This window comes from Enhydra lutris, unplaced genomic scaffold (assembly GCF_002288905.1).
Source record: "Enhydra lutris kenyoni isolate GAN:26980312 unplaced genomic scaffold, ASM228890v2 scaffoldscaffold48, whole genome shotgun sequence".
Taxonomy (NCBI): Eukaryota; Metazoa; Chordata; class Mammalia; order Carnivora; family Mustelidae; genus Enhydra; species Enhydra lutris.
In genome coordinates this window covers 297,333-811,831 of record NW_019154132.1, presented here as the reverse complement: position 1 = coordinate 811,831, position 514,499 = coordinate 297,333, and the positions used below count along the sequence as shown (strand labels likewise).

The 514,499-nt window shown below is 36.2% G+C and overlaps 2 protein-coding genes and 2 pseudogenes across 2 annotated transcripts; 2 read left to right on the top strand and 2 right to left on the bottom strand.

The window, feature by feature from the left end:
* Nucleotides 1–163,646: 163,646 nt before the first annotated feature.
* Nucleotides 163,647–471,427, top strand: LOC111156692 (exocyst complex component 2). Its single transcript, XM_022517721.1, has 28 exons — nucleotides 163,647–163,697; nucleotides 213,559–213,722; nucleotides 219,045–219,221; nucleotides 221,432–221,558; nucleotides 235,326–235,439; nucleotides 237,444–237,568; nucleotides 253,602–253,682; nucleotides 271,334–271,479; nucleotides 271,612–271,693; nucleotides 272,706–272,808; nucleotides 278,130–278,248; nucleotides 293,605–293,730; nucleotides 300,070–300,194; nucleotides 322,421–322,486; nucleotides 322,655–322,812; nucleotides 323,215–323,336; nucleotides 325,338–325,399; nucleotides 330,368–330,448; nucleotides 330,904–330,963; nucleotides 331,866–331,927; nucleotides 336,780–336,846; nucleotides 341,076–341,192; nucleotides 356,075–356,216; nucleotides 402,762–402,817; nucleotides 405,083–405,205; nucleotides 466,629–466,690; nucleotides 469,066–469,125; nucleotides 470,666–471,427. Exons 2-28 carry the CDS (start codon nucleotides 213,605–213,607, stop codon nucleotides 470,757–470,759), a joined length of 2,775 nt encoding a protein of 924 aa, XP_022373429.1. The 5' UTR covers nucleotides 163,647–163,697; nucleotides 213,559–213,604; the 3' UTR covers nucleotides 470,760–471,427.
* Nucleotides 197,632–198,455, top strand: LOC111156694 (HUS1 checkpoint clamp component B). The gene is given in 6 exon segments (XM_022517722.1): nucleotides 197,632–197,722; nucleotides 197,725–197,808; nucleotides 197,811–197,902; nucleotides 197,904–197,953; nucleotides 197,955–198,148; nucleotides 198,151–198,455. Coding segments are annotated over 6 exon segments (816 nt in total).
* On the bottom strand, nucleotides 387,269–388,857 carry LOC111156665 (annotated as a pseudogene).
* On the bottom strand, nucleotides 431,542–433,130 carry LOC111156642 (annotated as a pseudogene).
* Nucleotides 471,428–514,499: the final 43,072 nt, after the last annotated feature.

The following is a 514,499-nucleotide window of genomic DNA, read 5'->3' as shown; positions in this document are numbered from 1 at the left end:
GGAGCGCGGCCGGAGGCAGGGTGACGGGAGTAAATCGGCACTGTTCTCTGAGGGCGCACTGAGGAGTGGGGCCCTGGGCTCTCGGCTCCTCCGGGCCAGAGAACGGGAGGCCGCCATCTTCATTCCCGCCCTCCGGACTCTACGGAAAGCGCTCAGGGAACAAAAGCTCCCGAAAGCAAACCCGAGCGGATTACTCAGCCCGGCCCCGGGTAAGGGCGGTGCAACTCCGCCCTTGGCAAAGACACTTGAGAATCACTACAACAGGCCCCTCCCCCAGAAGATCAACAAGAAATCCAGCCAGGACTAAGTTCACCTACCAAGGAGTGTGGTTTCAATACCAAGGAGAGGAGCGGAATTCCAAAGGAAGAGAAAGCAAAGCACGGAACTCATGGCTTTCTCCCCATGATTCTTTAGCCTTGCAGTTCATTTAATTTTTTTTCTTTTTCAATTTTTTTCCTCTTCTTCTGCTAAATTTTTTAAACTTTTACCCTTTTCTTTTTTAATCTTTTTAAACTAGTTTATCTAATATATTTTTTCCTTTTTATATTTTTTCTTTATTATTTTCTTCTTTTAATTGTTTCATTTTTTTTTTCTTTCCGAACCTCTTTTTATCCCCTTTCTCCCCCCTCACGATTTGGGAATCTCTTCTGATTTGGCTAAAGCATATTTTCCTGAGGTTGTTGCCACCCTTTTAGTATTTCACTTGCTCCTTCATATACTCTTATCTGGACAAAATGACAAGGCGGAAAAATTCACCACAAAAAAAAGAACAAGAGGCAGTACCAAAGGCTAGGGACCTAATCAATACAGACATTGGTAATATGTCAGATCTAGAGTTCAGAAGGACGATTCTCAAGGTTCTAGCCGGGCTCGAAAAAGGCATGGAAGATATTAGAGAAACCCTCTCGGGAGATATAAAAGCACTTTCTGGAGAAATAAAAGAACTAAAATCTAACCAAGTTGAAATCAAAAAAGCTATTAATGAGGTGCAATCAAAAATGGAGGCTCTCACTGCTAGGATAAATGAGGCAGAAGAAAGAATTAGCGATATAGAAGACCAAATGACAGAGAATAAAGAAGCTGAGCAAAAGAGGGACAAACAGCTACTGGACCACGAGGGGAGAATTCGAGAGATAAGTGACACCATAAGACGAAACAACATTAGAATAATTGGGATTCCAGAAGAAGAGGAAACAGAGAGGGGAGCAGAAGGTATATTGGAGAGAATTATTGGAGAGAATTTCCCCAATATGGCAAAGGGAACAAGCATCAAAATCCAGGAGGTTCAGAGAACCCCCCTCAAAATCAATAAGAATAGGTCCACACCCCGTCACCTAATAGTAAAATTTACAAGTCTTAGTGACAAAGAGAAGATCCTGAAAGCAGCCCGGGAAAAGAAGTCTGTAACGTACAATGGTAAAAATATTAGATTGGCAGCAGACTTATCCACAGAGACCTGGCAGGCCAGAAAGAGCAGGCATGATATATTCAGAGTACTAAACGAGAAAAACATGCAGCCAAGAATACTATATCCAGCTAGGCTATCATTGAAAATAGAAGGAGAGATTAAAAGCTTCCAGGACAAACAAAAACTGAAAGAATTTGCAAACACCAAACCAGCTCTACAGGAAATATTGAAAGGGGTCCTCTAAGCAAAGAGAGACCCTAAAAGTAGTAGATCAGAAAGGAACAGAGACAATATACAATAACAGTCACCTTACAGGCAATACAATGGCACTAAATTCATATCTCTCAATACTTACCCTGAATGCAAATGGGCTAAATGCCCCAATCAAAAGACACAGGGTATCAGAATGGACAAAAAAACAAAACCCATCAATATGTTGTCTACAAGAGACTCATTTTAAACCCGAAGACACCTCCAGATTTAAAGTGAGTGGGTGGAAAACAATTTACCATGCTAATGGACATCAGAAGAAAGCAGGAGTGGCAATCCTTATATCAGATCAATTAGATTTTAAGCCAAAGACTATAACAAGAGATGAGGAAGGACACTATATCATACTCAAAGGATCTGTCCAACAAGAAGATCTAACAATTTTAAATATCTATGCCCCTAACGTGGGAGCAGCCAACTATATAAACCAATTAATAACAAAATCAAAGAAACACATCGACAATAATACAATAATAGTAGGGGACTTTAACACTCCCCTCACTGAAATGGACAGACCATCCAAGCAAAAGATCAACAAGGAAATAAAGGCCTTAAATGACACACTGGGCCAGATGGACATCACAGATAAATTCAGAACATTCCATCCCAAAGCAACAGAATACACATTCTTCTCTAGTGCACATGGAACATTCTCCAGAATAGAACACATCCTGGGTCACAAATCAGGTCTCAACCGGTACCAAAAGACTGGGATCATTCCCTGCATATGTTCAGACCACAGTGCTCTGAAGCTAGAACTCAATCACAAGAGGAAATTTGGAAAGAACCCAAATACATGGAGGTTAAAGAGCATCCTACTAAAGAATGAGTGGGTCAACCAGGAAATTAAAGAAGAAGTGAAAAAATTCATGGAAACAAATGATAATGAAAACACAACTGTTCAAAATCTGTGGGACACAGCAAAGGCAGTCCTGAGAGGAAAGTATATAGCAATACAAGCATTTCTCAAGAAACAAGAAAGGTCTCAAATACACACCCTAACCCTACACCTAAAGCACCTGGAGAAAGAACAGCAAAGAAAGCCTAAACCCAGCAGGAAAGAGAAATAATAAAGATCAGAGCAGAAATCCATGAAATAGAAACAAACAAACCAACAAACAGAAACCAGTAGAACAAATCAACGAAACTAGGAGCTGGTTCTTCAAAAGAATTAGTAAGTTGATAAACCCCCGGCCAGACTTATCAAAATGGAAAGAGAAAGGACCCAAATAAAAAAAAATCATGAATGAAAGAGGAGAGATCACAACCAATACCAAAGAAATATAAACAATTATAAGAACATATTATGAAAAACTATACATCAGGAAATTTGACAATGTGGAAGAAACTGATGCATTCCTAGAGACGTATAAACTATCAAAACTGAACCGGGAAGAAATAGAAAACCTGAACAGACCCATAACCAGTAAGGAGATTGAAGCAGTCATCAAAAATCTCCCAACAAACAAGAGCCCAGGGCCAGATGGCTCCCCAGGGGGATTCTACCAAACATTTAAAAAAGAACTAATTCCTATTCTCCTGAAACTGCTCCAAAAAATAGAAATGGAAGGAAAACTTCCAAACTCATTTTATGAAGCTAGCATTACCTTGACCCCAAAACCAGACAAAGACCCCATCAAAAAAGAGAATGATAGACCAATATCCTTGATGAACACAGATGCAGAAATTCTCACCAGAATACTAGCCAATATGATCTAACAGTACGTTAAAGGATTATTCACCATGACCAAGTGGGATGTATTCCTACCCTGCAGGGTTGGTTCAACATCTGCAAATCAATCAATGTGATACAATGCATTAATAAAAGAAAGAACAAGAACAATATCATACTCTCAATAGATGCTGAAAAAGCATTTGACAAAGTACAGCATCCTTCCTGATCAAAACTCTTCAAAGTGTAGGGATAGAGAGTACATACCTCAATATTATCAAAGCCATCTATGAAAAACCCACCGCAAATATCATTCTCAATGGAGAAAAACTGAAAGCTTTTCTGCTAAGGTCAGGAACATGGCAGGGATGTCCATTATCACCACTGCTATTCAACATAGTACTAGAAGTCCTAGGCTCAGCAAGCAGACAACAAAAAGAAATTAAAGGCATCCAAATCAACAAAGAAGAAGTCAAACTATCACTCTTTGCAGATGATATGATATTTTATGTGGAAAACCCAAAAGACTCCACTCCAAAACGGCTAGAACTTGTACGGGAATTCAGTAAAGTGTCAGGATATAAAATCAATGCACAGAAATCAGTTGCATTTCTATACAACAACAACAAGACAGAAGAAAGAGAAATTAAGGAATTGATCCCATTTACAGTTGCACCCAAAGCCATCAGATACCTAGGAATAAACCTAACCAAAGAGGCAAAGAATCTGTACCCAGAAAACAATAACATACTCATGAAAGAAATTGAGGAAGACACAAAGAAATGGAAATGTTCCATGCTCATGGGTTAGAAGACAAATATCATGAAAATGTCTATGCTACCTGAAGCAATCTACACATTTAATGCAATCCCCATCAAAATACCATCCATTTTTTTTTTCAAAGAAATGGAACAAATAATCCTAAAATTTATATGGAACTAGAAAAGACATCGAATAGCCAAAGGAATATTGAAAAAGAAAGCCAAAGTTGGTGGCATCACAATTCTGGATTTCAAGCTCTATTACATCAACACAGTATGGTACTGGCACAAAAACAGACACATAGAACAATGGAATGGAATAGAGAGCCCAGAAATAGACCCTCAACTCTATGGTCAACTAATCTTTGACAAAGCAGGAAAGAATGGGAAAAAAGACAGTATCTTCAACAAATGGTGTTGGGAAAATTGGACAATCACATGCAGAAGAATGAAACTGGACCATTTCCTTACACCACACACAAAAATAGTCTCAAAATGGGTGAAAGACCTTGATGTTAGAAAGGAATCCATCAAAATCCTTGAGGAGAACACAGGCAGCAACCTCTTTGACCTCAGCCATAGCAACTTCTTCCTAGAAAGATCGCAAAGGCAAGGGAAGCAAGGGCAAAAATGAACTATTGGGACTTCATCAAGATCAAAAGCTTTTGCACAGCAAAGGAAACAGTTAACAAAACCAAAAGACAACTGACAGAATGGAAGAAGATATTTGCAAATGAACATATCAGATAAAGGGCTAGTATCCAAAATCTAAAAGGACTTAACAAACTCAACCCCCAAAGAACAAACAATCCAATCAAGAAATGGGCAGAGGACATGAACAGACATTTGGGCAAAGAAGGCATCCAGATGGCCAAGAGACAAGTCAAAAAGTTCTCCACACCACTCGGCATCAGGGAAATACAAATCAGAACCACAATGAGATACCACCTCACACCAGTCAGAATGGCTAAAATTAACAAGTCAGGAAATGACAGATGCTGATGAGGATGCAGAGAAAGGGGAACCCTCCAACGCTGTCGGTGGGAATGCAAGCTGGTGCAGCCATTCTGGAAAACAGCATGGAGTTTCCTCAAAAAGTTGAAAATGGACCTACCCTATGACCCAGCAATTGCGCTATGGGCATTTACCTTAAAGATACAAATGTACTGGTTATTTTACCCCAAAGATACAGATGTAGTGAAAAGAAGGGCCATCTGTACCCCCCCAATGTTTATAGCAGCAATGGCCACGGTTGCCAAACTGTGGAAAGAAACAAGATGCCCTTCAATGGACAAATGGATAAGGAAGATGTGGTCCATATACACTATGGAGTATTATGCTTCCATCAGAAAGGATGAATACCCCACTTTTGTAGCAACATGGATGGGACTGGAAGAGATTATGCTGAGTGAAATAAGTCAAGCAGAGAGAGTCAATTATCATATGGTTTCACTTATTTGTGGAGCATAACAAATAGCATGGAGGACAAGGGGAGTTAGAGAGGAGAAGGGAGTTGGGGGAAATTGGAAGGGGAGGTGAACCATGAGAGACTATGGACTCTGAAAAACAATCTGAGGGTTTTGAAGGGGCGTGGGGTGGAAGGTTGGGGGAGCCAGGTGGTGGGTATTAGGGAGGGCACATATTGCATGGAGCACTGGGTGTGGTGCAAAAACAATGAATACTGTTACGCTGAAAAGAAATTAAAAAAAAAAAAAAAAAGAAGATACAAATGTAGTTTTCCGAAGGGGCATGTGCACCTGAATGTTTATAGCAGCAATGTCCAGAATAGCCAAACTATGGAAAGAACCTAGATGTCCATCAACAGATGAATGGATAAAGAAGATGTGATATATGTGTGTGTACACACACACACACACACACACACACACACACACACAAAATGGAATACTATGCAGCCTTCAAAAGAAATGAAATCTTGCCTTTTGCAACAACGTGGATGGAACTCTCTAGTTCCATCGATGATGGATGCTGAGTGAAATAAGTCAATCAGAGAAAGACAATTATCATATGATCTCCTTAATATGAGGAATCTGAGAGGCCAAGTCAGGGGCTTGGGAGGTAGAGAAGGAAAAAATGAAACCAGATGGGATCAGGAGGGAGACAAACCATGAGAGACTCTTAATTCACAAAACAAACTGAGGGTTGCTGGGGGGAGGGTAGTTATGGAGAGGGTGGTTGGGTTATGGACATTGGGGAGGGTATATGCTATGGTGAGTGCTGTGAAGTGTGTAAGCCTGACAATTCACAGACCTGTAACCCTGGGGCTAATAAAACAAAAACCAATTCCTTATCTGCTACACACTCACTCAAGGACAGTGAAACATTTGGTCAGAAAAAAAGTAGAGGAACTGGTGGTATTGAGCCACAAGAAAGCCTGAAACCATACCTGCAATCTATCACTCAAATGAGTATTTTCATGCCTCTTGTATTTGCCATCCCTGTGTCATCTCATTACCTGTTTCTAATAATGCCTCACTGAATTTTTCTCAAGTTGTTATCATGTAAGCTTTCACAAATTTCCTCACAAGTTTCCTGTGGTAGTGGTTCCCACATGATTACAGAAATTGAAACCACATTAGAAGCCACAAGATGTAGAATACATACTATTGAAAACAGAGGAAGTGACATGAATATCCTTGAAAACATTTGCACAGAATAAAATGAAAAAGAATTTTTTAAGTACTGACAAAAAAATCAATAAATTTTAGATATAAACTAGAAAAGATATACAAATTGCATAAAACAAAAGAAACAAAACTGATTTAGACATTTTCTGGTGAAGTTACTTATCTCCAAGGGAAAAGAAAGAATCTATGACAATTTAGGCAATAGTAATTAATATGCAAGTGAGAAAACTCAGGCTGACTCAACCTTTTCCATATCAACAATTCAACATTCAAAGCCAGAAGATGGTAAAGGAAAAACTACTAGGAAACAACTGAAAGTGTGCATTGAATATTAACCAATAATTAATATAGTTACTCAGCTGAGTAACTGTAATTACTGGCTGAGTAACTGTATTAATTATAGTTGTAGAAGTGAAGTTAAGTGTTACAAAACATTGACACTGTAAAAAATACTACTACTAACAAAAATTGGACACTAAAAAAAACAAACTGAGAAGTGCAGTTGGGCTAGTTTTCTTATATGACAAAGTGGCTCCCTATTAACCAACTTTCCAAAAAAAGTAAAGAAAGAAGGAGGGGAAGAGCAAGATTCAAGAAAAGGATGGTGGGGGGAGGAATCCATACCTGTAGGCACATAAGAATAATAATTATATACAGTATAATTGTGTGTGTGATTTAGGTTTAGGAGTAGAATAGTGTGTGAGAGAGAAAAAGCAAAGTGTACAACAGTAGGTGTAGCATGACCCCATTTTTGTAAAAACGAAACTAGATTTTGTATATGCACAGAAATGAGGCGGAAACAACTTGTTTCAAATTGCTAACAATTGCTACCTCTAGAAGTTGAAACTGGGCCAGGGTAAACAAGGCATGTGCACATTTAGATTTATGTACTTATATCTTTATGAATTGTTACATTTTTTCAACCTAAGGTTCAGAGCATTAAGCACCCTCCATTTATACCATATTATTGTTATTTGTCTCTTCAAGGCTTGTCTCTCATTTTATGGATGTGCATATTTATGACTTTCTCTCTTCTATCCTTATCCATCCCCCATTTGCCTATCCCTATGGGCAGCCATATTCATGACTTTAATATGCATCATTCTTTGTAAGTGTTTTGTATTAATATACTTTAATTTATATAAATGATATTGTGTTACATGTTCTGACCTTCCTGTTTTAAACCAGCACTGTAATTTTACTACTGTCTATATTGCAACTTGTATGCAACTTATCCATGGCTTCTAATTGTTCCATGGCATGCCTTCCCTGTGCTTAATCCATCCATTCTCCCAAGAATGAACATTTAAGCTGTCCCAACTCCCTGCCTCCTCAAATAATGCCTCATGAAGCTATGTGTGATTTCTTTGGTATATAAGCCCAGGAGCAGAATTTCTGTGTAAATGAGTATGTGTATATTTAATTTAACTAAGCACTGCCAGACATTTTACTTTTACAAGAAAATGCTAAAAAGAACATTAATATTTTTTAAATTAAAGAAAACACTTTAAACTCTGACAAAAAAGAAAGAAAGATTTGTTGTATGGCAATCAGCATTCTTTTAAAATAAAGCTATTGGGCATTTTTTTACCCAGAAAACAATATTGCTATATATTAGAAAAATGAAAACTCTCTCCAATGAATCACAATTTTACAATGAGAACACACTTCTCTTTCATGAGATTGCCTGTTTCCTGGCAGGGAAGGCAGTGTAAATTTAAATTCAGTTTACACCAGTGTGGCCCAGGTGCTAGGAAGACTTGATTGACTCTGTGTCCTGGGGCCAACTTCAAGAGAGTGAGCAGATCTAGTTATATCATGTAATGATGAAGGTGATTTAATTAGAATATATTTGCCATAACTACATGCATGGTTTTCTTAATTTGTTTATAATATAAAAGCTCAAATACCAGACAGCCTGATTTAAAACTGGACATCTGGCAACTCTAAAAAAATTCAGTTGTCTTTTCCTAAATGGAAAATTGTGTGTATCTCTTGGTGTGAAAAACATGATTTCTGAAATTGGGTTAAATTATAGCAAATTGTGGGATATACAATTGATAAATAAAATATAACAGATTATACTACATTGGCTGAACGTGGCTGTTGGGTAAGTAGAATGATCAGATATTGTTAAAAGTTATATTATTTTACAAAGTATAACATAAATGTACTGTATAACATACTGAGGAAAATTTACTTCTGTATTTTATTTCATGGATTAATTTCAGTGTTAACTTTAAAAGCTACTATAAATATTTGTGTAAAATTTGTTTACATAGATAGTGACATCATCAAAACGGTGACATAGGTTATTTCTAACTTTGCTCCCTCATAGGAAGAACAACTAACATCTCTCCAAGAAATGGATACCACTGAAAGAATAATAGAACATGGGAGTGAGGCCGAAGCACCTTCCTGCAACTCAAAACCAATACAGACTGCATTAAAAGCATAAGAGAAATGGCTACACATTGACCATATTACTCCTTCCCCAGGACAGTGCAGCAACACACAGAGAGGCTCCACTAAGCCTCTAGTGAGAAAAGAGAACTTGGAGTGGAGGACAGCCAGTGCCATCTCCTGCTCCAGCATTGTGGGTAACTTTATGGGAGGGCCTACTCGGATCTTGCACCGTGGGGATTACAGGGGAATCTGGGTCCCAGCCACTGGGAGTCTGACTATTACAGAGAAGTAGGGAGGGTTTTGCAACAACCAGCACATGAATCTTGATAGGCCAAGTTAATATCTGCAGCACATAAGTAGTAATTCCAACCATAGCTTTTGCTCATCTGCAGAAACAACTCCGGGGTGTATTCTGACCATAGAACTCTGTAAAGTGTAGATCTGCCTGATTTGGATCCTTAAGCAAGGAGTTTTGCCAGCCCTAGAGCCTAGTTTGCCCACACCCAGGCAAGGTGCTGAGTGACAGCCCAGCCCACTGTAGAGAGTGACTTCCAACCTCGTCTGACCAGAAAACCTGGTGACAACTGCTAGTAGCTGTGCAACTCAGCAGCAATTGAGCTGAAATTTGGCCAGGCAGAGCTGATCACTCCCCAGAGCAAAGCCAGTACCAAGTGTGGAGTCTTCCCATGCTACACAGAGGCAGAGGGATTAATTCACAGACAAGCATGAGAGTAGCTCCTGATCTCTCCAACCGGATATCCTGTTTGGGAAATTGAGATTTGCCTGGAGTAGCCTGTCTCTTTCCCACCAGGCTGGGACATAGTGCATCCATGCTAGAGAATGTCTTCCTGTATCTGACCAGATGGGCTGGTAAAAACACCTAACAGCTGTGTAGCCCACTGAAGCTGGAGCCAAGAAAGGGGTAGATAGAGCCAAAAGTTTGTAGAACAAAGCCAGTGGCCTTATTCAGCCAAGGAACTTGAAGCGTAGAGCAACCTGAGTTAAGACAACATTGTTTTACCAGCCCTAGAGCTGCTTCTCCCACTGCACTGGAGCAGGGAATCTAATTCACAGCCCCACTCATCTCTGAATGTAGTCTTCAGCCTGTCCAACCAGGGAACCTAACCAGAGCATATGGAAAGCTACACAAACATTCAACATCCCTTTGTCCAGTGAAACTTGAAAAGAAAGCACATAATTTTGCTTCAAAAAATCTGCAGAGAAAAACTGGTGACACCATATTTAAAAGTATATTTAAAGGAATAATGGCTGAAGATTTTTTTAACTGACCAGGGAATTCAGTGCATACTCTGGCCTGATTTGGACCCCCCAAACAATGAGTTGTACAGGATCTAGGTCCTGGCCTGCTGTTCTGCCTGTCAGGAAAGCTACTTCATAGCCCTCAACTACTACTGAATATGGTTCCCAGTCCCAACCACCCAGTAAGCCTGACCAGAGAATTCAGGCAACTGTGGAGTCCATGCTACCAAACCAGCAGTCCTAAGTAACTGCTCTTAGCCAGTGGTACATCACCTTCCACTCCATCCTCAGAGTTTGAACAGTTATCTCATCATAGTAGGCCACACCTGCCCAAGGCATTACTCTGAAACACATCCAGAAACCCAAACTGAACTGACTGGTTACACATTATCTCTGTCAAAAGAAACCTGTAAACTCTAGAAGAAAAACCCTGTTACTTAAATGTACAGATACTAACATAAGAAATTGAGGATCACAAAATATCATGTAAATATGACACACCAAAGGAAACTAAAAGAGTTCCAATTACTGACCCTAAAGAAATGGAGATCCATGAATGATCAAACAAAGAATTCAGAATAATCTTAAGGAAGTTTAGTGACCTACAAGAAAACACAGACAACTAAACAAAAACAGGAAAGGAATGCATGAAGAAAAAGAGAGATTTGACAAGGAAATGGCAATCATAAAAGAAAGAAAGAAAGAAAGAAAGAAAGAAAGAAAGAAAGAAAGAAAGAAAGAAAAGAAATCTTGCAGTTTAAAAATATAATGAACTAAAGAATTCAATAAAGAGTTTCAAAAGTGGACTTGACCATGCAAGAGAAAGAATCAGTGGCCTGGAGGATAGGATATTGGAAATTACCCAGTCAGAGGAGTAAAAAGAGAAAAGATTGAAGAAAACCTACAGGGATTATTGGACACAATGAAAAGAAAGCATATTTGCTTTATGGGAATCCCAGAAGGAAAAGAAAAAGAGAAGACAGAAAGTATTTTTAAGGCAATATGGCTGATCAGCGAAATACAAATCAAAATTGCAATAAAACTTATAACAGTTACAATGGCTCAAATTAACAAGACAGGGAACAACAAATGTTGGAAAAGATGTAGAGAAAGGGGAACTCGTTACACTGCTGGTGGGAATGCAAGCTGGTACAGCCACTCTGGAAAAAAGTATGGAGGTTCCTCAAGAAGTTAAAAATAGAGCTAACTTAGGACCCAGCAATTGTACTACTGGGCATTTACCCCAAAGATACAGATGTAGTGAAAAGAAGGGGCACATGTACCCCAATGTTCATAGCAGCAATATCCATGATGGCCAAACTGTTAAAAAAAGCCATGATGTCCTTCAACAGATGAATGGATAAAGTTGTGGTTCATATATACAATGGAATATTACTCAGCCATCAGAAAGGATAAATATCTATCATTTATAGCATCATGGATGGAACCGGAGTGTATTATGCTAAGTGAGGTAAGTCAAGCAGAGAAAGACAATTGTCATGTGGAATATAAAGAATATAAAGAATAGTGCAGAGGTTCATAGGAGAAGGGAGAGAAAACTTAATGTGAAGAAATCAGAGAGGGAGGCAAACCATATGAGACTCTTGATTCCATGAAACAAACTTAGGGTTGTGGAAAGGGAGGTGGGTGGGAGGATAGCATAACTGAGTGATGGGCATTAAGGAGGACATGTGATATGAGGAGGACTGGGTGTTATACACAACTAATGAACACTACATCAAAAACTAATGATGTACAATATGTTGGCTAATTGAATTTCAATTTTAAAAAACAAAAATACATACATACATACAGCAATATGACTGAAAACATCCCAAACCTGGAAAGAGAAATGGACATCTAGATCCATGAGTCTCAAAAAATCCCAAACAGGTTTAACTTAAATAGTGCTACACCATGATACACTATAATTAAATTTCAAAAGTCAAAGACAGAGAAAGAATTTTAAGAGCAGCAAGAAGAAATTAGATAAGTTATATACAAGGAAATCTCCATTATTGACAGATTCCTCAACAGAAATTTTCCAGGTCAGGAGAGAATGGGATGATGTACTCGAAAGACTGAAAGAAAATCACTGTCAATGAAGAATTCTATACCTGGTAAATCTTTCCTTCAGAAATGAAGGAGGGACAAAGACTTTCCTGAACAAACAAAACTGAGAGATCATTACCATTAGACCTGCCTTATAATAAATACTAAAGAGACATCTAGGAGTAGAAGTAAAACAACAACTAATTAACATAAGAACACAAAAAGGTAACATAAATATCATTGATAATGGTAAATATATAGCAATAATTAAACTTACAACAATAGTTTAAAAGTTTAAAAAATAAATCTAGCAAAAACAACTAAGTACAATAATCTGCCATTAGTTATGCAATATAAAAAAACAAAAACATGTAAATTGTAATAATAATGACCTCAAATGTGAAGAAGAGATGTAAAAGTGTAAAGCAAACAAATTCTATTGAAGTTAAGTTGTTATTAGTTTTAAATAGGGTGTTATAAGCTTAAGATATTTTATGCAAGCCTCATGGTAACCATATGGTAAAATCTTGTAGTAATTATACAAAAGAACACAATAAAGAAGGCAAAGCATACTGATATCAGAACACACCAAAAAAGACAGCAGGTTAAGAAACAAGGAGCAATGGATCTATAAGACAACCAGAAAATTAATAACAAAATGACAATAGTAAGTCCTTACCTATAAATAATTACTGTAAACATACTCAAATTAAATGTACCAATCAAAAGACATAGGATGGATGGCTGAATAGATAAAAATAAATTAATTTAATATTTGAAAATCAAGATCCAACAATATGCTGCCTACCAAAGACTCATTTCTGCCATAAAGACATACATAGACTGAGAATGAAAGAATGGAAAAACACATATTTAGCAAATGATAACAAAAAAGAAAAGCAAGAGTAGCTATATTTATATCAAGCAAAATAGTCTTTTAAAATGATAAGAAGAGCCAAAGTCATTATATAATGATAAAGGGGCCAATACATCAAGAAGATATAACAATCATAGATATTTATGTGCCCAACATAAGGGTACATAAATATATGAAGTAAAAATTAATAGAGCTAAGAGGAAGATAAACACTAATACAAAAATTGTTGGGGACTTTAATATCCCACTCTCAACAAGAGATAGATCATTCAGATAGAAAATCAATAAGAAATAGCATATAAATAGTATATATAGCATAGATATATACAAAACATTCTATCCAACCACAGCAGAATACACATTTTTCTCAAGTGCATATAGAACACTTTCTAGAATAAACCATATTTAAGCCATATAACAAGTCTTAGCAAATTCAAAAAGATTGGAATCATACTAAGCATCTCTTCTGGCCACAATGGTATAAAACTAGAAATCAATAACAAGAAGAAAACTAGAAAAATCATAAACACATGAAAATTAAACATTTTCCTGAACAACGAATGGATCAAAGAGGAAATTAAAGGGAAAATTTAAAAGTTTCTTGAGAGAAACAAAAACATACCAGAACTGATGGGATGTCGCAAAAGCAGTTCTTTTTTTTTTTTTAAAGATTTTATTTATTTGACAGAGAGAGATCACAAGTAGGCAGAGAGAGAGAGAGGAGGAAGCAGGCTCCCTGCCGAGCAGAGAGCCCGATGCAGGACTCAATCCCACAACCCTGAGATCATGACCCGAGCTGAAGGCAGAGGCCTAACCCACTGAGCCACCCAGGTGACCCAGCAAAAGCAGTTCTAAGAGGGAAGTTCGCAACTCTAAAATGCCTACAGTAAGAAACAAGAAAGATCTCAAATAAACAACCTAGCTCAGTGCCTTATGGACCTAGAGAAAGAAGAACAAACTAAGCACAAAATTAACAGAAGAAAGGAAATAATTAAGATTGGAGCAAAAATAAATGAAAAGAGAGTTGAAAAACAATAGAAATGATTAACTAAACTGACTTGGTCTTTGAAAAGATAGGAAAATTGACAAACCCTTACCCAAACTAGCCAAGGATAAAAGAGAAAGGACCCAAATCAACAAAATTATAAATGTAAAACGAGAAATTATAGCCGATAGATATCACAGAAATTCAAAGAAGCATATGAGGCATACTATATGCCATCAAACTGGAAAACCTAGAAAAAAATGGAAAAATTCTTAGAAACATACAACTCACTAAGACTGAATCAGGAAAAATTTTTTTTTATCTGAATAGAAAATTATTAGTGAGGTAATTGAGTCAGTAATCAAAAATCTCCCAACACAGAAAAGCCCAGGACCAGATGGCTTCACTAATGAATTTTATCAGACATTCAAAGAATTAACACCAATCCTTCTCAAACTTTTCCAAAAATTTGGAAAGGGGGGAAATTAGTCCAAAACTAATTTTTTGAGCTATCTGGATACCAAAACCAGAAGAGGACATTACTAGAAAAGAAAACTATAGGCCAGCATGTCTTAAGAGTATAGATGCAAAAATTCTCAATAAAATACTGGCAAACTGATTTCAGCAGCACACTGAAAGGACCATTCACAATGATCAATCAAATGGGATTTATCTCTGGGGTGCAAAATTGGTTCAACATATGCAAATCAATCAATATGATACGTCACATTAATAGAATGAAAGAAAAGAATTATATGATCATCTCAGTGGATACAGAAAAAGCATTTGACAAAATTCAACACCCATTCATTATAAAAAAACACTTAAAAATTAGGCATGGAAAGAACATATATCAGGATAATAACGACCATGTATGACTGACTCACAGCAAACATCATAGTCAATGGTGAAAGGTTGTAAGATTTTCCTCTAAGATCAAGAACAAAATAAGGGTGCCCATTCTCACCACTCCTATTCAACATAGTACTGGAAGTCTAGCTGGAGCAATTAGGCAAGAAAAATAAATAAAAGTTATCAGAATTGGAAAGAAAGAAGCACAATTGTCTGTTTTTGCAAATGACATGATTTTACATATAGAAAATCCTTAAGATTCAACCAAAAAATCATTAATTAGTGAATTCAGTAAAGTCAGTAAAACTAACATAAAAAATCCGTAGTGTTTCTATATTCTAATAATGAAATTTCTGAAAAGAAATAAATTCTCTTTATAATAACACTAAAAACAATAAAATACTTAAAAAATAAAGTAAGGAAAGATCTCTATGCTGAAAAGTATAAGACACTTGTGAAAGAAATTGAAGAAGGCACAAATAAATGGAAAGTCATCCTATTTCATATATTGGAAGAATTGATATTGTTAAAATACTAAAGACCATCTATAGATTCAATGTGGTCCTTATCAAGATTCCATTGCATTTTCTTTAGAAATAGAAAAAACACTCTTAAAATTTATATGGAACTCACAAAAGACCCTGAATAGCAAAGGAAATCTTGAGAAAGGAAAACAAAGCAGGAAATGGTACACATTCTGATTTCAAGCTATACTATAAAGTGATAATCATCAAAATAGTATGGTATTAACATGAAAACAGACAACTAGACCAATGGAACAGAATGAAGATCCCAGAAACAAACTTAAGCATACACAGTTAACTAATATTTGACCAAGGAGTCAAGAAAACTCAATGGAGGAAAGATAGTCTCTTCAGTAAATGGTGTGGAAATAACTGGATATTCACAAGTATGAATGAAACTGGATCCATATTTTACAGCACCTGCAAAAATTAACATGAAATGAAAGAAAGACTTAAATTTAAGACGTGAAACCATGAGATTCTCAGAAGAAAAAAATAGGAAGAAAGCTCCTTGACATGGGTGTAGGTAATGAGCCTTTGGATATAACACTTACACAAGCCAACAATAAAAAATAAACAAGTGGGATTACATCAAACTGCAAAGCTTCTGCACAACAAAAGAAACCATCAATAACCATGAAAAGACCACCAATGGAATGGGAAAAAAACTGCAAACCATATATCTGATAGAGGGTTAATATCCAAAACTTATAAAGAACTTCTATTAACTCAACAGCAAAAAGACAACCTAATTAAAAAATAGGCAAAGGACCTGAATAGACATTTCTCCAAAGATATATGAAAGGCCAGCAGGTACATGAAATGATGTTCAACATCACTAATCATTAGAGAAATATAAATTAAAATCACAATGAAATATCACCTTATGCCTGTTAAAATGCCCATTATAAAAAAGACAAGATATCACAAATGGTAGTGTGCATGTGGGAAAAAGAAAGCCCTTGTGCACCATTGGTGGTATTGTAAACTGGTACATCCATTATGGAAAACAGAATAAAGAATTCTCAAAATATTAAAATAGAACTACTATATGATTCAGCAATTTCAGTTCTGGGAATATATCTTTTTTTTTTAAGATTTTATTTATTTGACAGACAGAGATCACAAGCAGGCAGAGAAGCAGGCAGAGAAAGGAGGAAGCAGGCTCCCTGCTGAGCAGAGAGCCCAATATGGGGCTCCATCCCAGGACCCTGGGATCATGACCCGAGCCGAAGGCAGAGGCTTTAACCCACTGAGCCACCCAGGCACCCCTCCAGGAATATATCTAAAGGTAAAAAATCACAGACTGGAAAAGAAATCTACAACCCCATGTTCACAGCAGCATGATTTACAAGAGTCAAGACATGGAAACAACCTAAGTGTCCACTGATGGATGGTAAGAAATTAGTGTGTGTGTTGCGGGGGGGGGAATACAACGGAATATTATTCAGCCATTTTTGACAACATGAGTGGATTTTAAAGGCATTATGCTCAGTGAAATAAGTCAGATAAATACTATATGATCTCACTTATACATGAAATTAAAAAACTAAAAAGAAAGAAAACCTGAGTAGGTTTCTGTAAATACAGAAAAAGAAATTATACTTGTGGTTCCCAGAAGCAAGGTGTGGGGACGGGGAATTGGGGAAAGGTGGTCAAATGGTATAAACTTCCAGTTATAAGATAAGCAACTACTAGTGATGGAATGTTCAACATGAGGACCATAGCTAACACTGCTATGTGATATACAGGAAAGTTAAGAGAGTAGATCCTAATAAGAGTTCTCTTCATGATAAGAAATTTTTCCTCTTTATTCTTCTTTCTTTTATATATATATTACATATATATATATATAATATAAATATATATTTATGTATTATATATGACGGATGTTCGTTGAACCTATTATAGTAATCATTCTACAATATGTGTAAATACATGTAAATCAAACCATGCTGTATGCCTTAATCTTACACATTGATGAATGCCAATTATTTTTCAATATAACTGGGGGGGGGAGTGTTTTAAAGCAGTATGCAATAAAATCTCATGTTCTTAAAATAGTAAAACAAAATTGTTTACATAATTACACTACCTCTACTTCTCAAACATTCTCCTAATCTTGATTTTAAAATGTCAGGTGCTTATTATTTTCGTTCTCTCTGAGCATAGGTTTTATCTATGTCATCTAAGACATGTAAATGAATAGTAGTAAAAAAATGAAGCTCTAATATCCAGATGCTCACACTGAAATCTGGATATATAAACTTAAATATTGAAATGCTTAGACTAATGCCTTAGTCACTTTGTTTTTCCTGTCATTCTTCAACATTAGGTTCCATATGTTGATCTTCTCTGTCTACTTCAGGGTCAAGTAACTCATATTGCATGAGTATTAGGAAAGCAGGGTGTTTATGTCTGTCTGCCCATATATATGCTGTATGCAGTGTAACTTTTCGTTCATTTATTCTCTCATTAATTCATTCATTCTATGATTTAGGCTCCATTCACTTCAAAAAACCCAGAAGGCAGAATAGAAAGAGAATGCAATCACCATCTTTGACTGCTTTAGATCAGTAAGATGATTTTTACATGAATACTCAACATGACTTTCACACAAACATTTAATCATACACAACTGTGATGAGCACTGGGTGTTATACACAACTAGTGAATCACTGAACACTACATCAGAAACTAATGTTGTACTATATATTGGCTAACTGAACATAATAAAAAAGAAAGAGTTATTTTGCCACCTCTGAATCATTATAATTCCAAATCTCTTTATTGTATAAATTATAAGCAACCAGAGGATAGAACTCAAATCTGAGCAATATTCTTTGTTTTTTAACCATAGGTTATCATAGATGCCTTAACTGATCAATGAGTACTTCTTGATTGTGACGAAGAAACTTCTTAAATCACTGTTCCTGAAAAAAGTAAACTGGAATTGCCGGCAGCAAGTGCCTAATGCATTTGTGCTCATAATGCTGAAGTAAGAAGGTAACTTTCACATGCTGGTAGTGGCCTTATTAGTTAGTATTAGCTAGTTAGTATTAGTATTAGTATTAGTTAGTTAGTATTAGTTAGTATTAGCTAGTAGTTGGCCTTATTACGTAGTATTATATATTATACTATAAGTAAGTACTATATGTAAATAGAAGACCACTGCTCAGATGAGCACAGTTTTGTACCTGGACAGGTAGCAAGGGTCTTCAGTGGTGAAGTTCTCCTCCAGTCTAAGACACCATAGTCTGGCTCCAAAATGGTGGGACACTCCAGTGGAGGAGTTAAACAGCCTGAGCACTGGATGAGCAGACTGTACTAGAGAGTCACCCCCTGTGTTATGAGAGAGGCTTAGCTATAACACCAAAACAGTTCATTGCTCAAAGCAGCATATTGGCAACTTGTTCCTAGAAAAAAAATACCATATTCTTAATGCAGAATGAGTTTGGTAAAAGCACTTGCCTTATTAGATAGAAGATTGGCGAGGTAGCTTCATAGTACTTTGCCAGTTCTAAGATTCTAGATTCTTCCTATAAATGAGAGGTGCTCTACACATTCAAAGAGTTGAAATGTTTAACATCAAAGAAATAAGACTCAAGACATATGGGATAGACATGGCCACTACTATCAGACTGTATGAACTAAAGAAAAGCAAACTAACACATGTATAACAAACACATGAACAAGGAAGGCTATTTCCTCAAGGCTTTGTACCTTTTCCACTTTGATGCTTTGGGTGGTTTTCAACCTTCTTTTTGCATTCTGGATGCTGTTGGTAAGCAGCAACACAAAGAAAGGAAATAATCTGAGGAGCTGAATTAAAACTGGCAAAGTAAAAATTGTCAGGACATACTTTACCTACTTTATCATGTTATCTCCAGTTTGCTACAAGAGCTAGGCATTACTGTGAGACTGTACATATTTGGGAGAGCCAGGAAAATATCTTTTTGTTCTGTTGTCTTTAAATATTATCCTGAAGAGGAAAATTTTTAAAAAGCTAGTATGTTACAATTACTGGCTGTGTAAAGATCCAGGGAAATGAAAGAATTCAAGAGGGAATCAATCACAAGAGATCTTTCTTCAAAAAGAAGTAAAGAGTATACAATTAATCAAGTTGGAATTTTTCTTTCTAGGATTCAAAACACATTCCCTGAAAATGTTCCTATGTCTGAAAAATGCATATCACCACTTCTCTAAATTTAAAAATGTTGAGTTAAAAAGTCAAGGGGCATAATTAGACTATATTTTATTAAATATATATATGAATCTGACTGCCTGCTCTATCACTTATTATACATAAAATTCCAGTTTCAGAAATTCTTATAATTTTAATTATTTTTAATAAAAAGCTAATTTTATCAAAATTTTAAAATATAAGTAATGTTTTATTCAGATGTCCAAATCCAAGTAATTTAGCAAGGTTCAAACATCTGCTTCAAAAACAGGCTTAGCAAATGTTAGACAATAAAATTGTTTCTCCATCCTCACTCTAAATAATGTATAAATGTTAAACAGCGTTTGCTGGAAATTAAGAGAAAGTTTTTTTAAGTTTCCACTAAGTCACAAATAAGCAAATGGACTGAGAAGATTCTACATGATTTATAGAGCTAAAATGACACCTGAAGGACAAAACTCATTTTACAATTAAGAAAAATAATCCAGAAAGGTGAAGCAAATTACTGAAAGCTACCCAGTGAGCTTATGCAAAAGTCAGGCTCATAACCTGAAGCTCTGTTCCCTCTCTAGGGAGTTTCTCCTGGTGGACTTGTTCTCTCCCATGAACTATTTTAGGTTCATGTGAAGTAACATAAATTAATCTACATTTGTTTGAAATGAAATCACTGACATACTATATTTGACATTATAAATCCATTAATCCAAAAATCCATTAATACTCATTAGGAAATAAATCTGGAGTTTTCCAAATTAAGATTTTGAAAGTACTATATGTTTAAAGCCAGCAACTTTATTGATACAGAGTTTTTATATCATATAATTCATTCATTCAAAGTGCTCAATACAATGTTTTTTTTAATATATTCAGAGTTATAAATCCATCACCACAATTTTAGAATGTTCTTTTATCCCAAAGAACCCATGAACCATCACCCTCAAACCTCCATTCCACCATACACCTCAGCAATAAGCAACCATCTACCTCCTGTCTCTACAGATTTCCTATTTGAGACATTTCATATAAATGTAATCAAGCAATATATGATCCTTTATAACTAGTTAGAGTCATCTCCCAAAGACCTAAAAAAAAAAAATTCCATATCCAGAAGAATTCCTTGAAATCTCTATTTTTTCTCTTTTTCAATAGTCTAGGGAACTTTGTGAATTTATTTCAAACTTCCCTTTTCCAGTTCTGAAAATGTGGTTTTATTTTTATCATCAAGAGCATGATAAATGTTTTGTCATACTGGAGCTCTCAAGAAGAAAATGTTCCAAAGTCATTGTGTATTCTTTTGTGACCCCTGCTGGCCGAATGTAATAGTGTATTTTCACTATTTTCACTAGTACCTTGAAACTCTTCCTCTCATTAAATCTTAAAATACTGAACAGAGAATATAATTATTAATTATCACAAAATGCAATTTGAATTTGTTTGCTGGTTTCAAGTATCCTAATCTTTTCTTAGATATTACAACTCTTTGAATTTGTCTTAATCAAAAGGCTGTCTAAAATTGTTGCCTTCCTAATGCTTTTTATTTTTTCACAAGGAAAACGCTTAATCCTAAAGAATTGCATTTCAGTCCTAACAAAAACATAAAATCTGAAAGACGGTTTAAAAGAATAAAACATGTAAGTGATAAAGACTTTACTGAAGCAATATGTGAGGAGTAATAAAAATGAAAAAATTTATACTTTATATATAAATAATAAAGTCCCTCTAACTCCTAGAACCATATGAAAATTACTTTTAGTAGAGTTATTTAACATACGTATTGCTCTTTGATTATTAATCAATTTTTTCTGTGGCTCTCAAATTGAAATTTTAATGTTTACTGAATATTTTCCCTACACTAAGTTTCCCTTATTATTTTTTTAATTTAAAATAGAGAGATGGTGAAAGTAAAATCCATAAAAAATTTTCTATGGTCTTCATAATAAAATAGTTTAGCGCTCCAGCTTCACAAATATTAAAATTATTTTTAACTTGTCAATAAAATGCCATAAACCTAAGACTTGTGCTTCAAAATCTATGTTTAAAATTCTTAGTAGGCATTTAGACATTTTTTTAAACCATTATCTCTAATCTTACAGAAAGTTTTAGAAATTTTCAGAAGTCAATTTTGATTTAATATACATTACTCCAAATTTCCCTCTTGGTTTAAAAAAAGGAGAAATAACATTAAAAAATAATTTGGGACAGATGACTGAGTATATTGTAATTAGACTTTCAGTTATTTTACTATTATTTATATGTCTTGGGTAAGTTTACAAGAAGTACTTTATTCTATTTTCTGGAGATTTTAAAACATATCCATGTATCACATAGGGCAAAGAATTTTTATAATCAGTTTATGTGTAAATAAATAAAACTTTTGAGTTAAAGAATGCAAATTGGGTTACTACATTTAACTTTTTAATAAAATATTTTAAAAGGAAATGTATAAAGAAGATATGGAAAATAAATTATGTCTTTTGGAACATTCTATGCAAACGCAAAGTACAATGAAGAAAGGAATGTTGCATTAAATCTGCATTTAGATAAAAAGCTTTGGTTTCTGAAGGTTAACAAAGCATGATAAGGCTCAGGAAACCCATTACAGGGCTTTGAACCATAGGGATCTCATCATCTGATAGAAGTGAGAAGGAAGGGAGAGGACAGTTGGTCTTCATCCATCATTACAAAGGAGAATATATCATTTTCAAGATTATCAACAGGACTTATGTGTAAAAGAAAAACTGGATGAGGGGAACATGTTTACATCAATTATTATTGCCGTATCTAATGTGTGTTTTTATATTATAAAGTTATATTATATTATATTATATATTTATATAAGTTACCTCTTTAGAATGGTAAAGTTTACACATTTTAGTAACAAAAGTGATGCTGGGTAGGTTTTCCTCTCCCTCTTTATTATATATCATTGCCTGCAAGACTGATCCAAACTACTGATTTTTAAATATAACAGTCTTAATTTCTCATATATTCAAACTTTTACGAAGAATATCAACATTCCTCATTCTTGTGGGGTTTCTTCAAACATTTATTTAATTGTAGGTGACCTTTATTTTTGTACTATAGGATCTTTTACCTTTACTTTGTCAAAAAAATCAAAGAGAAACTTTAAAAGGCAGCAAACCATTTTTTAAGTTTGTTTATTTTTCATTTTATAAGAGGCTAGTTCAACCCATCTTTCCAGTCCAAAGTAAAGAAATAAGAAAATTAGAGAATGATTTATTCTCTTGGCCTGACTGATGCTAGAAGATGATTTTTAGTCTTCCTTGAGAATGGAAGACTGTCTTAAAGGAGGCCTACTTTTTCTCAGAAAATAGCCAGTTACTGTTTACAGCTCCAGTACTCTTTGATACTGATTGTTGAATTCATCCCCTGGCCCTCAGAGATATTGGTGTTTACTCTATTAAACCGTGCACATTTCAATACAGTGAAACACATGTTCAACTGAAATCTGATCCCTCTGCTCTTCAGCTCCCATGATGCAGAGGTTAGAGAAAAAAGACAAAAGTCTGTTGGTGACAAAAGCAGATAAATTAAGAGCAGTTTCCAAGTGCCTTTTCTTAAAGCAATGGAGATGTTGGAAATCAGTAGGGTAGAGGCTTTGGGTAAAACAATTTGACAGGAGACACTTCTTGGGCAGGGACACCTGACTAAAACATGCACGCTTGAGTCCTGCCTTGTCCTCTGCTGTGGCCCTGTGCTCCAGTGATAGCCCCATATAATTTCAGTACAGCAGGAAACCGGGAGCCGCATCCTAACTCTGACAAGGTAATGAGGATGCCAGACACAGCGAGAAGCTTTTGTTTCTGTGCTGGGGTTTTATAGTGAAAGCTTCCATTTCTTACCAGTCTGAATTTGTTACCTGCTTCTTTGTCTTGGACAGGAATCCATCATCAGAAGCATCCAAATGGGGACATTGAAACAGATGGCAGTAACAGGCACATCTCCAGTCTGAGAGGCAGTGTTCCCAGGGACAACTGGGGAGATTTCTAACATGGTTATTATGATTAAATCTCTTATTTTATCAACAGACATTTTTGCATTTTGTTATGAACTGATGAAATGTGTGAATGTGATATTTTGTAAAAACATGCCATGAGCATTTTAAATTATCTTATATAGATAAAAAACCCTTTATGCCATTATGCCTATTAAGAAACCTAATTTTTAAAAATTTCCTGACAAAATTATTATTACCCTTAAAGGTTTTTTCACGTTTAATTGTACGAGACCTTTATTTATGCAGTGTTGGAGTCTTTACATTTACTTTGTCAAAAAATCAAAGAGAAACTTAAAATGTTGACAGTTTATATATATATATATATATGTATATATATATATATATATATATATATTTTTTTTTATTCTGTTATTCTTTACTTCCTCCAATACCAAAAGATTGGGGATTGGGGCCAGACATAATCTAAGGTTCATTGTGAAATGCTAAGCTAGAGGAAGAATAGGGAACTTTTCCTGCCTGCCTCCCCCTTAACAGATAAATAATGTGAGAAGGAAGATAGAAAGGATCTCTAAGAAAGAAAACTCCTCAGAGCTTATGTGCATGAGTATGATGCAGGACATCATTAAGATGTCCTCCTCCAGCAGATTTAACCACTGTCTCCTAAAATTAGACACACAGTCACCTAAACTCAATAGACTATCAGGGTCATCTCAGCCTCACCCTTCACGACCCCACCTCAGGACTCTCCCTCCCCCCATTCAACAGAGCTGGCCAAGTCAAGGAATAGAAATGAAGCCACTGTCACAAAAATCATGCTGCAACTTTCAGCATTAACTGGGCATCTAACTAAATTCACTACTAATTTGTGAAAAAGTCCAGTTATTGGATTTAAACTAGAAACTTACCATAACTTGTCCTACATATTCCAGATCACAGGTGAACTTACAAACTTACGCTAATTTTTAACAGTAAATGCTTTCTACATATATGACAAAGAATTATATCTATGGATGTATCTATATACATGTATGGAAAATAATACAATTAACTCATTTAAATTTTATAGAAAGTATCAAAATAGTTTATAAATACCATTTTAGAAGAAAATAATTTTTTTCTAAGCAATATATAGCCAGATGAAAGGATCTTAAGATATTCTAAAATAAATTCTGGTGAAATATGTTGAATACATTATTACTATTAAAAAGTCTAATATATGAATGAAAAATAGAATATGAATAAGGAAAATATTTTAGTAAGTGTTACCACAAAAGTCTTTCAAACTGCTTTTTATTTCCTAGATTCTATGATCTAAGAAAAACTCATTTTCAGTGGTAAAACTTACAACTAAAATACAAAACACTGAGTTGCAAAATAAATTGCATTTGTTACATTTAATGCCATTTTAAAACCTGAGTCAAAATTGAATGTCAGAGCTAACGTTTATTATACACGTGTTGGAGCTCGTTAAAGCTTTCGTGGAGTACTAAAATGCTCCACTGGGATTTTCAAATAGTGATGGAGTGGTCAGAAAATGAAATGCATGTTTCCAATAGCCAATAGTCCTGTGACACATCTACTACATTGATCACAAAATACCTGGAGCGAATCTTGCTTTTCAGTTTTTAGTCACAGCATCATTCCTGTTTACATTAGCCCTTTGTTTGCATCTCAGTCTGTTTACTCCTTCTTCTTCCCTCTGAAGCAGAGGTGGGATGTTTTAGAGAGAAGAGAGGGAGAACAGGCAGTTCTGCTTGGCTAGCTTCAGTCTGAAAGAAGATGTTGTCTATTTCAGAGTTGGCTGAGGGGCCAGGGAGCATCTGGACCAAGGCTGACAGCGAAGTTGAACAGCTTCTTAGCTGTCCTGTTCTTCTCCAGCTTTATGGGGGAGAGAAGAGAGACTTCTTTATTTCATAAAAAGTGAAATTTCAGACAGAACTTCAGGAACATATTAAAATTTAAGACCAAAAACAAATCCCAAAGCCAAATATACTTTTTGGATTGCCATTATGTTGAATTACTACTGTGACTTTTTTCCCTTAGTTAAGAAATGAAGAGATAAATTTGTTGCAGTGAAGGAAAATGAATAGATTTTCTTATAATTTATTTTCCTATCCAAGAAAATAAGTGGGCCCATTGCTCATTAACATAGCAACCCATTTCCTTGTCAAGATGAAAACAAGCCCTGTCAAGAATTTTAAGGATTTGTCTTATTTCCAAAGAAAGCCTATTGCTTAAATCGATGTTTCAAATACTGCCATATATCTGGTTGCCTTAAGCAAAGTTTTGATTGATTTCTTCATAACCTCAGCCTTTCTGGTTGTGGCAAATTTGCTAAGAGAAGCTGCAATGATCTGAAACTTCATGCTAGCCCTCAGTTAACAAAGTGAGCTCATCCATTCTGAGCCACACAAAATGACAAAATGTTACAAGGTAAGTTAAGAACAGCATGACAGTATTTTGGCAATGGTGTAATTCTCAAGGAAATAGTGCAAAAGCTGAAGGAAAAATAGATTTCCTCAGTAGGCCCAATTTGATAGGAAGCAAGCAAACATGAAAAGTGAGGAATAAACAGTACAGTTTTGTAGAGACTTAGGCAAAAACTTAATGGATCTGGGGATATACAATCCACCAATGGGTTTCCACCACATAGTTGTACATTTTTTCATGCCTACTTTGTGTTATTATATGCATAATAGCAATAATAGCTCCCATTTTAATTTTCACAATAATAAGCTTGTCATTGTGCCCATTCTACAGCTGAACATTTATACAACAAACTCAAGGTCAGCATTGAGTTGTATGTAACTGTGCCAGTTCTTATTCTGAGCTTGTGTATTGTATCTATATCATATTATCAAACGGTAAAGTTGGAGGAAGTTCACAAATGGATTACTAGCATAAACTATTTTCAAATCTATTAACACAGAAACCAAAATTCCAGATGGTAGAGAATATGCCCTACTCTACAACCCATTATGTTGAGTAGGAGTCTTTTTGAAAGTTGAAGAAAGTCTCTTTTTAAGCTGTTGTCTCTAAAATTCTTATGAATCTGCTAAATAATATGCACTTTCAGGCTATTGTGAAGAGTAAATAAGCTAAGTCACATGACCCTCCTGACAGTGCTGCTCTTCTCTTCTGCCTATGAGGACCAGTCTTTAAAGCTACATTAATGATAAGAAAAGTTGATGAAAAATGCATGAAGACACACATAGTATTCTCTTACAAGACCTACATAAAAGACATCTCCATGGGCATAGGGACATTCTAGAATTAGAAAGCAGCACAAACTGTTTTTCTATCATTGGGTATTCAGCCAATGCTATTTTCATCCCCAAGAGTATTTTGAAGGCAGCCCATGACATCCGGGAAGTTTGGCTCTGTTAACCATTTAATCACACAATATTCACTTGGAAAAAGATATTTGATATCCAAAGATTTCTTCCTGCTGTTTTATGCAACTTCTTTTAGAACTTAACTCCTATTAGGAGCTCCTGGGTGGCTCAGGGATCAAACAACTGGCTCTTGATTTTGGTTCAGGTAGTAATCTCTCCTGGGATCCAGCCCACGTCAGGCTTCTCAATCAGCATGGAATCTCCTTCTCCTTCTCCCTCTGCCCCCCTCCCCATGCTCTCTCTCTCTCTCTTTCTCTCTCTAAAATAAATAAATAAAATATTTCTTTAAAAACAGGAACTTAAGTCCTATTAGACAGTAGGCAAATTAAGGCATTTCCTCAGTTTTCCCTCCATTCTAAACCTGGTATAAGAAATATAATCTTTAAACTTCCTGAATATTAAAATTGCTGTCTATTCAAATTGATTAGAAAACAGCTGAATTAATTTGGAGAAGGAAAGGGGACATATGGAATCAGACCTTGTTCATTCACCAGTTAGCCATGTGTCCGGAAGATGTTTCTTCTATTGTCTGGGCCTTTATTTCCTTAACTATAAAATGAAGACTATTTGCCACATAATGCCATAACTTGAATTTGCAAATCCTATGATTCTAATAAATAGAATTTCAAGCCCAGAGCTCTCTAGCACCCACCTGGGACTGTGGGAGGCTCTTGAATAAACCCTAAAAGAGGAAAGTGAGCAGCAAAATAGTCCGCATCCAAACTACATAGACTCCAAAGTTGAAGCATCTTGGTGTTTTAGATCTTACCAACACTTACTTATTCCTTTTTGATTGTTGTGTTTGTTTGTTTGTTTGTTTGTTTTCCCAACAGTCTGCAAAATCAACCTAGAGATGACATGAATGCAGTTTCTAAACATAACCAAATTCTGCAGTGTCTTCAATGCTTCCACTTGAGAGCAGGAAAAGCAAACAATAGGCAGGTTCTCCATCCATCATTTTTCTTCTCCAATTACTATAAGGATAGTAGAGAAGGGATACAAAAGAGACTTCGACCTTACCTATATACTTACTTACTTACTTACTTATTTTAATTTATTTATTTGAGAGAGAGAGAGAGCATGAATTGGATGAGGGGCTGAGGGAGAATCAGACTCCCCACCAAGCAGGGAGCCTGATGCAGGGCTCAGTCCTGGGACTCCAGGATCATGACTTGAGCCCAAGATATATGTTTAACCAACTGAGCTACCCAGGTGCCCTTACGCTCTATTTATTTCATATAAAGAATGACCTAAAACAAATAATTTAACATTAGCATTCTTGAAAGGTGAACACCTGGGTTTTTGTTATATTATTTTCAATATCCATATTTTTTAAATTTTCAAATAGAAAAGGCAGCAAGAGACATTAAGCACAAAATATAAAGACAAACAATTTAAGGTTTCCTGAGAAATCTTAATAAGCTTTCTTAGAAAATTTGAAATCAGACGTGTATTTTATTTTTCTATCCCTACATTTATTAATAAATTGTAAATCCCTACATTTGCTAATAAATTGAATATTTCTTTCCTGGAAAGAAGAAAGAAGAATTCAAAAATGACAAAATAATCTTTTCTACTGAATTAATATTTTGGTTTTCTACAATAGCTATAATAGATACAAAATGTCCATAAAGTCTTCAAATTCTCTATTACCAATCTTTTTATTGTCAAATCAAATACATCAAAATTGAAATTACATTACAATAAATATAATTCAATGTGCATATGTTTGTATTAATTAGATAATTTTAGGTTGCAAGAAAATTGATATTCTTAGATTACCTAGCTATTAATTACTTGCTATAAACATGTTTACTTTCATATGGAATGTACAGATATATAAGACATATCTCAATTTTTTTAAGAAAATATTTTGAAGAAATTTAAAGTGATTTTTTTTAACGTTCTGGATATATAATATAATGTATTAATTCTGAAAGGAAAATATTAAATTACAATGCTTAAGAAAATTATAGTGATTAATATGGACATATGCTAGGTGACAAAACAAGCATTTTTGCTGGAAAACTAGCTTTTACACTATAATGGGGCACTGCAAGAGCAAATTAGTGTATTCTAGTGAATATTAGGGACTAAAAAGCAAGCCACATTATAAAATAACTTTGATTGACTTTTAATAGAAAACATAAAAGGCAAATATAGCAGTAAAGACTTATACAAATAACCAGCAAAGTAAAACTCTGAATTATTCCTAAACAGATAGTTTTAGTATATATAGACAAATCATTGAAGTTACAAAAATATAGAGAAATTATTTTGAAGACTACTGTGCCAAGATTCTGCCTTTGTTTGGAAATACCCATGTTTGTGAAGAGTTACTTTGTTTTAAACTGAATAAAAACTAAATTTTATTCTTAAAAAAAGAAAAGAAAAATAATTTTGAAGAAAATCACATTTCTGCATGACTGAAAACAAATCCAACCTTAACATTATCACAAATAAGAAAATGGAATAATAATATATTATAATAGAAACTGGTATTTCAATAACTATCATTGTATATATGTAATAACTGGAATAAGTGGGGAAAAAAAAGTACCAAAATTTCAATCTTCATCCTCAAAGACTAGAAAACCCTCATCTTCGAAAGCAAGGAAAACCACCCTCCTGGAAATCCATTCTTGCTGTTAGAATACAGATAATTATTTTTCCTCACACTGGTTTCTCTCTATTAGATACTGAACCATCACTATCTTCAAACAATAAATCATTGTCCATAGAGGTGGAGACATTGCTAATTCCATATGTTTAAGGGACTTTACCACTACCTCTTGATATTCAGCATTCCACAATATCTTAGTTCATTCACACACTTGTCAAAGCAGGCCACTTCCTTCCTCCTGTCAGGGTTACTTCAGAAGCCCTGGCTTGTACCCACCTGTTCCACTCCTTCTTCCTGAATCTTTTAAATCACACAAGGACACTCACATCTGAGGTTTATGACTGGCCTTAGACTGTTCATAATTAAGAGTTAAATAAGTGTATCCTCCAAACACTTGGCACAGAGCAATAAAGCTGAGATTTTAAAAAGCCCAACAGGGGGGCACTTGGGTGGCTCAGTTGTTAAACATCTGCCTTTGGCTCCAGCCCTGATCCCAGGGTAGTGGGATTGAACCCCTTGTCAGGCTCCCTGCTGAGCAGGGAGCCTTGTTTCTCCCTCTCCCACTTCCCCTGCTTGTGTTCCCTCTCTTGTTGTGTCTCTCTCTGACAAATAAATAAATAAAATCTACAAATAAATAAATAAATAAAGCCCAACAGGTAGCCTGGACCTTTCTCTATTAATAATTTTACTCCATCCTTGTTCATCCATCATTTGCATGAACACACATATAAATTTCATTTGAGAGTCTTTCTTTTGATACAATATTTATTATTATAAATGGCCTTTCATGAAATTGGCACATGCTAACACAACTCTGTGGTGTTCCTTCTCATGTCCAAAAGTTTTAACAAGCACATATTGTACTTTTTAAAAAGAGTCCATGTTTTTCTTTTTTTCTTTTGGAATGCACAATAAATATCAAAAGAACTTTGGCCATATATCTGATCAACAAAAGGCAAAACTTAGCTTTTCTCCTAGCATTGTAATGTATTTAAGTTGATTATTTTAACTGAACTATGAACCAGGTATATTTTGTGCTCAATATAACTCAATTCTCCTTATTAGTCTATAGCAACAAAAGAGTTACTCCATCTGTATATTGTTACTAATAGTTGGTACATTTTCATTTCAATAGTTACTAAATTCTCTGAGTTTCTTTTATCTAATATTCGAGTTTATAAGATGTTATGGTTGTGGCCACTGTGGAGATTATTTAGTTTGTTCTTGTTATATTGTTACATATACCAGCTTCTCCCCTCTTTTCTTGATTTCTAGAATCCTCATGATTTATTCAGGTTTCAGTAAACAAAAGGCCAGTAACCAAGTTTTTCCTAATTTATTCTACTGAATCATTAATAGGGAGCATCTACCTAATACTGTAGCAGTGTCTCCATAGATTTTGAGTCATGGGTTATTGTACCAATAAACATAAAACTAAAATGTGAAAGGAATAACCAAAATTGTACCTATCACAAAGTGCTTTGCTACCTTTCCTGAAAGAAAGAAGAAGGAAGGAAGGAAGGAAAGAAAGAAAGAAGAAAGAAAGAAACCCACTTTTGACTAAGTTATTTTGTGATATCGTCCCACTAGGAGGTCACAGCATGGCCGCTGTCCTTTATGCACTCTTTGCCAGTAGTAGACTTATGGATTAGACTTTCTATCAACATTTCCCTAACATTTCTAGGTACACTTTTCATTCATAATGTGCATAAGTGTTTATCAGAGTTAACAGAGTAATTAAATAATTTAAGAAATTATTTTGATGTGAGTTATGTGTACTGTTAAGTAGAGACAGTTCAGTGATAAGAATTTTCTTCTGCCTTTAGGCCAACCCATTCTTTTATATCTTTAAGTTTTAACATTCCATTCAATACCATAGGTACTGTTTTAAATAATGCATCTTTTGCATCATCAAAAGCAGCATATTTAAGAAAGTAAAAGAGAAAAAAGAAGCCTCAGAAATCACAGAGACTAAACTGTCATTCAAAATACAGAATTGCTCCGTGGTCTAACATTAGCTTCTCTGACTCCCCAAAGTGCTAAGGTTTGCTCCTCCTGTAGTGGGTGGACTACTCAGATGGCACAGCTTCTCCCTGTCTGTATTCCTTCTCCTCCTTCTGCCACAACCAACTCTTCTTTCTCTATCCTTTCTGTTCCCAGTCATGGAATCTGCTGCCTCAACCAACACAAAGCTTTTGCTTACCCTTTCATTTCTGCTGATTTCTCCACTTTAGTACAAACCCATCCTTTACACATTTATTCAGAAATTATTTTTTTGAGTACCTAATATGTAGCAGGCACTCCTCTAGGCATTGGGCATATCGTATTAAACAAAACTATAGCCCACATTCTAGTGGGGGCAATAAACAAAATAAGTATGTACATAAATTGTGTGTAGGGGATGAAAATTATTACAGGAAAGAGGAAAGTGGGGAGTTTCAGGACAAGAAGGTGCAATTTTAGTAAGGGTGATCAGGCAAGTGATATTTGAGCAAAGATTTGATGGAGATGAGGGAATGAGATATGAATCTCTTTGGAGGAAGAGAGTTCCAGGCAGAGGATACACAAGGGCAAAGACCCCAAGGCAGTGGTGTGCCTACAATGTCTGAAGAGTAAGAAAGCCAAGTTGGAGCCAAATGAGTGAGTGATGGAATGGTAGGACAAAGTCAGAGAGGCAATAAGATGCCAATTTGTATAGGGCACTGTCAAACACTTAAACTTTCCTTTTGAGAGATAGGAACCCTTAGAAGATTTTGAACAAACAAGAAACATGATTTGATTTACATATATAAAGAGTGAGTCTGGCTACTCTATTGAGAAAACACAATGGTGAGAGGTGGGGGACACGGGAACAGAATTTGGAAGAACATAAGCCAGAAAGTCAGTTAGGAAGCTACTTCAAGCTCTCAAATAAACCATGGTGGGAAAGTGAGAGCTATGATTTAGTACATATTTTAAATGTAGAGCCAAAATGATTTGTTCATGGATTTGATGTGAAGTATGAGATAAAGAGAAAAGTTAAAAAAAAAAAAAAAAGACTCTAAGGATGCTGGTGTGTAAAAAACCTAGGACAGGGCACTTGAGTGGCTCCATGGGTTAAAGACTCTGCTTTTGGCTCAGGTCATGATCTCAGGGTCCTGGACCCAGCCCTGCATCGGGCTCTCTGCTCAGTGGGGAGCCTGCTTCCCCTCTCTCTCTGCCTGCCTCTCTGCCTACTTGTGATCTCTCTTTCTGTCAAATAAATAAATAAATATTTTTTAAAAATAGGACAAATTTGCAACTTACTGACATGGTCAGAAATTTGCTTTGCTTTTAGAGTTGGTATATTTTAAGTGTTTATTAGATATCCAAGTGGAAATGTCAAAGAGATGGTAGGATATCTGAATCTGGATTCTAAGAGAAGTATCTGATCTAGAGACATAAATTTGGAGAGCTTTTAGGATATCAAATGATATTAAAAGAAATGATAATGGATGAGAAATCCAAGATGTAAGGATATTTACACAAGAAAAAAGATCCAAGCATAAGCTCAGGAGAAACTTGAATTAGAGATCAGAGAGATGATAAAGACCAGCACAGTAGACAGAGAAGGCAAAGCATGTGAAATTAAAGGAAACCAAGGAAATGTCATCTTCTGGAAGCTTAGCAAAGCAAATGTTTCAATGACAGAAAGAGATACAGTGAGAGAAGGAACACAAGCAGGGGGAGTGAGAGAGGGAGATGCAGGCTTCCTGCTGAGCAGGGAGCCCGATGCAGGGCTCAATTCCAGAACCCTGGGATCATGCCCTGAGCTGAAGGCAGATGCTTAATAACTGAGCCACCCAGGCGCTCCCACGCCCCCTTTCTAAAACCCCCAGTTTGTTTCCTGGAGTCCACAGTCTTTCATGGTTCCTCTCCCCCTCTGCTTCCCCCCCTCTTCATTTTTCCCTTCCTTCTAATGCCCTCCATGCTTCCTTATGTCACAAATAAGTGAAACTATATGATAATTGACTTTCTCTGCTTGACTTATTTCACTTAGCATAGTACCCTGCAGTTGCATACATGTTGATGCAAATGATGGATATTCATCCTTTCTGATGGCTGAGTAATATTCTACAGTATATATGAACCACATCCTCTTTATCCATTCATCTGTTGAAGGGCTTCTCTGCTCTTTCCACACTTTGGCCATTGTAGACATTGTTGCTATGAACATGGGGGTGCATGTGGCCCTTCTTTTCACTATGTCTGTATCTTTGGGGTAAATACCCAGTAGTGCAATTGCAGGGTCAGAGGGTAGCTCTATTTTTAACATTTTGAAGAACCTCCACACTGTTTTCCAAAGTGGCTGCACCAACTTGCATTCCCACCAACAGTGTAAGAGGGTTCCCCTTTCTCCACAATCTCTCCAATATTTGTTGTTTCTTGCCTCGTCAATTTTTGCCGTCCTAACTGATATAAAAGTGGTATCTCATTGCGGTTTTGATTTGGATTTCCATGATGGTTAATGATGTTGAGCATTTTCTTTCATGTGTCTGTTAGCCGTTTGTATGTCTTCTTTGGAGAAATGTCTGTTCATGTATTCTGCCTACTTTTTAACTAGATTATTTGTTTTGTGGGTTTTGAGTTTGAGAAGTTCTTTACAGATCTTGGATATCAGTCCTTTTTCTGTAGTGTCATTTGCAAATAACTTCTCCCATTCCGTAGGTTGCCTCTTTGTTTTGTTGACTGTTTTCTTTGCTGTGCAGAAGCCCTCAGAATCTTTTTGTTTTTTTAAAGATTTTATTTATTTATCTGACAGAGAGAGACACAGCAAGAGAGGGAACACAAGCAGGGGAGTGAAAGAGGGAGAAGCAGGCTTCCCACTGAGCAGGGAGCATGATGTGGAGCCCGATCCTAGGACCCTGGGACCATGACCTGAGCAGAAGGCAAATGCTTAACGACTAAACCAGGAGGCACCCCAGCCCTCAGAATCTTGGCACAAAGTTGAAACTAAGTATTATTTGGCTGATTAGTGGTTTCATAGACTCATATTTTTAGTGAGGTTGTCTAGTTTGGAAAATTGCTATGACATCTACTTTCAATAATGCCACATTGATAATAAAGCAAATAGCACAAAATATTAAGAAATGATGAACCTAGTTTTAGGGTTATGGAAGTAGATTGCACTATTTCTGTTTTATTTTTGTTTTTGTTTTTATTTTTCAAATGAAGTAGTTTTAAAAACAAAACTCACTTTTTAAAAAAGACAGTGAGAATATCTGACAGGAGGGGTTTGGTTAAATCAATGTAGTATAGTCATACAGTGGTTGTGACTAAACATGGCAAAATGGCTAAGAAATTTTGCTTAAAAAGGAAAAGCATTTTCTCACTTTCATTCAACCAAAATCTCTGTACCCTCTCTATAGGAGAATGTTCATGTGGCTTCTTTCTACTCCTTTTCCCCCTCATTGTTAAATTGAAACAGCATAAAGAAATTTTATGTTCACATGCTCACTCTTTCTTTATCTTAATTTCCTGAGGTCCCAGAATTATTTTCTTCCAGTAAGTAAAGGCTAGCAACAATATTTCTTCTCATTCTCCCCAGCCAACTTGCTTCCTTATTGTTCCTCATTGGAAACTTATAATTAAAACCACCCAAATACTACATAGCATGACAAGAGGCAAAGGGTAAAAGCTGAAATCTGGGTTGACCCGGACCAGTGTTCAGCACCAGTGATCCTTCCAGAGCTGATGTGTGTCTCTATCACATTATTTCACTTACAAAGTCAACTCCATGAAAACCGTTGAAAAAACTCCATGAAAACTTTCTTGGAAATCTGTTTGACCTTTGTTTACAGTTATCTTAAACAATAACATATCTCTATTCTGATCTTTCCCCTCCCACTCAAAAATTCCCACTTGTACCTCACTATACACTGAGGATACCAGCCCTGACATTTATCTAAATTATATGGCATTGAACAGCAGGAAAGGGAACTAATATAGAAAACAGGAAAGGTAGAGCTTCATGTTACCCAGCAGCAAGGTGTTTGGGAGAGCTATTGCCTGTAATGACACCAGGGGCAGGCCAATGCCTACAACTTTTAGTTGGAGGAGAAGATGTAGGAAAACTGAAGGTGAGTGCCATGTGTGACTGCAATGGCTCCAGTCATTAAGGTGTGTCTAGAAATAAATGGTCTCAGGAATTATTCATCCAGTGTGCAACAAGCAGATATAAAAGTGAATAGAGGAAGTCCAGATATTCAGAGCCCTAAAGGTTTGGAAAAACCAAATACTTCTGAATCCCAAGCATTAACAGATGGGACTAAAAGAGACTTTGAGAGCTAAAGTTCATAAAACCTTCCAATTTGGTAAAACGACTTGGGGCAAAAAACACATGGAAGGTATGGCCTCCACTGTTATTGCAGCAAACCCCAGGGATGAAAGAGGAAGAAAAAGAGCAAGAGCCAGAGTGGGACTGGGGGGGATGAGGAGGGTGGGGGCAGCAGATGGGTAGGAGGAGTTAGAGAAACAAGAAAGCAAAGAAATTATGCAAATTTGAGAATTATTCCTAAAATATCATTTAAGTGTGGTTAATGGCATATGGAACTGACCGGAATCATACAGGACAGAAACGTACTAAGTTTTTAAGAGTTTTTTAAAGATAAAATTCACTTACTACAGAAATTGTCCCTTTAGTGTATATAATTCAATGGCTTTTAGTGTATTCATAGAAGTGCACAATCATCACCACAATCAATTTTGAACACTTGACTCACCACAGAAACCCCATGCCCATCTCCCCACCCCAACCCTCTTCTAGGCAACCACAATCTATTTAATGCCTATAGATTTGCTTATTCTGGAAATTTCATATGCATGAAATCATATAATATGTCCTTTGTGTCTGACTTCATTCATGAAGCATGTTTTCAAGATTCATCCATGTTATAGCATTCCTTCTTATGAAGCATTCCTTTTTATGGCTGAATAACATTACATTGTATGGCTATACTACATCATGTATATCCAGTCATCAGTTGATAGACATTTGGGTTTTTCCTACTTTTTCCAATTGTATATAATGCTGATATGAAGATTCATGTACAAGTTTTGTGTGTACAAAACTTTTGTTTCCAGCATAACAGTATTCATTGTTTTTGCACCACACCCAGTGCTCCATGCAATCTGTGCCCTCTCTAATACCCACCACCTGGTTCCCCCAACCTCCCACCCCCCACCCCTTCAAAACCCTCAGATTGTTTTTCAGAGTCCATAGTCTTTCATGGTTCACCTCCCCTTCCAATTTCCCCCAACTCCCTTCTCCTCTCTAACTCCCCTTGTCCTCCATGCTATTTGTTATGCTCCACAAATAAGTGAAACCATATGATAATTGACTCTCCCTGCTTGACTTATTTCACTCAGCATAATCTCTTCCAGTCCCATCCATGTTGCTACAAAAGTGGGGTATTCATCCTTTCTGATGGAGGCATAATACTCCATAGTGTATATGGACCACATCTTCCTTATCCATTTGTCTGTTGAAGGGCATCTTGGTTATTTCCACAGTTTGGCGACCATGGCCATTGCTGCTATAAACATTGGGGTACAGATGGCCCTTCTTTTCACTACATCTGTATCTTTGGGGTAAATACCCAGTAGTGCAATGGCAGGGTCATAGGGAAGCTCTATTTTTAATTTATTGAGGAATCTCCACACTGTTCTCCAAAGTGGCTGCACCAACTTGCATTCCCAGTTAGAATGGCCAAAATTAGCAAGACAGAAAACAACATGTGTTGGAGGGGATGTGGAGAAGGGGGAACCCTCTTACACTGTACAAAACTTTTTAATTTTGTTGAGTATATACTTAAGAGTGGAATTGTTGGGTCATATGGCAACTCTATTTTTAATTTTGAGTAACTGCCAGACTGTATTCAAAAGTGACTGCACCATTTTGCAATTCTACCAGTAATGTGTAGGGGTTCCAATATCTGCATCTTCTGCAATACTTGCTATTTGTCTATCTTTTAAATTATAGTTTCTGGGAAATGGTATCTCACTGTGGTCTGGATTTTCAATTGTCTAATAACTATGTTGAGTATCTTTTCACACGCACCTTCTTTGAAAAAAATGTTTATTTAAATCCTTTAAAGTGTGTTGCCATTTTATTGTTGAACTTTAGGAGTTCTTTATATATTCTGGATAATAGACCCTTATCAGATATATCATTTACAAATATCTCTCCCATTCTATGAGTTGTCTTTCAATTTCACGAAGGTGTTCTTTGAAGCACAAGAGTTTTTAACTTTGGTCAAGTTTAATTTATATGTTTTTTCTTTTATTGGTAGTGCTTTTGGTATCATAACTAAGAAATCAATTCCGGCATACCATAATATTCCACTCTAAATACCTCTAGCAACTTTTGACAGCTATAGAGGACTAGGACTAGCCCATATAAATATTCAGTTGTGTTTTTAAAAATCAGAGATGCAATAGAATACAAAAATTATTCTGAAATGAGTGAAGTACTGAATTTGCAGATGAAAACAGCACATCTTCATTCAGAAAAGAAAGTAGAAATTAGTTATCAAGACACATCCTGGTTATTGAATTTCAGTTAAGTTGTAACAATTATAAACATTTTCTCCTAATATCCAGAGAAAAGAAAGCCAACTACAAAGGGGAAAATTCCTTTTAGGCTCAGAGTTTTCCAAGTACTGCAGGAAGAAAATGGAGGTAAGTCTATGAAACTCTATAGGAAAGAAAGTGTGACTACGAATATTCAAGTGGTCAACTTGTGATTGAAGTTTAGGAGCCATATGAAAGTTTTTAGAATAGTCTCTGTAATATCACCTGTATTACAGAAAACCACCCATAAATGTATGAACTTAAATGGGTAATTATTTATATATAATTCTATACTGTTTATTAATCTATTTTTTCTGTATGTTCCCAGTGAGGACTACAATTCCTTCAAGGCAGGAATATTTCTCTCTTGCTTTTCATAGAACTGGGCCATAGAACATTCTCAACACTGTGTTGATTGGTTGTTAAATATTTTTGTGTCCTAAAAAAAATATATGTTTTCGGTGCCTGGGTGGCTCAGTGGGTTAAGCTGCTGCCTTCCGCTCAGGTCATGATCTCAGGGTCCTGGGATCAAGTCCCGCATCGGGCTCTCTGCTCGGCGGGGAGCCTGTTTCCCTCTCTCTGCATGCCTCTCTACCTACTTGTGATCTCTCTCTCTGTCAAATAAGTAAATAAAATTTTTTAAATATATATATATATATATATATATATATATATATATATATATATGTTTTGAGATACTTCTGTATCCAGCCTCTCTTCTATAGACTTTTGGAAAGTTGATTTCTCTAATATAGCTGTTCTCAAACTTCAGTCCACATCAGAATGACCTGGAGGTTTTGGTAACAGGCTGTTGGACACCACTCCCAGAATTCCTGATTCCACAGGTCTAGGGTGAGACTAGCAAGTTTGCAACTCCAGCAGTTCCTAGGTGATACTGATGATGCTGGTCCAGGCTGCACATATGGAGGCCACTGTTCAAATTCCTCGGTCCCCAACTTGGGGTTGAAATCAGAAATCACCTGGGGTGATTGTTACTGATGCCAGGTCTCACACCCAGACATAATGATTCAGTCTGTCAGAGAAGGGCCTAATCTTTCAAATGATTATATTTGTATAGGTGCATCCAAGGTTGAAAACTACTATTACAGTGTCTGAAGCAGGCCTTCCCTTCTTCTTTAGCATCCTTTGTCTTCATTTGTATCAAGATACAGATATATGTAGATATCTTTACTTGAATATAATGACTAATTAAGGCAGGGACTTTGGCAGGTTTACCTACTGCTTCATTCCCCCCCCCCCATTTCTAATATTGATCACTAATGGGTGGTCCAAATGGGTTATTTTGAAATGAAAGAAGGAATGAAAAAAGGAAATGGGACAGATCAGAAAAAGCAATTGTAGGATAGTGTCTTGGTGAGAATTCACTCCCACATCCTTCCATAAATACCAGCTTTGTGTGTAAGACAGAATCTCATTCCCCTGAAAGTATATTTCTTTTTTTTTTAAGATTTTATTTATTTATTTGACAGAGAGAGATCACAAGTAGACAGAGAAGCAGGCAGAGAGAGAGAGGGATGCAGGCTCCCTGCTGAGCAGAGAGCCCAATGCGGGACTCGATCCCAGGACCCCAAGATCATGACCTGAGCCGAAGGCAGCGGCTTAACCCACTGAGCCACCCAGGCACCCTGAAAGTACATTTCTGCTCCAAATTACCTTAATCTATGTCACCTAGTCTCCTAAACACCTCAGATTTTTAACTCAAGATTTAGTGATGTTCCTTGATAGCTAAGTTCCACAGGGGCAAGTAGTCGGAAATAGGGACCAGAGATCCTGTCTCATGGTATGAAATGGACTTGGAGGCCACATCAGGTTTTTTCCCCTAAATTTCATTATTGCCAACAACTAATATACCTGTTTTTAGAATAACTAAACTTTTTTGTTAATTTTGGCACATAGGGTTTTCACCCTACTATTCATAGAAATTTGTTGAGTTCAGCACTGGCCTCCCTCTTGTCAAACATAGTGGTTACTCTTCTGAGTTCATCTTACTCAACTTCTCAACAGTTTTGACAGCAATCATCACTGAAGATGTTTTCATCTCTTAGCTTAGCCTGTATCCCACTCTCCATCTTTCTTCTACCTTATGGCTGCTGCTAAAAGCTCCTTTGCTAGTTCTTCCTCTTGCCTCAACTTCCAAATGTTGGGAGGTCCTTACATTCTTTTCCTAAAGTTGCCCTTCATCCTCATAATCTTCACCAGTGATAATCTTAACAACTCTTGAGAGGGAATTGGGGAAAAGAAGGAGGGAAGGTGGAAAGGGTAGTGAATTCTTGCCATTACACTATGTGTATGTATATATAACATATAGTATATAATTCATTGGTTATATTCTCTCTCTGTTTTATAGACATCTTCTAAGTTACCAACACTTTGTTTATTCAAAATATATGGAGACAAGGAAGATTCCTCATTCAGAATCTCCCAGGCCTTCATGATGGATTCAATCGGAAATAGGACAACTCAATCATTTCTTGGAACTTCCATTTCACTTGGCCTGCTCTATGGGAGGTCCTTCTCTTTGGTCTTACATGTACTGCTAATTAAAATTCTGACTGGGTTTAGGATCAAAGAACCCTGTCCCATTGCATTTCCACATTCTTCCTTCTTCTTTCAATGTCTTCCAAGATCTATTTTAAACTGGAAGTGTTGCATACTTTTCAAAGGCCCTTTGACCTGTTCCCACTAAATCAAAAGGGGGAAATAGGTCTCAGCCATTCACCTAACAGCCAATCAGTATAAGTCTGAGGTCTGAACAAGTTTGTCTTGCTCCAATGTTCCCACCAGGGAAGTGGTTATTTCCAAATGCTTCCCAGCCAGTTGGTCAACTACTAATCTGAATCCATGTTAGTGGGTAATTTTGGAATTCATTTCTTTGGGGCTAAGAGGGAAAGTGTGTAAAGGATGAAAGTCCTAAAGAACTTTTACAAACCTTAGGAGACTGATACAAGAAGCTTGCAATGGGCTGGAAAGGAGTGTAGAGAACTAATATGGCTCTGGAACTTTTCCAAATCCCACCCCAGTGTGCTTGGCAGCTCACATGATACCTTGACTTTTCCAAATATTGGAAAGAAAAAGCAGCCAAGGTTTTATGCAAGAATGAAAGGCCTGAAGCACTTCAATTTCCGGGTGGTTAAACAAAAGAGGACACACACCAAGAAAAGCCACTTTAAGAATGTGCAGAAGAACTGGACAAAAGAGAATAGGCATCAGAAAAAAATTAGAAAAAAAATTAAAGTGATCTCATTATTTGGGTATAGAAGAATTGCAATATAGGTGTTTTTTCATAAATTCCTTCAGCTTCTCCCAGTGATGGAAAATGTAATGTTTACAATTACTCAAAAATTTAACTAGAACTTGGAGTTAGAGTGTGCAAAGGATGAAAGTTCCAAAGAACTTTTACAAACCTTAAGAATGGATACAAGAAGTTGGCAACAAGCTGGAAAGGAGTGCAAAGGAAGAGTGTGGCCCCGGATTGAGTCCAAGTGATATTAATCATGAAACACAATTACCACACAGGTAAAGCTATTCTTATCACAAATATGGCACATCTATCTACTGGATCGTACAGTTGCTAATGCCAGGGGGAATCCCAATTTCACAGTTAGTACACTTGAAACCCAGAGACATTAATTAAGTGATTTCTCCACAGGCACACACTCTCCAGGGAGCAGTGACCTAGAGTAGAGCTTGCCTGACCAGGGCAAATATTCTGTTAGTAGTTACCATAAAACTATCCATCAAAAAAGTAAGCAGAGTGGGAAGGCTTGAAAAAGAGTTACAAATTGATTCCAGACTCCTCTTCTTTTAGGCCATGATGAAAATAGTTACTGAATGTATTGAAAAATTCCTACCAGGGTGTGACTCCTCCAATAACTATTCCTTTCCCCTAGTAACCCTGTGTAACAAGCTGAAGGAATGCCCAAGCATAAAGCTCAGAATGCCCTGGATTTTACCTGTGCCTTACCTGTGCCATGAAGGTCATCTATAGGGAAGGTAAGCATGGAGAGGTATAACTTCAAGAACCCTGCAATGGTAATAGTCCTCTTTCATGTTCTTAGATACCTGAAAATCTTTTACTAAGGGACATTTTATTGGGCTGTTGAGTATAATCTTCCTCTGGAAGTCTTAACCTGACCACTTTGAGTAATACCTAAAGAATCATGCTGAACAAAGAGAAGTACCAGAACACTGGAGAATAGACAAATGGGTTAATTTTATATAAGAAATAACAAGAAGATGAATTTTAAGGTTCTAACTTGATATATTTGATTCAGATATCTGAAAAACTATTACATGGAATAATCAATTTATTGACAGCTTAATTATATTTTAAAAGGAATAAAGAATGCATCCAACCAAATGATTTAATTTAAATTTTTGATGGGGTCAGTAGGCAGGTAAATCAGAAGAGCTTAAGCGGTGTGATTCCTGTGAAGTGTTTGGCTTGATGGAGAAGTGAAGGCTGGATAAAGTGTTATTAGACATGTTTGTATTTGACGTAATAACAGTGATATCAACACCAAAGTATTTTGACACATCAATTAATGTTAGCCTGGGAGAAAAGTCTCATAAAACCAAGCTGGTAGGGATAGCTGATATACTAGGTAACAGAAACTACATCCAAAATGATTTCTAGGCCTAGAATGAAGAGCCAAAAATGAATAGACAAAATGTATTAGAAATAAAAATAAGAAAAATGTGCAATTCTGTTTTTGGATATTCACAGTTACACAATTCCAGTGTGGATAACATCTAGCTTGGGATTGATTTTTGAGAGAAGGACCTGAGGATGATTTATAATTGCTTTAGAAAGGGGAAGGGGGATCGGGTGGCTCAGTCAGTTAAGGGTCTGCCTTCAGTTCAGGTCATGATCCTGGGATCCTTGAATCAAGCCCCGCATCAGGCTCCCTGCTCTGTGGGGAGCTTGCTTTTCCTCTCCCTCTTCGTTGCTGCTGCTTGGGCTCTCTCTCTCTCTGTCACATAAATAAAATCTTAAAAAGAAAAAAAAAAGGGGCCAAGCTTATGCTTCACTCATAAAAGCATGGAGTCCACACCAAGGCTGGAAATTCCCCCAGGACCCTCCCAGCTCTCTTCGCTCATGTGTCAGAACAGGCCATTGGCCACCTGTCCTGCACTCTCTCCCTCCTACCTTCTTCTTTTTTGCTTGCCGTGCTTTCCCAGAAGTTTCATTTTTTCTTCTTGTCAATCTGCCCAGATGCTAGTCAATCATTGCTTGCATTTAACACAGTTTTTCTCACATTTCATCTATTGAAAATACAACGACCCTACTCATTTTGAAAACCTAGCTCAAATTCTGCCCACACTGCATGAGTCTTCTTTCCTCACCAACAGAAATAACCTTGCCAACCTCTGTGTTTATGGACTTAGTGGCACTTGGTCCTTATGACTCTCACAGGTATTGTCAGATAGTGTCTGTTTTAAGCCTTGTTTGATACATATCATGTTTACATCCTAAACAATCTTGTAGGCCACTGGGGATATAGGCTACATTTAAAAAATATAGTTTGCTTGGGTTATGGACATTGGGGAAGGTATGTGCTGTGGTGAGTGATGTGAAATGTGTAAGCCTGATGATTCACAGACCTGTACCCTGGGGCAAATAATACATTATATGTTAATAAAAATAATTTTTTTAAAAATATAGTTTGCATTTGTAATATAAACATATTTGTCTTGTGCACAAGAAAAGAGAAGGAGGGAAAAACAGAAGGAGAGATGAAAGACACTAGTGGCCAGAATAGGTATGTGATCTACCTAACTACTAGGGAGGGAGAGTTAAAATCAGTCATGTCAAATGTTACACTGAATATGATACCGGTCAGTCAATTATAAAGCTCTACATCAATGTGAAGAGCTAATCTAGACACACCTTGGGATATTCAGGCTTTGTACTTACAGACTGACATTTCTCAGGCTGTATGAATCAGTCCTTTAAAACACTCCATTACTGTCATGACACTACCACTCCCACATGTTGGCAGGTGTCTCAGATAACATATACAAGGAGAATTTATTCACAACCCAACATCTCAATACATAAGATAGGAAAAGTAGGTGCAGAGAAAAACGTGTTTCTAAGCCCCACAATAATTTATTAAAAGGTCAGGAGGATATATAAGCATTTTCCCCCTGAGGCTTATGTAGACAAAACTAGAGGAAAATGCAAGTATAAAATATATTACATTTCAAGCCAGTAAGGTCTGGTTCAAAAACTTTTAAAGAGGTGCTGGCTGCACAACTAAAACTTGTAAGCAAGTCTGCCTCAGAAGAGTCAGTTTTGTGCTCCCCCAAAATGGAAAGAATGTGGTTCAGGAGGACATTTTTACATTAACCAACCTATTTTGTTTTGGAAACAAATTTTTCTAGAATTTTCTAATGGGTTATTACTTTTTCTATTGATTTTCTCTAACCTCTACTTTTTTCTGAATCTGAAATTTGCCAATCAATAATTTTAAAGAATATGGCTAATGATCATGAACTCTATCAGCATATCCCCACAAGGACTGATACATCTATGATAGGTTTATATATACACAAGCAAATTTTTATCCAAAGAGACCCCCAGACAAAGATTCTAATGCCAAATCATCATCACTATACAGATAGAATAGTAGCTGGAGGCAGAGGCTCTGCCTCAGGACCATTCATAATGGAATGAAGAAGTAAATGTGCAAAGCTTCTCATATAATCCTTGAACTTGGACATAAATACATCAAAGGTTTGGAAGAGATTATGATAAGCCATGAGAACAAAACTCAGATTTGTTTATGACACCAACCCAAACTGAAGATCTGAAGGGTGCTTTCATTTCAGATTCAGGGTCATTTGACACAAGGCTGATGGTGAAATATGCCAAAGTATTCAAAACCAAGATGGTTTCACTCAAACAGTGAAGGGCGTCAGCCTGTGAAAACTGCATCAGTTAAAAAAAAAAATCTCATTTAACTTGCTGCAAATCCAACCCATTAAGTTCCCCTGTAAAGTGGGTTTATAGAGCACATGGAACTTGCTGGTTTCTTGGGATATTGCAAAGACAGATTTGTTGATGGAGAATATTATGCATTTTTGCCTATTTCCTACTTCAAATTTATTATTCTCTTCCTTTTAAAATATTTTTTGCAGAAAGTAAATTTTGGATCAAACTAAAACCTCAATTTTATTTTTGAATATATTATAGATAGACATTTGAAAATAAATGTTGAAACGCTTGTTCTCTTTTAACTAATCCATAACAAAGAACTTAAACTTTGTAAGACGCTTATCAATTATAATATGTACAAAAATTCTACAAAATCATGAAAATCTTACTTTTAAACAGCATGTATTTCCATCATCAGAAAAAGGTATATTCAGTATGTTTTTCTTCAGAGAACTTTTCAGATGAAGTACCTCTAAATTTAAAGCTATGATTCTATTGTTAATCTGAAACAAAATTACACTTCACTTCAGAGTACACTTCAGAGTGTGCAACTATTCTGGAAACATGAGAGAAATAGTATTAGTGTTTATTAGTACTATTAGTATTATACTTTTTTCAGACTAAGGATCAGACCTATTGCTTTAAATTTAGAGTTACTTTACCTAAAATGGTGTCTGGAGGTTGCGGGAAAGTATATTAAGTATACTATTTGAAAAGGTAACTAATAAATTAATTGAAATAAGTTTATCCTGTGTTGCCAGACTTTTCAGACAGCCTATATTTTATTTCGGCTCAAATAGCAGAGCATTTTACATACTAATGAATTGCATATGGGTTGCAAAATTGCTGCCCAATAAAATCTGAAGATATGAATGTACATATTGATCTACAGAAAAAGGCTGATTATGGACAGGGCATAGACTCTCGTAGAGAAAAATACTTGAACAAAAGTAGGGGATTGACATACCCTGGAGAATCAAGTTTCTAATAAGCACAGGACTAAGTTGTGGGATGCTCAACAATCTACCATACAGGTATTGATTGTTGGTACCAAGTCTATGGTCAATTATTTTGTTCATTTACTCCACACACATTTATTTAAGTACCTATCCTGTGCCAGAGATCATAATCCCCGGGAAGTTTTTTTGTGGTTATGCACAAATTTCCTAGAAGACACAAGACTCAAGAAAATGTAGTTCAGTTCACAGCATTGACACCCTTTCTCTGAACACTCCAAGGAAGCTTGCCTAAGGAGTACAATTCATAAGGTATATGGAGGAGGCTTGGTTCCTCTGTGAAACATAGTTTCTAAGTCTTTGGACACTGCCTTCTGCAGCACCCCTCTGCTGCTCACTGGGCTGGGACCATCCTTAGGATAAAGTTAGATGATGCTATTTTGTTGCTTCTGGACAAGAATTGAGCCCTAAGAACAGCATCACAAACCTACCAAACATAAATACACACCCAATTTTAATCTTTGATCAGCAATATTATACAAATCTGGACTATGTTATTTGATTAGACTGTAAATGAGCAATATACAATTTATTAATTTCCAGATGTCAGCTTAATCAGTTTAAAATGATTATTACTGCAACTCCAACAAAACACCCTAACTCAAATAATTTTCTCAACCAGATGCATTCAAACTGACTTTCAAATATAAGCATTCACATATCGAGAAGTATGTTAACTCAGAGTCACACTCACTGAAATTTCTCCTTTAATATTTTCCCAGGATGTTATCTCAAGTGTCTTTCTCTTGTTCAAGTCACACCTACCCAAGATCTTCCATTAACATTCTCTCCACTCCAGTCCTTATGCTCCCTCCTATATTACAGGAACTCTTGTCACATTAATATTAAGTTTGTAAACATGAAAATCTAGGTCTAAAAGAAGTAACAATCTAAAAGTAAGAATCAGACCATGAAACAGCTCAACACAAAGAAAGCACCAACCACAGAATCATGAAAAATGTGCAACACACGTAGTCCACCTATGTCCCTCCAAATTTTACTGTTAATATTACTGCCAGATTAATTTCCCTAATCTACTAGTTAGAATATAGGCTTAGCCTTGTTGACAAAGACCCAAAATAATGTTAAGTGCTTCTACTCCATAAAGTCTCTGTAGGCTCAGGCTCCACCTGCCTTGATATTCTGCTCTCCCAAAAGTGCTGTCTTTATCCATATGACATTCTCCACCAAGCTCACTTTCAAGCCACTATGAAGGAAAGAAGTGAAAGGGGAGAGCATGCCCAGTCTTTACTGCCTTTGCAAAGCACAGGCGTGGTTTATGTTATTTCTGCTCACATCACCCCCAGTCAGAATTAGTCTCATGGCCACACCTGCCTCCAAGAGAATCTGGGAATTAAATCGGCATTTCGTTCAGCTTTTAAAAGCTAAAAATTCTATTGCTATAAGAGATGAAAGAATAGACATTGAGGGATAAGTGGGAGACTGCCATACCAAAATACTTCACTTGTCTCTGCTCAAAATTTCACAATGAGTGTCTACAGTCCTGTAAGTAGAGTAGATTACAGACTATTCAGCTTGCATTGCAAGGTATTCCTGAACAGACTCTTCTCACTTTTATTAGCAGCTCAGGCTTTCAGAAGCCCCTCCCACCTTTCAGAACCTGGATCAATTCCCAACCCCTTTCACAAATTTCTCCTTCCTTGTTATATCCCACAATACTCTCTTTCTTGTGCATTAGTTGCCAGACCACTCTTTGAAACTCTTGATTATTATAGCAGACGCTCTCGATGCCTCATCCTGGTATCCTCCCATACCCCTTGAAGCCATCTTACTGCAACTGTCCAATGGAAGGCTTTCTCCCGATAGTACAGGAAAACAACAAAAGTGCTAGGGAGTAAATGCTCTTAGGAGCAGCCCTTAGCTAATGATGGTTGGGAATTAAAGGATAATTACCCATCCCCCCTACTTTTGGGTAGACTAATATCGGTTTGTGTTCTATACCATTTCTCAGCAGAATTACCAGTTTCTTACAGTGGTGTCTAGATATAGTTGTCTTCCTTGCTTTCCTTGTCTCACTTTTTTCACTTTCTTACCCATGTTTCCTGGAATCACTCCTGAATAAACTAGTAGTCCTCAAATCCTCATCTCAGTGTCTGCTTCTGAGGAAATCCAAATGAGATAATCGTGACCTATCTTTCCCACACTCCATGGAGTTCTGGAGAATCCAAAAGCCTCCATTTCATTATCATTATTTCATAGCCCCAAGTACCTGACACACAGTAGGTGCTTATTAGATGTTGGGAGGATGTCAGAATTCATTGTATATATTTTTCCTTGTCTGTTCCAAAGCCAGTGTAGTAATTTGTTAGAACAACACCCACGTTGCTAAGGACTAGTTGCTGCAAACTTAGAAACCTTTGGTCCAAGTAGGTACCAGCCTGTCACTGACCACACAGTGATTAAACACAGAAGTATTTTACCTTGTGCTTACAAAGCATAAAGCTGTTTATCTTGGCTTTATCACCATCACTTCATTAAGCAGTGGAAAAGTGAGGTTATACACTGAATCCATTTTGCACTAAGATTTGTTTACTTTCTGTTAAACGAACATGCTAATTCACTGTTATAAAATTTATAGTTTACATGAAGATCCATTGTCCACTATTCTCCCAAACGTTAGCAATTCAAAACGTGTAGCAAATGGTTCCATTTATAGAGCAGTGCCAGTGACTATTCAGAGCAGCCATGATACCTCTGTAGTATGGTTCTCCTGCTCCTTCATTTTCTCCCTGCCTTATATGCCCATCATTTTCCATTTCCCTTCCACAGAGAAAAAGTTATAGAAGAAATAACTATTTCCATCAGGCACAACCATGCATAAGCTATATACTGTTTAGATTGGCATCTATCATCTTAGTTATCTCCCCAGGTCATTTATATATTTTTTGCAGTTGTGTATGGGTGTGTATATAGAAATTTTTCAAAATTCTGTAAAATTGAGAAGAAACTTTGCCAAACCTATTCCCTTCTAGCTTTTTAAACATATACATTTAAAGGGATATTCAATACTTTTGTTTTTGAACTGGTTATCCATAGCCCATTAAAGTATTGTCTTTTAAAAGCCATTTGCTATTCAAGGAGCCTTAGGAGCCCATTTAAAAAACTTTTTAAATCTTTTTCTCTGAAACAGAAAGTTGTATTTACCAAGAACAAACACCAAACAACCAACACAAGAAATGGCAGGGTTCTATGGGTGGCCAAGTGGGCTACCCCACAGCTCATATATATGAATCCACAAGAGTAAAAATGGGATAAAAGCAATTGGAGTTAGAAAGTAATAAAATGAAAATTAGAGACCTAAATACCAGCAAAACTTGTATTTGGGTCTGAAACTATAGATGGTTGAAGAAGACAGGTGTTCCTCAATATCTAGAGAGTTCTCAGGTTTGGAGTGTGCTACCATACCATTCCAAGCTACTTTGGCTGGACAAATTAGCAAATGATTCATACAGCATGTAGCTACCAATTACCATATAAATGTTCTCAATATCTCATTTAATTTTTTAGAAATTGCTTCCTTTTTAATTTTAAAAAAATTAATTAAAATATAGTTTACATACAGTATTATATTAGTTTTGGTTACAACAAAGTGATTCAATAATTACATATATTACAAAATGCTCAATGTGATATTCATTTCACTTTTAATTGGTGCTGCAGTGACTGGAGAAGCTATCCAATATGTAGAGTTTATATATGTGAGAAAACATGCCTTCCAGGTTAGGAAAAACAAACTGAGTTTCCCTTCTTTTTCTTACTGTTCCCTATCCATTTGCCAAGATACGAACCTAAAATGCGTAACCATTCTGGATTAGTTTCCTAAGAGTACTATAACAAACTACCACGAACTGAGTAATTTAAAATAATGGCAACTTATTCCCTCACAATTCTGGGAGCTAGAAGTCTGAAATCACATTGCCAGCAGGGCTCTGAGCCCTCTAAAGACTCAAGGGAAGAATCCTTCCTTGCCTATTCTAGCTTTTGGTGTTTGCCAATAATACTTGTTATTTCTTGGTTTGCAGACAAATCATTCCAATCTCTGCCTCTGTGGTCATATAGCCACCTTCTTTTCGTATGTCTCTGACACCAGTCATTTTGGATTTATAGTCCACCCTACTCAAGTATGAACACAACTAATGACATCTGCAAAGACCCTATTTCCAAATAAGATCATGTTCTGAGATTCCAGATAGACACAGATGTTGGAGGTATACTATTTAATCTCAAGAGTCTACCTGCTAGCCCGCAAAAATGTATGTTCATACCATGTGCCAAGTGTAGTTACTCATCTCAACTTCCCCAAAAATCTCAACTCATTCCAACTCTAAGTCCAAAAATCTCAAATAAATACCATCAACTCAAAAAGTCCCAAATCTCATCATCTAAATCACATATGGATGAGGAGCTGGGTATAAGCCATCCTAGGACAAAATAACTATCTGTGGACCTATGAATTAAAAAACAAATTAGCTTCTTCTAAAATGCAATGGGGGTCCTGCCAACAGTGTACAACATTTTCTGTTCCTCCACATCCTCGCCAACACTGGTTATTTCTTGTCTTTTTGATTCTAGTCATTCTGACAAGTGTGAGGTGATATCTCATTGTGGTTTTGATTTGTAGTTCCCTGATGATGAGTGATGTTGAGCATCTTTTCATGTCTTGTGGTCATTTGAATGTCTTCTTTGGAAAAATATCTATTCAGGTCCTCAGCCCATATTTTTTTAATCAGGTTGGTTTTTTGGTGTTGAGTTGTTTAAGTTCTTTGTATGTTTTGGATATTAACTCTTTGTCAAATATATCATTTGCAAATATCTTCTCCCATTCAGTAGTTTATCTTTTTGTATTGTTGGTGATCTCCTTTGTTGTGTAAATGATTTTTATTTTGATATAGCCCCAATAATTTATTTTGCTTTTGTTTCTCTTACATTAGGAGACATAAATAGAAAAATGTTGCTATGGCCAATCTCAGAGAAATTACTGCCTGTGCTCTCTTCTAGGATTTTTATGGGTTTAGGTCTCACATTTAGGACTTTCATCTATTTTGAGTTTATTTTTGTGTATGATGTTAGAAAGTGGACCTAGAGGCTATTGTACTAGGTGAAATAAGTCAAAAAGACAAATAAATAAGTCAAAAAGACAAAATATGATTTCACTCATATGTGAAATCTAAAAAAAACAAATGAGGGCACCTGCCTATGGCTCAGTTGGTAGAGCATGTGACTCTTGATCTCAGGGTTATAAGCTCAAGCCCCACATTTGGTGTAGAGATTACTTTAAAAAAAAAAAAAAAGATGAGGGTCACCTCGGTGGCTCGGCATTAAGCACCTGCCTTCGGCTCACATCATGATCCCACAGTCCTGGGATTGAGCCCCACATCAGGCTCCCTGCTCAGTGGGGGAGCACTAAGCAGGAAGCCTGCTTTTCCCTCTCCCTGCTACTCCCCCTACTGTGCTCACTCTCTCTCTCTGTCAAATAAATAAATAAAACCCTTAAAAATGAATAAACAAACAAAAAGCAGAATGAGACTTATAAATACAGAGAACAAATTGATGGTTGTGGTGGAGGTGGAGCGTGTGGGCAAAATGGGTGAAAGGGAGTGGGAGATACAGGCTTCCAGTTAAGGAATATATAAGTCACATGAATAAAAAGCACAGCATAAGGAATATAGTCAGTGATACTGTAATAATGTTGTATGGTGACAGATGATAGCTACACTTGTGGTGAACATAACATATTAACTTGTCTAATATTAACATAACATTGTGTGTAACTGTACTCAAATTTTAAAATTCATAATAAATAAATTTTTAAAACGGTGTGACAGGCATACATAGACATTCCCTTTCCAAAATGGAGAAAATGCAAGGAATAAAAAGGTCACTTGTCAGGCGCCTGGGTGGCTCAGTGGGTTAAGCCTCTGTCTTCGGCTCAGGTCATGATCTCAGGGTTCTGGGATTGAGTCCCACATCGGGCTTTCTGCTCCGCGGGGAGCCTGCTTCCTCCTCTCTCTCTCTGCCTGCCTCTCTGCCTACTTGTGATCTCTGTCTGTCAGGTAAATAAATAAAATCTTTAAAAAAAAAAAAAGTCACTTGTCTCTAGCAAGTTCAAAACCCAGCAGGGCAAATTCCAATAGATTTCAAGGCCTATGGACACCTTTCAAGGTGTGTCCATACTCTGTTCTTCAAGCCTGTGGAAGCCCCAGGCAAAGTCCCATCAGCTCTGTAATTAGGGCAATTTATTTTCTGTTTGTGATATTCCAGAAACCTACCAACTTGCCTTCATTTCATCCTGTCTCTGTTCCCTCCAAACCAAACTGGTGGTGTGTCTGCTGGTAGAGCTTCCTCAAAAACCTTGTGGTCTTCCATGGATATCGTGGGTACTAGTATCATTAGACATAGGGTGCTTCATAAACTTTTCCTGGATAACTCCGTCCCTATTTCTAGCTTCTGTTGCAATGGTTAAGTAGATCCACAAGTCATATACCTAATCTCTTCAAAGAGATTACTTGCCTTCACCCCTGGCCTTTTCTCCAGAGCACACCTTGGCCTCTGTGCAATATGCGCAGGCTGAGAATTTTTCAAATCATCAAATCCTGGTCCTTTTTTGTTTACCAGTTCCATCCTCAATTTCTCTTTTCTCCTACATTTTACTATAAACAGCAACAAGAAACCAGGCCTCACCTTCTGCACTTTGCCTGGCAATCCCCTCACCTAACTATCCAAGTTTATCACTTTATATGTTCTACTTTCCATCCAATAGTAGAACATAATTTTGCTAAATCTTTTGCAGTTTCATGAGTCACAATAACATTTTCCCACTTTCTTTTAAGGTTTTTACCAGGAGCACCTTAAATGTTCACATCTCTGGCAACATTCAGATCATGATAATGTACGTATTTTCTTAGACAATGAACATTCTCTCTACCACCATACTCTAGAGAAACAGAATCAATCAATAAACAGATGGACAGATGATGGATAGATAGATGGAGATTTAGGGAGTTAGTTTACATAATTATGGGGTTTGGAAAGTCCAAAATGTGTAAGGCTCGCAGACATGAGTTGATGCTAGAGTCTTTTTTTTTTTTTTAAAGATTATTTATTTATTTATTTATTTGAGAGAGAGAGAGAGAGTATAAGCAAGGTAGAGGGGCAGAGGGAGAGAGAGAAGCAGATCCCCCCTGAGCAGGGAGCTGAGTGTGAGGCTCAATCCCAGGACCCTGGAATCATGATCTGAGTCACCCAGGCCCCTGATGCTATAGTCTTGTTGCATAAATTCTCTGGAAAACCTGAGTTTTGCTCTTAAGACCTTCAAATGATTGGGTGAGGACCATGTACATTATCCAGGGTCATGTCCTTTACTTTTTAAAGTCAACTGATTATAGATATTAACCAAATCTATAAAATATCTTCATGGAAACACCTAGATTAGTGTTTAATTAGACAACTGGATACTATAGCCTAGCAAAACTGATACATAAAGCCATCACACAGTCCTAATCTTACAAGACAAGAATTAAAATAATTTGTTTATATTTTATTGGTCACTATTTTACTTATTTTTAAGACTAAATTGGCCTAAAATGAAATTATCATGTGACTTGCAGGGGCAACAGTATCATACTTTCCTATCAAAGTTCAGAGATAAACACAGTGAAGACAAAAATAATAGAAAAGGATAACTAGCTGACTTATCCTGGTTTATACAGCTTTAATAGATAAGTGGGTTGGAGAAATATAAGACAAAGACACTCCTGTCCAATATGCAAATGTAGGATGTTTGTCTTGAGTACAAAAAAAGAGGGGTGCCTGGGTGGCTCAGTGGTTTAAGCCTCTGCTTTTGGCTCAGGTCATGATCTCAGGGTCCTGGGATAGAGCCCCGCATGGGGCTCTCCGCTCAGCAGGGAGCCTGCTTCCCCCTCTCTCTGCCTGCCTCTCTGTCTACTTGTGATCTCTGTCTGTCAAATAAATAAATAAAATCTTTTAAAAAAGAGAGAGAGAGAACATACACCATATAGCATACGAAAACATACTTGATTTGTTTTATTTAATTTTTTAAAAGAATCTTTATTTCTCTTGGTTACAAAAATAATACATATTCAATTTAGATAATGTGCAAAATGTAAGGAATAAAAGAAGAAAAATCATTTATAATTCCACTTCAAAGAGAGCCTCTCTTAACATTTTAGTATATTTCCTTCAAGTATGCCTACATATATTTACATAATACATATATAATACAGAAATATATGTGTGTATACATAGAGGCATACATACATATAGACATACACATGCATACAGGCATATATATAGAAAAAGATGTCATTATGACATGTCACACTTCTGGTTCATAAATCCCTTTTTCCTTCCCAACAATTATCTCTATTAATTAGATCCTTCAAAAAAAAAATCCAATGTATATCAAAACCCATATTCTAGAACAGATGTCAGGAGACTACTAAATAACCTATTTTCAAAAGAAAAACAACTATTTTCAATCCAGAGCAGCAAGATGTCATAGTAAGTCACATAGATTGTAAATCAGCAGATTTGGACACATAGAGCTTTCCTAGCTATGTAACCTAAATATATTTGTCTTCATAAGACTCTAGTCTCTCATTTGCAATGTGGGCACATTTCCTATACTTCTGACATTGCAGCTTTGAAATAAGGATGAAAATATGTACAGAAATATATCTCATGAAACCTTAGTTTTGGTGAGAGATTCTTTAGTTTTCATCAGTGAGGTAATTGCCTCCTTTAAATATTTCATATTTCTATTCCAGCCATCAAGTTTTGAGATAGTTTTATGCTGCTTAGTGATTATATACAGCATTAATATGACTAAACTATAATGATAGATTACAAAATAACCTGATAAAAACCTACTAGTGATTGTGAAATAATATGTAAAACAAGATTTCATATTTAAGACATTGCAGCTGTGGCAGACCTACTGCAAATTTATCTGGGTTTTGCCACACAGGAATTTGCATTTGTATATATCTACTGGTTTCTTCCCTCATAGCCCTCTCTGCCAGGGCCAGAACCTATACTGGCAACCACTCCTGGCAAATGAAGCTGCACAAGACCCCTAGGCCAGACTAGTCCCCTGAAACTATCCCACAACAATATGTACATGAATGGGGCTAACCCCTCCAGCTGTGCACCTGCAGGGGGCCTAACACCATCACAGATTTTCACTACCATGCATCTGGAAGACAGTGTTGCTGTAGGAGTGCATACTTAGAGCCAAAGATCCTGCAGTTGCTTGAGGACCTGAATTGGGCCCTGTCTATTGTCAATGGTTGGCACCATAGGGCTCACCTGCAGATAGCCCCTTCAGTTGTGCAACTACATGTACCTGGCCTGAGTCCCAACACTGATCTACACTATGTGCCTGTTGTGAGAGCCAGCAGCCAAAAGAGAATATGCTAACAGCGAAGGCCCCCTAGGCTGCATTCTACTCTACTTACATTTGGACCTGTCCCTTGCTGCCTACTCTTTAAATGTGTGTCTGCAAATGGCCCCTACTACCACACAGAACCCACAGTTCCCACAGCCAAATATGCATACCACTGGCTTCAGTCACCACTACTGCCTGTGCTGATCCCTAGCTATAGATCTGAATGCACCTCTGAGGACATCATTAGCATTAGCAGACATTGAGAACTCCCTAATGGCTAGCAAGGAACTAAGAGTTGTCAATGCTGTGGACCCCAGTGGCTTGAGCCAAAGACACGTCATGCCCTCCTGAAACTGGAGCCACTACACACCTGTGCACTTAGCACAACCAAATCAAAGGTCACAGCATGCTCCAGTGTGTCACCATCCATAGATGAAGGTCTTTCCATGCCAAAGTTAGTCTATAAATTCTAGAAGAGTCAACTGCTTCTTCAAATATCCAGAGACCTACACAAGGTTACAAGGATCATGAAGAATCAAGGAAACACCACCGAGGAAACATGTTAAACTTTCAGCAAATGACCCCAAAGAAAATGATATCCAGGAATTGCTTGACACAGAATTCAAAATAATTGCCATAAGGATTCTCAAAGAGCAACAGTCTCTTTAACAAATGGTGTTGGGAAAATTGGGCAGCCACATGCAGAAGAATGAAGCTAGACCACTTTCTTACGCCATACACAAAAATAAACTCACAATGGATGAGAGACCTAAATGTGAGACAGGAATCCATCAAGATCCTAGAGGAGAACACAGGCAACAACCTCTTTGACCTTGGCCACAGCAACTTCTTGCTACATATGTCTCCAGAGACAAAGGAAACAAAAACAAAAGTGAACTATTGGAACCTCATCAAGATAAAAAGCTTTGCACAACAAAGGAAATAATCAACAAAACTTAAAGGCAACCTACAGAATGAAAGAATATATTTGCAAATGTTTTATCAGATAAAAGGCTAGTCTTTTATCCAAAGTCTGTAAAGGATGCATCAAACACAACATGCAGAAAATAAAAAATCCTGACAAGAAACGGGCAGAAGACATGAACAGACATTTCTCTAAAGAAGACATACAAATGGCTAGCAGACACATGAAAAAAAAAAATGCTCAACATCACTCAGCATTAGGGAAATACAAATAGAAAACACAATGAGATATCCCCTCACACCAGTCAAAATGGCTAAAATTAACAACTCAAAAAACAACAGATCTTGTCAAGGATGTGGAGAAAGGGTAACCATCTTGGACTGCTGGGAATGCAGACTGAAGCAGCTACTCTGGGAAACAGTATGGAGGTTCCTCAAAAAGTTAGAAACAGAACTATCCTACAACCCAATAACTGCACTATTAGGTATTTAATCAAAAGGATACAAACAGTGATTCAAACAGGCACATGCACCCCAAAGTTTATAGCAGCAATGTCCCAAAAGGTAAACTATGGAAAGAGCCCAGGAGTCTATCAACAGATGAATGGATAAAAAAGATGTGGTATATATACACAATAGAATATTACTCAGACATCAAAAAGAATGAAATCTTACCATTTGCAACAACATGGATGAATTAGAGGGCATTATTGCTAAACAAAATAAGTCAGTCAGAGAAAGACAAATACCTTAAGATTTCACTCATGTGTGGAGTTTAAGAAACAAAACAGAAGAACCTAGGGGAAGGGAACAAAAAATAATAAAATAAATAAAATGAAAATAGAGAGGGAGGCAAACCATAAGAGACCCTTCACTACAGGGAACAAACTCAAGGTTGCTAGAGGGAAGGTAGACGGAGGGATGGGGTAACTGGGAAAAGAGCATTAAGGAGGGCATTTGATGTAATGAGCGCTGGATCTTATATGCAACTGATGAATCACTAAATTCTACCCCTGAAACTAATAATACAGTATATGTTACCTAAATTGAATTTAAATAAAAATAAATAAATGATTCTCAGGAGCTACAAGAAAACACAGGTAAACAATGTAATGAAATCAGGAAATCAATATAAGAACAAAATGAGAACTTCAACAAAGAAACAGAAAACAGAAAAAGAATCAAAATGAAATTTTGGAGCTTAACAAGACAATAATTGAACTGAAGAATTTAATGGAGAGTTTCAACTGCAGACTTGACTAAGTAGAAGAGAATCAGTGAGCTCAAAGAAAGACCAATTGGAATTATCCAGTCAGAGGAACAAAAAGAAAAAAATAATAATGAAAAAAATTAAAAAAGCCTTTGGGACTTATAGAACACCACTAACAGAAACAATGTATGCATGATTGAAGTTTGAGAAAGTCGAGAGATGGAAACAGTGGTAGAAAGCTTATTTAAAGAAATAAAGGCTGAGAGCTTCTCAAACCTTAGGAGATATTTGGACATTCAAGGTCATGAAGCCAATAGGTCACCCCAAAATTAAATCCAAAACAATCTTCTCCAAAGGCCATTGTAATAAAATTGTCAAAAACCAAAAGCAAAAGATAATGGGAATAAGGAGAGAAAAATAACAAGAGAAAAAAAAAAATTCTCCCATACAAGAGAAACTTCATAGGGCTGTTAGCAGATTTCTCAGCAGGAATCTTACAGGTTCAGAGACAATGGGATGACATATTCAAAGTGCTGAAGAAAAAACAGCCAACAAAGAATACTGTAACCCACAAAGTTGTCCTTCAGAAAAGGTGAGATAAAGACTTCCCCTCCCAAAACAAGGTGGGGAGATATAGTACTACTAGACCTGCCTTATAACAAATGCTGAAATGATTTCTTAAAGCTGAAACAAGAGAATGATTGGTAACATGAAAACATGACAATATACAACAAATCAGTAAAGGTAAGGATACAGTCAGTTTCAAAACACTCTAATATTGTATTTTGTGGTGTGTTAACCACTTAACTCTACTACAAAAGTTAAAAGACAAAAGTATTAAAAATAACTATAATGGGATGCCTGGGTGGCTCAGTTAAGTGGGTGCCTTGGGCACATGTCATGATCCCAGGGCCCTGGGATTGAGTCCCACATCCTGCTCCTTGCTCAGCAGGGAGCCTGCTTCTTCCTCTCCTTCTGCCTCCTGCTCCCCCTGCTTGTACTCTCCCTCTTTCTGTCAAATAAATAAATAAAATATTTTAAAAAAATAAAAATAACTAGAGCTACAATAATCTGTTAAACAATAATACAAAAAGTTGTAAATTGTTACATGAAAAACAAAATGTAGCAGAGGATGTAAAAGGGTAAAGTTTTGATATTCAGTCAAAGATAAGTTGTTGTCAACCTAAAATAGACTTACTTGTCTATGAGATGCTTCAAAGAAGCCTCAGGGTAACCGTAAAAACTAACAGTACATACAAACAAGATAAAGATAAGACAATCAAAAGATACTACTACAGAAAATCATCAATTCAAAACAGAAGACAATAAGAGAAAAAAGAGACAAAAGAACTACAAAACATCAAGAAAATAATTAACAAGATGGCAGTACTGTCTTTATCTCAATAAATACTTTAAATGCAAATGGATTAAATTCTCAATTCAAAAGGTATAAAATGGCTGGAGTGAGTTTTATTTATTTATTTGTTCATTTGTTTGTTTTTGGTTGAACTGATTTAAAAAAAAATATATATGACCCAAAATATTTTTAAAAAAATATATATGACCCAAATATATGTTACCTATTAAGTCACCCATAGGATCCAAGTGGAGATGGAGAAATATACTCCATTCAAACAGAAACCAAAAGAGAGCAGGATTAGCCATACATATATCAAATAAAATATGCTTTAGGTAAAAAACTGTGAACAGAGACAAAGGCATTATATAATGATAAAGGAGTCAAGAGGTTATAAAATCAAATATATCTACACACACCGTCAGAGCACCTAAATACGTTAAGCAAACACAAACGGAGCTGAAGGAATAACAGACAGTAGAATAATGTAGGGGACTTAAACACCTCACTTTCCACAACAAATAGACAACTAGACAGAAAATCAATAAGGAAACATTTGACCTGAAATATATTTTAGATGAAATGAAACTAAGAGACAGAACATTCCACCTGACAGCAACAGAATACAAATTCACCTCAAGTGCACATGGAATTTTTTCCAGGATGGAGCATATGTTAGGTCACAAAACAAGTCTTGGGAAATTTTTAAAAATTGAATTATACCAAGTGTATTTTCCAACCACAATGGTATGAAAGTAGAATTCAATAACAGGAAGAAGTCTAGAAAATTTATAAATATGTGGGAACAACACAACACATTCATGAACAACAAATAAGCCAATGATGAAATCAAATACATTTCAAGTAAAATCAAATATCTTGAAACAAATAAAAATGGAAGTACGACATACCAAAATTTATTGCATTTAATAAAATGAGTGCTAAGATGGAAGTTTATAGCAATAAATGCTTACATTAAGTAAGCAAAAAGAGTTCAAATAAACAACCTAAATTTATACCTCAACTAACAAGAAAAACAAGAACAAACAAGCCCCCAAATTAGCAGAAGAAAGGAAAAGACAAACATCAGAACAGAAATAATTGAAATAGAAAACACACAAAAAAATAGAAAAGATAGAACTAAGAGCTGGGTTCTTTAAAAAGATAAAATAGGTAAACTTTGAAATAAATTTATAAAAACTGTGAGAGAGAGAGAGACAGAGAGAGGGAGGGAGACTCAAATAAATAAGAAATAAAAAAGCAGATATTACAATTTTACCACAGACATTCAAAGGATCATGAGACTAATATAAACCATTATGCACCAAAAAATGGGCAACTTAGAATAAATGGATAAATTTCTAGAAACACACAACATGAATCTGAAGAAGTTTGAATCATTAAATAGAAAATCTGAACAGACCAATAAAAAGTAAGGACACTGAATCAATGGTTAAAGACTCCCAACAAAGAAAACTCTAGGAGCAGATGGCTTCACAGGTGAATTCTAACAAAAAAAGAAAAATTAACATCAGAACACAGTGAGTTTTCCTTCTTCAAAATAAAATGCTTCTGTACAGCAAAGGAAATAATCATCAAACCTAAAAGACAACCTACTGAATGGGAGAAGATATTTACAAATGACATCTCTGATAAAGGGTTAGTATCTAAAATACATAAAGAACATATACAACTCAATGCTCAAAAGACAATCCAATTTAAAGTAGGCAGAAGACACAAGCAAACATTTCTCCAAAAAAGACATTCAGATGGTCAACAAACACATGCAAAGATGCTCAGTGTCACTCATCATCAGGGAAATGCAAATCAAAACTATAAAGAGATATCACTTCACACATGCTAGAATGGCTAAAATCAAAAACATAAGAAACAACAAGTGTTGACAGTGATAAACAAATTCAGTACTGTTGCAGGTTACAAAATCAACATACAAAAATCAGTTGTATTTCTACACAACAATAATGAATTATTGGAAAAAGAAATAAAACAATCCCACTTTTTTTGACATTTTAATTCTATTTTTTTCAGTGTTCCAAGATTTGTTTATGCACCACACCCACTGCTCCATGCAATATGTGCCCTCCTTAATACCCATCACCAGGCTCACCCATTTCCCTGTCCCCTCACTTTCCAAACCCTCAGTTTGTTTCTCAGACTCCACAGTCTCTCATGGTTCATCTCCCCCTCTGATTTCCCCCAATTCACTTCTCCTTTCCTTCTCCTAATGTCCTCCATGTTATTCCTTATGCTCCACAAGTAAGTGAAACCGTATGAATTGACTCTCTCTGCTTGTCTTATTTCACTCAGCATAATCTCCAGTCCTGTCCATGTTAATACAAAAGTTGGGTATTCATCCTTTCTGATGGCTGAATAATATTCCATTGTATATATGGACCACATCTTCTTTATCCATTTGTCTGTTGAAGGGCATCTTGGCTCTTTCCACAGCTTGGTGATTGTGGCCATTGTTGCTATGAACTTTGGGGGCCCTTCTTTTCACTGCATCTGTATCATAGGGGTAAATACCCAGGAGTGCAATTGCAGGGTAGCTCTATTGTTAATTTTTTGGAGGAATCTCCACAGTTTTCCAAAGTGGCTGCACCAACTTGCATTCCCACCAACAGTGTAAGAGAATTGCCCTTTCTCCACATCCTCTCCAACACTTGTTGTTTCCTGTCCTGTTAATCTTGACTATTCTAACTGGTGTAATGTGGTATCTCAATGTACTTTTGACAATCCCACTTTCAATTGCATGAAAAACAATAAAATACTTAGGAATAAATTTATCCAAGGAAGTAAAAGACCTATACACCAAAAACTATAAGACATTGATGAAAGAAATTGAAGGCACAAATAAATGGAAAGGTAACCCATGTTCATGGATTATAAGAATAAATATTATTAAAATATCCATGCTACCCAAGGCTGTCTATAAATAAAAAAGCATTTCTTAAAATTCCAATCTAATAGCATTTTTCATAGAAATAAGGAAAAAATTCTAAAATTTATCTGGAGCCAAAAAAGACCCCACCAGCCAAGGCAAACGAGAAAAAGCAAGCTGGACAACCTGAAGCTCTCATGGTTCCTGATTTAAAACAATTTAACAGAGCTATAATAATCAAAAAATTATAATATTGACATAATAACAGACATATAGACTAATAGAATAGAACTGAGAACTCAGAAAGAAATCCACACATATTCAGTGAGCTAATATTTGACCAGAGAGTCAAGAATACTCAGTGGCAAAAGGGTAGTATCTTCAACAAATGATTCTGGGAAAACTGGGTAGACACATACAAAAGAATAAAATTGCATCCCTATCTTACACCATTCACAAAAATTAACTCAAAATGGATTAAGAACTTAAAACTTGAAACTCTAAAACTCCTAGAAGGATACATAAGGAGTAAACTCCTTAACATTGGTCATGGCAATGTTTTTTTGTTTTGTTTTGTTTTGTTTTATGACACCAAAAACACAAGCCACAATAGCAAAAATCAACAAGTGGGACTACATCAAACTAAAAATCTTCTGCATAGCAAAAGAAATGATCAATAAAATGAACAGGCAATGTACACAAAGGGAGAAAACATTTGCAGACCATGTATCTAATAAGAAGTTAATATCCAAAATACATAAAACACTTATAGAGCTCAACACCAAAAAAAAAAAGGCAAGCAGATTAAAATGAGCAGAGGATTTAATAGAAAATTTTTCAAAGAGGGGTGCCTGGGTGGCTCAGTGGGTTAAAGCTTTTGCCTTCGGCTCAGGTCATGAACCCAGGGTCCTGGGATCGAGCCCCGCATTGGGCTCTCTGCTCAGCAGGGAGCCTGCTTCTTCCTCTCTCTCTCTGCCTGCCTCTCTACCTACTTGTGATCTCTGTCTGTCAAATAAATTTTTAAAAAATTTTTGTTTAATAAAAAAAGAAAAAAAAAGAAAATTTTTCAAAGAGTACATGAGAAGTATTCTTATGTACTACCAGTACATGATAACATGCACATCACTAATCATCACAGAACTGTAAATCAAAACCACAAAAAGATCACCTGACACCTGTTAGAATGGCTATTACCAAAAAGGTAAGAAATAGCAAATGTTGGGCATGTGGAGAAAAGGGAAAAATTATGTGTTGTTTGTAGGAATGTAAATGTTAAAGCCACCATCAACAACAATATGAGGATTCCTAAAAAAAAAAATAATAATAATAATAATAATGTCTTTAAAACAACTACATGGTATGCTTGGGTGGCATAGCTGGTTAAGTGTCCAACTCTTGGTTTTGGCACAGGTCATGATCTCAGAGTCATGAGATCAAGCCCCAAGTCAGAAGCCCCACTCAGTGGAACTCTGCTTAAATTTTCTATTTCACTCTCCTTCTGATCCTCCCCTCCTCTCTCTCAAATAAATAAATAAATCTTTTTAAAAAATAAAATAAAAACACCATGTGATCCAGAAGTCTCACATCTGGGAATATATTTGAAGGAAATCAAATCACTATCTTAAAGAGATATCTGCACTCCCATCATTATGCAGCATTTTTCACAAGAGCTAAAACGTGGAAACCACCTAAGTGTATATAAATGGACGGATGAATAAAGAAAATGTTGTGTGCATATATACAATGTAATGTTATTAACCATAGAAAAAAAGAAAATCATATTACTGTGATGTTGATTGATCCTAAGGGTATTGTGTTAAGTGAAAAAAGTCAGACAGAGTAAGACAAAGACTGCAAGGCATTGCTTATATGTGAAATCTAAATATCTCAAATATTTTCTCAGACAAACAAAAATTGAAGGACTTTGTTGCCAGTAGACCTGCCTTGCCAGAAATTTTTAAAGAACATCTTTAGACGGTGGAGGAGTCAAGATGGCAGAGAAGTAGCAGGCTGAGACTATATCAGGTAGCAGGAGATCAGCTAGATAGCATATCAAACCATTGCACACACCTACAAATCCAACAAGAGATCGAAGAGAAGAAGAACAGCAATTCTAGAAACAGAAAATCGACCACTTTCTGAAAGGTAGGACCAAAGGAGAAGTGAATCCAAAGCGATGGGAAGATAGACCGCGAGGGGAGAAGCTGGCTCCGGACAAGCAGCAGAAAAACAGAGCACCAAATCAGGATTTTTAAAGTCTGCTCCACTGAGGGACATTGCTCCAGAGGCTAAACTGGGGTAAAGCCCACATGACGTCAGTGTGGCCCCAGGTCCCACAGAGTCACAAAAGGATCAGGCGTGTCTGAGTGTCACAGAGCTCACAGGTATTAGAGTGGGGAAGCTGGCTAAAGAGACAGAGCCGAGGAGTGAGCTCTCAGCTTGGGGTTACCTTAAACTGGTCACAGGCTGGGTGAGCTCGGAGTGCAGCCAGAGGCCAGGGAGACAGGAGTGATTGGGCACTTTTCTCTAAGCACAGCCAGGGAGACAGGAGTAATTGAACGCTTTTCTCCAAGCACAGCCAGAGGCCAGGGAGACGGGAGTGATTGAGTGCTTTTCTCTGAGGGCGCACTGAGGAGTGGGGTCCCGAGATCTCAGCTCCTCTGGGCTGGAGATTGGAAGGCCGCCATTTTCATTCCTGTCCTCCGGAACTCTATGGAAAGGTTCAGGAAACAAAAGCTCCTGAAAGCGAACCCAAGCATATTACTTAGCCTGGCCCCTAGTAAGGGCGGGGCAATTCTGCCTGGGCAAAGACACTTGAGAATCACTAAAACAGGCCCCTCCCCCAGAAGGTCAACAAGAAATCCAGCCAAGACCAGGTTCATTTACCAAGGAGAACAGCAGAATTCCAGAGGAGGAGAAAACAAAGCATGGAATTCATGGCTTTCTCCCCATGATTCTTTAGTCTTGCAGTTAATTTTTATTTTATTTTATTTTTTTCTTCTGCTAGATTTTTTTTAACTTTTACCCTTTCCCTTTTTTAACGTTTTTTAACTAGTTTATCTTAACAATACCTTTCATTAAAAAAATAATAATAATCTTTTTTGAACCTTCATTATTATAGTCATGTTTTATCCTTCATTGTATCTAACTTTATTTTTTGTACACACATAGGTTTTTTTCTTATAAAAAATTTGGCATACAACTTCTTCGAATAGATCAAAATATACCCTAAATCTAGCTCCGGGTTTGTTCTAGTCTCCAGCCTGAGCAAAATCTCTCCACTTTCTTTTTCGTTATTCTCCCAACCTACTTACTTTATCAACTCCTTTTTTAGAAATTTAAAAATAATTTTTTTCACCCTTATAGGCATATTCCATCCCTTCATTGTGTTTACCCTTATATATGTTTCTCATTCTTTAAAATTTTGGGAGGTAGTTTCTTCTAAGAGACCAAAATATTCCCAAAATTAAGTGGGTGACCCTGTTCTAGTCAACAGTCTAATATATATTTTTTTTCTTTTTTATATTTTTTCTTTATTTGTTTTCTTTTTTTTAATTTTTTTTTCTGAACTTCTTTTTATTCCCTTTCTACCCCCCATGATTTGGGGTCTCTTCTGACTTGGTTAAAGCGCATTTTAATGGGGTCTTTGCCACCCTTTTAGTATTTTATTTCCTCCTTCGTATATTCTTATCTGGACAAAATGACAAGGCAGAAAAACTCACCACAAAAAAAAGAACAAGAGGCAGTACCAAAGGCTAGGGAACTAATCAATGTGGACATTGGTACTATGTCAGATCTAGAGTTCAGAATAACGATTCTCAAGGTTCTAGCTGGGCTCGAAAAAGGCATGGAAGATATTAGAGAAACCCTCTCGGGAGATATAAAAGCCCTTTCTGGAGAAATAAAAGAACTAAAATCTAACCAAGTTGAAATCAAAAAAGCTATTAATGAGGTACAATCAAAAATGGAGACTCTTGGGGTGCCTGGGTGGCTCAGTGTGTTAAGCTTCTGCCTTTGGCTCAGGTCCTGATCCTGGGGTCCTGGGATCAAGCCCCGCATCGGGCTCTCTGCTCGGCAGGGAGCCTGCTTCCCTCTCTCTCTCCGCCTGCCTCTCTGCTTACTTGTGATCTCTCTCTCTGTCAAATAAATAAATAAAATCTAAAAAGAAAAAATGGAGACTCTTACTGCTAGGATAAATGAGGCAGAAGAAAGAATTAGTGATATAGAAGACCAAGTGACAGAGAATAAAGAAGCTGAGCAAAAGAGAGACAAACAACTACTGGACCACGAGGGGAGAATTCAAGAGATAAGTGACACCATAAGACAAAACAACATTAGAATAATTGGGATTCCAGAAGCAGAAGAAAGAGAGAGGGGAGCAGAAGATATATTGGAGAGAATTATTGGAGAGAATTTCCCCAATATGGCAAAGGGAACAAGCATCACAATCCAGGAGATGCAGAGAACCCCCCTCAAAATCAATAAGAATAGGTCCACACTGCGTCACCTAACAGTAAAATTTACAAGTCTTACCGACAAAGAAAAAATCCTGAAAGCAGCCCGGGACAAGAAGTCTGTAACATACAATGGTTAAAACATTAGATTGGCAGCGCACTTATCCACAGAGACCTGGCAGGCCAGAAAGAACTGGAATGATATATTCAGAGCACTAAACAAGAGAAACATGCAACCAAGAATATTATATCCAGCTAGGCTATCATTGAAAATAGAAGGAGAGATAAAAAGCTTCCAGGACAAACAAAAACTGAAAGAAATAGCAAACACCAAACCAGCTCTACAAGAAATATTGAAAGGGGTCCTCTAAGCAAAGAGAGACCCTGAAAGTAGTAGATCAGAAAGGAACAGAGACAATATACAGTATCAGTCACCTAACAGGCAATACAACGGCACTAAATTCATATCTCTCAATAGTTACCCTGAATGTTAATGGGCTAAATGCCCCAATCAAAAGACACAGGGTAACAGAATGGATAAAAAAAACAAAACCCACCAATATGCTGCCTACAAGAAACTCATTTTAGACCTGAAGACACCTCCAGATTTAAAGTGAGGGGGTGGAAAACAATTTACTATGCTAAGGGACATCAAAGAAAGCTGGGGTGACAATTCTTATATCAGATCAATTAGATTTTAAGCCAAAGACTATAATAAGAGATGAGGAAGGACACTATATCATACTCAAAGGAACTGTCCAACAAGAAGATCTAACAATTTTAAAAATCTATGCCCCTAACGTGGGAGCAGCCAACTATATAAACCAATTAATAACAAAATCAAAGAAACACATCAACAAGAATACAATAATAGTAGGGGACTTTAACCCCTGATCACTGAAATGGACAGATCATCCCAGCAAAAGGTCAACAAGGAAATAAAGGCCTTAAATGACACACTGGACCAGATGGACATCACAGATATATTCAGAACATTTCATCCAAAAGCAACAGAATACACATTCTTCTCTAGTGCACATGGAACATTCTCCAGAAGACATCACATCCTGGATCCTAAATCAGGTCTCAACCGGTATCAAAAGATTGGGATCATTCCCTGAATATGTTCAGACCACAATGCTCTGAAGCTATCACTTAATCATAAGAGGAAATTTGGAAAGAACCCATATATGGAAACTAAACAGCATCCTTCTAAAGAATGAATGGGTCAACCAGGAAATTAAAGAAGAAGTGAAAAAATTCATGGAAAGAAATGGTAATGAAAACACAATGGTTCAAAATCTATGGGACACAGCAAAGGCAGTCCTGAGAGGAAAATATATAGAAATACAAGCCTTTCTCAAGAAACAAGAAAGGTGTCAAGTACACAACCTAACCCTACACCTAAAGGACCTGGAGAAAGAACAACAAAGAAAGCCTAAACCCAGCAGGAGAAGAGAAATAATAAAGATCAGAGCAGAAATCAATGAAATAGAAATCAAAAAAACAATAGAACATATCAGCAAAACTAGGAGATGGTTCTTTGAAAGAATTAATAAGATTGATAAACCCCTGGCAAGACTTTTCAAAAAGAAAAGAGAAACAACCCAAATAAGTACAATCATGAATGAAAAAGGAGAGATCACAACCAACACCAAAGAAATACAAACAATGATAAGAATATACTATGAGCAACTCTATGCCAACAAATTTGACAATCTGGAAGAAATGGATGCATTCCTAGAGACATATAAACTACCACAACTGAACCAGGAAGAAATAGAAAGCCTGAACAGACCCATAACCAGTAAGGAGATTGAAACAGTCATCAAAAATCTCCAAACAAACAAAAGCCCAGGGCCAGACGGCTTCCCGGGGGAATTCTACCAAACATTTAAAGAAGAACTAATTCCTATTCTCCTAAAATTGTTCCAAAAAATAGAAATGGAAGGAAAACTTCCAAACTCATTTTCATGAAGCCAGCATCACCTTGATCCCAAAACCAGACAAGGATCCCATCAAAAAAGAGAATTACAGACCAATATCCTTGATGAACACAGATGCAAAAATTCTCACCAAAATACTAGCCAATAGGATCCAACAGTACATTAAAAAGATTATTCACCACGACCAAGTGGGATTTATTCCAGGGCTGCAAGGTTGGTTCAACATCCGCAAATCAATCAATGTGATACAATACATTAATAAAAGAAAGAACAAAAACCATATGATACTCTCAATAGATGCTGAAAAAGCATTTGACAAAGTACAGCATCCCTTCGTGATCAAAACTCTTCAACGTGTAGGGAGAGAGGGCACATACCTCAATATCATCAAAGCCATCTATGAAAAGCCCACAGAAAATATCATTCTCAATGGAGTTCCACTAAGGTCAGGAACATGGCAGGGATGTCCATTATCACCACTGTTATTCCACATAATACTAGAAGTCCTAGTCTCAGCAATCAGACAACAAAAAGAAATTAAAGGCATCCAAATCAGCAAAGAAAAAGTCAAACTATCACTCTTTGCAGATGATATAATACTATATGTGGAAAACCCAAAAGGCTCCACTCCAAAATGGCTAAAACTTGTATGGGAATTCAGTAGTGTCAGGATATAAAATCAATGCACAGAAATCAGTTGCATTTCTATACAACAACAACAAGACAGTAGAAAGAGAAATTAAGGAGTCGATCCCATTTACAGTTGCACCCAAAACCATAAGATACCTAGGAATAAACCTAACCAAAGAGGCAAAGAATCTGTACTCAGAAAACTATAAAGTACTCATGAAAGAAATTGAGGAAGACACAAGGAAATGGAAAAATGTTCCATGCTCCTGGATTGGAAGAATAAATATTGTGAAAATGTCTATGCTACCTAAAGCAATCTACACATTTAATGCAATCCCTATTAAATGGATCATCCATTTTATTCAAAGAAATGGAATAATCCTAAAATTTATATGGAACCAAAAAAGACCTTGAATAGCCAAAGGAATATTGAAAAAGAAAGCCAAAGTTGGTGGCATCACAATTCCAGACTTCAAGCTCTATTACAAAGCTGTCATCATCAAGACAGTATGGTACTGGCACAAAAACAGACACATAGATCAATGGAACAGAATAGAGAGCCCAGAAATAGACCCTCAACTCTATGGTCAACTAATCTTCGACAAAGCAGCAAAGAATGTCCAATGGAAAAAAGACAGTCTGTTCAACAAATGGTGTTGGGAAAATTGGACAGCCACATCCAGAAAAATGAAATTGGACCATTTCCTTATACCACACACAAAAATAGACTCAAAATGGATGAAGGACCTCAATGTGAGAAAGGAACCCATCAAAATCCTTGAGGAGAACACAGGCAGCAACCTCTTTGACCTCAGCTGCAGCAACATCTTCCTGGGAACATCGCCAAAGGCAAGGGAAGCAAGGGCAAAAATGAACTATTGGGATTTCATCAAGATCAAAAGCTTTTGCACAGCAAAGAAACAGTTAACAAAACCAAAAGAAAACTGACAGAATGGGAGAAGATATTTGCAAATGACATATCAGATAAAGGGCTAGTATCCAAAATCTATAAAGAGCTTAGCAACCTCAACACCCAAAGAACAAATAATTCAATCAAGAAATGGGCAGAGGACATGAACAGACATTTCTGCAAAGAAGACATCCAGATGGCCAACAGACTCATGAAAAAGTGCTCCACATCACTCTGCATCAGAGAAATACAAATCAAAACCACAATGGGATACCACCTCACACCAGTCAGAATGGCTAAAATTAACAAGTCAGGAAATGACAGATGCTGGTGAGGATGTGGAGAAAGGGGAACCCTCCTACACTGTGGATGGGAATGCAAGCTGGTGCAACCACTCTGGAAGACAACTTTTTGAGGTTCCTCAAAAAGTTGAAAATAGAACTACCATATGACCCAGCAATTGCACTACTGGGTATTTACCCTAAAGATACAAATGTAGTGATCTGAAGGGGCACGTGACCCGAATGTTTATAGCAGCAATGTCCACAATAGCCAAACTATGGAAAGAACCTAGATGTCCATCAACAGATGAATGGATAAAGAAGAGGTGGTATATATATACAATGGAATACTATGCAGCCATCAAAAGAAATGAAATCTTGCCATTTGCGATGATGTGGATGGAACTAGAGGGTATTGTGCTTAGCGATATAAGTCAATCGGAGAAAGACAACTATCACAGGATCTCCCTGATATGAGGAAGTGGAGATGCAAAGTGGGGGGTTTGATGGGTAGGAAAAGAATAAATGATACAAGATGGGATTGGGAGGGAGACAAACCATAAGTGACTCTTAATCTCACAAAACAAACTGAGGATTGCTGAGGGGAGGGGTGTCAGAAGAAGGGGGTGAGGTTATGGACATTGGGGAGGGTATGTGCTATGGTGAGTGCTGTGAATTGTGTAAACCTGGCGATTCTCAAACCTTTACCCCTGGGGATAAAAATACATTATATGTTTATTTAAAAAACGTTAATAAAAGGAAAAAAAAAAGTTCTTTAGAGAGAACTGTTATATTTGGAATTTTCTACATAGACAATCATGTTGGCTGCACATAGGGATAGTTTATTTCTTCCTTTCCAATCTGATTGTCTTTTATTTCTTTTCCTTGCTTACACATTGGCTAGGACTTCCAGTACAATGTTGAGTACAAGCGATGAAAGAACCCACTATAGATCCTATGAACATTAAAAAATAATAAAGAAACATTATTAATAACTCCATGCCCACTTTGGTAAAATAGAGCAATTTTTGATAGATACAATCTAACATAACTCACACAATAATAGACAATTTGAATAAGCTTATGTACATTAAGGAAATTGAAGCAATAATTAATAAGCTCCCAAAAAAGAAAGTTCAAGACTCAGATGGGTACCCTCCACTCAATATTGCTGTGAATCTAAAAATATTCTATTTATTAATTAATTAGCTAATTAATTAATTCTAAAAACTATCTGTATCAGACAGGAAACAGCAAGAAAGCAAATACTCACTGGGTAAGGACAGTTTAATGAAGAGACCATTATAAATGTGTGGGCAGTGGTTAGGAATGTCAACAAGGGGTGAAGCACTCTCTCAGTGCTAATGACAGCAGGAAGTCCTCACTACTCTTTGACCTGAAGAGAAAGCTGGTGGGAGGAATTACTGGAATTCAGAGAATGACATATGACAGGAGGTACAGACAGATAGAGAGACTTCATTCTCCTCTTAGTCTCCAATTTCCTGGTTATGCTTCCCATTGGTTCAAAAGAAATAGAAGAAATGAAAAAATACTGGTAGACAATAAAAGAGAAAACAAACACAAAAGAGAAATTCAGTGAAAACAAAAGGTGATTTGAAAGGATCAACAAAATTGATAAACTTCTAGCCAGACTGATCAGAAAAAAAAGAGAAGACACAAATTATTGACAACATAAATGAGAGAGTAGATTTTCTATAACTCCTCTAGACATTGAAAGGGTGATATAGGAATATTATGAATAACTTTATGCTAATAAATTTTAAAATTTTAAATGAATGGTCAAGGAAATACTTTTCCTTAAAAGACAAACTAATAAAACACACTTGAGAGAATATACAGGCCCAAATATCTCCATTAATTAATTCAAACATTAAGGGAATGAGTAACACCAATGCTCTAAAATCTCTTCCAGAAAATAGAAGAGGGAACACTTCCTGACTTATTTTATAAGGCCAATATTACCTAACACTAAAATCAAAGACATTATAAGAAAAGAAAAATATAGACCTATGTCTTTTATAAACATAATTGAAAAATCCTTAACAAAATATTAATAAACTCAGGGCACCTGGGTGGCTCCATGGGTTAAGCCTCTGCCTTCAGCTCAGTTCATGGTCTCAGGATCCTCAGATCGAGCCCCGCATTGGGCTCTCTGCTCAGCAGGAAGCCTGCTTCCCCCCTCTCTCTCTCTGCCTGCTTCTCTGCCCACTTGTGATCTCTCTGTCAAATAAATAAATAAAATCTTTTAAAAAAATTAATAAACTTGAATCAAGAAACACTTTTTTTTTAAGATTTATTTATTTATTTGACAGAGAGAGATCACAAGTGGACAGAGAGGCAGGCAGAGAGAGAGAGAGAGAGAGAGAGAGAGAGAAAGAGGGAAGCAGGCTCCCTGCTGAGCAGAGAGCCCGATGCGGGACTCGATCCCAGGATCCTGAGATCATGACCTAAGCCGAAGGCAGTGGCTTAACCCACTAAGCCACCCAGGCGCCCCAAGCAACACTTTTTTTTTTTAAATAATTACAACATGACTAATTGGTGGTTATCTCAAGAATGTAAGTTTCAACATTCAAAAATCAATCAATGTAATTTAACACATGTGCAGATTAAAGAAGAAAATCACAAAATTATATGAAGGGATGAAGAAAAGTTATTTAATAAGCTTCAACTTTCATTCACAATAAAACAAATAAGGATATTTCCTTAACAAATAAGGAATAAAAGAAAACATCCCGAGTGAGATAAAGAGCAGCAATGACAAACCTACACCTAACATAATATTTAATGGACAAAGATTTAATGCTTTTCTTCTAAGAACAGGAACAAGGTTTTTTAAGAATGGGTTCTTTCATCACTTGTACTGGAAGTCCTAGCCAATGTGTGAGCAAGGAAAAGAAATAAAAGACAATCAGATTGGAAAGGAAGAAATAAACTATCCCTATGTGCAGCCAACATGATTGTCTATGTAGAAAATTCCAGGGAATGTTCTAAAATGTTTCTAGACTTACTAAATGAATTAAGCAAAGTCGTAGAATACAAGGTTAATATACAAAACTCAATTGTGTTTCTATATCCTAATTACAACAATTGGATATTGAAAATTTTAAATATTTTGTAACAGCATCAAAATTTATAAAATACTTAAGAATAACTTTAACAAAAATGTGCAAGGTCTATATATTAAAACTATAAAACCAAATATTGTTGTCATAATTTGAAGATCACAAGAATGGGGACAACTGGGTGGCTCAGTCAGTTGAGCATCTGATTGCAGCTCAGATGCTTATCTCAGAGTTCTGGGATTCTGTCCTACATCAGTCTCCCTGCTCAGCAAAGTTTGCTTCTCCCTTCCTTCTGCTCCTTCATCCAGCCTGTGCTCCCTATATCTCTTTCAAATAAATAAACAAAATCTTTTTTAAAAATCACCTGAGTGAATAGAAAGCTATATGTGCTCATGGATCCAAAGACTCAATATGGCTATAATGTCAATTCTTCCCAAAAATGATATATGTATTTGGGGGCACCTGGCTGCTTCAGCCAGGAAAGCATGTGACTCTTGATCTCAGCTTCGTGAGATCAAGCCCCACATTGGGCATGTAGCCTACTTAAAAATAAATAAGTAAACAAACAAACAAATAAATAAATAAATTACATATTCAATATAACCCTAATCTAAATCACAGCAGGATCTTTTGTAGGTATAGACAAGCTAATCTTAAAGTTTACAGGGAGAGGCAAAGGAGCAACAATGACTAAAACAATTTTGTAAAGTAATAGCGAATTTCTAGAACTCACACCACCTGATTTCAAGGCTTATTGTAAAGCTACAAGAATCATGCCAGTGTGAAATTGGTGAAAGGACAAACAAATATTTCAAAGGATCCAAACAGTGTCTAAAAATAGTACACAATACAGTCAATAGGTCATTGCTAAAAGTGCAAAAGCCATTAGTGGAGAATAAATCTTGAACAAATTGTTCTAGAACAAATGGGGCATGTATATACAAAAAACAGAAATGAAAATTGACCTACACCTCACACCTTTATATATAAAAATTAACTCAAAATACATTATAGACCCAAATGTAAAAACTTTAAAAGAAAATAGAGGAACAATATCTTCATGACATGAGATTAGGCAAAGACTTCATAAACATGACACCAAAATCACAATCTATAAAAGAAAAAATTCATAAATTAGGCTTCTTCAAAATTTCTTTACTCTGCAAAAGACTATCAAGAGAATGAAAAGAAAGACAAGCCATAGACTGGGAGAAAATATTTGTAAATCATGTATTTAACAAAGGATGTGTAGCCAAAATATTTAACAAATTCTCAAAATTCAACAATAAGAAGAAAACTAACAGATGCAAAAATTGAACAGACATTTTACCAAAGAAGACATAAAGATGATAAAGATAGATACTCAACATCTTTAGTTATTATGGAAATCCAAAGAAAAACCAAAATGGGATACTACAGCACATTTTTTAGAATAACTGAAATTTTGAAAAATAATAATAAACTAACAATACCATAGTCTTTTTGGGAAAGTGGAAGCACCTAGAACTGTGATACATTGCTTGTGAGAATTTGTAGTGCTACAGTCATGTTGAAAATCGGTTTGTCAGTTTCTTATAAACCATACTTATAAACAATTTCTTAGAACCATACACTTATCATGACTCAGCAATTACATTTTTAACATTTTTATTTAAATTCCAGTTCGTTATGACTCAGCAATTTCAAAAACCAGTGTTCACACAAAAATCTGTCGATAATTATTTTTAGCATCTTTATTCACACCAAAACTGTAAATAATACCAATATTTATCCACTGCGGAATAGCCAAAAACCTCTGGTATATCCATACAATGGAATACTAAGCAATAAAAAGGAATATGCTACAATATTTATGAATCTCAAATTTCTTACACTGAGAAAAATAAGTCATATTTGAAAGGCTAACATTTTGTATGGTTTCATTATTTGGAAGTTTAGAAAAGGCAAAACCATAGTGATAGAAAACAAATGAGGGATGAGTTGGTGGGGTAGGGGGATTGACTCTAATCCCAAAGGAACATTTTAGGGTGATGGGAAAGTTCTATATCATGAATTTGGTTGTCTGGTGGTTGTTACATATATACATACATACATATGCATATTTGTCAAAATTCATCAACTTAATTTTACTTTGTGCAAATTATACTTCAAATAAGCTGAAAAAACAAAAGGTTTATTTATGGACTACCCACTAACTGGGTCACACACACAACCCTAAATGTGATGTACACAGTTTCCAGAGTCATACTAGCACCATAATTCTTTCTTCATGGTGGGCAGTATAAGATACAGCAATTTATCTCTTATTCTAGGGTTGTATTCCAACATATCCCCAGACCACAACACCTCTAGACACATCACTTCTTTATTAGGTTCCCAAAAGATATTTTGCAGAGTTTATCGACTACTCTCTGCCATGCATGTATGTCATCAAGGCATCTAGAAAGCTTGATATTTCCTGCCCTCTAGGTCTATTAACATAATATTATCAACATAAAGGGCCACCTTGATGGCCTATAGGATAGCAGAATAATGAATTTCCCTCCAGTTTACATTATGACAGTGAACAGAAGCATGAGAGAAAGTGTTTACTGCCTCATGAAGGTAAATTACTTTGAGTACTTTTGTTTTCAAGAATGGGGCAAAAAATTTTTTTATCTAGTTCAATGCTATATGACAGGAAATATAGGTTAATTTGTTCCAGAAAATATACTATATCTAGAAGATTTGGATATCCAGATGAAGATATCCAGAAGAGCAGCTGAAATTAGCATCACCATCTTATTAAATTTGGATATCTTTGACAGAAGTTCTCAAAGAGTGTTTTCAGAACCAGCAGGATTACTATCACCTGAAACCTATTAGGAATGAAAATTCTCAGGTTTTACCCAAGAACTGCTAAATCAGAAATTCTAAGGATGGTACCGAGAAATCTGTGTTTTAATGACCCTGCAGGTGATTCTGATGCTCACTAAAGTTCAAGAACAACTCATCTACAGGTATTCTCCATGAATCATCTGGATTTTGCAATAGCAGAGTTAAGATTAAGATGCTAATTAAATTAGGATGTAGTAGAAATCACTATCCTACATCTTTCATGTCTTTGAAATCTCTGAAATTCACCAAGGGCTCCATTATTGCTTTAGGTTTTTTATATTTATGCCTGGAATTAACAAGAAAATAGGAACATTTTCAGGGTCTGCCACTTCATCTTTTCATCAGAGAACACAAATGAGGATTCTGCCAGACAGTAATTATATCTATAATCAAATATATTTTTCTCTACATACATTCTTGGCCTGGGGAAATAACTGTGGTCCTCCTGGCCCCTTGGGACAGACCTGGTCCAAGATTCTTCAATCACCTGATTTCCTTAAGCTTCTACTCTAACTGGTGAACTATGGTGGAGTTTCAAACCAGTCTGAAGCCAGTATCAAATAATTCACAAGAGATCTCACTATCTCTCTTTTCCCAGTATGCTGTCACCCTGATGAATGCACAAGTCTCTTTGGGAAGTCTAGGGGTAGAATAACACTATATGTCTAGGGCCAATTTACAGGTCCTTCCTTTAAGAGAATTTTCTTGCTTTCAATCTAGGAGCTCTGGGTCTGCAAACTGTCTTAGGTGTAGGCACGGGTATTAGGACATGTATCCCCATGATTTCTGCCAACTAAAATTAGAATTTTTCCTGATATACATCAAGGTCTCCTTGGTATGCTTCCCATCAATTTCATTTGTAACAATTAGGTCAATTAGCCAGCACTGTAGATCCATGATTGCCATTCTTCCCATGGCTTATTATGGTAATTCTGTTCACCTTGCCTCTGCCACTTAAACACCACCAACTGGTATCTGTCACTTCTAGGTGCAACATCTTCCATCATCATCTCTGTCCTATAGATGTCAGACCCACAGAGCTTTTCAAAGATGCTGGTGCTCCTTTGCTGGTGGAATACCTCCTTAAGGGAATGTCCTCTAGGCCCTGCCAGGGAAGGGGTCAGGGAGAAGGAGTAGGAAAGGGACCTGATTAGAAGCTAGCTAGTCAAGTTGTACTTAATAGGTGCATTCAACTTTTCTATTTTCCTAAGCTATTAGAGGAGTATTTGAACCTCCCAGACTCTAGGTCACCATTGAGTCCAGGCTTCAATTAGTCAACCTTGTAGACTCAAGCCAACATATCAAATTCCAAATCATAAATGTATACCTCTATTACAATAAATATAGCCCAGTTAACCCTTATATTTCATTTTTATTGGTCTAAAACCCTTGGAATAGATTCCAAAATATGTTCCCCAAGCTCCAGCAGATAAAAACTGGCAAGATCTTGTAACTATTTGGTGGATCCCCTACAAAAATGGGTTTTTTGTTCCTCCATCTGAGTCCTATTGGTTTCTAACTCTCTTATGGGCCTGGAGGCAAGCATGGTTGATAGAAACACACAGCTGAGGAGAATCAGTATCCTTTTATTGCCAAATTCCCTGGGTTCCTTCATGGAGGGTAGTAATAATGTATGGGAAGGGGTTACCTAATGGCAAGGGTTCAGGGTGATTTGGAGGTTTAAACATCTTGGTCTTTTCTATGTCTGCTCAAATGGCCCTTTCCTTATCTTGGGGTCCCACTTCTGCCCCATCAGTACCATTACCTTAGAGTAAGAGCTATAGGCCTATACATCCACTGATGCTGTAACTCTGCAACCCATACATCATCAGTCACCCATGGTTGGTATCTCAGCCATGTCTACTGTGTGACTGTAGAATGTTAACTTCTATAAAGCCTATAAGCTTTCTGTCTGAGTGTGTTCTGAGTAAATAGTAATAATAATCACAATCTTCAATTTCTTCTTGTCTCTTCTTACATTTTCTCATGCCAACAGAAATAGCCAGCTGACCTTAGTATCACTGTTGCCATAGTTACCAGGGCTATTTGATCTCCCTATTGCTAGTCCTCCACCTCATCTTGTGCCACTGCTGGGAATTTGAATAACTGTGATGTCACAACATGCTACAACAGACGAGTGTCTTACTTCCTCCTAGCAAATTACTGTATACCTCTCTAATATATGAGCAAACCAATATCAGAATTACATTTTGAGGTTTGTTTTTTCCCCCAGAGCCATTTCTGGTACCAATGACTATGTCAGTTCAGTTAGATGTTATACATTTTACACTCAAATGGAGTAATTGAGGACAGTTTAATAAAGGAACTATTTCAAAATATCTGAATAAAAACAGAGATATATAGATGATCAATGATTAATAGATAAATAGATGATTAGATAGAGAGATGATTGATAATTGATAAATAGATAGACAGATGACTGGCATGGGAAGCATTCAGAGAAACCCATGAGGGACAGTGAAGTATCTCATTTCAACATTACAACAGCAGGGAGACATTACCACTCTTAGACTTGAAGGAGCAAGTTCTATTACAGGAAGGCAGAAAGAATAGCTATATGGAGAGAGTCACATAGAGTTGTGGCATTGACAGAGTGATGCAGCCAAATCATGTGGTTCTTATGGAGCTGGAGGATTAATACCCCAACCTCACTCTTCTGGTGTTTTCACAGCAATCTCCTTTACACAGAGCAGATGGCACTAAGAGGGCAGCAGGGAGAAGTGTAGACAGAGGACCTGGAGGCCCCCAAAAAGATACCCAGAACATTGTGAAACAGAAAACTTCCCTTAACAGATCACTAGAAAATCACCACCCAGAGGCAAGACAACAAGGTGAAGCAGGTCACGGGAAATAGAGGGCTGCTGTCACTGCTGCTTTCCTCTCACTCCACTTCACTGCTCTCCCATCAAGACCCCCACAGTCCTCAAATGCTCTGACAAAGACAACCAAAAGGTGATTCAATTTTCTTAGAATTTTAGTTGCAAACATGTCCTATTAGTGAAGACATGTTGACCTCTCCTATGTTGTTTCCCTAGAACCATCATTGTTGTCAGAGACTGGCTAATCTGATCAATTGATGTGTGTTTATGAGCTAACTCATGCTATTGACTCCAGGTGTTTTTTTACGTTGTACAAGTGCATAAAGGAGATAGTATTCACTGGGTGGGTTAACCACCACAGAGGAATTGTTTTTAGTGCCAACTCCTTGGGATAGAACTATTTTTCTGGCCTTGAAATGGCCATACAGTGGTTTTAAAGTTGATGAGATAAAATAATTCAAAGGATTTTATTTAGAAAAGAAGCTGACCAAAAATTTCAGTAAAATGAAAACAGCGTTCTTATTTTTTCAGTAGGAAGCACATCTAAAATTTTCAGTATTACATTCCTTTTAAAAATCTTCTAAATGAAAGTTAATTTTCATTGTGAATTATAATAATTTGGCTTTAGAAAGTCATTTTCTGAGGGGTGCCTGGGTGGCTCAGTCAGTTAAGCATCTGCCTTCAGCTCAGGTCATCATCCCAGGGTCCTGGGATCAATTCCCCTGTCAGGATCCTTGGTCAGTGAGGACCCTGCTTTTCCCTCTCCTTCTGCCCTTCCCCCAAGCTCATGTGTTGTCTCTCCCACTCTGCAGTCTCTCTCAAATAAATAAGAAAAATCTTAACAACAACAACAACAACAAAGTCCTGTTCTGGTGAGTTAAGTAGTCTGCCTAAAATGGGGAAGGAAGGGGAAATGATTAGTCAAGAAGTAATGTGGTTTTGGAATATAGGTGAGGTTCAGTGGGCTGAGGTCCAGAGCCAATGACCAAGAAAGAATTCTTGAGATATCTTTGATACAAAATAGTGGTTTATTGAAGCACAGGGACAGGACCCATGAGTACTCCTTGTGAGGGGTGGCTGATTATATAATATGAGATTGGGGGAGGTAAGGGAAAAGGGAGGTTTCAAAAGAACTTTCATATGCTAAAGAGGACCTGCCAGATACTGGAGGCCTTGCCATTGTCAAGTTAAGGTTGTTTTTCCCCTCTAGCAAGGCATTAACATTAAGATATTGGGAGATTCCTGGAAGAATGTCACACATGTCCATGCAGGAGTGGGAGTGGGAGGAGGTTGCAGGGTGTCAGTTTATCCTTTGTCTTCTGCCAGCCTTCTGCTCCCTCATCATTATCATTTCACAGGGGAGAATGACTTTTTTAAAAAATTAGATCAAAGTGATATAATTATTGAATTTTGGGCAATAATAAGAGTAAGGAAAGATGTTCCTATGCCTGAAGGTAGATCACTACATTATAATCAAACATACGCAGTGCCTACTATGAGATAGTCACCCCATTAAGAGATAGAAATGCGTATGTGGGTAAGACACAAACTCAATTGAGAAAGCTCTCAAAAATCAATCTCCTCCTATAAATGAAACAGGTCCAAACCATTTCACCACATCATTTCAAATGTTATTCAAAGTGTGTACATTTCTATTTAAACTCTCACAGAACTAGAAAGAAGTTTCACATTATTTTTATCATTCTAACGAATGCTGATATCACAGTCTGACAAAAATTGCTCAAAAAAAGGGAAAAATGATAAAAAGAAATCACTCAAAAGCAGTTAAGAAGAAACATAAGTGCAAGTTCCATCTCTGACAAAACAAAAATTTGAAATTTGTCAATCTTAAGCATTGGTAAAGATAGGAAGCACTAAAATACACATATAATGCTGGTTGAAATATAAAATATTAAATTGCTTTGAAAGAAATATGATAATATCTGTTAAATAATGAGGATGTGTATACCTAAACCCCAGCAATTCCGCTTCTGGCTAAAGTCAAGAAAAAAAGTTCACATATTTATAAGGAGACTGCAAGAATGTTCATTACAGTATTTTTTACATTATGGTATTTTAATGGAAAAAAGGATAATAAAGTAAATTATGGCATATACAGTGCATGTACTGATGTGAACAAACCTAAAACAAAGTAATGTTGAAGGAAAACAAGATATAGAATAATATCTGTCTAATGATAATGATGAAGTTCTAGAATATAGGTGAGGTTCGGTGGGGCGAGGTCCGGAGCTGATGGCTAAGAAAGAATTCTTAAGATGTCTATGGTGCAAAAAGGTGATTTATTAAACCATGGGGACAGGACCCATGGGCAGGAAGAGATGCTGCCCTGGGGTTGTTGAGGGGTGGCAGGTTATGTACCAAGGAGTTGGGGGAAGGTAAGGGAAAGGGAGGTTTCAATAGAACTTTCATATGCTAAAGAGGATCTACAAGGTACTGGATACCTGAGGCCTTGCCAGCATCAAGGCTGTTTTTCCCTTTTGGCAAGCTATTAACATTAAGATAGTTGGGAGATTCCTAAAGAATGTCATGTATGTCCCACCCAAGAATGGGGGTGGGGGAAGATTGCAAGGTGTCAGCCTTTTGCTTTGTCCTCAGCCAGCCTTCTGTTCCCTCATCAATAGTACTTATATAAAATTTGATAACATGCAAAATACTACATATGTATTATTTACATATATGTTGATTAAAATGTTTAAGGGAATGAAAAATACAAAATTGTGAATAATAACTAATACTGAGGAGGTCAGAAGGAATGGGATTAGGAGTTTTGAAAATGAGTTTCATAAAATGAAATTTAAAATAAAATAATAAGGGAGGGGCAAGATGGCTGAGAAGTAGAAGACCCTGTTTCAACCGGTCCCCTAAAGTGAGCTAAATATCTACTAGAACACTCTGAACACCCACGAAATCACCTGAGATGTAGGATTATACACTTCTGGATCTCTAAAGGGACAGAAGACATCAGTGCAGAGGTAATGCAGAGTGGGAATGCTCAAACTGATATTGGAGGATAAACAGAAGGAGGAAGGAGCCACCAGAAGTGACCCACTGCAAATCAACATCCCAATAAAAAAGTGCCCTGTAATTGGAGACCAGCATTAACTTAGAGACTGGTTAAAAGCACTCAAAAACAGCAAAAGATCTTAAGATTTTATTTATTTATTTGACAGACAGAGATCACAAATAGGCAGAGAGACAGGCAGAGAGAGAGAGGGAAGCAGGCTCCCCGCCGAGCAAAGAGCTCGATCCCAGAACTCTGGGATCATGACCTGAGCCAAAGGCAGAGGCTTTAACCCACTGAGCCACCCAGGTGCCCCCCAAACAGCAAAAGATATTAAGGGGCAACTGTTGGAATTGGGTGGTCATGGGCACAGGCCTAAGCCCATGGTCCCAGGACAGTCATGGCCAGTGACCACCTGTGCCAGAGAAAGCCCAGCAGTGGGACCAGTCCATTGTCCCTGAGCCAGCAGCTTCCTGCTGTTTGCACTCCCACCCATGCCTGAGAGATCCTGGTGTGGGCACCATGGGGTCTGAGCATACCCAAACGGGTGGGGTCTCCATGCGGGGTCTCTTGGCATGCAGCCTTCTGCAACCTCTCCCTCTACCAGGTGTGTGCACACCTGGACAGCAGTCCCGGCAAATGCAGTCACCCAGGTTTAGGCTCGCTGGGACCAATATTGCTCATAGTTTTAGTGGCACAGGGATGCAGAGACAAACAGGGACTTGTGTTGATGAAGTTCTAGAACCTAGGTGAGGTTCGGTGGGCTGAGGTCCAGAGCCAATGACCAAGAAAGAATTCTTGAGACATCTTTGGTGCAAAATGGTGGTTTGTTAAAGCACAGGGACAGGACCCCTGGGCAGGAAGAGCTGCTGCCCCGGGTTGTGATGGATGGCAAGTTATGTACCTTGCAGTTGGGGGAAAGTGAGGGGAAGGGAGGTTTCAAGGGAGTTTTCATAAGCTAAAGAGGGCCTACAAGGTGCCAGGATACCGGAGGCCTTGATCAATGTTGTCTTTTGGCAAGCCATTCACATTTCTGCTATCAAGAGTCTTTGTTAGTGAGATTTGGGTTTAGAAGAAATTTAACTTTATTTAGGGCTTGAGGAACTGAGTTATTTGCCTCTGGAAATTGTGCTATTGATAAGGTAACTTCTTTGTTTGTAGATCTCTAGGACATTTGTAAACCAAGGGAGACTCTGTCTTGCAGGATGTGATCTCTGCAAGTTAACTATTTGTTTCTCCTTTATGGCAGTCAGGGGTGCCTGAGGAATGTCACACACATTACCAAGGGGAACGGGTGGAGAGGGGGTGCAAGGTGCCAGCTTTTGCTTTGTCTTCAGCCAGCTTCCTGCTCCCTCATCAGAGATGACCACTGAGATGGTGGCTTGGGTGCACACTGCCTGTGGGAGACTGAGGTGTTCAGCGGGATTATGCAGAGGGGGAGTCTGTATGTTCTGGACCACCCAGAATGGAGCAGACTGAGGGTTCTCTCTGAGGCAGAGATCAGGATGCAAACAGTTTGCATTCCAATACACCTCCAAAAAGCCTAAAAAGCCACCAAAGAACAAAAACCTCCAGAGAATAAAAGCCTGAAAAATTGTTTCCACAGAGCCAAGACCCTTGATGGGGGCAGAACTACTCAGCCCAAGCAGGACTGACTAAAAAACAAGGCTGGAGTCCTTATGCCCAGAAGACAAGCCAAAAGAACAAGAGGACAACCACCACAGGGTACTCATAAAAATGTAAAACCCCAACATCTGGGAAAACAATATATTAAGCTCCCAGTATTGTCCCAAAGACTCTTTATTTCATATATACAACTTTTTTTTCTTTTTTCTTTTTTTTAATCTGTTCTCATGATTCTTTTTCTTTTAATTTTTAACCTACTTACCACTACAACTAAAGTTTTTTTTTTAATTTTTTTTTACAACTAAAGGTTTAATACAACATATTCCATGATAACTTTTTAACTTGAACTTTTTCATACATATGTCTGTCTTTCTTTTCTTTTTTTTTTTAATTCTACATATACATATAAGCTTCAAGGTAATCCTTTTTCCCTATTCAATACTACCCCTATATATAAACCAGTTTTAATCTCCCTGTATCTCTGCAAAGTTGAGTCCTTTAACAAAGATAACAAAATTCATCCAGGAAGAACCAAAATAAACTTCCTTGCTCACATCGAGGGTTTATAACCATCTTCCCAACTTCTTTTTCTGTTAGTGTTTCAGTGTATTTGTTTTCATTTTTGTACTACATAACTCTTATTCGTAGGGTTCATTTTGGTTGGGTTTTTCTTTTTCTTTTTTTTTTTTTTTTTTTTTTTCCTAGTCTTTTACTTTTGTCAGTCTTTTTGTTTATTCCTAAATCTTACTTTTGGGGCTAATTCTGCCTGGGCTTTCTCTCTTTTTTTTTTCTTTTTTCTTTCATTTTGGTGGTGACTTCTGATTGCTCCAAAACATTCCAGGGTGCATTCCACTGATCATGGTTGATATATTCAGCTATAAATCCTGTCAACCACCTCTCATCAAAATGACTAGGAGAAAGAACACCCAACAGAGGAAAAATTCAGAGACTATGCCCTCTGCCACAGAGCTATTGGATATGGACATAAACAGTATGTTGGAAAGGGAATTCAGGATAAAAATTATCCAGGCAATGGCTAAGTTGGAGAAGACCATTAGTGACAACATAGAAACTCTAAGGGTGGAAGTGAGAGCTGATCAGTAAGTACTTAAAAATGCTATCAGTGAGATCCAATCTAATCTAAATACTCTAACAGATAGGGTAACTGAGGCAGAAGATCAAATTGGTGATCTAGAAGACAAACTGATAGAAACTGATAGAAAAGAAGGATCAGGAGGAAGCCTGGAATAACAACTTAGTACACCAGGAAACATTCCAATGTCACAATTACTGGGATCCCCCAGGGGTTGGAAAAAGACAGAAGACTAGAAGATATAGCTGAACAAATTCTGGATGAAAATTTCCCGAATGTTCCTAGAGACAGAAAGGATTCCCCTAAGATCAAAGAATCCAGAGAGAACACCAGACACTTAATTGTGGAATTCATGAATCAAAATTTTGGACAAGAGTTCCCAAGGGCAGCTAAGGGGAAGAGATTCCTTACATACAGAGAAATATCCATCAGAATAATGTCAGACCTGTCCACAGAAACCTGGCAAGCTAGAAAGGGATGGCAAGACATATTCAGGGCAATAAATGAGAAGAACATGCAGCCAAGAATACTTTATCCAGCAAAGCTGACATTCAAAATGGATGGAGAGATAAAAAGCTTCCAAGACCGGCAAGGTTTACAAGAGTATATGAACAAAAAGCTGGCACTACAAGGAATATTAAGGGGGGTTCTATAAAAGAAGAAAGAACCCAAGAGTGACATAGAGCAGAAATTTACAGAGACAATCTACAGAAACAAGGACTTCACAGGCAATATGATATCAATTAAAATGTATCTTTCAATAATCACTCTCAATATGAATGGCCTAAATGCTGCCATAAAATGGCACGGGGTTGCAGAATGGATAAAATGACAGGTCCCATCCATAGGCTATCTACAAGAGACACATTTGGAACCTAAAGATACATCCAGACTGAAAGTGAAGGGATGGAGAAGCATCTTTCATGTCAACAGGCCTCAAAAGAAATCAGATAAATGAGATTTTAAACTAAAGACTCTAGTCAGAGATACAGAAAGACACTACCTCATTCTTAAAGGATCTATCCATCAAGAATATCTAACAATTATAAATGTTTATGCCCGCAATCTGGGAGCAGTCAACTACATAAGCCAACTGTTAGTCATGTTGATATGAATACTTCAATAGTAGGGGTTCTTAACATGACACTCTCAGTAATAGACAGATCATCCAAGCAGAAAATAGATGAGGAAACAAGAGCTTTGAATGAAACATTGGACCAGATGAACCTCATATATACAGAATATTCCACCCTAAAACAACAGAATACACACTCTTCTCAAGTGCACATGGAATTTTCTCCAGAATAGGCCAAATACTAGGTCACAAATCAGGGTTCAACCAATACCAAAAACTAAAAATATTCCCTGCATATTATCAGACCACAATGCTTTGAAACTGGAACTCAACCACAAGAAAAAGTTTAACTTTAAAAATGTGGAAGCTAAAGACCATCCTGCTCAAGAATGTTTGGATCAACCAGGAAATAAAAGAACTTAAAGAATTCATGGAAACCAATGAGAATGAAGACACATCTGTACAAAACCTCTGAGATACAACAAAGGTGGTCTTAAGGGGGAAATACACAGTCACCCACGCCTCACTCAAAAAAATGGAAAAATCCCAAATACACCAGCTCTCTTACACCTTAAAGAACTGGAAAATTGGCAACAAATTAAGCCAAACCCACACACAAGAAAGGATATAATTGAGATTAGAACAGAGATCAATGGGTTAGAAACTAGAGATACAGTAGAACATATCAAAGCAACTAGAAGCTAGATCTGTGAAAGAATTAATAAGATCAAAAAACCACTGGCCAAACAAATCCAAAAGAAAAGAGAGAGGACCCAAATTAATAAAATTACAAATGAAAGGGGAGAAATTATGACTAACACTAAGAAAATAGAAACAGGGACGCCTGGGTGGCTCAGTTGGTTGGACAACTGCCTTCGGCTCAGGTCATGATCCCGGAGTCCCGGGATCGAGTCCCGCATCTGGCTCCCAGCTCCATGGGGAGTCTGCTTCTCCCTCTGACCTTCTCCTTGCTCATGCTCCCTCTCACTGTCTCTCTCTCAAATAAATAAATAAAATCTTTAAAAAATAAAAAAAAAGAAAATAGAAACAATCATCAGAAATTATTTTCAACAGCTATATGCCAATAAGTTAAGCAACCTAGAAGAAGTGGATGCATTCCTAGAAACATAGAAACTTCCACGACTGAATCAGGAAGAAATTGACAACCTGAACAGACAATACCTAGGAACGAGATTGAAGCAGTAAACAAAAACCTCACAAAAAACAAGTGCCCAGGATCTGACGGATTCCCTGGGAAATTCTACCAAACATTCAAAGAAGAAATAATACCTATCATCTTGAAGCTGTTTCAAAAAATAGAAACAGAAGGAAAACTTACAGGCTCTTTCTATGAAGCCAGCATTATCCTGATCCCCAAACCAGGCAAAGACCCCAACAAAAAGGAGAATTTCAGACCAATACCCCTGATGAATATGGATATCAAGATTCTCAACGGTACATTAAAAAGACCATGACCAGGTGGGACTCATCCTTGTGATGCAAGTGTGCTTCAACTTTCCACGTCCATTAGTGTGATAGAACAAATCTATAAGAGAAGAGAGAAGAATCACATGTTCCTCTCAATTGATGCAGAAAAAGCATTTGACAAGATACAGCATCCATTCCTGATTAAAGCATTTCAAAGTATAGGGGTAGAGGCAACATTCCTCAACTTCATAAAATCTATCTATAAAAAACCCACAGCAAATATTATTCTCAATGGGAAAAGCTGACAGCCTTCCCTTTGAGATCAGGAACATGACAAGGATTTCTATTCTCGCCACTGTTGTTCAATGTAGAACTAGAAGTCCTGGCAACAGCAATCAGACAACAAAAAGAAATAAAAGGTATTCAAATTGGCAGAGAAGAAATCAAACACTCTCTCTTCACAGATGACATGATACTTTATATGGAAAACCCAAAAGACTCTACCCCCAAACTACTAGAACTCACACAGCAGGATACAAAATCAATGTACAAAATCAGTTGCTTTCTTATACACGAACAATGAAAATATAGAAAGGGAAATTAGAGAATCAGTTCCATTTACTATAGCACCAAGAACTGTAAGATACATGGGAATAAACCTAACCAAAGAGGTAAAGGATCTGTACTCAAGGAACTACAGAACACTCATGAAAGAAATTGAAGAAGACACAAAAAGGGGGAAAAGCATTCCATGCTCATGGATCAGAAGAATAAACATTGTTAAAATGTCTATAAAGCCTAGAGCAATCTATACTTTCAATGCCATCCCAATCAAAATTCCACCAGCATTGTTCAAAGAGCTAGAACAAACAATCCTAAAAATTGTATGGAACCAGAAGAGACACCCAATTGCTAAGTAAATGTTGAAAATGAAAAACAATACTGGAGCATCACATTGCCTGATTTCAAGCTTTACAGCAAATCTGTGATCACCAGGACAGCATGGTACTGTCACAAAAACAGACACATAGACCAGTTAAACAGAGTAGGGACCCCAGATATGGACCCTCAACTCAATGGTCAAATAATCTTCAACAAAGCAGGAAAAAATAGCCAGTGGAAAAAAGACAGTCTCTTCAGCAAATAGTGCTGGGAAAATTGGACAGCTATGTATAGAAGAATGAAACTTGACCATTTGCTTACACCATACACAATGATAAACTTGAAATGGGTAAAAGGCCTCAACATGAGGCAGGAATCTATCAAAATCTTAGAGGAGAACATAGGCAATAACCTCTTCAACATTGGCCACAGCAACTTCTTTTAAGATATGTCTCTAAAGGCAAAGGAAACAAAACAAAAATGAACTTTTGGGACTTCATCAAGATCAAAAGCTTCTGCACAGCAAAGAAAACAGTCAACAAAACAAGGAGGTGAGGGGGAGGAGTCAAGATGGCAGAGAAGTAGCAGGCTGAGACTACATCAGGTAGCAGGAGATCGGCTAGATAGCTTATCAATCCATTGTGAACATCAACAAATCCAACAGGAGACTGAAGAGAAGAACAGCAACAATTCTAGAAACAGAAAACCGACCACTTTCTGAAAGGTAGGACCAGCGGAGAAGTGTATCCAAAGCGACGGGAAGATAGACCGCGGGGGGAGGGGCCAGCTCCCGGCAAGCGGTGGAGCAACGGAGCACTAAATCAGGACTTTTTAAAAGTCTGCTCCACTGAGGGACATCGCTCCAGAGGCTAAACTGAGGTGAAGCCCATGCGGGGTCAGCGTGGCCCCAGGTCCCGCGGGGTCACAGAAGGATCGGGGGTGTCTGAGTGTCACAGAGCTCACAGGTATTAGAGTGGGGAAGCTGGCTACAGAGACAGAGCCAAGGAGTGAGCTCTCAGATCAGGGTTACCTTGAACCGGTCACAGGCTGGGTGAGCTCGGAGTGCAGCCAGAGGACAGGGACACGGGAGTGATTGAGCGTTTTTCTCTGAGGGCGCACTGAGGAGTGGGGACCCCGAGCTCTGGCTCCTCCAGGCCAGTGATTGGGAGGCCGCCATTTTCATTCCCTTCCTCCAGAACTCTACGGAAAGCGCTCAGGTAACAAAAGCTCACGAAAGCAAAGGCGAGTGGATTACTTAGCCCGGCCCCTGGTAAAGGCGGTGCAATTCTGCCTGGGGCAAAGACACTTGAGAATCACTACAACAGGACCCTCCCCCAGAAGATCAACAAGAAATCCAGCCAAGACCAAGTTCACGTAACAAAGAGAACAGCAGAATCCCAAAGAAGGAGAAAGCGAAGCATGGAATTCATGGCTTTCTCCCCCATGATTCCTTAGTGTTGCAGTTAACTTAATTTTTTTTATTTTTTTTTCTTCTTCTAAATTTTTTTTAACTTTTACCCTTTCCTCTTTTAACGTTTTTTAACTAGTTTATCTTAACAAAAGCTTTCATAAAAAAAAAATAACCTTTTTTGAACCTTCATTATTATAGTCATATTTTATCCTTCATTGTATCTAACTTTATTTTTTGTATACACATAGGGTTTTTTCTTATAAAAAATTTGGGGTACAACTTCTTCTAATAGATCAAAATATGCCCTAAATCTAGCTCTGGGATTCTTCTAGTTTCCAGCCCGAGCAAAATCTCTCCACTTTCTTTTTCTTTATTCTCCCAACCAATTACAAATACTGGACCACGAGGGAAGAATTTGAGAGATAAATGACACCATTAGACAAAATAACATTAGAATAATTGGGATTCCAGAAGAAGAAGAAAGAGAGAGGGGAGCAGAAGGTATATTGTAGAGAATTTCCCTCATATGGCAAAGGGAACAAACATCAAAATCCAGGAGGCACAGAGAACCCGCCTCAAAGTCAATAAGAATAGGTCCACACCACGTCACCTAATAGTAAAATTTACAAGTCTTAGCAACAAAGAGAAAATCCTGAAAGCAGCCCGGGAAAAGAAGTCTGTAATATACAATGGTAAAAATATTAGATTGGCAGCAGACTTATCCACAGAGACCGGGCAGGACAGAAAGAACTGGCATGACATATTCAGAGAACTAAACGAGAAAAACATGCAGCCAAGAATGCTATATCCAGCTAGGCTATCATTGAAAATAGAAGGAGAGATAAAAAGCTTCCAGGAGAAACAAAAACTGAAAGAATTTTCACCAAACACCAAACCAGCAATACAGGAAATATTGAAAGGGATGGAACTAGAGGGTATTATGCTTAGCGAAATAAGTCAATCGGAGAAAGACAACTATCACAGGATCTCCCTGATATGAGGAAGTGGAGATGCAACATGAGGGGTTTGGGGGGTAGGAAAAGAATAAATGAAGCAAGATGGGATTGGGAGGGAGACAAACCATAAGTGACTCTTAATCTCACAAAACAAACTGAGGGCTGCTGGGGGGAGGTCGGTCAGGAGAGGGGGGTGGGGTTATGGACATTGGGGAGGGTATGTGCTATGGTGAGTGCTGTGAAGTGTGTAAACCTGGCGATTCACAGACCTGTACCCCTGGGGATAAAATACATTATATGTTTATATGTTTATAAAAAAATTAAAAATTTTTAATAAAAAAAGAATAATTTAAGAAAAAAAAACAAAAACAAACAAACAAACAAAAAAACAAAGAGGCAACCCATGGAATGGGAAAAGATATTCGCAAATGACACTATATACAAATTGCTGATATCCAAGATCTATAAAGAACTCCTCAAACTCAACACCCAAAAAACAGATAATCACATCACGAAATGGGCAGAAGACAGGAACAGACACTGCTCCAAAGAAGATATACAAATGGCTAAAAGACACATGAAAAAATGTTCATCATCATTAGCCATCAGGGAAATTGAAATCAAAACCGCATTGAGATACCACCTTACACCAGTTAGAATGCCCAAAATTAACAAGACAGTAAACATAAGTGTTGGAGAGTATGTGAAGTAAGGGGAACCCTCTTATACTGTTGGTGGGAATGCAACTTGATGCAGCCACTTTGGAAAACAGTGTTGAGATTCCTTAGGAAATAAAAAATGGAGCTACCCTCTCATCCTGCAATTGCACTACTGGATATTTACCCCAAAGATACAGATGCAGTGAAAAGAAAAGCCATCTGTACCCCAGTGTTCATAGCAGTAATGGCCACAATCGCCAAACTGTGGGAAGAGCCAAGATGCCATTGAACACACAAATGGATAGAGAAGATATGGTTCATATATACAATAGAATATCATGCCTCCATCAGAAAGGATAAATACCCAACTTTTGTATCACCATAGACAGGACTGGAGATTTTGCTGAGTGAAATAAGTCAAGCAGAGAAAGTCAATTATCATATGGTTTCACTTACTTGTGGAGCATAAGGAATAACATGGAGGACATTAGGAGAAGGAAAGGAAAAATGAATTGGGGGAAATTGGAGGGGGAGATGAACCATGAGAGAATGTGGACACTGAGAAACAAACTGAGGGTTTTGGAAGGGAGGGTGGTGGGTGTTGGATGAGCCTAGTGGTGGGTATTAAGGAGGGCACATAGTGCATGGAGCACTGGGTGTGATGCATAAACTTGAATCTTGGAACACTGAAAAAATAAAATAAAATTTAAAAAAATAAAATAAAATAATAGGATAAAATATAACTAAGGCAACATGGTAAAACTATATGATTTGGTAAAGCTGGGTGTAGATATGGAAAATTTCATTTTGTTTTTCTCTATATTTTTATCTTTATTTAGATTATCTTATAATTAAAAGTATATAATTCAAGGGGTGCCTGAGTGGTTCAGTTGTTAGGTGTCTGCCTTTGGTTAGGGTCATGATGCCAGGGTCCTGGAATCAAGCCCCACCTCAGACTCCCTGCTCAGAGGGAAGCCTAATTCTCTCTTTCCCACTCTCCCTGCTTGTGTTCCCTCTCTTGCTGTCTCTCTCTCTCTGTCTAATAAATAAAATCTTAAAAACAATACTCATGAATGGTAGTTCAAGAATTTTACAGTCAACTAAACTTTCATTTACATAAAAAGTACAATGGCAAATTTTCACAAACATGTACAAATGCAGTTTCCATTATCTCTTACTAAAAAAATTATTAATGGATGGATTTTGGCCAAAATGAAGCAGTGAACACTAAATGTACCAAACTGCACAAATAAGATTAGAACAAGTGTGGGTTGAATACAGTAAACTTTATGAATCTTATCTATATAGAAGTAATACTACAAAAGATGTGAGAAGGGAAAAAAAGGTGCAAAAAATTTAAGTAAAAATTTGACAATTTCATCCTTAACCTCTTACTCTTGGATATACAATTATGCACTTGGTACTGATGAATCAAATAACAAAGATAGAAATATATTTAAAGATATAAAAATAACATCAGGAAGAATCAAACAATTAAAATTGAATAGTGGAGGGAGAAAAGGGCAAGGTGAGATAGGAAAGCATTAATTTTAATATTGCTCAAAGAGGGAAATCAAAGGGTATTGTGTAAACCACTCATGTTATCAGAAGAAATAGAAAAAAAAAAGGATGAGGAAAATATAAGCCATTTATGAAAAAAAATTAAAATAAAAGATATAGTGTTCAGTATGGTGGCACATCAGAACTGGCAAAGGATTGTGTGAACAAATACAGATGACCAAGACACTCTTAATACAATGGAAACAGACTTACAAAGTATACAATAAAGGAAAATGCAACATTATGCCATATATAATCTAAATATTCAAAATACAATGATGGCAAAAGGATATTAGGCAAATAATAAAAAACAAAAAGGAAGTTGTTCATTTAATATTATTTAAGATTGATTTCAGAGCAAAAGTATGTTAGACAAAGGTAAATTTATTAAATTATACACATCAAATAATATAGCATCTGCATTCATAAATCAAATGATATATTGACTCTAAAAAGAAATATACAGAAATGCACTTATTGCAGAAAACTTTATTTTACATCCCTCAATTCAGTATAGATGAAATGACAAAAAACACGGAAAGATCTAATTAATATAATGAAATGTATATATATGGATATTTGGTGGATTATATGCTCTGAAAGAAACAATACATTTTATTTTCACAGATACGTGGACATTCATAAAATTGGCTACATATTAGATCATAAAAATTCATCAAAAATTTTTTTAAAGTATAAATAATACAGACATCATTCTCTGACCAAAATGAAATAAAACTATACATTAATAACAATACATGAAACAAAAAACCACTGTCACCTGAAAAGTTTAGAACTCTAAACAGTTCTTTGTTTGGAGAGAAATAAAAATTGAAATTGAAGTATAGCTATTAACTTTTCATGAAATTAGAAAAAAATTAGAAATTATCATAGAAACACTCTGAATTTATGGGCTACAAATGATCAGTGCTCAGAGAAAAATTAATAGCCCTAAATATATATGTGAGAATAAGAAAGATAAAAATCTATATATTAAGAATCCAATTTAAAATCTTAGGAGAAGGGGTTCCTGGCTTACTCAGTCCGTAGAGCATGTGACTCTTGATCTCAGGGTCGAGTTCAAGCCCCATGTTGGCCATAGAGATTACTTTATTAAAAATTTAGAAGGGACACCTGGGTGGCTCAGTTGGTTAAGCAGCTGCCTTCTGCTCAGGTCATGATCCCAGCATCCTGGGATCGAGTCCCACATCAGGCTCCTTGCTTGGCAGGGAGCCTGCTTCTCCCTCTGCCTCTAGCCTGCCACTCTGTCTGCTTGTGCTCACGCTCTGTCTCTCTCTCTCTAAGAAATAAATAAAAAATTTAAAAAAAAATTTAGAAGGCACCTGGGTGGCTCAGTTGGTTAAGCAACTGCCTTCAGCTCAGGTCATGATCCTGGAGTCCCAGGATTGAGTCCCACAGCAGGGAATCTGTTTCTCCCTCTGACCTTCTCCCCTTTCATGCTCTCTCTCTCATTTTCTCACATACATAAATAAAATCTTTTTTAAAAATTTAGAAGAACATTATAATAAACCTAAGAAAAGCAAAGAAAATTAAAAATAAGGGCATTATACCACCAAGAACCATAAGATACCTGGGAATAAACCTAACCAAAGAGGTAAAGGAACTGTACTCAAGGAACTACTGAACACTCATGAAAGAAATTGAAGAAGACACAAAAAGATGGAAGACCATTCCATGCTCTTGGATCGGAAGAATAACCATTGTTAAAATGTCTATACTGCCTAGAGCAATCTATACTTTTAATGCCATTCCGATCAAAATTCCACCGGTATTTTTCAAAGAGCTGAAGCAAATAATCCAAAAATTTGTATGGAATCAGAAGAGACCCTGAATAGCTGAGGAAATGTTGAAAAACAAAAATAAAACTCGGGACATAACATTACCTGATTTCAAGCTTTACTCAAAGCTATGATCACCAAGACAGCATGGTACTGGCATAAAAACAGACACATAGACCAGTGGAACAGAGTAGAGAGCCCAGATATGGACCCTCAACTCTATGGTCAATTAATCTTCGACAAAACAGGAAAAAATATACAGTGGAAAAAAGACAGTCTCTTCAATAAATGGTGCTGGGAAAACTGGACAGCTATATGTAGAAGAATGAAACTCGACCATTCTCTTACACCGTACACAAAGATAAACTCAAAATGCATAAAAGAACTCAAGGTGAGACAGGAATCCATCAGAATCCTAGAGGAGAACATAGGCAGTAACCTCTTCGATATCAGCCACAGCAACTTCTTTCAAGATATGTCTCCAAAGGCAAAGGAAACAAAAGTGAAGATGAATTTTTGGGACTTCATCAAGATCAAAAGCTTCTGCACAGCAAAGGAAACAGTCAACAAAACAAAAAGGCAACCCACAGAATGGGAGAAGATATTTGCAAATGACAATTCAGACAAAAGGTTGATATCCAGGATCTATAAAGAACTCCTCAAACTCAACACACACAAAACAGATAATCATGTCAAAAAATGGGCAGAAGATATGAACAGACACTTCTCCAATGAAGACATACAAATGGCTATCAGACACATGAAAAAATGTTCATCATCACTAGCCATCAGGGAGATTCAAATTAAAACCACATTGAGATACCACCTTCCACCAGTTAGAATGGCCAAAATTAGCAAGACAGGAAACAACATGTGTTGGAGAGGATGTGGAGAAAGGGGAACCCTTGTTACACTGTTGGTGGGAATGCAAGTTGGTGCAGCCACTTTGGAAAACAGTGTGGAGATTCCTCAAGAAATTAAAAATAGAGCTTCCCTATGACCCTGCCATTGCACTACTGGGTATTTACCCCAAAGATATAGACATAGTGAAAAGAAGGGCCATCTGTACCCCAATGTTTATAGCAGCAATGGCCACGGTCACCAAACTGTGGAAAGAACCAAGATGCCCTTCAACGGACGAATGGATAAGGAAGATGTGGTCCATATACACTATGGAGTATTATGCCTCCATCAGAAAGGATGAATACCCAACTTTTGTAGCAACATGGACGGGACTGGAAGAGATTATGCTGAGTGAAATAAGTCAAGCAGAGAGAGGCAATTATCATATGGTTTCACTTATTTGTGGAGTATAACAAATAGCATGGAGGACAAGGGGAGATGGAGAGAAGAAGGGAGTTGGGGGAAATTGGAAGGGGAGGTGAACCATGAGAGACTATGGACTCTGAAAAACAATCTGAGGGTTTTGAAGGGGCAGGGGGTGGGAGGTTGGGGGAACCAGGTGGTGGGTATTAGAGAGGGCACAGATTGCATGGAGCACTGGGTGTGGTGCAAAAACCATGAATACTGTTATGCTGAAAAGAAATAAAAAAATTAAAAATTTAAAAAAAAATAAGGGCATTAATTAATTAATAAATTCTAAAATTCTCAAATGTACTTTTCTTTTTAAATAAATAAGGAAACTGATGGTTGCAAACACTTGGTTTGGCTCTCTCAACCTCCTTTTAAGGCACTTTCTATTTTGACAGGATATAAAATAAAGAACAATTTTTCCACACTTCCTTTGAATTTGGGGTACTGTTATATATTAGAGTCTACCAGTTAAATGCACTTGCAGAATATTTAGTTTTAACAACTTGAAAGGAATTGTAGGTGGAGCAGTTGGAGGTAAAATATGAGGGATTCAATTCTAAGCATGTTGAGTTTTACTTGTCTATTGAAAATCAACCAGATTTTCAACATGGAGTGTGCAACTGAATATATAAATGTGAATTTCAAAAAGAGCTTATAGCCAGAAGTGTAAATTCAGGAGTGATCAGCATATGGATGGTATTCAGTCAGGACACTAGATGAGATACCCAAGAGAATAAGTGTAGATAGAAAAAAGAAAAGAACCAAAGTGTGAGAACTGGAGTATTCCAACATTCACTCAGTGATAACGGATGGAACCAGCAAAGACTGAAAGTGACCAGTAAAATAGAAAGGCTTGAAAAGAGTGATGCCTTTGATACCGAGGAGTTATCAACTGCTCATAGATCAAAAAAGATGGGAATTGAGAATTGGAAGTTAGCAAATGGAGAGATCATTGTTGACCTTGGAAAGATCATTATTGGTTTAATAGAAACAAGATATTTAACTTTTTTTCTGTCTGTTTATTGCTTATAAAATAAGAATAATAATAGCATCGACTTCAAAGGTAGTATTGTGAGGGTTGAGAGCACAAATATATGTAGAATCATGCCTACTGCATAATGACCAGTGAATAGATTTTGTTTTTACACAGCATATTTCATTCATAAAAGAAGGAAAACCAGGGGGGCGCCTGGGTGGCTCAGTGGGTTAAGCCTCTGCCTTCGGCTCAGGTCATGATCCCAGGGTCCTGGGATCAAGCCCCACATCAGGCTCTCTGCTCGGCGGGGAGCCTGCTTCCCCCTCTCTCTCTCTGCCTGCTGCTCTGCCTACTTGTGATCTCTGTCTGTCAAATAAATAAATAAAATCTTTAAAAAAAAAAAAAAGAAGGAAAACCAAACAATAATCCCCAAACTGCTATATGTATGAGAGTGTAGAAAATTGTGTGGACTAATATGCATATTGTCACTTTTGAGATGATAACTGGGATTTGGAGCAGGGATCAAGGATGCAGAAAAAGTAAAAGAAACATTTTATCATATATAGTTTTTATTGAGGGATATGAACTTAGAATGTGCTCATGTATATTAGCTGTATCACCTTTTCTAATTAAGAATTTATAGAAGGGAACATTTTCAATCTGATAAAGATCATCTATAAAAAATGCATGCTAACATCGTACCTAATGGTGAGAAACTAGATCCTTTCCACTTAAGACCGGGAACAATCAAGAATATCTCCTCTCACCACACTTATTGAACATTCTATTGGAAGTCCTAGCTAATGCAATGAAATAAGAAAAGGAAATAAAAGCTTTACAAATTGGGAAGGAAGAAAAAAAACTGTCTTTGTTTGCAGATATTATCATTGTCTATGTATACAATCCCAAAGAATTGACAGAAAAAACCACCACCAACAACAAAAAATAACCAATAAACTGTTTTGGAACTAATGTGCATTTATAGTAAGGTTGCAGAATACAATGTTAATACACAAAATTTAATTGCTTTCCTTTATGCCAGCAATGAATATTTGAATTTAATATTAAAAACACATCATTTACATTAACACCTAAAAAATTAAAATCTAGGTATAAATGTAATAAAATATATACACGATCTATACATGAAAAACTATAAAACTGATGAAAGAAATCAAAGAAAATCTAAGTAAATTGAGAGATATCTCATCTCCATGGATAAGAAGACTTATGTAATTAAAATGTCACTTCTTCCCAAATTAACTATGGATATTGACAATTGTATTTTAAAATTTTATGGGGAAAGACAATAAAAAAACCAACAGTCAACACAATATTGAAGAACAAATTTGGAGGACTGATACCACTTAATCTAAAAGCTTACTATAAAGCTACATTAATCAAGACAGTGTGGTATTGGTGGAAGACTAGACAATTAGATTAATGGAACAGAATAGAGAGCCCATAAATAGACCTACACAGCCAATCAATAGTTGACAAAGGAGCAAAGACATTTCAATAAAGGAAGGATAATCTTTTCAACTAATGCTGCTGGAAAATCCAGACATCTGTATGCAAAAAAAGAAAGAAAAGAAAAGAAAAAAGAATCTAGACACAGAATTTACACCTCTCACAACAATTAATTCAAAATAGATCACAGACCTAAAGCAAAATACAAAACTATAAAACTCATAGAAGACAACATAGGAGAAAATCTAAGTAACCTTGAGCTCGGCAATGACATTTTAAATACAACACCAAAAGCAGTCATGAAAGAACAAGTTGAAAAATGGGACTTCATTAAACTTAAAACCTTAGCAAAAGACACTCTTAAGAGAATGAAGAGATAAACCAGTAACTGGGAGAAAATATTTGTAAAACACATCTGATAAATGATTGTTATCAGTTATCTTAAAACTCAATTATAAGAAAACAAACATCAAACTCATAGAAACAGAGTAGAATGGTGGTTACCAGAGATGAAGAGGTGTGGGAAATGGGGAGATATTAGTCAAAGGGCACAGAGTTGCAGTTAAATAGGATGAGTAAGTCTAGCCATCTATGGTGCAGCATGATGACCATAATAACACTATATCAAACACTGAAAATAAACAAATGACTCAATTACAAAATGGGCAAACAATCTGAACAGGCACCTCATCAAAGAAGTTGGCAAATAAACAAAAGGTTCTCAACATCATATATGATTAGGGAATTGCTAATTAAAATAATGACATACCAATACACACCTATGAGAATAGTAGCACAGAGATTTCTATCATTTACCTGTGGAATAAACACAGATTTGCACTTTGATGTTTCAAAAAAGCATGATTTTTGGTCAATAGCCAGGGGAAGTGGATCTTAGATCTACAGAAATGCAATCTGAACTAACTAGAAAGTAGGTTAACCCATGAGACCACTGGCATGATAAGGAAAAAGCAAGCCTTAAATGAGCGTAAATAGAGCAAATAAAATATTTAATATCCAAACCTAACTCTGTCATATTTCTTGTTAAATATAATCAATGGCCCATCCCCCAACCATTACTATCATAATGAAAATATTTCAGAAGTAGAACTGTTACCAGTTTTTTATATATTTTTTCTGTTTCTCTTCTCATTTCTTAATAAAAAATACAATTGTGGATCTATCAAAGGCAGTGGTTGTCCACTTTGACTGCACATTAAATCAATAGGGAGCTCTAAAATGTCCAGGTCAATGAAATCAGAATCTTAGGTGATTTTGTTTATTTTAATTGAGATAAATTATAACTGGAAGATGTCTTTCTCTTATTTCATATTTTTGACAAGATAGTCTTTGATATAGAATGATAGCTAACACTTATATAGTGTTTACTACATAATGGAAGCTACAAAAAACCTCAGGTTCTTTATAAATTATATATAGCTATGTTCTCAGCCTCTACATGCATAACTATCTTCTTTTGCTCTTTAAGGTAAAGTGCACTTACTAGGTTATATTTAAACTGGAAGACAAAATTGAAGACTTTGCATTTGTCCACACACTAAAAGAGGATGCACCTGAATAAAAGCCTGTCTATTTCATTTGCTACCCATGCATAAAACTTAAATTATGAAAAATTTAAATACATGATGGAAATATTTTAAAAGTCATCTTTCATTTCACAGCAACAATAGGACACTCCCTGTCACTAATCTTGCTATCTTTAGGTTATGTAATCAGAAATTTCCTCTCCCTGACTTATTTATAAGCAAGCCCCCAGTGGGCAACATAGCCAAAAACCCATGCCATCTTAAGACCACACTCAGCACTTCTCTTATCTTCATAGCAGTCCAGCTGGACAATATGTAGATAAGAACTGGATTGTTCACTCAGAACCTATGGAGATATGGATAAAAAACTAAGTTGTGGGCGCCTGGATAGCTCAGTGGGTTAATCCTCTGCCTTCAGCTCGGGTCGTGATCCCAGGGTCCTGGGATCAAGCCCCAGATCGGGCTTTCTGCTCGGCGGGGGGCCTGCTTCCCCCCCCTTCCCCTGTTTCTCTGCCTACTTGTGATCGCTCTCTCTGTCAAATAAATAAATAAAATATTTTATTAAAAACAAACAAACAAAAACTAAGTTGTACACTGCCCAAAAGGAATTTAATCAAAATCCCCACTAAGCAGTGTTGTTCCTTTCCTCAGTTTGTCTTCTCTGCCTATAAAAATTATTTCTGCCAAATCTACATACTAAACTCTTGTCCTCATTTTCAGAACCCAGTCAGCAGAACAAAAATGCAGCCTTAAAGTGACAATCTACGTTTCCTCAAACAGTCCCTTTAGGGACCTTATCTCCCAGCATAAGCAGCCTATCAGAGTGTACCTTCAATAAAAACAAGGCCTAATTTTGTTTTCTTAGAAGACTTTTCCCCACTAAGTATGTATGCAATTATATTTTTTCAAAGAATTTTATAGAAAGTACATAACTACATACTGACTGCAACTCTGAATCTACATGTAGTTCTGAAGATACAAAAATAAATTTCACTCTCACTTACAGTTAGAGAAAAAGTATGGAAAGAATAAGGGATTTGTCCAACTTCTCATAGCTAATGGCAAAATTGAAACTGTACCTCTGGTCCTTTGACTTATAGCCCAACTTTCTTCCCACTGAAGAAAGAGATCTGCCTTTCTGCTTTAATTAGGTCTAAAGATTAAGATCTTTATTTTCTCATCCATAAACTGAAGCTACACCTTATCTTTTAAAATTGAGTGGTTTCTATGAGGATATGTATTGTGAATGTGTACATACTTTGTGTTTCTTAAAAGAAATATATCTAATCAATACAAGGTGTTGCTCCAACAAAGACTCAAGTTTTGACCTCTGATATATGTCAATGACTGATGTCATACATTTCAAAGCAAAATGTAGCCTGATATTGCCTGGGTAAACCAGGCATGTAAATTAATTCAGCCATAAAACCTTTTTTAAAAATTTAAAAGAGGGGGCCTTGGCAAATAGATGAAAATACAGAATACTGTAAGTATTTCAGGCTGTTGGTACCGCTCACTGCCATCCTGTACATTACGATGACGTTGATGAGCGTGGGAAGGAATAGCAATTCTTGTGGGTGGGTAGATATTTTTAAACCTGTTCCTAAGATCATTCAGATGAACCTCTTAAACTGTCCCAGCACAGGGAAGAAGGGAAAATTGAAACTACAAGCTGAGATAAAGCAGATAATCCAGTCCCACCTTCTGATCTCCCTTCCCCCAGTGTACTGTCTACCTGGATAAGTGGAAGTGAAAGGTGAGCCATTAAATCATTTTTCTTTAACATGTGACTGATTTTACTATGCTGAGAGGATGATGACATCTTAAAACATCTTTGACAGTTGGTAAACTGAATAGCATTAACTTCATGCCTGGAAATCTGAAGTTGCTAGTTTTTTGTTTTGTTTTGTTTTTTAATGCAGAAAACGCATTTGAAATATATTTGTCTGATAGGGGTATAAGATTGGCGTAAAGATAAACAACTGGCAAATTGTTCATAGCAATGAGTTTGCGCAGTGGCTTTTCACTCTAAAACTAGAAATTAGAGACTGTTCACCAGATGTTGTAAAAAAAAAAAAGAAGTGGGAGAGTTTCCTAATTTAACTACTAAATTGCTAAAAGGTACACTCTGGTAAGTCCTCTTCTGACTGAAAACGTCTGTGTCTTATTATGTGTTTATTGAATACTGTAATTATATTGCTTTTGCTGTTAAATGATATTGACATTTTTGAACACAGATTTTTATTTAGGCAAGATGAAATGTGAACATCTGGCAGTAACCTAATGTATAACATTGAAACAAACAAACAAAAAGCTTGACCAGTGTGTTCTTTTTTCCTTTTTCTCTTTCTAAATTCTCTGGATGTGACTCACAACGTAATGTACTTAGACAGGAGGACTTTGTCACTTATCATTGAAATGTTCAAAGTAAATCCCTAGCAAGCTAGAGGCTGCTAGAGTTGGGATCAATTTAGCCATGAAACAACTGTTTCTCAAACAGTGAGGCAGCTGCTCGTTTCACTTCGAATTATTGTGGTAGTAAAAAAGAAAAAAAATATTTTAAAAATAGATGTAATACAATGACCGTTTGTTATAACATTGCCAGAAGAATAATATTTTGTATAAGCTTATTGGGACTCCAAGACACCACAAATAGATAAAGAAATAAATTTCCATATGGTACTATCAGTTTGCTTTTTTCTTTACACAGAATATTTTGGTTTAAGAATCTCTTAATTTGGGGCACCTGGGTGGCTCAATGGTTACACGTCTGCCTTCAGCTCAGGTCATGATCTCAGGGTTTGGGGATTGAGCAAGCATCAGGCTCCCTGCTCAGTGGGAAGCCTGCTTCTCCCTTTCCTACTCCCTAAGTGTTTCTTCTCTCGCTGTCTCTCCCTCTGTCAAATAAACAAATAAAATATTAAAAAAAAAAAGAACCTCTCAATTTTATCTATTATATGATTGACCCTCCACAAAGTAGTCATAATTAACCCACAGGAAGAGGATCAGTAGAGTGGCTGGCTTACTGTGTTCCTAGCACATTGCTTTCTTCTCTTTCCCATTTCCTATTGCGTAATGGAGGATGACAGAAACTTGGCTCTCCTGAACCTTGGGAACTTTTTATTAATTTAAAGGCAAAATTTTGATTTATGTAGAAGAAAGAAGCTGCATATATTCCTGAGTGTTTCACAAGGAATCTTCAAAGCAGACTTTTTTTCCTTTAGGTATCCCTGTCAAAAAATAGATTTAGACATCAGAGTAAGTCAAATATTATCAAATGCAAATGTCTAACACCAGCTGTATCTACACAGCAAAGCAACAGTTGACAAGCCAATTCCCTAATCCAAGCCCAAGTCTGAAGGCATTCATTCATCTTAAATATCCAGAATGGCTATCGAGAATGTCCCCAGTTGGCCAAATCGCTCAACATCCTGTTTGCTTTACTTGCTTGAAAACATATTTTCACAGTCATGGCATAACAAAATGTAGCCAAAAGATCAAGTCCCTAATCTTCTGCTCATCCACACGACTGCTTTTAGAGTGTGCTAGAATAACCTACGTAAATGGAGAGAACAAAATTCTACAGTCCCAGAACAGATTCTCAAGCTGAATTATCTCAGCTGGCTATTAAAATTGACTTGAATATGGCAGGCCTGGAGACTTAAAGAGAACTTATAAGAACATTCAAGTTGGGAAAAAAACATATCAACACAAGTATAGTTGTTGAAAACCATAGGGCATAGCTGGTGAAAAATAAGTGGGTTAACCTAGTCAGAGTAGGAGGTTACTTTCAGTCTTGAAAGATGTGTAGATGGATGATGACAGATGTAATGAAAAAACATTAAAAAGTACAGCATGTACAACAGATCAAATTAGTCTGGCAGGTAAAGATAATTGCAAAAATCTTGACACAACTGGGTACGGCAAGGTAGGCAGGAGTGAGGGAAAAAAGTCCCCAGGCATGCTAAAAAGTTTGAATTTAATCTAAGAGGCAATAGTATTTTGGGCAAGGATGTAATATGATGAACTTCATGTTTTAGAAAGATAACCCCTATGACTTTATGGAGGATGAACTGGAGGGAGAGTAATGTAAGAATGAAGAGAGGAAGTGGATAGGAGACATTCTAAAAGGGTAAGACAAGCATGCCTTCTTGTTTGGTAGAATGTGAAGGGTGAAGAAGATGATACCCCAGTTGATAGTTTGGGTCACTGTCTCCATGAAGGTGCTAGTCTTAAACACAGGGAAGGAGATATGGATTTTGATTTGAGATATGATAAACTAAAGACTTGCTTATTAAACATTATGGCTGCATCTTTAGTAGATGGGTATGGAATTCAGGAAAGATAACTGGAGTAAATAAATACATACATTATTATAATACTGTATAAAATAAAATATAACTATAGTAAATTATATAATATCTAATTATTCTTCTGATTAAAGAGTAACACATGCTCATTTTAGAAAACTGAGGAAAATCAGAAAATGTAAAGCAGATATGCAGCTGGGTTAGCTTATAGATTTAATAGTTAAATATCCTGAGTAATAATTGTTACCTAGCTCATATGTGAAGCCTACATTTTCAAAGACTTATTGAATACTAAAGTGTATTTAAAAGTAAAACCAAACTGTATACATAAGATATTTTGACTACCATGTATAAGGAATGACTTTAATAAACTGAAGACCATAAGAAAGTTCCATATTAACTATGCCAAAATCTCAATCATTCATAACAACCAAATTAAGTCTTCTACTTTATGGAAATATCTTTGCAGCAAGCTCATCCTGGCAGGACCATTAGAAAATGGTGCTACAGAATATCAATCTCCACAAGAGACCCAGCCTCAGGTTTATCAACAGTTGAGACAGATACCTGTAAACACCTGCTCCTATAGTTTTCTATTTTCTGTGTATTTAATTCTAGGATCTCAAATAATAAGTGGCTAAATACAAGAGCAAATCCAAAACTTTCTTTGAGAAATAGCCTTTGTCTTTGGTGATCTCTATTGCCAAATTTCCATTAAAAGGTGGACTGGAACCTCTTTGGGACAAGAATAAAATAAGTATCTATCATTTTCATAAGGGATTGTATAAATTTTAGGTTCATATACTCAGTGTCTCTCTCACTCATGTAGATCCTATACCCTCTAGGCACTTATCAAAATAACTATATAAGCTTATAAGATCTTTTCTTGTTTAGTGAGGTGTAACTTGTGTACAGTGCACAAATCTTAAGTGTACAGCTAGATGAATTCTCACATGTGCTGTGACAGACGTATGTAATCACCACCAAGATCAAGATAGAAAATGTTTTCAACACCTAAGGAAGAACCCTTGTGTATCTACACAGTAACTACTGCCTTGAACCCCCACAGATAAACGTTATTATGAACTCCAGCATCATAAATTAGCTTTTCCTATTCTTGAAATACAAATGGAATCATTTAGTATCTTTAGCATCTGGTTTCTTTTGTTCAAAATATTGTTTTTGAGACTTCTCTATAAAGCTACACATTTCAGTATTTGTCTCTTTTATTGCTGCATAGCATTCCATTGTATAAATACACCATAGTTTGCTTATTCACTTTCCTATGATGGACATTAGGGTTGATTCCATTTTGAGTCTGTTATGAATAAAACTAGCATTCTCAGTATCCACATTTTAGTGGACACAGGCATTTAATTTCTCTTGGATATTACCCAAGAGTGTATATATGTATGTTCAACTTTAGAATATCCTATAAAACAATATTCCAAAGTTCTTTACAGATTTGTACTTTCAACAGAAAATTTAATCTTCACTTAGACACAGTTTCTTTCAACTCTGTGGGCAGAATTCATATTCTATCAGGATAATATGAGAAACATAAAAACTTCTTATTCTACTAGATTATTAAGTCAGACCTTGTTTCAAGGTAGAACAGAAGAAGTAAATGCCTTTACTATACTATTTTACATACCCAAAGAAATGTCTCATTGAATTTTATCAAGAATCTGTATTAGAAACAGAAAAAGAAAAATTAGAAGTATTTAGAACTTCTAATCACTATGACGGATGAAGATTTCTCCAACTTACTCAAAACCAAAGAAATGTTAGATTTGATCTTTTAGAAAATTTTAATACATAGCCAAACTCAAAAGTGAAGAAAGGAAAAATCCCAGGTGCTGTAAATATAAAAGGGAATTATGGTCAGAGTAAAATGTTGGGGTTGACATCAAATGGCCTACCCAAGAATCAGAATGTGAAACGTGCCTAAGGAACAGGGGTTGAAACACTCACACAAGATTCAAGAGTCAAATATTTTTCTGGATTCACATCAATACCTCAAATTCAGCTTCTCCCAAGGTAAACTACTTATCTTGTGGATTTTCAAACTCAGTGCATTTCATTCAACCAGTTAACTAAACCAGATTCAGGGCTTGGCAAACTTCTTCTACAGAGTTGTATAGTAAATATTTTAGGCTCTGCAGACCAGATGTTCTCTTTCACAGCTACTCAACTCCACTTGCTATAGTGCAAAAGCAGCCATCCATGATACATAAATGAGCAGCCATGGCTCTGTTCCAATAAAACTTTATTTATAAGAATAGGCAGCAGACCAGATTTGGGCCAAGGGTTATGGTTTTCTTACACCTGCTTATTAGGGCAACAAGCTAGGATCTTCTAACATACTTCACTTCAACATCTAATCAATCATCTAATCCTTTTTTAAATTGCAGTGCAATCTGTTCCCACTTCTCATTTGTTGACAACCCAAATTCATTATATTTCCATGTTCTTCTGTGTACTTCATTCACTTTCACCTGATATATAATAAATAGTTCATTGTGTCAATATTTTAAAAAAATATTTTATCCATTCTCTTGTGATTGAATATTTGGGCTATTTCTACATTTGTGCCTCAGTTTCCTCTATTGTATCTACTTCTTATGATTTTTCATGTATTAAATAAGTAAATGTACATAAATTGCTTGAAAAAATGTCTGATGTGATAAAGCCCATAAGAGTTTTCTGTTATTGCTAAATTGTAGTTGTGTCTGAATGTCTACCTCCCTATTGGACTGCAAGTTTGTGGAGTTCAAAAATTATGTTCCTTCACTCTTCTTATGCCCAGGACCTACCATAGTGGCTCAGTGACTATTTCTTAAATAAATGAATGAATGAAAAACTAAAGAAAGAATTGATTTGATATATAGATTCTAAGCAATTCCAACCATAAGCCCAGCAGTGCTCTCATGGAATTTGATGAGTTAATTCTTAAATTTATTTTGAAAAACAAAGGAGTGAGAAAAGATAAAATACTCCTGAAGAAAAAGAAAACTGTGGAAAACTTGACACACCAGATATTGAATATAAATATAAACTTCTTTAATTAGAACAGAGATTCAAAAACTGGCAAAAAAAAATAACAGAAAAGAAAACATGAAAGATAACTGTGCATTTGTGGAATTTTGGTAATTGGCAGAGGTGGTATTGTAAATCACTGGGAAAATTGGGAACTAATCAATAAACAGTACGAGGGCAACTAATTATCAGTATGAGTGAAAAAAAAAAATGACCCCTGACTCACACCATACACAAAAATCAATAACAGATAGATCAAAGACATAAATATGCAATTACAATTCTCAAAAAAATTTTCAAGTATAACCATAAAAGAAAACATGAGTGCTAAAATGAAATACTTCTTTTAATCAAATGACATCACTTTAATAGGGAAAATGCAGTTCCTAAACTAGAAGAAATTATTTGTAACATATATAACTGAAAAAAGATTCATATCCAAAATGTATGAAGAAATTCTAGAAATCAAACAACATAAGAACAAACAACCCAAGTGAAATATAGCTAAAAGACTCAAACATATGTTTCACAGAAGAGGAAACACGTATGGTAACACCCTCAATGTCAGTAATCACAGAAATGTAAATTAAGAGCATATAAGAGGCCAAAAATTGGCAAGAATTAAGAAATCTGATAATACAAAATGTTGTAAGAAAGTGAACCAAGGGTAATTCTTATAGACTGCCAGTGGAAGTATAAAATGGCACAGAGAGAAAGTGGAGAAAAATGTAGCATCATCTTATAAAATCTAACATTTACTGAATGACCACTTATAGCTATCCACTCTAGAAAACTTTAAAACATGTGTATCATGAGATGTGTACAAAAATGTTCATAGCAGCATTGTTCATAATAACAACAACAACAAAACTAGAAACACCCCAAATGTCCAATGATAGGTAATAGATAAATTGATTTTTTTCTACTTACACAATGGACTATATTATATAACAGTTGAAAATGAATGAATCGTACACAATGACATGAAAGACTCATGGAAATCTCATGTTCAGTGTAAAAGGAAAGTCCCACACCACTTAAAATTAAAAGATAAAATTGTGAAGCTCAAAAAAGTTAAACAATATATTTTTTTAAAATGTAGACAAAGGGGTGTCTACAGTGGCTCCCTGTAGAGGATGGCTCAGTCAGTTAAGCGTCTGCCTTCAGCTCAGGACATGGTCCCAGGGTCCTGAAATGGAGTCCCACAGGCTCCCTGCTCAGCATGGAGTCTGCTTCTCCCCTTACCTCTGCATCTCCCCTGCTTATGCTCTCTCTCTCCCTCTCTTTCTCTCAAATAAATAAAATCTTTAAAAAAAAGAAATGTAGACAAATATAAAAGGTAAGGTAAGAAAATAATGAAAATAAAAACTGAGATAGTGCTTACTTAAAGCCCATAAGTGAAGAAGTGCCAGTTAGTAGGAATGGCGTGTTTCAGAATGAGTTTGTACTCTACTATATGCTTCATAGTTTCCATATGTTCCATATAGTTTGTATCAAATGTTATATTAAACTATCTTAAAAACACAGAATAAATGAACAAGTCATGTTAATGAAATGCCAGGTAAGACTATTATCTCTATCAAACAACTTGACTTAGAAAAGAAGAAAAAAAAAAAAAAACCACAAAACTTGATCTCCACTTCAGGCTTAGAAGGAAAAGATGATACATATATTCTCCAACATAACAAAGTAGATCAATCTTTCTCTACTATTATCTTGGAGTGATCAGATTTCTCTTGGATATTCTCAAGAAGTCACATTATTAGTTCTTATGCCCAATGCATTTAGAAGTCAGTCCTGGAGCTCTATGGGGCAACCTAGAAGCATCAAGCAAAGGTCAGTATCTAATTACTTTCTTTCCTCAGGATGAACAAGAACACTAGCCTCTCCATAAAGATGATGGTGGATCATGTTAACCTCCATGTATTTATTTGTCTCTTCAATTCAAAGCCTTGAATGGATGAAATGTTTGACATTTTAAGTGAACTAAGGGGTTTTGTTATGAGGATCCATAAGGGCAAAAAAACAGATCCTGAAGAGATTTTGTACAGAGAAGATGCATTTGGGGGAGGGTGTGTAGATTGAGGAAGGGAATATATCTGGAAGCATGAGTGTGAGGCCATTCCACTCCAAAAGTCAGACCATCAAACTGGGGGAATTTAAGATTGTAGGAAGCATCTAGATGTTGCACTCAAGTAAGAAAGGAAAGGAAAAGGGGTAGGAAGAGGTCGTAAAGATTGACAGATATAAAAAATGTGACAAAAAGGAATTTTGCCTATGGCTTATGTATTCACAACCTCAAAAGAACAAAGATGCAATGGTAGGGCAATGTGGCCACAAATAGCTAAGAATCCACTGTCACCCATGCTGTCTGGGTGATCACAGCTTTGTTTTAAAGCTTGAAATCAGGCAATGTGATGCTCCAGTTTTGTTTTTCAGGCAATGTGATGCTCCAGTTTTGTTTTTCTTTTTTTTTTTTTTTAATTTTTTTTTTTAAGATTTTATTTATTTATTTGACAGAGAGAGATCACAAGTAGACGGAGAGGCAGGCAGAGAGAGAAAGAGAGAGAAGCAGTCTCCCTGCTGAGCAGAGAGCCTGATGCGGGACTCGATCCCAGGACCCCGAGATCATGACCTGAGCCGAAGGCAGCGGCTTAACCCACTGAGCCACCCAGGCGCCCTTGTTTTTCTTTTTCAACATTTCCTTAGCAATTCGGGGTCTCTATGGTTCCATACAAATTTTAGGATTGTTTGTTCCAGCTCTTTGAAAAATGCTGGTGGAATTTTGATTGGGATGACATTGAAAGTATAGATTGCTCAGGCTTAATAGACATTTTAACAATGTTTATTCTTCTGATCCCTGAGCATGGAACGTTTTTCCCTCTTTTTGTATCTTCAATTTCTTTCATGAGTGCTCTGTAGTTCCTTGAGTACAGATCCTTTACCTCTTTGGTTAGGTTTATTCCCAGGTATCTTATGGTTCTTGGTGCTATAGTAAATGGAACTGATTCTCTAATTTCCCTTTCTATATTTTCATTGTTCATGTATAAGAAAGCAACTGATTTTTGTACATTGATTTTGTATCCTGCCACATTACTGAATTGCTGTATGAGTTCTAGTAGTTTGGGGGTGGAGTCTTTTGGCTTTTCCATATAAAGTATCATGTCATCTGTGAAGAGAGTGTTTGGCTTCTTCTTTGCCAATTTGAATGCCTTTTATTTCTTTTTGTTGTCTGATTGCTGTTGCCAGGACTTCTAGTTCTACATTGAACAATAGTGGTGAGAGTGGACATCCTTGTCGTGTGCCTTATCTCAAAGGGAAGGCTGTCAGCTTTTCCCATTGCGAATGATATTTGCTGTGGGTTTTTCATAGATAGATTTTATGAAGTTGAGGAATGTTTCCTCTACCCCTATACTTTGAAGTGCTTTAATCAGGAACAGATGTTGTATCTTGTCAAATGCCTTTTCTGCATCAATTGAGAGGACCATGTGATTCTTCTCTCTTCTCTTATAGATTTGTTCTATCACACTAATTGATGGGGAAAGTTGAACCACAATTGCATCACAAGGATGAATCCCACCTGGTCATGGTGAATAGTCTTTTTTTTTTTTTTTTAAGATTTTATTTATTTGACAGAGAGAGAGAGAGATCACAAGTAGGCAGAGAGGCAGGCAGAGAAAGAGAGGGGAGGAAGCAGGCTCCCTGCAGAGCAGAGAGCCCGATGCGGGGCTCGATCCCAGGACTCTGGGATCATGACCTGAGCCGAAGGCAGAGGCTTTAACCCACTGAGCCACCCAGGCACCCCTGGTGAATAGTCTTTTTAATGTACTGTTGGATTCTATTGCTAGGATCCTGTTGAGAATCTTGACATCCATATTCATCAGGGATATTGGTCTGAAATTCTCCTTTTTTATGGGGTCTTTGCCTGGTTTGGGGATCAGGGTAATGCTAGTTTCATAGAAAGAGTCTGGAAGTTTTCCTTCTGTTTCTAATTTTTTAAATAGCTCAGGAGAATATGTATTATGTCTTCTTTGAATGTTTGATAGAATTCTCCAGGGAATTTGTCAGGTCCTGTGCTCTTGTTTTTTGGGAGGTTTTTGTTTACTGCTTCATTCTCATTCCTAGATATTGTTCTATTCAGGTTATCAATTTCTTCCTGATTCAGTCTTGGATGTTTATAGGTTTCCAGGAATGCATCTTCTAGGTTGCTTAACTTATTGGCATTTAGCTGTTGAAAATAATTTCTGATGATTGTTTCTACTTCCTTGGCGTTCGTCGTGATCTCTCCCCTTTCGTTCATAATTTTATTAATTTGGGTCCTCTCTCTTTTCTTTTGGATTAGTTTGGCCAGTGGGTTTATTGATCTTGTTCATTCTTTCAAAAAACCAGCTTCTAGTTTCGTTGATGTGTTCTATTATATCTCTAGTTTCTAACTCATTGATCTCTGCTCTAATCTTATTTCACTTCTTGTGTGTGGGGTTAGCTTAATTTGTTGTTGATTTTCCAGTTCTTTAAGGTGTAGAGAGAGCTGGTGTATTTGGGATTTTTCCATTTTTTTGAGGGAGGCTTGGATGGCTATATATTTCCCCCCTAAGACCAACTTTGTTGTATCCCATAGGTTTTGTATGGATGTGTCTTCATTCTCATCGGTTTCCATGAATTGTTTAAGTTCTTCTTTGATTTCCTGGTTGATCCAAACATTCTTAAGCAGGGTGGTCTTTAACTTCCAAGTGTTTGAATTCCTTCCAAAGTTTTTCTTGTGGCTGAGTTCCAGTTTCAGTGTGTTATGGTCTGAGAATATGCAGGGAATAATCTCAATCTTTTGGTATTAGTTGAGCCCTGATTTGTGACCCAGTATATGGCCTATTCTGGAGAAAGTTCCATGTGTGCTTACAAAGAATGACTATTCTGTTGTTTTAGGGTGAAATGTTCTGTATATATCTAATGAGGTTCATCTGGTCCAATGTGTTATTCAAAGCTCTTGTTTCTTTATTGATTTTCTGCTTGGATGATCTATTACTGAGAGTGACATGTTAGGATCCCCTACTATTAACTGTATTCATATCAATATGATTCTTTATCTTGGTTAACAGTTGGCTTATGTAGTTGGGTACTCCCATATTAGGGGCATGAACATTTATAATTATTAGATCTTCTTGGTGGATAGACCCTTTAAGAATGATGCAGTGTCTTTCTTTATCTCTAACTACAGTCTTTAGTTTAAAATCTAATTTATCTGTTATAGGAATCGCTACCCCAGCTTTCCTTTGAGGCCCTTTGGCTGAAAGATGCTTCTCCATCACTTTCAGTCTGGATGTATCTTTAGGTTCCAGATGTATCTCTTGAAGACAGCATATGGATGGGTTCTGCTGTTTTATCCAATCTGTAACCCAGTGTTGTTTTGTGGGAGCGTTTAGGGAGCGTTGAGAATGATTATTGAAAGATACATTTTAATTGATATTATGTTGCCTGTGAAGTCCTTGTTTCTGTAAATTTCTGCTCTATGTCACTCTTGGGTTCTTTCTTCTTTTATTGAGCCCCCACCCCCTTGGTATTTCTTGCAGTGCTGACTTGGTGGTCACATACTCTTTTAAACCTTGCTGGTATTAGAAGCTCTTTATCTCACCATCCATTTTGAATGTCCAACTTTGCTGGATAAAGTATTCTTGGCTGCATGTTCTTCTCATTTAGTGCCCTGAATATGTCTTGCCATCCCTTTCTGGCTTGCCAGTTTTCTGTGGACAGGTCTGACTTTATTCTCATAGTCCTTTCCTTGTATATAAGGAAACACTTCTCCCTAGCTGCCCTCAGACGTTCTTGTCTAAAATTATGATTCATCAGTTTCACAATTAAGTGCCTCGAGGTCTTTCTTGATTGGTTGATCTTGGGGGGTGGGGAGGGGCAGAATGTTCTTTCTACTTCTAGGACATGAACACTTGTTCCCTTCCCCAGACTGGGAACATTTTCACCCAGAATTTGTTCAACTATATCTTCTAGTCTTCTTTTTCCACCCCTTCAGGGATCCCTTAATTGTGACATTGGAATGTTTCCTGGTGTCATTTATTTCCCTGATTCTGTTTTTATGGCTTCTAAGTTGTTTGTTCCAGGCTTCCTCCTGATCCTTCTTTTCTATCAGTTTGTCTTCTAGATTACTAATTTGATCTTCTGCCTTGGTTACCCTAGCTGTTAGAGTATTTAGATTAGATTGGATCTCACTGATAGCATTTTTAAGTACTTACTGATCAGCCTTCACTTCCGTCCTTAGAGTTTCTATGTTGTCACTAATGGTCTTTTCCATCCTAGCCATTGCCTGGATAATTGTTACCCTGAATTCCCTTTCCAACATACTGTTTATGTCTATATCCAATAGCTCTGTGGCAGAAGCCACAGTCTCTGAATTTTTCCTCTGTTGGGTATTCTTCCTCCTAGTCATTTTGATGAGAGGTGGTTGACAGGATTTATAGCTGAGTATATCAACAACAATCCAGGCAAGGTGCACCCTGGAACGCTTCAGAGCAATTGGAAGTCACCGCCAAAATGAAAGAAAAAAGAAAAAAAGAGAGAGAGAAAGAAAGAAAGAGAAAACCCAGGCAGAATGAGCCCCAAAAGTAAGATTTATAAAGTATATAAACAAAAACGGACAAACAAAAAGACTGACAAAAGTAAATGACAAGAAAGAAAGAAAAAAAGAACCCAGTCAAAATGAACTCCAAGAATGAGATTTATATAATACCAGAACAAAAACACAATTACAGAAACACTAACAGAAGAAAAAGATGGGAGGGTAGTTATAAACCCTCGTTGTGGGCAAGGAAGGTTATTTTGGTTCTTCCTGGGTGTATCTTGTTATCTTTGTTAAAGGACTCAACTTTGCAGAGATATAGGGAGATTAAAACTAGTTTATGTATAGGGGTAGTATTGAATAGGGGGAAAGGATTACCTTAAAGCTTATACCTATATGTATTAAAAAAAAGAAAAAAAGAAAGTAAAGAAAAACACAGGAATATGTATGAAAAAATTCAAGTTAAAAGGTTATTACAGGGCACCTGGGTGGCTCAGTGGGTTAAGCCTCTGCCTTCAGCTCAGGTCGTGATCTCAGGGTCCTGGGATTGAGTCCCACACTGGGCAGGGAGCCTGCTTCCTCCTCTCTCTCTCTCTCTCTCTCTCTCTCTCTGCTTGCTTCTCTGCCCACTTGTGATCTCTGTCAAATAAATAAAATCTTTAAAAAAAAAAAAAGGTTATTACAGAGTATATTGTATTAAGCCTCTAGTGTAACAGTAGGTAAAGAAATTAAAAGAACAAGAATTGTGAGAATGAATTTAACCCACTGAGCCACCCAGGAGCCCCCATGAGAATGGATTTAAAAAAAAAAAAAATTTTGTATCTATGAAATATACAGGTTTTAGGGTAATACCGGGAGTTTAATATATTCTTTTCTCCTGATGTTGGAGTTTTACACTTCTGTGGGGACCCTGTGGTGGTTGTCCTCTTGTTCTTTTGGCTTGCCTTCTGGTGGAGGTGCCTGCCAGCATTGTTTTCCAGCAGTCTTACTTGGGTTGAGTCATCCTGCCCCCTATGAAGGGGCTGGGCTCTGTGGAAACCGGTTTTTCAGGCTTTGGTTCTCTGGAGGTTTTTGGTTTTGTTTTTGTTTTTTGGAGGCTTTTTGCAGCTTATTGGAGGTTTAGTGGAAAGCAAATGGCACCCAGACCTCCACCTCAGAGAGAAGCCTCAGTCTGCTCCCCTCAAAGTAGTACAGAACTCACAGACTCCCCCTCTGCAAATTCTGCTGAACAGCGCAAACTCCCACAGGCAGTGAGCCCCCAGCCACTGTCTTAGGGGTCGCCTGAAGTGCCCTTTTGTCTCTGCACCCCCCTGCCACTAAAACCATGAGTGATATTAGTCCAGGGAGCCCACTTCTGGTGGCTGCCTTTGCTGGGACTGCTGTCTGGGGACCAGGCCCATGCCATTGGGTGTGCTCAGTCTCATGGCTGCTACCACTGAGGAATCCTGGCCAGAGTTCCTTAGGTGCAGCCTGGGAACATCCAGACCCTCTGCTGGTCCTAGAGACCACCCACACCAAGCTCTCTCAGGCACAGGTGGAGACCCCCATTGCACAGTGTGTGCAGAGTACAAAAGGATGTCATTCTAGAGAGCGCCCACCAGACTCCCTCACATATGGGTGGGAGTGCACCCAGCCAAGTGGTGATGCAAGCAGCCGACAGCCAGGGGCTCAGGGACCAGGAACTGGAGGCTCTGCCACACTCTCTCTGGCATAGGTGGTCACCAGCGATGGCCATCCTGGGTCCATGGGCTTAGACCCATGCCCGTGACTGCCTGATTCCACCAGTTGCCCCTTAAGATCTTTTGTTCTTTTTGAGTGCTTTTATCCAGACTCCAAGTTAATGCTGGTCTCCAATCACAGGGCACTTTCATATTGGGTATTACTTTCCAATGGGTCACTTCTGGTAGCTCCCTCCCCCTTCTACTTATCCTCTGATATCAGTCCAAGAGTTCCCACTCTGCTTTACCTCTCCACTGGTGTCTTCTGCCCTCATAGAGATCCAGCAGTGTATAATCCTACATCTCAGGCTGATTTCATGGGCATTCAGAGTGTTCTGGTAGATATTTAGCTCACTTTAGGGGACTGGTTGAAACAGGGTCTCCTACTTCTCTGCCATCTTGCCCCTCCTCCTATTTTGTTCATTTTCTACTAAAATATGATATGAATATTGATTATATTTGCCAAAAGAATACACATATTAAAACAATTTTAATTTTGTGAATCAGCTTAAAATTTTCCCAAATAGTCATTTAATGGGCCAGATTAACAGTAAGAAAAGTCAGTAGCTTTTGGCATTAAGAACAAATATTAACTTCCTGATGGTTTGGAACACTTCATTTATTCATTCATTCATTCATTCTCTCATTCAATTTCTCCATTCTCTGAATAGCCTATTAATATCAAAGTGATTTAGAAAGTGTCATTTATCAGTATAATTACTGGGAAAAAGAACCTAAATGTAACATCTACTTACTAAAGGAAATAAATAAATTACATTCCCTGTGACATATATTAACAGGGTAGATTCCCTTTGTATACTTCTAGACTATAATAATATTATCAGATACTTATTGAAAATGAATTTTGTAGATGTGTACTGCAAAACATGCATCTTCCTTCATCAGTCTAAAATATTGTCCTAGATTCTATTCATAGTTGGATCTTTTTTTTTTTAAGATTTTATTTATTTATTTAATAGACAGAGATCACAAGTAGGCTGAGAGGTAAGCAGAGAGAGAGAGGAGGAAGCAGGCTCCCTGCCGAGCAGAGAGCCCAATGCAGGGCTTGATCCCAGGACCCTGGGATCATGACCTGAGCCAAAGGCAGAGGCTTAACCCACTGAGCCACCAAGGCGCCCCCATAGTTGGATCTTTTAAAATCTCCCTTAATATATATGGTTAATATTTTTGGATCTCAATCATCATCATAATCATGGCCAAAAGAAAAATACTGTTTATTTGGCTTAATTACCTCATTAATAGTAGTATATTAAAATTATCTCATTAACTGGAGAAATTAAGCAATTGATAACCCAAGCTGAAAGGCTTAAGCTAGTAACCTTGTAAGCACCTTGTAATGGCTCTGCTAAGGAATAAATTTCAACAGCAGAGACTAAGGAGAAAACACCTTTTTATACTCATAAGAGTACATTTATATTTTGCCCACGGATATATTATGAATGCAGAATGAATGTGACCACAGCACTTGTTTTCAGCTGTCTTCAAATTTCAGCAGTTATCTATAAATGTTGATTCTCTCTTTTCATGTTATCATTATTTTCTTATATTAACATATGCTTAATTTTTTACTTATAACACAGTTCACAAGCCAGTGATCTACCCTTAGGTGATTTTGATTTGGCATACATAGTGATGTTTTTAAAGTATGCCTTAGTTATCAACATATGAAAATTGGGAGAGTTCATATAAAAATCCAGTTTTCCAACTTGAAAACTCAGACAACTGGCCAGTTTGGGGCCTGTTTCTTTGATAATTACTTCCCTTAAATTACAACAAACACACCATAGTTTGCCAGAGTTCCTCACCAACTTATTTTTACCTGCACCCAAGAAATGTGAGTTTTCAATTCTTCAGAATGTGTCTACTGACACAAAGATGAAAGACAGCAAATGTTATTATTTAATCATATAAAGATCCACCTCAATATAAGAAAAGATAAATTGTGGTTTTTAACATGTGCTTTTTTCAAAATACCCTGTAAGAAGGTATACCTGAGCAGAGAAAAAAATTCTTAGAAATAAAAATTCTGATTTCTTTATTTTGATCGTATTTAGTTCATAAAGCTCTTTTGTAAACATATCTCATTAGAAAGCAAGGGCAGAGTCTGATTTATTTTACCCAGATGAACTTCATTTTCCTGTTAATGAGGTATGGACAATAGGAAATGTTAGAAGGTGCTAGAGGGGAATTCCAAGGTTCACAGGGTCAGGGTGAAAAGTTCCAAGAGAACATAAGGTCCTGTATATGGGGCAAAGACCAGCACAGATCAAAGCTGTGGCTTAAAAGGTTGAAAAATGGGAAGATGTCTTAGTGTGGATGAATTGTCACAGCAGAAAAGTCAGAGAGGAAAACTACTTGCCTAAATCATCAAGGAAAGTGTCTAGAATATCAGTTCTGACAGTATGAACTTTGGAGAAGTGGTAAACGATGTATATATGAAAGGAGAGATATGTATAGCATTTTTTGATAAAAGCTCTACATCAGGTGAATCTAGTAGTGCATAAGTTTTTTAATGGAAGGAAGGAATGAAGGGAGGAAAGAAGGAGAGATGGTGGGTACAGTCACTTGATATGAATGTAAACAGGAGAAATCTAGAGAAAGAATGAGTCTGGAGGAAGAGATGGAGTGGCTTCCTTTTGGAAGCATTTGTGGGGAAAGAGTGGAGAGAAAACCAAACTTCGTTCAGTTGAAGAAGTAGGAAAAATGGATGACCAAGAATGTTCAGTATATAAAAGAATTTGCTCAAAGTTAAACAAAGGATTCACAGGTGTAGTCTAGCTTCTGTTTAGAAAGGAATTAATGAAAGCAAAAACCCAAATGACCCATGTTAGAGAAACAAAGCATTTCTCCATTTCCAAATACTCATGATTAATGGTCTTTTCTCAAATTACGATTTTAAATTGTTAAGAACTTAGCTTGACTGTCCTATAAATTGTCAAATGAATTCTAGTCAAAGGCAGAATTTAATACATTTCTGCCAGAACTTCAAACACAATGGTAGAATTGTGCGAATTGACTCCCTTTTCTAGATTAAGTCTCCTCAAATGTAAAAAGAATGTTCTTCATCAGCTAAGTTTCATATGCTTGTGATACATTTTAAAACTACAACGGTACTAGAGTTCTAATATGAAGTGGAAAATTGACTTGAAAGTATAGGATTTCTTTTTTCCACCAGAAACTTTCCTGGACTCTTTCTAGTTCAGTACATCGGGAAAACCAAACAATTAAATATCTTGCTTTGATGCTCTCATTAAATTCACCCTAGAAAGAAGCCTATTAGTTTTTAAATTATTTGGTTTTAGCAGCACTTAAATTCTCCTTACTCTTATTTCCCTTGCCACATTCTAACATTTAAAAAAAAAAAAAAAAACTTATTTTTCCTTACTACAAAACATTCATTTGATGCTGGTGCCCTGAAGCTTTTTCTTTCCCATTTGTCATGAAATTTTTGGGTTCATGTAATACCAAAAAAGTGTACACTGAATAAAAAGAAGTCAAAGCTATTAACAGATTTTCTTTTCAGAACTAGTTATTTTTAAATTGTGTTATTTGAAAGTGTAATATGAGATAGAATATACTAAATGTTCACAAAAAACACTCCTAATAGAACACAAATAAAAATGCAGGAAGTATAGGGGGAATAGAAAAAAATCTGTTATGACACATGATTAGAATGGCAGAAAGTAACTCAGAAGCCTAAGCAAGAAAGATCACATCCACAGGAATAAGCAGCACTGGAACCAAGAAGTTGCCCTCCAGTCTATGCTCAATCTTGATGGCCTAGGTTCTGGGTTTTAATGGACTACCCTTTTGGAGGGAGAAGACAAACCCAGGACCTAAAATTAACAACTCGAGAAACAACAGATGTTGGTGAGAATGCAGAGAAAGGGGGACCTTCTTACACTGTTGGTGGGAATGCAAGTTGGTGCAGCCACTCTGGAAAGCAATATGAAGTTTCCTCAAAAATTTAAAAATAGAGCTACCTCATGACCCAACAATTCCACTACTACATATTTACCCAAAGGATACAAAAACACTGATTCTAAGGGATGAATGCACCTGATGTTCATAGCAGCATTATCAACAACAGCCAAACTATGGAAAGAGCCCAAATATCCAACAATTGGTGGTATATATACATCATGGAATATTACTCAGCTATCAAAAAGAATGAAAGTTTGCCATTTGCAAGAATGTGTATGGAGCTAAAGATGCTAAGCAAAATAAATCAGAGAAAGACAAAAACTGTATGATTTCACTCATATGTGGAATTTAAGAAACAATACAGATGAACATATGGGGGGGAGAGAGAGAGAGAAGAAAACAAACCATAAGAAACGCTTAAAGATAGAGAACAAACTGAGGGTTGATGGAAGGAGATGGGTGGCAGATGGGCTAGATGGGTGATGGGTATTAAGGAGGGCACTTGTCATGTTGAGCATTGGGTGTTGCATGTAAATGATGAATCACTGAATTATAGTCCTGAATCCAATATTGCACTGTATGTTAACTAATTAGAATTTAAATAAAAATTTGAAGAATAAAAATTTTTTAAAAATAAAGTGTACATTGTGGTAATTTGATATGCATTGTGAAAAGATTTGCCCCACTTAGTTAACACATCCATCACCTCACTTTTTTTCATAAAAACATTTAAGATCTACTCCCTTAGCAAATTTCAATTATATGATACAGTTTTGTCAACTATAGTCACCATGTTTTATATTAGGTCCAAAGATCTTATTTATCCTTTACCTGAAAGTTTGTACCGTTTACCAAACCCCTTATTTCTCCCACCCACTAGCTATTGGCAACAATTTTTTTTCTCTCTGTTTCTATAAGTTGGACTTTTTTTTTTAGATTCTATCTCTAAGTGATACCATGCAGTGTTTGACTTTCTCTGTCTGGCTTATCTCAAATAGCATAATGCCCTTGAGGTCCATCTATGTTGTATTGAATAACAGATTTACTTCCTTTCTCATGGCTGAACAATATTCCCTTGTATATGCACACCACATCTGTATCTATGAATCCAGTGATGAACATTTAGCTGCTTCCATATCTTGGCAGTTGTGAATAATGTGATCATGAACATAGGAGTGTAGATATTGTTTTCTATATCTTATTTTTTATTGTATTTTAATACATACCCAGAAGTGGGATTACTGGATCATTTGGTTTCGGTTTTTGTTTTTGTTTCATTTTTTGAGGAACATCCATGTTTTCCATACTGTCTGCACCAATTGACATTCTGCCAACAGTGTACAAAGTTTCTCTTTTCTCCACATCTTCAACAATACTTCTTTTCTCATGTCCTTTTAATGAGAGCCATTCCAGCAAGTGTGAGGTCATATCTCATTGAGGATTCAATTTACATTTCTCTAAATATTTGTGATTTTTAAAAAATATTAGTGATGTTGACAACCTGTTCATATACCTTTTAGCTGTCTGCATGTCTTCTTTAGAAAAATATCTATTCAGGGGCAAGACACCTGGGTGACTCGGTCAGCTAAGCATCTGCCTTTGGCTCAGGTCATGATCTCAGAGTCCCGGGATTGAGTCCCACCTCAGGCTCCTCACTCAGCGGGTTTGTCCCTCTGCCTGCTGCTCCTCCTGCTTGTCTGCTCTTTCTCTCTCTCTCTGACAAATAAATAAATAAAATATTTAAAGGGAAAAAAAGAAAAGAAAGAAAAAAAATCTATTCAGGGACACCTGGGTGGCTCATTCAGTTAAGTGGCCAGCTCTTGACTTTGGCTCAGGTCATAATCTCCAGGTCCTGGGATTGAGCCCTAATTTGGGCTCCACACTCAGCAGGGACTCTGCTTGAGGATGTTCTTTCTCCCTCTCCTTCTGCCCCACCGTCCAGTCACTTGCACATGCACATGCTCACTCTCTCTCTAAACTAAATAAACAAATCTTAAAAAAAAAAAAAAAGAAAGAAAAAGAAAGAAAGAAAGAAAGAAAGAAAGAAAGAAAGAAAGAAAGAAAGAAAAGAATATCTATTCAGTTTCTCTGCCCATGTTTTATTCAGATTGTTTTTGTTTTTGCTAACATTTTGGATATTAACCCTTTGTCAGATATATGATTAATAAATATTTTCTCACATTCTATAGGTTGCCTTTCCATTTTGTTGATGGTTTCCTTTCCTGTACAGAGCCTTGTTTTTTTTTTTTTTTAAGATTTTATTATGTGTTTTATTTTTAATGTAATCTCTGCCCCCAGTGTGGGACTCAAACTCGCAACACAAGATCAAGAGCTGTATGCTCTTTGGGGCGCCTGGGTGTCTCAGTGGGTTAAAGCCTCTACCTTCAGCTCAGGTCATGGTCTCAGGATCCTGATATCGAGCCCCCGCATTGGGCTCTCTGCTCAGCAGGGAGCCTGCTTCCCCCCTCTCTCTCTGCCTGACTCTCTGCCTACTTGTGATCTCTGTCTGTCAAATAAATAAATAAAATCTTAAAAAAAAAAAAAAAGAGTTGTACACTCTACAGACTGAGCCAGACAGGCACCCCTCTTATACAGAAAGTTTTTGTTTGATGTAGTTCACTTGTTTATTTTTGCTTTTGTTCCCTTTGCCTTTGGTATCAAATCCAAAAAATCATTACCAAGACCAATGTTAAAGAGTTTACCTTCTATGTTTCTAAGTTTTCTTCTAGAAATTTTATGGTTTCAGGTCTTTTGTTCAAATCTTTAATCTATTTTGAGTTGACTTTTGTGTATGGTGTAGGATAAGGGTCCCAGTCTCATTCTTTTGCACATAGCTGTCCAGTTTTGGCCGCACAATTTATTGAAAAGACTATGCTTTTCCTGCTTATATTCTTGGCTCCTTTGTCATAAATTAACTGACCATACATGCATAGATTTATTTCTGGGTTCTTTATCCTGTTCCACTGATCTGTCTGTTTTTATGTCAATACCATACTGCTTTGATTCCTATAGCTTCATGATACAGTTTGAAATCAGGAAGTGTGATCCCTCCAGCTTTGTTCTTCTTTCTCAAGATTAGCTTTGGCTATTTGGGGGTCTTTTGTAGTTCCATGCAAAGTTTAGGATTGTTCTATTTCTATGAAAAATGCCATTGGAATTTTGATAGGGATTGCATCAAATCTGTAATTTGCTTTGAGTAGTATGGACATTTTAACAATATTGATTCTTCTAACCTATAAGCACAGAATCCATTTATTTGTGTCTTCTTCAATTTATTTCATTAATGTCCTACAGTTTTTAGTGGACAGGTCTTTCACCTTGTTTGTTAAATTGATTCCTGGTATTTTATTCTTTTGGATGCAATTATAAATAGAAATATTTTCTTGATTTCTCTTTCTGATAGTTCATTATTAGTGATAGAAATGTTATATCCTTTAACTTATTTATTGTTCTAACAATTTTTTGTTGGAGTGTTCAGAGTTGTTTGTATATAATGCCACTTCATCTACAATAAACAGTTCTACTTTTTTCTTTCTAATTTGGATGCCATTTATTTCCTTTTCTTACCCAATTGCTCTGGCTTGGACCTCTAATCTTATGTTGAATCAAAGTGGTGAGAGTAGACATCCTTATCTCATTCTGTATCTTAGAGGAAGAGCTTTCACCTTTTCACTGTTGAGTATGATGTTAGGTGTGGGATTGTCATATATGGCCTTTATTATGTCAAGGTACAATTCCTCTATATCCAGTTTGTTGAGAATTTTTCTTGTGAATTGATGTTGAATTTTGTCAAATGCTTTTTCTGCATCTATTGAGGTGATCATATAATTTTTTTTTCCTTCATTTTATTAGTGTGGTATATCAATTGATTTGGTGATGTTGAACCATTCTTTCATCCATGGAATAAATCTCACTTGATGATAGTGTATGATCTTTCTAATGTGTTGTTGAATTCAGCTTGATGTTTTGTTGATGATTTTCACAACATATTTGTGAAAGATATTGGCCTGCAATTTTCCTTTTTTGTAGTGTCCGTAGTTAGTTTGACAGCAGGGTGGTGTTGCCCTCATAAGATGAGTTTGACTCTTCTACTTTTTGGAAGAGTTTGAGAAATATTGATAATTCTTCTTTAAATGCTTGGTAGAATTCACCAGTGAAGCCATCTGGTCCTGGACTTTAATTTGTTGAAAATTCTTTTTGTTACTGATTCATTCTCCTTTCTAGTAATTGCTCTGTTCAGATTTTCTACTTCTTTGTAATTCAGTTCTGTTTGATTGTATGCTTGTAGATATTTACCTATTTATTTCGGGTTGCCCAATTTTTTGGTCTATAATTGTTCAAAGTAGTCTCTTATGTCCCTTTGTACTTATGTGGTATCAATTGTAATGTATCCTCTTTTATTTACAATTTTATTTTTTTGAGTTCTATTTTTCTTGGTAAGTCTAGCTAAAAGTTTGTCTGTTTTCTTTTTTTTCTTTTCAAACACAACTTGATTTCATTGATCTCTTCTACTGTCCTTTTGGTCTATGTTTTGTTTATTTCTGCTCTGATCTTTGTTATTTCCTTCCTTCTACTAACTTTGGGCTTACTTTTTTCTTCTTTTTCTAGTTCCTTGAAGTGTAAACTCAGGTGGTTTATTTGAGCTCTTTCTTTTTTTCCTAATGTAGGTATTTATCATTATCACATTGTTTTTAGAACTGTTTTTGCTACAGACTATAAGTTTTAATATGTTATGTTACCATTTTCATTTGTCTCAATTTTTTTTGTTTCCTTTTTTATATTTTCTTTGACTCATAGGTTGTTCAGTAACATATTAAGTCTCCATGTATTAGTGAATTTTCTAGTTTTCTTCTTGTATTGATTCCTAGTTTCATACCATTATGGTCAGAAAAGATATTTGATATGACTTTCTTAAATTTACTAAGACTTATTTTGTGACCTATTATACAATCTATCCTGGAGAACATTCCATAAGCATTAAGCTCTAGTTTAAACTCCGTACTCCCTCTTTATTTCTCTATAGTATTTGTCACATCTAACATACCATAAATTTCTTAATGTTTTCATTATTAATCTTCCCCACTAGAATGTAAGCCCTGTAATTGCAAGGATTTTTGTCATTTCATTTCTGCTGTCTTTCTAGCACTTAGAAGAGTACCCAGGATATAGTAGATATGCACTAAATATTCTTGAATGAATGAAGGCCACCTATGTTCAACTATTTTGAAAAATGATGAGAGGAAAAAATGTATCTAAGAACCCTTGAGAGGGGGTCAAGACTTTTAGTTACTGCAGTTATTAGCATCTGCCAATGCAGTCATTTAGGAGCATTGCCAGCAGCCCTCTCAGTGTTATGTGCCTCACTGCCAAATCAAAATTATAGAGCAGGGTACACTCATTCAAAGATTTTTCTTCCTTTAGCCACTTTTGAATCAAATAAACATTATAGAAACATCCCTCATTTCCAATAGATCTTGCCAAAACCCTCCAAACAGTGTTTCAACACACTCCCCAAAGAAGAAACCCAATGCTGGGAATGAGTCAAGTAATCAGTTAGCAGCTGCCATTCTTAGGTTACTTTACACACCCTGTTTTTTCTCTCCATTTAAAATTCTTAAACCTTCCAGTTATTTTCATTTCTAGTGAGAGATTTAATTATTGGTATTTTTAATGGTACATGTTCACTACAGGAATGATGAAAGGCAATTAGAATCATGACTGAGAGAGGCAAGAGTGTGCTGTGGTGATGATGAAAGTGAGCAGTGAAGGAACAGTGAGTGATGGCAACAGACCATACTGGTTTGAAACACCCACCAAGACAGGAGACTTCAAACCCTTTACAACTTCTACAATTTATAACAAACTCCATATTCACCAATCATCTCAAAATTCCCAAAAGAGTCAGATAATTTAATTTTTAGCATTATATTTTCTTTATATGTACAATTATAAAATCTTAGTGCAATGTCAGCATTGAAAAGTAAACTGTAATTTGTGTGTTTTTCCTCTACATGCCACCTTTGTAGAAACATTTATATGAATGAAAAATTCTCTCTTTGTGCTCTGATCTTGGTTCAGAATAATTTCCTGGGCTGGTTCAACAGTAAAATAATCAATATTTTTTCTCTTATCACATTGGTTTCTTACTGGTTTCATCCAGCTATTTATTCAACACAATTTACCTACTTTATAGAAGCTGATAATATATAGATGTTGTGTGGCATTCATACACAGTGAAATTAAAGCAAAAGGATATTACTAACAGCTACTGCTATTTCTAAATCAGATAGAAATTTATTTATCTGCAGATCAGATTATGTCATTTGTCCTAGGGAATTCAGGAGGATGTATAACAAAATTTCTCAATTTATTTCATAATATTAGTTACTCAAATTCTGGATGCAATCCTAACCTACAGAGATTTACTAGTCTACACAGGCAGGTACATATTTTAACTGATGGGCTTATTTTATGTATGAATCTTATTTATTACTTAGAGTTTATAGAAAATGTAATAATCTCACTTTTAACTAATTACACGGAATAAAACAAACAATGTTGTCTAAACTTCAGTATTCTAATTTCTACTCTCATGATTTTTGTCATCTCCATCATACTATCACTTCTCTTTTTTAAAATTTTTTTAAGTAGGCTCCACACCTAGTGTGGAGCCCATGTGGAGCCCAACTCAGCATTTGAACTCAGGACCCTGGGATCATGACCTGAGCTGAGATCCTAGAGTCAGACACTCAACAGACAGAACCACCCAGGCACTCTGTACTATCATTTCTTAATAGCACTCTTTAAATTCCCTTAATATTTTTCTTTACAAACCAACCTTTATCTTCATTTTAAGCAATTGTAGCTATGAAATCATCAGTTTGATTCACAAATTAACTTAACAAGTGTGTTTTGAGCATGTGCTTTGTGACACATTTGGGGGAGCCAAAGGTATAGTTGTGCCTAAGACAAAGACCTTCACATGGGGATTACATTCTCATGAAGAAGATAAGTCAGTCAATCAATAAATCAATCAATATAGGGCAATCTACAAATACAGTGTCAGCTAAGTGCTATGAAGAAAACTAAAGGAAAGTGAAGAGAAGACAAGAAAAGGAAGGAGTGTAAGCAATCCTTTAAAGAATTGATATTTGGGTAGAAACTTGACTGCAAGCCCAACCTGGAAGGCCTCAGCAATAGAAAATGGAAGGGTAAATGCCCCAGTGTGCTAATGAGCCCACTATACTCAAGGAATAGCAAAAGGCTGGTGTGGATGAAACAAAGAAAGGAAGACAGAGAGGCTTGGAGTTGAGACTTCAGAGTCAAGTAAGAACCAGATAGGACCTCATAGTTCCCAGGGAAAAGTTTGGATTTCCTATTGAATATTATGAGAAATCACTGGAGAGTTTTTAGCAGGGGAATGTCACGAAGGGTTTTTCACTCATAATTGTTATTATTTTTTAAAAGATTTTATTTATTTATCTGACAGATAGATCACAAGTAGGCAGAGAAGCAGGCAGAGAGAAAGGAGGAAGCAGGCTCCCTGCTGAGCAGAAAGCCAAATGCAGGGCTCGATCCCGGGACCCCGGGATCATAACCTGAGCCGAACGAAGGCAGAGGCTTTAACCCACTGAGCCACCCAGGCACCACCCAGGCACCCCATTCACTCATAATTATTATTCAACTTTCTGTGTTAAGAACTGACCTTAGAGTAGAAATTCACTTAGAAGTTTTCTGCACTGAAGGGACCACAGAGACAGTAACAATGGTAGAAGTGAGAAGAGTAGGTGGATTGGCTACTTATATTTTTTTCTCTGATACATTTCAAAAATAAATAAACCTTTTCTGATAGTTCTGTAAGTCTGTTCCATGTACTATCTGAAAGTATTTCATGGGATGGTTGGGTGGCTCAGTCAGCTAAGCATCTGCCTTTGGCTCAGGTCATGACCCCAGGGTCCCAGGATGGAGCCTCGCGTCAGGGTCCCAGGATGGAGCCTTGAGTCAGGCTCCCTGCTCAGTAGGGAGTCTGCGTCTCTCTCTGCCTGCTGCTCCCTCTACTTGTACTCTCTCCCTCTGTCAAATAAATAAATAAAATCATTTTAAAAAATGAAACTATTTCATATCCAGTGTTCTGGCTCCCATCGTCTGTGAGACTATGGTAAAACAATTTGACTTGAGGCTCTGAATTCAGACGGCTTGAGTTTGAGTACATTATCTGACTTATTGCCTGGCCAACATTTTGCCAGTTACTTTATCTTTTAAAGTTTCTCCTTTTTTGTCTAGATAATGGGGATGCTGTTATCTCTCTCATAAGGTTATTAGAAGTATTCAGCTGGGTAATGCACGTACAGTCCTTAGCACAGTACCTGGTGGATAAAAATAATGACCATTATAGATCTATAAATAACATAAATCATAAAGACATCCAGTTATTATTTTGTCTTCTCACAATAACCACAACCAGAACTATATTAATCTTACAAATATGATTGCTTATCTTTCTTTAGTCATTGCTATTATTACCCTTACAAAGAACCAAATTTTTAAATTGGGCATTTAATAAACAGAATTAATATATTGCAAATGTGGTGGTGATTTCCAAATAATTTTAGTGCTTCAGATTCAAAGTCCTGGGAGATTTTTTTTTTGCTCTTGTGCTCCCACAGGTGAAATAACAGCTGGAACTTACCAGAATTCTACTCGTCAAAGAATCTGCATGCAGTGGCATAAAACTAACACAGGTGCCCCAGCATGCTGACAAAGAATAAATAGAAGCACATGTTCTGAAAGGTACATAATACTTCACTTCTTAAAATCTACTTATAAAATGTGGTCAGCTTTGTTCTCCAAATTGGCTGACACCTAACATATAGAGGAACTGCTGTTGGTGCCCGCATTGCCATGCCACCTGGATTCCCTTATCTCGTTTATTATTATTAACCGTTTTGAAAACACTTTGGAGATTTAAAGAAAGGGATAGATTGTGATCTCTGCTTTGAGTGTGGTCCTGCTAGGAGGCCAAATGACTTTTTAAGGGTCCCTTTAGTGACATGGTATGTCTTAACTGATACTTTCCTTTTAAAAACAACTGTCCTTTTGGGGAGCTCCCAGAAAGGATATTAGGGATTATGTTTGAATAAAAACACTGGAACTTGCTTTCCTATCCACCCCCCCCCCCTTTTTTTTTTCAAGGAAGAAATCCTCCTGGAATGTGGAAAAGAAATGAGTTTGAGCATACTAAATCCAAATAATGCAACACTGATCTCTCTTAGTCACAAGTCAATACAATAGCAAAACCCCCAATAACATTCATCTCACTTTTGGGAGACAGGACCATGACATGCTCTGTGTACGTTGGACAGACGGGTGGTCTGAAGGATGTGATTCTCCTGTAAAAACAAGGGCATACACACACACACACACACACACACAGGCACTTATAAAACTTCTTGGAGGAGGCCTTCTAAGGAATCTCTGTGTCGCCACCTCCAATCATTCCAACTGAAATTGAAGAGTCTTCGAAGTTTTCAAGCTTTCCCTAAGTAACACCAAATGTCAGACTTTGCAGTGCTTTCCTAGTTTGATTCTTATGTGACTGACCTAATCAACCATCATCTGAGAATAACCTCCCCAGCTTAATCCTTAATTTTCTTCCAACCACTGAAACTATGATTGCCAGGGAAGGTTTGCTTATCACTCAATTGCCTCTCCTTACCTAACCTCCAAAATGAATGTAAAGGAGTAAATTTCAAGACAGAGCCAACCCCAGGCTCAGTGAAATGCAGGATTGGGTTACCAACAAAATCTTATGATTCAGAGCAAATCTACCTAAGAGTTTTTACTAAGTGCTCACTTAGTTTTACAATTCATTGATCTGTAGAGCTGGGCCAAAGTTAACCTAGACTAGTGGTAGAAACAATATGAGACAAATACTAAGGATGGCGTGTTATAACACTGTCTTCCATACATGTTCCTCTAAATCTGAATGATACGTAGGCATTACCAACGCTTTTGGAAAGTGGTAAAAAGCTAGATTTCTCTACCTGGATAAATATTTCTTCTTCTGGACTCTTGTACTAACTGAATCATTCCACATATTTAAAAAATGTAATAAGTGCTCTATTTATGGAGAACTTTACAGCTAAAATGTAGAAATACCATGGTCAGAATATTTTATGAAAGAGCCAAAACACATAGTAAATTAAGATTGATTTGCATGAAATTTTGCAGACACCCAGATGATAATATAAAAAAAGAAAATAAACTTTGTTTGAACTCTATTGCTGTTATATTAGGTTATCCGCTTGTCTGTACTCTACCCCTGTTCCTAATTTAACACCTGTAAATTGCCATGGAAATTGTACATAAAATGCACATTTCATATTGCAAAGGTAGGGAGGTCTAATTGTATGAGAGTCAGTATTTTATTAGAATTTCTTCAGCTCATGCCTTTCCCCAGCCTTGAATATGTGGGCAATTCATTTTCTATCATTTTTTGTATCTTGTAGCATTTGGCACTGGTTAGAAAAAGTGGTCAGGAAAGCAGGAGGCATTGCTAGGACTATAAACCACGGCAAAGAGATGAAACACATTGAGTGTGAACTTAAAAGTCTTCTAATTCACTTTTAAAATTAATTTTTTGAACAAATGGAAAAATTGGAGAAGGCCCTGGTGGCTCCAATGATACTGAACACTTGAGTTAAAGGGCGGGGCAAGTGCGAGAAAGGTGGGTGTGGCTGTGTGTCTCTGAAGTAATGAGGTGAGTCCTTCTGGAGTTGCGCTTTTATTGCTCATTAAATTAGCTTTCTTCTTTCTATAAATGGAACTTGTTGATTTGCTGCTAAAAAGGTCTGAAAGCTAAGGTATCAGAGAAATTATTTCCCAGGTGCACTTATGTACTAATCCTTCTGAAAGGATTGTTTCATCAGCTCAAGTTTTCTAGCAGGAGTGGTAGGTCATGCTTGTCTTTGCCAAAGTGTCTTTTCATCTTTTTTGGTAAATGTAACTTTGATCTTTTCTAATTTCTTGCTTGGTCTCTCTCTCTGCCTCTCCACCTGCTCCTCCCCCCCAGCCTTTCTTATTTTTGAGAGCCAAGAGTATGGTGTCCAATTCCCATAATGCAATGAGTTGTGCTCAGGAGGACTGTTCTAAAATATAGAGCTTACCAGAAGAGCCCCAGAGTGCAAAGTCTTGGAAGGGGCTTCTGTCCAGGTCCTGTCTGCTCCTCCTGTCTCAGACTCAGTGAAGCACGGACCAGCTTCTAAAAGGACTTTCCCTTCCAGACTCTAAGATATGCTGCCCTTGTTTTTATAAATGCAAACAATTAACCATGATTTTCAATTAGTAACATAGTGAGAGAGCATTTCCTAAACACGTGTGCGGAGTACGATATGCCATTTTTCAACAGTGGAGAGAGTACTTCAACTTCCTTAGCTCCCAAATCCTGTATTGCTCTCCAATTCTATCTCTCTCTACTATATTAGCTTACAGTAGGTTAACGGGAAGCACAACTCATATTTTACATGTATATGCTTTGAAAACTAAGTGCCATGGAAGGTATTGTTATTATTGTCATTGTTGTTATTGTCATTATTCAAAGTTCTTGTAGCAGAAATTATAGCATCTATTTTCCAAATCTATTGTGGATCTATCTCTGAGCTAGAGCTAGAATCTGGACTTTCTTCATAAAAACTCCATTTGCAGTGCTTGAAGTTACTTCATACCCTTCCTTTGATATGAAAGCACTTAAGTTTTCTTTTCTCCTGTGTGCCCCAGGCAGTCAACAGGTGTGCCAAGACCTCAACAGGCAGGTGGGCATCAAAGACTCGGGATAGTGTGACTCCAGATGGCTAACCCTGGATGATGCTTCCTGCCCCTAATAAGTGTAAATTTCCCATTCTTTCTTTCTTTTCTTTTCTTTTTTTTATCATATGTGCTGCTGAAGGTAGCACCCGTTATTTCTTAAAGATTGTATTTATTTATTTGAGAGAGAGAGAGATAGTGAGAGAGGGAATATAAGCAGGGGGACTGGGAGAGGGAGAAGCAGGCTTCCAGCCGAGCAGGGAGCCCAGTGCAAGGCTTGATCCCAGGACGCTGGAATCATGACCTGAGCCAAAGGTAGACACTTAACAACTGAGAAACACAGTCACCCGCACCCATTCTTTCTTAACTAAAGCAGCAAAACTTAAAAGTCTAGCCATTATTTTAAAGATAATTCTTTTAAAAATAACTCAGAGAAGTGAGTTGGGAGAAATCGGGGCGGGGGGGGGACAAACCATGAGAGACTGTGGACTCTGAGAAACAAACTGAGTGTTTTAGAGGGGAGGAGTGTGGGGGGTTGGGTGAGCCTGGTGGTGGGTATTATGGAGGGCATGTATTGCATGGAGCACTGGGTGTGGTGCATAAACAATGAATTTTGGAACACTGAAAAAAATTAAATTAAATTAAATTTAAAAAACATAACTCAGAGAAATGAAAGAAGAAATTCTAACTAGTTGTTACCTCTCCCCAGTATTTCTGCGATTTGAATGTATACCTTCAGTCCAAGGCTCTCTTTTGCCGTCAATTTGTTCCATTTCCATTTGTACCACATTGTACACATTGTACATTTGTACACATTGACCAATTCCACTTTGTCTTAGTAGCTACAGGCCACTCAGAGGTTATTCATGGCTTATGCTGGTCAATGGGAAGAAGTTTTTAGGTGAATGAGCTTTGATTTACATCTTTACATGCAGGGAGAAAATGGGAAAGAAGAAACTGACAAAGAGATCCTTTTGGATTCCTCCTTTCCCCTGTTAAAAAGTGACCATTTTCACTCTGAGTTCCCACCACCTGCTAGTTACTGAACTTTATTAGGTAGATCTTGGTGCAGCCTAATTTGTGTATTATACTCATTTATTTGTGCCTTTAGTATTGGCAACAATCTGAACTCACAAACTGCGAAAAAAAGAAAAGTCTAAACAAAATGTAAGCAAATCCTTAAGAGTGGCTTTTATACTCAGTTAATTACACCATCCATTAACTGATGCTAATTTTCAACTGACAATCACCTGATCTCCCAGGGTTGGTTCCTGTAATACAGTATAATTTTGGCATAACTACAGGACAAGAAATCCCAATAGATCATAGCTATCCACTTATAAATTATAATTTTCCTCTATGTGGAAGAAAATATTCAAGACCTATATAATTCACATACTTAGAAATGAAAACAACTTATTTTTTGTCCTACTTTCTCGAATTGCTTGTAGGCAAAAAAATGTTAAACGGATAATATCTTTCAACACTGAATTGATTTTTCAGCTTAATTTAAGCATAGAAATTATGTGCCAGATGGCATAATCAACATGTTCTGTTGAAAGATTGCAATTTTATTCTTATAAGAAAAAATAAAATAAGCCTTTTTCCACGTGGTCTCCTCAGTGGGAAAGAAAGTTTATGTATGTTCACTCCAACAATCCCATCTTTGACGAGGAAAATGACAATAGCTTTGAATGTATTAACTGAGCTCTTTTGAAAGCACTATTCCTGCTCTTGTTTTGATTCATCCTGCCATAGGCTTCACCTAAGATCCATGGTGAATAACTGGAAAGAGAAATAGTAGAAGGAATAATCATGAATATAGTAAAAATTTATCTTAGCGCCCTTGGACATTTAAAGACTTTCCAAAATCCATTTCATTTTTAATCATGTCATAACTGTATTTCATCCAATATCCTGAATTTTGTGCTATAAAATCAGAATATGCGCTTGGCTCTCTCCTCCCAGGGAGGTCATTCAAAGATTGGCCTATGTTAAGAGAGATGGGAACTGCCTGTTTTCACAACTCATTCCATTTTTATGTGACATTTCTATTCCCAACACTTCCATAAAGCACTTGGCCAAGGAACTTAGTCATGAGCTAAAGAGGAAAGCACGATGTTATAAAGATGGAAGAGTACAAATGGTTAACTTATACAAAATTTGAGCACACAGAGTGTCAAGAAGAGAAAGGGAAAGGAAAAAAGGAAGGAGAAGGAAGTAAAAAAGAAGGGGAAGCAGAGGAGAGGAGATGGGGGCAATCAATTAATATAGAAAAATAAACACATATAAAATAATTAGTGACTTTGTTTCTGAAAAATGAAGAATGCCTTCCTATAACACATAAATTATTGCTAAAGAATATGAGACACTTCTGATTACTTTCAACAAAAATTTTAAATGATTACTGGCACACCTGGGTAGCTCAGTCTGTTGAGCATCTGACTCTTGATTTTAGCTCAGGTCATGATCTCAGGGTCCTGAGATGGAACCCCATGTTTGGCTCTGTGCCAGACATGGAGCTTGCTTAAGATTCTCTCTCCCCCTCTGTCCTTCCCTGACTCCTTCTGGGGGTGGGAGGATTTAAATGATTATTAAAATAGATACTTGGAATAAAATCAGTATTCTGATGAAACAATAACATCTCAATCTACGTATTTTGAAAACAACAAGTGTAATAATCATGTCACTGTGACAATTTTTTTTTCACCTCCAGGTTAGGATTGTTCCCTCTTATCTTTAAAACACCTATATTTTGGGGCACCTGGGTGACTCAGTCAGTTAAGCATCTACCTTCAGCTCAGGTCATGTTCTCAGAGTTCTGGGATCAAGCCCCGTGTTGGGCTCCCTGCTCAGCAGGAATTTACTTCTCCCCCTCCTTCTGTGCTCTCTCTCTCTCCCTCTCTCTCTCTCTCTCTCAAGTGAGTAGTTAAAATCTTAAAAACAAAACAAAACAAAAAAATGTTTTGATACCCTAGACAAAACTATATTTTGATACTCTAAACATTTCTGCCCTGAAAATGATAGCCTGTTTGACATTATTGTGCTAAAATATATTTTTCAAATTTCTCATATAAAAACATTATTTCTTTTTTTTTTTTAAGATTTTATTTATTTATTTGACAGACACAGATCACAAGTAGGCAGAGAGGCAGGCAGAGAGAGAGGGGGAAGCAGGCTCCCTGCTGAGCAGAGAGCCCGATGCGGGGCTCTATCCCAGGACCCTGGGACCATGACCTGAGCTGAAGGCAGAGGCTTTAACCCACTGAGCCACCCAGGCGCCCCATAAAAACATTATTGAAGATGCATTTGCTTATAATATTGGATATATTTCAGAAGAACCATATTATAATTTTACTAAGACAACTAAATATCTTTTCCTGAGGGTCAAATGTTTTTCCCATTATTAGTCTGAGAATTAAATACACTATACTATAATCTATTACACAGACTATACTTATATACAAATAATCACCTATTATGATTACTAGGTATCAAGCATGTCACTGTTTATACATGGTTCAAAAATGACAAATCATATCATTTTACATGTTAGTCACTTACTTTGCACTTGGAGTGCTACAAGAGGTACTACAACATGTACTACAACATGTCTGGGGCTGAATTTTCTACATGTTCCAATCCTATTTCTATTCTGATACAAAAGAAAATTTATTTTTAAATAGTTTGCCTTTTAATTTTTATTCTAAAATAAGTCAATTGAAAATAAATAGCACAAATAAGTGCAACATGAAAAAAAAAGCAACATTCATAAGATAAAGCAAGCAGAAAAGCTACACATTAGAGGATTTAGGGAAGAAAATAAAGAATGGTCAAAGATGTAGAGAGAGACCACAACCTTTATATCCAACAGAACAAGGAGGAGGCAAATTTCAAGAAGGAGACAGCAGGCATCACTATCAAAAGCAGTACAGAAGTCTAAGAAAATAAATCAAAACTGTCTACCAGGTTTGGCTGATCAGAAGTTAATGAATTAGGAGTTTCAGTGGAGAAGTGGGGTCTGAAGCTAAAGTGCAGGAGTTTGAGGTGTGAATGTGCAGTAAGAAAAACAGCAGCAAATAAATAATGTTCAGTAGATTTTAGAGTTACTGTCCTCTATTCCGCCCCCACCCCCATGGACAGAAAAGCAAATGCCTAGTACCTAAGTACAGCTCCATCCTCAATTCTTTAAGTGCTAATGTGTATCTTACAATTTTGTGTAAATTTTACAATCTACTTATTTTGCATTTGAGTAATATTGAGTATTGTGTGCCCTAGTTTTGAATTTTCCCCATGCAAGTGAGAGAGAAGAGGGAAAGAAAAGAAGCCGTGAAGAGACTATTGTTGAGCTGATTGCTACTGTGGGCAAATGGAGTTGAATTTCCTTATGATCCTTTGAGAAACTACACAGAGTGCACCTCAGAGAATCATCCCTTTGAAGGACTGGAAGCTAGAGAATATATGCACTGATTTCTGCCTTCATTGATTAAGAGTTGCTCCCACAGGCATTAACTCCTTTCGCATTTCCCAGATGTCTAACTGCTTGGTGAGGAAGAACTTGTATGATGAAAGCCTATGGTAGAGGAGTTCAGAGATGTAGTGAGCCTGGGGCAGTGGGGAAGCAGGCACAAAGAAAGTGTCCACAACCCTGAAGCAGAGGTCAGTGGGATGGTAGTAGGCACAGGGCACAGACATCATCCTAATTCCATCAAAAGTCTCCAATAGAATTACCACTCCAGTAAATGCCATGCTGATTCTGTATTTTCTCTTTATTCCCTACACATGGCAGGGAGCACTTATATCTGTTTGAAAAGCATGGACTTAGAAGTTGTATATATAGGTGTCTTTAAAGAAATGGACAAACAGGTGGGGAAAAGTCCAGGCTGTCTATGAAATCTGATTCAGACAGGGTCAGCTATCTGAGCTGAGTTAGCCCAGGTTGAGTGAGGGAGTTGTCAGACAGACTCTATTCAGACGCAAAGAGCCCAGCTTGCTGTCAAGAGACAGTCTCATAAAGATAGGGACAAAAGATCAGTTCTCCTACCAGTCCCTGCTTGCTATTTCAAAGCCAAGATTAAACCCATATCTCACAAAAAATGAATGAGGAAATTAACACCTTCCCTGACCCATATTATTCAGACAAATTATTTCACTGTTAAATAAAATAGGCAGTTAATAATTAATACTACTAACACAAGTAACAGAAATAACAGTATACTCTTTTCCAAACTAATAATCTGACTGTCTCCATGCCATTCTCTCTCCATCCTCATGACTCCCATTGTATTCACAGATATTCCACGTCTTAGCTGGAGGCTAACAAAGTCTCTTCCCACAAGTAGATCAGCCAAAAGGTGAAACAGCAATTCCAGCTCTTTCAGCCTGAATTGGACTCTGGAACAACACATGTGTTTTCTTATTCTTGATGAAATTTGTAATGTTCTAAACCTGTGGGTCTCAAAACTTGGTTTCCAGACCAAGAGCATCAGCATCATCTGGAAACACTTTAGGAATACAAATTCTTAGCCCCTGACAGATTCTCTTCTTGACAAACTTGAGTCAGTTTCTTCCAAACTTTCTTCTCAGGTAGGCCACATCTTTTCAGCTTGTTTTAGCAAGAATCCTGCTAAGTTGGTTTAGCCAGGTTCCCCTAACCCCTTACTATCTAATTGGGCTCCTTATGTCCCAGCATCAACCCCCTCCTATAACTGACCACTCTGGCCTGCCTTCAGGAAGATTCCTCTTAGTTTGGTTAGTCAGAATCCTCCTTCACCCCTGATACCTGCTTTTAGTAATTTTCCTTCCACTGACCAACCCCCACTCTGCTCCTAGCTATAAATCCCCACTTTTCTTTGTATTCAGAATTGAGCCCAATCTCTTTCTTCTACTACAAAACCCTATTAAAGTAGCCCCTTTGAAAAAAGTCTTCCCTACCACCTTTAGCAAGTGTCATGAGCTATTTTTTCTTTAATGCCCCCTCCCAGACCTACTAAATCAACAACTCTGGGGGTAGGACCCAGCAATCTATAATTAATCAAGCTCATTAGCAGAGTCTGGTGCTTCCTAACATCCCATTGCTAGAAACGGGACTCTACGGAAAGGCGGATACATGCCACAGAGGCAACGTACTAACCAATGGGGACAGGTGCGAGACTACACAGAAAGACCAAATCCTCACTCTCAGAGATCTCACATCTAGTGAGGGTATTTCTGAGAGCTCCATTTAGAGAGGGGTGCACACTAATGTTCAATAAAATAAAGAAAGGCTCACCTAGGACCCCTGGAGAAACCAGCATTATTTCAGGCATCAGATGGTAGTAATTTAAGGATCTGGATGTAAAGTGTGGAGTCAGTTGTGGCTCTGAAAACCCCACAGGACAGTGGCTAAAATTCTAATTGTCAGGATCAGTTCTGTGGTTCTTACTGACCTGTGGTTTTACATGAGAAATACCCACAGCTGTAGAGGAAACCACAAAGGTCTGGAAACTGCAGGAAGAGGTAAACAGAACCACAGTATATTCTACAAACGATAATAAGGAACCACAGAAAAGTATCAAAAGTGAAAAAAAAAATGCATTCCTTGGCTGGAAACTTATTGAATGTTTAAAATCAGGGAACAGACTGGTAAGAAAGGGAAGGGGATCTCCTTGGCTTTAATTCCACAAAGAAATAGCAGTGAAATCCTATATTTTTATTTCCCATTAAGACTAGTTAAATACAGAATACAACAGAGAGGTTTATTTCAGAATATAGCATTATTTCATTTTGTATTTTTTTAAGTAAGCTCTACACCCAGCATGGGACTTGAACTCATGACCCTGAGATCATTTTTAATCTCTATAGACATTAGGAACTTATATGTCTCTGCTAAAGTTTAAAAATTTTGAACTTTTTTTTTTTAACAGACATGCTTTTATAAGAGAAATATTCAAATAAGGGAAAAACGTAAAATCTCCAACTTTAGCTTTTTGACCATTACTATTAAATCTGCTCCCTAGGAAACTCTAGGTAGCAATGAGTAAGCAGTAACTGCTAGGAGGCAAAAGTTTAAATTTTGTTGACGTTTCCTTCCAGAGGAGAACGTTTCAGAGACCTTGACTATTCATTCAAAGGCCTTTCATACTCCCTCTAGTGGTGGCACCTTTGGAGCCTGAGAGCAACAGGGCATTTCCAAAGTCTGTGCAACAGAACTTACTATGAATTTTCAAACCCCAAAATTGCTCTATTACTGTTGCCTGCCCGCATCTCCAAAAAAAGTACATTTTTCTTAATCTGCTAGAAATAAGTTGACAAAGTTTTACTTTGTGGTAAACCCCTAGTGTAATATTTGAATATCATTACATTATTTATTCCTTAAAATTATAATTTTAATGTTAGTACTTATAGTATAAGTCATTTATATAGCATGATCAAAGACAGTATTTAATATTCACAACACAGAACAACAAATTACTCAGCCATCAAGAAGAATGAAATGTTGCCATTTGCAACAACGTGGATAGAACTAAAGGGTATTATGCTAAGGGAAGTAAGTCAGTCAGAGAAAGACAAATACCATATGATTTCACTCATATATGGAATTAAAGAAACAAAACAGATGAACATAGTCAAAGGAAGGAAAAATAAAATAAGATGAAAACAGAGAAGGAGACAAACCGTAAAAGACTCTCAACTATAGAGAACTGAGGGTTGTTGGAAGGAGGTAGGCAGGGAATGGGCTAGAAGAGTGATGGGGATTAAAGAGGGCACTCATGTAAGCAGTGGGTGTTGTATGTAAGTGATGAATCACTAAATTCTACTCATGAAACCAATATTGCCCTGTATGTTAACTAACAAGAATTTAAGTAAAAACCTGTGGGAACGTGGAAAACTAATACTTTAATTATGAATTGTGTGTTGTATAAAAATTAGTGGATTGTCTACAGACTTAGAAATGTATATATCTTTACAAAGGTAGAAGTATATTCTACTTCTTAAAGAGTCAAGCTCAGGATACCTGGGTGGCTCAGTCAGTTAAGCATTTGCCTTCAGCTCAGGTCATGCCCCATGGTCCTGGGACTGAGTTCTATGTCAGGCTCCTTGCTCAGTGGGGAGCTGCTGCTCCCCCTGCTTGTGCTCTCTCTCTCTCTTTAAAAAAATAAACATCAAGATCTTTATAATAGCAATATTCAATGCTGGAGGAAATTTCAATTCTCCAACATCAGCTTTTTTAACATTGTTATTTATCCCCCGAGTCCCTTTTCATCCTACGTGCTCCTAGCCCCTTCAGATAGTCCCTTCCCTCTGAACACACCATTCCCAACAGCATGCACACCAGCTTTATTCTTGTTCATTGTAAATAGCATCTCTCTTTACCCCACATGTCCTCCAGCTACCCTACCCCTATTTCTCTATTCTCCTTCCCAGCTAAAGCTTCACATTCTCACCTCACATTCTCTCTTTAACGCATTCTGGTTTAAAGCAGTTTCCATCCCCACAACTCAGCTAAACTGACCTTTATCAAAAGCACCAACTATTTTCCTCTAGCCAAATCCAGAGATCTTTCCTGGGTTCTTTTCTTACTTCCTAAGAGGTATTTGACATATTTGACCAGTCTTCCTTTCTTTAATATCTAATAAGGTACCTCACACTTAAAGCCAAACCATAGCTTTAGATCTGTTTCTTCAGTCTTGCTTATAGTTCTCAGTTCATTGCAACACCATCCACAAAATCCTAAGAGTCAGATTCAGCTTTTTCTCTCTTTTCCTCCCTAGAATACCCCACCCAATAGCAAATCCTGGCCATTTTTAAAAAAGATTTTATTTATTTATTTATTTATTTGAGAGAGAGAGTGATTAAGAGACAGAGGGTGTGCACAACCGAGGTGAGGGGCAGAGGGAGAAGTAGACTCCGCCATGAGCAGGGAGCCCAACTCAGGGCTCAGTCTCGGGACCCTGAGATCATGACCTGAGCCGAAGGCAGATGCTTAATTGACTGAGCCACCCAGGTGCCCCAAATCCTGGCCACTTTACCACCAGAAAATATTCTGAAACTTCTACTGCCAGCACCCTGATACATACCACTATCATCTTCCACCCACACCTCCGCAGCACCTGTTAAACCTGCCTCCCCTTGGCTTACTTCCCACAGTTCATCTCCACAGAAGCCAGAATAACCTTTTAAAAATATAGATAGAATCTTATCTCTCGGTTTCCAACCCTCCAGTGGCTGCCCACTCAAATTAGAAGAAAATACAATTCCCTCCACCTGCCCCATCCGCCCTGGCCCATGGCCATCAAGACACTACATCGCCTAGCTCTTGCCAAACATCTACATCTACTTTCCCTCTATCCCTGCCCTTATGTTTCATCCATCTTATCTACTTTTTCAGCAGCTGTTTCCTCTGCTTGGCATGCGATTGTCTATTCATTGCTAGCTCCTTCTCATCTTTCATATCCAAGGTGCACTGTCACTTCCTCTGTCTACATCTCTGACCATTCTGTCAAAAGTAGCCCCTTCCACCATCTCCCACTACCCTTTTCTCAAAATCTTCATAGCAACTTTCCCTATCATGTATCTGTTGTGTCTCCACACACCAGAATGTAAACGCAAAAAAGTCATAGATCTCTTCTTGCTTTTTCACTAGTGGATTCTGGGTATCAAGTGCATATTACATAGCACACTTATTAAACAAGTCAACAAATGAATAAATTCCTTGGCCTGTGACTGGCAACATGCCCAACCCATATGCTGTGATTGCTGTGAATTGGCCCTTCCCCTACATGTCTTTGGGCATATAGTTTGTTTCTTCCTCTTTGCTATACTTGTGGTGCTTCAGAGCCTATGTCCCAGTGAGTATCCTCTTCAGATTTCCTCCAATTCCCAAAGATCAGCAGTGCCTTGAAGGGAAGCTCTGACTCTAATTTTATATTCCTGGTTCTGATCCCAGAGGTTAATGAATAGCATAGAATGAAGAATGAGTTGATTATGACAGACACAAGACCAATACAAAAACTATTTTAATTGTCCAGGAAGGAGATAATAAGCACATGAACAAGGCCCCAGCAGTGGGCTTGGTGAAAAGTGAATAAATTTAAGAGATTTTGTAGCACTAGAATCAAATAGCTAAGTAAATGAAGATGGGAGTGCCATAACAAAATACTACACACTGGGCTTCTTAAAAAACAGATATGTATTTTCCATAGCTCTGGAAGCTGGAATTCTAAGACAAAGATATTGGCAGGGCTGATTTCTCCTGAGGCCTCTCTCCTTGACTTGCAGATAGCCATCTTCTCACTCTGTCCTCTTACTCTGTGTGTGTGTGTGTGTGTGTGTGTGTGTGTGTGTGTGTGTTTTTCTCTCCCTTTTTTAAGGACATTGTTCTTACCGGATTAGGACTCTGCCTTTATGACTTCATTCACTTTACATCACCTCCCTTAAAGGCTCTATGTCCAAATGCAGTCATATTGGGGGTTAGGGCTTCAAATATATAAACTTGTGGAGGACACAATTCAGTCCACAACTGAATTATGGAATTATGGAAGCATCTTCCATAATTCCATGATTTTGTCTAATTCTTCTTCATTGCTATTATAGATATCTAATTTATTTTACAAAGCTCATTACAATCATTTTAGAGGGCAGGAAAATTTTCTGTTTACCTGAAGAGCATAATCTGTATTGGTTTTAGAGTTTAGGATCTATATTGGTTTTAGGATACTGTATCCCTTAACTTCCAAATCCCTTGACTTTCAATTTACACCCACAAATCTTTCTGTGCCAATTTATGTATCATTTAGATGAGTATATCAGTTGGCTTCACTAGTTTTAAGCAACAGAACCATCCCTGCTGCTCCTGGATCCTTCTTGAAGAACTGGGAAGGAACTGAAAAAACCATGGGCCTCGCAGAATTGCCAGTCTGGAAGATCTCATATTTGCACAGATCCAGGCTGTATGGATAAGAAGGGTCTGGAACCTTTGGGTGCTTTTACTGAGCTGTCTCTACTTCCTCACTTCCTGTTTTCCATGGTTCATTCCACGTAGGCTTCTGACATGACACTGAGGCCCTTCCTGTCTGAGTCACCAGTTTCCTACATTCACCACATTGTATGTCAAGCCTCAAAACCCACTGTACCTGAATTCTCAGTGAGAATTAATACAGCTGACCACACTTATTTTCTTGAGGCACCAGTTCCCATGAAAGTGCATTATTATTTCCCTCCACAGCACTGGTTTCTTCTTTTTTTCTCCACCTCCTGGCTCTTCCTCCCTTCCCCAACCTCTCCACATTCATGATCTCATTTGGGACCCCTTCCTTTCAAGACCAAATCTATATATCAGATTCTGGCCTCTTCCTTGAAGCTCCAGATCTTTAGGTCTAGCTCAACACCTCTACTTAAAAGTCTAACCAACATCTTAAACTTAACACTTCCAAAATAGAATTCCGGATATTTTCCCCAAAACCTGCTCCTCTTCCCATCTTCTCCGTCATGGTAAATAACACCAAATTCACCTAGTTGCTTAATTCACAAATAACAATTATAGTAATACTTACTGACTTTGCCAAATTCTGTTCTAAACAGAAAACCTGCTTATTTTTAAGGTTTCACATTTTCTGTGTTTGGCTTCCTTTTGCCTTAGCTTAGAAAGGTTTCTTTTGTACATAGAAGGAGTACACTCCGGGGACATGTTCACTAGCTCTTCTCTCACTCTAGACTCCCAGCATTCCAAGGTTAGACTATGTAAGTTCCCTATGTCTGTCATACATAGCTTGTTGTAAGTAAATTTGCTGTCTTGTTGACTCCTGAGTAATCCCCTCTTCTCAGGCAAATACCAACCCCTTTTTTTGTGGTAAGAATTAGCTAAAAATAGTAATTACCATGGCCATTTTACAACTAGAATAAGGAGATTTCATGCAGAAGATGTTGCCTCTCAAAATTATAATAGGATAAACTGTTAAAAAGCACAAGCACAAGAAAATATTTTGGCCAAAAATTTAATAACAAGGTAACAATAGTACAAATAGTGCTTTACGATACTCTGAACTACTGTTTTATGTCACCTTGTAGCTGTGAAAAGCACACTATGAAAGAGGCTACATTCATGAGCCAGTCAAGGCATATAATAATTACTGGGAACATACACCCTTTGCCTCAGATTTTGATGGCCATCTCTCATTGAAGGGCTCAGTGCGTGTGGTTCAGTTTCATAAGCAATCACGGGTATGGGTAAACATGCTTGACTGATTAATGATAACAGCTCTTAAAACACCACAGACATTTCCAGCGCCCAGGAATGTTTATTTTTTTATACTAAATTAAATTCATTTTCTCTCTCATTCTCTCTAAAGAAAATGGTGACAAATTTAAATTCAGAGTGGACTGCTACATAGAAGATGGCCATGCGCCACAACCTCTAAATAGACTATGGTTTGGGTTTGTATTTCAGCTGGAGGATCGTGGGAGGGAGGAGGTTTAAGGGCAGGGAAAGGGAATGGAAAACCCTCAACAAGCACTGTACCAGTGTACAATAGTGTTGAGACAATGGCCTTGCACACAGAAAGACCTTGATAAATATTTTGTATTTATTAAAAATAGTAATAATTTATCATATTATAGTATACAATAAATACTTTTGTGATGGAAAAAGAGAAAGAAACAAATAAATAAGGAGCGTCTCCTTTATGCCAGATGCTAAAATGCTGGGAATTAGGGCTCTGCGTTATGACCTCATTTAATTTACCAATACAGTCATATTGGGGGTTACATTATCTCCACTAGACACATTAGGAAAAGGAAGGTTAGAGTGGCCCATTTGCCCAAAGCAAAACAGGGAAAACTCAGCATGAGTCTTTTGGATTCCAAAGCCCACATTCCATCTATTTATATTTTTCTACACTGACTCCAATGATGAGAGCAACAATAGACAATATTTCTATAGTGTCTGTTTATTTTGTTTATACTAATAATTCTGGCCATTTTTATGCTGATACATTTGTTACCTCTTAAAAATTTATATTACACTGGACATCCTAGTCTTGGTGACCTGTTATTTTTTTTCATGTTACTGTGACTTGGTAATTCCTTCCAGCTGTATATTGGCCAGCAGAGAGATGTACTCAAAGAGCACAATCTTCCAACAGATAGCTTCCCAGGCTTCTAAGGATCAGAGCTCTATAACTTAGAAATGTACTAAGATCCTAGCATGAACTGAAGCAGGGGGAGAAATGTAGATTGTTGTGACTATCATTTTAAAACACTGAGGTGAAATAAAGCTGTGGTTTGCAAATCAGTTCCAAAGAGCAACGAGACATTGTAGTGTTTTTCCAATTTTTTAAAAATTTTAGTCACAAGTGAATTTATAAAGGCACACTTGGTTACATACAATAGGAAGATATGTGGCATAGCTATAAATCATAATATTCAAGAAGAAAAGATACTTGACTTACTGTTAAGGAAAAGTCATTTTAAACATTGGACAAGTCATGACAATGATTCTGCTTTTTTCCTATATATTAAAAAGAAGCATATAGTTTCATGAAGTATGCATATATTCCACATGTAAGGAGGAATAGGGGAGCCAACAATATTTATTTATTTATTCTTCCATATATATTTGTTACATGCTCCTTCGTATCAAGAACTGTGCAAGGATTCAGGATAAGAGCTCAGAAAAACACTACCCATGCCCTTTAGGGTAGAGAACGCAGAAATGAAAGCAAAGACATAAAATTAATACATGTTTCAGTGCCAAAATATCAGCAAAATGCTGTAATTTCAGATCAGATTTCAGAACCTTCTTTCCCATTTAAGCAAAAAACAAAACAAAAAACCTCTTGTTCGAACCTACTAAATATTCTTTGAGTTAAAGATTTGTTCTAGAAGAGGCAACACACTTTCTGAAACATTCATGCCTTTCTATCACAGTGTTTCTGATCATAATGAACCTGTGGGGCAAATGGCCATGTCCTGCTATCTCTGAAAGTTCTTCAAAATCTACCTGAAAGGCTATCTTCTCTGAGAAGATTTTATTGATCCCCTAATCTGAATATGCTCCGTGCTTGCTTTTCTACAATCTTCTAAATAGATTACTTTTAACCTATGTCATGACAATTTTTTGTGATTTTTGCCTTTAAGAACACATGACACAGGTCAAGGTCATCTAAAGTTACAAAGAGAAAAAAGTTCACCTTCCTCCATTTTCCTGGATAATTTCTTCCTCTTGGCAGCTAAGCTGATGTTTCTGAAATTCAGTCAAATAAATGTGCCTCAAGGTGTATATAGACCCAGTTACCAACTAAACAGTGGGATCCATGATTTTCTGGTGTGCTTTTCTCACCCAGGCCTGGCTTCAAATGATGAGACCATCTGTGGAATCCTGGAGCAGAGCACTGGACGCCTGCCCTCCATGAACTTTTTGATCTAGTACAAAAAGCTAGCGATGTGACGTATATAATGATCCTGATCAACGTTAAAGTATACAGAATGGAATGGGTAACTACTGGCCAAGCAATCTCTGGTTTGAGGTTTGAGATTTGAGATTTGAACAATAGAATGTATCAGTTGGCTGAGGCTGTGTTTTGCTGCAATAACAACACCTCTGAATCTCAGGCTTACAACAGAGATTTCTCTTTTGATCCTTTTATATCTTTCTTGGCTGTGGCTCTGCTCCACCCATTCCTTCTCCCAGGACATAGGCTAAGGAATTAGCCTTTATACAGAACAAAGCAGATGTCCCAAAAGAAGGGGAAAAAGATGACAGACCATGTAATAGTTTTTATGAGCTTCCTCTTAGACATGGCACAGGTCACATTTGCTTCTGTCGCATTGTCAAAGCAAATCCATGGCCAAGGCTGACATTAATGGGTTGAGAGTGTATAATTCCCTCAAAGGGAGAAACTTATAGAAGGACCATGAATATTTTAAACAATAATGTCATCAACCACAACATATGAGAAAGATTTGGATATTGAAGCAATCCAGAAAGAACACTAGACTGGCAGGTTCTTACTGAGTTTTAGTGGAAAAGTGATCACATCAATTGTCTGACTCTAGGCTTTAACTTCTACATCTATAAAATCAGAGGTTTGGTCTCCATGGTATCAAGGTCTCTTCTAAATCTGCCACTAAGCCAAAAGCCTTACATTATGGTTGTTTGGTTGTCCTAACCAAAGGACAAGCACCGGTATCATTTCTATATTTCTCAGAGACCTCACCAAGTATAGTGCTTGGAAACATTTGTTAAATAAGTAAGTTAAACCCTACAAGTAACTTACGTATTTGTGTAAGTTCACTAGATAATTTTCTGGAAGCAGGTTCCAATGACAGAATGTGGAGAACACTGAGAGCCTCAGGCAGTGTTAAAGGGAGAGAATATAGAGAAGAAATGAAAAACAAAGAACATGAGAGCAGGGAGAAAGGCAAGCCTGAAAACCAAGGCTGGGAATGCTCCAGTTCCTGGGTAGTCTTCTTAGAGCAACCCTGTGACTGAAAGCATGTATTATAGGGACAGAGTTCCCATTTCCCTATGGCTGAAAGTTGTTTACCTTACTAAATCTAAAGGCAAATATACTTTTAAGCTATTGCAAAAAGAAAGAGGTTTGAGTTTTTTTCTGTTCCTTAATTTTTATAGGTAAACTAGATGAAGAACCCACTCCCAAACTGTTAGAATTCAATTATAGGAAATGCTGCAGTATTGTATAAAAATGAAATTTCTGATTTTACTGTGAAAAGGAAATGATAGCCTTTCAAAACTAACAAAATAGTTGACTTGCCAAAAAAATGCTCTCAAGTCAAGGGAATCAGCTAAGAAGAAAAACAGTGCTTTATTTGTTCCTATTTACTCTGCTTTTGTGAGGTAATGAATAATCACTCTTAAAATGCTAAATCATTTTTAAAAAGCTATCCTAAATTAAGCACAAATACACAGCATTGTTATTTAAATAACTACAAAACATAATTTGAATTTCACATTTAATCTTCAGCAGGAGTGATGGATATTTGTCTTCTACTTACCCATATCATTCTTCCTGCCCACATAATTGTAGCTTGGTGAGATCACTTGTGTTTCATTCCTTCTTTTAGTAATTGTAGTCCATAGGAGCTCCTCAATTATTTCACTTCTTGATTGTAAGAATAAATCAAATGTGTAGATTTACTTTTTATCAATATGGTGTGGAGGTGATCAAAGATTTTGGTGTGACTTGAAATTTACAATTAGATCCACAATACAGATAAAATCCATCCAAAATGATAGGGGCCGTTTTGTAAGCTCAACCAACACCATGCTACTGAAAAACTAACCCTTTTTTCTTTTTTCCTTAACTAACTTCAACATGATGAGCTGTAAAACTCCAAATGCTGTAGTGAAGATTTGAGAAGTGAAACAGAAAGCAAGTAAGAGAATGACAAAGCAGGAGTCTGGGTGTAATGATCCCTGAAGAATCCATTCTTTTCTATCATTCCTTTTCAGGCTTTCAAGTATTACCTTCAAACTAGTGATTTGAGAATTTCAGAAAAACACATTCAAGGAAAGGGGCTTCCAAACCATAACTTTTTACCTCTCCTAGAAATCTGTAGTCTTACACATGTCTTGCTGACTCAGGAGAGGAAAGACATCTTTGCTTCTTAACCAGTTGTCCTCGCCACCCCTTCAGCCCCGAAATGCCGCTGGCTCTGGTATGTTAGCCAGCAATGCCACCAAGTGGGAAATAATCGATCCTTATGCCTAACACTTTAAATCAAAAACATTTAATAATTTTCACCAACTGTCCAAAATATTGCTGTTTCCGGTGGTTAAAATGCTGTTTGTGGGGGATACTGAGATTATTTACTAAGCCTATGACATAAAATATGTAATGCCACTAGAACTTTCAAGTGTTACTTCACCATTAAACTTCCAAATATTGAAGCTTAGCAGTACCCTCGGTCAGGATGTAATACCCACTGGTCTGCTTTAGGAAGTCAGTACTAGCCTATTAACATGAAGTTTTCCTTGGAGACAAGCCATCTTCACACTGTGCTTGCGTTCCCTTTTCCAGCCTTCCTGTCACTGCTCCGTGTCCACGACCCAGCCTAGGGCGCCTTGGACGGATCTCTTGCCATTTCCTGCATTCAGCACGAGCACTAATTGAAAATTTGGGTGGCCTTGCTTATTTATTTTCCTGGAATGCAGTGGGTTATATTTTCATGGCATTTTCTCAGCAGTGCAGCGTTTCAATTTCAAACTAGGACAATGAGAAGAAAAGCCAGTCGCCATCAGCATGCACACAACAAAAGACCATACCCCCGTTTGAATTTGTAGTACTGCCTTTATAAATTGTAACTAAATGTAAGCGATCAGAAATGCCTGTTTTCTCAGGCAACTGAAAATACAAGTTTACTTTCTCCTTGAAAAGGAGAAAACATGGTAATGCGCTCAGTTACTGAGGAAAATAAAAGATAAATAGAAGGTAACATTAAAAATCACTTGGTAAAATTCAACAATTGACTGCCCATGCCTAAATCTTCATAAAAAACACTGGCTCAAATTTTGTCAGATTAATATATTAAAAAAAAAAAAAAAAAAAACTTGCTTCACCATCCTGTAGCACTGCCGTTTCATACCGTTTACAGGCTGCATGTGCTGCATGAGCATTTTTCTTTAGGAATATGAAGGCTAACAGTGAAATTTTTAATTTTATCAAGATGTTATACCATGTTGTTCTAATAATCTACCACTGCTGTAAATTTCGTATTGCCTGACATTCAAAGAGGACTGTACTTCAGTGAATTTGTATAAAAACACAATTTTGGCAAAAATTAAATTTATACACACGGTTTATAGAATTTACACCTTAAAATTGACTTTTGATTTTACCCTGGGTGTGTGCATCTTTCATTTCTGAACTAAGAGTATATAGAGGGAGTGAATTTTTAACATCTGATACATTCTGAATGAAATATATTAAAAGAAAGATTTAGGATGGTTGAAATGCACCCACATTAAATAGTTATTTACTAAAGACAATTACCTTAATTCAGCTCTGAAAGTGTGCCAATTGACGAACAAATACATTTCCAGGTTTGTATCCTTAAAATAGGACTGAGTCTAAATTATTTTCTTAATCTTGAGAGCTACCTTCCCATGGTTTATTGCATTTCGGCAATTGGTGTAACGGATGGGCACACTAATTGTACATCAATTAACCTCAAAAACGAGAAAATGGTAAGACATTTCTGTAGAGCAAGGTTGTCAAGATTGTGTGAGCTAAAAGTAAAATCTTAAAAACCATTTGTCCTATTTAGTTTGAACAACTGATTTTGGGGAAAAAAATGACATCTGTTCATTTTAATCAAGCAATTAGCGGTATTAAGCACTATTCCAAGTTACTTCTTATAAATTGGAGATAGCACTGTATTGTCAAAAAAACAATGACAATCACACTTAAGTCATGTCTTCACATAAAGAATAAGTACATACAGGTATTTGACTTCTCAGTTGAACAAATGTATTAATGCCTTACTATATTTCATCAGTAGGACTTCTTTTCCTTACACATTTTATCTTAAAAGTAAAGGTAATAAAGAGGAAACAAATCTGCTTGGACTGGGCAAATATTGCTTAGCTGAAGTTCCTATTTTGAATTTATATATGTGAGCTGAACAACATAATTTTGGTTTGCCATGTGATACTGATTATATATTTGAAACTCATTATGTAAGATATGCTGTGCAATTAATAATGGTCATTTTGCATTTATATAGCTCTTCATAAGCTGTGAAAGTACTTTTCAACATATATAATTAAGGTTCATACTAATTCTCTGAGGCTCACTCATTAAAAAGGTACATTAAATTCACTAAGAAAAGATTAAAGATAAATGAGTTTATGTTTAGTAAAAATACAGACATGCTAATAGAATCAAGTATGAAAAATGGGAAAAATATGGCAGTTTAAATAAAGAAGATGGTTGTGCTTAATACTTAATCCAGTGCAGAACAGGATTATTGCAGCTCCGTCACTCTTTTGGATGGTTTAGAAAGCAGGCTAGCAGACATTAATGTGGTAAATTCAAATATATTTTATTTAGTAGTTTTTCTTCTCATTTGACTTTCTAAAATAAAATGCTAAAAGCAAATCACATTTTCATAACCATATCATTTTTCTCATAGTAGTGGGCCTCTGATTGTGTCTATCTTGTTATGTTAAATTATACCTTAAGAAAATAAATGCCATCTGGGAAATAGTCCATTTGCAGGCTTGCCTTTTGTAGTTAAAGCTGAACAGATATGGGGAAAGATATGTTTTATTATTTGCACAAAGTTTCAAAAAATAAAAATGACATATTTCTAAGATTTCCCTCTATCATTTCCACTTTGCTAGAGTTAAATAATTTTAGCATGACTGATGATTTCTCCCTTAGATGTCAAAGAGCAAAATTAAAGTATTTTTTTTTTAAGAAATGTACTTCATAGAATAAGCAAGAACAATACCCACTTCTTGTGACTTACCTTTCCTGCATATAGCAAAGAGCTGCCATTTCCTTTCAGGAGAGATGGGTGACTCCAGAGTATATTTTACAACTTGTCGATAGACATAATTCATAACTGAATTTACGTACTGCCTGAAAGAAATTAGTTCCTAAAATTTCAAAACTATTCCTAATAGAAATGTAAAGTCTGGGCTGGAAGATTTATGTAATAGAGGATGGGACATTATGTGCAGTGCAAGCCGAAGAGGGACAAGGTTGCCAAATGGGTGTACAAAAAAAACAACAACAAAAACAAAAAATTAAAGCATAAGTATGAACCATCTTCTCATCTTTGCTTGCTCTTGAAACTTAACAACTTAGAAAAGTGGGGTATATGTATGATGTTGGATAACAGAATTATTGGATCTATGAATCCGTTTTCTACATCTGACATTCAGCTGTAAACAACTGACCACTCACCTGATTTGGATTAGTTTGTCCAAAGCATAATACAAAGTAAACCAGCTTCCTGATTCCTTTTTCTTGAAAAAACAAGCACATGACAGAGGCAAAAAAAGGCAATATAACTAAGACAACAAGGTGCCTAAGAGACCTCCAGGCTTAAAGATCTGCCAGTGTAGACTGTCTACTCACTTCAAGACTAGGAGAGAAGACGCCTTGTGGCTAGGAAGCCCAAATTCTCCCAAACACAATTCTCCTGTTACATAGGCCACAAATGATCTTAAGCGCTGTTGAAAGCAAAGTACCAGTTTACAATCTTTCTATGATGAGTAGGTCAGCCACAAAAGAGGAATGTGTTAATCAGGGAAATTTTAAAAAATTAGAATGCTGCTGTCAGCATTCTTTTTACATTGAATTCTGCTGAAAACCTCAATTTACAGAAAAGATGAAAGAGATGTAGGGAAAATAAATATTTAAACTGTGATTGATGAGACAGGCTGATACAAGGTGGGTGAAAACGGGGCTAAGACAAAATGGAATCTAAACATTCAGAAGGCCTGGATCCCCTACAGCTGCTCCCCATCCCTAGTTCCTTACACCTACCATCAGGAACATGATTTCCAGAGGGACTGCCCCTGACTCACCCCATTCCAACTTTTCTCAGTAGCTACTACCTCCAAATTCAGTTTAACTTTTCAATCTTTTTTAAGCGTGTGTGAGTGTGTGCAGGTATGTGTGTGTGTGTGGTTGGCAGTTGGTGGGCTGTAACCCACGATGTTCACCGCTGGTCTGACCCCACTGCGAAACTTTGGATGACCTGCCAGGCAAGCTTTGCCCAGAGAAACTAGGAGACCCCTTGAGTTTGAGTAAGGAACATTGTTCGGCAGTCTTGGGAGGCCTGCCTTAATCTGCCACTGTCTTTAGCTTACACAAGAATGAAAGTTAAAATGATGTCCATGAAGTTCCTTGTTTAAAAAAAAAAAAAAAGGACTTCTAATTTTCTCAGAACAATTTGTTTTGTTCAAAAATGAAAATGGAGGGAAGGAAGGAGGAGGGAGGGAGGAAGAGAAGGAAGGAAGAAAGAAAAAGCTGTAGTCAGTCTCTCTTGACTCAACTTTTTCCTCTGTCTACTTCCACTTAATTTTCTTCTCTTAAATTTTTTTTTAAGATTTTATTTATTTATTTGACACAGAGAGAGAGAGCACAAGTAGGCAGAGAGGCTGGCAAAGAGAGAGGGGGAAGCAGGCTCCCTGCTGAGAAGAGAGCCTGATGTGGGGCTCGATCCCAAGACCCCGAGATCATGACCTGAGCTGAAGGCAGAGGCTTAACCCACTGAGCCCCCCAGGCGCTCCTCTTCTCTTAAATTTTTATTAGTTAGCTAATTATTCTCACTTGCCTGCTGCTGGCCATTTCTGGTTTTGTAACATCTTTTTCTTCTCACTGTGAAAGTGTGATTTTCAGGAAATGAAAAGTCATAGGATATAATCCATCCCTATGATTCTAAGATGAATTATTTATGCAAAGAGAATAAGATGTTGACATCTGTTGTTACCATTACTTGCAAAGCAACTGCTTGCTTTTATCTTAGGCAATGTTCCTGTGGCCACCAACTACTAACTGCCCCTGAAGCATGGTCATTTCCTGGACTGGCCATTAGGATCTCTGTGTGTGTCATGTTTACAATGGCCTGAAAAGAACATGAGATATGGCAGTGGGTGGAGATTTTAACACCTCAGACTCCCATAGATTTTTATGTATTTAAGAAGGTTTTTGTTTCTAAGTGTTTCTCAGCAATTGAAGATATTATTAATTATAAATATTATTAGAAATATTAATTGTATTAATAATCATTACAGATATGTGAAAAAGTAATAAGTCAGCTTAAATTCATATATCAGAATTGCTAAATTTTAAAATATTTCATGTTTAAATAAAGTACTTACTTAGAAATCTTGGAACAGTGGTTTGTTAAAATACTCCTACAATGAGAAATATTCTAACTTCCACTTTAGAAAAAATATAAAATCTCTCAAGTTTATAGATGTTAATTTGATGTTGCTGTTAATTTGCTGTTGCATAGAACTATAGTCTATAATTATACTTTATAAAGGTCAGTATTCTAAATTAGTTACTTAAGTTCATTAATTGTCATGCAATATGTAACATTTCTGGTAATTTAAAACTGTTTAATGTGTAGTTGGTTGATTCCTAATCAGGATCTACATATAGTTTTAAAACATAATTGCATGATTTGTCATTATCATTTTTCAAAAATAGCAATAATAATATATATTTAATTGTGTAATTATTCTCATATGAAGCTTACAAATGCCTATATTTCTGTATTTCCAATAGAAATCACAATAATGTAGGTGTATAGTCATATTGTAAATTACAATATATATTTCTTCCAATATGTGTAAGTTCACATTAAAAAATTCAAAGATTAATACTGTATGGGTCACTTACATTTTTAAAGTAGTGAATTTATTCGCACTTGTGTTGTAAAAAGATTAGTTGTGTCGGGGTGCCTGGGGGGCTCAGATGGTTAAATCTCTGCCCTCGGCTCAGGTCATGATCCCAGAGCCCTGGGATTGAGCCCCACATTGGGCTTCCTGCTCAGCAGAGAGCCTGCTTCTCCCTCTCCTTCTGCTGCTCCCCCTGCTTGTGCTCTCTCACTCTCTCTGTCAAATAAATAAATGGAATCTTAAAAAAAAAAAAAATAGTTGTGTCAGTAGCCTTGTGCCTGGGATTATTTCCACCTCCAAATATTGCTTATATAATTGTGTTTACTCATAAACCTAACCAACAGAACTGTCCTTCACTTGGTTCTACTCAAAATTTGCCAATTTAAATGTGTTAGACTATGCTTGAAAAGCTAGCAGGAAAGATGGATTCTTCAGAGTTTTAGCTGCTGTTTTCTTATTTGTTAAAGGTTTTTTCCCCAACAGATTTTTTTAGACAACCAATTTGTATGAGCCATAATTATAAATGTTTATCAAATAAGACCTGGGCACAAAAATTAAAAGAAGACAAAATAGAATCTTTCATTTATCTTCATTACTTCCCACCATTCAAAATATGATTTTTTATTTTGCTTTTGGAAAATAAATATCGCAAAAAAAATAATTATAATGTCTGGATGTCTGGGTGGCTCAGTCAGTTAAGCATCTGCCTTCCGTTCAGGTCATGATCAAGTCCCACATCGGGCTCCTTGCTCAAAAGGACCCTGCTTCTCCCTCTGCCTGCCGCTCTCCTGCTTGTGTCCTCTCTCTCTGACAAATAAATAAAATCTCAAAAAATAATAAATAATTTAATAAATAATAATAAATAATAATTTAAATAATAATTATGTCTTTACCTTAATGTCAGATTAGCTTAATTTGTAGAAACCAAGAAAGGACACGTAGAAAAAAACAACAGTGCCTGGAGCATAAGAGGCATTGTGTCAATATTTGTTGATTTGCAAAAACAAGCCTGAATTGCTGCGCTATACATGTACAGGTGATCTCTCTGAATTAGTGGTTAGACAACTAGTTTCTTGTAGAAAATAGACCTTTTTTGAATATGCTTTCCACAATTGCACTGCCTCTAGGAATGAAACACAGATTTCTGAGACATTTAAAAAAATTAATGTCTCTATTGAGGTATAATTGATATACAAAAATGCACATGTATATGATTTGGTGGTGACTTTGGAACTCTGACATCTTTAAAGGAAAAAAACTACTGTATTATAAACCAAGAAAAGAAAGGAATGTGCAAATTCTATAAATATAAAAGATTAACTAAAAATGTAGAAAGCTCCTCTCTGTTTGATATGGAAAGCTGACTTGACTTCTTCAGGAAGAACATTCTAAATTCTTTGAGAATTAATTTATCTTTTATTTCTCTTAAAGCATGCCAAAACCCATTGGGGGTTGGGAGGAAGGACAAAGGCTGGTATAGCGATGCATTTCATTCTTCTTTTCCTTTGAATGATCTTCTACTTTACATTATAGTTTCTGGCTTGAAATTCTATTTACCAGAAAAAATTGCTGCCAAATTTACAATCAGTAGTTACCAGTGAATTTATGCAAAACATTAGAAAACTAAATGGTGTTTAATACTTTTTCCCAGCTATTAATCAACATTGTGCCTTGTTACACCACACTTATCACTTTTCCACTGGACAGTGGAAGAGAACTGACACTTCAAAGTGAGCCAGGATAATCAAGAAAAATATGGTCTATAAATTCTGGTTCAAAACTGATTTTCCTAGGGAAAAAAAACTTCCTTGTAAATGTGTTTTAACAAATACATGCTTACAAACAGGAGGCCACTTACCAGCAAGATCATGTTTAAACATATCCAAAATACAAAATGACATGAAAGGAAGAGCAATCAGTGAAATCTTCTTTTACAATTTGAAATCAGCAAGTATACAAATGTCTAGGATAGAATTATAGTTACAAATTAGAGAGATATTCACCAATTGTTCTTAAATAAAACATTGTTAAGAATCCTCATAAGTTAACAGTCTTGAAAAGCTGTTTTTTGTTTTTTTTTAATCAGAGAGAAAGTATTTGTATGGGTAAAATTTATCATTCATCTGTGGTATTCATTTGACCTTCTAATCTAAAATATATGTAAAACATAATAATAAAGCAATCAGCACAGACGCACACATCCAGAATCTGGGGGAAAAAAAAATGTGGCCTAGTTTAGAAGGAAGTACTTCATGGAAAAATAGGAATTCAATAAGAACACAAAATTGAAAATTTAACCCACATATTTAACATTACATTATTTTCCTCTTTATTACTTTACTTCACAGCTAGCCCACTATGATTCGGCTTTGTACTACAATAACCTAGCCAGGAACAAAGAAGCAAAGCAATTAGTTCACAAGGCAAGGGCTGAGGAGGTGTGGAAGTCATTCAGGGCACAGGAGCAAAAGTTACAGAAACAGAAAATGACTAACAATCTGCCTCAAGGTCTGAGAAAGCAACCAAGAAGTTCTCTGGGTGAAAATAGATTGCCTTATATGTAACAAATTCAAAGAACAAAGTATCTAGGAGGGGAAAAAAAGTTCCTTTAATTGGATTGCAGGAACAATTAGTGTGATCCACTACCATGGCATATAGAGTTATTTGGAAAAACTCCACTAACACCACCCATATGTCCTGTCTTATGCAGATGGCCAGATAAAGTTGCCAGAGAGAAGGCCCTGCAGTTCAGCCAAAACTCACTGCAAAATAGTTGTTTGTTGAAAAGTGCAGTCATGGGATTTTAGAGCTTAAAGGGACTTTGAAATTTCTCCCACCCAACCACCTTATTTTAAAAATGAAATAACTGGAACTCTCAAGAGGTTAAAGAATACACTGAATGAGGGTCAATATCAGATTTGGTCCAAAAGGTAGGTTTCTGGACTCTAAGCATAATTAACCTACATTTACATCACCTGTGTCTACGTATGTATCTATCTATCTATCATCAACAGCTCTAAAGTCAATTGTTGATTTTTCAGGAGTCATGGATATTTTTGTTTCTTTTAGTTTTTTACTGCTTATGGAAAAATAAGTTCACATTCAAATAAATTGGCTATACTCTATGTTATTACTTTTGTTATAAAAGTTCAGTAAGATAGAACAAAAGTTCTGACTGTTGCCTAAAGTATGAACTGGAAGTGGGATGCCTGGGTGGCTAGTTGGTTAAGTGTCTGCCTTCATCTCAGGTCGTGATCCCAGGGTCCTGGGATCAAGGCCCTCAAAGGTTAGCCTGGCTTCTCCCTCTGCTTGCCACTTCCCCTGTTTGTTCAGTCTCTCTCTCTCTCATTCTCTCTCTGAGAAATAAATAAATAAAGTCTTTTTTAAAAGTATGAACTGGAAATTATCCTTGGCTTTTAAATTTTTGTGTATTTCTCATCCTTTCACACCATAGAAAGTATAAAGAGAGTTCAGAAAGCCCTGCTCTGTTGGGGAAAGGGCCCAGGACACTGGCCAGCAGTAGAAACCAGCAGCTGCTTAGAGATGAGCTCATGGAACACAGCTAAGTGCAGGTGGGCAGGAGAGGTCCTCCAGGACACACAGTTGTGAGCAGCCAGGAGACAGCCGCAGTGGGCATGCTGAGTGGGCGTCCTGCACACTGATACTTGTAATCACCTCAGGAACCATACTCAGTACCTGCAAGGAGAACGCAGTTGAGCTAACAGTGTAAACTACTGAAGTAGTTTTCAGTGACATCTACTGAAAACAGAGATAACTGCCTTTAGGGAATTTAATATCTTTTATTGGGTTTGTGGGAAACTAAGTGTTATCTGAATAATGAAGGGACTCAGGCAAAAATTGTGTCATCTTAGAACAAAAAGAAATTAGATACAAAGCAGGCACTCAAAGTTTATGCAAGGCATTTTTGAAAACTCCTGGGAGGAGGGAAGCAAGCCTTCGTGGAGTGTCGATAGGTTTCAAATCCTTACACAAAAGTCCAGAAGTCAGCAACATAGTTCTCTACCTGTAAGTGAAACTGTAACTGGTGCTCCTGCTCCCAATGGGGTGATGTTCCTTGATAGTAGATGTATTAAGTGGCAAGCCAACTGGCTTGCTGCCCTAAGCCCCAAACTAATAGGGGAAATTCCATGTCGGTAGAAAAACTGAGAATATGGTACCACTTTCTGTGTCTTCTCTATGACTGCAGACACTAATGATAAAATGCAAATTGATCTTGCTCCCACTGAAGTATATAGGAACTTCAAGTGGAAAATTTTAAATGAAAAAAAAAAAAAAAAACCTCCACAAGCACACACAAAAAAACCAAAACAAAACATACCAACCATCTAGCAATTTAAAATAAGTGAAAATGTCTTGTTGTTATACATTCTTCATTCTGAACATAAAGAGGTCTAAATTCCTGTTCACAGCAAATCACAGAACTTAGACTGACCCTGCCGGCTTTGCAGCAGCAGGGTAGGCCTGATGGGGAAGGGAGATCTCCTGATCACTGAAAGGAGTCTTTTCTCATTCTGGCCCAGTTCCCTATCTGCGGGTTCATCATCTTTCATATCTCTCTGGTGGTGAGTGACTGTCCTTGATTTCTGTGTTCTCCTCCAGACCACCTACAAATACAACCTACTGCCAGAGGCACCCCAGTATAAACACAGGTGGTAAACACAGCTGCATCATTGTGCTGGGTGGTAGAGATGGCCATCTGGTTGGAGTAACACTGTTGAAACACCATATCCCTACGTAGATCCAGCTTTATTTACAGTTTTCTTAATAAAATATGCAAATAGAAAGTAAACAGAAAACCACAGAGCTCTACTTTGCTGTAAAATTGGGTGGAGACATTTGACTATTTTGAGGACTTTGCACATATGGAGCTCTGGAGCTGATGAGAAACACAGATGCTAAAATCTACATAAAGGTATTTGTTAGAATTATGCAATAGCAAGATTGAGGTAAAAACAAAATGATTTAAGGGGCCCCAATCTGGGAACTGCTACAACGGAGTTGTAATTATTACCACCTTGGAGGATTTTGAATTGTCCTTGTGATCTTAAACTGTAAAAGACACCAGCAAAAGATGACAAAGTTCAGTGGTATTGGGTGAAACATCTCCAATGTTCATGTATTGTCAAGCTTTACATATCAAATTTTGCTCATCTTTTGTGTCTTTAAGTGATCATTAAGACTATTTTGGAATAAATAGCTGGAAACAGGCATCTCTCCAACTCTGCTACTATAATAAGGTATTGTTATTTTTAGTTTTAGTTTTTCATTAAACATTCATTGAGCATCTACTATGTGTGAGGCAGGGGTGCACAATATAAAGTCCTTTCCCTCAAGGAACTTATATCCTAGTGGAAGGAGACAAAAAAGCAAACAAATAGACAATAATATATTTATAGGCTATGGTTAGTGCTATTACTGGGTGGCTATTATATCCAATACCTGTTATATAAGGCTCTGTGGTACCTATAACAATGAATAAGACAGAAATCTGCCAGAAAAGGGCTTAGAATCTATGAGATAACAGAGACCAAACAATTATCAGTCTTTGGTAAAAAGCATCATTAAGATATGGCAAATTACAGTTGTTTTGAGGATTAGATTCTATAAAACTATGATCCATTACAAACCGGTAGGCCATGCAGTATGAAATACTTTAGATATTCCTTTAATGTAAAAAAGAAAAAAAATCTAAAAAACAAGGACTTTGTCTGTGATATTATTTCCTAAGACTGAAACCAAAGGAATTTCATGCTTCAAAGTTGTGTTTTCTCTCTAGGTCAAACTAAATCTGATGCAGAATTGGAAACATGAAGTTATATGATGATGTTGAATTGCCTCAACAGCTACTACTGCAATTTTAGGTTTACTGATATTATTTGCTGCCAGCTTCTGTATGTATTGCTCTAACATTTGTCAGCTCTCTTCAGGATACGGACCAGAAATTGAAGTAAAAAAGAAAGGAAATACCATCAGTAATTTTTATGTTAGCAGAAAATTCTCTCCTCTGAGTATTTGTTTCAGGGATATAGTATTGTCATTCTTTTGATCCAGGAAAGATTTATGAATCCTCAAGAGCCATTCATACCAGCTTAATGGCAGTGTTGCCTAGTTTGAGAAATGTTATGTCACTGAGACCCAAAGGGGAGACAAGTAAAGGGTTTAGTTTCATTTTAAGCAGGGTATCACTGCCAGGGATACAGAAAACTTAATTTCCTTTCAACCTCTGCTGCCAGGTCTCTGACTCATGTTTTCTGTGTGTTTTAACGTGGATGATCCTGGGACAGCTGAGTTATTGCAGACTGGAGCAACACTTAGACATAACTTCTGATGTACAGGAAAGAATAATGAGAGTCATGCTAAATCCCACAACACAAAGGATCTGTACAAAATACCACCTTTTCTTAAGATATATTTCCCTAATAGGTTTGTAATTCATCACATAGACACATTTGAGCTGTAATAAGTATAAGTTGTTTTTGGTCTATGATAATGACTATCTTAGCCGGATTCTCCCAGACGCCAACTCTGAGATATGGTTTCAAGGGCCAGTATTTAGTCTGGGAGATGATACCAGGAAACACAGAAGGAAAGTGGGGAAGTCAAAAGGGAAAGGGAAGGAAGCCAATAAAAGGTGTGCTGTGAAGGTGTTCCTGAGGGCACTGGAGCTCTGTCTCAAGGGAGATTCTGGAATATGCTGGATAACATGCCTTTCTTTGAGCTACCCTAGGACTGAAGCAAGCTGGATAGTTATACATCAATTCCTTGCCTATCTTTGGCTGAAGCCTGCATCTGGGTCAGTGAATTCTCCAGTGTTTCCAGGTTGCCCCGTGCCCAGGAAGAAAACCCTGAGGCAAAAAGGGAAAGCAGACTTCAGAGAGCAAAGGGAACAGCAGAGGAATATGGGTAGGCTCTGACAGCCTCTACTACTCTCTATCCCCTGCATGCTGTGCTGTATTCAATTTGTTCTGTCACTGATTCTTCATGCTGATGTCAAGTCATACCACACCAGAGGTATTGATAGGCTGAGCTATGGGCTCCTGTTACAGTTGGTCCTGAGGCTATAGTGATTCCATTATCTTCCTCCTTTATCACCTATTCTAGAATCCCCTCAGCCTCACCTAGCACTTCTGTTGGCCTATGTTGCTTGAGTGATGAAGTGATCCAGACCTCTGTACATGTGGGGTCTGAGCCCATTGCCATGCACTTGTTAGGCGAGGATTGCCATGTTGCCCATTTACTCTTATCACCATGCATGGAAAAGATGGCCAGTGAGTTCCTCGAGTTCCAGAAAAAATATTCCCTGTTCATAGTTCCTTCTGATCATAAGGATCATTTTCTGTTGCCTACATGAGGAGCCCAAATGAGGAGAGGCCTTTACATTTAGTGAAACTTTCTATTCCCTGGCAAAGTATCCTCTCCCACCACAGGAGCCAGGACTCCATCAGACACGCAGCACCATATGCTGGTATTAGGTTCAAAATACATATTGCATTCCATAGCATAACATCTTAACCCTGAAAAATGTTATCTCCAAGATGGAGCCTTAGCTATGCCTTTAAGAGGCTTCCTAATGTCCTCTCAGGGTGGTAGCTTCTGGGTATGTGATGTATGGTAGAATCAGTAGATTTTATGTTGTCCTCTTTGTCATACCTCTTTTACTCTTAAGGGTGTCCCTGGTCCTAGGTGTTATTATGGGAAATCCCATTATGGTAAATAAGACACTGTGAGCAACTGGATAGTGATGGTTGTCAGGGCTCTGCAGGCAGGGAAGACAAACCAAAATCTAGGATATGTATCTGGGTCTGAACAAATCAACTTGCCAAATGATCGCACTGGCATCTGGAGCTGGAGAGAGTGGATGCACTATCTGGATCTGCGTTGTTGAAAGGTGCCCGTGTAGCTCCATCCCTGCTACCGTGGCTATACCATTCATAGACCCACTGTATAAACCCTGGGGAGGCCCAGGACAGAGGGTGGCCAAATCACCCTGGGTAGTCTGAGCCCCTCTGCTGTGGATGCTCTCTGGTGGGCATTCATGTGAGACATACAAATCAGCCAAAGATGAAGTTTGTGTGAGGTGCATGTCTGAGTTCTTAGAGAGATGGCAAAAATCTTTGCCATGGTGGTGCCTCTGCTTTATAGCTACCCTCCTTTCCATTTAGCTGTAACTGGTCACTCAAATAGCTCTCATACTTTTGAGAATTTCTAGACCAAAAGCAGACAGCATACTCTTAAATCATGTATAGTCCCAATGGCAGGCCAGCTCTTCCAAGAACTTTGTCCCTATCCTGCATGCCTCGGGTCAGCAGAGAGACTGCCTGCTTAGAACCACTTGCAGAATCCCTTCTAAGCCTTGAAGAGGTGTCTGATCTCAATTGTTTGCGGCTCTCTATATAATGTGCAGTGACTTTAGTGTGATGACATATTGTCTAAATGGACATTTTGGCAGGGGCACTCTTACTTCTTAGGTCAGGATAACAGAAAAAAACAAAAAAAAAAAAAAAACAAACAACCCCCCCACACACACACCAAAAAACAAACAAAAAACCAGAGTTCTCTCATGCAGAGTGGGACATATGATCAGTTACCTGACACCTTTTATAGTCTAAGTTGCCAATTCCAAGACAACCAGAACAATCCCTCTAAATACCCTATCACAAGAGGTTGAACTCCATGGTCCTCCATAATAACATTTCTTTGCAGAAACTTTCAACTCCTTTGTTGGCTGCTCCTTCTACCTTGTAAAATTGAATCCTAAGTTTTACAACTAATTTTCTACTAATTCTCTACCTACACCAGAGCAGCCAAAACATACCCAAGTACGCGGACTTCTTTCGTTTTAAATTTAGGACTATACATCCCAGGAGGGCTTTCAACCCTGCCTGGAAATCTTGCCATATTTTCTTAGTAATTTGCTTCACAACATCCAAGACAAAGATTTCACCACTTCTCTCCAAAACTCCCTTGCATCCCATCCTCCATCTTCACAGATGATCTTAATGCATCTTTTGCTAATAAAGCAGAAGGAACCAGAAGAAAATTTTCTCAGTTTCCTGTCACCACTTACCCTCCATCTCCACCATTGCCTCTTCAGGGCAAACTACAATCATTTCTTGCCTAGACTGCTGCATTCTCTCCCTTAGTGACATTTTTCCTCTTACCATGCAAGTTTATCCTCAGCCCAGCGAGATCCTTTCAAGGAAGTGACTACCTTTTATTCACCTTTGTGTATCTAATGCCCTTCACAGCGCCTAGCCGAGGGTGGTGTTCCCTAAATTTAACTTAATCAACACTTCAGAGTCTGGCATTCTCTTCCACAATTTCCGAGGTCCTGTGACTTTTGTGCGTCATCTGGACTCCCAGGGCCTAGGTAGGAGCTACATCGACCTGACCCGGTGCAGATCCCACCAGAAACCGACCGAGTGTCATTCTACATCCTCCTGGAGGTGATCCGAGGGCACCACACGGCGGTTGCACGCAGCGATCCGCTCCGGGTCGCTTCCTCCTCGCCCTTAGCCCCTTAGCACCCCCCGCCCCCAAAACCCTCCAGCTAGCCCCAACTGCCACCCATTCCCCCGCAATCCCCGCCCCGGCCCCAGCCTCAGTTCCAGCCCTACGGGAAGCCAGCCCCGCCCCTCCCAGAGTGGCTTGGTCCATCGAGGACTCGGTGCTCGACTACTCGGCGGATCGACGCCCTCGGCGCTCTCAGCGGGCGGAAGTGAAGGCGCCGGCGGTTGGGGCAGCTGTTACCCCGGAGCTTTTCGCGAGAGCGGCCGGGAGCTTTGTCGTGCGGGCCGTAGGGGGCGGCAGGCAGGCCTGAGGTATGTTTTGGAGCCTGAGGTCCTGGCTGAGGGCCAGACTGGGGAGGCACGGACAGGCAGGGCGGCGGGCGCCGGCTGGCCTCGCTCCCGGAGAGGCGGGTGGAAGTGGTCCGCCAGCGCCGGTATCAGCCTCCTGCACCGCTCTCCAGTCCTTGTGAGGAGGAAGGCGCGGGGCGGTTCCTGTCCCCAACTCCGCGAGGTCCCTGGACACCTGCTAGAGGCCCCGAGCCCCCCATCCCCAGGCCGGGCGTGGGCCTCCAGAGCACTGACTCTCGACGGGTTTGTTGTAGTCGGCCTCGCACGGCCCCTGGCGCCCCTGCGTAGTTGTCACTGCGCCAGGTATAAGAATTTATTCGCAAAGAGCGAATGTGAGGCATATTTTGCTTAGGTTTGCATCAGAGTTACACTGAGCATTGTCTATGCGCCTTTATTCGACTCTTCTAAGCGTTTACATTTACTGACTGATATACTCCATACAAGAGGTAGATGCGCTGTATTATCCCCATTTTACAGAAGGGGAAACGGAAGCCCAGAGTGCTTATGTAACTAGCCTGTAGTTACTCAGTTTTTTAACTTCCTTTGAGACCATGCACTGAAGCTCTACAGCCTGCAGTATCTAAACACGGTATCGTCCCTCATTTAAGCCTGGTGATGCTTAACTTGGTGTCACAGGATTTTGTAGACACTTTCTAAATATCCAAGAAACAGTTCTTGAAAAGCTTGTCTTTAAATGGAAATAAGCTATTCTTAATTGGTAAAGGTCAGTCATAATAGTAAGTATGAGGACATTTCTTTTTTTAATGAATCTGAGTAAACTGACAAGAACTTTGAAAAATACTCAAGAATCAGACACATCTTAATTAAATCATTTGGATGCACTATATTGAAAAGTTAGTTTTAACCAAGGTTATGTGGCTCGGTCTCCTGATACATAACAGTATTTTATTTATAAAAGTCATTATATTCTGGCCAGGCTTTATGTAACCGACTCTGCTAACAAACTGAAAATCAGAAGTTTCCTGAAGATCATCTGTATGTTAAAAGTTGTTGACTCAAAGTACGCTAGATAAACTCAAAGGTGACTAATGGAAAGAGGATGATGTGTGCTTACTATTCAGATATTCTCTTCTGTTTATGTAGGAACTTAATTTAAGCAGAGAAGCAAAGGATCCCCCACCGTAATTTGGAGTAACTCTTGGAATTTTCAGAAATTTCTTTTTTTATGTCAACAATTTAATTTTCTGTACTGAATGTAATTTTGAACTATCTCCTTTTGAAAAGATGATTATTGACCCGCTTAATTAAATTTTCATTCATTCCTCTAATATTTGAGAGCCTGTTATGTATGAATCTTATGGGAAATGAAATTGGTACTCAAAAAGTTTTGCAAAGGCAGTCTTCTAATAAAGTGCTTTGGATAATTTTTAGTGTCAGGGAGTGGCAGGATTAGGCCATCGTATAAGAAATGCTGTTATATAGTTAGTCTTTTAATTACTTTTTCACCCATTCTCCAATTTATTTATTTTTATGTAGCCAAGATCTTAGTATAGCACCTACCACATTTCAGGAGCATAAATGTTAATTGAATGGATAAGTTTTAGGTCGATGTTGAGTAGGCAGGATTTTGAAATTGACTGGCATGGGAACTAACACTGATTACTTGTTAAGCAGTATGCTAGAATGTTTGTTCTCAGATGGTGAAGAATATGTTCATGGATCTCCTGGAGTGCCTGGTGAAATTGCATGGTAGTAAGTAGTGTTGTACTATCATGTGGTTCAGTGTATGTTTATGTTAATTTAAAATAATTATTCTTGATACACAAAAACTTAAAGTACTTGTAAAGAAATATGACTCTTGAAGAAGCTGTGGACATACTCAGAGTCATCTTTGGCTCTCACTTTGAAAAGCAGGGAGTCAGACGGTTTTTTGGCTTAGGAGTCAAAGCAACCATTTACTGGTTTGTGAGCTACCACCTAGCTGCTTCATAGCATGTACTTAACCTCTTTGGTTTTCAGTTTCCTTTTTCCTGTAGTCAGGAAATATATGAATCTAGATTATTTTTAAGAGCTCTTCCTGGTTTGAAATTTTCCAGCTCAGTGAATCCTTTAAGCAGTTAGCACTATCCTATGCCTGTGTTGTCTTGGGGGCTGTAGATATATCATGGTTATTTACATAATCTGTCAAAAGGCCAAGTTCTGGCTGGACAGGAGTTAGTCTTGGTTATTTGTGTATCTCCCAATTTTAGCATATGCCTGACACACACATTAGAAATAAAATAATAGGCTAGATTCAGAAGGGGCATTTTTACTCTCTCAATTAAAGAATAGCTAAGAACAAAACTATAATATTGAGTGTAAGTACAGCAGGAATTCAGAGAGGGGAAGGATCTGTTGGGGTTAGACAGAGGTCAGACCTTGTTGGAGGAGGATGTGGCCCTTCATAGGGAAGGCACAGGAATATCTGATTAGTACACCAAAAACAAAGGCCCATAGGCTGGGTAAGTAAGTGCATTTTGGCTTATGGAGTGCCGTGAAGGAAAGGCAGAGGAGTTTGGGAGTAATTTGTCATGCATTTTTTCCCCCAGGAAAATTGTATTAGACTTGCTCAAAAGCTTCGTGAACATTCTTTAACTTAATACCATTGGTAGTATTTAAGACTGGTGCATCCCAGTCTTAATTTCTGGTTTTGATTTTAATTATTCCCTCTACCTACTGTTTCCTTCTTAAAATAAGTCTTGGTGTCAGTAGTGGAAAGAACAGTGGACACTGGGATTTGGAAAACATGGGATTTAGTTAATTAGAATGTAAGCTGCCTAAGGTGGATGCAAATAGGCACCTAGAGTGGTGTCTGGCACAGAGTTAGCATTTGGTAATCATGGTGCAATGAAGAGTGAATTCTCCTTTTGCTACTTGCTGGCTGTGCTGCTCTTGGCAAGGTTGGCTCATAGTTTCATCTGTAAGATTTGATGATTTTTTAAGGCCTTTTCCGTTTATAAAGTTATGTGATATTGGAGGGTATAATATTTTAACTTTCATTCATTGTAATTTTACTGAAAGACAAAACAAGACTATAAAGCCAGGAATATTTGTTTTTAGTTTAATTTTAATGAAAGCTCCATGTGATTGACGTGATGTGTATCTGGATAAATGAGGGTCTCAGCAGGAATCAGAATTCATGCCAGATGGTTCAAATAAGGAGGTTTTAATAAAGGGACTACTTGCAGAGGTGTGGGCAGGGTTCATGAACAAATAAGGGGTAGTGAGGCCCAAAGAGAAACTGACAAGTAAAAGGAAAAAAAGGACAAACTACAGCCTGCTGAGAGCTGGAGCCCCAGCAAAGAGGTAGGGCTATTGCCAGAGATGTGCTTGGGAGTATGGGAGCAGGACTAAAGTAGGTCCACTTCTGAAATCCAAAACTCAAATCTCCCACTCGTTGCTTAGTGTCTTTCTAATTCTTCTTCAGTTACCTCCATTACACCTGCTCTTTCACCTCATCTTTGGTCACTCATATCAGAACACTCAGTTGTATCATTATCCTTCTGTAGCATTTGGTAGCAAATTCTCAGCCCTCAACCATTTCAACCCTTTACCTTCTGTAATGCTTGAACTGAGCTGCTGAAACCAGCAAGGGAAAATCTAGTATCTAGATTTGTACTCCTGTAGAACCATGGTCACCATTCCCAACTGCCCATCAAGGGATTTTTTAGAGTTTTCCATGTCAGTTCATGGTTCTATCCTGTGCAGAATCTATTTTAAGCATTTTCAATTCTTCTCAAATCTCTCATCGTTTCACATGTCTATACTCTTAGAAGATAATCTAGCCTTCTGATTCACAGTGAATAGAACTATCAGTGGGCGGGGGGAGAACTATCAGTGGAGAATCCCATGCTCTTTCTTCCAAAAAAAAGCTTCCCCCCTTCTCCACTTTTACTGAAAGAGATTGCATTTACTCTAAGACAGATCTCTGTACCCCATCCATTCTTGCCTTTGGGAGTACTTGCCAAAGGTTCATTCTTGTCAGCATTTAAACATGCTTAAAGACAGAAAACAATAAAGCAAAACAGAAAAATAATAACAGTAAAAAAGTAGCATCCTCCTTTGATTTCACATTCCTCTGTTAAAATTTCTCTTTCCTTCCTAGGCTGATTTCTTAAATAGTTATTTATACTCAATTTGTCATTTATCCCACTGTTCTCTGGTTTCAGTACCCATCACTCTATTGAAGGTCAAGGTCATCCATGACCTACTTGTCACAAAATCTTTTTCTTGTCATTTCCCCAGGATAGTGCCTGGGACACAGCAAGTCCTTAATAAATATTTGTTTTGACTGAACAATCTATTCCAAATTCTAGTTTATCTATCTAACAAGGAATCTAGCACTACCACCGTTTGAGGTGCTGAGTGACCAGTCTCTGTATATTTCTCAAACCTTCTTGATGGACTAAACAAAGATAGAAATCAGTTTTATTTGATGATGACTTTGCCAGTGTTGTCCATGTGATCTTTCTGAAAAAACAAACACCAGGACACTTTTTTCCCTGAAAAAATTGTTTTATAAAATACCAAGAAATAATGTTTTGTTCACGCAGTGTAGACCTAATAAAGAGAGAATGGTAAGGGACATGGTACAATTGGCAATAGATTGATGACTGAATAATGCTATGCTTTTTTTTTTTTTTTTTTTTACATGAACTACTGTTCCTTCTTCCATTAAATAGTGAATCTACTTTGAAATTTTTGTTTTTGTTTGTGTTTTTGGAGGGTGGTAGAAGGGGGGGGTGGATTTGCACTGGCCTACTTCATTTTCAGTATGTCATCTGGTGGCATGAGTCAGAGAATCAGCCACCTTTAGACCTAATTAGTAAAGCTTTGGCTTGAATTGTAGTGAAGGTCATTGTCCTCTTTGAAGACTTATACTGCTAAGGCAGGAGATTTTATAGTTTCTGGGAAATAAAGAAGGAGACTTTTAATTAACTCTTCTAATTAAGATGAAATCCTGTGCTTGTTTTAGGAGATCAGCTGGGTACTCAAGTATTTATGTAACAGGTGAGTTACGCGGGAGATCTAGCGAGCCAAATCATCAGGCTTTTCCCCTATATACTGTCTTGCTTCTAGTATTCTTTCCTAGTCATTTCATGTACATCCCCTTCCCTTTAATCCCAAACATTGTAGCAGGAGTGAAGTTATTTTTCATATATATAATTAAATTAAATTAAATATATATAATTTAAATTATTCTTTATTCCCAAATGAATTAAAGCACAAAAACTTACATTTTCATTTAAAAACATAGTATATTTAAATTATATTTTGTTTATAGGAGTGATGAAGGAAAGAAGTCTAGAGAGAGAGCTGGGAAAGTAGGGATGCTTTATCTATTCGTTCAGTCCTTCCTTTCTGCAGATGTCCCTTCTGAGACCAGTGTTTCTTTGCACAGTTTATACCCTACACATCCTTTCAGATTCGTGTATGATTATATTTTTGTTGACCATGGTTTTGAGATGGAGAGAGATGATTAATTTAGAAAGCTAGGTGGAAGAGTTCATGACCCTGTCTCTGAGACTTGTCCCACCCTGTGCCCTTAGATGGTTAAATGTGTGGCTGTGCTGAGATAACTTGACCTTGACCCTGCACAGGAAAAGTAGAGTCTGAGTTTACAGAAAACTGAAAGAAATAAATTACCATTCTTAAAACCCTTTTCCAGTATTTGTAGGAGATCCCTCTAGGGTTAGCCTAGCCCAGCCCCAAGAGGCACGTCTATTCTAGGATAGGTTGAACCTGACTCAAGGAGGATATAGTGAATTCCACATTTGCTTCTGTTACCGGGTGGCCTGAGAGTCTAGTTGAGTGTAATTTTATTGTTGAAACTCTCTAGGCATCTCTGCAATGAGATTTTTCTGGGGTTCTTTGGAACCATGATGGCTCTGGACCGGATAGATTTATCAAATGTTAATGTGTGCAGAATGGGCTCAAACGTAGGTGGGGTTGGGTTGGGTTCTTGAGATTCTGTGTTTCTGATTTGTTCCCTGGTGATGCTAACTTGAATAGCATGGGGAGGGGTGGAGTTCGGGAGGTTTTTTTGTTTGTTTTGTTTTGTTTTTTTTTAATTGTTGCTATTTTTTTTTGCGGAAAACTTTCACTTTTCTGTGGCCTGATCTAAGAAAATAGTTCTTTAATATCAGGCTTTCCTTGGCTTGTTTGGTGAAGGTTCTCCAAGTCTTCAGTCAATCAGAATTTATGTTATTCCAACTCCTGTCTTATCCCTTTAGCTGAGCTGAGTGAGCCAAGCCTCTGGGGACCTGACTGGGTAAGACACCTGATTACTTGTTTTCTTCATGTTTCTTGTTATGAATTAAAATCAACAAAATTCTTCCTTAATAAGTAGTAAAAAAAAAATTTTGGTTAATCACCCAAAAGCTCTTTTTGTGTTTCCATTTTTCTGGTTTTTTTCCCCCCTAATATCACTGCTAGTAGTTATTTTTTAAATTTATTTTTAGTCTGAAGTTTTGTAAAAAATACTTTCCATCTTTTATTCTACCAGTAAGTATTTTGGAAAAATAAGGTTGCATCACAGTGAAATATGGGAAAATTATAAAATTAAAATTTTCTATCTCTGTTACAGAAACACTTTAAATTCATTTCATTAAAAGAGGAAGATGGGTTAAAATTATTATAATATAAATCTAAAAGAAAATGTATTTATTTAACTATATATTATAAATTATAAGAAAATGTGGTTTTTCCTCTTTATTTTAGTGAAATGCTTTATAATGGTAATTTTCTCTTTTGACCTGTGATGGATAGGAGGTTAATTGATGTTAAATGCATGCTTTGTTAATCCTTCATCAGCTACTAAATTGATATGGGGGAGTACAGGTCAGGGATACATAAGGCCACAGCCAGCTTGTTTTCTTAGGGAGGTTTTTCCCTTTCTCCAAACCACGTATCACGCAGTCCAGCTGTATGTAGAGGAGATTCTTCACTCTCCCCTCCCCCTCTTTCCTTCTCTCTTTTCAAACCCCCCTCAATTCCCCCCCTCCTTTTCCTCTCAGTGCTGCAGAGTGACAGCTTGTAGATGTTGCGTGCGAGGAGTTCAGCTGGCGCTGTGTGGTCTGAGTGTGTGGTCTCCACTCAGTCGAGAGGCTGCTAACAGGGTGGATGAGAGAGCGCAAGACTGTTTACTTTAATTTATTTCGGATGCCGGAATTGTGCCCAGAGTTTCTCCTAAACTTGATTCCATAGCTAGCAGCTTCAATCCCTCACAGCTGTGGTGCAGTCTCAACGCTGCGCCTGTCCTCTCCTAACAGGCACTTTCCATAGCATCTGCCTGTTTAATCCCTTGTGGCTCAGAAATGTTAATAGCACTGCTGAGTGCTGTGATTATTTTGCTTTCACTATGTCAAGATATATGGCCTTGTAGAAGTTTCTTTTGAGGTCGAGCTAGGGAAGTAAAGCAGAAATTTTAAGATAAGTGACAAAGTTGATGTATTTTTAGAAATTGGGAAAACTGTTATACAAAATTTGGGTCAAATTAATCCAACTTTGCTCATGTAAAAAATCTGGGAGTTTTGTGACAGCCTGTCATGTTTAACCATTTTAATAAAATTAACCAATTTAAGCTGACGGTTGATTCCTTGACCCTTTTTGAAAATCTGCATTGATTTTGGCATGCCTGTTTACTATAGTTATTATATTTGTCAGCAATGATACTGGTTTATTTCATAATAAAGATTTGACAGGTCGAGACAAGTGAAACTTTTTATGCAGTAGTATAAATTTAGGACAATATTTTTTTCGAATTCTTTCATTATAGACAAATTAGCAATAGTGTCTTGATTTTATTCCTCTCTTACTTTTGAACGTTATTATTGAGGTGGTCAAGTTTTTGTCATTTAAGTAAACACTAGACTTAATATCACTAGGGATTTTGCATTGTTAGCTTCTTTATTTTCCCATCTTCCCCACAGTCCTGCTGAAATGGAGCTGGTGTTATTGATGTGTTATCCAGGGCTAGAAAGTCGAGGCCACTGATGTTTTCCAGAGGGATTAATATACTTAGCTTATTGTTGTTCAACAACTTTTGTTATTTTTAACCCTGAGTTTCAGTAAATGAACTCAGTTTCCATCACTGGGAGGGTAAAGTCTTCCCTATTCCCTGGCACCTTTTCAATTGTGACTAAGGCCAAGGTCTTCTTTGGTCTCCTTTGATCTTGTATCGGAAGACTTTAGGAAATTAGGTAGTGTCAAATGCTCTTTTTTTCTTTTTTCTAATGCTGTCACCCTGTATTTCCTCTTGTGTCCACTTTTTGGGGGTTCTATTGTATGTTTACGGTGAAAATGATAATCTAATGCTCTCAAGAATTCTGAAGAAAAATTACTGTATTTATAAAGTTGTGCAACCATCAACTACTGTCTAATCCTGAAACATTTTCCTCCAAAAGGAAACCTTGAGCCCACTATCAATCCTTTTCCATTACCCCTCCTGTAGCTACCACTAATCTACTTTGTCTTTATGAGTTTACTTACTCTGAATTTTCATATAAATATAATCATATTATGTAACTTTTTAATGATTATGGCAAAATACATGCATAGTGTCAGTCATTACCCTACGTCTTTTACCTAACAAGAGAAAATTATATATATACAGAGAGAAAACATTCGTAAGTGATGGGTCAAGTATTCACTATAAATAGAATTGAACTTATGTTTCAGAAACTCAGAAATATGTAAAGGAGCTATGAAATGCTCTAGGCTTATATTTGGTAGAAATACCATGTGTGTGTATTGTCAGTCACCCAGCCCTTTGTTGCAACAGTCAGTCATGCAGGGATCAATTCCCAACCTGTCTTGAATTGACCAATGTCATTGCTAACTGGATTTTGAAATTTGATTTAGAACTCTAAAAGGATAAATCCAAAAAAAAAAAGAAAGAAAGAAAAAGAAAAAACGAAATAAAACTGTCCACTGTGAAAAATACAAAACTTAAAAAAGAAAAAAAACAACAGAACCTGTCCACCATGAAAAATACAAAACTTAGAATAAATAAATAAATAAAAGGATAAATCCTGATTGAACCAAACCCCGCCATTCTTGTCTTTACTTTTATCAGGCTAAATCCTCCAAGAATGGACACTTAACAAGAAAGAGAGTAGGGTTTTGCTCTATATAACTGAAGTGGCAGTTGGCCTCAACAGCAGTTGATTTCTCTTTCAAGGGCAGAGAAACAGGGTTGAGCTACATTTCTTTGGCATCATTTTTAAACTAGCATTTTTAAATGCATCTTCATTGAATACAAGTTCATCCTTTTTTTTTTTTTAAGATTTTATTTATTTATTTGACAGAGCATAAGCAGAGGGAGCGGAACACAGAGGGAGATGGGGAAGCAGTCTCCCCATAAGCAGGGAGCTCGATGTGGGGCTCAATCCCAGGGCTCTGGGATCATGACCTGAACTGAAGGCAGATGCTTAATTGACTGAGCCACCCAGACGCCCCCAGGTTCATATTTAAATCTAAGGCAAAAATTACTCTTCGTTTGGATTTTTCATTATTTAGAACTGAAAAGTGGAATATTTTTATGTATTTTTAAAATTCCACTCTTCTTTCTTATGTGTGGATTTTGATGATTGAAAATCAAACTTAAGTCAGTTTTTGCCTGGTTTTTATAGGAATAAAAGATGGTTGAAAAATAAGTATTTTTTCTAATGCAAAGAATTATGAGAAGTCCAACTAATTTTGATTTAGACATTTAAAATATTTTTCAGAAAAGGACACATATTAAAGATTTTGTTCTACATATTAGAATTTCTGATTTTCAGGTAATTCTTTATGGAAGAGGTAATAGAATATCAAGTCAAGGTTTTCACCTCTTGGACCTTATAGTTAGTTAGAGGTCGTGTTTGAACTTGACCCAGTGTCACCTAGAGGGGACCCATAGAAGACAAGTTGTTCTGCTCAGATCTTTGTGGTTAATTTGGATTCCTCTGATATATTTTTTATTTTTGGTGGCATGAACAAATAACTTGTCTTTGTAGTTAACATTTTCGTATAGAGTATTAAGAGGAGTTGATTGAGTAAACTTTTTTTTAAGATTTTATTTATTTATTTGACAGACAGAGATCACAGGTAGGCAGAGAGGCAGGCACAGAGAGAGGAGGAAGCAGGCTCCCTGCTGAGCAGAGAGCCCGATATGGGGCTGGATCCCAGGACCCTGGGATCATGACCTGAGCCAAAGGCAGAGGCTTTAACCCGCTGAGCCACCCAGGCTCCCCAATTGAGTAAACTTTTAGGATGTAGTTACAAGACTCAGTTTCTATAGTAGTGTTTGGTGATTACTACTCTGGCACATATTTATTGGTTTATATTTGATCTTAGCCTAAAGGCTAACAAAAAATAGATTTACTGTTAAAAAATATTATATGGGACATGGTACAGATTGAAGGAATGGTGTTCATCTTGCAGTGGGACACATAAGCTGATACCCATCTCAAAGACTGCTTCTTAGTGGTTTCTTATAGCTGGAATTCCACATGGCCTAAGGTTTGCTGCCATCCTTGAACAGCGAAAAGAAAAGAGTTGCCAGTGAGCCCAGGTGTTCCCAGGTCTGTTCAGCCCAGCCACTGTTTTACTGAGTTTCTGCTTTGTTCTGGCACTATACTAGGTCCTAGGAGTAAAGAAAGAATGTGATTCAGTCCTAGCCAAGCCCATTGAGGACAGTTCCTTATCAGGGACCTTGATATAGTAATTCTTTTTTTCCTTTTTTGTTTTAAATGTAGGGAATATTATTTGATATCCTTTTCCTAAGAAAATCAATTTATAAGGTAAATGAGCAGGTCCAGAATTGCTGAGAGGAAACATTATGTGGTCAGTATTCCCAAAGAAGCGGTATACTGCCTTGTATCCCCATCCATAAGGGCTGCTCCATACCGTGTTCTAGAATTGGCCTTTCTGTGTCGAATTACTTACTGCATTTCTGACGAGATTAGGTGCATTCAGGGTGGTATGGCCGTAGACTATGTACTGCATTTCTAAAAAACACTTGTATTCTTGCTCACTGCCACAGGGAAAGCAATGTAAAAGTGTAGAAAATGTGTGATTTCCCTGATCCTCTACCCTCTCCAGTTTCATTGTCCCAATAATGCTAACCTCTGGTGTCTATTCATCTCAGACTTTCTCCATATTCATACAAGCATATATACTTGTACAAAGGTAGGCTTTGTCTTTCTTCTTCTTTTTTTTTTTTTTTCCTAATAACATTGGTTAGATCAAGATTCTAACACATAAACAATTTTTTTAAGGGGGGAGCTAAGGGAGAGAGAATCCTAAGCAGGCTCTATGCTATGGGTGGACATAGGACTTGATTCCATGACCCTGTGATCACAACCTGAGCTGAGGAAAGAGTCAGAAGCCTAATTGTCTGAGTCACCCAAGTGCCCCTCAACTAACAATTTTTGAGACAACATAGAAAAAATGAATTTGGGTGGGTTAGGAAGTCCATTGTAGAGATACAAACTAAAATATTTATGGATGATACGATACATTTGGGGTTTGCTTTAAAATACTGGCTCAGAAACAACATAAAAGTGTGTTGGGAGCATGGAGATTCATATTCCTAATCTCTTCTTTTGTGTATGTTTCGAATTTTCATAATAATAAGTAAAAAAAAAAAAATCACGTGGAGAATTAGATTAGCATAGAGCTAAGGCCTGGTTTTGAAGGTCAACTTTACCACTTATAGCTGAGACTTTGGCAAACTGTTTAATCTCTGATGATGCTACCACTATTAATAAAACCATTTAACATTTTAGAATACTTGCTTCCAGAAACTTTTACTGTAAATTTTAAAATCATAATATATATAAAAATTATATAATAATACATACTTATAAATGTGTAATATATATTTTTGTTTGCAGAAGCTGAAAATGTTCATATAAATATCCAGATGAGAGTGTGGATTTCCACTGGATACATTACATGAAACAAGAGTCTATAATTTCTTGCCGTATTTGGGGGACTTTTCTCAGCCTTGGTTGTATTTTCAATGAAGCTGATAATTTTTGAGCAACAGCCAGTTGAAGTAGTTGACGTAGTTTCCCTAAATCTTGACCTGTAGTTTGTCTTTAGCTTTAGGAGAGGGAATGATGGTAGTGTTTAATCTGACATTGTGCTGGAGGATGGCAGCCACCAAATATGGGTCCAGATCATAGATAGACCTCCAGGTTTGTTTGTTTTTTTTTTTAAAGATTTTATTTATTTGACAGAGAGAGAGAGATCACAAGTAGGTAGAGAGGCAGGCAGAGAGAGAGGAGGAAGCAGGCTCCCTGCTGAGCAGAGAGCCCGATGCGGGGCTCGATCTCAGGACCCTGAGATCATGACCCGAGCCGAAGACAGAGAGGCTTAACCCACTGAGCTACCCAGGTGCCCCAGGCCTCCAGGTTTTGAATCACAGCTGCCTTTTTAATAGAAGCTCTCTGTGCAGGAGTAATGTCCCTTGGGTCGATACTCCCTTTCTTCACAATAGGCTCTTGTCCAGGAAAGGTTGCTTGATAAGCACATTGAAATTTTTCCAAGCATCTGGTCAGGAGACCATCCCAAGAAAGGTTCATAATATATTATATACATATACGTACACAAAATAATTTTAAAATGTACAGGAAAAGTTCCCAGAAGTAAGTGTTCTAAAATGCTAAATGGTTCCCTAAATATATATAGATTTATATATTTACATATATGTGTGTATATGTCTCTTTTTAAAAACTGATTTGTTATAAGTATTCTCTTGCTCTGGCATACTTTTCATATTTCACTTGCTGCATAATATTTCATTTTCTAGTTGTTTGGGATGTTCCTATATTTTTTCCTTTGTGGTAATAAATCATTGCAGTTATGGAAATCTTCATGGCTAATAATCCCCATGGTTTGGATTATTTTATTTATTGGCCACATTTCAAGACTATGTTTTAGGTTTCGACAAAATATTAGCAAAGCACATTCAACAATATGTTAAAAGGATCATTAACCATGACCAAGTGGTATTTATTCCAGGATGTAAGGATAGCTCAGTATTCCCAAATCAGTCAGCGTGTTACCCCACATTAACAAAATGAAGGAACAAAAAACATATATTTATCTAAATAGATGCAGAAAAAGCATTTGACAAAATTCAACATCTATTCATGATAAAAACTCTCAACAAAGTGGGATTAGAGGGAATATACTTCAGTATAATAAAGCCCTTATATGACAGTCCCATAACTCACATTATACTCAATGGTGAAAAATTGAGAGCTTTCCCCCTAAGATCAGGGATGAGATAGGGATGTCCACCTCACCACTTCTATTCAACACAGTACTGGAAGTCTTAGCTACAGCAGTCAGACAAGAAAAAGAAATAAAAGGCACTCAGATTAGTAAGGAAGAAGTTAATCTGTCACTATTCACAGATGACATGATACTATAAAAATTTTTGAAGACTCCATCAAAAATTAGAATTAATAAGTGAATTCAGTAAAGTTACAGGATATAAAATTAATGTACAGAAGTCTGTTGTGTTTCTATATACTAAAAGGAAAGTAGCAGAAAGAGAAATTAAGAAAATAATTCCATTTACAATTGTACCAAAAAGAATAAAATACCTAGGAATAAACTTAACAAAGGAATTGAGAGGCTATACTTTGAACAGTAGAAAACATTGATGAAAGAAACTGAAGACCACACAGACATATGGAAAGACATACCATGCTCACAGATTGGAAATTAATATTATAAAAATGTTAATACTATCCAAAGTAACCTACAGATTTAATGCAATCCTATCAAAATACCAACAACATTTTTCACAGAATTGGAAAAAGTAATAATAAAATTTATATGGAACTACAAAAGACCCCAAATAGCCAAAGCAATCTTGAGAAAGAAAAGAAAGCTGGAAATAATCACAATCCCAGATTTCAAGACATACTATAAAACTACAATAATCAAAACAGTATTATTGGCACAAAAATAAACACACAAATCAATGGAACAGAAGGAGAGCCCAGAAATAAACCCACATTTATATGGTCAATCTATGACCAAGGAGGCAGGAATATACGAGTCTCTTCAATAAATAGTGCTGGGAAAACTGGACAGATACATGCAAAAGAAAGAATGCTTTCTTACACCATGTATAAGGATAAACTCAAAATGGATTAAAGACCTAAATGTGAGACCTAAAACCATAAAACTCCTAGAAGAAAACATAAGCAGTAATCTCTTTGGCATTGGCCTTTGGAAGATTTTTCTAAATGTGTCTCCTCAGGCAAGGGAAACAAAGGCAAAAATAAACTACTGGAACTACACCAAATCTAAAGCTTGAGTGCAGTAAAGGAGACCTTAAACAGAATGAAAAGGCATTTTCGTGGGAGAAGATATTTGTAAATAATAAGGGGTTAATATCCAAAATTATAAAGAACTTCTATAACTCAACACCAAAAACCCAATTGATGCAATTAAGAAATGGGCAGAGGACCTGAACATTTTTTTTTAATATAATTTTTACTTTTTTAAAATTAACATATAATGTATTATTAGCCCCAGGGGTACAGGTATGTGAATCCTCAGGCTTACACACTTCACAGCACTCACCATAGCACATACCCTCCCCAATGTCCATAACCCAACCACCCTCTCCATAACCCCCCTCCCCTAGCAACCTTCAGTTTGTTTTGTGAATTAAGAGTCTCTCATGGTTTGTCTCTCTCCTGATCCCATCTTGTTTCATTTTTTCCTTCTCTACCCCCCAAAGCCCCCACTCGGCCTATCAAATTCCTTATATTAAGGAGATCATATGATAATTGTCTTTCTTTGATTGACTTATTTCACACAGCATAATACGCTCTAGTTCCAACCATGTCGTCGCAAATGGCAAGATTTCATTTCTTTGATGGCTGCATAGTATTCCATTATATATATATACCACATCTTCTTTATCCATTCATCTGTTGATGGACATCTAGGTTCTTTCCATAGTTTGACTATTGTGGACATTGCTGCTATAAACATTCGGGTGCACGTGCCCCTTCGGATCACTACATTTGTATCTTTAGGGTAAATACCCAGTAGCGCAATTGCTGGGTGGTAGCGTAGGTCTATTTTCAACTTTTTGAGGAACCTCCATGCTGTTTTCCAGAGTGGTTGCACGAGCTTGCATTCCCACCAACAGTGTAGGAGCGTTCGCCAGCATCTGTCATTTCCTGACTTGTTAATTTTAGCCATCTGACTGGCGTGAAGTGGTATATCATTGCGGTTTTGATTTGTATTTCCCTGATGCTGAGTGATGTGGAGCACTTTTTCACGTGTCTCTTGGCCATCTGGATGTCCTTGCAGAAATGTCTGTTCATGTCCTCTGCCCGTTTCTTGATTGGATTATTTGTTCTTTGGGTGTTGAGTTTGATAAGTTCTCTATAGATTTTGGATACTAGCCTTTTATCTGATGTCATTTGCAAATATCTTCTCCCATTCTGTCAGTTGTCTTTTGGTTTTGTTGACTGTTTCCTCTGCTGTGCAGAAGCTTTTGATCTTGATGAAGTCTCAATAGTTCATTTTTGCCCTTGCTTCCCTTGCCTTTGGCAATGTTCCTAGAAAGAAGTTGCTGTGTCTGAGGTCGAAGAGGTTGCTGCCTGTGTTCTCAAGGATTTTGATGGATTCCTTTCTCACATTGAGGTCCTTCATCGATTTTGAGTCTATTTTTGTGTGTGGTATAAGGAAATGGTCCAGTTTCATTTTTCTGCATCTGGCTGTCCAATTTTCCCAACACCATTTATTGAAGAGACTTTTTTCCATTGGACATTCTTTCCTGCTTTGTCAAAGATTGGTTGACCATAAAGTTGAGAGTCTATTTCTGGGCTCTCTATTCTGTTCCATTGATCTGTGTGTCTGTTTTTGTGCCAGTACCATACTGTCTTGATGATGACAGCTTTGTAATAAAGCTTGAAGTCTGGAATTGTGATGCCACCAACTTTGGCTTTCTTTTTCAACATTCCTCTGGCTATTTGAGGTCTTTTCTGGCTCCATATAAATTTTAGGATTATTTGTTCCATTTCTTTGAAAAAAATGGGTGGGATTTTGATAGGGATTGCATTAAATGTGTAGATTGCTTTAGGTAGCATAGACATTTTCACAATATTTGTTCTTCCAACGCATGAGCATGGAACATTTTTCCATTTCTTTGTGTCTTCCTTAATTTCTTTTATGGATACTTTATAGTTTTTGAGTATAGATTCTTTGCCTCTTTGGTTAGGTTTATTCCTAGGTATCTTATGGTTTTGGATGCAAATGTAAATGGGATTGAGTCCTTAATTTCTTTTTCTTCTGTCTTGTTGTTGTTGTATAGAAATGCAACTGATTTCTGTGCATTGATTTTATATCCTGACACTTTACTGAATTCCTGTACAAGTTCTAGCAGATTTGGGAGTGGAGTCTTTTGGATTTTCCACATACAGTATCATATCATCTGCAGAGTGATAGTTTGACTTCTTTGCCGATTTGGATGCCTTTAATTTCTTTTTGTTGTCTGATTGCTGAGGCTAGGACTTCTAGTACTGTGTTGAATAGCAATGGTGATAGTGGACATCCCTTCCATGTTCCTGATCTTAGAGGAAAAGCTCTCAGTTTTTCCCCATTGAGAATGGTATTTGCTGTGGGTTTTTCATAGATGGCTTTGATGATATTGAGGTATGTACCCTCTATCTCTACACTTTGAAGAGTTTTGATCAGGAAAGGATGTTGTACTTTGTCAAATGCTTTTTCAGCATCTATTGAGAGTATCATATGTGAACAGACATTTTTCCAAAGAAACCTGCATATGGCCAAGAGTCTTATGAAAAGATGTTCAACATGACTAATTGTCAGGGAAATGCAAATCAAAACCATAGAGATAGAACCTTTCACCTATGAGAATGACCAAAATAGAAAGGATAAGAGGGGCACCTGGGTAGCTCAGGGGTTAAGCCTCTGCTTTCAGCTCAGGTCATGGTCTCAGGGTCCTGGGATCAAACCCCGCATTGGGCTTCCTGCTTAGCCGGCCTGCTTCCCCCTCTCTCTCTGCCTGCCTCTCTGCCTACCTGTGATCTCTCTCTCTTTCAAATAAATAAAATCTTAAAAAAAGATTTTGAAGATTTAAAAATTTAAAGATTTTAAAGATTCAATAGAAATAAATGTTGGTGAGAATGTGGCGAAAAACTTTTGTGCAATGAATGTGGGAATGTAAGTTGGTATAACATTTGAGGAAAAAAGTATGGAGATACTTCAAAAAAATTTAAAAAAATAGAAAAAAAAAAGTAGAAATACCATATAATCCAGGAATTCCACTGCTGGATATTTACCCAAAGAAAATAAAAACACTAGGGGCACCTGGGTAGCTCAGTGGGTTAAGCCTCTGCCTTTGGCTCGGGTCGTGAGCCCAGGGTCCCGGGATTGAGCCCCACATCAGGCTCTCTGCTCAGCGGGGAGCCTGCTTTCCCCTCTCTCTCTGCCTGCCTCTCTGCCTACTTGTGATCTCTCTCTCTCAAAATTAATAAATAAAAAATCTTCAAAAAAAAAGAAAAGAAAAACACTAATTTGAGAAGATATTTGCATTGCTATATTTGTTGCACGATTGTTTACAATAGCTAAGATATGTGAGCAATCTCGATGCTCACCATTGGATGAATGGATAAAGAAGTAGTATATATATTTGATGGATTATTATTCAGCCATAAAAAGGATGAGATCTTGCCATTTGTGAGAACATGGATGGGCCTAGAGGTATTATGCTAAGTGAAATAAGTCAGAGAAAGACAAATAGAATATGATTTCATTTATGTTATGGAATCTAAAAAATAAACCAAATGAACAAACAAAAAGCAGAAACAGACCCATAAATACGGAGAACAAACTGATGGGTGCTAGAGGTGAGGGGGGAAAGGGAGGGATGGGTAAACTAAGTGAAGGGGAGTGAAAAGTACAGAATTTTAGTTGTAGAATAAATAACTCACAGCATGAATGGTACAATATAGGGAATATGGTCAATGGCATTAGTGGTGTATGGCAAAAGTGGTAGTTACACCTGTGGTGATCATAGCATAAAGTGTAGAGTTGTTGAATTAATATGTTGGGGAGAAAAAAAAGAATATGTTCCAGTCAAGAGAAGCATTTGTAAGACTTGGACACATTTTGCTAAATTGTTTTCCAATATTTTGTATTAGAACATTTATATTTTTGTTGGAATGGTTTATATTGCTGCCAGCAGTGCATAGGAGCACTACACAGATTTTGTGACTGTCTTAAGTATTTTTCACTAATAGTCCAACAGTGGAATCTCTTATAATTTGCATTTCTGTGAGGTTGAATTGTTTTCTATATATTTGTTTATTGGTTGCATTTCCTCCATTGTAAATTTTCTGCTTATGCCTTTCTCTTTTTTTTTGTCTTAATATTTTCTTATTGATTTTGTAGATGTGTTTATAATAAAACGAGTCATGTTTTATTTTGAATATTTTCTGTAACTTACTCTTTGGCTTTTAAATTTGGTTGTCGCATTTATTAACCTATAGAAGGTATACATTTCTATGTGGTGTGTTCACTGTTGGGATTCTTCCATCAGTTCCAAACTTAGTCTTCCTTGCCCAAAGCTGTAATATACATTTACCTTTATGTTCTAGGTTTATTGACTTAATGAAAATTATATTCAACTCCCTAAATTATCCAAATTCTTTAACTCTATAGATGTTTGAAGTAATGTAAGAAAAAGAAAATTATGTTTTAATTATTTTGGGGGATTGGAATTAATATGTTAAAAATAAAGAGGCAAGAAAATAATTGTTTAGAATATTAAGCTTGGTATTTGGCTATTCTGAGTATATATCATAAACAGTATCTAGAATTTTTTCATCAGATGGTGAGGTACAGTGCTGTGGCTTTAAAGAAGTAGTTTACCCATTTGCTGTGGAGTTGATACACTTTGGTTCTTGAGACTTAATCTTTGCTTACAGTTGCCTTATTGTATTCAGCCCTCACCCTCCTGCTTCTTGGGTCTTTGTTACCCAAATTATATAGCACGACTGTAATTTTCTCTTTTCTCTGTTAATAACATCTTCAGTCTTAAATAGATTAAGGGTATAAAGGATGTTTTACATCCAGTCTTCTTCAAAACGGCAACAACACATTTAATGACTCACCCAGCCTCCAAATTCCACTTAAAGTTGTTTTTTTAACCCATGCAGAGGAGCAGTACTCTGTTACTTTTTTCTATTGGGCTTTAATGTTTGCAGACATTTTTATATCCTTGGTTTCATTTAATCCTCTTGGTTTACCTGTGAAGTTAGCTATTATTCCCATTTTATAGATGAGAAAACTAAGAGTTTGAAGGTCTTTTGACTCCTAGTTAGGTGGCTTTTCTACTGATTTTGTGTCTTTCCCAGATGTACAAATTGGTTTGTCTGTTTAAAGTGTGGTCTAATGACACCAGTGTTCTTTACCCCTTATAAGGCCCCAAGATGCCAAAGCATTATAAAACATAGAAAATTAAAAAAAAAACAAAAACATGATTAATACATGGACCAGGACTTTGTATCACAGCTTCAGGATTTAGTAGCGGAGGAGAGCAAAGATCAGTAGAGCAACGATTCTTTTTTTTTTTTTTTTTTTTAAAGATTTTATTTATTTATCTGACAGAAATCACAAGTAGGCAGAGAGGCAGGCACAGAGAGGGGGAGGCAGGCTCCCCGCCGAGCAGAGAGCCTGATGTGGGGCTCGATCCCAGGACCCTGGGATCATGACCTGAGCCAAAGGCAGAGGCTTAACCCACTGAGCCACCCAGGCACCCCTAGAGCAGCGATTCTTATCACTAATGAGAAGAGGCATAAATTTGACCTAGAAAAGAGTATTAGAGAAAGCATTTGATATCTAACCTCCTACTCTTCCCAGTTATTTTTGAAGTTACTATTATGTTTTGGAGATCTTCTTTCTTCTGTTTAACACAGTCCAAATTCATTTTCACTGTTAGGCTTTGAGAAGTGTTTACAGTCCACATTTTGTACAAGATAGTTTTTTTACAGGGTGTGTGAACTCTTAAGAGGAAAATAGCCTGTAGGCTAACTAACTGAAAGAATAAATAAATCACTTTTAAGGCTGAACAAATTGCATATATATGTGTATTTTACTTTTTTACTTTATTTTTAACCAAGTTATATGAAGAAAGGAAGTAATCATGTTAGCAGTCTTTGTTGTTCAGTTAGAATCACCTGTTTTGTAATTACGGTAGCAATAAAACACTCATTTTGATCTTAGAGGTATCGATTTAGGTATAATGACTCAAATTTGACTAATTGCTTGTGAGTTATGCCAAATTTGGCATTTTTGCATAATTTCTACTTGGAGTTTGATAGTCCTGTTAGTCTTTGGCCCAGCATAGCAATGTAAAATTTGATTAGAAACAACGACAGTTTGGGGAGTTGGCTGGCTCATTTGAAAGAGCATGAGACTTTTGATCTTGGGGTGAATTGGAGCCCCACATTGGGTGTAGAGATTACTAAACAACAACAACAAAAATGATAGTTCTCTTTCCTATTTTTGGATCAAGGAGGTGGCAGGTAACCACTCATGAGCTTTTGTATATATACTTTTTGGTCGTTATTTGACACTAACACTTGTCTGTAACCTAGAGGGCTACCACAGATATCAAAGTGAAAACCTGTCACAATTAAGTCTTCCCTTGAGTTGGTTTGTTAGTACTTTAGTAGATAGGGATCCAGAAAGGGAGGGTCAGAATAAATAGGGATTAGATCCTGGGGATGTGGGATGGTTAGTAGCCAAGACATAATGTTAAGGAAGATGATGGTGGTGATTCTGGGAGTTTGAGGGGTAGGAGGAGTGGGAATCTTGTCAGGGATATGCTGAGATCTCGGCCTCACTCTCACTCTCCCAAGGTGATGCAGAGTCTCTGGAAGAGGGGTCTTATCCTGAGCACCCAGATCTCTAGCCTCCATTCTAATCCCTGAAGCAGTGGTCCTCACCTGGGGGTAACCCTCTACCCTTCCCTGGGGACATTTGGCATTGTCTGGAGATACATTTTAATCATTGTAATTGAGGGTCTGCTGATTTTATGTAGTGCAGAGAGGCCAGATATGCTGTTCAGCACCCTGCTACATACAGGACATGCTTCATTACAAAGAATGGCCTCGTCCCAAATATGACTAGTGCCACGGTTAAGAAATCCTGCCTGAAGCATCACAAATAACTCTGGGTTTTTCCTGACCTGATGGAGATGTGGAGGGCAGCTAGGATACATGGAGCTCCTGGACACCATTCTGACTTCTGTTATGGAGGAAAGCTTGAGAACTGAAGGGAACAAAAACTAGGACAGGAAAAGAATGGTGAGAATGATCGTCATCCAGGAGCAGTGCAGCAGATTAGAAGCAACAAATTAGAAAGAGAGGAAATAGATTTGTCAGAGACTGGCACCCTGTTTTAATAATCAGTAAGAGTCTGACATCAATTGAGACGACTATAAAAAGCAAGCTCAATAAAACTGCAGCTTGAAGCAGTAACCCAGGAACATGTACCAAACAGTCTTCAATGATCATGATAATGGCTATGAATGATTCTTTAAGTTAAATTATGTTTAATATGCTATTTTAAGACAAATTTAGACAATTTCAAAAAGATTCCTGCCAAAATAGTTACAAGTTATATATATATCTATATATCTGTGTATAGATATTTCCATCACAAAATTGAGGTTACAGCAAACTGTTGCTCCCCAAATTAGAGAGATACAGACAGAGAATCACATCTTAACCAGAGCAGAAGTCCAGGAGCAGACATCTCTGTGGGACCAGTACCAGTTGCTTTAATCAATACATCCTGTCCATCTTTCAATAAAACTTACAAGACATACTTAAAGACAAAAAACGCAGTTTGGAGAAACAAAGCAAGCATCAGAACCAAACCAAGATATGGTAGGGATGTTGGAATTATTGAACCAGGAATTTGAAACAGCTGTCATTAATATGCTAACGGCTGTAAATGGAAAAAGTGGTAACATGCAGGAATAGATGAGAAATGTAAGCAGAAAGAAACTTTAAGTAAGTATCGAAAAGAAATAGTAGAAATAAAACATGCTATAACAGAAATGAAGAATCGCTTTGATGGGCTTATCAGTAAACTGAATATAGGTGAGAAAAGAATCAGCTTAAAGAAATGTCAGTAACAATTACAAAGAGAAAAAACTAAAGGAAATGAATAGAATATCCAAGAAATGGGCAGTTACAAAACGTGTAACACATAATGAAATACCAGAAGGAAAAGGAGAGAAAGGAACAGAAAAAATACTTGAGGTCATAGCTGAGGATTTCCCAAAAGTAATGATAGATCCCAAACCACAGATCAGAAAATTCAGAGAATAGTAAGCAGACGAATAAGAAAAAAATATACACTTAGATATATATTCAAACTGCAGAAACATCAAAGGGAAAATAGTGAAAGAAGTTGTGGGGTGGGGAATACCCACCTTACCTAGAAAGGGACAAAGACAAATATTACATAGTACTTCTCTTCAGAAACCATACAAGCAAGCAAGGAAAAACTATCAGAATTCTGTATGCAGTGCAGTTAACCTTCAGAAGTGAAGGAGAAATAAAGACTTTCTCAGACAAGCAGAACTAAGGAAATTTATCACCAGATTATGTTAAATGTTAAAAGAAGTTAAAATGTTAAGGAAGTTTTTCAGAGAGAAGGGATATGATATATAGAGAAACTCAGATCTACATAAAGGAAAAATGTTCGAGAAGGAATAAATAAAGGGGCTTCTTGTTTCTTTCTCCTGAGGTACTGTGCCATGTCCAACACCCAGGACCCCTATCCATGCTGAATAATGCAGATGTAGAGCATGGTGGATTGTTAGCTTAATAAAGAAAGAGTAGACATGCTTTCTTGTCCTACAGCTGCAGCTTCCTCATTTGAAAATACCAGAGTAGATATAGTGGGTTCTCTGACTTATGGGAAGGAAGAATCTATTCCAAAGACTTTAGGCAAAACTATAAATAAGAAATGAAAATATGATGAAAACCATCTTCCTCTCAGCTGTATAAATGTTAACATACCATATGTCTTATGCAACAGAACAAATACAGTATTGTAATGCCACTTAAGTTGTGTCTTCTTGAGACCAATCATTCAGAGATTAAAGAAAAGGAATTATATTAAATGTAGACAGAATAAACTTTCCAAAAGCCAAAATTGTTACAGCTTTTCTTACTAGAAATGGAAAAGCCACTGAAGCATCCTATGTTTTTATTTCTAATAAAGTAAGTATTAATGATATTAACCTAAAAAATATAACTACCAGTATTTCACCAGCAGAAATAGGTCTCTTTGGGAATAGTAGAGAATTGCAAAAGCATAGCCATGCCCAGAGAACATGGACAAGGAAAAGAACTCTCTTTTATAGAGGAAAAGGGAGAGTTGGTAGGCTGTTAGAAACAAAAAGTCCATAGGGAGTAAACTGGGAGTGGAAGTATCGTGGCTTTTCATTGCCTCTCTTTCTGGGCTGTTTCTGGGAGAGAAGGAAGAACTTTCTTTTTCCTGCTGGGGTAGTAAAATAGGCCCTTTTCTTCCTGTTGGATCTGCAGTTGACAGGAATGATAGGCCTTGAGAGTTCCCCCTGTCAGCCTCCTGAGTCCATTCTGAATGAGGTTTTCCTATTATTAGTGTTAACAATGGCTATAACCTGCACAAATAAAGTCTTTTGGTATCTGTCACCCTCCCCCACACTTTTTTTTTTTTTTTTTTTAAGAGGTCTTGAGATCAAAAATGGAGAAAATCACTGTGGATTATACCTAGCTGTGATTGGTTCATTTCTTGCTAGGATCTCATGAGGAGCCCTTGGTAGGGAATTTGAAGCACCTGTTTAAGTCCCTGGCTGAGCCTAGGTTTGGGTCCTTTTAACCTATTTAGCTTATGTTTGGTGACCTGAAGGACTTTGACCATAGTTAGTGTTTATTTTGTTATTTTTTTCTTTTCTTCTCCTAATCTTTTTTTCTTTTTCTTCTCCTCCTCCTTCTTTTAACATTTTGTGATTTTCTTTTTTTCTTCTTTTTTATTATTCACTGTACAATATAGGGGACAGGGTAGAGGATAGGGTGGAAGGATAACTGGTGGACCTCAGTGGGGAACTGTGGGAGACAGTGTGGGGGTAGTAGTAGGCTGTGGGGGCAGGGTGGGTGAGTCTCCATTTATGCTGTGCATGAGGGCCTGTCTGTGGAATGACCTGGAGCAATAACTGAGAATTTTCCAAAATTAATAGTAGGCAACAAACCATAGACCCAGGAAGTTCAGAGAATACTCATGCAGGACTTATGCTAAAAAAAATCTATATCTAGTTATATTCAAATTTTAGGAAATTAAAAACAGAAAATCTTGAAGTAGGCCAGGAGGAAAACACCTTGGGATATCAAGGATAAGAATTAGATTGGATTTCTTTTCAGATATCATATAAGCTAGAAAAGAATGAATAAGAAAAGTGTAATATTTATAGTGCTGAAAGAAAAAAAATAGAATTTTGTGTACAAGTAAAATTATCAAATTAGCCTTCAAAAATGAATGAGAACTACTTAAAAATTGGAGGAATTTGTCTCCAGTAAGCCTACTTCACAAGAAACATTAAAAAAAATTCCTCAGGGGCACCTGGGTGGCTCAGTGGGTTAGAGCTTCTGCCTTCGGCTCAGATCATGATCTCAGGGTCCTGGGATTGAGCCCCACATCGGGCTCTCTGCTCAGCAGGGAGCCTGCTCCCCACACCTCCCCGCCTGCCTCTCTGCCTACTTATGATCTCTGTCTGTCAAATAAATAAATAAAATCTAAAAAAAAAAAAAAAATCCTCAGAAAGAAAGATGATAAAGGTCAGAAACTAGGATCTACATAAAGGAGTGTTAGAGAAAAATAAATGAAGATAAATACAATTATTCTTAACTGATCTAATAGTTTAATAACAGGAACAAAGTATTTGGTGATTTTAGCTTATGGAGAATAGAAATTAATGAGAATATATTATAAAGCATAAGAAGGAGAAATTGAGAATAGTCTGTTATTAGGTCCTTCCACTAGCCGTGAAGTACAGTGTTATTTGACACTTGCCTTGGTTTAGTTGTGCATGTGTAATGCAAACTGTAGGGCAACCACTGAAAAACATTTAAGAAGTATGATTGATATGCTAAGAGGGGAAAAAAGGATTTTAAGGCATTGAAACTCTTCTCCATGATACTGTAATTGTGAATACATGTAATTATACATTTGTCAAAACTCAAATGTACAACACAAAAAGTGAACCTAATAGCAAACTATGGCATTTGGCTAATGTATCAATTTTGGCTTATCAATTGTAACAAATACACCAGGCTAATGTAAGATACTGGTTATAAATGAAACTGTATGTGGGGCTTGTGAAGGGCTATATAACCTTCCAAATAAAATGACTACTTATTTTACCGTAAAACTGTTTGGGGGTAGTAGAAAAATTGCAATTCAGGACACGCAGGCTATGGAAAACTATAGGCAAGTCTGGAGAATGAGAGGAAGGTTACTTTATAGAGAAAAAGAAGAGGAGAGACGGCTTTGAAGGAAAGTGTGTTGGAGGAAAGCAGGAGTTTAAGGTGGTGATGTTCTGCGAGTTATATGGAAAAGGAAAGAAGCCTCAGTTCTTTTTTCACTGCATAGTATAGAATTACAGGATAGCAAAATGAAAGTAAAGTGAGTGAAGTTTTATTGAAATACGCTCTAGGAGAGGAGTGGGCCAGTCATGAGAGACAAAGGCCCTGGAAACTCTGGGCTGTGGGTTTGTATCAACTCTTTCTTTTGCATGAGTCCTCAGGAGGCCACATTTGAATCACAGGCCTAGATTTATACAATAATGAGCCAACTCTACATGTCCTTTCCTAAAATGTTTTAAAAATGATGCTTGGGGTAGGAAACTGCATTATTTCTATACTAGAGACATAGGCCAAAGAAGGACAAGGAGCTGCTTTCTGCAGGAGCACAACAAGCACAATGTACTTCTCTCCAACTCTGTTGCAACCACAAACCAAACCACCCTCTAGATGGGTGGCATGGGGTTGTCTCCAGGTGGTGCTCTGTTAGGGCTCTCCATCAGGATGTCTAAGGTCCATCCTCCTTGTCACTCATGCCTAGTTTCCTGCCTAACAGTGATGTTTCTCATCATCTGAATTGTGATAGTTTCTTATTGGGTGGGCTGTTGCTTGGCAAGGAGAAGTCTTCCTCCTTGTTGGAATGGTAAATTAAATTTCTTCCTGTCCAGGGATGTGAAGTAAGCTGTAATGAAAAGTCCCATCAGGGCTTCCTGACTCCGTCCAAAATGAGGTTTCCCTCAATTAATATTCACAGCTATATGGGAATTCTCTGTACTTTCTACTTAATTTTTCTATAAACCAGAAACTATTTAAAAAAGTTTATTAAGAAAAAAAAAACCAACTTGTCAAGTCTTTAAAGAAATAAAGCAAAGTACCGAATTTCTCAGTTTTGTGGAACAACAGATTCAATAGACCTTAATTTCTTTTTTTATTTTTTAAATTTTTAAATTAATTTTTATTTTTTTTTAAAATTTTATTATGTTAAGTTAGTCACCATACAGTCTATCATTAGTTTTTGATGTAGTGTTCCATGTTTCATCGTTTGCATGTAACACCCAGTGCTCCATGCAGTATGTGCCCTTAATTTCCAAAAGGGATGCTAAGACAGTTTTTGAAATTCCTTTTGTAAGCATAAGATAATAATATTTGGAGTATTTATTCAGTTTTGTATCAGTAGGACTTACAGGACGAAGATGCTGTCACATATACCAATATTTTTTATTTTCTCTCTTAGTTTCTTTTATGTTCTAATCACTATTATAAATCACTAAATCACTATTATAAAAAATTCCTCTTAGTTTCTTATATGTTTTTTCCTCTTAGTTTCTTATATGTTCTAATATATCACTATTATAAAAAATTCCTCACAATTGTGAGGAAAATATCAGTGCTGGAAACAGGAAAGGAACCTTAACATATATTTGGAAATTAAAAGAGCTGAAAATCTGCAGATGTTTCAAGTTAGAATGGTGTTGATACAGGCGATGCTGACCTGCCATCATCTAATAGGGGTTGGCACACTTTTTCTGAAAGGGTGATTAGTAAATACTTTATAGGTGTTTTGGGCCTTAAAGTCTCTATTACAACTACTCAATTCTGTTGCAGTAAGAAAACAGTAATAGACAACATGGAAATGAGTTTGCATGCACCAATAAAACTTTATTTATAAAAACAGGTGTATTTCTTGGTTGCTATAGTTTGCTGACTCCTGATCTAAAACAGGCACCAGGGAATGCCAGTGAATAAGTAAGTGAAGGGATTCCACAAAAGAAACCTCAGTAAATTCCCCAATTAGGACATTTATGGGCTATATTCTCTGACCAAAACAAGTAAACATATTGGACTAAGAATAAAGCTAGTAAATACTGGAATTTAATAATCACAATAATCATAATAATAATAAAGCTCAACAACAAACTGTTAAACTGTGGAATTCTTTAAAGCCTTCTAAAGTTAATCTTGGGTTAAAGAAGAAATCAAAACTGCAATTACAAATCACTTATAAATGAAGAGTGAACCCATTGCATGTCAAAATCAATGGTGTGACCAACATTATAGATAGGAAAAGTAGTGGCTTTAAAGGTTATTAAAGGAAGACTGAAACAAATGAACTAATTATTCAATCTAGATAGATAGGAAAAACAACAACAACAACAACAACAACAACAAAATATAACCCAAGCAAGAGGAATTGACAAATGTTGAAGCTACAGTTGACGCTGTAGGTAATAAACACCTCTCCTGAAAAAAGAAGGTAGAATTTACAGCTTATATCAAGGCCTGTTATTATAAAGGCTCATTAAAACAGAAAGCATTCACAAGTCTAACCATGAAAAAAAGATACTTACAAATACTCAAGACAATGGCAGAGATGATAAAACCACAGCTATGGAAGAAAGTAGTATGATGTTAAATTTGAAAATCAGAATGAAATGTCTAACTTTCTGAAACATATACTAAAATTATCTAAAGAAGAGTTATAAAACATGGTCCTATTACCATGAAGGAAATTCTCAAACAATCATACATAATGATGTACTAGATATAGATGGTTTTACAAGCAAGCAACAGGAAACATACAAGGAATAGAACATTTCTATACTATTTAAATAACTACGAGATAGCAAATATGGAAAACTTTAAATTCTTTGTGTAAGGCCAGAACAGCACTCTGGATACAGTAAGTGCTCAATAATACTGCTGAATGCTTCTTGATACTACAAAAATGAGCAAAGAAATATAAGAGAAGGTAATTTCTAATTAATTGAAAATAAGATTTAAGATGTAAAACTCTTAAAGTAGAAGTGAATCAAATCTAGGAATGTTTGAAGAACTAATAAAATGGAACCAAGCGGGGTACCTGGGTGACTCAGTCGGTAAAGCATCTGCCTTTGGCTCAAGTCATGATCTTAGGGTCTTGGGATCTAGCCTAGTATTGGGTTTCCTGCTTAGTGGGGAGCCTGCTTCTCCCTCTCCATCTGCAGCTCCCTCTGCTTGTGCTCTCTCTCACTCTCTCAAAGAAAGAAAGAAAGAAAAAGAAAGAAAGGATAAAAGAAAGAAAACAACTTAATATGGAACCAAGTAATGTTTATTCCTAGAATATAAACTAATTCATTAATAGGAAATTTATTTTTTTAATCCACTGTATTAATAGGTTAAAAAAGTTATCTCAAAAGTTGAGAAAATATTTGGTAGATTTCACTGTCCATTCCTAATTTTAAAAATAAACTTTTGGGGCACCTCGGTGGCTCAGTTGGTTAAGCAACTGCCTTTGGCTCAGGTCATGACACCAGGGTCCTGGGATCGAGCCCCACATTGGGCTCCCTTGTCAGTAGGGAGCCTGCTTCTCCTTCTTCCTCTGCTGCTCTGCCTGCTTGTGTCTCTCTCTCTCAGTCAAATATTAAATAAAATCTTAAAAAAAAAATAAACTTTCAACAAACTAAGGATAGAAAGCTATTTTCTGTAACATAATTATTAGCTATGTAGTATCAATAGTAAACATCCTACTTAATGATACAGGGCTAGAACATGTATTCTCAACAGGAACAATAACTGAAAATTAACCCTTGAGGGGACAAAAAATATCTTTTAACTTTTATGTGTAAAGTACAGATATACATATAGTACATTATATAGACATTCAGTATATTTATGATATTAGAATTTCTTTAGGGCAGTTAGGCTAAAAAGCCTCCTCACAGAGGCAGTAATGAAAAACAGGTTGAGAAACTTCTAGAGGATTGCCTTTTTTAAAATTGAAATTTTTATTTATTTATTTATTTATTTATTTTTTAAGATTTTATTTGACAGACAGAGATCACAAGTAGGCAGAGAGGCAGGCAGAGAGAGGAGGAAGCAGGCTTCCCACTGAGCAGAGAGCCTGATGCGGGGCTCGATCCCAGGACCCAGTGATCATGACCTGAGCTGAAGGCAGAGGCTTTAACCCACTGAGCCACCCAGGTGCCCCTAAAATTTAAATTTTTTAAAAAAATTTTAATTAATATGTAGTATATTACTGGTTTCAGAGGTGCAGGTCTGTGATTCATCAGTCTTACATAATGCCCAGTGTTTGTTACATTATATGCCCCCTCTTAATGTCCATTACCCAGTTACCCCATCCAGACCCCTCTCTCCTCCAGCAACCCTCGGTTTGTTTCCTAGGTTTAAGAGTCATTTATGGTTTGTCTCCCTCTCTGGTTTGGTCCTGTTTTATTTTTTCCTCTCTTACCCTATGATCTCTTCTTTTGTTTCTTAAATTTCACATATTAATGAGGTCATGTTAATTGTCTTTCTTTAACTTATTTCACTTACCTTAGTACTCTCTAGTTGCATTAACATCCTTGCAAATGGCAAGATTTCATTTTTTTTTAAGATTTTATTTATTTATTTGACAGAGATCACAAGTAGGCAGAGAGGCAGGCAGAGAGTGGGGCGGGGGTGGGGGGGGAAGCAGGCTCTCTGCTGAGCAGAGAGCCTGATGTGGGGCTTGATCCCAGGACCTGAGATCACAACCTGAGCCAAAGGCAGAGTCTTAACCAACTGAGCCACCCAGGCACCCCAAGATTTCATTTTTTGATGGCTGTGTAATATTCCATTTTATACACACACATGCATACACATACACATACACATACACATATACATATACATATACATATACATATACCACATCTTTATCCATTCATCTATTGATGGACATCTAGGTTCTTTCCATAGTTTGGCTATTGTGGACATTGCTGCTATAAACTTTGGGGTACAAGTGCCCATTCAGATCACTACATTTGTCATCTTTGGGGTAAATACCCAGCAGTGCAATTGCTGGGTCATAGGGTAGCTCTATTTTCAACTTTGTAAGGAACCTCCATTTCCTTACATTTCCTGTTTGCCAGAGTGGCTGTACCAGCTTGCATTCCCACCAACAGTGTAGGAGGGTTCTCATTTCTCCGCATTCTCGCCAACATCTGTTATTTCCTGACTTGTTAATTTTAGCCATTCTGACTGGTGTGAGGTGGTATCTTATTGTGGTTTTGATTGTATTTCCCTGATGCTGAGTGATGTGGAGCATTTTTTCATGTGTCTGTTGGTCATTTGTATGTCTCTTTGGAGATATTTCTGTTCTTGTCTTCTGCCCCTATCTTGATTGGATTATTTATTCTTTGGGTGTTGAGTTTGATAAAATTTTTATAGATTTTGGATACTAGCCCTTTACCTGATACGTCATTTGCAAATATCTTCTCCCATTATGTTGGCTATCTTTCTGTTTTGTTGACTGTTCCCTTTGCTGTGCAAAATCTTCTTATCTTGTTGAAGTCCCAATAGTTCATTTTTGCCTTTGTTTCCCTTGCCTTTGGAGACGTGTCTAGCAAGTAGTTCTTGCGGCTGAGGTTTAACAGTTTGCTGCCTGTGTTCTCTAGGATTTTGATGAATTCCTATCTCACATTTAGGTCTTTTATCCATTTTGAGTCTGTTTTTGTATGTGGTGTAAGGAAATGGTCCAGTTTCATTCTTCTGCATGTGGCTGTCCAATTTTCCCAACACATTTGTTGAAGAGATTGTCTTTTTTCTCTTGGATATTCTTTCCTATTTCGTCGAAGATTAGTTGACCATAGAGTTAAGGGTCCATTTCTGGATTCTCTGTTGTTTTCCATTGATCTGTGTTCCATCTTGATGATTGTAGCTTACCTTTTATTGTTAGAAATAAGACAAAGATACTTGCTAATACTATAGTTATTCAGCATTGTTTTAGAAGTTATAGCAAATGCAGTAAGGCAGTTAAAATAAGTAACACATAAATATTGAAGAGTAAAAGCCAAAATTATTGTTGTATTTTCAGGTAATAACATTTTCTACAGAGAAAACATAATAGATGACTGGAAAATGATTTCAGTTGAGAGAGACTCAGTGTCCAGGAGGTTGACTAGCTTCAAGATAGTTACATGGGCTTCTCTGAACAGAGCTGAATAGTTTATTGTCAGTTACAAGTGATTTGAATAAGTGGGAAGTTTCAGTATTATAGATAGTTAATGTAATTGATACATTTGTTCATTTAACAAATATGTGTTGAGCGTCAGTATATCCAGATGAATGTTCTAAGTACTGGGTATATAGCAATACATGGAAATATAAAAACCTGTTCTCTCCTGGAACTTATAGTCTAGTCAGTGGAGATAGAGAAAGAAGCAGGAATATTATGTCAGGGTGTTGATAATCCCATCACAATTTTCATAGGGTTGTTTTAAGAATCTTACTCAATATTTTAAACAAGATTTTATTTATTTATTTAGAGAGAATGAGTTGGGGGTACGGGGTGAGGAAGAGGGTGACAGAGAATCCCAAGCAGACTCCATGCTGAGCATAGAGCCTGACATGACCCTGCAATCATGACCTGAGCTGAAATCAAGAGAATCTTAACCGACCGAGCCACCCAGGTACCCCACACAATATTTTTTTTTTTTTTTTTTAAGATTTTATTTATTTATTTGAGAAAGAGAGATCACAAGTAGAGAGGCAGGCAGAGAGAGAGAGGGAAGCAGGCTCCCCGCCGAGCACAGAGCCTGATGCGGGACTCGATCCCAAGACCCTGAGATCATGACCTGAGCCGAAGGCAGCGGCTCAACCCACTGAGCCACCCAGGTGCCCCCCCACACAATATTTTAAAGTTCATTTATATCAATATCTGTGACAGAGTGGCTAAAATAACTCATTAAAAATTAATTGTCCTAGTGGACATTTAATTAAAATACAGAAATCAAATCATTATGTTATAGTTGCAAAATAGATCAGTGGGATAAAATATAGAGGGGTCCAGAAACAGTCTTAAAATGATAATTTTTGTTACTGATAAAAGTGACTTTCCAGATCAGTGGAGAAAACAGTGGATTGTTCAGTGAAATAGTATTTGGTCAACTAGCTATTTAGTACCCCAAAACAGATTCCTAATGAGTTAAGTAATTAAGCAGATACAACAGTATTAAAGTACCAGAAACATAACTTTGAAAGCATGATTCTATAAGTAGCAAGGAAAGGGTCCATTGGTTTGACATTAAAAAAGACTCAGAATTTCCCAAGGGCAAAGACCACCATAAGCAATGTGAAAAAAACAAATGATAAACTGGGGAAGATATTGACAGTGTATATAAGGGGACAGAGAGTTAATGTTTTTACTAGAGATCTTAAAATCTAGGAAAATAAATCTAATGCAGAGTTGCAAAGATCATAGAAATGGAATTCATCCACAATGCAAGTTCAGACTATTTATTTTATTTTGCCTACCAGATTGCTACAAATTAAATAGATTGCTACTACCCAGTGTCCCTGGTGGGAGGTTGTGTTGATAAACTTTTCTGCAGGCCAGTTTGGTGATACATACATGTTAAATCCACATCTTTTGACTGGAAGTTCCTCTTTGAATGTACTGCAGCGCAATAATTGGATAAATGTGCAAAAAATGTTTTATAGAAAAATGTTCATTGTCGTGTTCATAATAGAAATAATTAGAAATTGTCTAAATGTCATTTTGACTATAAATCCATACAGTGGAACACTAAGCAGCCTGAAAATAATGTAGATTTATACTTGCCAACATGGGAAGATGTCTGTCATGTAGTTTACATGTAAAAAAAAAAAAAGGTTGCAAATGTATGCCTAGCATGCTATAATTTTATAAAGCACATATAACTATACTTACATATATGACCTGGTTGATGAAGACAGTATTTTTTTTTAATTTTTATAATTTTTTTATTTATGAGAGAGAGTTTGGAGGGAAGGGGTGAGTGGGTAGGAGCAGAGGAAGAGGGACAAGCAGACTCTGAGCAGAGAGGGGATCCTGACTTGGGGCTTGATCTCATGACCCTGAGATCATGACCTGAGCTGAAACCGAGAATTGGGTGCTTATCCAACCGAGCCACCTAGGCACCCCCTGATTAAGACAGTTAGAATGTATGCACCAACAAGGTTGAAAGTGGTTCTAGGAGTGATGATTTAAATTTTCTTCTTATAGTTTAGAAAGAATATTTAGACATTTCTGTGGTAGAGTGCCTATCCTTTTAATAATCAGAGTGGAAACAGTGAAACTCTTTTTAAGGGAGGAGTTGGAGGGAAGAAGATGGGAACAGAGGCCTTGGTTTTCGGGCCGAGGTCTGCCATACCTTGTGGCCCTTCTCGGGGGCCTGCAAGTAAGTGGAACCTGAGTGTTGGCTGTGTTGGGACCTACCACACTTGAGGTCCCCTCCTACCAAACTCTGGATGCAGTCCATCTTCATGGCATCATGAAGTTTTGTGCCAACATCACTGGTGAGGACTTTTTAGAGCTCTTTATTCATATCAGTGGCACCCTTCCAAAGCTAGTGGGAGCCTGTGTGCTCTATGCACTTTAGGCCTGATGACCTCAGTCATCTGTGATGCCAGAGTGTGGTGTGAGGTGAGGCGGGGAGACTTCTACCACTTTGCGTGGAAGATGTTTTAGAAGCGTTGAAGGAGATTTATTTAGAGCTAACATCTGAGCATTTGTTCAGAACAGTGAGAAGCACAGGGAATGCCTTTTACCTTGAAGCCCCAGTTGACCAACAAGTGGCGTCCCCACCTCACTGTGTCTGGAGCTGCCATTGCCCACAGGTTGGGCTCCTGTGGTAGTACTTGATCCATCTGATGGGCCTGTGAGGGTTCTTAATCCAATGGCATGAGAAGATTTCCTGGAGCCCAGCATGAAAGCCTGTGATGTTTGGGTTTATCTTCTGGCTTTGATGATTCTGAAGAGCGGTGTAGAAAGGATAGCCAACTTGGGTGATAAGTGCTGGTTGAAACAAATCTAAATGGCGAAATGAACTTCAGTGTATAAACTGATGTCGTGTCTATTAAAAGTTATTTTAACAATCTTGGAAATCCTCCAAAGTCTACTCAGGATATGTCTCAAGACGGAAGCCTGGAGAACATGGTGGGAGTGCTAGTAGAGAGTGGGAAGCTTCTGCAGTTTTTCGAGGGACAGCAAATAAATCCTGTAACAGCCTTATGCAATGTTTTGAGCAATACTATTCTTCATCTTGTTTTGGTTCATGAAGATGTCTCTCTTCAGTATTTCATTCCTGTCTTATAAAAATTCAAGCAGCCTGTATTTTTTTTAAGCTTATGATCTTTTAAAAACTGAAACAGACCCTGAGTTAATTGGCTTGCAAGTCTGCACCCTCACTGGCCTATGTAGAATGTACATTTTGCTGAGCTCTTGTTCCTTTGCAAAGCTTTTATTAAAAAAATCATTGGTGAAAGAATTGGATAGTTCATTTGTATGTTTATTGACTTTATCAGTTTTTTTTTTTCTTCATACTTTTAAAGAGGCCAACAACAACAACAAAAAGACTTTCTACTTTAACTTTTTTGGGGAAAAAGGATTGTAACAAAATAAAAACTTTGAATTTTTGAAACACTGGATCAGTTTTTATTATAAAATGCTACTGTGTGAAATGGGAACTTCATTCTTTTAAAACAATTATAATTTTGTGAGGGATTTTTCTTACTTTAGAGAGCTTAATATACTGTCTGAAAGATAGAAGTTATTTAGCATTTGTGTATATTGCATAGTTTTTGTTAAAGCTGTGTTTTGTCAGTATATATATATATATATATTAGTTTATATTCATAGTTTTAGATTTATCATCTACAGAGCTTGAATTGGTTATTAGGTTCACTAATAATGCATCTTACTCATAAAGATTCAATTTTGAAATAGTCAATTTATGTGGACTGAGATTTTTCTTATGGGTAACTTTTATATAAACCAAGTTTTCATTTTTTCCCTATAGTATTATGTTATTCTATTTAGAAAATGATGCTCAATGTTTCATTATTTTGAGAAGAGGAAGGAGAGGTTATAAAGGACTGGTACAGTGATTAGAGGGAAGGTTCATATTCTTTCATTTTACATTTTAGTTTTTTAATGGCTTATGCAATAAAAGGAGCCATTAACTTGGCAACCTTTATTTTTTGCAGACTCAGTAAATTCTCATGACTACATTTTAATCAGTAATGAATAATTTCCTACTAGATTTAGTGATAAAATGCTTAAATTTGCTAATTTATTTTGTTTTGCTGATTTCTAAATTCCATTCATGGTGTTGTGGAAAGAACACAGAAACATGAGACCTAGGCAAGTTACTTGAACTCTGGAACTTTAAGATTTCTTTCAGTTTGAGTAGATTCCATTTCAGTACTCTTAGGGTTTCAATATAGGAAAATTAAACATTTGTTTTCCAAAGTATTTCAGACATTTTAAAATTATTAACACATAACTATTTCAGAATTATAGCTTAAGTTTTTTTCTTTCTGAATTATGTACAATTGCCTTGTCAATTTTTTTTTTAAATTTTATTTATCTATTTGTCAGAGAGAGAGAGCACACACAAGCAGAGGCAGAGGGAGAAGCAGGCTCCCCGCTGAGCAAGGAGCCCTATGTGGGACTCGATCCCAGGACATGACCTGAGCCGAGGGCAGCCGCCCAACCAACTGAGCCACCCAGGTGTCCCTGCTTTGTGAATATTTTTAAAGTTGTTTGTAAAGATTGTTTTTTTTTAAAAGTGATTTTTAGGGGCGCCTGGTTGGCTCAGTGGGTTAAAGCCTCTGCCTTCAGCTCAGGTCGTGATCCCAGGGTCCTGGGATCGAGCCCCACATCGGGCGCTCTGCTTGGCAGGGAGCCTGCGTCCCTTCCTCTCTCTCTGCCTGCTTCTCTGCCTACTTGTGATCTCTGTCTGTCAAATAAATAAATAAAAATCTTTAAAAAAAATGATTTTTAATGTTTATAAAATCCCCTGCCCTCATCAGCATTTTTTTATACTTTAAATGAAAGCTGAAAATGCAAAACAAATATTTTAACTCAGTGAGAAAATTATAAGATATGCAGACTTTTTTCTTTCTGTGCATAAAATGACTTATAATGCTTGTTTCTAGTATCTTTTTCAATTCTTTCTTTGGTTTATTAATTAAATGAGACTTTTCAAGCTACCTTTTTACCTGTTTTATCACCTCTCCTCTCCTTCTTTCCCTTAGTCTCTCTTCCTCTGTCTCTTTGTTTCTGTTTCTTTTCTCTATATTAAATAAAACCAGGGAAATGAAGAAAACCTATGTTTTGTTTTGGAAAGTAAATTATTGTGCATTTTAAACTATGGTGAGTTATTATAATGGTTAACTTTTAATAATTCATTAACAAAGTGTCTATAAAAGTTTTGTAGCCTGGTCTTTGAAATGTAACTTTTGAAAACGAGAGGGGTTATTTATTCTTCTGCTCAACCTACAGATATGTTGCTATTTAAAAAAAAAATTTGCCTATCTCATACTGTAACATCTAAATATAAGATCTTAAAAATTAAGATTCTTTTTAATATAGTAGAAATTGTTTATAATTAATACAAAAATTTTAAAATAATAACGTGTTCTTGTTATAGTTTAGTTTAATTGTGAAAAGCTGTGGACTGCCAGTTTCTATAGTTACATTAGTAATTGAATTTAAAAGCCTGGTCTTATAAGTAAGATTCTCATAGAATCCAGAATGAAAAGGGCTTGGGAATGATCTCATCTAAACACCTTATCGATAGATGTGAAAACAGTTTTTTTTTTTTTTTTTTTTTAAGATTTTATTTATTTATTTGATAGACAGAGATCACAAGTAGGCAGAGAGGCAGGCAGAGAGAGAGAGAGAGAGGAGGGAGCAGGCTCCCTGCAGAGCAGAGAACCCGATGCGGGACTCGATCCCAGGAGCCTGGGATCATGACCTGAGTCAAAGGCAGAGGCTTTAACCCCCTGAGTCACCCAGGCGCCCCCGAAAACAGTTTTAGAGAGCATAAAAGTAACTAATGTTTTTTAATTGTCAATGCCAGAACCCATTTTAGAACCCAGATCTCCAAACTATTTATAGATGTTAACTTTTTGAGCTTGATCTGTCAAGACTTAATTCAGAGACTTAAAGCTTGGATACACTTTTGTTTATTAAAATAAACGTAGAGCACCATGCAAATCTATTACTTACCTGACAAGATAAAATGTAAATGAAAAAGTCTAAAACATGTTATAAGCCATTGTCATATCATCCTTGTGTGAAGATATCCTTTGTTCTTGCAGGTAGGTAGGAAGGAATTTATTTGCTACAAAATGATAATTCGCTGGAAGACCAAAGCCTCACATTTAAAAATCAAAGCATCAAGTTTGGAAATTATTTCAGCTTCTATTTCTTTTTTTTAGAGAAACACCACTAAGAAGCAAGAAAATACACCTTTATGTTTCAGTGTATCTTCAGAAAATAAAACACTGATGAAATGTATATAAAGTGCTTCCTTATATCCATAAGTGGGTAGTTTTTAATTGTCTCTCTAAATAGTGTAGTCTTTATTGTCTCCCTAAATATCACTTGTTAAAAACTGTACTGGCTTATTTATATGACACACTTATACTATTTTTTTATTCCACTACTAAAAAGGTCACTCATTAGTATACTATGATGATACATACTTATTTATAAGTGTAGTATACCAGTATCACAAAAGATCAGACAAGTATTTATTAGTGGTTAATTTTTGTAAAGGTCCTCCTCTAAGTTTTGTTTATCTCCATTCAGGTCTAGGTAGTTGAAAAATGCTTCATAAATTAATCTGAGTCTGGAGACACACCAGAATTAATATTTCTTTCTAAGCAAACTTTTGTAAACCTGTTTGGTAACTGACAGGATATGTTATATATAGTTCTTAGACTAAGAGTTAGTATATCCTAATTTGCAGTCCATCTTCATATACCGTGAATATGTGAAATTCCAAATAGGTACTCCAGTGCTGTCAACTTTTATCATTTGCCCATTTGTGTCATTTAATCCTGTGTTTATTATAAGTGTACTTGTGTGAGGGTATTGCCTAATAAAAGTGGCTTATTTTGTATCTGCAGTTATTTTCCTTAGGTGGGTAATAATAGCTACTTTTCTTTTTGTTTCAATCATTCTGCTTTCAAAAGATGAAATTAGCTTGTGGTGTGTGTATTTTTAGGGTAGGTTTGTTCACTTTATTCCTTACCGCTTTCATGATCTTAAATGGCTGCGTAATATAAAGACTATATTGTTTTAATTAAATAAGGTTAATGACAGGCAAAGTCAGGCTTTTGTTAACCTTTGTCCAGTATATTTACATAAGAAAGACCTTAGGACATGTTTTCAAAGATTATTGGTTTATTGCATTTGGAAAATCTTTGTGAGGCAAATTTGTACGCACTTATTGACAACTATAGGTGAGAATTTTCCTTTAAAAAAATAATAAAAAAATAAAAATAACAACATGGGTTGTTAAACTGAGAATGTTCAGAAATAAATTGTTTTCTTAAGGCTTAGACTCTTAAGGCTTAATGATAAGAGATTATTTATTTGTGATGCTAAACATAATGTAGAGTATTTCTAATTGGACGTGGGCTGAAAAGAGACATCTCTTTCCATAATTCATTCCACAAATAATTACTGAATACATACTGTTTGGTAGGCACTGTTGTATGTGTTTTGGACACTGTACTGTAAAAAGTAGATATGCATATATTTCTGAATTAAATAGATGGTCTTCCTGCGATAATGGTTTGCCTATGTTTGGGGACATACCATTAATTTTTTTTTTTTTTTTTAATATATGAACCGATAGATGAATGCTGCATTTTCAGCTGCCTCTGATTTCTATGCCTGGAACACAGCTGTATTCCTTAATCATAAATAAGAAAATAGATCATACTTTTTGATTCTGGACTATCAGTTGTGGCCCAGGCATTACCTATTGTCAGCAGACATTACTTTGTTTTATTTGGACAAACTTTGAGGGTAACATAGTTAAGATTATGATCATGTGCTCAAAATGGATTTGAAATACTGGGAATAGATTGGAAATGCCCTGTCCGAGTTTTTGTTTGTCTGTTTGTTTTGTTTTTCTTTGACTAAAGGTAGTCTAATTTCAATTCTGTTGCACACCAGGATTAGCATTCCTCAGTCATATAGGAAACAACTAAGGTTCTCAGAATATGGGCTATCAGATACAAAAGTTACCTCATAATATGTACATGGTGTAAAGGAAAGAGTGATAATTAGACTCCTATTTAGAGGACTCAGGAAACCAAGAATCTGGTTTATTTCATAAATAATTAGGTGTGTGACCTTGAAAAAATCATTTAACATCTCTTGGTTACAGTTGCTTTAGATGAGGAGTCTAGACTTTAGTTGGATGAAGTCTCTTGGCTTTGATTCTGTGGAATACTGGCATGTCCCTCTGCTGATACTCAGCACCACCATGGGAAGGGTAGCTGACAGTTTAGTATCTTATTAATCACCTTTTCAGTAATATTAATGTCAGTGGTGATTTCTTTTGTTTTCACCCTTCTTTTTTTGGAGATAAGGATTATAGAATATTTCTGCTTAAAAATTTATTCTTTATGTGAACTAGACCTGATTCTGAAATAAGTTGAAGCCACATGCTTATCTGTTTTATAGTCTAATACTATAGACAGGGATTAATATATATTATTAAATTACCACTCAGTGGTTGGTCTGATTTTCCATGCCAATTGAATGAAGGATTTTCCTTTGTCAAGAACTGTAGACATTAATCAATGAGGCAGCTTAATTACCCATTCTTTCTTTAGTGTTTGTTTTCCTTGCAGTGTTATGGTATCTTTGTGCAATATAGTTTCTGTTTATTAAAGCAGTTGTCAGAACTTTGTGTTGAAATATGTCTTTGCTCTCTTGAAAGTTTTTATTAATATGTGTTACCTTACCAAATTTCAGGCTTATCAGTTTATAATAGTTTTAGAGCACAATCTCAAAGCAAGCTTTTTCTCTTTTGTATGTATTTAGAAACGTGTTTAAAGAGAGTGTAGTAGTATGACCCATTAAAAGAATACTTATTTCTGAAATTTCTGTTAGTGTATTTATTAAATGTAGTTAAGTATATGGGACTTGGTTTACCATTCTTTTTTTTTTTTAACCAAACACTAGTTTTAGCAAATCTGTCTTTTAATAACTGTTTATTCATTGCTTATTTGTGCATTTTCTAATGCAAATGTGAAAATAAGTATCTTTTGGCTAATAGTGAGCTTTATATATTGATTAGCTGGAGAATATTAATTTGATTTAGTTTTGCTTTATTTTAAAATATTACCAAAGCATTATTTTGGATAACTTTTTATTTTGATACAGCTTCAAATTTATAGAAAACTTTCAAAAGTAGTAAAAGTAACTCACTCCTATGAAGGTTTTTTAAAAAATTATGGTAAATGACAACTGTAAACTCTAACTAGAGTCACCAATTGTTTACTTCTCTTTCTTATGCTTTTTTTCTCCTCAAGTTTTTATTTAAATTCTAATTAGTTAACAGTATAGTGTAATATTAATTTCAGGTGAAGAATTTAGCAATTCAGCATTTCCATACAACACCCTGCTGCTCATTACAAGTGCCCTCCTTAATCTCCATCACCTATTTAACCCATCCCCCCAACCCACCTACACTCTCGTTTTTGTTTTTTTTTTTTTTTGCTCCATTTATTTTTATTCTGTCAATCTATTGGTATGTATTTGTTTGAATCATTTGAGAATATGGTGCAAACATCATTTTTCTCTTAAATTCTTCAGTATGTAGTTATTGAGAACAAAGACATTCTCTTTTATTACCACAGTATGCTTATCAAAGTCAGAATTTAATATTAATACCATACCATCTAATCTACAGTTCAAATTCACATGGTGATAATTTGTCCAATTATGTACTTTACAGAAAGTATTTTTTTCCACTTCTAGAATCTATGCAGGATCATACAGTACATTCAGTTGTAATGCCTCTTTAGTGTCCTTGAATATAGAGTTCTTCAGCCTTTCTTTGTTTTTCTTGACCTTGACATTTTCAAAGAGTACACACCAGTTATTTTGTGGACTCTCTGTGAATTTAGGCAGTCTGTTGATGAGTTTTGAGTTACGCGTTTTTGACAGGAACATCACAGAAGTGGTGTTAGATTCTTGTCAAGATGGACATGATGTGGGGTGCCTGGGTGGCTCAGTCGGTTAAACCACTGCCTTCTGCTCAGGTCATGATCTCGGGGTCCTGGGATTGAGTCCTGCATCGGGCTCCTTGTCCAGCAGGGAGCCTGCTTCTCACTCTGCCTCTGCCTGCTTGTTCTCTCTCTCTCTCTCTGACAAATAAATAAAATCTTAAAAAAAAAAAATAAAACATTAAAAAAAAAAAGATGGACATGATGTCTGTCTTTCTTTTTTTTTTTTTTTTGGAAAGTCAAATCTTACTGTTGTACTTACTGTATTGTTGTAAACCCCACATGGTCATGGCATTTTTCCACTGCTGCTGTTTTCTGAAATAATATGTGTAGGCTTGGTATTATTTCTTCCTTAAATGTTTGATAGATTTTTTCAGTGAAACCACTAGGTCTGGAGTTTTTCTTTGTAGGAAGGTTTTTGATGATGAATTTAATTTATTTAATAAACATGAAGGTATTGAGATTTCTTATTTATCTTGTGTTTGGTAACTTGTCCTTTTAAGGAAATTTTCTACTTCATCAAAGTTATAAAATTCATTGACATAAAATTTTTCATAATATTCCTTCATTATTCTTTAAAAAATATCTTTAGTATCTGTAGTTACCTGCTCTTTCATTCCTGAGATTGGCAATTTGTGCTTCTCTTTTTAAAGAGAATTTTGCTTAGGCTTATTGGTTAATTTTTGCAGAAAGACTTCCGGCTTTACAATTTTTTCTTGATTTCTTTTTATTTTTGTTTTTGTTTTTTGTGGTTTTTTTTTGGGATTACCAGTATTTGTTATTTTCTTTATTCTACTTCCTTTGTTCTTCCTCCCTGCCCCTTTGTGTTTTATTATTAGCTTTGCTTTTCCTAATTTCTTAAGATAGAAACATATATCCTTATTTTTAATTGTTCTTCTCTTATTATAAGCTGTGAAAGCCCTGCTTTGGCTCCGTCTCACAAATTTTGATTATATTTTCATTAATATTCAGTTTAAATTTTTTTCCCCTGTTCATTATTTTTTGACTGTTGGGTTATTTAAGTTTGTTATTTAATTTCCAAATACTTGGATACTTTTCTCAATATTGTATTGCTATAGCTTTCTAATTTAATTCCTTTACAGCTTTGGAATTTCAGTCTTTGGAATTCATTATGACTTACTTTATGGCCCATCATATAGTCTGTCTTGGTGAACATTCTTCAGACACTTGAAAAGGAGCTTTGGTATATGTCGGGTCAAGATAATCAGTAGTGTTGTTCATATATTCTGTAGCCTTACAAATTTTTGTTTTTTTGTTTAACTGTTATCTTTATTTATTTATATATTTATTTAGAGCATATGGGCACATGAGTGAGGGAGGGATGGAGTGGGACATTGGGAGGGGAGAAGAGAGAGGTTCCATACCCACTGCAGAGCCTGACATGGGACTTGATTTCATGACCCTGAGCTGAAATCAAGAGTAAGATGCTTAACTGACTAAGCTATCCAGATGCCCCTATGTAAAGAGTATATTAAAATCTCCAATCATGATTGTGGATTTAGCACTTTGACCCTTTCACTCAGCATTTGCATCATGTGTTTTGAAGCTGTATTACTAGGTGTATACACAGTTTACATGGTTATGTCCTGATGAATTCATCCTTTGTCGAGAATTATAAAATCTTCCAAGTTACTGTGTGGTGTCATTTCTCCTTCAGATTAAAGAAATTCTTTCAGTGTTTCTTGTCATGCAGATTTGTTCCCAGTAAGGTTCCTTTATTTGAAAATAACCAATCTTATTCCTTTTTTTTGCCAGCTTTATTGAGGTATGTAACTGACAAAATTATAATATACTTTAAGTGTATAACATGATTTGTTATTATATACATTGTGATATTATATACATTCCACAATTAGGTTGATCTACACATCTGTCACTTCACCTGTTTCCCCTTTTTTGTTTATTTTTTTGGTGAAAATACTTAAGTTCTATTCTCCCAGCGAATTTCCTTTATACAATATAGTGTTATCAACTGTAGTCACCATTAGATCCTTAGACCTTACTTATAACTGGAAAAGATACAAAGGATACAAAGGACAGTTTGTATCCTTTTCTGTCTCTTCCCCAATTCCCCTGCCCCACAAGCCCTAACAATAAGCATTTTACTCTGTTTCTGTGAGTTAGCCTTTTTTTAAAAAAAGGGTTTTTTTAGGTTCCACATGTGATAACCGTGTAATATTTGTCTTTCTCTCTCTGCCTTATTTCGCTTAGCATATGTTTTCCGGTTTTATCTTTTGTTGTCACAAATGGCAAGATTATTTTCCAGCTTCTTCTCGAGACGATGATCAGTCTTTTAGCTCAGCAAACTTGTGAGCATTGTGGAGCTGTGTGATAATCCAGCATAGGCACATAGCCAGAACTGATTGGGCCTGGATGTCTCAGGATAATCACATGAGCCATGAAGCCAGTTTCCTCTGTTGGTGGGTCATTTTTGCTGTCACCAGCTATGTTACTTTAATCAACATCTTTGACAGACATATTCTTGATTGAAGCCCAGATTGGCCCTAGGAAGAACTTCACTCAAGCTCAAGTTGTAATTTTGACTGGAACAAAGGTGACCATCATGCTGGGTTTGACAGTTTTCACTCAGCCTATAGGGACAGAACCAATACTATCAATTTCGCGGATGTCCTGATACGGAGGGACAGATGCAGGGGGTTTTTGGACCGGTGAGTTGATTTTAGGATACGATTCAGAGCTTCAAGCAGTGTGGTTCCACTGGCATTGCCATCTTTAAGGATTGTTTTCCATCCGTGAACCAAAGCATGTTGTCACCATTCCAACCAGAAATTGGCACAAATGCTAATGTGTGTCAGGGTTACAGCCAATTTTCTTAATGTATGTGCTGACTTAATTTTCTTAAATCTCTTCTGTCTGTAGGGTGGCTCAGTGGAATCCGTTTTGTTAATACCAATAATTAGTTGTTTCACACCCAGTGTGTAAACCAGAAGGGCATGCTCATGGACTTTTCTGTTGTGGGATCATTGAGTGTGGTGATCGAGAAAGAATTCTTGAGATGTTTCAGGGTTCAACTTAGTAAGTGTATTCAGGTAGCACAGGGACAGGACTCATGGGCAGAAAGAGCTGTACTTTTGCTGTATGAAGCTGGCAGTTATATGCTTCATGTTCAAGGGGGAGGGAACATATAAGGAATATTAGATCATGTTTCCTTTGAATTTCTACTCATAAAACTACTTTTGCAAGATTTCTTTGGTGCCTTACTATTGTTGAGATTTACGGCAGTCATGAGACCCTTAATATAACAACCAGCTTGTATTTAATCCTTATCAGAACTATGCAGGCTGTAGGTCTGCATTCCAGGACAGCATGGTTACCCTGACATATGCCTGTAATCATGTTTTTGTTTTGTTTTGTTTGTTTTTGATAAAATCTCTGTGTGTTAAGGCATCAATGATGGTCACATAACACTTGGTAGTCTCAGATTTCCACAGAGAGAGGTCATTGGCGATACTCTGCTCAAATTAAACTTCCAGTTCATCCAAGATCCAGATATATTTGAAGAAGCTCTTTCTTATCTCAGCAGGCTTCTTCTCAAATATTAAGGTTTGTATGTGGATCCTACCACATTTGTAGATCAGATGGCTAGTGGTGGTAGACTTGCCCAAATCTATGAGTCTAATGGTGATGGTGATGGACTGAGTCTTTTCCTTGCCCATTTTGGCTTGGATTTCGCAGTGGTTTCATGACACCTCTGTTCTGGTGGCAAACCCATTATGAAAAACTAATTTTAATCTCTTGAGGAACTTCCATGCTGTTTTCCATAGTGGCTATACCAGTTTATATTCCCACCAGCAATGTATAATTACTCCCTTTTCTCTACAACCAGCATTTGTTATCTCTTGTTTTTTTGATAATAGACATCTTAACAGGTGTGGGGTAATCATGTCATTGTGATTTTGATTTGCCTTTCCCTGATGAATAGTCGCTTTGAGCACCTTTTTGTGTTCTTGTAGGTCATTTCTATGTCTTCTTTGGAAAAGTGTCCTCAGCTCATTTTTTTTAATTTGGATTATTTGTCTTTTTTTTTTTTTTTCTTCTTCTTTTGAGGTATACAGGTTCCTTCTATATTTTGGATGTTGACTACTTTTTGGGTATGTGGGTTATAAATATTTTCTCTCATCCATAATTGCCCTTGATTTTGTTGGTTTCCTTTGGAGTGCACAAGCTTTTTAGTTTAATGTAGTTCTCCTTGTTTATTTTTGCTCTTGTGGCTTTTATTTTTGGTGTGAAATCTGAAAAAAATCATTGCCAAGACCAGTGTCAAGAATCTTACGTCCTGGGGAGTCTGGGTGGCTCATGAGGTTAAGTGTTTGCCTTTGGCTCAGGTCATGGCTGGGATTGAGCCCCGCATTGGGCTTCCTGCTCAGGTGTGGAGTCTGCTTCTTCCTCTCACTGTTGCTCCCTGCTCTCCCTTTCTCTCTCTCAAGTAAATAAATAAAATCTTAAAAAAAAAAAAATCTTACATCCTGTGTTTTCTTGTATGAGTTTTACAGTTTCAGTTCTTATGTTAACATCTTTAATCTGCTTTAAGTTGATTTTTATGTACAGTGTAAGATAGGGATCCAGTCTCATTCTTTGAATGTGGCTATCAGTTTTTCCAACAGCATAAAATTCCTTTTTAAAAATCTTCATTTCTGACTTTTAAAAAATTCCTTTCAGCACTTTAGGATGTTCCATTTGTCTTTTGGCCTTTAATTTTCTGATTAGAAGTTATCATCATATTGTCATTCTTATGTATATAATGTGTACTGTTTTTCCTGTCTGCTTTAATATTTTTTTCTTTATCTTTGATTTTTAACGGTTTGACTTCAGTGTGTCTAGGTATAATTTTCTTTGTATTTATCTTGCCTGGTGATTGCTGGACTTCTTGAGTATTTAGAAAATAATAGTTTTCCGTAAGTTTGGGAAAATTTCAAACTTTTTTTTCTTCAAGTATTATTTTCTGCTTCATTCTGTCTACTCTGTTTCTGAGATTCCACTCATAGCAGTCAGTGTTTGATATTTTCCACAGGTCAGTGAACCTCTCTTCCTTTTTCTTTTTTCTATTCTTTATATTACATAGTTTCTTGACCTATGTTCATGTTCACTGTTTCTTCAATTAATTTCTGTTTAACTCAGTCATTGTACTTTTCATTTCAGGTACCATACCTTCCTGTTCTAAAACTTCCATTTTTTTTAATATTTGTTTTTATAATTTCAATTCTGCTATTTTGAGTGGTTATATATCCATTCATTATTGTCATATATTTCTTTAATAGCTTATTTTATACTCTTTCAGATACTTGTTTCGGTTTGGATTTGGCTCATCTCGTTTCTGTTGTCTACTTGTTACTTGACTAAGGGCTACATATTTTTCACTTTTCTTTTTTTTTTTTTTTTTTTAATTTGACAGAGAGACACAGTGAGAGAGGGAACACAAGCAGGGGGAATGGGAGAGGGAGAAGCAGGCTTCCTGCTGAGCCAGGGAGCCCATGTGGGGCTCCATTCCTGGACCCTGGGATCATGACCTGAACCGAAGGCAGATGCTTAATGACTGAGCCACCCAGGCACCCCAATTTTTCACATTTTTTAATGGGATCATTCATTTTTATTGTGTCCTAGGTATGTGGATATTACATTTAGAGACTTTGGAATCTGTTCTGTTCTTCTGGAGAGTGTTGGCTTTGTTTGTTTTTTAACAGGCATTGTTAATTTGACTAGATTCACATTTCAACCTCTTGTCTCCCCTGTGGTGAGCAGCTACCAAAATCCTTGCTCACTTCTTTCATTATTTAAGCTCTTGGTCTATGTCGTGCTACTTGCAGTCTCTCCTCTGCATCCTATGAAGTGCAGTTCAGGGGCCAGTCAGGGGTTTCAGTAATATTTTTTTCTGCGTCTGTGGCCCCCTCTACTCCAGAACTTTGTTCTTTTCTTTTCTTTTGGTTTCTTTTTTTTTTTCTTTCCTTTTCTGTTCTTTATTTCTTTTCTTTTTTATTCTTTCTTTCTTTCCGAAAGATATATTTATTTTAGAGAGAAGGTGAGAGAGCATATGCACACACTGGAGGGGTAGAGGAAGAGGGAGAGAGAATCTCAAGGAGGCTCTGCTCCCAGCTTGGAGCCTGACTGATGTGGGGCTCGATCTCATGACCCTGAGATCATGACCTGAGCCAAAACCAAGAGTTGGAGGCCTAACCCACTGTACCACCCAGGCACCCCTCCTCCTCTCCTTCTAGCTACTCTGTTAGCTTAAAATTTCATCCTCCTATTCCTTAAGCCATAAGACTGTGGCTTTATGATTAAGTTTACCTGCTCTGTGCTAAGTGGACTGGAGTTTTCTCTTAGATGAAAATTGAGTATCCAGTATGGGTGTGTATTGAGTAAGTGGTTTTGAAATTCTCAGAAATATCCTAACAAAAATAGTGATCATTATATTCCTCTCTAAACTTACTATCCAAAGAATTTTTTGTCTTTTTAAAATAGATTTATTCATATTCTATATAGTTTACCCATTTAAATGAAAAAAATTCACTTGTGTTCAGCATAGCCACGTGATTGTGTAACTATTACCATGATCGGCTTTAGAATTTTCATCACTACTGAAAAGACCATACTTACTGGCAGTTCACTCCAGTTCCTCTCAATCTCCCCTCTTCAGCCCTAGGGAGCTACTTTGTGTCTCTGTAGATTTGCCTCTTTCAGACATTTATTATAAATTGGGTTATTTAGTGTGTGGGTCTTTCTGACTGGCTTCATTAATAACTTAGTATAATGTTTTCAAGGATGATCCATTTTGAAGCACATGAGAGTACTTTGTTTCTTTTTTCTTTCATGCCAAATGATATTCATTGTATGGCTATACTTCATTTTACCTTCTCATTCATTCATTTATAGACTGTTGAGTTATTCTACTTTTTGACTTTTATTAATGCTACTGTGAACATTCATGGACATATTTTTATGTGGACATATATTTTAATTTCTCTTGGGAAGCTGCTTAGGAGTAGAATCAGTGAATTGTATATTAACTCTGTGTTCAACCTCCTAAGGAACTGCCAAACTTTCCCAGAGTGGCTATATCTTTTATATTCCCACCAGCAATGCACAGTGGTTCTAATTTCTCCCCATCATTGCCAACACATTATTTTTTGCCTTTTTGATTATAGCCTTCTAGTGGGTATAAGGTTATATTTCATTGTGGGTTTGATTTTTGATTTGCATTTCCTTGGCTAATGACATTGAGCATCTTTTCATGTCTTTATTGGATGTTTTTTAAATCTTTTTTTGCAAAAATGTCTATTCAGATTCTTTCCCATTTTTTAAGTATTCACTTTTACAATGAGTTGTAATTGCTCTTTATATATTCTAGATAGAAGTTTCTTATCAGGGAGACTGTTTGCAAATATTTTCTCCTGTGGGTTGTCTTTTTCACTTTTTTAAATGGTGTCCTTTGAAGCACAAAGGTTTTTAATTTTGACCAAGTCCAGCTTATCTCTTTTTCTCCTTTTGTTGCATATGGTGTTGTGTCTAAGAGGTGTTTGCCTAACCCAAGATCACAAAGATTTACTCCTGCATTTTCTTCAAAGAGTTTTATAGTTTTGTCTTGTACATGTAGGTCTATAGTATATTTGGAGTAAATTTTTGTGTATGTTATAAGAAAGAGACCCAATGGGTTGCCTGGATGGCTTAGTCAGTTAAGTGTCTGCCTTCGCCTCAGGTCATGATAGTGAAGTTCAGTACATCTATGGGAATGTATTTTAATTTTTATGAACATGATTAATCAGAACGTCTTCCTTTAACAACTTGGACTGTAGCACAGTTTCTAGCATATTTTTGGGATTCAGCAGGTGTAGGTATGGAGCTAATGGTGACATTAGGTTCTATCTATCATATTGAAGGTTCCAGAACCAAGAGCTTAGTTGTCTATTATTTTTCTGACATTTCCCTCACAGTACCAGCTATAATGTCCTTGGTAAATTTAATGTTCGGTAGATGTTGGCAGGTAGGTTAAATAATAGCTAAAAAATTTGGAACTTTATGTTTAAGAATACTTTTTATGTTTGGTATTGAATCTCTAGCTTTCTTGTATTTTTAGTCAATACTTATTTCAGTTGTCACTAATACTTTCCTTTCTTTTTTAGCAGATTACTTCTGTAACTAGACCTCCTGTTTGCCCAACAAAGCACAATGTCCCGATCACGACAACCCCCTCTTGTGACAGGCATATCTCCAAATGAAGGAATACCATGGACAAAGGTCACAATTAGAGGAGAAAACCTGGGAACTGGCCCAACTGACCTCATAGGTAAGAGCAAGAAATATGTTTTCATTTTTGTAGTGGGCAGTTGAGATAAGCTGATAGAAAAAAAATTGTGATCTGTATGGAATAATCTGAATAAAGATGAAAGAATTATTTGGTTTTCTGGCTTTTCTGTGTAAAAATCATTATTTATCGAATCTTGTCTAAATTGCTTTTCACCGAGTCCTTCAAAAAGTTTCCTACAGCTCAGACTTGCCTCCATTTCCTTAGCCTTGCTTTCTCCTGCTTTGATTGACCAAATAGCCTCCCTAGCTATTTTTGCCCACTTTAGTTTTCCCTCCATTATCTATCTGTTTGTATTTGTTCTGTAGTGCTCTGTAAATTGTAACTCTTCTGTTCTTTATTGCCCTTCAAATCAAATCTAAACTCTGTCTCCTGGTGATATCAGTACCAGTTGGTCATATCCTCAGTTCACCTAGAAGAAACTATCTACTCTCACCAGGTGCATATCCTTACTAAGACCTGTGAATCTTATTTCCTTTCATCTGCCACACTGATGCTTCAGTGTGCTTGAGAGCCCCACCATAGATCTGAAATATGAATAGTCTCTGTCTGCCAAAACTTGAGACTTACAACAAAAAAAAAAAAAAAAAAAAAAAGCTCTTCACACTAATTCCCACCCATGTTAATCTGTCTTTTTATTTAGGCTTCCCTAATATTTATGGTAAGCTAAATCATAGTTTTTCATATCTGTTTTTTTTTTATCTTTTTAAGTTCAAGGACATGCACACTCTGTATCCTGTTGGCACTATATAAATTTATTAGTTTGTATAGTGCCTGTCCCCTCCACTCCCACTCTGTAACATGAAGACCTCCTACTGCTGATTATTTAAGCATTCATGTTTGTAAGTGGTTCTCTCATCCCTTGCTTGTCTTTTCTTAAGTTTGTTTTTTTTTTTAATTCCCCTTAGTTAACATATAGTATATTATTCATTTCAGGTGAACAGCTTAGTGATTCAGCACTTCCCATACAGTACCCAGTGCTCACCACAAGTGCATTTCTTAATCCATATCACCTATTTAATCCATCCACCTCGCATACCTCCCCTCTGGTAACCATTAGTTTGTTCTCTATAGTTGAGTCTGTTTCTTGGTTTGCCTCTCTTTTTTTTCCCTCTATGCTTGTTTTATTTCTTAAATTCCACATATGAGTGAAATCATAGGGTATTTGTCTTTCTCTGACTGACTTATTTTACTTAGCCTGATACTCTCTAGCTCCATTCATGTCATTGCAAATGGCAAGATTTCATTCTTTTTTAATGGCTGAGAAATATTCCATATATATGTATGTTTATATATTTATATGTATATTATAATTGTTTGGTCAGGTAGGATTATTTTCTTGTGAACTCTGAGATGCATTTAGAATAGAGACGCATTCAGAATGAGGAAGCGAGAGACTTTAGTATATGCTATTCAACATATATGCTGATTACCATGTAAATTTATCTGGATTCAAACATTCTCTTGACTCTTCTTAATTTATGAGGGATCCTAGGGACATATAGGTGGCTCAGTCTGTTAAGTTTCTGCCTTCAGCTTAGGTCACAGTTCCAGAGTCCTGCAGTCAGTCCTGAGTCAGGTTCCTTGCTCAGTGGGGAATATGTATCTCCCTCTCCCTCTGCTCCTCCCCCACTTATGCTATTTCTGTCTCTCAAATAAGTAAATCTTTTAAAAATTTACCAATTTACCATTGGTAAAGTATTGGAGGCTGTGAGTTGGAACTTATTTTTCTTCCATTATTGGTGCAGGTTGACAGATTATTTTTTTGGCCATCTGGAAAACCCTTGAAAAAGAGAAAGTGAATTGGAGCTCGGCACTATGTTTAATAAATGAGTTTTGCACTTTCTAGCTAGTTCTTTCCACTAGTGTTATTTAAATATGTCTTATTTTATATGTTTTCTCTAGCCATAGTTTTTGATTCTTCAGTAAACAAAAATTAATTATTCTTTTTTAAAAAGGATTTTATTTATTTATTTATTTGTCAGAGAGAGAGAGAGAGAAAGAAAACACAATCAGGGTGAGCAGCAGGCAGAGGCAGAAGAAGCAAGCTCCCTAACAGCAAGGAGCCCGATGGGGGTCTGATCCCAGGACCCTGGGATCATGACCTGAGCCGAAGACAGACGCTTAACGGACTGAGCCACCCAGGCATCTGAAAAGTTAATTATTCTTATGAAGATAGTTTTATCTAATTCAATGTCTTGATTTTTGACATAGCTCATTCTAGATTTTTCTTTATCCAAAATGGAAGAGTCCCTAGAATGCATAGATGTAAACCATAAAGATGGAGGTTATGTCCTACATTTTAACTGGAGCTCCTAACATGATAGTTACTAGTCTGTATAAATTTTAATCTTTCTTTAGCTTTAAGCAGTGCTATTCTTATTTGACTAAGTGTGTATACTTCTGTAAACCTTGCTAGTTCAGCTTTCAACCTGCCTATGTACTGCCTAGAAACCATTTTTTAAAAAAGCAAACCCAATCTGCTAAATAATTTCAGTGTTTTTAGCTCAGAAGATATCTACGCTAGCCAAGTGAAACATTATAAAAACAGTTTATTTGAAATTCTACAAGTTACTTTAAAAAAAAGATGTTATATTTTATGAAGCAGATTTCTTGGTTTGCAGTAACTTAGCAAAAATGTGCTTTAGAAATTAAGAAATTGGTCTTGTGATTTTATTTAATTTTTATGACATTTAAAATGATCTGTTTGAATCTATGTTTATTTTTATTTATTTTTTAAATATTTTATTTAATTATTTGAGAGAGAGAGAGAGCATGAGAGAGAGCATGAGAGGAGAGAGGTCAGTGGGAGAAACAGACTCCCTGCTGAGCAGGGAGCCCGATGTGGGACTCGATCCTGGGACTCCAGAATCATGACCTGAGCTGAAGGCAGTTGCCTAACCAACTGAGCCACCCAGGCGCCCTTTGAATCTATGTTTAAAATTGTGGGGCGCCTGGGTGGCTCAGTGGGTTAAGCCTCTGCCCTCAGCTCAGGTCATGATCTCAGGGTCCTGGGATCGAGCCCCACATCGGGCACTCTGCTCAGCAGGGAGCCTGCTTCCTCCTCTCTCTCTGCCTGCCTCTCTGCCTACCTGTGATCTCTGTCAAATAAATAAATAAAATCTTTAAAAAAAAAAATTGTGATTTTTTTTTTTTTTAGTTAAAATGTAGAGCAGATATTAAATCACAGAAACCTTGATAGCTGCTACAACTAGATGAATAAACTATTGTTCTGGGTAGCTTTTTCCCAGCTTGTACTGTCATGGATATCGTTTATATTTGCTCATCTGAACATGTTTTTAAGGCTTCCTGTCTATATATTTTAAATCTGCTCTCATTCTTCGGTTTTAATCATAAGGTTGTTCTCCAGCAGGGATCCTATTTTAGGAATGACTTTATATTAAGTCCTGACATTTACTAGTGAGTTAGTTTCTTTTCTGAAATGAGTCAATATATAAAATCACAAGAATCTTTTTGATATTATAACATTTTAAAATATTAAGTTAATGTGTTAACCTAGAGTGATATCAAAATATCTACCACCTATAACACTAAAACTGCTTAGTTTATTAATTAAAGACTTTTCCATCATTTAAAATATACATAGACTGATATGTGTAGGCATAAACATTATATGAGCAAATACTCATTGAAGTGTTTCAGAGTGCTTCTCTTAAAAATGGAGAGGAGTTCTAGGGGTGTTTTGAATCTCTTAAATTGTTTACATTTTTCAAAACAAAATTGATTTTCAGGAAAGATATCATTCTTATATTGAAAAAATAATTTTGAATTATGAATGCATTTAAAAATGTGTAAATGTCATTATACATTTAAAAAAATTAACAGAAAACTTTAAATGCTGTTATTAGAAAGACAGAATTCCAGGGGTGCCTGGGTGGCTGTCAGTTAAGCATCTGCCCTGAGATCAAGCCCCACATCTTGCTCCCTGTTCAGTGGAGAGCCTGCTTCTCCCTCTCCCTCTGCCCATCCCTTCCCACCTCCCTGCTTCTCTCCCAAATAAATAAAATCTTAAAAAAAGAAAAAAAAAGGCAGAATTCCATACATGTATAAATAATGGCTGTTTTAGGGAAATCTCTGAAATTCATTATTTTAACAAATGCATCTCTAAAAGGTGATTGTTTTTATTACTCTATGGTTAATATAACATTCTTACCAAACAGTGCTTTAAGTTGTGACAAAAAATGACTTGAATCCCTTCCTCATTTTTTCAGCCCAATTTGGCATTAGTTGAGGTGTTCCTGGTATCTGAAAAAAAAATTGTAATTGCCAAACTTGACTGCTGAGCAATATAAAAAGTTAAATAATGAGACTAGAAAGTGTGAAGTGTCTGGTCTTTGCCACATACATTTTGGCCTGTTTTTTCCAAAAATATTTATGAGCTTGTTCTGTTTTGCAGAAATGGAAAATACAAATAAAATAAGTAGTAGAAGAGCTGGCAGTTGTCCTTATGGTGATATATTGGTGTTCTGTCTGGGGTCACATCTTCCTCATTATAATCTTTCAGTGCCTCCCTGTTTGATTACTGCCAAAATTATAATAATTTACTTGATATCAGGGCCTGAGATTCCAGGCATGAGTTGACATTTTGGGTTGACAAAATGTAGTTTTGTGACAGTATCATTAGGGAAACAGTAAAGCAGCATGAACTACCAGTATAGGATACAGAGATAAAAAATGAAATAATAATCCATTTAGGCCCTAGAACATCAGCTGGATTTACCAGACTCCAGGCTCTGCTTGAAATAAAGTGTATACTATGTATACCATATATAATTTAAATGCTAGGAAAAGTAAGTGTGCATTATTTTCAGGAACATGGATAAATATATTTTTAGGGAATGATATATATATTTAGTATATGTGAGAAATTTATGTCAATAACTTAGATTTCTAATAATAGCGATAATTTCCCATAAAAACCTATGAAAGCAATTTAAGAGTCGCATAGTCTGAGTATTTGGAATGCCTACACATAATTATTATGGTCATTATTTTTTAATTCCATTGATATTTGAAGAAACTTAAATATAATCTAAAGTCTTAAATACGAAAGAAAAAGGATTAGACAAAAATTAGTAGAGACCGTATATTTGTAGGTACATTGGGTATATTCAATAATAGAAATAACTATTGAACAGGAAATGTTATTTCTAGATTTATTTTTCATTTCATGGAAAAAGCCTGGTAATAGTGAGAGAAGAATTATCTTTTTATGTAATAGATGTGTCTATGATCTTATCTTTGTTCTTTTGAACTTTGTTACTTACATGCTTTTATTTTCAGGTCTGACAATTTGTGGACATAATTGCCTCCTGACGGCCGAATGGATGTCTGCAAGTAAAATAGTATGTCGAGTGGGACAAGCTAAAAATGACAAAGGAGACATTATTGTCACAACCAAGTCGGGTGGCAAAGGAACCTCAACAGTGTCTTTCAAGCTACTCAAACCTGAAAAAATAGGTATCATCTTACTTTAATTTTTAGGTTTTTTTTTTGGTTTTTTTTTTTTTTATTTATTTGTCAGAGAGAGAGAGGGGAGAGAGAGCGAGCACAGGCAGACAGAATGGCAGGCAGAGGCAGAGGGAGAAGCAGGCTCCCTGAGGAGCAATTACTTTAATTTTTAAAGAGGAAAATGAAAATGGCTTTTGTCTTTCAAAATCTAAAAGTGGTTGATTTGTATAAAATTTACCTACTCTCACATCTCATTAACTTAGATTATGTTTATTTTGACAGGAATGGGATATTAGTTAAAATTTGCATTACTTTTGGAAAGGCAGTTTGCTGAGGTAACAGTGAAACCTAAAGATGATGATCATGAGAGAACTATCATCCTAAATTCTTTATAAAATTTATTTCTTTAACATTTTGCTTTGTCAGTTTTAGTTCCTTGATTTTGAACACAGTAATTGCATTTCTTTCTATTATGAAGTCAATATTTGAGGTAAAATATCCTCCTCATTTGGCCAAATTAGCAATAATACTCTCTAAATAATGTTCTTGTTTCCTTCATTTCCTCTATCCTTTGAGGCCCGGACAAAATGTTGCCTGGCCAAAATGTGTTTTTAGCCCTCCAAACAAGAAATAAGCACTCTTTTTTTGTATACTGTAGCACTTTAAATGTTACTTTTTGTGTACCTAACACTTCCTTCCTCATATTAGGGGTAGTTAAGAACTTGGTCCAAGGAGCTGAACTCTGAATACTAATCTGAGGTCTAGCACTATGAACTGTGGAACTTCAGTGCTAGTTCTTTGTGGATAAAAGTGGAACAACAGTATTACCTACCCTGTAGGATTAAATGAGTTACAGCGTGCATATAAAGTGCTTAGTATAGACTCTTACACAAAGTTAATGTCAGATTCATCTTTGTGGTCCTGTGATGTCTTATACATAGTTAGTACTTGGTAAATATTTGTGTAATGTAGGAATATCACAGGTGTAATTAAGCCCAGGTCATACTTCTCTCTTATATTGAAAAGTAAATAATTTTGCAGATTGTTTTTGTTTTCTATCTTAGAGTGTAGAGCCTTTCTACAGCATTAGCTTCCTTAGAATCCTAGATTTTTTTTTTCCATAAATAAAAATTTAGATAAGGAATTTAAGGGAGAATACAAAATGGAACACACACACACACACACACACACACACACACACACACACACACACATATATGTGTTCCTATGCATATATCTGTGCATATATAATATTCCCTGGTTTTGTTTACTCATTTAATATATTCAAAAACTGAAAATTAAAGCCAGAACTTGTTACCAGTTTTCTGGAGGAACTTAAAACACTGACAGAACCCAGCAATGTTTTATATCATATTTATACGGCAGATAAAGACAATTTATTTTATTCTAAAGTACCCTGCCAGGACCTAGCACAGTATAAACTCAATAAAGTCTTATCAGGCCTAACTTAGGAATATCTAGACTTTAGTACAACCTCTAACAAAGCCTCTTGTTGCATTCTGGCAGAACTGTGGGTGCTGATAGAATTTGTGGGTTCACAAAGGGTCATATAGCTTGAAGTTGCCTGGGATCAAATACCTTCCCTCATGAAGACTTCACATGCCCCAGCTGCTCCTCTGCTCATTGGACCTTTGCCCATTTTCTGTTTGAACCCAAATTTAGAGGTAGTAAGCCTGTGAGTCCTATGCCAAAGTGAATGACAAAGAACTCAGTCACATAAAAGAGGGTATATTTTGTTGACAGTGTTTACCTATTTTTCCTGAATATCCTAGTCATTTCCATTACACAAGCCATGCATTTCTTGGAAAGAATTTGACTGTTTTCTTTATATAAGGAATTGTTGGATATTTTTTGAATTAACCAAATTAATTTTACTTTTTATTGTTTGTAAAATACATTTGTTTTAGCAGAATTTTTTCTCAAGAGGCTTAGTGTTCCTTCTCTATTGAATAATGTACAGTGAAACCATGAACCAAGAGGTGTTATATTTACCTTTTTATAGATTCTTAGTGTTTTTAATCAAGCCACCAACCATTAAAAAAAAAACAGAAACAAAGACGAAAGAACCACAGCTTTTGTGCTCTCAAATTTCTCAAAAATCACCTTAGTGTGCATTTTGTGTTAGGTCTTTAAAAAGTAAAACAATAGGGAAAGTGTTAGTTTGTATTTCATTAAGGATGTGCTCCTCATTTTGGCAGGTCTTTTGGATCAATCTGCTGTGTGGGTTGATGAAATGAATTATTATGATATGCGTACTGACAGGAATAAAGGAATTCCCCCCTTGTCTCTACGTCCTGCTAATCCTCTTGGCATTGAGATTGAAAAGTGAGTACCATCTTGCCTTCAGTTTTCTTTATTGCTGAAAAGTTTTATATACTTATGAGTAAAGAGGGAAACTCCAGAAACATCCAGGGAAACACAGTTGAAGACATTTCTGTTGTTTGGGTTCAAGTGTTATTCTGAAGCCTGGTCAGTTTGCTGCCTAGTGAATGTTCCAATTAGTTAAAAATTTTGGCGAAAACTACTTACCTCATTAGTTTCTTTAGTTTACTTTTTGTGAGGAAGAAAAGTATCTTGAAGTTTGTAATAACTCATCTGGGGCTGGTGAGTTTAAATATTTAGGTGGTACTTGAGATCAAAATAGAATATTCCATGTGCTTGGTGTTTTGGGGAAATATTTTAGAATGATTAGGCCCACTGTAGTCTTTTATTTTGTTTACAACCCCTGCCTATAATTCATACTTAATCTAGACTTAATCTCTCAGAATTATGGCAGGTAAATGAGAGTGTTCAAGATGTAAACAAATCTTATGATTTTCTTAATTGCCAGGATAGTATTTTAGCAACTTTTATAATTAGTACCTCTATCCTTATATCTTACTTAATCAATTCATTTAATACATTAGTTTTGTCTAATTTATTTTCTAACCTTGGTGATTCTGCTCATGGAGTTATATACTGAGTGTTGCTCTATAAACAGTTACCGAAGGTGACAAATTAGTTCTGTTAACACTATAATATAATATAATAATACTAATCTTTATATATTTAACCTTCAAGCCTACACTTGAAGACCATTAGTAATTCAAATAGCAAGCTTCTTTTTCACCTAGTGGGTTTTTACCTCTGGCTAAGAGGAAAGGAACAAGTGTTTGTCTTGGGAATTCACCATGTGTTGAAAAATCCTGGGCCTTAGCAGCTTTTAGTGAACTTGGACTATCCTAGGTCACATCTTTGAAGCTCTTTGGCAGTATGGGTCATGTTTTAAGGATTTCAGTGCTCTATAAAGGAGTTTGAGGATCAGAAAAGTCCAGAAAGAATGGTAATTGCTGGCTATTTAGTTGAGCACAGTTTCAACCATGAATAGACTTTGCAGTTGATAGGAAGCCTTTTAACAGCCTGCTTCAATACTCTTAGAAGCCAGCTTCTTTCCAAGGCCCGCCACAAAAAAAGTGTAGAGCAGGAGGTCCTTTTTGATTGTTCTTTCATAAGGAAAATACAATTTTATATTTGGGCACAGGGAATATAGGAATACTGTATGAATTTTATATGAGCTTTAGACAAAACTATCAATGGTAGGATTAAATTGAATGTTTACTATCATAAAATGTATTTTCTTAATTTTCAGTTTGGCATATAACTCACCCCTATTTGACTTCTTTACCTTCTCAGGTCCTTCCAATTTTGAATTGTCTTTATTATTTCTGTTTTTGCTGCTACCCAGAAAAGGGATAGGCTTGAACTCTCTCTGATAGCACTTTTTCTTAGTATGTGTCAGGATTATTCTTAGGGAACATTGGTAACAGCAGCCAGGAATAATGGCACTAAATGTGCTGGGCTCTTTAGAAGTTTTCTTTTTTTTTTTTTTCTTCTCTGTGAGGTAGTCTAATTTATTCTAGAGCCAAACTCCATTTGAGCCATAGCTCTCCAGCTTACTAGCAGTAGGACTTTAAGCCAGTAACTTAACTACTCTGCCTCAATTTTCTCAGGTGCAACATGCAGTACCTGTGTCATAGGGTGTTTGTGAGGATTCAGAGAGTGAATGCTTTAGAAGAGTGTTGCTTGTAGCAAGTGCTTAATAAATGTTAGTCATTATTACAATGATGCTTTTGCTTTTCTTGCATCATATACTGTTCATGCTCTGCTCAGTCACTTAGGAAGAGAATATCTTTTTAATAACTGTTGAGATTTCAGGGTAACGAATTGTATTAAAATCTTTAAAAAGCATTACATACATTAATTTAAGAAGTGCTAAAATGGCTGTAAAATTAATAGTAGTATTTATTTCAAGTTGCTACTTAAGTTTCAAATAATAATTTGCTTAGCCATAGGATAAAGAGTAGTCTTTTGAAAAGGTAAAGCCATGACTCTCATACAAATATAAAATGAACACGTTAAGAGCTTTTTTTTTTTTTTTTAAATTTTTATTCATTTGACAGAGAGAGAGAGAGAGATCACAGGTAGGCAGAGAGGCAGGCAGAGAGAGAGGGAAGCAGGCTCACCGCTGAGCAGAGAGCCCGATGCGGGGCTCGATCCCAGGACCCTGAGATCATGACCTGAGCCGAAGGCAGAGGCTTAACCCACTGAGCCACCCAGGTGCCCCACGTTAAGAGCTTTTATTTAATTCATTAATTAATAGGAAAGCCAGAAAAACGTTAAAGCCAGTTCAGAGGAAATTCCAGAGGGTAGACATAATAGGCAGTGAGGAATGCTGAAAGATGTAGACTGACCACATCTACTGCATGGTAATTAGTTGCATTGTCACCTGGCAGGTTATTTCTGTAGCCGAGGCGCTCTAGTCACCATCAGTCCTCCATTAGTTAACTTCTTTTCTGCAGCTTAGTTGCAAAATAGGAACAGAGAAAGCACAGGTTTCTATAGAATCAGAAAACACTGGGAAGGTCCTCCAGACCGTGAAAGGACTCCAGTAGTTCTTTTGCACATTTGAAGTCTTGAAATTTTCAGTAAAAGAAAGACAGGCTAGAATACTAGAAAGCAAGAAAATGAAAGGTGAAAGTACAAAGGGTTATAGAAAACAAGAGAAAGTTTTTGGCCAGAAAAATGCTTTTCATGGTTCCTTTTTATTTTTTAAAGATACTGTCAGGAAAACAGCATTTATTTTACTGAATCCTCTTACTTCAGATAGAGAAATCTTATTTTAGAAAAAGAGAAAAGGAAAGGAAAAGCGGATATTAAAATATTGATGCGGGTTTTATTTCCCTGACTCGATTTATTTTATTTATTTTACTTTTTTATTTTTATTTTTTAAAGTAGGCTTCACACCCAGCTCAGGACTTGAACTTAAAACACTGAGATCAGGAGTCGCATGCTGTACCAACTGAGCTAGCCAGGCGCCCTCCTGACTCAGTATTTTTTAAATAAAAGCTTTGCTCTCCATACGGAATGATGTATGTTCAGGTTAGAATCCCCAAGAGTATTTCCTGACTGGTTTTTATTTCTGTATATTAATGTCATTCGGGAGTTTCTTTTGTTTAAAATTGCTGGGGGGTAGGGGAGTAGGGATAGGGTGGCTGGGTTATGGACATTGGGAAGGGTATGTGCTATGGTGAGTGCTGTGAAATTTGTAGGCCTGGTGATTTGCAGACCTATACCTCTGGGGCAAATAATACATTGTATGTTAATTAAAAAAAAAAAAGTTTGGGGGGCGCCTGGGTGGCTCAGTGGGTTAAGCCGCTGCCTTCGGCTCAGGTCATGATCTCGGAGTCCTGGGATCGAGCCCCGCATTGGGCTCTCTGCTCTCTAGGGGAGCCTGCTTCCTCCTCTCTCTCTGTCTGCCTCTCTGCCTGCTTGTGATCTCTCTGTCAAAATAAATAAATAAAATCTTTAAAAAAAAAAAAAAAGTTTGGGACAGGATCTAATTTTAATTTTTAAAAAAATTGTCATTAGAGAAGGAATATTAGGGTTTTAATATTACTTGTTTGTTGAAATATATTATTAAAAGGTTTGAAGAATTATGATTGCTTATTATAAAATACTGTGGTCCTAATGATTTATCATTAAAATTGTGATGTCACTTTGGAAGATGAATCAGCTGCTAGCAATTGCATTGTGAATGTTGATGAAATTCTCTTCAGCTGACAGTCAGATGTACAATGTGGAACAGTGAGAGGTCCTGTAGTGTTGTGGCCAGTTCATCTGAATAAAAAGAAGTAACTAAGGAGGGGCACCTGGGCGGCTCAGTGGGTTAAACCTTTGCCTTTGGCTCAGGTCATGGTCTCATGGTCCTGGGATCAAGTCCCGCATCTCATCAGACTCTCTGCTTAGCAGGGAGCCTGCTTCCCTCCCTCTCTCTGCCTACTTGTGATATCTTTCTCTGTCAAATAAGTAAATAAAATCTTAAAAAAAAAAAAAAAAAGGAAAAGTAAGTAAGAGTAGCAGATAATAGTTTTCTTGTGAGTCAGAGTTTAATAAACATTTTACTGGTGTGTCCAGCATGCATGCTGTTGTCTTTTAGTTACTGAGTTTTATCAACTGCCTCCTTTGACTGCTTAAGTCCTTCATATTCCTAAATTTTTCACTGATGTTGTGCACAAATGGTGCCTTGATACTTATAAAAATGTTACTAATTGCTTGGAAACAGACAAACTTCACTTTGAACTGGGACTAGGATTTAGTTATAAAAAGTCTGCATTTCTGATTTATTATACTGATTGTCACAGATGCCTCTGTTCTTTGCATAGCTTAAATTGTAATGGAGACAAACCATTTAAACAGAAAGAAAAGGTAAAACAGGTTCATGTTAAGTAAAAGCTCTCACTGGGTTATATTCCTTTTTTTTCTTTTAGAGAGAGAGGGACAGAGAGAGAAAGTACACCCACATGGGCACCTGCCCAACTGGGTGTGGGGAGGCAGGAGAAGAGGGAGAGAGAATCTCAAGTAGGTTCCTTGCCTAGCATGGAGCCCTAGAGGGGCCCAGTGTCATAACCCTGACATCATGACCTGAGCCAGAATCAAGGGTTGGACACTTAACAGACTGACACCCAGGCGCCCTACTAGGTTATATTTCTTAAAAGAAATATTTGTCTAACTGGAGAATATTAAGTTATGTTTTTGGAGATCATACATATATGGAAGTGAGGACATAAAAATGGAGCTTTGCCCTTGTTTTTATATGATCTACAACTTTTTATTATTATTAATTATTATTAAACTATTGTTAAATAATTACATGGGAATGGCTGTCTAGTCATTTGATGGCCCAGTAATACCTGCTTTATTTCTACATGGATTTTATGGGCAATGCAAATCTGATTTTCTTCTCATCAATTTGGTGTTTCAGTAGAAAGGAAAGTTGACCAGTCTCCCCACAAACTAGGGACGGGTGGCAAAATAATTCTCAGTATGAGTATAGAAGAGAAGAGTCTTGGATAAATTCGCTTTTTAGGAATTTATAAAAACAATTTTGTGGGCTGTGATACAGTGCATAAGTCCAGAACTTTTCAGACCCTGCTCCCCAAAAAGGGAGGAAAGAAAGAAAACAACATATACAACCAAGAGCAAGCTCAGAATATTTAATACAACAGAGTGAAAATGATGCTAAAAATTCAAAGCTAAAAGAATTGAGTATAATATACAAACACTCAAAAAAACTATATAAACCCACTTTTACTGTTTTAGCCTCCCCACCTTTCACATTTCCATCTGCCAAATCAAGAAAACATGTTCTCTTTAATGCAGTAACACAACTATAACCCGGCCTTACTCTGTGAGGTGGTTAGAATTTTTCTCAAAGTGATTTTTTTTTCTCATTCACAGGTCATTACTGTAGAATTTTCTCATACTCAAAAGCAAATTCTGATATGTTGAGAACATTGCTGTTAGTTTTGTATGTGACCACTCAACCCATGTACCTGGGTCTTCCCCTGGCATGGGCTAAACCTTTCCAGAAGATTTAAATCTGAGCTTACACTGCCATCTAATGGAAAGCATATATTTTAGGGGTGCAAGAGCTGTCAGCTGTTAAAATTGTGTTTTGATTTCTTAAAGCATTTCATGAGTGTACATAGTAGAATATATATTGCTTTCACTCTCCAACTCCATGGTAGTATATTTAAAGTGTAGATTTAGTTTAAATTACTCAGAATGTACCTTGCTTTTACTGACTTGTTAAGCCATCACTTTACTTGGTGGATTACAGCCTAAATTCCAGTTACCATGAACAAACATTTCAGCTTTAACTCTCAAACTTTGTCAGTGCCATTGACACAGTGCTTCTTCCTTTGCTAATACTGTAATTAGGACAATTAGCAATTCTCTGCATTGTAAATCAATTCTCCGCATTGTAAATCAGTTCTCCCTTCACTCTCCTTAAATTTCTGTCTTTGTAATGTGTAGTTGTGGTTTCATTTTATACCTAAGAGTTACTTGTTCTTTCTTTGACAATGGAGGTACCTAGGTTCAAATCTTGACTATTTACATGCAACCTCTCTTAGGCTGTTTCCTCACTGTAATATGGGAATATGTAACTCACTATGTTGTTATGACAGTCAAATGGAAGGATACTTAAGAAAATAGTCGTGAAATATAAAGAACTAAGTATTAAAAGTAGAAATAATAAACACTTTTGAGCATTTATCGTGTGTTAGAAAATGCTAAGCCATCTACTTGCATTTATTTATTTTAATCCTCAAAACATTCCTGGGAGGAAGATACGATCCTATTATCCAATAACTGGGAACTTAGAGAGGTTAAATAACTACCCAAAGTTTATACAGACAAATCTAGCAAGCTTTTGAGATTGAACCCAGAGTGCATGCTCTTAATCACTACTCACTATTATTGCTTCCCAATTATATAATGCAATGAGTCATCTCTGCTTTTGCAGATAGGTTCCCTGTAGAGCTTCATTGCTTCTAGGCATTGCCATTCACTTTTTCTTTTTTTCCAGATCTTCTGTTTCACATTCATTTTGAGGTGTTTGTGTAAAAGATCAGTATATTTAAGCATATATTTTAGGATAGAATACTGAATTAGGATGCCTTCAGCTATAAGTAACAGAAAATGAAAATTAATTTAAGCCTAAAAAATGTATTTATTTTCTCATAATATACAAAGTCCAAAGATGGTGGACTCCATTATTGGTTGAGTCAGTGACCTAGTAATGTCACCAACGTATAAGGAACCTTGGTGCTCTATTCTGCTGCACTTAGCATAACACTGATTTTCTTCATAATTGCAAAGTGGCTAAAGCAACTCTGATATTGAAGCAATAATAACACATAATAAGAAATAGTATAAAAATTAAATATTGAAGCAATAATAATATATAATAAGGAATAAAATAAAAACCAAATACTGAAGAAAGAATACACAATAATTAATAAAACCCAATAATGTCTAGATGGAAGAAGACAGTATCTCTTCTTGATTCTTCTTACAAGTATAGGGACCTTTCCCAGAAATACTCCAGTAGATCTTTCCTCAGACATGTCGGGTCAAAACAAGATCACTCCATAGATAGAACAAAGTGAACATGATAAGCATGATTTTCTTAGGATAATTGATATTTACTCAAGGAAGATACAGTTTTGCTGTTGTGCGGGATTATTTGGCCTGAGGATGGAGAATGCATGTTGGATCACTAGCCAAAAGTGGACTTACTTGTGTGATTTCAAGTTATTTGACCTCTCTTAGAGTTTTGTTATTTTTTTAAAAAGATTATTTGTGTGAGAGAGAGAGCATGTATGCATGCAAGTTGCAAGGAGGGCCAGAGGGAGAGAATCTCCAAGCATACTCCCTGCTGACCAGGGAGCCCTACCCTATTACCCATGAGATAAAGACCTGAGCCAAAACCAAGAGCTGGGCACTCAACTGACTGAGTCACTCAGGAACCCCGAATTTTGTCATCTTTAATATAATTTCTGTCTTATTCTTATAACTCTGATTCTTAGTTTAGGTCTTAAGATTCTTCTTCCAATTTAAATTTATATAGTAAGATTGTTAAGAGTTTTAATGTCTAAAGTAGGAAATCACTGTAAAGTAAAACTCAGTCTTAGAGGTGAATATGAAGAGATATGAGGAGATAGTATTTTGACCAGGAGATTCAATACTTTTCAAACTCCACTTGACCCATTTAGGTGCCTGAAGGAGCTATATGTATAAGAAATAATAGTACATGGGAAATAAGATACTGGTGGGTGGATGGATGCTTCACATCTCAGCCTTTTAGAGCTCTCTGGTAGAAGGAAATTACCTATCCCTAATGTCTGAAGTGGCTCCTCACCACTCACACTAATGCCAAAGCTCAATTTCAAGATCTGCCCTCTATTCCTCTCACCCTTGCCCTGCCAGTGAATAGTGCACCCATGATTGAAGAGATGAGGGTGCAAAGCCTGGCCATGCCCCATGTGCTTCTTTTATCACCAGGAGACTCCACTACTAGTAATGTGGCTAGGCCCATTCCTGCTTCCTCTTGAGGAGGAAGGAGATGGGGAGAGATTCCTGGGGTGGGAGAGTTTCTTAACAGCTCATCTCCTCCAGCCTTACCAGAATCAGGTCTTTATCTTGTGATAAGACAGTTCTGTTTATACTTGTAAAAATACAGTTTGGTAGAATGTTAATGAGATGTTTATAAAGTATACGGATCAGATGAATTTTAAATTGGGGAAGTTCTAGATAGCTGTATATTTGCATTGTTTAGTATCACCAGTTTAAGCATTTTTACTGTTTAGTGTATGACCTTTTTCATATGTGCTATGTATATCTAGGGTTTTTTGTTTTGTTTTGTTTTTCTTGTCCTGGGTGTGTGTGTGTGTATGTGTGTGTGTGTGTGTGTTTACGTATTTTCAGCTTTCTTGAGGCATAATTGACAATATTTTGTAAATAACATCTTGGTGATTTGATAAATGAATACCTGGTGAAAGGATTCTTATCATCTAGTTAACTAACACATGTAACACCTCCAATACCTCATGTATTTCTTTTATTCTTTTCTTTTTTTTTCTTTTCCTTTCTTTCCTTTTCCTCTTCCCTTCCCCCTTCCCTTCCACCTTCCCTTCCCCCTTCCCTTATCCTTCCTTTATCTTTTTCCTTCCCTTTCCCTTACCCCTTCTTCCTTCCTTCCTTCCTTCCTCCCTCCCTCCCTCCCTCCCTCCCTCCCTCCTTCCCTTCCTTTTTTTGTGAGGACATTCAAGTTCTACTCTTTTAGTAAATTTCAGTGGATTAATACTGTGTTACCAACTATAGTCATTATGTTTTACATTTGTTCCTTCAAGACTTTATTCATCTTATGGCTGAAAGTTTGTACTGTTTTACCAACCTCTTTTTATTTCCTCCACCCTCTAGCCCCTTTCATCACTTTGCTGCTCTCTGTTTCTATGAGTTTGACATTTTTGTTTATGTTTCACACATTTTTGCAAATCCAATAAAGGGTTTATATTTCTTATTGATAAAGAGCTAATGTAAACTTGCAAATTTGAAAAGGGGTTAATATTCAGAGTACACAAAGAATGCATACAACTCAACAGCAAAAAAGAAAAACAAAACCAGTTGATTAAAAAATGGGCAGAGGAGCTGAATAGACATTTTCCAAAAAGATATATAAATGGGCAGAGGAGCTGAATAGACATTTTCCAAAAAGATATATAAATGGCCAACAGACATATGAAAAGGTAAAGTGACTAATCATCAGGAAAATGCAAATCAGAACCACATTGAGATATATCATCTCACAACTGTGTTAGACAATTATCAAAAAGTCAAGAGATGATAGATGTTGGCGAGGATTTGGAGAAAAGGGAATCCTGGTGCCCTGTTGAGAGGAATGTAAACTGGTACAGCCATTATGGAGAACAGTATGGAGATTCCTCAGAAAGTTAAAAAAAAGACCTACCATATGATCCAGCAATTCTACTTCTGGGTGTATATCTAAAGGAAATGAAAACAGAATATTGAGATATTTGCGCTCCCATGGCCATTGCAGCTTTACTCACAACCGCTAAGGTGTGGAAACAGCCCTAACTGTTCATTTAATGGATAAATGAAGAAGATGTATATATGTATAATGGAATATTATTCAGACATGAGAAAGGAGGATACTCTATCAATTTATAACAACATGGATGCACCTTGATTTCATTATATCACACAGAAAAAGACAAATACAGTTTTTTGTTTGTTTTTTTAGTATGTTGAACATGATTTAACTTGTTAAACCCATGGGTTATGTGTTGTCTCAGCTATTTCATGAACACATACAACTGCTGGATTTGGTTTTGTGTCTGCATTTTGTACTTGTTTCTTTTACTTGCTATTATTGTATCATAGATCCTTTTTTGATACTGTTAATCCCTCTTCACACTTCTCCAATTATGGGTAGGGAACCACCCAATTGTAATAAAACTACAGGGATTGAGTGAAGGATAAAGAAGTTCAGTTTGAGGGGCACCTGGGTGGCTCAGTGGGTTAAAGCCTCTGCCTTTGGCTCAGGTCATGATCCCAGGGTCCTGGGATCGAGCCCCACATTGGGCACTCTGCTCAGTGGGGAGCCTGCTTCCCCACCCCCCCCGCCTACCTTTCTGCCTACTTGTGATCTCTGTCAAATAAATAAATAAAATCTTAAAAAAAAAAAAAAGAAGTTCAGTTTGGCTTCTCAGAGTCCCTTTTCTCTGCTTTTTTGTCAGCCGTGTCTCTAATCTGTGAGTTTGGGACTGATCCTTGTTAGAAGAGGATTTCACATAAGTCATCAAGACTGTTAATAGTAGGGATTTAGTTGGTATCAGATGATTCTGTAGTGTTTTTTGATTTAACTTTAACTTTAATTAACTTTCTGAACAGGCCAAGTGTTAAGACCACACAGAATTCCAGTTTAAGTATTGTATAGAAGTAAGGTTGACAAAAATGTGGTAGGTATTTTTCCATGTACTTTGCCCTCACACCATTGACATACCCCCACTAATTCATCTTGCTGTTCTTTCCAGTTTAGACACATGATCCTTGACTTAGCACTCGAGACAGACATTGCCCACCAATTAAGGTAGAACTATGGGGTATGGCCTATGCATATCAGAAGGAAGTGTTTCTAGTTACCTAGCTAGGGCTCAGCCACTCAGTCATTATATTCCTCAAAAGTTCTAACTTGAAGACATGATATACAAATAAGTAAAATGAGAAAAACTTCCAAAGGTGATAGGATTCTTTTTTAAAGATTTTATTTATTTATTTGACAGACAGAGATCACAAGTATGCAGAGAGGCAGGCAGAGAGAGAGGGGGAAGCAGGCTCCCTGTTGAGCAGAGAGCCCGATGTGGGGTTTGATCCCAGGACCCTGGGGTCGTGACCTGAGTCGAAGGCAGAGGCTTTAACCCACTGAGCCACCCAGGCACCCCAGTGATAGGATTTTTATTACTAACTAAGTAAAGTATCAAACGAACAAGAAGAATCCAAACCAAAATAAACTTATAAAAATACAGAGTTCTCCAGCTCCCTCTCAGAGATCCTGTCTGGTAAAAATGACCATTAAGGTTATTGAACATACACACATCAAGAATATGCAGACTGTAGTCTTTTAACTTTTGAAGCCAGTGAGGAATGATGTGAGATTGACTTAGTCTCTGAGTTATTAACACTGAGGTGATGCCAGCTGGATGTCCATGACTCTCTTAAAATCTCATTTTACCTTGTCTGTTACTGTAGTGCTAAGCAGGGCTTTCTATCCCCTTTATTAAAAAAAAAAAAAAGAAAGAAAGAAAGAAAAGATCATAGTGAGAAAGGTAAGTGATAGGAAATAGAGTGGGTCTCTCTCTCTCTCCCTCGACTGAGGTACTGACACAATAGATGTTGGGTTCTAGATTAAAGCGCAGGGTTTACAGAGGAAAGCATAGTTGGTTTTGTTGTTTGCATCCCTTGCCCTTTTAGGGAGTGTGAATCAATGAAGGGAGCCAGGAATAAAGGGTGAGGGTTTGTGAGAATCTTTGGTGAAAGCTTTGCTAGGCTGTGAAGGGGAGGTGTGATGAATGTGTATTCTTCTTCAATCATAACTGGTGAGTTTGGCCTCCTTGGAGCCACCAGGTAAAAGTGTTCCTTGAATTTATGAAACAGAAACCCTGGCACCTGAGAGCACTATGGTGTACATTGACATTAAAGGCATCTGTCCTTCGAAAGATGTTTCCTGGGACCAGATAAGCACCTCACTGGAGAGAGCAGGCTCCAGGGTATTATAAGTTGTATGCAAGGTGACTGGTCACCTACAGTCATAGACCTCCATTAGAGATCAGAGAGTATTTTTAAAAAGATGGAGTGTTGATCTTGGACCACATTGCTTAGTTTCTTTTTCTTTGTTTTTTTAAAGTTAAATTCAAGTTAGCATATAGTGTAGTATTGGTTTCAGGAGTAAAATTTAGTGATTCATCACTTAAATGTAACATCCACTGTTGACCACACGTGCCCTCCTTAGTGCCTACCACCACCACCCACCACCCCTCCAGCAATCCTGAGTTTGTTGTCTATAGTTAAGAGTCTTTTATGGTTTGCTTTCCTCTCTGTTTTTACATTGTTTTATTTTTCCTTCCCTTCCTCTCTGTTCATCTGTTTTTTTTTCTTAAATTTCACATATAAGTGAAATCATACGGTATTTGTCTTTCTCTGACTTATTTCGCTTAGCATAACATTCTCTAGCTCCATCCATGTCATTGCAAATGGTAAGATTCCATTCTTTTTGATGGCTCAGTAATAATCTATTGTGTATATATACCACATCTTCTTTATCTGTTAATCAGTTGTTGGATATTTGGGCTCTCTCAATAGTCTGGCTACTCTTGATAATGGTGCTATAAACGTTGGGATGCATGTTCCCCTTCTTAATCAGCATTTTTGTATCCTTTGGGTGGATGCCTATTAGTATAGTTTCTGTGTCGCAGTTAATTCTGTTTTTAACTTTCTAAGGAACCTCCATACTGTTTTCCAGAGTGGCTGTTCCAGTTTGCACTCCCACCAGCCTCACTGCTTAATTTCTGAATTGAGGCTGTGCTTGTAGTAATGTGACATCAACTCTCTCTCAGAAGAGAGTGAGTAGAAGTCATTGCACCTGCCCACATTTTCTTCCAGGGTGGTGATAATCCCCACTTCCCCCAGTCTTACTCCAAATACACTGGACTATACAACAATGCTGTGTCCTATGCATACCCCGTGAGTTTGGCTTATCCAATATATGGGACTGGGGAAACACCTTTCAGTCAGAGGCGACAACAAGATCAGAGAAACAAAGTAAAAATTAACATGATGTGTGCAGGAAAGTATAATCCTAAATTGAAGTATAATCCTAAATTGAAATTGCTAAAGCTTTAGTTTTAAGGATTAGAGTAGCAGGAATGAGTCCAAAGAGATAAGCAGGTTTGAATCACGGAGAGACTTGACTATGGAACTTGGGCTTCATCCTGCGCAGATGAAGAGGTAGGGATATGGTGAGGGCTGCTAGCTCATAAGCCTGTAACAGGGTTTGCCCATGTTACTTTTGCTCTTAGACACAACTTTCTAACTTCCAGCATGGAGCCTGAACTGTAGTAGTATTTATTATTTGAACAAATAAACAAACGAAATGATCCACAAGTTGGTCATAAAAATGTAGGCAAGAAAGTAAGCTGCTGGTAAGGTATTGCCTGTTACAAACTTTTCTTAAAATAATATTCTAGATATAGACATCTAAAATTAGTATTTTATAATTAGCTCTAATTTTTATCAGTAGGCATTAGCATTTTTAAAACAATTTTCATACAAGTCTTTAACAAAAACCATTTTAACAAACTAATGCTCTTAAATTTCAGTATATCCAAATTTTGATTTTTATCCATTGAATAGAGAATGATTGCATATTTAGATAGATATCATGAACTTTAAACTCTATATTGATATAATTTCTGTATTTTAATTTCATCTTTATACAAAGCTTATATGATAAATCAGCTGCAGTTTAGGAAATATACTTTGTATACACATGTAAATATAGAGTCCATAACGTATGATGTATAATTGTGATGGTTTATAGTCATGCTTATTATCCTAGGTACTCTGGGATGTCTGTTGCATTATTGTAGTAATAGCATTTCAAGTATATTTTAAACCTTTTTTCTCCCTTAGAAGTAAATTTCCCCAGAAGGACTTAGAAATGCTGTTTCCTGGAATGAGTGCTGATTTTACAAGTGAGAATTTTTCAGCTGCCTGGTATCTTATAGAGAACCACTCAACCACCAGGTCAGTGGATGTTCGGCTAATGATTATGCATGGTTTCACGTGGATGTACCTAATAGGATTATATAATAATGTGGGTTTTAGGTCTGCCTCTGCCACTTAAAGTCCTTTGACTTTAGGTGAGATCATGAATATTGCAGAATGTTTTTCCCCTTATTTATGAAATGGTATTATTAATTAGCAGATTCTTAATTCCTGCTATCTTATTGTTTCTATATGATTCATATTTGTGCAACACATTAAAATTTTGTGGAGTCTCAACTGGGTACCTAAACTGATGTATCTAAATGTGACCTTTCTCTTTTCAAATAATACAGCTTTCAAGTCTTGGTGTAAATTAGCAGCTTGCCTCCTTCCCTAGAACAAAGGAAGATGAGTTGATTTGTCATTTTGCAAAAACTTGCCTTAAAATTAGCCAAAAAAATGGTCAAGGTCATATATCCAAATTGAAGTGCTCCCTTTTGTCTGCTAATTACATTTTACCACACTCTGTACAAGAACATGTTTGTAACTTTTTTGCAAGATTGATTTAAAAAACTATATTTAGTAACAGTGTTTGAATAAATGAATGGTTTATTGCTTAAAATTTACATTCTTGAAAAGTCAGCTTGTTAAGATATACCTTAGGAGAAATTTTTCCTTCACCACTTAGAATGAAAACCATTAGAAAACATGAAGAGTTGGTATATATATAAAGAGAGAGAGAGACAGGGACAGAGCGAGATGTTGGTATATATGTATGTATGTGTGTGTGTATATATGGAGAGAGAGAGAGAGAATCCTGATAAATTTTTAAAATTTATTTATTTTTAGAGAGAGAGAGAGCATGCACTCAGGGGTAGGGCAGAGGGAGAAGATGAGAGAGAGAAGCTTGAGCAGACTCCCCACTGAGCATGGAACCTGAGGCAGGGTTCTATCTCATAGCCCTGAGATCTTGACCTGAGCCAAAATCAAGAATTGGACACTTAAGTGACTGAGCCACCCAGGTTTCCCAATCCTGATAAATTTTTAAAATAAATGTCAGATCTTTCATTGCAGAAGATGGTTCTAATTTTACATTATGGATGTGTTTTTTGTATTACTATAAGTCAGAATTGATCTCTGCTTTCTGTGTAGGGCTGTCATGGCACTGAAGAATATATTCAAAGTTTTATAGCCAGATTTTCTTAGCCTACCTGAAAATAAAACTTCTAAAATATAGAGACCTACCTATTTTTCTCTGCTTGAGATGTAGAGATGAAATATTTTGGTCTTTTAAGTTATTTAAATTGTGAGTTGACTCCCCAAGTGTTTTTTTTTTCTTTTTTTTAAAGTTTTTATTTATTTATTTGAGAGAGAGTGAGTGAGAGAGAGCGGGAGCAAGGGGAGGGGTAGAGGAAGAAGGAGAAACAGACTCCCCACTGTTCAGGGAGCCTCACCTGGGCCTTGATCCCAGGACTCCAGGATCATGACCTGAGCCAAAAGCAGTTGCTTAACGACTGAGCCACCCAAGTGCCCCTTGACCCCCAGTTTTTCTGTAATTTCATTGTTAATGACAGAGGACTGGTTATTGACGTGGTGAATAACGGTATGCTTAATTTATATACAGAATACAGAAATGAACTTACAGAGGAGTTCTGTCTTAGATAACTTGATAACCACTGCATTGATCTAGGTCTGCCCACAGGGAATTGATATTCATGACTCCTTACCTGGCATATCAACACATGATATATATTGCTTATAGAACTACCCACATGTATATTTACTTCTTAGGGGTCTGACATATTTGGAATGATGATATGACGGCTAACAGTACTATAGTTCTATAGTTGCTTTAATTTTGTCATTCGTAATAAAAGTTTAGGTGTAGATGAGAATTTGAAAGCTTTTTGTTTTCATCAGATTACATATATCAATCCGTGTCTTTCTTAACTTAGGCTTCCATATTTTACATTTAATGCATTATCTTAATTCTTTTTTGCTTTTTAGGAGTCTCAAACTTTTGGTTTCTTAATTTCATTTCAGTTTTGAACAGCTCAAAATGGCAGTTACCAACCTGAAGAGACAGGCTAACAAGAAAAGTGAAGGCAGCCTGGCATATGTGAAAGGAGGTCTTAGTACTTTCTTTGAAGCCCAGGATGCCCTCTCAGGTAAGGTGACCCTCACAGCCATCTGTTGGGGCTTCCCAGTGGAAACCTGACACTCTGCTTGTGGAGCATTTACAGGGTGTGACATTCAGTCTGTATTTATAAAAGTAAAGATCTGAAATGTGCCATAAATATTTGTTGCAGACCAGACTGAAACCTCTTAGAAGGCTTGATACTTTAAATACTTGTCTATGAGGCTTTCGTTGATCCACTGCATATATGTGAAATAGGAGACTACTTTGCCTTTCATGATGCCCAATCTCTAGGGCTGATTAGAAACTAAATCCCAATAGGTAATATTCTAGAATTTTAAAAATCCTTTTATAGCCGTTAGTATCTTACATATGTGACTAATTTTGTATATATGACCCATTGTCTTTTTGGTTTGGAAGGGACTGATGATACTGGATCATTCTTTTTAAGTATCACCCCATCAGCCCCTATACAATAGTTAAATATCTACCATCCGTGCTGTCATCTTTATATGGGAAAGAAATTAAATAGAAATAGCATAGCTTTAGACATTTCAGGAAAAGATGTTGGGTATATTTTTTTCCCCTAAAATTACCTTAACTAATAGAAATCAAATTAATGTTTAGTAAAAAGTAAACTATATTAATAAAAGCCTAACTCTTTTTAAAAACTCTTTAAAAAAAAACCCTCTTTAAAAAAAAAAACAAAAAACAGGTATCTTTAAATAGTAACTAAGTACCTATATGTAAGTACCTGTGAGTTTAAGTATACACTAAGAGGCCACACTGTCTTCACTTCAGTAAGAATTTTTTTTTTATTATTAATTTGTTTCCTTAAAGTATAGACATTGTCTTATTGTTTTTATTTCATTTATTTATTTTTATATTTAAACATTATTTTATTTTTTCAACGTTCCAAGATTCATTGTTTATATATCACATCCAGTGCTCCATGCAATACCTGCCCTCCTTAATACCCTTCACCAGGCTCACCCAACCCCCCACTCCCCTCCCCTCCAAAACCCTCAGTTTGTTTCTCAGAGTCCACAGTCTCTCCTGGTTCGTCTCCCCCTCCACAGTCTCTCCTGGTTCGTCTCCCCCTCCGATTTTCCCCCAACTCCCTTCTCCTCTCCTTCTCCCAATGTCCTCCATGTTATTCCTTGTGCTCCACAAGTAAGTGAAACTATATGATAATTGACTCTCTCTGCTTGACTTATTTTACTCAGCATAATCTCCTTCAGTCCTGCATATGTTGATACAAAAGTTGGGTATTCATCCTTTCTGATGGAGGCATAATATTCCATTGTATATATGGACTATGTCTTCTTTATCCATTCGTCTGTTGAAGGGCATCTTGGCTCTTTCCACAGTTTGGTGACCATGGCCATGGTGCTATGAACATTGGGGTACAGATGGCCCTTCTTTTCACTGCATATGTATCTTTGGGGTAAATACCCAATAGTGCAATTGCAGGGTCATAGAAAAGCTCTATTTTTAATTTCTTAAGGAATCTCCACACTGTTTTCCAAAGTGGCTACACCAACTTGCATTCCCAACAACAGTGTAAGAGGGTTGCCCTTTCTCCATATGCTCTCCAACACTGTTGTTTACTGTCTTGTTAATTTTTGGCCATTCTAACTGGTGTAAGGTGGTAATCAGTGTGGTTTGGATTGAATCTCCCTGATGGTTAATGATGATGAAAATTTTTTTCAAGTGTTTGTTAGCCGTTTGTATGTCTTCTTTGGAGAAGTGTCTATTCATGTGTTCTGCCCATTTTTTTACATGATTATCTGTTTTTTGAGTGTTGAGTTTGAGGAGTTCTTTATAGATATTGGTATCAGCCCTTTATCTGTAGTGTCATTTGTGAATATCTTCTCAATATTTGTGAAACCTATATTCTCAATATTTGTGAATATTCCGTGGGTTGCCTCTTTGTTTTGTTGACTGTTTCCTTTGTTGTGCAGAAGCTTTTGATCTTGATGAAGTCCCAAAAGGTCATTTTTGCTTTTGTTCCCCTTGCCTTTGGAGACCTGTCTTGAAAGAAGTTGCTGTGGCTGTAGTCGAAGAGGTTACTGCCTATGTTATCTTCCAGGATTTGATGGAATCCTGTCTCACATTGAGGTCTTTCATCCCTTTTGAGTTTATCTTTGTGTATGGTGCAAGAGAATGGTTGAGTTTCATTCTTCTGTACATATCTGTCTAGTTTTCCCAGCACCATTTATTAAAGAGATTGTCTTTTTTCCACTGTATATTTTTTTCCTGCTCTGTTGAAGATTATTTGGCCATAGAGTTGAGGGTCCATATCTGGGCTCTCTACTCCGTTCCATTGGTCTGTTTTTGTGCCAGTACCATGCTGTCTTGGTGATCACAGCTTTGTAGTAAAGCTTGAAATCAGGCAACATAATGCCCCTTGTTTTGTTTTTCTTTTTCAACATTTCCTTAGCAATTTGGGGTCTCTTCTGGTTCCATACAAATTTTGGGATTGTTTGTTCCAGCTATTTGAAAAATGCTGGTGGAAGCTGCCCCCCCCAAAAAAAAAAGAAAGAAAGAAAATTGCTGGTGGAATTTTGATCAGGATGGCATTGACAGAATAGATTGTGCTGAGCAGTATAGACATTTTAACAATGTTTATTCTTCTGATCCCTGAGCATGGAACGCTTTTCCCTCTTTTTGTGTCTTCTTAAATTTCTTTTATGAGTGTTCTGTAGTTCCTCAAGTACAGATTTTTTTACCTCTTTGGTTAGGTTTATTCCAAGGTCTCTTATGGTTCTTGGTGCTGTAGTAAATGGAATCGATTCTCTAATTTCCCTTTCTGTATTTTCATTGTTTGTGTATAAGAAGGCAACTGATTTCTGTACATTAATTTTGTGTCCTGCTATATTACTTAATTTCTGTATGAGTTCTAGTAGTTTGGGGGTAGAGTCTTTGGGTTTTCCATATAAATTATCAGGTCATCTGTGAAGAGAGAGAGTTTGACTACTTCTTTGCCAATTTGAATACCTTTTATTTCTTTTTGTTGTCTGATTGCTGTTGCTAGGACTTCTAGTGCTATGTTGAACAACAGTGGCAAGAGTGGACATCCTTGTGTTCCTGATCTCAAAGGGAAGGGTATCAGCTTTCCCCAACTGAGAATGATATTTACTGTGGGTTTTTCATAGACAGATTTTATGAAGTTGAGGAATGTTCCCTCTATCAGTGTACTTTAAAGTGTTTTAATTAGAAACAGATGCTGTATTTTGTCAAATGCTTTTTCTGCATCAGTTGAGAGTACCATGTGGTTCTCTCTTCTCTCATTGATTTGTTCTATCACATTGATTGATTCGTGAATGTTGAACCATCCTGGCAACCCAGGGATAAATCCCACCTAGTCATGATGGATAATCTTTTTAATGTACTGTTGGATTCTATTAACTAGGATCATGTTGAGAATCTTGGCATAGATATTCATCAGGGATATTGGTCTGCAATTCTCCTTTTTAACCAGGTCTTTGCCTAGTTTGTGGATCAAGGTAATGCTGGCTTCATAGAAAGAATCTAGAAGCTTTCCTTCTGTTTCTATTTTTTGAAACAGCTTCAAGACAATAGGTATTATTTCTTCTTTGAATGTTGGTAGAATTCTCCAGGGAATCCATCGGGTCCTGGGCTCTTGTTTTTTGGGAGGTTTTTGATCACTGTTTCAATCTCATTACTAGATATTGGTCTATTCAGGTTGTCAGTTTCTTTCTGTTTCAGCTTTGGAAGTTTATACGTTTCCAGGAAGGTGTCTGTTCCTTCCAGGTTGCTTAACTTATTGGCATATAACTGTTGATAATAATTTCTGATGATTGTTTCTATTTCTTTGGTGTTAGTTGTGATCTCTCCCTTTTCTTTCATAATTTTATTAATTTGGGTCCTCTCTCTCTTCTTTTGGATTACTTTGGCCAGTGGTTTATCGATCTTATTGATTCTTTCAAAGAACCAGCTTCTAGTTTTATTGATGTGTTCTACTGTATCTCTAGTTTCTAACTTATTGATACCTCCTCTAATCTTGTTTATTTCCCTTCTTGTGCATGGAGTTGACTTAATTTGTTATTGATTTTCCAGTTCTTTAAGGTGTAAAGAGAGGTGGTATATTCTGGGTTTTTCAATTTTTTTGAGTGAGGCTTGGATGACTATGTATTTCCCCATTAGGACCCCTTTTGTTGTATCCCATAGGTTTTGAACCAATGTGTCTTCATTCTCATTGGGTGCCATGAATTGTTTAAGTTATTCTTTGATTTCCTGGTTGATACAAACATTCTTGAGCAGGTTTGTCCTTAGCTTGCAAGTGTTTGAATTCCTTCCAAACTTTTTCTTGTGGTTGAGTTCCAGTTTCAAAGTATTGTGGTCTGAGAATATGCAGGGAATAATCTCAATCTTTTGGTGTCAGTTGAGCCCTGATTTGTGACCCAGTATGTGGTCTATTCTGGAGAAAGTTCCATGTGCACTTGAGAATAATGAGTATTCTGTTGTTTTAGGATGGAATGTTCTGTCTGTATCTATGAGATCCATCTGGTCCAGTGTGTCATTCAATGCTCTTGTTTCTTTATTGATTTTCTGCTTGGATGATATGTCTATTACTGCGAGAGGCATGTTAAGATCCCCTACTGTTAATGTATTATACCAATATGACTAACAGTTGGCTTATGTAGTTGGCTGCTCCCCCATATTGGGTGCAATAATTACAATTGTTAGATCTTCTTGGTGGATAGACCCTTTAAGAATGAGGGGTAGTGTCCTTCTGTATCTCTGACTACAGTCTTTAGTTTAAAATCTAATTTATCTGATATAAGAATCACTACCCCACTTTATTTTGAGGCCTGTTGGCATGAAAGATGCTTCTCCATCCCTTCACTTTCAGTCTGGATGTATCTTTAGGTTCCAAATGTCTCTCTTGTAGATAGCATATGGACCGCCCCTGTTGTTTTATCCAATCTGCAACCCTGTGCCATTTTATGAGAGCGTTTAGGCCATTAACCTTGAGAGTGATTATTGAACGAAATGTTTTAATTGACATCATGTTGCCTGTGAAGTCTTTGTCTATAGATTGTCTCTGTAAATTTCTGTTCTATGTCACTCTTGGGTTCTTTCTTCTTTTATAGAACCCCCTTAATATTTCTTGTAGTGCTGGCTTGATGGTCTTGCTGTTCTTGGAAGCTCTTTATCTCACCATCTATTCTGAATGTCAGCCTTGTTCGATAAAGTATTCTTGGCTACATGTTTTTTTTCATTTAGTGCCTGAATATGTCTTGCCAGTCCTTTCTGGCTTGCCAGGTTTCTGTGGACAGGTCTGACATTATTTTGATGGACTTTCCTCTGTATGTAAGGAATCTCTTCTCCCTAGCTGCCCTTCGAACATCTTGTCTAAATTTATGGTTCATGAATTTTGCAATCAAGTGTCTGGAGATGTTTCTAGATTCGTTGATCTTGGGGAGTTAACTTTCTTCCTCTAGGACCCGAATGCTTGTTCCATTCCTTAGATTGGGAAAATTTTCATCCAGGATTTGTTCAGCTTTATCTTCTAGTCTTTTCTCTTATTCCACCCCCTCAGAGATCCCAATAATTCTGACATTGGAACATTTCATGGTGTCATTTATTTCCCTAATTCTGTTTTCATGGCTTCTATGCTGCTTGTTCCATGCCTTCTCCTTCTCCTTCTTCCTTATCAGTTTGTCCTCTAGATCACTAATTCTATCTTCTGCCTTGGTTACCCTAGCTGTTAGAGGATTTAGATTAGATTGGATCTCACTGATAGCATTTTTAATTTCTGCCAGGTTGGCTCTCACTTCCACCCTTAGAGATTCTATATTGTCACAAATGGTTTTCTCCAACCCAGCCTTTGCCTGGATAATTGTTATCCCAAATTCCCTTTCTGACATACTGTTTATGTCCATATCCAACAGTTCTGATGGAGAGGGCCCATTCTCTGAATTTTTCCTCTGTTGGGTGTTCCTCCTCCTGGTCATTTTGGTGAGAGGTGGTTGAGGGGATGTATAGCTGAATATATCCACCACGATCCACACAAGGTTCACCCTCTCCTCTGATATCTTCTGCCCTCATAGAGATCCAGAAGTGTATAGTGTTACATCTCAGGCTGATTTTCTGGGTGTTCAGAGTGTTCTGGTAGATATTTAGCTCACTTTAGGTGACTGGTTGAAACAGGGTCTCTTACTTCTCCTTCATCTTGATGATGAATGATCTGTGCTCTGTATTTTTTGAAGGGTTGCTTTTCTTTCTTTGTGCTTGTTGATGTTCTACATAATCAATGTCACTGTGTTTAAGAATAGAAACCTGAGCATATATGAAAAGAGTTTAGCATTTTCAAATAAATTATTAATTCGCTAGTAGCTATGCAAATGATAACTGGACATATGTGATTAGCATTTCTCAGAAATTATTGTTATTAAAATTATTTCACTTAACAGAAATGCATGTTTAGCTTTTTCTGTTTTCTAACATATGTTTTTGTATAAACATATTTATTTATGGTGTTAGTTTTATAAATGGCTTCAATCTTGGCAGATTTCAAGGTTTTTTTTTTTTTTTTTTTTTTTTTTTTTTTTTTTTTTTTTTTTTTTTTTTTTTTTTCAATTTTTTATTTTTTTTAAATTTCTTTTCAGTGTACCAGAATTCATTGTTTATGCACCACACCCAGTGCTCCATGCAATACGTGCCCTCCATAATACCCACCACCAGGCTTACCCAATTTCCCACCCCCCACCCTTTCAAAACCCTCAGATTGTTTTTCAGAGTCCATAGTCTCTCATGGTTCACCTCCCCCTCCAATTTCCCTCAACTGCCTTCTCCTCTCCATCTCCCCATGTCCTCTGTGTTATTTCTTATGCTCCACAAATAAGTGAAACCATATGATAATTGACTCTCTCTGCTTGACTTATTTCACTCAGCATAATCTCTTCCAGTCCCATCCATGTTGATACAAAAGTTGAGTATTCATCCTTTCTGATGGAGGCATAATATATTCCATAGTGTATATGGACAACATCTTCCTTATCCATTCGTCCGTTGAAGGGCATCTTGGCTCTTTCCACAGTTTGGCGACCATGGCCATTGGTGCTATGAACGTTGGGGTACAGATGGCCCTTCTTTTCACTACATCTGTATCTTTGGGGTAAATACCTAGTAGTGCAATTGCAGGGTCATAGGGAAGCTCTATTTTTAATTTATTGAGGAATCTCCACACTGTTCTCCAAAGAGGCTGCACCAACTTGCATTCCCACCAACAGTATAAGAGGGTTCCCCTTTCTCCACATCCTCTCCAACACACATTGTTTCCTGTCTGGTTAATTTTGGCCATTCTAACTGGTATAAGGTGGTATCTCAATGTGGTTTTAATTTGAATCTCCCTGATGGCTAGTGATGAGGAACATTTTTTCATGTGTCTGATAACCATTTGTATGTCTTCATTGGAGAAGTGTCTGTTCATGTCTTCTGCCCACAGATTTCAAGTTTTATTTGGTGCATTAAACTTGTATCATTTATCTATCACATTTGCCCTAGAAGTATATTGGTAACTTAACGTTTAACAAAGATTATTCTGACCAACTGCTTAATCACATGAGCAGGTGACTCTATGGCATATAGAAAGTGATTTTAATAATAAATTCAAAAAGTTTAGACACACATATTTCATATTTCTATTTTTGATGTAAATGAAATGTGTATTACAAAAACAGTAAATAGATAAATGATAAAGACTACTTGTAATCCCATTGTAGAGATAATGACAGTGACATTTTGATGTATTTCCTTTTGGTCTTTTTGTTGTTAGCTTATATGAGTACATATTACATAATTGGAGTTATAGTGTACATATAGTTGTGTATGCTAGATACCTCCTTTATTCTTTAGAGTACTCCTCTGGGTAATTATTTTAATATACTGTAACATTTGATTTATTAGTAGTTCTTCAGAAACTTTTCTGCTTATTGTCTTAAGTGAAATTGATCTATAGTTTTTTTTAAAATGCTTTTTTGGTCAGTTTTTGGTGTTTATGTTCCACAAAAGCACATGGATCTATATGTGTAGATATGTAGGTACTGTGTGATCGGTTAAGTAGGTTAGGAATTTCAGGTTGGAAATCTGAAAAAGCTAATATTTTGAAACTGTCAGCTAGAATTATGTTATTAATATCTTTTCATACTTATTTCTTTTTTTTTTTTTTTAATTTATTTGACAGAAATCACAAGTAGGCAGAGAGGCAGGCAGAGAGAGAGGAGGAAGCAGTCTCCCCACTGAGCAGAGAGTCCGATGCGGGGCTCGATCCCAGGACCCTGGGATCATGACCTGAGCCGAAGGCAGAGGCTTTAACCCACTGAGCCACCCAGGTGCCCCCATACTTATTTCTTTGATGATTTTTAAGATTGGTTGGTTTTTGTTTTACTTATCTCAAGCAGTGAATCTAAAACAGCATATTTCCCTTTAGTATGTACTAAAGTATGATTCCTTCCAGATAAGGGCGTTTACCTATATGACCACAATGCCATTATCACAACCAAAAAAGTTTCAGTAATTTTTCAGTATCATCTAATTCCCATTTCATATTAAAATTTCCCCCAGATGCTCTCCAACTTTCTTAATTGTTGGTTTGTCCAAATCAAGATTCAGATAAGATCCAGGCCTTTCATTTGTTTTTGTTTTTTTTTTTAAGTATCTTAAGACTCTTTTAAACTGGAACAATCCCCTTACCTTTGCTGCCTTGGCTTTTTTTTTCCCCCATGCAGTTGATTTGTTGAAGAAATGGTCTTTGTCCTATGGGATATCCCATACTCTGTATTTGACTGATTACTTCCTCATGGTGTCATTTAATTTATTTTACTCTCCATTGCACTACTTGGACTTAACTATTTGGACATTAGATTAGATTTGGTTTTTGATCATATGTGGTAGTGAGTACATATCAGGAGGCCTTTAGTGTCTGTGTGTTCCTTCTTTAGAGATACTATGATGGATCAAGTGGGTTCCAGTGGAATGGGTACTTGGTAGTTGCATGTGTATGTGTATATATATTTTTTGAAAATACATTTTTTAATTTTTGAAATTTCTACTCTCCGTGTTCTGTTTATTTTGATTTGGTTTTCCCCTGAAATTCTCTATTTCATCAAGATTTTCATTTTTAGCATTGTATTATTATTTTTAAATCATTTATAATCCATGTTATATGCCCTTCTTATTATCAATTCAGTTTGTGTTCTACTTCCTTTATTTATATTGATTCTTTAGTGATGCCCTTTCTTGTGTTTTTAATATTTAAAAATTTAATTTTCCTCTTAGATCTAGTAATTTGTACTGGATTTCATTTTTAAAGTTAGTGTCCAGTGTAACATGAAAAGAAATATATGTCAATCCATCTGTAACTGTGCCAAGATAAAAATGGGAAGGGAGGGCATGTTCTCATCAGGGCACACTGTTTGATATATTATCAATGCCTGATTACATTATTTAAATCTAGGTTATTTATAGTAAACATGTCAGAGAAACCTTCCACTTTGATTCTGCCATTTTTTATTATATGTAAAACGTGTTTCCTTTGTAACTTTTAGTGGCTTGGATTCTCTTGATATTGTTATGGTATTACAGTGTAATAATGATAGCTGTGAAATTAGGGGAAATTCCCAAGACCATGTACAAGTTTGATAATTTGTTAGAAGAAATCACAGAACTCACTAAAGGCTGTTTTTCTCACAGTGATGGTTTACTCTAGTGAAAAGATATAGACTAGAATCAGGCAAGAGAAAAGATGCATAGGGCATAGTGCAGGAAAGTTCTGTGCATGGAGTGAAAGCTTCCTTCTCATGGTTGAGTCATGGATGGAATTGATTTTCCTGGTATGATGTGAGACAGTGTACATGGAGTATTGCCATCCAGGGAATCCAAGCCTTGGTGTCCATAGTTTTTTTTTTTTTAATTTATTTATTTGACAGACAAAGATCACAAGTAGGCAGAGAGAGAGGGGGAAGCAGGCTCCCCGCTGAGCAGAGAGCCTAATGCGGGGCTCAATCCCAGGACCCTGAGATCATGACCTGAGCTGAAGGCAGAGGCTTAACCCACTGAGCCACACAGGCACCCCCGGTGTCCAAGTTTTTAATGGATCTCTGTTACATAGACATAATTGACTGTTCCAGTGGCTGACCTCCATCTCTAGTCCCTCTGGAGGTTGAGCTGATGCTGAGTGACCCAGAGTCTTCACTATAAATCACATTGTTAGACTATCTGGCATGGCCCAAGGCCCCCATGTAAACAAAGACACTTTTATGAAGTAAGAATTCAAAGAGCTTAGTGGTAACCTCTCAGGACCTAAGGGCAAAGGGCAGACTCTTTTGGGGCAAGATTAAATTCTTTACTACACAATATCATTAATATTTCATACCCTTCCTTTTGCATGCATTTGCCTAATATATTCTACATCATATTCTTTTTAACCTTTAGAAATTGGATTTTGGCATCTCTCTGGTAAGCAACATGTGGTAGGATTTTTGTATTTTTATGCCATTTTGAGAGTCTTTGCCTTTTAGTAGAAGAATTTAAGTTATGTATATTTATCATAACTGACATTTTTATCCTTTTGTTTTATTGTTGTATCATATTTTTTGGATTTCATTTTACCCTTTGTGCCATATTGACCATGTTGGTTATAAATCTTCCAGATTTGGAAGAAATGTTTTTATTTTTAAATTCTGTCATAGCTTGTCTTTGACTCCTGTTGTGTAGGACAATAGTTCAGGGCATCTTTATTTCTTAGGCTCTTTCCTTTTTCCTGATCTTAATTTAACCTGAAGTTAGCTACTATTTTATTTTACCTTTTCTTTTTCATGTTATTATTATGTTTTTAAGATTTATTTTTGTCTTTTGCATTTAATTTTATAACATATTTACCATAGTTAATTAAAATTTACTGTATATTCATATACACTTAATTGGCTTTAATTTTTATTGCCAGTCATTTTATATTTCATGTTTCCTATATTTGAATTTTTGTTTTGAAGAGTGGGGTATATGTTTTATGCTAGAGCTTTTGAATTCTTGCATGTCCGGAAATGTCTTTTGCTTTCATACATGAACAGTCTCTTGGCTATTAAGAGAATTGTTGTCTGAATTGATCCAGTGTCTTTTAGTGTTATAGAGAGAAATCCTAAGCCAGTGTAATTCTTTATTAAAATATTAAAGGAATTGTTTCTCTCTCTCCCTAAATGGTTTAAAGATATATTTGTTTCAACTTGAATTAAAAAAAAAAAATGCCTTTTCCGGATATATTAGAATGTAGGTCTTATCTTTATTCATTTTTCCCCCCATGCTTGATAAACTTTTAGAATCTGTAGACTCATATCTTCAGTTTTTAATGCTTTGTTATGTCAGATATCATGTATGATTTATTTCTGAATAACTTTGTGTAAAAATGCTACTCCTTTCTTTCTGCTCTCCTGTGTGTTACCCAGCATTTTTTCTGTTTTCAGTACACTGCTAAGTTGCCCAGTAGTTGTATGCCTCAACTAGTTTCCTTCTGTTTCCTGCTATACTGGATGTTGGGAAATGTGGTCTGTAAATGATTAGAAAGGGAAAGGAGTTGTTAGAGGTAAGAAAAATGGGAGAGCAGAGTTATAATCCTGAAGATAAAAAATTAGATGTTTCTTGTCAGAACTAGGCTCAATAGAGATCACAGAGTATAAATAAACACCATTCTCTGCTTTTTTGATATCGTCTGTGTTCTCCTTGAAAGGACTGTTTCATTTGCATCCAAGGGTGTTTTTCCATCCATCCTGGTCGGGTAGACAGTATGGCTTTTATATATCTTTAAGTTTTTATGCTATTGTCAGTTTGCTTTTTCCCTGTGTATATCCATAAATATTTTAATTAAAACTTGATAGGTATGTCTGATATAACTTATCTGCCAGTGTTGACCTCAGTGTGTTTATTGTAGTTATTACTTTACTATATCCTGCTAAAATATTCCCAGCAACTTGTGTTACTTTTCTTTGGCAGTCACTCTGCCATTCTCTTCATTCCTTGAAGTCTTGATAAGCCATAGTTTCTTATCATTTACTGTTCAAATGAATTCTGGCAGGCCATGGTGATGTTTGTGGAGCTTTTCATATCATTAAAGGCTTTCTTCAGTTCCTCAGTGCCTTCTGATCATCACCTTTGTTTCGGTGACCATTTCCCTGACTGCTCCTTGAGCTTATCACTTGACTGATATCATTCTTTTTATTGACAAGTCCAGCATTAATCACTTGCTTCTTTTAAGAACAATTATGGACCCAAATGGTATGAATTACTTTTATTTAGGTTATACTAAAGAGTATCTGAGAAAGGAGACCAGAGCAGAGTAATAACACATGTTGCTCAATGTACAATTGACCTTTTCTCTCATGTTACTTTTATTGCTGCTTCTTGAGGCATTGTAAGCCATAACTGATTTTTTGGCACATTCTGTTGTGTCTACTGATATATGAAGGTTTTACACAGATGTGGTTATCAAGGATCCAATTTTCTAATAGAGAATCCTTTATACCCTTTAGTGCTTTATGTAATAGTTGTAATTATTTGATTACTTATTGTTTTTTTTTTCAATATAACTGAGGAAAGGATTCATAGGTTACCTAACCTATTTCAATGTAATTTATAAAATTTTGTCACCTTCATAAAAATTTGGTAGAATAAGTAGGAATTAAATGTTTGAAAAGCTTTCTACAGATTTCATTTTTTTTTTTTAAAGATTTTATTTATTTGTGAAAGAGAGACAGAGAGAAAGAGGAGGCAGAGTGGCAGGCAGAGGCAGAGAGAGAAGCAGGCTCCCTGCCGAGCAAGGAGCCTGATGTGGGACTCGATCCCAGGACTCTGGGATCATGACCTGAGCTGAAGGCAGCGGCTTAACTGACTGAGCCACCCAGGTGTCCCCAGATTTAAAATTTTAAGACACCTCATTCTAACTCTTCTTAGTCTTCTATTTTAGTAAGTATTGTTTTCAGAGTTTGGCATATAGGCCAAATTAGGCCATCGCCCATCTTTGTACAGGCCAGGAGCTAAAGATGGCTGTGTTTTTCAAGGTTTATTTGGGAAGAAAAAAAAAGAGAAGTATAATATGTGATAGAGGCCCTATGTGGCCCACAAAGCCTAAAATATTTACTGTGTGGTTCTTTATAGAAATAGTTTTCTAGTCTCTGACCTAGTTTGAGTATTCCTGTCTCATAAGCTAGTACTAATATATAGTGGTTAGAGTATATGGATCACAGTGTACCTGAAATAAATCCTTATAGACATTGCCTATACACACGTCATTTCTTAGTGCCTCATTTAATAATGGCATTGTATAAATGTGTAGACAAATACTTTGAAATTTTTAATTGAAATCTGCAAATCTGATGTCCACATTTAATTAGAGATAAATAAAACAATTTCAGTGAATCAACAGGCAGTCTTTCTATAATTCTGATTTTTCTTTAAATAGAACTTTTATAGTCATACTTTTTTGGTTTCTCAAATACAATTTTATGGTGTTCAACTGCTTCACATATTTAAGTTTTAATAGATTAGAAACAATAACAAACCTGTGATCATGTACCAAGTTGCTTATTGAGTTATACTATTTAAAAATGTTTTTAGAGAAAATAAAAGGTCAAGGAACCAGACATTTAGTTATTTGGTTTAATTTTCTGGAAAATAGGATTGCCTTTATCAGATCCCAGTGTCTCTTGGTCCTCATGCTTGGCTGACAGCTTGACAGTGACTCTGCTGTGGTGGAGATGGGTGGCAGGAAGCTGCTTTGTCAGCAAAAAAGAGCTGTAAACTGAGCTGAGGGGAGCTAGGCTTACCTTGTTTTGACCTGCTGATCAGTGATGGGTTTTGCCAGCAATAGAAATGTGACTGCCTGATTTCCTTTAATGGTTTTAACTTAGAAAGCAACATTTGAAGCTATAAGATACAATGTCTTATTGCCATGGAAGAACCTTATGCAATGCTCCTGTAATATGGAATGTGTGCCCCACGTTCTTTTGCAGCATGATTGTCAGAAAATTACACCAGCATTTAAACGAATAGTGTGAGCAGTGTTTTTAGTTTAGCTTTTTTATATTTGGGCATTTTTATCTCCTTTCTTTAAAGATAGGGAAGTTATTTTCCATTTAATGTAACAAGTTCAAGTTAAATTTAATTTTGATATGTGGAAACATTTTATGTCACTATCACCACATAATCCAAATTTGAAACATTAAACAAAGAACTTTTTTTTTTTCTCTTGTGAGTCAACCAAGACAATTAAGAATATACTGGCAGACTTTTTTTTTTCCCCAAATGTATTTCTTTTTCTTTCTTTGAATGTGTTTCTCTAATAAAGAAGCAGTCTGTTTATAAATTTCAAACAAAATTTGAAATTGCTCTAAAAGAAAGGTATTAAAAAAGGGCAGGACTAAAATTAGAAAGTAATTATAAGAAGCAGAAATGTAGATGTTATTATGCATTGAGAATATTTTTATAGTGCATTTGAGCACTGACTTTTACCCAGGATTTTCTAATCAGTGAGTCAAAGGAAACAAAATTGTGATTGATTAAGGAGGGCATGTTTTGGATGGAGCACTGGGTGTTATATGCAAACAATTAATTATGGAACACTATATCAAATACTAATGATGTACATAACATAATAAAGTAAAAAAATTTTTCTTTTTGCTTAAGCAGACTACACCCCCCACCTCCGAATAAATCTACCACTCATGACTGATGGGTTGATGCAGAACCTGTAAAATCCTTTTAAGAAGAGTTTGACATTCTTTTTGAATGTTGGAGAATAGCTATATCAGAGTGATGTTAATTTCATTGTACTGGCTGTAAAGCCATGGAGTTATATACATCTTATATTTGAAATTTTGCTAAACGAAGTTATGTGAAAGAATAAAATCCTGGGTGTTTAGCAGCCATTATTTTAGAGAGAGGTATCATTTGCAACTGAATGCAGTTCCCAACTAACATAATAAGTCTATTATTTTCATTCTACAGATATGAAAAACAGGCTTAGCCAAGTTAAGTTGCTTGCCTATGCAATACAGGCAATATAGGGTGAAGTTTTTTGTTCTGGGATCAGACAGCATGAGTTCAAATTTGGGATTTGGCTTTGTGATATTGGTCAACTTGTTTAATTTCCCTCAGCCATGGATTTCTTCTCTTGAAATAGAAATAATATTAGAACATACATCATTGACTTCTTACCAGATGAGCAATATGCATTAGAAATTTATCATTGTGCTTAATTTATGGTAATGGTTCAATTAATGTTTGCTTTGCTAGTTTTTTTCTTTTTATTATGTCAGAATTTTGAATTTGAAATTATATTTGGTCATTTCATTTTGAAAATTTTCTTAGTGCTTCCCTTAGGCAAGCCTGATTTGCTCTGTTTAAAACCTACTCTACAGTAGGTAAAACATTTTTTAAATACAAATTTTTAAGTGATTTTTAAATAATGTTTATCAGAACCATGCAGACATGTCAATAATAACAAAAACTCCAATATAATTTGTATATCCACAAATTGATATATTGGTAGATGTTACCAGATAGTTCTTGAGAACTTCCAGGGAAATAATAAAAGAAATGGAGAGAACATGAATAGTATGTATTTTGCCATGTTTTGTCCAAGGCTGAAATGGAATATTTTGAAGTTGGTATACTTCAAATACTAGTACTTCTCTTTTGCAGATGGTGAAACTGAGAAATAAAAATGATTTTCCTATGGCCAGATATCAAAGATATTAGTTACTTATGTCTCACTTTTCTTTTTTAGTTTAACTGTTTTTAACCACTCAACCTTGATGCTCAGATGATTGAGTATATGTATTATTGTACTATTTTAATAGTACTAAAGTATGAGTAACATAGACTGGTGTCTCCTGGTTACTTTGCAGAGTTTTTGCATGTTTGTGCTGCTTTCCAGCAGTGAAAATAATATGACCATTTTTTAAAGTTGTTTAAAAATGTCATTTTGATGTAATGTCTTCCCACCCACTAAAATAGCACACACTTTAACTAGATGTTTTTTCTAGCTATCCATCAAAAACTAGAAGCGGATGGAACGGAAAAAGTAGAAGGATCCATGACGCAAAAACTGGAGGATGTTCTGAACAGTAAGTTTTGTCCTACTACCCAAAACTATTTATGGACTTTATAATAAGCTTTAATATAGTTCTTGGAATTGGTTTCACAGAACAGGCAGTGAGTTGCATTTTAATATTTATTTCTAAATAGTAATGATTTAATAAATATAAAAGGGGAATAAAAACATTTAAAATGAGCATTCTGTTTTGTTTGCATTTTCTTTATAAGAAATCATAATTTAAAAAATAAGCCAGTATGCTTCTAAGAAGTAAAACTTGCTACTGTAAAAGAGACTGGTATATAAGTAACATTATCAAAGAGAGAAAAGTGCTGAAGCAATAGCCAGGATTGCCATTGACCAGAACCCTGAAACTTATCTTCATATATCTAACAGTTTTAAAGCAAATATTATCAGCTCCTGGAATGACAGATACTTACCTGTCATTGATTTATCTATACCATGTCTTTTTCCAAAGTGAATTTACGGCAGCTTCATCTTTAAGAGTATTACTAACTGTGAGACATTTTGTAAAAATTGTATGTCAATAAAACCTGATATATACAAAGTTTTGGGTCCCACCCACTTGCCTTATATCTTTCTTTTTCCTCCTGACATTCTAGTTCTCAGCTACTGATCCTAATGATCTGGAAGAAACTCATCAGATGAATCAATTTCTATTTTAATATTGGCAGCTTAAAATAACATTATCCTCTTTCACTCATATAGTGAACATCTGATAGAGAGCAATAGTCCCCAGGGGAATCTCCCTGTTTTTAAGTTTATGTATAGCAAATGATTTCCCCATGAAATAGGGTTAAGAATAGCTAAAACATTTAAGAACCCTCACATCAGGTATTTAGTGATCTGTGAATGAAGGATTGAGATATTGAGTTAGTTTCGGACTACTAGCTTAATTTATTCCTTTGGTAACTTCCTGAACTTTTTTTTTTTTTTTTTTTTTTGGTAAATGTCTGTTTTTAAACCCCCAGGATCCCTGATAAAACATTTGCTGGAAAGAAGCTTTAATTTGATGTGGACTTCCTTTGCTAGAATTTGAGTACTTTGATTTCATCCTAAATTTATGAGTTTATTAGCACTTGAAATAATCTTCCCTCTGGTGGTTGTGGTGGTGGGTTGTTATTATTTTGCCTTGAGATTTTGCCTTGTTTTCTGAGAACCAAGTCACCAGTTTAGATAAAATTAATATATTCTGAATTCAACTCAAATAAACATTTACTAAAGCTATTTCTATATTGGTATAGCCAGACGTTTTAAGGTCTTAGGTATTTCTACTCAGGGATACTATTTTCACTGGAGTACTTGTCATCAAATCATGGTATCTGTAAAAAATGATATTTTAGTAACTTTAAAAAGAGTGATTCATAAAAACAAGCTGATGTTGTAATTAAATTGTTATATCAGTAAGAGAAAATAGACACTTACTAAGATTTGGAAAAAATTAAGATCCATTTCATGTGTTAGGTTTAGCATAGTGTGTGAACATAATTTTTTTTCTTCTAAGGAGCACTTTAGGAAATCCTCCCTTGGGACTTGCAGTATAAAATTTTAAAGGAAATTATTTTACTTCTGTTCTTCATAACCACAAACTTTATTTAGAAATGTGTCATATTAACTTTATTGAAGTTTACTATTCTTCAGTAAATTTGGGCTAAATTAGTCATTTCTTTATGAGACTCCACTTCAGGATTTTCTGGTGTAAAGATTTCTCTTAAAATGTATTCCTTTTTATAACACTTTCTTTTTCTGGAAACATTCTTTTTTTTAATGCCAATTTGAGTCGGATTTTATTTTACTTATTTTTTATTATGTTATGGTAGTCACCATACAGTACATCATTAGGTTTTGATGTAGTGTTCCATGATTCATTGTTTGTGTATAACACCCAGTGCTCCATGCAATACATACCCTCCTTAATACCCATCACCTGGCTAACCCATCCCCTCACCACCCTCCCCTCTAAAACCCTCAGTTTGTTTGCCGGAGTCCATAGTCTATCATGGTTCATCTCCCCCTCCAAATCCCCCCCCTTCATTTTTCCCTTCCTTCTCCTAATGTCCTCCATGATATTCCTTAGGTTCCCCAAATAAGTGAAGCCATATGATAATTGACTTTCTCTAGAGAGCTTGACTTATTTCACTTAGCATAAACTTCTGGAAACATTTTTTATGATGTTTGATGTTGATGTTTGCTATCTTAGGATGAGGTTTTGCTAATTCAGGTCAACATGACAAACATTTATTTAATTGTGTAAAAGTACCATGTTTGGTTCAGTGTGAGATACAAAGATGGAAGACATATGGCCCGTGCCCTGTACACATATCCTTTCCCAGGTCAGTGTATCATAGTTTGTAAGCTGGAGAATCAGCAAAAAAAAATTATAGAGGGGCACCTAGTGGCTCAGTTGGTTAAGTGTCGGACTCTTGGTTTCAGCTCAGGTCATGATCTCAGGGTCTTGAAATTGAGTCCCACATCAAGCTCTGCACTCAGCGTGGAGCCTGCTTAAGATTCTCTCTCTTCTTCTCCCCCTGCTCCTCCCACTCCAGCTCATGTGCATGCTTTCTCTCTCAAAAAAATTACAGAAGTACTATGGAAAATTTAATTTCTTTTCTTTTGGAAAGGAAGGAAAGAATAGATGAGTTTGAATGTATTTTAGTTTGCTTAGATTATTATTAATGCTTTAATCTTACATATAATTATATACCAATTTGTATGTTTTTCCTGAGTTATTTTAAATGAAGGTTTTAAAAATTCAAAAGGGCAACCTTTTTTACTTTAAGTTTCTAAAGGGTAATGTCGACTCTAAAAACTTAGTCCATTTTATTCAGAATATATCAATATTGATGCCATTCATTGAATTTTTTTCATTTTCCTCGATATATGTTTTTTATATTTGCCTTTGAACCTAATAATTCCTTCTTGATTTCAAGCCAGGGATGAAGGGATGACTATTAATTTATATCAAATTCACATATCCAACTCTATGTCCTTACCTATGCCAGGAGTATAGAATAGTGTTCTTCAATAGAAGTTTTGCGATTATAGTTATTGAGCACTTAAAGTGTAACTATATTGCTGAGGAATTGATTTTTTTAATTTTTTAAATTTTTATTTAATTTTAATAAATTTAACTTTAAATTGAAGTAGCCATATGTGGCTAGTAACGACATATTAGATAGTGTAGGTATAGACAATAAGTATTTATAGTAGCAGCTGCGGTGGTTAATAGTTAAAACTTCTGGAGTGCTCACTGAGGGTCAGGTATGGCTTCAGACATTCTCTATGTATTTAGTTCTCTATGGGGCTTGTGCTGTCATACCTATTTTTTTTTTAAGTAGACTCATACCCAGTGTGGAGCCTAATGGGGTCCTTAACTCACAAGCCTGAGATCAAGACCCAAGCTGAAATCAAGAGGTAGGCACTTAACCGACTGAGCTACCCAGGCAACCCTGTTATTTCCATTTTATTGATGAAAAAACTGAAGCCCAGGAAGATTATATGAGTTATCTAAAGTCATATAAGTAGTAAGTGGCAGAGCTGGGATTTATATCTAGAAACCTAGCTTCAAATCTGAACTTTAAACTACCAACAGAGCTTGCTGTGCATGGTTTTGATAGGCATGAATTTCAATCACCACAGTTTGGTTAAATACACTTGTCCCTCAGCAACACAACTGAGATTTTAATTATCACAGTGTATTTGTCAAAATTGCATAAAGTACAAAAGTGGTTGCTAGTTGTTCAGTCCACAGGTCACTCCATAAATAAGAGATGTTAGAGATGATCAGTGAGCACTTAACCTCTTTTCCTTCAGAGTCTCTGTGACTGGTCACTATACACATATTCACACACAGACAACAAAGCATATAGTTGTGTGGACTCTTTGTCCCCCAGACATAAACTCATATAGCTTTTTATACAAATGAATAATCAAAAGAGGGGATTGACCCACAAAGATGAAAGTACATAAAAAAAAAAAGTGGTAACAGTGTAAGTGAAATTCAACTCTACCATGACTGGAGTTATAGAAGCAGCAGCTGTAGGCACTGCTGCTGTTCAGGAGGCTCAAGCTGTGCAGCCAGAGGAACTGGATAAATGTGAATTTATCAGTGGAAATGAGGAAGGTATGAAGAAAAGAATAAGACATCGTAGGGAAAGTGATGCTTAAAGGAGTGCTCAGAGGCAATCAGTGACATTCAGAGTGCAAAGGATAAGTTTAGAAAGGAGAATGATAATTTATCAAAATATAGAAAAGATGCTTGATACATATTATAAATGTTATGATGAATAAAAGCAAGCAATCTTTTTTTTTTACAAAGAAATAGAACAGTTGTATTTTCAGTGTTTATAATATTTTAAATCATAGATTACTAAGTAAATACTGGTTTTACTGTTTTTTCATTTTCTTATTCATTGACTAACAGTAAGCATGTTTTTAATGGTGCAACAATTTTTATAAGTCACAGAACAATCATAATTTTTCCATTACTTATCAAGATTGTTTGCTTGGTTTTACCTTGCATAGCCGTTTATGTGGTTCTGAACACTGTGCCGAAAGGGGCTTGTACTGTACTGTACCACCTCTCTAAGTAGAAGGAATACTGGATGCTGATTCAAAGGCTTATTTTTAGTCCTTGCTCTGTAAGCCTTTATTGAGCACATGTCAGTTCCATCCCAAGGTTATAAAGATAGTAGTTTTGCATTATTCCTAAAGCTTATAGTCTAATGGAGAACACAGATAAGCAGGTGATTAAATTATGGTACGATAATTGTCTGCCGCTGGTAATCATGGGGTGCATCTGGAGCCTACACAGGATTTATCTCATTGAAAAGTAGAGTGAAAGACTCTCAGGACAGGGTCATGTGAGCCTTCAAAGGTGAGGAGGAAGTATCTAGGCAAGTGGAGGTTAGCATGTGGACAAGCCAACTGGATACCGGTGTCCCAGACTGGGAAAGCCACATGAGGAGAAAGCCCCTGACTTCAGGGGAGGAGACCTCCTGCAGTCGAGGAACCAGGATCCAGTATTGTAATGTGGAAATGTGAGATGTAGGACTGCGAGGTAGATGGGGGTCTGCTCAGGATAAGCTTTCTTTCAAATTCTAGTGTAGTAGAATTTGTATTTATTTTGAGGACTGTTGGTGATCCATTTAGGGATTTTATTTTATTTTATTTTATTATTTTTTTTTTTTAAATTTTATTTTTTATAAACATATAATATCTTTTTATCCCCAGGGGTACAGGTCTGTGAATCGCCAGGTATACACACTTCACAGCACTCATCATAGCACATACCCTCCCCAATGTCCATAATCCCACCCCCCCAACCCCCCTCCCCCCATTAACCCTCAGTTTGTTTTGTGAGATTAAGAGTCACTTATGGTTTGTCTCCCTCCCAATCCCATCTTGTTTCATTTACTCTTCTCCTACCCCCTTAACCCCCCATGTTGCATCTCCTCTCCCTCATATCAGGGAGATCATATGATAGTTGTCTTTCTCTGATTGACTTATTTCGCTAAGCATGATACCCTCTAGTTCCATCCACGTCGTCGCAAATGGCAAGATTTCATTTCTTTTGATGGCTGCATAGTATTCCATTGTGTATATATACCACATCTTCTTTATCCATTCGTCTGTTGATGGACATCTAGGTTCTTTCCATAGTTTGGCTATTGTAGACATTGCTGCTATAAACATTCGGGTGCACGTGCCCCTTCGGATCACTACGTTTGTATCTTTAGGGTAAATACCCAGCAGTGCAATTGCTGGGTCATAGGGTAGTTCTATTTTCAACATTTTGAGGAACCTCCATGCTGTTTTCCAGAGTGGTTGCACCAGCTTGCATTCCCACCAACAGTGTAGGAGGGTTCCCCTTTCTCCGCATCCTCGCCAGCATCTGTCATTTCCTGACTTGTTAATTTTAGCCATTCTGACTGGTGTGAGGTGGTATCTCATTGTGGTTTTGATTTGTATTTCCCTGATGCCGAGTGATGTGGAGCACTTTTTCATGTGTCTGTTGGCCATCTGGATGTCTTCTTTGCAGAAATGTCTGTTCATGTCCTCTGCCCATTTCTTGATTGGATTATTTGTTCTTTGGGTGTTGAGTTTGCTAAGTTCTTTATAGATTTTGGACACTAGCCCTTTATCTGATATGTCATTTGCAAATATCTTCTCCCATTCTGTCAGTTGTCTTTTGGTTTTGTTAACTGTTTCCTTTGCTGTGCAAAAGCTTTTGATCTTGATGAAATCCCAATAGTTCATTTTTGCCCTTGCTTCCCTTGCCTTTGGCGATGTTCCTAGGAAGATGTTGCTGCAGCTGAGGTCGAAGAGGTTGCTGCCTGTGTTCTCCTCAAGGACTTTGATGGATTCCTTTCTCACATTGAGATCCTTCATCCATTTTGAGTCTATTTTCGTGTGTGGTGTAAGGAAATGATCCAATTTCATTTTTCTGCATGTGGCTGTCCAATTTTCCCAACTCCATTTGTTGAAGAGGCTGTCTTTTTTCCATTGGATATTCTTTCCTGCTTTGTCGAAGATTAGTTGACCATAGAGTTGAGGGTCTATTTCTGGGCTCTCTATTCTGTTCCATTGATCTATGTGTCTGTTTTTGTGCCAGTACCATGCTGTCTTGATGATGACAGCTTTGTAATAGAGCTTAAAGTCCGGAATTGTGATGCCACCAACTTTGGCTTTCTTTTTCAATATTGCTTTGGCTATTCGAGGTCTTTTCTGGTTCCATATAAATTTTAGGATTATTTGTTCCATTTCTTTGAAAAAAATGGATGGTACTTTGATAGGAATTGCATTAAATGTGTAGATTGCTTTAGGTAGCATAGACATTTTCACAATATTTGTTCTTCCAATCCAGGAGCATGGAACATTTTTCCATTTCTTTGTGTCTTCCTCAATTTCTTTCACGAGTACTTTATAGTTTTCTGTGTATAGATTCTTAGTCTCTTTGGTTAGATTTATTCCTAGGTATCTTATAGTTTTGGGTGCAATTGTAAATGGGATGGACTCCTTAATTTCTCTTTCTTCTGTCTTGTTGTTGGTGTAGAGAAATGCAACTGATTTCTGGGCATTGATTTTCTATCCTGACACTTTACTGAATTCCTGTACAAGTTCTAGCAGTTTTGGAGTGGAGTCTTTTGGGTATTCCACATATAGTATCATCTCATCTGCGAAGAGTGATAGTTTGACTTCTTCTTTGCCAATTTGGATGCCTTTAATTTCCTTTTGTTGTCTGATTGCTGAGGCTAGGACTTCTAGTACTATGTTGAATAGCAGTGGTGATAACGGACATCCCTGCCGTGTTCCTGACCTTAGCGGAAAAGCTTTCAGTTTTTCTCCATTGAGAATGATATTTGCGGTGGGTTTTTCATAGATGGCTTTGATAATATTGAGGTATGTGCCCTCTATCCCTACACTTTGAAGAGTTTTGATCAGGAAGGGATGCTGTACTTTGTCAAATGCTTTTTCAGCATCTATGGAGAGTATCATATGGTTCTTGTTCTTTCTTTTATTAATGTGTTGTATCACATTGATTGATTTGCGGATGTTGAACCAACCTTGCAGCCCTGGAATAAATCCCACTTGGTCGTGGTGAATAATCCTTTTAATGTACTGTTGAATCCTATTGGCTAGTATTTTGGCGAGAATTTTTGCATCTGTGTTCATCAAGGATATTGGCCTGTAGTTCTCTTTTTTGATGGGATCCTTGTCTGGTTTTGGGATCAAGGTGATGCTGGCCTCATAAAATGAGTTTGGAAGTTTTCCTTCCATTTCTATTTTTTGGAACAGTTTCAGGAGAATAGGAATTAGTTCTTCTTTAAATGTTTGGTAGAATTCCCCCGGGAAGCCATCTGGCCCTGGGCTTTTGTTCGTTTGGAGATTTTTGATGACTGTTTCAATCTCCTTACTGGTTATGGGTCTGTTGAGGCTTTCTATTTCTTCCTGGTTCAGTTGTGGTAGTTTATATGTCTCTAGGAATGCATCCATTTCTTCCAGATTGTCAAATTTGTTGGCATAGAGTTGCTCATAGTATGTTCTTATAATTGTCTGTATTTCTTTGGTGTTCGTTGTGATCTCTCCTCTTTCATTCATGATTTTATTTATTTGGGTCCTTTCTCTTTTCTTTTTGATAAGTCTGGCCAGGGGTTTATCGATCTTATTAATTCTTTCAAAAGAACCAGCTCCTAGTTTCGTTGATTTGTTCTATTGTTTTTTTGGTTTCTATTTCATTGATTTCTGCTCTGATCTTTATGATTTCTCTTCTCCTGCTGGGTTTAGGGTTTCTTTCTTGTTCTTTCTCTAGCTCTTTTAGGTGTAGGGTTAGGTTGTGTACCTGAGACCTTTCTTGTTTCTTGAGAAAGGCTTGTACCGCTATATATTTTCCTCTCAGGACTGCCTTTGTCGTGTCCCACAGATTTTGAACCGTTGTGTTTTCATTATCATTTGTATCCATGAATTTTTTCAACTCTTCTTTAATTTCCTGGTTGACCCATTTATTCTTTAGAAGGATGCTGTTTAGTCTCCATGTATTTGGGTTCTTTCCAAATTTCCTCTTGTGATTGAGTTCTAGCTTCAGAGCATTGTGGTCTGAAAATATGCAGGGAATGATTCCAATCTTTTGATAACGGTTGAGACCTGATTTAGGACCGAGAATATGATCTATTCTGGAGAATGTTCCATGTGCACTAGAGAAGAATGTGTATTCTGTTGCTTTGGGATGAAATGTTCTGAATATATCTGTGATGTCCATCTGGTCCAGTGTGTCATTTAAGGCCTTGATTTCCTTGTTGATCTTTTGCTTGGATGATCTGTCCATTTCAGTGAGGGGAGTGTTAAAGTCCCCTACGATTATTGTATTAGTGTCGATGTGTTTCTTTGATTTTGTTATTAATTGGTTTATATAGTTGGCTGCTCCTATGTTAGGGGCATAGATATTTAAAATTGTTAGATCTTCTTGTTGGACAGTTCCTTTGAGTATGATATAGTGTCCTTCCTCATCTCTTATTATAGTCTTTGGCTTAAAATCTAATTGATCTGATATAAGGATTGCCACTCCTGCTTTTTTCTGATGTCCATTAGCATGGTAAATTCTTTTCCACCCCCTCACTTTCAATCTGGAGGTGTCTTCAGGTTTAAGATGAGTTTCTTGTAGGCAACATATAGATGGGTTTTGTTTTTTTATCCATTCTGATACCCTGTGTCTTTTGATTGGGGCATTTAGCCCATTAACATTCAGGGTAAGTATTGAGAGATATGAATTTAGTGCCATTGTATTGCCTGTAAGGTGAGTGTTATTGTATATTGTCTCTGTTCCTTTCTGATCTACTACTTTTAGGGTCTCTCTTTGCTTAGAGGACCCCTTTCAATATTTCCTGTAGAGCTGGTTTGGTATTTGCAAATTCTTTCAGTTTTTGTTTGTCCTGGAAGCTTTTAATCTCTCCTTCTATTTTCAATGATAGCCTAGCTGGATATAGTATTCTTGGCTGCATGTTTTTCTCATTTAGTACTCTGAATATATCATGCCAGCTCTTTCTGGCCTGCCAGGTCTCTGTGGATAAGTCTGCTGCCAATCTAATATTTTTACCATTGTATGTTACAGACTTCTTTTCCCGGGCTGCTTTCAGGATCTTCTCTTTGTCACTAAGACTTGTAAATTTTACTATTAGGTGACGGGGTGTGGACCTATTCTTATTGATCTTGAGGGGGGTTCTCTGAACCTCCTGGATTTTGATGCTTGTTCCCTTTGCCATATTGGGGAAATTCTCTCCAATAATTCTCTCCAATATACCTTCTGCTCCCCTCTCTGTTTCCTCTTCTTCTGGAATCCCAATTATTCTAATGTTGTTTCGCCTTATGGTGTCACTTATCTCTCGAATTCTCCCCTCATGGTCCAGTAGCTGTTTGTCCCTCTTTTGCTCAGCTTCTTTATTCTCTGTCATTTGGTCTTCTATATCACTAATTCTTTCTTCTGCCTCATTTATCCTAGCAGTGAGAGCCTCCATTTTTGATTGCACCTCATTAATAGCTTTTTTGATTTCAACTTGGTTAGATTTTAGTTCTTTTATTTCTCCAGAAAGGGCTTTTATCTCTCTGGAGAGGGTTTCTCTAATGTCTTCCATGCCTTTTTCGAGCCCGGCTAGAACCTTGAGAATCGTCCTTCTGAACTCTAGATCTGACATATTACCAATGTCCGTATTGATTAGGTCCCTAGCCTTTGGTACTGCCTCTTGTTCTTTTTTTTGTGGTGAATTTTTCCGCCTTGTCATTTTGTCCAGATAAGAGTAGATGAAGGAGCAAGTGAAATATTAAAAGGGTGGCAACAACCCCAGGAAAATATGCTTTAGCCAAATCAGAAGAGATCCCAAATCGTGAGGGGGAAGAAAGGGGAAAAAAAAAGGTACAGAAAGAAGAAAAAAAAAAAAGGGAAAAAAAAAAAGAAAAATAAGAAACAATTAAAAAAAGAAAACCAATAAAGAAAAAATATAAAAAGAAAAAAAAGAATATATATATTAAACTAGTTAAAAAACGTTAAAAAAGGAAAGGGTAAAAGTTAACAAAATTTAGCAGAAGAAGAAAAATAAATTGAAAAGGAAAAAAAATTAAATTAACTGCAAGGCTAAAGAATCATGGGGAGAAAGCCATGAGTTCCGTGCTTTGCTTTCTCCTCCTTTGGAATTCCGCTGCTCTCCTTGGTATTGAAACTGCACTCCTTGGTAGTTGAACTTGGTCCTGGCTGGGTTTCTTGTTGATCTTCTGGGGGAGGGGCCTGTTGTAGTGATTCTCAAGTGTCTTTGTCCCGGGCGGAGTTGCACCGCCCTTACCAGGGGCCGGGCTGAGTAATCCGCTCGGGTTTGCTTTCGGGAGCTTTTGTTCCCTGAGCGCTTTCCGTAGAGTTCCGGAGGGCGGGAATGAAGATGGCGCCCTCCCGGTCTCCGGCCCGGAGGAGCCGAGAGCCCGGGGCCCCACTCCTCAGTGCGCCCTCAGAGAACAGCGCCGATTTACTCCCATCACCCTGCCTCCAGCCGCGCTCTGAGCTGACCGAGCCTGCGACCGGTTCAAGGTAACCCTGAGCTTAGAGCTTACTCCTCGGCTCTGTCTCTGTAGCCGGCTTCCCTGTTCTAATACCTGTAAGCTCTGCGACACTCAGACACCCCCGATCCTTCTGTGACCCTGCGGGACCTGAGGCCACGCTGACCCTGCGTGGGCTTCACCCCGGTTAAGCCTCTGGAGCGATGTCCCTCAGCGGAACAGACTTTTAAAAGTCCCGATTTTGTGCTCCGTTGCTCTGCCGCTTGCTGGGAGCCGGCCCCTCCCCCCGCGGTCTATCTTCCCGTTGCTTTGGATTCACTTCTCCGCCAGTCCTACCTTTCCAAAAGTGGTTGATTTTCTGTTTCTAGAGTTGCTGTTCTTCTTCTCTTCGATCTCCCGTTGGATTTGTAGGTGTTTGCAATCTTTAGATAAGCTATCTAGCTGATCTCCCGCTACCTGAAGTAGTCTCAGCCTGCTACTTCTCCGCCATCTTGACTCCTCCCACTACTCCATTTAGGGATTTTAAATAAAGAAGTGACATTACAAATTTTTTAAAGAATATTCTGCCATCTATGGAAAGAACCTAGATGTCCATCCACAGATGAATGGATAAAGAAGCTGTGGTATAGGGTTAGGGTTAGGGTGTGGTATAGGTATACAATGGAATACTGTGCAGCCATCAGGAAATCAAAATCTTGCCCTTTGCTACAATGTGGATGGAACTAGAGGGTATTATCCTAAGTGAAGTAAGTCAGTCAGAGAAAGATAATTATCATATGATCTCATTGATAGGAGGAGTTTGAGAAACAAGACAAAGGATCATAGGGGAAGGGAGGGGAAAAATGAAGCAAAATGAAACCAGAGAGGGAGACAAACCATAAGAGACTCAATTTAAGGAAACAAACTGAGGGTTGTTAGAGGGGAGAGGGTGGGAGGGATGGGGTGACTGGGTGATGGACATTGGGGAGGGTGTGTGCTTTGGTGAGTGCTGTGAATTGTGTAAGACTGATGAATCACAAGCCTGTACCCCTGAAACAAATAATATATGTGAATTAAAAAAATATATTCTGCCATCTGCATAGAGAATGGATTAGGAGAGAACTAGACTAGAGACAAGAAGATGCATCAGATAGAAGTGCTGAGGACTTTTAACCAAAATAGAGGTAATGAAGGTAGAGCGAATGGCAAGATGAGAGATTTAAGATAAGAAAGGCAGTGTTTGGTTACCAGTTTGCAGTGGCAAGTAGGAAGAAAAGTAGTCAGTGATGACTTTCAGATTTCTGGCCTCAAGCAGAGCAAGAAGGAGCAGGTTTGGGGCCTGAGGAGAAGAGTAAAGAAGTAAATACTCAGTTCGATTCAATTTTGAGATTCCTGAGGATTGTACCTATGAATATCTTTCTGGCTCTCAGTATCTCCTAATTGTGTGTGTCACACTGAGCAAATTGAATAACCTATCTTTTTTTCAGTTGCTTGCACTATAAAATGGAGATAAGAATAGTGACTGTTTTAGGGTCATAAACAAGTTTAAGTGGATTAGGAAATAATACATCTTTTTGGAATAATTAAGAAGAACATAGGAGACTTACTAAGTTTTAAGAATAGCACCTGGCATAGAGTAAGCATTCCATATAGTATGTATGTCTAGTATGTCTTTATGCTACCCACCAAAGCTTCCCAAAACTTTTTAGGTTATAAGGGATCCATAGAGGCTAAAATGGTTTTTCTTCCTCTACAGCATCTTCATTCTTTTCTTCCTCTTCCTCAGTTCTTGCCAAAGAAAAGTGAACTGAGGGTCTGTGAGTTGATCATTAAAACCTTCATATTAAAGCTATCTGCCTAGATTCACAATCCTATTCCTGTGCTCCAAGCCCCCTAAAGCTGACATGCTTGAGATTATCGCCCTCCTTAGCTCTGCTGCCAGGGTTCACTCAAAGGGAAATCCTCAGGGTTCCTCTTAGGAACTGAGTTGGTCCCATAGGATGATGCTGGGATGTCACAAGGAATGCTCTCATGAGATCCCTTTAAAACAGCCAAGGCTGATTGAACTATCTTTGGGATGGTTAAGAATAAGGAATTTCTTTGTGATGAGTATTCTTTAAAAAAAATATTATATGTTGAAGAAAGTATATGTAAAGATTAGTCTTTTTTGAAAATACATTATTATTGACTCATGCCATTTATTACATCTCCATGACTTATTTTAAAACTGGAAGTTTGTAGTTCTTGATCTCTTTGACCCATTTTGCTCTCAGCTTTCCTCCCTTCTGGCAACTACCAGTCCATTTTCTGTGTTGATGAGTCTGGGTTTTGTTTTGTTCTGTTTTGTTTTTTAGATTCCACATATAAGTGAAGTCATATGGTATTTATCTTTCTCTGTTTGACTTCTTTGATTTAGCATAATACCTTCAAAATCCATCCTACTGCAAATGGCCAGATTTCATTCTTTTTATGGCTGAGTAGTATTCCTCTGTGTGTGTGTATGTGTGTATTGTGTGTTTATGCATGCATGTGTCTTCTCTCAAGATTAGTCTTAAGCTAACTGACATCATAAGATATATATGATTTTGGAGTCACCAACATAGATATGGTATTTGAATTTAACAGGATTGAATGATTTGACCCAAATTGTATGTATAAAATTAGGAGAAGAAAGACAAGGTCTTAAACCGCTAAGGAATATTGAACCAAGTTTGTAAAAAAGGAATTGACTTGGTGGTGTGCTGGTAAATGCTTAACAATTGGCATTCCAGAAAAGAAAAGAAAAAGAAAACTAACCTTAATATTAGCATTCCCAATGTATAAATTTTCCCATCATGATTGATTTCAAGCTATCAACTTGAGATTACTGAATAGAATTTGAGGAAATGGGAATAGTTGGCTCTTGGGAGCAGTATGGAACTTTTTTCTCATTCCCAAGATTCTAGTTCTCTGTACTTTGGGTAGTGCTATAGAATTTCATTGTCAAGTATGGCTCTCTAAACAAGCATGAACTTTTGGTTATGATACTATTTGTGTAAAATCATTATGTTATAGATGGCAGCATATCTGGTCATTATCTGAAATCTGTTGAGAGAAACTGAGACACATAGGGTAGGTTATTAGGTCTCTGTAATCCTGGTTTTGCTGTGAACTTAAGTGTATATTTTAAAGTTATTTTAAATTGTTAGGTACTTTTTATTAGGTACCTAATCTCATTCAATTTGCCTATTCCTGGAATAAATTGTGTTATGGTATGTGTGTGTGTTGTGGGAGCACTCCTTCCATTTACCTTTGTTGCCAAACTCACATCAAGCAGAGAGTGTAAGTTAAAAATCACTTCTGTCATCTACAGTCTCGGTGTCAGTGCCTTGAAAAGGAACAATAGGGTCACTTTAAAATAAGAGAAAGTATAATGCTTACTTTAAATAAACATACTTGAAATTAGAAGATAATCATTAGAATTTAGAATTATACAACTAGTTTTTCTAGATGATAGGAGTTTCTGATACAATTAATTTTTTTTTCATTGTTAAGGATATAAGATCGATAGGGAGATATGAGTTTGACTAGTTAGTATGCAGTGTGATTGTGTCTTCTCTTCCCGTCTTTTTTTTTTTTCAGCTTTATTGAGATATAATTGACATGTAGCATTGTGCAAATGTAAGGTATACATCAGGTTGGTTTGCTACCCTTGTATCTTGGAATACGATTACCTTAGCATTAGCTAACCTTAGCATAAGCATAAGCTTACCTTAGCATTAGCTAACACCTTCGTCACATCACATAATTCTGTTTGTTTTTTGTGGTGGGGACATTTGAGATTTACTCTGAGCAGTTTTCAAGTATATGATGTATGTTGTTAACTATATTCACAACACTATGCACTAGATTCTCAGAATGTATTTATCTTCTTACTGGAAGTTTGTAGCCTTTGATCAACATCTCTGCATCCCCCAACCCTCTAGTCCCTGGTAACCACCATTCCTCCCTGTTTCTATGACTTGAGGTTTTTTTGTTTTGGGGGGTTTTTAGATTTCATGATTGCATGATACCATGTAGTATTTGTCTGTCTCTGACTTATTTCACTTAGCATAATACCCTAAAGGTTTATCATGGTCTTCTTACACTGAGAAAAATTTTATAGCTCTTGTTGACCTGACTATGACAGCAGCAACCCAGTGTCTTTATAGCAGCCTTGCTCTTGGTGCTTGCTGTGCATCTGTAACTGAGATAGTCACAGTCCTATGAGCTGGGGGTGTTGTGACACCCCTCGTGAGGAGAAATGACCAACTTTCAGGTCTAGAGTTGCCCAAGGCAGGATTGGTTCTGCAACCTGTAAGACCTAAGTCATGTTTTTCACTGTTGTTCTGCGAGTACACACTGGTTGTTCAAACTCCTGCTAGTGGCCCTAAAATTGGATGTTCTCAATGTGAGAAGGTGAAGTAAAGATGTGGATAGATTGGTATGTGGGGGAAATTGTTCTTGAGAGACATGGCCAATGTCTGACTGATGGTTTATCTGTAATGTCTCTTCGTATGTGAACACCACCACTGAGTTTAGTGGTTTTGTTTTTCTTAATAGCCTTACAGAATAAAGACATAAAATGCATTTTGTGAGCTGTTGGTGATTTTTATCTGCTTAGTTTCACTGCTTTCATTTATTTTATTATTGATATAATCATGCAGTTATCAAAGAGCTATAAACTCCCAAAATTTTATTGTGAATGTGGTGTAATTCATAACACAATAACAATTTATGGATAGACATTGTTTATAAATTAAAATTATGATTTCATAGCGTATTTCTCTATGTGCATATGTTAAAATTCTCCATATATACATTTCTGTATTTATTTCTGCCTATAAATTTTTCTCTATAAAAATTTTTATGTTATTTTATTTTATTTATTTATTTGACAGAGAGAGATCACAAGTAGGCAGAGAGGCAGGCGGGAAGCAGGCTCCCTGCTGAGCAGAGAGCCGGATGCGGGGCTCGATCCCAGGACCCCAATATCATGACCTGAGCTGAAGGCAGAGGCTTTAACCCACTGAGCCACCCAGGCGCCTTCTCTATAATTTTTTTTTTAAGTTTATTTAATGATAAGTGAATTTTCTACGCATACTTGTTTTCATACTTTCTAGAGGAGTTAAAATTATTAGTTGGTATTTCTTTCTTACCTTTAAAATACAGTGAGCAAAGTCTACTTTTGAATATTTATACTTTTGTCCCAAATTCTTTCATTATGCAAAAAAAAAGTGCTCCCAAATTCTTTCATTGTGCAAAAAAAAAAAAAGTGCTCGGGAATTTAACATCCACAGCCCACATATAAGTAATCAACTGTTTAAAAATATTTAGTGACATTTACGTATCTTTTCACTTACGAAGCCTCAAAGGCAAAAAATTTATATTTTTAAATGATAAACAAACACATAATTTTCTGTGAAGAAAAATGTTTTAACCCTAATCAGATTTCACATATTACATTTAGCCACCATTATGTGGTTTGGTGGGAAGTAGGGAATATATTTTTTCTCATCTTATAGAAACTTAGTATTCTGCTTTTGAAAGCATGTGGTGAAAACAGCTATCTTGACAAAGTTTTTCTATTAGGCCTTTAAAATTTCAACAATTTAAACATTATTTAGATAAAACAATTATGTTACAAAGACAACTTTTAACATGATCAGGCCACCCACAGTGGAGACTAGAGAATATGGCATGCAAGCCACCCAGTGAGACTGAGGTAATTTTTTCATCTTTGCTTAAAGTATAGTCAGTAGACCAGATAATGTAGAAACTTTTTATGAGCAGCGATCAAACAGCCAAAAACAGTTATTCTTTTTCCCCTCTTTTCTTGTGGCTAATTAAAAATATTTGACAAGTTGAAAAAGTTAAACTTTGTAGCCAGTAAATTTTGCTTTAGATAAAGCAATTCTTTCATTATAGTGATTTGTATAGTTTGAAGTTTTTTAGGTTAAAAAATGTCTATATATATATATATACACATATATATATACATATATATTTATAATATTATGTTATATTATATATATATAATATCTAGTGTGTATAAATTGAATTAGCTGATATAAGAAGTATTCATTAATGATATGTTAAAATTTGTCATTTAAGTTGCTTATGTAATTATTTGTGCATGTTGCATAAACAGATAATTTTACCAAGAAATAGAATTAGTTCTGAAATACTTCTTTTGAACAACTTTCCTGAAAAATCATTGTTTTTCTTGTTTTATTACCATATAGTGCAGGTATTAAATCCAGAGAATTTAATTCATGTGGTTGTGTGTACCTATGTGTATATGTGTGTGTTTTAACCTATTATCTGAACTAATGAAATAATCTAAGGACCTATAATTGCTATACAATTTAAGAAGAGTAGCCAAAATAAATGTAGGTTCACATTAGCAGTTTTATTTGGGCCTGGTAAATATGATTATTTTTAATTGGATACTATTTTTAACATATGAAAAGACTTAGTGGGCAAAGTAGAAGTGTATTTTAGAAAACCGTAAAAGAGCTCCAAAACAGCTAACTTATAAAAAAGTCTGTTGAGTTTTAATGTAAAGCTACAATAGCAGCCTATCATTTTGTTTTATTTAAGCTTTTTTTGGTCTTTTTAAAATAGGAGCAAGTAATACTGCGGACACATTATTTCAAGAAGTATTAGGTCGAAAGGACAAGGCAGATTCCACTAGAAATGCACTCAATGTACTTCAGCGATTTAAGTTTCTCTTCAACCTTCCTTTAAATATTGAAAGGAATATTCAGAAGGTAGAGTACATATTTATGTACCCATGGTTATGATGTCATAAATTTTAAAGAGTTACTTTTTTAAAAAAATCTTAATCAAATGTATGCATGATACTTTACTGACAGTCTCCAAAATGTTTCTTTATTTTAAAGGGTGATTATGATGTGGTTATTAATGACTATGAAAAGGCCAAGTCACTCTTTGGGAAAACGGAGGTGCAAGTTTTCAAAAAATGTAAGATTTGTTTATTACTTTTAGATCTCCTACTTTCTTTTTACAGGAAGAATGTAGAATGTATTCTGCAAAGAAAGTTATGTTATTTTAATTTTTGTTTATATGGTGCTCTTTTAAAAATGTGAAACATTACTTCAAAAATAACATGGCTTTTTTTTTTTTTTTTTTTAAAGATTTTATTTATTTGTCAGAGAGAGAGAGGGAGAGAGAGCAAGCACAGGCAGATAGAATGGCAGGCAGAGGCAGAGGAAGAAGCAGGCTCCCTGATGAGCAAGGAGCCCGATGTGGGACTCGATCCCAGGACGCTGGGATCATGACCTGAGCCGAAGGCAGCTACTTAACCAACTGAGCCACCCAGGCGTCCCTAACATGGCTTTTCTTACCTAAATTTAGAGAAAATGAAAAACCGTGACTATAGGGTAGGTTTAGGATAGGTTAGTCTTGGACATTCTTTGCCTTTTGTTAACTGTGATGATATTAAAAAAATCTTTTTTACTGGAAAGAATCAATTATCGATATTTTATAGAGATGGAAACTTATGTTTTAATCTTCTCTCTTCAGAAAAGCCATTGTTAATGAATTTTAATCTTATTTTAAAGTGAACTGAACAACTGTTGAAATTATCTCGAATGCGGGAGTTATAGAAAATAAGAAAAGCCTAAAATGTCATGTGGTAATGCCTTATCAACAAAGAGAATTATCACAGGGCTTTAATAAATTCTTAAATGAAATCCATAAGGATTCAGAAAACTTAATTTCATTTCTTTATTGTGATAGATTTACATACAGTGAAATGCACAGACCTTACATATTACAGGACAGTGAGTTTGACGAATACACACACCCACGTAATCCACACCATGGACAGAATGTTTTTGTCACTCCAGACAGTTCCCTTGTGCCTCTTCTTAGTCAACCCTTGTCCCCCAAGGCAATCACTCTTCTGCTTCCCATAATTTGATTATAAGTTTCCATCCTTTAAATCTTGTATGTTCTTTCCTTTTTAAAATAGATTATGCTGAAGTAGAAACACGGATTGAAGCTTTAAGAGAATTACTTCTGGCTAAATTGCTTGAGACACCATCGACTTTACATGATCAAAAACGTTACATAAGGTAAATCCTCAAGAATTTTGATAAATCACATGTATCTGTGTAATACTAGATACATCATCTAACTCTTAAAACTAATTTAGGGGAAATTAGGAAATTGATGAAATGGTGAGAGTGAAGACAAATAGAAATTTACAAGTATCTGCTATGGGACACCAAAGTTCTTTTGTATATTAAATTTAGGAGTTCTCAAGGCAAGAAAATTCTGCTCATTGTTTGGTAATTTCTTCCTCCTGCTCAATAATGGCTTACCTAAGCCAGTAGGATAGTGTAGGTGTTGTACTCTGTGGGTACCCATAGACCACAAGGCAGGGGCTCCCTCTATGGTTTAGAGTACAGCACTGTCATTCTGGGTAGGAAATTCTTTATGCCACAGAAGTGGGCCATGGCTTAGTGGTGGAGAAATTTTTGAAAGGTTTTAGTATTAAAAATAAAAAATAAAAAATAAATTTAAAAAATTGCAATAATATAAAAAGTGATGGATACCATGGTATGATGAGAAGGTCTTAGAAGGAAGCAGTATAGCATAATGTAAATGAGTAAGCTAGTTGTTCACTTGCATTCTCTTTTCAGTTTCTTCATCTGTGAAATGACATGATGACTATCTGTATCTTGGGGTAGTTGCAAACATAATCAAGAATACATTTAAGGATTAAATATAGCACCTGGCATATAAGTAGTCAGTAAATTGTATATATAATCATGTTTATACCAGGATTTGGAGACAAAGCATATAAGTTAGAGGCTTTTTATATCTGTGATTTAAAAATAAAAATATTAACATTATTTTCTGCTAGCATATTTTGAATGTGGCCTTTATTCTCAGAATAAGCTATTATTTTCCAAACTTAATGCCCTCTCTAATTAGTGAAGTTTATTGAATATTCAATACTTATAAAAATAATAAAATGACCGTATATATTTTTGCATTTAGCTGTCATCACCATATGACCATTGAAAATAATTTCCATGTATGAAAAGAAGGTCTAGCCTGAAAGCTGCTAAGTTTGCCATGGGGAAGGAGACAATGGTCCACACTCAGACCTGTGGTCTTGGTGACTTAGGAGAAGAGTAGCAGCATGAGCCCTTGTCATTGTCATAACATTTGTGTTACTGAAGAGGAAAGGGACAGGAGGCTTTAAAAGGGGAGTAGAGAGAACTAACATTGATTGCTGCCACTACCAGGAGTCCGTAGTACATTCGGATATCACGTTAGATGCTCTGTGTACACCATTTCTAATCCTCACAGCTGCCTTGCAGGGGCATATGTCTGATACTTCTAATATAGGTGAGGAGACTGAGCCTCAGACTTCATTTTTGCTCAGTGCACATAGCTAGGAGTAGGACTCACTCATGTTTGTGTTTTCAAAGCCTATCTTCGCTTTTCTCTAAGCCATCTCCATAGGAAAGAATGTATTTGCGGGCTTTTTTCTGGCTTGTAGAATCGTGGAAATTTAAAGCTAGAAATAAACTACATGTTAGTTATCCATCTGCTTTTTCTTTTCTTTTCTTTCTTTTTTTTTTTTTTTTTAACATATAAAGAAATAGAGTTCCAGGGAGGTTAATCCTCTCTTGTCCAGGGATACACAGCTGATTAGTATATTATTGTCTGTGTTCCACTATGTGACTTAATTGTGCTTTGTATTTATTTACCTGTTTATATTTATGCTATTAAACTTGCCAATAGTGGTATGTTAATCCTTATTGAATGTATGATTTCTTTATTTAGTGAATTACCATTTATATAGATAACTAATATATAGTTCTTATGACTAGTGAAGATGTTAAAAAAGATTTTTTGAATGGCCTATTTAAGTGTTTTTTTCCTGTCATTTTAAAGGGAAGAGAACAAGCATGTCAACAAGAATATCAAGTAGTTTACTTATTTTGTAATCATTATTCTATTTTTGATGCTTTGAGAAGACTGAGCAAATAATTTTATTATCCTTTTTAATTAATTTTTAGTTATTAATAAGAAAAACAACATCACAACAAGGTCAAATATCTGTTGGACTTTGGAATCTGGCAATAGGTATTATGAGCCTCAAGTAGGATGGAGACCGCTTTATCATCAGCAAAGTGTATCTTTATTGGTTCTCTTCCATAATTGAAGTTATGCATGGTGTGATTGAAAATCAAATTACTACTGTATTGTTTCACTTTGGTTGACTGTCTTGTCTAACTAAACATTTTGGATTATTTTTACTCTCCTTATTATAGCTTTCCTGAGAGGTGAAGTTATGTCATATGCTTCTTTCCATATGAGTGTAATCCTGTCCCTGGTAATTGTTAAAAATCATGTCAGAATATGGCTAAAAAGTATAATGCTTAAATTTTAAAATATTGAGCATGTGCTCATCATAACTATAATTAGCATTCTTTACATTTCCCCTCTAAAAAAAGCTGTCAAATTTCTTTGATAATGCAGTTTTAGAAGAAATAGTAACATGTACCATATTTTAAACAAAAATCTTTGAAATGAAATTGCAGTTGACTGTTGAACAGTGTGGGGTTTGGGGCAGTCTGCCCAGTCAAAAATCCATGTGTAACTTGATTCCCCTGAAACTTAACTACTAATAGCCTAATGCTGACTAGAAGCCTTATCAATAATGTAAATAGCTGATTAACACATTTTGTATGTTGTATGTGTTACATACATACATACATATATACATACATACATATATGTATGTGTGTATATATATATAATATATATCTATTATATATATATCTGCTATTCTTAAAATAAGCCAGAGAAAAGAAAATGTTTTTAAGAGAATCATAGAGGAGAGAAAATACATTTACAATAGAGTACTGTAAAAAAATCTACATATAAGTGGACCTGCACAGTTCAAACTCATGTTGTTAAAGGGTCAGTTGTCCTTTGTTAAACTACATACTAAAAGAGAAGAAGAAATTTATTGGATTAAGTCATTTAACCAAGGAGAAGCCTACCCATAAGTTGTACTTTTGAATTACAACACTAGAATTTCTAAAAGAACACATTTATCTTTCTTTATGAAATTCTTTTAATGTAATACCCATTAATAAGATTATATAAGGGATTATTTTAAATTTTGCAAGTCACCTAGTCACCATGCTAAAGAAATGTGTGATTTTTAAAATTATTAAAAGAATTTAATTATTTCTCTTGTAATGGACCATTTGTATTCCTATTCAGTAGTTTAAAAATTAAAAGGAAGCAGCTTTCCTAAGAGTATTCCTGTAGTTTACTGCTAACACTAAATCTGAGGATGTTACATGAGTGAAAGTGTTAGGAGAGAGTATTGTAGAAGTATTTGGAGGCAAAATAAACTTATCTAAGGAGAATGCTAAGATAAATTATCCCCAGCAAGAAAGAATAAAATCATGTGTTTTTTGCAAAGAAATGACACCATGTACTATTTATCATAGTTATATTCCAGATGAAAAAAGCCCTGTGTGAGAGGAAGAATCTATGTTTGCAATATTTATGCCAGGCTAAATGTATTTTGTTAGACTGTAGTTTTATTCTTGGGGTGCTGTTAATTGATTTGTCCCTTTCTCAACACAGATACAATCTATTTGCAGCCTGTAAATAGAGAGTCAGGGAGGGGTAGAAGGGCCAGCTCTTTGGCTGACTTTGAGGCATCTTTGTACAGTGTGAAACCCCCCATTTAAGGGGCCTGTTTGCCGGTTGATCAAATGCCCAGCTCTGCTCAGAGCCGAGGCTGTCTACATTAGCTTGTAAAGGTCAAGGCGTATAGTTCCTAAATGTGATGTCCCATGTCTCAACAGTTTATTTATTGCTAACTTATTACAAAATGTTTCTCCTCTAATTAATTGCTAATTGAGATGTCGTAAGTAAGGAAATACCTAGTACTGGAGGAACGTGGGAGAGAAGCATCTAGTGTATCCCTCAGTGGTTAGAGTTTGGCTAGAGGTCACAGCCATTAATTAAAATTTTATCATTGAACAAAAATCTTTAACCACAAGACAACAGACAGCTTATGGTTTAAGAACAATTTTAAGACAGTAAATTAAGCTTTTGGAGTTGATTTAATTGAATTTAATTTATTGCAGTAGTCCCTCCTTATCTGGGTTCATTTGCATGGTTTCAGTTAGTCTAGTGCACTGAGGTCTGGAAGCAGATGATCCTCCTTCTGAAGTACAGTCAGAAGGTCACAAGTAGCTTAGTGCTGCATCTCAGTGCCTCTGTCATTCTCCTCACTTTGTCTCATCATATAGGCATTTTATCATCTCACATCATCCCAAGAAGAAGGGATAAGTACAGTATAGTAAGATATTTTGAGGGAGAAGACCACACACATAACTTTTACTCTGATACATTATATGTTGTAATTGTTCTGTTTTTTGTTAGTTGTTGTTAATCTCTTATGTGCCTAATTATAAGTTAAACTTTATCATAGGTATGTATGTATAGGAAAAAGCAGTATATGTAGGGTTTAGTACTATCTGTAGTTTAACGCATCCCCCAAGGATCTTGGGTTATATTCCATATGGGTAAGGGGACTACTGTATGTTTATATATTTTGTGATGGCCAGGGGTCAAATCTTGAATAATATGTGTCAGAAATTTTTCAACTGAAATATATTTTAATTTTCAGTCCGGGTTTGGATATTTTATATACAGAGATGACTTTGAGTATTTCAAGAACTATTAAAAAAACTGCCCATCTATAGTATATTTTCTAGAGCAATATATTTTCTAGAGAAAAATGCTCATCTATACTATATTTTCTAGAGAAATATTTTCTTAGACAGGAAAATAGAGTTCAGATGTTAGAGATAAGTGCTTATTGTCACCATCTCTCTTTATGTAATAAAAGAGCCTGTTAGATTGCATAGAAAATAATGTCACACTGCCATCTAGGGGCCATTTTTCAGATCAGAAAGCAATGAAAAACAATTGAAATTAAAAAAATATTCATTAGGTGTCCTCTGCTGGCTTCCACTTGTATTTTCTGTAATAACTGAGAACTAAGTATGGAAACACTCTGAACTGAATGTAGATTTCAAGATAAGTTCTCACCAAGGATTTAGGATCATTGCAAGTTGTCTCTGTCTTTTTGGTTGTCTTTGTATAAAGTTCTTATTTTTAAAAAATACAGTTTTATTGTTAATTGCATAAAAAGAAATTTGAATATTATTTCATTTAGAATTAAGTATTGAAGACTAATGTTGACAAGTGCTTTACTAATTGATAATATTTTAGATTTTCTTAGAAAAAAAGTAATGATTTAATAGTATACTAGCTTTTCTTTTGTCCCTTATTCATGGCTCTACAGAAGCCTACTTGGTCAAACTTGGCCTTGCTTTTTCAGGTACCTGTCTGACCTTCATGCACCAGGTGACCCTGCTTGGCAATGTATTGGCGCCCAACACAGGTGGATCCTTCAGCTCATGCACAGCTGCAAAGAGGGATATGTACAAGATTTGAAAGGCAAGGCTGCTTCTCTTCTAGTGCATTATGCCATTCCTTATTATCAATTTAATACATTTTGGAAATGCTTAATGATTAAGGGAATGATTAATTAATTTTCTTGATATCTGTACTTGTTTTTTGTTTTGTTTTTGTTTTTGCCCCTGGTTAGTGTTATACCTGAGTGAATAACAGGGAGGGATGAAAACTCTCTTGATATCCCTATTTTTATGGTTGACAGCCAGTATTGACAAAGGTTTGATTTAAGGAATAAACTTCTATGGGAAATAACATGATGTTGTAGAAATATTAGTCTTTAATAAATGGGAGTAGTCTATTCACTATTCATCAAATATATGTTGAGCTCTGCCATGTGCCAGGCATTGTGCCAAGTACAGAAGGACAGTGGTGAATAAAACAGACACGGTCCCTGCACTCACGGTATTAAACACTTAACTCACCTAAAACAAAGTTGTTGACAAGCGATACAAAGAAAAATCACAATATTCTCAGGGAGTAAAACTGAGGAGCATGCTTTAGATGGTCCATTTGGGAAGGTGTCTCAGAGAAGCCTCCTTGTTCACTAAGCGCTAGAAGAATGAGAAGTAGCCTGCTGGGATGATTTTAGTCTGAAAAAAGAAACACCCTTTGCAAAGGCTGTGAAATAAGTTTAAAGGAAGAAGTCACAGCTGCATTCACATGCAGGTTGATCAACTTCTTTTTGTAAAATTCTATCATCCCACAGATACTGAATGTATTCACTGTCTGCTGTGCTGTGTGTTGGCCACTATTGGTTGCTAAGGATTCAGTGGTTAGTCTGGCAGATGGGCCTGGCTCACTCAATACTTATAAAATAGCCGGGGGTGGGGGGATGTGGGCAGGAGATAGACAAGAAAAGTAGAATGGACTAGTAGAATACAGTGTTACTTTCTAAGCCTGAGAAGTTCCTCCTGCCTTGGAGCACTTAGGAACAGCATCCAGTTCAGAGTTTTGAGGTCACAGAAGTGACATTCCAAGATCTGAAGAATATCTATATTGGCCAGTTGAAATAGAGGAGGGGAAAAGGAAAGAGGTAAAGACCATTCCAGGAAGAGAAAATAGAACGTGCACAAGACCTCAAGCAAGAGATGGCCACTGAATTCTCTGTGGCTGGAGTTTAGTGTACAAAATGGCAAGAGCGGAGGCTAGAGTTAGGTGGTGTCAGGTCTTGTGTGGACTTTGTTAGCCCTTTCAAGGGCTTTGGACTTGATCCAGAGGACACTGGGGTGACCATTAAGGATATGAAGCCGAGGAAGGACCCATTGAGACTTATTTTAAGAGACAACTCTGGCTTCCTTGTAGTAATGGTTGAGGGGGAGCAAGACTGGAACAGTACAGCTGGTTAAGAGGCTGCTATGGTGATTCAGACAAATCACCTCCCATGAGGTGGTAGATGTGGAGAAAGAGATTCAAGAGCTATTCAGAAATTGGAGTTGATAGTACTTGGTGATTAAAGAAGGAAGGAGGGGATCAAGGGGAAGAGGGGACTTCCAGATACCTGACCTCAGCAACTAGTTATGATGATGGTACCATTGAGTTAGGGAGGCTAGCAGAGAAAAACATTTTTTTCCTTTTGTTTGGACAGATTGATTAGGCATTGTCTGGCATGCAAGGGAAGATACCCTATAGGTACTTTGGATTTAAAGAGCAGGAGATTTGGATGTGATTTGTGTGTAGATGGTCCCTGGGAGTTGATGCATTCACCCAAGAAGATGAAAAAAGGAGAAAATTTAGGACAGAATCCTGGGGAATGATATTTACAGGCCTAAGAGAAGGGAAGCCTACAAGAGACAAAGAAGTATTGGTCTGCTGGGCTAAGGGGAAAACAGGGGTTATAATGTCACAAAACCACAGAGGAGAAGAGTGATCAGCAAGTGTTTTAAGTTGAAGAATAAGATGAATAGATGTCCTTTAGATTTAGCACAGAGGCTATTGTTGGTGACCTTGGTAAGTAGAGTTTCAGTGCCATGAGATGTCAAATAGAGTATATAAAATAATAGAGATACAAGACAAAGTTTCCGGGAGGAATACGTGAGGTAACATAAGAACAGTCCTGGAACAAGAAGGGAGTACAATGGAGAGGTTACTATTATTTATTTATAACATAGTTTTGTCTTGAATTACTTGGCTTGGTTTTGAGTACTTTCCAGCTGTGATTTTGTTTTTTCCTAGTCTTGATATTCAGGAAAATCCAAATATCTCTTTATTAATGCTACATCAAAATTCCTGTTAATGTCATTAATTATTTTATAGTTTTAGCAGGTGAAAATGACCTCAAATGACATACATAGTCTGTAGTCTTTAGGGATATTTAGAGGGCCTTTCATATTTGTTTATTGAGTGTTCATTATTAGCCAGGACTCCCAACCTTAACCACCCATCAGAATCCCCTGGGTGTTTTTAAAGACTGTCAATTCCTGGCCTTCACTTTATGCCTACTGATCATTTTAGAATCTCTAGGTCCAGGCATCAGTATTTGCTAAAGCTTCAGGTGATCTAGGAGCAGTCTGGATTCATAATCTGGGCACTGCATGCTGTGCTAGGGACTGGAAGTACAGTGGTCAGCAGGACAGACATGATCTATGACCTCTTGGAGCTTGTAATCTATTGGGGAAGACATTAATTTTAAGAGTTACGTAGGTATATTTAAAAAGTATCATGAAGTAGAGCATAAAGAATTCTACTCCAGTCTATTTAGGGGGAGGTCCAAGGAAGTTTTCTATAAGAAGTGTATTTCCATTGAACCTAAATGATAAATATCAGTTATCCAGATAAAGAGGCATGAAGTAGCCCAGATTCCGAGAAGGTGCTCAGTAAATGTCACCCTATTCCCCACTTCACAAAGTAGGTTAATAAGTATGGTAATGATATTCTCCAGATACAAAGAAGACAATTGGTCTAACAAAAATCTTCCTACTTATGCTAAGAAGAGACAATCTGACCATATAATTTGGTTATGAAAATATTTGAATTTTGGGGATATGTATAATTTATGAAGACAACATATAGACTATTTGAAATTGGAAAAGTACCATGAAATTTCATATATCTTATAGTCACATCCATAACAGAAATATCTGATAACCAATATTCCATTGCCAAAGGTATGAATCTTTCTTGAAGATAAATGGACACATGCTTTTACCTGAATGATTCCTTCCCTGCCATCTTGATGTTATATATTGCTATATGTAATCATCCAAAACTACTTAAAATGAGTATGTCTGAAAATAAATTGATTAAAAATAAATTGATAGACGTTTATGTGTAGTTGGAGCCCTATCTTTTTAATTCACTGACCACGCTTGTTGCAGAACTTGCTCATTACTTAAGAAATCATGAAAAGAATGTACATTTTTTAGTGATGAGCTTTACTTATTTTCATAAGTTGGCCTTTTTGATTAGGAATAAAAACATAACAATTAACAGCTCTTTGAATTCAATCTGCAGGTTTCATAACAGTACAATGTAAATTTCCTGAATATATTAGTTACATATTCATAGATTATTTTTATTTTTTTTCAACATTCAGAAGAACATCCTTTTTTTTTATTTTCAGTAAATACTACTAATGTAAACAGCATAGATAATCCAAACAGAGAGAGCCTTTTAATTGGAAAATTGGTGTGTTCTTTGAGCTCATATCGGGATGAGTTTTTGTGATTTTATTTTGGAGAATTCCAAATAAATATGATAAGATAACCTCCCTTGTACTTAACCTAGTTTCAATCATTATCAATTCATAGCTCATCTGATTTTATTTGTACCCTTACCTGCTTCTTACCTTCCCTCACCCTGAATTACTTTTGAAGCAGGTCAATTTTATAATTATTTCAATATGTAATTTTCAGAGATAAAAATGCTTTTTAAAGACTGTAACCAAAACATCATTATCATTACCTAAAAGTTATTAATAATTTCTTAATATCAAATGGTTATTTTTCAGAATTCAGGAACTGTTTATCATATCCGAGAATCTTTCTAAGTCCATTGATACCAAGGCTTTTTAACTTATACTCAGTGCAGAGGCAAATGACATGAAATGTGGCATGAATATAGACTGAACTGAGCATGTGTTTCCTCGAATGGAAAAATTAGCCACTAGTAAACTATGGCCCAATGTAGCCAGTTTGCACTTAGTTACTCTTCAGGTTGTTTTCATTAATGCCTATATATACAGGTCATTGGACACATGTTAGCTCTTTAATATACACTTGCTACATTTACACAGGTAATGTACTCATATATAGTATCAGTATGTGTATGTGTGGATATATTTATATAGATTTATATATTATATATAGATTATATATATTTGTTTTAATTAGAAGTTTGCTGGAAATAAGCCGGTTGTTCATGATGGACTCTCAGTTGATATTTGAGTGCCTATATATACTATAAGTATAAAGTAATATGGGATAGATCTCCTAAATATCATTTGGATTTTTATTGGATATCTTCTTATAGTTATGTCATTTTAGAAATGGGGAAAAAACCTGGGATATGGCCTAGTCCAATTGATGACTTTAGACCTATTGTGCATGTGAAGAAGGTATCTCAGAGAGTGATAACCCAGCTTTCTCTTGACCTAAATAGGGGCAGAAGAAGTGAATGGTTCAGATTTCTCCCCATTCTGCCAGACTGTGCTCTGGACCAGTGAGGTTCTTTGTGTTCTATTTTAGGAGCAAATATTTCATGAAACAGGATTTCTGAACATGATGTACATGATGAAGACAGTGCCTGTATTTCATCAGGCACTTCATTACGAAGTTTCATTGTTTTTATTCAGGTAGTCTTAGGATCCTATTTTCTTTTTTTTAAAGCTTTTAAAAAAACATGTTTATTTGTCAGAGAGAAACCATAAGCAGGGGGAGCAGCAGAGGGAAGAGAAGCGGGCTCCCTGCTTAGCTCAGAGAGGGATGCAGGACTCAATCCCTGGGATCATGACCTGAGCTGAAGGTAGATGCTTAATCAGCTGAGCCACCCAGGAGTCTCTAGGATCCTATTTTCAAAATGAAATCTTGTTGCATTCTGAATCTAAAGAATGAATTGTTAAGTTCCTCTATTAGAATATCTGCACTTGGAGTTTTAACACTCATTGTAATTGTTTAAATAAACCCTCAGGCAGTAGAACAAAGGTTAAGAACTGAGACAGTACTGTGAAATAAAATACAGTTTTAAATAGATAAACTAAATATTTCAGACAGGAAAAGTTTTCTTGATGTCTTTTTAAGTAAAGTTGGTTCGTCTTTTGTACAAGAAATCTAATTAACATATAAATGTTTTTTTAAAGTCTCAAAGTCTTTACACAGTTGAGGAAAAAATGTTAATTGTATTTAGTCTTATGGTCTTCAGAGAAAATTTCATAAGCAAGGATGGTGATAGATTTTCAGAGACAGCAATCCTACATTAAAAAAGCCACCTTTTTCCAAGAAAGATTTTTCTCCATAAAAAGCATTTGTTAGCAGCTGGGTCGTAAGGTTGATATTCTTATGAACACTGCATTAGATCTTTCTCTGGATTCCAATTTTTATAGTAATAACATATAATGGCTAGTAGAATGGTGCCTTCCGAATTATAAACACTGGGGCACAAAACAAGAGATGACCATTGTACCCTAAACAAGCTTTGACATTTATCCCCAAATATTCCTCACTACTCTTCCATGACCCACCTCTGTAGCCCAAATGTGATCTTTTGTTTTTTCTAAGGGGAGACAAAGATGGGGGATGGGGGAGAGCAGGCATAAAGATTAACATTAAAAAAAATGCATCCTAGCTTAAATACTAAAGGAAGGCTTTGATTGTTTTTTTTTTTTCCAGCCTGACTTGTTAACCATTTTGCTGCTGTTCCCCTATATTCACAGCAGCCCTATGTCCTGAGTTGTTACACACAGAAAACTTTTACCACCTTATAAGAAGTGTCATTCGTCTCTTAAAATTCCTATGAAACCAGTCCAAAATTAGACTAAGTTTTCGGGTTTCCTGTCAGGAAAAGCCTTTGGTTAGTCCCCTACTGATACTCTCAAACAGGATTTTTAAAGGTAGCCTTCAAAGGTGTTTTTGTTGTTCTGAAAATGAGTTTAACTCTTAAAATATATACTGGTTATATCTAATAACTCAAGGGAAAAGGCAGCAGCCTGCTCGTAGAGTAATTATTCCCTTCTTTCAGATATGTACTTAATTAGGACTTCCCAATTGGGCATTTTAGACATTTAGAATAGGAGCAATAGTTTAAGCAACAGATTCTATAAAGTAGTCACACAACAGAAGAAAATACATTTATATGTAGCTCAGGTTCTCTTTGGAAAACTTAGAGATATGTAACACCAGAAAAGTTCATTCTGAATCATCACAGTGTGGACCTATTAAGGCAGAAAAAATATTAAGAATAGAGACACTATGTTAAATATCTACTCTTTTAATTTTTCACACACTGAGTAGATTATTAATTACATGCTTAAATAAAAGCATTTGTTTATCTGATGATCTTAAGCTACAAAAGGCTATGTTTTCAACTCAAGCTTATAAAATACATGGATAAATATATTTTATAAGTTATATTCAAATTTCTGAATTTACAAAGTGCAACTAAACTATTTTTCTTGATATTTAAAAAATACAGGTATGCTCTTTGTGTCCATAATTTGTGTGTGTATACACTTTTAATTAATGGAGTTAATATAATTCTGGTATTTTTATAATGTAAGATTAAGTAAACTTCCTGTACTCTAGATTAAATTGCAGCCTCTGTAGGAAATCAGCAGCAGATTCATCAAATTTTTTATGGAACTACAAAAATACTTTCATGGTTAAAAAGACAGTAAAAATGTGTTGTTATACTTACATTAAGTATTTTAATAAAATTATAATTTTTATTTTGAAGTTGTTACAATGAGGTTGAGGAATGTTCTTTTATGAAATTTATTTTCTGGAGATTTAAAAAATAGTTTTTCCCCTGAATGTTGATCATAACAGAATCCAGAATAATAGAAGTTTATTTAAAAAGAAAAAAAGGAAAGGCACAACTGCAGCAACTACAGATAAGAGATAATTGCTTTGATTTCCACCTGCTCTTCCTAAGTCCCTTCTGATGTAGATTACACAACCCCAGCTTTGTTTTTTTTGTTGTGACTAGAGTATTTTTTTTAATTGGCTTTCGAAGATAAAATGCTTCTGATGGGATTTTATTAACTTGCTTTGAGGTTTATAAACTGTAAGGGATGTATAGAAGAGAGCGGAGTCAAGAGTGAGAAGTAGAAGTATCAGTTTATAACTGCTATTAACAACATCTCTTCAGTGAAGTGGTGGTCCGATATTCCTTTCTCCTTTGCCCTTTTTTCAGAAAGAGAAAAAACTCAGGTGATGTTCAGAATGCCATGAATTAGATTTAAAGTGCATACCATTAGAAATCATCACTGTTGTTTGTAAATAGTTTAGGTTTATATAAGCAGTGTTAATTACCTGAATACAGATCAGCAGGGTTTTATATGATTGTGGATTTGTTTTTAATCTAATTTGAAAAAACAATTTGTGCTACCAAATTAAAATTATGATTAGTAATTAATACTAGTAATTTAAGTAGTGTTTTTAAAGTCAGTGACCTAGGACTTATGAATAACATAGCATTCATTTGTAGATCTGTATAGTAAAATAATAGCTGTTAAACATCATAGGAAAGAGTTGATTAAGTTCTTGTTTCTTCTATTTTAGACTAGATTCAATTCACCTTACAGTGAATAAGTGATCTATCTTTGTTAATCAGACAGGCCAATAAGACTTATGTCAAAAGGGCCTTTTTCCCCCCCATTTTTTTTTTATTTTTATTTTTATTTTTTTTATTATCCTAGCAGCTGGTTCTTTTCTACTGTCTTGGTTTACCGTACATCTGGAAGAAGACTTCTTACAGCTGGGAGCCATTTCTTGTTCAATTCATGTCCCCTGTCCTTAAGAGAGAAACATTTTTGACAATGCATGTCAAGCACACATTGAATGCTAGCATTAACTGGTAATTTTAAAATATTCATTACAAATATTTTAATTTTGTATTTTATCATTTTATAATAACTCTATTGCTCACATATTCTAAGCATGTTTTCTTTACTTAGATCTATATATAATTACAAAGAATATAGTACTTTAATAAAAGCATAAATAATTTTATTTTGGTTTCACCTATCCAGCTTATTATAAATATCTGGTTCTTGCTTATATAGCCAATGTTAGCTAATAAATACTTCTTTGTAGTTCACACCTGTGGTTTTGCTTTTAAAATATATTTTTTCTTTTACCTATTGTTTTGAATGGTGTTAAAATACACCAGAATTTCTGCCTGGAACCTGCTTAGGATAGTTCTGACACCCTAAAAAGTGAAGTTAAATATGAGCATGTTAAATATATCTCCCTTCATTTAATTTAGATTAAAAGATCCTCTTTAAATTGAGGAAATGCCCCTGTAGGAACTTTAAATATAGAGATCAAAAAGAACATTTTTATCTGTTGACACAGGTCTAATTTGTGAGGAATTTGTAATTCTGTCTTGATATGTCTGCCCCACCCCCCAGCTTTGGCATTGAAATTCTTCTGTGTGGGGTGCTTGAAAGGAATCCCATCCTGCCTGTGTCTGTGGAGACTCCTGGCCCCGTGTGTTTGGTCAACAAGCAACAGTGGGTGGTCGGGCAGCAGCTCAGGACAAGGGCCCGCTGTGCGCAGGAAAATGTGTTCAAAGGTGTTTAAGGGTGGTAAGGAAGTCGGCCGCCCTTCTGGCCCTTCTGAGAGTCCAGGGGCTATAGATCAGTGTTCTCCACACTATTGTAGACTGTGAGAAAACTTGCTGCAAGAGGCACGAAGGATGAGAAAATATAGTAAACTTATTCACCTGGTTCCACATCTGCAGGCTTCCCTTAAGAAAGGTCTCTTCTGCCCTTTATGTTGTAGAGTCTGTTAAACAAATATTGACTACTCTTTGCATTTAAAATAGGGAAAACTTGCAGGGCTTGAGTTAAAAGGATTTGACTGATACATGATAAGGTACCCTGGAAGTCTTATGGAGTGCTAGGTATAATAAGCATTTTTTATAAAGTCTAAACTTCATTATCAGTTTTTGTTTTGTTTTTGTAGCAATCGGTGTTTTAATGTAAACTGTTAAATTTTTGAACTTTGGGGAAGATCTCTTCAGATCCATTGGTTAACATAAAGCTGAAGATTTTTTATTTAAGAGAAATCTCACAGTTGGAAAAAATTAGCAAGCATTTAATTTGTTAAGAGCAAATTGTGAAAGATTGATAGTTTATTTTCTTTTAGAAAAGTAAAACATTTTAAACTTTTGATTATTTCTACACTGCAGCTTTTATTCTTTTAGGGAAGTTCCTAGGATTGTTTTATTGATGTTCTATAAAAAGTAACTTCAGCAAACTTTTGAAAGTAAGTTTTCTCTTAATTAAAACAAATTTTCTGTTCTGTTTAGAATGTGCCAGAAATGTTTTTTTTTTTAAATTTTATGTTTGTTTACAATCATTAAGTTTCTCTTACACCCTCATAATTAGAAGAAGAGTTCCTTTTGAGAATGCTGGTAGCATGTTACAGAAGCTTTAGTTGGAGAAACAAAACATGGATTCTTATTTGTCAGTAATTAAGAAGCTTAGGCATTATTATTATTTTTTTAAATTTTAAGTGTTTGAAGGTTCCCCCCCACCAAGGTGCTTCTTCTAGGCATCTGTAGAAAACTATATATTTTTTCCTATGATATACTAGTAAAATCGTTAACTCGAACACTAGTTTGTAGAATTTAGAAGACATCTTTTTAGTTCTAGGATTTTATTTGTATCATTTTTCCTACAAACACCACATAGTATTTTTAGAACTAGAAGTACTGTAGTGATGGTTCTCATGCTGTGGGATGTGTTCCTATATGGAATTTTCTACCAGAGTAATCGTTACCCTGTAATTATTCCCCAGATATCTTTGACTGTCTATAGCCAAATAATTTTGATCTCATAAGCATTTATTCATTTGAGTCTATTTATTGGTTACCCTGCTTAGTGTCGTTAAAATAGCCAAGCTGTAAGGTCCATAATAACAAGTATTTTGAAATTCTGATGACGTTTTCACTGTTACGTTTTTGTTGTCTTTATTATATTCTTTATATAATTTATATTTAAGGCTTAGTTTTCATATTGGCTCACTGTGTAGGGGCAGACTTTTTTGATAACACCACTTATCAGTGTTCTAAATTATAAGAATAGTGAGCAAAATAAACATATCTTCCATTTTGTTCTCAGTGGTGATTTAAAGTTTCTCATTCAGACTTCACACCATAGAATCACTATTTTATACTCAAAAAAGATTCTACAATTTTATTGTGTCAAGCCCTGATTTTTACAGGTCATGAAGCATTGGCCTATTAGATTGCTTAAGCTAGCTGCAGAACCCCCTTCCAGTTATATAACCATGAGAATCTTGGGTTAATCCCTGTACCAATTTCAAATATAGCAATTTGTTAGTATTAGCATAAATGAAGCCAAAAAGTTACAACCTTTCATCAAGATTGTAATCTAAAGGCTTGAAAAGAATTTCATCTAGAAAAAATTATAGGAATAGTTCATTTTTTTAACTTCCAAATATAATCTTTTATTTTTTTTAATTAAATTTTATTTTTCTTCAGTGTTCCAAAATCCATTGTTTATGCACCACCACTGAGTGCTCCACGTAATATGTGCCCTCCATAATACCCTCCACCAGGCTCACCTAACCCCCTCCACCCCCTCCCCTCCAAAACCCTCTGTTTGTTTCTCAGAGTCCACAGTTCATTTCTAGAGAAAGTTTACTATCAAGAAAACAAATGATCTCTCATAACCTAATGCAGTATTGAGAAAGACAAAGACAAATACAATTTTACAAAAACTTTAGTCTCTGTCACCTCCAAAATGTGCTGTGAAAAGCTAAAATTGTAATGAAAAAACTGAAGTTGTATATATACAGTTGAATACCATCCTCAGCTGGATATCAAGAGGCAGATAATTTAGGTTGTTAGGTAAAACACACTAAATAACACCAATTTCAGTTGCACATAAGTTAGACCATAATAATATGAAATTTCCAGAGAGAGCCAATTATCATATGGTTTCACTTATTTGTGGAGCATAACAAATAACATGGAGGACATGGGGAGATGGAGGGGAGAAGGGAGTTGAGGGAAATTGGAAGGGGAGGTGAACCATGAGAGACTATGGACACTGAAAAACAACCTGAGGGTTTTGAAGGGTCGGGGGTTGGGAGGTTGGGGGAACCAGGTGGTGGGTATTGGGGAGGGCACGGATTGCATGGAGCACTGGGTGTGGTGCAAAAACAATAAATACTGTTACGCTGAAAAGAAATTTAAAAAAATATGAAATTTCCCAATTATTCTCATTTAATAACCATATGTTTTATTTAATGTATATTTGTCTCAAATACATCAAAAGATGTTGCTGTCATATTGTGAGGTAGAACAATCAAGAAAAAATATACTGATTTCTTGTGAGATATTTTAAAGCCTTTCATTGATTTGATGTTACAGAAATAGTTTTCCTCATCTTTTTCTATTTTCTTTTCATAGTAATGTTTACTTATCATCAAAGCCACTTCATATTTAAAATAATTTTATAGGGTAGGAATGCCACGTCATATAATTTAAGTTTAAAAGGAGGGTATGAGTCCTCAGGGTTTTTCTGGACTCTTAATAGTAAGTAGTTTCTGACAGCTGAGATTTAAAATGTTTTAATTCTGTCTTCAAAGGGTCTTCCTAATTCCCTATAAAATAACTGATCTTAAGACCTTTTTCTTTTTCTTTTCTTTTTTTTTTTTTAAACAACAAAAAAGCAATGTGTAAGAGAAGCTCATTTCTGAGTTTAATGCCCACTGTTTGCAGGGCTTATGCATGTGTGCGGTGCTGAAGCGCTATCTTCTGGTCACTCTGCAAAAATGCATCTAGCAGATGTGTTCCAGATGCTGGTTCGTCCTGAGGGTGTGTATATGCTGTTTTAACTCCCTGGTGCTGTGCTATACTTGATGCAATTCAACACTATCAATTAAGAAATTAGTTCATGTTAAATTTTCTTTTCCTGATGTTATAGAAACTGATGACATGGTTTCTAAAAGAAGAAAAGCGTATTCTTAGTACAGTTTCTGTTATTAAAAGGGAAGATAAATCAATCCTTTAATGGTTTCAAAATTCAAGATTTACTTAAACTACATAAATGATTTAAAATTAAACCATTTATGTTAACATTGTAAACACATCAGTTTTGGGGAAAATCTTTTTCTGAGGATCTATTCAAATAATGGTAATTATATTTTTTGTAGGAATGGTATATAATGTATTTTTAGGAAACCAGGAGTGCTTTCCTTCTTAATAAAAAATGTATAGTTTTGGGGGCACCTGGGTGACTCAATTGGTTGACTGTCCAGCTCTTGGTTTTGGCTCAGGTTGTAATCTCATGAGTCCTGAGATCAAGCCCTGCATGGGCTCCATGCTTAGCAGAGAGTCAGCTTGTAGATTTTCTCCCTTTGCCCCTCCCCACACTCATCCTCTCTTTCTCTCTCTCTCTCTCTCTCTCAAATAAATAAGTAAATCTTTTTTTTTTAAAGATTTTATTTATTTATTTATTTGACAGAGAGAGAGATCACAAGTAGACAGAGAGGCAGGCAGAGAGAGAGAGAGGGAAGCAGGCTCCCTGCTGAGCAGAGAGCCCGATGCAGGACTCGATCCCAGGACCCTGAGATCATGACCTGAGCCGAAGGCAGCGGCTTAACCCACTGAGCCACCCAGGCGCCCAATAAGTAAATCTTTTAAAAAATGTATAGTTCTGAAACCTTCAAGAGTAACATGTAACTTTTTATGGTAGGCGCCACACCCAATGTGGGGCTTGACCATAAGATCAAAAGTCAGGTGCTCTACCCACTGAGCCCTCCAAGCACCCCACATGTAACATTTTAACCCACTGAGCCACCCAGGCGCCCCTGTAACATTTTAAATTAAAGCATTTTCATTCTTTTCTTGCATCTTTTAATGTAAAATTTTATATATATTATAATTTTTATGTAAATATTGTGATGCTGTTTGCCTCCTTTTATTTCCTTTTAAATATGTCAGAAAATTGATATTTTGATATTAATTTCCTGAATTCTACAGTTAGTAGCAGTGGTAACTATATAAACTGCAAAGGAAAATGTCATAAGTCATTAAAAGCTTCCACACAAACTTTGCCTTTAATATAGAAAAAAATAAATTATAAAAATATCATTTCTTCATTGTATTTTTTTACTCTATATCACATATCATTTATTTTGTTGTTTTAACAAATAAATTGTTGTTTTAAAATATGGAATTACACAGGTCATATCTTAGGTAGTGTTTTCCCAAGTAGAAATGAATGTAAATGAAGCATTTAGCACATAGTAGGTCTTCAGTAAAATTCTATTTCAACAAAAATTCTGTCCACAAATGATTTTATTTCTATTTCTACAAACTGTACCTTAGAAGAATTTGTGAGACTACAAGGAGGTAGCTCATACTCTATCATGTTAAGTGGCTCATGAAAGGAAGGATCTCCTGAAAGCAGGTTTTCCATAGCATGTTTTTACTGTATTTTATTTATTGCTTTATTTTCTGCCTCTACTACCAGAAAGTAAATACTTTGGGAGCAGAGCCATATCTATTACTTATCAGCTTATCTTCATGGCTTATAGTTCCTGGCACATAGGAGATACTCAATAAATACTTGTTAAGTGTTATTGAATAACATTATCAGTGGCAGGGATGTGTTTTATATTTTGCATCTGAAAACAAATTTATATGCTTTTATTATTCTATTAAGTTATAAAAGAAGGAATAGAGTCCTTACTGAGTAATTTAGGATTAATCACTCAGTTTACATTGAGAGAGTTATTTGCAGAAGGTCTAGTGATTGTGAGCAGAGATATAATATTTAACTCTTAAACCTGAGAAGATAGTATTTTGATTTGGAGATAGGAGACACTTGACTATTAATGAGCAATAGAAGGCAGAATGTCAAATCAATTGAATTATGTTACTTTTCACTGGTATCTGAAGGCAGAGAAGATAGGTAACTCTGAGTTGGAATAATAAGAGGTGACTTCATGGAGCAGCTGATATTCAGGTTGCATTTTTAAGGATGAGAGTTTAAGTGGGTGGAGAGGAAGGACAGGTAGAGAGGATAGGAAATAAGGCATAAAAATGTAAGATACATTTTCATAGGGAGAATATGTAAGTGTTCTATGCATGGTAAATACTCTTTTTGTTGAATTGCTTGTTTTGAAGCTCTTTGGATGCCCAGCTGAAGAGCTCAGAATGGTAGTGACAAGCACCTCTACAGACTGACAGTGCAAATTTTACCACATAAAGCCAAAGTCTTACTAACTCAGCAACATGAGATACAAGTAATTCTTGAAATCCATTTTAGAAAAAAAAATGTTTTCTGTTTCTTAGGATAATTTGGACTGGATTTCTAAGGGTTTTCTGGAAGACTTGATGCTCATATCAAGAAAATACTATTTCAGTGATACTACTCCAGGCAATAAAGAAAGTTTCCTGACAGTAGTTAAAATGTTAGACTTCTAGAGTATTTACAGGGTTAGGTGAGAAGTATCCAAATTGAGTGGCTGGCATCAGGAATAGAAAGAGGGAATCAAATTCCACATCCCAAACAAAGAAATCTTAGGATTTAGGGATTTAATTTTTTTTTTAATTGGTTTGAGAGAGAGACAGAGATAGCAAGAGAGAGCACAAGTGGGGAGGAGAAGGAGAAGCAGGCTCCCCACTGAGTAGGGAGCCCATCACGGGGCTGAATCCCAGGACCCCAGGATCATGACCTGAGCTGAAGGCAGATGCTTAACCAACTGAGCTACCCAGGCACCCTTTGGGGATTTAAATTTTAAGGAAAAGTCAGACTGCTCTAAGGCTGCTTCATTAAAAGAGAGTCAGAACTCCAAGTGTCAAGTTGTTCTTCAAAAAAGGATTTCTCATCCTGATTTTTTGATTTTCCCCCACTTTTGCCCCTGCCAGTTTTGCTGAACATTCATTCTAAAATGTTACATAAGTTTCTCTCACAGTTTGTTACATCTCTTTAGTAAGCCAGAGTAATGGATCGAATCCTATGAATCTGTCATTGTGGGAATGATTTTTAAAAGCTATTTAGAGAAAATATTTTTTATTTTGCTTGATAAATATTTTATTTATAAGAATAGAACAATTGAGGAAGAAATAACTCAGAGAAGTAGCCCATTAAATCAACTAAATAAGAATATATGGAATCTATGGGAATGTCACCTCTCTTATAGGTACTCCAGGCCTTCACAGTCCCATGTTGGATCTGGATAATGATACCCGTCCCTTGGTGTTGGGTCCTCTTAGTCAGACGGCGTCACTGAAGAGGGGCAGCAGCTTTCAGTCTGGTCGAGATGACAGTAAGTATCTCTATCCACTGCTTTGTCTTTTAAATTTGTACTTGTGCAATTTTAAACACTTTTCTCTTGGAAATTTTCCCATTTAGTCATATTACTGCTGCTAAGCATTACCAACCTTCATAGGTGAATGTTTATTCAACATACATAGTTGTTGAATAAAACTTGCTAATGTCTAGTTTTATTTTTCCTATGATTGGCTTTTTAAAAACATGCCACAGAAAATATTTTGTGAGAATTCATTTAAGATGAAATTTGTAACAAAAGTAATCTCTATAGTCGTTACAAAGAAATAACTTTTATGCATTTTAAAATTTGCTTTGGAAAGAAGGGTTAATAAATATATTTATTGCTAATCATTTTTCCTAAGAATAAAGCATCTTGAATTATAACTATGTTACATATCTTAACTTTCCAAAGTTGATATTTACATATTGGTTATTTACCTGTGTGAGATACAAATCATTGGTTATAATGCATTTGGGTACCAATTAAATGCTATTAGTCACTGGTTATTTATAACCTCAATATCAGATCTAAGAAATCCAAATAGGGTGAGATGCCTGGATAGCTCAGTTGGTAGAGCATTCAACTCCTGATCTTGGGGTTGTGAGTTCAAGCCCCATATTTGGTATAGAGATCACTTAAAAATATAAATCTTAAAAAAAAGAAAGAAAGAAAGAAATCTAAATAGGGTAATAGAAATATCTTACTTTATATTAAATACCTCTAAAGTTTATTTTAAAGTATTTTATGTTATTACAAGTCCTGGAGTAGGGCTTTTTCTAAGGTTTCATTAATAAATATGAATGAATGCCCATCATAAGAACAACTTAAAATTAGATGATTCATTTGTACTAAATGGAGGGCTCAGTGTTCCTTCTTGTTCTGTTCCCATTTCCTACCAAGCCCATCAAACTAATATACACAGTGAAAGAACAGAATTACTTGCTTCTGTATAGCCCTCTAAGCAAATATGGCTTCTAGGGTCTGACTCTGAAGTGCATCCCACCTGAGTTTTTAAACAATACTTCCTTCTTTTAATTAGTAGGATAATATATCAGGTCTAAAAACCCTCCACCTCACTTCTTAAGTAATTAACTACCATCAGCTGACATGCTAACAGGCTTAATTAAATCAATTAGAGACTATTCATGAGTATTGACTTTAAATGAGTTATATCATCTTGAACAGTTCAAATTTATCCTGCCTGGGTTTTGCCAAACCTCTTGAATCTATTTTATGAGATTCTGGAAATTTTCATCAAATTTAGAAAATTTGGGGCCATAGTTTTCTCAGGTGTTTTTCTGTTCTACTTCTTTTTCCAGGACTTCAATTACATGTTTTTTCTTTTTTTTTTTTTAAGAATTTATTTATTTGACAGAGATCACAAGTAGGCAGAAAGGCAGGTAGAGAGAGAGAGAGGAAGGGAAGCAGGCTCCCCGCTGAGCAGGGAGCCTGACTCGGGGCTCTATCCCAGGACTCTGAGATCATGACCTGAGCCGAAGGCAGAGGCTTTAACCCACTGAGCCACCCAGGCGCCCCCAATTACATGTATGTTAGGTCAATACGTTATCTCATAGATCACTGAGGCGCCTCAGTTTTTCCACTCTGCTTCAACTTTTCTGATCTTTTATCTTCAGTGTTCTAACCTGAAAATTCCAGATACTGTATTTTTCATCTCTAGAAATTCCACTTGGTTCTTTTAAATATGTTACCTTTCCGTCCTCATTATTTTCCTTCTCCTTTAAATATTTGAACATTGCCCTTATTGGTTAATTTGGTCATCTCTGTTATTTCTGAATTTACTATTATTGCTCTTTTCCTCTTGGTTTCTGGTTCGTATTTCCCTGCTTATCATGTGAATGTTTGATGTTGAGTGTCTGAGTTTTGTTGTCTTCCTTTAAGGAATGCTAGACTTTGTTTTATCAGTACCTTACTCAGACTTATCAGTAAGTTTGAGCCATTCAAGGCTTTTGCTGGTTTGCTAGAGCAGGCCTAGAGTAGCCTTCATTCTGGGAATACTTTAGCCCTACTACTCAGGCATGATCTTTTGGGTCTGTACTGAAAGGCCCAGGTAATTGATAAAGACTGTTCCCTCTGGCTGTTCAGAGGTATAAGGTCTCCCTGCTCTGTATTATTTCTGGGAATTGTTTACCCTGGTTGTTCTTTCCCCGGTTTTGTGAAGTTTCCCTCCATATATGCAGGACTCAGCAAAGACTTAGGACTCTTACGCAGATTTTTGGAGTTTTGTTTTGTTTTGTTTTTTAATGTAGGTCCTCCCTCCTTTCTGGAACTTTTTCCTGCATTTTGTAGTCACCTCCCCCTCCTTCTTTCCAACTCAGAAAGGCCATTGAGCTTTGTTTAGGTTAAGCTTCCTTTTGTCTGTTGTCTAGAAATTGACTGTAGACTGAAAGCCATGGCAACTGTGGGCTCACCATACATTTCCCTTCCCTTGGGAATTAGTCCTGTGCTGCCTGTTGTCCAGTGTCTAAAATAGTTTATATTATCTGTCCCCATCCCCAGTTTTCTAGTTGTTTATAACTGGAGGTTGAATCTAATCCTTATTACTCCAGTATAGCTGGAAGTAGAAGTAAAATCCATGTTTAATTTCCTTAAAATTATTACTTGAAACTGAAACATTGAAGAAAATTGCTTATAGTAAAAAGTTCTTTTCATCAGTCTTAGGCAATAACTCTTGAAGTTATTCTGTGACTGATAATACCATATAGGAACTTATTTAAGACATGTTGGATTCAGTACAGAAATAACACCCAGGATCATTTTCAGATAATGATCAAAATTTGGATGAAGTAGATGTAGAAGGAATAGGTAAATAGGACTCTCATTACATATATATATATATATATATATATATATATATATATATATGTATAAAGAATCTTAGTAATAAAAAGATCAAATAAAACATGAAACTGAAAATTATTTCCTGTTTCTGGGCAGGAGGCTACAGGGACCTGTCTGTTTCCAAGAACCTTGATGATTAAGTGTCAACACATTAAGTAATTACAGAACTCCCAGCTCGTATGATTATTTGGTAATATTATTTAGCTGCTGTATTATCACTCTGTACTATAGTGAACTTAGAAAAAATTTTACCACTTACTCTGTCATAGAAAGATTCAGCTGAAGAAATCTTTTTGGAAGCCTTATGGGATTGTTTTGTAATATTTTCATTTATATTTGTCCAACTGCTTTTCCTACCATAAAATCCCTTGAGTTGGAATACTTATTAATTAATGGATTTAATAAGACTGAAGCTGTTTAATGTGTTTGCTTATTTTGTATCTTTTGAAATGAAATTTTCCTTTACATTGGTGAAAAGGCAATGTTCCTTATCTTTCTTTGGAGTGGGCACATTGCCCATGACAGACTGATCTTTGAGTCCTAGTGGTCTATATATGTAGAATATCTGTATCTATGTATCTATGTAGAATACATAGATATTTGATAAGCCAGGCCACTCAGAGTGCTTGTCCAGCATCAGATCCAATACAGACTTGGTCCACCATAGGGTGTTTTCATTTTAATTTCCCAGCAAAAAAGCTTTGCAAAGAATATATGAGATAAGGATATTAGATGAGTGTCTAACAATAGAGTTACATAAATAGTTGTAAATATAGCTGCATAAAGGAGCTCAGACCTTTGAAAGTCTAATTTAGGGGAAGAGGTCATGTAAGAGTCCACTTGCTACCACATGAGGCAGGTCTTTCAGTGCTTCAATTTTTAGATTTTCTTGTCTTATTTCTTACCTTGTCATTGCCTGTCATCCACTGGCTGTGGCCTATGCTATGTAGGGTACTACATGCCATTTGGAAAATAGTGCTTACCTGTATTTGGTTTGTCTGCTTTAGCTCTGTCTCCAGAAGAGAAATACCTCCAATCTCATTAGACTCATGTCACATTATCATTTAGGACTCCTTTCATTGTCTGTTCAGTCGTAGGCTCTGTGAAGGTAGAAACTTGCCCTTTTCATTCAGTATTAGTGGTGAGCATCTTAGACATTAAGGTATAGCCACAGGATTAGCACACAGTGGACACTTAATAAATATTGGCTGAATAGACAAGTACAGTTTATAGTGTACCCCTAAATAAAGAACCATGCCTTTCACATATGTGACAACTGAATTTGAAGCTTTTCCCCACAACTCATAGACAAAGTATATGAAGGTAGGCACTCAGCCTCACTTAAAATAAAAATTTAAATGGCCATGTAACGCTACAGTGGGATACCAGTTGGCAAAATCCCCAAATTTTTCCTGTTTGGAAATTTTTTCTGTTTGGTTTGTTCATTGGTTATTATAGATTATAAGGAAGCTTCTATGTGTTTATGTGTGTTGCTGGTAGGTGTGTAGAGAATCCCCATAGAGGTCAATTTAATAACACTTACTAAAATCACAACTCCATGTACTCTTGGACTCAGCAATTCTTGTTCTGAGTTTATTCTACACTGATAACTTGTACCTGTGCTAAATGTACAGAGTTATTGATTAAAGCACTTTATTTTATTTATTTTGAAGCACTAATTTTAATTACAAAACATTGGTAACAGTCTTGTCCTTTATAAAGGGATTTTTTTAAAAAATTATGATACATACAAAGTATGAACCACAGTTAACCCTTGAACTGTACTGGTTTGAACTGTGCAGGTTTACTTATACATAGATTTTGTTCAGTAAATATATTGGAAAGTTTTTTGGTGATCTGTGACAATTTGAAAAAACTCCCAGATGAACCATGTGGCCTAGAAATACTGAAAAAATTAGAAAGGTATTGTTTTAAGAGTATAGTACATAATACATATATAAAACATATTAATTGACAGATTATATAGTTGATAAGTTTCTTGGTCAACAGTAGGCTATTAGTAGTTCAGGTTTAGTGGAATCAGAAGTCATTCATGTATTTTTGACTGTGCAGGGGGTCAGTGTTCTAACCTCTGCATTGTTCAAGGGTCAATTGTACTGTGTAACTTTGGGGGGAAAAAGAAACATTTTATGTACAGATAGGGAAAAACTTCAGGATCCATTATTAAATGAAAAAGGCCAAGAGTCAAAAGGGTGTGTTTAATATGTTTTCATTTGTGTGAAAGAACAGTTGGAACGGGTCAGAATATGTATTTATATTTGCTTGTGTATTTAAAAGACATGTTAGAAAGAATCACAAGCAGCTAATAGTTTCTTAGGGCAGCAGCTGGGAAGTAGGCAAATGGGGAATGTAGGTGGGAGACAGACTTTGTTCTATATATCTTTTAAATTGTCTTTTCTAACCATATGTTGTCTTTTTAGGTCATTATGAAACATTTTAAAATAAATAAAATCCACCCTTCCTAGAATAACAATAGTAATTTTTGCAACAGAACTTTTTGCCTACGAGTATTTTGAAAGGAAGCTGATAGTTGATGAAGGACTTAATGGAAGTTCCCTTATGTGAACTGTCTTTGAAGTTGCTGAATAGACCCCAGTTCTCCTGATCATTGCTGTGAACTAGACAGTAGGAATGCCTCTGCCTTGCTCCTGCTGGAGGCTATGAAGCAGAATAGGAGGGCGGGAAGCACGGCATGGAGGAAGGAGGAAACAGGAAAGAATGTGATAAAGAAAAAGAGAAGAAACTGGAAGTGATTAACACTCATTGAATTACTAATTTGCTTTTATTCCTGTGAACTTATTTCCATAAAAAATCTTTAAGACCTTATTTCCCACTTCACAATAACTGCATTAAATGATATGTAATCCAAGAGGTTCCAATATTTTTATTTTTTCTTAAATTTCTTTGTTATGGGAAGAGTTATTTGTTATATGATTATATTTGAATAAGTTCCTTTATGATAATTTGGTTCACTATTGAACTTTCACTGCATTTATAGTGGCATTTCTAACTGGTTGATATTTGCCTCCAATTTAAGGCTAATTGGCCTTGCCCTATCTTTGCCTTTTGTTTGAAAACATGAATTTGCTGTTTGAAAACATGACTTTTGAAGAGAAATAGAATATCTTGAAGACAAGGTTGAAAACCCAAAGGATCCTCCTTACTTCTCCTGCTGTGTCGTCCTGACCAGTCTACCACTCCCCCACCTGCCATGCACCTTTGAGAACAGCATGGTATTCTCTGTGTATTCTTAAAGTGTATTCGCTGTGCTGGGGAGGCTTTGGTAATGTGATGTGGAAAAGGAAATATTTGGTCTATCACCAAATTAAAGCTCTACAGCCAAAGTGGGACAAAGTGTGACACCTTTTTAGGTGGGGGGGGGGGGCATTAATATGTTCAAACCGATTTTTATTCTTAATTCAAAATATATTCATAGTATTATTCCCCCCTTAGCATGGAGATACAAAACTCCTCACCGGGTGGCATTTGTTGAAAAGTTGACCAAGCTTGTTTTAAGTCAGCTGCCTAACTTCTGGAAACTCTGGATTTCATATGTTAATGGAAGCCTTTTCAGTGAGGTATGTATATAAATTTGATTGTAGATATAGCTAAGTCATTGTGTAATCTCGTCTTAAAAGTTTTAGATTTTGAAGTGGCTTTTTTAAAACTTAGGAGGCACAAAGCCAGTTAGTTATTGTCAAATATCTTAAGATTAATTAAGATTAATTAAAAGTTCTATAAAGCTCTAACACTTCATAAGCTGTATGATCTTAAACAAGTTACTTCATTGTACTGGGTCTTAGTATCCTCAACTGTAAAAAGACGATAAGGGTATCTATATCAAAAGGTAGTCATGAAGATTAAATGAGATATTCAGTTTAAAAAAAAAAAAAAGAAAATGTGAAGTATTTGAAGGAATTTGAGTTGAGTAGATGGACAGTCAGGCAAAATTATAGATGAAATTATTGTATAGTTGATATGAGCAAATGGTAAAACAAGGATAAAATGTTTGCAGCTTGCACATGGGTCTGAAGTAACCCATGTAATTATGGAATTTCCTAGTTTGAAAGAATTTAAAGATCTCTTTTCTAGTCCCCTGTGATCAGCCTGTAGAAGTTGTATAAGCATTTACATTTTCACAAGTAGCATGTTCACATGGTGTCTATATCATAATTGGTAGCACAGAAATTATGAACAGAAAGTAATGAGACTGATTTTTATAACTCAGACTCATCGCTCTAGTGTCTCACTTCAAGTTCCCCATGAAAGACCCTCAGATTCTGGAGTATAGACTCTTAATGCCCCTTGCCTTGAGCTGCGAAGGAGGCCGCCCTGGGTAACATGGAGAAGACATCTCTGGTTTTGTGTCTCTACAGAGAACTCTTTATAACCCCGAGAGATGGCAGAGGTAGAAATCTTCCTGATGGTAAAGACTATTTCCTGCTGTCTTGCACTTGCCAAAATGAAAAGTGGATATGGAAAAGGACTAACTGATTTTGTTTTTTTGCACAAAAGCATACCATATGGTTCAAGACCTTTCTTCCTTTGCAAAAGTCGTCAGATGTCCGGGGGGATCCATCCAGTCTCTCTTGATCCATGAACATTTATTCATGCTTTTTTTTTAAAATTGTGTTATTGTATTTAATTGTGTTACGATACAATACATCATTAGTTTTTGAGGCAGTGTTCCAAAATTCATTGTTTACATATAACACCCAGTGCTCCATGCAATACATGCCCTCCTTAATACCCACAACCAGGCTCACCCTCCCCTCTAAAACCCACAGTTTTGTTTCCCGGAGTCCAGTCTCTCATGGTTCATCTCCCCCTCCTATTTCCCTCCCTTCACTTTTCCTTTCCTTCTCCTAATGTCCTCCATGTTATTCCTATGTTCCACAAGTAAGTGAAACCATATGATAATTGACTTTCTCTGCTTGACTTATTTTACTCAGCATAATCTCCTCCAGTCCCATCGATGTTGATGCAAAAGTTGGGTATTCATCCTTTCTAATGGCTGAGTAATAATCCATTGTATATATGGACCATATCTTCTTTATCCATTTGTCTTTTGAAGGGCATCTCGGCTCTTTCCACGTTTGGCGATCGTGGACTTTGCCACTATGAACATTGGGGTACAGATGGCCCTTCTCTCCACTTCATCTGTATCTTTGGGGTAAATACCCAGTAGTGCAATTGCCAGGTCATAGGGTAGCTCTATTTTTAATTTTCTGAGGAAACTCCACAGTGTTTTCCAAAGTGGCTGCACCAACTTGAATTCCCACCAACAGTGGAAGAGGGTTCCCGTTTCTCCATATCCTCTCTGACATTTGTTTTTTTTCCCCTGCCTTGTTAATTTTTGCCCTTCTAACTGGTGTTCTAACTTCTAACTGTGGTTTCGATTTGAAATTCCCTGATGGCTAATGATGATGAACATTTTTTCATGTGTCTATTAGCCATTTGTATGTCTTTACTGGACAAGTGTCTGTTCATGTCTTCTGCCCATTTTTTGACTTGATTATCTGTTTCTTTGTGTTGAGTTTGAAAGTTCTTTATAGATCTTGGATATTAGCCCTTTGTAGTGTTATTTGCGAATATCTTCTCCCATTCCGTGGGAGTTACCTCTTTATTTTGTTGACTGTTTGCTTTGCTGTGAAGCTTTTGATCTTGATGAAGTCCCAAAAGGTCATTTTTGCTTTTGTTGCCCTTGCCTTTGAAGACGTGTCTTGAAGAAGTTGCTGTGGCCAGTGTTGAAGACATTACTGCCTCTGTTCTCCTCTAGGATTTTGATGGATTCCTGTCTCATATTGAGGTCTTTCATCCATTTTTAATTTATCTTTGTGTATAGTGTAAGAGAATGGTTGAGTTTCATTCTTCTGTACATAGTTGTCCAGTTTTCCCAGCACCATTTATTGAACAGATTGTCTTTTTCCCATATTGTCTTTTTCCCGTATTGTTGAAGATTATTTGGCCATAGAGTTGAAGGTCCATATCTGGGCTCTCTACTCTTTTCCACTGGTCTGTGTGTCTGTTTTTGTGCCAGTACCATGCTGTCTTGGTGATCACAGCTTTGTAATAAAGCTTGAAATCCCAATGTGATGCCTCCAACTTTGTTTTTCTTTTACAATATTTCCTTGGCAATTTGGGGTCTCTTCTGGTTCCATACAAATTTTAGGATTGTTTGTTCCAGCACTCCAATAAATGACAAAGGTATTTTGATCAGGATCACGTTGAAAGCATAGATTGCTCTGAGCATCATAGACGTATTAACAATGTTTCTTCTTCTGATCCATGAGCATGGGATGTTTTTCCATCTTTTTGTGTCTTCTTCAATTTCCTTTGTGAGTGTTCTGTAGTTCTTTGAATATAGATCCTTTACCTCTTTGGTTAGGTTTATATCAAGGTATCTTACGGTTTTTGGTGCTATTGTAAATAGAATCGATTCTCTAATTGCCCTTTCTACAGTTTTATTGTTAGTGTATAAGAAAGCAACTGATTTCTGTACATTCATTTTGTGTCCTGCTATATTACTGAATTCCTGTATGAGTTCTAGTAGTTTGGGGATGGAATCTTTTGGGTTTTCCATATAAAGTATCATGTCATCTGCGAAGAGAGAGAGTTTGACTTCTTCACTGCCCATTTGAATACCTTTTATTTCTTTTTGTTGTCTGATTGCTGTTGCTAGGACTTCTAGTACTATGTTGAACAACAGTGGTGAGAGTGGACATCCTTGTAGTGTTCCTGATCTCAAAGGGAAGGTTGTCAGCTTTTCCCCATTGAGAATGATATTCGCTGTGGGTTTTTCATAGATGGATCTTATGAAGTTGAGGAATGTTCCCTGTATCCCTATACTTTGAAGGGTTTTAATCAGGAAAGGATGCTGTATTTTGTCATACGTTTTTTCTGCATCAGTTGAGAGGACCATGTGGTTCTTCAATCTTTTCTTACTGATTTGTTCTAGCACATCGATTGATTTGCGAATGTTGAACCACCCCTGCATCCCATGGATAAATCCCACCTGGTCATGGTAGATAATCTTATTAATGTACTGTTGGATCCTATTAGCTAGAATCTTGTTGAGAATCTTGGCATCCATATTCATCAGGGATATTGGTCTGAAATTCTCCTTTTTGATAGGATCTTTGCCTGGTTTGGGGATCAGGGTAATGCTGGCTTCATAGAAGGAGTCTGGAAGTTTTCCTTCAGTTTCTTTTTTTTGAAATAGCTTCAGGAGAATAGGTATTATTTCTTCTTTGAATGTTTGGTAGAATTCCCCAGAGAATCCATCAGTTCCTGTACTCTTATTTTCTGGGAAGTTTTGATCACTGCTTCAATTTTGTTGCTAGTTATTGGTCTATTCAGGTTGTCAGTATCTTCCTGATTCAGTCTTGGAAGTTCATAGGTTTCCAGGAAAGCATCCATTTCTTCTAGGTTGCTCAACTTACTGACATATAGCTGTTGATAATTATTTCTGATGATTACTTCTGTTTCCTTGGTGTTAATGGTAATCTATCCCCTTTCATTCATAATTTTATTAATTTGGGTCCTTTCTCTTTTCTTTTGGATTGGTCTGGCCAGTTGTTTCTCGATCTTATTAATTCTTTCAAAGAACCAGCTTCTACTTTTGTTGATGTTTTCCTACTGTATTTCTGGTTTCTGACTCCTTGATCTCTGTTCTAATCTTAATTTTTCCCTTCTCATGCATGGGGTTGGCTTAATTTGTTGTTGATTTTCCAGTTCTTTAAGGTGTAAAGAGAGGGGGTATATTTGGGATTTTTCCAGTTTTTTTGAGGGAGGCTCGGATGGCTATGTATTTCCCCCTTAGGACCGCCTTTGCTGTATCCCATATGTTTTGTACCAATGTGTCTTCATTCTAATTGGTTTCCATGAGTTGTTTAATTTCTTCTTTAATTTCCTGGTTGATCCAAACATTCTTAAGCAGGATGGTCTTTAACTTCCAAGTGTTTGAATTTCTTCCAGACTTGTGATTGTGTTCTAGTTTCAGTGCGTTGTGGTCTGAGAATATGCAGGGAGTAATCTCAATCTTTTGGTATCAGTTGAGACCTCATTTGTGACCCAGTATGGTGTCTGTTCTGGAGAAAGTTCCATGTGTGCTCAAGATGAATGAGTATTCTGTTGTTTTAGGGTGGAATGTTCTGTATATATGAGGTTCATCTGGTCCAATGTGTCATTCAAAGTTCTTGTTTCTTTATTGATTTTCTGCTTAGATGACCTGTCTACTGCTGAGAGTGGCGTGTTATGATCCCCTACAATTAATGTGTTCATATCAGTATGACTCTTTATTTTGATTAACAGTTGGCTTGTATAGTTGGCTGCTTCCATGTTGGGTGCATAAATATTTACAAATGTTAGATCTTCTTGTTAGATAGACCCTTTAAGAATGATGTAGTATCCTTCTGTATCTCTGACTGTAGTCTTTAGCTTAAAATAATTTGATATGAGAATCGCTACCCCAGCTTTCTTTTGAGGCCCATTGGCATGAATGATGGTTTTCTATTCCTTTACTTTCAGTCTGGATGTATCTTTAGGTTCAAAATTCATCTCTTGTAGATAGCATATGCATGTGTCCTGTTGTTTTTTCCAGTCTGCAACCCTGTGCCATTTTATGGGAGCATTTAGGCCGTTTTTATTGTCTTCATGTTGCCTGTGAAGTCCTTGTTTCTATAGACTATCTCTGCAAATTTCTGTTCTATATCACTCTTGGAGTCTTTCTTTTTTATTGAACCCCCCTTAATATTTCTTGTAGTGCCAGCTTGGTGGTGACCTAGTCTTTTAGTCTTTGCCAGTCTTGGAAGTTCTTTATCTCTCCATCCATTCTGAATGTCAGCCTGGCCAGATAAAGTATTCTTGGCTGCATGTACTTCTCATTTAGTGCCCTGAATGTGTCTTGCCAGCCTTTTATGGTTTGCCAGGTTTCTGTGGACAGGTCTGACATTATACTGATGTTCTTCCCTCTGTACGTAAGGAATCTCTTCCCCCTAGCTGCCCTTAAAACATTTTCTCTGAATTTATGATTCACGAATTACACAGTCACATGTCTCGAGGTCTTTCTACCCTCATTGATCTTGGGGGGAGTGTCCTCTCTGCCTCTAGGATGCAAACACTTGTTTCATTCCCCAGAATCAGGAAATTCTCATCTAGGATTTTCTCAACTATATCTTTTAGTCCTCTCTCTCTCTCTTCAGCCCCTCAGGTATCCCAGTAAATTCTGGCATCGGAACATTTCATGGCATCATTTATTTCTCTAATTCCATTTTCATGGCTTCTAAACTGTTTTTTCCAGGTCTCCTCCTGATCCTTCTTTTCTATCAGTTTGTCTTCTAGATCACTAATTTGATCTTCTGCCTCATTTACCCTAGTTGTTAAAGTATTTAGATTAGATTGAATCTCACTGACAGTATTTTTAAGTTCTGCCAGATCAGCTCTCACTTCTGTCCTTAGAGAATCTATATTGCCACTAATGGTTTTCTCCAGCCTAGCCATTGTCTGGATAACTGTTACCCTGAATTCTATTTCCGACATGTTGCTTATGTTCATATCCAGTTCTGTGGCAGAGGTCTTGGTCTGTTGAATTTTTCCTTGGGGGTTCCTCCTCCTAGTAATTCTGGTGAGAGGTGGTTGAGGGAATGTACAGAGTCCATTTTGATCCATATTGATCACAGTCCAACCAAGATGCCCCTGTTTTATAGGGACTTTGGTGTTCTTGGCCTCTTTTTGTTTCTGCCTGCCTTCTGGGGATTGGGGGGTGTCATGCCATTACTCAGGCAACCCTGTTTGGGCAGAATTCCTTTGCCCCCTGTGGTGGGGGATGGGCTCAATGAAAACCAGTTTTGGGGGCTTTTGTTCTCTGGTGGCTTTTCCTGGTGGGTTTCTGTGTCCCTTCCAAGAGTCAGAGCAGAAGTTACTCCATCCAAACTTCTGTCTCAGAAAAATTGCAGACTGTTCTTCAGAAAGTCTTCCTGGTCACACTGACTCCATTTTTGTCTGTGTTGCTAAAAACCGCAGTGACTTGGGTTGTGCACCCCACAGCAGCTCTTCCAGCCTTCTCTTCAGGTCCAGGCACGTCTCTGCCCTTTGTGTTTCTAAAACCGCCAGCCACCCACAGTTCACCCATGGGCCCCTGCAGCTTCAGGTTGCAACCTGGGGGGCTGCCCTAAAGTCCTTTCCCTGTGGCTACCATTCTGTGAGTCTGTGCTTGGCCCCAGTGTGAGATGATTTTGCGCTGCTGTGTTATTTTACCTTACCAGCGCCAGTGCTTATGGCAGCTCCCTACCCCTTCTGTTTATCTTCCAATATCGGCCCACAGAATCACAGCTCTCAGCTTCCTACCTCAAAACTATCCGCTGGAAATACTCTGTTGGTATAGATCCTGATATATCTTCTTACATCTCAGGATGATTTTTTGGGCATTCAGAGTGGTCTGTTGCAAATGGCAAGATTTCATTCTTTTTGATGACTAAGTAATATTCCAATGTCTATAAATATACCACATCTTCTTTATCTATGAGTTGATAGACATTTGGGCTCTTTCCATAGTTTGCTATTGTTGATAATGCTGCTATAATGCTGCTATAACCATTACAATGTGTCCCCTCAAATCAGTATTTTTGTATCCATTGGATAAATACCTAGTAGTGCATTTGCTGGGTCAGGTAGTTCTATTTTTGATTTTTGAGGAAACTTCATACTGTTTTCCAGAGTGGCTGTACCAGTTTGCATTCCCACCAACAGTGAAAGAGGGTTCCCCTTTCTCTACATCCTTATCCATACCTCTTATTTATTGCCTGTGTTGTCAATTGTAGCCATTCTGACAGTTGTGAGGTGGTATCTCATTGTATCTTTGCTTTGCGTTTCTTTGATGATGAGTGATGTTGAGCATTTTTTCATGTGTCTGTGAGCTAACTATGTATTCTTTGGAAGAAGGTCTGTTCATGTCTTCTGCTCATTTTTAAAATGGATCATTAAGTTTTGGGGGTTATTGTTTTATAAGTGCTTTGTATATTTTGGATAGTTACTCTTTATCAGATATGTCATTTGCAAATATCTTCTCCATTTCCATAGGTTGCGTTTTAGTTTGGTTGATTGTTTCCTTTGCTGTGCAGAAGGTTTTTTTATCTAAGTGTTTTATAGTTTTTAGAGTACAGATCATTTACCTCTTTGGTTAGGTTTATTCCTAGGTGTCTTATGGTTTTTGGTACAATTGTATAAGGGATTGATTCCTTAATTTCTCTTTCTGCTACTTCATTATTGGTGTATAGGAATGCAATAGACTTCTGTATATCTATTTTATATCCTGCAGTTTTATTGAGTTCACATATTAGTTTTAGGAAGTTTTTGGTATAATCTTTTGGGTTTTCTCTATAGAGTATCCTGTCATCTGCAGATAACGAATGTTTGACTTTATCCTTACCAATTCAGATGCTTTTATTATTTCTTTTTGTCTGATTGCTAAGACTAGGACTTCTAATACTGTTAACAGTGGTTAGAGGGGACATCCCTGTTCTTATTACTGACCATAGAGGGAAAAGCTCTCAGGTTTTTCCCATTGAAGATTCTCTTAGCAGTGGGTTTTCATATATGGCCTTTATGATGTTGAGGTATGTTCCTTCTAAACATATTTTGTTGAGGGCTTTTATCATAAATGGATGTTGTACTTTGTCAAATGCTTTTTCTGCATCTGCTGAAAAGATCATATGGTTCTTATCCTTTTTTTTAATTGATGTGGTTTATCACATTGATTGATTTGCAAAATTGAACCAACGTACAGCCGAGGAATAAATCCCAGTTGATCATGGGTGAAGTATTGTTGGATTCAATTTGCTAGTATTTTGTTTAGAATTTTTGCATCCATGTTCATCAGGGATTTTGCCCTGTACTTAATCTTTCTTAGTGGAGTATTTACTGGCTTTGGAATCAGGGTAATGCTGGCCTCTTAGAATGCATTTCAAAGTTTACCTTCCATTTCTATTTTTTGGAATAGTTTGAGAAGAATAGGTATTAATTGGTATTAAATGTTTGGTAGAATTCCACTGGGAAGCCATCTGGCCCTGAACTTTTGTTTGTTGGGAGATTTTTCATTACTGATTCAATTTCTTTGCTGTTTATCAGTCTGTTCAAGTATTCTCTTTCTTCCTGTTTCAGTTTTGGTAGTTTATATGTTTCTAGAATTTATCAATTTCTTCTAACTTGTCCAATTGTTGGCATATCATTTTTCATAACATTCTCTTACAATTGTTTGTATTTCTGGCTGTTATTTCTCTTTTATTTCTGGTTTTATTTATATGGGTCCTTTCTCTTTTCTTTTTGATAGGTCTGTCTAGGGGTTTATAAATTTTATTAATTTTTCCGAAGAACTGGCTCCCGGTTTCATTGATCCGTTCTATTGTTCTTTGGTCTATATATCATTTATTTCTTCTATAATCTTTATTATTTCCCTTCGGCTGGCTTTTGGCTTTATTTGTTGTTCTCTTTCTAGCTCCTTCAGGTGTAAAGTTGTTTATTTGAGACTTTTCTTGCTTCTTGAGGTAGCCTTGTATTGCCATACACTTCCCTCTTAGGACCACTTTTGCTGTAAGGTTATGAACCATTGTGTTTTCATTTCTGTTGGTTTCCATGTATTTTTTAAATATCTTCTTTGATTTCCTGGTTGACCCATTCATTCTTTAGTAGTATGTTATTTAACCAGCACATGTTTGTGGTCTTTCCAATTTTTTTTCTTGTGGTTGACTTCAAGTTTCATGGTGTTGTGGTCTGAAAATATGTATGGTATGATCTCATATTTTTTTTTTTTGTACTTGTTGAGGACTGATTTGTGACCTAGTATAAAATCTATTCTGGACAATGTCCCAAGTCCTTGAAAAGAATGTGTATTCTGTTGCTTTAGGATAGAAACTTCTGAATGTATCTTTTAAGTCCATCTGGTCCAGTGTGTCATTCAAAGCCATTGCTTCCTTTTGATTTTCTATTTAGATGATCTGTCCATTGATGTAAGTGGGGTCGTTAACATGCCCTGTTATTATTGTATTATTATCAGAGAGTTCCTTTATGTTTGTGATTGTTTTATGTATTTAAACATGTTGGTCATATAAATATTGACAATTGTTAGATCTTCTTGTTGGATAGACCCCTTTATTATGAAATAGTGCTCATCTTCACCCCTTATTACAGTATTTGGTTTAGAATCTAATATATTTGCTATAGGTATGGCTGCTCAGAGTTTCTTTTGACGTCCGTTAGCCTGAAAAATGATTTTCCATCCCCTCACTTTCTTTTTCGTTTGTTCTTTCTCTTTTATTTTTCTTCTTTTCTTTTCTTTTTAGTTTCTGAGGTAAAATTTAATGATTCATCAGTTGCATATAGCACCAAGTGCTCATTACATCAAGTACCCTTCTTAATGCCCATGGCTGAGTTATCCCTTCCTCCCAACTACCTCAACTCCAGCAACCCTCAGTTTGTTTTCTAGAGTGTCTCTTTATCATTTGCCTCCCTCTCAATTTTCATCTTATTTTATTTTTCCTTCCTTTCCCCTATGTTCATGTTTTATTTCTTAAATTCCATGTGTGTTGCTTTTCTCTGACTGACTTTTTTCACTTAGCATAATACCCTCTTGTTCTATGTTGTTGCAAATAGCAAGATTTCATTCTTTTTGATGACTGAGTAATATTCAATTTTATATATATACTACATCTTATTTATCCATTCAGTTGTTGATGGACATCTGGGCTCTTTCCATATTTTGGCTATTGTGCACATTGCTGCTATAAACATTGGGATGCAAGTACCCCTTTGAATCACTGTGTTTTTGTATCCTTTGGATAAATACCGAGTAGTGTAATTGCTAGGTCAGAGGGTAGCTCAATTTTTAACTTGTTAAAGAACCTCCATACTGTTTTCCAGAGTGGCTGCACCACTTTTTATCCCCACCACCAGTGTAAGAGGGTTCCCTTTTTCCATATCCTCTAACATGTGTTATTTCCTGACTTGTTAATTTTAGTCCTTCTGACTGGTATGAGGTGGTAAGTCATTGTGGTTTTGATTTGTATTTGCCTGATTACAAGTGATATTGAGCATTTTCTCATGTGTCTGTTGGCCATTTGTATGTCTTTGGAGATGTGTCTGTTCATCTACCCATTCATTCAGTGGATTTTTGTTTTGTTTTGTTTTTTTGGGTGTTGAGTTTTGGTAAGTTCTTTATAAGATTTTTGGGTGCTAGCCCTTTATCTGATAAGGCATTTGCAAATATCTTCTCCCATTCTATAGGTTGCCTTTTAGTTTTGTTGACGATTTTTTGCTGTGCAAAAACTTTTTATCCTTATGAAGTCCTAATAGTTCATTTTTGCCTTTGTTTCTTTTGCCTTTTCGAGACCTGTCTAGCAAGAAGTTCCTGCAGCCGAAGTAAAAGAGGTTGCTGCCTGTGTTCTCTCTCTCTCTTTTTTTTAAAAGATTCTATTTATTTATCTGACAGAGAGAGAGAGAGAGAGAGAGAGAAAGAGAGCGAGCACTACCAGGGGGAGAGGGAAAAGCAGGCTTCCCGCAAAGCAGGGGAAGCCCGATATGGGACTCAATCCCAGGACTCTGGGATCATGACCTGAGCCGAAGGCAGTGGCTTAACCAACTGAGCCACCCAGGCATCCCAACTCCTGTAGGATTTTGACAGATTCCTGTCTCACATTTAGGTCTTTCATCCATTTTGAGTTTATTTTAGTGTATGGTGTAAGGAAGTGGTCCAGTTTCATTCCTCTGCATGTGGCTTTCCAATTTCACCCCCTTTGTTGAAGAGACTGGTCCCCCCACCTTGGATATTCTTTCCTGCTTTGATGAAGATTAGTTGACCATAGAGTTGAGGGTCCATTACTGGGTTCTCTCTTGTGTTCCATTGATCTATGTGTCTGTTTTTTTGCCAGTAACACACTGTCTTAATAATGACAGCTTTGTAATACAACTTGACATCAGGAATTGTGATGCCTCTAACTTTGGTTTTGATTTCAACATTCCTATGGCTACTCAGGGTCTTTTCTCATTCCATACAAATTTTAAGATTGTTTGTTCTAGCTCTGTGAAAAATGTCGATGGTATTTTGATAGAGATTGAATTGAATGTGTAGATACTCTGGGTAGCATAGACATTTTAACAATATTTATTCTACCAACCCAAGAGTATGGAATGCTTTTCCATTTCTTTGTGCCTCCCTCAATTTCATAAGTGTTCTGTAGATTTTAGGGTACAGACCCTTTACTTCTTTGGTTAGGGTTAGTCCCAGGTATCTTATGGTTTTTGGTACAGTTGTAAGTGGGATTTATTCCTTGTTTTCTCTATCTTCTGCTTCATTATTAGTGTATAAAAATGCAACTAATTTCTGTGCATTGATTTTATATCCTGTGACTTTGCTCAATTTTTGTATCATTTATAGCAATTTTTGGGTAGAATATCTCAGGATTTTTACATAAAGTATCATGTCATCTGTGAAGAGTGAGCGTTTGACTTCTTCTTTGCCAATTTGGGTGCCTTTTATTTCTTTTAGTTTTCTGATAGCTGAGACTAGGACTTGCAGTACTGTGTTGAAAAACAGTGATGAGAGTTGATATCCCTGTCATGTTCCTGATCTTAGGACAAAAGGTCTCAGTTTTTCACTGTTGAGGATAATATTCACTGTGGGTTTTTCTTTCTTTCTTTCTTTTTTTCTTTAAAGACTTATTCACTTGTTTATTTGAGAGAGAGATAATGAGAGCATGAGCAGTGGGGAAGGAGAGAAGCAAGCTCCCCACGGAACAGGGAGCCCAACATAGGGCTTGATCCCAGGACCCAGGGATTATGACCTAAACCAGAGGCAGATCCTTAACTGACTGAGCCACCCAGGCGCCCCTTGCTGTGTGTTTTTCGCATATGCCTTTTATGATATTGAGTTGTGTTACTTCTATCCCTACACTGCAGGGAGTTTTTGTCAAGAAAGGATGATGGATTTTGTCAGATGCTTTTTCTGCATATATCAAGAAGATCATATAGTTCTTGTCCTTTTTTTTTTTTTTTAAATTAATGTGGTATATCACTTTAATTGATTTGCAAACGTTGAACCACAGTTTGTAGCCCAGGGATAAATCCGACTTGGTTGTGGTGAATAATCCTTTTAATTTACTGTTGGATCCTATTAGCTAGTGTCCTGTTGAGAATTTTAGAATTGGTTCATCAGGGATATTGGTAATTCTCTCTTTTCGTGGGGTCGTTGTCTAGTTTTGGGATCAAAATAATCCTGGTCTAATAGAATAAGTTTGGAAGTTTTCCTTCCATTTCTGTTTTTTGAAACAGTTTCAGAAGACTAGGTATTAATTCTTTAAATGTTTGGTAGAATTCCACTGAACTTCCCCTCACTTTGAATCTACAGGTGTCATTAGGTCTAAATAAGTCTCTTGTAGGCAGCATGTACATGGGACTTTTTTTTTTTTAAATATTCTGACATCCTGTGTCTTTTGATTGGAGCATTTCGTCCATTTACATTCAGAATTATTATTGATAGATATGTATGTAGTGCATATTTATTTTATTCCCTGTTTTGTCTTTTTTTTCTGGAGATTTTATCTTTTTCTTTCTAGTCATTGCCACTTTTGGTCTTTCCTTCCCACTCAACAAGTCCCCTTTAATATTTCTTTCAGGGCTGGTTTAATGGTCATGACGTCCTTTAGTTTTTGTTTATCTGGGAAACTCTTTATGTATCCTGCTGCATAGAGTATTCTTGGCTGCAGATTTTTCCCATTCAGCACATTGAATGCCACTGTCTTCTGGCTTGCCAAGTTTCTGTGGAGAGTTCTGCAGCTACCCTTCTGGTCTTCTGTTGTAAGTTAGGGACTTCTTTTGTCTTGCTGTCTTCAGGAGTTTTTCTCTATCACTATATTGTGCAAATTAACTGGAATATGTTGTTTTTGGCCTGCTTTTGTTGATTTTGAGGGAGTTCTCTGTGTCTCCTGAATTCGGATGTCTGTATTCTTTCCTAGATGAAGGAAGTTTTCAGCTATTATTTCCTCATATAAACCTTTTGCCCACTTTCCTCTCTCTTCTTCTGGGACTCCTATGATACGAATGTTTTTGTGTTTGATTAATTCACGGAGTTCCCTAAGTCTATTATTGTGATCCATAATTCTCTCTTTTGTTTGGCTTCATTATTGTCCATTGTACTATTTTCTGTATCACTTATTCATTGCCCTGCTTCTTCTGTCCTTGCAGTCATTACATCCAGTCTGTTTTGAATTTCAGTTATTGCATTTTTCATTTTTTTAAACTCTTTTATATCTGTGGTAAGCGTCTCCCTGATATCTTCCATTCTTTTTTCAAGCCCAGTGATTATCCTTATGACTGTTTCTTTAAATTCTGCATCAGGCATATACTTATACCTTTTTTGATTTGATCTCTGCCTGTGACCTTTTTTTGTTCTTTCTTTTAGGACGAATTCCTCTTTTTGTTTTGTCTAGGTCTCTGTCTTTTTCTATATTAGAAAATCTTGCTATGTTTCCCGATATTGAGAGCTTTAGGAAGAAGAGGTCATACAGTGTCCAGGGCCTGGTGCTTCAGGAAGCGTCTCTGGTGTATGCTGCATGCATTCTGCTACTGTGTTTGGGAGTGTTTGGACATTGGCCAGAGTATGACAAGTTTTAACTAGGTGTGCTCTGGTCTTCTTGTTAAATGAGATCTGATGCTATTCCCACTACAAGTGAAGTTTTCAGAACTCTATGGTTAGTAGATGTGGTAGGTACAGGGGTTTCTGCTGGTCTTCTGGGAAGGGGCCTCCTGCTCTGAGAAAAGCAGTACCAGCAGAATGCAAGGGAATGAGATTGGTGTAAGCAGATTAGGCAGCCAGTGTTGGCATTGTGTTGTTTACTTAAGTTGGTTTATGCTGAAGAATGGGGGAAAAAAATGGTGCCAGCCAGCTCCTTTGTCCCTAGAGAGGGGTATCTGTGCTTGCTGCTCCCAGGGAAACACTTCCAGAAGAGTGAATAATTTCCTCTTATGCATCCCTGGTGTTTCTCAGATTCCTGTTTTCTCTCTTTCTATCTCCAGGTTGCTTGCCTGCCTGGAGCAGCACAGTGCACTTTGGATTATATTCCATCCAACTCCGGTGACTTTTGAAACTCCAAACTTTAAGGTCATGCAGTAGCGGGTTCTGAGCACGTCTTCTTGGGGAGGGTCTCGTTGCTCTGGGGCAGTTATGCTAGAGTGCAGGGGCATGGGATTTGGAGCAAAGGAGGCTAAACAGCCAGTGTGCAGGTTTTCTGCCTTTAGTGCTTATGCTAAGGGGTGAGGGGGTGGGGAGAAATGGCGCTCTGCAGCTCTTTTGTCCTCCAAGAGGTGTCTCTGTGAATGCCACCTCTCACAGATGTGCTCCAAGAAGAGTGAACAGTCTCTCTTCCATGTACCTTAGGTGATCCTTGGATTGTCCTGTCTGCCCTCATCTGCTTGCTTGCCTTCTCTCTAGGAGTAGGATCTCTATCTCAGCCAAGCCCACTGCCCTTTGAACTCCAGTCTCTGAGCCCTACTGGTTGCAGAAACTCAAAAAATCAGCCCCTCTCCAGCCCTTCTCATTTTTACAGCTAATGGCTTTGAGGAAGTGTTGTCCTTGTGCATTTCCCTGTATGCTCTTCTCTCTCTCCTTTCTCTGTGAGTAGGGCTCCTTCCCCTCTGCAATACCTGTGATCCTTTTCTTCCCACAAATTTTACCACCACAGTTCCTGTCTTCCTCAATTTGGCCTCTTCTCTCCCTCCAATTAAAAAGTTTTTTTCTGTCAGACCTTATGTTGATTTCTTGGGTATTCAGAATGATTTGATAGTTATCTAGTTGTGCTGAGGTGCCAGACAGGCCTAGGTTCCTCCTAGTACACTTTAATCTTAGTGTACACTTTAATCTTAGCTCCTTAGTACACTTTAATCTTAGCTCCTCCCAGTCTGAGGAAGAGAATGCTTTAATTTCAGTTTTTCTGGTGTCCTGAAAAAAGTTTTTTCAACATTCTGCTTTCACACATGTCTGTATCATTTTGCTTTTTTATTCCTCTCAGCTGCATGAGAGTTGTGTGGCTCTGTGTGCTGAGGACAGGTTTGGGGTTCTTGCCCTCTGCCATGGTGTAGAACAGCCACACCACTGATACTGTGTCATAACTTCCTCTTCCTATCTGCTTCGTCTCTATTCCTGATGGCTCGTGAGGACTGGAAAGGTTAGCTGCTTCCATATCAGTGCCTTGGCTGATGGTGTTAATAATAGCTCTTTTACAGAGCACTAATTTTAGTGTTTAAATAGAAATGTCCAAAATATGTCACTTATTAGCTGTGACTTGAGGCAAATAACTTTATTACTCTATGCCTGATTGCACAGGTCAGGTTTGAGGATTAAACAAGTTAATGTCAGTGAAGTGCTTATAACAGTGTCCAGCAGGTAAATGAAAATTTAATCTTATTATTTAGAATACATATTTATTCCAATATTTAAAATTGTATTGGCCTGGCACATAATAGGTGTTCAGAGAATAAAGTTTAGTAGCATTAAGAAATAGTGGACTGTTGGGGTGCCTGGGTGGCTCAGTTGGTTAAGTGTCTGCCTTTGGTTCAGGTCATGATCCCAGGGTCCTGAGACTAAGCCCTGCACTGGGGTCCCTGCTCAGCAGAAACACTACTTCTCTCTCTCCTTCTGCTGCTCCCCCTGCTTGTGTGCTCTCTGTCTCTCTCTTTATCAAATAAATAAATAAAATCTTAAAAAAAAATATAGTGGACTGTTGAACTATTAGAGTCATACTGAATAATGTCTAGATGGATTCACTCATCAAAAGAATTAATACCTTAGGAAATGGGTTTTAGACCTAGTTATTTATTTCCAGTCCAGTGTTTCTTCCTTCCAGATTGATTGCTGTAAGTCGCCTACCACACAAAGATAGTAGTTGCCTTATCTTGAGTTTTTTAGAGTTCATAAAATTCCCAAGATTTTCATCTGGAGTATTTTACTGAAACATTAGTTGTTGGATATGCCTATGGTATTTCTACCTATCTGTATTTTTAAGCCTTTAAGAGATTATAGTAATACTTATTAATTATAATTATTAAAAAATTGAGTATACTATACTGATTTGGGCATGTTTTTAAACTATTTATCCTCTATTAAAAAGCGAGAAAGACACTGAAGGGTAGTAGAAGGGAATGGAATGGAGGAGTTAGGAATGTGTGGTCACCATATCAAACTATTAGTGAAATCCAGAAACTTAATTAAATTAAAACCAGGAAGAGTTCCAAGGCTTTTGATAGTTGGTATTTAAACCCACATAAGAGAGTTTTGTAATATTTAAACAGAATTTACTTGAAGGGTTTTTTCTAGTTAGAGAACTATTTTGCTTTATGAAGAGCCCATCCGTTAAAGATTTAGATGGAGTTTCAGACAGTTTAAAAAATAGTTCTTCAAACCAGTCATGCCCATGTGAAGTAACATACATGAATCAGAACAGTGAAATCTAGCCGTTGGTCTTACCACAAAGTAGTTTTGGTCTGTGTGTGCAGGAAAGAGTTAAGGTTTTTAGTTAAAGAAATGGTTAATATTAGGTTGAGATCTCACCTTTAGATATACCCTAAATATAATATAATTGGAGTGAATATGTTAAGGCGTCCAAATAATTTTTAAACATTAATAATCAACATTTTAAAAAGTTGTATAACTCATAGTATATAAATTAAAATGCACTTTATCTTCCAAAATTAGATTTTCTTTTAAAAATAGGGCAACTCATGTAGTTCAATATGTTGATAACTAACTATTTTTTAATTAACAGTTTCAAGAGGTATGCCTTAAAACTAATTCCTGCCCTCTCCAATTTCTATGTATTTGGAGACCAGTCCTTGAAGTTTGTAAATTATTTTGTCTAGTAAATGTCATCATGCATTCATTAGTACCTGTTTAATAGGCAAAATTTAGTTTTAATTTTGATATAATGTTTTGTAAGGATGGATCTTCACTCTTTTTTTGATTTAAAAATATTTAGAACAAAGCTATGAAATAACTAGCCCATTAAACAAGCCTACTATACAAAAAGTTCAGTATTAAGTACTGTGACAGCTAGAATTAGAAAAGCACCATCTGTTATCAGTATACTTATACAGTTTTATGCTGGCTTGACTCTTTATTGAAACAAATTATGCCTTTATTTCAGAGCTCCATCCCTTTGTCCATAGCACACTAAACCAACACTGTCATTCAGGGTTCAGAGAAATAGAACCAAGAAGATGTTGATTCTGCTTCCAACTGTATATAAAGAGAAAGATTGAAGGAATTTGGCTTACCTGATTATAGAGGTTAAGAAGTCCCAGAATCTGCAGTCCTCAAGTTGGAGACTCAAGAATGCCCATGGTGTAGTTCCAATCTGAAAGCCAAGAGGCTTGAGATCCAGGAAGTACCAATGTTTCAGTTCAATGTCCCCATTCAAGGCAGTGAAGCGGGAGGAATAACCCCCTTCCTGGAAGGAGGGTCAGCTTTTTTGTTCTAGTCAGGCCTTCCACTGATTGGATGGGTTCCACCCTCATTAATGAGGACAATCTGCTTTCCTTGGCCTACCAATTCAAATGTTAATCTCATCCAAAAACACTCTCACAGACATACCCAGAATAATGTTAAATGAATATCTGAGCACCCTGTGGCCCACTTAGGTTAACAGGTAGAATTAACCATCACAAGGCCCTTAACTTAGATTTTACAGTATAGAATTCCAGTGTCATTCTGTGCCTTTTCTTATCACAGTGGGTGCTGGGTTCCTTAGCAACATCTGAATTCCACACCTACAAGAGTCCTCCCAACCCTCAGTATTCACAGGGAGTTCTTAAACCTCTGTTTATCCCTCTTTGTTATTTTAAATCTCCAGGAGAAGCAGTCAATCTGTTGGACTTTTTAGGAATATATCATAGGATTATGCCTGGCAGATCTCCTTCAAAGGGCCAGTTAGCCTTGTGGAGATGTAGGAGTTCAAGTTTTTTAAAGAAGACCTTCAAATTATCCTAGCAGTATGCTTTCTAAAATATATCCCAGGAGGTCCTGAGGAACGCTAACCCTAGGTGATCCTTCATTCACCAAATATCCTGAACACACTATGTGACAGGTACTGATACATGTACATACACTACATATACATGTATGTACATGTAACTCACATATAATATAAATTCTAAAATATATAAATATATAAAATAGTGACCAAGATAAATATGACATCTCCCTTCCTGGAGAGACAGAACCAAAATCAATTTTTAAAAAATTTATCTTAAATTTTGCTAATAGCTATAAAAGAAACAAGTAGGTTCTAAGATAAAGAATATCAGTGGGATGGAGGTCAGGGAAGATCTCTCTAAGGAGATGACACTGAAACCAAAACTTGAAACATAAGAGGGAAACAGCCACACAAAGAATCAGGGAAAAGAATGTATTGGGAAGAAACAACAGCACATTGCAAAGCCAAGGAAAGGAGCTTGGCATATTTGAAAAACAGGAAGAAGGTAAAAACATTCAGAGTATACTGAGCTGTGGTTTAGGGTATCAGGAGAAGCGGGAGATGAGGCTAGAGGAGGAAGCAGGGACCAACTGACAAGGCTTTGTTACAGACCGTGGTAAAGAATGTGTATTCCAAGTATGGTGGGAAGCCACCGATAGACCCTAACTGGTGAAGTAACCTGATCAGAGTTTTGGTTTTAAAAAGACCAATCTGGTTATCTGTTCAAGAATGAATTGGCAGGGAACAAAAGGCAGAGTGGATAAACTATTAAAGCTGTCTGGGCAGGAAATGATGGTGTTTGGATTAAGGTTTTGTTAGTGGAGTTGGAGAGAAAATGATAGATTTCATTTGTATTTTGGAAATAGTGTTGATCAGACTTACTGATGGATCAGATGAGTAAGATGAGGGCAAGAGTAAACATAAAGCTACCAAATGGACTCTCAAATGAGTAGGTGTGACATTCACAAAGTCAGATAGACCTGAAGAACATGTTTGGAGGAAAATATTAGTTTTCTACTTTTAATGTATTGAGTTTGAGATTATTGTGAGTTATTCAAGAAGAGACATGAAGTAGACAATCTGAAAATCAGATTTGGGCTTCAGATGAAAGATTTGGGGTAGAGCTATAAATTTGGAAGTGTGACATTGTGATTTATAATAAGAAATATATATGGTCTTTTGGTTTGGGGCACAGAGCTCTAAAACCCTGGGGATTTCCTTAAATGAGGAAATTTTTTTGTTAATAATGTGTCTTTTGTTAGTAACATGACCTCCATTGCCACCTAAGGATGGGGTGCTGATTGCTTGGATCACCAACGATACAATTAGAGGGTTGAAGGTCACAGTCTAACCCTCAGACCTCTAAGTAGGGGAATGGAACTGGAGGTCGAATCAGTTGCCAATGGCCGGTGATATAATCAGTCATGCCTTTGCAATGAAGCCGCCATAAAAACCCAAAGGACAGGGTTTAGAGAACTTCCAGGTTGGTGAATGTGTGGAGATGCAAGGAGAGGGCATGGAAGCACTGCATCCTTTCCTTATACCTTGCTCCAACCATTTCTGAGTTTTATCCTTTTATAATAAACTGGTAATCTAGTGGGTAAACATATTTCCTAGTTCTGTGAGCTGTTGTAACAAGTTAATTGAACCCATGCAGGGAATTATAGGAACCTCTGATCTGTAGCCAATAGGTCAGAAGCACAGGTGACAACCTGGTCTTGAGATTGGCATCTAACTGTGTGTTGGGGGGTGCAAATCTTGTAGGACTGGGCCTTTAACTTGTGGGATCAGATGTTATTTCTAGGTACATTGTGTCAGAATTGAGTTGAATTGAGGACACCCAGCCGGTGTCTGGAGAATTCCTTGTTCTTGAGGGAAAACTCCTCCCCCTATATACACACATGTTGGAATTGAGTACGAAATCCAAAATAGGAAGACACTAGACAGAAATGATATGTGAAGCCTTGAGAATAAATTAGTGAGAGTGTATAGAGAAAAAAAGTGCCTAAGACTAGGACACGACAAACTGCATTAATTAGAGAATAGCTAATATATCACCTTGGTAAGCCTGGGGCCATTCATTTGCTTTTCTACACCTAGGCCACTATATTGCCTGAAGTGTTAACTTTGAATCAGAGCATCACACTTTGACAGAAACAGAAAGTAGGCTAACAGACATTCAGGGCCAGTTGGACTTAACCTGAGTGGTCATGACTCAGATAGGAGTCACTACTGACATCTTTCCTTTCTCGCTGAAACACCCAGTAGAATTGACAGGTTCTTCAGTCACCTCTACCTAGGAATCTTGTGTCTAAGCCATCCGCACGAGTTCATGGCTTACCTCCTTTCACCTTAGTTGCTGTGATTGCTCACCTAGGTGAGTGCAACATCCTTCTAATTGGCTGTGCTAATACCAGCCCCTATAGTCACTTCTCACTGTCACTTTAAAACACTGCAGTTACTTCTCATTTGTTTTAAAAATAAAGGGACAAAAACATCAGCTTCTAAGTGAAATCCTCATTTATAAAGACTTTTGAGTGTTGTTTCTTAATGAATTTAAGAATTTGCTTATTGAATTATTACTGAGGTGAATTTTAAGCTTAGTTTTTTCAAAAATCAAACTTTGATTCTTTAAAAGCAGAAGTACATTTCTATAAAGAAAAAATTATAAAAGCTATATAATTTTAATATAAAATTATACAATAAATGTAAATTAGAGCCTGAAGAGGTATGTATATATGCGTATGTTGGCCACTTTTTAACAGGTATGTCTGATGTTTTTGTTGAAAACATTCAGCAATCCTTACCCTTCTTTTGCTCATTCATGTTAGTAATGCTTATCATAATAATGAACTCTATAGACTGTTTCTCTGGCTTATACCAAAAATATATGGAACATTATTTGTATTTTAAAATTAACTTGAAGTCAGTTGTCAACTTGAAAGTTCTCTTGACATGTCTCTAGTGAATAATTCATAAGCATTTTACCTTTAAAGGATAATTTCACATTATGTTAATGAAGTATCAGAATTTTTGTTTTTACCATACCATTTTGTTATTATTTCTTTATTTTGAAAGTTTTCCAAGCTTACCCTCCCTTCTCAGGCATTTTATATGGTAATATTTAGTTGTTTGAAAATTTGGGAGTAAAAAGTTAACTAAAATCCAATTGAATGTATTTCTCTTTTAATCAATGTAGTCTTCCACATACTACTTTAAGGAGAAAGAAATATCAGAGGAAAACATGGCTAGCAGTAAATAGATAAAAATTTAGTTTGAGAATTCTAGAATATATTCTCTCCTGAATTAAACTATAAAGTCCCTAAAAGAACAGTGATTTATAATTTTTAAAAAATAAAATGCCAAGTATAGTGCTTATTTATAAGTGCTTAAAGGAAGGGAATGGATAGCCCAAGATTCCTAGATGTTAATCGAGAGTTTACTTTTCCTTTTTTTTCTATACTATCTAATGAGAAATAGTATTGAGAAATTTATCCTGGGTATGATTTAGGTTTAACCATAAACAATTATTAATGAATATGGCACATGAAATTCACCTACAAAAAAAGTAATTTCAACTTAATTCTTAGGCTTATTTATGGAAATTGTATTTAAATGTTTTAAGAAGATGAATAAGAAAGTTTTTCTAAGTCTGTTTTTAAATCAGAAACTTAGATTATGTCTTATACATTCCTTTCAGTCACATTACAACTATATCTTATGGTCTCTTTATATACAACTGGTATCTGAAGACAACTAATATATTTGATTTTGCTTTTTTAATTTTTAAGACTGCGGAGAAATCAGGCCAGATTGAAAGATCAAAGAATGTAAGGCAAAGACAAAATGATTTTAAGGTAAGTTAAGGATAAGTATGTAGACTTTTTCACAGGGTAAGGTTTTCTCAACCAAAGTTACTAGAAAACTTTACATTCAAACTATTCATCATTGTTCAGGCAGATTCCTTTAGCTGATTTAGTCAAATTAATGACTTTTAATGCAGTTTTACTCTTGTCATTATCTAGAAAATGATTCAAGAAGTAATGCAGTGTCTTGTGAAGTTGATCCGTGGAGCCCTGCTCCCACTCAGCATCCCAGAGTGTGGAGTGAGGCAGTATGGAGGCTGGGAGGTGAAATCTGAGCTCTCAGGACAGTGGCTTGCTCATGTCATCCAGACCATAAGGTAAATATGGACTCATTCTTCTGAAAAGGGGTAAATTTTTTTTGTCTTTTTGAGGGAAAAAGGAAATACCAACACATTCAATTTGGGATAAGATTTTTTAATATAGTCAACAAAGAATTTTACTCTGTCTTCTTGCCTCCAGTATTTCCTCTGTATCATAAAGCATCTAAGCTAAACCTTCCTGGTGCTTATGTTTGATGAGAATGTCATACTGAATGAGGATCTTCTTATTGTTTAATTCGGTATTAGTGCTGTATTATGATTCCTGTTATGGTTTTACTTTCCCCGGGCTTTCAGTATAATATTGTAGCTTATAACCTCCATAGCCTGGCCAAACTGATGACAGGAATTGCTTCAATATCATACTCTGCTCATTTTTGTTTTATTGTGTCTCTTTCACAGGCTTACTTATGAATCGTTGACTGCCCTTGAAATTCCTAATGACATGTTACAGACTATCCAGGATCTCATTTTGGATCTCCGAGTACGTTGTGTGATGGTCACATTGCAACACACAGCAGAAGGTATGTTAAAAAAAATTGATGGGGGCGCCTGGGTGGCTCAGTTGGTTAAGTGGCTGCCTTCGGCTCGGGTCATGATTCCAGGGTCCTGGGATCGAGCCCCGCATCGGGCTCCCTGCTCAGCAGAGAGCCTGCTTCTCTCTCTCCCTCTGCCTGCCGCTCTGCTTACTTGTGCTCTCTCTCTAGCTGTCTGTCAAATAAACAAATAAAATATTTAAAAAAAAAATTGATGACATTTGCTAGGTAATGATTATCTAAATATGCCACCTCTTTCTATCTTCTAATCCTTAAAAATGACAGAATTACTTTTATGGGAATTTGAATATTTTAGATCACAAATAGCTGCTCAATAGGATTTTTTTCCTTTTCTAAATATCTTTCCAAATCTATTTACCTGAGATGCCAGACCATGCATAAATTAATATGGATATACTTGAAAATATTTCAGGATATAAGAACATCCTTATGGCAAATGTTAAGTAGAAAAAGTATAGTATAAAATGTATATAAAGTATGAGTCCAATTTTGAAAAGATGTATACTTTATTTTTTTAAGATTTATTTATTTATTTATCAGAGAAAGAGAGGAAAGGAGAGAGGACAAGCAGGGGGAGCAGTAGGCAGAGGCAGAAGCAGGCTCCCGCTGAAAAGGAGTCCGATATGGGACTTGATCCTAAGACCCTGAGCCAAAGGCAGATACTTAACTGACTGAGCCACCCAGGCATCCTGTATGTATATTTTAAATATTTAGAAATACCAGTGTAAAGTCAGAAGAAAGACTAACAGTGGTTTTCTGTATAGTAGAAATTATAAGTGATGCACATTTTCTTTATATATTTTAGAATTTTCAGGATTTTGTGCATATAATCATAAAAGGAAGGGTTATCTTTATAAAGCAGCAATTTAGATATTAAATATTTTCAAAGGCAGTCAAGAACATCATTATAAATAACATAAGCCATAAGTGTCTGTCACCAGGACTTTCAAGTAAGAAGGTCACATCTTGGGGCACCTTGGTGGCCCGGTCGGTTAAGTATCCAACTCTTGGTTTCGGCTCAGGTAATGATCTTGTGGTTGTGGGATTGATGGAGTCCAACATTGGCTCTGTGTGCTCAGTGTTGACTCTGCTTCAGGTTCTCTCTCCTCCTCTTCCCTCTCACCCAGGCTCTCTCTCTCAAATAAATAAAATCTAAAAAAAAAAAAAAAAGGTCACATCTCTACAGAATTGGTGACTAAACATACTGTGTCAACAGAAAGGGAACAGAATCCAGGTGAGAAACAGCAGTGTCCTCTGAATTTACCTGCTCCCCCTAGGGACCTGAGACAGCCTGAAATGCTAAAGGTTTGGACAGGTGGCATTCCTTTGCCAGTCATCAGAAGTGTCTAAGATTAGGGGCACCTGGGTGGCTCAGTTGGTTAAGTGACTGCCTTCGGCTCAGGTCATGATCCCAGAGTCTTGGGATCGAGCCCCACATTGGGCTCCCAGCTCCACGGGGAGTCTGCTTCTCCCCTGACTCTCCCTCTCATGCTCCTTCTCACTCTCACTCTCTCTCAAATGAATAAATACAATCTTAAAAAAAAAAAAAATTTAAGAAGAGTGTCTAAGATTAAAACAATATAAATTTTTCATCAGATACTTTAGGAAAAAAATATTTTGTAGTTTATTTTGTACATGTTAACTATTTTCAAGAGTGCTTTGAATAAGTAATAAACCATTATCTGAAGTTGTCATTAAGCCTAGTCTAGCAGTCTCCAAATTGGGCTAAATTTATTTACATTAATGTTTTATGAAAAAAAAAATCCATATTTAATATTTAATTGTAAACAATACATATTTAAATCCTTGAGTTTACCAGAATTATGTTTTATATTATTACCTATCTTTCATTTTTTTACAAACCCATATAAAACGATGAAAACCCGTAATATTTACAGATTTTTATCTCTGCAAAGTTCAACTAGATAATTATAATAAAAAGTACTTGTGTGCTTATTTTCTCTTTAGAAATAAAGAGGTTAGCTGAAAAGGAAGACTGGATTATAGATAATGAAGGACTGACTTCTCTTGTAAGTTTAAATTCTTTTCAGTGATTAATCATTAGTGTATATTCAAAATAATGATTTATTTTATTAATAAGCATATATTCTAGGGGAGGCAGTGGGAGGGATGGGATAGCTAGGAGATGGTCATTGGGGAGGGTATGTGCTATGGTGAGTGCTGTGAATTGTGTAAGACTGATTAATCACAGACCTGTACCCCTGAAACAAATAATACATTATATGTTAATTAAAAAATAAGCATATATTCTCTGCATTGTAATTCTATATCATTTTCAGAAATAGAAAAAAATAAGGAAATAGAAATAATAATAGAAATAGAAAATATAAATATTTTTATATATAGAAATATATAAAAATAGAAAATATATAAAAATATATGTATAAATATATATAAATTATATATGTAATTTATATATATATATAGAAAAATAGAAAAATAAACTTCTTAATGTTTTCCTTTTCAGAGTCAGTTTTGCTTAACACTAACCACAAATATTTAAAAATTAATAAAAACTGTGATTTCTTTTAGGGTTCTCTTCATCATGTGTCACTGTTGTCTGCATTACATTTTAAAATGGATTGTGCTTCATTCTAAGTTACCCAGTAACTTGAATTTTTTAGAAAAATAGAATAGAAAGAAATGCTGGTGCTGGCCTCTAAGCCAAAACGAAACAAAACAAACAACAATAACAGCAAACCTCTCCAGATACATACATAGTCAAGCGGGCAATTAAAAAGTTGAACTATAATATTAAGCAACTGTAACCATAGAATAATTTCATGTTTGTCACAAATACAAATTAGAAGACTAAACTTTGTAGATGAAGGCAGAAACCTGACTGCATTCCCCAGATGTATTTTCTCCATTTTTCTTTCTAAGTTAAAACAGAAACTGTTGGGATTAACAATGTGCTCTGCAAAACAACAACAACAAAAACTGCATTTTTCCAGCCTCCACTGGGATAGGAATGTGAATAAATTCTAGTCAACTAGATGTAGGAAGACTGGTCAGCTGTGTCTCGCTCCTAAGAAAGTGCTGGACTTTTCCCATGACAGGAATAAGGCCAGGGTGGTTGGAACTACAGTGGCCTTTTTGTGATCATGAGGCCATCCAGAGACAGAAGCCACAATAAGGATCACAATGAAGAAAGTCAGAAGGAGCCTTTTGTATTGACTGCATCACTAAGCTGCCATACTAGTTCTGTTTCTTTAATGTTAGAGAAAAAAGAAATGCCCACCTTGTCTAAAGGCCCTCAATGTTTTAGCATCTGAATGTCAATTTAACTGATACACCCACCTACAGGATCGTTGTGGGAATCCATGAAACAGATGTGAAAACATGGTATATCATGAAAACTATTTTCAAAATTATTTTGAAAATCTCAGACTCTCATCTGAACAGATGATGACTCTAAAATTAATATGCCATGTTTCTGATTGGCTCTGTGTGCTCAGTGTGGACTCTGCTTCAGGTTCTCTCTCCTCCTCTTACCTCTCACCCATGCGCTCTCTCTCAAATAAATAAATAAAATCTAAAAAAAAAAAAAAAAAGGTCACATCTCTACAGAATTGGTGACTAAGCATACTGTGTCAACAGAAAGGGTACAGAATCCCGGTTCAGTCCTTAGTTCCGTCACATAATAGTTATGCAATCTTTTTTTTTTTAAGTTTATTTATTTATCTCTATACCCAACATGGGGCCGGAACTCAGGACCCTAAAATCAAGAGTTGCATGCTCTTCTGACTGAGCCAGTCAGGTGATCCAATAGCCATACACTCTTAAAGAAGCCACTTTACCTCTCTGGGTCCCATTTAGTGCTTATGTGATAGCAACTGAATCTGGGTCCTGGTGAATGTTACATGATAACTGCCACATCTGGGTCCCACCGTGTGCTTATGTGGTGGCTGCCATATCTAAGTTTGGTTGTTTGATTATAGTAGTTAAACCTCTTAGAAAATATTTTGAAATGGTCACTATAGACTTGTTTGTAGTCAATTTAAAGTTTAACTATAATATTAAGAAACTGTAACCATAGAATAATTTCATGTTTGTCACAAATACAAGTAGAAGACTAAACTTTGTAGATGAATGACCCACAAAAAGTTCTACTTCTGGTGTCAGCCATTGTATCTTATAGCCAGATGTTGGTAAAGAAATATGCTAACAGAATAGTGTTGATAAAGCTGAGCGTGTTTTAAGCTAGTCAGCATGGACCTCACTTCAGAAAAAAAGGTGAATCAGTGCATAGAGTAAAAGTTGAAGCTCCAGCTTTGAGTATTTTAACCTAACATCTGTAAAATTCTTAAAACTTTGAACAATGACTTAAATTGTCTCAAATTCTATTATACACTACTAATTTATATCTTCTTAACATTTCCAAAGTACCAGTCACATTTTTTAGAATAGTAATATATTTTTCTTTCCCTGAAATTTTTAATTTTTTAATTTTTTAAAATTTTCAATTCTGAGAGCTTTCCTCTTTCCTAAGAACTGGAATGATTTGTGATAACTCCTTTAGTCAGCTAAATTGGGTGGTTCACTAACAATATGCAGAGATAGTACTATTTCTTTTTAGAGAAAAGAAATAGCAGATGTTTGTACTTTTACTCCCACTTTAACTGAAACTACTGGAGTTCTCTGGTATTCCCTGTTTACTGTATTAATATAAATATAAAAAGAAATTAAGAAACTCTAGTTCAGCTATTAATGCAAGAAATCTAAGTAACTACATATGAACATCAAGATGTAATTGCCCACAGTTGAATTTTGGATTTAATTCTATTATTATTTTAACATCTTAGATTTTCCCAACTTTTGAGGCAGGTAGGTTGGAGGGATAAGGTCAGGTATCTACCAAACATTTTGACTCTTGAAATACTTCTGTGCAGTTGGTATTTCATACTATATGCTTTTATTTTTATTTATTTTGGGGGTACTTTGAAGTTTTTTTTATGGTGCCCTCTTGTGGTTTCAAAGTGGAGTATTAAAATGATATTAAGGTTGAGGCAATATTTTAGCTTTCATTAAGTTTTGCTTCCTTTTTGTAAAAAAAAAAAAAAAGAAAAAAGAATCATCTTTGTATATAGGTATCCCTTCTGTTCAGTTTTCTCCCCCAATCTCTTTTAAAAATTGAAGCATTTGCACATAGCTTTTCAGTTGAACTATGAGCCTTATGTGGCCTTGTGCTTCTAAGTGAAACCCAGACCCTTAGCCTCATCTTGTACTGCCAAGCTCACGGTTAGTGGTTGCGATGCACTGCTATTCTTGTGGTTCCACAACCCCTTTGGTCTCTGCCCACCCTGGCCTGTGCACATGTTGTCCTGCCTCCCTGAGCTCATCACCCCCTTCCCTTATCTTTTAAGGGATTGACTCCTCTTCCCCTTCAAATGTCAGCTTAAATGTTTTCACTAAGTCTTCTTTGTCTTAGTTGGAGTAGATTTCCCTCCAGCATCCTCCTCCTCCTCCTTCTCATCATCGATTTTTCTCTGAGTTCCCATTTGTTCTTTTCGTGTATATAAAAAATAACTGTAATGACTTTGGAATTAAAGATCATAGACCTCCTACGAATAATATTAGTAACATTAAATTTTGAGCAGTTCCAGACATGTAGAAGATCTAGGAGACTGAGCTCAGAATATATCCTGGAAGTAGTATTTAAAATATGAATTTGTGGGGCACCTCTTTTTAAAAATATTTTCCTATTGGCCTTATCTTTAAACTGCTTAAAAATAAGATTTTCTTGGGGCGCCTAGGGTGGTTCAGTTTGTTAAGCATCTGACTCCTGATTTCAGCTCAGGTCATGATCTCAGGGTCGTGAGATGGAGCCCCACATCAGGCTCACCACTGAATGTGGAGTCTGGTTAAGATTCTCTCTCTCCCTCTGCCCCTACCTCCCCCTCTTGAGCATGCTTTCTCTCTCTCAAAATAATAATAATAAAATATAAACTTGTTACATCTGTTCTTTATCAGGTCATTTGCCTCTCAGTAGAATTTTGAAGGAAAATTTTATTTATACCTGACTTCTGTTCTAGAAGTAGATGTATTTTAGAATTTCAAGATTTACCCATTTTTAGATATCAAGTGTAAAACATGCCAAATCTAAATCTTGATGTCTAAGAGATTATCTGTTAAGTTGTTGGCATCTGTTTTCCTTTCAATAAATCTGTAAAATTGAGAGTTTTAGGTCATTATTTGCTTCTGTTCAATATCTTTTATTATTTTTTTTATTTTTTCAGTGTTCCAAGATTCACTGTTTATGTACCACAGTCAGTGCTCCATGCAATACATGCCCTCCTTAATACCCACCACCAGGCTCACCTAACCCCCCACCCCGCTCCTTCCAAAACCCTCAGTTTGTTTCTCAGAGTCCATAGTCTCTCATGGTTCATCTCCCCCTCTGATTTCCCCCAAATCACTTTTCATTTCCTTCTCCTAATGTCCTCCATGTTATTCCTTATGCTCCACAAGTAAGTAAAACCATATGATAATTGACTTTCTCTGCTTGACTTATTTTACTCAGCATAATGTAAAAAATGGGCAGAATACATGAACAGACACTTGTCCAGTAAAGACATACAAATGGCTAATAGACACGTGAAAAAATGTTCATCATCATTAGTCATCAGGGAGATTAAAATCCAAACCACATTGAGATATCATCTTACACCCATGAGAATGGCCAAAATTAACAAGACAGTAAGCAACAAGTTTTGGAGAGGATTTGGAGAAAGGAGAACCCTCTTACACTGTTGGTGGGAATGCAAGTTGGTGTAGCCCCTTTGGAAAACAGTGTGGAGATTCCTTAAGAAATTAAAAATAGAGCTTCCCTATGACCCTGCAATCCCACTACTGGGTATTTACCCCAGTGATACAGACGTAGTGAAAAAAAGGGCCATCTGTATCGCAGTGTTCAATATCTTAATAGCCAATGCTTATTTTTGATTTTTAAGATAATGTATTTTTTTTTTCTTCAGCCCTATCAGTTTGAGCAGTGCATTGTACATTCTCTGCAGTCACTTAAAGGAGTTCTAGAGTGCAAACCTGGAGAAGCCAGTGTAAGTTTTCCATTAACTTCAACTTCTGTTTCAGTCTTTTCCAGGAACCTGTGGGAATCACAGTTGTAAATAAGTCATTTCAGCACAAGAGAGCTTTTTCCTCAGCTGCTTGCTTGTTTTATTTCATTTAATCGCATAGGGTGTCAATCTTGGTTCCATAATAGGCTGACAAGTTAAAATGTGAATTTGTTGTAGGTAGAGTAATTGGAATCATCAACACTTTGTATGCAGAGAGAATGACTGACCTGAATGTTGTCAGGCTGCTCCATGCCAGTGTATTCTCAGGACAAAAACACTGCCTGGAATGCAGCTCTTTATCATTGTCCCTTTCAGATTAAGGTTACCCACACTGGAAGCAGTTTCCCATGTGTGATTCTTTTTATATCAAGCTTCATAAACACAAAATTTTGTTTTCTCAGTGAAGTCCAAAAACTTATCAAAATTCTTCTTTATAGGTCTTTCAACAACCTAAAACACAGGAGGAGGTTTGTCAACTCAGCATCAATATCATGCAGGTAATATGTAAAAGCACTGATGCCCTGAAACCTGAAATAAAGCAAATTATTGTAAACTCCCACCTATTAATAATATATGTATAACATTCTTTTTTCATCTTGTCTGAGTCTGTAATAGTTTATGGCAAGTAAGGTAACAAAGTTCAAGGTAGGATTAATTCCACCTTATTCTAGAAATACCCCTTTATATTATACTTCTTTTTATATACTTTTATACTTTTATATACTTTTTAAAAGTATACTTTTGTATACTTTATATTATACTTTTTTGTGTGTTTTCCTCTTACTTTACTTATATTTCTGTTACAGCACAAATTAAATGACATGATAGTTGTTTACATTGTGTCTACAGTGTGAAGTTCTTTGGTTGGGACTAGTGCTTTGTCAGAACATAACAAAGTTGAGCATGCAACTGAGTGATGAAAGGAAGGAAAAGGTCTTTTTCCTAAAATAAATTCAGGAATTTATAGTTGGATCAAAACATAGGTGCTTTAAATCTTTCAGCACTTAATTTATGTACATATACAGGATATTTATTCTATCACTTCTAGGAGATATACATACATACATACATATCACTTAGTATATATTTGGGTTTTTTTATTTACATAGGATTATTGGGGCACCTGGGTGGCTAAGTTGGTTAAGCATCCGACTGTTGATTTCAGCTCAGGTCATGAACTAAGGGCCATGAGATTAAGCCCTGTGTCAGGCTCTGATGCTGCACTGGAGCCTGCTTAAGATTCTCTCTCTCCTTCTGCCCACCCCTCTCCACTTGTGAGTGCATGTGCATACACTCTTTTAAAAAAAAAAAGGAATTTATTTACAGAAAGTTATTTTTAATGTCCAAATCAATTAATATCTAAGAATCATGTTACTGAAACTTCTTATTTTTGACTTAGATTTTTATATACTGTCTGGAACAGTTGAGCACTAAGCCTGATGCAGATGTAGATACTACACAGTAAGTAAACTGAAACTAATCTCACTGATGCATTTAGGAGGATTAAAAATGCAGACCAATGTTTTATATGTAGTCTTATAAACTAAGACAATAAGAAAGATAGATTATATATATTAAAATTATATTTTTATATATTTGACCTGTATTTGTATATAATTTCTTCATCTTCTGAACTCATTTTAGCATTCCTAGAAAAATGTTGAGCAAACTGAAGACCTGATTGGTTACTAATTACTGAAAGCAACAAGTTTTATAAATAATATATACAAGTTTTATAAATAATAATGAAAATTAAGATATATAATAGATATATAATTCCTAGTTGATAACCTTTAGAACTAATAGCTGATTCTCTAACATTCTGATGTTAGAGAATTCTGTACTCTTGTTAAAGACTAATTTTTCTAGTAGAATTAAGTCTGGGTCAGGCTTAGTTATTTGAGCTTCAGAGGATACATGTTGATTCTTAACATTTACAAATTCTGATAATAATTCTTTTATAATATTGTTCTATAGAATCCTTTAGTATGTAATTTATCTGAATGTTATTGAATGATATTTGGCACATGTAACTTCTGTGTTAAGGTTAATGCTCTGACACAGAAAATACTGAAATAAATGCCATTTAAGGTATTTCTAACAGGTATAAATTGGTATTTATAAAACCAGGTAATGGGGATTAAGGAGTGCACTTGTGATGAGCAGGAGCGATGTATAGAACTGTCAAATTGCTATATTGTACACCTGAAACTAAAATAACACTGTATGTGGAGTTTAAAATAAAATGAAATAAAATTTAAAAAAAAGAAAAGTTCAGAAATACATAACACTATGTATTAGAATTCAGTAGTGTCTGAAACAGAAATTGTAACAAAACAATATGGAAGGAAAGACGTTTAATCAACAGTATCAGGAAATTGATTAACAATACAAATTCCTGGTGGATCGTGTTAAATATATAACATCAAATCACAGAAAAGCTACAGTTCAATATTTATTAAGTCTCAAAGAGGCAGTAGCATTATACACTGAGAGACTTTATATTTTGGATACTCACCCTTTACTGGATATGTCATTTGTAAACCAATACCAAGAATATCACAAACTTGGAAAACTTGTCAAATTACCAATTTATACCTTAAGGATATTCTAACAGGTGTGAGGTGGTATCTCATTGTATCTTTGATTTGCATTTCCCTAATGATGAGTGATGATGAACATCTTTTCATGTGTCTTGGCCATCTGGATGTCTTTTTTGGAGAAATGCCTGTTCATGTGTTCTGCTCATTTTTAAATTTGTTCTTTGGGTGTTGAACTTTATAAGTTCTTTATGTTTTGGATACTAACCCTTTATTGGATATGTCATTTGTAGATATTTTCTTCCATTTTGTAGGTTGCCTTTTAGTTTTGAGACTGTTTTCTTTGCTGGGCAGAAGCTTTTTAATTAAGTGTAGTCCCAGTGGTTGACTTTTGCTTTTGTTTCCCTTGCAAAAGGGAAGTTATCCAGAAAAAGTTGCTCTGGCTAGTGTTAAAGTGGTTACTGCCTGTGTTCTGTTCTAGGTTTCTTATGGTTTCAGGTCTCACTTCTAGGTTTTTAATCCATTTTGAATTTATTTTTGTGTATTGTGTGATAAAGTGGTCCAGTTTCTTTTTTTGGATGTTGCTGTCCAGTTTTCCCAACACCATTTCTTGAAGAGACTGTCCTTTTGCATATTCTTTTCTGCTTTGTCAAAGATTAAGTGTCCTGGGGTGCCTGGATGGTTCAGTTGTTAAACGTCTGCCTTTGGCTCAGGTCATGATCTCAGGGTTCTGGGATCAAGCCCCGCATCGGGCTCCTTGATTAGCAGGAAGCCTGCTTTTCCCTCTCCTACTCCCCCTGGTCTCTCTCTCTCTCTCTGTCAAATAAATAAATAAAATCTTTTAAAAAGAATTAAGTGACCATATGATATTAGTTTAGTCTTGGTTTTCTTTTCTGTTCCATTGATCCATGTTTCCATTTTTGTGCCAGTACCATACTGTCTTGATGACTACAGCTTTATAATATAACTTGAAGTCTAGAATTGTGATACCTCTAGCTTTGCTTTTCTTTTTAAGATTGTTTTGGCAATTTGGGGTCTTTTGTGCTTCCATACAGATTTTAGGATTACTTGTTCTAGTTCTGTGAAAAATGCCATTGGTATTTTGATAGGAATTGCATTAAAAGTATAGATTGCTTTGTGTAATACATACATTTTAACAATATTTCTTCTTCCAATCCATGAGCATGGAATGTCATTTCATTTTTTGGTCTTTAATTTCTTCTATCAGTGTTTTACAGTTTTCAATGTACAGATCTTTTGCCTGTTTGTTTAGGTTTATTCCTGGGTATTTTGTTATTTTTGGTGCAGTTGTACATGGGATTTTTTTTTTCTTAATTTCTCTTTCTGCTACTTTATTATTAGTGTATAGGAACTCAGCAGATTCCTGTACATTGATTTTCTATCCTGCGACTTTACTGAATTCATTTATTAGTTCTAGTAGTTTTTTGGTGGAGTCTTCAGGTTTTTCCCTATATTTCTGAACTTTATTTTCTGTTCTATTCATTCGTATATGTTTTATATCTTTTTGTATTATTTTAATGTTCATTACTTTGTTTTTTTAATTAAGATTGATATCTTTTTATCGATTCTATTTTCAAATATTATTTGATATTTTCATTTATTTACTGTTCCATATGAATTCTAAAATCCATTGGTTAGGTTTAAGGAAAAGAATTCCGGCTAAAGTGTTGATTATCATTCTATTTTATCACTTGATCAGTGGATTATAGTATTTCCTCCCCTGCAATTTTGTATCTTTGGTCACTTGTTGATTATTAGCTAATTTCCTAACTCAGCTCACCTATAAGTGGTTTATTATGTAAATGAGCTTGAAAAGCACTCTGGAGATTCTGATAGTTAAAAACATTTCAATTAATTTGAATCTGTACCTCTATATTAAATTATTAGCTATTTTCCCCTTTGGTTTTTTTTTTTTTTAATTGTGTTGTGTTATTCACCATACAATACATCATTGGTTTTTGAGGCAGTGTTCCAAGATACATTGTCCGCATCTAACACCCAGTGTTCCTTGTAATATGTGGAATACCCACCTTAATACCCACCATCAGGCTCACCCATCCCTCCACCCCATCCCCTCTAAAACTCTCAGTTTGTTTCTCAGAGTCCACAGTCTCTCATGGTTCATCTCTCCCTCCAATTTACCTCTCTTCACTTTTCCTTTCCTTCTCTTAATGTCCTCCATGTTATTCCTTATGTTCCACAAGTAAGTGAAACCATATGATAGATTTTCTTTGCTTGACTTATTTTACTCAGCATAATCTCCTCCAGTCCCATCCATGTTGATACAAAAGTTGGGTATTCATCCTTTCTAATGGCTGAGTAATATTCTATTGTATATATGGACTACATCTTCTTTATCCATATGTCTGTTGAAGGGCATCTCAGCTCTTTCCACAGTTTGGCGATCGTGGACATTGCTGCTATGAACATTGGGGTACAGATGGCCCTTCTTTTCACTGCATCTGTATCTTTGGGGTAAATACCCAATAGTACAATTGCCAGGTCATGGGATAGCTCTATATTTAATTTTCTGAGGAATCTCCACACTGTTTCCAAAGTGACTGCACCAACTTGCATTCCCACCAACAGTGAGAAAGAGGGTTCCACTTTCTCCACATCCTCTCCGATATTTGTTTTTCTCTTGCTTTGTTAATTTTTGCCATTCTAACTGTGTAAGGTGGTATCTCAATGTGGTTTTGGTTTGGAATTGCCTATTGGCTAATGATGATGAACATTTTTTCATGTGTCATTAGCCATTTGTATGTCTTTACTGGACAAGTGTCTGTTCATGTCTTCTGCCCATTTTTTGACTTATCTGTTTTTTTGGGTGTTGAGTTTGAAAGTTCCTTATAGATCTTGGATATTAGCCCTTTGTAGTGTCATTTGCAAATACCCTCTCCCATTCTGTGGGTTGCCTCTTTGTTTTGTTGACTGTTTCCTTTGCTGCACAGAAGCTTTTGATCTTGATGAAGTCCCAAAAGGTCATTTTTGCTTTTAATTCCTTTGCCTTTGAAGACGTGTCTTGAAAGAATTTGCTGTAGCCAGTGTTGAAGACGTTATTGCCTATGTTCTCCTCTAGGATTTTGATGGATTCCTGTCTCACATTGAGGTCTTTCATCCATTTTGAATTTATCTTTGTGTATGGTTAAGAAAATGGTCGAGTTTTATTCTTCTGTACCAAGCTGTCCCAATTTTCCCAGCACCATTTGTTGAAGAGATTGTCTTTTTCCCACAGGTTCTTTTCCTGCTTTGTTGAAGATTATTCGTCCATAGAGTTGAGGGTCTCTACTCTGTTCCACTGGTCTATGTGTCTGTTTTTGTGCCAGTACCATGCTGTCTTGGTGATCACAGCTTTGTAATAAAGCTTGAAATCAGGCAATGTGATGCCTCCAGCTTTGTTTTTCATTTTTTCATTTTTCATTTCATTTTCATTTCATTTTCAACATTTCCTTGGCCATTTGGGTCTTTTCTCCCTTTGGTGATTTTTAAAAATTTAATTTGAGTATTGAGAAAACCAAAACAAATAGCATATGACCTGTATTAATAGATAGCCTATTGTGTCTACTTTGAGCTGTTAATTGTTAAATATAAAGCAGGGAGTTACGAGATTTTTGACCAAAAGATTTTAAAGTCAAGTTTATATAAAATTCATTGCATTTTTTGTTGAGTTGTAATAGATATATGACATTATATTAACACTGTTAATTTTTGTGCTTTAATCATTACTGTTCTCTTACTTGCTTCCTTTTTAGTCTTTCAGTTGATGTTTCTTCTCCCGATTTGTTTGGAAGTATCCATGAAGATTTCAGTTTGACTTCTGTAAGTAAGATGATAAATAAAAAGCTAAACTTACCATTTTAAAATTATATAATGACTTATAAATTAGTCTAAATTACTTTGACTGCTTATAAATCAGTCTAAATTACTTTGAGAGGCAGATATTGTATTCCTGTTGTAGTATACTTTTCTATAATTTTGAGCTATGCTTTATTTTGTGAAAATTTTAGTAAAAATATAATTTTATATGTATCCACAACTTAAAAACCTTTTAGTCGAAGTTGTTATTTAAGTGGTTCCATCTACTCCTTGCATAATTCAAGTTTTTGAGTGTGAAGTAGGTGCCCTAGTGGTTCCCTGCTGTTTGAAAGTTGAAGAGGCAGCAGAAGATGGGGGCCCATCTCCCCATGTTTTTCCTCTTTAACTAGAGAAGTTATGCTTTTCTCTATTTTATTTCTGTAAGTTCCCTAATAGCATTTCATTTGAACATAAAGTTCTGTGGCAAAACAAAGCCAGCCATACCACCTTTTTATATATGTACACTTATATCTTATTTTAGCATATACAGGTATTTGGGGATGATTAACATACATACTTTATTATATGTATAAATTCAGCTTTTTAAATTTAGACCTGTCCATCTTTAAAAAAAAATAACGCTCTCTGCTTTGTCATTTGCTTGAAGGGTATATGTGTGTGTGTGTGTGTGTACATGTATGTATGTATATCTGTATCTCTTAAGAAGGAAAACATATGACCAGAATTTCCTGCCCTGTATCATTCCCACAGATATTATAAGTATGAACTCCTAAGTAAAGAATTTGTTATAATAGGAAAGATCAAAAATTCAGTTTGGGACCAGATGAATTAAATGAGTGACATTCAAGCAGAGATATTTAGCAGGTGATTAGATATATGTGTCTGGACTCCAGGAAAGAAATCTAAATACAGATTTGTGAATCAGTAATACACAGTTGACCCTTGAGCAGTGAGGGTAGGCTAGGGTCATCAATGCCCCATTCAGTCAAAAATCTGTAACTTTTGACTCCCCTAAAACTTAACTACCAATAGTCTATTGTTGAGCAAAAGCCTTCCCAATAACAGGCAATTAACACGTTTTATATGTTATTATGTTATATGTTATATGCTATATCACAATATCACAATAAAGTAAGTTAGAGAAAAGAAAATGTTACCAAAATCATAAGGAAGAGAAAATACATTTATAGTACTGTACTGTATGTATCAAAAAAAATTGCATATAAGTGGACGAGTACATTTTGAACCTGTGTTGTTCAGGGGTAAACTGTATAAGCAATACAAGGCCTGGGAGTGGATGAGTATACTCAGAAAAATACTAGGAAAAATATTGGTAGAATGAGAGGAGGGCCAGATATATAAAAATAACATTGGGGTACCAGTATTTAAGGGATGGCCAGAAGCAGAGAGCCTCAAAGTTCCCAAAAAAGAATAATCAGAGAGAGAGAGAGAAGAAAATTCAAATGAAACAGTGTTCCTGAGAGAGATGGAAGAGATAATTTAAACAAAGGAGTATTTAACAGTTTCAAAGACTAGTAGAGGATCAGGTGGGTCAGATGAAAACTGGAGTGTTACGGGCTTGGCAGTTAGGCAGTCGCCTGTAGGAGAAGCATATCAGTGGATTGCTAATGAGCTATCTGAACATATATAGGATCCAAGGAAGTTGATGTAATGAGTTTGGATCATTCTTTGCACTGTGAACTTAGTAGACTAGAGAGACACAGGCTGGAGGAAAGAGCCTTCTAAATTGAGAAGGGCCTTATGAGCTATTGGGCCAACTATGCTCTTTTTATCTGCCCTTTAGAACAAGCCTGATTTCTACATGACAATCTTTTTAGTGTTTGAAAACATTTGTTGTGTGGGCTTGGAATCTTCCTTTCTCTTAGGTAACACCCTAAATCTTTTAGGCATCTCCTAGTCGATATGGCAGTGAGTCTCCTCTTAATCTACTTCTGTCCTCTTTCAAGAATGGAGTACCGGACTCTGATGTGGCCCTGGCAACTGGGAAGCAGCTAGAACTACACATTAGGTTACATCTCTATTGAGTCACACTGAATTTACTGTCAACCACACAGCAAGTGTTTCATACTTGCTTCTCCCAGTCACAGGACCTTTTCTCTCCCATTTTACTCCCTAAAATTGTTCATTTGGTACCAAATTTAGTTCCTGTGTTTCTCTGCATTTGTATGATAACTCATTAGATTTGACCCAGATTATTGAGATCTTCTTAGGGTTTTGTTCTATTATTCAGCAGAGAGGCAGTTATGGTATGGTAGAGGTCCAGGTTGCTTCCTGGTCTTCTTACTGACTGGATAATCTTGGGCATGTCATTGAGGGTGTCCAGTTTTCTCCTGGAGAAAATTGAGATGGTAATGCCTACAATCTCAGAGATTCTGTGAGAAATAATTGAAATAATACATAATTGGCAAGTACTGCCTTTGATAGGTTGAGTTGTTATTTTCAAACATACATATTCATTTAAGTTGCTAGTAAGCTTTTAATAAATATTCAAGTTTAAGAATTTGATTATTGTAGTGTTCAATTATTCTTCCCACTTTCACTTCTTCTAATTGGTCAGAGTTGGGAAGAAAAATATGATTATCAAGAGTAAGACTTCAAATCACTCAAACTATTTTTCCATTTTGGGGGAAGAACAATGCAGATTATAGGGAGAAAAGTGTTAATGAACAGGGCAGAGAGGATGTGGCACGCCCCGGGGGTCTGTTAGACTATAAGATTAATATTTGGAGGAAAAGGTAAGGTAATTGAGGATTGATCTTGTAACTGAAAAACCAGTTGAGATTTTTGCAGAGTGCAGCATGTTTAGAGTGGCTGATGACACCTTATGCTTACTTTATTTTATGTTCTTTATGAGGACCACCATATAATGATAATACCAAGTATGGGGCAGGAGGGAATATACCCCTTCCTCAGACTGACCTGTGTGCCTATGCAGTGCTGTTTACTGCTTTCTTTCTGGTTCTCACTTGCCATTTATTCACAAAATGTGGAGGAGTGATATACATAACAGAGCCCTATATTCCTTGTTTTGTAATTTATTTCCCATCCATCGATTAATTCAAGGCCATTCACAACCTTTCATTTACTTGAGGGTACTTTTAATAACTCCTTGCCCTTTAGTTATATTTGTTGATGACCAAAAGGGGCACTGAATAGGCCACACTGTGCCAGCAATAGATAATAATATTTTAAATAAAGAAATTTAGAAAGTTTTAAAATTTTTGATGGAGCTAAATGAAATTATTGGGAGGTATAAGCTGTACTTGGCAACTGAGTTCAGAGTGTTGACTTTAACATAAGTTATATATAAAACAGTAAGCAAAATATGGCTGAAAATTTTCCTGGAAAGTAGTTTTGCCTTAATGTTTAGTCAAGGGATTTTAAATCAAAGCCCTAAATTAGTCACTGTTGTTCTAGAGAATGCTCTCACACTGAGGGAGCATGGGAAAGTATTCTTGGTGAGCCACAACAGCAGAGATAATTGCCATTCCTGGAATTTTGTTTACAAAAATAGTTCTTCTGAACTGTAAGATGATGTTTATTCATCAGCCTGGGGGTGTGGTAATTTTAATAAGAAATTACCTTAAAGTGGCTAGAACCCTGGAGAACATAGAGTATGAGGCTCTAGCCCTCTTCATATCCAATACTATGGGAAAGTTCCCTGCTTTTGTTTTATCACTCTCCGTGAGAGGGAAGCTGTTCTACAGAAAATGCATCTGTGAAGGCCCAGTTTTTGGAAGGACCCCATCATATAGATGGCATTATAATTCTCTTTCAAGTTAAGAAAAATTTATAAATTACTTTCTATGAATTTTTGCATTTGTAATTATTTTAAAATATTAATTTTATAGCCTTTTTTGTTGCAAAAAATATTAGGCATAATAACCAGTAAAATAAACCCCTTTCACAAGAACAACAGCTGATCCTACCTTACTAGTTAGCTGTTTTTCCATACAGCTATTAAATTTCAAAAGACAGCATTATTTGACTCTTTAGTGCATTATGTAATAACAAGCAGTTATAATATATAGAGTTACAGAATTATATTGTTTCTCTCTATATTATTATTGGGGTCAAAAGGGACCAAGAAAAACAAAACATTGAATATTGATATTAAACATGAAGAGATTATAATTAAATGTAATAAATGATAACTGTTACCCAGTTTGTTATTGTAAATGTAATTTTCTAAACATTGGTTTTACTTTTAGGAACAGAGACTTTTGATAGTCCTGAGTAACTGCTGCTACCTAGAACGTCACACCTTTCTGAATATAGCAGAGCATTTTGAAAAGCACAACTTCCAAGGAATAGAGAAAATAACACAGGTAAATGAATTATGCTAAATTAACAAGGTGGTTATTTTAACAATTTAGTTTCCAGACTACTTTCTTAGTACCCCCTCTCTTTTGCTTTTCCTATACTTTTCTGTCCTTACCCTCCCCACACCCATATACCTTCCTCCTCTTCACCCTACTCTGACTTTGAATGATTCCTGCCCTTCTTATAACTCACCTTGAGAGTTGTTAATTTAATATTCTCTTCTTTTCTCAAGATCAAAGCTTTCTCAAGGCAAAAGCTGATTTACTCCTCACACAGGCTGCTCAAAGTAAGGAAAGGAAATAGGAAAGAAAGGCATCAAACCCAAATCTTTAAGAATCGTCTCAGATTTGGCTCCTTTTAGGTTAAAACTTTTACTTTAGAGCCAACAGCAAACTCCCTGAGCCTGCAAATAAACCTCTTCCTGCTTATTCACACCTCTTCTTCCTCAGCCCCTTTCCAGATGACCACAATGATGCTTTTGCTTTTTACTATGCTGAAGCACAGGACACACACAAAGACTCACGCACACCAGAGTGGTTTACAACAGCTTTCCTCTGGAGGTTTAATGACTTACCTGAAAAATACATGCTCTCCACTCTCTAATCCAAGTAGGACAAAAATGAGTGCTGTATAAATCAATGCAGTAGGTTTTTCTTTAGATGTTATACTTTGTTTATATTTTTTCAAGTAAGCAGAAAAGGAAAAAATGAAGCAACCTTCTTATTAAAGGTTGGTTGGTTTTTAGGCAAAGGTTTATCAGATTTCTAAGTAAAACTAAGCTAGAACCACTTTTACAGTATTCTCAGTGCAAAAAATAAGAAAGATAATGATCTTGTTAATCTTATAATCAAAAAGTACTCTTGATGGATTGCATACTTTTTACAAATGATAGTTACGGTTTATGAACTAGAAGTGGATTTTTTTTTTTCAAAGAATGAAAATGTCAAAGTGGGTGGCTCTGTCTTGTTTTCCTGCCTTTTCGTAAAGATTAATCATCTTGATGAGAAATGTGACTTAAGGCTGTAGGGCCAAATGTTGAGTTTATTTCCAGAAATTTTTGTATTGAGAATTGCAAGGTGCTCCCCTGCAGTAAAGAATTCGTATTTGTACAAAGTGGACACTTTGTTTTTTGTGCAGTAACAATAGTGACACAAATATATTTATTGAACAGCTTTTTTAATCATTTAAAAATACATGAAATGATTAGGAATTGCATATAACAGGAGTAAGTTTGGTTCTCTTTAGGGTTTTTTTTTTTTTTTTTACATTAAAATCAATGCCTTTATTGATGTGAGAACACAGAAAGTGAAGTTGACATTATTTAATCTTCCTTTGGGCTTTTCTAGAGCCTGATGAGAAGTTCTCTATGAGTATATTATCTCTTCTGATAGCCACATATCTCTCAAATACATCTTCTTCAGGAAAATGGATATCTCACTATTTAGAATACAGTGTACATTTTGAATTAGAAATATAATTCTTAGATAAAGGGTTCAAAAGTTATTCAATATTTTGGGGGCTCGTATTATATGGAGTGCTATATCAGTCACAATCCAAACAGGAAACAAAAACCATCTCAATCATTTAAAATAGAATTAAAGCCTGAAAATTGTTAATATAATTTGGCATCTATTTTTTTCTTCTACTCAAATGTAATCCCCATTTATTTATTTATTTATTTATTTTTATTTCTTTTCAGAGTAACTGTATTCATTGTTTTAGCACCACACCCAGTGCTCCATGCAATCCGTGCCCTCTCTAATACCCACCACCTGGTTCCCCCAACCTCCCACCCCCCGCCCCTTCAAAACAATCTCCTTAGGTTTTTACAAAGTTATGAGTAGTAACTGTTGCTTCAGTTTATATCATAAAGAAATAGAATGAAGTTGACATACAAGGCTTTGATATCCTTCCTAGTCTTGTTGATATCACTTTTTTTCAAAGATTTATTATGTATTTGAGAGAGAGAGAGAGAGTTGGGGGGGAAGGGCAGAGGGAGAGAAAGTCTCAAGCAGACTCTGCGCTGAGTGTGGAGCCTGACCTGGGCCTTGATCCCATGACCTGAGATCATGACCTGACCTGAAGCCAAGAGTTGAATGCCTAACTGACTGTGCCACCCAGGCACCCCCCACAACTTTTTAAAAAGATTTATTTATTTTTTTGAGAGAAAGATAGAGAGTATTGATACTATTTTGAATCCGAGGTAAAATGTTGGATCTGGAGGTAAAGCTTGGAACAAATGATGGACCGTTTTTCACACTCAGAATTAGGATTTTTTTTAGAATTAGGATTTTTTAATATTTGACATTCAATATTTTGAAATCACTAAGTTGGATAATAAATGAATCAGTAAATGAAATGAAGAGTTGGATGCTTAACTGACTGAACCACCCAGGTGCCCCTCATAAATAAAATTTTTTAATTCAAATAACCCTATGAAGTAGTTAAGGAAAGTATTAACTCCATTTTTTTCATATGGAAAGATGCTTGGAGAGGTTCATGATTTGACCTGTAAGTAGGAGAGCAAGGCAGAACTCAAAACTAAGTATTTTCATTCTTAATCCAGAATGGATTTTTGGCCTAACACCATACGTCTTGAAATAAAGAACAAAATTATTCTCATGAAAATAAACTGAAGAAGTAATACATAAAGCAGGTTGGTTTATGTATTTAATTTAGTATCAGATCAGACTATCAAACTCATCTTGCCCTACAGGATACCTCCTGTAAAATAGGCTCCATTATAAGCCTTACGTGGACTTTGTGCTATTTGGATTCCACATTGAAAGTACCAACAGTGAGTCCCCTGTCATTTGCATATATTTCCATTTGCCTTTATCTCAAGTCCTGGAAATGTTTTTTCCAAGTCATGTATTTTTCTTTTGCTTATAAAATTAAGATTCAATCATTATTTTTATTTATTTATTTATTTATTTTTTAAGATTTTATTTATTTATTTGACAGAGATCTCAAGTAGGTGGAGAGGCAGGCAGAGAGAGAGAGAGAGAGAGAGGAGGAAGCAGGCTCCCCACTGAGCAGAGAGCCCGATGCGGGGCTTAATCCCAGGACCCTGAGATCATGACCCAAGCCGAAGGCAGAGGCTTAACCCACTGAGCCACCCAGGCGCCCCTCAATCATTATTTTTAAAAAGGAGAAATACTATGCAGCCATCAAAAAAACCCCAGAAAATCTTGCCATTTGCAACAAGGTGGATAGTAGAGGGTATTAAGCTAAACGAAATAAGTCAGTCAGAGAAAGACAATTATCATCATATGATTTCTCTGATATGATGAATTTGAGAGGTGGGGTGGGGGGTCGTGAGGGATAGGGAGGGAAAAAATGAAACAAGATGGGACCTGGGAGGGAGACAAACCATTAGAGACTCTTAATCTCAGGAAACAAACTAAGGGTTGCTGGGTGGTGTGGGGGGCAGGGATAGGGTGGCTGGGTTATGGACATTGGGGAGGGTATGTGCTATGGTGAGTGCTGTGAATTGTCTAAGACTGATGATTTAAAGACCTGTACCCCTGAAGCAAATAATACCTTATATGGTAATAAAAAAAATGGAGAAATACTGAAAAGTCTAAAAAAATTTTGTTTAAGTATTTATATTGCACCAAAGATAAACAGTTATATTTTAGTATTTATAGTAACCATATACCTATATGTATATATGTTAGAAAAATATGAAACATATTTTTCTGAATTCAGTTTACATTAGATATATCTTTTTCTGTTGACAGTTCTGTTGTGAACACCTTTATTAAATATGGAGATGTGAGCTTTATGGCTTACAACAGTTGCTAATGTGGATGTACTTTTTTTTTTTTTTTTAACTTTTTCCTACTGGGAACCTTAAGGTTATTTTTGTTCATGGTACTGAGAGGTGAAGATACTTTTGAGCACATGTTTTATTTCTCAAAATCGATTCCTAGAAGTAGAATTAGAGCTCCAAAGACTCTTGGTAAATATTGCTGGTTTCATCACAATTTGGTCATCATTCCTGATTATAATATTTTAATTTGATAGATAAAAATATTCTTTCATGATTTAATTTGCATTCCTTTCCCTATTTGGTAGGTTAGCACTTTTTCTTATGTTCATTGACTGTGGATATTCTAGTAGCGTTCATTTTACAGGTATTTAGAGGGTTAAGGAAATCGTGTTTTTCATTTTAAGTGTGCAAACCAAATTTGCCACAAGTCATTAATTCTTGAGGCCTTTGAGAAGGGAAAACTAGAGCTATATGGTTAATACACTTCAGTACATAATTTTATTGTAGTACCTATAATTATATAATTCCAAGGATTTTTTTCATATATAAAATGCTATTTTAACCTGTCCCAGTCTTTAAAAAACAAACATCTAATTTAGAGTTTGTATGGTTGCAGATTTTTGACTGACTTGGGACTGTAGTCATTAAATAAGTTGGGCATTAAATTCTTTTTTTTTTTAAAGATTTTATTTATTTATTTGACAAAGAGAGATGACAAATAGGCAGAAGCAGGCAGAGAGAGAGGGAGAAGCAGGCTCCCCACTGAGCAGAGAGCCCGATGTGTGGGTCTCAATCCCAGTACTCTGAGATCATGGCCTGAGCCGAAGGCAGAGGCTTAACCCACTGAGCCACCCAGGCACCCCTGGGCATTCAATTCTTGATTGATGTTTTATTTTATGCACCTAAATCTCTTTCAGAAATTTTGACACGGTAGGTGGGGAGAGGGCAGCTTCTTTTTTTCCACATGTCCAGGAAAGATCCTTTACATACAACAATCAATTTTAAAGATTTTTGTGTCATCTGAACCATACGTATATACCATATTTTACATATTTGATTATTTTTAGCTTAATTGTATATATTTCTCAAGTTTCATTTGACATCATTTGAATTCAGTATGTGATGTGAATGACTACAGTTTTGAGTCCTCACTGTATTATCTCTTTATATTTTATTTTTCCCATCTCTTCTCCAGCTAAATTTTGTTTAGAGGCTGTTTTATATAATACATTATTTGTAAATAAATGTGTTTTGGAGTTAAGTAGTTTAGAGACAGATGTGTAACTGTCTACTAAATATTAGTTATGACCCTATTTAACTGCCTCAAGTTCTTTGTATAAATGGGAAGGGAAAAAAGAAAGAGACAGAGGTAATATAGTAGGAAGGACACAAGGACCTTATGATTTATAAAGTAAAATATTCGTTCTCCAATACAGAAAGTAATTCAGAAAAGCTTTCCCAAAGCAAGGAAGAATACAAGGATTCACAGAGAAATGGTTGTTTCAGAGATGAGAGAAAGGCATTAACTCAACATGAGGCAGGAATCTATCAAAATCCTAGAGGGAGAACATAGGCAGTAACTGCTTCGGCATCAACCACAGCCACTTCTTTCAAGACATGTCTCCAAAGGCAAAGGAAACAAAAGCAAAAATGAACTTTTGGGACTTCATCAAGATAAGTCTCTTTGTAAAGTTGGGAAGCTGTAGGCAATAAGTGAGTAAGACTGTTGGTCATCAGTTCCATATTGTGTGGAGTCCTAAATCAAAAACCTTGAACCTGAATAGGTACAATTCAACAACTTAAGTAATTGTCTTTTACCATCCTTGTACTGTTTCTATTATTTGGACTTGTACTTTGTTTTCTCTTCACATTCTGTGCCTTTTCCTTAGGAGATCTCATCTATGCCCGCTGCTTCATTTATCATGGATGCCCATGAGTTCCAAATCTGTATCTTTAGCTTATATTTCATTCCTAGGCTGCAAATCTGTTTCCTGTCAGACATCTTCACTAGAAGTTGCCACTGGGATATCAAAGCAGCTTACCCAAACCAAAGTCATATTCCTTCTTCCTCCTTCAAATCAACTTTGCTTTTTGTGTTTCCTGCCTTGGTCAGTAATCACTGAGTCCGCAAGCCAGGGACTTGGGAATTGTCTTTGACTCATTCCTTAGGAATGGATGGTTCAACCTCTGAATGATCTTCTCTCTCTCCCTCCCTAATTTGTTCTTCCTATCCAAGATCAGCTCTCTTTCATCATCTGATCCTTGTGCTATTACAGAACGCTTCCTCCAAATGCTTTGCTTATGCTCTAAATTTCACTCTTTAATTATCCATGGAGTTTCAAAAATACAGATCTGATTACATTCTTCCTCCTTCCCACATTTCAGTCTTCTCATTGACTGAGGAATAAAACCTAAACTCCTTAGGCTGATAATGTTCATATTGTTTTAATCTAGACCCGTACTTCTTTGTCTTATGCCATTCATCTCCTTTATACTTACCGATACCCTATTATCTAGCTATTCATCTTTCCTTGAGTATTTCGTATTATTTGTCAGGTCTTTTATACCTTCAACAAATGTTCATTCAACATCAGCTTATCAAGCTCTATTTTAAGAACATTTACCTGTAGCTTGTATTGTTCTATGGGTCTGTAATACCTTTTCCTCAACCTCAACTTGACAAAATCTTGATCATCTACCTATCTATCTCAGATACAGATGTCTCACCCTGTGGAAAGACTTCTCATTCTTTCTCCCAAACTGCAAAATGGATCAAATCCTCTTCTTTATTCCTGTGATACCTTGTTTATAACACTAGAATAACATCTTAACACATTGTATCATGATTAGTTTAATATTGGTATGCTTCTTTTCTAGATTATAAATTCTTTTCAAATATAAAAATATTAAATATTTTAATCTCTCCAAAGGACTAAATCTTATATAGGTATAAGATAGAAGAACAAAAAATAAACACATGTTCACCTGTTGCCAGGCTGAAGAAATGGAGTATATTCCCCAGGACTGTTGTGCCCTGTATATCTGAATCATCCATTTTCCCTTATGGACAGACACTTCTGCATTTTGTGGTTTATAAACAATACATTATTTAATATTACCTGTTTTTGACTTTTAAGTAGCATAAATGGGATTATATGGTATGTATTTTTTTCTCTGATTTGCTTTCTCTACTCAATATTGTTTTTGATATATATCCATGTTGCTACATGTAGCTTATGCTAATTTGTAAAACGAATTAAAAAACTATATTCCTCTTTTCTTCCTATGAGTTTATATAACATTGGAATGTTTATTCTTTGAATAGTTATAAGAACTCTCTAGCTTTTTCTTTATGAGATGATTTTTAATTATTGGTTCAATTTCTTTAATGGTTAAAGAACCATTCAAGTTTTGTTTCTTCATGTTAGTTGTGATCATCTGTATTTTTCTTGGGCTTTCTCCATTTTGCCTAAATTTCTAATTTTATTGGTATAAAGTTGTATTATAATAGTTTCACATTATCTCAGTTTCAACTGCATCTAAGGTTATTTCTAGGCTTAATATTTTCAGTCTTTTTTCTTGATCAGAGTCTTTTCAAGACCCAAATTTTGGCTTTGCTAATCTCTCTGTATGTCCTTGTTTCCTGTCACAGTAATTTGAGCACTTAGCTTAATTGTTTTATTTATGTAGATCATTGATTCCAAACCTTTCTGCCTTTTTAATATAAACATTCGAGGTTATGAATATCCCTCTATCTCTTTAGCTGTTTCCCACATATTAACATATTTTAGTTGTTCTGTTTTATATTTTCTCATTTTAATTGTGAGTTTTTCTTTGACACACAACTATATAGGAGTGTGATTTTAAATTTCCAAATTGGGGGTGGGTGGGTGGGTAGCAATTAGTTTCCATGTTGGGAATTAGTTTCTCTTTGTTAGAGATTTTTAACTTAATTATGCTGATGAGGTCAGTGAATGTCATGTTTTTTACTTTGTTGAGACTTGCTTTTCAGGCTGATACATGATGAGTTTCTTAAATATTCTCCCTTGCTTGAAAATATCACATCCTTCAGTTTTAAACACCATTAGATCAAGTTTGTGAATTTTATTGTTCAGTCTTCTATATCCATTCCTTTTATGTGTTTTGGTCTTCAATTTGTCACTTACTGAGAGATATATATTAAAGTCTTTATTTGTCTGCCTTTTAGATATTTTTTGTTTTCTTTGTCTCTAATATTTCATAGTTCCATTATGATGTGTCTCTTGGTGTATATTGTTGGCCTTTTTTCCCTGATTGATACCGTTAATCAGGTCTGGAAAATCTCCGCTATTACCTCTTTAAACATTTATTCTTTTCTATTCACTCTTTTCTCTCCTTCAAGACCTCCTATGGGATATATGTTAGACCTCACTCTGTTCATGTCTCTAACATTTTTGTTCATGTTTTCCCCACCCATCTCTAATTCTTTTAGTGATTCGGAATAATTCATTCAGCTCTCTCTTCTCCTTGACTTTCTCTTGATTTGTGTCTAATCTTGTTGAAGTTTGCTGTCTACTGCCATTTTATTTCAGTTGTTTTTCATTTCCAGAAACTTGTTTTTTTTTTTTTAAGATTTTATTTATTTATTTGACAGACAGAGATCACAAGTAGGCAGAGAGGCAGGCAGAGAGAGGGAAAATCAGGCTCCCTGCTGAGCAGAGAGCCCGATGTGGGGCTCGATCCCAGGACCCTGAGATCATGACCCGAGCCGAAGGCAGAGGCTTTAACCCACTGAGCCACCCAGGCGCCCCCAGAAACTTGGTTTTTTATCACTAAGTAAAGGAAAATGATTAACTTGCTCTGGAATGGTATAATTTCAAACATCAGTATAGGAGGTGGTGGCAGTGGCAGGGAAAGTGGCAGGCAGAGGGAGAAAGTTATTTCCCATGGTCCTTGGATTGTTCTTTGTAGGTGGCCAAATCACATACAGTCTATAGTCAAACAAAAGACTCCCTATTAAGAAGAAGATTGGAGCAGTTATGAGAAGCCTCATTAATGGGATCTGAGACAGTTAACTTGATTATAAAAAATTCACAGAAAAAGAAAAGATTGAGGAATAATAAAGATTAGTAGCAAGTCACCAGGTTAGAATCACAGTGGAAGGTGAGGGAAGTAATAAATAATGGCTCTCACTAAGTGCTAGAGACATTGTCTTTCTGTTTCAGGGTGACAGTATATCCTGTTTTATCCTGTTTTTGTTTTCTTTTATTAGTGCCACCTCTACTAGGGACTAAGAGTTTATTTTTAAAAGTTAATTATTTACTTGGCATTTATTTTGTCCACTTTTGACAAGTTGTGTTTTAGTAACAAAAAGTAATGTAAATTTGCCATTTGTCTGACCATTCATTTGTAAAAAATTTTAAAAGTATATTAATTTAACTGAATCTAGTCATCCATATTCACTTGGATAGATGATGTTCTTATTGTAATTTGATTATTTTGTTTCTATAGAGATCACTTAGTTCACTGTATTCTTTCTGTCATCTTTGAACTGAAATTAACTTTTTTAAAATTATTTTTTTTCAGAAACATACTTTTTAAGAAGGATTTTTAACAAAAAGTTTTAAAAATAGTAAATTAGAAAATTTAAATTTAGAACATTAATTAATGATCATGTTTTTAACTATTTTGAATGAGTTGAAGACAACTATATAGAAATTGAGGAAATAAGACATCTGTGTAGGTGTGTGTTTTTCGGCACCTGTCTGGCATGTGCACTTACTGCTGTACAGGTCAGGCTGTATGTTGTCAGAATATCTTTTGATATGTGTATTGCTGCCTAAGAAGATATAATGGTAGATTATCACCAACATTATTTGCCCCTGCATCTGAAATGCTACCTCCTAATGTATTCCGTATTTCTGTAAGTTATTACCAACTACTTGAAGTACTTTAAAAGGTGCTCCTCAGTTCTCAAACATAAGAATTTAGTGAGTACATCTGTTTCTGATTGCATAATTACTAAATTGGCACCTCTTTTTTTTTTTTTTAAAGAAAGCCTTTCCCAGTACCCTTAAAAGTACCCCATAAGCACTCCCTCTCTCCCTTAACAGCTTTGTTCCTTGAACATTTTATAAATGTTTTCTTGCCTTTCTTCCCTGTGAGACTAAGATTTCCTTTAAGGTTTTTTTTTGTTTGTTTGTTTGTTTTTTTTTTTTCCATTTAACTTTCATTCATCACTATTAAATAGTGCTTTAATGATGAACAGACCTTATCCTTGGGTAGTAGGGGTCAAGCAAATTTAGCTAACATCTGTATTTATTAGCTATCATGAACAGGGTTCTAGGGAAAATTGGGCATGTTGAAATAAATAATAATAGTATAATAATGATAGCTGAGAGAATTTGTGATGTACTTTAAATGTACTATCTTTAAGTCTCATAAATTATCTTTTTGAATTCCTACAACAAAATTTATGAGGTACTGTTGACCTTAATTCTGCTTTGTCAGACATTAATAACTGCTACTTCCCTTTCTCTTTCACTTGCCTAGTATCTATCTGCCCATTTATTTATTTTCAACCATTTTTTTAAAAAAATAGAGTATAATTATATACAGTAAAACATAAATCTTCAGTGTACAAATAAGTGACTTTTAATGCATATATACATCCCAATATCCAACACCTAAATCAAGATATATTTCCCTCATTCCCCATTCCAAGTCAGTAGGCACCCTTCTCATCACTGTTTTGATTTCTGTCAGCATGCATTAGTTTTGTCTGTTCTTTAACTTTGTGTAAAAAGGAACTGTACAGTTAATAATCTTTTGTGTCTAGCTGCTTTTGCTCCAACTTAATTTTTGAGATTCATCCAAATTGTTGTGTCTGTAAGTAATTTATTTTCTTTTATAGCTGAGTTTGGATAACTCAAATTTGTTTAATCATTCTCACTGTAACAGGTGTGGGATTGTTTCCAGTTTAAGGGTTTTGTTTTGTTTTGTTGTTTTAAGATTTTGTTTATTTAACAGAGAAAGAGAGCACAAGCAGGGAAAGTGCCTGGCAGAGGGAGAGGGAGAAGCAGGCTCCTCGCTGAGCAGGGAACTTAGTACTCTTTTGAGATCATGATCTGAGCCAAAGGCACACACTCATCCCTCTGAGCCACCCAGGCGCCCGACTTTAAGGTTTTTATGAATAAACTTCTTGTGAACATTGCTGTGGAAGTCTTTCATGGACATTTGTACTCTCTCATCTTGTAATTGCTGTCATGGAATAAGTTAATTAGGAATTCTAAATAGTTTTTCAGAGTGGGTATCTGATTTTAGTTCTCATTTTATAACACTGTATGAGTATTCCATTTGCTCCATGTTGTCCTTACAAACACTTAATATATCATTCTTTTTTATTTCAGTTAATTCTGTTGCTTTCATTGGCTTTCTCTGATTAAATGATGTTAAGCCCTTTTTCTTACACATTACTCATATTCAGATATTTTCTGTTTGGAAGTGCCTTTTCAATTCATTTCCCTATGTTTTTTTCTCATAATATAATACTTTATGCATTTTTATGACACATAAAATTTTTTAAAATTTCTTTTCAGTGTTCCAGAATTCATTGTTTATGCACCACACCCAGTGCTCCATGCAGTACGTGCTCTCCATAATACACACCACCAGGTTCACCCAACCCCCTATCTTCCTCCCCTCCAAAAACCTGTTTGTTTCTAAGAGTACACAGTCTCTCATGGTTTGTCTGCCCTCCAATACCCCCCAACTCACTTTTCCTCAACATCTCCCCATATCTTCCATGTTATTCCTTATGCTCCACAAATAAGTGAAACCATATGATAATTTACTGTCTCTACTTCAGTTATTTCACTCAGCATAATCTCTTCCAGTCCCGTCCATGTTGATAGAAAAGTTGGGTATTCATCCTTTCTAATGGAGGCATAATACTCCATTGTATATATGGACCATATCTTCTTTATCTATTCATCCATTGAAGGGCATCTTGGCTCTTTCCACAGTTCGGCAACTGTGGCCATTACTGCTATGAACATTGGGGTACAGATGGCCCTTCTTTTCACTACATCTGTATCTTCAGGGTAAATACCCAGTAGTGCAATTACAGGGTCATAGGGAAGCTCTATTTTTAATTTCTTAAGGAATCTCCACACTGTTTTCCAAAGTGGCTGCACCAACTTGCTTTCCCACCAACAGTGTAAGAGGGATCCCCTTTCTCCACATCCTCTCCAACACTTCTTGTTTACTGTCTTGTTAATTTTGGCCATTCTAACTGGTGTAAGGTGGTATCTCAATGTGGTTTTGATTTGAATCTCCCTGATGGCTAATGATGATGAACATTTTTTCATGTGTCTGTTAGCCATTTGTATGTCTTCTTTGGAGAAGTGTCTGTTCATGTCTTTTGCCCATTTCTTGACGTGATCATTGTTTTGTGTGTGTTGAATTTGAAGAGTTCTTTATAGATTTCGGATATCAGCCCATTGTCTGTACTGTCATTTGCGAATATCTTCTCCCATTCCGTGGGTTGCCTCTTTGTTTTGTTGACTGTTTCCTTTGCTGTGCAGAGGCTTTTGATCTTGATGAAGTCCCAAAAGTTCATTTTTGCTTTTGTTTCCTTTGCCTTTGGAGACTATCTTGAAAGAAGTTGCTGTGGCCGATGTCAGAGAGGTTACTGCCTATGTTCTTCTTTAGGATTTTGATAGATTCCTGCCTCACATTGAGGTCTTTTATCCATTTCGAGTTTATCTTTGTGTATGGTGTAAGAGAATGGTCGAGTTTCATTCTTCTACACATAGCTGTCCAATTTTCCCAGCACCATTTATTGAAAAGACTGTCTTTTCCACTGTATATTTTTTTGTGCTTTGTCAAAGATTAGTTGACCATAGAGTTGAGGGTCCGTATCTGGGCTCTCTATTCTGTCCCATCGTGTCTGTTTTTGTGCCAGAACCTTGCTGTCTTAATGATCACAGCTTTGTAGTAAAGCTTGAAATCAGGAAACGTGATGCCCCCAGTTTTGTTTTTCTTTTTCAATATTTCCTTAGCAATTCGGGATCTCTTCTGGTTCCATACAAATTTTTGTTCCAGCTCCTTGAAAAAGCTGGTGGAATTTTGATCGGAATGGCATTGAAAGTATAGATTACTCTAGGCAGTATAGACATTTTAACAATGTTTATTCTTCTAATTCATGAGCATGGAATGCTCTTCCATCTTTTTGTGTCTTCAATTTCTTTCATGAGTGTTCTGTAGTTCTTGAGTATAGCTCCTTATAGATTCCTTATAGATTCTTGAGGTAGATCCTTTACCTCTTTGATTAGGTTTATTCCCCGGTATCCTATGGGTCTTGGTGCTGTAGTAAATGGAATCGATTCTCTAATTTCCCTTTCTGTGTTTTCGTTGTCAATGTATAAAAAAAAAAAAAAACCAGCTGATTCTGTGCATTGATTCTGTATTCTGTCACATTACTAAATTGCTGTGTGAGTTCTAGTAGTTTGGGGGTGGAGTCTTTTGGTTTTCCATATAAAGTATCATGTCATCTGTGAAGAGAGTTTGACTTCTCCGTTGCCAGTTTGAATACCTTTTATTTCTTTTTGTTGTCTGAATTGCTGTTTTTAGGACTTCTAGTACCATGTTGAACAAGAGCGGCGAGAGTGGGCATTCTTGTCATGTTACTGATCTCAGGGATCAGCAAGGCTGTCAGCTTTTCCCCATTGAGGATGATACTCACTGTGGGTTTTTCATAGATAGATTTTATGAAGTTGAGGAATGTTCCCTCTATCACTATACTTTGAAGGGTTTTAATCAGGAACAGATGCTGTATCTTATCAAATGCTTTTTCTGCATCAATTGAGAAGACCATGTGGTTCTTCTCTATTCTCTTATTTATTTGTTCTAGCACATTGATTGATTTGCGAATGTTGAACCACTCCTGCATCCCATGGATAAATCCCACCTGGTCATCGTGGATAATCTTTTTAATGTACTTTTGGATCCAGTTAGCTAGGATCTTGTTGAGAATCTTGGCATTCATATTCATCAGGGATAATGGGCTGAAATTCTCTTTTTTTTTTTTTGGTGGAGTCTTTGCCTGGTTTGGGGATCAGGTTAATGCTGGCTTTATAAAAAGAGTCTGGAAGTTTTCCTTCTGCTTCTATTTTTTGAAACAGCTTCAGGAGAATAGGTATTATTTCTTCTTTGAATGTTTGGTAGAATTCCCCCAGAGAATCCATCAGGTCCTGGGCTCTTGTTTTTACTCTGTGCCTTGAAGTACTTATTGTACTTAATTTCAGTCTCCATAGTGACCACTGGTTCCTCCAGTTAAACTACTCATTGGTTAGCTTTGAAAGTCTTATGTAGGGGTGCCTGGGTGGTTCAGTGGGTTAGGGCCTCTGCCTTCAGCTCAGGTCATGATCCCAGGGTCCTGGGATCGAGCCCTGCATCAGGCTCTCTGCTCCACAGGGTGCCTGCTTCCTCCTCTCTCTCTCTGCCTCTCTGCCTACTTGTGATCTCTGTCTGTCAAATAAATAAATAAAATCTTAAAAAAAAAAGAAAGTAAGTCATGTGTGTTCTCCCTAAGTCTTGTTTTATATTGTACATTAGTCTCCTTAAAGGTTTTCATAATTTTCTAAGTCAAGTTGTTGCTTGTCTTTTCTACAGCTGAATTTCACTGCATGACAGATATTCCTTTTTATAGATGCTACGCTATATGACGTAGAAGCAGACACATCACCAGTAGTCCACTACAGAGGGCCTGAGCCCATAGACTCTTTATTCCCAAATTTATGACTCTGCCCACCTACTCTAACTTCTTGGCCTCTTGAGTGCCAGTGAGACCAGGAAGGTAGCCTCATCCTGTTCTACTTCCACTACCAACAGGAATTCACAGTTCATGTGGGCTGAACTTTCTATGTATAGGCCATGTATGAGGATTAATTCATATTAAATAACCTGTGTTAAGAGGGTGGTCTTTGTTACTGAAAAATAAATAGAAATCATGATTTTTTTCTGTAGGAAAATTGATAAGTACTTTTAAAATATGCTGAAGTATTTATATTATTTTACTTTTCCCTCATGCTCAGTAAAAAGTCATAGTTATTCTTTATTATGTGTTTATAGGTTAGCATGGCTTCATTGAAAGAATTAGACCAAAGACTCTTTGAAAATTACATTGAGTTGAAAGCAGATCCTATCGTTGGCTCCTTGGAACCTGGAATTTATGCAGGCTATTTTGATTGGAAAGACTGCCTGCCTCCAACAGGTATATGGTTTTAAGTAACTGTCCAGCACATCTAGAGTTATAAATATGAATTTTATCAATCAGTGTATTCTTAAAATGCTTTTCTTTTTATTCATATTTTCCCCATTAGTTTGATTTTAACTTTTACTAGCTTAAACCCATTTTTGAAAGTTTGGAATATAGCGTACTTTTTATTATTCATACCTCAGGCTTAAAATTATTCTTAAATACCAGAAAATAATTAATTATACCATATAGTATTCAGTCATTTTAATAATTCATATTTGCTTCCCAGGATGTGTCCTTATTGCGTAGATAGAATAGACTGTGAGTGACAGTTTTGTACAATGACTTTGTGACTATCATCAAAAAATTTATGTAAGAAATTTGGTCACTTCTTTATAAGACCTAATTATTAATGCTGACAAGGTGAAGGATAGAAGAAAAATATGTAGGAGTATGATTATTACAGTAATTTAGCAAAGAAAATTGAACCACAGAAGGATGACTGACACAGTTCCAGTATTATCTCGTGACATCAAATGAAAATCACTTAAATCACTTCATAATATGTATTTTAAAAATACGTATTGCTTGCTGAATCAAACTTTTTGATGGGTCAGGTAGTTATTCCTTTGTATGAAATAGTGTGAAATACATAGAACCAAGCTCCCTAATAATATTTTTATCTAGAAGTGGTCTTATATAGAAATGGTCATGTTTATATTAGACATAGATTCTTTTTGGATATATATATGTAGATGTACTAGTGAATTGTTAAGAAGTTTGAGTTAATCTTCATTCTTTTACCTAATTGCTTTAAACACCTTTTTAAATTGTGTAATGCTTTTATTAGATGGTGATAAAATTGTTTAATCTTTAAACACCGTTGGGTTTTTATTGTGTAGTGTTCACTTTAAGTGGTAACAATATAGTAACGCCACGAGTCAAAACTAAAAACAAGAATCATGAAATTAAGGATATTGTATGTGACCACAGGTATTTTATTTTCTGAAATCACAGCCATTATAGTCACCTGAGGCTTTCTACCCACGTGTCCATAATTAATCTTTTTTCCTTAAATTCTGTTACTTCTCTATATACGTACTTTACTGTGTCCAGTTTGGGTTATAGTTCATATCCCAAATATATCCTTTGAACATTTAAATCAGATCCTATTCATATCTTTAAATCCTTGCAATATCTTCCTATTAAACTTACAGTAAAATGTGCAATGCAGTGCATGGCAGGCCCTAGCCTGGTGCCCTGGTGTTTTGCCCACCACTCACAAGTGTACACCAAGGCCTCTCTTCAGCTACATTTTAGCACAGTGAGCCTTTTTGTTGCCCAAACTTTCCAAGTCCTTCCACCTTACCTCTTCAAACTTTTTTTTTCCCCTTTTCTTAGGTGGTAGTTCTTCCTTATCTTATAGGATTGACTCCCTTTTGTCATTCAGGTCTTAAACTTAAATGTCACCATACCAGCCACCAGCCTGGAGAAACGACATGGACAGTGGACAGTTGTCATGGTGTTTTAAATTTAACCTGTGAAAAGTATTCATTTTATAATATGTAAAATAATTATTTACAAGGGAAAATGCTATACATGTGGTTCTAGCACTGGCCTTTATACTGGTTGAACTTATTAAAGCTAAATCCATGAGGTCATAGTTTGTTGGTTCATTACCACTTTAAGTGAATAAACATGACTTTTAACAATAAATTATCATCCTCAAGATCATCAGTCAACAGTGTCTGGAGCTTTTGATCTACAGTCCCTTTTTCAAAACTCTTGAGCCCAGATGACTTTTGGAATTGCAGTATTTTGGATTTTGGAAAGATATAGCGCATGTGCCATGTATTATGTTACATTCCCAGCAAGGATTTCTGCAGGGAAACATGAATACTTAGACTAGTAGTGATACTCAGTATCCTTAATCAGGTCAGGTGAGAAATTGCCGCCAGAAGAGTTCATCAGAAATTTGTAAATTCATGAACAGAAAATTTTGCCTTTTACATTTTGTGTCTTCACTATCTAAACTACTTGATACATAATGCCTGCTCAGTAAATATTTGTTCAGTAACTGCACCAATGACCCCTTTATAGCTTCCACTGATGCCTCTGCTAGTGTCTTCAGTGCCCATTCATCACTTCCCTGACTGGCCTGTGCATGCTTCAGGGTCCATCTCTGAAAGGAGTGGTTTTTCTGGCAAGTCTTCCTCACATCAACCCTGACAGGATTGTTTGTTTTGTTTTGTTTTTCTGAATTACACCTTTTAACCTCTCTTATAATTCTCAGGTACATATACATTATATATGTATATCATATATATGTGTATATATATATGTATATTATATGTATATATAAATGTAAAATATAAAATGTAAAAATATGTATATTATATATGTGTACCCAGTATGTATATTATATATACACATATGTATATATGAGATACGTGTTAATACATATATAATATACACATTATATGTGCATGCATATAATATACATATTTAGTACATATATAATACACATGTTTTTTGTTACCTGTCACCTGTTTTTTATTGCCCCATTTTGGGAGAATTTTTAAAAATGTGTAATGATTTCTTTTCACATTCATAGACTTCAAATTATGTAAGTATTTTTATAGAGCAGTGACTGAAAGTTTCAGAATTCCAAGAGATAGATATCAAAAGGGTTTTTCAATAAAATCTCTTATTTTCTACTAAAGGTATTAGTGCACAATACTTAGATTTTGCCCCTACTGTTCTTAGCCCACTGTTGGTGAGCTAAATGTCACTGCCCTGTCCTTTCTCCCCAGTCTTAGATGAACTAGACAAACAGAGCTCTTTGGACCAGCCTGATTCCTGCTTCTCCCTTGGTTGGCCTGCCACCACCTTCTGTCTAAAATGGCTGAGAGGAATGGTATTCAGTGACCACTTTTCCTTTCTTAGTTGGGGTACTTCCCTTTGTGTGTGTGTGTGTGTGTGTGTGTGTGTGTGTGTGTGTATGTGTATAAATTATCTCATGGGAAAACAAAAGTCTTACTTTTGCTGTAGCAAACTTTTGTGGAAGTAGTTTAGCAATCCCAGATATTCAGAAATAAAGGAGTTGTTATGTGGCAGGCCATGCGTGTGCAAACACATACACACACATGCACACATGCACACATTCATGTACATCGCAGTTTTAAGCATCTTGCTGACAGATGGTTTCAGTTATTTGTGTCCTCATAACATCTGACTCAGTGCCTTGAATATAATTATCACTTACTACTTGTGGTTCTAATTTTCTGGATTTCAACCATCTTAAGATAACTAAATTATTTATAACCTCTTGAGAATCTGGGGGTAAGGCTAGGACATTGGGCACTAAACTGGCAGTGTGGTCGCCCTAAATATAAATCACAATCCCCACAAAAACTCCCCATCACTCTTCTCTTTGCAACCCAGCTTTTAAAAAGTTGTCTTTCCTTGAAGATTCCTTGCTAGTGCTATCTCTGTTATTGTGTCACTTGATCTCTCACCCTGAGAAGTCTACTTTCACCCCCCCATTGAGACTATTCTCACTGAAGCCACTTCTGATGTTATACATTTGACCCTTGAACAACATGGGTTTGAACTGTGCAATTCCACTTATATGTGGATTTTGTTAATACATAACAGCACTATAAATGTGTTTCCTCTTCCTTATTTCCTTAATAACATTTTCTTTTCTCTATCTTACTTTATTACAAGAATACAGTTTATAATACATAGAACATACAAAATATGTGTTAATCAATGGTTTATATTACTAGTTAGGCTTCTGGTCAGCAGTAGACTATTAGTAGTTAAGTTTTGGGGGAGTCAGTTATATGTGGTTATTCAGTTGTGCAAGGGTCAGCACCCCAATCCCCACATTGTTCTAGGGTCAGCTTGTAGTTGGGAATCTGTGATGCCTTCATTCCTTTTCATATTCCAGGTTTCTGTAGTACTTCCATTGTTGAACACTTTTCCTGAGACTTTCTGTGGCATCTCTGATCCCACTACTAGTTGGTACCCTTCACTTTACTTTGTGGATTGGCTTCTCTTCCTCTGCATAGCCTTGTGCTGCTGACATCTCCAGGACTCTATCTTTCTCTGTCTTTCTTGCCAGACTATCTTTAGACTCTCTCTGAGAAATTTCATCCACTAACGTTAGACTGACTGGTGCCTCCAGCATCAAAGTCTGCAGCCTAATCTCTCCACTCAGCTCAAGGTCTTTCTATCAACTATCCTGGTAGACATCTCCATTGGAACATTCCAGAGACTTCTTCAGCTTAGCAAATCCAAAAGCAAGCTCAGTCACTTTTACTTTCTCATCATCTCCAAATCAGCTCTTTCTGCTGCCGGACCTCCTAACACTGGGAAGGGGTGAAGACATCAGCCAAGGCCTTTCTCCCCTTCTTGTTCTAGCAAACAGTTAATTGCAGGTTCCCTCTTTTCCATTTCTAAGTTCTGCCCCTCATCATTTTTCATTGTTTCTTGTCAGGATTCTTGAGGGTTCTCCTCTTCATCCCAGCACTCAATCTTACCTGTTTCAAGTTCACCTCTAACTTTTTGAAATCTTCCTAAATTATAGATGGGTTCTGTCGTTCCTCTGCTTAAAACTTGTCAGGATGACCCATTCTCCCTCAGGCTAAAACCTAAAATTCCAGGCATTGCTAATGCGCTTCCACTTGGCACATGGCAGATATCTGTTACTTGCTTCACACTCCTCTCCTGTACACCTCAGGCATCCCTTCTCTAGGCAGCAGGCAGTCAGAGCCACTTCAGTCCTGGCAGCCCCATGCCTGTTCCCCTCTTCCTCTTGCCTGATAATTAGGCATTGCCTTCTCTGGGAAGCTTTCCTTCCTGCCTCCTTGCACACCTCCAGGTTGGGTTGGTCTTCCCCATCTCTTGCTCCTGAAGCAGTTTTCTGTCCCTTGTAGCATTGTTATGCTTTGGAGCTATCATCTGCTTGCTGCTGTTCTGTGCTGGGACAACTCAGCACAGTAGCTGATTTTTTCATATCTACGCTCTGAGAGTTTAGCACAGTCTTGATACAACAGAAGATACTCTGTATATGTTAAGTGAATGAAGACGGGTAGTTTATTAGTATACAGTTTTACTAAATGTGCAGGTCACTTCTTTGTTATCTTTCAGGTGTTTGCTATATGGTTTTGTAGTGATTTTTCTCAATTTTATTTTCATTAGGAGGCTTAATCATATAATCTAGTTTCCATTATTCACTTTTTTAAGGTGGTACACAGTGGATATTCATATTTGTTGAATTGAATTAAAATGATTAGCCTTTTGGCATTCATTTTCTTATCTTCTGTAAATTCTCATATGCTAACTTTATGTAGTCCCTAAATTTTGAACAATTGTATTTGAGTTAACATCTGAGTACAAAATATATCCAACATATCAGCAGTTCTATGTGACATTGCCCAGTTTAAATGAATTTAGCTAAAGTTAATATTGGACATAATTGTTAGCACTGACATCGTTCTGAAATTATTTGGTTTATGTTCAAGGTTATGAAATTACTTGTGATGTTTCTGTGAGAATAGGAAAAATCATGATACAACCATTCCAAGTTTCCTGCATGTTCAGTGATTACTACAAGACTTGGTCACTAAGCTTTAGTGTCCACAGATAGTTGCTCATGTCTATCTCCATTGAAACTCTAATTGTTATGTGAGAAACATAATTTACTTGTGAGTGATGCAGAGGAAGGCTATCTTTCCTCCTTCTTCCTGAACCTCAGACTTGGCACTTCTCCTAATAAGCAGGTGCTTTTCTCATGCTGAGGACCAGAAATAGCAGTCACAGAATTCCTGGTCGGGGAGGGCATAGATCTTTCTCATCAGCTCACCCATTTAAAGGGTGTCTTTGGAAAAGAGTAATTCAAGGGGTTCTCTCATCTCCAAAGTGGCATGGTCATGTCACTACTTCAGAGGCTGTGATTGCTGGTCATTGTTACTCCCTGGTGGATCCTAGAACATGGCCTCAGTGAGGAGTTATGAGAGAGCAAGGAGTATGGGAATGGCAGTGCCAGGCTATTAGGAGTTTTTTATTTCAATTTCATCTAATTAGGTGATTCAATGATTCAGAGTGTCCAGGTCCTCTCTTTGTAGTATTTAAGGTACTCAAAGTTTCTTCTCTATTATCTTCATATTTTCTCAGCCATGAAATTGAACTAGTATAAGCCATTGATGTGATTAATAAAGGTTTGTGTCCTCTGGATAATTTTTTAATAGAAAATTAAGATTTACTGGCCACATGACATTAGTGATAAGGCTTTTTATCTTTTATTATTATTTTTTTAAAGATAAACATTCTTTCAAGAACAGGGCACATGGCACTGCACTGTCAGCAATTGACTTACTCTTTCTCAGATTCCAAAAACACTTAGAAATTGTCAGTGTTCGTTTCACTTTTATGAACTGTTTTTAGTTCTGTTCTTTTTGTAGTTTTGTCTTCGTGATCACTAACTGAACCTTAGTTTTGCATAGTCATATAGTGATTTTGAGTTGTTTAAAGTTGACTTAAGTTGAGACCTCATGTAAAGTGAGCGACCAAAATAGTTTGACTATTAATCTTCCAAAATAATTTCAATTAACAACTTTAGTATTATCTTTAGAGTTTTCATCTTGAAAAACTGAATTTTGCAAATCATATAGATAACTGATTACTTATTACTGTAGTTAGCAATAAATTTAGTTTCCGATACTATATGTAGTAATTTTTAAAAAAATCCAGTTGATTAATTTCATGATTCAAGAGGAGATATCCGTTAGAGCCATAGCTATGCTTTTTTAACCTGACAGTTGGATATTTAAATTGCTGTCACCTCTTTATTTGTCTATATGTCAGGAAAGGTTATTCTGGTTAGTTCTGAGTCACCTAACTGATTGTTTAATTGTTCTACTATCCATAGTTATTAAGAGCTCTGAGTATTTGCATTTGATAAATTTTAGCTAAATTAAGAATATTATTATTCCCCATTTGCAAAAATACACATGAAACTTCACATTTTCAAAATAGATTAAATTAAAAAAAAGTTTCTTTAAATTTTTACTTAAACTTGATTTTAGTGTTTTTCTATCTAAAAAGGATACAAATTTATATATATTCCTTATACATATTTAACAAATGAATTTAAACATCCTTTTTATATACATAAATTAATTGACCGATTTTTAATTATTAATTTTTTTATTGACATATAGTTGTAATACAATATTAGTTTCAGGTATACAACATAGTTATTCAGCAATTCTATACATTATGAAATGCTCACAAAGTAAGTTTAGTTACCATCTGCCACTAAAGTTATTAAAATATTATTGACTATATTCCTTATCCTGTACTTTTCATCACTATGATGTACTTATTTTATAACTGGAAGTTTGTTCCTCTTAATCCCCTTCATCTATTTTAGCCACCTCCCCTTTGATAACCACCAGTTTGTTCTGTGTATCTATGAGTCTTTTTCTGTTTTTGTTTGTTTTGTTTCTTAGATTCCATATGTAAATGAAATAATATATTTGCTTTTTCTGTCTGATCTATTTCACTTAGCATAATACCCTCTAAGTTTGTCCATGTTGTTGCAAATGGCAAGATCTTGTTCTTTCTGTGTCTGAGTAAATAATTCCATGTATATATGTGCCGTATCTTCCTTATCCACTCATATTTCGATGGACACTTGGGATGCTTCCATACCTTGGCTATTATAAATAATGCTGCAGTATACATAGAGGCGCATATATCTTTCCATGTTTTTGTTTCATGTTCAGTGTTTTTGTTTTCTTCAGGTGAATACCCAGAAATGGAATTACTGGGTCATATGGTATTTCTGTGTTTAACTTTTTGAGGACTCTTCATATGTTTTTTTGTAGTGGCTGTACCAATTTACATTTCAGCTAATAGTGCACAAATGTTCCCTTTCTCCACATCCTCACCAGCATTTGTTATTTCTTGTATTTTTGAACTAGCCATTCTTACATGTGAGGTGATATCTCATTGTGGTTTTGATTTGCATTTCCCTGATGATAAGTGATATTGAACATCTTTTCATATGTGTCTTGGCCATCTCTGTGGCATCTTTGAAGGAATGTCTGTTGAGGTCCTCTGCCCTTTTAATTGGATTATTTGTGGGTTTTGTTTGTTTGTTTGTTTGTTTGGTGTTGAGTTGTACAAGTTCTTTATATAGTTTGGATACAACCCTATAGTGGATGTTATCATTTGCAAGTATCTTCTCACATTCAGTAAGTTAGTTGCCTTTTCGTTTTGTTGATCCAAAAGCTTTTTGGTTTGATATAGTCCCAGTTGTTTATTTTTGTTTTTGGTACCCTTCCTTGAGGAGATAGATGCAGAAAAATTCTGCTAAGGCTGATGTCTAAGAGGTTACTGCTTGTGCTTTTTTTTTTTAGATTTTATTTATTTATTTGAGAAAGAGAGAGCCTGAGTATGGGGGGCAGAGAGAGAATCAGGCTCCCTAATGAGCAGGGAGCCTGACGTGGGGCTCATTCTCATGTCCTGGGATCATGACCTAAGCCTAAAGCAGATATTTAACCATTTGAGCCACCCAGGCGCCCTCTGCCTATGTTTTCTGTTAGGAGTTTCATGGTTCAAGTCTCACATTTGGGTCTTTAATCCATTTTTTAAAAGATTGATTTATTTGAGAGAGAGAGACGAAGAGAGAGAAAGAGCATGTGCAAGTGGAGAGGGGCAGAAGGAGAGGGAGAGAATCTCAAGCAGACTCCCCACTCAGTACGGAACCTGTCATGGGACTCAGTCCCGTGACCCTGAGATCAAGACCTGAGCTAAAATCAAGATTCAGATGCTGAGCCACTTAGGTACCCCGATCTTTAATCCATTTTGAGTTTATTTTGTGTATAGTAGATGGAAGTGATCCAGTTTCATTCTTGTTCATGTGATTATCCAGTTTTCCTAAGAGCGTTTATTGAAGAGACTGGTTTTTTTCTTTTCTTTCTTTCTTTTTTTTTTTTCTTTTTTTTTGCATTATGTATTTTTGCCTCCTTTATCATAGATTAAGAGACCATAAGCATGGGTATATTTCCGGGTTCTCAATTGTGTTCCCTCGATCTATGTGTCTATTGCTGTGGTAGGACCATATTGTTTTGATTATTGTAGTTTTATAATATATCTTGAAATCTGGGGTTGTGATACCTATAGCTTGTTCTTCTTTCTCAAGATTGCTTTGGCTATTTGGGGTCTTTTGTGGTTCCCTACAAATTTTAGGATTATTTGTTCTAGTTCTGTGAAAAATGCCATTGAAATTTTGATAGGGATTACCCTGAATCTGTAGCTTTCTTTGAGTAATATGGACATTTTAACTCTTCTAATCAATGAGCATTTCCATTTGTTTGTGTCAGCTTCAGTTTCTTTCATCACTATGTTATAGTTTTCAGAGTACATTGGTTAGGTTTATTACTATGTATTTTATTATTTGTGCAATTGTAAATGGGATTTTTTTTTTTTTAAAGATTTTATTTATTTATTTGACAGAGGGATCACAAGCAGGCAGAGAGGCAGGCAGAGAGAGAGGAGGAAGCAGGCTCCCCTAGAGAGCAGAGAGCCCGATGCGGGGCTCGATCCCAGGACTCTGAGATCATGACCCGAGCCGAAGGCAGCGGCTTAACCCACTGAGCCACCCAGGCGCCCCTGTAAATGGGATTTTTAAAAAATTTTTGCCACTTTATTAGTGTATAGAAGTGCAACAGATTTCTGTACATTGATTTTGTGTTCTGCAACTTCACTGAATTCATCCTAATTTTTTTTTTTTTTTGTGGAGTCTTGAGGGTTTTCTATGTTTAGTATCATGTCATCTGCAAATAGTAACAGTTTTACTTTTTCCTTAACAAAACTTGGATGTCTTTTTTTTTCTTGTGATTGCTGTGGCTAGGACTTCCAGTTCTATGTTAAGTAAAGGTGGTGAGAGTAGATATCCTTGTGTAATTCCTTATCTTAAAGGAAAAATTTTCAGCTTTTTATTATGAGTGAGATCATAGTAATGGGTTTTTTTATACATGGCCTTTTGGTGTTGAGATACATTCCTTCTAAACCCACTTTGTTGAATTTTTATCATGAATGGGTATTGAATTTTGTCAGTTGGATCTATTGCAATGATCATATGATTTTTATTTTTCACTTGGCTAATGTGGTGTATCACATTGATTTGCATATATTGAATCATCATTGCATCCCTGGAATAAATTCCTTATAATTGTGGCAAATGATCCTTTATATGTGCTGTTGAATTCAGTCTGCTGGTACTTTGTTGAGGATTTTTTTCATCTGTGGTTTATCAGTAGTATTGGTATTTTTGTAGTATTATAATTTTGGTTTGGTAGTCTCTTACTGGTCTCTAGAATGAATTTGGAAGAATTCCTTCTTCGTCATTTTTTGGGGGGAAATAGTTTGAGTAGATAGTAATTCTTCCAAAATTTGGTAGAATTCAACTGTGACACCATCTAGTCCTCAACTTTTGCTTGTTGAGTTTTTGGGTTACTGGTTCAGTTGCACTATAAGTAATCATTCCGTTCAAATTATTTATTTCTTCCTGATTCTGTCTTGGAAGATTGTATGTTTCTAGGAAATCTTTCTTGTAGATTGTCCTGTTATTTCACATGGAATTTTTTGTAGTAGTTTCTTACAATCCTGTGTATTTCTGTGTGTCGGTTTTAACTTCTCATCTTTTATTTCTGAGTCCTCTCTCTTTGTTTTCTTGATGAGTCTTATAAAGGGTTCTCCATGTTGTTCATCTTTTTAAATAAACTGCTCTTAGTTTCATTGATCTTTTCTATTGTTTTTTTTTAGTCTTCATTTCGTATTTTCCACTCTGATCTTATCACTTTTCTACTAAAATTAAGCTTTATTTACTCTTTTGTTTTGTAATTCCTGTAGTTGTGAGGTTACATTGTTTATTTGAAATTTTTGTTTCTTGATTGTTGTCAACTTCCTTCTTAGAACTAGTTTTGACGTGTACCAAAGGTTTTGAGCCATTATGTTTTCATTTATCTTTAGATTTTTTTTTTAAATTTTTCTCTTTGATTTATTCACTGACCCATGGTTTTTTAGTAGCATGTTGTTTATCTCCTATTCTCCTTTCTGTCCAGTCTTTTTTGTCTGATGTAAGTATTGCTACCTCAGCTTTTTTTCTTTTTAAATTGGCTACCATTTGCATGGAATATCTTTTGCCATCCCTTTACTTTCAATCTCTGTGTGTTCTTAGGTCTGAACTGAGTTTCTTGTAGGCTGCATATAGATAGTCTGAATTCCTTTCTCAGTTCTGGTAGTTTTTTGGTAGTTTTTTTTTTTTTTTTTTTTCAGTGTTCCAAGATTCATTGTTTATGCACCACTCTCAGTGCTCCATGCAATACATGCCCTCCTTAATACCCTTCACCAGGCTCACCTAACCCCCGCCACCCTTTTCCCCTCCGAAACCCTCAGTTTGTTTCTCAGAGTCCTCAGTCTCTCATGGTTCGTCTCCCCCTCCGATTTCCCTCAATTCACTTTTCCCTTCCTTCTCCTAATGTCCTCCATCTTATTCCTTATGCTCCACAAGTAAGTGAAACCATATAATAATGGACTCCCTCTGCTTAACTTATTTCACTCAGCATAATCTCCTCCAATCCTGTCCATGTTGATACAAAAGTTGGGTATTCATCCTTTCTAATGGAGGCATAATATTCCATTGTATATTTGGACCATATCTTTATCTATTCTTCTGTTGAAGGGCCTTTTGGCCCTTTCCACAGTTGGGTGATTTTGGCCATTGCTATTAAGAACATTGGGGTACATATGGCCCTTCTTATCACTACATCTGTATCTTTAGGGTAGGTTAAGGATCTGTACTTGAGAAACTACAGAACACTCATGAAAGAAATTGAAGAAGACACAAAAAGATGGAAGAGCATTCCATGCTCATGGAATAAACATTGTTAAAACGTCTGTACTTCCTAGAGCAATTTATACTTTCAATGCCATCCCGATCAAAATTCCACCGGCATTTTTCAAAGTGCTGGAACAAACAGTCCTAAAATTTGTATGGAACCAGAAAAGACCCCGAATTGCTAAGGAAATGTTGAAAAAGAAAAACAAAACTGGGGGCATCACGTTTCCTGATTTTAAGCTTTATTACAAAGCTGTGATCACCAAGACAGCATGGTCTTGGCATAAAAACAGACACATAGACCAGTGGAACAGAGCAGAGAGCCCAGATATGGACCCTCAACTCTATGGTCAAATAATCTTCAACAAAACAGGAAAAAAATACCCAGTGGGAAAAAAGACAGTCTCTTTAATAAATGGTGCTGGGAAAATTGGACAGCTATGTATAGAAGAATGAAACTTGACCTCTTACACCATACACAAAGATAAACTTGAAATGGATAAAAGACCTCAACGTGAAGCAGGAATCTATCAAAATCCTAGAGGTGAATATAAGTTCACCTCACTGAGATAGGCCACAGCAACTTCTTTTGGTAGCGTTTTTTGGATTTTCTATATATAGTATCACATCATCTGCAGATAGTGAAAGTCTTTCTCCATTCTGACCAATTTGGGTGATTTTTACTTCTTTTAATTTCTAATTGCTATGGCTAGGACTTTTAGAGGTAAGAATAGATACCCTTATCTTGTTCTCAACCTTAATGGAAAAGCTTTCATTTTCCACCACTGAATATAATCTTAGCTGTGCATTTGTTATACATGGTCTTTATTATATTGAGGTATGTTCTCTCTAAACTAGTCTGTTGAGGGTTTTTATCATGAAGGGATATTATACATTGTCAAATGCTTTTTCTGCATCTACTGAAATGATCATATGACTTTTATACTTTCTCTTGTTGATACGGTGTCACACTGATTTGAGAACATTGAACCCCTTGCATTCCAAGAAAAAATCCCACTTGATTGTGGTGAATGATTTTTTTTAATGTATTGTTGTATTCATTTTGCTAACATTTTGTTGAGGAATTTTGCATCTATGTTCATCAAAGATACTGGCCTGTAGTTCTCCTTTTTGTAGTATCTTTATCTAGTATTGATATCAGAGTAATGCTGGCCTTATAAAATGAATTTGGAAGCCTTCCTCCTCTTCTATTTTTGGAATAATTTGTGAAGAGTAGGTATTAACTATTCTTTAAAGGTTTTGTAGAATTCATCTGTGAATCCATCTGATCCTGGATTTTTGTTTTTTGGGAATTTTTTGATTACTGATTCAATTTCTTTGCTGTTAACTGGTCTGTTCAAATTTTCTGTTTCTTCCTAGTTCTGTTTTGGGAGGTTACACCATTTCTAGGGATTTATCCATTTCTTCTAGACTGCCCAATTTGTTGGCATATAATTTTGTATTCTCTTATAATCCTTTGTATTTCTGTGGTGTTGGTTGTTATTTCTGCTCTTTCATTTCTGATATTGTTTATTTGAAACCTCTCTCTCTCTCTCCCTCTCCATCTCTCTCTCTCTTTTTATGAGTCTGGCTAAAGGATTATCAGTTTTCATGATCATTTCAAAGAACCAGCTCCTTGTTTCATTGATCTGTTCTGTTGTGTTTTTATTTTCTATTTCGTATGTATCTGATCTTCATTATCTCTTCCTTTCTGCTGGTTTGGGTTTTGCTTGTTCTACCTTCTTTAGGTGTAATTTTAGGTGGTTTATTTTGAGGTTTTTCTTGATTTTGAGGTAGGTCTTGCTATAAACTTCCCTTTTAGAACAGCTTTTACAATATCCTAAAGATTTTAGACTGTTAAGTTTTCGTTTTCATTTGTCTCCATAAATTTTCTTATTTCCTTTTTGAATTCTTGGTTGACCCATTCATTGTTTAGTCACATGTTACTTACCTCCATGTGTTTGTGTTCTATCTAGATTTTTTCATGTGGTTGATTTCTAGTTTCATAGCATTGTCAGAAAAGATGCATGGTATGACTTCAGTCATTTCAAATTTGTTGAGATTTGTTTTGTGCCCTAATGTATGATCTTTTCTGGAGGATGTTCCATGAGCACTTGAAAAGAATTTATATTCTACTATTTTAGGATGGAATGTTCTGAATATATCTGTTAGCTCCATCTGGTTCAATGTGTCTTTCAAAGTGACTGTTTCCTTGTTAATTTTCTGTCTCACTGGTCCTTGCATGAAGGGATCTGTAGCCGCTTGGAAAAATTACCAAGGCCTACTGGTTAGGAGGAGAATGCCTGGTATGCTGTTACCAAGATAGGTGGAGAGTGTTGGCACTATGCTGCTTCTACAAGTGTCTGTATATTTAGGCTGGGACATGGGGAGGGAAATGGTATTGCCAGCTCTTTCATGGTTAAAGAAGTCTCCCAAAGATCCCTGCTCATCCAGCATAGTCTCTAAGATCATTAAATAAATCTCCTTCCCATATATTGTAGGCATTTTTCAACTGCTGCTTCTAGGCTGTATCTCAGCAATGCTGTTTGTTATACTATCTCTTTAAGGGTAGGGATTCAGTTTCCTCTCTCCCTTCCAGCTCTACCAGTGCCGAGCCAGCTGGGTTTTAAAGTTTGAGATGTTAAGTCTCACTGATGGTAAAAACTCCAGAAGACTGGTGCTTTTTTTTAACGGGGATTTCCCCTTCCCAGTGCATGCCCTCTATGCCTAGAGAGCCCAGCATGGTGTCCACTCTTTACCCCTGTCCATGCTCCACAGCATTGCTTCTTCCTGTGGACCCTCCCATTGGTTTGTATACCTCCTGACTCCATTTCTGCCCATACTACCCTTTTAAATGTGGCCTTTTCTCTACATTTACCTGTGGAGAGTCTGTTATGACAGTCTGTGGGTCATTTTCTTATTTATTTATACAGATATGTGTGCTAATAGTTTTATCTGTGGAATGAGGTGAACCCAAGATCCTCCTCCTCTACCATCTTTTTTAAGTCTTTTAGACCATTTACACTTAAGATAATGATAGGAATGTACTTACTACCATTTTGATCATTGTTTTCTGGTTGTTTTTGTAGTTCTTCTCTGTTCCTTTCTTCTTCTCCTCTTGCTCTCTTCCCTTGTGATTGATGGCTTTCTGTAGTGTTATAGTGATTTTTTTTTTCTCTCTCTCTCTTTTTGTATCACATGGTTTTGGTTTGTGGTTACCATAAACTTCATATATAACACTATTTTTCAGATATCACATTTTAAGTGTATAGCAGTATATATTAAGTTGATGGTCACTTGAGTACAAATATATTCTAAAAGCGCTATATTTTTACTCTTCACCTCTACATTTTATGTATATGATATCCTATTTTCATCTTTTTATTTTGTGAATCCCTTGACTTATTTTTTAGATATAATTGATTTTGCTACTTCTTTATAAGTAATTGAGCTACTACCTTAACTGTGTATGTTTACTTTTGCCAGTGAAATTACTTTCTTTCATAATCTTCCAATTATGTCCTTTTCTTTTCTGCTTAAAGACTGCCCTTTACCATTTCTTGTTAGTCCGGTTTAATGGTGAGGAACTTCTTTAACTTTTGTTTGTCTGGGAAACTGTTGCTCTCTCCTTTATTCTTGGATGATAATTTTGCTCTGTAGAATATTCTTGGTTATATTCTCTTCTGGTCTGCAATTTCTGCTAAAAAATCAGCTGATAGCATTATTGGGTATCCTTGTATGCAACTGTTTGCTTTTCTTATGCTGCTTTTAAGATTCTCTCTTTATCTTTAATTTTCAACATTTTAACTATTATATAACTTGGTGTGGACCTCCTTAGTGTGGCTCTCCTTCATCTTGTTTGGGGACTCTGTGCTTCCAGGGCTGGGATGTCTGCTTTCCCCAGGTTAGGGAAATTTTCAGGTATTATTTCTTCAAATAGGTTTTCTGTCTCCCTCTCTCTTCTTCTTGAAACCACTATAATGTAAATGATACTATACTTGGTAATGTTTTAGAGGGCCCTTAATCAAGTCTTATTTTTTATTATTCTGTTTCTTTTAGCTGTTCAGCTTTAATGCATTCCATTACCCTGTCTTCCAGATTGCTGATCCTTCTTTTTGCATGGTCTAATCTACTGTTGATTCCTTCCACTGTATTTTTAATCTCAGTTACTGTATTCTTTAGCTCTGATTGGTTCGTTTTTATACTTCCCATCTCTTTGTTGAAGTTCTCACTGAGTTTATCCAGTTTTCTCTCAAGTTCGGTGAGGCTCTTTATGACCATTACATTGAACTCTTTATCAGGTCCATTGCTTATTTCTATTTCATTTCATTATTTTTCTGAAGTTTTGCCTCATTCTTTCATTTAGAGCATATCCCTCTGTCTCATTTTGTTTTACTTTCTGTGTGTTTTTCTATGAATTAGGTAAAACTGCTACCTCACTCAGTCTTGAAGGAATATCCTAGTGTAGGAATGTTCCCTGTATAGACAGTGTATGCCCAGCAGCTTAGCTGACTGGAACTCTTAATGGGCATGATCAGGGTGATCCCAGGGGTGTTCTGTGCCAAGGCTTCCTTAGTATGAGATTGCTGGAGCTGGGGCAGAACAATTCAGGGTGCTTCATGCAAGAGACACCCTGGTGGGATGGCTGAAGCTGAAGTTGATGAGGGCTGCCAATACCTGTGGCACTCTGCAGTGGGGGCACCCCAGAAACAGCTGGAGATTTTGTGGGCAAGGGCAGAGACCTCCTTGGCAAGACAGCTGGAGCAGGGGTGGGGATAGATGGAGAGGCTGCCTTGGGAGAATGGTTGGAGAAGGTATGGGCTGAGAGCTCAAGACTTGTTGAGGTGGCAGGCCAACTAGAGCACTTGAACCCTGCTCTTGCCTGTGTTATTAAGGTAGAGGGAGAACATGAATAATGTTTCTCACCAGCACCTCCAACCCTGGAGAGAGTTTACTAGTAGTTTCCTATAGTTTCATGGGCTCTCTAGGGTTAGAAATGGGTTTCTTTCATTTAATAGTCTAGTTTCCTGTCAAATCATTGTTGTTTTGCAGTGTCCCAGGTTGGACAGATCTCTCCAGGGGCCCCTTAGTGCTCTCCCTCCGCAGTGCATTTCACAGTGTTGGGGGTGGGTTTCCTGTAGTTACCATGTTTTCATTTCTCCTACCATATGTGGTTCCTCTGTCCTTTGTTGTGCAAAAGGTTTTCAGTCAGCCCTCAGTTATTCTTTAGAAGGATTCAGTGTGTCCAAGTAAGGGAGTTCAAGGTCTTCCTGTGCCATACCACCTTGGAGACAAAGGCAAATGCATAGCTTTTCTTAAGTCTGTGGTTAGTCTATTGAAGATAATTTCAATTTTATTTTAAGGTCTCTATGTTTCAGAATTTATCTTTCAGACATTTTTACTGTCTGAACTCTGTAAAAGCCACTGCATAGTTAGTTATTTTTTGCATTTTCAACTTTAAATAATTCAAAGTTGGGGCCAGTTTAGCATTTCTAAAGAATAGATGTTAGAAGGCCAGTGATAGGGGCTCCTGAGTGGCTCAGTCTAATGGGTCGTGAGCTCAAGCACTGTGTGGGGCTCCATACTCAGTGGGGACTCTGCTTGAGGATTCTGTCCTTCCGCCATTCTCCCCACTCACTCTTTCTCTCTCTCTTACTGTCCTTCAAAATGAATAAAAGATACTATTTTCTTTAACTCCATCCTTCTTTTTTTTCCCCCAAAGATTTATTTATCCATTTTGAATGGATATGAAATTTAAACTCAATTAACATATAGTACATTATTAGTTTCAGAGGAAGAGTTCAGTAATTCATAAGTCTTATATGCAGTGCTCATTACATCACATGCCCTCCTTAATGCCCATCACTGTTACCGTATCCTCCTACCCTACTCACCTCCAGCAACCTTCAGTTTTCTTCCTATGATTAAGACTCTTTTATGGTTTATCTCCCTCTCTGATTTAATCTTATTTTATTTTTCCTCTTCAAATTGATTTTTAAAAAAATAAGTTCTGTATAGCTGGGAAATTAGAATTAAAATCAAATATGTAGCAATTGTAGTTAGAGTTTCTAAAAGTGATTAGCTTTGTAAGAAGTACATTTTCTATAAATACCAGTGTTCACATCAATGATGAGCAGACAACAAGACCTCGAAGACTTTCAGGGTGAGACCCTGCTACTTTTAGCTGGGATGATCAGATTTGGCATATAGTAGGTGTCTTGAGGAACAAATAGGATATGGAGAGTTAAAATTAGCATAGTAGGAAATTCCAAACTCCTGAAAGTTTCTCAAGAAGTAAGTAAGGTATTTAAAGTGATGTTTTAAGGGAAATTATTAATGTAGTAATAGCAAGATAGCATGGTTATGGTTTAGGAGATGAAACAGAGAGGCTATATTAGAACTCTTGGAGTGAAATGGACTGTGAGCTTGCATGGGGTCAGAGGATGGATAAACTAGATTTCATTTATAATGAACTGTGGGTAGATAAGTTAGCATTGTTAAATATAGTAAGTATATTTACAACTTGGGGAGAACTCTCGGACAAGCATTTTAAATTTTGGTCAGCATAGTATCTGTTTTTTTCTAGAAAAAAATAATTAAATTTAAAAGTAAGTATGTGTGGGCAAGATGGTGCAGAGTAGGGGACCTTGTTTAATCTGGTCCCTTGAAGTTAGCTGGATATCTGTCAAACCATTCTGAGCACACCCGAATTCAACCTGAGATATAAGAAGATTTATCTGGATCTCTACAAGCAGAAAAATGACTTGTTTTGCAAGGCAAGAGGTGCAGAACCTTGAATCTTCAGAGAAAATATTGGAAGATAAACAGAGGAGGGAGCCACCATAAACCAGCCACCAGAAAGTGATATAACACTAGAGCAAAAAATCAGGACCCTTAGAAATCTGCTCCAGTTAGATACAGTGTGCCCTTTCTGAAAAGGGCACAGGGGATGAATGGGGCAGAATTCTAGGTGGATTATTATGATCTCAGGATTCCAGGAGACTCCGAAAGAATGGGGGAGCCTCAACCAATAGAGTGCCCAAACAGGTGGAACAGGAAGACTGGTTATGGTCAGTGAGTCCAGAAGGGACTCTCAGCTCTGGTCACCATAAAATGTGAGCTGGGCCAATAGAGACCGCTCTCTTGCCACCCTGAAAAGGACTAGAAGGTCTGTTTAACATCCCAGGGAGTTATAAGTTTGAGAGGACATAAAGATATAAAAGAGATATAAAACAGAGATATAAAAAAAGAGATGTAAAACAGTGAGAGGTATAAAAAAAGAGATATAAAAGAGATATAAAAATATCTCTTTTAATATATAAGATACAAAAATACATAAGATATAAGATATCTAATATATATAATATATAAGATATAAGATATAATATTAATATATAAGATATTTAAAAAGAGAGATATAAAAAAAGAGATATAAAACAGTGAGAGGACACTGGGCCAGTACCCAGCATGACCTGGGAGCTGCAGAAGAGGGTGCACATGTGAGCCCACAGCCCACAGTTTATCCATAAAAATTGATAAACACCCCAACATATAATAGTGAAGCTTGCAAATCTTCCAGCCAAAGAATCTATCCTGAGAATAGCTGGGAAGAGGAAGTTCCTTACATATGGAGGGAAGAACATCAGAATAACATCAGACCTATCCACAGAGACCTGGCAAGCCAGAAAGGGCTAGCAAGACGTATTCACAGTACTAAATGAGAAGAACATGCAGCCAAGAATACTTTATCCAGTAATGCAATCATTCAGAATGGATGAAGAGATAAAGAGCTTCCAGGACAGGAAAAAACTGAAAGAATGTGTGACCACCTGCAAGAAATATTCAGGGGGATTCTATAACTGATGAGAGATTCCAAGAGTAATGTAGACTAGAAATAAGAGACATTCTATAGAACCAGGGACTTTACAGGCAATACAATGGCACTAAATTTATATCTTTCAGTAGTTACTATCAGTGTAAGTGGGCTGAATGCTCCCATCAGAAGACATGGGGTCTCAGATTGGATTAGAAAGCAAGACCCATCCATATGCTGTTGACAAGAGATTAATTTTGAACGTAAAGACACATTCAGATTCAAAATGAGGGGATGGAGAACCATTTACCATGCCAATGAACCTGAAACATGAAGAAATAGACTGTCTGAACAGACCAGTAACCAGTGAGGAAATTGAAGCAGTAATCAAAAACTTCCCAAAAAACAAGAGTCCAGGGCCAGATGGCTTCCCAGGGGAATTCTACCAAGCATTTAAAGAAGAAATAATATCTATTCTACTGAAGCTGTTTCAAAAAATAGAAATGGAAGGAGAACTTCCAAACTCTTTCTATGAGGCCGGCATTACCCTGATCTCAAAAGCAGACAAAGGAGAATTACAGACCAATATTCCTGATGAACAGGGATGTCAAAATACTCACCAAGATCCCAGTCGGTAGGATCCAACAGTACATTAAAAGGATTATTCACCCCAACCAGGTGGGATTTATTCCTGGGATACAAGGCTCAACATTTGCAAATCAAAGTGATCACATTAACAAAAGAAGAGACAAGAACCCTGTGATCCTCTCAACTGTTGGAGAAAAAGCATTTGACAAAATACAGCAACTCTTCAGATTAAAACTCTTCCAAGTATAGAGATAGAGGGAACATACCTCAATATCATAAAAGCCATCTATGAAAATCCCACAGCGAGTATCATTCTCAATGGGGAAGAACTGAGCTTTTCCCTTAAGGTCAGGAATGTGACAGGTATGCCTACTCTCACCACTTTTGTTCAATACAGTACTGGAAGTTGTAGCCTCAGCAGTCAGACAACAAAAAGGAATAAAAGGCATTCAAATTGGCAAAGAAGACAAACTCTCTCTTCGCAGATGACATTTTAGTTTATGTGGAAAACCCGAAAGACTCCATCTGCAAATTACTAGAACACATATGGCAGTTCAGCAATGTGGCAGGATACAAAATCAATGCACAGAAATCCGTTGCATTTCTATACAGTAACAATGTAACTGAAGAAAGAGAAATTAAGGAAGCAATTCCCTTTACAAGAGCACCAAATACCGTAAAATACCTAGGAATAAACCTAACCAAAGAGGTAAAGGATCTATACTCTAGAAACTCTTATGATTTCTATACTCTAGAAATCATAGGGAACACTTATGAGAGAAATGGAGGAAGACCCAGAGAGATGGATAAACATTCCATGCTCGTGTATTGGAAGAATAAACATTGTTAAAATGTCTCCACTTCTCAGAGCAGTCTACACTTTCAGTGCAATCCCTGTCAAAATACCATTGACATTTTTCACAGAGCTGGAACAAACAATCCTAAAATTTGTATGGAACTAGAAAAGAGCCCAAAATCTCCAGGGGGATGTTGAAAAAGAAAACCAAATCTGGGAGCATCACATTGCCTGACTTCAAGCTATATTACAAAGCATCAAGACAGCATGGTACTGGCACAGAAACAGACACATAGATCAATGGAACAGAATAGAGACCCCAGAAATGGACCCTCAACTCTATGGTCAACTAATCTCTGACAAATCAAGAGAAAATATCCAATGGGAGGGGGGGAACAGTCCTTCAATAACTGGTGCAGGAAAAATTGGACAGCCTCATGCAGAAGAATGAAACTGGACCAATCTCTTACACCATACAAAGTGGCAGTATGGAGTGGGCATGCAGAGCTAGTCAGAAATGACATTGCAATATAAGTGTATTTAAGTGCTTTAACAAAAATTTCAAAATGAAGCTAAGGGAAAAAACTTGAAGTTTAAATTAAACAGAGTGGATATCAATAGAAAACAATATATGCTCAGTGAAAAGAAAACTTGTAATATTGATTCGGATGTTTGTTAGGACACTGAAGTACGAGGAGAGAACTATTAGACTTAATACAGTCTGTAATAATATGGAGTGTCATCTTGTAAAATATTAGTGTGGGTCCTTCCTCACAGTCGGCAGAGTCATGCAACAACTGACTGTCAATGCAGGAGCAACTAGGCAACTTATAGTTTCTTAGAGTCCCAGGAAAATCTATTTCTAAAGTGATAATTTGTTTCCTTAGTTTAAAATCCCAGGAATGTCTCTAATACACATAACTGAGCAGTGATACACAGCAAAGTAAGTGAACTGAAATAACTATTTTTCCCTTATTTTTTAAACATGTATAAGAGACTCAATTCCTACTCTGAAAAGCAGTTTTATGTACTTGCTTTTTAAATATTACTATTTTTTATTTTTTATTTTTATTATTATGTTTAATTAGCCATATAGTACATTATTAGTTTTTGATGTAGTGTTCAACGATCTTTTAAATTCAGTTTTACCTTTTTAAAATCATTCTGAAGATTCTTTGAGCCTTGCAGAATTTTCAGGGCACCATTATGAACATCATCCTTTTGCTATTTGTTGGACATTTCAAAATATCTGTCCCTTTCTCTGAATTTGGAGCATTAGTGGTTCCCTTATGTTTCTCTTATGACCCATCTTCCACAACTTTCCTGCTTTCTAGTCATGGAGTGGTTTGACACTTTGTTATACTTCTGCTTTTTTTTTTTTTTTATACTTCTGCTTTTGATCAAAGCAAATGCTAATTGAATGAACTTCCTGTTTGAAGAGAGAAGTCTAAGTCAATAATCTTTTCCTTTGCTGACCTCGGAAAAGCTAGTTTTCCTCATTTCTTGGACTATTTTTCTTAATTTCATTTAAAAAGTATTATGAAGTAGCCTTTAGTAAACTTGTATTTGATCTTCTTGTGAGAAAAGCAGTTTTACATTTTCTAAAGAAGATAATCCTAAGTCACTCATTTTTTTTTAAAATCACAGTTTCATTATTACACCTTACCTTTTTTTTTTTTTAGACATTTTTCTCCTTTTTTGTATGCAGTTTAGTATATTAGAGCCAGTGCTATAAAACCATTTGTGCAATGCTTTGAACATTTGGTTATAATTATTTTGTCTGCCAAGCATTTTTCGATGTGATATTTATTAACCTTGAGTTGACCTGTGGCATACATACTTTCTTCATTACATGCCTTATTTGTTAAAGCATTTGTTGTGTTATATATTAAATTGATAGCTGCAAACTGTGCTGTTTGGCGTCAGGGGAAACTAAAGTACTTGTGTGCAAATAAACAATATAAGTCATTTTTTAAACTTTATTTTGGACATTTCAGGCATCTATCAAGATAGTGTAGTAAAACATATCTTGATTGACCTTTGGCCAGCTTCAACAATTATGAGCTCATGGCCAATCTTGTTTTATCAGTACCCCTCAATTCCCCACTACCCTGAGGTATATTATTTTGAAGTGAATCCCAGACATTAGATCATTTCATCCATATACAAGTCAGATAAGGACTGATCTAAAAAACAAAATAAAACAAAAACAAAAACTCCAAAACAATACCATCACAAAATCACAGTACCATCATTAGATCTGGAAAAAATTAACAGTATTTCCCAGCTTCATCAAATACCTAGTCAATGTTCAGAAATCATAAAAGCTTTTTAGACAGTTTGTTCAAATCAGGATTCAACCAACTCTGTATGTTGCATTTGGTTGATATGGTTCTTAATTCTTTTCTTTTCCTTTTTTAGTGTCCCTTCAGTTTATTTGTTGAATAAATCAGTTTGTTCTATAGGTATTCTCACTTTCTGGATTTCAAATTGCTTCCTCATTGTGTCATTTACCATGTTCCTCTGTTCCTTGTGCTTCCTATAAATTTGTGACTAATAAAATGGCTCTATCAGTTTTAGGCTTGATTTTTTTTTTTTAATTTTGTTTGCTGTTACCAGGAGGTAGCTGGTGATTGAACAAGATTGAAAATTGGATTCAAGTGTTATCAGCTTGATCCACTCCTTAAAAGTTTATCATAACTTTTATCATAACAAAAGTTTATCATAAACTTTTCATCTGATGCTTTTAGCATTTTTGGGAATTGTTGTAATGACCTATTATTTCCTTAAGGATTAAAAATTTATGATTGTTAGCTGAAACACTAAATAAAAAATTTCATCAGCTATCCATATACTCTGAGAATGTAGTTCCTACAGGAAAGGCAGGATAAATTCTTGATTCTTTCCCTTTTTTATAAATTTTAAAAATGAGTTGGTTCTCTCACATTTTGAAAAAGTGATCAATAATATTTAAAAATTTTTTAAATTTTTTATTGGTTTGAGCACATTTTATGAGTTTCAACTCAGTATAGTAGTTATTATTACTATTTTTTTAAATAATCAATTTGTGTCCTTTTTGGCTTGGGAGTCTCTTCAGATGGGCTCCTGACTCCTGAAAGTACAGCTTCATGATGCTCCCTTTCTCTCTTGTATGTTGAGGTGTTACATGCTTACCCTGTGCTTTCTTGTCCCAGATGTGGAGTCAGCCATTGGAAGGGAATGAGATAATTCAAGTATTGAAATAATGTAAAGTCTGAAGAAACTTCTTTTCTTTAGTCTTTCCATACTTTGTCCCTGTTCTCCCTTTGTGCCCCTGGCTTTTTTTGTGGTCTGTCTTATTAACTCTCATCCAAAAGTTCATTCTGTAATTTGATAAGCAGTGTTAGCAACAGTCACAATACCTGGTGGCTTCTTATGTTCCAGCAATACTATTACTTCTGTTCAAGTCAGCACCAGGTAAGCTGGTTCCCTAATATCACAATTCTTACAAATCAGGTAGTGAAAGGTATCTTTAGAGATGCCTCTAAGGAGGTGTCCCCTAGTCAGGAAGACATTAGAAGGACTATGTATTTATGTTCTGTAATTATGAATCTGTGAAACTTCTGTTCTAAGGGCCTACGGGAAGTGTTGGGAATTTTATCTCCTTACTTCACCTGATTCTGTTTGTTGAACTATACACCTAAGGGTCTTTCTAAAACTCATTACACACTTCACAAAGATATCAGATACTTGTCTATATTCTACCATTTTGACATTCTTTTTTCCACCCCAGCCATTTTATTGTTTCTTGTAACCTTGGCTACACTAATTTAAAATATTTGTCTTTAAATAGTTCTGTGTAAAAAATTTTAAAGGGCATTTGAGGGCCTGCCTTTTGTTCTGATCTCTGACTTAAGGCATAGCCTGAAAGCCTGTGGAAGTCCATTGTACCTGCCGACACAATGAACAGGTGGCTACGTCCACTCTTCTGTTTGGCTAGTTGCACATCCAGCGATATAACCACACAACTCCGTATTTGGCAACATCGACAGCTGATAGCAAATGTTGACATTTGGATCATCATTTTCATAAATTTAGTCTAGATGTTGTAGCTATTATCAAAGGAGTTATTTTATCTCCACCATGATTCCTCCTCAGAACAAAAACTTTCTGATCATATTCAGAAATTTTTTATTCAAGCATTAGTAAAGGTAGCCTGTTATAACAAACTGATTAATTTTAGTACTTCTGCTCTCTGCATTATATGTGAATTTTATGAAGCACTTTAGAATTGTCTTAGAATGTGGATGGTTGGAGTGCGTTGGACTAGTAGAATGAGTAGATAATTCCAAATTATTACTTTAACCTGGAAAATAGTGACAAATGTTATGCTTTCCCAGTTATATATAACATGTATCACAATAGAAAGCTGAGGTTCAGATGATTTCCAAATGTTATATTTGGACTTCTTAACAAATTTTAAGTCACCATCAAAAACGCTTTGATATTTTGGACACTGGTTAACAGAATCAAAGGCATTAAAATAAAACTAAGGCATTAAAGGCATTAAAGTAAAACTAAGGACAGATAAGTTGTCTTAAAAAAACAAACAAACAAACAAACAAACAAACCCTTGGGGCACCTGGGTGGCTCAGTGGGTTAAAGCCTCTGCCTTTGGCTCAGATCATGATCTCAGGGTCCTGGGATCGAGCCCCACATCAGGCTCACTGCTCGGCGGGGAGCCTGCTTCCTTCTCTCTCTCTGCCTGCCTCTCTGCCTACTTGTGATCTCTGTCTGTCAAATAAATAAATAAAATCTTTAAACAACAACAACAAAAAAAAACAAACAAATCCTGGAAGCTACTTTACACTGGAGATACCTAAATACTCTGTGTGTGTGTGTGTGTACATGGTCTCCTTTTTTACTGAAAATCATTATTTAATTAAAATTATTATTGCTTGTTGTTACCTCTCCTGCAGGATTATATAATGTGCCCCTATCCCAACACACCGAGATTCTAATTGCCAATACTTCAGCTCTGAAACTACTTTTGGTGCTTAGATGGGTTAGGATAGCTCTCTGGAATTGCCTTATATCCAACAGACATTTGGATGACTTTAAAAAGAGCAAGAGAGATTACAAAAAAGCCAAGGATAAATAGGAGATCAGAAGACTTAACACAGAAAGGTTAGGAAGACGTTGAGAGAATTTTTTTTCTATTTTTCTATTCACTTCCAATGCCCACATTCCCCAACCTGCCTTCCTGGTTTTTTTGTTTGTTTTTTTCATTTCTTTGCCTCTCTTTGTGTTTCTGCACGTGGGGTGGTATGGGAGTAAGTTAGGGTTCCTAGTTGCTGACTTATAGGAAGAAGTGAAAAGTATGTATTTCAAATATTCTCTTCTTTATGCCTTACCATTACAACATTATAAATTTGTTTCTGGCATGATAGTCTCTAAAAAACAAAAACCAGTATGTTTATAGTTTCATTAAAAGCAATACCATTCATATGCTTCTACTGTGGCTAGGATTGAAAGGGAAAATTTTGAGAACTGTTAGTTTAGAACTAAGACTTTGTTGCTTATTGTCCTCCTTAAGGTTTTAAATATGCACAAATGGTCATTGGCTCTCGTAACTTCCCCATCAGAATACCTTTAAAGATATATCTCTTTGTGCTCACTTGGCTTTGCTAGCCCTTAATCAGCTACACCTGCATCCCCCTGTCTTCTGCTCTGGGCTTCTGCTCTGGTGGAGCTCTCCTAACCCAACCTGAGCTTCACACCTAAGCCTGCCTGAAGGCCATGTGCATCTTCATTTCCACCAAGTCTGAAGCCACTTGAGAAAGCACCACAGACAGTGTACTCAAAAATTGTGCTAAGTGAATGGAGTAGGCAAATGAATTTACTCATTCTAATAGAAGATGCACACCTATAGAATGTTGTGAGAAAGCTAAATCATAGAACAGTTCTTTCTTTTTCATTTCCTCTAATACGTCATCAGCCAAGGTCAGAAATGCCATCTCTGTCTGTGTCTCTCCCCCAGTACTAGGAGAGAACCTCAGAGATAAACAGTTTAGTAAATACTTACTGAATTAATTATATGCAACTTCCTTAACCATCTTGTTTTACTAAGCGGCAAAAGCCACCCCCCCAAAACACTTTAGTACAGCTTAATTATAAGCCATTTTAATAACTATTGAACATCACAGTGGAAAACTTTTGAGTATGGGTTTTTAAAACAACAACGTCTTGAACATTTCCTGGGAGTCTCCATTAGAAGGAAAACTGACAGGCCTGAGAGGGACTCAGAGACCTGATACATCCTCTGCTCCAGAGCTGAGGAAACCCAGCCCAGGTGAAGGATTACTGAAGGCCCTGGAGTACCATGTGATCCACATTACTGGCCAGGACTTTTCTCTTTCTGCCTCAGTTTATCATTTATCAGCAAGGTAATTAATGTGGTAAACTCTATATTGTATAAACAGTCCAACAGTAATACAGTTTGAATCCAAAACTCAGTCTGGGCTAAGTTTTAAGTTATTGGAACAGTAGACATCCACAAAGCAGTTTGTGTCTCTAAGAGTAAGTTAAACGTGGTGTTAATTAAGTCCTTATATTGTATGAGATACTTCCTTGGGATATGGATTTTCTTTTGTATCAGTTTACTTCAATTTTGTGATAATGTCCAGTACTATAAAAATGTTTGAGTGACAACCAAAGTAAATTCATAAATATGATATATTTGAAAACCCATTTTTTATTTTTGTAACTGCTGTCATTTCTGATTGCAAATGGTGTGACAGTCTATGATTATAGTAACAAGAACTTGAAGAATTATATGTAGAATGCATATCACTTTTAGCAAGTTTTTGTATTGAAGGAGCGTAATAATGGGTTTTATGAAATCACAAAAAGCCGCCTTCAGGAAGTTTAAATATGGTGGCTATGAATAAGATTTATATTCTTGTACTCTATAGTACAAGTTAGGTTGTATTAATGAAAAGAAAAATTGGTGTATATTCTTGGACTTTTTTCTCTTTTTTTGATTTTGTGCTGTGGCTTTTTCTCTGCTAAGGAAAATGTATAACAAATCCCCCCCCCTTTTTTTTAACTAGAGCAAGTGCTACTTTTGGGCATGTGTGCCCATATCCTACAAGACTATACTTAAATTAATGTTGACAATAAGGTGCTTTTGGTGGGGCACACAGTCTTTCACCATTGAAAAACTGGCAGTCCCCACTAAAGATAAATTGGCATTTCTGCAATGACCCAGTTCTGTTACCTAAGAGAAATGAGTGTTTATGCCTACCAAAGACAACAACAATATCCATAGCAGCTCTATAAAATAGCTAAAAATTAGGACGCCTGGGTGGCTCAGTCGGTTAAGCATCTGCCTTCACTCAGGTCACAATCCCACAATCCTGGGATCAAGTCCTGCATCCGTCTCCTTGCTCAGCAGGGAGCCTGCTTCTTCCTCTACATCCTGCTCCCCCTAGTTGTGCTTTCTCTCTCTCTGTCTGACAAATAAATAAAATCTTTTGAAAATTTTTAAAAAATAAAATAGCTAAAAATTGGAAACATTTCAGATGTCTATCAGCAGTTAGACTGGATACATAAATCATGGTGTGGTCATACAGTGAGATTTGTATAGTAGTGAGAATGACCAGACTCTCCTATATGCAACAACATTAATTCTATATATACTATTGAGGGAAGGAAGCCAGATGCACAAGAATACTGTCTGCTTCTGTATGAGTCCATTATTTCATTTATATGAAAACCAAGAGACGGATCAATAGAGAGAGAGAGAGATTGGAATAATGATTATCTTTTAGACAGGGATATTACCTGGTAAGGACTACCAAGAGAGCCTGCTGTGAGGCTGGATATAAATATCCTCTCTCCGGGCACTTGTGTGGCTCAGTGGGTTAAAGGCTCTGCCTTCAGCTGAGGTCATGATCCCAGGGTTCTGGGATCGAGCCCCGCATCGAGCTCTCTGCTCAGCAGGGAGCCTGCTTACCTTCCTCTCTCTCTCTCTGCCTGCCTTTCTGCCTACTTGTGATCTCTGTCTATCATATAAATAAATACAATCTTTTTTAAATAAATAAATAAATGTCCTCTCTCTTGATCTGGGTGGTGGTTATATGTGTATATACAAACGTAAAAAATCATCAGAATATACATTTAGAATTTATGTATTTACTATAAATTATACTTAATTTTCCCTTCATTTTGTTTTTACTATAGCATGTTTGCTTAATTTACAATCAGCAGAAAATAAGCTGGGTCTTGTTTTGATCCTAACATTGATGTTTTAAAGGTTCTACACAATATTTGTTTGAAAGAACATATTAAAAATTCCTTTTTAGAAGCTAGAAAATACAAAGTTTAACCCCACAATTTTCCTCTTTGATAGAATTGAAAACTATTGCTACAATTTTAAATGGACTTTTCGTTGTTTAAACTACATCTAAGAAAATCTAAAAAATTTTAAAAATGTGCAAACAAATGATTGCATAGCAGAACATGAACATTAACTGCAAACAGTAAAAAAATGAAAATTAGAAATACTTTCAAATATACAAAGGTTCCAGAATAAATCCTTTAAACACATTCCACAAACATTATTTCAGAACTATCTTTTGTTCTTTATAGGCAAGACCTATATTACTAAAACCAAAATTGAAATAAAAGCAGTTCTCTACAAGGAATTGTTTCCTTACAATATTTCTTACTTATATCTTCAATAAGTTTTTAAAATTTTTAAATTTTTAAAGATGCTAGCTTTTATTCTGAAGTGAGATTGGACATGTTGCTTTTATTGCCTCCCCAAATGATCTCTCAGAGAAATGCTAGAAATTATAAATGGTTGAAGTATTATTGTTTTTTGTTTTTTGGATTTTTTTTTTTAGTCAGGGACTGCCAGGTACTACATTGATAATTAAATTCAGAGATATGACTCTTACTTAAAATTAATTCTTTTTCCAAAATACTTTAAATTTCATGGCACCATAGAATCACCTGGAATGGGAGTATTAATCTTTCAGCTTGCCTCACATGAAATAAACAGGTGTGAAGAACAAGCTTCCTTCATAGAGTGATAGGCAAATTTTGATACAAATGTACAGACTGAGTGCTATAAACATCAAAATTCACTTCTTTCACACTAGGCATAAACTTAAATCAACTTTGAAACAATTTACTTACTAAGCAATATGACCCAACAATAGTCCTTAACGTTTGGAATAACTGTAGGAGAGCATTTTTTTCCCCTTAAAATTTTTTCTGCTATCATTGACCTATTCAGATTTTAAGGTGAGTTCTTCCAATGATTATATGTTCCAAATCTTCATAGAAACCAGAAAAAAACAGTGAAAGTTCCATGTTTCTGTCAAAAATTCAGTCTTCTCCAAAATCCTACTTAACCCAGTTGACACCATTTCACAAGACAGTTAACAAAAAACTGTTCCATGCTTCATCATAAATTAACTATCATCAGGGACCTAGACATCTTAACAAGACAGAAAAGTCCACCCCAAACTTAAATGTTCTGATCAGTCAGTTGTTATACTGTAGCTACACCTTTACTTTTTTTCATTCTATCTTATTAGCAAGCTACATCTCTGTGTTAACAGTTATACAAAATATGGGTATAAAAGTTTATTTTTAATAAAACTGTTACAAATTATGGCCAACCATCATCTTTTCACCAATACTTCAAGCATAAAAAATGAGAATCTTTACAAAAATACACAGAGACCACAAATTGGTAGCTACCCATAACATTAAATAAACTGGACTCTTCAGAGTGGCTTCACAACAGCGTATCATTTTAATTACAGCCATTTGCCTGGTACAGGGAAAACTGACAAGCATCATTGCAACATTGTATTCATGATAATTTAAGTAAACCAAACTGAGTGATACATGCCTAAAAATATCAAGGTTTATACTATCCACTGAACTTAAAGATTAATCTAAGACCTTGATCTAGATTTTGACCTAGACCTAGTTTGTGATCTTGACTAGATTTGGATCTAAGTGGGTCTTTCCCTTGACTTCTTTTTATACCTTAAGCGAAACATAATATGTCTTGGACTCTGTTTTACAAGTGCCTCTAGTTTTGGTGTGAGATACAGACTTAGAATGTGATTTAGCATTCATTTCTTTCTTGAACTGGGACTTGGACTATGGTCTTGAATTGGATTTAGATCTTGAAAAAGATATGTTTCAGTGTTCGAATCTTATCATCGTCAGAATGGCTTCTGCTATGCTATGGTCTTCTAGCTGGTCTAAGACTGTAAAGTCTTCTTTGTATACATGAATGTATGTATGTATTTTAGTGAGAGAGAGCATGAGTGGCAGGGGCAGGAGGACAGGGAGAGAGAATCTCAAGCAGACTCTGTGCTAAGCACCAGACGGGCTTGATCTCACATCCCTGAGATTACAATCTGAGTCGAAACCAAGAGTGGATGCTCAACTGACTGTGCCACCCAGGGCCCGTAAAATCTCCTCTGGTTGTAATCATAATGCCAGCTTCTTGATCTCCTTTCGTAACTTCAACTTTTAGAACATTTGTATCTGCCGTCATCATAGTGTAAAGAACTGTACACATTCCACCCTCCCTTGGTTTTCACATGATTTGGAGTCTTCTGATCCCCTTGTGCAAACTGTGTTTCATTTTGGCATCCACAAATCCATTTTCTGTCTAAATTATGTAAAGCATCTTTGGTGTCACAGACGTCTTCAAGTTGAACATAAGGAAATCCTCTTGGATGATAGGTGTATAAATCGAATGGAACATACATATCAACTTTAGGACCATAATGACCAAATTTGCATTGTAAATCTTTGGACCAGGTATCGTCGGCCACATTTCTTAATAATAGAGATGGGGTGGGGAGGCGCCTGGGTGGCTGAATGGGTTAAAGCCTCTGCCTTCAGCTCAGGTCATGATTCCAGGGTCCTGGAATTGAGCCCCACATTGGGCTCTCTGCTCAGCAGGGAGCCTGCTTCCCTTCCTCTCACTCTGCCTTCCTCTCTGCCTACTTGTGATCTCGGTCTATCAAATAAATAAATAAAATCTTAGAAAAAAAAAAGAATAGAGATGGGGTGGGGTGGGAGTGCAGGTAGCAGGACATGATAACATGAGTCTCAACAGGGGTTATTAATGGGCTCAGTAAACCTTCCGTAGATCCTCACTCTCAGCCAGAGGGCTCCACTATGACAGCCATCTGTAAGACTTAATTTTTAAAAGAGGGGAAAACGTCAAACTTAAAAATCTTGAGAACAGAGTATCATGATTTAGTAAGTGCAGCCAAATGTGTATTTTTTTCAAGTGCTTATCTTTGTGTAATACTTTGTGTAGGACTTTTCAGCTGTGAAAGTCACTAAATCCAAGTATCTAAATAAAGTGAATATAGATTCAGACCTTTAAATCACTGTGATTTCAGTTTAAAAACACTTTTATTTGTTAAATGTAAAACTTAAAAACTTACCTTAAGGTGAAGCCTCCATAAGCTGAGGTCCATGAATGACTACAGGGATCAGCCCCTCTGACCCCCATGGGACATGTCTCCTGAGCATGTACATTTGCTTTTGTGTTAAGCTGATATTTTGGGGTTGTTTTTTAACTTTAGCATAACCTAGCTTGTTTAAACTAAAAAAATAGTTTTTAGTTCCTTTTTATCTTCTTTTCTAATTTGTTTTTCATATTTATAATGCATGGAATATATAATGTACATATATATGTCTAAATTATTGTTTTATAAATTTATATATTTTATATCACAATATATATTATATTATATAAGTATATTATAAATATGTATTTATATGTTATTTATTTGCATTATTATTTATAATATTCATATTATTTATTTTATTTATATTTAACATATATAAATTTATTCAAATTTATATTTAATAATTTGTATTTAAATTAAATAACTTAAATATTTTTCAATTAAGTAATTTATAATTTATATTTAATAATTTAAATTTATATTTATTTATATGTACATTTTACTTATATATTTATATATTATATAAATATATTAAGATATATTTATATATTACAATATAATATATTTACATAGTGGGACATAGTTATATAAATCAGAGGTTATATATTATACATTATAATCTTATATCAAGAGGGCTCAAAAATTTTTGGCCTGTAACTTGCATAATCAAAAAAGTTTGGAGACTGCTCTACTACACTGTGCCTCTTGATGGCAGGCAACATGCCTTAGTCACCACTGGAGTCCCCACAATAGGGAGTCCCTTTACATAATGAATTCTCAACATATATTTGAACAAATGAATGTTTTAGTAAATGGATTCCTTTAGAAATGGAAGTGACACCTTGTATGTAGTGTACACTGCCTTAGGAGTGCATGTGAGAGAACCTGGTGACATACTATTTAAGTCATAACTGTGTGAATGGAAACATGTAAGGCTGGCCCATTTTTGTCATTTTTAAGCTCATAACATTAAAAATAAAATACCAAACATCAAGTTTGCTTTAGTTCATATTGAAAACTTGATAAATTTATTACAATATTCATTTTGGTCCATTTTTCTTTTTTTTTTTAATTTAAGTTCATCTTTAGTTTTTGATGTGGTGTTCAGTGATTCGTTTGTTGCATATAACACCCAGTGCTTATCATGTCATGTGCCCTCCTTAATGCCCATCACCTAGATACCCCATCCCTCCCCCCACCTCCCTTTCTGCAAACCTTGGTCCCTTTTTTTTTTTTTTAAGATCTTATTTATTTATTTGAAACAGAGAGAGAGTGAGTAAGAGAGAGCACAAGCAAGGGGAGCAGCAGAGGGAGAAGCAGACTCTCCACTGAGCAGGGAGCCCAATGTGGGGCTTGATCCCAGGACACTGGGACCACAACCTGAGCCAAAGGCAGATGCTTAACCAACTGAGCCACCTAGGTGCCCCTCCCTAACTCTATCTTTAAATAAAAATATTTTACAGTTTAACTTATTTTTACATACATTATCACATTTTATCCTGCCAACAACCCCACTGGGGTAAGATTTTATTTTCCCCATTCAGCTGATTTTTAAAATTTGGAGATTCAGAAAAGGAATCAGTCTTGTTCAAGGTACTAAAATTAGGACCTCAGTGATTTTCCTCTGTCTTCAAATTCTGACTTTATCACTCTTATTGGAGAAGTATCTGAGTTATAGGAGATGGGTCAGGCCAGAGGGATAACAGTACTATATAATTTTGCATATCCCAATATTTTGTAAATAATTGGGTTAAAGAAAAAGCACTTTGTGTCTTTTCTGTTCGAGGCATACCTAACAAGATCAGAAGAGGGAGAGCTGCTGCTTTCCCTGAGTGATGGCTCATAGGCTTTGGTCTCACAGTCCTACCCCAGCTGAAGAAACAGGTGGTGGCTTGCCAAAAGGGCAGTATGTGTATCCAGTTTTCCTTTTTCCCTGATAAACAGTGACATACTGGATCATGTCAATGTATGGCAGAGTTAAAAGGTTACAATAATGAATGGTAAAAGTATCAGGAAGAATACAGGGGTTATTGCATTTGTTTTTGGATAAAACTGTACCAGAGACTTCCATAAGCAACAAATTTTGTAGAGTCATAAAAGTGAGCATTGATACTGAAGATGGAAAAACAACTGAATAATTATTAATAACATTTTTCAAGAGTAAAAATAACTGAGAATTCAAATATTGGAATGAAGATGTTATTAAAAAGAGAGAAACAAAATCCTGGCAATGAAATGAGTCATTGTTACTACCTCTGCTGCTCCTTCTCCTTGCTGCTGTTGAGCTCCTGTGCCTTTGTAGTTGGTAGTGTTTACAATAAGCTTTTAAAGCAGTATTACAGATAATGGAAGTGTAGCTAATATATGAAAACAACTTGTCTAAGTCAGATGCCACCATCCAAGCCCTTTCTACCTTGCCATGCTGCTTCTTCAATTTCATTTCCAACAGTTAAAAACCCAGGGCTTAGGAGTTTTAATTGTCACAGTTAGGCTTAAAAGATGCTTATTGAAAGATTTACAAGATTTTATCACAAATGGCAAAGTTTCATTCTTTTAATGGCTGAGTAATATTCGTGTGTGTGTATGTGTCTGTGTCTGTGTACACACCACATCTTCTTTATCCATTCACCTGTAGATGGACATTTAGGATGCTTCCATATCTTGACTACTGTATATAATGTTAAAATAAACATAGGGATGCATATATCTTTTTGAATTAGTGTTTTTGTTTTCTTTGGGTAAATACCCAGTAGTGGAATTACTAGATTGTATGTTATTGCTATTTTTAATTTTTTGAGAAGCTTCCATACTGTTTTCACAGTGACTGCACCAATTTACATTCCCACTAACAGTGTTCAAGGGTTCCCTTTTCTTCAAATTCTCACCAATACTTGTTATTTCTTGTCCTTTTGTTACTAGTTGTTCTGACTGGTGTGAAGTGCCAGGTGACTGGTTTGAGATGGACCTAAAGGATATATGCTGAGTAAAATAAGTCAGACACAGAAAGACAAATACTGCATGTGAAATCTAAAAACAAACAACCAGAACCAAACCCATAAATAAAAAGAACAAACTTGTTTGCCAGAGGGAGAGGGATCGGAGGATAGTCAAAATGAGTAAAGGGAAGTAGGAGACTCAGGCTTCCAGTTCTGGAATGAATAAGTCACAGGGACGAAAGGTATAGCTTGGGGAATGTAGTCAATGGTATTTTGATAGTGTTGTATGGTAACAGATCGTAAGTACACTTATGAGCATAGCATAATAGAGTTGTTAAATCACTATGTTGTACACCTGAAACTAATGTGACATTTTTTATCAACTGTACTTCAATTTAAAAAAAAATTTCTTGGGCACCTGGGTAGCTCAGTGGGTTAAAGCCTCTGTCTTCGGCTCAGGTCATGATCCCAGGGTTATGGGATTAAGCCCCGCATCAGGCAGTCTGCTCAGCAGGGAGCTTGCTTCCCCACTCCCCCACCCCACCCCCGCCTGCCTCTCTGCCTACTTGTGATCTCTCTGTCAGATGAATAAATACGATCTTAAAAAAAAATTTCTTATCCAAGTTAGCTACTGGCTTTTCATATTTTTTTTCTGCCTTCAATTTTATTACAACTTCATTGTTTTTAATTTCAACACTTTTTTTTTTTTTCAGTTTAATGGTTGGAACAGATTTTATTTCTTAAGTTGTATGTGGAACCATAAAAATGTTGAAAATAGGGACTTTATCTTATCATTTCTTTACTGTGCTCCACAGTGGTGATTCCAGTTTTAGGGATGCAATAGCTGCAATAGGTGCTCCATAGATGGTACCACCTATCATGGGTCAGACAGTGGTAGAGCACTTTCTGTGTGTTTGTTCAGTGAATCACAGAGACCAACACAGCTAACTAGGGGAGCCAGGATTCTAACTCAAACAGGCTCTTTGTGCCTGGCTTCTCTCATGAGCATTTATTGGTTTTGATTTAATCAGTGTCATTTTATTTAAAAAAAAAAAACTTATTTTGAAGTTGAACAGTTACTACAGACCTGTTTATGAAATGTGATATACAAATGTAATAAAACATTGCAAGTGTAAAACAAAATGCATCCATTTGCATAGATAGAATGACTTTTATTTTCTTGTCTTTTTCATTTTTGTTTGTTTGGTTCTAACGAAAATTTTTTTTTCTGCCAAAAGATTAAATTGAAACAAATGAGTTTGATTTATCAGCTAATGTTAAATTGATTAAAGGTCTACCTTTAGGTCTGAAATTCAGTGTATCATGTTCAAATGATGAAACTGATATTCTATGCTAAATGTGTACAGTGTTCTTTAATATTCTATGTTAGTGTAATTCATAATCTGTTTTACCAACCAGACTTTAACTTTGAAATGGGATATGTTGTGATATCCTTGCTCATTATTAAGTCTTGAAAGCTATTTGTGATGTATATGAATGCTAAACTCTTATGAATATAAATCCTTTCTTACAAATGGAAAACATAAGCCATGAAATAATTTTATTCTTATTTTCAGTGCTGGTAGTATTTTCTATTTTCATAAGGCAGAGTTTTCCTATTCATATTTAAAAGCTAGGAGATCATATTAATTAAAGCCAGAAAAATAAATATCCTGAGAAAGAAAATAGAGAACTGTAAAGGTTGAGATTATTCATTCACATACTACATATGAAAGGTATCCTCTCCTCAAGTGTTCATTTTAAAAATCTCTGATATGGCAAAAGACATTTATCAGTTTAGGAAAAGAGATCAATTTAGGAATGAGCCAACTAAAATATGAAGACCTGAAACTTAAAACCCTTTCTCTATTCCAACAAAAACTAATTTTGTTGCAAGATATTTAGGCCTTTCTGTTTGTCTGCCAATATTGATAGTTTTTGGTTACCTTTTTTTAATAGGCAGTAATTTCAATAATGTGCCTTCAGAGTGTAATTGAGTAGATAGTTTATTTAGAAGAAAATACCCCAAAGCTCTTTCATGTAGTGTTTCAGTTTGACCCAAAAAAAGTACATTGTGGGATATTTTTAGTATTTTTCGATCTATTTTTGTCTGTAGACTAGGACTGATAACTGATTTAGGGCATAGGGGTTAAAAACAGGAAATGTGGTTTATAAAGTAGGTAGTATCTCCAGAGTTTCCAAAGTTTGATTTCTTATAGTATTGACTGAAGAATATCATGTTTCAAAACAACATTAGGCAGCGTACCTTGAAATCAGTCTGTGTTTAAAGAAGTTGTCTGTCCAATTATGACAGGAAATGCTTCATGGAAAAATTTGCATTCTTGGTATAGGTTCAAATAGTACAGCAGTTGCTTTCTGTAATTGCACAGTGCTCTTTTCTCTCTAGCTCTTTTTTTTTTAAAAGATTTTATTTATTTATTTATTAGAGAGAGAGAGCGTGCGAGCACAGGCAGACAGAGTGGTAGGCAGAGGCAGAGGGAGAAGCAGGCTCCCCGCCGAGCAAGGAGCCCGATGTAGGACTAGATCCCAGGATGCTGGGATCATGACCTGAGCCGAAGGCAGCCGCTTAACCAACTGAGCCACCCAGGCGTCCCTCTAGCTCTTTTTTACACAGTCTTTATATAGTTAGATTGAGTATAAGTCTTGTGTAAATTTTAGTAAATTTCCTTTGATCTTTGTGTTTTGGTTAAAATTTTATTTTAGTATTCTAGTGGAAGGTTTTGTCATTGTCATAATTGAGAAAGAGCATATATTATAGTTATTAAATATCATAATTAGGGAATCCAAGTTAAGAAAATAAAAAGGTATAAAAAAGCAGAGTTATAATTTTGTATGGCTTTGAATGACAGCTTGGCAGAAGTGATCAAAACTAAAAACCTTTGACTCAGCAATCCCATTGCTAGGAAAATATCTTACATAAATTATTCTATGAGAATACAAAGATTGATATCCATTGCAGCATTATTAGTAGTATGTACTGAAAGTCAATGTAATTGTCTAATAGAATAAATTATGAACAGAATAAAATTAATAAATTAGAATAAATACAGAATAAATAAATTGTGGCACATCTATTGCATAAAATACCCAGCAGCCACTGAAAATAATAAGGTAGATATGTATACACTGGCATGGAAGAGTGTTTGTGATTTATTACAAAATGAAGTAAGCAAGTTTCAAGAAGAAATGTGTAGTGTAATCTCATTTTTGCGGGAGAAAAGTTTATATTCATTAAAAGAGATTTGGAAGAATACATACCAAACTAGAGAGAAGGACGAAAGAGTTTATTGGACTTTTTGTTATTATGAAAACATATACTTCTGTGTTTTAATTCTTTTCAATTAGTATTTGATTTTTTTTCAAAATAAAAAAATCAAGAAGAAAGGTTGATCAATCCAAAATGTTTACTATTATGTTTTTTAATATAGACATTCTTTAGAGAAGTCTGCCTAGCAGTTTTTCCAAAATTATTATTATTTTTAAAGATTTTATTTATTTATTTGATAGAGATCACAAGTTGGCAGAGCAGGAGGCAGAGAGAGGGGGGGAATTAGGCTCCCTGCTGAGCAGAGAGCCCGATGTGAGGCTCCATCCCAGGACCCTGAGATCCATGACCTGAGCTGAAGGCAGATGCTTAACCCACTGAGCCACCCAGGTGCCTCAGCCAGAATTATTAATTATAAGAAAAATCAAATCTGCTTATGAAACACTTTTTAATATATAAAACATTTTCCCATATTTCAAAGAAAACTTGAAGCTCCAGCGAATTAGCTGATTTTCCAGCTAAGATGTAAATCCAATTCTTTCTATACACATCCATACATTATCTATTATAGCTTATCGCTAGGTATTATTCCATCAGATCGGCACAAAAATAATAGTAAGATCCTTTCAACGTGTCAGGGGACCGTTTTCTCATAAATGGTCCTGAGGATTTCATCAAACAGAGCCCTATTTACCAATTTGAGTTTTAGTGTTTGGCAAACAGTTTTCTTTCATACAGTTGCTTTCTTGTGCTGTTTTAGAGACAATGTAAAGCTCTCTCCCATGTGCAATGTATGCCCTGTGAGGAGGAGGGCTTCATTTCTTATGAATTTGTTTTTTGTTTGTTTGGTTGGGTGGTTGGTTTTGTTTTGTTTGGTCACTACTATAACCCCAGCACCTGGAAGAGAATCTGGCCTGTAATAGTAATAGGCACTCAAAAATATTTTTAGTAGTATGCCTATTCCAAAACCAACTGTCCCTCTTATGTGATTAAAAGAAGAAACTGACAAATATGGCAAGAAAAAAAAATATTTCTTACCCACTTTCATGTATGAATATAAAGACCTTCATTATTGGAGAAGATGGTATGTGGTCCAAGCCCAGTTACAGGAAGCCCACCCTGCAAGAAGGAGCCTACAGGTTCTTGCTCAGAGTAGAGATGAGCTTTGTTTTCTCCATGGGGAATTTCCACACTGGGCTACTAGATTAATTGCTAAGTGATAGTCTAGATTGATACCGTGTGGGTGGGGACACTTTTTTGTCAAATATCATGACACATTCTAATTTTATATTCAGAAAGTAGAGGAGATACATATTGTAAATACTTAGAAGTTGTTCTCATTCCTTTGGAAAGTTGTGGGGGTTTATCTAAGAGGAACCTTTTTAAAAACAATACTTATTACTACATCATAATAATGTAACATTTGTAACTCCAAGAAACAAGTCAGTTTGCCTTATTTTTTCTGTGTGCACTGTTCACATGGACAGCTCATTTCCTAGTAGTACTGTAAATAAATGTGGTATTTATGGCCCACTTTAATGTTGGAGCTAAGGTTAAAACCCTGGTTTCCTAACACATTTACTAAGTGTTCATTATGTTCTAATATGTCTGGGCTTCTTCCTGAGTAGCACATAATGAGCATTCAATAAATGTAAAGGTTTATTATTTGAAATAAGCTATTTGCTAATTAAGTATATAGCCAGAAAAACAAAGCATATTTGGAAAACATATATTTAGACTCAGCAGTATTCCATTTTGTTATACATAATTGATTCAAATTATATTTTTCAAATGGATCCTACAGAATTATTTCAACAGAACTGTTTTTGTTTTCTTGAATCCTATGAAAAGTAAGAGATATATGCTTTAGCAGAGAGTATCTCCTTTACACATAAACTGAGGCATTTACATTTTTAGTGGATGATGGCTCAAGTACAAAATTCATATTATAGAATCCTACATGCATTAAAATTTTTCTCTTATGTATTTGTTCACTCATTCATTCCTTTATCACTTTATTTAAGAGGGTTAAGGGAACTTACTAGTGAGCAAGACATACATGATGTTTGCCTTCTTTCTTCATTCATAAATATTTTTGAACTTGTGTCTCAGACCAGCCACTGTAATGGGTAGTGAGGATAAAAAGATGTGGTAAATGGAGGACAATGCCTATGCCTGTGGAGTTAACAATCTAGCAGGGTAGATAGTTATCAATTAAGTAGTCATGTAAATCAATGGAAAGCTGCTACAGTGGGAGAAGAGGGAGTTGGTGCTGAGAGGACATGAGAGGTGATCTAAGTGTATCACCTCTGAAATACAAGGGAGAGTCAGCTGGTCGTAACCAGTAATACTTCCTCCCATTTGCTGACTGCCCGACAGATATACTGTTAGCCTCTTAGAAGCATTATTTCATTTATTAAATGGTATCTCTGTTTGATAAATGAGAAAGCTACACATTAGAGATGTTCAGAAACTTTCTGCAAGATGACAGCTTAGTAAGTAATGTGAGTATTTGAGGTCAGCACCTGCATCTGCCTTCTGTTCAAATGTATAATTCTGATTTACCCAGGCCATTACTCAGGTGTCCCCGTAGAAGTCAGTTCTTCCCTAACCATTGCTGGTATGTTATGTTCAGCCATTTTTTCCAAAGCAATGCAAAGTGTGACAGAAACAGTTCCACTAAAATTACAACTTCTAGAGAACTTTGTGTAAACTAGAAAAATAAGTGTATAGTCAAAGACAAATCTCCAGTTATTGCACATCCCAGTAGCATTTGATATTGTATCTGGGCTGTCTGCTGCTGTCATGTTCTAATACACACATTTAGCTGTTCAGAGATTGCTAGTGCCACTCAAAAGAACTTTGCCTACAATTAAGCTGTAGCCAGGGGGTTACATGATGGATTATAGTATCTAAACTTCTAAACCATGTGTTTCAGAAAAAGAAATTGGCTCCCTTCTTCTAGTTATCATACATTTTACCCAACTATTTATGTCTTTCTTTTTAAAAAGTACCTTAAATATGTGTACTGCTTTGTAATCTACAACATGTCCTCTACCACATAAACTCTCTTAGGGTGGGGCCATGTCTGTTTTGCTCACTTTTTTATACCATCATCTGGCGGTGCCTAGCACATAATTGATGCACAACAAATATTTAAACAATAAGGAGATAAATATATATCATTTTTATAACAGCTTTGATAGCAAAACAGACATTGTAATCTCTACATTTTGTAAACTAAGCTGCTGTCTAAAAGGTGAACTGATTTTTGTCTAGGGCCTTATCATTAGCATATAGGTAAGCCAGAACTTTGATCCCAAGTGTTCTGGCTTTACATTGAGTGTTCTCTCTATCACCTCAATGAACTTAAAAGTCTTCATCAACCATTAATGTTAATAATATTAAAACTAGAATAATATGTAGTGAGAAGAAAACACACTACCAAAATTAACTACAAAATCATCCCTTCGTCGTAGTCATCATAGACCTTTTGAAAATAGTACCATAACCAAAAATCAAATCCTGGTCCTGCCCCCATGAATCATGGTCCCTTTAAACTCTGCCATCCACTTTAAGACCTCAGGCACTTTAATAAGAAAATTTATGTACAGCTCTTCTCTGAGAGCTATGGGATCTTTCTTACTACCTCTTGCTTGCTTTCCAAATCTAACCCATTCCATTCAAGCAACTTAGCTCAGCTGTCAGTGAAATCACAGGGAAGACCCAACTTTATATTTTATAAAACCTAATTCTGTTTCTTTCAGCTCTGAGTAATTGAATTTCTGTCCTTTTGGCATGATTGCCTTGTACTTTCCTCTTCCAGGTCAGTAAAGAGCAAATTTGTCACTCTAACCACCAAAAAGAAGATTGCTACCTTCTGTCAGCTGTGTTTTGATGGGGTCCTTTGACACCAGTACCACATAAGCAAGCAAGGCAAGCTTGTGCATCCTACCAGGATGCTATAGGCTTTTTGGGGTACATATTTTTAAAAGAACTGACAATCTCTTATAGCTGGATTTGGAGCAATATTTTAAAGCAGAAAACTCACCAGGCACTTAAACCCAGGGGGTTAATCTGTGTTTATTTTTTCAGAAACACATCTGAAAGTCTCAGTGTGGACACCTGAGTGAGTAGGATAGGTGCTAGGGAGGATAGACTAGTGTGTAGGGTGTGATACTGGTTTTGTTTCTCCTTCGGCTGATAACAGGCTATAGAGTGGAGTAAAGAGAAAGGAATTGAAATTCTTAACTAGGAAGACCACAAAGATCTTATCTGTTTGATGTTTGTGAACCTTCAGACCTCAGTCCCTAGACACTGACGCTGTCTAGTCTCTAAGTCCAGTGCCCTTCCTCCACACCTCCCCAGTACTAATCTTTAACCTTTCAAGAACTTAAGAAAAATAGAAATTGTAAGTAAATGTTTTACAAATTAGTATAAATTGTATTACAAAGATTTTTTCTCACAATATAAAACCCTTTCATACCACGTATTTGCTACATGCGACTTAGACACACATGTGAATACCAATACATTAGGATAAAATTTAATAACTAAAACTTTGAGGTCTTAATACATACTGAGGATATACACATGCTCTACTTGAAAGACTTAATGTCTCATTACCTCTGATGTGAGCCTTTCAGGGTCCACCATGGAGTAGAATCTCAACAAATGGATGTTAAATGAATTAATGAGAACTTTAGCCATTCCCTTAGAACTAATAACAATTTCAGCCCAATATGCAATAAAAATAAATCTCTCTGTATTTAACACAATGGATTTTTGTAGAGAGGCAATCAATGACTTATTTTTATTTTAAAAGTTTTTATTTTTAAGTTATTAACACCAGCATATGCATTGCTTTGGAAGGTTGTAATAATATTTCACAAATCTCCATCTCAAACTAAGCATGCATTTTTCAGACGTGTTCAATTTAATGCTGTCTTTTTGAACCCATACTGACATGATGTGTGGCTTGACCGAGAGCTCTCTTTCTGTTCATTCCTAGGGCCAGAAATTTTTTTCCAACATTACCACTTAATCTCTTAAAGTGGTTGTTGGGGTTATTTTGGAGGGGGGGGGTACAATTATTTCATTTTGTTCTAGTCATAAAAATTAAGTCTCCAAGAGATAGAATTTTTTTTTCCTCATTTTGTTCAGGTTGAGGCTGTGTGTTCCTTCTAACATATTATCCTTGTGAAACCTGTGGTCAGCCTAAAACAGGAAGCTTGTTTTTGTTTTCATATTATTTATCAACAGCAATATAGTTCTAATGGCTGAAAGTATCTTAGTTTTTATTCTTACTATTCATAGCTTTGCTTTAGAATTATATTGAGTAATTTAGATTTATCTCTTTTACAGGGTGTTTTATTAGTAATGCTCAGTCTGATGGGTTCTTGCCAGGAAATGTTTTTCCTATCACGGTCAGAGTGGGAGTTGAGTTGATAGCATGTGACACTGGCTTGCTTTATTCTAACTTTAATTTTCTGCTTTTTAGTCAGCACTCTGGCCCCACTCTTGTCTTTTACATTGAAGAATCTTAGAAGTTAAAAACTGCCCTGACATTTCTAATCATCATTGCTAGAACATTGCTAGCACCCAAACTCCTGACATTTGTTCAGATAGTAGTATTGACAGAATCATGGTTTTCACAAACAGCTGAGACTATTGAATTTCTTACTCTTAAGTTCCTTATATCATCACTGGCTTAAGATTGTGCTTATATTTTTAGTAACTATATACATGGTTATGTATATATGTATATAAGTATGTATGTGTGTATGAGCTAGTCTTTCACGTATTGCAATTTAAAAATTCTTGACCTGAGAACGGTGGTTATGAATTCTTGAACTGGAGAACCCTTCCGTGCTTTCCTCCACTCACCCTAAGAGAACTGCCTGGAGAACAAGGGACAAGAGGAGTCCTTTTGACTGGGATGACCATAGTCACCAGAAACAGATGTCACAGCCAGATCTCCCTGTTGCCTTGACTATATATAACAGATGAACAATCCAAAGGAACAACTCTGTGGTATGACTTTCCCCTTAGAGGAAGAAAGCTTTTCTGGTCTTGAGCACAAGGTAGTCTATTTCACTTTCACTTACAATAGGTTCCTGATATTTTTCTCTCCTACCTCCTAGATAAAACTTGTACCTTTCAATTAGTTGACTTCAACTAACTTCTGAATATTTTTTGCTCTTCAACAGTTTTCTCCTTTTTTCCACCAGAAAAACAGAATTAATAACACTTGAACCTTGTATCCCAAAGTATATATAAATTGGCTCCTCAAAAGAAAAATAGTGTACCTATTTATGTACCATTGCATATGACAGAACTGAAAGCTTGTTATATATTTAGAATCTGAAAATGCCAATTCAGAAAGCTCATTATAGTTCTTGGCCTTTAATCTCAACTTTTCTAAATAATCAGTAGCTTAGATGACATTATAGAAAAAGATTCTCCTTAATATTTTTACTGTTAAAATCCATGATTTTACAATACAGGAGACTTTTCTCTGTTCTATAGGAAAAGATTTCTCAGTATTTGCAATTCTAGAAGGCATTCTGAAGTAATATTCCACTCCAAGTAAATGTAATTTCTTTAGAGTTACAGTAAAGTAGCATTTTGTTTTATATTTTTTCCTACAAAATTATAGTAATAAAAGTTCTTACTGAGCCTGTGGATACCAGGACTAATCACATGCATTATCTCCTATACTCCTCACTGTAAACCTACAAGATAGATACTGTTCTTATATTCTGATAGAAGAGAAAACTGGACTCTCAGTCTTCTTGCCAGAAATCATGGTTTGTAGCTGATGAAGCTGGGGTTTGATCCAAGATATTCTGACTTAAGACTCCTATACTGTTAAATCTTGTGCACACCTGCTTTTGAGTACCTGCTTTTGAGTGAAGTAGTATTTGTTAATTCTGTACTGTCCTGAAATCTTAAATTTTGTCCAGTTTTTAACTTGCTTTACAGAATCAGATTGTGACTTTGTCAAAAATTTCTCCCAGAAGTAATTTTTTAAGAGCAAAATGGTCATTCTGGGGGCACCTGGGGGGTTCAGTGGTTTAAGCCTCTGCCTTCGGCTCAGGTCATGATCTCAAGGTCCTGGGATCGAGCCCCACATCAGGCTCTTTGCTCAGCGGGGAGCCTGCTTCCCCCTCCTCCCCTCCCCCTCTTTCTGTGTGCTGTTCTGCCTACTTGTGATCTCTCTCTCTCTACCAAATAAATAAATAAAATATTTTAAAAATGGTCATTCTGCATGACTTAACTTTTACCTTTGGAAATAAGATGTTATAATAGATAATTTAGCTTTTATAAGCTTTGGTGAATATCTTCTGTCTTTTGGGGGGCTCTGCTAATGTAAATGTGTGTGTGCATACACACACACACAGATATGAAGAAACTGAAGGATAGTTTTAAATTTCAATTTTGAAAGAGACTGACCATCAGTTTCAGAAAAATAATGACAGAAATGGAAAAACAATGAAAGAAAATGCCTAATTTTACTTTTTTTTTTTTTTTTAACCTGTACGAAAATAGTCCTTTTACCATTTGGTCCTCAAAAGGAAATAGAAGGTGGTAGTGTTACTTTCTGTTTCTCCTTAGAAAACTCTAAAGCAGTAGTACATACAGTGCACAGTAATGCCATCAAGGGAGATGGGTAGCTTGTTTCCATTAAATGCCTTTTTTCCCTCCCTCATTTTTATTTCAGGTGTCAGAAACTATTTAAAAGAAGCATTGGTGAATATAATTGCTGTGCATGCAGAGGTAAGCTATCATTAGGTGTTCCTGAGAAATATGGGTAACTGGAAAAAAAAAAGGCAAATTTGATGGTTTATATAGTGGTCTTTTTTTCCCTTCAGAATATATATTGAGTATAAATAAAACACAACTCTATTTTCATACATGCACACACAATCACACTCAACACATGTGTGCTTTTTAACTCTGAGAGGTTTTTTTCTGAAATTGTGTGTGTTTAAAACTAAATTCATTAGTGTTCAAAAGGTAAGGAGAAGAGAGATTGAAAAAATGAAAGGTATGTTAAATCCCTTGTCTTGGAAAATTCATTGACCTCTTTTTAACTAGGAGACAAATAAGCACTGGTGTCTTATTCGTGTAGCAATGTGCTCTTACATAGTGGCTGGGATTCCAAAAAACTAGACTTGTTAGAAAGATAGACTGAAAGGGCACGCTGAGGTTAGGAAGCAGGTGCATGGTTTCCTATCACTAGCTGACTTAGGTACATGTAGATGTTGATGCCTCTGGTTCTTGCTAAAAGTTGTCCTCACTTAAAGCATTATCATCTTAAGCTTCACATTAACCTCCTTTGTTAACATCCTTCTTAGAAGGACTCTTCTAAGGAACATCAAAAGAGGCACAGCTATCACCATTATCACCACTATGACTACCTATTCTATAATTTCACAATCCATTACTCACTGCTTTGCCAGTACTTTCAGAGTTGTTTTAGCTCATAGACTGATGGATGACCAGATAAAATGGGGCCCAGCAAAGAGGTTATCATTAGATAATTTCCACTGTTGCTTGAGTGCCTTTTAAGCTGTATATATCTGATGTAAGTGATTTTAGTTTATACCACTATCTTCAACCAAAATTATCAGAGGTTATCAAGGTAAACTGGAAAAACGGATAATGCAGGCTAAAACAGAAGAGTAACCAAAGGAAACAAGAGAATGCTTCCTAAATTTGTCTCTAGGTTTGAAACAACTCAAGCAGAAAGAGAAATATAGTATGTTACAGTTTCCATTTTTTTAAAAAAGATTTTATTTATTTGACAGAGCAAGATGGCAAGAGAGGGAATACAAGCAGGGGGAGTGGGAGAGGGAGAAGCAGGCTTCTCACTGATCAGGGAGCCTAAATGTGGGGCTCCATCCCAGGACCCTGGGATCATGACCTGAGCCGAAGGCCCATGCTTAATGACTGAGCCACCCAGGCACCCCTATAGTTTTCATTTCTTAATAAAGGAAAACCTACATTCCTCTATAAAGTTTATATGATTTAACTCTAGCAAGAACTTATCACATACATTTTAAAATTATTTTATCATGATTTTCCAAAGAACTACAAATGCTTTCTTATTATATTAGCTTCCAGTAAAATTAGAGTATAAAATTAAATCATCAGTCAGTGAAAGCATTTCTGTGGTAGATGAACAGGTGGTAGTCAGAAGAATTGCAAAATATGTAGGCATTTTTAGTGATCATGGTGATTCTCAAAGAAGCAGCTATTATTAATGTTCACTATCAGTAACCATGATTTGTATTAGGTTTTCCAATTTTAATTTTTTTAATTAGTTTAAGATAAACTTTTAATTTATCTCAGTGACTAAAGGTAGAATTTCATTCGTAATGTTTATTATTTATTATTTCCTACCTGATCTTAACCTGACAAATTTATAAATCAGCATAGTAAAATGTTTGACCACATTTTCAAATATAATAACTCTTAGCCTGAAAATATCAAAATTCAAATTTGGAAAATATTTTATGTCAAATGAAAGGAAATACATATTAAATTCAGCAAATAGTAAAATTGGGGACTTTATTGTCCCCAATTGGGAACTTTTGTTGTCCAATACACAATAAAGGGCCCAGTATGATATGATGTTTTAATCTAAGTCTGGCCCAGTATGTTTTTCTTTTAAATGTGGTAAAAAACTGACACAGTATATTTTTATTTCTACAGTTTTCTCTTTAGAAATAATATTTCATTTTGTGAAAAAGGCAAGAGGAAGAAGAAATCTTTGAAACTATTTTTACTTTGTCAACATCAACAATACCTTTCAGAATTATATTTGCCAATATATTTTAAGAGGATTAGTTTTGGCATGAATCACTTAATACAACTTAAGTATATCTTCCTTTCATTCATAATTATGATCCTTTAAAAATATGACTTAGAAGACCTGTGAGTTATTTTGTTTTGTGCATTTCTTTGTTTTTAACAAATTCAAGTTAGGAAATGTTCCCATAACGCACTATTCCTTCTTACCTTAAACCCTTCCATCAGGTGTTCACTATTTCCAAAGAATTGGTACCTCGAGTTCTATCCAAGGTGGTCGAAGCAGTTTCCGAAGAGCTGAGTCGACTAATGCAGTGTGTTTCATCCTTCAGCAAAAATGGAGCATTACAGGTACCAAAATAATTCAGTTCCATGTTGAACTTTTATTTCATTTAAAACATACAAATATATTTTTAGTCATCAATCTTATGATATACAGACAGGTTTGGGGGTTGTTTTTTTTGTATCTGCTGATTTATCATCTGCCATCATATCTTTTATATAAGCCATACCCCATTCATTGTCTAAAAATTTTAGAGTTTCTGTTTCTTTAGAGTAGAGCAAGACCTTAATGACTCTTGTGAAATTATCTGAATGCAGATTCCTTCTAAAGTTTGTGATTTTTTTTTTTTTTAAGTTTATCACTGTCTTCACTTCAGTTCACAAATTCAGTTTCAGCAGGAAATTTTTAGCAACTTAATAAATCTTAAAAATTGGTTTGAAACCAACCAGGGCAGTTTTCATAGAAATGACAACAGTCCCTTTCTACTCATAATCCATTGGTTTATGTTATAGTTATTAAAATTACATAATTATAATAACAAATGTAACTTCTATAAACCAGATATTTCTTAGTATGTATATAACCAAATTGAGAGCATCCAGGATATTCACCAATATGGCAGAGTTACCTGGTACCTGTGAACTGCAGTGATCCTAGAGCACACTGCAAATGTATTTTTTAAAAGTACTGACAGTTTTGCTTCCAGTAGTGGCTGAGGAAGTTTCTCTCAGGCCATCTTCCTACAGATAACAACTATAATCTTAAATAATGTAGAAAAATAAAAAGTATAAAAACAAAAACCTAAAGATACTGGAGAATGACCATTAGTGAGTGATTTTGAAGAAATGGCACTTGAGGAATTTTTCACTTTTTACGTCTTTTAGCCTGAAGGCAGGCCAAGGGATGACTACAACTTCACAAAACCTGCTATCTTTTTGGCTTGAGGAATAGGCTTCAGAAGAATCACAATTATAGGAAAGCAAGGTGTTCCAGAGAGCAGAAAGCAAAAGAAAAAATTTTGTGTATATACTGCCTAAATCACTAGTTGACCCCTGAACTACACGTGTGGTCAAACTCTACTTCAGCCAGATCGGTTAGGCTAGAAGAAATGAAGTAAGAATTGAAGTGCTGCCCAAGAGCCAAGAGTTTTCCATTTGAGGCCAAATAAGTTAATTCCTTGGTAAAAGAAACAAAGATCAGTCCTCTTCAGGGGCGTATTATAGAATCCAGAGTCTTCATACATAATACTTATAGTGTCCAAGAAAGAATCCAAACTTACATGAAGTGCACAAACAAAATAAAATGGGAAAATATGACCCACTCTCAATTAAAAAAAAAAAATCAACTGAGACCAATCTTGAGGTGACACAGATGTTGGATTTTGAAGACAAGGACTTTAAAGCAACTGCATTCAGTGATGTTAAAAAAGAGACTGTTCATGCTCATAATGAATGAATAGTTAGGAAATCTCAGCAGAAAAATAAAACCCCAAAAAAGGAACTAAATGGAAATTCTGGAATGGAAAAATACAATATATGAATTTTTTGAAGTCTATTAGATGTGAATAACAGCAGATTAGACAGGATAAAAGAGAAAGTCAGTGAATTTATAAATCAACAGATGTTAACCAATATGAAGAAGAGAGCAAAGAATCATTGGGAAAAAAATAAATAGAACTTCAGAGACCTGGGACAATGTCAAAAAGTCTAGCATACATGTAATTTGATTTCCAGAAGAGTCAGAATGGCTAATCAGTACATGAAAGGATGGTCAGCATCATTAGTTATCAGAGAAATGAAAATTAACACTACAATAATATGCCATTACACATCTACCAGAATGAAGAAAATTAAAGGCTTAAATACCAAGTGTTGGCAAGACTGAAAAGAAACTAGAGGTCTTAGGTGTAAATACCCAGTAGTGCAATTGCAGGGTCATAGCGTAGCTCTATCTCAATTTTTTGAGGAGATTATGCTGAGTGAAATGAGTCAAGCAGAGAAAGTCAATTATCATATGGTTTCACTTACTTGTGGAACATAAGGAATAACATAGGGGACGGTAGGAGAAGGAAGGAAAAGTGAATTGGGGGAAAACCGGAGGGGGAGATGAACCACAAGAGACTGTGGACTCTGAGAAACAAACAGGGTTTTAGAGGGGAGAGTTTGGGGGGGGTTGGGTGAGCCTGGTGGTGGGTAATAAGGAGGGCACGTATGTGTGGTACATAAACAATGAATCTTGGAACACTGAAAAACTAAAATTAAAAAAACAAAACAAAACAAAACTAGAGGTCTTGCGCATTGCTGGAAGTGTAAAATAGTACAGTGACAAGAAAAGCCCTTGCAACAAAACAAAACAAAACTAAAAACACCTAAACATACTGTATGACCCAGCCATTCTAATCCTAGGTATTTAACCAAGAGGACTAAAAACATAATGACCAAAAGTTGGAAACAGCCTAGGAATTGATCAGTAGAATAAACTGTGATATGTTCATGTAACCAAATATAACTCAGCATTAAAGAGGACAGATTACTGGTACCACCTGGATTAATCTCAGGAGCATTCAGCTGAGTGAAGGAAGGTTTACACAAAAGCTCACATACTGTATGGTTTTCACTCACATGAAATTCTCGAACAGATAAAACTATCTATGAAGGAAAACGTCTCAGGATAGTGTTTTTCTCTGAATGTTTGAGATTAACTAGGGAGGAGCCTAATGGTCAAATTCTCTCAAAGCTAGCAGGGAAGGGCTGGGAAGAGATATCAGATTTAACTGGAGAACCTCTTTGTATATACATGTCCATGAGACTATTGGCCTCCTAGGACTTGGACAGTCATTTCTATATTGGAAAAGTTCAGATATACCTAACCCCCTACCCCATTTCAGCCTCTCCCATTGAGAATCACTGTGTTAGGCTATTTTCTTTTGAGCATATTACAGGTTAACCTGCAATAATTACTCACATAAAGGCCAGTGCGTTGGGACACCTGGGTGGCTCAGTCGATTTAAACACCAGTCTTCAGCTCAGGTCATGATCCCGGGGTTCTGGGATCGAGTCCCATATCCAGCTCCTTGCTCAGCGGGGAGCCTGCTTTTCCCTCTGTCTGCCTCTCCCCCTGCTTGTGCTCTCTCTTTTTCTGACAAATAAACTATATAAAATCTTGAAAAAAAGAAAAAAGGGCCAGTGTGTCAATCTTCAGAGCCTTCCTGAGAGCCAGTTTAGAGACGAGTGCAATGATAATTTGGTGATTTTAGCTCATATTTTAACATGACATTTTCTGGTGTACAATTCTATGTGTATTTTATAAATAACCACAGCTTTTATAGTTGACGTAAGTCATAGATTAATTGAAACACCTATTACTTTGAATAAAATTTGGGCATGAAGATTATTTTTACAATGATGTAATCCTTCTACAGCATTCAACTAAAAGTTCTACCTAGGGGTGTCTGAGTGGCTCAGTCATTAAGTGTCTGCCTTCCGCTCAGGGTCATGATCCCAGGGTCCTGGGATCAAGCCTCACATTGGGCTCCCTGCACAGTGGGAAGCCTGCTTCTCCCTCTCCCACCCCACCCCGCGCTTGCTCATGTTGTCTTTCTCTGTCAAATAAATAAATCTTTTAAAAAGAGGAAACTTGTACCTTACTCTTTCTTTTTTGATACTCTCTTTGTAGATCTGTTTCTATATATACTACAGTATAAATAATAGAGACAAACTGCCATGTATATGCTTTTACTTACACACTATTTTTTATGCTTCTAAGGCACTGAAAAATGAAACGAAACAACTGCTTTCCAAACAGAAAAAGTTTCACTGTATTGGTTATAGAATTTCTAATTAACTCTTATTTAAAACACCTGCCATGTCTCTTACCATTGTTTTATGTTTTATGCATTCATGGAGAAGAAAAGTTGTCTCTTTGAATAGTCTCCTGAGCAGCACACATATGGTGGGTACACCAGTTCAAAGGTAGAGAATGTATGCTGTGGGCTTCTGCATTCATTCAGGAGCTCTGAAGACAATTGATCTGTATGTAAAGTCTCACTTTTTCAAGCTTGCAAGAAGTTTAAGCTTTAGGTTACCTTTTTTTATTCTTAAAAGTTTTATGCAGCTGTAACTTATCTGCCATAGAGTGTTGTCTATAAGGTAAAAAGTGTACACAGTTCACTGTTGTTGTTGTTGTTGTTTTACTATGTTGACAGAGTTGTGCAGTCATCAACACAATCACCTTTAGAATATTGTACCTTAGAAAGAAACCTTGGTCCCATTAACAGCCACTCTCCATTGTCCTTCTAACCTCCCTTCCCAGCCACAAACAAGCAGTATTCTGCTTTCTATCTTCATGACTTTTTCTTTTCATTTTTTTCTTTTTTTTCTCTTTTTTCTTTTCTTTTCTTCTTTTCTTTCTCTCTTAATCTCTCTCTCCTTTCCTCCCTTCCTTCCTTTTAAAGATTTTATTTATCTGAGAGAAAGAGAGAAAAAGCATGAGCAGGGGAAGGGGCAGAGCGAAAGGGAGAGGGACAAGTGGACTCCCTGCTGAGCCTGAGATCATGACCTGAACAGAAGTCAGGTGCTTAACTGACTGAGCCACCCAGATGCCCCTCCATGACTTTTCTATCCCTATGATTTGCCTATTCCAAAACTTTCATATAACTGGAACCATATGGATATGGGTTTTTGTGACTGGCTGCTTTTACTTATTAGCATAATATTTTCAAGGTTCATATAGGTTGTAGCATGTACCAGTACTTTCTTTTGATGATTTCTTTTGATGATTAGGTAATATTTCATTGTATTTTCTTTTTTTTTTTTCTTTTGATGATTGGGTAATATTTCTTTTGATGACTGGGTAATATTTCATTGTATTTTCTTTTTTTTTTTCTTTTGATGATTGGGTAATATTTCTTTTGATGACTGGGTAATATTTCATTGTATGCCCGATGCGGGGCTCGATCCCAGGACTCTGAGATCATGACCCGAGCCGAAGGCAGCGGCTTAACCCACTGAGCCACCCAGGCGCCCCTGTAAATGGGATTTTTAAAAAATTTTTGCCACTTTATTAGTGTATAGAAGTGCAACAGATTTCTGTACATTGATTTTGTGTTCTGCAACTTCACTGAATTCATCCTAATTTTTTTTTTTTTTTGTGGAGTCTTGAGGGTTTTCTATGTTTAGTATCATGTCATCTGCAAATAGTAACAGTTTTACTTTTTCCTTAACAAAACTTGGATGTCTTTTTTTTTCTTGTGATTGCTGTGGCTAGGACTTCCAGTTCTATGTTAAGTAAAGGTGGTGAGAGTAGATATCCTTGTGTAATTCCTTATCTTAAAGGAAAAATTTTCAGCTTTTTATTATGAGTGAGATCATAGTAATGGGTTTTTTTATACATGGCCTTTTGGTGTTGAGATACATTCCTTCTAAACCCACTTTGTTGAATTTTTATCATGAATGGGTATTGAATTTTGTCAGTTGGATCTATTGCAATGATCATATGATTTTTATTTTTCACTTGGCTAATGTGGTGTATCACATTGATTTGCATATATTGAATCATCATTGCATCCCTGGAATAAATTCCTTATAATTGTGGCAAATGATCCTTTATATGTGCTGTTGAATTCAGTCTGCTGGTACTTTGTTGAGGATTTTTTTCATCTGTGGTTTATCAGTAGTATTGGTATTTTTGTAGTATTATAATTTTGGTTTGGTAGTCTCTTACTGGTCTCTAGAATGAATTTGGAAGAATTCCTTCTTCGTCATTTTTTGGGGGGAAATAGTTTGAGTAGATAGTAATTCTTCCAAAATTTGGTAGAATTCAACTGTGACACCATCTAGTCCTCAACTTTTGCTTGTTGAGTTTTTGGGTTACTGGTTCAGTTGCACTATAAGTAATCATTCCGTTCAAATTATTTATTTCTTCCTGATTCTGTCTTGGAAGATTGTATGTTTCTAGGAAATCTTTCTTGTAGATTGTCCTGTTATTTCACATGGAATTTTTTGTAGTAGTTTCTTACAATCCTGTGTATTTCTGTGTGTCGGTTTTAACTTCTCATCTTTTATTTCTGAGTCCTCTCTCTTTGTTTTCTTGATGAGTCTTATAAAGGGTTCTCCATGTTGTTCATCTTTTTAAATAAACTGCTCTTAGTTTCATTGATCTTTTCTATTGTTTTTTTTTAGTCTTCATTTCGTATTTTCCACTCTGATCTTATCACTTTTCTACTAAAATTAAGCTTTATTTACTCTTTTGTTTTGTAATTCCTGTAGTTGTGAGGTTACATTGTTTATTTGAAATTTTTGTTTCTTGATTGTTGTCAACTTCCTTCTTAGAACTAGTTTTGACGTGTACCAAAGGTTTTGAGCCATTATGTTTTCATTTATCTTTAGATTTTTTTTTTAAATTTTTCTCTTTGATTTATTCACTGACCCATGGTTTTTTAGTAGCATGTTGTTTATCTCCTATTCTCCTTTCTGTCCAGTCTTTTTTGTCTGATGTAAGTATTGCTACCTCAGCTTTTTTTCTTTTTAAATTGGCTACCATTTGCATGGAATATCTTTTGCCATCCCTTTACTTTCAATCTCTGTGTGTTCTTAGGTCTGAACTGAGTTTCTTGTAGGCTGCATATAGATAGTCTGAATTCCTTTCTCAGTTCTGGTAGTTTTTTGGTAGTTTTTTTTTTTTTTTTTTTTCAGTGTTCCAAGATTCATTGTTTATGCACCACTCTCAGTGCTCCATGCAATACATGCCCTCCTTAATACCCTTCACCAGGCTCACCTAACCCCCGCCACCCTTTTCCCCTCCGAAACCCTCAGTTTGTTTCTCAGAGTCCTCAGTCTCTCATGGTTCGTCTCCCCCTCCGATTTCCCTCAATTCACTTTTCCCTTCCTTCTCCTAATGTCCTCCATCTTATTCCTTATGCTCCACAAGTAAGTGAAACCATATAATAATGGACTCCCTCTGCTTAACTTATTTCACTCAGCATAATCTCCTCCAATCCTGTCCATGTTGATACAAAAGTTGGGTATTCATCCTTTCTAATGGAGGCATAATATTCCATTGTATATTTGGACCATATCTTTATCTATTCTTCTGTTGAAGGGCCTTTTGGCCCTTTCCACAGTTGGGTGATTTTGGCCATTGCTATTAAGAACATTGGGGTACATATGGCCCTTCTTATCACTACATCTGTATCTTTAGGGTAGGTTAAGGATCTGTACTTGAGAAACTACAGAACACTCATGAAAGAAATTGAAGAAGACACAAAAAGATGGAAGAGCATTCCATGCTCATGGAATAAACATTGTTAAAACGTCTGTACTTCCTAGAGCAATTTATACTTTCAATGCCATCCCGATCAAAATTCCACCGGCATTTTTCAAAGTGCTGGAACAAACAGTCCTAAAATTTGTATGGAACCAGAAAAGACCCCGAATTGCTAAGGAAATGTTGAAAAAGAAAAACAAAACTGGGGGCATCACGTTTCCTGATTTTAAGCTTTATTACAAAGCTGTGATCACCAAGACAGCATGGTCTTGGCATAAAAACAGACACATAGACCAGTGGAACAGAGCAGAGAGCCCAGATATGGACCCTCAACTCTATGGTCAAATAATCTTCAACAAAACAGGAAAAAAATACCCAGTGGGAAAAAAGACAGTCTCTTTAATAAATGGTGCTGGGAAAATTGGACAGCTATGTATAGAAGAATGAAACTTGACCTCTTACACCATACACAAAGATAAACTTGAAATGGATAAAAGACCTCAACGTGAAGCAGGAATCTATCAAAATCCTAGAGGTGAATATAAGTTCACCTCACTGAGATAGGCCACAGCAACTTCTTTTGGTAGCGTTTTTTGGATTTTCTATATATAGTATCACATCATCTGCAGATAGTGAAAGTCTTTCTCCATTCTGACCAATTTGGGTGATTTTTACTTCTTTTAATTTCTAATTGCTATGGCTAGGACTTTTAGAGGTAAGAATAGATACCCTTATCTTGTTCTCAACCTTAATGGAAAAGCTTTCATTTTCCACCACTGAATATAATCTTAGCTGTGCATTTGTTATACATGGTCTTTATTATATTGAGGTATGTTCTCTCTAAACTAGTCTGTTGAGGGTTTTTATCATGAAGGGATATTATACATTGTCAAATGCTTTTTCTGCATCTACTGAAATGATCATATGACTTTTATACTTTCTCTTGTTGATACGGTGTCACACTGATTTGAGAACATTGAACCCCTTGCATTCCAAGAAAAAATCCCACTTGATTGTGGTGAATGATTTTTTTTAATGTATTGTTGTATTCATTTTGCTAACATTTTGTTGAGGAATTTTGCATCTATGTTCATCAAAGATACTGGCCTGTAGTTCTCCTTTTTGTAGTATCTTTATCTAGTATTGATATCAGAGTAATGCTGGCCTTATAAAATGAATTTGGAAGCCTTCCTCCTCTTCTATTTTTGGAATAATTTGTGAAGAGTAGGTATTAACTATTCTTTAAAGGTTTTGTAGAATTCATCTGTGAATCCATCTGATCCTGGATTTTTGTTTTTTGGGAATTTTTTGATTACTGATTCAATTTCTTTGCTGTTAACTGGTCTGTTCAAATTTTCTGTTTCTTCCTAGTTCTGTTTTGGGAGGTTACACCATTTCTAGGGATTTATCCATTTCTTCTAGACTGCCCAATTTGTTGGCATATAATTTTGTATTCTCTTATAATCCTTTGTATTTCTGTGGTGTTGGTTGTTATTTCTGCTCTTTCATTTCTGATATTGTTTATTTGAAACCTCTCTCTCTCTCTCCCTCTCCATCTCTCTCTCTCTTTTTATGAGTCTGGCTAAAGGATTATCAGTTTTCATGATCATTTCAAAGAACCAGCTCCTTGTTTCATTGATCTGTTCTGTTGTGTTTTTATTTTCTATTTCGTATGTATCTGATCTTCATTATCTCTTCCTTTCTGCTGGTTTGGGTTTTGCTTGTTCTACCTTCTTTAGGTGTAATTTTAGGTGGTTTATTTTGAGGTTTTTCTTGATTTTGAGGTAGGTCTTGCTATAAACTTCCCTTTTAGAACAGCTTTTACAATATCCTAAAGATTTTAGACTGTTAAGTTTTCGTTTTCATTTGTCTCCATAAATTTTCTTATTTCCTTTTTGAATTCTTGGTTGACCCATTCATTGTTTAGTCACATGTTACTTACCTCCATGTGTTTGTGTTCTATCTAGATTTTTTCATGTGGTTGATTTCTAGTTTCATAGCATTGTCAGAAAAGATGCATGGTATGACTTCAGTCATTTCAAATTTGTTGAGATTTGTTTTGTGCCCTAATGTATGATCTTTTCTGGAGGATGTTCCATGAGCACTTGAAAAGAATTTATATTCTACTATTTTAGGATGGAATGTTCTGAATATATCTGTTAGCTCCATCTGGTTCAATGTGTCTTTCAAAGTGACTGTTTCCTTGTTAATTTTCTGTCTCACTGGTCCTTGCATGAAGGGATCTGTAGCCGCTTGGAAAAATTACCAAGGCCTACTGGTTAGGAGGAGAATGCCTGGTATGCTGTTACCAAGATAGGTGGAGAGTGTTGGCACTATGCTGCTTCTACAAGTGTCTGTATATTTAGGCTGGGACATGGGGAGGGAAATGGTATTGCCAGCTCTTTCATGGTTAAAGAAGTCTCCCAAAGATCCCTGCTCATCCAGCATAGTCTCTAAGATCATTAAATAAATCTCCTTCCCATATATTGTAGGCATTTTTCAACTGCTGCTTCTAGGCTGTATCTCAGCAATGCTGTTTGTTATACTATCTCTTTAAGGGTAGGGATTCAGTTTCCTCTCTCCCTTCCAGCTCTACCAGTGCCGAGCCAGCTGGGTTTTAAAGTTTGAGATGTTAAGTCTCACTGATGGTAAAAACTCCAGAAGACTGGTGCTTTTTTTTAACGGGGATTTCCCCTTCCCAGTGCATGCCCTCTATGCCTAGAGAGCCCAGCATGGTGTCCACTCTTTACCCCTGTCCATGCTCCACAGCATTGCTTCTTCCTGTGGACCCTCCCATTGGTTTGTATACCTCCTGACTCCATTTCTGCCCATACTACCCTTTTAAATGTGGCCTTTTCTCTACATTTACCTGTGGAGAGTCTGTTATGACAGTCTGTGGGTCATTTTCTTATTTATTTATACAGATATGTGTGCTAATAGTTTTATCTGTGGAATGAGGTGAACCCAAGATCCTCCTCCTCTACCATCTTTTTTAAGTCTTTTAGACCATTTACACTTAAGATAATGATAGGAATGTACTTACTACCATTTTGATCATTGTTTTCTGGTTGTTTTTGTAGTTCTTCTCTGTTCCTTTCTTCTTCTCCTCTTGCTCTCTTCCCTTGTGATTGATGGCTTTCTGTAGTGTTATAGTGATTTTTTTTTTCTCTCTCTCTCTTTTTGTATCACATGGTTTTGGTTTGTGGTTACCATAAACTTCATATATAACACTATTTTTCAGATATCACATTTTAAGTGTATAGCAGTATATATTAAGTTGATGGTCACTTGAGTACAAATATATTCTAAAAGCGCTATATTTTTACTCTTCACCTCTACATTTTATGTATATGATATCCTATTTTCATCTTTTTATTTTGTGAATCCCTTGACTTATTTTTTAGATATAATTGATTTTGCTACTTCTTTATAAGTAATTGAGCTACTACCTTAACTGTGTATGTTTACTTTTGCCAGTGAAATTACTTTCTTTCATAATCTTCCAATTATGTCCTTTTCTTTTCTGCTTAAAGACTGCCCTTTACCATTTCTTGTTAGTCCGGTTTAATGGTGAGGAACTTCTTTAACTTTTGTTTGTCTGGGAAACTGTTGCTCTCTCCTTTATTCTTGGATGATAATTTTGCTCTGTAGAATATTCTTGGTTATATTCTCTTCTGGTCTGCAATTTCTGCTAAAAAATCAGCTGATAGCATTATTGGGTATCCTTGTATGCAACTGTTTGCTTTTCTTATGCTGCTTTTAAGATTCTCTCTTTATCTTTAATTTTCAACATTTTAACTATTATATAACTTGGTGTGGACCTCCTTAGTGTGGCTCTCCTTCATCTTGTTTGGGGACTCTGTGCTTCCAGGGCTGGGATGTCTGCTTTCCCCAGGTTAGGGAAATTTTCAGGTATTATTTCTTCAAATAGGTTTTCTGTCTCCCTCTCTCTTCTTCTTGAAACCACTATAATGTAAATGATACTATACTTGGTAATGTTTTAGAGGGCCCTTAATCAAGTCTTATTTTTTATTATTCTGTTTCTTTTAGCTGTTCAGCTTTAATGCATTCCATTACCCTGTCTTCCAGATTGCTGATCCTTCTTTTTGCATGGTCTAATCTACTGTTGATTCCTTCCACTGTATTTTTAATCTCAGTTACTGTATTCTTTAGCTCTGATTGGTTCGTTTTTATACTTCCCATCTCTTTGTTGAAGTTCTCACTGAGTTTATCCAGTTTTCTCTCAAGTTCGGTGAGGCTCTTTATGACCATTACATTGAACTCTTTATCAGGTCCATTGCTTATTTCTATTTCATTTCATTATTTTTCTGAAGTTTTGCCTCATTCTTTCATTTAGAGCATATCCCTCTGTCTCATTTTGTTTTACTTTCTGTGTGTTTTTCTATGAATTAGGTAAAACTGCTACCTCACTCAGTCTTGAAGGAATATCCTAGTGTAGGAATGTTCCCTGTATAGACAGTGTATGCCCAGCAGCTTAGCTGACTGGAACTCTTAATGGGCATGATCAGGGTGATCCCAGGGGTGTTCTGTGCCAAGGCTTCCTTAGTATGAGATTGCTGGAGCTGGGGCAGAACAATTCAGGGTGCTTCATGCAAGAGACACCCTGGTGGGATGGCTGAAGCTGAAGTTGATGAGGGCTGCCAATACCTGTGGCACTCTGCAGTGGGGGCACCCCAGAAACAGCTGGAGATTTTGTGGGCAAGGGCAGAGACCTCCTTGGCAAGACAGCTGGAGCAGGGGTGGGGATAGATGGAGAGGCTGCCTTGGGAGAATGGTTGGAGAAGGTATGGGCTGAGAGCTCAAGACTTGTTGAGGTGGCAGGCCAACTAGAGCACTTGAACCCTGCTCTTGCCTGTGTTATTAAGGTAGAGGGAGAACATGAATAATGTTTCTCACCAGCACCTCCAACCCTGGAGAGAGTTTACTAGTAGTTTCCTATAGTTTCATGGGCTCTCTAGGGTTAGAAATGGGTTTCTTTCATTTAATAGTCTAGTTTCCTGTCAAATCATTGTTGTTTTGCAGTGTCCCAGGTTGGACAGATCTCTCCAGGGGCCCCTTAGTGCTCTCCCTCCGCAGTGCATTTCACAGTGTTGGGGGTGGGTTTCCTGTAGTTACCATGTTTTCATTTCTCCTACCATATGTGGTTCCTCTGTCCTTTGTTGTGCAAAAGGTTTTCAGTCAGCCCTCAGTTATTCTTTAGAAGGATTCAGTGTGTCCAAGTAAGGGAGTTCAAGGTCTTCCTGTGCCATACCACCTTGGAGACAAAGGCAAATGCATAGCTTTTCTTAAGTCTGTGGTTAGTCTATTGAAGATAATTTCAATTTTATTTTAAGGTCTCTATGTTTCAGAATTTATCTTTCAGACATTTTTACTGTCTGAACTCTGTAAAAGCCACTGCATAGTTAGTTATTTTTTGCATTTTCAACTTTAAATAATTCAAAGTTGGGGCCAGTTTAGCATTTCTAAAGAATAGATGTTAGAAGGCCAGTGATAGGGGCTCCTGAGTGGCTCAGTCTAATGGGTCGTGAGCTCAAGCACTGTGTGGGGCTCCATACTCAGTGGGGACTCTGCTTGAGGATTCTGTCCTTCCGCCATTCTCCCCACTCACTCTTTCTCTCTCTCTTACTGTCCTTCAAAATGAATAAAAGATACTATTTTCTTTAACTCCATCCTTCTTTTTTTTCCCCCAAAGATTTATTTATCCATTTTGAATGGATATGAAATTTAAACTCAATTAACATATAGTACATTATTAGTTTCAGAGGAAGAGTTCAGTAATTCATAAGTCTTATATGCAGTGCTCATTACATCACATGCCCTCCTTAATGCCCATCACTGTTACCGTATCCTCCTACCCTACTCACCTCCAGCAACCTTCAGTTTTCTTCCTATGATTAAGACTCTTTTATGGTTTATCTCCCTCTCTGATTTAATCTTATTTTATTTTTCCTCTTCAAATTGATTTTTAAAAAAATAAGTTCTGTATAGCTGGGAAATTAGAATTAAAATCAAATATGTAGCAATTGTAGTTAGAGTTTCTAAAAGTGATTAGCTTTGTAAGAAGTACATTTTCTATAAATACCAGTGTTCACATCAATGATGAGCAGACAACAAGACCTCGAAGACTTTCAGGGTGAGACCCTGCTACTTTTAGCTGGGATGATCAGATTTGGCATATAGTAGGTGTCTTGAGGAACAAATAGGATATGGAGAGTTAAAATTAGCATAGTAGGAAATTCCAAACTCCTGAAAGTTTCTCAAGAAGTAAGTAAGGTATTTAAAGTGATGTTTTAAGGGAAATTATTAATGTAGTAATAGCAAGATAGCATGGTTATGGTTTAGGAGATGAAACAGAGAGGCTATATTAGAACTCTTGGAGTGAAATGGACTGTGAGCTTGCATGGGGTCAGAGGATGGATAAACTAGATTTCATTTATAATGAACTGTGGGTAGATAAGTTAGCATTGTTAAATATAGTAAGTATATTTACAACTTGGGGAGAACTCTCGGACAAGCATTTTAAATTTTGGTCAGCATAGTATCTGTTTTTTTCTAGAAAAAAATAATTAAATTTAAAAGTAAGTATGTGTGGGCAAGATGGTGCAGAGTAGGGGACCTTGTTTAATCTGGTCCCTTGAAGTTAGCTGGATATCTGTCAAACCATTCTGAGCACACCCGAATTCAACCTGAGATATAAGAAGATTTATCTGGATCTCTACAAGCAGAAAAATGACTTGTTTTGCAAGGCAAGAGGTGCAGAACCTTGAATCTTCAGAGAAAATATTGGAAGATAAACAGAGGAGGGAGCCACCATAAACCAGCCACCAGAAAGTGATATAACACTAGAGCAAAAAATCAGGACCCTTAGAAATCTGCTCCAGTTAGATACAGTGTGCCCTTTCTGAAAAGGGCACAGGGGATGAATGGGGCAGAATTCTAGGTGGATTATTATGATCTCAGGATTCCAGGAGACTCCGAAAGAATGGGGGAGCCTCAACCAATAGAGTGCCCAAACAGGTGGAACAGGAAGACTGGTTATGGTCAGTGAGTCCAGAAGGGACTCTCAGCTCTGGTCACCATAAAATGTGAGCTGGGCCAATAGAGACCGCTCTCTTGCCACCCTGAAAAGGACTAGAAGGTCTGTTTAACATCCCAGGGAGTTATAAGTTTGAGAGGACATAAAGATATAAAAGAGATATAAAACAGAGATATAAAAAAAGAGATGTAAAACAGTGAGAGGTATAAAAAAAGAGATATAAAAGAGATATAAAAATATCTCTTTTAATATATAAGATACAAAAATACATAAGATATAAGATATCTAATATATATAATATATAAGATATAAGATATAATATTAATATATAAGATATTTAAAAAGAGAGATATAAAAAAAGAGATATAAAACAGTGAGAGGACACTGGGCCAGTACCCAGCATGACCTGGGAGCTGCAGAAGAGGGTGCACATGTGAGCCCACAGCCCACAGTTTATCCATAAAAATTGATAAACACCCCAACATATAATAGTGAAGCTTGCAAATCTTCCAGCCAAAGAATCTATCCTGAGAATAGCTGGGAAGAGGAAGTTCCTTACATATGGAGGGAAGAACATCAGAATAACATCAGACCTATCCACAGAGACCTGGCAAGCCAGAAAGGGCTAGCAAGACGTATTCACAGTACTAAATGAGAAGAACATGCAGCCAAGAATACTTTATCCAGTAATGCAATCATTCAGAATGGATGAAGAGATAAAGAGCTTCCAGGACAGGAAAAAACTGAAAGAATGTGTGACCACCTGCAAGAAATATTCAGGGGGATTCTATAACTGATGAGAGATTCCAAGAGTAATGTAGACTAGAAATAAGAGACATTCTATAGAACCAGGGACTTTACAGGCAATACAATGGCACTAAATTTATATCTTTCAGTAGTTACTATCAGTGTAAGTGGGCTGAATGCTCCCATCAGAAGACATGGGGTCTCAGATTGGATTAGAAAGCAAGACCCATCCATATGCTGTTGACAAGAGATTAATTTTGAACGTAAAGACACATTCAGATTCAAAATGAGGGGATGGAGAACCATTTACCATGCCAATGAACCTGAAACATGAAGAAATAGACTGTCTGAACAGACCAGTAACCAGTGAGGAAATTGAAGCAGTAATCAAAAACTTCCCAAAAAACAAGAGTCCAGGGCCAGATGGCTTCCCAGGGGAATTCTACCAAGCATTTAAAGAAGAAATAATATCTATTCTACTGAAGCTGTTTCAAAAAATAGAAATGGAAGGAGAACTTCCAAACTCTTTCTATGAGGCCGGCATTACCCTGATCTCAAAAGCAGACAAAGGAGAATTACAGACCAATATTCCTGATGAACAGGGATGTCAAAATACTCACCAAGATCCCAGTCGGTAGGATCCAACAGTACATTAAAAGGATTATTCACCCCAACCAGGTGGGATTTATTCCTGGGATACAAGGCTCAACATTTGCAAATCAAAGTGATCACATTAACAAAAGAAGAGACAAGAACCCTGTGATCCTCTCAACTGTTGGAGAAAAAGCATTTGACAAAATACAGCAACTCTTCAGATTAAAACTCTTCCAAGTATAGAGATAGAGGGAACATACCTCAATATCATAAAAGCCATCTATGAAAATCCCACAGCGAGTATCATTCTCAATGGGGAAGAACTGAGCTTTTCCCTTAAGGTCAGGAATGTGACAGGTATGCCTACTCTCACCACTTTTGTTCAATACAGTACTGGAAGTTGTAGCCTCAGCAGTCAGACAACAAAAAGGAATAAAAGGCATTCAAATTGGCAAAGAAGACAAACTCTCTCTTCGCAGATGACATTTTAGTTTATGTGGAAAACCCGAAAGACTCCATCTGCAAATTACTAGAACACATATGGCAGTTCAGCAATGTGGCAGGATACAAAATCAATGCACAGAAATCCGTTGCATTTCTATACAGTAACAATGTAACTGAAGAAAGAGAAATTAAGGAAGCAATTCCCTTTACAAGAGCACCAAATACCGTAAAATACCTAGGAATAAACCTAACCAAAGAGGTAAAGGATCTATACTCTAGAAACTCTTATGATTTCTATACTCTAGAAATCATAGGGAACACTTATGAGAGAAATGGAGGAAGACCCAGAGAGATGGATAAACATTCCATGCTCGTGTATTGGAAGAATAAACATTGTTAAAATGTCTCCACTTCTCAGAGCAGTCTACACTTTCAGTGCAATCCCTGTCAAAATACCATTGACATTTTTCACAGAGCTGGAACAAACAATCCTAAAATTTGTATGGAACTAGAAAAGAGCCCAAAATCTCCAGGGGGATGTTGAAAAAGAAAACCAAATCTGGGAGCATCACATTGCCTGACTTCAAGCTATATTACAAAGCATCAAGACAGCATGGTACTGGCACAGAAACAGACACATAGATCAATGGAACAGAATAGAGACCCCAGAAATGGACCCTCAACTCTATGGTCAACTAATCTCTGACAAATCAAGAGAAAATATCCAATGGGAGGGGGGGAACAGTCCTTCAATAACTGGTGCAGGAAAAATTGGACAGCCTCATGCAGAAGAATGAAACTGGACCAATCTCTTACACCATACAAAGTGGCAGTATGGAGTGGGCATGCAGAGCTAGTCAGAAATGACATTGCAATATAAGTGTATTTAAGTGCTTTAACAAAAATTTCAAAATGAAGCTAAGGGAAAAAACTTGAAGTTTAAATTAAACAGAGTGGATATCAATAGAAAACAATATATGCTCAGTGAAAAGAAAACTTGTAATATTGATTCGGATGTTTGTTAGGACACTGAAGTACGAGGAGAGAACTATTAGACTTAATACAGTCTGTAATAATATGGAGTGTCATCTTGTAAAATATTAGTGTGGGTCCTTCCTCACAGTCGGCAGAGTCATGCAACAACTGACTGTCAATGCAGGAGCAACTAGGCAACTTATAGTTTCTTAGAGTCCCAGGAAAATCTATTTCTAAAGTGATAATTTGTTTCCTTAGTTTAAAATCCCAGGAATGTCTCTAATACACATAACTGAGCAGTGATACACAGCAAAGTAAGTGAACTGAAATAACTATTTTTCCCTTATTTTTTAAACATGTATAAGAGACTCAATTCCTACTCTGAAAAGCAGTTTTATGTACTTGCTTTTTAAATATTACTATTTTTTATTTTTTATTTTTATTATTATGTTTAATTAGCCATATAGTACATTATTAGTTTTTGATGTAGTGTTCAACGATCTTTTAAATTCAGTTTTACCTTTTTAAAATCATTCTGAAGATTCTTTGAGCCTTGCAGAATTTTCAGGGCACCATTATGAACATCATCCTTTTGCTATTTGTTGGACATTTCAAAATATCTGTCCCTTTCTCTGAATTTGGAGCATTAGTGGTTCCCTTATGTTTCTCTTATGACCCATCTTCCACAACTTTCCTGCTTTCTAGTCATGGAGTGGTTTGACACTTTGTTATACTTCTGCTTTTTTTTTTTTTTTATACTTCTGCTTTTGATCAAAGCAAATGCTAATTGAATGAACTTCCTGTTTGAAGAGAGAAGTCTAAGTCAATAATCTTTTCCTTTGCTGACCTCGGAAAAGCTAGTTTTCCTCATTTCTTGGACTATTTTTCTTAATTTCATTTAAAAAGTATTATGAAGTAGCCTTTAGTAAACTTGTATTTGATCTTCTTGTGAGAAAAGCAGTTTTACATTTTCTAAAGAAGATAATCCTAAGTCACTCATTTTTTTTTAAAATCACAGTTTCATTATTACACCTTACCTTTTTTTTTTTTTAGACATTTTTCTCCTTTTTTGTATGCAGTTTAGTATATTAGAGCCAGTGCTATAAAACCATTTGTGCAATGCTTTGAACATTTGGTTATAATTATTTTGTCTGCCAAGCATTTTTCGATGTGATATTTATTAACCTTGAGTTGACCTGTGGCATACATACTTTCTTCATTACATGCCTTATTTGTTAAAGCATTTGTTGTGTTATATATTAAATTGATAGCTGCAAACTGTGCTGTTTGGCGTCAGGGGAAACTAAAGTACTTGTGTGCAAATAAACAATATAAGTCATTTTTTAAACTTTATTTTGGACATTTCAGGCATCTATCAAGATAGTGTAGTAAAACATATCTTGATTGACCTTTGGCCAGCTTCAACAATTATGAGCTCATGGCCAATCTTGTTTTATCAGTACCCCTCAATTCCCCACTACCCTGAGGTATATTATTTTGAAGTGAATCCCAGACATTAGATCATTTCATCCATATACAAGTCAGATAAGGACTGATCTAAAAAACAAAATAAAACAAAAACAAAAACTCCAAAACAATACCATCACAAAATCACAGTACCATCATTAGATCTGGAAAAAATTAACAGTATTTCCCAGCTTCATCAAATACCTAGTCAATGTTCAGAAATCATAAAAGCTTTTTAGACAGTTTGTTCAAATCAGGATTCAACCAACTCTGTATGTTGCATTTGGTTGATATGGTTCTTAATTCTTTTCTTTTCCTTTTTTAGTGTCCCTTCAGTTTATTTGTTGAATAAATCAGTTTGTTCTATAGGTATTCTCACTTTCTGGATTTCAAATTGCTTCCTCATTGTGTCATTTACCATGTTCCTCTGTTCCTTGTGCTTCCTATAAATTTGTGACTAATAAAATGGCTCTATCAGTTTTAGGCTTGATTTTTTTTTTTTAATTTTGTTTGCTGTTACCAGGAGGTAGCTGGTGATTGAACAAGATTGAAAATTGGATTCAAGTGTTATCAGCTTGATCCACTCCTTAAAAGTTTATCATAACTTTTATCATAACAAAAGTTTATCATAAACTTTTCATCTGATGCTTTTAGCATTTTTGGGAATTGTTGTAATGACCTATTATTTCCTTAAGGATTAAAAATTTATGATTGTTAGCTGAAACACTAAATAAAAAATTTCATCAGCTATCCATATACTCTGAGAATGTAGTTCCTACAGGAAAGGCAGGATAAATTCTTGATTCTTTCCCTTTTTTATAAATTTTAAAAATGAGTTGGTTCTCTCACATTTTGAAAAAGTGATCAATAATATTTAAAAATTTTTTAAATTTTTTATTGGTTTGAGCACATTTTATGAGTTTCAACTCAGTATAGTAGTTATTATTACTATTTTTTTAAATAATCAATTTGTGTCCTTTTTGGCTTGGGAGTCTCTTCAGATGGGCTCCTGACTCCTGAAAGTACAGCTTCATGATGCTCCCTTTCTCTCTTGTATGTTGAGGTGTTACATGCTTACCCTGTGCTTTCTTGTCCCAGATGTGGAGTCAGCCATTGGAAGGGAATGAGATAATTCAAGTATTGAAATAATGTAAAGTCTGAAGAAACTTCTTTTCTTTAGTCTTTCCATACTTTGTCCCTGTTCTCCCTTTGTGCCCCTGGCTTTTTTTGTGGTCTGTCTTATTAACTCTCATCCAAAAGTTCATTCTGTAATTTGATAAGCAGTGTTAGCAACAGTCACAATACCTGGTGGCTTCTTATGTTCCAGCAATACTATTACTTCTGTTCAAGTCAGCACCAGGTAAGCTGGTTCCCTAATATCACAATTCTTACAAATCAGGTAGTGAAAGGTATCTTTAGAGATGCCTCTAAGGAGGTGTCCCCTAGTCAGGAAGACATTAGAAGGACTATGTATTTATGTTCTGTAATTATGAATCTGTGAAACTTCTGTTCTAAGGGCCTACGGGAAGTGTTGGGAATTTTATCTCCTTACTTCACCTGATTCTGTTTGTTGAACTATACACCTAAGGGTCTTTCTAAAACTCATTACACACTTCACAAAGATATCAGATACTTGTCTATATTCTACCATTTTGACATTCTTTTTTCCACCCCAGCCATTTTATTGTTTCTTGTAACCTTGGCTACACTAATTTAAAATATTTGTCTTTAAATAGTTCTGTGTAAAAAATTTTAAAGGGCATTTGAGGGCCTGCCTTTTGTTCTGATCTCTGACTTAAGGCATAGCCTGAAAGCCTGTGGAAGTCCATTGTACCTGCCGACACAATGAACAGGTGGCTACGTCCACTCTTCTGTTTGGCTAGTTGCACATCCAGCGATATAACCACACAACTCCGTATTTGGCAACATCGACAGCTGATAGCAAATGTTGACATTTGGATCATCATTTTCATAAATTTAGTCTAGATGTTGTAGCTATTATCAAAGGAGTTATTTTATCTCCACCATGATTCCTCCTCAGAACAAAAACTTTCTGATCATATTCAGAAATTTTTTATTCAAGCATTAGTAAAGGTAGCCTGTTATAACAAACTGATTAATTTTAGTACTTCTGCTCTCTGCATTATATGTGAATTTTATGAAGCACTTTAGAATTGTCTTAGAATGTGGATGGTTGGAGTGCGTTGGACTAGTAGAATGAGTAGATAATTCCAAATTATTACTTTAACCTGGAAAATAGTGACAAATGTTATGCTTTCCCAGTTATATATAACATGTATCACAATAGAAAGCTGAGGTTCAGATGATTTCCAAATGTTATATTTGGACTTCTTAACAAATTTTAAGTCACCATCAAAAACGCTTTGATATTTTGGACACTGGTTAACAGAATCAAAGGCATTAAAATAAAACTAAGGCATTAAAGGCATTAAAGTAAAACTAAGGACAGATAAGTTGTCTTAAAAAAACAAACAAACAAACAAACAAACAAACCCTTGGGGCACCTGGGTGGCTCAGTGGGTTAAAGCCTCTGCCTTTGGCTCAGATCATGATCTCAGGGTCCTGGGATCGAGCCCCACATCAGGCTCACTGCTCGGCGGGGAGCCTGCTTCCTTCTCTCTCTCTGCCTGCCTCTCTGCCTACTTGTGATCTCTGTCTGTCAAATAAATAAATAAAATCTTTAAACAACAACAACAAAAAAAAACAAACAAATCCTGGAAGCTACTTTACACTGGAGATACCTAAATACTCTGTGTGTGTGTGTGTGTACATGGTCTCCTTTTTTACTGAAAATCATTATTTAATTAAAATTATTATTGCTTGTTGTTACCTCTCCTGCAGGATTATATAATGTGCCCCTATCCCAACACACCGAGATTCTAATTGCCAATACTTCAGCTCTGAAACTACTTTTGGTGCTTAGATGGGTTAGGATAGCTCTCTGGAATTGCCTTATATCCAACAGACATTTGGATGACTTTAAAAAGAGCAAGAGAGATTACAAAAAAGCCAAGGATAAATAGGAGATCAGAAGACTTAACACAGAAAGGTTAGGAAGACGTTGAGAGAATTTTTTTTCTATTTTTCTATTCACTTCCAATGCCCACATTCCCCAACCTGCCTTCCTGGTTTTTTTGTTTGTTTTTTTCATTTCTTTGCCTCTCTTTGTGTTTCTGCACGTGGGGTGGTATGGGAGTAAGTTAGGGTTCCTAGTTGCTGACTTATAGGAAGAAGTGAAAAGTATGTATTTCAAATATTCTCTTCTTTATGCCTTACCATTACAACATTATAAATTTGTTTCTGGCATGATAGTCTCTAAAAAACAAAAACCAGTATGTTTATAGTTTCATTAAAAGCAATACCATTCATATGCTTCTACTGTGGCTAGGATTGAAAGGGAAAATTTTGAGAACTGTTAGTTTAGAACTAAGACTTTGTTGCTTATTGTCCTCCTTAAGGTTTTAAATATGCACAAATGGTCATTGGCTCTCGTAACTTCCCCATCAGAATACCTTTAAAGATATATCTCTTTGTGCTCACTTGGCTTTGCTAGCCCTTAATCAGCTACACCTGCATCCCCCTGTCTTCTGCTCTGGGCTTCTGCTCTGGTGGAGCTCTCCTAACCCAACCTGAGCTTCACACCTAAGCCTGCCTGAAGGCCATGTGCATCTTCATTTCCACCAAGTCTGAAGCCACTTGAGAAAGCACCACAGACAGTGTACTCAAAAATTGTGCTAAGTGAATGGAGTAGGCAAATGAATTTACTCATTCTAATAGAAGATGCACACCTATAGAATGTTGTGAGAAAGCTAAATCATAGAACAGTTCTTTCTTTTTCATTTCCTCTAATACGTCATCAGCCAAGGTCAGAAATGCCATCTCTGTCTGTGTCTCTCCCCCAGTACTAGGAGAGAACCTCAGAGATAAACAGTTTAGTAAATACTTACTGAATTAATTATATGCAACTTCCTTAACCATCTTGTTTTACTAAGCGGCAAAAGCCACCCCCCCAAAACACTTTAGTACAGCTTAATTATAAGCCATTTTAATAACTATTGAACATCACAGTGGAAAACTTTTGAGTATGGGTTTTTAAAACAACAACGTCTTGAACATTTCCTGGGAGTCTCCATTAGAAGGAAAACTGACAGGCCTGAGAGGGACTCAGAGACCTGATACATCCTCTGCTCCAGAGCTGAGGAAACCCAGCCCAGGTGAAGGATTACTGAAGGCCCTGGAGTACCATGTGATCCACATTACTGGCCAGGACTTTTCTCTTTCTGCCTCAGTTTATCATTTATCAGCAAGGTAATTAATGTGGTAAACTCTATATTGTATAAACAGTCCAACAGTAATACAGTTTGAATCCAAAACTCAGTCTGGGCTAAGTTTTAAGTTATTGGAACAGTAGACATCCACAAAGCAGTTTGTGTCTCTAAGAGTAAGTTAAACGTGGTGTTAATTAAGTCCTTATATTGTATGAGATACTTCCTTGGGATATGGATTTTCTTTTGTATCAGTTTACTTCAATTTTGTGATAATGTCCAGTACTATAAAAATGTTTGAGTGACAACCAAAGTAAATTCATAAATATGATATATTTGAAAACCCATTTTTTATTTTTGTAACTGCTGTCATTTCTGATTGCAAATGGTGTGACAGTCTATGATTATAGTAACAAGAACTTGAAGAATTATATGTAGAATGCATATCACTTTTAGCAAGTTTTTGTATTGAAGGAGCGTAATAATGGGTTTTATGAAATCACAAAAAGCCGCCTTCAGGAAGTTTAAATATGGTGGCTATGAATAAGATTTATATTCTTGTACTCTATAGTACAAGTTAGGTTGTATTAATGAAAAGAAAAATTGGTGTATATTCTTGGACTTTTTTCTCTTTTTTTGATTTTGTGCTGTGGCTTTTTCTCTGCTAAGGAAAATGTATAACAAATCCCCCCCCCTTTTTTTTAACTAGAGCAAGTGCTACTTTTGGGCATGTGTGCCCATATCCTACAAGACTATACTTAAATTAATGTTGACAATAAGGTGCTTTTGGTGGGGCACACAGTCTTTCACCATTGAAAAACTGGCAGTCCCCACTAAAGATAAATTGGCATTTCTGCAATGACCCAGTTCTGTTACCTAAGAGAAATGAGTGTTTATGCCTACCAAAGACAACAACAATATCCATAGCAGCTCTATAAAATAGCTAAAAATTAGGACGCCTGGGTGGCTCAGTCGGTTAAGCATCTGCCTTCACTCAGGTCACAATCCCACAATCCTGGGATCAAGTCCTGCATCCGTCTCCTTGCTCAGCAGGGAGCCTGCTTCTTCCTCTACATCCTGCTCCCCCTAGTTGTGCTTTCTCTCTCTCTGTCTGACAAATAAATAAAATCTTTTGAAAATTTTTAAAAAATAAAATAGCTAAAAATTGGAAACATTTCAGATGTCTATCAGCAGTTAGACTGGATACATAAATCATGGTGTGGTCATACAGTGAGATTTGTATAGTAGTGAGAATGACCAGACTCTCCTATATGCAACAACATTAATTCTATATATACTATTGAGGGAAGGAAGCCAGATGCACAAGAATACTGTCTGCTTCTGTATGAGTCCATTATTTCATTTATATGAAAACCAAGAGACGGATCAATAGAGAGAGAGAGAGATTGGAATAATGATTATCTTTTAGACAGGGATATTACCTGGTAAGGACTACCAAGAGAGCCTGCTGTGAGGCTGGATATAAATATCCTCTCTCCGGGCACTTGTGTGGCTCAGTGGGTTAAAGGCTCTGCCTTCAGCTGAGGTCATGATCCCAGGGTTCTGGGATCGAGCCCCGCATCGAGCTCTCTGCTCAGCAGGGAGCCTGCTTACCTTCCTCTCTCTCTCTCTGCCTGCCTTTCTGCCTACTTGTGATCTCTGTCTATCATATAAATAAATACAATCTTTTTTAAATAAATAAATAAATGTCCTCTCTCTTGATCTGGGTGGTGGTTATATGTGTATATACAAACGTAAAAAATCATCAGAATATACATTTAGAATTTATGTATTTACTATAAATTATACTTAATTTTCCCTTCATTTTGTTTTTACTATAGCATGTTTGCTTAATTTACAATCAGCAGAAAATAAGCTGGGTCTTGTTTTGATCCTAACATTGATGTTTTAAAGGTTCTACACAATATTTGTTTGAAAGAACATATTAAAAATTCCTTTTTAGAAGCTAGAAAATACAAAGTTTAACCCCACAATTTTCCTCTTTGATAGAATTGAAAACTATTGCTACAATTTTAAATGGACTTTTCGTTGTTTAAACTACATCTAAGAAAATCTAAAAAATTTTAAAAATGTGCAAACAAATGATTGCATAGCAGAACATGAACATTAACTGCAAACAGTAAAAAAATGAAAATTAGAAATACTTTCAAATATACAAAGGTTCCAGAATAAATCCTTTAAACACATTCCACAAACATTATTTCAGAACTATCTTTTGTTCTTTATAGGCAAGACCTATATTACTAAAACCAAAATTGAAATAAAAGCAGTTCTCTACAAGGAATTGTTTCCTTACAATATTTCTTACTTATATCTTCAATAAGTTTTTAAAATTTTTAAATTTTTAAAGATGCTAGCTTTTATTCTGAAGTGAGATTGGACATGTTGCTTTTATTGCCTCCCCAAATGATCTCTCAGAGAAATGCTAGAAATTATAAATGGTTGAAGTATTATTGTTTTTTGTTTTTTGGATTTTTTTTTTTAGTCAGGGACTGCCAGGTACTACATTGATAATTAAATTCAGAGATATGACTCTTACTTAAAATTAATTCTTTTTCCAAAATACTTTAAATTTCATGGCACCATAGAATCACCTGGAATGGGAGTATTAATCTTTCAGCTTGCCTCACATGAAATAAACAGGTGTGAAGAACAAGCTTCCTTCATAGAGTGATAGGCAAATTTTGATACAAATGTACAGACTGAGTGCTATAAACATCAAAATTCACTTCTTTCACACTAGGCATAAACTTAAATCAACTTTGAAACAATTTACTTACTAAGCAATATGACCCAACAATAGTCCTTAACGTTTGGAATAACTGTAGGAGAGCATTTTTTTCCCCTTAAAATTTTTTCTGCTATCATTGACCTATTCAGATTTTAAGGTGAGTTCTTCCAATGATTATATGTTCCAAATCTTCATAGAAACCAGAAAAAAACAGTGAAAGTTCCATGTTTCTGTCAAAAATTCAGTCTTCTCCAAAATCCTACTTAACCCAGTTGACACCATTTCACAAGACAGTTAACAAAAAACTGTTCCATGCTTCATCATAAATTAACTATCATCAGGGACCTAGACATCTTAACAAGACAGAAAAGTCCACCCCAAACTTAAATGTTCTGATCAGTCAGTTGTTATACTGTAGCTACACCTTTACTTTTTTTCATTCTATCTTATTAGCAAGCTACATCTCTGTGTTAACAGTTATACAAAATATGGGTATAAAAGTTTATTTTTAATAAAACTGTTACAAATTATGGCCAACCATCATCTTTTCACCAATACTTCAAGCATAAAAAATGAGAATCTTTACAAAAATACACAGAGACCACAAATTGGTAGCTACCCATAACATTAAATAAACTGGACTCTTCAGAGTGGCTTCACAACAGCGTATCATTTTAATTACAGCCATTTGCCTGGTACAGGGAAAACTGACAAGCATCATTGCAACATTGTATTCATGATAATTTAAGTAAACCAAACTGAGTGATACATGCCTAAAAATATCAAGGTTTATACTATCCACTGAACTTAAAGATTAATCTAAGACCTTGATCTAGATTTTGACCTAGACCTAGTTTGTGATCTTGACTAGATTTGGATCTAAGTGGGTCTTTCCCTTGACTTCTTTTTATACCTTAAGCGAAACATAATATGTCTTGGACTCTGTTTTACAAGTGCCTCTAGTTTTGGTGTGAGATACAGACTTAGAATGTGATTTAGCATTCATTTCTTTCTTGAACTGGGACTTGGACTATGGTCTTGAATTGGATTTAGATCTTGAAAAAGATATGTTTCAGTGTTCGAATCTTATCATCGTCAGAATGGCTTCTGCTATGCTATGGTCTTCTAGCTGGTCTAAGACTGTAAAGTCTTCTTTGTATACATGAATGTATGTATGTATTTTAGTGAGAGAGAGCATGAGTGGCAGGGGCAGGAGGACAGGGAGAGAGAATCTCAAGCAGACTCTGTGCTAAGCACCAGACGGGCTTGATCTCACATCCCTGAGATTACAATCTGAGTCGAAACCAAGAGTGGATGCTCAACTGACTGTGCCACCCAGGGCCCGTAAAATCTCCTCTGGTTGTAATCATAATGCCAGCTTCTTGATCTCCTTTCGTAACTTCAACTTTTAGAACATTTGTATCTGCCGTCATCATAGTGTAAAGAACTGTACACATTCCACCCTCCCTTGGTTTTCACATGATTTGGAGTCTTCTGATCCCCTTGTGCAAACTGTGTTTCATTTTGGCATCCACAAATCCATTTTCTGTCTAAATTATGTAAAGCATCTTTGGTGTCACAGACGTCTTCAAGTTGAACATAAGGAAATCCTCTTGGATGATAGGTGTATAAATCGAATGGAACATACATATCAACTTTAGGACCATAATGACCAAATTTGCATTGTAAATCTTTGGACCAGGTATCGTCGGCCACATTTCTTAATAATAGAGATGGGGTGGGGAGGCGCCTGGGTGGCTGAATGGGTTAAAGCCTCTGCCTTCAGCTCAGGTCATGATTCCAGGGTCCTGGAATTGAGCCCCACATTGGGCTCTCTGCTCAGCAGGGAGCCTGCTTCCCTTCCTCTCACTCTGCCTTCCTCTCTGCCTACTTGTGATCTCGGTCTATCAAATAAATAAATAAAATCTTAGAAAAAAAAAAGAATAGAGATGGGGTGGGGTGGGAGTGCAGGTAGCAGGACATGATAACATGAGTCTCAACAGGGGTTATTAATGGGCTCAGTAAACCTTCCGTAGATCCTCACTCTCAGCCAGAGGGCTCCACTATGACAGCCATCTGTAAGACTTAATTTTTAAAAGAGGGGAAAACGTCAAACTTAAAAATCTTGAGAACAGAGTATCATGATTTAGTAAGTGCAGCCAAATGTGTATTTTTTTCAAGTGCTTATCTTTGTGTAATACTTTGTGTAGGACTTTTCAGCTGTGAAAGTCACTAAATCCAAGTATCTAAATAAAGTGAATATAGATTCAGACCTTTAAATCACTGTGATTTCAGTTTAAAAACACTTTTATTTGTTAAATGTAAAACTTAAAAACTTACCTTAAGGTGAAGCCTCCATAAGCTGAGGTCCATGAATGACTACAGGGATCAGCCCCTCTGACCCCCATGGGACATGTCTCCTGAGCATGTACATTTGCTTTTGTGTTAAGCTGATATTTTGGGGTTGTTTTTTAACTTTAGCATAACCTAGCTTGTTTAAACTAAAAAAATAGTTTTTAGTTCCTTTTTATCTTCTTTTCTAATTTGTTTTTCATATTTATAATGCATGGAATATATAATGTACATATATATGTCTAAATTATTGTTTTATAAATTTATATATTTTATATCACAATATATATTATATTATATAAGTATATTATAAATATGTATTTATATGTTATTTATTTGCATTATTATTTATAATATTCATATTATTTATTTTATTTATATTTAACATATATAAATTTATTCAAATTTATATTTAATAATTTGTATTTAAATTAAATAACTTAAATATTTTTCAATTAAGTAATTTATAATTTATATTTAATAATTTAAATTTATATTTATTTATATGTACATTTTACTTATATATTTATATATTATATAAATATATTAAGATATATTTATATATTACAATATAATATATTTACATAGTGGGACATAGTTATATAAATCAGAGGTTATATATTATACATTATAATCTTATATCAAGAGGGCTCAAAAATTTTTGGCCTGTAACTTGCATAATCAAAAAAGTTTGGAGACTGCTCTACTACACTGTGCCTCTTGATGGCAGGCAACATGCCTTAGTCACCACTGGAGTCCCCACAATAGGGAGTCCCTTTACATAATGAATTCTCAACATATATTTGAACAAATGAATGTTTTAGTAAATGGATTCCTTTAGAAATGGAAGTGACACCTTGTATGTAGTGTACACTGCCTTAGGAGTGCATGTGAGAGAACCTGGTGACATACTATTTAAGTCATAACTGTGTGAATGGAAACATGTAAGGCTGGCCCATTTTTGTCATTTTTAAGCTCATAACATTAAAAATAAAATACCAAACATCAAGTTTGCTTTAGTTCATATTGAAAACTTGATAAATTTATTACAATATTCATTTTGGTCCATTTTTCTTTTTTTTTTTAATTTAAGTTCATCTTTAGTTTTTGATGTGGTGTTCAGTGATTCGTTTGTTGCATATAACACCCAGTGCTTATCATGTCATGTGCCCTCCTTAATGCCCATCACCTAGATACCCCATCCCTCCCCCCACCTCCCTTTCTGCAAACCTTGGTCCCTTTTTTTTTTTTTTAAGATCTTATTTATTTATTTGAAACAGAGAGAGAGTGAGTAAGAGAGAGCACAAGCAAGGGGAGCAGCAGAGGGAGAAGCAGACTCTCCACTGAGCAGGGAGCCCAATGTGGGGCTTGATCCCAGGACACTGGGACCACAACCTGAGCCAAAGGCAGATGCTTAACCAACTGAGCCACCTAGGTGCCCCTCCCTAACTCTATCTTTAAATAAAAATATTTTACAGTTTAACTTATTTTTACATACATTATCACATTTTATCCTGCCAACAACCCCACTGGGGTAAGATTTTATTTTCCCCATTCAGCTGATTTTTAAAATTTGGAGATTCAGAAAAGGAATCAGTCTTGTTCAAGGTACTAAAATTAGGACCTCAGTGATTTTCCTCTGTCTTCAAATTCTGACTTTATCACTCTTATTGGAGAAGTATCTGAGTTATAGGAGATGGGTCAGGCCAGAGGGATAACAGTACTATATAATTTTGCATATCCCAATATTTTGTAAATAATTGGGTTAAAGAAAAAGCACTTTGTGTCTTTTCTGTTCGAGGCATACCTAACAAGATCAGAAGAGGGAGAGCTGCTGCTTTCCCTGAGTGATGGCTCATAGGCTTTGGTCTCACAGTCCTACCCCAGCTGAAGAAACAGGTGGTGGCTTGCCAAAAGGGCAGTATGTGTATCCAGTTTTCCTTTTTCCCTGATAAACAGTGACATACTGGATCATGTCAATGTATGGCAGAGTTAAAAGGTTACAATAATGAATGGTAAAAGTATCAGGAAGAATACAGGGGTTATTGCATTTGTTTTTGGATAAAACTGTACCAGAGACTTCCATAAGCAACAAATTTTGTAGAGTCATAAAAGTGAGCATTGATACTGAAGATGGAAAAACAACTGAATAATTATTAATAACATTTTTCAAGAGTAAAAATAACTGAGAATTCAAATATTGGAATGAAGATGTTATTAAAAAGAGAGAAACAAAATCCTGGCAATGAAATGAGTCATTGTTACTACCTCTGCTGCTCCTTCTCCTTGCTGCTGTTGAGCTCCTGTGCCTTTGTAGTTGGTAGTGTTTACAATAAGCTTTTAAAGCAGTATTACAGATAATGGAAGTGTAGCTAATATATGAAAACAACTTGTCTAAGTCAGATGCCACCATCCAAGCCCTTTCTACCTTGCCATGCTGCTTCTTCAATTTCATTTCCAACAGTTAAAAACCCAGGGCTTAGGAGTTTTAATTGTCACAGTTAGGCTTAAAAGATGCTTATTGAAAGATTTACAAGATTTTATCACAAATGGCAAAGTTTCATTCTTTTAATGGCTGAGTAATATTCGTGTGTGTGTATGTGTCTGTGTCTGTGTACACACCACATCTTCTTTATCCATTCACCTGTAGATGGACATTTAGGATGCTTCCATATCTTGACTACTGTATATAATGTTAAAATAAACATAGGGATGCATATATCTTTTTGAATTAGTGTTTTTGTTTTCTTTGGGTAAATACCCAGTAGTGGAATTACTAGATTGTATGTTATTGCTATTTTTAATTTTTTGAGAAGCTTCCATACTGTTTTCACAGTGACTGCACCAATTTACATTCCCACTAACAGTGTTCAAGGGTTCCCTTTTCTTCAAATTCTCACCAATACTTGTTATTTCTTGTCCTTTTGTTACTAGTTGTTCTGACTGGTGTGAAGTGCCAGGTGACTGGTTTGAGATGGACCTAAAGGATATATGCTGAGTAAAATAAGTCAGACACAGAAAGACAAATACTGCATGTGAAATCTAAAAACAAACAACCAGAACCAAACCCATAAATAAAAAGAACAAACTTGTTTGCCAGAGGGAGAGGGATCGGAGGATAGTCAAAATGAGTAAAGGGAAGTAGGAGACTCAGGCTTCCAGTTCTGGAATGAATAAGTCACAGGGACGAAAGGTATAGCTTGGGGAATGTAGTCAATGGTATTTTGATAGTGTTGTATGGTAACAGATCGTAAGTACACTTATGAGCATAGCATAATAGAGTTGTTAAATCACTATGTTGTACACCTGAAACTAATGTGACATTTTTTATCAACTGTACTTCAATTTAAAAAAAAATTTCTTGGGCACCTGGGTAGCTCAGTGGGTTAAAGCCTCTGTCTTCGGCTCAGGTCATGATCCCAGGGTTATGGGATTAAGCCCCGCATCAGGCAGTCTGCTCAGCAGGGAGCTTGCTTCCCCACTCCCCCACCCCACCCCCGCCTGCCTCTCTGCCTACTTGTGATCTCTCTGTCAGATGAATAAATACGATCTTAAAAAAAAATTTCTTATCCAAGTTAGCTACTGGCTTTTCATATTTTTTTTCTGCCTTCAATTTTATTACAACTTCATTGTTTTTAATTTCAACACTTTTTTTTTTTTTCAGTTTAATGGTTGGAACAGATTTTATTTCTTAAGTTGTATGTGGAACCATAAAAATGTTGAAAATAGGGACTTTATCTTATCATTTCTTTACTGTGCTCCACAGTGGTGATTCCAGTTTTAGGGATGCAATAGCTGCAATAGGTGCTCCATAGATGGTACCACCTATCATGGGTCAGACAGTGGTAGAGCACTTTCTGTGTGTTTGTTCAGTGAATCACAGAGACCAACACAGCTAACTAGGGGAGCCAGGATTCTAACTCAAACAGGCTCTTTGTGCCTGGCTTCTCTCATGAGCATTTATTGGTTTTGATTTAATCAGTGTCATTTTATTTAAAAAAAAAAAACTTATTTTGAAGTTGAACAGTTACTACAGACCTGTTTATGAAATGTGATATACAAATGTAATAAAACATTGCAAGTGTAAAACAAAATGCATCCATTTGCATAGATAGAATGACTTTTATTTTCTTGTCTTTTTCATTTTTGTTTGTTTGGTTCTAACGAAAATTTTTTTTTCTGCCAAAAGATTAAATTGAAACAAATGAGTTTGATTTATCAGCTAATGTTAAATTGATTAAAGGTCTACCTTTAGGTCTGAAATTCAGTGTATCATGTTCAAATGATGAAACTGATATTCTATGCTAAATGTGTACAGTGTTCTTTAATATTCTATGTTAGTGTAATTCATAATCTGTTTTACCAACCAGACTTTAACTTTGAAATGGGATATGTTGTGATATCCTTGCTCATTATTAAGTCTTGAAAGCTATTTGTGATGTATATGAATGCTAAACTCTTATGAATATAAATCCTTTCTTACAAATGGAAAACATAAGCCATGAAATAATTTTATTCTTATTTTCAGTGCTGGTAGTATTTTCTATTTTCATAAGGCAGAGTTTTCCTATTCATATTTAAAAGCTAGGAGATCATATTAATTAAAGCCAGAAAAATAAATATCCTGAGAAAGAAAATAGAGAACTGTAAAGGTTGAGATTATTCATTCACATACTACATATGAAAGGTATCCTCTCCTCAAGTGTTCATTTTAAAAATCTCTGATATGGCAAAAGACATTTATCAGTTTAGGAAAAGAGATCAATTTAGGAATGAGCCAACTAAAATATGAAGACCTGAAACTTAAAACCCTTTCTCTATTCCAACAAAAACTAATTTTGTTGCAAGATATTTAGGCCTTTCTGTTTGTCTGCCAATATTGATAGTTTTTGGTTACCTTTTTTTAATAGGCAGTAATTTCAATAATGTGCCTTCAGAGTGTAATTGAGTAGATAGTTTATTTAGAAGAAAATACCCCAAAGCTCTTTCATGTAGTGTTTCAGTTTGACCCAAAAAAAGTACATTGTGGGATATTTTTAGTATTTTTCGATCTATTTTTGTCTGTAGACTAGGACTGATAACTGATTTAGGGCATAGGGGTTAAAAACAGGAAATGTGGTTTATAAAGTAGGTAGTATCTCCAGAGTTTCCAAAGTTTGATTTCTTATAGTATTGACTGAAGAATATCATGTTTCAAAACAACATTAGGCAGCGTACCTTGAAATCAGTCTGTGTTTAAAGAAGTTGTCTGTCCAATTATGACAGGAAATGCTTCATGGAAAAATTTGCATTCTTGGTATAGGTTCAAATAGTACAGCAGTTGCTTTCTGTAATTGCACAGTGCTCTTTTCTCTCTAGCTCTTTTTTTTTTAAAAGATTTTATTTATTTATTTATTAGAGAGAGAGAGCGTGCGAGCACAGGCAGACAGAGTGGTAGGCAGAGGCAGAGGGAGAAGCAGGCTCCCCGCCGAGCAAGGAGCCCGATGTAGGACTAGATCCCAGGATGCTGGGATCATGACCTGAGCCGAAGGCAGCCGCTTAACCAACTGAGCCACCCAGGCGTCCCTCTAGCTCTTTTTTACACAGTCTTTATATAGTTAGATTGAGTATAAGTCTTGTGTAAATTTTAGTAAATTTCCTTTGATCTTTGTGTTTTGGTTAAAATTTTATTTTAGTATTCTAGTGGAAGGTTTTGTCATTGTCATAATTGAGAAAGAGCATATATTATAGTTATTAAATATCATAATTAGGGAATCCAAGTTAAGAAAATAAAAAGGTATAAAAAAGCAGAGTTATAATTTTGTATGGCTTTGAATGACAGCTTGGCAGAAGTGATCAAAACTAAAAACCTTTGACTCAGCAATCCCATTGCTAGGAAAATATCTTACATAAATTATTCTATGAGAATACAAAGATTGATATCCATTGCAGCATTATTAGTAGTATGTACTGAAAGTCAATGTAATTGTCTAATAGAATAAATTATGAACAGAATAAAATTAATAAATTAGAATAAATACAGAATAAATAAATTGTGGCACATCTATTGCATAAAATACCCAGCAGCCACTGAAAATAATAAGGTAGATATGTATACACTGGCATGGAAGAGTGTTTGTGATTTATTACAAAATGAAGTAAGCAAGTTTCAAGAAGAAATGTGTAGTGTAATCTCATTTTTGCGGGAGAAAAGTTTATATTCATTAAAAGAGATTTGGAAGAATACATACCAAACTAGAGAGAAGGACGAAAGAGTTTATTGGACTTTTTGTTATTATGAAAACATATACTTCTGTGTTTTAATTCTTTTCAATTAGTATTTGATTTTTTTTCAAAATAAAAAAATCAAGAAGAAAGGTTGATCAATCCAAAATGTTTACTATTATGTTTTTTAATATAGACATTCTTTAGAGAAGTCTGCCTAGCAGTTTTTCCAAAATTATTATTATTTTTAAAGATTTTATTTATTTATTTGATAGAGATCACAAGTTGGCAGAGCAGGAGGCAGAGAGAGGGGGGGAATTAGGCTCCCTGCTGAGCAGAGAGCCCGATGTGAGGCTCCATCCCAGGACCCTGAGATCCATGACCTGAGCTGAAGGCAGATGCTTAACCCACTGAGCCACCCAGGTGCCTCAGCCAGAATTATTAATTATAAGAAAAATCAAATCTGCTTATGAAACACTTTTTAATATATAAAACATTTTCCCATATTTCAAAGAAAACTTGAAGCTCCAGCGAATTAGCTGATTTTCCAGCTAAGATGTAAATCCAATTCTTTCTATACACATCCATACATTATCTATTATAGCTTATCGCTAGGTATTATTCCATCAGATCGGCACAAAAATAATAGTAAGATCCTTTCAACGTGTCAGGGGACCGTTTTCTCATAAATGGTCCTGAGGATTTCATCAAACAGAGCCCTATTTACCAATTTGAGTTTTAGTGTTTGGCAAACAGTTTTCTTTCATACAGTTGCTTTCTTGTGCTGTTTTAGAGACAATGTAAAGCTCTCTCCCATGTGCAATGTATGCCCTGTGAGGAGGAGGGCTTCATTTCTTATGAATTTGTTTTTTGTTTGTTTGGTTGGGTGGTTGGTTTTGTTTTGTTTGGTCACTACTATAACCCCAGCACCTGGAAGAGAATCTGGCCTGTAATAGTAATAGGCACTCAAAAATATTTTTAGTAGTATGCCTATTCCAAAACCAACTGTCCCTCTTATGTGATTAAAAGAAGAAACTGACAAATATGGCAAGAAAAAAAAATATTTCTTACCCACTTTCATGTATGAATATAAAGACCTTCATTATTGGAGAAGATGGTATGTGGTCCAAGCCCAGTTACAGGAAGCCCACCCTGCAAGAAGGAGCCTACAGGTTCTTGCTCAGAGTAGAGATGAGCTTTGTTTTCTCCATGGGGAATTTCCACACTGGGCTACTAGATTAATTGCTAAGTGATAGTCTAGATTGATACCGTGTGGGTGGGGACACTTTTTTGTCAAATATCATGACACATTCTAATTTTATATTCAGAAAGTAGAGGAGATACATATTGTAAATACTTAGAAGTTGTTCTCATTCCTTTGGAAAGTTGTGGGGGTTTATCTAAGAGGAACCTTTTTAAAAACAATACTTATTACTACATCATAATAATGTAACATTTGTAACTCCAAGAAACAAGTCAGTTTGCCTTATTTTTTCTGTGTGCACTGTTCACATGGACAGCTCATTTCCTAGTAGTACTGTAAATAAATGTGGTATTTATGGCCCACTTTAATGTTGGAGCTAAGGTTAAAACCCTGGTTTCCTAACACATTTACTAAGTGTTCATTATGTTCTAATATGTCTGGGCTTCTTCCTGAGTAGCACATAATGAGCATTCAATAAATGTAAAGGTTTATTATTTGAAATAAGCTATTTGCTAATTAAGTATATAGCCAGAAAAACAAAGCATATTTGGAAAACATATATTTAGACTCAGCAGTATTCCATTTTGTTATACATAATTGATTCAAATTATATTTTTCAAATGGATCCTACAGAATTATTTCAACAGAACTGTTTTTGTTTTCTTGAATCCTATGAAAAGTAAGAGATATATGCTTTAGCAGAGAGTATCTCCTTTACACATAAACTGAGGCATTTACATTTTTAGTGGATGATGGCTCAAGTACAAAATTCATATTATAGAATCCTACATGCATTAAAATTTTTCTCTTATGTATTTGTTCACTCATTCATTCCTTTATCACTTTATTTAAGAGGGTTAAGGGAACTTACTAGTGAGCAAGACATACATGATGTTTGCCTTCTTTCTTCATTCATAAATATTTTTGAACTTGTGTCTCAGACCAGCCACTGTAATGGGTAGTGAGGATAAAAAGATGTGGTAAATGGAGGACAATGCCTATGCCTGTGGAGTTAACAATCTAGCAGGGTAGATAGTTATCAATTAAGTAGTCATGTAAATCAATGGAAAGCTGCTACAGTGGGAGAAGAGGGAGTTGGTGCTGAGAGGACATGAGAGGTGATCTAAGTGTATCACCTCTGAAATACAAGGGAGAGTCAGCTGGTCGTAACCAGTAATACTTCCTCCCATTTGCTGACTGCCCGACAGATATACTGTTAGCCTCTTAGAAGCATTATTTCATTTATTAAATGGTATCTCTGTTTGATAAATGAGAAAGCTACACATTAGAGATGTTCAGAAACTTTCTGCAAGATGACAGCTTAGTAAGTAATGTGAGTATTTGAGGTCAGCACCTGCATCTGCCTTCTGTTCAAATGTATAATTCTGATTTACCCAGGCCATTACTCAGGTGTCCCCGTAGAAGTCAGTTCTTCCCTAACCATTGCTGGTATGTTATGTTCAGCCATTTTTTCCAAAGCAATGCAAAGTGTGACAGAAACAGTTCCACTAAAATTACAACTTCTAGAGAACTTTGTGTAAACTAGAAAAATAAGTGTATAGTCAAAGACAAATCTCCAGTTATTGCACATCCCAGTAGCATTTGATATTGTATCTGGGCTGTCTGCTGCTGTCATGTTCTAATACACACATTTAGCTGTTCAGAGATTGCTAGTGCCACTCAAAAGAACTTTGCCTACAATTAAGCTGTAGCCAGGGGGTTACATGATGGATTATAGTATCTAAACTTCTAAACCATGTGTTTCAGAAAAAGAAATTGGCTCCCTTCTTCTAGTTATCATACATTTTACCCAACTATTTATGTCTTTCTTTTTAAAAAGTACCTTAAATATGTGTACTGCTTTGTAATCTACAACATGTCCTCTACCACATAAACTCTCTTAGGGTGGGGCCATGTCTGTTTTGCTCACTTTTTTATACCATCATCTGGCGGTGCCTAGCACATAATTGATGCACAACAAATATTTAAACAATAAGGAGATAAATATATATCATTTTTATAACAGCTTTGATAGCAAAACAGACATTGTAATCTCTACATTTTGTAAACTAAGCTGCTGTCTAAAAGGTGAACTGATTTTTGTCTAGGGCCTTATCATTAGCATATAGGTAAGCCAGAACTTTGATCCCAAGTGTTCTGGCTTTACATTGAGTGTTCTCTCTATCACCTCAATGAACTTAAAAGTCTTCATCAACCATTAATGTTAATAATATTAAAACTAGAATAATATGTAGTGAGAAGAAAACACACTACCAAAATTAACTACAAAATCATCCCTTCGTCGTAGTCATCATAGACCTTTTGAAAATAGTACCATAACCAAAAATCAAATCCTGGTCCTGCCCCCATGAATCATGGTCCCTTTAAACTCTGCCATCCACTTTAAGACCTCAGGCACTTTAATAAGAAAATTTATGTACAGCTCTTCTCTGAGAGCTATGGGATCTTTCTTACTACCTCTTGCTTGCTTTCCAAATCTAACCCATTCCATTCAAGCAACTTAGCTCAGCTGTCAGTGAAATCACAGGGAAGACCCAACTTTATATTTTATAAAACCTAATTCTGTTTCTTTCAGCTCTGAGTAATTGAATTTCTGTCCTTTTGGCATGATTGCCTTGTACTTTCCTCTTCCAGGTCAGTAAAGAGCAAATTTGTCACTCTAACCACCAAAAAGAAGATTGCTACCTTCTGTCAGCTGTGTTTTGATGGGGTCCTTTGACACCAGTACCACATAAGCAAGCAAGGCAAGCTTGTGCATCCTACCAGGATGCTATAGGCTTTTTGGGGTACATATTTTTAAAAGAACTGACAATCTCTTATAGCTGGATTTGGAGCAATATTTTAAAGCAGAAAACTCACCAGGCACTTAAACCCAGGGGGTTAATCTGTGTTTATTTTTTCAGAAACACATCTGAAAGTCTCAGTGTGGACACCTGAGTGAGTAGGATAGGTGCTAGGGAGGATAGACTAGTGTGTAGGGTGTGATACTGGTTTTGTTTCTCCTTCGGCTGATAACAGGCTATAGAGTGGAGTAAAGAGAAAGGAATTGAAATTCTTAACTAGGAAGACCACAAAGATCTTATCTGTTTGATGTTTGTGAACCTTCAGACCTCAGTCCCTAGACACTGACGCTGTCTAGTCTCTAAGTCCAGTGCCCTTCCTCCACACCTCCCCAGTACTAATCTTTAACCTTTCAAGAACTTAAGAAAAATAGAAATTGTAAGTAAATGTTTTACAAATTAGTATAAATTGTATTACAAAGATTTTTTCTCACAATATAAAACCCTTTCATACCACGTATTTGCTACATGCGACTTAGACACACATGTGAATACCAATACATTAGGATAAAATTTAATAACTAAAACTTTGAGGTCTTAATACATACTGAGGATATACACATGCTCTACTTGAAAGACTTAATGTCTCATTACCTCTGATGTGAGCCTTTCAGGGTCCACCATGGAGTAGAATCTCAACAAATGGATGTTAAATGAATTAATGAGAACTTTAGCCATTCCCTTAGAACTAATAACAATTTCAGCCCAATATGCAATAAAAATAAATCTCTCTGTATTTAACACAATGGATTTTTGTAGAGAGGCAATCAATGACTTATTTTTATTTTAAAAGTTTTTATTTTTAAGTTATTAACACCAGCATATGCATTGCTTTGGAAGGTTGTAATAATATTTCACAAATCTCCATCTCAAACTAAGCATGCATTTTTCAGACGTGTTCAATTTAATGCTGTCTTTTTGAACCCATACTGACATGATGTGTGGCTTGACCGAGAGCTCTCTTTCTGTTCATTCCTAGGGCCAGAAATTTTTTTCCAACATTACCACTTAATCTCTTAAAGTGGTTGTTGGGGTTATTTTGGAGGGGGGGGGTACAATTATTTCATTTTGTTCTAGTCATAAAAATTAAGTCTCCAAGAGATAGAATTTTTTTTTCCTCATTTTGTTCAGGTTGAGGCTGTGTGTTCCTTCTAACATATTATCCTTGTGAAACCTGTGGTCAGCCTAAAACAGGAAGCTTGTTTTTGTTTTCATATTATTTATCAACAGCAATATAGTTCTAATGGCTGAAAGTATCTTAGTTTTTATTCTTACTATTCATAGCTTTGCTTTAGAATTATATTGAGTAATTTAGATTTATCTCTTTTACAGGGTGTTTTATTAGTAATGCTCAGTCTGATGGGTTCTTGCCAGGAAATGTTTTTCCTATCACGGTCAGAGTGGGAGTTGAGTTGATAGCATGTGACACTGGCTTGCTTTATTCTAACTTTAATTTTCTGCTTTTTAGTCAGCACTCTGGCCCCACTCTTGTCTTTTACATTGAAGAATCTTAGAAGTTAAAAACTGCCCTGACATTTCTAATCATCATTGCTAGAACATTGCTAGCACCCAAACTCCTGACATTTGTTCAGATAGTAGTATTGACAGAATCATGGTTTTCACAAACAGCTGAGACTATTGAATTTCTTACTCTTAAGTTCCTTATATCATCACTGGCTTAAGATTGTGCTTATATTTTTAGTAACTATATACATGGTTATGTATATATGTATATAAGTATGTATGTGTGTATGAGCTAGTCTTTCACGTATTGCAATTTAAAAATTCTTGACCTGAGAACGGTGGTTATGAATTCTTGAACTGGAGAACCCTTCCGTGCTTTCCTCCACTCACCCTAAGAGAACTGCCTGGAGAACAAGGGACAAGAGGAGTCCTTTTGACTGGGATGACCATAGTCACCAGAAACAGATGTCACAGCCAGATCTCCCTGTTGCCTTGACTATATATAACAGATGAACAATCCAAAGGAACAACTCTGTGGTATGACTTTCCCCTTAGAGGAAGAAAGCTTTTCTGGTCTTGAGCACAAGGTAGTCTATTTCACTTTCACTTACAATAGGTTCCTGATATTTTTCTCTCCTACCTCCTAGATAAAACTTGTACCTTTCAATTAGTTGACTTCAACTAACTTCTGAATATTTTTTGCTCTTCAACAGTTTTCTCCTTTTTTCCACCAGAAAAACAGAATTAATAACACTTGAACCTTGTATCCCAAAGTATATATAAATTGGCTCCTCAAAAGAAAAATAGTGTACCTATTTATGTACCATTGCATATGACAGAACTGAAAGCTTGTTATATATTTAGAATCTGAAAATGCCAATTCAGAAAGCTCATTATAGTTCTTGGCCTTTAATCTCAACTTTTCTAAATAATCAGTAGCTTAGATGACATTATAGAAAAAGATTCTCCTTAATATTTTTACTGTTAAAATCCATGATTTTACAATACAGGAGACTTTTCTCTGTTCTATAGGAAAAGATTTCTCAGTATTTGCAATTCTAGAAGGCATTCTGAAGTAATATTCCACTCCAAGTAAATGTAATTTCTTTAGAGTTACAGTAAAGTAGCATTTTGTTTTATATTTTTTCCTACAAAATTATAGTAATAAAAGTTCTTACTGAGCCTGTGGATACCAGGACTAATCACATGCATTATCTCCTATACTCCTCACTGTAAACCTACAAGATAGATACTGTTCTTATATTCTGATAGAAGAGAAAACTGGACTCTCAGTCTTCTTGCCAGAAATCATGGTTTGTAGCTGATGAAGCTGGGGTTTGATCCAAGATATTCTGACTTAAGACTCCTATACTGTTAAATCTTGTGCACACCTGCTTTTGAGTACCTGCTTTTGAGTGAAGTAGTATTTGTTAATTCTGTACTGTCCTGAAATCTTAAATTTTGTCCAGTTTTTAACTTGCTTTACAGAATCAGATTGTGACTTTGTCAAAAATTTCTCCCAGAAGTAATTTTTTAAGAGCAAAATGGTCATTCTGGGGGCACCTGGGGGGTTCAGTGGTTTAAGCCTCTGCCTTCGGCTCAGGTCATGATCTCAAGGTCCTGGGATCGAGCCCCACATCAGGCTCTTTGCTCAGCGGGGAGCCTGCTTCCCCCTCCTCCCCTCCCCCTCTTTCTGTGTGCTGTTCTGCCTACTTGTGATCTCTCTCTCTCTACCAAATAAATAAATAAAATATTTTAAAAATGGTCATTCTGCATGACTTAACTTTTACCTTTGGAAATAAGATGTTATAATAGATAATTTAGCTTTTATAAGCTTTGGTGAATATCTTCTGTCTTTTGGGGGGCTCTGCTAATGTAAATGTGTGTGTGCATACACACACACACAGATATGAAGAAACTGAAGGATAGTTTTAAATTTCAATTTTGAAAGAGACTGACCATCAGTTTCAGAAAAATAATGACAGAAATGGAAAAACAATGAAAGAAAATGCCTAATTTTACTTTTTTTTTTTTTTTTAACCTGTACGAAAATAGTCCTTTTACCATTTGGTCCTCAAAAGGAAATAGAAGGTGGTAGTGTTACTTTCTGTTTCTCCTTAGAAAACTCTAAAGCAGTAGTACATACAGTGCACAGTAATGCCATCAAGGGAGATGGGTAGCTTGTTTCCATTAAATGCCTTTTTTCCCTCCCTCATTTTTATTTCAGGTGTCAGAAACTATTTAAAAGAAGCATTGGTGAATATAATTGCTGTGCATGCAGAGGTAAGCTATCATTAGGTGTTCCTGAGAAATATGGGTAACTGGAAAAAAAAAAGGCAAATTTGATGGTTTATATAGTGGTCTTTTTTTCCCTTCAGAATATATATTGAGTATAAATAAAACACAACTCTATTTTCATACATGCACACACAATCACACTCAACACATGTGTGCTTTTTAACTCTGAGAGGTTTTTTTCTGAAATTGTGTGTGTTTAAAACTAAATTCATTAGTGTTCAAAAGGTAAGGAGAAGAGAGATTGAAAAAATGAAAGGTATGTTAAATCCCTTGTCTTGGAAAATTCATTGACCTCTTTTTAACTAGGAGACAAATAAGCACTGGTGTCTTATTCGTGTAGCAATGTGCTCTTACATAGTGGCTGGGATTCCAAAAAACTAGACTTGTTAGAAAGATAGACTGAAAGGGCACGCTGAGGTTAGGAAGCAGGTGCATGGTTTCCTATCACTAGCTGACTTAGGTACATGTAGATGTTGATGCCTCTGGTTCTTGCTAAAAGTTGTCCTCACTTAAAGCATTATCATCTTAAGCTTCACATTAACCTCCTTTGTTAACATCCTTCTTAGAAGGACTCTTCTAAGGAACATCAAAAGAGGCACAGCTATCACCATTATCACCACTATGACTACCTATTCTATAATTTCACAATCCATTACTCACTGCTTTGCCAGTACTTTCAGAGTTGTTTTAGCTCATAGACTGATGGATGACCAGATAAAATGGGGCCCAGCAAAGAGGTTATCATTAGATAATTTCCACTGTTGCTTGAGTGCCTTTTAAGCTGTATATATCTGATGTAAGTGATTTTAGTTTATACCACTATCTTCAACCAAAATTATCAGAGGTTATCAAGGTAAACTGGAAAAACGGATAATGCAGGCTAAAACAGAAGAGTAACCAAAGGAAACAAGAGAATGCTTCCTAAATTTGTCTCTAGGTTTGAAACAACTCAAGCAGAAAGAGAAATATAGTATGTTACAGTTTCCATTTTTTTAAAAAAGATTTTATTTATTTGACAGAGCAAGATGGCAAGAGAGGGAATACAAGCAGGGGGAGTGGGAGAGGGAGAAGCAGGCTTCTCACTGATCAGGGAGCCTAAATGTGGGGCTCCATCCCAGGACCCTGGGATCATGACCTGAGCCGAAGGCCCATGCTTAATGACTGAGCCACCCAGGCACCCCTATAGTTTTCATTTCTTAATAAAGGAAAACCTACATTCCTCTATAAAGTTTATATGATTTAACTCTAGCAAGAACTTATCACATACATTTTAAAATTATTTTATCATGATTTTCCAAAGAACTACAAATGCTTTCTTATTATATTAGCTTCCAGTAAAATTAGAGTATAAAATTAAATCATCAGTCAGTGAAAGCATTTCTGTGGTAGATGAACAGGTGGTAGTCAGAAGAATTGCAAAATATGTAGGCATTTTTAGTGATCATGGTGATTCTCAAAGAAGCAGCTATTATTAATGTTCACTATCAGTAACCATGATTTGTATTAGGTTTTCCAATTTTAATTTTTTTAATTAGTTTAAGATAAACTTTTAATTTATCTCAGTGACTAAAGGTAGAATTTCATTCGTAATGTTTATTATTTATTATTTCCTACCTGATCTTAACCTGACAAATTTATAAATCAGCATAGTAAAATGTTTGACCACATTTTCAAATATAATAACTCTTAGCCTGAAAATATCAAAATTCAAATTTGGAAAATATTTTATGTCAAATGAAAGGAAATACATATTAAATTCAGCAAATAGTAAAATTGGGGACTTTATTGTCCCCAATTGGGAACTTTTGTTGTCCAATACACAATAAAGGGCCCAGTATGATATGATGTTTTAATCTAAGTCTGGCCCAGTATGTTTTTCTTTTAAATGTGGTAAAAAACTGACACAGTATATTTTTATTTCTACAGTTTTCTCTTTAGAAATAATATTTCATTTTGTGAAAAAGGCAAGAGGAAGAAGAAATCTTTGAAACTATTTTTACTTTGTCAACATCAACAATACCTTTCAGAATTATATTTGCCAATATATTTTAAGAGGATTAGTTTTGGCATGAATCACTTAATACAACTTAAGTATATCTTCCTTTCATTCATAATTATGATCCTTTAAAAATATGACTTAGAAGACCTGTGAGTTATTTTGTTTTGTGCATTTCTTTGTTTTTAACAAATTCAAGTTAGGAAATGTTCCCATAACGCACTATTCCTTCTTACCTTAAACCCTTCCATCAGGTGTTCACTATTTCCAAAGAATTGGTACCTCGAGTTCTATCCAAGGTGGTCGAAGCAGTTTCCGAAGAGCTGAGTCGACTAATGCAGTGTGTTTCATCCTTCAGCAAAAATGGAGCATTACAGGTACCAAAATAATTCAGTTCCATGTTGAACTTTTATTTCATTTAAAACATACAAATATATTTTTAGTCATCAATCTTATGATATACAGACAGGTTTGGGGGTTGTTTTTTTTGTATCTGCTGATTTATCATCTGCCATCATATCTTTTATATAAGCCATACCCCATTCATTGTCTAAAAATTTTAGAGTTTCTGTTTCTTTAGAGTAGAGCAAGACCTTAATGACTCTTGTGAAATTATCTGAATGCAGATTCCTTCTAAAGTTTGTGATTTTTTTTTTTTTTAAGTTTATCACTGTCTTCACTTCAGTTCACAAATTCAGTTTCAGCAGGAAATTTTTAGCAACTTAATAAATCTTAAAAATTGGTTTGAAACCAACCAGGGCAGTTTTCATAGAAATGACAACAGTCCCTTTCTACTCATAATCCATTGGTTTATGTTATAGTTATTAAAATTACATAATTATAATAACAAATGTAACTTCTATAAACCAGATATTTCTTAGTATGTATATAACCAAATTGAGAGCATCCAGGATATTCACCAATATGGCAGAGTTACCTGGTACCTGTGAACTGCAGTGATCCTAGAGCACACTGCAAATGTATTTTTTAAAAGTACTGACAGTTTTGCTTCCAGTAGTGGCTGAGGAAGTTTCTCTCAGGCCATCTTCCTACAGATAACAACTATAATCTTAAATAATGTAGAAAAATAAAAAGTATAAAAACAAAAACCTAAAGATACTGGAGAATGACCATTAGTGAGTGATTTTGAAGAAATGGCACTTGAGGAATTTTTCACTTTTTACGTCTTTTAGCCTGAAGGCAGGCCAAGGGATGACTACAACTTCACAAAACCTGCTATCTTTTTGGCTTGAGGAATAGGCTTCAGAAGAATCACAATTATAGGAAAGCAAGGTGTTCCAGAGAGCAGAAAGCAAAAGAAAAAATTTTGTGTATATACTGCCTAAATCACTAGTTGACCCCTGAACTACACGTGTGGTCAAACTCTACTTCAGCCAGATCGGTTAGGCTAGAAGAAATGAAGTAAGAATTGAAGTGCTGCCCAAGAGCCAAGAGTTTTCCATTTGAGGCCAAATAAGTTAATTCCTTGGTAAAAGAAACAAAGATCAGTCCTCTTCAGGGGCGTATTATAGAATCCAGAGTCTTCATACATAATACTTATAGTGTCCAAGAAAGAATCCAAACTTACATGAAGTGCACAAACAAAATAAAATGGGAAAATATGACCCACTCTCAATTAAAAAAAAAAAATCAACTGAGACCAATCTTGAGGTGACACAGATGTTGGATTTTGAAGACAAGGACTTTAAAGCAACTGCATTCAGTGATGTTAAAAAAGAGACTGTTCATGCTCATAATGAATGAATAGTTAGGAAATCTCAGCAGAAAAATAAAACCCCAAAAAAGGAACTAAATGGAAATTCTGGAATGGAAAAATACAATATATGAATTTTTTGAAGTCTATTAGATGTGAATAACAGCAGATTAGACAGGATAAAAGAGAAAGTCAGTGAATTTATAAATCAACAGATGTTAACCAATATGAAGAAGAGAGCAAAGAATCATTGGGAAAAAAATAAATAGAACTTCAGAGACCTGGGACAATGTCAAAAAGTCTAGCATACATGTAATTTGATTTCCAGAAGAGTCAGAATGGCTAATCAGTACATGAAAGGATGGTCAGCATCATTAGTTATCAGAGAAATGAAAATTAACACTACAATAATATGCCATTACACATCTACCAGAATGAAGAAAATTAAAGGCTTAAATACCAAGTGTTGGCAAGACTGAAAAGAAACTAGAGGTCTTAGGTGTAAATACCCAGTAGTGCAATTGCAGGGTCATAGCGTAGCTCTATCTCAATTTTTTGAGGAGATTATGCTGAGTGAAATGAGTCAAGCAGAGAAAGTCAATTATCATATGGTTTCACTTACTTGTGGAACATAAGGAATAACATAGGGGACGGTAGGAGAAGGAAGGAAAAGTGAATTGGGGGAAAACCGGAGGGGGAGATGAACCACAAGAGACTGTGGACTCTGAGAAACAAACAGGGTTTTAGAGGGGAGAGTTTGGGGGGGGTTGGGTGAGCCTGGTGGTGGGTAATAAGGAGGGCACGTATGTGTGGTACATAAACAATGAATCTTGGAACACTGAAAAACTAAAATTAAAAAAACAAAACAAAACAAAACTAGAGGTCTTGCGCATTGCTGGAAGTGTAAAATAGTACAGTGACAAGAAAAGCCCTTGCAACAAAACAAAACAAAACTAAAAACACCTAAACATACTGTATGACCCAGCCATTCTAATCCTAGGTATTTAACCAAGAGGACTAAAAACATAATGACCAAAAGTTGGAAACAGCCTAGGAATTGATCAGTAGAATAAACTGTGATATGTTCATGTAACCAAATATAACTCAGCATTAAAGAGGACAGATTACTGGTACCACCTGGATTAATCTCAGGAGCATTCAGCTGAGTGAAGGAAGGTTTACACAAAAGCTCACATACTGTATGGTTTTCACTCACATGAAATTCTCGAACAGATAAAACTATCTATGAAGGAAAACGTCTCAGGATAGTGTTTTTCTCTGAATGTTTGAGATTAACTAGGGAGGAGCCTAATGGTCAAATTCTCTCAAAGCTAGCAGGGAAGGGCTGGGAAGAGATATCAGATTTAACTGGAGAACCTCTTTGTATATACATGTCCATGAGACTATTGGCCTCCTAGGACTTGGACAGTCATTTCTATATTGGAAAAGTTCAGATATACCTAACCCCCTACCCCATTTCAGCCTCTCCCATTGAGAATCACTGTGTTAGGCTATTTTCTTTTGAGCATATTACAGGTTAACCTGCAATAATTACTCACATAAAGGCCAGTGCGTTGGGACACCTGGGTGGCTCAGTCGATTTAAACACCAGTCTTCAGCTCAGGTCATGATCCCGGGGTTCTGGGATCGAGTCCCATATCCAGCTCCTTGCTCAGCGGGGAGCCTGCTTTTCCCTCTGTCTGCCTCTCCCCCTGCTTGTGCTCTCTCTTTTTCTGACAAATAAACTATATAAAATCTTGAAAAAAAGAAAAAAGGGCCAGTGTGTCAATCTTCAGAGCCTTCCTGAGAGCCAGTTTAGAGACGAGTGCAATGATAATTTGGTGATTTTAGCTCATATTTTAACATGACATTTTCTGGTGTACAATTCTATGTGTATTTTATAAATAACCACAGCTTTTATAGTTGACGTAAGTCATAGATTAATTGAAACACCTATTACTTTGAATAAAATTTGGGCATGAAGATTATTTTTACAATGATGTAATCCTTCTACAGCATTCAACTAAAAGTTCTACCTAGGGGTGTCTGAGTGGCTCAGTCATTAAGTGTCTGCCTTCCGCTCAGGGTCATGATCCCAGGGTCCTGGGATCAAGCCTCACATTGGGCTCCCTGCACAGTGGGAAGCCTGCTTCTCCCTCTCCCACCCCACCCCGCGCTTGCTCATGTTGTCTTTCTCTGTCAAATAAATAAATCTTTTAAAAAGAGGAAACTTGTACCTTACTCTTTCTTTTTTGATACTCTCTTTGTAGATCTGTTTCTATATATACTACAGTATAAATAATAGAGACAAACTGCCATGTATATGCTTTTACTTACACACTATTTTTTATGCTTCTAAGGCACTGAAAAATGAAACGAAACAACTGCTTTCCAAACAGAAAAAGTTTCACTGTATTGGTTATAGAATTTCTAATTAACTCTTATTTAAAACACCTGCCATGTCTCTTACCATTGTTTTATGTTTTATGCATTCATGGAGAAGAAAAGTTGTCTCTTTGAATAGTCTCCTGAGCAGCACACATATGGTGGGTACACCAGTTCAAAGGTAGAGAATGTATGCTGTGGGCTTCTGCATTCATTCAGGAGCTCTGAAGACAATTGATCTGTATGTAAAGTCTCACTTTTTCAAGCTTGCAAGAAGTTTAAGCTTTAGGTTACCTTTTTTTATTCTTAAAAGTTTTATGCAGCTGTAACTTATCTGCCATAGAGTGTTGTCTATAAGGTAAAAAGTGTACACAGTTCACTGTTGTTGTTGTTGTTGTTTTACTATGTTGACAGAGTTGTGCAGTCATCAACACAATCACCTTTAGAATATTGTACCTTAGAAAGAAACCTTGGTCCCATTAACAGCCACTCTCCATTGTCCTTCTAACCTCCCTTCCCAGCCACAAACAAGCAGTATTCTGCTTTCTATCTTCATGACTTTTTCTTTTCATTTTTTTCTTTTTTTTCTCTTTTTTCTTTTCTTTTCTTCTTTTCTTTCTCTCTTAATCTCTCTCTCCTTTCCTCCCTTCCTTCCTTTTAAAGATTTTATTTATCTGAGAGAAAGAGAGAAAAAGCATGAGCAGGGGAAGGGGCAGAGCGAAAGGGAGAGGGACAAGTGGACTCCCTGCTGAGCCTGAGATCATGACCTGAACAGAAGTCAGGTGCTTAACTGACTGAGCCACCCAGATGCCCCTCCATGACTTTTCTATCCCTATGATTTGCCTATTCCAAAACTTTCATATAACTGGAACCATATGGATATGGGTTTTTGTGACTGGCTGCTTTTACTTATTAGCATAATATTTTCAAGGTTCATATAGGTTGTAGCATGTACCAGTACTTTCTTTTGATGATTTCTTTTGATGATTAGGTAATATTTCATTGTATTTTCTTTTTTTTTTTTCTTTTGATGATTGGGTAATATTTCTTTTGATGACTGGGTAATATTTCATTGTATTTTCTTTTTTTTTTTCTTTTGATGATTGGGTAATATTTCTTTTGATGACTGGGTAATATTTCATTGTATAAAACATACCACAGTTTCTTTATCTGCTTCTCATTTGGTGGACATTCATGTCATTTCTACTTTTTACCTAATAAGACCATTCACATAAAAATTTTTATATGTTTTAATTTCTCTTGGGTATGTACTTAGAAGGGGAATTGCTAGATCAAATGGCTACCCATTGTTTAATCTTTTTTTTTTCCTGATTTAATTTAATTTTATTTTTTTCAGTGTTCCAAAATTCATTGCTTATGCACCACACCCAGTGCTTCATGCAATACATGCCCTCCATAATACCCACCACCAGGCTCACCCAACCTCCCACCCTCCTCCCCTCCAAAACCCTCAGTTTGTTTCTCAGAACCCATAGTCTCTCATGGTTTGTCTCCCCCTCCGATTTCCCCTAAATCACTTCTCCTCTCCATCTCCCAATGTCCTCCGTGTTATTCCTTATGCTCCACAAGTAAGTGAAACCATATAATTGACTTTCACTGCTTGACTTATTTCACTCAGCATAATCTCTTCCAGTCCCATCCATTATGATACAAAAGTTGGGTATTCATCCTTTCTGATGGAGGCATAATACTCCATTGTATATATGGACCATATCTTCTTTATCCATTCATCTCTTGAAGGGCATCTTGGTTCTTTCCACAGGTAGGTGACTGTGGCCATTGGTGCTGTGAATATTGGGGTACAGATGGCCCTTCTTTTCACTACATCTGTATCTTTGGGGTTAACACCCAGTGGTGCAATTGCAGGGTCATACATTAGCTCTATTTCTAATTTCTTAAGGAATCTCCACACTATTTTCAAAGTGACTGCGCCAACTTGCATTCCCACCAACAGTGTAAGAGGGTTCCCCTTTCTCCACATCCTCTCCAACACTTCTTGTTTACTGTCTTGTTAATTTTGGCCATTCTAACTGGTGTAAGGTGGTATTCCATTGTGGTTTGGATTTGAATCTCCCTGATGGCTAACGATAATGAATATTTTTTATGTGTCTGCTAGCCATTTATATGTCTTCTTTGGAGGAGTGTCTGTTCATGTCTTCTGCCCATTTTTTGACATGATTATCTGTTTTTGGATGTTGAGTTTGAGGAGTTCTTTTTAGATCTTGGATATCAGCCCTTTGTCTGTAGTGTCATTTGTGAATATCCTCTCCCATTCCATGGTTTGCCTTATTGTTTTGTTGATTGTTTGCTTTGCTGTGCAGGAACTTTTCTTCTTGATGAAGTCCCAAATGTTCATTTTTGTTTTTGTTTTCCTTTGCCTTCGGAGACATGTCTTGAAAGAAGTTGCTGTGGACAGTGTCAAAGAGGTTACTGCCTATGTTCTCCTCTAGGATTTTGGTAGATTCCTGCCTCACATCGAGGTCTTTTATCCATTTCAAGTTTATCTTTGTATATGATGTAAGAGAATGTTCGAGTTTCATTCTTCTACACATAGCTGTCCAATTTTCCCAGCACCATTTACTGAAGAGACTTTTTTCCACTGAATATTTTTTCCTGCTTTGTTGAAGATTATTTGGCCATAGAGTTGAGGGTCCATATCTGGGCTCTCTGCTCTGTTCCACTGGTCTGTGTGTCTCTTTTTGTGCCAGTACCATGCTGTCGTGGTGATCACAGCTTTGTAGTAAAGCTTGAAATCAGACAACATGATGCCCCCAGTTTTGTTTTTCTTTTTCAACATTTCCTTAACAATTTGGAGTCTCTTCTGGTTCCATACAAATTTTAGGATTGTTTGTTCCAGGTCTTTGAAAAATGCCAGTGGAATTTTGATCGGGATGGCATTGAAATTATAGATTGCTCTAGGCAGTATAGACATTTTAAGAATGTTTATTCTTCCAATCCATGAGCATGGAATGGTCTTCCATCTTTTTGTGTCTTCTTCAATTTCTTTCATGAGTGTCCTGTAGTTTCTCAAGTACAGATCCTTAACCTCTTTTGATTGGGTTTATTCCCAGGTATCTTATGTTCTTGGTGCTATAGTAAATGGGATCAATTCTCTAATTTCCATTTCTATATTTTCATTGTTAGTGCATAAGAAAACAACTGATTTCTGTACATTGATTTTATTTCCTGCCACATTACTGAATTGTTGTATGAGTTCTAGTCATTTAGGGGTGGAGTCTTTTGGTTTTCCATATAAAGTATCATGTCATCTGCAAAGAGAGTTTGACTTCTTCTTTGCCAATTTGAATGCCTTTTGTTTCTTTTCATTGTCCGATTGCTGTTGCTAGGACTTCTAGTACTATGTTGAACAACAGTGGTGAGAGTGAACATCCTTGAGTTCCTGATCTCAAAGGGAAGGCTATCAGCTTTTCCCCATTGAGGATAATATTCGCTGTGGGTTTTTCATAGGTAGATTTTATGAAGTTGAAGAATGTTCCCTCTATCCCTATATATTTGAAGGGTTTTAATCAGGAACAGATGCTGTATCTTGTCAAATGCTTTTTCTGCATCAATTGAGAGGACCATGTGGGTCTTCTCTTATCTCTTACTGATTTGTTCTGTCACATTGCTTGATTTGCGAATGTTGAACCACCCCTGCATCCCATGGATAAATCCCACTTGGTCATGGTGGATAACCTTTTTGATGTACTGTTGGCTCCTATTAGCTAGGATCTTGTTGAGAATCTTTGGCATCCATATTCATCAGGGATATTGGTCTGAAATTCTCCTTTTTGATGGGGTCCTTGTCTGGTTTGGGAATTCAGGGTAATGCTGGCTTCCTAAAAAGAGTCTGGAAGTTTTCCTTCTGCTTCAATTTTTTGAAACAGCTTTAGGAGAATAGGTTTTATTTCTTCTTTGAATGTTTGGTAGAATTCCCCAGAGAATCCATCAGGTCCTGGGCTCTGGTTTTTTGGGATATTTTTGATCACTGCTTCAATCTCATTACTAGATATTGCTCTATTCAGGTTGTCATTTTCTTCCTGATAGTGTTTTGGAAGTTCATAGGTTTCCAGGAATGCATCCATTTCGTTTAGGTTGCTGAATTTCTTGGCAAATAGCTGCTGATAATAATTTCTGATGATTGTTTCTATTTCCTTGGTGTTAATCTTGATCTCTCCATTTTCATTCATAATTTCAATTAATTTGGGTCTTCTGTCTTTTCTTTTGGATTAGTTTGGCCAGTGGTTTATCAGTCTTACTGATTCTTTTAAAAAACCAGCTTCTAGTTTTGGTGATGTGTTCTATTGTATCTCTAGTTTCTATCTAATTGATCTCTGCTCTAATCTTATTTTCCTTCTTGTGCATTGGGTTGGCCTAATTTGTTGTTGATTTTCCAGATCTTTAAGGTGTAAAGAGAGCTGGTGTATTCTGGATTTTTCCTTTTTTTTTTTTTTTTGTGGGAGGCTTGGATGGCTATGTATTTCCCCCTTAGGACCGCCTTTGCCATATCCCATAGGTTTTGGACCGAAGTGTCTTCATTCTCATTGGTTTCCATGAATTGTTTAAGTTCTTCTTTGATTTCCTGGTTGATCCAAACATTCTTAAGCAAGGTGTCTTTAGCTTCCAGGTGTTTGAATTCCTTCCAAACTTTTTCTTGTGGTTGAGTTCCAGTTTCAAAGCATTGTGGTCTGAGAATATAGAGGGAATAATATCAATCTTTTGTATCGGTTGAGTCCTGATTTGTGACCCAGTATGTGGTCTATTCTAGAGAAAGTTCCAGGTGCACTTGAGAAGAATGAGTATTCTGTTGTTTTAGGGTGGAATGTTCTGTATGTATCTATGAGGTCCATCTGGTCCAATGTGTCTTTCAGTGCTCTTGTTTCTTATTGATTTTCTGCTTGGATCATCTATTACTGAGAGTAACAGGATCCTCTGCTATTAAATGTGTTCATATCAGTAAGACTCTTTATCTTGACAGTTGTCTTAGGTAGTTCGCTGCTCCCGCATTGGGGGCATAAATATTTGCAATTGTTAGATCTTCTTAGTGGATAGACCCTTTAAGAATGATGTAGTGTCCTTCTGTATCTCTGACTACAGTCTTTAGTTTAAAATCTAATTTATCTGATATAAAAGTCACTACCCCAGCTTTCTTTTGAGGCCCATTGGCATGAAAGATGCTTCTCCATCCCTTTACTTTCAGTCTGGATGTATCTTTAGGTTCCAAATGGGTTTGTGTAGACAGCGTATAGATGGGTCCTGTCATTTTATCCAATCTGCAACCCTGTGTCATTTTTATGGGAGCATTTAAGCCATTCATGTTGAGAGTGATTATTGGAAGATACATTTTTACTGACATCATGTTGCCTGTGAAGTCCTTGTTTCTATAGATTTTCTCCATAAATTTCTGTTCTATGTCACTCTTGGGTTCTTTCTTCTTTTATAGAATCCCCCATGATATTTCTTGTAGTGCTGGCTTGGTGGTCACATACTCTTTTGAACCTTGCCGGTCTTGGTAGCTCTTTATCTCACTATCCATTTTGACTGTCATCCTTGCTGGATAAAGTATTCTTGGCTGCATGTTCTTCTCATTTAGTGCCCTGAATATGTCTCGTTAGCCCTATCTGCCTTGCGTGGTTTCTGTGGACAGGTGTGATGTTATTCTGTTGGATCTTCCTCTGTACATAAGGAGTCTTTTCCCTCTAGCTGCCCTCAGGAGCTCTTGTCTAATTTTATGATTCATCAGTCTCACAGTCAAGTGCCTTGAGGTTTTCTAGATTCATTGATCTTGGGGTGATCTTTCTGCGAAACTCTAGGACACGAATGCTGGTTCCGTTCCCCAGTTTGGAAAATTTTTATCAAGAATTTGTTCAACTCTACCTTCTAGTCTTTCTTTCTCCACCCCCTCAGGGATCCCAATAATTCTGATGTTGGAATGTTTCGTGGCATCATTTATTTCCCTAATTATGTTTTCATGGTTTCGCCTCCTCCTGATCCTTTTTCTCTATCAGTTTGTCCTCTAGATCACTAATTCTGTCTTCTGCCTTGGTTACCCTAGCTGTTAGAGAAGTTAGATTAGATTAGATTGGATCTCATTGGTAGCATTTTTAACTTCTTCCTGGGTGGTTTTCACTTCTTCCCTGAGAGTTTCTATGTTGTCACTAATGGTTTTCTCCAACCTAGCCATTGCCTGGATAATTCTTACCCTGAATTCCCTTTCCGACATACTGTTTATGTCCATATCCAGTAGTTCTGAGGGAGAGGGCACAGTCTCTGAATTTTTCCTCTGTTAGGTGTTCCTCCTCCTAGTCACTTTGGTGAGAGGTGGTTGAGGGGATGTGTAGCTGAATATATCAACTGTGATCCAGGCAAGGTGCACCCTGGAACACTTCTGAGCTATCGGAAGTCACCACAGCATCACCTGCCTATATGGGTTTCTGTGAGCAAAAGTCACATGGTCCTTGGTTACTGATTAGCCGCAACAGGGTGACTACTAAAAGGAATACCTGTTCAGCCCAGCCTGTATTCAAAGAATCTGCCCAGCACAAATCTTTCCTGATCTCTTCCTTGGGTTTGGTGAGAAAGTTCTTAATGGGGTGTTGTATCGCCCTCATTGAAAGCACCCAACTCACATTTCCATGCTTAATGTTTTGATGAAGTGCCAGACTGATTTTAAACTGACTGTTCGATTTTACTTTCTAATAGCCATATATAAAGATTCCAGTTTCTCCACATCCTCACCAATACTTGTTACTATCTGTCTTACTGATACTAGCCATTTTAGTGTGTGTGAAGTGGTATCTCATTCTTTGGGTTGTTTTTTACTTTTATGAAGCTATAGGTCACAGCACATACAAAGTTTTTAATTTTGATGAAGTCTAATTTATCAATTTTTTTCTTTTGTTATTTTTAAGTTTTTATTTTAATTCCAGTATAGTAATATGCAGTGTTACATTGGTTTCAGATGTACAATGCAGTGATTCAGTACTTCCATACAATACCCCACTGCTCATGATGACAAGTGCACTCTTTAATCCCCATCACCTACTTAAACTTCCCTCACTTCCTCCCCTCTGGTAACCAACAGTCTGTTCTCTCTACATAAGAGTCTATTTCTTGTTTTTTTTTTTCCCTCTTTTATTTTCTTTGCTCCTTTGTTTTGTTTCTTAAATTCCACATATGATTGAAATCCTATGGTATTTGTCTTTCTCTGACTTATTTTACTTTGTGTTATACTCTCTAGCTCTATCTATGTCATTGCAGATGGCAAGATATCATTCATTTTTATGGCTGAATAATACTCCAGTGTGTGTGTGTGTGTGTGTGTGTGTGTGTGTCTCACATCTTTTTTATCTGTCATCAATTGGTGGACACTTTGGCTACTTCTATAATTTGACCATTTTAAATAATGCCGCAAAAACATAGGGGTGCACTTATCCTTTTATTAGTATCTTTGTATTCTTTGGGTAAATACCTAATAGTGTGATTACTGGATCATAGGGTAGTTCTATTTTTAACTTTTTGAAGAACCTCCACACTGCTTTCTGTATTCTCACCGTCATTGCAAGAGGGTTCATTTTCTGTATCTGTTGTTTCTTGTGTTGTTGATTTTAGCTCTTCTGGTGTGAGATGATATCTCATTGTGAGGTTTTGATTTCTACTTCCCTGATGAGTGATGTTAAGTATGTTTTCATGTGCCTATTGCCCATATCTATGTCTTCTTTGGAAAAATGTTCATGTCTTTTGCCCATTTTTTAATTAGATTATTTGGTATTTGGCTGTTGAGTTGTATAAGTTCTTGTTGAGTTGTATAAGTTGTATAAGGTATAAGAAGATGGTCCACTTTTTTTCTTTTGCATGTTTCTGTCCAGTTTTCTCAACACGATTTGTTGAAGAGACTTTTTCTCATTGGATATTCTTTTCTGCTTTGTTGAATATTAACTGACCATATAGATGTGGGTTTTTTCCTGGGTGTTCTATTCTGTTCTATGATCTATTTCATCTGTTTTTATGCCAGTACCATACTGTTTTGACCACTTTAGCTTTGTAATATAACTTGAAGTCCTGAATTGTGATGCCTCCAGCTTTTCTTCTTCTTAAGGATTGCTTTGACGATTTTTGATATTTTTTTATACCATACAAATCTTAGGATTGTTTGTTCTAGCTCTGTGAAAAATACTATTGGTATTTTGATAGGGGTTGCATTAAATGTGAAGATTGCTTTGGATAGTATAAATGTTTTAACAATTATTGTTCTTCCAATCCATGAGCATAGAATGTATTTCCATTTCTTTGTGTCATCTTCAGTTTCTTATGTCATTGTTTTATAGTTTTAGGAGTATAGGTCTTTCATCTCTTTGGTTAAGTTTATTCTTAGGTATCTTATTATTTTGGGTTCAGTTGTAAATGGTATCAATTCTTTAATTTCTCTTTCTGCTACTTCATTATCAGTATATAGAAATACAACAGTTTTATGTACCTTGATTTTGTACCCTGCCACTTTACTGAATTTGTGAGTTCTAGCAGTTTTGTGGTGAAATTTTTCAGGTTTCCTAAATATAGTATCGTATCATCTGCAAATGGTGAAATTTTTATTTCTTCCTTACAGATTTAAATTACTTTTATTTCTTTTTGTTGTCTGATTGCTCTGGCTAGGACTTCCAGTAATATGTTGAATGAAAGTTGTGAGAGTCAACATCCTTGTCTTGTTCCTGACCTTAGAGGAAAAGTTCTCAATTTTTTCCTCCTTGATGGTGATGTTAGCTGTGGGTTTTTCATATATGGCCTTTATTATGTTGAGATATGTTCCTTGTAAACCTACTTTGTTGAGGGTTTTTATCATGAATGGAAATTGCACTTTGTCACTTGCTTTTTCTATATGTCTATATGTTCTTTTTCTATATGATTCTTATCCTTTCTCTTATTGATATTATGTATCATGTTAATTGATTTGAACCACCCTGGCAACCCAGGAATGAATTTCACTTGATCATCGTGAATGACTTTTTTAAGGTATTGTTGGATTCTGTTTGCCAGTATTTTCTTGTGGATTTTTATGTGTGTTCATTGGAGATACTGGCCTGTAGTTCTCCTTAGTCATGTCTTTATCTTATGTTGGTTTAAAGGTAATGCTGGCCTCATAAATGAATTTGGAAATTTCTTTTTTGGGAGTTGTTTCAGTTTTGGTAGTTTATGCTTCTAGGAATTTATCCATTTCTTTAAGGTTGTCCAATTTGTTGGCATATAGTTTTTTCATAATATTCTATTATAATTGCTTGTATTTCTGTGCTGTTGGTAATTTCTTGTTTCATTTGTGATGTTATTTGAGTCCTTTCTCTTTTTTTGTCTATAAGTCTGTTTTATTGATTTTTTCAAAGAACCAGCTCCTGGTGTCATTGACCTGTTCATTTTCTTTCTTTCTTTCTTTCTTTCTTTCTTTCTTTCTTTCTTTCTTTCTTTCTTTCTTTCTTTTTTTTTTTAGTGTCTATATCATTCATTTTCCCTCTAGTCTTTATTATTTCCTTCCTTCTGATGGTTTTAAGTTTTGTTTGTTGTCCTTTTTCTAGTTCCTTTAGGGTAGATAGGTTGGTTTGTTTTTGTTTTTGTTTTGTTGTTACTGTTTTTGAGATTTTTCTTGCTTCTTGAGATAGGCCTGTACTGCTATATACTTCCCTCTTAGGACCACTTTTGCTGCATCCCAGAGATTTTGCCTCATTGTATTTTCATTTTCATTTGTTTCTGTGTATGTTTTTTACTACTTTGGTTTCCTGGTTGACCCATTCATTGTCTAGTCGCATATTATTTAACCCCATATATTTGTGCTATTTCCATATTTTTTCTTGTGGTTGACTTCTAGCTTCATTATATTGTGGTAAGAAAAGGTGCATCGTAAGACTCCAGTCTTTCTGAATTTGTTGAGGCTTGTTTTGTGGGCTATGATCTATTCTGGAGAATGTTTTGTGTACACTTGAAAATAATGTCTACTCTGCTGTTAAATCCATCTGGTCTAGTGTGTCATTTAAAGCCATTGTTTCCTTGTTGATTTTCTGTTTAGATGGTCTGTCCATTGAGGTAAGTGGCGTGTTAGAATCCCCTACTATTACTGTATCATTATCAATTAGTTCTTTATGTTAGTTATTAACTGTTTTATATATTTGGGTGTTCCCATGTTGGGTGCATCGATATATAGAATTATTATATCTTCTTGTCAGATTATCTTCTCTATTATGATATAGTGTCCTTCTTTGTCTCTTGTTACAGTCTTTTTTAAAGTCTCTTTTTGTCTGAAATAAGTACTAGCTCTTTTTTTTTTACATCAGTATGCATAATAGATGTTTCTCCATGCCCTCACTTTCAATTTGCAGGTGTCTTTAGGTCTAAAATGAGTCTCTTTTAGGCAGCGTATAGATAGGTTATGCTTTTTCTTTATCCATTTTGTTACCCTGTGTCTTTTGATTGGAGCATTTAGTCCATTTATATTCAAAGTAATTATTGATAGATATGTATTTATTGTTATTTTACTGTTTTGTGGGTTTTTTTTTGAAGATTTTGTCTGACACTTTCTTCTTTCTTTCATGGTTTGGTGGTTTTCTTTAGTGATGTAATTGGATTTCTTTCTCTTTATTCTTTGCACTTTTATTAGTGCTTTTTGGTTTGTGGTTACCAATATGTTTATATAACATCTTGTGCATATAGCAGTTTATACTGAGTTGATGGTTGTTCAAGTTTGAACCTATTCCTTACTCCTTCCCTCCCCACATTTTAGGCATATGGTGTCATACATCACATCCTTTTTTTTTTTTAATGAGTTCATTGACTTGGTTTTTTACAGAATTATTTATTTTTACTGCTTTTGTGTTTCCTCCCCTTCATACTGCCACTTTTGGTCTCTCCTTTCCATTCAGAGTCTCCTTAACTATTTCTTGCATGGCTGGTTTAGTGGCTATGGACTCCTTCAGTTTTTCTTTGTCTGGGAAACTCCATATCTCTACTTCTATTCTGAATGATAGCCTTGCTGGATAGAATATTGTTGGCTGCAGATTTTTCCTATTTTGCACTTGGAATATATCATGCCACTGTCTTCTGGCCTGTCACATTTCTCTCTCTCTCTTTCTTTTAAGATTTTATTTATTAGAGAGAGAGAGAGCATGAGCAGAGGGAAGGGGCAGAAGGAGAAGCAGTCTCCCTGCAGAGCAGGGAGCCCAACACAGGCCTCAATCCCAGGACCCTGAGATCATGACCTGGGCAGAAGGCAGACAGTTAACTGCCTTCCCCACCCCAGGCCTGCCTCATTTCTGCTGAAAAAAATCCCCTGCTAGCCTTATGGAGTTTCCCTTGTATGTTACTGTCTTCTTTTGTCTTGATGCTTTTAAATGTTTTTTCTTTATCACTGTATTTTGCCAATTTAATTACAGCATATCTTGGCATGGTCTGCTTTTGTTGATTTTGTTTTGGGTTGTCTATGCTTCCTGGATCCGGATATCTGTTTCCTTCCCCAGATTAGGGAATTGTTCAGCTACTATGTCTTCAAATAAATTTTCTGCTCCCTTTTCTCTCTGTCTTCTTCTTGGTCTCATATAATACAAATGTTACTATGTTTGATGACATCTCTGAGTTCCCTAAGTCTATTCTCATTTTGCATAATTCCCTTCTTCTTTTTGTTCAGCTTGATTACTTTCCATTACTCTGTCTTCTAGGTCATTAATTCCTCTGCTTCTTCTAGCCTACTGTGCATTCCATCAGGCATGTTTCTAATCTTGTCTATTGTAGGATTTGTTTTCCTCATATGAGCGAGTCTTATCTCTCACCCTTCTCTGTAACTGCAGCTCCTTCCCCACTGAAGCAGCCATGATGTGTCTCCAAAAACACATCTAATTGATTCTTTTTTATCCTTCAGTGCGGCCTTTTCCCTACCTTTAGTTGTAGAGTTTGTTCTGCCAGTCATTAGGTTAATTTCTGGGGTGTTTAGGATGATCTGATAGTTAATGTAGTTGCATTCGTGTAATGAGGTAAACCTAGGGTACTCCTACTCTGCTGCCATCTTCCAACTCCCACTGATCTTTAACACTCCAGGCTTTAGTTGTAAGAGCTCATGAAATTTGGGCCCTCTTACTTTCCAAGCCAATTGCTATGGAGATTTATTTTCCCTGTACACTCCCATGTGTGCTAGCCTGTTTCTCATCTTTCTCTGTGGCCATGGTGACCACAATCTGTCTCCCTAACCACATCTCCATACTTCCTACCTTCTTCAATGTGGTCTCTTCTCTACCTTTATTTTTGGAGTTCGTTCTGCCAGTCTTCAGATCAATTTCTTGAGTATTTAGGATGATTTAATAGTTGCCTTGTTGTATTTGTGGAATAAGGTGAGCCTAGGGTTCTCCTACTCTGCTGCCATCTTCCTCTCCTTCTTTTTTGCTTGTACTTTTGATGTCTAAGAAGGCTTGCCTAGCCTAACATCACAAAGATTTACTATTGTTTTCTTCTATGTATTTCCTAGTTTTATCCCTTACATTTATGTCATCCATTTTGAGTTTGTTTGTGTTAAGGAAGGCATCCACGTACAATCTTTTTCATTTGGAAATCCAGTTGTCCCAGCACTATTTGTTGAAGAAATTGTTCTTTCCCCCATTGAATGGTCTCAGCACCCTTGTCAAAATCTGTTGATCGCAAGATTTATTTCTGGACACTCAGTTCTGTTCTACTATTCAGTTTCTGTCCAATTAGCAATGCCACACTGTCTTAATTATTATAGATTTATAAAAAGTTTTGAAATCAGTAAGCATTTATCTGTGTTATTCTTTTTCAGATGGTTTTGTCTTTTTGGATCAACTTGTCAATTTTCATAAAAAACAATCACCAAAGAAACAAAAGCCAGCTGTGATTTTAATAGACATTGTATTAAATCTGCAGAACTTTATTTTAACCTTTTAGAATAAAGTCAGTATGCCCAAAAGGGCATAGGTATAAAGAAGTAAGCCAGTGCATTTTCTTAAATCTGTTGCGTGGACAATAATCCAGACACAGTGTTTCAAATTTTGCTTCTTCTCACAAGCAAACTAAAGGAAAAAATTACTAGTTAGGTAGTAAATATAGCTTTCTGGAAAATCCTTCCATAGGTTGAACCTTTTTATAACAAGATATCTGACTCCCTGCCTTCACATAGTCATACTTGACTCTAAGTTAATTTTCAGTAAAAGAATATTTCATCATAGCTGATTTATTTGGAGTGTTTTAGAAAGTCTGTTCATAATTAATTGTCACCATGACAGGTGGGGGATAGCTACATGCCAGTGGTAATCTGTCAACCCTATCCCTGCAGTAAACAGGCTGGAGACTGTCCGTTCATCACTTGTTTCAATTTAATAATTGATGCAGTTCCCTAGGGTCACATTATCTTTTTCTCATGTTTAGGCACGCCTTGAAATCTGTGCTTTGAGGGATACTGTTGCTGTTCACCTGACGCCTGAAAGCAAGTGAGTTGCTAAATGTTTTGTTCTGAGTGCTTCATTAAAATACAGTTATACACAACTAATGAATTGTTGAATACTGTATCAAAAACTTATGATGTACTATATGCTGGCTAACTGAACATAAAAAAATAAAATAAAGCTTATTAGTCTATTAAATCCTTTGTAAGGATTAACTGATCAGACTGAACACTCATGATTGTGATGTGATAAAGTTTATATTTGATTAATTTTTTAGCTAAAAAGCATAAAAAGCCAACGATTCCTAATACTGGTTCTTTGTAGCATAATATAAAGGAAAAAAGACTTAATATGATTTTATGTTTTCATTCAGTAAAATAAATCTTAATCTCATAAATGATATATCAGAGCATTACATACTTCTTGAAAAAAAGAGAAGAAAGATTGAGTCTTAATCTATTCATAGCAGACTCTGAGGGACAGTTTAAGCATTGTAAATATCAGCATAAGAGGAAGCCTTGTGGTTTCTCTACAAAATTTTGTAGTGGAAATTTGATGATAATTTTTAGCTGTTTTGAATGAAAGTCAGGATTTCCTATCATCAGAATATCAGTAGGTGAACTAAAATATCACTAACTACTTACCTATACAAAATTGTTTACTCCATTATCAAAGTACCTAGGAAATACTCGGTTATATTGCTAATGTGCCTGGTAATCCAAGTAACATACAAGTAAAATGTTTAAGGACACTTGGTTTGATATACTTACTCATTTCCAGCTTTCGATGACATGGCTTATGCCATCAGTTTTACTGTGTTTATTACAACTGAAGAGACTTCTAATTTTTTTCCTAACGAATGAAGTTAGAGTCTATTCCTGTTCATGATGGCTGACAAGAAGCCATTTCTAGATGGTTCCCATGTTAGTTATTTAGTCACACCTTTCCCATGCTTAATTTTTCTACATAAAATATTAAATAATGGATGATAGAGGGCACTCCACTTAGTCCAAAGCTTATATGGGTGCATGCTTTGTGTAAGTACCTGGGTATTTATTCCTATTAATTTAAACTTTCAGAGCCTAAGTTCCTCATCCATGAAAGAAAGATAATAAATACTCTCTAGGCAAACTTTTGGGGGAAGTAAATTAAAAGATATGCCAAGTTTCCTTCTAAACTATTGGTGCACTACAAATAATCAGTGATATCATCTTCATGATCATCATTGTTGTCATAGTGTAAAAATAAAGAATAATAGAATTAGATTTCTTTTGATTAATTGAGAAGAGGTTTAAGATGACAGTGGAGATAACAGCAAAGACTCCACTCTACATCAGGAAAGAAGAAAGTCAATTTCATATTGGAAAGGAAACTAAGTGTGCCCACAGGCTATAACCTATCCCTTGTCCTAACTGGGAACAACTAAAGCTTTCCACTATCAGTTTTTTTAATCCGTTCGGGACTTCGTAGTCTATTTGTTGCTGTGATATTTGCCCCTTGTTTGAGAAACATGCCCAAAAGTATGTTTGCTAGTATACTGATGAGGATCCATTTTTATAATACAAAATCAAAGACTACCTTAAAGTCAAGAATAATTACATTTATTTCTTTACCCTTAGACAACAAATTATAAAAGAATAAGAGAAGTTAAAAATTATACCTTAATGACCAGTATAAGTTATTACCAAATAATTTCCCCTAAAAGGCTTTTTATTTGATTCGGTAGCTTCTCTGGTACTTTCTACTTTAAAAAAGTTAAGCATACCAAGTTGGTGGGCTTTTTAAATTCACACCTTTTTAGGTTTTCATGAAAAGAAAGTATGTTAAATTAAAATCAATCAGTCAATCTCCACTTATCCTACAAATTTTAAATATACTAATAACTAAATCCTATATTTATAGTTATATTTAATTAATATAAGATATTGGCTGTAAATCAGGCCCTGTATATGTCAATACTATAAATGTCCCCATTCGTTTAATGATCATTAAAATCATCCCTATTTCTACTTCATTCCTTCCTTTCTTACCAGTTGCTTTAATAGTTCAGTTTTGTTTTGAAAAGACTTTTTAAAAATTGAACATGGTCACATTAAGCTCTCATGTACCATGAATAGCATCCTTTTGTCAAAATCATTCTCTCTTTTAGCTCTTCAAGTTCTGTTTCATTTCCTAGTTGAGTTTTTTCTGACCCTACTCCTACAAGACCTTCGCCTGGGAACTATACCCTGTACCCTCACTTTTACTTTTACTTTTTCTATTGTTTTTCACTTTTACTTTGTCTCATATTTCTACGTGCTTCACTGGCTTATACTGGTTTCTTTACATTTTAAGATATGCTTAAGAATTTTTAATGATGCTCTTCATTCCCCTTAGAAATATAAAATGTTTAATTTAAATGTTGCTTGTCTGTGTACCAGGTCTAGTTTTAAACAGGCTTTGGAAGCCCTGCCTCAGCTTTCAAGTGGAGCAGATAAAAAGTAAGTTCTATATGCTGTTTTCAAGGTTTTGTTACCTAAAAGTACTTTTTGAATAGATGATGATTTGGACTTAAGAAAAAGCACTACTTAATAGCCCTTTATAGTATGCATTATGTTGGCTGTACCCGGCTTGTCTCCAATGTGACAGAATAAGGTAAAACCTTTTCTCTTGGTTTATGGCAGTTTAGAAATTAACTCTTTTCTTGTTTTAAGTGACTAATACAGAAAACATTTTAAGAAAGTTTATTTTGACTCCGTAAACTATGTTATTGTCCTACATTTTTAAGAAGGTAATACTAAGAGAAATATAAAAAGCCAGTAAAATGTAGGACTTGATGATTTTTTCCTTTGAGTAGCCCAGCAATGTACATTTTTCCTTTATATAATGTAAAGTCATAAAAAAGTAAATTTGTACACATGACATAATGAAATTGTTTATGTTTCACTAACACTATGTTAATGGTCTTGACCAGAATTTAAACTCTGCTACTCATAAAACAGGAAATTCTGACCTGAGACAAAATGCAGGCCAGGCAAATTTCATAAATGCTCAACCTACCCTCAACTGAGGTAGTGGAAACATTGTAGGTCTTTGCTTCTTCACTAACCATAACTGAAGTCCACCTGCCTTTGCATTTGGCTGCTTAGTCTACAGACATGAAAACCATGGTATAGGCTCTGTGATTTTGCATAGGTGAGTGTTATGAAAACTCAGAGGTCAGAGAGAACACGTGAGAGGCTGGGAAAATGTCACATGGAGATGGTGTTCTAATTTTGAGCATTGTTAAACCCATGAAATAATCTTTTGACTCCAGTATCATTAAGCCCACTTCTTTCCTTCATCTGAACCAGATGAACTCTAAGCTCTAAAATTACACATCAAACCAGTTAAAGAAAACAGTTGAGTTATTAAGTACTAGTATAGTTTGCCCACTGAGTTAGAACTGACCTTGATTGTTCTGGTTCTTAATTCACCACTTCAGTTTACCTCTCTCCCAATATTTGTTCAAAACAAAAATGCAAAATAGGAGGAGCTAGGCAATAGACCGGTAGCTACCTACGAGTGAGAGAAAGGAGAAAGGTGGCCACAAAGGGGCAGCACAAGAAGATTTGGAGGGTGATAGAACTATTCTGTGTCCCAATTATGGCAGTTATTAGGTTGCTAATATGTGTTTATCAGTATTCATAGAGCTGTATGCCAAAAAGAGTACATTTAAGTATTTTTTAAATTTTTAAAAAGTGAATGTAAAAAAGTACAAGCCCAAGCATTAATATATTTTAGGAAGAAATCTAATTACTCTAGGGAAAGGAGACAGGTAGGAGATTTTTATATTATAAATATAGATATGTATATAAATACATAATCCTTTTGACTAGCTCCTTTGACTAATTTACTTCTGTTATTGAGTTAAGAATCAATAAGTAAATAACTTCAACAAGCAGAAGCTCAAGCTGAGCAGTTGGCTCCCCTGCATGTTTTCTTAAGTTGCTAGACAACCTTCACTCTGCCAGGCTGTAAAATAGATTCTCCTCCCTACAGGTTACTGGAAGAGCTGCTGAACAAGTTCAAGAGTAGCATGCACTTGCAGCTCACCTGTTTCCAAGCTGCTTCTTCAACTATGATGAAAACATAAATACCACCCCCAAAAAAGGGCATTCGAAAGATAACAAGTAATAATTGTTACCACTTTATTAAGTGCCCTAAAGGTATTAGCATACAAAGCATTAGGTTTGTACTCTTTCTCTTTTCCCCAAATTGGCAGCGTAGAAAGATGTTTGTATGTTTTATTTCAACCAAAATGACCCAGTTTGAAATGCCCAAGCAATAACTTGTTTTGTCATTTTTATTACATTGGGCTCTATATGTCTTAAAATACCTTTAAATCTATATATTCTTAGCTAGGTGTTGCATGATGAATGCCGTAAGGAGAGCTACTTTTACAGGGAGTGCTTTGAGATGGCATGTGATGTAACTAAGGCATTCTTCAGTGTCTCATATACTAGACTTTTATTGTCTGCAGCTTCCAAGACACATGGAGAGATTGGTAAGATTTGGAAAGTTATATTTAGACATCTTTGGAACTTTAACTGTCCTAAACTGTACATCTTTACTTAAAAACTTTATTTCATACGAATACCTCTAACTCTCCTAATTCAAGTGGAATTTTAGAGAATTTGCAGTTTGTCTAAGAAAATGTTATATTTGGTGTAAATTATTTGTGGTCCAGATGCCATGAGTTAACTTTGTGTCTTGCTGCCTCATTTTTATTTCTCACTGAGCTAATAAACATTAAGCACCTTTCAGTGTAGCTTTTCTTTGTCCCACTCACTCTTAAAGTGTTTTTTCATGTCAATGCATTGCCTGTCCCTTAGGACCCATTTGTTACTGTGGTAGAGCTTAGTTACCCCAATAGATGCTGGTGGAAATAGCTGCAACCTTCACTGCCTCTTAAAGAACAAGCCAGGCCCCCTGGTGACAGCTGACACTCCTGCCCACCTCTGTTCACTCCTTCCTCTCCAGCAATGTCTTTTCTCTCCACTGCTCCTTACCATTTGAAGTATCTTGCTCAGTAGCTAAAAGAACATTGCTCCAGCGTAGTCTGTGTTTTCTGAAGATTCAGACACTCCTCTGTTACCAGGCAGTAGGAACTGCTGATGAACCTCATGCCATTTGTCCTACATTCGCTGCTGACTTCATTTACCAGCATAGGCGCAGGGCACCGTAACCTCTTTCAAAGGCAGCTTTCCCTACCTAATTTTACCATACCGTTTGCTCAGAAAACTGAGTAATTCTCTTACCTATTGGCTGTGTGTTAGGATTCTCAAATTTTTCTATGGGTGTCACAGAATCCCTTGTTAAGGCTGAAATTAATATCTTTACTAATACAAGTAATTTTAGAGTATAGATTGCCAGAAACAGTATCCATTATTTGGAATAAGTCAGTGTTGTTATGTTTATTCATTTGGTGTATGGGGGAAATCATAATAACTGAAAGTGAAAGTTTAATTTTTACAAATGTGCTTGATAAAACTTATTAAGTAATACACAGAACATTGTCTCTCCTAAGCATGTTAATTATTGCACCTAACATGATGATGAACTAAATTACAAATCTACAGTCCTGGATGTTTGTATTATTTTCAATATCTACTACAGAGCATTCATCCAATAAAGAATGTGTCTTTAATACAAGATGTAATTTAGTTGTCATTTTTTTCCCAAGCGTCTTTATTTCTACATTTTCATTAGGTATATAATTTTTTATGTCTAGTTTTAATGTGCAAAATAAATACTTAAATTCTAGTTTACCTTATATTTGTCTAATCATTGTCAGAAAGCATTTATCAGCTGTTCTGCTAATTCTCTACTTGTTGGGGGCTTACTATATGCTAGGCATTATTACTTCATTTAGCCTCCCAATAGACTTGTGACAACCTTATGAGCTAGAAGGTATTATGTCCACTTCACAGATGAGGAGGTTGGGGCTTAAGAAAGAGGTTAGTGACTTTTAAGACCACCAGGACAGGATGTGTCACTGAGAGTTGTCTGGTTTCATCACTCCTTAAATTACCCATGGCAGTTCTTCCTCCCAGCCAAACATGCTTTCTGTTGTCCCTCCATCAGTGACACAGCTCAGGGAGCATATAAGTACTAGAGGATAATAAAACTTAAGCAAAATAGGGACAAATAAGTGCTTTTATGGCTCAGAGAATGAAGGGTAGGCACATAAAAACCCCATACCCAAATGAGGTGGTTCAAGGGCTACTATTCCAACAAGTCAAGGGGACTTCTTGGAAGAAAGGGGGATTTCAAGGCCTTCTTGAGGTACAGAAGAAGAATTCAGTGGTTAAGAGAAGGCTGAATATAATGTAAGTTAGAGGAAAGCTGAGAGGTAAACCAGGACTTGGAGCAAATTTACAAAAACACAGCCAAGAAAAAGAGTTAAGATACTCAAAGGTGCTTTCACACACAGGTAGCATTGGTTTTAACACATCCACATTAATGTGGTCAGCCTGGCTGCACACGAGTTAGCAAAGTCAGCCTCACCTTCAGCGCTAAAAATGTATTAGGAATAATTTGGTTTTACTAAGACTTTCTATATCAGTATGCCATGAAAGTGGCATGCTCTAGAAATGATTCTGGCATTGCAAGACAAGCATCATTGTTGTAGACAAGCTTTCTGAGGCACTCTCTTGTCTCTGCATCCTTGCAAATAGATTTCTTAGAGGGGATAAATAGAAAAGATAATACTTTAATTCTGGATTTGCTACACAATGGTAATGTGTTTCTTTTTTGATCATGTGCTGTAGAATATTCTATTAGTTGTGTAAGAGTGTTATGTGTTTTCTGAAAAGTTATTATAAATTTCAACAAGCTTTTAAACCAAGATTAGGTTTCTAAAGTAAAGTTAGCTGTATTTTACTTTTTTCCTTTTACTTGTTATTAAATTATTTATTTATTTACTTATTTACTTATTTATTCATCTGAGAGAGAGAGAGAGAGGAAGAGAGCATGAGCTGGGGGACTTGCTTCCAGGACTTTGGGATCATGACCTGAGCTGAAGGCAGATAAAACCACGGAGCCACTAGGATTCTGATGGATTCCTGTCTCACGTTGAGATCTTTTATCCATTTTGAGTTTATCTTTCTGTACGGTGTAAGAGAATGGTCAATTTCCTTCTTCTGCATATAGCTGTCCAGTTTTCCCAGCACCATTTATTGAAGAGACTGTCTTTTTTCCCACTGTATATTTTTTCCTGTTTTGTCGAAGATTAATTGACCATAGAGTTGAGGGTCCATATCTGGGCTCTCTACTCTGTTCCACTGGTCTATGTGTCTGTTTTTATGCCAGTACCATGCTGTCTTGGTGATCACGGCTTTGTAGTAAAGCTTGAAATCAGGTAACGTGATGCCGCCAGTTTTATTTTTGTTTTTCTACATTTCCTTAGCGATTCGGGGTCTCTTCTGATTCCATACAAATTTTTGGATTATTTGCTCTAGCTCTTTGAAAAATACCAGTGGAATTTTGATCGGAATGGCATTAAAAGTATAGATTGCTCTAGGCAGTATAGACATTTTAACAATGTTTATTCTTCCGATCCAAGAGCATGGAATGGTCTTCCATCTTTTTGTGTCTTCTTCAATTTCTTTCATGAGTGTTCTGTAGTTCCTCGAGTACAGTTCCTTTACCTCTTTGGTTAGGTTTATTCCCAGGTATCTTATGGTTCTTGGTGCTATAGTAAATGGAATCGAGTCTCTAATTTCCCTTTCTGTATTTTCATTGTTAGTGTATAAGAAAGCCACTGATTTCTGTACGTTGACTTTTCTCCAATGAAGACATACAAATGGCTCTCAGACACATGAAAAAATGTTCATCGTCACTAGCCATCAGGGAGATTCAAATTAAAACCACATTGAGATACCACCTTACACCAGTTAGAATTGCCAAAATTAGCAAGACAGGAAACAACATGTGTTGGAGAAGATGTGGAGAAAGGGGAACCCTCTTACACTGTTGGTGGGAATGCAAGTTGGTGCAGCCACTTTGGAGAACAGTGTGGAGATTCCTCAAGAAATTAAAAATAGAGCTTCCCTATGGCCCTGCAATTGCACTACTGGGTATTTACCCCAAAGGTACAGATGTAGTGAAAAGAAGGGCCATCTGTACCCCAATGTTTATAGCAGCAATGGCCACGGTCGCCAAACTGTGGAAAGAACCAAGATGCCCTTCAACGGATGAATGGATAAGGAAGATGTGGTCCATATACACTATGGAGTATTATGCCTCCATCAGAAAGGATGAATACCCAATTTTTGTAGCAACATAGATGGGACTTGAAGAGATTATGCTGAGTGAAATAAGTCAAGCAGAGAGAGTCAATTATCATATGGTTTCACTTATTTGTGGAGCATAACAAATAGCATGGAGGACAAGGGGAGATGGAGAGGAGAAGGGAGTTGAGGGAAATTGGAAGGGGAGGTGAACCATGAGAGGCTATGGACTCTGAAAAACAATCTGAGGGTTTTGAAGGGGCAGGGGGTGGGAGGTTGGGAGATCCTGGTGGCGGGTATTGTAGAGGGCATGGAGCACTGGGTGTGGTGCAAAAATAATGATTGCATGGAGCACTGGATGTGGTGCAAAAATAATACTGTTACGCTGAAAAAATAAAAAATTTAAAAAAAAATCAGTAAAAAAAAACCCACTGAGCCACTCAGGTGCCTCTGTTTACTCACATTTTTAATTCAATTTTATCATATGTATCACAAAAACCTTTTTGTTCCTGGCCAGGCTATAAATACATGATGATGAATATTTTATAAACAGTATCCAGGTCTTTGGGTTACCTGTTGGTAATTTAGCTAATAAAAGCCAACAGTATGTCAAAATACCTTTTTCCCGTCTAGCCCATAAACTCTTAGACACAGTTAACATTGCAGCTGGCTACAGTGTCTTCATCAGCATCATAACCATGACTCCTATCCCACTGGCTATGTTGCTATAGTCATTGTTGATAGTGATATGGTTGTTCTCATTATTTTTATCACACTTTTCTTGTAATATTCTGTCCCATCTGCCTACAAACTCTTCAGCTAGTCACAGATCCCTGAAAAGACAATTACATGACCACTACCTGCTGAAGAAGGCCCGCAGAAGGACTCATCATAGAGGGAGGAAGAGAACCAGGGAAGAGTCATGGGGTGGGAGGGCATGTCACAAAAATCAAGGGAAGAACAAGGGGGCACCTGGGTGGTTCATATGGTTGAGCGTCTGCTTTCAACTCAGGTCATGATTCCAGGGTCCTGGGATTGAGTCCCGCATCAGGCTCCCTGCTCCTTGGGGATCCTGCTTCTCCCTCTGCCTCTGCCTCTGCTTCTCTGTCTCTAATGAATAAATAAATAAATTCAAAAAATGGGCAGAAGGCATGAACAGATACTTCTCCAAAGAAGACATACAAATGCTAATAGACACATGAAAAAATGTTCATCATCATTAGCCATCAGGGAAATTCAAATCAAAACCATATTGAGATACTACCTTATACCAGTTAGAACGGCCAAAATCAACAAGACAGTAAACAAGTGTTGGAGAGGATGTGGAGAAAGGGGACCGACCCCTCTTACACTGTTGGCGGCAATGCACGTTGGTGCAGCCACTTTGGAAAACAGTATGGAGATTCCTTAAGAAACTAAAAATGGAAATTCCCTATGACCCTGCAATTGCACTACAGGGTATTTACCCCAAAGATACAGATGAAGTGAAAAGAAGGGCCACCTGTACCCCAATGTTCATAGCGGCAATGGCCACAATCTCCAAACTGTGGAAAGAGCCAAGATGCCCTTCAACAGATGGATAAAGAAGATATGGAATATTACTTAGCCATCAGAAAGGACAAATACCTGACTTTTGTATCATTGTGGGTGGGACTGGAGGAGATTATGCTGAGTGAAAGAAATCAAGCAGAAAAAGTCAATTATCATATGGTTTCACTTACTTGTGGAACATAAGGAATAACATGGAGGACATTAGGAGAAGGAAGGGAAAAGTGAATTGGGGGAAATTGGAGAGGGACCAACCATGAGACACTGTGGACTCTGAGAAACAAACTGAGGGTTTTGGAAGGGAGTTGGGGAATGGGTGAGCCTGGTGTTAGGTATTAAGGAGGGCATGTATTGCATGGAGCACTGGTGTGATGCATAAACAATCTTGGAACACTGAAAAAAAAAATTTTTTTTAAACTTGTTTTTAAATCTTTTAAAAAAGGGAACAAGAATCATGTTAGAATAAAGAGATTATTGGCAAGGTCAAATGTTGCAAATGTGTCCCAACGGATGAATTCTGAGAACTGGTTGCTAGACTTGACATTTAGAAAATCATAAATGACCAGAGAACGATGAGGAAGGAATCAGAAACTTCCTCTTAACTCACCCACAAGGGCTATCAAGAAAGCCATCTCTTTCTTGAAGATCACAAAGTATCCTGCCAGAGCACAAAAGTGAAATTCCTAAGGGTCAATCTTTAAAACTTTTTTTTAAGCTTCCTTTTCTTTTTAAATTATTTTCCTAGATGTCTGATCAATTCCTGCTGCCCCTGCTTCTTTTCCTTTTATAATGACTTACAAAAATTATCCCCATCCCTTTCTTTCTTCCAAAGTTTTCCTTTAAAAATGCTTGTTAAATGTATGCATGCACCCAGATGGCCATGGAGTTGTCTTCCATTCTACTCTGTGTCTGTGCCCTGCCCTCAGCTGACCCCCCAAAGCCCTTGGATGGCATAAGGAGCTCCATGTGCTGCAGCCACTGGGCTGCCTCGGTATGGTTACTGCATTTTCTAGCCCAGCAGTTGGTACCAAATAAGCCCTCCAGAAATATTTATTTAATGTTATTGATGAAGTTATAGTAGCAGATGTGTCAGATTACCTTTTTACATTTTTAAGCTACATACATAAAGAGTCAAGTGGTTCCACAGAGCTGGTTGTGAAAACGAACAGTCAGTCCCTCTATACCCTCCCTTCACATTTGCCTGCTTCCAAAACCATTCACTTTCAGCTCCTTTAGCTAATCTGATCCTTTTGGTATTTACCTCAACCATGTCTAACTTAATAGGTTTATACTGTTACTTTTTATTTCTTCTGCTTAGTCTCTACTGTCTTCCTTAAAGCAGAAGATGAGAACTTAACTCTCCTTCATCACCTCTATCATATAAGCACACTTCCCTAGCCTTTCCTCCCAATATGTTTGCTTTGGTTGCCTCATTATTCATTGTTCAAGTTATACTTATGTAAATGCCTTCAGTGGTAAGCCAGCAACATACTAGCATCCTTTTCCTATTGTACTTTTTTATTTTTAATGTATTCTATGTAGTTTTCTCTCATACCCAAACCTCTTCCACCCAAGTTATGCAAAATGTCCTTGTATTGTATTCAAATACATAGATATTTCATCAAGTTTATCTTCTTGAAAAATCTCACCCACAGCTTCTCAGCCTTCTCTCATCTAGACTGGATGCTCTCTAGGTCAGCCTCACATCTGTCTTCTCAGGGTCTCCCATCATCATCCTAGATTTTTTCTCTGCCCTTCTTTAGTATTGAATCAACTGCTTTTGTGTCACATAACATCCTCTTTCTTGATTTACTCCCTTCAGTTGATAGAACTCAACCTCCAGTAACTTCCTGGGGAAAGACTACATAGGAAGTAACTTTTGAGAACACTGAAAACTAAAATCAATATATTTTATATATTAATGTTAATATGAAATTATTTTATATATTTTGTGTTTTATATATTTGATATAATTTTATATTAATATAAGAATATGTTATATTTTATATCATATATTGTATTTATTATATTTTATATAGTTATATATTTATAATATAATTTATATATTTATAAATATATATGCATATATATCTTATATATTTTAAAATTATATATTATATATTTATATAAAATATATTTTATATTAATATAAAATATCAATATAGAATTAATATATGTATATAAAATAAACTATATGTGTATGTATATAAATTATAATGCATATATGTATATATACATATATAGTGTGTATATATAAATTTTATTTTTCAGTGTTCTCAAAAAAGTTTCTCTGTAAAAGTATATATATATATATAAAAGAAGTTATGTATATATAAAAGTTATGTATGTATATATATAAAGGGAGACCTTGAATATATGATGAAAATCTTTATGATAGCTTGGTTGGATATAGAATTCTAGGTTGGAAATCCTGTTTCCCCAGAATTCTAAAGACTTTTCACTGTTGTCCTCCAGTGTCTGTCAATATCTGCTTATAGAATCTTTTGTAGAATCTTTCCTTTTCCCAGGTTTTGAAAGTTCATAATGTTGTTCTGAGTGGATGCCCTTTTATTCATTGTGGTAAGTCAAGTCTTTAGATTTGGGGAATTTTTCTTAAATTATTTATTGGAATCCCTTTTGTTCCTCTTTTTATCCTTTTCTGTAGTATTTGAATCTTCTATCTTGATCTTTTTAAAAATTCTTTAAGTCCTTTGACTTTTATTCTACTTTCTGAGAAACTTCCTCACACTTATTGTCCAACCTTTTTTTAAAAGAAATTCCAGTGTAGCTAACAATGTTATATTTCAGCTCGTCCAAACTTCTTATTGGGTTTTCATTTCTGCTATGTTGCTTCTCATTTATACGAAGTTTTTTTTTTTCCTCTGAATATTCTTTTCTATAGTTCTTTTGATTTCCTATTTCTCTGGAGATAATTATACTATTTTAGAAGTTTTCTGTTTTCTTTTTGCATAGTCTCCAAATTTCTTTATTCTTCTCAATAAGTAGAATAAATGTCATAAACTTTTCTGAAATGTCTAGCAACCTTTGGATATTTATTCATATTTAGCAGTAGAGCACTAAAAAGCTGAACTGGATTGTAAGTTCCATGGACTGGATGGGGCTTATCAACTATGAACGTCATAGTGTAGTATGGATGGATGGGCCTTTTCATTGGAGAATCCCTAATATTATTAAGGTCATTTTTCTGGGACTGGTCAGATTTTGTAGAGACAGTTGTTCTTGTCTCCTGCCAAAAACATATAAACTGCTTTCAGTATCCTGAAAATCAATAGAAAGAAGGAGGTTCAGAGGTCAGGACAGTGGCTCAACTGGTTATACAGCTCTCAACTGGTTATACAGCTGTCTACATTTACCCTCCAGAGAAAACAGCTGTAATCTGCTGGAGTGGGAAGGTAGAAGGCATGTTCCCAACTGTGTAGGGAGGAAGAGAAGACCCGGGAACATGTAGCTGTTTCTTAAGCAGCCTTTAAACTGATCATTTGATCCCTACTTCCAGAAGTTCCCATACCACAAATTCTTAAGCCTTTGGGGAATTTTGCAATGTAAAGTTGGTTGCATCTTTTTGTCTTTCATACTGCCAATTTAGCATCTGACTGTTTTAGGTCTGCTAAATCAGTTTCCACTTACCCAAATAATTGGCAGCTTTCAAATTCTTCTAGCTATTATTTCCTCTCCTTTCCTCTTTTACTTTGTGGATTTATACTTTGTGTATTTATCTGTATTATTAACTATTGTAACATACAGTTATATGCAGTACACATATGGTGTATATATACCTATATACAGCATATACTATATGCAGATACACACATGCATGAACACACACAAATATATAAAATGACAGAATTCTTTATATGTAGAGAGAGATGGTTTGGGTTAGAGCTAAAATTAATGATGTGTAGTTTCAGTATTACATCTATAGCTGAAACTTCAGATTAATTTTTTATTTGTTTTATTTGACCTTTAATACTGAACTCTTCACATCTGCATGAGCTTCAGATTTGTTGCGCATAAGATATTTTTTATAACAACTTATAAACATTGAAAGAAACTTTCTATTCTGATGACCCCATTCCCCATCCTTGGGTGCTAAAGGTACCAAATCAAGCTTATCATGCAGAAGTTATTTTTTATTTACTTAGAAACAAGTCTTACAGTACACCAATGATGTATTCTTGCCAAAAAGTCAAACCTGAATGTCTAGATCTACTTAACAATTTATAGGAAATACAGGGGATAGAAGAACATAATCAATGGATAATCAGTAAAACCAGTATTGCTGGAAATTACAGCAAACAACCCCATTTCTTCAGTAACAGAATTTCAGAGAAAATTAAAGAGAGGGAGAGTCCAGAGGGCATTCTACATAATAAAAGATATTTCAGAGATCTATCTAATTGCATTGTACAGATGTTATTTATATCCCGAGTTGAACCAACAAATTGTGTTTAGAAAATTAGACATTTGGAAAAATGTTAAACACTGTTGTTCTAATAATATTTAAACAATATTATATTAAAGAATTATTGTTGCTATTTTATATGTTGTAGTGATATATGGTTGTAATTTTCAAAAGGCATTATCCTTGAGTTGGAGGAAATTGGAGGGGGACATGAACCATGAGAGACTGTGGACTCTGAGAAACAAACTGAGGGTTTTGAAGGGGGTGGTGGGAGGTTTTGTGAGACTGGTGGTGGGTATTATGGAGGGCATGTATTGCATGGAGCACTGGGTATGGTGCATAAACAATGAATTCTGGAACACTGAAAAGAAATTTAAAAAATAAAAATTAAAAAAAAAAAAAAAGGGAATAACCCAGGATTGTCCCAGGCAAACATGCATTCATAATGACTTCAATTATTAAACACTGTTGACAGTTAAAAAAGTCATTATCCGGGGTGCCTGGGTGGCTCAGTGGGTTAAAGCCTCTGCCTTCGGCTCGGGTCATGATCTCAGGTGCTGGGATTGAGCCCTGCATTGGACTCTCTGCTCAGCGGGGAGCCTGCTTCCTCCTCTCTCTCCGCCTGCCTCACTGCCTACTTGTGATCTGTCTGTCAAATAAATAAATAAAATCTTTAAAAAAAAAAAAAGTCATTATCCTTTAACTCTTTATAAATGACATGATAACGTGCCATATGAGATGTCAATGTAAAGCTATAGTAACCAAAACTGGTATTGCCTAAAGATGCATAAATAGATAATGGATAGAACACATAGCCCAGAACAAGACCCAAACAAATACAGTCAATTGACCTTTGACAGAGGAGCAAAAGTAATACAATGGAGAGAAGATAGGCTTTTCAATAAATTATGCTGGAACAACTGGACACATGCAGAGTAATGAATCTAGACATTACTAATAATTTTACAAAAATTAACTCAAAATGGATCACGGACCAAAATATAAAATGCAAAATTATAAAACTCCTAGTAATGTAAGAAAAAAATGTAGATAACCTTGGGTTGGGTGATGACTTCAGATACAACAATTATTTCTAGTTGCCAGCACTTTGGAAGCAACCAAGATGCCTTTCAGTAGGTAAATGGATAAATAAACTGGTATAGTCACTCTGGAAAACATTTTTCAGTGCTTAAAAAAAAGGACATATCAAGTTATGAAAAGACGTGGAGGGAGTTTTAATGAATATTACTAAGTGAGAGAAGTCAATGTGAAAAGGCCCCATACTGTACAGTTTCTACTATGTGACATTGTGAAAAAGGGAAAACTATAGAGATAGTAAAAATATCAGGGGTTGGAGGAAGGAGTAGGGGGAAGAATAGGCAGAGCACAAAGAGTTTTAAAGGCAGTGAAACTATTCGGTGTGATACTATACTGGGGAATACCTATCTTTATATATTTGTTCAAAACCATACAACACCTAGAGTGAACCCTAGTATAAACTCTGGACTTTGCATAATAATAATGTGGCAATGTAGTTTCATTTGTTGTAGCAGATGTACCCCATGGTGGGGGTGTTGACAATGCAGGGAGCTATGAGTGTGTGGGGGCAGGGAACGTATGGGAAATCTGTACTTTGTTTTTTTGTTTTGTTTTGTTTTGTTTTGTTTTTAAAGATTTTATTTGGAAATCTGTACTTTGTGCTCAGTCTTGTTGTGAACCAAAACTGCTCTAAAATATAATCTATTGAATGTGTGTGATTATCCACTCATTACAAATAATATGGTAAAATGTCTGGAATTTGCTACAGAAAGATCCCAGGTGAGGTGTCAGTGGAGAACAGAGGTAGGGAGTAGGCTATAGATTAAATAAGAGGGGCCATGAGTTGATAATTGTTGATTCTGGCTTCTAGTAAATGATGCTTTATTATAATGTTCTTTCCACATGTAATTGGAGTCCTAGAAGAAAAACAAATAGAGAATGAGGCAAAAAAAAAAAAAAAAATAGCTAACAATTTCCCAAATTTAATGAAAAATATAAATTTATTGATTCAAGATACTCAACAAACAGCAAAAAAGGATAAACACAAAGATTGACAACCTGTAGCAAACTATTAAAGCCAAAGAAGCAAATCTAGTAAGCAGCAGTAGAAAAACAACATATTACATGTAACAGAACAACATTTGAATTCACTTCTAACTTTACATAAGAAACCATGGAGACCAGAACAGGGTGAAATAATAATGTTTGAAAAGACCGAAAAAAACTGTCAGTCCAGAATTCTATATCAAGTAAAAATATTCTTCAAGAATGAAAGCAAAATAAGGACATTTTCAGATAAAAATAAGAGAATTTGTTGCCAGCAGACCTACATTATAAGAAATGCTAAAGGAAGTTCTTGAAACTGAAAGGAGATATCTGATGGAACCTCAGATCCTCAGTAATGAAGAGCATCATGTATGATAAATAGCTGGGTAAATACAAAACTTCTGGGGTGGGTTTTTTTTGTCATTTTCTTCTCTTAAAATTTTTATAATACATATGGCATATAATACATATTATATGCATGACTGTTTAGAGAAAAATTATAGCATTGTCATGGTTTAAAACATTTACATGTGTATCATAAAATAAGGGGAAAACGGACCTACATGTTTGCAAGATTTCCGCATTTAATGAGGAGTAATATAGAACTGCAAATGGACTATGAAAAATTAAAGACATATATTTTAATTCCCAGAACAATCACTAAAATAATAATGTAGAGAAGTATAACTGAAAACCAATAAGACAATTGTAACTGAATTTTTTAATAACAAATATTAAATATTATTAAAATAATGCTTAAAGGACATGAAGGGAAGAAGAGAAAACAGAGTGAACAAATAGAAAACAAGCAATGGAATGATATACCCAAACACAACCACAGCATTAATTTTATTAGCTATTAATGGATCAAACATTTCAATTAAAAGGCAGAGTAATCAAAATAGATTTTAAAAAGCTTGACCCAACTATATACTGTATATAAGAGATGCACTTTATATTTAAAAACACAGAAATAAATAACTGTATGGACAAGAACATACCATGCAAACAGCAAGCATAAAGAAGGCTGGAGTGGCTGTATTAATATGAGATAAAGTAGATTTTCTGACAAAAAAACATAAGAGATAAGGAAGAACTTTTCACAACCATAAAATCATGAGTCAGGAAGATATAATCATACATGGTCTAATAAAACAACATGTACAGCATTAAAATAAAATAAAGCAGTAGCTATAATGGGTGAAATAGGTGAAGGGGATTAGAAGTACAAACCTCTAGAAAAAAAAAAAAAACAATGAAACGATACAACTAAAGGGGAAAATAGGCAATTGCATCATTCTTATATTCAGAGAGTTTTAAACTCCACAGCAATTGCTAGAACAACTAGACAAATCAGTAGAGACATGGGTTCTGAGCAATACTACCTTGACCTGGTTGATATTTATAAACCACTACACCCAACGCAGGTGTTTTTTTAAGTTGCATAGCACATTCATCAGCATAGACCATATGCTGGGCCATAAAATAAACCTCAAAAAAATACTCAAATCATACCGTTTACTCCCTGATCACAGTGGAATCAAATTAAGAATCAATAACAAAATATTTCAAAAAAAACCTTAAATATTTGAAAGTTAACATACTTCTAAGTAATCCATGAGTAGAGTAAATCACCAGAGAATTTAAAAAATAGTTTGAACTGAATGAAAATAAATTAGCTGAATGAAACATACATCATCAAAATTTGAGTGCTTAGAGGGGAATTTATAAACTTTAAATGCTTATGTTAGATAAGAAAACAGATATAAATCAATGATCTAAGGTTCCATGTTAAGAAACTTCAGAAGAGTAAATTAAACCCCAAGCAAGTGGAATGAAGGAAATAATGAAGGGCACAAATCAATGAAATAGAAAAAGCATAAGCAATAGAGAAAATGAAATCAAAAGGTTCCAAGCTGGTTTCTCCCTCAGCTCTGTCATCAACTCGGCACAATACTGGGAAATGCATCACCTTTCAATGCATCTGTTTACTCATCTATATAATAACGGAGGTTGGACTTAGATCATACACAAAATGCTCCAGATTTTTAGGTGCTCACAGAGGTGAAAGAGCAATAATAATGGAATTCTAAAAATAAGCATGTGCTAACAGTTGCTCAGTAAATATGTTGAATAACTGAAGCCTCAGGATATGATCACTTTTCCAAGGATCTATTTTTATAATCTATAACATTGATTAGTTTGTATCTTAATACTCAAAGGATTATATACCATGGACAATAGGCACGGCACACAAAAACAAATACAATGTTGTTCTGTATCAAACATTAGACTCTCAACTCAGCTAAAAGTGAACATGTGCAAGTAGTTGGACTGCAACCAGAGATTAGAGATCCCAGGCTTGATTTCTGTTTGACTTGCTCCTGAGACCCTTGGGAAATTACTGTCTTTGTTCTGTGGGTCTATTTTCCCATATGAGTTGTCTGCATTATTTGTAAGATTTAATCAGACATTCAACAAAGCCAAATATTTTCTGCCTCAAAATAAATTCTGGTACGACTGCTACAAAGGATCATCCTGGATTTTTCCCTTAGCTTTCATTAAATGAGATTTTTTTCTTAAAATTATTGGATTCTTAAAATATCAATTTAGAATATGACTTTAATTAATGTCCAGAAAGAAACGTACCACTGAAATCTTGAGACTTTAAAGGGAACATATTACTCTTCCTCCTAATTAGTATTGGACATAGTCTCAAATTACATGTTCTTCAGACCAGTTCCCAAGAGTCCTCATATTCAGCTATACCAGCAACTGTTAAAGGGGTCTTCCTTTTGGCTTGTCACCGATTTTGGCCCGGGATTATGTCTTGAAATTTAGTGGGCTGAGTGGATGGATCTTGGTATTCTTTTGTCTGTGAAGTAGGGGGCATGAGATAGAAAATCAGGATGTGATGAGCATAATAACTGGAGGAAAAACCATATTGCCACTGGACATCTCCACCTCACCAACAGGCAGCATTAATAGTACATTTCTAGCAAAAATAGCAGAGAAGTCATGCTTGTAACTTGAATTTAATCATACAGACACATTAAACAAGCACAACTAAGGAATATTCTACAAAATACCTAATACTCTTCAGAAGTGTCAAGTCATGGAAGACAAAGACTGAAGCCTGTCCCAGATTGGAGATGTTACAGTTAAATGCAATGTATGATCCTGGATTGGTTCCTGAACCAGGGAAAAAAAGACATCAGTGATACAATTGGTGAAGTTTGAATAAGACCTGTAAATCAGTTAATAATAAGTTGTATTAACATTAACTTGTTGGTTGTGGCCATTGTACTATGTCTATGTAAGATTTTGATATTTAGAAAAGCTAGGTGAAGAGAATGAATACAGAATGCTTTATACTATTCTTGAAACTGTTTTTTGTAAGTCTTAGATTATAACACAAAGATGTATTTTGATTTTTTTTAAAGTAAAGATATAGAAACATTTAAATCAGTGTATGTTGGTGAGGAATTTTTAAGAAAACTAAACCAATAGAAGTAACTAAATATGGGGGATTGAAGCACAAAGAGAGGGAATAGAAAATGCAAATGACAAAGGTAAAAATATTTTTAAATTAACACAATGTCAAGAACTAATTTTTTATAAAATATATCTTCAGATTTTAACAAAATAATTATATGGTACTTTAAAATATATGTTACTTCTAGGTCCTGAAATATACTCATAAAGATTAAAAGCAAAAGAATAGCAGGCGAAAAAAAATGTGTGTCAGGAAAATATTCATGAAAAGAAAGCTAGTAGTGCTGATTTGATGTCAAATAAAGCATACTTTAAAACAAAATGTATTTAAGAATAAAAATGACTCCCATATACTGATAAAAGTAACAATTTGCCAGGAAGTTTAGGTACCTAAGTTTACGTACACTCAATAATACAACCTCCATATGTAATTTTAAAATTGGTGGAATTCGCAACTCACAATTTGTGTGTTTTAAACACATTTTTTTCTCAGTATTAATGGATTAAGCCTACAAAATAATTATCAATTTTGAAGAAAATATAAAAAACACAAAAAATCCGTCAGGAATATATAGAACCCTATAGTCATTAGAGGACTGACCACACACTAGTCACAAACCAAGGATCAAGAAATAATAAAGAATCACTATCAAGTTCTGTCACCACAATAAAATGCTGTTAGAAATCAGTAACAAGAAGATAACTTTTTTTTTTTTTTTTTTTTAAAGATTTTATTTATTTATTTGACAGAGATCACAAGTAGGCAGAGAGGCAGGCAGAGAGAGAGGAAGGGAAGCAGGCTCCCTGCCGAGCAGAGAGCCCGATGCGGGACTCGATCCCAGGATCCTGAGATCATGACCTGAGCCGAAGGCAGCGGCTTAACCCACTGAGCCACCCAGGCGCCCAAGAAGATAACTTTTAAACCCCCATACATGTTTGGAAATTTTAGAACAGATTTCTTAAGAACATATTGATCAAGAAAGAAACCATTACAAAAATTAGAAAAATTGAGAGCTAAAGAGTAATGACAAATTTCACATCAAAATGTGAGCTACAGCTCAATAAATATTTCAAGAGCAGGGGAGATCGAACATGAGGTAAGCCTCAAACACAAAAGTTTAAAAAAAAAAAAAAGGAAGGAAATAATAAAAAAAAAACAGAAATGAAAGAAGTACTAAACACAGATACACTTAGAGACGATCAAACCAACAAAGCTGAAAGTTGGTTCTCTGACAAATGTAAAAGGGAATGGAGACAAAACCTGGCTGATAAAAAAAAAAAGAGGTAGCACAAATATTAGGAGGGAAGTATTTGGAGAAAATAACAAAATACCATATAAAATAAAATACTGCTTTTAAAAAGTAAGATAATTCTGTGATCAAACTGAGTTCCTGAACATAGCAAGCTGAGGGCCTAGCCCTCAGTCTGATGACCAGTGGGGAGTGAAGGATCGAGTAAGATAGCCTTTCCTCATCACCTCCTAAGAACAACGCTAGGGATCCTAACTAGACAGGAAAAGCTTCTCAAGTCTGAGTGAGCCCTTCCCCCATCGCACCTCAGTCCTGTCAATCACTTAATACAGAGTTTAAAACATACCCTCATCAGAAGAAAGATTCTTTTGAGAAGGAGAAAACTAACATATATAATTTTTGAAGGTTTATTATCCTATGTTTGACAGTACCAAGTCACAACACGAAATTCTATTATATATAAGCCAATGGGTGATATATTATCCACAATGACAGTTTCAAAGACAAATGGGTTTTGAAACTGCAGATTCCTAATCAGAATCTTTGAAAACTGCCACTGTTTTTAAGAATACAACTGTTACTTTGCCACCTGTTAATTACCTGTTAATGATGATGTTCACAGCTGTACTGCAGTCCCTGCCTGCATTTACTTCCTACACTGCTCTTGTAGGAAGTCAGCCTTGATCATTGAACACTCCTCCACTAACTTACACTAAATAAAAGAATTTAGGGACAAGAAGTGCCTAAATTTCTCTGCCTTTGCTTTGCTTTTCAAAGTTTTTCTTTTGTAAAAGGGAATAATCCAGTTTTGTCTACAGAGTGGTTCTTTTTTATTTTTTCTTCCAAATTTTTAAATTCTAGTTAGTTAACATACATTGCAATATTAGTTTCTGGAATAGAATTTAGTGATTTCTGACTTACCCTCATCATTTACATACAAAACCCAGTGCTCATTGCAAAGTGCCCTCCTTAATACCCATCACTCATCTAACCCATCCCCCACCCACCTCCCTCCATCAATGCTCAGTTTATTCTCTATCTTCAAGAGTCTTTTATGGTTTATGGCCCTCTCTCCTTTTTTTCTTTTCCCCCTTCCTATATGTGCATGTCTTCTTAAATTCCCCGTATGAGTGGAATCATATGGTATTTGTCTTTCACTGACTTTTTCGCTTACCATGATGCATTCCATCCACATTGCTGCAGATGATAAAAGTCCATTCTTTCTGGGCTAATATTCCATCGTGTATATATATACCACACCTTCTTTATCCATTCATTAGTGGATGGACATTTTGGCTTTCTCCAGAGTTTGACTATTATTGATAATGCTGCTATAAACATCGGGATGCATGTACCCCTTGAATCAGTATTTTTGTATCCTTTGGGTAAATACCTAGTAGTGCAATTGCAGAATTATAGGGTAGTTCTGGTAGTTCTATTTTTAACTTTTTGGGGAAACTCCATACTGTTTTCCAGAGCAGCTGTACCAGTTTGCATCCACACCAACAGTGCAAGAGGTTTCCCCTTTCTCCACATCCTTGCCAACACCTGTTGTTTCTTGTGTTGATTTTAGCCATTCTGACAGTTGTGAGGTGATATCTCATCTGGTTTTAATTTGTATTGCCCTGATGCTGAGTGATGTTAAACATTTTTTTCAGGTGTCTGTTAGCAATCTGGATGTCTTCTTTGGAAAAATACCTATTCATGTCTTCTGCCCATCTCTTGACTAGATTGTTTGGTTTTGGGGGTGTTGAGTTTGATAAGTTCTTTAGTGATTTTGTGTGCTAACCCTTTATTTTTGCAAATATCTTTTCCCCATTCCATAGACTGCCTTTAGTTTTGTTGATTGTTTCCTACAAATTGGTTCTTAAACCAATTTGCATTGGGATCAATTGGAGCAGGGGTTTGGAGGGTTAGGGCAGGGAACACGGGCATCTGTATTTTTACCTAACCGTCTGTTGATTCTGAGGTACATCAAGGTTTGAACAACACAGTTTAAGGTTTTAACATCCGCATGTTCTAGAGTCTGTATATTACTTCTGTAGCATGTCATATCCCTAGGCACCTTGATAACACTGACTTACTATTTGTTAGACATTTTTCTAATATGCAGAACTTGTAATTGCATTTATTTACATATATTAGCATTTATTTTCACAACAGACTTTTCAGATCTATACTATTATCCCCATTATACACAAGAGGAAACTGAAATACAAAGAGGTCAAATTACACCCAAAGTTACATAACTAATTAGGAACAGTCTAGCATAACTCAAAGAGTCTGGCTCTAGAGCTTGTGCACTTAACCACCATCTGTACTGCCTGATAAACACTGGCCATATGACAGTAAATATTGCTAAATGAGGGTCCTCTTTATAGTAACAAAGTCACAGAGCAAAAATACAAACTCATCTGCTGGATGTCACAACTCAAGAGTTGTTACCCTAGATAGGTTAGTAGTTCTCAGGATCCATGAGGTTTCAGAGATGAATCACATTTAGTTCTGCTCTCAAGGAGTGTAGAACTAGTTGGAGAAATGAAAAGACATGTGACCCCAATCTGTGCTCCACATAAGGAGAGGTATAGGCACAAAATAACAAAAAGGTCTGGTTTTGGTCTTATTGCTTACCTCTGGCAAATCTATGATCAAAATATTTAACCCATGAAAAATAGGCTGACAGAAGTTCTAGATGAGCTTGATTATTTTCCCCAACTCCTTGATATTTCTGTTTTGTTTTGAAGAAATTGATTGTACCATTCTAGACTCCCATGGCCATGTGCACAAGAAGTCATTGTCACTTCATATATGCTAACTGAAGCCATGGAGTAAATTAGAAGATAGATAGGTTCAGGTCAAAACTCCAAATTACACCATGTCTTAGAGGCAAATCTCTGAAGATATGTTTGCAGGTGAGACTGAGTGGCCTAAGAGAGAAGATTGAGTGGCTCCCTAAGAAGGGAGTTACAAGTGCACAGAGGCTCATTGCTGAATGCAAAAATCCCAATTACATATAAGTTTACATTTTAGAAAATTGTGTTCAAATTTAGTCATTTAATTGATGAGTGTCCTAATATTTTTAGGGGGAAATTCCATAAGCCAACTTCATCTCCTGATGCCATTTATACTATATCTCCTAAGGTTTATGGGGAAAATACTGTTACACTTGATGAACGCCAGTGATGTGAAGTCTATTTGTCATTATATAACAAGCTAATTATACATCTGTGCAAATAACAAAATATAGATATCATCATGCACACTCATATGCTAAGAAGCCAGCTCATGAGCCACATGTCTATACAGGCATGCCGATATTTAACCATCATTTCTATCCACAGCATTGCCTTTCATGGGAAAAGCAAAGAACCTCTATGCACAAGACGTTTTACTCTCTGTCAATTAAGCAGAAACAATATTTACATGTGGATTTTGCCAAGCAGAAAACTGATCCTAAAAGAAGTTAGTGCTTTCCTATGATCACAAAACTAGCTTAAGAAAGAGCCTATAACCAAGACCCACTGAATCCCACTTTGTGTAAACCCCTTTGCATTAAAACTTGCTGATGAGGAGTTAAAGCCATCAGTGTGTAACCTCAAAAAATGAAGGATAGTTTCTTCTAGGCTTTTCTAGAAATATCTCTTCTGATCGACTTCTTGCTTCAGAGTACTAAATGATTGTCCTGGAAATTTGAGGTCTTTCCTTAAGAAAAAGGACTGTTTGTTTTTTTAGAGAGAGAGAAAGAGTGGTACTTAAAAGAAATGGCTTCAACCCCTATCAGAACTTGCAAATCCAAACAAATTCTCAATGTAATTTGTAATATATTATTTCAATATAATAGTTGGTAAACCAAATATACAAAAACATTTTAAGGATGATTAGAGGAAGTTTAAATATGGTTTGGTTTGGATGATATTTAGAAGTTAGTTTTGGTAGGTATGATGATGAATTACACTTGTGTAAGGAAATGGTCTTCTAAACCTCATGCTGGTATTCATGGGCGGAAAATATCCTAGGGCTTGGGCTCTGCTTCAACAACAATATGGCAGTGTTAACTTTATGCAGATAAATGATGCAGCCTGGGTATAGAATAGACAACAGCTCTGCTGCCTGAATGTTTTGTTATTGTTTTTGTTTTTTAATTTTCAGGAATGCCCTCAGGATCAATTTTATGAACCACAAAGAAACTGAGTCACACTTGGATTTAAAATGAAATTACCTGGCTGGGTCACTGAACCCATTCTCCAGTGTTGGCTCTGAACAACTATACTATTTCCACGTACTTATTACCTTAAAAGAGCTTCCTTCTATATTGTATCTGTGAAAGAACCTTAAAAAGTTTTATTAAATTCCATGGCCAAATCTTAGTCTCAAATCTTGATGAAACCAAATGACTCCACCCAGGCTTCTGGAATAAATTTTATAGAAATTGAAGGTGATTCAAATTCTTTCCTCCCAGCTACCACTGCCTAGAGTTTGCTGTGTGGGGCCCAAAATGGCTGTGCTGGGAACTGAGTGGGACAACCATGGGTAGGGTTAAGAATAGTAGAACATCTCATGGAAGATAAGATCTACCATAGGTAGGCGGCCAGCCCTTGCCTCTGAGATGAAGGCTTATCTTATTAAGCACACATGGCAGTGAACAAGATGTCAGCAGAGGGTGCTTGGAAAGAGGTAGGAAAATGAGATGTCCTAAAGAGTATCATCACAGCATCTAACAATCCTGAAATAAGAATCTGATCTTATGCTAACAAGAAGCATGAATGGGGACAACTTTCCTTCTCTCTTTCTTCCTTTCATTCCTAGTATTTGTTTGGCTTTTTTTCTTTTTTTAAAGGGGGGGGGGAATTTGCTAAGATAGTAGATTTCCTTTTTTCACTTTTCAAGGAGTTACTGTATACTAAAAAGTTTCTTTTTTACAAGTACTGTCTGCTTGATTAGCAGTTCAAATCAGCTTTATTGATAGAAGATGGAAGCAGCTTTAATTAAGCCAGTGTGAGAGACCTGCCTGTGAGCCTCAAGTCAACCCAAATCGACTCTTTCTTACTGGTGTGAGTCTGCTTAAAAATATTATGGTTCAATGAAAACCTCCCAGTCTGCCTTTGTGTGCAGTACCTTCTCCAATTAAACCCTCTAGAGTAAAAGGTCATGCACTAGCCAAGCATCAGTCACTGAGGTTGTTGACATCTAATCACCCCAGAGGTCTCATACATAGAGGGCCACACACCTGTTTCTCTTCTTTGCTCTGAGCACAGGTTTGTATCTCTTGCCCAGTCTATGTTTCCTAATGTGGGGCAGAGAGGTTTGGGAGATGTGTTTTTAGGGACCCAACAGAAACTAGTCAAAACTCCTCTAAAGGCCCCAAACTTCTCCCTGTATCACAGGCAGATGCTGAAAGAGAAGTGGCTACAAAGGCCATATTGTCACTTTTGAGAAGGAGAAAGAGGCTCCCATGCATGCTTCATGAAGGCCAGACCAGAGTGAGACCTTATTCCACTTCATTTCAGGAAACCTCAGTGCTGTTTCATTTGTAAAAAAAAAAAAAAAAAAATCCCATAAATACTTTTTCAGTAAAACAACAAGAACAACATGTTTCTTTACAAAAATAGACAATACATTTGATAACTCACCTCACAAATGAAACTCAAGTATTTTGAGATATTTTTAAAATAAAAAGGTACTCATTTAAAGAACATGGGAAAACAAAAACAAAACAAACAAAAAACAACAACTACAACAACAACAAAAACAAGTGACCAGAAAGTTATTAGGCACAAAAATTTCCCATGGAAGTTCAGGGTTTTAGAAAACACTACATTAGCTTTTCTGAGCATATGGCCTTAGAATAATGTAGAAGAGTTAAAATTCCACATTCCCAAGCCAGCAATTTCTTAACTCTTCCTCACTGACTCAAGAATTTTCTCTTCTTCTTAGCATCTGCATTGAAAGACCTCCTTGATGGAAAGTCTCTGATTCTCTGCACTAACCTTATGATCCAAACGGAAAAGACTATCAAGAACAAGTCATGTCATTTCTGTTTTCTTAGTTGTGAGTTTTACTACCCAAGTTGTATATTCTGGAGATTTAAGTGAAAATATCTAGTAAGACAAAAATGGGATGAGAAATCAGAAGCTGGGCTGCCCTCCCTCATCTGTGACACAACAGAAGCCACTCATATTAGCTCTGGGCCCGAGTGCCTTTTCTTTGACTGTTGGGTTGGGCTAGATCCTTTCTGAGGCTCCTCACAGCTCTAAGACTAACCTGTGGTTAGTCAGACTCAGATTTTGGACATTCATTAGTCATTTTGTGAAAAAGTTTGTAAACTGTAAAGAGCTCCACAACCATTATCTCTCTTTCTATCAGGTAGCTTGTCTCTTCCCACAATAACCCACCACAGAATTGGCCTGCTAGTACTTTCACCCTTTCAGATAAGGAGATGGGTGAGGCAAGGGAGTCAAGATATCTAGTGATAGAAGACCATCCTCACCACCACTCCCTGAGCCTGCCTCCTTCAGGGTCCCAGCTCTGCCCTTTTCCAGCTGCCTCTTTCAACCATTTGCCACCCTTCTCAGAACTCCTTAAAGCTTTTTCCCCTGTGGTAATTACAAGGCCTTCCATCTCCTCTCTCCATTCCACTTATCTGCAACCTGAATTTTAAGAGTTGAAAACTGCACTGTCACTTGGAAATAGCTGTGTGTTAGATTAGCTCTTGCTATTGGCAGTGAAAGAAATCGAGTCCCTGAAAATGGTGCATGATTTCTTTCCTTGAAACAAGTCAAATATGGAAAAAAAATCTGTATTTTCACAGTAATAATGTCTTAGTTCTCATAATTGTACTATATTTAGATATATATGTGTAGTATAATTGAACTGTATTTAGGCCTGAAATGTCCCTCCCTCTGTATACCTAATTCTGACTTCCCTATAAGTCTTATAATTGTACTATATTTATATAATTTACTACATTAGGGGAAACTAGGTGAATCTGTATATGGACACTCTCTGTACTATCTTTGCCACTCTTCCGTAATTTTAAAATTATTTCAAAATAATTTCCTTCAGTTGGGAAAAAAAACTGAGGACTACTTTCTAAACCTGCTAGAAGTTTAAGTGAATAATGGCCAACAACTCCTCCCTTGCCACCTGAAGAGATTTAGAGGGAATGACGAGCAAGGGAAGTAGTTTGGAAGGGTAGTCAGAACAAAACATTTGCTCATACTGCTTCCAATCAGCTCTAGGAACTTCACTAAAAAGAATGACAGCATGATCCTGGCATAAAAACAGACACATAGACAGTGGAACAGAGTAGAGAGCCCAGATATGGACCCTCAACTCTATGGTCAAATAATCTTCGACAAAACAGGAGAAAATATACAGTGGAAAAAAGACAGTCTCTTCAATAAATGGTGCTGGGAAAACTGGACAGCTATATGTAGAAGAATGAAACTTGACCATTCTCTTACACTGTACACAAAGATAAACTCAAAATGGATAAAAGACCTCAACGTGAGACAGGAATCCATCAGAATCCTAGAGGAGAACATAGGCAGTAATCTCTTCGATATCAGCCACAGCAACTTCTTTCAAGATATGTCTCCAAAGGCAAAGGAAACAAAAGCGAAAATAAACTTTTGGGACTTCATCAAAATCAAAAGCTTCTGCACAGCAAAGGAAACAGTCAAGAAAACAAAGAGGCAACCCATGGAATGGGAGAAGATATTTGCAAATGACAGTACAGACAAAAGGTTAGAATGGCCAAAATTAGCAAGACAGGAAACAACATGTGTTGGAGGGGATGTGGAGAAAGGGGAACCCTCTTCCACTGTTGGTGGGAATGCAAGTTGGTGCAGCCTCTTTGGAGAACAGTGTGGAGATTCCTCAAGAAATTAAAAATAGAACTTCCCTATGACCCTGCAATTGCACTACTGGGTATTTAATCCAAAGATACAGATGTAGTGAAAAGAAGGGCCATCTGTACCCCAATGTTTACAGCAGCAATGGCCACAGTTGCCAAACTGTGGAAAGAACCAAGATGCCCTTCAACGGACGAATGGATAAGGAAGATGTGGTCCATATACCCTATGGAGTATTATGCCTCCATCAGAAAGGATGAATACCCAACTTTTGTAGCAACATGGATGGGACTTGAAGAGATTATGCTGAGTGAAATAAGTCAAGCAGAGAGAGTCAATTATCATATGGTTTCACTTATTTGTGGAGCATAACAAATAGCATGAGGATAAGGGGAGTTAGAGAGGAGAAGGGAGTTGAGGGAAATTGGAAGGGAGGTGAACCATGAGAGACTATGGACTCTGAAAAACAATCTGAGGGTTTTGAAGGGGCAGGGGGTGGGAGGTTGGGGGAACCAGGTGGTGGGTATTAGAGAGGGCACGGATTGCATGGACCACTGGGTGTGGTGCAAATACAAGGAATACTGTTATGCTGAAAATTTAAAAAAAAAAGGAATAAAAAATTAAAAATTAAAATAAATAAATAAATAAATAAATAAAATCTTAAAAAAGAAAAAAAGGATGTACCCCTATTCAAGTTGTCCAGTCTCCACTCTTTACAAACTTTTCTCTTGTCACTGCTTTGATGGTCTCCAAATGGTACTGGTGTCAGGATATTCCAGACTCTATGACAGGCTACAAATAGGCTCTTCCCATATACACATACTGTGCCCTGAGTCGTAATTTTACCAGAAGGAGTACCTCCAAAACTTTTAGAGGATTCATATTTATTCCTTCTTTTATTCATTTTTTGCAATGACTATTTTCAGTACCCACTCTATGTAAAGTGTCATGCTAGTCAGAAGTAAAAGTCTATTCCAGAACTAATAACCAACCCATTTCTCATAGATTTCTAACAGCTTGGGCAGATTTCAGTGTTCATTCTGATGTTTTTCCCACATCCTGGTGACCACAGGCACTTCCTTGTGACTCAGAGAACTTTTGGTCCCTCAGTGAACAAGCAAGTGAATAAATGCTAGATTAAATTGTCCTCTTAACTTCTTTATCCAGGTGCTTCCTGGTATATTAAGTGTCAACCAGAACTTAACATTTTGAATTTCAAATCTAGGCTCTTCAAACACAAATCAGTTTTGCTCCTCTTTTTATCTTTCTCTTTTTGTTGTCAATGCCATCATTTTTCAAAGATTTACCAGTCTTCTCTTGAAATTTTCTTTAATTTCCTTTCATCTTCATTCTCTTCCTCCTTCCTTGGTCAGTACTTGTCTACCCATCCTTGCTACACAGGGTTTCTTGTATTCTACTCACCCATCACCATCTCATTAGCCTGACCCAGGAAGAATGACATTCTAAAGGAGAGTAGATTCAACTTTAAAAAAAATAAATGGTGATGGAGATCCCAAATGGCCGCTAAGTAACAGGTCGGCAGAACAGTCAGTCCAGCAGTCAAGATCAAAGAGAGGACCCCAAATTAACTCCAAGGCCCTCAAGGAATAAAGATGAAGAAGACACCTGAATACCAAATATGATAGAACATTTAGAAAAATTAAAAGCATGTAGATGGAATTTGGGCAAAAGAAGAGTACCTAGAAAAATCTTAAACTATACAATAATCAGTATATTCATACAAAGTGCTGGTTTCTGATCACTTAAATTCATAATTTATCTATACTGGGAAGAATGGAGGAGAGAAGGTGAGTGTTCCAAAAGTGATAAATCCTTGCCAATCAAAACAGGAAGTCGATAAGCAATCTCTCAACTTGATTAATAAGAGTATAATAGTAAAAACATATCATTGTAAGGACATAACCACTGAAAATAAAGCAAATAAAAGCATTAAAAATGAAAAAAAAAAAACAACAAAAAAGTCCAACTACTCTATCAGCATGAAAATTTTGGTGACTCAACACAATAAAAGGTTTGTTTTGTGCTCACAGAGAAGTCCAATGTGATTTTCTGATCAGGTGACCCCTTTGGGAGGCTCTCTTCCAAGTGAGGACTGCTTTCGTTTTGTATTTCTGCCTTCCCTTGTTCTTTGAAGTTCTTCCCATGCAGGCATCATATAGAAGTGGGAAATGTGGAGACTCGCCCAGGAAGGGCTTCTGAGGGCCAGGCTAAGTGTATGACTCCTACTCAATGTCATTGGTCAGCACTTAACCCTATGGCCCCTCCTAACTAAACCAAAGGCTAGCAAATGGAGTCAGGCCATGTGCCCTGAACAGAAAAAAAAGCAGGTTTGGTGAATATGTATTCATTTCTACCACACAATTGATATGCTTATGAACCCAACAAACAAATAAACTCTGTCATGCTTTGCTTCCTTTCTTGAAAGGATATCAGACAGGTAGATTTCCATGGATTAGCATCACCTTATCTACTCAATTTCTGCCATTGAATGTTCTTAAAAATCCACTGAATACCAATTTCTGAATTCCTGGATCTCATCAACACCAAGTTGTCTACTCCCTTTGTCTGCCACCCAACCTTAAATATTTGAAAAACTATGATATAGAAGATGTATTGAACTTATACTGAGCTTCAACATATATGTTTAATGAATGGGAATTATAGGAATACCAATCAGAGCTCAGTGTAGAGCGATCTAGCAATCAGAGCTGTCCAGAAATAGAACATTCTGCACTGAATGTTAGAGTACTATTAATTCTAGGTTTTATAAATACAGGGCCTGAGCAATTAGGTGGCTAGAGAATTTGGATGAGTAGTTGAACTGGATGGACAAAGATCTCCTTTAGGCCTCAGAATTTATAATTTTAAGGGTTAAATAAATCTTTAATAAAGATGGTTTTTGAAATGTTAATAGAGACAGAACAGTGGTGGGGTGGGGAAGCATACTGGGAAGGACTGAGTCTTATGGCCCAGTTTCATTAGTCCTACCTGAGTTTGCTGCTGGACCTAGAAGAACTAAGAATCACTCCCACATCAAGTAACACATCAGTTTACCTCTGGAAGAGGAACATGAACGTGACGATAGATGCCATTTATGGCACAGGCATGCAGGAATGACTGGAAACTGAGGGTGGAGCTCCCTGCACTCGGGCTCCCACTAAGCACAGAGTAACAGAAGCCATTACTAGAGAATTTGGAAGATTATAGGCACTAAAGATAATGAAAGCAAACACAAGACCCAAATCCAGTTCAACTATTGTCCGGATTGATTCCACCCTCCACATTAATGGTATGACTAAAAAAGGGACTGTATATATACTGTTTATCTCAGTCCCTACTTTTCTACACATGATGTTTATCATTAGTCAAAAATTGAAATACAAAAAAAGATCTTTGAAAATTGTCAAGAACTCAGCAAGAGCATACACAGAGATGACCCATATGTTGGAAATATCACATAGGACTTTTAAAAACTATGATTATTCTTCAAGAACCTAAAGATAAATAACATGCAGGCACAGATGGGAAATTTCAGCAGGGAAACAAATAATAAAAAAGAGTCAAGTGGAAATGCTAGAAATTTAAACACAGTATCAAAAATGAAGAATCTTTCAGTGAGCTTTTAGCAGATGAATCAAGGGGAAAAGTCAATGAAATGGCCTAAATGTAAATAAGAGAATTGGGAAAGAAAATTGAACAGTGCATCCAAAAGATATGGGTCAATATCAAATGGTCTAACGCATCCTTTTTTGGGCCTCTAGAAGAGAGACAGAATGGAACAAAAATATTTTAAAAGATAATGGCTGAAAATTTTCCAAAATTAATGAAAACAAAAACCAAAAATCCAATAAACTCTGAGAACATGAAACATGATAAATACACACACACACACACACACACACACACACACACACACACACACACCTAGATATATAAAGTAGTATATTCCAAAGTTTAGAGAAAATCTTCTAGGTAGTCAGAGAAAAAGAAATACTATATATGTTTTCAGGACCTTGGGAAGATGGCAGAGTAGGAGGACCCTGAGCTCTCTCTTTTCATTCTGTGTTTACAACTAGATATCCTCCATATCCAAGTCAATAAACCAGACAGCAATCCAGAAACTGGCAGAACAAACTCCACAACTAAATATAGAGAGGAATCTGCATCTGAAAAGTTAGGAAGGTCAGAAAGGTGGAGGGAAGCGACTGGCAAGGAAGAGGGATTTGGGTGCATGGAGAGGGAAGAGAAATGAGCCCTCTCACCAGGGAGCTCACATGAGGAAGACTAATCCCCATAATGTCTGACTTTGAAAAGCAGAGGAGCTGAATTCTCTGAGTTTCTAAAACTGTGGGACTTGGAGCCTGGAGCTTTAAAAGTCAGCAGGCTCAGCATTAGGCAAGCTGGGAGAGCAGGTGGGTCACTGCCCTTAAAAAGACAACAAACTGTGTGGAGAAGCAACATAAAAATGGCAGTTTACACAACTCTGGGGGCAAACAGGAGACAGATTTGTTTATACTTATTTCGGAGCATGTTGAGGGACTTCAAAAATGAGGAACCTGGCAGGTGCCATTTTCTTCCCCTGCCCAACCTCCAGCATAAACACAGCTACCTACAGGAGGTGGCACTGCGCAGACACTAACTACACAACTGGCTAGCAGTGTGCCACACCCATGAGTTCTCCTGAGAACTCACCCACCCCAAGCCTGCTAGCCTTGGCCCTGGGCTCAGGATAAATTTTGTTAGAGTGCATGACCTGCCCAGTCACTGGGTGCAAAGCTGACCCTGCACGCCATACCTAGCTGTCAAGCCATGGCCAGCTGCCACACCATGCACAGCCACTACAGTGCACCGCACCCGGTTTCTGGGTGTACAGCCACCACCCTGTGCCGTACCCAGTTACTGTCACATACCCCATGTGCCACCAGGTGCCTTTTTGTGCTGGTCCCAGTTGTCCCTAGTGAACATTGCATTTCAAGCCCAGCCTCGTGCCCTTAGTCACCCCAGCTCATGGTCCCCAGACACTGCAGTGGTTGAGGGGATCTAGCATAGGACTAGAATCCTTTGTGCAAATTTTGCTAAAACCAACCCTTCTCTGGCTCCCAAGTTCCCTGGTGGGCACATATCCTCAGGCATGGCCTGCCTGGGTCCCACTAACACAACAGAGAGCAGCACAGTCCACAAAAGGCAGAAAGCCAGTGCAGTCAACTGCACTGAAAGGAAAAATTTACTCTGACACAACAGCACAGCATAAGCAACACACAGGATACTCTCCTGAGGTGCCCAGTCTGATGAATAAGGGACACTGCACTGCAAGGCACTCCAGAAGCTTTTTTTTATACAGTCACTACTTTAAACAGAAGAAGACATAGCTGACTTTATTTTATTTTATTTTATTTTATCTTATTTTATTTTTTTTATTTATTTGACAGATCACTAGTAGGCAGAGAGGCAGGCAGACAGAGAGAAGGGAGGAAGCAGGCTCCCCACTGAGCAGAGAGTCCTATGCAAGGGACATAGCTGACTTTCTTAACAAAGAAACAGATACAGAGAGGCAGACAAAATGAGGAGACAGAGAAATTTATCCCAAAGGGAAGAACAGGAAGATGCTATGATCAGAGATCTAAGATATAATCACATGCCTAATAAAGAATTCAAAGCAATGATAATAAAGATACTCACTGGACTTGAGAAAAGAGAAGAAATCATCAGTGAGACCCTTAACACACAGATAAGGAATAGCATAACAGAGATAAGGAGCTCAAAATGAAACGAGAAACATGCATGATGGAATGAATAACAGGATGGAAAAGGCAAAGGAACAAATTAGTGACCTATAATACAGAGTAATAGATAGTAATGAAGGCTGAACAAAAGGAAGAAAAGAATTATGAAAATGAGAATATACTTAGGGAATGCAGGGACTCCATCAAACATAATAAAACTTGTACCATAGGACTCCAAGAAGAACAAGAGAGAGAGAAATGGGCAAAAATTTACTTGAAGAAATAATAGCTGGAAATTTCTGTAATCTGGGGAAGGAAACAGATACCCATATCCAGAAGACTTAGAGAACTCCCATCAAAATCAACAAAAGCAGACCTACACCAAAACGTGTAATTAAATTTGCAAAATATACACTGTTGGTGGGAATGCAAGCTCATACAGTCACTCTGGAAAACAGTATGGAGGTTCCCGAAGATGTTAAAAATAGAGCTACCCTATGACCCAGCAATTGCACTACTATGTATTTACCACAAAGATATAGATAGAGTGAAAAGAAGGGACACATGCACCCCACTGTTCATAACAACTATGTCAATAATAGCCAAACTGTGGAAGGAACCAAGATGCCCTTCACAGATGAATGGATAAAGAAGTTGTTGTACATATATACAATGGAACATTATTCAGCCATCAGAAAGGATGAATACCCACCCTTTGCATTGACATAGATGGAACTGGAGGGGATTATGGTAAGTGAAGTAAGTCAAGCAGAGAAAGACAATTATCATACAGTTTCACTCATATGTGGAACATAAGCAATAGCATAGAGGACCATAGGGAAAGGGAGGGAAATCCAAAGGAGAAGAAATAAGAGAGGGAGAAGAACCATGAGAGTCTATGGACCCTGGGAAACAAACCAAGGGTTTCAGATGGGAGGGGGTTGGGAGGAGGGGGTAAGAGAGTGTTGGGTATTAAGAAGGGCAAGCATTATGATGTGCACTGGGTGTTATATGTAACTAATGAATCATTGAACACTACATCAAAAACTAAGGATGTACTATTCAGTAACCAACTGAACATAATTTTTAAAAGCAATTAAAAAAAAGATATAATGATTAAAAAATTAAAGCAGCAGGACAAAAGAGGTAACTTACAAGGGAAATCCCATAAGGCTAGGAGAAGATTTTTCAACAGAAACTTTGATAGCCCGAAGGTCATGATATATTCAACGTGCTAAATAGGAAAAATCTACAGCCACAAATACTCCATACAGTAAGACTATCACTCAGAATAAAAGAAGCTATTAAAAGCTTCCCAGACAAAGAAAAACCAAAGGAGTGCATGACCACTAAGTCAGCCCTGCAAAAAATATTAAAAGGGATACTTTAAGTGGAAAGGAGAGACCAAAAGTGAATGTCTGAAGGTAGGAAACACAAAAGCAGTAAAAATGAATATTCCTGTAAAAAATTAGTCAAGGAACTCACACAGAAAAGATATAAAATATAATAACATATACCTAAAATGTGAAGAGGAGTGGAGAAAAGAATGGGTTCAAACTTACATGACCACCAAGTTCATGTAGACTGCTACATGCATAAGATGTTATGTACAAATCTAATAGTAATGCCATATCAGAAAACACTAATAAATATGCAAAAAAAAACAGAGAAAGTAATCCAAATAAATCACTAGAGAAAATTAGCAAAACATGAAAGATAAAAAAAGGATCAGAAAAAATCCTTAGAAACAACCACAAAACAAGTAGTAAAATGTCAATAAAATGTACACTTATCAATAACTACTTTCAATGTAAATGGACTAAAGCTCCAATAAAAAGACATAAATAAGGTGACATATTGGATTAAAAAACAAGACCCATCTATATGCTGTCTACAGGAGACATATTTTAGACCTAAAGACACTTGCAGATTTAAAGTGAGAGGATGGAGAAATATCTGTCATGCATATGGATATCAAAAAAAAAGAGTAGTAATACTTATAACTAAATAAAATAGACTTTAAACAAAGACTGTAACAACATCCAAAGAAGGATATTATATAATAATAGAGGAGACAATACAACAAGAAGACATAACAATTCTATATATTTATGCACCCAACATGGGAGCACCCAATCACATAAAATGATTAGTAACAAACATAAAGCAATTAATTAATAATAATACAATAATAGGTAGGGGACTCTAATATCCTACTTACATCAATGGGCAGATCATCTAAACAGAAAATCAATAAATAAACAATGGCTTTAGGGCACCTGGGAGGCTCAGTTGGTTAAGCAACTACCTTCAGCTCTGGTCATTATCCCAGAGTCCCGGGATCAAGTCCCGCACCGGGCTCCAAGCTCCATGGGGAGTCTGTTTCTCTGTCTGACCTTCTCCCCTCTCACGCTCTCTCTCACTCTCTCTCTCAAAGAAATAAATAAAATCTTAAAAAAAAATAAACAATAGCTTTGAAGGACACATTGGACCAGGTAGATTTAATAGATGCATTCAGAAGATTCCATCCTAAAGCAGAAGAATACAGATTGTTTTTGAGAGCACATGAATTATTCTCTAGAATAAATCACATATTACCCCATAAAACAAGTCTCAACAAATTCAAGAATATCAAAGTCATACTATGCGTCTTTTCTAACCACACTATGAAACTAGAAGACAACAAAAAGAAAAAAATCTGGAAGGACAACATATACATGCAGAGTAGATAATATGTTACTAAGTAATGACTAGATCAACCAGGAAATAAAAGAAGAAATTAAAAAGTACATGGAAACAAATGAAAATGACAACATAATGAGCCAAAATCTTTGGGATGCAACAAAAGTGGTTATAAGAGGAAAGTATACAGCAAACAGGCCTACCTTAAGAAAGAAGAAAAATCTCAAATAAACAACCTAAGCTTACACCTAAAGGATCTAGAAAAAGAACAACAAACAAACAAACGAACCCAAAACCAGCAGAAGGAAGGAAATAATGAAGATTAGAGCAGAAATAAATGATAAAGAAATGAAAAAAAAAAAGCCAACAATAGAACAGATCATGAAACCAGAATCTGGGTTCACTGAAAAAAAATAATAATAATAAGGAAATTGATCAACTTCTAGCCAGACTTATGAACAACAAAAAAATGACTTAAATAAATAAAATCACAAATGACAGAGGGGAAATAACCAACAGCACAGAAATACAAATGATTATAAGAGAATATTATGAAAAACTATATGCCAACAAATTGGATAATCTGGAAGAAATGGATAAATTCCTAGAAACATATGAACTACCAAAACTGAAAGAGGAAGAAATAGAAAATTTGAACACACTGAAAACCAGCAAAGAAATTTTATCAATAATCAAAAAACTCCCAACAAAAACCCAGGACAGATTGCTTCATAGGTGAATTCTACCAGACATATAAAGAAGAGTTAATACTTATTCTTCTCAAACTATTCAACAAAAAAGAGGAAGAAATCTTCCAAATTCATGCTATGAAGCCACCATTATACTGATACCAAAATCAGATAAAGACACCACAAAAGAGAGACTTGAGGTCAATATCCCTGGCAAATATAGATGCAAAAACCCTCAGTAAAATACTAGCAAACAGAATCTAACAATATATTTAAAAAATCATTCACCACAGTCAAATGGGATTTATTCCTTTGTTGCAAGTATGGTTCAATATTCACAAATCAGTCAATGTAATACATCACATCAATAAAAGAAAGGATAAGAATGATTTGATAATTTCAAAGGATGCAGGGAAAAAAATTGACAATGTATAACATCCATTCATGATAAAAACCCTCAATAAGGTAGGTTTAGAAGGAATATATCTCAACATAATAAAGGTCATATATGAAAAACTCACAGTTAACATGATCCCCAAGGGGGAAAAACTGAAGGGTTTTGCCACAAGGATGTGCACTCTCACCACTTTTATAACATAGTACTAGAAGTCCTAGCAACAGCAATCAGAAAAGAAAATATAATGTATATAATATAATATAATATATAATATTTAATATAATATATAATATATATAATATATATAATATGATTTTATATATGCACATACATATGTGTGTATATACATATATACACATATATATATGTCATAAAAAAGAAGGAACTCTTCCATTTACAATGACATGAATGGAGTTAGAGAGTATAATGCTAAGCAAAATAAGTCAGAGAAAGACAAATACCATATGATTTCATTCCTACATGAAATTTAAGAAACAAAACAAAGGAGCAAAGGGAAAGGGAGGGAAAGGGAGATAAATCAAGCCAATAGACCCTTAATTATAAACTGATGATTACCAGAGGGGAGGGAAGTGGGGCGAATGGGTGAAATAGGTGCTGGGTACTAAGAAGTCCACTTGTCGTGATAAGCACTGAGTGATATATAGAATTGTTGAATCAGTATATTGTACACCTGAAACTAATATAACACTGCATGTTAAGTAACTGGAATCAAACTAAAAGCTTTATTAAAAATTAAAAAGAAAAAAGAAATACTATATATACAAAGACTTCTTATCCAAAACTATTCATGACAAAGACAATGGATAAACGTCTTTAGCACTGAAAGAAAAATTGTCTATCAGAATTCTATACCATTCTTTTTTGATGGTTGAGTAATATTCTACATCTTTATCCATTCATCAGTCGATGGACATTTGGACTCTCTCCATGGTTTGGCTATTGTTGATAATGCTGCTATAAACATCAGGATACATGTACCCCTTCAAATATATAAATTTTTTATCCTTTGAGTAAATACAATTTACCCAAATTACAATTTAAATTCAATTGCTGGATTGTAGGGTAGTTCTATTTTCAACTTTTTGAGGACCCTTCACACTGTTCTCCATAGTGGCTGCACCAGTTTGCATCTCCGCCAGCAAGTGTTCCCTTTTCTCTGCATCTTGCCAATAACTGTTGTTTCTTGTGTTGTTAATTTTAGCTATTCTGACAGGTGTAAAGTGATATCTCATCCTGGTTTTGATGTTGAGCATCATTTCATGTGTCTGTTGGCCATTTGGAAGTCTTCTTTGGGAAAATGTCTATTAATGTCTTCTGCACGTTTCTTGACTGGATTATTTGTTTTTTGGGTATTGAATTTGATGAGTTCTTTATAGATTTTGGATACTAACCCTCTATGAGAAATGTCCTTTTTAATATTCTGTCTTTTTAGAGAGGGAGAAAGAGAGAGAGAAAGAGAGATAGGAAGAGACATAGGGGGAGAGGGAGAGTATCTTAAGTAGGCTCTGTGCACAGCATGAAGCCCCATGCAGAACTTGATCTCACAGCGCTAATACCATTACCTGAACTGAAACCAAGAGTTGGATGCTTAACTAATTGAGCCATCCACACCTCTCTCTCTCTCTCTCTCTTTTTAAGCAGGCTTCATGCCCAATGTGGGGCTTAAACTCATAACCCTGAGATCAAGAGTTGCATGCTTTACTGGCTAAGCAAGCCAGCTTCCTGTAAAGGAAGTTTTTAAATCAAAAGGAATGTGACACTACATGGAAATTCATATCTACACACATACACACATAGAACACTGCATATTGAAAAAATGAGAATATATATAGACACTTTTCTTATTTTTTAATATTTTAAATTTCTTTTTTATTTTAAAGTTTTAATTCCAGCATAGTTAACATACAGTGTTATATAGTTTCAGGTGTGCACTATAGTGATTCAACAGCTCTATACATTACTCACTCACTGCTCATCGTAAGTGTACTCTTAATCTCCTTCACCTATTTCACCCATTCCCCCCCCACCACAAGAATCCCCTCTGATAACCATCAGTTTGTTCTCCATAGTTAAGAGTCAAATTTTTGGTTTGTTTTTTAAATTTGTTCATTTGTTTTGTGCCTTTAACTCCATATATGAATGTCATATGGTATTTGTCTTTCTCTGGCTGATTTATTTCACTTATTATTATACACTCTAGGTGCATCTGTGTTGTTGGAAATTGCAAAATTTAATTCCTTTTTATGGTTGAATAATATTTCACACACATAAACACACAGACACACACATCACTACTTTTTTATCCATTCCTCTATAGATGGACACTGGAAACTTGTGTTGCTTCCATAATTTAGCTATTGTAAATAATGCTGCAATAAAATAGGGGTACATGTGTCTTTCTGAATTAGTGTGTTCATATTCTTGGGGTGAATACCCAAAGGTGGAATTGCTGGATCATATGGTCATTCTATTTTTACTTTTTTAGGAACCTCCATACTGTTTCCCACAGTGGCTTCTCCAGTTTGCATTCCTACCAACAATACAAGAGGGTTCTTTTTTCTCTACATCCTCCAGTTGTTTCTTGTGTTGTTGATTTTTACCATTCTGACTGGTGTGAGGTGATATCTCATTGTGGTTTTCATTTGCATTTCCTTGATGATGAATAATGTTGACCATCTTTTCACGTGTCTGTCTGCTATCTGTATGTCTGCTTTGGAAAATGTTTATGTCTTTTGTCAATTTTTTTTTATTTTTTAATTTTTTTTATTTTCAGCATAACAGTATTCCTTGTATTTGCACCACACCCAGTGCTCCATGCAATCCGTGCCCTCTCTAATACCCATCACCTGGTTCCCCCAACCTCCCACCCCCTGCCACTTCAAATCCCTCAGATTGCTTTTCAGAGTCCATAGTCTCTCATGGTTCACCTCCCCTTCCAATTTCCCCCAACTCCCTTCTCTTCTCTAACTCCCCTTGTCCTCCATGCTATTTTTTAATTGGATTATTTGTTTTTGTTTTTATTGAGTTTTATAAGTTCTTCATATTTCTGAATACTAACCCTTTATCAGATATATCATTAGCAAATATCTTCTACCATTTAGTAAGTTGTCTTTCAGTTTTGTTGATTGTTCCCTTTGCTGCAGAGAAGGTTTTTATTCTGGTGTAGTCTCAATAGTTTATTTTTACTTTTATTTCTTTTGCCTCAGGAGACGTATCTAAAAAAATGTTGTTTTGGCTGATGTCAGAGAAATTACTGCCTGCACCCTTCCAGGATTTTTATGGTTTCAGGTCTCACATTTCAGTCTTTAATCTACTTTGAATTTATTTTTGTGTATGGAGTAAGAGAGTGGCCCAGTTTTATTCTTTTGCATGCAGCTGTCAGTTTTCTCAACACTATCTGTTGAAGAGACTGCCTTTTTCCTATTGCATATTCTTTCCTGCTTTGTGGCCAATAAATTGACTATATATTCACGGGTTTATTTCTGGGTTTTTATTCTGTCCCATTGATCTATCGATCAATATTTGTGCCAGTACCATACTGTTTTGATTACTACACCTTTGTAGTATATCTGGGTTTCTGGGATTGTGATACCTCCAGTTTTATTCTTTTTAAGACTGCTTTGGCTACTTGAGATATTTTGTAGTTCCATATAAATTTTAAGGTTATTTGTTCTAATTGGGAGAAAGTGCTGTTCATGTTTTTTTTGCTTTACTTATTTTATTTTATTTTATTTTGTTATAATACATCATTATTTTTTGATGTAGTGTTCAATGATTCATTAGTTGCATATAACACCCAGTGCCCATCACATCACATGCCCCCCTTAATGCCCATCACCCAGTTACCATCCCCCACTCTCTTCCTTTCCACAACCCTCAGTTTGTTTCCCAGAGTCAAGAGTCTCTCATGGTTTGTCTGCCTCTCTGATTTCTTCCCATTCAGTTTCTTATATTCCACATATAAGTGAAACCATATGATGATTGTCTTTCTCTAATTGACTTATTTTGCTCAGCATAATCCCCTCCAGTTCCATCCATGCAGATGTTAATGGTAGGCATTCATCCTTTTCGGTATCTGAGTAATATTCTATTGTATATATGAACCACATCTTTATCCATTCATCTGTTGAAGGAAATCTCAGCTTCTTCCACAGTTTGGCTGATGTGGACATAGCTGCTATGAACATTGGAGTGCAGGTGCCCCTTCAGGTCACTACATTTGTATCTTTGGGGTAAATACCCAAAAGTGCAATTGCTGGATTGTAGGGTAGCTATACTTTTTAACTTGTTGAGGAACTTCTATACTGTTTTCCAGGGTGGCTGTATCAGCTTACATTCCTACCAGCAGTGCAAGAGGGTTCCCCTTTCTCCACATACTTGCCAACATTTGTTGTCCCTGTCTCATTAATTTTAGCCATTCTAACTGGTATAAGGTGATATGTCATTGTGGTTTTGATTTGTATTTCCCTGATGATAAGTAAGGTGGAGCATTTTTTCATGTGTCTGTTGGCCATTTGTATGTTTTCTATAGAGAAGTGTCTGTTCATGTCTTCTGCCCATTTCTTGACTGGATTATTTGTTTTTCAGGTTTGAGTTTGAGAAGTTCTTCATAGATCTTGGATACCAGTCCTTTATCTGTTATGTCATTTGCAAATATCTTCTCCCATTCTGTAGGTTGCTTTTTAGTTTTGTTGACTGTTTCCTTTGCTGTGCAGAAGCTTTTTATCTTGATGAAGTCCCAATCATTCATTTTTACCTTTGTTTCCCTTGCTTTAGAGATGTGTCTTCAAGAAGTTCCTGCGGCCAACATCAAAGAGGTTACTGCTTGTGTTCTCCTCTAGGATTTTGATGATTCCTGTCACACATTGAGGTCTTTCATCTATTTTTAGTTTATCTTTGTGTATGGTGTAAGTGAATGGTCACGTTTCATTCTTCTGCATGTGGCTGTCCAATTTTCCCAGCACCATTTATTGAAAAAACTGTTTTTTTTTTCCATTAGATATTTTTTCCTGAATTATCAAAGATTAGTTGACCATAGCGTTGAGGGTCCATTTCTGGGGTCTCTATTCTTTTCCATTAATTTATGTGTCAGTTTTTGCGCAAATACCATGTTGTCTTGATGAATACAGCTTTGTAATATAGCTTGAGGTCAGGCAAAATGATGCCCCCAACTTTAGTTTTCTTTTTCAACATTCTCCTGACTATTCAGGGTCTTTTCTGGTTCCATACAAATTTTAAGATTGTTTGTTCCAGCTCTGTGAAGAATGTTGCAGGTATTTTGATATGGGATTTTGATGGGATTGGATTGAATATGTAGATTTCCATAGATAGCATAGACATTTTAACAATGTTTATTATTCCAATGCATGAACATGGGATGTTTTTCCATCTCTTTGTGTCTTCCTCAATTTCTTTCATAAGTGTTCTCTGGTTTCTGGAGTACAGTTCCTTTACCTCTTTGGTTAGGTTTATTCCTAGGTATTTTATGGATTTTGGTGTTATTGTAAGTGGGATTAATTTCTTAAGTTCTCTTTCTTCAGTCACATTGTTAGTGTATAGAAATGCAACTGATTTCTGTGCATTGATTTTGCATCCTGCAAACTCTCACTCTTCACAGATATCATGATAATTTATGTGGAAAACCCAAAAGACTCCACCCCAAAATTGCTAGAACTCATACAGCAGTTCAGCAGCATGGCAGGATACAAAATCAATGCACAGAAATCAGTTGCATTTCTATACACTGTTCATGTCTTGGTAGGCCTTGCATTAAATGTTCAGATCACTTTGGATAGCTTAGACATTTTAATAATATTCTATCCATGAGCATGGAATATCTTTCCATTTCACTCTGTCATATTCAATTTCTTTCAACAGTGTTTTATAGTTTTCAGAGTACATGTCTTTCACTTCTTTGGTTAAGTTTACTTCTAGGTATGTTCATATTTTTTCTGCAATTGCAAAGGGGATTGATTCCTTAATTTTTCTTTCTGCTACTTCATTACTAGTATATAGAAATACCATGGATTTCATATGGAAGTACATTGATTTTGTATCTTGGACTTTACTAAATTCATTTATCAGTTCTAGTAGGGTTTTGGTGGAGTCTTTACTATTTTCTCTATGTAGTATCTTGTCATATGCAAATGATGAAAATTTTACTTCTTCCTTACCATTTTGAATGCCTTTTATATCTTTTTCCTTTCTCATTGCTTGGCCTAACAATGTTGAATCAAAGTAGTGAGAGTGGACATCTTTGTCTTGTTCCTGACCTTAGGGGAAAAGCACTCAGATTTCCCTATTGAGTATGATGTTAGCTGTGGGTTTGCCATATATTGTCTTTATTATGCTGAGGTTTGTTCCCTTTAAACCTACTTTGTTGAGGTTTCTTTTTAACATGAATTGATGTTGTACTTTGTCAAATACTTTTTAAATGATCACATGGTTTTTATCCTTTCTCTTGTTGATGTGATGTATCATGTCAATTGACTTGCAAATATTGAACCACACGTGCATCCCAGGAATAAATCCCACTTGATTATGATGAATGATTTTTAAAAATACATTGTTGGATTTGGTTTGCTAATATTTTGTGGAGGATTTTTGCATCTATGTTCATCAGGGATATTAGCCTGTAGCTCTCTTATTTGTTATGTTTTTATCTGGTTTTGATATCAGTCTAAGGCTGGCTGCATTCTATGACTTCAATCTTTTTTTTTTCAACTTTCAAGATTTTATTTACATTCAAGTTAGTTAACATATAGTGTAGTATTACTTTCAGGGATAGAATTTAGTGATTCATCACTTCCATATCGTCCCCTATATTCATCTGTTTTGTTTCTTCAATTCCACGTGAGAGTGAAATCATATGGTATTTGTCTTTTTCTTACTGACTTATTTTGCTTAGCATAATATGCTCTAGCTCCATCCATGTTTTTGCAAATGGCAAGATTTTATTCTTTTTGATGGCTGAATAATAGTCTATTGTATATGTGTGTATACATATTTCCTTTGCTGTGCAGAAGCTTTTTCTTGATGAAGTCCTAATAGTTCATTTTTGCTTTTGTTTTCCTTGTCTCTGGAGACATGTCTTATAAGTAATTGATGTGGCCAAGATCAAAGAGGTTGCTGTTTGTGTTCTCCTCTAGGATTTTGATGGATTCCTCTCTCACATTTAGGTCCCTCATCCATTTGGAATTTATTTTTGTGTTTGATGTAAGAAAGTGGCCCAGTGTCATTCTTCTACTTGTTTTACATGTAGATGATTACATCTACAATTTTTCCAATATCATTTGTTGAAAAAAAGCTGTCTTTTCCATTGGATATTATTTCTCACCTTGTCAAAGACTAGTTGACAATATACTTATGGGTCCATTTCTGGGTTCTCTATTCTAAAATAGAGAAATAAATAATAAATAAAATAGCAGTTCTAAAATTCATATGGAACCAGAAAAGATCCCAAATAGCCAAAGTACTGTGGAAAAAGAAAACCAAAGCTGGAGGCATCACAGTTCTGGACTTCAAGCTGTATCTCAAAACTCTAATCATTAAGATAATATGGTACTGGCACAAAAACAGACACATATATCTATGACTTAAGTCTTTTTTAATTTTTTGAGACTTGTGTTGTGGCGTAACACATGAATCTATTCTAGAGAATGTTCCATGTGCCCTTGAAAATAATGTGTATTTTGCTGTTTTAGGATAGAATATATTGAATGTATCTGTTAGATCCATCTGTCCAGTGTGTCATCCAAAACCACTATTTCATTATTGATTTTCTGTTTGGACCATGTATCCATTGATGTAAATAGGATGTTAAAGTCCCTTACTACTATTGTATTATTATCAGTTAGTTCCTTTATGTTTGTTATTAGCTCCCATGTTTGGTATATAAATATTTACAATTGTTATGTCTTTTGTTGGATTGTTCTCTTTATGATCAGGTAGTATTCTTTGTCTTCTGTTGTATTCTTAGTTTTAAAGTCTGTTTTGTTCAACATAAACATCACAACCCCAGCTTTCTTCTCACTTGCATTTACATGATAAATGCTTTTCCATCCCCTCACTTCCAATATGCATGTGCCTTTAGGTCCGAAATGAGTCTCTTGTAGGCATCATAAAGATGGATCTTGTTTTTTTATCCTTCCTTCACCCTGGTTTTTTTTTTTTATTAAAGTATTTAGTCCATTTATGTTCCAAGTAATTATTGATAGGTGTGTTCTTTTCTTTTCAATTTCAATTGAATTAGCCAACATAGAGTACATCATTATTTTCAAATGTAAAGTTCAATAATTTATCAGTTGTGTCTAACACCCAGTGTTCATCACATCAAATGTCCTCCTTAATGCCCATCACCCAATTACCCAATTCCTCTATCCACTTCCCCTTTAGCAACCCTCAGTTGTTTTTTTTTTTTCCCTATAGTTAAGAGTCTCTCATGGTTTGTCTCCCTCTCTGATTTCTTCCCATTCATTTCTTCCCCTATGATTTCTTCCCATTCATTTCTTCCTCTATGATCCTCTGTGTTATTTCTTATATTCCACATATGAGTGAAACCATATGATGATTGTCATTCTCTAATTGACTTATTTTGCTCAACATAATCCCTTCCAGTTCCATCCAAGTCAATGCAAATGGTAGATATTCATCTTTCTGATGTCTAGGTAATATTCCATTGTATATATGAACCACATCTTCTTTATACATTCATCTGTTGGAGGACATCTCAGCTCTTTCCAGAGTTTGGCTATTGTGGACACTGGTGCTATGAACATTAGGGTGCAGGTGCCCCTTCAGGTCACTGCATTTGTATCTTTGGGGTAAATACCTAGTAGTGTAATTGTTGGGTTGTAGGATAGCTCTATTTTTATCATCTTGAGCCAACTCCATACTGTTTTCCAGAGTGGCTGGCTGTACCAGTGTGCATTCCCCCCAGCAGTGTACAAGAGGGTTCCCCTTTCTCTGTATCCTTGTGAACATTTGTTCTTTCCTGTCTTGTTAATTTTAGCCATTCTGACAGGTGCAAGGGGGTATCTCATTGTGGTTTTCATGATAGGTATGTTCTTATTGCCAGCTTATTGCTTGTTTTATAGTTATTTTTATAGTTCTTTGTTCCTTACTTCTCTTGTTGCTACCTCTCATGGTTTACTAGCTCCCTTTATGATATGTTTATTTTCCTTTATCTTTGTTTTGCATATGTATTGCCAGTTCTTGATTTGTGGTTACCATTGGTTTGTATGTAACATCTTTTGCATTTAGTCATCTATATTAAGTAGATATAAGTAAAATATATTATGTGGTTCCTTACGTTTGAACCAAGTCTTTACCCTCCCACCAAGTTTTAGGTTATGGTGCCATACTTTACATCCTTTTTTTTTTTTATTTTTTTTTTTTTTTTTTTTTTTTTTTTTTT

What these genes read in the sequence shown, in the direction of transcription:
- LOC111156692 (XM_022517721.1), top strand. Translation starts at nt 213,605, where the DNA reads ATGTCCCGATCACGACAACCCCCTCTTGTGACAGGCATATCTCCAAAT. An exon ending in TTGAAAGGAATATTCAGAAG is followed by an intron (nt 271,480 to 271,611) that starts GTAGAGTACATA and finishes TTTATTTTAAAG; the next exon opens with GGTGATTATGATGTGGTTAT. An exon ending in TCAAGTGGAGCAGATAAAAA is followed by an intron (nt 469,126 to 470,665) that starts GTAAGTTCTATA and finishes TCCTCCCTACAG; the next exon opens with GTTACTGGAAGAGCTGCTGA.